Source organism: Stomoxys calcitrans, chromosome 5 (assembly GCF_963082655.1).
Source record: "Stomoxys calcitrans chromosome 5, idStoCalc2.1, whole genome shotgun sequence".
NCBI classification, from domain to species: domain Eukaryota; kingdom Metazoa; phylum Arthropoda; class Insecta; order Diptera; family Muscidae; genus Stomoxys; species Stomoxys calcitrans.
Genome location: NC_081556.1, coordinates 49203866 through 49780581, shown reverse-complemented (window position 1 = coordinate 49780581; position 576716 = coordinate 49203866). Strand labels below are relative to the sequence as shown.

Sequence of the window (576716 nt, the reverse complement as noted above, 5' to 3'; positions counted from 1 at the left end):
TATAGCTGCCATATAAACCGATCTTCGGTTTTGACTTCTTGAGCATCTAGAGGGCGCAATTCTTATCGGATTTTCCGGGCCATTACGAATTAAGGGGAAATAAAAGGGCAGAAGATTTGGCGATGAAGGCCAGAGGCCTTTCGGGTCGACGCAGTCCGAGTTAAGGGAATGGGCGACGAATGCGCATGCAACATTGTGGAACAGCGAAACGGTCAGTAAGACGGGGAAATCCTAACCAGATCGTGAGAAGACGAGGCTATTGCTGAAAGGAAGTAAGAGGGAGGTCAGTATAGCTATTGGTACAATAACGGGACACATAGGACTACGAGCTCACTTATGTAAAATGGGTGCGGCAAGTGATAGCATGTGTAGGGCATGCGGGGAAGATGATGAGAGGTTGGAGCATTACCTTTGTCATTGCCCGGCTTACGCGTCTAACAGATACCGGCACTTAGGCGGAGACACAATACCAGACATGAACCAACTTAGGGGAGTGATATTGAAAACAATTAAGGATTTTGTAAGTAGCATGGAATTCCTAACATAAATTTTTTTCTTTTTGAGGTTATTTTATAGTTTTTGGAGCGCACAACAAGCCGATTACTGGTTTAGGTGTATGTCCATAGTGGCATGGGGCGGATTTATATCTGCACCCTCTTTTCAACCAAAACTAAACTAACCAGTGAGAATCTTTAATAGGTTTTCACAGAAGACATTAGCCGAGCTCAATTTATAGAATCTAAATATAATTCCGTTTTGAAGAAAGTAAATTTCTTTTTCGCGATTTTATGTATCTTTTTGTGCACAGGCCAAATTATGCTGCGGCTCTAATCTCTAAAAGCCCAACTAACATCTGCTGCCTTATTTTTCTTAAATTTCGGGTTATTGCTATTCACACCTCATTCTGAACGGGGGTTTTAAGCTCTCTACTACTGCCAGAAATTGATGTTAAGGAAACTTCTTTGCCAATGCAATCTGGATCTCCATACCTTTGTGTAGGGCAATATAAAGTCATTATTTCCCTTTTGCCTTATTCTAAGTCTAATAGCGTGTTTTAAAATTAATCCAACTAAAAACACATTTGTTACACGTTTCAAACACATAACACACTTGTTGCATGTTCAAGTCTTTGGAGCAACGACAGTCTGCATACAGCACCTCAACTGTTGTAACGAAAACACGCCACAACGCGTCTTTCTACATCAATACCTAAACATAATCGGGTATTATCCATGACAAAATGGATGGGGGTACATACTAGACTACTAACCTGTACAACTCCCTTCACCCCTTGGCGAAACTAACTTTTCAACTAAACTTCCCATCTTTTACCGCCTATTATGGTCATCGCCACCCCACAACAGTCCAGTGTTTATATTTGGCCAATTTCCAACACTTCCACATTTTGCTAAACATGTTTTCAGGCATTTTGTCTTGAATGAATTCTTCTGCCATTGGCATCATCTGCCTGCAGCCTTTCGCCATTTTCATTGCTTTTATGGATTGCTGTTTTACACTGTGTCCAGTTAATGTTAACCGTTATGACGACATCTTTTCATCGCCTTCATCTTAGACTCCAAGAGCTAACAAGTTTTTTCTTTGCCGTCTTCATTGAAAGACGAATTGGCCGGTGATTTGCTAAATTTCAAAATTTTAATAGCATTTAAACATAATTGGATTTTTATTCGTCTTTGAATAAGGTAACATTCGCAGCCTTAAACAAGACTGCAGGAGTTGTATCTTACGGATTCAAGAAGTTGAGACGGAAGGTGAATAGAAGCGGTGGGATTGGGTTATCAGGAGAAGTCTAGGCAGCTGTGGCTGAACACTTGTCCGAGGGACTACTATCTAGCTCATCTCTGAAGTCTGCCGGTTTACAGGAGACTCAAAAATTCCCCTGTCACGATGGCGTCAAAAGGCGTCGAAACGGAACCCGAATAGCCCGTGTGGGTGTGTCATCCAGTTGGATTTGGCTCAAGGTGTGCATCAGCGGGAAGGACGGAACTCAGTAAAAGTAATTCGACAGCAGCAGCTAGTGAAGCATGGGAAAGAGTGGTTCCACTGCTGCGAAAGGAAGCAGATCATGACAAGATCGTACAAATCCTGTGAGGATGAACTACTGGCGGACTGACTATGGTGCGGTGTCTGCAATTAAATCTTCTCCTTTATAAGGCCGCATGGGCGGCACTAAAGTCACTTCTGATGGCAGGAGGATTTGAAGTTGTGCTTATTCAGTAACCATGGGGAGGAACGGTTCGTGGACTAAGAAGTACTGGATTTAAACTACTCAAGGGGAATAAGAGGCACGGTCTTCATTCTTGCAAAGAGTAGTCGAAATGTTTTTCTTCTTCCTTTGCTAAGCACTGAAGATTCAGAAGTAGCCAGCCTTAAAATAAATAAGTCCGGTTTCCCTGTATATGGCACACTATTTAGTGATGCCGCCTTCAAAACCTTAGTAGATGGAAAAAAGAGCCTCAATGTGGGAAGTTATGCTAGTGCACATCATGAGATACAGGGAAGTTCGGATATCAACGAGAGGGTAAGCTGGGGACACTGCGGAGGATATAAACATAATGGTCAAGCGGATCATGAAAGCCCTGGATGACTCGCTTGAGTCAGCAAGTCCTAGACCCAGAACAAATCCTGAGTGGAATTCTGCAGCTTAGTGGAGGATACAGGTGGAGGCCACCGTAGCACCGTAGCGTAGGTTAGCATGACCGCCTATGACGCTGAACGCCTGGGTTCGAATACTAGCGAGAACAACAGACGTAGGTCATGGAAGAAGCCGTTGTACAAAATTTCAGCCAAATTGGCTCACCTAGAGTCTCAAGAAATCAAGATTCAACATCGGTTTATATGGCAGCTATATCAGGTTATGGACCGATTTGAACCACACTTAGCACAGATATTGGAAGTCATAACGAAACACGTCATGCCGAATTTCCGCCAAATCGGATTGGAACTGCGACCTCAAGAGGCTCAAGAAGTCAAGACCCCAGATCGGTTTATATGACAGCTGTTTCAAGTTATGAACCGATTTAGACCATTCATCGTTGGAAGTCATAACGAAACATGTCATGTCAAATTTCAGCCAAATCGGATAATAATTGCGCTCTCTAATGTCTCAAGAAGTCGAGATCCAAGATCGCGTTATATGGCAGCTGTATCAAAACATAGACCCATATGGTCCATTTAAAATCCCAACCGACCTACACTAATAAGAAGTATTTGTGCAAAATTTCAAGCGGAGAGCTTTACTCCTTCGAAAGTTAACGTGCTTTCGACGGACAGACATGGCTAGAACGACTTAAAATGTCATGACGATCAAAAATGTCATGACTTTATTGGAGGATTTAAAAAAAAATGACGAAAAATGACGAAAATGACGAACCTATTACCCCCATCCTATCAAGGTCAACGTAGCTCAGAGATTATCACGTCCGCCTATAACGCTGAACGCCTGGGTTCAAATCCTGGCGAGACCTTCTGAAATAATTTTCAACGGTGGTGAGTATAAAAATGGTAGGGCAGCCATGTAAAAACTTCTCCTCAAAAATGTATCGCACTGCGGCACACCGTTCGGACTCGTCTATAAAAAGGAGGCCACTTATCATTGAACTTAAACTTGAATCGGTCAGCACTCATTGATATGTGAGAAGTTTGTCTCTGTTTCTGAAAAGAATGTTCATGGGCAAATTTACATGTGAGGCCTCTAAGCTAACGAAGATCCTATTACCTATTACGGTAGAGTACATTAAGAAGTCAGAGAACCACCGGCAACGTGGCACCTTAAGAGCTTATCACTGGCATGCATTTCCCAGACGTTGTTGGGGAAATTGTGTCTGAGTGGAAAATCCTTTGGATGATAAAAAATTTTGGAAAAAAAATAGGAAAGTTTTTCAAAAAAAACCACCCAAACCAAGAATGGCCAAAATCGGTTCATTACTTGGTTTAACTCTAATAGCATTGCAATTCTGTTCCATTATCCTTTGTGTGCCTATAAAGACATATCGGGATAAGAATTTTTCAAATGAGATCTATGGTGGAGGGTATATAAAATGCGGCACGGCCAAACATAGTTTTTTCTTGCTCATTATTCAAGGCATACTTTCCTCTTTATTATAAAAAATCAAAAAAAAAGCGTTAAGTTCGGCCGGGCCAAACTTTGGGTACCCACCACCTCTGGTACATATGTAAAATATATTTCGTCTAATCCGGTGAAAATTCATAATTTATGTCCCCATAGCAGCTTTATGGAAATATGGTCCGATTTGGACCAAACTCGACACGGATATTGAGTGATCTAATAAGTACAAGTCATTGTTCAATTTTGCAGAACAAATTATTGGTCTGTTTGGTAGGCATATCCAAATATAGACCGGTCTAAACCATATACGACACAGATGTCGAAAAACCTAACATGAGTCACTGTGTCAAATTTGAGCGAAATCGGATTATAAATGCGCCTTTTATGGGCCCAAACCCTTAAATCGAGAGATCGGTCTATATGGCAGCAATATTCAAATCTGGACCGATCTGAGCCATATTGCAAAAATATGTCGAGGGGACTAACTTATCTCACTGTTCCAAATTTCGAAGACATCGGACAATAAATGCGCCTTTTATGGGCCCAAGACCTGAAATCGAGAGATCGGTCTATATGACAGCTATGTCTAAATCTGCACCGATCTCAGCCAAATAAAAGGAGGATGTCGAAGGGCCTAACACAACTTACTGTCCGAAATTTCTGCAAAATTGGACAATAAATACGACTTTTATGGGCCCAAGACCTTAAATCGAGAGATCGATCTATATGGCAGCTATATCCAAATATGAACCGATCTGGACAAAATTGAAGACGGATGTCGATGGGCCTAACTTATCTCACTGTCCCAAAATTTCAGCAAAATCGGACAATAAATGCACTTTCTATGTCCCAAATCCTTAAATCGAGAGATCGGTCTTTATGACAGCTATATCCAAATTTGGACCGATCTGTGCCATATTGCAGAAGTATATCGGGGGACTTAACTTAACTCGCTGCCCCAAATTTCGGCGACATCGTGAAAAAAAAAGAATCACGTCAATATTTCTATTTTGAAGGAATGTAGCGTGATTTCAACAGACAGACGGACAGATATGGCTAGATCGTATTAGATTTTTATGCTGATCAAGAATATGTATACTTTAAAGGATCGGAAGCGGATATATCATTGTGTTGCAAACGGAATGACAAAATGAATATACCCCTATCTTTCGGTGGTGAGCATAAAAAGAAACAAGTAATAGCGGACGGGTCGAATCTTATATACCCTCCACCATGGATCGCATTTGTCGAGTTCTTTTCCCGGCATCTCTTCTTAGTCAAAAAAGGATATAACAAAAGATTTGCTCTGCTATTAGAGCGATATCAAGATATGATCCGGTTCGGACCACAATTACATTCTATGTTGGAGACCGTGTAAAATTTCAGCCAATTCGGATAAGAAGTGCGCCAATTGGGGGCTCAAGAAGTAAAATAGAGAGAACAATTTATATGGGAGCTGTATAGGGCTATAGACCGATTTGGACCATAATAAACACGTTTGTTGATGGTCATGAGAGGATCCGTCGTACAAAATTTCAGGCATATTGGATAATAATTGCTACCGCTAGAGGCTCAAGAAGTCAAGATATCGGTTTTTATGGCAGCTGTAGCAGGTTATGAACCGATTTCAACCTTATTTGACATAGTTGTTCAAAGTAAGAATTAAATACGCCATGCAAAATTTCAGCAAAATCGGATAGGAATTGGGCCCTCTAGAATCTCAAGAAGTCAAATCCCCAGATCTGTTTATATGACAGCTATATCAGGTTATGAACCAATTTGAACCATACTTGGCACAGTTGTTGGATATCATAACGAAATACTTCGTTCAAAAATTACTTCAAATCGAATAAGAATTGTGCCCTCTTGAGGCTCAAGAAGTCAAGACCCAAGATCGGTTTATATGCCAGCTATATCAGGTTATAGACCGATTTGAACCATACTTGGCACAGTTGTTGGATATCATAACAAAACACGTCGTGCAAACTTTCTTTCCAATCGGATAAGAATCGCGCCCTCTAGAGGCTAAAGAAGTCAAGACCCAAGGCAGCTATATCAGGTTATGGACCGATTTGAACCATACTTGGCACAGTTGTTGGATATCACAACAAAAGACGTCGTGCAAAATTTTATTTCAATCGGATAAGAATTGCGCACTCTAGAGGCTCAAGAAGTCAAGACCCAAGATCGGTTTATATGGCAGCTATATCAAAACATGGACCGATATAGCCCATTCACAATACCAACCGACCTACACTAATAAGAAGTATTTGTGCAAAATTTCAAACGGCTAGCTTTACTCCTTCGGAAGTTAGCATGCTTTCGACAGACAGACGGACGGACGGACAGAAGGACGGACATGGCTAGATCGACATAAAATGTTGCGACGATCACGAATATATATACTTTATGGGGTCTCAGACGAATATTCCGAGTAGTTACAAACAGAATGACGAAATCAATATACCCCCCATCCTATGGTGGAGGGTATAAAAACAGATCATTTATCTCAAAAAATTGCATTTTCTTTGAATACCCAAATAACACCTCATATTAGAAAACCCTTTGTATGCAGGTGATTCTGACTTTTTGGATCAACATGTGATGACTTTATGCGAGTATAAAATCGCATAGAAAATTTATGTAATAAAAGTACACATAGCATTTTTTCTAAAAATTCCCATAATTTATAACTTGTGAATTGTTTGTGTTTAAAAGAAATCGTTAATAAAAAAAATCCGATCATCAAAAACTATTTTTAACATTCGGTTTTGTTTTTTTCAAATTAATTGCTCATAAACCTCCAAATATTTAGAAAGAAAGAAAGTTCCTTTAGAAAGCTTATTTGAATGACACCAACAAAAATATAAAACAAGAAATGCCATGAAGAAGACACTCACACGCTCATAAAAAATTCACCACTGATCTATTTAAAATAAATTTAATAGACATTTTAAAGCGAAAGGCAAAGTTTGTGATTTCTTTTAATTAATAATTAAAATCGGTATTTTATGCGTTTGCTTTAAGATTTCTAAAGATTCCGTACAGTTTGTGGCTCCAACATCCATTAGTACTTTCAAATCGTTTGACTCTCTGTCTATTTATTATTTAGGGTTTGCTTTTGCTCTACCCCAAGTCGTAAATATCAATTTCAAAAAAATCTATTTCCATAAAAATTCACCTGTTTTCACAAGGTAAAAAATAAATGAAACTTTTATAAGGGGGGAAGGATTCCCAAGGGAAATATATCAAATAAATATTGTGGATGCCAATACGACTGGATCTAGTGAAATTCTTTTACGAACTAACCCATTTAAATGATCCATCAAAGTGGAATTCCATACGTAGCATAGTCCGCTCTAAACAAAAATTTCGATCTTATTTGAAATTTGTTTCTAAATTTACATAAAGTTCCTATGGACGTAGATATCTTGCTTCGTAAATAATCCAAATGAATATTCCACGACTTACTTACTACAGCGTAATCGGGCGAAAGTGCAGGATGCTGGAAGGGATAGAACTGACATTCCAAGCACTTCTACGGAAGCTGGGAAAAGAATCAGATCTCCCGAAGAGCATAACACTGCTAAAATTCTGAAGAAGAACAAGTAAAAGCGTGCTAAGTTTGGCCGGGCTGAATCTTATATACCCTCCACCATGGATCGCATTTGTCGAGCTCTCTTCCCGACATCTCTTCTTAGGCAAAAAAAAAGATAGGATCCGGTTTGGACCACAATTAAATTTTATATTGGAGACCTGTGTAAAATGTCAGCCAATTCGAATAAGAATTGCGCCCTTTGGGGGCTCAAGACGTAAAATAGAGAGATCGATTTATATGGGAGCCGTATCGGGCTATAGACCGATTCAGACCATAATAAACACGTATGTTGATGGTCATGAGAGGATCCGTCGTACAAAATTTCAGGCATATCGGATAATAATTGCGACTTCTAGAGCCTCAAGAAGTCAAGTCCCCAGATATGTTTATATGACAGCTATATCAGGTTATGAACCTATTTGAACCATACTTGGCACAGTTGTTGAAAGTAAAAATGAAATACGTCATGCAAAATTTCAGCCATATCGGATAAGAATTGTGCCCTCTAGAAGCTCAAGAAGTCATGTCCCCAGATCTGTTTATATGACAGCTATATCAGGTTATGAACCGATTTGAACCATACTTGGCACAGTTGTTGGATATCATAACAAAATACTTCGTGCAAAATTTCATTCCAATCGGATAAGAATTGCACACTCTAGAGGCTCAAGAAGTCAAGACCCAAGATCGGTTTATGTGGTAGCTATATCAAAACATGGACCGATATGGTCCATTTACAATACAAACGGACCTACACTAATGGGAAGTATTTGCGCAAAATTTCAAGCGGCTAGCTTTACTCCTTCGGAGTTTAGCGTGCTTTCGACAGACAGACGGACGGACATGGCTAGATCAACATAAAATGTCGCGACGATCAAGAATATATATACTTTATAGGGTCTAAGACAAATATTTAGAGTAGTTACAAACAGAATGACGAAATTAGTATACCCCCATCCTATGGTGGAGGGTATAAAAAGAGCTCCCCGCTTTCATGTACTCTGGGAAAACCAAGCCACACAATGGAGACTCCAGACAATGTCCTGCGGAGGTAGACAAAGTTGTAACAGGAACGAAGGAAGCGCGAAAGCCCCCTGAGTTTTCATGGAGGACTGTGACTTCCAAAAGGAGGCCACAGCCACCACGGAAGGGGAAGATGGTCGCTGAGAACGGTAAGGAGGCGCCCTTTTACGCCAGAGTGGCAAAGAAGCACAACAGAGATGAGCTGACTTATTGAGTCATCAATATCGGCAGTGCATCCGGTAGGATTCCACCAGATCATCGGTCCCAAGTGGAGGATCTGGTTTACGATCGGAATTTTTAACTTGTGGGGAACACTGTAGAAGGTCCACCCATACAAATGATGAGCTGCGAGTTGAGAGGGGACATCTTTACGCTGAGTTTTGCGTCGGCGAAATGTATTGATACCGCTAAACAGCTCGTCAGAGGTATTCACGCTTCCTGGGAGGACGCAAAGCTCGACCTGGTGAGAAAGATGGATATCCCCCAACTCACGAAGGCTACGGTGTTCATCAAGGGATGGGGCAATAAATTTGCGACGGAACGCATGTTGGGATTCTTGGGCAAGCAAAACGAAGGTTTGGTCGCAGAGAAGTGGGAGGTCTTCCAAAGGGGGGAGAAGGAAGAAGGAACTCTCCAAGACTTAAGGCATGGCGCACTACGGGAGCAAAGCTGTCTTTTTTAAAATTGGGAAAACTAGGATAGGCAGGAATTTTCATTCTGCGACACCAGGCCGTGCAGTGGCAGGTGACTCAACACCGCCCAACAAACAGGGTGCCGACAACGAGGCAATCACGGCATCTCTCAATATTTGAAAGACTGGGAAAAGCAAAGATCCTAATACTAAAATATCAAGCAGTGCAGTGGTGAGAGATTCAACACAGCCCAACAAACAGGGAGCCGATGATGATACCATCACCTGCTGCCAAGAAGCCCATTTACTTAGGATTTGGAAGGCTATGATAGCCAAAGATCCTAGTATTGGAACATCAGGCAGAACTGGGAATGGAAACCCAATACAGCTTAACGTACAGGGATCCCGACAATGGAACCATTACCGACTTTATAAAAAGTCGCAAGACTACCGACTTAAAGATTCGGAATACTGGGATAGGTAAAGATCCTAATATTGAAACGCTAGGCAGCGCAGCAACAAGAAACTCAATGCAACCCAACAAACAGGCCTGCTCTTAAGAAGCCCATTTACTTAGGATTTGGAAGGCTATGATAGGCAAAGATCCTAGTATTGGAACATCAGGCAAAACTGGGAATGGAAACCCAATACAGCTTAACGAACAGGGACCCCAACGACGGAACCATTACCGACTTTATAAAAAACTGGAAGACTAGACTAGGCAATGAACCTAAAACGATGACATCATGCAGTGCAGTGACAGGAAAGTCAATGCAGTCTAAGGAACAGGGAGCAGACGATGAGATCATCACCTACTCCCATGATGCCCATTTACTGGACGACCAATGATTGAGGTAATCCAGATAAACCTCCACCGGAGCGAGACTGCACCACACGCTCTGATGGAGAAAATCAGCAAGGGCAAGATTCATATTGCCTTAATTCAGGAGCCATGGACGACCCGGAACAAAGTCTCTGAACTAAACCATATCAACTACCAATTATTCTATGCTAACACTGGTACTCGGTCGAGGACCTGCGTTATTTGTCATACAAATTTGAATTATATATTTTCCACAGAGTTGTCAATGTCGGATGCAACAGTGGTGAGACAGGGAGACGGTGGAGCATACCTGGCATCACTTTATCTGCCTTTCGACTCTCCGACACCGCCACCCACATCGGAGCTGCAACGGCTGGTGAGGCAAGCAAAACAGACAGGAAATGAAGTACTAATAGGGTGCGATGCCACATTTCGTGAGGAGGTACCAACACTAATAAGCGTGGCCCAGCCCTGACAGAGTTCTTAAATACTAACGACCTTAATATTGGTAATACCGCTACGTAGTTAATAGGATTAGAGAGGAGGTATTAGATGTGACAATATGTTCGAAAAATCTAATCGATGAGGTTCAGGATTGGAGGGTCTCCACGGAACACTCTTTCTCTGACCATCGCTACATTTGGTTTAGAATAGCACGGCTAGCGCCGAATCTGATAAGCTTCCGGAATAAGTTGAAATCCAACTGGACAAAATTCGGAAGGCTACTCAGAGGAAGACTTGGGCAAGATAATTTAGATTGTCCAAGCATAGAAGACATTGACGAAAATGTCAACAGGATTACGATTGCTTTGGTGGGGTCCTTCGAAGATAGTTCTACTCTTCGGAAAAGGAAATCAGCCCAAGAAAAACCCATGAAGGCCGTGCTCTGACCTTTTTAACAGAGCACGTCGTAAAAAAGCGGAAGTTTATTGGGATGTGTATTACACACGGCTCAAGGAATACAATAAGACTGCCTGAGCGGCAAAACGTGCATCCTGGAAGCTTTTCTGCGAACAGGTCGATAGCGTTAATGACGCCGCCAAGATTAAAAAGTTTCTCTCAAAAACCCATGTCCAAACTGAAACTTTAGTAGACGACATGTGAGTGAGAGCAGAGCCAGCGGAGGACATGTTGCGGCTTTTGATGAAACCCCAATTTCCACAGGAAACGACTGGACTCCCTGAGACACCGAAATCTTGGAATAATGACGTTGATCAAAGGTTTATAATTACGGAATTTATGGTGAAGAAATCCTTGAGGAACTTGAAACCATTTAAGTTAGCCCGACCTGATGGAATGTTTCCAGCGTTACTATAGAAAGAGGCAGACTATCTGGCGCTTCATCTGGCCAATACTTTCACAGCGTGCCTAGGACTTGTATATACTCCGAAAGCCTGGCAGGAGGCAAGGGTGGTGTTTATACCCAAGCCCGGCAAGGCAAGTTATGCGACACCAAAAGCCTACAAACCCATAAGCCATACGTCCTTTCTACTGAAAACCATGAAACGTATTGTGGACACCATGGTAAAGAGTAGAACATCCAGCGAACTGCTCAAATATAAATAGCATGCCTATATCAAGGGAAGGTCGGTGGAGACTGCCCTGCACGAGTTTGGGCATAAAATAAAAAAATCCTTCGATTCCAAAACTTACACCTTAGCGGCAAGCATTGACATCGAGGGGGCTTTAAAAAAATGCGAAGCGACACAATAATCCTATCCTTAGACCAGTACCGGGTGGACCCGGTCCTTAGAGACTGGATAAACCATATGCTAAGAAACAGGTGGATAAATTGTGTGTCCCATGGCATAAATATAAGGGAGAAAGTGGCACAGGGCACGCCACTGGGGGCATTTTATCGCCACTCCTATGGGTGACCACAATAAATGACACATTACGGATGACTGGGCTAGACCCAGAGGTCTCAAAGTTAACCCAGAGAAGAGGTTAATTATAGTTAGAGGTTACTTTATAGTTTTTAAGGCGCACAACAACCCGAGTACTGGCTTAGGTGTATGTCCGTTAGGCGGATTAATATCTGCACCCTCTTTTCAACCTAACCTAACCTTACCCATATAAATGAGCCATTAAAGTGGAATTCCATATGAATTACAGTCCTATATAAATTAACAGTTTCGATCTTATATGAAACTTGTTTCTAAATTAACTAATTAAACTGAAATATTTATTTAAATTTTCTGAAAGAACAACGGATCTTATATTTTCCTATCTTTCGAATAGAAGCCAATCGGTGTGTGTTGATAGCCGGTGTTCTAGTTATCTTCCAGTCTTAAGAGGTGTTCCACAGGGGTCTGTATTGGGCCCACTCCTTTTTCCTTATGTAGCAATGACCTTCCTGGACAGTTGTGGTATTCATATGTATGCCGACGACCTACAGCTGTATATGAGCTCTTCGCCGGAGAGGCTTATCGGTGGCGTACTTCGTCTTAATAGTGACTTGGATAGGATAAACACATGGGCAAACGCCAACAGACTACTTTTAAATCTAACAAAGTCAAAGTGCCTTGTGATTGATAGGAATCGGGTAAGAATGCCGCCCAATATTGATTTGGCATTTGCTGGAGCCCCAATTGAGATTGTTTTATCTGCAAGAAACCTTGGGTTGGAGTTTGATGATAGACTTTCATGGAAGAATCATGTCAGTACGACAGTGGGCAGGACTTACGGCGTTTCACGAAACTTATATATGAGTCAACAGTATACCCCTTTGTCAATAAGAATGCTTTTGGCTAGGACATTTATTCTGCCGAACTATTATACTCTTGCGAGATTTTTTACGGTTGCAACTCATAGGAATAAATTTCACGTGGCCTTTAACGATGTCGTTAGATACATTTTTGGTTTGCGTAGAAGAGACAGAATATCTGACTTTGCCAGACAAGTATATGGTGTCTCATTTAACTCGTTCCTTAAGATACGCTCGTTGCAAATGATCCACAAGATTATTTATACCAATGAACCGTCATATCTGGCTTCTGTATTGCGTTTTGCCAACTCTACAGGAGTAATACAAATACGTCATCAATATCGTGTATCTGAACAACAGTTCCTTGTTAATGCTCTACGTCTCTGGAATAATCTTCCCAATAGTATTCAAATTATAAGTAATGAACGAAAGTTCAAATCTTTCTATCATTTTAATGAATTATTTGTTTTGTTTTTTATAACTATTTATTAATTTATTTTATCAGTAACTTTGATTAAATTGTTAAATTTTCTTTAAAGTTTCTTTTTCTCCTTTTTTTAACTTTTTATACCCACCACCGAAGGATGTGGAATATTCATTTTGTCATTCCGTTTGCAACATATCGAAATATCCATTTCCGACCCCATAAAGTATATATATTCTTGATCAGCGTAAAAATCTAAAACGATCTAGACAGTGAGTTGTGTTAGGCCCCTCGAGATCTTTCTGCAATATGGCACAGATCGGTCCAGATTTGGATATAGCTGCCATATATTTCGGTGTAACTGCTGTAGGACATATGGTATGTAATTTTCACCGGATTTTGATGGAAGGTGGTTTACATATATGCCCGAGGTGGTGGGTATCCAAAGTTCGGCCCGGCCGAACTTAACGCCTTTTTACATGTTTTACTTAAATTTTGTATCAGTAACTTTGCTTAAATTGCTTAATATTTTTTACCAATTATTCTTTTGTTTAAATGAAAACTTGTTGAACTTATTGTATTTATCAATTTACCAACCCATGCTTTTTATAAGACATTGTCTTTTGTATGGTTTTTATCTTTATAAAATACAGATATAAAGTTCCTATGGACGTAGATATCTTCCTTCGTAAATAATTCCAATGGATATTCCAAGACTTACTACTTAAATTCCCATGAACATTCGATTAAGGAACAGGCATACATCTCTCATAACAATGAGTGCAGCCCGATAAACGTTGAAGCTCTATGAGAAGGTGCCTCAATTTTATGCCGAGATCGAACGGCGTGCCGCATAGTGATACGATTTGGTAGAGAAATTAGTAATTGGATAAATTAGTAATTGGATAATCGCCGCTGAAAATTTTTCAGTCGTTCGCACCGGGATTTGAATCCAGGCATTCATAGGTGGACGTGCTACTGTAAAAATGCATTCCCAGATACTTTATAGACTGGATTCAGTCACACCTATAGCATAGACAGAAGCAGAGAAAACAGAAAATTTTAAATACGAGTGCATCTCAAACAAATATTGACCTTCTGTTTCGTGGTACGAAAGCGCTTGCTAGTACATATTCACATATCCAGTGATAACCTCTTCTGGTGACACTTTGTCCATCGGCAAGCTTCCTTAAATCATAAATTATTTGATATTTCCCATATAATTTCTGATTTTATACACTCCACCTAGTACTCTCTGTTTAAAAAAAAAAAAACTCCCTACCAGAATAAGCCACATACATATCTGACCTTTCGCTATCATTCCCTTCCCACTTGCCACAAGCATTGAATTTTTTTCGGGGGATTTTGATTTGATCTTTGTTATAAGTTTTTCTGTTCATAGATTATGTTAATGTCGATTATTTACGATCGCCCCCTTTATTATGAAAAGACAGACAACGGGCAGCTAGCTCTAGCATCGATTACACACAGACACCATGTTTGAAGGAAAAAGGGCTTAAAACTCTGTCATCTATTCTTTGTGTAATATTTGGCCCCATTGTCGTCGTCTTCGTCATCATAAGCATCATCATGGACAGCGACAGCATCAGCCACTTCCATTATCTTGGTCATCGATGCCGCCGCCTTAGTACGGGATTTTCTCTTAAAAAAAAGACAATAAAACGAAAAGCGACACGACACTCCATTCAAACGTAACGAAGCCACCTTATTTTACATTTTTAATGAACTTGAATGATATTTCCAGTTATTTATTACTAATATAAATAAAAGTTTTAATTATTGATTTGATTTGTTTATAGCCAAAGACCCAGCGACAAACAACAAATCGTCAAAGAGAAACTAATCGCAGTTTTTCTATAAATACTATCTGTATTGTGGCTAATGTTATCAATGCAATATTTTGGGGAACCACTGGCAAAAGTTTGGGTTTTTATACCCTCCACCATAGGATGGGGTTATACTAATTTCGTCGTTCTGTTTGTAACTACTCGAAATATTCATCTGAGACCCCATAAAGTATATATATTCTTGATTGTCGTGACATTTTATGCCCATCTAGCCATGTCCGTCCGTCCGTCTGTCTGTCGAAAGCACGCTAACTTCCAAAGGAGTAAAGCTAGCCGCTCGAAATTTTGCACAAATACTTCTTATTAGTGTAGGGATTGTAAATGGCGCAATTCTCGTCCCATTTGGCTGAAATTTCGCATGAGGTGTTCTGTTATGACTTCCAATAACTGTGCTTAGTATGGCGCAAATCGGTACATAAACTGATATAGCTGCCATATCAACCGATCTGGGATCTTGACTTCTTCAGTCTCTAGAGGGAGCAATTCCCATCCGATTTGGCAGAAATTTTGTACAACGGCTTCTCTTATGACCTTCAATACACGTGTCTAGTATGGTCTGAATCGATCAATAGCTTGGTACAGCTCCCATATAATCCTATCTCCCGATTTTGCTTCTTGAGCCCCTACGAAGCGCAATTCTTATCCGAATGAACTGAAATATTACACAATGAATTCTATAATGTTCAGCATATATTTATGGTCCGAATCGGACTATAACTTGATAAAGCTCCAATAGCATATCAGTTTTTATTCAATATTATTTGTTTGCCTAAAAGGAGATACTGCACATGGAAATCGACAAATGCGAGCCATGGTGGAGGGTATATAAGATTCGGCGAATATGTATACCAGCCTGTTCCCTTAGTATTACTAAATGTTATTGTTTTTACTCGCACTATATATCATTGAATTCAATCATTTAAAATAGAAGCAATAGCATTAAGGTATAAACTACCATGGTTAGGTTAGGTAAGAGTGGCAGTCCTTCACGGACTCACTTAGACAATTTTAAGTCCATTGTAATACCACAGTAGCGACAGACCAAGGATTCTGGCGGGAATCGAACCCACGACCCCTGCACTGGTTATACAAGCACGCTACCAACTCTGCTACCGGGCGCTCATACCATACCATATACAATAATCTCGTCATTTAATATTGATCTATGACCCTATAGAACATATGTTGTTATTAGCCGTTCTAACTAAGATCGAGTTTTAGATAGAGGTTCCGTACCAACCAATCTCCATAAATGTTCTTTTGAGCACCTTACTTTACTTAAATTGGCTTTGACAGAACATTTGTCCCATTAGCCGAACTTAGGATAGCTTTCCAAGCACCTAGATCTTCTACGCTCCTTCTCTAATCTCGACACCAAGTTTCGCGATGTTTCCCACCACTTGATCTTTCCATCAGAATTTTTTTAATCCCGGTTTGCGTGTACCATAGTGCTCGTTTACCTATGCTAACGTCTTCATACAGCTCATACAGCTCGTGGTTCAACGACGCCAATGCTGGTCCATACATTTTACATAACACCCCATAAAGTATATATATTCTTGATCGTCTCGACGTTTCGATTCGAAATAGCCAAGTCCGTCTGTATGTCTGTCGAAATCACGATAGTGGTCGAACGCGTAGAGCTAGCCGCTTGAAATTTTGCACAGATATACTAAATATTGATGTAGATAGTTGGGGAATGCAAATGGGCCATATCGGTTCAGATTTAGATATAGCTCCCATATAATCCGATCTCCCGATTTGACTTCATAAGCCCCTTTTCCGATTTGGCTGAAATTTTGCATGTAGTGTTCTGTTGCAACTTTCAAAAACTGTGCCAAGTACGCTCCAAATCGGTTTATAACCTGATATAGCTCCCATTTAAAGCGATCTCCCGATTTGACCTCTTGAGACCCTGAAAGCCACAACTTTTGTCCGATTTGGCTGAAATTTTGCGCAAAAGGTTATGTTATGATTTCCAACAACTGTGCCAATCACGGTCCAAATCGGTCTATAACCTAATATAGCTCCCATATAAACCGATCTCCCGATTTGACTTCTAGAGCCGCTGGAAGCCACAATTTTTATTCGATTTGGAAATTTTCCATGCGGTGTTCTATTACAATTTTCATCAACTGTGCCAAATACTGTCCAAATCAGTCTATAAGCTGATTTATCTGCCATATAAACCGATATCCCGATTTGACATCTTTAGCCCCTGAAAGCCACAATTTTCGTTCGATTTCGTTAAAATGTTGCGGCCCAAAAACAAACAAAAAATTATGCCTTTTAACTAAATTTATTTTGTATAAAATTTTAGCAAAATCCATGGTAGTGGCATCCAAGGTGGTATCGAACGGAGAGTCTCAGTGAAAGACTGGACGGCACCTGCTCTTGCATAAACACTGTGTGCCTATGGTGCTCGATACGAAAAGGCGAGTTTTTGGCGCCTTTAAATAACCAATGGCGACTCTGTTTCCTCGGCGATCGATCCTTTGGACCGGAAAGAGCTTACTCACCTACAGGAGCTTGACGAGGATCGCCCCCTTCGCATGCAAATGGGGCTACAACAACAAAGCCAACAGTTAGGTATTTTATTCTTTGGCAATATTTCTTGAGGGAGGCTTCTGGTACCCAAGTACGATTTTCTCATGGCATTTTTCTTGAAGTGGACAAAGGTTCGCCACTACGTCGTTATTTCATTGTCCATCAATGTCCATCTTCCGTCCAGTGTTAGATCGCTCTTTTCTCGCCTCGCTCAAACGGCTACAAACCTTTGTTGCAACAAGGTAATGATCCGAATCTATGTTCGCTCTTTGGATCAATAGTACATCTAGCACGTGGATGAATGCCTTCCATCTATTATAATGTGATCAATTTGGTTCCTTACATCTTGATCTGGAGACAACCTTGTGGCTTTGAGAATTTTTGTATGTTGAAATCTGAAGCTGCTTACTACTTTGCTGCTGCAACAACATAATTTCCGTCAATAAAAACACAAAAAACCAGGAGCCTCAGGACGACAACGAAATCTTATCATTTTTGCTTTCAATGGAATCAGTATTAAACCGTTCAAACTTCTGAATTCAAATAATACTAGGGTTGCCTTTTATATTTCGGAATTGGACAATCCTTGTGTTGCAATCTGCCAACTGACAACTCAATCCAAAAGCTTGCCATTTTTGAGGTTGTACGTACTCAGAATGTTTTGACACAGGAGCGCTATTTGTGTTGTTTACAGTAGCTTAAAATATCCATCTCGCCCAAAAAATGGAAATAAATCGTAAACATTTTCGTGCGATTATTTTTTACAACTTTCGACGTGGATTAACTCAACAGCAGTGCAACGATGAACTTAATTCAATTTTTGGCGATGAGGCTCCATCAAGGACCAGTGTTTTCGATGGTATGGTGAATTCAACCAAGGTCGTAGTTCACTCCAAGATGAATTTCGTGAAAGTCGTCCAAAATCAGCTGTTGTTCCAAAACCCATTTATGCTGTGCGCCTACTGATATTGCAAGATGGTCCTATGGTGAGATTGAGACAACATTAGGCATTAGTGGGACCAGCATACATTCAATATTGCATGAACACTTGACCATCAAAAAAAATTTGTTCGCGTTGGATCCCACACAATTTGTCAATCGCTTAAAAAATGCTCCTGTCGATTCGTCGAAAGAAATGCTTCAAAAATACGAAACAACTGCATTTTTGAGCACTCAAAATATCGATAAGATGAGTCATCCGTTAAAAATTAAAATGACAGGTCAAAGTTTTTCGATACCTGAAGAAGCGGTTGATGCGTTCAGAATGCATGTTTTGGAGATACCTCAATCAGAGTAGCAAATGGGCTTCGACAATTGGTTAAAAAATTGCAAAAAATAATAGATCTTAATGGGGAATATTAAAGCGATTTTCAATGATTAATATTTGTTTTTGTGTTCTCTAATCCCGAAATATAAAAAGCAACCCTTGTAATGAAGCGTCTCTTTCTATTTGGGTTTCTTACACTAGGTCATGCTCATACGGATAGAGAAGACTGATGTCATTGACTGTTAATTTATGTAAATTAATACCAGTAAGGAAAGGCAAAAAGCGGGCGGTGCCGACTTTATAATACCCTACACCTACCCTATAAGTACAGAAGGGTTATTAAACAACCGGTATATATATATACTTCCTGCCAAATTTCAAGAGAACAAATACGAACTGTGATCGGATTTTCACCAGCAAGACATCCGAAAATAAAACTCAGTCTCTGAGTCCTCAACGAAGATGTCAAGACGTGTTGCTTTGGTTCATCCATGTAACACGAGCCATCAATTAGCAATACCAGAGTTCCATGAATCCAGTATAGTATCGTCTATGGATCCTACAAGAAGCCTCTTCACCCATCCACCCAGTTTATCCATCGTCTTCTCGATAAGGCGCGATGGCGTGACCTGTTCCTATCTTCTATGTATATACTCTCCCATGACCTTAAGTCTCACAGCCACATTGGATGCTTCATACATTATCTCTATGTCTACGCCAAATTATGCTTCGGTAGAGCTAGTGGTCAATTTTCAGAGTGAGGTCCCATTTCCAGCCAACTGCTGGTCTACATAGTACCCGACATCTAATTATAAGCCTTCTCAGTAAGCTCTTGAATGTAACACTTTCAGTTGAGATTCCTATCCAAGTTCATTCCCAAATATATCACCTAGTCGGATATCGAAAATTTTCCAGCCATCTCTAAGGTCTTTTCAACCTACCGGCATAGGAAAAGAATATCTTAATAATAGCTCAACTACCGTATTCACTATAATTGGCTGCCTGCGACAGTTATCTTGAAAGACTGAAGAGACAATAGAGTGTATAAGTTTTGCAACGGTTAACGGTTAACTTTAATTCTAATTGGCTATAACAGAACATTGGTTCCACTAGCCGACCGTAGAATAGCGTTCCAAGCGCCCCGATCTTCTGCCCTCATCTTATAATCTCTGACACCAAGTTTCGAGGTGTCTCCCTCCACTTGATCTTTCCATCGGTCTTTTGGTCTTCCCGGCTTGCGTTTCATCCATTCTGACAACATGACCTAGCCAAAGCAACCGTTGTATGTTTATACGTGTAACTATGCTAACGTGGTTCGTACGACGCCTATATTCTCCATTAACGCAAACCGGTCCATATATTTTACGAAGAATTGTTCACTCAAACACTCCAACACTGCCTCATCTGGTTTTACAAGTACCCATGCCTCAGAACCATATAACAATACGGGTAGTATCAGCGTCTTGTATAGTGTAATCTTCGTCTATCTAGAGGTTGCCTTGTTTCTCAACTGCTTACTTAAACCAAAGTAACATCTGTTTGCCAGTATTATTCTTCGCTTTATTTCAAAACTGGTGTCATTCGATTCGGTTACGGCTGTGCCGAGGTAGATAAAGTTGCTGACTATCTCAAAGTTGTGGTTCCGAACTTTCTCCATTTTCTTTATCTGATCGGTTGTACAAGGTGTTTTGGGTGTTGAAACCATCCACTTCGTCTTATCTCCATTTACTGCCTGACCCATTTTCACTGACTCTCTTTAGATTCTTTTAAAGGCAGCAATTACTACTTCCGGTGACCAACCTATGATATCGATGTCGTCAGCATAGGTGAGTAGCATGTGTTCTCTTGTGAGTAATGTGTCATATCTTATCACATCTGCATCTTGTATAATCTTTTCCAGCACGATCTCAAAGAGATCACACGATAGGATGTCTCCTAGTCTGAACTTCGTTTGGTATTAAATGGTTCTGAGAGATTCTTTCCTATTCTTACTGAGGAACGTGTATCAGCAAGTGTCATCCTGCAGGGTCTTATTAATTTTGCAGGGATACCAAACTCAGACATAGCTTGAAATACCTTTAAACATATAGGGGTATCGAACGCTGTTTTGTTGTCAACAAAGAGATAGTAGATGTTGATTTGTCCTTCTCGGATTTGGCGCAGTGTGAATTTCTGGTCTAGGGTGGATTTGCCAGGTCTAAAGCCGCATTGATAGCGCCCAATTATCTCATTCAATTTAGGATTAAATCTTTCACACAGTACGCTCGAAAGTATCTTGTATGCGATGGGGAGGAAACATATTCCTCTGTAGTTGGCACATTACGTCTTGTCTCCTTTCTTGTGTACGGGACATAGTATGCGTTCTTCTAGCCAGATTGCGCAGACAAGCTGTTGCATACGCCTTGTCAGCGTGTCGACTCCGGTCTTAAATAGTTAAACGGTTAACCCTTCGGCTCCTGCTGCCTTGTTGTTCCTATGTCGCGTCACTGCTACTTGGATCTCATTCTGACTAAAAGGTAAACATTCTATACTATCATCAGGGATCGGTTCTGCCGTACCCTCTTCGCCGCTTTCGTCGGACACTAGCAGTTGGGTAAAGGATATAGAAAAACTAAATCATTGCGATGGACATACCAAGATGTGCATAGAAAAACTGTTTCGAAGATTGAACAATTAAAAAAATTCCTAAGAATTTTGTGAAGTTCTTTATACATTTTCTCTTTATAGGTAGAAACTAAACAAGTAAAAGCGTGCTATCTTATATACTCTCCACCATAGATCGTATTTGTCTAGTTCTTTTCCCGAAACAAAAACAATGGATAGAGGAAAAGAATAGCTTTAACATTGGAGCTATATTAAGTTATGGTCCTATTCGGACCATAATTGAATTAAATGTTGGACAACATAGTAGAAGTCATTGTGTAAAATTTCACCCAATTCGAGTAAGAATTTCGCCCTTTAGGGGCTCAAGAAGTAAAATAGAGAAATCGATATGGGAGCTGTATCAGGTTATAGACTGATTCGGACCATATTTGACACGTATATTGAAGGTCATGGGTGAAGCCGTTATACAAAATTTCAGCCAAATCGGATTACAATTACGCCCTCTGGAGGCTCATGAAGTCAAGATTCCAGATCAGTTATGAATCGATATCAGGTTATGAATCGATTTGGCACAGCAATGAAAAGTCATAACAAAACGCCTTATGCAAAATTTCAGCCAAATCGGATAGGAATTACGCCTTCTAGACGCTCAAGAAGTCAAGCCGACAGATAGGTTTATATAATAGCTATGGGTTGCCCAAAAAGTAATTGCGGATTTTTTAAAAGAAAGTAAATGCATTTTTAACTAAAAGTAACAGCTGATAACTGACAGAAGAAAGAATGCAATTACAGAGTCACAAGCTGTGAAAAAAATTGTCAACGCCGACTATATCAGGTTATAAACTGATATAAACCACACTCAGCACAGTTGCTGGAAGTCATAATAAAACACATCATGCTAAATTTCAGCCTCATCGGATATGAATTGCGCCCTCTAATGGCTCAAGAAGTCAAGATTCAAGATCGGTTTATATGGCAGCTGTATCAGGTTATGGACCGATTTCAACCATACTTAGCACAGTTATTGGAAGTCATAATAAAACACCTCGTGCAAAATTTGAGCCAAATCGGATAAGAATTGTGCCCTCTATTGAGTCAAGAAGTCAAGATCCAAGATCGGTTTATATGGCAGCTATATCAAAACATGGACCGATATAACCCATTTACAATCCCCACCGACCTACACTAATCAGAAGAATTTGTGCAAAATTGCAAGCAGCTAATTATACTCCTTCGAAAGTTAGCGTGCTTTCGACAGACAGACGGACGTACATGGCTAGATCGACTTAAAATGTCATGACGATCAGGAAGATTATGGGGTCTTACACGAAAATATCGAAGAGTTACAAACAGAACTCCCCCATCCTATGGTGGAGGGTATAAAAAGGAGGGAAGGATGTGAGGTCAATCAATAAATGGAAAAGAATTGCTTCCTATAGCCGCTTAAGAAGAAATTGGTTTGGGTTTGGCGGGGATTTCATCCAAATCTGAACCGATATGGCCAATTTGAAATTTCTACATCGACCTACACACAGAAAGAAGTGTTTGTGAAAATTCATCTCCATAAGCTTCATTCAATCGACGGATAACGTGATTTTGACAGACGGACGGACATGACCCAGAATTAGAGCTGGCCAACAGAATATCGATAATCGCAACATTCGATATTTCAAATAATTAATATTGATAGAATTGATAGTTAATTTCCCATTACCTATATTTCAAACGAAAATGAGAAGTAAAAATCGGAAGATCGATTCATATAGAAGGAATGCACAGACCGAATAAAATCAAATTTAATTGTTTGTTGAAAGTCATGAGATTTATGATTGTTCATAATTTTAACCCAATCGGATGAAAATTTAAAATTGCGCCCTCTATAGACGCTATGTATCTTAAGGATACATTTAGTGCTGGATCGCTTATTTTTGTTAAATTTTGCAAAAAATTTTATTTTCCATGGTATTGATAGGAAAATTATCAATCCATGTTCAGACAAAAAATAAAATGTCGATAGTGCCATCTATATTTTGCCAGCTCTACTCAGAATGTCAATATGATTTTTATAGGATTTGCGACCTATAAATATTATAGGGCCACAGATCAATATTTCACTTTATAAAAGGTAGGGAGGTGTTTAAAGGAGAGGGTATACTTTGAAGGGAGCCAAAAAGTTATTTATCAAAAAATTTTACTTTTTGAGAAAACTTTGACTTAATCTTTTTAACCGAATATACCACGTTCATCACTTTTCTGAAAAATTCATACATAAATCTATAATTTTTTTTCTACCCATCTTTAGTGAAGATAATTTAATTAAACCAATTAAAAATTAACTTTAAACTAAAATTAAAGTTAATTCAACTTAGTGCCCTAAGCCCCCCCATTGAGTATCGATCTTTATTAGCAAAGCACCTGCGCCAGTCACTTGATTACCAGAAAACGTGATTTATGTACTGAGACCAACTAATGAACTCTACTCCGCATATCGGTTAAATATTTTTAAATATTTATAAATGTAATTAAGAAAATCTTCTTTAGATGTTTTTGTTGTGTTTAATGTTGATTGCTTCTACAGCGATTACACACAGCATGACAGCATGTGAGGATGCCGCCGAAAACAACGGCGATGACATCCTCTGCTTTGTTACAAAAGCGTAATAAATTCGAACTACCCATCCAGTTTTTGTTTCGAATATTCATAGCTACCTACTTATAAATCCATTAAACAGGTGGTGGGCTATGGTATGCAACCAAGAGATACCAAGAGAGCGAAAGACACGCATCTTAAATTATGGATAGAAAAAACCAAAGGCCACAACGACGAAAAATTTTCTCAGGCTTAAATTTTAACCCACTTCACTACTGAACCCAAAACAGAAATGTAATCCAAGATTACCGTAAATGATTGCATCGAAATGGAGACGACTCTTGAATATTTCCAGAGATTAGAAAAAACGAAATTTCAATTATGTTACACATAAGAATTGACTACATATTGATATTGGCTATGGGAGAAGAACACTACAATATAAACAGCTTGAGGACAATAATCAATATGTTGTCGCTACATACGTATGTATGTGTGCACGAGGAACATAGATTTACATAAAATAGCAATTAAAGAAACAAAAGAAAATACCCCAAAAACACAATCACACAAGGAAATACCCAAAAACGCTATAAACAAACCCTAGACTTTTCCCATTCACAGAAGGAGCCATAAATTTTAATTATTGTATGAACAAATTTAAAACTCCAAAACAAATTTAAATAGAAAAAGAATTCGAAACCATAGCACAATGAGATGTGTGTGGCAGGTTGCACTGAATGCCTAATAAAATCCCTCCACCATTTTTTGTCTGTCTTTCTTTCGATATACTCCTGAATCTAAAACACTTTTTAATTTTATCAATTCCCTCCCACGGTAGCATTCCTGGGCTACTTAAGAACGTGTCCCTAATCCCAAAATGCAAACTTGTTTATCTGCTTCTTTCTGTTTAGCGGAGGGACTACATCTACCGTAGGGTGGGTCAATTTATATGGGCCAAAACATACTTAATTCACTGTGGTGCACAACAAACAAGTAACAAGTAAAAGCGTGCTAAGTTCGGCTGGGCCGAATCTTGGGAACCCACCACCATAGATTCTGAAATTTATACAAAATGAATTAAGTTGAAGGGGATAATTTTATTCTACATATCAAACTTCTTTTAAACCAGCAAAAAAAGCTTCTAGGAACTGAACAAGGATGATCGAGAAAACGGTTTACATGGTTATAGACTGATTGGCCGTACTAGGCATAGTTGATGGAAGTCATAACAAAACTCTACATGCAAAATTTGAGCCAAATCGGACAAAAATTGCGGCTTGTAAGCACTAAAGGAGGCCATTAGGAAAAATTTTGTCTGAGCCGAAAATCCTTTGGGTGAAAAGAAGTTTCGACTCCTTTAAGTCGCCAGGCTCTGATGATGTATCACCGGTTGAATTACAAGCTGTGTCTGATAGACTGGTTCCCTGGCTTAGGGGGATATACTCTGCTTGTATCACAATGTCATATATACATGTGGGATGAAGGGACACGAAGGTCATTTTCATTCCGAAAGCAGGAAAACCCTACCACACGAAGGCCAAAGATGTTCGTCCTATTAGTATATCATCCTTTTGCTGAATACTCTTGAGAGGTTGATAGAAACATATCTTAGGGCAAAGATCCCTGAAGATGGCCTAGGGTGGCAGCACCATGCATGTAGTAAAGGCAAATCCACTGAAACAGCCCTTCACGACCTAGTCGGCTACATAAAGGGTTCTCTCGCTCTCAAGGAATACACAATGGTAGCATATCTTCACATTGAAGGTACTTTCAATAATGTACAACCGACTTCTATCATGAACGAGTTGGAGTTTCTAGGCATCAAATCTACCGTAAGAAAGTTTATTAATAACTTACTTACTAAAAGATGCATTACGGTGGGCTTGGGATCTGTGGATCTAAAAATATGGGACAGCAGAGGAACTCCTCAAGGAGGTGTACTGTCTCCTCTACTTTGGAATAAAGCCATTAAGAATATATTATTGTATCTGGAAGAAAAAGGCGTAAAAGTGGTCCCGTTTACTGATGACGTGGCAATTGCGGTTAGGGGAAGTTACCCAGCTCTTCGAGAGATATACTTCAGGAAGCTCCACGTGCAACAGCAAAGTGGGCTACCGAAAGTGGTCTGGGTATAAATCCGTGCAAGACAGAAGTAGTTCTTTTCCGCAGGAAATACAAGTTGCCTACAATGGAACCTGTCTCCTTGGGTAGAGAGAATGTTTCATTTACAGAAAGCCCAAAATACCTGGGTGTTTTGCTGGACAGGAATTTGAACTTCAAATTCAACATTTTGGAAAGGGCAAGAAAGGCCACTCTTGCACTATACACCTGCAAGAGAACCATTGGCAAAAGTTGGGAATTTAGACCGCGTGTCATGCATTGGGTGTATACTGCAGTTGTCAGACCTATAATGCTATATGGTGATGTGGCCTGCAAAGGATGGCTTGTTTGTGCATCGCAGCCGCACTGAGGACGACATCATCTGATGCACTCAATTTAATGCTACATCTTATGCCTCTGGACATTGTGGCTACCCAAATTGCAACTACCACTAACGTGAGGTTAATACAATACCCAATGTTCCAGGCAGTGTGGATTACACCCTACTTGAGCCGCTTTTTGATAAAAAATGCTGTCCACTATTCCTGATAAAACCGATTGGAACTACGATATCCCTGGTAACAGAAGTGCGATAGACTTCTATACGGATGGTTCCAAACTAAACGACCAGGTGGGCTTTGATGTGTACTCTAAAGATCTAGAACTGGTCATATGGAAGAGGTTTCCCGACCACTGTAGTGTGTATCAAGCAGAGATTATTGCAATTAAGGATGTGGTGGAATGGCTAAGATGTAATGTCATTACGACGACTGGCATAAATATCTTCCCAAACAGCCAGGCAGCCATTTAATCCCTGGAGAACGTATTTCTGAACACAAAAACCGCCCTCGACTGTAGCAGATCTCTCAACGAGATGGGTGAGCAGTTCAAAATTCACCTGTATTGGATCTCAGTCATTGTGTCCGTCATGACAGGTCACTATCTAATCGGAAAACATGCTGACAGACTGAAGGTTGCCAGCAACGACTTTTACAGAAGATTTAGGGGATCGAGGAAGAAGGACTATAGAACACCTTCTGTGTGTGTGTCCCGCACTAGCAGTTAGAAGGAGTTCCACTTTAGGTTCTCATTTCTTTGAAAACCTGTCTAATTTAGCGGATGTGAACATTCGCAAGTTATTGCGTTGAAGATCGGTTTATATGGCTGCTATATCAGGTTATAGTCCGATTTGAACTGCACTTGGCACAGTTATTGGAAGTCAAATCAGAATATTGCATGCAAAATTTCAGCTAAGTCGGACAAAAATTGTGGAGCTTAAGAAGTCAAATCTGGAGATCGGTTTATATGGAAGCTATATCTAAATCTGAACCGATATGACCCATTTGCAATCCCCAACGACTTACATCAATACTAAGTATCAGTGCAAAATTTCCAGCGGCTAGCTCCACTCGTTTGACCGCTATCGTGATTTCGACAGACGGACGGACGGACATGGCTAGATCGAATAAGTATGTCGAAACGATCAAGATGGGGTCTTAAATAAATATTTCGAGGTGTTACAAACGGAATGACTAGATTAGTATACCCCCATCCTATGGTGGTGGGTATAAAAATCGTGTTTACTAACAAAAATGGAAAAACAACAATGATATGCCCATTCTAATTATGATAAACCAGAAAGGAAAGAAAAAAGTCGGGCGGTGCCGACTATATAATACCCTACACTAACCCTATAAGTTCCAATTGGAACTTAACCAATTTTGATGAACATTTGCGGAGGTTTTCGATGCGATATAGTATCCATATCAAATTTCGAGCAAGTATGTAATAAATACGTAGTTGGTATAGCTTCGGCTCTATAAGTGCAAATATGGCGATGTATATTGAAGATAAAAATCAATCAGAACTGATTTTTATAAAATTTAACAACAATGTCATCAGTTATGAGAGAATTACAAGTATATATGATAATCTCGTAACAATCGGATGACGAGAGACAACGTTATTTCAAATTACTCAAAATCGGACGAACATTTATAAATCTAGAGCTAAGCCGATGTCGACCAAACTTCTTAGATATTGTGGTAGTCATCTAGAAAGTTGTTGTGCAAAATAGGAAGATCAGTCAATAAATGCGCTTGCAGTAGCGCTATATATATATATATATATATATTTATATATATATATATATATATATATATATATATATATATATATATGTATATATATATATATATATATATATATATATATATATTTATATATATATATATATATATATATAATATTATATATATATATATATATATATATATATATATATATATATATATATATATATATATATACATATATTGAAATCGTATGTAAAATTTTAAGGCCCAAGGTTACCCGGGCACCTTTTAGCAATCCCCTGAAGTTGGTCACCTTGATGTTTCGAAAAATTACTCGGGCTGCCAAATCTTCATTTATGGTCTAAATTTCAAAATTTTGTTCTTATTCAGATTATAGTCCGATTTTGAGAATGCTTACTAAGAATGGAAGTCATAAAAGAGCATACAAAATTCTAACCAAATCGGTTAAAAATTGCGGCTTCTAGAGGCCCAAGAAGTCAGGTGGTGGGTAAAACAATTACAATTTAGCAAATCGAGAACATCAAAGATCAAAATTTCTGCGGGAGCCGGACATTAGATTCCAACCAGATGCTGTGATCAATCGCCACTTTAATATCACAATTTCAGACTGCCACCATAACTTAACCTAACTTATTCTTTTCCGCCCACTAAGTCATAGATTTAATGGAAATCCTTTCCATTCTCCGTTGGGTAAAAAAAAGAAATACCCAAAATTGGTGCGTTTTCTATATAAAGGGTGATTTTTTAGCCGTTATCTTTTTGGCAACACTGGTTTAAACAGCTCATGTTTTGTATCACTTTCAAACATCTTCAGTTTGGTCTATAATTTAACCATGAATCATCTTACAAACCAACAACTCTGGCAAATAATTGAATTGTATTATCAAAATGCGTGCTATGTTACGAAAGTTCATCGCCCGCTTTTTCTTTAATTTTATGACGAAGCTCGTTTCTGGCTCAATGGATATGTAAATCAGCAGAATCTTCGGTTTTGGAGTGAAGATCAGCCAGAAGCATTGCACGAGCTACCAATGCATCTAGAAAAGTCACAGTTTGGTGCGGTTTATGGGCTGGTGGCATCATTGGACCGTACTTCTTTAAAGATGATGCGAATTGTAACGTAACTGTGAATGGCTACCATTAGATGATATACAACTTTTTTTGCTCAAAATGCAAGAGCTTGACTTGGTTTCAACAAGACGGTGCCACATGCCACACACCACTCGTAGCAATGGCTTTATTGAGAGGCGAGTTCTGTGTAGGAGGCCACCGTAGCACAGAGGTTAACATGTCCACCTAAACGCTGAACGCCTGAGTTCGAATCCTGGCGAGACCATCAGAAAAAAATTTCGGCGGTGGTTTTCCCCTCCTAATGCTGGCAACATTTGTGAGGTACTATGCAATGTAAAACTCTCCAAACAGGTGTCGCACTGCGGCACGCCGTTCGGAATCGGCTATAAAATTGAGGCCCCTTATCATTGAGCTTAAATTTACAAACCAACAACTCTGGCAAATAATTGAATGGTATTATCAAAATGCGTGCTATGTTACGAAAGTTCATCGCCCGCTTCTTCTTTAATTTTATGACGAAACTCATTTCTGGCTCAATGGATATGTAAATCAGCAGAATCTTCGGTTTTGGAGTGAAGATCAGCCAGAAGCATTGCACGAGCTACCAATGCATCTAGAAAAGTCACAGTTTGGTGCGGTTTATGGGCTGGTGGCATCATTGGACCGTACTTCTTTAAAGATGATGCGAATTGTAACGTAACTGTGAATGGTGAGCGCTACCGTTTTTTTTTTTTTTTTGCTCACAATGCAAGAGCTTGACTTGGTTTCAACAAGACGGTGCCACATGCCACACAGCACTCGTAGCAATGGCCTTATTGAGAGGCGAGTTCGGTGTAGGAGGCCACCGTAGCGCAGAGGTTAACATGTCCGCATATGACGCTGAACGCCTGGGTTCAAATCCTGGCGAGACCATTAGAAGAAAATTTCAGCCGTGGTTTTCCCCTCCTAATGCTGGCAACATTTGTGAGGTACAATGCCATATAAAACTCTCTCCAAAGAAGTGTCGCACTGCGGCACGCCGTTCGGACTCGGCTATAAAATTGAGGCCCCTTATCATTCAGCTTAAACTTGAATCGGACTGCACTCATTGATAACATTCCTTAGTGGAATGTTCATAGGCAAAATTTGCAATTTGAGTTCGGTGAACATATTATTTCACGTTCGGAACCGATCAATTTGCCGCCTAGATCGTTCGATATAACGCTTTAAGACTATTTTTTGTGGGTCTATGTTAAAGCTCATGTCTATACAGAAAAACCCGCTATACAGACAAATTCGCTTCAACTGAAGATAACATTGCAGCATTTATTCGTGAGATACCGGCCGTAATGTTGGAAAGAATTTGCCAAAATTGCACTAAGCGGATTGGCCATTTGAGGCGCAGTCACGGCCAACATTTGCATGAAATAATCTTCAAACATTAAATTATATGAACCGTACTATCGATTCAAATAAAGATTTCATGTATTTTTCTAAATATTATGTTTTTTCTTTCCTATAGCTCTAAAAATCACCTTTTATAATCTTAGTCTAGTTGTCGTTTGTACATCCCAACCCTCTCTCTCTCTCTCAATCAAAACTCACTCCATTATGATTCTTAAATAAAATGGACACCTTTAACGAATCTCCACTGCTATGAGGTTCAATCAACAGATACGGCAACCGACAACTATTGCCTGACAACATTAATTACCACTCGCTCAGTTAATTAGCATGCATTTATTCTACTCAAATCACATAATCTAGAACTTAATAGAAATAAAACGGACACCACCAGGAAAGTCAAAGCTTATTCAATGTGGATGGCCATCATTGTCGCTGTCGTCGTCGACTTTGGGGTTGTTGTCGTTGTTGGGTGACACAAATCGTACCAGGTCATCATCGATTGCACACAAGTCCATAAAGTAGTCCACGTATTCTGATGATTTGTTGTCCATACATAAAGTTAGTCCAAGAAACAACGACAACGAAAAAAAAGCGCTGTTTCCTTTTTGCATTTATTAAGCCCTGTCTGCTAAGCTACGAAAATGTACTCCTAATGTTATCACCAAGGGTTATAAATATTAAAATATTTAAACTATTGACCCATTAAAAGCAAAATGCAAAAGACGGGAAAAATAGACTACAATGGAAAAAAAATAAGAAAACAGCACCACAGCTCAGACCACAGATCGGCCCATCCAGCTACACGCAGACGTTTCAAAATGAATACGACATTTATTTGAATAAGAACAAAAAGCAACTAAGAAACTTCTTCAAACGAGTGCATTTTCTCTAAGAAAAAAAAAGAAAATCAACAACGAAGCAATATCATCAACACAAAAATGTGAGGAAAAAAGTGTGATAATGCTTATTCATTATGCCCATGAAGGAGGAGAAGATTATTTAGCACATGTCGTTAAAGATTTAGTTCATACCAGAAGACGCGACAGACAATAAACTGATATGCCACATACCCAGTGAGCCAGAATGTATGATTCCTGTGGATGAAATGCAATATGTTGGAAGTAGCAAAATAATAAAAATGATAGACATAGGCGACATCCTCTACCACATCATAGGGTGGTGTAAAATACGTATCCTTCCTGTAAAATATTGGCGGTCTTTATTTACCCATCAAGCGGACTTTCTCGCTTAGTTTGAATGGTGAAAAATGCTACCCCCGTCTAGCTATACGGCTAGCCTTACCTCCTTTTATTTAAACATATATTGTCGTCATTCAATTTGAATGACAGAACTAAAAGAGGAAGAACGCAACATATTTATTCAATGATTAAACATTTTGGAATGGCAAATTGCTTAGGATTTTATTATACCCTTCACCATAAGATGAGGGTATACTAATTCGTCATTCTGTTTGTAACACCTCGAAATATGCGTCTGAGGCCCCACAAAGTATATTTATTCTTGATCGTAATGTCATTTTAAGTCGACGTCAGTCCGTCCGTCTGTCTGTCGAAAGCACGCTAACTTTAGAAGGAGTAAAGCTAGCAGCTTGAAATTTTGCACAAATATTTCTTATAAGTGTAGGTCGGTTGGGATTGTAAATGGGCCAAATCGGTCCATGTCATATAAACCGATCTTGGGTCTAGACTTCTTGAGCCTCTAGAGGGCGCAATTGTCGTTCGATTGGACTGAAATTTTGTAAATGGTGTTTTGGTGTTACTTCCAACAACTGCGCTAAGTATGATTTAAATCGGGCCATGTTTTGATATAGCTGCCATATGAACCGTGATGGGGCCTGACTTCTTGAGCCTCTAGAGGGCGCAATTCTCGTCTCATTTGACTGAAATTTTGCACGTAGTGTTTTGGAATCACTTCCAACAACTGTGCTAAGTATGATTGAAATCGGTTCATAATCTGGTATAGCTGTCATATAAACCGATCTTTGATCTTGACTTCCTGAGCCAATAGAGCACGCAATTCTCATCCGATTTGGCTGAAATTTCGCATGAGGTGTTTTTTTATGACTTCCAATAACTACGCTAAGTATGGCGCATATCGATACATAACCTGATATAGCTGCCATATAAACCGATCTGGGATCTTGACATCTTGAGCCTCTAGAGGGCACAATTTTCATCCGATTTGTCAGAAATTTTGTACAACGGCTTCTCTCATTACCTTCAACATACGTGTCTAATATGGTCTGAATCGATCAATAGCTTGATACAGCTCCCATATAAACCGATCTCCCGATTTTGCTTCTTGAATGAACTGTAATATTACACAATGACTTCTGCAATGTTCAGCGTTCATTTATTGTCCGAATCGGACTATAACTTGATAAAGCTCCAATAGCATAATAGTTCTTATTCAATATTCTTTTGTTTGCCTAAAAAGAGATACCGCGCATAAAACTCGACAAATGCGATCCATGGTAGAAGGCATATAAGATTCGAACCGGCTGCAAATGGGCAATATCGGTTCAGATTTAAATATAGCTGCCATATAAACCGATCTACAGATTTGAATTCTTAAGCCCCTGGAAGCCGCATTTTTATCCGATTTGGGTGAAATTTTTCATGTAATGATCTGTTATCACTTTCAACAACCAATTGCGGTCAAGAACCTGATGTAGCTCCCATGTAAACCAATCCCCCGATTTGATTTCTTGAGCCCCTACAAGCCGCAATTTTTGTCCGATTTGGGTGAAATTTTGCATATGGTTTTCTGTTATGACTTCTAAAAAATGTGCTAAATACGCTACAAATCGGTCTTTAACCTGATCTCCGGATCATCCTTATTCGGTTCCTAGAAGCTTTAATTTTTGCTAGTTTGACAGAAGTTTGGTATGTAGAATAAAAAAAATGCCCTTCAACTAGATTTAAATTTTTATCAGAATCCGTGTGGTGTGTTTCCAAGATTTGGCCCGGCCGAACTTAGCACATTTTACTTGTTTTCTTTTGAAATTTGGTCTTTGTATTTACGAAGGCATTTGTCTTTCGATTTTTATTTCGATGTTTGTTTTGGATTGGTGTCAAGATATGAAATTACTTTGTCCACATCCAATAATTCAGTTAAAAGTTATACAGTTTGGAAGTCACAAAATTGTATTCCTTTCTTAAGTTAAGGCAAGTATTTCATTAGTGTTTATAGAAAACACTTTCTTAAATACCTTCATCTTTTTATACCCTCCATAGGAATATGCGTCTAACACCCCATAAAGTATATATATTCCAGATCGTCATGACATTTTAAGTCGATCCGTTCGTCTGTCTGTCCGTCCGTTTGTCGAAAGCACGCATGTATTCGAAGGAGTACAGCTAGGCGCTTGAAATTTTGCACATTTTCTTATTGGAGTAGGTCGGTTGGGATTGTAAATGGGCCATATCGGTTTATGTTTTGATATAGCTGCCATATAAACCGATCTGGGATCTTGACTTCTTGAGCCACTAGAGAAAGCCATTCTTATCCGATTTGCCTGAAATTTTGCATGAAGTGTTTTGTTATGATTTTAACAACTGAGCCAATTACGGTTTAAATCGGTCCATAACCTGATATAGCTCTCATATAAGCCGATCTGGGGTCATTAGAATGGGTCCGGCGAGTATGGTTCAAATCGGCCAACATAGGTGTCAAATATGGTCTGAAGCGCGCTATAGCCTGATACAGCTCCTATATAAACCTATCTCCCTAGGTTACTTTTTGAGCCCCTAAAAGGCTAACATTTTACACAATGACTTCTAATATGGTCTTCAACATTCAATTCAATTAAGGTCCGAAAACAGATACCGGGAAAAGAACTAGACAAATGCGATCCATGGTGGAGGCTATATAAGATTCGGCACGTCCAAAACGTCATGGTTGTTGTTGCTCTAATGGCCAGTTAACTGTCCGTTAAGATGTTCACATTTGATGTTCCCGCGTTAACACCATACCACCTCACGCATTCCATGATCGCCCGAATCTCCGCCTGAGATACCTCTTTATTAATACAAACTCCAATTGTTCTAAGACAGTTCTATCTTTGGATATTTTTCTACCTGTTCGATGTTAATGGGTGAACGCGAGCATTAATCTGTTGAAATTCATATTTAGTTTTTTTCCGACTTTTGCTTCTTTTTATACCTTACACCACTACTGTGGTACAGGGTAATATAACTTAGTGAATTAGTTTGTAACACCCAATAGGAAGAGAGATAGATCAATTGATAAGTATACCGATCGACTCAGAATTACTTTCTGATTCGATTTAGCTATGTCCGTCTGTCTGTCTGTCCGTCCGTCTGTCTGTCCATGTTAATTTGTGTACTACTAACTACAGGTCGCAATTTCATCCGATCGTCTTCAAATTTGGTATGGACATGTTTTTCGAACTAGAGACGAAGCCTATTAAAATTGGAAAAAATCAGCTCACATTTGGATATAGCTTCCATATATATGTTCGTTCGATTTGCAGTAATAATGCAATAAAATAGTCATTTGTTAACCGAATCTGTCGAAATTTGGCAAGAGGGATTTTCTTATGACTCTCGATATTACTGGTGAGTTTCAGATATATTGGTTCAGATTTGGATATAGCTCCCATATGTATTTTCGTCCGATTTGAAGTAATACATTAATAAAATGGTCATTTGTTGACCGATTCTCTTGAAATTTTGTAAGAAGGATTTTCTTATGACCCTTAATTTTACTGGTGAATTTAATAGAAATCGGTTTAGATTTGGATATAGCTATGTTCGTCCGATTTGCAGTAATACAGTAATAAAATGGTCATTAGTTAACCGATTCTTTCGAAATTTTGCAGGAAGGATTTTCCTATGACTCTCGATATTACTGGTAAATTTCATAGAAATCTGTTCAGAATTAAGTATAGCTCTTATAAATATATATCGCCCGATTTTCACTCCTAGACCCACTGAAAGCGCATTTATTGACCAATCTTCCCAAAATTTTGTACAACGCTTTCCTCGACGAATTCCCAAATATCCATAAAGTTTGATCGAAATCGGTTCGGATTTAGATATAACTCCCATCTCCCGTCATTTGTCAACCGTAGTTATTACGTTTTGAACATATTTGCTTTGCTCGAAATTTGATACAGTAATTTTAATAACCTATCAGAATACATCCGCCGAGGTCCATCAAAATTGGTTCAGAATTAGATGTAGTCCGACTTTTGTATTTAAATGGTAGGTATAGGTTTCTCCTTACTGGTTTCGTTAATGAAATGGCCTATTAATTTGCTTCTGAAAACAAAAATGGTTAGTATAATTGATTGGATTTGACATAAGTTTCTATAACAAAATTCTAATAATCAGCATGATCTTAATCCTATAGCCTTTCATCAACGCCAATCTCCATGTCTGTCAATATCTGTCAATCTGTCCATTGATGTAACAAATATTGTGAACTTTAAAAAATGTTTGAATAGATTTTGCAATGTCTTATCGCTGCAATGGAAAGAAACCAGGCTCGTGGCTGAGAATTACAGGCATAAATTGGAGTGCATACAAATGAGAACATAAGTCAAATGCAACCATTTTTACTATTCAGTAAATGTTGTGAGCTGGTTGTTTTTTGTCTTTTGACTATTAATTTAATGGGGTTGCGATCTTTGTTCGCAATAATGCAAAATATTAGAAGAAACATTTTATTTTATGTTTTCAGTGCCACATTATTACTATTTAGTTGTTAGAGTGTTTTTTTGTTTGAAAAGTTCTGATTATATTAATTGAAACTAAGCCGTAGTAGTTTAATTTTCGTTCAATACAAAACAAGTAAAAAGTCGTTAAGTTCTGCCGGGCCGAACTTTGGATACCCACTACCTCGGGAATATACGTAAACCACTTTCATCAAAATCCGGTGAAAATTGTATACTATTTGTCCCATAGCAGTTATATCAAAACATGTTCCGATTTGGACCAAATACTTATAAGTACAAGTCATTCTTCAATTGTGTATAACAAAATATTGGTCTTTTAAGTAGCTTTATCAAAAAATAAACCAATCTGAGCTACATACGACACGGATTTCGATAGGCCTAATTTAAGTCACTGTGTCAAATTTCAGTGAAATCGGATTATAAATGCGCCTTTTATGGGGCCAAAACTTTAAATTGAGATATCTGTCTATATGGCAGCTATATCCAAATCTGAAACGATTTGGGCCAAGCTTCAGAAAAATGTCGAAGGGCCTAACTCAACTCACTGTCCCAAATTTCGGCGAAATCGGACAATAAATGCGCATTTTATGGCCCCAAAACCTTATATCGAGAGATCGGTCTATGTGGCAGCTATATTCCAATCTGGACTGATCTGAGCCATATTGCAGAAGGAAGTCGAAGGGTTTAATCTAACTCACTGTCCTGAATTTCGGCGACATCGGACAATAAATGCACCTTATATGGGCCCAAAAACTTAAATAGCGATATCAGTCTATATGCCACCTATATCCAAATCTTAACCCTTAACTCTGTGCCATATTGCAGAATTTGGTCGAGGGGCTTAACTTAACTCACTGTCCCAAATTTCGGCGAAATCGGACAATAAATGCACCTTTTATGGGCACAAAACCTGAAATCGAGAGATCGGTCTATATGGCAGCTATATCCAAAACTGGACCGATCTGCACCAAATTGATGAGGGATATCAAAGGGCCTAACGCAATTCACTGTCTCAAATTACAGCAAAATCGGAAAATAAATGTGGCTTTTATTGGCCTAAGACACTAAATCGTAGGATCGGTATATATGGCAGCTATATCCAAATCTGGACCGATCAAGGCCAAATTGACGAAAGATGTCGAAGGGCCTAACACAACTCACTGTCCCGAATTTCAGCAAAATCGGATAATAAATGTGGCTTTTATGGGCCTAATACCCTAAATCGGAGGATCGGTCTATATGGCAGCTATATCCAAATTTAGACCGATCTGAGCCAAATTGACGAAATATGTCGAAGGGCCTAACACTACTCACTGTCCCGAATTTCAGCAAAATCGGATAATAAATGTGGCTTTTACGGGCCTAAGACCCTAAATCGGAGGATCGGTCTATATGGCAGCTATATGAAGATATAGTCCGATATTGCCCATCTTCGAACTTAACCTGCTTATGGGCAAAAAAAAAGAATCTGTACAAAATTTTAACTCAATGTCTCTGTTTTTGAAGACTGTAGCGTGATTTCAACAGACAGACGGACGGACATGTCTAGATCGTCTTAGATTTTTACGCTGATCAAGAATATATATACTTTATAAGGTCGGAAATGGATATTTCGATGTGTTGCAAACGGAATGACAAAATGAATATACCCCCATCCTTCGGTGGTGGGTATAAAAACATTTACAATTATATATAAGACTAGCTGGACAGGGCCCGCTTCGCTTCGCCTTCTTTCACTCTCTTATTTTATCTGATCCCTATACGGTCACTTCAGGGAATATGTCCTGTTTGGGGGTGCTGGTACGGCCTTTCAGATATTTCGCGCCAATGTGTATATTATATTGGTGCTCTTCTCCCAAATACCTTTCATTGGAGCCTTATATTGCTATGGTCGGTAAATATGTCCGGTATGGGGGTGTTTTTGAGGGTGAGGCGGATCCCCGTTTATCAAATTCGTGCTCTAGTCTCAAATATCTTTAATTTGAGCCCCATATTATCATTATTGGGTTATATTACATTTGGCTGTTGGCTTTGGAGGTGGGGCGTACCCCAAGATATCCCACCCTAAATAAGGATAACAAGTAAAAGCGTGTTCGGCCGGGCCGAATCTTATATACCCTCTACCATGGATCGCATTTGTCGAGTTCTTTTCCCGGCATCTCTTCTTAGGCAAAAAACATATAAATTAATTGTTCGGACCACAATTAAATTATATGTTGGAGACCTGTGTAAAATTTCAGCCAATTCGTATAAGAATTGCGCCCATTGGGGCTCACGAACTAAAATAGAGAGAACGATTTATATGGGATCTGTATCGGGCTATAGACCGATTCAGACCATAATAAACACGTTTGTTGATGGTCATGAGAGGATCCGTCGTACAAAATTTCAGGCATTTCGGATAATAATTGCGACCTCTAGGGGTCAAGAAGTCAAGATCCCAGATCGGTTTATATGGCAGCTATATCAGGTTATGAACCGATTTGAACCTTATTTGACACAGTTGTTGAGTGTAAAAATAAAATACGTCATGCAAAATTTCAGTCAAATCGGATAGGAATTGCGCCCTCTAAAAGCTCAAGAAGTCAAATCCCCAGATCTGTTTATATGACAGCTATATCAGGTTATGGACCGATTTCAACCATACTTGGCACAGTTGTTGGATATCATAACGAAATACTTCGTGCAAAAATTCATTCAAATCGGATAAGAATTGTGCCCTCTAGAGGCTCAAGAAGTCAAGACCCAAGATCGGTATATATGGCAGCTATATCAGGTTATGGACCGATTTAAACCATACTTGGCACAGTTGTTGGGTATCATAACAAAACACGTCGTGCGAAATTCCATTCCATTCGGATAAGAATTGCGCCCTCTAGAGGCTCAAGAAGTCAAGACCCCAGATCGGTTTATATGGCAGCTATATCAGGTTATGGGCCGATTTCAACCATACTTGGCACAGTTGTTGGATATAATAACAAAAGACGTCGTGCAAAATTTCATTTCAATCGGATAAGAATTGCGCACTCTAGAGGCTCAAGAAGTCAAGACCCAAGATCGGTTTATATGGCAGCTATATCAGGTTATGGACCGATTTGAACCATACTTGGCACAGTTGTTGGATATCATAACGAAATACGTCATGCAAAATTTCATTCTGATCGGATAAGAATTGCGCACGCTAGAGGCTCAAGAAGTCAAGACCCAAGATCGGTTTATATGACAGCTATATCAGGTTATGAACCGATTTCAACCATACTTAGCACAGTTGTTGGATATCATAACAAAACACGTCGTGCAAAATTTCATTCCAATCGGATAAGAATTGCGCACTCTATAGGCTCAAGAAGTCAAGACCCTAGATCGGTTTATATGGCAGCTATATCAGGTTATGGACCGATATGGCCCATTTACAATACCCTCCCCCATCTTATGGTGGAGGGTATAAAAATTTCTTTTAATTAGTTATTATAAACAAACAAAATTTCGCTTTAACATCCCCACCCATCTCCGAGATCTGGCGTTTTTGAAAATACGGTATGGGAAGGGTCCGCCCATTAAAGTTTAGATGTAAGATCTACATCATTCTCTATGATTTGGTGGTGTATTGGAGTAGCCTAACTATTTGCCCCGAAAGTGGATATCAGATTCATACTCAACTCTCAAAAACCGCATTGGAGTGCATATTGCTATAGTCGGTATATATGTGTGGTTTAGGGGAAGTATATGAGGTGAGGCGTCCCTGAAACACTTGGCCTTAAAGCAGATGCAGATTTGAGCCCCTTTTTGCCATAGTCTACAAATATGTCCAGTTTGAGGGGCGGCTACCCACGTACTTAGCCCTAAAAAATATCAGCATTGTGCTCTACTCTCAAATTTCTTTAATTTGAGCCCCAATTACCATTGGTTAAGGGGGAGTTTATGGGGTGACACGATCCGCAAACATTTGGACTCAAAATTGGATATCAAATTTTTTTTCCAGTATCAAATACCTATTATTTATCGCCGTAGTAGGCAGCTCCATTCATGACCGATTTGAAGGGAGTTTAAAGGCCGACCCGATAATGTCAAGCATTTTGAAGGAAGCTATCCAAATATTCAGGGCTATGGGTCTCGTTCAGATTCACACTAATTATTTTTGTTTGTATTAGTTATCTTCATTTAAAATCATACTTCAAAGCGACCACTTGGGATACCACATTCTTAAAGATCGGCATGTCCTCCTGTGCCCATCCCAATATAAGGGTTAAAAGTGTACTCTACTACCAAAGACCTTTTATTTCTGTCCTTCTCTATCCTGATCGGTCTTCATATATTATTTCATAAATTTCATATATTATATTTAATTCTTTTTTTTTTGCTAGGATAGGGGAGGGGGATTTCCCCTTAGACACGTCCTTTCATTTGGGTACAATATATTCTCGGTCATCCTAAGACCGTAAGACGTGACCCAGATACTTGAATCGTTATACAAACATTAGATTCAAAATTTATTGTCATAGACTTTTCTTTTAATTGAAATTAATTAACCCGATCGAACTACACTTCCTATTGAAGGGTATTTAGAGGGGCCGATCCCAGACTCTGTCCTAATTGTGTACACCAAATTCGTAGTCAACTCCCAAAGACCTTTCATTCGATACCCATTTTGTGACGTTGGGGAGGCCCCGTAGACACTTTGGACCACATTCTTATATCAGATGTGCACTTAACTTTCGTTTGATAACCATATTGTCCCAATTTCGGGGGATTGGGGAGGCGCCTCCGACACCAAGGAATACATATCCATATTGTCCCAATCGGTAAATTAGTCCTGCTGGGGGGTTATGGGAGGAGGGCCCTCAGACACCAAAAAATAAATTTTTGTGTCAGATTTGTATTCTACTTTTAAATACCTTTCATTTGATACCCATATTGCCCAAAGCGGTGAAAGTGTCCTGTGGGGTGGTGTTTTTGGGTTAATATATATGGGAGCTATATCAGATTAAAGCTTGATTTGGACAATGCTTACCCCTGGATGTTGGTTGGAAGTCATAACAACACACTATGTGCAACTATCGCGGCTTCTATGTGATAGAGAACTCAAATCGGGTCATCTTCTTGGGAGCTATATCAGGTTAAACACCGATTTAAACAATATTTGGCACAATCGTTGCAAGTCGTAACAGAGCATCACATACAAAATTTCAGCCCAATCGTATTAAAATGGAAGCTTCTAATCGGAAGATTAGATTATATAGGAGCACTGATTCAGATCTTACTTGTCACAATTGTTGTAAATCATAACAGAACCGAACCTGCAAAATTTCAGCCCAATCGGATCCCAATTGCGGTAACTATAGGCTCAAGGTGCTAAATCGGGAGACCGGTTTAAATGGGGGCTAAGTCAGGTTATGGAGACGCCCGAGAAACACATGAATCCGCTGTAAAAAAAGGGAGTTGGAAGCAACCCATATATAGTGAAGTCAAGCCACGGCTTTGGCCAACAATAGAGCTTGATGGAGAAAGCTTGTTGATGTCCTATATTTACACTGAACATTTTACTATTGTTCATATCGAAGGACCAACATGTATTGGAGCTATATATAAATCTGAATTGATACGTCTCATTTGCAATCCACATCAATAGAAATCATGTGTGCAACATTTCAAGCGGATACCTTTATTCGTTCGACCGCTATCGTGACTTCCGCAGACGTATGGACGGACGGACAGTCATGGATAGATTGATTTGAATGTCAAGACGATCAAGAGTATATAAACCTTAAGGGGTCTCAGATCAATATTTCCAAATTTCTGCCAGGCCACCGTAGCGCAGAGGTAAGCGTGTCCGCCTATGACGATGAACGCCTGGGCTCGAATCCTGGCGAAACCATCAGAAAAATTTTCAGCGGTGGTTTTCCCGTCTTAATGCTGGCAACATTTGTGAGGTACTATGCCATGTAAAACTTTTCTCCAAAAGGTGTCGCACTGCCCCCTTCTAATGCTGGCAACATTTGTGAGGTACTATGCAATGTAAAACTTTTCTCCAAAAGGTGTCGCACTGCGGCACGCCGTTCGGACTCGACTATAAAAAGGAGGCCCCTTATCATTGAGCTTTAAACTTGAATCGGACTGCACTCATTGATATGTGAGAAGTTTGACTCAAATTCCTTAGTGAAATGTTCATGGACAAAATTTGCAATTTGACTAGATAAGTATGCTCCCATCCTATGGTGGGTACATATTTCACTTCATTCCTTTCTATGAATGGCCATTGATGTGAGGTGCCAAATACTGTTAAAAGGGGTCTAACTTCTTCAAATTCAGGAAATACAGCATAAGCTTTGTTATTAACTGTAACTGCCCTACAGGAAATGTATAGTCAATTTCCCCAAATATACCGGTCCGAGTTACCTGTCACTAGACATATCCTGCAGGGAATGAAAAGTTTCAATAGTCATAACTTGTGATTTTTAATTATTTTTAAAAAGTCTCTTAATTACTTTTAGAAATTGCTTATACGTTAAATATATTTGCTAACTAATGTTATCTCCCTTAAAAATACATGCAAAGAATATTCATCCTTTTCGAACTGTCCCAGGACCTATCCTACGGTGTTAGAATGGTGGCAATTCGTCACCTCGAGCGACAAACCCTAATAAAAGTGATAAGTTTTTTCCATGTTAGGGGACGAGAACTGGGACCGTTCCCTATCACCGGAGGACCTATCCCGTGACAGGTTTGGGACCTGTCCCATTTCCCATAGGTTGGTAATTTTAAGGATCGCTTCCATATTTCGTAAGAAATGTGGCTTTTGTCCGTTCAATGTCTTCAATCGAAAAACAGGGTTATATGGCAGTTGCGTACAAATATGGTCAGATTTGATCCATAACCAGATGGTGAGGGGTCCATGCAACTCACTGTAATGCCGAAAATGGATAGTAAAGGACTTAAACCGTTAAATCAGCAGATCGCTTTATTCAAACTTGACACTGTTGTCTATTGAAATCAGGGCAAACATGTGGCTTCTATGAACTGAAGATTTATTATCGGGACATCGGTATAAAAGCTGCTAAATCAAGATGTAGACCATCTTTCAACTTTAGGCTTTGGAGTAAGGACGGACATTTCTAGATATATAATGACGATCTATGTACACTTTGTAGGTTTGAAAATGTATAGTTTGATGTGTTGCAAGTGGTATGGCAAAATGGCCAACTCATCGCTGGTGGTTATAAAAACAAATACCGCATTTTTGGCGTGTACAACATTTGGTGGGGTTTGATTGGGTTTGGTAGGATTTTTCTTTAATTTTGGTATGAAATAATTTTATTGAGTGGCAACACTGCTTAGAATTACTTTCTGAATCGCCATCACAAGTTATATCTGTCTGTCTGTCTATGTATTCTTGTAATCTAGCTGCAGGTCGCATTTATTCAATAAACCATAAAAAAACAACACTTTGTGTTTAAACTTCCAAATTGTCACTTTTGTATTAAATCTAAAATTGTTCTACTTTTCATAATATTCGCTCTTGTTTTGACACCATTTGTATTTACCTAAATGTGTCGTGTCTATGGAGAATGAGAAAATAAAACGCTACTTGTACAAACATTCAGAAAAAAATATGATCCACAGCTGCTGCACCAAAGAGCTCTGGGTGTGGTAGTGCTCCCAAAACATGAAGCAACAATGCTTTATTTTCTTTAATTTAGTATAACGATGCGATAATAAATTTTAACAAAAAGTTTCAAAATATTAAAAATTTTTTTTGTTAGCATTGCAGATATTTAAGAAATTGATGGAATATTTCTTTTCACTATAACAAATCAGAGCACACTACATTCAGCAGAGTCGAATGTCATATACCCTCCACCATGAATCGCATTTATCAAGTTCGTTGCACGACTACATTCATCTCGTAAAACACCGTCTCCATGGAAGTTGGGAGCCATAACAATATTAAGAGGTATTTTTTATGAGTTAAGTTTTTTGTGTTAAGGTGCCCAAACGTCATCTATGAAAGTGAAAAGTGTTCAGTATACTCTGCCATTTCGTCATGGAGAACTTACAAACAAGCAATGACTGCAAATTGGCGAAGTTTATTATCAAAATTCCTGATCTGTGACAACAGCTCTATGGAAATCCACTGTTTTACTCAACTATTTCTTGGCAAATGAATACGTCAACAAAGAACCCTGTCGCATCTGGGGTGAAGGACAACCGAATTACGTACAAATGTATGGACTTGTGGCATCATCGGTCCAATTTTCTTCCAAAACAGCCAAAGAAGAAATGTTTCTTTAACGACCTTTTCTGAAATCACATTTTTCATCGCAGAGTTTCCTGGGAAATGTGTGCCCTGGATTAGGTTAGGTTGAAAAGAGGGTGCATATATCAATCCGCCATGTCACTATGGACATGCACCTAAGCCAGTAATTTGCTCTAAATACATAAAAGTAACCTCGAAAAAGAAAATCTAAGTTAGGGAGACACCTCAAAACTTGGTGTCAGAGATTTTAGAATGAGCGCGGAAGATCGAGGCGCCTGGAACGTTCAATTAAAGTAATGTAAGTAGGTTAGAAATTCCGTGCTACTTACAAAATCCTTTATTGTTTTCCATGCCACACCCTTAAAATGGTTCATGTCTGGTATAGTGTCCCCATCTAAGTGACTGTATCTGTTAGACGCGAAAGGGCCACAGTGACAAAGGAAATGCTCCAACGTCTCATCATCTTCTCCGCATGCCCTACACATGCTATCACTTGCCGCACCGATTTTACATAAGTGAGCTCGTTGTCCTACGTGTCCCTTTATGACACCAATAGCTATACTGACCTCCTTTTTACTACCTTTCAGTAATAGCCTCGTCTTCTCACGATCTGGATCCCTCCATAGGATTTTCGCCGTCCTACCGATCGTTTCACTGTTTCACAATGTTGCATGCGCATTTGTCGCCCACTCCCTTAACTCGGACTGCGTCGACCCGAATGGGTTCATGTTAACCAAGTTTATTGACGGCAGTCCTCTGGCCTTCACCGTCAAATCACTTGCCCTTTCATTTCCTCTTACTCCGTTATGGCCCGGCACCCAAACGATGCAGATTTTTCCATCCTCAGAGAAGGCGTAAATCTCCTTCTTACACTGCAAGACTGTTCGTGACCTTACCGTCCTGGTTGTTATTGCCCTTATTGCAATTTTACTGTCCGAAAAGCTGTTCACACTCGACGTCCTCGCGTTAGCACCACACCACTTCCGTGATCGCCCGGATTTCCGCCTGCAGGACCGTATTATCGTCAGGCAGTCTAAAACAGATCTCAGTCTCTGGGTTCTCAATGTAAACCCCCATGCCCACTCTGTCCTCTAGCTTTGATCCATCCGTGTAACATGATCTTTCAGATGGCAATACTAGGGTTCCGTCAATCCAAGAGTGTGCCCTTGGCAGCAGTGCATTTTCTCTGAACCTGTTGTCCTTATGTTGCACTTTATCTCCATAGCAGTGCACCAAACTAATGAGGCGTTAGTAAGTATTGGTCTAATCACACTCCTGTAGAGCCAGTGGACTATCCTCGGATTCAGGCCCCATTTTGAGCCTATGACTCGTCTACATAGTGCCCAACTTCTGTAAGCCTTCTCATTACGCTCCTGAATGTGACACTTTCAATTCAGTTTACTGCCAAAGATCACACCTAAGTATTTGACCTAGTCAGATATCTAAATCGTGTTATTGAGGATTAAGAACCAACCCAAGGAAAACGTAACTGGTGTTCTTCACTCGGAGATACAACTAACTAGAGTTTAGGTTCTCTTCCTTGGACAGAATCACCCTGCAGTTGTCAAAGGAATTGAAGTGCCTTGGCATAGTCCACGATTCGAACCGTAAGGCACTGTGCGCTTTTTACTCATGTAGGAGAATTTTCAGTAGGAAGTCGAGGGTCACCCACAAGATGATTAATTTGATGTATACGGATATTGTGATACCAGTACTGACGTATGGGACACTGGTATGGTGAATGGCCGTGAATAAGAAGACTCGTACGAGGAAGTCAGAGAAGTCCCAGGGACTGACCTGCGTCACGAGGGCACTGAGATCCACAAGTCAAGTCTGGAAGCGATGCAGAAAATGCAGCTCATTGAGGCCTATATTCTGAACTGCACCACCTAGGCCGCGCTTAAGGTGAGGAAGCTCGAAATGCTATAGAAGGGCTGGTGTGTAAAAGTTCCATTCTGAATGCCATAGATGCGGAGAGTAGACTGAGGTCAACCTCAGACTATCTAGCACCGATATCAATTACGAATAGGACATTCGAAATTCGCTTTCCGAAGAGTGATGAGTGGAGGGCGAACGCTGTGTTTGAGGTCGATGTTAAATCGATCTTCACTGATGGCTCTGAGATGGAGTCAGGGATGGGATTGGAGGTCTACTCCGACGTTATGTCTCTCAGGCTGCCAGACGCCATTACGGTAGCCGCAAGAGAAATTCTGGGAGGATATATACCGCCCTCAAAACTCATGATTTATGTGGATAGTTTTGCCGGCGGACAAGGCCCCGGGTTCGAGGATGGTGAGGTCGAAGTGTGTGACAGTTTATTTGGAGTCCCTGGATAGGCTCTGGGTTCATGATAGGACGCTGATATGGGTTCCAGTAAATGAGGGGAAAGATGAATGCACCATGAGAATTGTGCCGGTCGAACCAGCCGCTGTATTGCTTACATGCCATTAGTCGAGCTACTGAACATAGATGAAATTACCAGAGCGTGGTCGGTGGCGAGATGGGACTCCGTGTATGGATGTCGGACCACTATCATCATGCTATCAACCGGAGGAGGACAAGGGAGATACTAACGTTCGATAAGAGGTTCATTATTCTTTGCAGAGTATGGTTCAAATCGGTCCATAACCTCATATAGCTGCCATATAAACCGATCTTGGGTCTTGACTTCTTGAGCTTTTAGAAGGCGCAATTCTCATCCGATTTGGCACAAATTTTGTTCAACGGCTTCTCCCATGTCCTTCAACAAACGTGTGCAATATGGTATGAATCGATCTATAGCTTGACAAAGCTCCCATATAAACCGATCTCCCGATTTTGCTTCTTGAACCCCGAATCGGACTATAACTTGATATAGCTCCTCCTTCTCCGTCCATATTCATTATTCTTTGTTTGAATAAAAACAGAGTATGGTTCAAATCGGTCCATAACCTCATATAGCTGCCATATAAACCGATCTTGGGTCTTGACTTCTTGAGCTTTTAGAAGGCGCAATTCTCATCCGATTTGGCACAAATTTTGTTCAACGGCTTCTCCCATGTCCTTCAACAAACGTGTGCAATATGGTATGAATCGATCTATAGCTTGACAAAGCTCCCATATAAACCGATCTCCCGATTTTGCTTCTTGAACCCCGAATCGGACTATAACTTGATATAGCTCCTCCTTCTCCGTCCATATTCATTATTCTTTGTTTGAATAAAAAGAGATACTGCGCAAAGAACTCGACAGATGCGATCCATGGTGGAGGGTATATAAGATTCGGCCCGGCCAAACTTAGTACGCTCTTACTTGATTTTTCTCTTTAGAGAATCACAATGGGCCAAGCTGGACTCCGAGTGAACTCACCTATTGTGGTCACCCATTAAATCTGACCTAAACACCTTCCGATGAGGCGTTACAATGCTTGAGATGTGTCTGCCGGAACCGGACCATAGACAGGATACAGATTTTCAACCACTGTTGCGATAGACTTTTAAGTCCATACACAATTCGTTCGATCTTGACGTGACTAGCTTCTTTGAGCATCCAGGGGCAGTTGAGAAAGCCGTCGAACTACTCTTTTTCAGAGCACTGGACTTTTGCAGCGTGGACGATTCCTCCTTTGATGCTTCACCAGTTTGTGATGTCAAAGTACCTTTTGACTTCCATCCATCCCCGATGGCGCACACCTTAAGCCCATTCCAACCGGATGACCCACCCAAACAGGACTTTTCGGGTCCCGTCTCAACGCCTTTCCCTCTTCTTTTGATCGTAGCGGGGGATTTTTAGTCGCTTGCAATCCGCCTGACTTCAGAAATGTGGTTGATGATATCTCAGGTAAGTATGCAGCAACAACTGCTGAGTCGTCTCCGGAGTCCCTAACCCCACCGCTTCAGCTTTATCTTATTGAATCCGTAGGATACAACTTCTTCAGACTTATTGAGGAATACGAGATATACTTCGATTTGAATCCTACTTATCCAATCTGCAATACGTCCAGTCAGTAGTTGAAACATAGTGTTACTACTTAGGGTTGCGGAAAGCAATCTGCCAACATATAATGTTTTGATTTTTTTAAAGTTCCCTTCAGTCAGTTTTCCGTTTGTTTACACAAATTTTTTGTTTACATTTTCTTTTATATGTTTACTCAGAGAAATTTGTCAGTGGAAACAGCAAAAATTTTTGCTGAAACGACAAAAAGTCTGCTTACAATGGGACAACAAAAATTTTTTGCAAAAAAAGCAAACATAATCTGCTGTTTTCAGGTGGTACAAATGTTACTGTAGCCTTAAAACGCCACAAATTCTTTAAAAACTTAGCATCTCACTTTCTTAGCGCCATGACGGTGGTCCCCAAACAATTGTGTCCCAAATTAAAAATGATAAAAGGCCCCAAAATGTCGAGTGCTTTTTCATTATGAAAAATGAACCCTAAAAAAAAACCCCAAGGTATGGAAATGCATCAATCGGTATATCGACAATGGCGAATGTTCTTCTTGAGGTGTTCTAAAGGATTTCCACTCCAATAACGCATGTTTTGCTTATTGGCTCAGCCGGAAATGTGAAGGTGAGCCTCGTCTCTGGAAAAAACTACCGCGTCTCCAGGCAGGTTATCAATCAGCATTTCACATGAAGTCTGACTGCAGCGAGACACCTCCACACCTAATATGGCCGATGAGTTATTCTAACCAAATGAAGAAACGCGTCCCATAGTGGTTGGTGTATGTTGTGATCTCTGGCTTTCACTTTTCGAAGTCTCGAAAGTGAAACAAACGAAAAATTGTGAAATTAAATGATCTTCGCACTAACAGGCCAAAAAACTTCAAAATAAAAATTCAGCAGAGCCCGGCCGGGATTCGAAGCCCAAGGAGTAGCAGCGAGAGCCGTTGTCTAGCGCTCGTAGCCATTTATGCAACTTCCAAAAGATGCACACAAAAATGACATGTGCATACCAAGAAAGCTAAGTAGTCGTATAGAGAAAAAGTCTATCACTACAAAGCAAATACATGCGGTGGAAAAGAACAGTTACAATAGTATTAAAGGTGTCAGACTTGTGTTAGTGTCGTGCTTACATCGTAGACATGTTTTCGCGGTATATTCCACATAAGTACGACCTACCAATGTATGTCCCTTGAAGCCTCCACACCTATGGCCGAGGAGTTATTCTAACCAAATGATGAAAAGCGTCCCATAGTGGTTGGTGTGTGTTGTGATCTCTGGCTTTCCTTTCCCATTGCAAAAATCTTCGATCATTGAGCCCATCTCGAAAGAGAAACAAATTAAAAAAAGCATTTTGTTAATTCTTGCCTAACAGCCAATTTAGAGGAACGCCCCAAGGAGGGGTGTTCTCACCGATAATGTGGAACCTCGTGATTAATGAAATCCTGACGGATCTCGGTGGGGACGGCAGGAGGATTATAGCTTATGCGAACGACGTCGTGCTGCTGGTCCGAGGCATGTTTCTGTCAACCGATCAACGAGATCGTGGAAGGGTCACTGAGGAGGTTGTCGCGATGGGCTACCAGAAATGGGTTGAGGACCAACCCAGACAACACCGAGCTGGTGCTCTTTACGCGTAGATATACGATACCGGACTTTCAGACTCCCGTCCCTGGACGGGGTCACCCTGCGGCTGTCGAAGGATGCGAAGTACCCAGGCATAAGAAGCCGTAAGGCACTGTGCGCTTTTTACTCCTGCAGGAGGATGTTCGGTGGGAAGTGCAAGGTGACTCCCAAGAGGAGTTACTAGATGTATACGGCCATCGTGAGACCAGTACTGGCCTATGGAGCACTGGTATGGTGGGACGCCGTAGGAAAAAGGACGCGTGCGAAGGAGTTCGAGGAGGTCCAGAGACTGGCCTGCGTCGGGATCACATGGGCGCTAAGATCCGCACTGCAGGCAGGCCTGGAGGCGATGCTAGATATGCATCCCAATGGGGCCTATATTTCAAATTGCGCCGCCAGGGTCGCGCTTAGACTGAGAGAGCTAAGCTTGCTGAAGGAGGATGGTTGAGGCCACATTTCGATTCTGGGTGTTATACGGAGATACGGAGGGTAGACTGAAGAGGATCTCCGACTACCTGGCACCAGTGCTGACTGGAGTAAGGGCATTTGCGATTCGTTTTCCTGAGAGGAACGAATGAAGGGCGAATGGTGTACTTGAGCAAGATGCGACCTCGATCTACACAGTTGGCTCCAACATGGAGTCAGGGACTGGATTGGGGGCCTACTCTGATGCACTCAATATCAGTACGTCTCTGAGACTGTGGGCCGAGTGTACGGTCTTTCAGGCAGAAGTCTGTGCCATTGCAGTAGCCGCAAGAGAAATTCTGGCAAGGGGCCTACCGCCCTCGAAACTCAGAATTTATGTGGACAGTATGGCGGCGCTCCTATGGGGAGATCCAGATCGTGAGAAGACGAAGCTATAACTGAGAGGAAGCAAGAAGGAGGTCAGTATAGCTATTGGTATCATGTGTACGGCATGCGGGGAAGATGATGAGATGTTGGAGCATTTCCTTTGAAGGATATTGTAAGTAGCACGGAATTCCTAAGATAAAATTTTCTTTTTAGAGGTTATTTCATAGTTCTTAGAGCTCACAACAAGCCGATTACTGGCTTAGGTGTATGTCTTTTCAAGCTAACCTAACCTAATCTATGGCGGCGCTCAAGGCCTTTTGGTAGAGGATGGTGAGGTCGAGATGCGTGGCGGACTGTGTGGAATCCCTGGATATGCTCCGGGCCCACGATGTGACGCTAAATGGGTTCCTGGGCATGAGGGGATTCCAGGAAATGATAGGGCGGATGAGTGCGCCAGGAGGGCTTTGTCTGTGCCGGGCGGACAAGTCATCGGTCTGGCCTACGTGCCATTTGTCGAGCTGCTGAACACAGTAGAGGGGAAGGCCAGGGCAGCGTTGGTGGCGAGGTGGGACATGGTAGATGGTTGCCGGACTGCGATGGCGCTATGGCCGGTCATCGACCGGAGGAGGACGAGAGAATTGCTGGCGTTCGATAAGAGGTCGATGAGTACTTTAGCAGGGGTCATAACCGGGCACAGTGCCATAGGCCTCATGGGGATACCTCACAATGGCTTCCGTAGGAGTTGCCTCGATGAGGATGAGGAGGAGAGACGTAGGCTCTCCTTTCTGGGAAGCCGTTTCTTCTGTAATCTAGGTGAACTTGCGAACGTACCTCTGGTATCTCTTCTGAGGTTCGAAGAGGGAACAGGTTGGTTCCGAAGGGTGGTGACACAGGCTCCGCCGTAGGTAGGTTCGTGCTTGCGTAGCGAAGGGCGGTTCTTCACCTCCCGCTCGGGTTTCTCCACTCCTCCTGTCTTTTTCTTTTTATTCGTGTATAACCTCCAGTACGAGGTCTCACAAATCCTTTTTCTTCCCTTTCTCTCTCTGGGGTACCACAATGGGCCAAACTGGCCTGCGAGTGGGCGACCCATTCAACCTAACCCAACATACCGCACCATGTACAATCAACAGCGCAGAGTACAGTTAGCAGCAAAAGTTTGGTTATATTTGCTTCTGGGCAAACCCAAAGGATAAAAATAATTTCTTCCTGAGCGAACATTCTGTTGTTTGGCTTCCAGCATATTAATTGAAGGTAATAATTTATAAAACAGATACATTTTCTTATTTTTCATTATAAATTTCCAAAATAATAAAAGAAAAAAAGTCGTTTCAAAAATATCGCTACTATATGAATAGCCATTGTTATCATTGATGAATGTACGTGGCCACCGACACTTGTTGGTATCGAACAAAAGTGAGAGCAATTGTGTGTTCCAAAAATTTTCTCTGAAATCTATTCTAATTGTTGTGTGGAATTATGCTCCTTAATGGAGGATAACCAGTTGACAGTTTGCACTTTGTCACGATGATGATGACAATTGTCAGTCATTCTACCATATGACAAATGGCATTGACAGCTGCATTTTTTGTGTGCGATCTCTACAATGAGTGTCAATGTGTGTCGGTGTGTGTGTGTGAGTGAACGACTAAATATGAAATAGGAGAAATAAAATACGGTGCATTTTGTGTTCCTACCATTCATTCATCTGGGATGACAGACGGTGACAATTTAAATATTGATTAAACAAGTATTTCTCTCGCTCTTGTGAGTATTAGGTGGTGTGGTTTCGTTTTTTTTTTTTTTCAAATAAACGTGTGTATTTTTTGGTGATTGACACAAGTGTTACAATTGGAACATTTTCTATACAATATAAAAATTCTTTTATTTTCCCATTCAAAGCGAAAAAGCAAAATGTATCAAGCTAATATACAATATGTATGTTTTATGAACAGCAAAAAGCGACCCTGAAAATTAACAACCTCATGTGGAGGAGACTTTGTTGGAAATTTGAGAACAAGTGATCAGCGTTCAAATGGATCGTTTGAAAAATCATTGTCGCGAATGAAGAAACACCACTGCTTCAAGTTGTTAACATCATCATTGATTGTGTGTGCTATTTAAAGAAGCATAAAAGAGGGTTAAGGTTATTTAATAGCCCAAAACAAATGCTATTAAACATATGAATCAATAGAACGATATACAGAGAAGATGAGAGCGAGGGAGGCTGAAGATTAAGAAATGATGAAAACCATGAATACTCAACACGTTGATTGTGGCCAGTTCAGCAGGTATCTTATACAAATACACATATGGCGACTTTATGTAGCAATAGTGGCAAGAAGTATATGCAATTTTTGCGTTGGCCAATCGATAACGCCGAGTCCCTCTGACCCGGGTGAAACTCAGGGTTTTGTCAATAGATGAACTTCCCGTTCAAAAAGTGGCAGCGGCATGGATCCCGACTGAAGGAATCGAGTCTGGTCTGATGAGGCTGCTGACGAAGCAGAACGTTAGGATCCTTAACGAAAGGATTCTGAAGGCTTCGATCGAAGAGGACTCGGAACGCTATCTGATGAGTAGAGAGCCATGTCCGATTCCCGAAATCAAAACCAGTAAGGAACGGCAAAAGTCGGGCGGTGCCGACTTTATAATACCCTACACCTACCCTATAGGTAGAAAGTGGAAGCAATATTCAATTCTGAGCATATATATGGGAGCTACATCTATATCTGAACCGATTTCTAGCAAACATCGTAGATATTGGGGAAGACGTCGAGGAGAGCGTTGTACATTTGGCAAGATTGATCAATAAATGCGTTTGCAGTGGCTCTAGAAGTGAGATCGGCCGATATACATATATGGCAGCTATATTTAAATCTGAACCGATTTTTATGAAATTCACCGGTAATATTAGGAGTCATAAGGAAATCCTTTCTGCCAATTTTCAAGAGATTCGGTTAACAAATGAGCAATTTATTGCCATATTTCTCAAAATTGGACGAACATATACATGGGAGCTATATCTAAATCTGAACCGCTTTCTTACAATCTTCTCAGGTATTGTGAATGTCGTCGAAGAAAGCATTGTACAAAATTTTAGGAAGATTGGTCAATAAGTGTGCTTGCTGTGCTTCTAGCAGTGAAAATCGGGCTATATACATATATGGAAGCTATATCTAAATTTGAACCGATTTCTATGAAGTTCAGCAGTAATATAAAAGTCATAGGGAGATCCTTCCTGCTAAGTCTCAAGATAATCGGGTAACAATTAAGCACTTGATTGCAAAATTTCTCAAAATCGGACGAACATATATATGGGAGCTATATCTTAATCTGAACCGATTTCGACCAAACTTATTGGATGTTGTGAAAGTCGTTGAGGAAAGGGATGTACAAAATTTTGCGACGATTGGTCAATAAATGCGCTTGCAGTGACTCTAGCAGTGAATATCGGGCGATATATATATATATATGATGAGAGCTATATCTAAATCTGAACCGATGTCAAGTCAAGAAAAAGTTCTTCCTACCAAATTTCAAGCGAATTGGTTAACAAATGACCACTTTATTGTGCTATTACTGCAAATCGGACGAACATCTATATGGGAGCTATATCCAAACCTTACTCCGTAATGGGTGCCGGGCCACAACGGACTAAGGGGAAATGAAAGGGCAGACGATTTGGCGGTGAAGGCCAGAGGACTGCCGGCAATAAACTTGGTTAACCCGAAGCCTTTCGGGTCGACGCAGTCCGAGTTAAGGCAGTGGCGACGAATGCGAATGCAACATTGTGGAACAGAGAAACGGTCGGTAGGACGGCGAAAATCCTATGGGGGAATCTAGGTCGTGAGAAGACGAGGCTGTTACTGAATAGAAGCAAGAAGGAGATCAGTATAGCTATTGGTATCATAACGAGACCCAACGGGGAAGATGATAAGACGTTGGAGCATTTCCTTTGTCATTGCCCGGCTTTCGCGTCTAACAGATACCGGTACTTAGGTGGAGACACAATACCAGACATAAACCAACTTAGGGGAGTGGTATTGAAAACAATTAAGGCTTTTGTAAGCAGAACGGAATTCCTAACTTAAGATTTTCTTTTTAGATGTTATAGTTTTTAGAGCGCACAACAACCTAACCCTATTTCAACCTAACCCTAACCTATGTCCAAATCCGATTAGGCTGAATTTTAGTAGATGCAAATTTAAAATTTTGCCCATGAACATTCCACTAAGGAATAGGGGCAAACTTCTCACATATCAATGAGTGCAGTCCGATTCAAGTTAAATCTCAATGATAAGGGGCCTCCCCTTTATAGCCGAGTCCGAACGGCGTGCCGCAGTGCGACATCTCTTTGGAGAGAAGTTTTACATGGCATGGTACCTCACAAATGCATTGGGAGGGGAAAACCCCCGCTGAAAAATTTTTTCTGATGGTCTCGCCAGGATTCGAACCCAGGCGGACATGCTAACCTCTGCGCTACGGCGGTACAGTTATTTTTATCAAAAAGCGGCTCAGGTAGGGTGTAATTCACAATGTCTGGAACTTCGGATATTGTATCAAGAATAACACTGTGTCCATAGCCGCCGCATGACCAATGAGAAAGCTACCTTTACCTCACGGCAGTGATCGCTGCAATTTGGGTAGCCACAATGTCCAAGGGCCTAAGATGTAGCATTAAATTCAGTGCATAAGATGGTGTCGTCCTCAGTGCGGCTGTGATGCACAAACAAGCCATCCTTTGGATCCGATTAAGTATTGAGCAGTAGGTGGACCTTTGAGGCGCCGTCCACCAGACCACAACACCATATAGCATTATAGGTTTGACAAATGCAGTATATACCCAAAGCATACCACGCGGTCTTAACCCAAAACTTTTGCCAATGGCTTTCTTGCAGGTGTATCTTTTCAAAATGTTTGATTTGAAGTTCAATTTCCTGTGTAGCAAAACACCCAGGTATTTTGCGTTTTCTGTAAATGGAACATTCCCTCCACCCAAGAAGACAGGTCCTACTCTAGCCAACTTGCATCTCCTGCTGAAAAGAACTACTTCTGTCTTGCACGGATTTATACTTAGACCACTCTCGGTAGCTTACTTTGCTGTTGCACGTAGAGCTTTCTGAAGTATATCTCTTAGAGTGCTGGGAAACTTTCCCCTAACCTCCGCTGACCCATTTTTTTAGATTCACAGATCCAAAGCCTGCCGTAATGCATCTTTTAGTAAGTAAGTTATTAATAAACTTTCTTACGGTAGAGTTGATGCCTAGAAACTCCAACTCCTTCATGATTGACGTCGGTTTTATATTATTGAAATCACCTTCAAAAAATGCTACCATTGTATATTCCTTGACAGCGAGAGAATCCTCTATGTAGCCGACTTGGTCGTGAAGGGCTGTTTCAATGGATTTGCTGCTGCCGCGACAGGTGATCTCCAGGGATATGTTTCTCTCAACCTCTCAAGAGTCTTCAGCATAAAGGATGACAGACTAATAGGACGAAAATCTTTCGCCTTGGCGTGGTAGAGTTTTCCTGTTTCCAGAATGAAAATGACCTTCGTGTCCCTCCATCCCACAGGTATGTATGACATTCTGATACAAGTAGAGTATATGTCCCTAAGCCAGGGAACTAGTCTATCAGACACAGCTTGTAATTCAACCGGTATTACATCATCAGGGCCTAGCGCCTTAAAGGAGTCCAAACTTCTTATAGCCCGAAGGATTTTCGGCTCAGCCACAATTTGCCAAATAGCCTTCTACCAGTGACAACCTCTTCTGGCGTCACGTTGTCCATTGTTATTTCCTCACTAGACATTGTCCATACATTCTCTGACTTCTGGATATACCCCACCGTAATAGGTCTTGAGGACAGAATCTCCTTAGCCCAGAGGCCTCAGATGTACCCAGATATAAGCATGGAGAAGTATGGCACACTCAGCTTGTTCCTAACGGGCAAATCGAGAATCCTCTCCAGTGCCTTAATAAAAAGGAAGAAAGACTTACCGGCTTGAAATCCTTGGCCGCACTTTATTGCAGCCTCCCCGCCTTGGGTATGAAGACCACCTTGACCCTCCTCCAAGACTGGGGCAAATAGGATACCCTTATGCCCGAAACAAACAGACATACCAATCTGATAAAAATTCAAAAGCATCCTGCAACATCTTAGGGCAAGTGCAATAATTAAAATTGACTACAAAAATGGTGAATAATTTGCAGTCACAATTCGCATCGAAATCTACAAATCATCTTATTGGTGATGCCTATTTCCACCTCGGTGGCTACGTCAACAAGCAAAAATGTTGCAATTGGGGCTCGGACAACCAAAATTTATTGTTTTGAAGCCTCTCCATCCTCAATTTCTAACTATTTGGAGCGGTTTATGGTCCGGCAGGGGTCATTGGGGCTTATTTTGTCTAAAATGGGGTTGATTACAGTTGCCGGTCGGCCCTACGTGCACAAGCAATGAAACCATAGTTATTTGATACTTTTTCAAGAAAAATCATTTGTCAATATTAAAGCAGTTCCGGTTTTCGAAAAATAAAAACGAAAGATTTTCTTAGCCTTATATCTTGCAAACCTTGTCTTATCTACATTAACATAAGCAATACCTATCGGTATTAGAAACAAGTAAAAAGGAATTAAGTTCGGCCAGGCCGAACTTTGGATAAACACCACCTCGCATATAAATATTAACCAAATTGCAAATTGCTAATTTTGGCAATGAACATTCCACTATATGCCGGCTACATCGAAAAGTGGATCCATGGGGACGCAGTTTGGAAGATATATAGAAGAGACCAATGCATCGTATTATTTCTAGTTTAAAAGCAATGTAATGTAAAATACGCTCTATGTGCCTTCAAGAGGTAAAATGAGAAGATCGGTCTATATGGGAACTCTTTTCTTTGCCACAGCATTAACTAAAGTCAAACAACAACACACAACAAAGACAACAGCATTGAAGCAGATTTACAAATAATTGAAGCGAAATTTATCTTGACGCAGCAACTTGTTGCTACTATTTCGCTCAAAGAACTCAGTACGGAATGTGTTCGCATTTTGTTCGTTACCATTTTTATACCCTACACCACTACTGTGGCACAGGGTATTATAACTTAGTGCATTTGTTTGTACCACCCAGAAAAAAGAAAGATAGACCCATTGATAAGTATACCGATCGACTCAGAATAACTTTCCAATTCGATTTAGCTTGTCAGTCTGCCCCTCTGTCTGTCTGTCCATGTAAATTTTTATAAAAACTACAGGCCGCAGTTTTCATCGTCTTCAAATTAAGTACAGGTATGTTTTTCGACCTAGAGACAAAGCCCATTGAAATTGGAAAAAAATTGATTCAGATTTGGATATGGCTCCCATACATATATTCGTCCGATTTGCAGTAATAATTCAATAAAATGGTCTCTCGAAATTCGGCAGGAAGGATTTTCTTATGACTCTCAACATTATTGGTGAATTTCATAGAAATCGGTTCAAATTTAGATAGTCTTAGTCTTAATATATATATATATATATATATATATCGCCCGATTTTCACTTCTAGAGCCGCTGCAAGCGCATTGACGAATCTTACTAAAATTTCGTACAACGCTTTCCTTGACGACTTCCTCAATGTCTGTAAATTTTGCTCGAAATCGGTTCAGAATTAGATATAGCTCCAATTGGGCAATTTTCAATAATGTTGTCATTTGCCAACCGTAGTTATTACAGTTTGAACATATTTCCTCGAAATTTCATACGGATTGCTAAATAACCCATCTGAAAACATCCGCCGAAATCCATAAAAATTGGTTCAGAATTGGATATAGCTCCCACATTGCACTTATAGGGTAGATGTAGCGTATTGTACCACTGCCCGACTTTTGCCCTTCCTTACTGGTTTATAATGCGTTTTGACAGTTCTTTGGGTGAAAAGTTGAAGTCCGTAGTAGGCTTAATGCACACTCAAAAAAAGTGTTTCCTTGATTGAAGGACTGCGAAAAAAAAGAAGTGAATCTTCAAAAATTAGTTCGAATATGTGACTGAAATCTTCTAAATACTTTAAGTCTTAATAGGAGCTATACAAACCAGGACCGAAGTCTCAAGAAGGCCAACCTCTCGATCGATCTGTATGTTCCTTGTGGAGGGTGGGATGATGGGTATTTGCTTTCGAAAATTTGCAATTTATCAATCTATACAGGAAGTTGTAAACAAATTATAATTCTTTCCTTTTCCCTCTCTTGCTCACACAAACTCTCATTAATTCTCTCCTATCTATTGAGTAAAATCCATGTGGTCTCGTGTTGAAAATCAAATTAGTTTGACAGGAATTTCGCTTTTGCACACAAAACTTTCAAATAATCTCAGAAAAAAAACCAAAAATATCAACAATGACAACAGGATTCATTTGAATGAAATATGCTTTAAATTCAGCAAAAAATAAATGCCAACGCAATATTTCTCAAGAATTAAATGGCTCATACTATTGTCTAGTCGGCGTTTTTTGTTGTTGTTGTTTTTTTTTGTATTTGAGAAATATGGAGGAAAATCTACCGCAACAACAGAAAACAAACAAATTAAATTTGTCATTTCTAATTTTTAAATGAATAGCGAAGGCAAACCCTCACCTAAACATACATTTGCTAATATGCACACATACATTTATACGTATAAACGCAACAATGTGTAGGTATGTATATATTTATATATATACAATTTTAGAACACTTTTCCTTTCTAATAAAATATTCAAAATTTTTAAGACAAAAGTTAAGAACGCTGTTTGCTGTTTCGCATTGTTGCTCATAAAAAAAAACATAAAACAGCACCAGCAACAACAACAACAACAAGAAAAAGGACAACAATATTTAACACTTTATACAACATTAAAACCCACACACCGCGAACAACTTTTCCATTTTCTTTCGCTTGTTTTATTTTATTTCATTTGGTTTTTTTTTAATTTTTTTTTTTGCTTTTTGGAGGAAGACATGATGGAAGACTAGAAAAACGGAAAACAGTTTTAAAATTCTAAATAAATTTAGAAACAATGCCATACGGTTTTATTGACGAAGACAACGCACAGTGGCCGAAATAGCACAAATTAAATAAAACATAAAAAATGTTTTTGTGTTTTTTTGTATGTTTGTGTGTTCCTTATAGACTCAGAAACGGCTGAACCGATTTTCTTGAAATTTTCACAGATGGTGCACAATGACCCTGTGGTGAAAATAGGGTACTACATTTCTTGATATCTGAAGGGCGGGCGGACCCTCCCCCTTACCCTAATTTTAAAGAACGCCAGATCTCGGAGATGGGTGGTGCGATTTAAGCGAAATTTTGTGTGCTCTCATATAGTACCCCAAAAATAAAAATTTGGTATCCAAATTTCGGGTGGGGTACCAAGGGGGGCCGCCCCACCCTAAAACCTACCAAACATATATTTAGACCAATCACAACAATATGGAACTGAAATGAAAGGTATTTAGGATAAGAAAACGTATCTGATACCCAATTGTCGGACCAAGTGCTAGGGGGACCACCCCAAGCCCCAAAACACCCCTAAATCAGACATATTTACCGACCATGGCAATATGGGACTCAAATTAAAGGTATTTGCAAGTAGAATACTAAATTGATATTCAAATGTGGGTCTACGTTTCTGGGGGTCCACCCTTTTCCCAAAACACCCCTCAAACTGGACTTATTTACTGACCATGGGAATATCGGGCATAAATAAACGGTATTTGAATGTAGAATACGAATCTGATATCCAAATATGGGACCAATTGTTTGGTGGGGCCGTCTCTCACCAAAAACATTCCCTAAAGAGAACAAATTTACGACCTTAGCAATATGGGGCTCAAATGAAAGGTCTTTGTAAAGTAAAGTATAGTAAAGCACGAATTTGATATCAATATTCGGAAAAAGTGTCTATGGGGCCACCCCACCCTTACAACACCACCCAAATAGTATGTATTTTCTGACTATTACAATATGAGGCTCATATAAGAGGGTTTTAAAGCGAAACACGAATCCGATATATATTTTCAAGGCCAACTCACTGAGTGGCCGCCCGTCCCACAAAACACCCCCCAAGCCGGTCATATTTGCCGACTATGGAAATATGGGGCTCAAATTAAAGGTATGTGGGAGTAGACCACGTATCCAATATCAACTGTCTAGCGGACGTCCACCATAGAAACCCCAAATACGACGTATTTGCTCACCAAGACAATTTGGGTCTTAAAGAGAGTGGAATTAAATATTCATAGTTTTTAGGGCCAATACCCCAACCCGGACATATTTGCTGACCTTTGCAATAAGGAGTTTAAATGAGATTAGAAAACGAATTTGATATCCAATTTTGAGGGCAATGGCAACATGGGCTTCAAATAAATGATATATAGATATATGAGAATAGAGCACGTTGCTGATATATTCTCAGGGCTTAGTGTTTGGGAGACCACCCCAATCCCCAAAATCGGTCATATTTAATATTTACCGACCATGTCAATGTGGAGCTTAAATGAAAGGAATTGGGGGGTAGAGCAAGAATTGATACCCATTTTTGGGACCAATTTTCTGGGGGTCTACCCCTTTCCCAAAATACCCCACAATCAGCAATTTTTTACTGACCATCGCAATATGGAGCTGAAATAAAAGTATTTGGGAGTAGAATACGAATTTGATATCCAAATGTAGGACCATGTATTAAGTGCATCACCCCTTTCCCAAAACACCCCCAAAGGTAAACAAATTTTCGACCATTCCAATATGTGACTCAAATGAAAGGTATTTGAGATTAGAAAACGAATTTGATAACCTATTTTGGGGCCATGTGTTTGGGGGACGCCTCATCCTGTAAACTCCTCTTTAGCCAATGGCAATATGGGGTTTAAATAAATGGTATTTGAGAGAAGAGCACGATGCTGATATTTTTTCAGGGCCAAGTATCTGGGGGACCACCTCTCCCCCGAACCACCACTAAATCAGACATCATGAGAATATCAGGCTGAAATGAAATATTTTGAGAATGGAGTACACCTTACATCCAAACTTAAATTCGTAGACCAATAAAGATAATGTGGGATTCAGATAAAGGCGCTAATATTGTTAAACTGTTAGTCAAGTTTGCATGGTATTTCACTAAAAGATCTTTAATTGTCGAAAATATTTAAATATTCCAAGGAAAATTTTGTTCCATATAAAGTAAAAGAAGGCGCAGCGGAGCGGGCCCGGGTCAGCTAGTTTAATATATTTTTTAAATTTTTCCTTTACATAGCGATAACCCTTGTAGGAATATTTTACGAAACTTACTGCCAGAACAGCAAACATTTTGTAAATCAAATCGTTCGCAAAGTCATGTAAATCACCTGATTTTCGATCAATTGGAAACGAATCGAGTGACATAATATGTGTGTAAGCGTACTCAAAAATTTGTGCAAGTTTGCACAAATTGTTACTGGAAGTCGTTCGGGTACTTTATTTGCCAGCAGGAGAGAGCGATAGAGTGCATGAAAGCGAGCACAATTTTGAGTGTTTGATAATTGAGAGCTTGTAAATTTCTACTGGAGGTTTATTTCCCAGTAGAAAGTTGCAGCATCGAACAGCTGTTTTATGAAATTCAGCTGTTTAATTCAAATAAATAGCAAAAGAGAGTGAAGGGTGTTCTTACTCTCCTGCAAATTTTTACTGGAAAAGAACGCAAAGAGACCTAATATTTGTGTTCAAAAAGTTGCGCATATTTGCTCAAATTGTTACTGGAAGTCAATTGCGAACTTTGGGAAATCCAGCAGAGGAGAGAGGGAGAGTGCGTGAAAGCAATCGAAATGCTGACAGTTTGGTAATTGAAAGCTTACAAATTTTTCTAGGGGTTTTTTCAGCAAAAATTTGCAGCATTGAACAGCTGTTGAATTCAAATAAATAGCCAAAGAGACTAAAGACTGTTTTTACTTTCCCGCATAATTTTTCCTGGCAATTTTTCACTGGAAAAGTACGCGAACAAGCGATTCTAGCAGTTAAATGTTCACATACATCGCTTTGATATTCTCTTGATGATTCTAACCCAGTTGTTAGGCGCGAAATCTCAAATGATAACCGCCTCAAAAATTTCGGCCAAATCATTTCTATTTTATTATACTCTCCACTATAGGATGGGGATATACAAATTTCGTCATTCTGTTTGTAACACCTCGAAATATGCATCTAAGACCCCATTGAGTGTATTTATTCTTGTTAGTCATGACATTTTAAGTCGACCAAGCCATGTCCGTCTATCTGCCCGCCCGTCCTTCCGTCAATCGAAAGCACGCTAACTGGCGAATGAAAGCTAGGCGCTTGAAATTCAGTCAGTCAAATCAGTTGGGATTGTAAATGGGCTAAATCGGTCAATGTTATGATATAGCTGCTATATAAACCGATCTTGCATCTTGACTCCTTGAGCCTCTAGAAGGCGCAATTCTTATTCGATTTGGCTGAAATTTTGCACGTTATGTTTTGGTATTATTTCAACAACTGTGTTAAGTACGGTTTCAATCGGTTCATAACCTGATATAGCCGCCATATAAACCAATCTCCCGATTAGACTTTTTGAGTTTCTAGAGGGCACAATTCTTATCCACTTTGGTTGAAATTTTGCATAGGTCGGTTTGGTATGATTTCTAACAACCGTTTCAAGCATGGTATAAATCGGTTAATAACCTTATATAGCTGCCATATAAACCGATCTCCCAATTTGACTTTCTGAACCTCTAGAGGGCGCAATTATTACTCGATTTGCATGAAATTTTGGAGGTGGTATTTTTCTATGACTTCTAACAGCCATAAGAAGTACGGTCCATATCGGTCAATAACTTCATGTTGCTGATAAATATATTCAAAAAGTCATTCAAAGAACGTGACAAATGCCATCTGTAGTAGAGGGTATAAAAGATTCGGCCCGGCCGAACTTAGGACGGTTTTACTTGTTTTTATTTTATGATAGCTATGGGGGAATATTAGTGGAGCTATTATAGATATTTGGCCGATTCTAACACAACGGTTGGACTGGATGTTGGAACCAATGATAAAAATAAACATGAAAAATTCCAGCCAAAACGGATATGAACTGATCTCTTCAGGTGGATGGAACTCAGAACTTGCAGTTGAAAAATTTTAACTAACTCGGGTAACTATTTGTAAATAGTTACCCGAGTTGGTAAAATTTTGTACGTTTTAGTACCTAAATGTACGAATTTCAAAATGGCAGTCTGCCATATGACTCACTTAGACATTTTCGTCCATTGTGATACCACAGAAACAGGAGAAGGAAGATGCCTTCTAGTTCCTACCGTTGAACCATCCAAATCACTTTAAAAAGTTCGATTTCTTGCCCATCAAAACACCCATGTGTTTTGCGCTTTCAATAAATGGAACATTCTCTCCTCCCAGGGAGACAGGTGCCTTTGCGGGAAACTTGTAGCTCCTGCTGATTTACCACTAGACCACTTTCGTTAGCCAACTTCGCTGTCGCACTTGGAGATTCCTGAAGTGTAACTGTAAGAGTGCTGGAAAACATTCCCCTAACAGCAATTTTATTTTTTTAACGTAGCCAACACGCAGGGGATGTCCCCAGTGCATTACGTTGGCAATTAGAAAAGATAAGGGTTGGAGGGTTCGTCTTCAATTTCTGAACGCCAATGTCGGTGGGAAAAACATTAGCCGGAAGTCGAATCCACATACGAATAGATCGGGCAAAAAAATAATTTTCTCGGTAATGCATGGTTCGGTCGACTAGCCAATCAATTACAAACGGGTGTGAGTTCCTGGTAATTCTTGTATTCCTAGTGAACATCCTAACGTCAGGTATAAGAATGCGAATATACCTGGAACACGCGCCACGAAAATAACAATAGATCAATACAACGCTACCCACATTCCGACAATGTTCAAGACAAGCAATAGATTGAACGCTCTACTGTCCCCAATCAACACCATCGCTCTCCGTTGAACCCGATCAAGTAGCTCCTAGGATGAATTTGGAGCTCCTGCCCATATATGAGAGTTATATTCCATCCTCGGCCTGATGTAGGTAGTATAGATATTGAGAAGATCAGAAGAAGTGAAATACTTCCTGCACCACTTAAGAAAGCCCAAACACTTGAATGCTTCTTTCGACACTTCGAATACGTGTTTTGACCATCGGATAATGCCCAGAACATCAAGAGCATTTTACTGCTCAATATCTATACCGTCGATAGATATCGACGATTGTAGTGGGTCAACGAATCGCTTGCGAAACAAGAAACAGCCTGCGTCTTCTGTGCGTTAAAGTCTACTCTGTTCATTCTAACCCACTCGGAAATGGCCAACAAATCCTGGGAGTGCGTCTTATCCATAATGCATCTCCTGTCCACAATTTCTTGAGGACTGGGTCTATGGTCGAATGAATATGAATGACACAGACTACTGTCATCGGCAAATGAGTAGACTGAATTCGAAGCCTGACACAATAGATCGTCAATGAAAATAAGAAAAAGGAAAGGGGGAAAGGACAGAGCCTTGTGTGTGGTTAATGTATACTCATCGGATGAGAACCGATCTACAACAACTCGTATAGTACGATCTCAGAGAGAGATTGATATAAATCGAACGATGTTATGACCGACTCCAAAAGCGACAAGCTTTGATATAAGTGCACCGCGCCAGACCCTATCAGATGCCTTGGAGATATCCTGAGCCACGACCTTACTCTCATCAAACAGGTGGATAGAGCGACTCCAACGTTCCGACAAAAATGTCATTAGGTCTCCAAAAATTACCATATTCGTACTATTTTAGAACCTTTACGTACGAATTTCGCCAAACACCGTCTTATCCAGTGCCTTTCAACCAAGACCAACCAATTTCATAATTCTAACTTGGAAGGTTTGAGCTGGGCCTTTATCTGTCTGTCAATCAATCGTCTCCTTGACATATTTAGAGGTTTACTGGCGCGAAAAGCGAAGTTTCATGAAAATACAATGCAAATTTGCCCATGAACTTTCCATCAAGGAGCAGGGGCCTCCTTTTTCTTACCGAGTACGAACGGCGTACCGCAGAGCTACACCTCTTTGGGGAGAAGTTTTTATATGGCAAAGTACCTCACAAATGACGCCAACATAAGGAAGGGATAACTACCGCTGAAAAGTTTTTTCAGATTTTCTCACCAAGATTCAAACCCAGGCGTTCAGCATCATAGCCAAACAGGCTTGCCTCTGCTCTACGGTGGACTCCTCGAAAATGACATCCCCCCATTGCGCATACACTGTTTAACTGTGAAACTGCTCCGACTCAAATTTGGAGAGCGTACCGGCCATCGGAGATCGCCTCTGAGAGAAATGAGGTGGTTGGGGAAATGTCGCAACAAATTCATTGAACTGGTCACTGGACCAGAACATGAAGGCAACTAACTGAAGAGAGAAACAAACTTGGGGATTTCCCTCTCCAGATGGGCCCTCTCTCGAGCCCCTCCCGTCCTGCTCACCGCTTTGAATTTTTTCAAATAAGTAAGTTTCTCTGGCGCACCCTGTATATACAATTTGGTTTTCAAAATCACATTTTTACATACCATTTACTATGTCAATCACTGTGCAACGGCGACAATGGCGTTAACGGCGTCGAACAACGCATACATACATATCTATATACATGCATGTAGGAAGTGAGAAGGAAGTGTGCTGTGGAAGGTGCTGTGTGTTTGGTCACAGCTATGAAAAAACGCGACAATCGCGCGTCACATCGATGCGTGTATCTTACCCGTACGACAAGAAAAATAAAATCTAAAATCTCTTCATCAACACCTCCGCAGACAAAAAACGACTTACTCTCCGCAACATTTAGCACAGAGCCAAATAAAAGTTGGGGAACCATTAAACACTGCCGTTTCACTGAGTGACGGACAGTGTTGACTCTATTTATGGCCAGCGACGCATAGTGGGATAGAATCGAAAAAACTAGTAAAAAATCTGCCATTTGAGAACGGAAAGAGATAACTCTTTGAAATTCAGCCAAATCGGATAAGAATTGAGCTCTCTAGAGGCTCAAGAAATCAATATCCGAGATCGGTTTATATGGCAGCTATAGCAAAACATGGACCGATATGACCCATTCAAATGCTAAAGTGTGATCTAAGAGTTTTTTGTACTTATTTTCACTGCCAGAAAAGTCGACTTTTCGGCTTTATTCGATTATGAAAAATTTGACTTGTCGACTTCATTCGATTATAGAAAAGTCGACTTTTTTACTTTTTTTCGACCTTGTCCAACTATTTTTGATTTAAAAATCATTTTTTTTTCAAAAATTCCATCAAGAAACCGGCTTATATAGCTAGGAAATCCAATTTATTTCGATGTGCATTATCTTCGGCAAAGATTTCAAGGGTTCTTATGCAAATCATTGTTGATACATTTGTGTGCAAAGTCCATTCCTGTACCAGATTACCGAAATGAGGGTATCGTTTTTTGTCACCATGTGTTTACTACCGAAAATTTTGCTTGAGCTGCGTACCGGGCTTAACTTATTTAACTTCACAGTCGATTTTTGACTTTTTATACCCTCCACCATAGGATGGTGAAGGATGTTTGTAATACATCGAACTATTGGTCTAAGACCCCACAAAATATATATATTCTTGATCGCCATGATATTTTAAGTCGATCTAGCCATGTTGACAAATTGCAGCTACCACTGCCGTGAGGTTAAGGGAGCATTCTCATTGGTCAGGTGGCGGCTACGGACACTGTGTTATCCGTGATACAATATCCGATGATCCAGGCAGTGTGGATTACACCCTACCTGAGCCGCATTTTGATAAAAAGTACTATACCACTATTCCTGATAGAACCGATTGGAACTACAATATCCCTGGTAACAGAAGTTATATTGACTTCTATACGGATGGTTCCAAACTAAACGACCAGGTGGGCTTTGGTATGTACTCTAAAGATATAGTACTAGTCATATCAAAAAGGTTACCCGACTACTGCAGTGTGTATCAAGCAGAGATCCTTGCAATTAAGGAAGTGGTGGAATGGCCAAGATATAATGTCACTACGACGATTGACATAAATTTCTTCTCAGACAGCCAGGCAGCCATTAAATCCCTGGAGAACGTATTTCTGAACACAAAAAACTCCCTCGACTGTCGCAGATCTCTCAATGAAATGGCTGAACAGATTAAAATTCACCTGTCCTGGGTGACGGGCCACAGAGATATTCCAGGGAATTGTAAAGCGGACGAACTTGCGGGCCTAGGAACTACCTTACACACTCCAGGGATACTGGAATCTGTGGGTATGCCTCTAGCGACATGTAAGCTAAGTTTTCAGGACCAGGCCTGAAGGACAACGAATGATAGATGACCACAAAGAGGGGGCTGTGAGGATTCCAAAACTATGTGGCCTAACTTAGACTTGAAGAGGTCTACCGCTTTGCTGTCATTGGCTAGAACAGACGTCTCAGTCATTGTGTCCGTCATAACAGGTCAATGTCTAATCGGAAAACATGATGACATAGACTGAAGGTTGCCAGAAACGACTATTGCAGAAGCTGTGAAGACATCGAAGAAGAAGAGACTATAGATCACCCTCTGTGTGTGTGTCCCGCACTAGCAGTTAGAAGGAGTTCCGCTTTAGGTTCTCATTTCTTTGAGAACCTGTCTGATTTAGCGGATGTGAACATTCGCACGTTATTGGGCTTTTTAAAGCGATCTGGTTGGTTCAACGGTAGGAACTAGGAGGCATCTTGCTGTGGTATCACAATGGGTGAAAACGTCTAAGTTAGTCTGAAGGCTGCCACTTAAACCTAACCTAGCCATGTCCTTTCGTCTGTCTATGGAAAGCACGCTAATTTTCGAAGGAGCATTGAAGGCGCTTGAAATTTTGCACACACACTTCCTATCGGTGTAGGTTATTTCGGATTGTAAATGGGTCTGTGTTTTGATATAGTTGCCATATAAACCGATCTTGGATCATGACTTCCACTTGACGGCGCAATTCTATTATCCAATTTGGCTGAAATTTTGTATGATAAGTTTTGCTATGACTTCTAACTACTATTCCAAGTATGGTCCAAATCGGATCCAATAGCTCCTATAAAAATGATTTCCCGTTTATACTTAATTATCTGAAGCCCTATTGTCTTTTGGTCGTCCCGGTTTGTCAGCACTGCCGTGTTTGCCTTCAAAGACTTCTTTGCTGGAGTTTATTCATCCATTCCGGCAACATGACCAAGCCAACGCAGCCGTTGTATTTTGACGCGTGTAACTATGCTATCGTCGTCATACAGCTCTAGGTTCATACGTCGCCTATATTCTCCATTAACGCAAACTGGTCCATATATTTTACGAAGAATCTTTCTCTCAAATACTCCAAGCACCCATGCTTCAGAACCATATAACAGCACGGGTAGTATCGGTGTCTTGTATAGTGTAATCTTCGTCCGTCGAGTGGTGGCCTTGTTTCCGAACTGCTTACTTAGTCTAAAGTAGCATCTGTTTGCCAGTATTATTCTTCGCTTTATCTCAAAACTGGTGTGATTCGTTTTGGTTACGGCAGTGCCGAGGTAGATAAAATTACTGACTATCTCATAGTTGTGGTTCCCAACTTTCTCGATTTCTTTATCTAACCGGTTAGACAAGGTGTTTTGGGAGTTGACACCATCCATTGCGTCTTATTTCCTTTTACTGCTAGACCCATTTTAACAGGCTCTCTTTCGATTCTTTCAAAGTCAGCAGTTACTACTTCAGGTGACCGACCTATGAAGTCGATGTCGTCGGCATATGCGAGTAGCATGTGTTCTCTTGTGATTAGTGTGCCATATCTATTCACATCTACATCTCGTATAATCTTCTCCAGCAGGATATTAAGTGATCAGGCTGTAATAGGCTGTCTCCTTGTCTGAAACCTCGTTTGGTATTGGATGGTTCGGAGAGATTCTTTCCTATTTTTACCGAGGAACACGTAGCAGCAAGTGTCATCCCTCAAAGTCTTATTAATTTTGCAGGGATACCAAACTTAGAACGTTGAACATAAATGAGTATCGAAAGCGGCTTTGTAGTCAACAAAGAGATGGTCGGTGTTGATTTGTCCTTCTCGGGTTTTTTCCAGGATTTGGCGCAGTGTGAATATCTGGTCCAGGGTGGATTTACCAGGTCTAAAGCCGCATTGATAGGGCCCAATTGTCTCATTGACTTTAGGTTTTTACCTTTCACACAATACGCTCGAGAGTGTCTTGTATGCGATGAGGAGGAGACTTATTCCTCTGTAGTTGGCACATTCCGTCTTGTCTCCTTTCTTGTGTACGGGACATAGTATGCTGAGTTTCCAATCATAGGGTATGTGTTCTTCTAGCCAGATTACGCAGATAAGCTGATGCATACGCCTTATCAGCGTGTCGCCTCCGGTTTTAAATAGTTCAACGGGTAACCCGTCGGCTCCTGTTGCCTTGTTGTTCTTCAGTCGGGTATAGTCTTCATTGATCCTTTTTTTAATCAAATTTTTGACTTATTTTTTGTCTTTGCAAACCACCCACAACTTTACCTTGAGTCACTGTAGTTCATCCAAATATATATGTTATAGTTTATATGTTTTTTAGCACTCCTAACAAACAAAATATCTTCTAGACAAGATTAGACAATTAAGTTTGATGATGGTGTTGCTGATGCTGATGCTGATGCCAGTGATGACGATGATTATGATGATGAAGATGTTGTTGGCGTTTTCCTTACACAATAATAATTTTTTGAAGCACAACCAAATTCAAACCAAATGACATGGTTACAAAAGTGTTCCGCGTTACGTTTGAGTACGGCCGGCTTATTGGATGGATGCTTAGTTGTCTTACAGGAAATTAATTTTAATACTTTACTTCATTCAGTTGCTTCCACTTAAAAACATCAGACGGTAAATGAGAAAATTGTGACTGAGTTGGTGGCTGCCTTTGGTCCATTTTGGTATTTTGTTGCCTCAAATGTTGTTTCTGTTTTCATTGCTGTAATCCATGGTATCATCTGCAGGAATTTTAAGTTTTCATAGCCAAATAACTAGGTGGGTGGAATACAGCATGGATATATTTTTCTATTTTTTTTTTTTTTTTTGGAAATCTTATGTTTTGTCTATGCGATCAAATCTATGTATGTGTGTTTGCCTTTCATTCGTAATGTTTGACATTTAGTCCACCCTATTTATTGTCAACGTGGCGTATCCATTTCATTTCGTTGTAATACGTGGGCGTAATGGAAGATCAACAATGCCGTAGAAATGTTTAATTCAACAGAATGTCTTTCCAATGTGCTGGATACTGATCACACTTTATACCCTCCACCATAGGATGGGGGTATACTAATATCGCCATTTCGTTTGTAACACCTTGAAATATTGATCTGAGACCCAACAAAGTGTATATACTCTTGACCGTCTTGACATTCTAAGTCCATATAGCCATGTCCGTCCGTCTGTCAAACGCACGCCAACTTTCGAATACTTCCCATTAGTACACCCATAGAAACCAAAAAAACCAAGCGCGGCGTTGACAAAGTTATATCATTCTTCCATAAAAGTGAATCCACACGAAGATGTTATTAGATCAACCACAAATGTTTTTAAACCAACAACAGTTATGTTGAACAAAACGTCCACAGTCGTTCACACTATGACATCCTCTGGTACACAATTTTTTAAAAGATTGCAATAAGTTTTTGTGTGGCGCTGAGTATGGAACCCGTGTTCCATCAATCCCATTGTGTGTTGCAATGGATCTTACATGAATTGTTTTGTTTTGACTTCGAACAACTATGCCAAGTATAGTCATTACCCGTTTCTAACTTGATATAGCTCCCATATAAACCGATTCCCCAATTATACTTTTTGAGTCTCTTGAGTGGGCGTAATTTTTATCCGATTTGGCTGAAATTTTGCACAATAACTTCTAATGTGGTCTTTAACATCCAAATCATGCATGATCCGAATCGGTTCATAACCTGATGTAACTGCAATAGCATAGCAATTCTTATCCATTGTCCATTGTTGCCTATAAATAAATACAGGCCAAATAACTTAACAAATGCGATCCATGGTGGAGGGTATATAAGATTCGGCCCGACCGTTATTAATGTTTTCATTTTACTCATTACCGGATACCAATGCCCGGATACTTGGGTATACACAGCGTAGTTTTTGTTCATGTACACAAGAATGTACAATGTGTGTATTTGCCCACCACTGCAATATAGTAACAGGTACATAGAGTGTGCGGAGGATATGGACAGAACATTTTTCAAAACTGTCGGTACCCGATGAAGATACTTTCGAACCAATTCCTAACTACGGGTACATCACCCCCCTAGAATGTGGTCAAATCCATCTAAACAACGATAAGGTAGCAGGAGCCGATGGTTTGCCAGTTGAGTTATTCAAGGCCAACATAGTGCATAAACTCCGCTCTATCGTAATATAATCAATCTGGTTACACATTTTTTTACCTAAGGTGATCAATAAACCGGATTTGTCATAAAACCGGTTTTCGTACTATTCAGTTTTGTACTATTGAAAAGTTAACTTTTTTAAAAGGTTATGTTTTTGTAAATACAAACCTTTCAAAATTCTTTAAATAAGCCTTCCATGAAGTTAACGGTCGAACAGCATACCAAATTTACAAACCGATTGGTGTATTGAGCTCAAAAAACCGATAACCTGTTTATCATCGAACTGAACTGGTCACCCTAGTTTTACATTATTGCACATTTTTTACGAATTGAGAGAATTTGGAAGTACGATGTTTAAGACTGTGATTTATTGGGTTGCCCAAAAAGTAATTGCGGATTTTTCATATAGTCGGCGTTGATAAATTTTTTTGCAGCTTGTGACTCTGTAATTGCATTCTTTCTTCTGTCAGTTATCAGCTGTTACTTTTAGCTAGCTTTAGAAAAAAAGTGTAAAAAAGTATATTTGATTAAAGTTCATTCTAAGTTTTATTAAAAATGCTTTCTTTTAAAAAATCCGCAATTACTTTTTGGGCAACCTACATCAGTTCTGGTTTTCAGTAAATTTCAGTAAGTTTACATTTGTCAAATTTTCCGAACATTTTCTAAGGATTTTGTCTTGTTTTTGCAATTTGTAAATCAGTTTGAATGGCAGCTTACTAGATTTTGAACCGATTAAGACCATATTTGGTCTAGAAGTTATAATGGAAAGCAACTTTCAAAATTCGAGCCAAATCGAAAAGAAATTTGCTTCTTCCAGATGCTCCAGAATTCAAATTAAGAGATCGGTATGACAGCCATATCCCTTATAGACCTATTAGGACTATACTTTACTTGAGGGTTGTTTAATTAAGGAACCCAAACTTCCAAATTTCATTGAAATAGGAAGAGAGTTGTGCCTTACAGGTGTTGAAGAAATCAAATCTCAATATCGGTTTATATGGGAGCTTTGAAAGGCTATATGAAATAAATTATCAGTAATATTTAAAGTTAATAAGTTCAAAAGCTTGCACTCGACAGACCACTGACGGACAAGGCTAAATCAACTTAGAATGTCACAGGGAGCAAAAATATATATTTAATACGCCCTTGCGGATTGACGAGAACAGCTCAAGACTTGCATTTTCAAGAAATACAATGGAGAGGGTAAAGCGCAATAGTAGCTACGAAATGTGATATATTCTGTTATAGATGCCACGGATTTTTCAATCAATGGTCGTAAAATCATGGTTTGTTGGACGACTGATCGTTTGTCTACAGATTTCTTCCAGTGTACGAAATGCTAACCACAATTTCAATCAAATTCAATTTTTTTTACATCAATATCATATATACATCATGTATCATATATACAGTGATCGGCTTATTTTCGAGAAAAAATTTGACTTACATTTTTTCTCGAAAATAAAAATTCCGTGCTTCTAACAAAATAATTATTTGTTCTGCATTTCACACCCCTAATATAGTTCAAGTCTGGTATTGTGTCCCTACATAAGTGTCAGTGTCTGTTCGCCGCGAAAGGCAGGCATTGGTATAGGAAATGGCCCAATATCTCATCTTCTTCTCCACATGTCCTACTTCTATTCTGCGTAAGTGTGCTCGTAATCCTATGAGTCCCGTTATGATACCAAAAGCTATACTGATCTTCTTCTTACCTGCTTTCATTAATAGCTTCGTCTTCTAAAGATCCGAATATCCAAATAGGGTTGCTCTACCGACCCTTTCACCGTTCCAAAGGAATACGTGTTCATCGCCCACGCCCATAACTCGGATTGCGTCGCCCTGAAAAGCGGCTGATCTCCGCCCTTCATGGCCAAATCGTCTACACTTTTGTTCCCCCTTACTCCACTATGGCCGGGCACCCATATAATGAGGATTGTGCCATCTTCAGAGAAGTCTCCTTCTTACACTTCAAAACTGTTCGTGACCTAATCGTCCTGTTGGTTATAGCCCCGATGGCCAATTTGCTGTCCCTAAAAATATTCACACTCGACGTCCTCTCGCGTTAACACTATACAGGAAAGTATTGTATTATGATCAAACAGTCTGATTTATCCACCTGTTCCTTAGTATATAGTATATTCTGTCTCGCCCTGTCTCTGCTCACATTGTCAAAAGCTCCTTCGACGTCAATTCATACCGCCAACAAGTACGTCTTGGCATAGAAAGACTGTTTTATCTTAAGCACACCCTAATATTAGGGAGTTTTTGCCAATCTTCCCTTGACATAGGCATGCTGCTTGTATCTGAAAAATTCACGGGATGTACTACTACTTATCATGGTATCCACAATAAGTTCTTTGGTTTTGCTGTCGCATAACTTACCTTGCCGGGTTTGGGTATAAATACCACCCTTGCCTCCTGCCAGGCTGTCGCAATATGTATATATATATATATATATATATATGTCATTCTTATGCACGCTGCGAATATAGTGACACCGGAAATATTCTTAAGGTCCGGGTGACTTAAAAAGTTGGAAGCTCCTCAAGGCTTCCCTTACCATAAAGTCTGTAATGATAAGACTTCGATCAATCTCAATTTTCCAAGATTCTGGTGACTTTGCCCGTCCCTTCGTATACTGTGAAAAATTCCTTTTCATCAATAGTGTCAACATCCTGTCCTTCGTTGTCTCTGCTCTTACCCCCAGTAATTACAGTAATAGGAACTATTTAGGCAAAATTTCAAGCGCCTAGCTTTACACCTTTGAAAGTTAGTGTGCTTTCGCCATACAAACGGTCTTACAGACGAACGGACATGGTTAGATCGAGTTGGTATGTCATAACGATCAAGAATATGTATATTTTATGGGGTCTTAGACCAATATTTCGATGTGTTACAAACGGAATGATGAAGTAAGTATATCCCCATCCTGTGATGAAGGATATAAAAAGGGACTTCTTCTGTTTCAAAATAGATGATACTTATCAAAAAGGATATTGAATCCAGGATCCAATAAAATATATATATTCTTGACCATCTTCTGATTTGGCGGAAATTTCGCACGTCATGTTTAGTAACGATTTTCAATAATCGTGCTTAGTTCGATCCGAATCTGTCTATATCGTGATATAGGTTAGGTTAGGTTTAAGTGTCACTCTGCCATCAGACTCATTTAGATATTTTCGTCCGTTATGATACCATAGGAACAGGAGAAGGAAGAAGCCTTCTATTTCAAACCGTAGAACAACCCATACCGCGTTAAAAAACCCAACAACTTACGAATGTTCACATGAGCCAAATCAGACAAGTTCTCAAGGAAGTGAAAACCTAAAAAAGAAGGGGTTCCTTCTGACTGCCAGTGCGAGACACACACACAGCAGAAGTTCTATAGTCTCTTCTTCTTCGCATCTTACCCATTCCACTACGTCCTTAATTGCTAGGACCTCCGCTTGATACACACTGCAGTGGTCAGGTAACCTTTTCGATATGACCAGTTCTAGATCTTTAGAGTACACGCCGAAGCCCACCTGGTCGTCTGCTTTGGAACCTTCCGTATAGAAATCAAAGTAACTTCTTTTACTAGGGATATCGTAGTTCCAATCGGTTCTATCAGGAATAGTGGGACAGTACTTTTAATCAAAAAGCGGCTCAGACATTGTATAATCCACACAGTCTGGAACATCGGGCATTGAATGAAGGATAACACAGTGTCCGTAGGCGACGCATGACCAAAGGGAAAGCTCCCTTAGCCCCACAGCATTGGTTGCAGCAAATTGGCTGTGATTCACAAACAAGCCATACTTTGGACACCGCTAAGTATTGAACAATAGTTGGACTTTTGAAAACCTGTCCACCAGACCACAACACCATATAGCCCGGCACGGAATAGCGGTAAGTACCATACAGGCCGGAACATTGAGGTCCTTTCTGTGTGGTGTTCATTGCTCCATTGGAGTAGCTGCAACGGCAATGGCGGACAATCAACAGGAGGCAGTACATCTCCTTGAGGTGTTCCTCTGCTGACCCATATTTTTAGATCTAGAGATCCAAAGCCTGCAATAACGCATCTTGTAGTTAGTAGGTTAGGTTGAAAAGAGGGTGCAGATAATAAACCGCCCGTGCCACTATGGACATGCACCTAAGCCAGTAATCGGTTTGTTGTGCGCTCTAAATACTAAAAAGTAACCTCGAAAAAGCAGTCAGGAATTTCGTGCTGCTTGCAAAATCCCTAATTGTTTTCAATACCACGCCCCTTAATACCCATGTGTTCTTACAATCCGAATCTCCCCATAGGCGTTCGTAGCACATGGTCTTTACTCGGACTGCGTCGACCCGAAAGCCTTCAGGTTAACCAAGTTTGTTGACGGCAGTCCTCTGGCCTTCACTGCCAATTCGTCTGCTTCTTCACTCCCCCTACTCCGCTATGACCCGGCACGATGCGGATCGTGCCATTCACACCTCGCGCATTCCGTTATCGCCCGGATCTCCGTCTGCAGGACCGTATTATGGTCAGGCAGTCTAAAACAGATCTCAGTCCCTGGGTTCTCAATGTAGACCCCCAAGCCCACTCTGTTCTTTAGTCCAAGACTGTGCCGCTGCCAGCAGTGCCTCGCGGTCGACTTCAAGTGTCGTCTCAGGTATCCAGTCGGTAACCTCTTCTATCCTTTTCAGGTTTCCTATAGTCTCCTCGACTATACCGCGATGGTATGACCTGCTCTTGCCATTGCGTTAGTAGTAAGTTATAAACTTTCTTACGGTAATGCTGATGCCTAGAAACTCCAGCTCCTTCATGATAAACGTCTGTTTAACATTTTTGAAAGAACCTTCAATGTCAAAAAATGCTACCATTTATATTCCTTCACAGCGCAGGCGACTAGGTCGTGAAGGGCTGTTTCGGTGTACTTGCCCTTACTATGTGCATGCTGTTGATGAGATAGACGATCCCCAGGGATCTTTGTCCTAAGATATTTTCTTATCAACCTATCTTGAGCTTAAAGGATAACAGACTAATAGGAAGAGAATCCTTCGTCATCGTGTGGTAAGATTTTCCTGCTTCTGGAATGAAAATTACCTTTGTGTCCCTCCATCCCACTGGTATATTCGATACAAGCAGAGTATATCTCCCTAAACCAAGGAGCCAATCTGTCGGACACAGCTTGTAATTCAACCGGTGCAGTCGAAACTTTCTATGGCCCAAAGTATTTTTGACTCAAACTCAATTTCCCAAATAACCTCCGTTGGAGAGCTTCCCGGAAAATGTGTATCAACAAGTAGTTCTAGTGTTTCCTCACTAGACATTATCCATTCTGTGACTTCTGAATATATCCCGCCTTAATAGCTCTCGAGGAAAGGAACTCCCTTATCCTAGCTTTCTCAGATCGGCCTAGTATTTTCTTAGGCGTCAAAATCGTGCGATGCCCTTGTGGTTTTTGCTCTGTTTGAAGAGTTTACTGCAGCCCTTCCTTAGACCTACCAGTTCTGGCGTCCACCATGACGGTGGCTGTTTTCCCCTTGGCTTGGCACTAGGACATTATGACACAACCGAGTCATTCAGGACATTCGTGATCGGTCCAGAGCCCTGGAAGCGACAATTTTTGTCCGATTTTGCTGAAATTTTGCACAGATTGTTATACCCTCCACCATACGCTGGGGGGTGTACTAATTTCGTTATTCCGTTTGTAACACCTCGAAATATGCGTCTAAGACCTCCTAAAGTATATATATTCTTGATCGTCATGACATTTTAAGTCGATGTAGCCATGTCCGTCCGTCCGTCGAAAACACGCTAACTTTCAAAGGAGTAAAGCTAGCCGCTCGAAATTTTGCACAAATACTTCCAATTGGTGTAGGTCAGTCGGGATTGTAAATGGGCTAAATCGGTCCTTGTTTTGATATAACTGCCATATAAACCGATCTTGGGTCTTGGCTTCTTGAGCATCTAGAGGGTGCAATTCTCATCCGATTTGGCTGAAATTTTGCATGAGTGTTTTGGTATCACTTTCAACAACTGCGCTAAGTTTGGTTCAAATCAGTTCATAACCTGATATAGCTGCCATATAAACCAATCTTGGGTCTTGATTTTTTGAGCCACTAGAGTGTGCAATTCTCGTCCGATTTGGCTGAAATTTTGCGCGCAGTGTTTTGCTATGACTGTGCTAAGTATGGTTTAAATCGGTCCATGTTTTGATATAGCTGCCATATATACCAATCTTGGATCTTAACTACTTGAGCCAATAGGAAGCTCAACTCTCATCCGATTTGGCTGAAATGTTGCATGAAATTGTTTGTTATGACTTCAAACAATAGTTTAAGGCTTGGTTCAAATCGGTCCATAACTTGATATGGCTGTTATATATAAACCGATCCTGGATCATGACTTCTTAATCCACTAGAGGGCGCAATTCTTATCCGATTTGGCTGAAATTTTGCATGAAGTATTCTGTTTTGACTTCCAACAACTGCGCTAAATATGGCTCAGTTCAGTACATAACCTGATAAAGCTGCCATATAAACAATTCTGGGATCTTGATTTCTTAAGCCCCCGATTGTGTTGAAATTTTGTACAATGGCTTCTCCCACGACCTTCAACATAAGTGTCCAATATGGTCCTAATCAATCTTTAGCTTGATGCAGCTCCCATATAAACCGATCTCCCGATTATGCTTCTTTAATCCCTACAAGGCGCAATTCTTATCCGAATGGACTGAAATATTACCCCAAGACTTCTACTATGGTCTTCAACATTCAATTCACTTATGGTCCGAATAGGACTATAACTTGATATATCTCTAATAGCATAACAACTTTTATTCATTATTCTTTGTTTGCCTAAAAAGAGATACCGGGCAAAGAACTCGACAAATGCGATCCATGGTGGAGGGTATATAAGATTCGGCCCGGCCGAACTTAGCACGCGGTTACTTGTTTTGTCACTACTTAAACAAACTGAGCCAAGTACGGTTCAAATCGGTTTATAACCTGATGTATTGGTTGCCCAAAAAGTAATTGCGGATTTTTCATATAGTCGGCGTTGACAAATTTTTTCACAGCTTGTGACTCTGTAATTGCATTCTTTCTTCTGTCAGTTATCAGCTGTTACTTTTAGCTTGCTTTAGAAAAAAAGTGTAAAAAAAGTATATTTGATTAAAGTTCATTCTAAGTTTTATTGAAAATGCATTTACTTTTTTTTAAAAAAATCCGCAATTACTTGGGCAACCCAATACATAGGTCCCATAGAAACCGATCTCCTGATTTGACATTTTAGAAGTCGCAATTTTAGTCCGATTTGGCTGAAACTTCGCACGGAAATCGCTCCTTTGACTTTCAATAACTTAGTCTTCTACGAACTTTAGTAAATGCAAATTGAACAGGGGCAAACTTCTCACATATCTATGAGTGCAGTCCGATTCAAGTTTAAGCTCAGAGATAAGGGGCCTCCTTTTTATAGCCGAGTCCGAACGGCGTGCCGCAGAGCGACACCTCCTTGGAGAGAAGTTTTACATGGCACACAGTACCTCACAAATGTTGCCAGCATTAGGAGGGGAAAACCACCGCTGAAAATTTTTTCTGATGGTTTTGCCAGGATTCGAACCCATGCGTTCAGCGTCATAGGCGGACATCCTAACCTCTGCGCTACGCTGGCCTCTGAATTTTAGTACATAAACTAATCGTACGCCCTTCAACTAAGTTAATTTGTGTAAATTGTAGGCAAAATCCATGGTGATGGGTTCCCGAGATGCGGTACGCCGTTCGGACTCAGCTCCTTTTACTTGTTTAATGTAAAACCCTTTTCTCAAAATTCTCTAGATTTCTCACTGTGCATTGGAAGGGCATAGAACGAGTACATTTTTAAACAAAATTCTAATGTCCGCATGCCTGTCGCCATCGGATTTTGTTGTTCTCACTGTTTAAAAAACAAAAGAAATGTAGACATTCTTTTTTAAACACAAGAAAAAAATGAAGCGTAAAGCTTCGCCGCCAAATGAGATGGCCGAGACATGGATGGATAGATGGGGGACGATGAATGTTGTAGAGGTAGGTAGATAGGAACGCTCGTTCATACTTTATCGTGAGCATTTTGCTGCTGGATTTAGCAATAGCAATGAATTTTGTTAATTTATGGCATATTAGTGACATTTTTTAAAATATATTATTTAGCCCATTGTTGTTATTAACATACTTGCATAAAGTATATACTTAAACTAATGATGATCTCTCGGAAATCTTGGCAACAATTGCTCCAACCAAAACGAAACGACACGAACCGAAAGACGCCATCGAAATGAAATGGATGTCTTGGATGTCTTGTCTCGTTGTCTTTCTTTGTTGGTCGATTGCGTAAAATCAAAAGAAAAAACATCACCTTGGATTTTTGGTGATTTTTTTTTATAGTGAACTTTTTTTTCTTTTCTTCTCGTTTTATTTTTTTTTTATGTTGAAAATTCCTTAAGATCACTTAAAACATTATATATGGTAGCCCAAACTGATGTGTGCAAGCATTTAAATATTTGAAAATTTGTTTGAATTGCTTTTGCCAGAGATCACACACCGCAGCAACACTTTTTTTTGTGGGCCAGAGAGGCAAAGTGGTACAGACTATTGAATTCCATAAAGGTTATCGTCAACGAAAATGTATGATGTCTAGGTCTTTGCTGCCATCAAACATTACTTTAATACTCATACATTTTTTGTTTCTATTTTTTAATTAGTTTCCTTTTAAAATTTATGTACAGACAAAAAGAATTGTCTTCATTTATCGCATATTTAGGATATTAGAAATGTGATTTTTTAGCAAATCTTAAAAATGAGAACATGTTATTAAGATTCGCCGCTTTGTAAGTTATAAGAATGTGGAACTTGAACCAAGAATCTAGAATAACGAAAGTTATAACGCGTAACGCTGAAACTCGCCTTAAACAATAGATAGGCTAGGTTACCATTAAATTCACTAAAGTGCCATGGGTCTTCCTCTAGCTTCTAGCGATGAACCAGCCAAATCGTTTTAAAAGCATAACAATTGAGAGCGTGCTAAGTTCGGCCGGACCGAATCGTATATACCCTCCACCATGGATCGCATTTTCGAGTTCTTTGCGCGCTATCCCTTTTTAGACAAACAAAGAATAATGAATAAGAACTGTTATGCTATTGGAACTCTATCAATTAACAGTCCGATTCGGACCATAAATGAATTGAATGCTGAACATTGTAGAAGTCATTGTGTAATATTACAGTCCAGTCGAATAAGATTTGCGCCTTGTAGAGGCTCAAGAAGCAAAATCGGGAGATCGGTTTATATGGGAACTGTATTAAGCTGTAGATCGATTCAAACCATATTGCACACGCATGTTGAAGGTCATGGGAGAAGCCGTTTTACAAAATCGGAAGAGAATTGCGCCCTCTAGAGGCTCAAGAAGTCAAGATCCCAGATCGGTTTATATGGCAGCTATATCAGTTTATGCACCGATTTGAGCCATACTTAGTACAGTTATTGGAAGTGATACACCACGTGCTAAATTTCAGTCAAATCGGCCATACTTAGCACAGTTGTTTGAAGTCAAAACAAAACACTTCATGCAAAATTTCAGTTAAATCGAATGAGATTTGCGCCCTCTAGCGGCTCAAGAAGTCTAGATCCAAGATCGGTTTATATGGCAGCTATACCAAGTTATGAACCAATTTCAGTCAAATCGGATAAGAATTGCGCCCTGTAAAAGCTGAAGAAGTCAAGACCCAAGGTCGCTTTATATGGCAGCTATATCATGTTATGAACCGATTTGAACCATACTTAGCACAGTTATCGGAAGTGATACCAGAACATCACGTGCAAAATTACAACCTAATCGGATAAGAATTGCGCCTTCTAAAAGCTGAAGAAGTCAATAACCAAGATCGGCTTATATGGCGGCTATATTGGGTTATGCACCGATTTGAGCACAGTTGTTGGAAGTGATACCAAAACACCATGTGCAAAATTACAACCAAATCTGATAAGAATTGCGCCTTCTAAAAGCTGAAAAAGTCAAGACCCAAGGTCGGTTTATATGGCAGCTATATCAGGGTATGAACCGATTTGAACCATACTTAGCACAGTTATTGGAAGTCATAACAAAAAACCACGTGCAAAATTACAGCCAAACTGGATGAGAATTGCGCCCTCTAGAGTCTCAAGAAGTCAAGAACCAAGATCAGTTTATATGGAAGCTATATCAAAACATGAACCAAATTGTCCCATTTGCAATCCCAACCGACCTACACTAATAAAAAGTATTTGTGCAAAATTTCAAGCGGCCAGCTTAACTTATTCAACAGACAGACGGACGGAAGGACATGGCTAGATCGACTTACAATGTCAAGACGATCAAGAATATATACACTTTATGGGGTCTTAGACGCTCGTCCTTGTCTTCCGTCGGGGCATGGAACAATAAGGCTGACGTTGAAGAGTTTGGCTTTTATGAGGATTGTGGCTAGCCTCTCATCCATCGGAGTAAAGCTGGAGATAAGGTGTTTCAGTCTCCGACTAACCAAAAATCCACAGCCAAATTCATGCCTCGTGTTATGACAGCTATAGTATAGTTCGTCACCGTTTGGTGTTGTAGTGACGCCATTCCCAGTCCATCGCACTTCCTGTAAGGTGGTAACATCTGTCTTGTACTTCTCTAATACATCTGCCATTGCGTATACTGCACCTTCTCTATAGAGAGTGCGTGGGTCGTCCACGTTAGGGGGTCCGTTTCTGTACCCACCACCGAAGGATGGGAGTATATTCATTTTGTCATTCCGTTTGCAACACATCGAAGTACCCATTTCCGACCCTATAAAGTATATATATTCTTAATCAGCGTGAAAATCTAAGATGATTTAGCCATGTCCGTCCGTCTGCCTGTTGAAATCACGCTACAGTCTTTAAAAACAGAGATATTAAGCTCAAACTTTGCCCAGACTCTTTTTGTTTGTCCATAAGCAGGCTATGTTTGAAGATGGGCTATATCGGACTATATCTTTATATAGCCCCCATATAGACCGATCCGCCGATTTAGGTCTTAGGTCTATACAAGCCATATTTATTATCCGATTTTGCTGAAATTTAGGACAGTGATTTGTAATAAGCCACTCGACATCCTTCTTTAATTCGGCCCAGATCGATCCAGAGTCCGATTTTGCCAAAATTTGAGACGGTGAGTAGTGTTAGGCCCTTCGACATTCTTCAGTTCGGATTTTGATATATTGAGTTGCCCAAAAAGTAATTGCGGATTTTTCATATCGGCGTTGACAAATTTTTTCACAGCTTGTGACTTTGTAATTGCATTCTTTCTTCTGTCAGTTATCAGTTGTTACTTTTAGCTTGCTTAAGAAAAAAAGTATATTTGATTAAAGTTCATTCTAAGTCTTATTAAAAATGCATTTATTTTCTTTTAAAAAATCCGCAATTACTTTTTGGGCAACCCAATATCTGTCAATATATAGATCGATCTCTCTATTAAAGGTTTGGGGCCCATAAAAGGTGCATTTATTGTCCGATGTCGCCGAAATTTGGGACAGTGAGTTAAGCCCTATGACATTCTTCTTCAATTTGGCTCAGATCGGTCCAGATTTGAAGATAGCTACCATATAGACCGATCTCTCTATTTAAGGTTTTGGGCCAAAAAAGGCGCATGGGTTTTGCGGGATCGCGCATGTATCCCTTTTTCTTATAAGCCGCTTGCTCGCTTCCAGCCTCCCCTAACCTGGGAACAGACTCTGTTGTTGGCCATTGGTTATTTGAAGGCGCCAATACCTCACCTTGTCATCTCGAGTATCATCGGCACTCAATATTTAAGTAAGAGCCAGTGCCAGCTGACCCCTCACTGAGACGGTCGCATTTGCAGCTACTCCTCAACCTGTAGATAACGATGGACACCACACAAGTCGGAGCTCAAAGTTCCATCCCATGTGGTGCTCATAGTTATCCCGTGTATTAAGTATTATTCCTTATTTTGTATTTCAATTCCGCAAAGGACCTAAAACATAAATCAACTGATTAAAATGGGTAGTTCAAAACTCGTTGCCCCTAGGTGTAAAAATGTACTTCCTCTTCGTTCTCGCTCTCTCCAGATATTCCGCTCTAGATCTGGCATTACATTTACATGGTACATATCAAACACATTAACTTCAACAAGTAAAAGCGTGCTAAATTCGGCCGGGCCAAATCTTATATACCCTCCACCATGGATCGCATTTGTCGAGCTCTTGCCACGGTATTTATTTTTAGGCAAACAAAGGATATAAGAAAAGAATTGCTATCTTATTGGAACAATATCTAGTTATGGTTAATTTCGCACCATAATTGAATATTGGAAACCATAGAAGAAGTCATTGTCTAAAATTTCAGCCAAATCTAGTAAGAATTGCGCACTTTAGGGGCTGAAAAGGTAAAATAAGGAGATCGGTTTATAGGGAATCTATATTATGGTATAAACCGATTCATGCCATATTTGACGCGTATGTTAGAGGTCATAATAATAATTGCGAAATCGGATAATAATTGCGTCCTCTAGAGGCTCAAAAAGTCAAGACCCCAGATCGGTTTATATGGTAGCTATATCAGGTTATGGACCGATTTGATCTTTTCTTAACACAGTTGTTGAAAGTCATAACAAAACACGTTGTGCAAAATTTCAGCCAAATCGGATAGGAATTGCGCTCTCTCCAGACGCTCAAGAAGTCAAGACCCCAGAAAGGTTTATATGACAGCTATATCATGTTATGGAACGATTTGAACCATACTCAGCACAGTTGTTGGAAGTCCTAATAAAACACTTCATCCAAAATTTCAGCCAAATCGAATAAGAATTGTGGCCTCTAGCGGCTCAAGAAGTCAAGATCCCAGATCGGTTTATATGGCAGCTATATCAAAACGTGGACCTAATAAGAAGTATTTGTACATTAATAAGAAGTATTTGTGCAAAATTTCAAGCGACTAGCTTTACTCCTTCGAAACTTAGCGTTCTTTCGACAGACAGACGGACGGACATGACTAGTTCGACTTAAAATATCATGACGATCAAGAATATATATACTTTATTGGGTCTTAGACGAATATTTCGAGGAGTTACAAACAGAATGACGAAATTAGTATACCCCTATCCCATGGTGGAGGGTATAAAAATTGCAGAAGCATTTTTAAGGGTGTGCTTCTTGCTGACTATGTTATCAGTATTTAAAATTATAAGGAATACTCATCGGGTTTTCCTATTGCTGAGCATGTATATCCGCATTTATGAAACATCACATTAATAGTTATATATACATGCATACATAAATATAATACATATATTATAATTATATTTTTAAATATATTAATTAATACATATAGTCTTATCATCATATTCTTATTAAAAAAAATCACATGAACAAATTTTATTAACAAAATCTTTTAAGTTGGAATCAATTGATTTTAAAGGTCTGATTTGTTGCTATGAGAGTAGACATTAACATTTTCTAATCTACCAGATAAGCTCTGCATTTTGTCCGATTGATATTTGCTACAAATATAATAATTAACTTAATTATGCAAATTTTGCATAATTTTTAGAGCGCGTGTTTCTCATTGCTTTACTCGCTTCAGCTTCTCTTTATTTAACTGAGCCATTTGCAAGTCAAATTAAAAATATATAGTATACGGTTTTATTGCTTGATATGATACTGGGAGGTGATCAGAGGTTTTAATTCAAATTTTTGGGTACATTTCGTTAAGCTTTTAATCCATGTCCACCTGTTTATCTGGCGGACTATGTTAGAGCATTTGCCTCACTGTTTCTCCAAATCGAAAATCAATTTATTGAAATTTAACCCTAGAAAAATTATTTCGAACTAAACCCATTTTGACAACCAAACAATACAAGCATAGGTAAAAAGGTTAGCAGATCAGACCCAGAGATGAGATAGAGAGATGAACAAATATAAGAAGTAAGTAGGAATCTGGCACTTATCCGGCACGCACACGTGTATGTTCCTCCCCAGAGCATCGGTCCACGCTCACCTGAGTGTCTACTGGGGTATGCCAACCAGTGATCTTGTGAGTACACTCACACATGACCGCGTGTATAGGATGTCATCGCGTCCTACCTTGTCCACGCATATTAGTTCACCCAAATCGGAGAAAAAGCGCCTCCCCAAGATGAAGAGCCTGTGGTCCGATGACCCGGACATAAACAATGCAAGTGCCCAATAACATTCTTCACATTCCTGCCAAGACAGTGTCTGCAATAATCATTATGGGGTATACCTTTGTACGCGGCTCAGTGTCGATTTATCAAAAGCCAGCTGTTCCTTCGTCATGCTTCGGCAGAAGGTAGACCAGAGTGTTCGGTATCTAGGCACAAACTTCCACCTTGCCTCCTATTCCGCACTTGGTATCTTTAGCATACCCAACCCACTTCCTTGGGGTGGGGGCCAAAATCTGTTTAAGAGGTCCTAAGACGACCACGCCCCAGAGGTCTTTCTACGCTGACCCTCTACTATATTCAATACTTCGTAGTATCATTTGGAAATGGCACGTATGCAAGACCGACGAGCGGCTCGTTGACGTATTAGTGTTATTTTCAATTTTTATTTCTCAGATTAGCATCGTGTCCGAAATGCAGTTAGCGCTATGTTATGAGCTCGTAGTTAGGTTAGAGCGTCAATATTATAGCCGACTCGATCACCGCCTTGGTAGTCCGAGCATGCTACCAACTCGGCTACCGGGGAACTCAAGAGCTACGAGTTACTGTACTCGAATCCAAGGCCTTTAGCGGCGTCATACTGCCAACATAAATCTTTAGTTTCAATTAAGTTATATACCTTCCCAGGATTTTATATGCAGCACATGCCTCTGTCTAAAATACCTTACAATCGTTTGGCCATTTCACCGACATACCCATACCGAGTGTCTCGGAGTTGACACCTAAACCCGTTCCTGCTGTAATCTTGGAGCCATCTGTGAAAACCGAGATCTCATTCACCTCAAACACAGCATCAGTCTCCCAATCTTCTCTTTGGGGAAATCGGGTCCTTAACCTGAAACCCCAGTCTACCCGCAGCATATATATTATCTAGAATAGAACAGTGGCCGTACCCATTCTTCTTCAACAAGCTGAGTCCCCCCTCCTGTGCTGCCAATATTCCGATATAGATCTCAACAGGTTGCATATCCAGCATCACTTCAAAAACTGCCTGCAGTATGGACCTTTATGCTCCTGTGATTCCGATTCAGGCCAGCCCTTGCACTTTGTGAAATCGAGTTCTGGTACGAGTTCTCTTTTCCACAGCCTTCTATCATACCAATGCCGCACAAGTCAGCACTGGTCGTGTACATCAACATTAGAGTTATGAATTTTTTACAACCTGATATTCCTGTATCATATTTTGATGATTTTTTATTTAAGATAAAACAAATTTTTACATTGAAGGTGATTCGGTAAAAAAAAAACACCTTACGCACAAAATGATTTTAAAATTTTTATTTCTGCACTTTTGGCAATTTTTTGAAATTCTATAATCCAACATAAGCTTTAGAGCCACATATTGTAACACTAGCATCCCGGTGGTCCGCTTCGCTACCCCCATTTTGTATACCCCCTTTTTAGTGTAGCACTTCCAAAAACCTAGGTAGTCACTCAGTTTATAAGATTATGAAGTTTTGTAATAATTGCGTATAAATTTCAGAAATCTGTCCCTTTCTTAAAGGAAGTACCATGAATAACAATACAACGGAAAAATCATTAAGTCGCCCAATATACATTGTCAAGGTATAAATGAATCCCAACGCGCTTTAGCTCAATTCGTAAACAAAGTACCATTGCTTATGTTTTAGAACCTAAATGTGAGATTTTGAAAAGAAATCTTCTGGTCGACCAAAATTTATAGTCAAGGTGTAGCTGTATCCCAATTTTCAGAGCTAAAAATCACCCTGTAAAAAAAGTATATTTTGTATGTTTTAGTACCTAAATGTACGAATCAAAAACGATTCTTCTAGCCGATATTTATTGTCAGATGTACCCGTATCCTAATTTTCTGTGCTTTAGCTCAATTCGTAAAGAATGTACCAATTTATAGGTTTTATTGCCTAATTGTACGATTTTGAAAAAATCTTCTGGTGGCCCAATATATACTGTAAATGTGTACCATTGTACCAATTTTGCAAGCTTTAGCTCACTCCATTAAAAAAGTTCCATTTTGTACTTTTGAGTACCTAAATATACGAATAAAAAATATCTTTTAGTTACCCCAAGACGGATTTAATAAGATGGTCTCACGCGAACAGCCGGCCAGGTTTGGCGGCATTAAGATGACAGATTTTTGTTTGCATTCTCTTTGTTGTTATATTCTTTCTCGCATATTCTCTGCTCATGGACGCACACGTATACATACACACAAATTTCTTTGGATGTGTTGGCAAAACGTTGATCAGATTGATGGCAAGATGGCGGATTGCACCATATGATTTGTGGTTCTTTTACAAATGAGACCACCTTTAATAGTTTCGCCATGTAGTTACCCAATATATTCTTCAAGTTACCAATTACACCACAATTAGTACGTTTTCTTCCACATGTCGTGTTTTTGTCAAGATTGCGATAATGTTTGTCAAATTGCTTAATTTTAGCAGTCCCCGATTGCTGTAGGCGAAGATAAGTTATTTCGTACTTTTTAACCCTACACCACCACTGTGGTACATGGTATTATAAGTTTGTGCAACGCTTAGAAGGAGAAGAGCTAGACCCATTGATAAGTACACCGATCGACTCAGAATCACTTTCTGGTTCGATTTAGCCACGTCCGTCTGTGAGTCCATGTATTCTTGTAATCAAAGTGCAGGTCGTATTTGTTGTCCAATTATCACAAAATTTTGCACATATCACTTCTGTGGTCCAAGGACGAACGCTGTTGATTTTGATATAGCTTCCATATATATGTATCGCCTGATTTTCACTTAAATGGTCGTAGTAAATACAATTTTCAACCGATCCGCACAAAATTTGGCACGGACTGTTTTGTTACTGATTTTAACATATGTGCAAAATTTTTTTTCAAGTTTTTTGCCTGTTAGGGCGAGGTAATTAAATTTTACAATTTTTGATTGTTTCTCTTTCGAGACGAGCTAAATGATCGGAGATGCAAATGGAAAAGGAAAGCCAAAACACACCAATCACTATGGGACGCGTTTCGTCTTTGGTTAGAAGACTTTTCAACCATATTAGGTGTGATGGCTTCATGGACCGCGCGTTGGTATGTTGTATTTGAATCGTATTAATTGCGAGAAAACAAATTTTGCAGAATTTCATCAAAATCGGTTCAGATTTAGATATAGCTCCCATATATATGTATCGCCCGATTTGTACTTAAATGACGGTAGTAACTACAACTTTCCATCGATCTGCACACGGATTCATCTTAGTATATCTGCAAAATTCATCAAAATCGGTTCAAATGTGTATCGCCCTATTTACACTTATAAGGCTCTAATAACCACAATTTGTAACCGATCTGCACAAAATTTGCACTTATATGGCAGTAATAACAACAATTTTCAAACGATCTGTTTAAAAGTCGGTTCAGATTTAGATATAGCTCTCATATACATATATATTCATATATTGCCCGATTTTATGATTGTAGAGTAGGTTTAGGGTATTATATAGTCGACTCCGCCCGACTTTTGCCTTTCCTTATTGGTTTGCACTGTTTTTGGTGCCAAAATGTACGAATTTTGAATGGATTATATAGTCACCCATCATATATTTCTTAGTTGTAACTACATGCAAAATTTCACACCTCTAGCTCCATCTGAACAGAATGTACCAAATGGTACCAAAACATACGATTTTTTAATAGAATATTTAGTAACCCATCATATACTACCTAGTTTTACCTATATGCCAAATTTCCGACCTCTAGCTCCATCTATAAAGAAAGTACCAAATGGTACCAATTTTGGTGCCAAAGTAATCAATTGTGAAAAAATCATTTAGTCGCCCATCGTATATTTCTAAGTTTACCTTACATGCCAAATATCAGACCTCTAACTCAATCTGCACAGAAAGTACCAAAGGGTACCAAAATGTACGAATTGTAAAAAGATCATAGTCATTAACATAATTCTAGCTTTTCCGTTCGCGCTGGGCAAATATGTAACATTTCCTTGTTGCGTCAGGAGTTTTATAAGTCTTACATAACTTTGATCGCACGCTCACAGCACTGGTTGTTCCGGACAATGTTGATTGGAGATTTATCTTGTTACCAGTGGCTCTCCAAGCATTTGAGAGATTCTGGGTAGTCATTCAGAACTACAGATAGTTTTTCAAAATCTTTAGTGCGGAACAACTGACTACTCAACCAAGAATCAGCCCATGAGTAAGAAATTAAATAACAGATCTTAGGAAGAGCTAAAATGGCAAGACAGTTCCAACGTGTATTGCAGATATTCGGGATCTGCTTTAACTTTACAAATACGATCTCACTCCTCTCAGTGAAGTCGTCTCTCGATAGTTTTAATAATAAATATCGATAGTATCGATGTTAATTTCCCACCTATATTTCAAGCGAAAATGAGAACTTAAAATTAGGAGATCGATTTATATAGAAGCAATATCAATACACAGACCAAATAAAATCAAGATTAATAAAGTCGGTTGGAAGTCATGAGAGAAATCATTGTACAAAATGTCAAACTAATCTAATATAAAACTTGATACATTTTATCGTTTTAGATTTGTATGATTTAGAAAAAATTTTAATTAAAAAAATATATAATTTCGAAGTGGTTTGTGCCAGGTCTTTTTTATATTTAAATGGAATAAACGTTATTTTAGCCATAAATAGGCTAAAGTTCATTCATTCGTGCAAAAGGAAATAATTTTTGAGAAAAACAATCAAATTGTCATCATCCCAATTAACATCCTTCTGCAGATGTATTTCGAACTGAAAACTAGGCCAACATCCTTCGACAACTGCACAATAGTCCCGTTCGAAGACTAGAGTCCTAAATCCAGTAGTGTCGTGAAGAGCAACAGCTTCACCTTTCTTGGGTTAGACCTCAATCCATTTTCTGTAACCTATAGCAATAGTCTCCTTCTTAGAGACCTTTGGAATCTCAAGATGATCCAGAATAATTATTCTTTATGGAGTTTCCGATCGAAATTTCAAAATTTTACGAAACCAATATAGAGATAACTATGTATAACACTCATCATTTGGTTGAGGGTATAATGAATTTGATATACTTCGATACGTTTTGAAGCACTGTGGCTTCATACCGTTTTGTCTATCAACCCCAACACCAAAAAACGGGTATTCAAAATATTTATGCATATTAACCAGTGATTAGTTGGTCAAATTAAATCTGTATCGAATTGATTAAAAATTTATATCAAATAATAATATGCAAAAATTCTGAATTATAATTACCATTTAATTCGTTTGAAGATTTTCCGCAACACTTGTTTTATTTCTCTAAAAGCAACATACCACAATGATGACTTTAAATTTATGTACACATTGCAGAGTCCCAAAATAGTATCCCATAGTTATAATAAAGATGAAAGCAAGTTATGCTGAGAGTTCAATCGAAGAATTATGTATGTAGCTAACATAGATAAAAAGCAATTAAAAGCGTGCTAAGTTCGGCCGGGCCGAAACTTATATACCCTCCACCATGGATTGCATATCTCAAGTTCTTTGAATTACTTTTTCAAATAGAAAATCACCAGTCATAGAAAAACACCACCTCCGAAATTTCAGGCAAATCGAGTAATAATTGCGCCCTCCAGAGGCTCAAAAAGACAAACTGGGAGATAGGTTTATATGTCAGTTATATCAGGTTATAAACCGACTTCGACCATACTTGTAATAGTTGTTGGAAGTCATACCAAAACGAAATATACAAAATTTCAACCATATTGGATAAAAATTGAGCTCTCAAGAAGTCTAATCAGAAGATCGGTTTATATGGTGGTTATATCAGGCTATGGACTGATTTAGACCACACTTGACACAGTTGTTGGAAGTCAAAATAAAACACCTTATGCTAAATTTCGGCCAAATCTGATAAGAATTGCGCCCTCTAAAAGCTCAAAAAACAAGACCCAAGATCGGTTTCTATGACAGCTATAATAGGCTATGAACCGATTTAGACAATACTTAGCATAGTTGTTGGAAGTCATAACAAAACACGGCATGCAAAGTTTCAGCCGGATTGGAATCGGATTGGAGTTGCGCCTTCTAAAGGCTCAAGAAGTCTAATCGGGAGATCCGTTTCTATGACGGCTATATCAGGTTATGGACAGATTTAGACCATGCTTGACACAGTTATTGAAAGTCAAAATAAAACACTACATCCTAAATTTTGGCCAAATCGGATAAGAATCGCGCCCTCTAGAAGCTCCAGAAGTCAAGACCCAAGATCGGTTTATATAAAAGCTATATCAGGTTATTAACCGTTTTAGACCATACTTGACACAGTTATTGGAAGTGATACCAAAACGCTACGTGCAAAATTTCAGCCGAATCGGATGAGAATTGCGCCCTCTAGAAGCTCAAGAAGTCAAGATCCAAGATCGGTTTATATGGCAGCTATATCAAAACATGGACCGATTTGGCCCATTTACAACGCCCCAACCGACCTACACATATAGGAGGTATTTGTGTAAAATTTCAAGCGCCTAGCTTAACTCCTTCGAAAGTTACCATACTTTCGCCAGACGGACGGATCAACTTAAAATATCATGACGATCAAGAATATATATACAATACTTTGGGGGGTCTTTGACGCATATTTCGTGGTGTTACAAACAAAATGACGAAATTAGTATACCCCCATCCTACTGTGGAGGGTATAAAAACAATTTCGACGAATTGTATGATTTCCCAAAATTTTACTTGCATATTGCACATGCGTACACGAAATCTTCTCATTCAATCCAGGCGGGAACACACCAGGAGGGGTTTCAATGAAAAGTTTTTATATTCCAAAGACTTACATTCTCATATTGGTTCTTCAAATACGACATAAATTTCGAGATATATAGCAGCCTCAAGTGACTTCTACTTTTAAGACTTTTGCAAAACCGGTTTAGTTTCCAGATAATAAAATTAAAAATCACTTTGTATTTTATTGCGTTTTATTTGTTATGTCATTTTAAGCGAAAGAAAGAAATGCACTCAGAGAAATTTGTTAGTAAAAACAGCAAAAAATTTTGCGGTAACAGAAACAGCAAACATTTTCTGCCGTTTTGAAATGGTAAAAAGATAAAAAAACTCGAAAATGTTTTCCAATTTTCCGAAAAAACATATATGTATGTATGGCAGTGGCACCGTCTTGTTGAAACCACATGTCGTTTTGGGCAAAAAAGTTAGATATCATCTCATAGTAGCGTTACGATTCGCATCAGCTTTGAAGAAGTACGGTCCAATGATGCCACCAGCCCATAAACCGCATTAAACTGTGACTTTTTCGGGATGCATTGTTAGCTCTTGCAATACTTCCGGCTGATCTTCAACCCAAAGTTGACAATTCTGCTTATTTACGTACCCATTGAGTCAAAAATGAGCACGCATTTTGATAATAAAATTCAATAATTTGCAAGACTTGTTCGTTTTTAAAACGATTCATAGTTAAATTATTTACCAAGATATTTGACAGTGACACAAAACACGAAACGTGCGTGAGCTGTTTAAGCCAGTGTTACCAAAAAGATTATAGCTAAAAAACGACCCTTTACAATTTCCTAATTTTTGAACAAATTTAAGGAAACAACGGACAAAATAATTACAACTATTAAATATATGTTTTTAGACACAAAATAAGCACCTAAAATTGCCATTTTTTTGTTTATATAAAGCAAATGCCTTAATTGTTGTTTAGAAAATCAAAAAATTTTTGTGAATTCATTCAAAAGTTTAAAATTTCTAATTTAATATTTGCTGATACCAGCAGACTACTTTATCTGAGTGTAGTAGCTTCATTCAGATTTTTATTTTATTATTCTTAATTTATTTACTGGCATGACACATCAAAATAACTAGCAAAATTGTGTCTAATTTTGAAATTGGCTGAAATGAACTCCGTTTTATTATGTTACACAGAAAACAAGCAAAAACGTGTTAAGTTTGGCCGGGCCGAACTTTCGATACCCACCACCTCGGGTATATATGTAAACCACCTTTCGTCAAAATCCGGTGAAAATTAATACCTTATGCCCCACAGCAACTATATCGAAATATGTTCCGATTTGGACTAAATACTAATAAGTATAAATCACTGCTCAATTGTGTATAACAAAATATTGGTCTTTTTAGTAGCTATGTATATCTAAAAAAAAACCGATCTGAACCAAAAACGACGCAGATGTCGAATAGACTAACATAAGTCACTGTATCAAATTTCAGTGAAATCGGATTATAAATGCGCCTTTTATGGGACCAAGACTTTAAATCGAGATATCGATCTATATGGCAGCTATATGCAAATCTTGATCGATCTAGACCAAATTGCAGATGTGGAGGGGCTTTACTTAACTCTCTGTCCCAAATTGCGGCGACATCGGACAATAAATGCGCTTTTTATGGCCCCAAAACCTAAAACCGAGAAATCGGAAAGAAATCTGGACCGATCTGTGCCAAATTGAAGAAGGATGTCAAGGGGCTTATCTTAACTCACTGTCCCAAATTTCGGCGACATCGGACAATAAATGCGCCTTTTATGAGCCCAAAACCTTAATTCGAGAGATCGGTCTATATGGCAGCTATATCCTAATCTGGACCGATCTGAGCCAAATTGAAGAAAGATGTCGAGTGGCCTAACACAACTCACTGTCCCAAATTTCACCAAAATCGGATAATAGATGTGGCTTTTATGGGCCTCAGACCCTAAATTGGAGGATCGGTCTATATGGCAGCTATATCCAAATCTGAACGAATCTAGGTCAAATTCACGAAGGATGTCGAAGGGCCTAACAGAACTCAGTGTCACAAATTTCAGCAAAATCGTATAATAGATGTGGCTTTTATGGGCCTCAGACCCTAAATCCGAGAATCGGTCTACATAGCAGCTATATCCAAATCTGAACGAATCTAGGCCAAAGTCACGAAGGATATTGAAGGGCCTAACACAACTCACTGTCCCAAATTTCAGCGAAATCGGATAATAAATGTGGCTTTTATGGCCCTAAGACCCTAAGTCGGAAGATCGGTCTATATGGCAGCTATATCCAAATCTGAACGAATCTAGGCCAAATTCACGAAGGATGTCAAAGGGCCTAACACAACTCACTGTCCCAAATTTCAGCGAAATCGAATAATGAATGTGGAGGATAATAAATCGGAGGATCGGTCTATATGGCAGCTATATCCAAATCAGGACCGATCTGGGCCAAATTGACGAAGGATGTCGAAGGGCCTAACACAACTCTCTGTCGTAAATTTCAGCAAAATCGGATAATAAATGTGGCTTTTATTGGCCTAAGACCCTAAATCGGCGGATCCGTCTATATGGGGGCTATATCAAGATATAGTCTGATATAGCCCATCTTCGAACTTAACCTGCTTATGGACAAAAAAAGAATTTGTGCATTTTTAAAGACTGTAGCGTGATTTCAACAGACAGACGGACCGACATATCTAGATCGTCTTAGGTTTTTACGCTGATCAAGAATATACATACTTTAAAGGGTCCGAGATGGATATTTCGGTGTGTTGCAAACGCAATGACAAAATTAATATACCCCCATCCTTCGGTGGTGGGTATAAAAATGTCCGCATTGACCCTAGAAAATGCTCAATTTTAACTTTTTCCCGATCATGAAAAAAATCCCCTGTTGGTACATGTACTACCAAAGTGAGGTACATACTACTCTACCTAAAATACAAACAACTACTGTTAAGAAATTGATTGATTGATTGGTTCTCATTTCTTTGAGAACTTATCTGATTTACCAAATGTGAACATACGCAAGTTGTTAGGGTTTTTAAATCAATCTGGGTGGTTGAACGGTAAGAACTAGAAGACATCTTCCTTCTCTCGTTCCCGTGGTACTACAATAGACGTAATGAGAGTCAGATCACAGACGTTTATGAGATTCAGATCACAGACTGCCAATTTAATCTAACATAACCTACAGGGTGGCTGATGAAAGCCGCTACCAAAAAAAAATGTAATAACTTTTTTTCTATTTAATAATAATAATTTAATGATTAATTTAATTAATTAATTAATTAATTTAATTAATAATAATTTAATAATTAATTTAATAATTTAATTTAACATGAATAAAAGAAAAATGTATTCCATACACCGAAAAAAAAATGTAGCAATATTCATCATTGTAGCAATATTCATCAGCCACCCTGTATATCAAAAAAAGCTAAAAAATCATGTTTGGTTTTGTTATTCTTTTTCAATATTTTGTAAATGTCACCCATGCGCTTTGAATTTCATTAACTCCGATTTTCTGGAAACAAAACAATTGAGGCCGATATGATTTAATTACAATCCTCTTACGATGTTAAATGTATAATAATTGTGCCAAAGATCTGGGTATATAATCAATTTATTCCAGTTACCTTTCTTTGTCCTAAAACACCGCAAGCGAATTCCATAATAAATCAAACAATTTGTCTTCAACTTGGCGTATAAGCGTTGCGTACCTTTTTTTCAATGTTGGAGACAAAAAACAGCAGCAGAGATTGAAAAAAAAACTAAAATCGAATAATATGTGCCAAAAACCTGTTGGAAGATGTGCACTGCACAACCCTCAGCGCACTTTAGATTCTGGATCGCAACACACTTGTATGGCACTAGCACTCTGCCAAGCATATCTGATCCCAAAAACCTTTTTTCAATCTGCTTCACAATCAGAAACGGCAAATAAGAAGTTCATAACTTTTGAATGCTATTCAAAGAAATGTTAAGAAAACACATACACAACAAACAAGGGACTTGGCTCCGTCCATCGCTGATCACAATCATTTGCCAATTTGTGTTATTTTCCAGATTTAATACATAAAATGCATATTTAAAGGATCTCCTCTCTTTTGATATGTCTTCATGCGATGTGGGGATGCCGGGATTTGGTGCGCGTTTGCATTAAAAGTTGTCAGGTCATGGATTACCTTAAAGAAGAAAAAACAAGTAAGAGCGTGTTAAGTTCGGCCGGGCCGAATCTTATATACCCTCCACCATGGATCGCATCTGTCGGGTTCAATGCGTTGCAAACAAAGAATATTGAATAAGAATTGTTATGCTATTGGAGCTATATCAATTTATAGTCCGATTCGGACCATAAATGGATGCTGAACATTGTAGAATTCATTGTGCAATATTTCAGTTCATGCGGATAAGAATTGTGTCTTGTAGGGGCTCAAGAAGCTAAATCGGGAGATAGGTTTATATGGGAGCTGTATCAAGCTATTGATCGATTCAGACCATATTAGACATATTATGTTGAAGGTCATGAGAGAAGCCGTTGTACAAAATTTCAGCCAAATCGGATGAGAATTGCGCCCTCTAGAGGCTCAAGAAGTCAAGATCCCAGATCGGTTTATATGGCAGCTATATCAGGTTCTACGCCGATTTACGCCATACTAAGCACAGTTAGTGGAGGTCATAACAAAACATCTCATGCAAAATTTCAGCCAACTCGGATGAGAATTGCGCGCTCTATTGGCTCAAGAAGTCAAGATCCAAGATCGGTTTATATGACAGCTAATCCAGATTATGAACCGATTTGAATCATACTTAGCACAGTTGTTGAAAATGACTCAAAAATATCACGTGCAAAATTTCAGTTAAATCGGACGATAATTGCGCCCTCTAGAGGCTCAAGAAGTCAAGACCCAAGATCGGTTTATATGGCAGCTATATCAAACCATAGACCGATTTAAACCATACGTAGCGCAGATGTTTTTGGAAGTGCTACCAAAACACTACGTGCAAAATTTCAATAAAATCGGACGAGAATTGCGCCCTCTAGAGGCTCAAGAAATCAAGATCACAGATCGATTTATATGGCAGCTATATCAGGTTATAACCCGATTTAAACCATAATAAGCGCACTTGTTGGAAGTGATGCCAAAATACCACGTGCAAAATGCGCCCTCTAGAGGCTCAAGAAGTCAAGACCCAAGATCGGTTTATATGGCAGCTATATCAAAACATGGACCTATTTGGCCCATTTACAATCCCAACCGATCTATACTAATAAGAAGTATTTACTCCTTCGAAAGATAGAAAGTTAGCGTGCTTTCGACAGACAGACGGACGGACAAACGGACGGACATGGTTAGATCTACTTAAAATGTCATGAAGATCAAGAATATATATACTTTATGGGATCTCAGACGAATATTTCGAGTATTTACAAACAGAATGACGAAATTAGTATACCCCCATCCTATGGTGGAGGGTTTAAAAAGGCATTAAGTTAGGCCGGGCTGAACTTTGGATATCCACCACCTCGGGTATATATGTAAACCCCCTTTCGTCACAATTAACTTATGCATCCAAATTCGGCACGGAAATTGAATAGTCTAATGAATATAAGTCACTCTTGAATTTTCTATTGCAAATTTCAACAAAGTCGGGTAATAAATAAAGCTTTTATGAGCTTCAGACGCATTATCGGCAGATCGGTCTATATGACAGCTATATCTAAATACAGTCCGATCTTTACCATACTTGGTCCGATAAACTATTACTGTTTCGAATTTCAGCGAAATCGGATGAAAAATAAAGCTTTTATGGGCTTCATACTCTTAATCAGGAGATCGGTCTGTATGGCAGCTATATCTTAATATAGTCCGATCCGAACCATATTTCGGACGGATGACGGGAGACCTAAAACTACCCACTGTTCAAATTCAGCAAAATCGAAAAAAATAAAGCTTTTATGGGCTTCAGACCCTTTATGGGCAGACCGGTTTATATGGCAGATATATCTAAATATAGTCCGATCTGAACCATAATTAGGGCAGATGTCGGGAGGCTTAAATTAACCCACTGTTTCAAATTTCAACGAAATCGAGTAATAAATAAAGCTTTAATGGGCTTTAGACCCTTAATCGGCAGATCGGTCAATATGGCAGCTATATCTAAATATAGTCCGATCTGAACCATATTTGTATCCTATGTTGGGAGGCTTAAAACTACTCACCGTTTAAAATTTCAGCGAAATCGGTTAAAAATTATATTTTTTTAGCCTTCAGACCATATATTTGGAGATCGGTCTATATGGCAGCTATATCTAAATACAGTCCAATTTAATCCATACATAAACCAACTTTGGGGAGTGGTATGGAAAATAATTAAGGATTTTGTAATTAGCACGGAATTCCTTAAAATTTTCTTTTTAGAGGTTATTTTATAGTTTTAAGAGCGCAAAACAAGCCGATTACTGGCTTAGGTGTATGTCCACTGTGGCATGGGCGGATTAATATCTGCACCCTCTTTTCAACCTAACCTAACCTAATCCCTATTTAGGTCAGATGTCGGGAAGCCTAAAACCACTCACCGTTTCAAATTTCAGCGAAATTGGTTAAAAAATAACCGATCTCCCTTTATCGGGAGATCGGTCTATATAGCAGCTATATCCAAATATGGTCCGATTTGGCCCGTTCAAGAACTTAACCAGCGTGCATCAAAAAGACGTATCTGTGCCAAATTTCAGCTCAATATCTCAATTTTTGAAGGCTACAGTTACAACAGACGGACGGACATACACACGGACATCGTTAAATCGTCTTAAAATTTTACGACGATCCGAAATACATATACTTTGTAGGGTCGGAAATTGATATTTCGATGTATTGCAAACGGAATGACTAAATGAATATACCCGCTATGTTGGTGGGTATAAAAACAGTAAGTACGGCCGGACTGAATCTTAGGTACCCATAGTCATGGATTCTAACAAAATTTAAACAAAAAGCTTTGTTCATATGTGTATTATTTTGAAAAAGTCACTACGGTAGGCGCCGTTGCACGGTATGTGGTGAGAGCCTATGGGGAGATAAACGTACTTTACTTACCGAATCTAACCAAAAATTAAACTTGTAGAGGCTCAAGTGGTCAATCTATCCAGGCTTTATTTGATGTGGAGATTAAAGCTCATAAATGAATTTCACTTATCAAATCGGTAAAAAATTAAGGTTTCTAGGTTCTCAAGAAGTCTATAAGAGAATCGGTTTATGTCCAAAGATGAACCAATGTGGCCTATTTGCATTCTAAAACGTACACCGAAAGTAAAATTTATACCATATGGTATCAATGGTATTAATAGCAAAGCAACAGCAAAACAATACCATATGGTATTTATAATGCTTTACATCATCCATACCATACAGTATTATCTTGGTATTACTTTACTATCAATACAGTTGATATCAAATTTTCGTTCGGTGTATAAGAATATATAAACCAAATTTTAAGCGGACATTTTTATTCGTGCGAAGGCTATCAACTTTGAATGTCAAGATCAAGTATATACGACTTTATACAGTCGCAGATAGATATTTCGAAATATTACAAATGAAATAACGTATTTGATACACCTCCCAAACTATAGTGGTGCTTATAAAGCTAAGAACGAAATCATTTTGGAATTAAAAACTTCCAAGTGGAAAATATTCGTTCACTGCCAATAAAACACATTTTATATTACGGATTGGTTCATGTAATATATAAGAAGAAAATTTTCTGCGAATAATCTAAACATTGTCAAGCTTCTCAACCTTGTAAGAGCTTAAAAAGTTGTGTTGTTAGTAGAGCTGGAAAAATATCGATGCAACACCGATAATTTATTTTTTGTCTAAATATCGATTGATATTTTTCCTATCGATACCATCGGCAAAGTTATTTTTTTGTTTTTCAAAATTAAACAAAAGTAAGAGATTTGACACTGAATCTATCCTTTAAGATAAATTGCACCTATACAGAGCGCCATTTTCATCCGATTGGGCTTAAATTTTTTCTCTGACTTTATTCCAACTGTATTTACTAAATTTGATTTTGTTCGGTCTGTGCATCGAAAATATCGAATATTGCGATTATCGCTTGTTTGCCTGGTCTCTCTATACAGTGCAAGTCAGATGTTCTGCATAGAATTTCAGCGCAAAGTTGTAGTTTATAGTTATCGATAAGATGAGATAACAGATAATAATTACCGATTAATCGTGATTTCCACTATATAATCAGTGTTTTGTGCAGTATAATATTTTATTATCAAGAAGCGACATTACTTTTATTACATAGCTACTATAAGCCAATATTGATTTTTTGCTTTCCAACTCATTGATAACGTTGGTAAACAGCAACGGCATGATCCACTAGCCGAACGTAGAATAGATTTCCAAGCACCTCGATCTTCACTTTATCTTTCCATCGGAGTTTTGGTCTTCCCCTTTAGCATATTCCATTATGCGCGGCTTGTAAAAACCTCTTAGCTAAAGCTTCTTTGTTCATTCTGACAACTCGACCTAGCCAACGCAACCATTGTATTTTGATGCGTTTAACTATGTTAACGTCGCACAATATGATAGAATCGAAAAAAAGTAACAAGTAAAAAGGCGTTAAGATCGGCCGGGCCGAACTTTGGATACCCACCACCACGGGTATATATGTAAACCACCTTTCGTCAAAATCCGGTGAAAATACATACCTTATGCCGCATACCCGCTATATCGAAATATATTCTGATTTGGATCAAGTAATAATAAGTACAAGTCATTGTTGCAAAATTGCCACATTTAAAAATTAACCGATCTAAACCATATACAACACGGATGTCGAAAAGCCTAACATAAGACACTATGTCAAATTTCAGTAAAATCGGATTATAAATGCGCCTTTTATTGGGCCAAGACTCTAAATCGAAATATCGGTCTATATGGCAGCTACATCCAAATCTGGACCGATTTGGGTCAAGCTTCAGAAATATTTCGAAGAGCCTAACACAACTCACTGTCCCAAATTTCGGCGACATCGGACAATAAATGCGCCTTTTATGGGCCCATAACCTTAAATTAAGCGATCGGTCTATATGGCAGCTATATCCAAATCTAGACCGATCTGGGCTAAATTGAAGAAGGATGTCGACGGGCCTAACGGAACTCATTGTCCCAAATTTCGGCACAATCGGATCCACTGCGGATTGGTCTATATGGGGGCTATATCAAGATATAGTCCGATATAGCCCATCTTCGAACTTAACCTGCTTATGGACAAAGAAAGAATCTGTGCAAAGTTTCAACGCAATATCTCTAGACTAGCGACGTCGTAAAATGGAAGAATTGCGCGATGAACTTTTTTAACATAGCACGCATTTTGAAAATATAATTAAATAATTTCCAAGCGTAGTTAAGACGATTCATGGTTAAATTATAGACCAAACTGAAGATTTTTGACAGTGAAACAAAACACAAATCGTGCATGAGCTGTTTAAACCAGTGTTGCCAAAAAGATAATAGCTAAACAATCACCCTTTGTTACCCCAATTCGCTGCAACTTTGCACAATCAGTGTTGGGCCCTTCGATATCTCTGCTCAATATATACAAGATCGGTCTATATTTGAATATACAATAGTTGCCATATTTACCAACCCCCGATTTAAGGTCTTGGGCTCATGCCTTTGAATATATTAGATTTTGGAATGTTTGTTATCGGACCACAAACTCCAGTTTCTATGTTTTTTAAGAAACAAGTATGAAATTTCAGCAATTAAGCCACTTGTTCGCCATCGTCGATAAGAAAGCTTGAAAACGAAACTCAAATACTTCAGTGTTGCAGTTTGAATTGCTCAAACAGCCGAAATAAAATAAAATCCAAAGTTTAATGTTATTTTTATTCAATGAATTAGCATCCGCCTCAGTGTCAACATCGCTGTTGATGATGATCTGGCAGTAGGAAGTTATAGCCATGAGACAGATACTTTTTTAGCGGTGAAGTAAATCACGAGTCGCTTTGGTCTTCGATAAGTTTTCGCTCATTCGATTTTTGGTGGCGTTGCTGGCTAGCAGTTAGCGCTGTTTAACCAAAAAAAAACCGGTAACAGAACCAAGCAAAACGAACAAAAAAAACTAAAATATGTAGTTTTTTTATTGCTAATCATAAAATTTGAATATTAAATGATAACTTTTTGGAAATTTGGTAACAAGTGCATAAAACGAACATACACACACACACACACACACACAAATGACCAGAATGAAGTTTTTATACCACATTTGCAGATGATAAAGAAGATGTGGAAGCAGACAGAGAAAGAGAGAGAGAGAGAGAGAAAACTATAAAAAAATATTTGAAAAATTTTAATTCTATACAAATTATGCTAATTTATACGGGTATTTGTTCCAAATAGCTTTATTTCCTAATTTGTTTAATTCGCCTCTGAGACTTCGACGAATTTCTTGATTATGAAAAAAGTGGAAACAACAGTAATAGCGTTTTAGCCAAACTGGTCTCTCATGGACCGTGTGGTGTCTCTAATGAATAAAACCTAGAGAATTGCCAAAAGAAACTGGAAAAAAGCACACACATTTACATACGTATATGCGTTTATTTCAAGTCAGGTGCTCTTAATGAAATCCCCAAAAATGTGTCGTAAACTTTTTGATTATGATAGAACAAATTAAAGATGAAAGAAATGTAAACTGTTATACAAATAAATACCTACTCAAATTAAAATTTAACCTTCGTTTTCGGTGTGCGTGTATGTCTGTGTGTGTGTGAGTCAAATATTATTCAAAACCCAGCAAACCAAATGTCGGATGTCCGTCACGTCTGAACAATTTCGGAACAATCTTCGTACCAATTTCTGTCCGACTTGTCTGAGGGATGTTTTCACCCATTTCTCTACATTAAAAGAGATATTTATACCCTACACCACTACTGTGGTATAGCGTATTATAACTTAGTGAATTAGTTTGTAACACCCAAAAGGAAGAGATATAGACCCATTGATAAGTATAGCGATCGACTCAGAATCACTTTCTGATTCGATTTAGCTATGTCCGTCTCTCTGTCTGTCCGTCCGTCTCTCTGTCCGCCTGTCCGTGTTAATTTGTGTATAAAATACAGGTCGTAGTTTTCATCCGATCGTCTTCAAATTTGGTACAGGCATGTTTTTCGGCCTCGAGACGAAGCCTATTGAAATTGGAAAAAATCGGTTCGGATCTGGATATAGCTCTCATATATATGTTCGTCCGATTTTTAGTAATCTTATATATAAAAATCAATTTGTGTTTGTTTGTAGATTTGTTTGTTTGTGTGTTCCTTATAGACTCCGAAATGGCTGAACCGATTTTCATGAAATTTTCACAGATGGTGCAAAATGACCCCGTGGGGGGCTGCCCCATCCTAAAACCTACCAAATATATATTTAGAGCAATCACGACAATATGGGACTCAAATGAAAGGTATTTAAGATAAAAAACGTATCTGATATCCAATTGTCGGACCAAGTGCTAGGGGGACCACCCCAAGCCCCAAAACACCCCTAAATCGGACATATTTACCGACCATGGCAATATGGGATACAAATGAAAGCTATTTGCGAGTAGAATACGAATCAGATATCCAAATGTTAGGGGATGTTTCCCAAAACACCCCCTAAACAGGACTTATTTACTGACCATGGGAATATGGGGCTTAAAAAAAGTATTTGGATGTAGAATACGAATCTGATATCCAAATATGGGACGAAGTGTTTGGGGGCCGCCTCTCACCAAAAACATCCCCCAAAGGGGACATTAGCAATATGGTGCTCAAATGAAAGGCCTTTGGGAGTAAAGCACGACTTTGATATCAATATTCGGGAAAAGTGTCTATGGGGCCATCCCACCCCCACAACACCAACCAAATAGTAAGTACTTTCCGACTATTGCAGTATGAGGCTCAAATAAGAGGGTTTTTAAAGTGACACACGAATCCGATATATATTTTCAAGGCCAACTCACTGAGTGGCCACCCACTCCCCGAAACACCCCCCAACCCGGTCATGTTTGCCGACTATGGAAATATGGGGCTCAAATTAAAGGTATGTGCTAGTAGACCACGTATCTGATATCAACATTAGGGACCAACTGTCTAGCGAACGTCCCACCAATATAACAACCCCCAAATAGGACATATTTGCTCAAGACAATTTGGTCTTAAAGAGAGTAGAACTAAATATTCATAGTTTTTAGGGCCAATACCCTAAACACGACATATTTGCTGACTTTTGCAATAAGGAGTTTAAATGACATTAGAAAACGAATTTTATATCCAATTTTGAGGGCAATGGCAATATGGTGTTCACATAAATGATATATATGAGAATTGAGCATGTTTCTGATATATTTTCCGGGCTTAATGTTTGGGGGGCCACCCCAATCCCCAAAACACCCCTAAATCGGGCATATTTACCGACCGTGCCAATGTGGAGCTTAAATGAAAGGTATTGGGGGTAGAGCAAGAATTGGTACCCACTTTCGGGACCAAATTTCTGGGGGTCTACTCCTTTCACCCCTTTCCCAAAACACCCCCAAAGGGAAAAAAATTTTTGGACCATGCCAATATGTGGCTCAAATGAAAGGTATTTGAGATTAGAAAACGAATTTGATAACCTATTTTGGGGCCATTTGTTTGGGGGACGCCTCATCCTGTAAACTCCTCTTAAGCCAATGGTAATATGGGGTTTAAATAAATGGTATTTGAGGGAAGAGCACGATGCTGATATTTTTTCAGTGCTATGTATCTGGGGGACCACCTCTCACCCGAAAACACCTCTGAATCAGATATCATGCGAATATCGGGCTGAAATGAAGTATTTTAAGAATGGAGTACACCTTACATCCAAACTTAAATTCGTAGACCAATAACGATCATATGGGATTCAAATAAAGGCATATGTATTGTTAAACTGTTAGTCAAGTTAGCATGTTATTTCACTAAAAGATCTTTAATTGCCGAAAATAAATATTCCAAGTAAACTTTTGTTCCATATAAAGTAAAAGAAGGCGCAGCGGAGCGGGCCAATCTGGCCAAAATATTGCACAACGCTTTCCTCGATGACTATCACAATATACATAGAGTTTGGTCAAAATCGGTTCAGTTTCAGATATAGCTCCCATATATATGTTCGTCCGATTTCCAGTAATATTGCATTAAAATTGTCTTTTGTTAACCGATTTTCTCGAAATTCGGCAGGAGGGATTTTCTCTTGACTCTCAATATTTCATGGAATTCGGTTCATATATATATATCGCCCGATTTTAACTTCTAGATTCACAGCAAGTGCATTTATTGATCCATCGTGCCAAAATTTTGCAAAACGCTTTCCTCGATGACTGCCACAGTATTTGAGGAGTTTGCTTGAAATCGGTTCAGATTCAGTTATAGCTCTCATATATATATTCGTCTGATTTTGAGAAATATTGCAAAAAAGTGATCATTTATTATCCGATTCTGTCAAAATGTTGCAGGAAGGATTTTCTTATGACTCTCAATATTACTGGTGAATTTCATAGAAATCGGCCCAGATTTAGATATAGCTGTCATATATGTATATCGTCCGATTTTCACTTTAAGAGCCACTGCAAGCGCATTTATTGACCAATCTTGCCAAAATTTTGCACAACGCTTTCCTTGATGATTACCACATTATCTGAGAAGTTTGCTCGGAATCGGTTCAGAATTAGATATAGCTCCCATATATACGTTCGTCAGATTTTGGGTAATTTGCCATAATGTTGTCATTTGTAAACATATTTGCTCGCCGAGGTCCATCAAAATTGGTTCAGAATTGGATATAGGTTCACATTGTACTTATAGGGTAGGTGTAGGGTATTATACAGTCGATACCGCCCGACTTATGCCCTTCCTTACTGGTTTTGTTATGATTTTAATTCGTTATGAATTTAATTCGAATTCGTTCCGAAATCTTGTCTACCATGTATTCTTGTATTCAAGGTACAGGTCGCATTTGTTGTCCGATTTTGCATAAGTCTCTTTTTTGGTCTAAGGATGAACGCTATTGATTTTGAAAAAAATCGGTCCAGATTTAGAGATAGCCCCCACATATATCTTTCATCCGATGTGCTCTTTAAAGCAGTAGGAACCACAATTTTGGTCCGATCGTTACCAAATTTAGGATGAGATGTTTCGTGTGACATCTTAATACGTGTGCATCTGTTTTTATCTAAATCGGCTCAGATTTAGATACAGCTCCCATACTTTCATCCGATTTGACCTATTAAGGCTGTAGAAGGCACATTTTTCTTCCGATGTTCACCAAATTTGGCACAAAGTGCTTTTCGTGACGTCCCAATATATGTGCTAAATTTCATCAGAATCGGATCAGATTTATATATAGCTCCCATATATATCTTTCATCCGATATGGTCTTTTAAGAATGTAGAAGGCACAATTTTGGTCCAATCTTTACTAAATTTGGCACGAAGTGCTTTTTTGGACGTCCTAGTATGTGTGCAAAATTACATCCGAATCGGATCAGATTTACATATAGCTCCCATATATATCTTTCATCCGGTATGGTCTTTGAAGGCTGTAGAAGGCACAAGTTCAAGCTCAATGATAAGGGGCCTCCTTTTTATAGCCGAGTCCGAACGGCGTGCCGCAGTGCGACACCTCTTTGGAGAGAAGTTTTACATGGCATAGTATTTACCTCACAAATGTTGCGAGCATTAGGAGGGGAAAACCACCGCTGAAAATTTTTTCTGATGGTCTCAGGCACATGCTAACCTCTGCGCTACGATGGCCTCCAATATATATATATATATATATCTATATATATATGTATATATATATATATATATATATATATATATATATATATATATATATATATATATATATATATATAAATATATATAAAGTGGCCTCAGATTTATATATAGCACCCATACATATCCTTTATGCGTTTTGACTTTTAAGGCTGTAGAAACCACAATTTTCGTACCATCGTAAGAAAATCTTACAATCTTCGATATTTCAATAGGTATGCAAAATTAAAATCTGACTAGATTTGGATATAAGTGCTATATATTAAAAGTATTACGTAGACTCGGTGGTGTATGGTACTACATAGTCGGCCCCGCCCGACTTTTGCCTTTCCTTACTGGTTTTACATGGCATTATTTTCTACAAAAGATTTCCACTTATTTCTTTTGCGAGCTATTGGTCTTAATTCGTTAATCGATTTGCCGGTTTCACTAAAAACAGTTCGGCGCCATTTCACTTGTGGTCTTCCACTTCGTCGTTCCCCTTGTAGGTTCCAGGCCCGTGCAATATGGGAGAGATCGTCGTAGTGCTTACAAAGGGTGTGTTCGATCCAGCCATATTTCCTCATCTATATCTTGGTGTTAATATTCGGTTGTTGGGTACTTCTCCATAGTTCCTCATTAGATAGGGTTCTAGGCCACCATATTTGGAGAATACTTCGAAGGCGACAAAGCTTTGTAGTTTGTGATTCATCTCTGCTGTAACTAGCCGTGTTTCGGAACCCTAAAGAAGCAATGACTTCATGGATGCATTAAAAATTCGGCATTTTGTTGTAATGCTTATGTTGTTCGCACGCCATATATATCTCTGCTTCATTTGTGGAAAGAACGCTTCCCAGATATTTGAAGCTTCGACGTTTGCTATATTTTGCCCATTAATGATGAAAGCCGTGTCATTTGTTGATTTAATACGCAGCGATTCCGTTTTCTTGATGTTGATTTTGAGACCAATTTTTTGAGACTGGTTGTTTAAGTCATTTAGCTTCATTTAGCGCATATGCTGATAGGTGTGCGAGAGTAGGACAATATCGTCGGCTTATTCAAGATCCTCCAGACAATCCTTAAGGCGCCAGGGAATTCCTCGTTTGCTTCTAGGGCTGTAAAAAATTTCTACCACGCGGTCCAATACATTGATGAATAGAAGCGGCGATACCGGAGATAAAATTGAATATTTCACTGAGGTGCCCGTTGTGCAGAACTCGGCATTTGGTGTCGTCGCAGCTATTGACAATATATTCATAATTTTCTGTGGTATTACCATATTGTCCAAAACACATTCTCTTTTTATTGAGTCAAATGCCTTTTCGTAGTCTGTGAAAACTACAAGGTCCTGTTGTACTCGATGCTTTGTTCCACAATAATTCTCATTGTATTAATGTTATCGATACAGATTGATTTGCTCTAAACCCCGCCAGTTATTTCCTTAAAGTTGATTGAGGGGACCGACAACGCGATTTAGGATGATTTTATTGAAGACCTTGCTTACAGCAGATAGGAGAGCTATTCGCCGCCAGTTGTTGCAGTGTGAGAGGTCTCCCTTCCTAGGAATTTTGACTATAATTAATTCTTTCCATTCTGAGGGAATCGTCTCTGTATTCCATTTATCCGAAAACAAGGAGTATAGGATTGTTTCCGGATATGGAAATGTCATCCACGCATAAGACTTCGCAGTTTTTCATAGATTTTATAGATTATATTTTTTGGTTCCTGCTGGCTACTTCAGGGTTCAGTTCTTATATGTCGTAGAGGCATTCTTCGTCGTAATAGAGGGAGTGGTACATCGTCACTGTTTGATAGAATATTAAGAGTTATGTCAACATGTCGTCGCCAAACGTTCAACTGTTCCTGTTCCATTGATATTAAGTTGCCATGTTACATGGCATAGTCTGGCTTAGTCCATAGTAGCATAGGGCGGATTGATATCTGCACCCTCTTTTCAACCTAACCTACATGACATAGTACCTCACAAATGTCGCCAGCATTAGGAGAGGATAACCACCCCTGAATTTCTTTATGATGTTCTCGCCAGGATTCGAACCCAGGCATTCAGCGTCATAGGAGAACATGCTAACCATTGGGCTCCCTCCTTTTCAAGGCCTTCACAGTGTAAATTTTGTCTGGCGAGAGATGGCTTTATGCCTCAACTGTTTCCTTAATCCAACGTAGCATCTATTAGCCACTATTATACTTCGTTTTATGGCATTTATATCTGTGATGAGACAAAATTGCAGACTTTCTTAAAGTTATAACTCCTAACTTTCGATGGTTTACCGGGATCACAGTGCGTTCCAAGCATTGATTTCATCAACTTTGTTTCATCTCCATTTACAGTCAGACTAACTTTTAATGACTCTTTCGCAATATCTCTATCTTCTCCAGCATGATATTAAAGAGATCTCCTGCTAAACTGTTTTCCTGTCAAAAACCCTCGTTTGTTTTTGAACAGCCCTGTGAGGTTATATCCTGTTTTAACTGGGGGGCGATGTGTCAGCTATCATCATCTTGCACTAGGACTGTCGTAATCGGCGGAAAATAGTAAGTGTGAATTTGTCTCTCCTGGGTCTCTTTTAGAATTTCATGCAGTTTGAATATCTGTTAATTGTGATTTCAACAATTGTAAGGCTGCATTGATAAGGTCCGAAAATCTCGTTGACTTTACTTCAGATTTATACATTGAATTGGGAATAATGCACATATTGACTTTGGTCCAGATCCTTGGAGACTATTTCACATACTCATTATAATAAGGGATGTGATGGTGCCTCTTCTATGACCACCTTTAATAGACTGGCAAAGATTGAGGAGGATGGGCCACATAACTCTGATACTCAGGCGATGTTAAAATACTTCTAAGCGGCAATTAGGTACAGAAACGGAAGAAGCTGCACTAGAAGTGTCACATTCAGTAACATACAGAACAAGTAAGATCGCATTTATCGAGTTCTTTGCGCGTTATCTCTTTTTAGACAAACAAAGATTAATGAATAAGAACTGTTATGCTATTGGAGCTATATCAAGTTGTAGTCCGATTCGGTCCATAAATGAATTGAATGCTAAACATTGTAGAACTCATTGTGTAATATTTCAGGTAATTCGGATAAGAATTGCACCTTTTAGGGGCTCAAGAAGCAAAATCAGAAGATCGGTTTATACGGGAGCTGCATTAAGCTATAGATCGATTCAGACCATGTTTCACATGTATATTGGGAGAAGCCGTTGTACAAAACTTAAACCAAATTGGATAATAACTGCGCCCTCTAGAGGCCCAAGAAGTCAAGATCCCAGATCGGTTTTTATGGCAGCTATAACAGGTTATGTACGGATTTGCGCCAAACTAAGCACAGTTGTTGGAAGTCAACATACATAAATTACAGCCAAATCGGATGAGAATTGTGCCCTCTAGAAGTCAAGATCCAAGATCGGTTTATATGGCAGCTATACCAGGTTATTAACCGATTTTAGCCGTACTTAGCACAGTGGTTGGAAGTGACACCAAAACACTACTTGCAAAATTACAACCAAATCGGATAAGAATTACGCCCTTTAAAAGCTGAAGAAGTCCAGACCCAAGATTGGTTTATATGGCAGCTATATCAGGTTATGAACCGATTTAAACCATACTTAGCAAAACTGTTGGAAGTGATACTAAACCACCGCGTGCAAAATTTCAGAATCGGACGAGAATTGCGCCCTCTACAGCCTCAAGAAGTCAAGACCCAAGATTATATAGCAGCTATATCAAAACATGGACCGATTTGGTCCATTTACAATCCCAACCGACCTACACTTATAGGAAGTATTTGTGCAAAATCCCAAGTGCCTAGCTTTACTCTTTCGAATGTTAGCGTGCTTTCGATAGACAGACAGACAAACGGACAGACGGACGGATACGGCTAAAACGACTCAGAATGTCAAAACTATCAATAATGTACTATATACACACAACCGATTTCCTGTTTTTACTTCTTGAACCCCTAAAGGGCGCCATTCTTATACGATTTGACTAATATTTTGTACATTGACTTCTGCTATGATCCAAATCAAGTATAAACGGTTCATAACCTGGTATAGCTCCAATAACAGTAATTTTTATAGCCACCACCATTGGATGAGGGTATACCAATCTCCGTTCTCCATTTCGTTTGTAACACCTCGAAATATTGGTCTAAGACCCCATATTTGGCTAAGATCGCTTGATCGTCTCGACGTTCTGATCCGATTTAGCCATGTCCCTCTATCCGTCAGGTTATGTTTTCATTCGTTGCTGTCTTAACATCAACTAAAGCCAAGAGAATAAGAATACGTGTGAATTGAGCATCAACGCTAGATTCCCATCTGAATCCAAATCTGAACATAAAATTTAGCAGCTCTGATACTGATAATTGTATCGGGCGAATTATATGTAGTGGAACCGAATTTTTAGATAATTCATATGTTTCATTTATAATAAACTAGTAGAAACGGGCCTGCTACGCTGTGCCTTCTTTTACTTTATATGGAACAAAAGTTTCCTTGGAATATTTATTTTCGACAATTAAAGATCTTTGAGTGAAATACCATGCTACGAAAATAGTATATCGCTTGACAAACAGTTTAACAATATATTGGGTTGCCCAAAAAGTAATTGTCGGTAATATAGTAGTAATATAGTCGGCGTTGACAAATTTTTTCAACGGCTTGTGACTCTGTAATTGCATTCTTTCTTCTGTCAGTTGTCAGCTGTTACTTTTAGCTTGCTTTAGAAAAAAAGTGCGCGAAATTTTTGTTTACATTTGTTTGTTTGGCGTCAATTTTAATATGGGTACCACATCTATTGAAAGAAATTCATTTAACAAACCGAATCAACGCTTGTGATATGCACCTTAAACGCAATGAATTCGATCCGTTTTTAAAACGAATCATAACTGGAGATGAAAAATGGATTGTTTACAACAACGTTAGTTGTTAGAAAACGATCATGGTCCAAGCATGGTGAACCAGCTCAAACCACTTCAAAGGCTGATATCCACCAAAAGAAGATTATGCTGTCTGTTTGGTGGGATTGGAAGGGTGTGGTATATTTTGAGCTGCTTCCAAGGAACCAAACGATTAATTCGGACGTTTACTGTCAACAATTGGACAAATTGAATACAGCCATCAAGGAGAAGCGACCAGAATTGGTTAATCGTAAAGGTGTCATATTCCACCAGGACAACGCTAGACCACACACATCTTTGGTCACTCGCCAAAAACTGAGTGAGCTTGGCTGGGAACTTTTGATGCATCCACCATATAGCCCTGACCTTGCACCATCAGACTACCATTTATTTCGATCTTTGCAGAACTACTTAAATGGTAAAACTTTCGGCAATGATGAGGCTATAAAATCGCACTTGGTTCAGTTTTTTGCAGATAAAGGCCAGAAGTTCTATGAGCGTGGAATACTAAATTTGTCAGGAAGATGGCAAAAGGTTATCGAACAAAATGGCAATTATATATTTGATTAAAGTTCATTCTAAGTTTTATAAAAAATGCATTTACTTTCTTTTAAAAAATCCGCAATTACTTTTTAGGCAACCCAATAAGTGCCTTTATCTGAATCCCATATGATCTTTATTGGTGTACGAATTTAAGTTTGGATGTAAGGTGTACTCCATTCTTAAACTGCTTCATTTCAGCCCGATATTCTCATGATGTCTGATTTCGTGGTGTTTTCGGGGTGTTGGCCCTGAAAAAATATCAGCATCGTGCTCTTCTTCCAAATACCATTCATTTAAACCCCATATTGCCATTGGCTTAAGAGAAGTTTACAGGATGAGGCGTCCCCCAAACACATGGCCCCAAAATAGGTTATCCAATTCGTTTTCTAATCCCATTTAAACTCCTTATTGCAAAGGTCAGCAAATATGTCCGGGTTGGGGTATTGGCCCTAAAAAATAAGAATATTTAATTTGGGTGTTTTGGGGGATGGGCGGCCACTCAGTGAGTTGGCCTTGAAAATATATATCGGATTCGTGTTCTACTCTAAAAACCCTCTTATTTGAGCCTCATATGCAATAATCAGAAAATACTTACTATTTGGATGGTGTTGTGGGGGTGGGGTGGCCCCGTAGACACTTTTCCCGAATATTGATAGCAAATTCGTGCTTTACTCCCAAAGACATTTCATTTGAGCCACATATTGCTATGGTCGTAAATTTGTGCCCTTTGTGGGATGTTTTTGGTGAGAGGCGGCCCCCCAAACACTTGGTCCCATATTTTGATATCAGATTCGTATTCTACATTCAAATTCCTTTTATTAAAGCCCCATATTCCAATGGTCAGTAAATAAGTCCTGTTTGGGGGGTGTTTTGGGAAAGGGGTGGACCCCCAGAAACGTGGTCTCACATTTGAATACCAGATTCGTATTCTACTCGCAAATACCTTTCGTTTGAGTCCCATGTTGCCATGGTCGGTAAATATGTCCGATTTAGGGGTGTTTTGGGGCTTGGGGTGGTCCCCCTAGCACTTGGTCCGACTATTGGATATCAGATACGTTTTCTTATCCTAAATACCTTTCATTTGAGTTCCATATTGTCCTGATTGTTCTAAATACATGTTTGGTGGGTTTTAGGGTGGGGCTGCCCCCCTAGGTACCCCATCCGAAATTTGAATACCAAATTTTTATTTTTAGGGTACTATATGAGAGCACACAAAATTTCGCTTAAATCGCACCACCCATCTCCGAGATCTGGCGTTTCTGAAAATTGGGGTAAGGAGGAGGTTCCGCCCCCTTCAGATATCAAAAAATGTAGTACCCTATTTTCACCACGGGGTCATTATGCACCATCTGTGATAATTTCAAGAAAATCGGTTCAGCCGTTTCTGAGTCTATAAGGAACACACAAACATACAAACAAACCTGCAATCAAACACAAATTGATTTTTATATATAAGACTAGTAGAACCGGACCCACTCCGCTGCGCCTTCTTTAACTCTCCAATATCTTTTTAGGGTGGGGACAATTCGCCCTGAATGTGGATATCGAATTGGTGCCACTGTGGCCTATGTTCCTGGCGAGAACATATTATAAAATTTAAAGCGGTGGTTAACCCCTCTTAATGCTGGCGACATTTGCCATGTATGGTCATGTATGAAATACTCCCCAAAGAGGTGCCGCACGCCATTTGGACTCGGCTATTAAAAAAGTCCCTTATCATTAAGTATAAACTTGAATTGGAAAGCATTCACTGATGTGTGAGAAAATTGCCCCTTCTCGGTTCCTGGATAAATTTTTACTCCACTATCAAATACCTTTTTTTTGAGTCCTATATTATCGTACTAGTGAATATTTCCGTTTTAGGAGGTATTTTGGTGGTGGGGTGGCCACCCAGACACTTGGCCCTTAAAGTAGATATACGCCTTGTGCTCTGCATTCAAATACATTTTATATTAGCCCCATAACGGCATGATCGGTAAATAAGTTCATTTTGAGAGTGGGGTGGACCCCAGGGTTTTTGTCCCGAAAATTACTATCAATTTCCCGAAAATCAATCAAATTAAACATCAAATAGGGAGGTTTTTTGGGGTGGGGCAGTTCTCCAAACACATGTCTCTTCAATTGGATATCAAATTCGTTTTTTTCACTCAAGCACCTTTCGTTTGAGCTATATTTTCGTGGTTGGCCTATATACCCATTTAGCGGGCTTTGGACGGGCACCCGACCCCAACAATAGAAACCATGTTTTGTTTTGACTGTAAGAGTGCAAAACAAAAATTCGAACGAATCGCATTGATAATTTCCGATATCTGATGTTTTTGAAAAGTGCTTTTTAGAGGAGGGACTTTAGGGTAGGGTACTTTAGACATTCTGAATCAAATTTGCATATTCAAATTCGTGTTCCACAAATACCGTTGACTTGAGCTCCATATTGCCATAATCAGAAATGAAATTCAGTTTAGGGTGTGCTTTAAGGCGTACCCCAAAACACTTAGCTCCAAAATTGGATATCAAATTCGTTTTCTACTCTCAAATACCTTTTATTTGAGTCCCATATTGTCAGAATGGGTCAAATAACTCATTTGATGTATCTTTAGGAGGAAAAGCGCCACCTAGACTTGAAATTAAATTTTAATGCCATAATCGTAATCTACTCTCGTACGATTTGACTGAAATTTTGAACGAAGTGTTTTGGTATCACTTCCAACAACTGTCTTAAGTATGATTTAAATCGATTCATAATCTGGTATAGCTGTCATATAAACCGATCCTGGATCTTGACTTCTTCAGCCTCTAGAGGGCGCAATTCTTATCCGATTTGGCTGAAATTTTGCATGAGGTGTTTTGTTATGGCTTCCAATAACTGTGCTAAGTATGGCGGAAATCGGTACATAACCTGATATAGCTGCCATATAAAACGATCTGGGTTCTTGACTTCTTGAGCCTCTAGGGCCTCTAGAGGGCGCAATTCTCATCCGATTTGACAGAAATTTGGTACAACGGCTTCTCCCATGACCTTCAACATACGTGTTAAATATGGTCTGAATCCATCTATAGCCTGATAAAGCTCCCATATAGAACGATCTCCCTATTTTATTTCTTGAGCCCCTAAAGGGGCGCAATTCTAATTCGAATTGTCTAAACTGAAAATTTAGTAGACGACATGGGAGTGAGAGCAGAGATAACGGAGGACATGTTGAGGCTTTTGATGAAAACCTATTTTTCATAGGAAACGACGGGACGAAAGGCCTACAGACCTATAAACCTTTCGTCCTTTCTACTCAAAATCATAGAACGTATTGTGGACACCATGAAAAATAGTTGGACATCCAGCGAAATGCTCAAATACAAACAGCATGCCTATGTCAAAGGAAGGTTGGTGGAGACTGTATGAAGAATAGTATGCACTGATATCGAGTGGGCTTTTAACAATGTGCGGACCGACACTTAGACCAGTACCAGGTGGATCCGGTCCTTAGAGACTGGATAAACCATATGCTAAGTAAGAGATGGACAAATTGTGTGTCCCATGGCATGAATATAAGGGAGAATGTGGTACAAGGCACGCCACAGGGAAGCATTTTATCGCGACTCCTATGGGTGACCACCATAAATGACCTATTACGGATGCTGACTGAGGAGGGATTAAAGCCCGTCTGCTATGCAGACGATCTTATAATACTTCTAAGGGATAAGGATCCGAACCAGGTATGTAGAAGGGCCGAAATGGTCTTGTATATGACTGGGCTAGACCTAGAGGACTCAATGTTAACCCAGAGAAGACTGAAATATGCCTGTTCACGAGGAAGACGAAGGTGGGCCAATTTAACGCACCACGTTTCCTCTATAAGACGATTTCGATATCTGAAAAGGTCGAATACTTAGGTGTGATCTTGGGCAGGAAACTAAATTGGAAGTGTCACATCACAGATGTTGGGCACTATGTAGACGGGCCGTAGGCTCAAAATGGGGCCTGAATCCGAGGATATTCCACTGGCTCTACAGGATCGTGAATAGACCAATACTTACTTACGCCTCAGTAGTTTTGGTGGACTGCTATGGAGAAACGAGGCCACCGTAGCGCAGAGGTTAGCATGTCCGCCTATGACGCTGAACGCCTGGGTTCGAATCTTGGCGAGACCATCAGAAAAAAATTTCAGCGGTGGTTTTCCCCTCCTAATGCTGGCAACATTTGTGAGGTACTATGCCATATAAAACTTTTCTCCAAAGAGGTGTCGCACTGCGGCACGCCGTTCGGACTCGGCTATAAAGGGGAGGCCCCGTATCATTGATCTTTAACTTGAATCGGACTGCACTCATTGATATGCGTGAAGTTTGCCCCTATTCCTTAGTGGAATGTTCATGGACAAACTTTTGTAATTTTTGATATGGAGAAAAGTGCAACATAAGGACCATACAACAGGTTCAGAGAACATGTTGTCTTGGCATAGACGTTGGGATGAGGACCACGCTCACTAGGGCTCTGGAGACTATTCTAAGTATCCGACCCATTGACATACAGATTAAGTGTGAGGCAGCCACTGCGGCTATGAGATTTAAGGCGATGGGAGAATGGTTTGAAAATGGGAGCAGCTCATACCATCGCGGTATAATCGAAGCGACGATAGGAAACCTGGAAGGAAAGGAAGAGGTTTTCAATGGGATACCTGAGATGAACCTTGAAATCGAGTGCGAGGCACTGCTGCCAGTGTTAGATTGACTGGACCCTAGTATTGCCATCTGGAAGATCATGTTACACGGATGGATCAAAGATAGGGGACAGATTGGGCCTGGGGGTTTACATTGAGAACCAAGGAAATGAGATCTGTTTTAGACTGCCTGACCATAATACGGTACTGCAGGTGGAGATCCGGGCGATCACGGAATGCTTTAGGTGGTGTGGTGCGAGTGTGAACATTTTTACGGACAGTTAAATTGCCATAAGCGCAATAACAACCAGGACGGTAAGGTCACGAACAGTCTTGCAGCGTAAGAAGGAGATTAACGCCTTCTCTGAGAATGGCAAAATCCGCATCGTTTGAGTGCCGGACCATAACGGAGTAAGAGGGAATGAAAGGGCAGACGATTTAGCGGTGATGGCCAGAGGACTGCCGTGAATAAACTTGGTTAACCTGATGCCTTTCGGGTCGACGCAGTTCGAGTTACGAGCGTGGGCGACGAATTCGCATACAACCCTGTGGAACAGCGAAACGGTCAGTAGAACTGCGAAAATCCTATGGGGGATCCAGACCGTGAGAAGACGAGGCTATTACTGAAAGGAAGTAAGATCATAATTCAAATAGGATAGGTTAGGTTGAAAAGAGGGTGCGGATATTAATCAGCCCCATGCCACCATGTACCACTATGTACACCTTAACTCGGACTGCGTTGACCCGAAAGGCTTCGGGTTAACCAAGTTTATTGATGGCTTTAATGGTCCTTAAATCGGCAGATCGGTCTATATGGCGGCTATATCAAGATATGGTCCGATGTAGCCCATCTTCAAACTTTACCTGCCTATGGACAAACAAAGAAACTGTGCAAAGTTTCAGCTCAGTATCTCTATTTTTAAAGACTGTAGCGTTATTTCAACAGACAGACAGACCGACGTACGGACGGACATGGCTGATCGTCTAGATTTTTACGACGGTCAATATCGGAAGTGGAAATTTCGAATTGTTGCAAACGGAATGGCAAAATAAATTTACCCCCATCCTTTGATGGTGGCTATAAAAAGGAGCCAATTTTAAAATATTCCTCTAGAAGTGAATATCTGGATGATATGAAAAACAGGTAAAAGCGTGCTAAGTTCGACCGGGCCGAATCTTGGGAACCCAAAAAGATGCGTGCTAAAAATGTATACAAACTAAATTTAGTTGAAGGGCATAATTTTATTCTGAATAACAAACTTCTGTCAACCAGCAAAAATTAAAGCTTCTAAGAACCGAACAAGGATAATAGAGAGACTGGTTTGTATGAGAGCTATAGATCAGGTTATAGACTGATTTGGACCGTACTTGGCAGTTGTACTTGGCACAGTTTTTGGCAGTCCGCATAGAAAATTTCATCCAAATCGGACAAAAATTACGGCTTGTAGGGCCTCAAGAAGTTAAATCGGGAGATCTGTTTATGGGAGCTATATCAGATTATATCCCGATTTGGACCCGTACTTGTCGCAGTTGTTAAAAATCATAAATCTGACAAAAATTGCGGCTTCCAGGGGCTGAAGAATTCATATCGTGAGATCGGTTTATATGGGAGCTATTTCAGGTAATAGACCGATTTGAGCAGGAATTCATATCGTGTGCTCGGTTTATATGGGAGCTATTTCAGGTTATAGACCGATTTGAACTGTACTTGACACAGCTGTATGAAGTCATAACAGACCACCGCACGCAAAATTTCAGATAAATCGGACAAAAATTGGGGCTTCCAGGGGCTCAAGAAGTCAAATCGGAAGATCGGTTTATATGGGAGCTATATCAGATATCAGGTAATAGACTGATTAGAACCATACTAGACACAGCTGTTGGAGGCCGTAACAGAACGCCGCCTGCAAAATTTCAGCCAAATCTTGAAAAAATTGTGGCTTCCAGGGGCTCACTGGCACAGTTGTTGGAAGTTATAACAGAACACTATGTGCAAAATTTCAGCCAAATCGGACAAAAATTGCGGCTTGTAAGGGTTCAAGTCAAATCAGGAGATTGGTTTACATGGGAGCTATATCTAAATCTGAAGCGATATGGCCCATTTTCAATCCCCACCGACCTACATCAATATTAAGTATCTGTGCAAAATTTCAAGCGGCTAGCTTTACGCGTTCGACCGCTATCGTGATGTCGACCGACGGACGGACATGGCTAAATCGACTCAAAACGTCGTGACGATCACAAATATATATAATTTATGGGATCTTAGAGAAATATTCCGAGGTGTTACAAACGGAATGACTAGATTAGTACACCCCCATCCTATGGTTATGGGTATAAAAAAAATTTTAATATTTCTTTTTTATCCGTTGGAGGATTTTTCGATTTGAAAATATGTTGGCGCATAAAACCGACACCTAGCATTGCAATCTCATACTACCCTAAGTTCTTTTGAATCGGTTTGTGCCTGTACTATGTCTTTTACACACACACACACATAACTTTCTCTAAGGTGGGTGTCTTTGATAAAGATTATTGTGCTACTTTGAGAAGCACTTTGAACAAATTTATTCAATCCGGTCATCTCTTTTTAAATGGTAGACAATTTGTTTTAAATATGCTGCAATTTTAGACTGGAACACTTTGACATAAATATACAAGCCAGTTCATTAGGGTGGATTTATTTTTAATAAACAAAACGGGTAACAAATTCAAAATCTACGAAGAATTCTAAGAAAATTTGCCCAAGATTTTTAACGACAAACTCCGTCCATCGTCCATGTCTTTATATGGGAGCTATATCCAAATCTGAACCAATTTTTGGCAGAGATGGATAATAGCACATTCCAACCAAATCTCATGCAAATCGGATGACAAATTGATCAATACGTCCTAACATGTGTAAATAAGGCGGTATGTGTATATGGGAGCTATATTTAAATCTGAACCGATTTTTACCAAAATTCATAGCGTTTTCTTTTAGGCTTAAAAAGTGATATGTGATTTCGAAGGAGATCAACGGACATAGCCAAGGACCCTTCAGCCGTTTCGTATGGGCGCAGAAGATAAATTCTTTATGGACGGACTATATCGTTAAAAATCGCTAGCTCGACTTTGATGGTTTCTAGGTGTAGGTTGATTACTTATAAATTTCTCTGGGCAGAAAAATTATTTTTGTGCTGCCCAGCCGGCTTTTAACGTTACAAGTTGTAAACAATCCACCAGGGTTGCACAAAATATGTTGTTGTTGGGCAAATGACCCCATCTTCTAAGTTCTTGTACCATGGTACCACTCATGATATATTCCATGCATGGTAAAATTAAGAGGTAATGTCATTAGCACAACAATAAAATTCTAGCCCCAACGAAACTACCTTGATTGGCAAATGCCGTACATGCAAACGTCATAATGATCTTCGAAATAAACGTTGTTTTACAATTTATCCTCAAATGGGTTTTATATTTGTGTTTTCATTATTATAACACAGTTTCATTGCTAATGTGCGGAATATCGGATCAAATAAAATATCGTTTGAGGATTTTAGAAAAAGCATTAACAAGCATTTGACATTTAGATGTACTGCCAAATCAAAACAAATATAAAAAATTTTACTCAGCTGTTTGCATGACTTCATATTATAAGTGCATCCTGGATTTATTCTTTTCAGTAGCATTTGCCCAACAACGAAATATCGGTCATAATCAGTTATTTGTACAACTCTGATTTTGTGTTTACCGCCAATTCTCGCCATTTATCCTTGTTTGTGTGTATTTTGGTTTTTAGCTTAATGCACACACACAACTACAACTCGATGACAGATAGTGCACTTTGCGAGAAAAAATTTTACTCAGCTGTTGACCGTACACTACCTGAGTACCACTTCTACGGAATGTGTGAGCATTTTCTTCGTCATCACTCATGGCTGAATTATTTAAAGGTTGTCTCATATGTCCAACAACATTAAAAAAATATGGTAAAATCGCCATCTTGTCATCAAGCTTATCGACCTTTTGCCAACACACTCAAAGAAATTTGTTTGCGTATGTGTGCCGAAAATGTGCGTATATGAGCGGAAAAGGAAATCCCTCGAAGAATTCACCAATTGGTATAAACAATAAATTTTCAATAAAATTTTCACAAATGTTCAATACATTTTTCACATGTTACTTTTTTGAGTAAAGGATGAACAAGATTGATATTTAAAGCCCGTTTACACTGCTCATTAAATTCGGATTTAAAGAGCAGTGTAAACGAGGTTTTAGTTCAGCTCCCATCAAATTTCATCGAAATATGTTAAGATTTTCTTATTTCTTCAGCCCACGAAAGACAAAATGCAAGTGAGCGTATTTAACACTGTGTATGTGGAATATTCGATCAAATAGAACACGACTTTAAGATTTTTGACCTTGCCTTAAAAGTGCATCCTGGATTTTCTGTTTATTATGGTTCCCTATTAAGATGAGAATTCTGTTCAGTTTTTCGAGAAGAATGCTGTCAAACTTCATATAAAAAAACGCCATGGCGTGAGGTCATGCGAACTGCTGAGTAAATTTTTTTTATTTTTGTTTTGATTTTGCAGTAAACATAAATGTCAAAGGCTTCATAACACAGCTGTAATTTTTTCTAAAACCTTAAAACATGTTCTATTTGACCCGATATTCCACACATAAGCAACAAAACAGAGTTATAATGATGAAAATACACATAAAAAACACATTTCAATGAGATAAGTTGTAAAACCAAGTTTATTTCTAAAACCACTTTGATATTTCAATTTTTGTTGTTGTGCTAATGACGCTACCTCTTAATTGTACCATGCCCTTAGCCCGCTCAAGTTTGACGGTATTAAGATGACAGATTTTTGTTTGCATCCTCTTTCTTGTTATCTTCTTTCTAGTATATTCTCTGCTCACATACGCACACGTATATACACACGCACACAAATTTCTTTGGTTGTGTTGGAAAAAGGTCGATCAGCTTGATGACAAGATGGCGGATTGCACCATATGATTTGTGGTTGTTGTGCAAATGAGACCACCTTTCGCCATGGCCCTTAGGCATGGAACAATTAATAGGTAGAATTATTAGCACAACAACAAAAGACTACCCCCAACGAAACTACCTTGATTGGCAAATGCCATAACTTCAAGTGTCAAAATTAACTATCACTCCCGTGTCGGGCATTATAGTACTTTGTAATTATCTACCTTGTCGTCACACTTGTATTGACAGAATCAAATAAATACGCGCTCAATTAAGTCAGTGCTGTAAGGCAGCCCTCACAAAATAAACAAAATCATCAGGAACTCGGACTCACTGAACTGTAGAGATGGATGATCCTCTTAAACCAAAGCCCATTCCCCTGGCGGCAGAGACTGTGTTATGGTTCGAATTTTTATTAGATCCAGAACTGATAACAAAACATCTGAGAAAATCCAATCCCGGTAAGTATTATGAAGGTTTGTTCCATACTCTTCGTCTAGTAATAATTTACAATTCCCAGATCCTACCGCTTTGGAATTACTTACTCAATTCATTTCTATGACCCCGGACAATGTGGTCGTTCAGCAATTCGATTTAACTAGTGCGGAACCCACCGCCATACCCGGTGGACCTGCTGGTGTTGTAGGTACTGCGCCCAGCAATGACTGCTTGCGTCTGACACGCAAACAAATCGCTTTAAAGGTGCTGGCCTTAAAAGTGGCCACTTGGCTTAAATGGAACCTGGATGTTTTCGAGAAAAACCTCTCTATACCCAAACAATTATTTTTGCTGCGAGATTTATGCACAATAAGTTTTGGAAAGTGCGTAGGAATACCACTGACGAATGAGTTCCAGCCTACAATAAGTAAGAATTTATTAAGCGGTTAAGAGTTTTTTATTCAACTTTTCTTACTTTAGCGCCAGATGGCAATGAAAAAGCTGCAAAATTTGCTCTGACATTTTACCATCGTTGGGTTTTGCGTTTACAGATTCTAAAGGATATCGCTGTAAAGGCTGCCAGACCCACAGGTATGGGAAATATGTAAGTATCTATAGTCGGCAAGGTGCTGTTGCTGCTTTTCTTAAAATTCGATTATTTTGTCACCATACTGCCATGAACTTAGGTTTGTGCCCATGGAGCCAATGCATCAATTCTTTGCTCCCGACATCTTGCCACAGCCGAGTATTGATTACCTTCAGGATCTTTGCAAATCTACCGAGCCATTTCATGTTTTTGCCTACGAGACGTTTAAACCTCCTCACCCAAATGAAGATCAAAGCGTTCCACAGCAATTTGAATCCCTGTTTCAAATATCACCAGCCGAACTGAGAACCCAAATCTATTATGATTTGGTCAATTTCTATCTTTATACCAAGCAATACCCTTTGGCACGCGAAGCGGTTAGTGAGTGCCGCCGCTATTTAGATTTAACCAAAGCTGAATATGAAATGATAGGCAAAACATCATCACAATTTGTATTTTGTCATGTAAATGAAGATGAGCTGGAAGGTTATCTGCTGGCCTGTGGCTTAAGCGCCCAATCGCAGACATTAACAGAACGTTTTAATATGGCTCAACTGATCCAGTACAAGGTACCAGAAGTGATGTTGTACTTACCCTAGTAATCAGATATTATCACTAATTTGCAATTGAAATTAACAGGATATTCTCGAAATTCTTAAACTGGACAATCGAGCACGAGAAATTCCTTTGGTAAATAGGCGCATAGTAGAGCTGGACATAGAAGGATCCATTTCACAGGGAATTCTCAAGGAAAGCCGACAGTTGGAAATGCAAGTTGCTGCTTTGAATGTCATACGCAGCATATTCGAAGAGGGAAACATTTTTGCCAGCGTCGAATATTTTGAAAAATACAGTCAAATGGGTTGTTTCACTGCTTTAGCTGATGTAAGTCGGCTTAACATAGGAAGGTCGAAACTTCATTGGATTTCATTGATTTGGTTTTTATTTTCAGGGCATTATGGATATTTTACCTCATGCCACACTAAGTGAACGCAATCTATTGAGCCAATTTGTTGTCAATATCATCATAAAACATCAAAATAAACAATGGCTACAAGAGGCCCAACAATTGAATTTGTTTTCGTCGACCGAAATCAAAGATTTGGAGCAACAAATCCAAGAAGAAGAATTGCCACAGCCGGCATTGGCTTTGTTACATGAATGGAAATTTACTTCGAAAATGCCCCGCATCGAGATCGGTTCCCTGGAGAGGCAATTAATTTCATGCACAAATGCCAATACGGTACTTTATGAAGTTGAATAGTCAATAAGTTGGTGTTTTATCTCTATGGACATATTTTCTATAGGTGCGAAAACTTTTGGTTAAATTGGCGGCCACCAATCCTACAAAGCCATTGTGGACAGTAAATCCAAGCTGGGAAATAGCTACACCAATTAAGTCATTATTAATGTCCATGCAAAGGGGGTTCCTGCAAGATTTTGCCTATGTTTTACTGGGGAAGTCGCGTGAATTGACCGCCAAAGGAGTAGTGTTAAATGTTCATAACTTTTAAACAAATAATAGAACTATGGTTTGTTTCAGGACTTTATAGGAGCAGTCTCAATGCTAAGTGTGTTAAAATCAGAAACACAAAGACCAGAACTTTCAAACTCTTCTATCATATCCAAGTTAGGAAAATTGGTCAGCTGGGAAATTTTGTTGATACAAATCACTCAAAGCTTAGACGAATGGAATCACAAAACCTTGGATTTACAATCGCTGGGGAATCGTTGTAAACAATGTCTTACTTCATTGCAGACCAATGACAACATTATACCACGCATAGAAGTAGCATACCATACATACAAATTCCAACAACTATTTTTTAATTCTATTAATTTGTCTATACTATGCAGATCATTGAAAGTTGTGCCACTATGTTATTAAATCTTAGCGACTGGAATGCTGTAATAATGCTGGACAAAAGACTGCCTCAGCTGGAGTTGGTAATAGCTTTTGCCGCAACTTTTGTGGACATGGAAAAGATGAAAGGTTCAAAGAAAATATGCCGAGACGCCTGGGATTTGGTTTTATCAATGTTTTTGAATACCTCAAAGAGGGGTGGTAGCGCCGGAGCTGGTTCCGGTTCGGGAGGAGGTAGTTCACGTAATTCTCCCTGTCTGGCTGTATCGACAGGACTTTATCCATTTTTGAAGCGTATAAGACACCAGATGCTCTTTAATTTGGCCATTTCAATGCTGGGTAAAATCCATAATATACTTAAAGACGATGTCAATCATGATTTGAATGGAGAATACATGCAACTATGGCCCACTAGCATAAGCAAGTATGCATATTATTTTAAAACTAAGCGATAAATATTCAGAGATGGTTTTTATTATAAATGTTTGCTTCGAAATTTAGTCCCATTGGATATAACATAAGATCCGTTTGTGAGACACTTCACTGGTTGTTAACAGAAGCATTAAAATATTATCCTCAGACCATTCCATGGCTTAAAATGAAAGGTGATCTTGAATTAGGTAAGTGCACTATTTTAAGGAGTTATGATCTATACAACTAACTCTCCATATTTTTTCTAGCAATTGGTAATAATGAAGCAGCAATGCGTTGCTATATTAATGCCTTAATCACTGGCACCGATTATTGCAATGTACCTCTGCCACGAAATATAGCAGATGATTATATCATACGCAAAATGATAAGATGCTCTTCAAATCTGGGCTGTCACATGCAGGCAACGGTTTTATGTCAGGTCAGTTCACTCATTTTATTTCATTCTTTCAAAAAAAAAATCAAAGAAATTTCCAAAAAAATCTCTAGTTTTTGGAAGAAATCGATTACGGCATCGTTTTCAAAAATCTTACTGAGAAGTCTGCAAATTTTACCGATGCTATGGATGCGTACTATAATTGTATATGGGACACCACACTTTTGGAGTTTATAATAAATCTACATGCCAAGAAGGGGGAACACAGCCGCAAATTAGAGGCGGTAAGTGGTATTGATTTATGGTCACAACCTCTTAAATTACCTTAAATTAATTTCAGATCTCGGTAATGGGCACTTTGGAATTGAATGCCAATAACAATGAGGAAATAAAACGTGAGGCCGCTTCCATTAGGAAATCTCGATTTATTCGGGCTTTGGCAAAACAGTATTTACTATAGAACACACTTTTTAAGAATGTATAGATAAGCATTATACAAGAAGTAGATATATATTATTTTTACAAAATTATTTTTACGATTTTTAGCATATTTTGGATGATCAATGTATCGACTTTTTTTAATTTTTTCTTATTTTTTTTACAAAAAATCAGTTACAAAAATCCATTTGGAAATGTGCTTAGAAGTAGCCTTCTTTTTTATACACAAACCGTAAAAGGAAAAAAAATAATCAAGTAGAAGTCTAAATGCTCCAAATATGGAGCAAATACAAATACAAAGGAGTTAAGGGGTCGATTATGGATAGCAACCCAACTTCAGTTGCCAACTGGTAAATTTGTAATAAAAATTTCCATTTCCTCTTTGAATTGCACACTTTTTTACAATTTATTTAGTAGCTGAATGTTCAAAACACTGATATTGACTGCACTTAACAAAAATTTCCAACGTTATACTTATTTTTATATCAAGGTTTTATCTCCTGGCAACTAACTGCAGTTAAGATTCAATCCATATCATTAATCCCATGGCAGCCGGTTTTATGTACTGGATTGATCCAATGGAGTCCTTCATCGGCTAGGGGTGCCACCTTAGTGTACAGATCACCGCTACAACAGCAACAACAACAATTAATGTATCCTGATTGCGAATCTGCAACTGGGATTATCGAATTCGAGAGATTAAATGCTTAATGTATGAAATAAATATTTTACTAAGGTTCTGGTATCCGACATTGACGGCGACAAGGATGCCACAAAACTAAATCCTGAAGACAGTATAAAATATATACCGCAAAGTCTGATTGAAGCCTACGTAGCCGTAACTGGCAGCAATGCGGCTGAAGAACGACCAGGCTTCGTGTTAGCAGTTGTCACCAAGATTATAGGTTCAACATCAAGAGCCTGCTGTCTAGCCTGGTACTAGGGGACTTTAATGCGCGCGATGCTAAAAGGCATTTTCCATAAAGTAACGACGAGAGGCACATGTCTTTGGCAGAACAGATTGAGTTATTCACGTTTTGTCAGGTGAATAAGCCTCCACCAGAGTTAAAGGTAATTGGAGCAGCTCGCCATATATCTCTATTGCATCGCCTGTTCTAGTAAATGACGTCTCCTGGCCAATCCCATGGCAGCCGGTTGTACGTATGGAATGCTTCATCGGCAAGGGCTGCCATGCCAATTCCATGGTAGCGGAATTTCACCGGATAAATCCGGTACATGATTTATCCGGGGGAACACAGCCGCAAATTAGAGGCGGTAAGTGGTATTGATTTATGGTCACAAATCACTGTTAAATCACTTTCGAACGTCTGCAACAGTGCCACAATCACTTTTTGCCCCGCAACAGCGACTGATCCCCAGGGTTGCGCCGGGTTATTAAACCGCCAATTTTTTAGCATCCAGAAAGTGGCAAGGCAAGGAGGGATGTTCGTCATATTCGTTGTCTCCAAGCCTATGACCAACCATTCGAAGCACCAAGGCGCTTGATCCAGATGGACTTCCGTTCTTCAAAAATCTCTACACTGATGCTGCAGAACTTATATGAAACGGGAGTCGAGCACATGATATATGTCTCTGATCCCGTTGCTGAAGCCTGAAAAGGACTCGAATAATGAAGAGTTATATCTCCTTTTTCTCACCAGTAGTCTAGACGCTTTCGTTTCTTCTCTCGAGGCAAGTTGAAAAATGTACATTTGCTAAGCACCAGCACGGATTCCGTAGAATACATGACAAGACGACACACAAATGAACCGTATTGTAAATCACGCCACACCATGCGATAGGACGGTCCTCGTGGCTTGGGACCTTTCGAAAGTCTACGATACGGTTAATCATGCCACTCTTTTTCAGGACATCGCTAACATGTCCCTCCTGCCAGGTCTGAAACGTTGGACTATGTACTGCCTGTGTGGTCGCCAGTCGTTTGTGGAATTTTAAAATAAGAAGTTAAAGCCTTGCAAAGTAAAACAGGGAGTTTCACAAAGCAGGGTGTTTAACCTCTAACTCTCCTCTATTCCACACCCTCCAGACGGCATTAGCATCATGCGGTCATGGTTTGATGCTTCGTTAGAAATTTTAAGTCATAAGCCACCAAATCTTCAGCCTCACTGCTCACTCCATCGTCAGCGGAGAGCAATATGTGTTGAAAGCCATAGGCGAAAAATTCCGACCACCAAATATCCCAAAATACTTGATCTCACATTTGACAACCTTTATAAATCTTCCGTGCATGGCATTGAAATTTATGACGAGGTCAAGAGTAGAAACAAGGTTCTCAAGCAACCGGTTGTAAGCACCGGATTGACCCGATGGAATCCTTCATCGGCAAGGGCTGCCACCTCAGCGTACGTGTTCGTCCTTTTCTAGTCATGGGAGAGACACATCCCGGAGTGTCTTCTCCGCAAGCTTCTGGTTAATGCCGGGATTGAAAAGAACCCAGGAACCTGGTCTATTCGGTTTGCCCGAACCGCCTTCATCATCGGTTAGTGTCGGTGAGGTATAACCGATGCATGGAGTGGGTATAGAAGTACTGCGACGGCCTGTTGTTGTTGTTACGTACTGCGACGGCCTATAGGTACAACCTCATGCTGGCTAAACTGTTTCTACTGGGCTGATATCGCAGAGACCATACCAATCACAATATTGTGGACAGGTTAGCCTCCCTCTGCAAATCAGAGTAATGCAAGTTTGCCCCTGAACAGGTGCAAACTTCTCACATATCAATGAGTGCTGTCCGATGCAAGGCTCATTGATAAGAGGCTTCTTTTTTATAGCCAAGTCCGAACGGCCGCAGTGGGACACCTCTTTGGGGAGAAGTTTATACATGGCATACTACCTCACAAATGTCGCCAGCATTAGCAGGGTATAACCACGTTCAAAATTTTTTTCTAATGTTCTCGCCAGTATTCGAACCCAGGCGCTTAGCGTCATTGGCAGACTTGCTAAACTCTGCGATATAGTGGCCTCCGGTAAAACCGAGTAGTTCTGACTTAATTGCGTTCCGGCAGATGCAGTCGCCTTAGCTCCTGCAGAGCTAAGACTTATGGCAGAGTGTTGGATGCATGTCCCAATTGTAATCTACTCGAGTTATTTTTAGTTTTGAGCAGCAAAAATCTAGCTTTGCCTTTTTCAAGAAGCAATAACCAATTAAAATTAAAACGATTTTTTTTTTATTTTATCCAACAAAACGAAATGTAATACACAATTTTTTTATTTTGTAGAATCATCATTTCATACCTATCGTGGACGTCTTCCCCGATTAGAGCCACCACCAGCTGCACCTTTTGCCTTCTTTTGGCTGGCATTCTTTTTATCATCGACAGCCTTTCGTTTTGGTGTTGTGTTTGTAGAAGGCAACACTTTAAAGAAACTATCCAAGCGTCCCTGAGTTTGTGATTGCTTTGATTTTAAAATCTTTTTTGCTCCCGATCTAACGCGGTCCTCATTAAATTGACGATCGCCACATAGGAATTTAACCAAACCATCTTCATCTGGTTCGGACCATTTAAGCTACAAGGGAATATGGATTAAAGGAAGACAAATAAAATTTAGCTTCTTCGTTAACCAATTCAGGTAACTTACGTCCACATTTTCAGGGTCCTCTACTTCAGGATTGACAAATAATTCTCTAGCTATTTGGTAGTTCCAATCATCTGGTACTGTATACTTTTGACGATCAATATTTTCCAAAATTGTCTCAATGTCTCGATAGCTATCGATAAGTTCCATTGCTCTCTTTGGCCCAACACCTTTGATGCCTTCACAGTAATCACATCCAAGTAGGATACATAGGTCAATAAACTCTTTGCTGGTCAGACCAATGCCTTCCAAAATCTTACTATGATGAAACTCTTTCACAGGCATCTTTCGAGCTTCACTGAAAGTTAAATGCCGTAACAGAACTGAAGATCCAAACGTCAGGGCATCCATATCTTCAGTCGCAGTGGCATATACTTTGCCCGCTTTTACCAATGCTGCGCATTGTGCCTCGGCTTCGCATGGAGCATCGACATATGGAACGCCCATTAGTTTTAGCAGTTCTTTTGCTTCCTTCGCATGTTCTTTTGTTACTCTCACCAAGCGTCTATTGAATTTGTCCATGTCCGCTTCATTGCCCGCTTCAGTAGCTGCCTGTAGCGCTTTTTGTGCTTCCTCGCGACGCTCCGCACGTTTTGCTAACTCCCCGGACTTTAGGTCCGGGGGTTTACCATCAAAAACATAAACCGGCTTTATTCCATTCTCTAATAGACGAATTGTGCGGTAAAACATTCCCATCAAATGGGATGTCGTTTCGCCATCAACTGATGTAAGTTGAGCTCCTTCCGCTCTCACAGCTATTAGAAATTGGTACAAACACATGGAAGCATCGATAGCTACTTTCCGGCCGAAATAATTTTTGATGTCACTCTCCTTTATGGCTTGGGGACACACGTCCGCTATTAACTTCGAAAGACCAAGAATTCCCATATTACTCGTTTAAGTGAATTTTAGTAATAGGTGGGTTGTGAGAAAACAAATAAGCCGGACCAAAATTTTTGAAAGCTGGAGTTGGAAGAAAGGCGCGACATCGACTGATGGAATGGCTTGATTTTTGGCACACCAAATACCAACTGAGTTCACCTAATTTAAAAGCGTTATTATTTGCAAGCACTATTTAACCAGGGTGCACTCAACAGGTAGAGTCGCTTGTCCAACAACAAAAGCCTAGACAAATTTGCGTGTAAATTTATATTGGGTTGCCCAAAAAGTAATTGCGGATTTTTTAAAAGAAAGTAAATACATTTTTAATAAAACTTAGAATGAACTTTGATCAAATATACTTTTTTTACACTTTTTTTCTAAAGCAAGCTAAAAGTAACAGCTGATAACTGACAGAAGAAAGAGTGCAATTACAGAGCCACAAGCTGTGAAAAAATTTGTCAACGCCGACTATATGAAAAATTCGCAATTACTTTTTGGGCAACCCAATATAAATTGCAAGTCGTATTTCAAGGCGGATTAAAAAGGTGGTCTCACGCGAACAGCTGTTAACAGCCTGCCACATTTGACGGTATTAAGATGTCAGATTTTTGTGTGCGTTCTCTTTGTTGTCATCTTTCTCGCATATACTCTGCTCATGTATGCACACGTAATGTGTATACGTGTGCGTATATGAGCAGAGAATATGCGAGAAAGAATATAACAACAAGCAGAATGCAAACAAAAATCTGACCTTCATACAGTCAAACCTGGCGGACTGGTAACAGCTGTTCGTGTGAGACCACCCTGGCATAAAAAAACACTATATTAAACGCAGTACTTACACCCAGAGAAAAGTTAATACCAAACGTGCTCATTTCAGTACCATGCGGTTTTGATAGTAAAGCAACACCGTACGGTACAAAAAATACCGGATGGTATGGATGAAACATAACCATCCAGCAGTACTTGACATTGAGGATGGCAACTTCTCTTTCTTTACATTAATTCTTTGTATAACTTTTCTCCTATATGATGACAATCGGCAGATTTGACATCCTTAATGATGTTCATGGGGTCTATCCCCTTTATGTCTTCGCAAGTGACCTAACCTTCTATTAGATAAGAATCCTGCTGTGAATCCTTTTTTATAGGAAGTTCCACTGTTAAAACTGTACTTCATCCCATCTTTAGCGATAAATCACATGGTGTGAAAATTCTATAAACTGCGAACGCCTTTTTTAAATCAGAACCATCAAAACATGCCGCATTGTCGGCGTTATTTAAATAAACTCGGCTTCGTTCTCTGCTCGGACGTGGTTTTTTCTGTTAGCAATAATGTCGGACGGCGAAAAAGACAAATCCGTAGAAAATATGGTATGTAATTGGGAAAAAAGTGCATAAAAAGTAAATATAAATCTTAGCCAATCGGAAGCATTAGAAATATTGTAAAATTTAGCAATATAATTATGCAAAACTATGCATACAAAATTCGAGCGCGTCATATTAGCAAGGAATCTTCTGCCATTCAATTTACACAACGTCCACAGTCGTCTTCATCTTTGCTGCTTTCTTTTTCATCTCTTTCTTTTGTATATAAACATGGCGTCGGGTCCATTTTTTACTTTGTGTGTTTTGGTCTTCTTTCCTTTTTCCTATTCTCGTCATAACTATGAATGCAGGAGGCATTCATCGGGTTTTTGGACATGGTGTGTGTATATATGTTTGTGCAGCGCAGCGCGGCATTAGGCGAGTTGATTAAATGGAAAATAAAAAAGTGCGCCGTTAAAGTTAGTTCGCGAATAATTGAAATTTGGAGAATTGCATGCGTGTCAGTGTTGCCAAATGGATTTGTACAGTTGCGAGTTGGAATCTTGTGTTGTGGGGCTGTTGATTCTTATAGGATAAATAAAAAAAACAAACCTATAATTTTTGGGGGGTGGGGCTGGCGCATTATGCCAATGATAATATTGTTACGAGTATAAATTTTTGGCTGTACATAGTTTGTTAAAGGTGAAGTAAAAAAATTGATATTTTTATTTTAGGAAAAAGAAAATAAAAGCGAGGAATCAAAAGCAACAGTGGATGCTGCCGATGACAAATCAATCGAAAAAGATAAAAAGGCAACTGCTGAGGAAAGCGACAAATCCTCCACTGAAAAAGCGGCAGCGGCAAGTGACGAAAAAATCAAAAATGACACCGGTGCACAAAATAGTGATGATTGTGAAAAGAAAGATGTAGAAGGTAAGATTTACAAAAAATTTATTGTAAAAGCAAAACAAAAAAAAAACAACGTTCTGATCATATCTAAAAATGTCTGTTCAATTTACAAATACTTTTCTTTTATTAATGTTAGATAAAATATATACTTTATATATTAAGAAATTAAGAAAAATTAATACATTCTTGACATAGTTAAACACTTATACTTCATATAAAAATATAACTACGAATGAATTTCAGTTTAAGTGGAAAATCGCAAAATAAATAATTTCTTGCATACCACCCCCCGAAATGACACCGGCAACATGAACATATTTCGGGCTCGGGCCAGGGGGCCCCAAAGGGGCCTTCCCTTAATAAAGCGAAATGACGCCGAATATAGGCAATATGGTACTCAAATTAAAGGAAATTTTTTGCAGAACACGAATAGGAGGCTTTTTTGAAAATCGGCCATAGGCGAAAAATTTCTCCAAAAAAATTTTTATAATTAAAAAAAAAAAATCAAACAACGGATCCCAGGATAGGCCGTGTACAACTCAAATCTCAGCTTGAGAATGTCCCAACATGTCATTCGTTCTCAAATACATAAATATATGTGTTGGAGAGTGAAATTCACGGGTAAAGAAAAATTAATTTGTTTTTTTTACATTCGTATAGGCGGCCGGTAGCCAAGTTGTTGGCGTTCTCTGATTGCCAGTGCGGAGGTCGTGGGTTCGATTCTGATTAGAGTCCTTGTTCTGTCGTTACTGTGGCAGCACAATGGGCTAAAATTGTCTTAGTGAGTCTGTAAAGGACTGCCACTCTTGCCTAAACCTAAACATAGGTATAGAAGCGTTTTTACTTAATAACCTTATAGCAAAAAGTATTTGATAACCTACTGCCAATACTACCTAACTTACACTCAATTAGTTTAGAACACAGGCACAAATAAGCAAAAAAAGTCAAATTCGGCCGTTCTGTTTTAAGGGGGGTAACAATATTTCGCGCCTAAAATGTTCACTAAGGATATTTTTCTGTATCAAAAGAAAAAATAATTGGACTTAATAGAAGTTAACATAAAAATTTGTTTAAACCTAACTAAACGTCATAAACTCTCATTCCATGCCACTACGAGTACTGCCCTAGGCCAGTAATTATTAACCCCTAATCGTTATCTATTCAAAGTCTCAAGTCGGTTCTAGTCTTGTAGCGTATGACCACCTCATGATAAACCTTAACCATACTCTAGTTACCTAACTCGCATTACAAAATTATAACTTAATCCCATGGCATCCGGTTGTACGTACCAGGATTGACCCGATCGATTCCTTCATCGACAAGTGCTGCCGCTTCAGTGTGCAACACACTGCTACATGCAGGGGCATTGATACTTCTAGGCCACTTTATATAAAGTTACGGACAATGTGAGAACATAGAAGGTATACAGTAGACTCTCGGCAATTTGAATTTTCGCAAATTAGAAAAGGACATTTCAATACAAGAAGCTTTCTGAAATTAGAACTTTGGTTCCTATTTCAGGATAGTTTTTTTGTAAGATTTTTTAATACACTAATTTTTATTTAAAATAAATAGTTTAAAAGGCACATTCTTGCGATCTACAGCTCTAAGATTCGAACATTGGGCTCTAATGCAAGTTTTTTTAGTTTGAACAGCAAATTCGTATTTTTAACTAGTTCTGTTTTGGCAAATCATTTTTTTTTTTTGTGCTTGTTTGCAACTCTATCGTTTGAACAAAAATTTGATACTCTTACAAATTTGGGTCTTTTTATTATCGTTCCAAAGTTCCAAAAATCCACCCTTAAAAATCCATTAATTTCAAGATTCAACATTTTTGTTGAAAAAGTTAAAATGTCTTGGTCCAAATTTTTAAATGAAGACTCAATTAAAACGAAGTTCATGGAATTAACCAAAACCTATTGAATCAAATTAACGAAAACAATCTAGTGAGCATAGATGAAATCGAAAAGTTGAATTTGTTGACATATCTGATAGTGATGAGGCGATAGTAGAATAGGAGGAGGAGGATAGTAATGAGGTAACGCAAAGTGTTCTTGATGTATAAACATAAGAAGGCGCAAATATCTATATCTATCTTAGATAGCAACAATATGTCCAACCTATTGAATTTTTGTAATCATATCGTTACGTGCAGTATGAATCAAGCAAAGAAATAAAAAACAAAAAAACGTTGCACAAATGTAAACAAAATAAAAATTTTTTGTTTTGTGTTGTTAAATTGAAAAAAATTAATTTGCTTTTGAGTTAAGCAATTACTAATGTAATTTGGTTCATTATTTTCTGCAGAAAAAAATGTTCCAGAAATTACAATAGTCCGAGGTACGGAGATTTTCGAATTTCCGAGAGTCTGCCGCATTGTGATCCATTACTGAATGAAGATGCAAAAAAGGCCAAATTAATAAGAATTTCTACCTCCATTACGATAAGGTATAGGACCCAGGGTTACCGTTGGGAATTCGGAATGGGTCGCACAAAAAATCAATTTTTTTTTACGAAAAAAGAATCGCACGGTATTTATATTAATTTAATAAAGAAACAACTAAGATTACACTAAAGGCCGGCAAGGCTTATGTTGTGAAGTGATATGTTCACATGGTTTCAATATTAGCCCAAATTAGGCGAAGAACATATAAAATGCCTATTCCAAATTACAAGATAATTTAGTGAAAACTAGCAAGATTGCAGTATGAAATTAATCATCACTCGATCATCGGTTTTAATAGGGAAGAACTTTTCAGAACCTCTCGCGTGATGCTTTTAATATCGCTCTCGAAAAGCGCATATGCGAAAAGTAACGGGACACTATTTAAAAAACAACAGCAAAAAAAGCATACAATAAACTATCTGTTTTTTACATAAATAACATAAAAAACTTATTTAAATTGGTCCAAAATTAGGCACAATATTTTTCATAAAAAACAAAAATAAAACGTGTATAACAAAAACAAACAATCCAGTATAACAAAAAACAAACAATTCTCAGATTTTCGGTCGAGACTCCAAATTCAAATTTGAACGGACGAAAGGACGTTGCAAAATCGATCTACGATATACAGAACATGTACTTGTAGATTTTAGAATAAATATTTTGACGAGTTGCGGTGGTGGTTATTTAAATACTTAAGTGATATATTTCACAAACATAATCCTTTTTCTCTTTTGTCCAGTTCAGCTCAAAAATTAAAAATTTTTCAAAAAATTTTACATTTATATGCGATTTTTGGACGACAAACAATAGATAATCGCTAGATAGTTGTATTTTTAAACAAACAATCGCACAAATAGATGGAAAAGCGGCGCAAAAATGTGAAAAGTATGGCATTTAGTACCAAAATAAATAAGTTAGCCACAAGTGGCATTGTCAAAAAAAAGTTTCTAATTTAATACTAAAGTGGCACAACGGTAACGCTGCTCATGGGCTATGCGCAAAAAACCCCAATGAAATAAGTCTCAACTTCAAAAATTAAAAAGTGAAATACCTACCTCCCTCCAAAAGCAAAAATTAAATATATTCTAAGATTTGAGATTTATTTTTTTTAATTTCAAAAATGAGTGCAAAATCTTGAACTTATTTCCAAATATTTTAGACTTATTTCAAAGCGCAATAAGTGTTTTTGTTTTTTTTTTTTTTTTTGGGGCTTATTTCACTTTTTCATGAAGTTTGCTTCGTATAACCGAATCAGGTGCTAGCTTTTAGAAATCATTAAAACTCACAAAAGCCCAATAAATTTTTTAAATATTAATATCCTTGCTTAAATAAATGTCTGGACCTAATTATTCGCCTTATCCCATAATTAAGGCCTATTGATAAGTTTACTTCGAATGGCTGCTTGGCGTAACACTTGGGCCGCATAAAATAGGCCAACGGAAGAGTCGAATAGATCAAGATGCAAAATGCTGCATGTAAATGTAATCCCTTTGCATTATATTTTTCTATATTCTTAGATCTCTATCAACATTTTTGCTAGCAAACACATGGTGACAAAAAAACGATACATTCGTTTGACAGTCTCCCAATTTTTTTTTTTGCTGATAAAATACCTATTTGTCATATTTGGCCTAATCCAAAATATTCAAATGTTCAAAAATAGATATTTTGTATTATGCTTTTGCCCTTTTGTTGCCTTTGGTACATGAATTGCCTTGATTTCTGTTTTGTTTGTTTTTTTTTTGTACTCGTGGTTTGGTTTAAAATTTATAACTATGCCAAATGAAACGAATCACGAAAATATTTAAAATATATGACGTTGGCAACCCCGTCTACAAATTATTTGTGACACAGTGAGAGGGACTGAGAGAAAGAGAGAGAGAAAGAGATACATAAATGTATAACAAACTACGATCGTTGCCGGCTGCCGGCTATAGCGCTGTTGGCCGAACCGGCTAAACGCTGCTGCATTTGAAGTTTAGTTCATATTTCTCTATGATCAATGGTTCGAATCTCAGTGCAGCTCTTTGAGTTTTTCTTTAGAGTAGGTAAATATTGTATGTCACCTTGGTTATTTGTTCATGCTTAACCTTTGATATGTTCGGTTAAGTTCAGTAAGATCCAAGGCATATAAAAATAAAAATTCATTATTTCATAGTTTATCTCGTGCCCATAATATGGTACTGTTAAACTTCCCAAGGGTGAAGACAATCAATCAGTAATAGCTTTTTAAGAACTTTTTATTTTAAAATGTAATAATATTTTCAAATCTTTTTAGAAAAAACTGACGGTGCAGCCGAATCGAAGAAGAAGGCAGCAAATGAAAAAGAAGGTTCCCCAACTGCTGGCGATGAAAAAAAATCAAATGATATTAAAAAAGATAAAGATAGCGATGCTGACAAGAACGGCAATGCGGAAAAAAAGGTATCAGTGGATAAGGAGGAAAAGGATGAGAAGGATGAGAAGGACGAGAAGGATGACGAAGTTGAAGAAGCAGCTGAGGATGATGAAAACGTTGTCGCACTAGCTGAAATCGATAAAATTAATGAGAATATTAACAAAACCAGAGTAGATGGTCTCCAGAATCTCCATGCGGTAATTTTTTTTTTTAGTCTTATTGGTTTTTTATAACGATTTTTTCAATTACAGATTTGTTTTGGTTCCCAAGGAAAAAATAATGTGGTAAAGAAAAATTTGCGCTCATTTGCCGGGTTTGAATTCGAAAAAGATTCTGCCGAATATAAAAAGAAATTCGATTCGATTAAAAAACTAGAAATGAAAGCCTTAAAAAGTATTTGTGAAATCTTATCACTGGAACGCAAAGGTTTGTTCTCATAACATCCGAGTTGCCAACAAAACATATTTCAATTTGTTTATTGTCTCTCAAATGTTTTTAGGAGCAAGAGATGAAATTGCAAACCGCGTTTTAAAATTTCTCATGGAGCCTGATGAATCTTTATGTGTAGAAGCACCCGCTGAGGAAGAGGAAATTGAAGAGGATGACGATGGAATGGAAGAAGATGAACCCGAACCAAGTGAAGATGAAAAACGCAAAAGCAAATCAGGTGGAAGGTCTGGTGGTGGTAGTGCACGTTCTACATCCGGACGTCCACGTAGGGCCACTGTAGGTAAAAGTAAGTAAACCACTGCAATAATTTCCAAACGGAGTGTAACATTTTAAAACCTTTTAAAGAAACATCTGCATATGTGGACTTCTCTAGTTCAGAGGAAGAAACTGCTCGTAAAGTAATACCTACCAAACGTAGACGAAACGACGATTCTGAATCTGGTTCCGATGTGAGTATTTTATTCCAATTATATACCTTCAGATAAACAAATGACCAGTCTTTTAATTCGTCTACAGTACAACCCTTCTGGAAATTCTGATTCTGATGCTGGCAAACGTAAATCTGTTGGAGCTCCAAGAGGAGCAGGAAGAGGAAGACCTGCTCGCAAAGCTCGTCGAAAAAATTCAGATTCGGAAGAAGAATCAGAGGTTTCAGACGCCGAAAGCGATGTAAGTATTTGGGCGACAATATATTATAAAACTTATATAAAAATTGTTTTTTTTTCTACAAGGTTCCCAAGCGCAAGCGGGCATCAACTGGGTCCGGAAAACGTGGTCGTCCATCTGCAGCAGGTCGAGGACGAGGTCGTGCTAGCGGTGCTAATAAGTCCAAGCCAAAGCGCAAGGATTCGGAAAGCGAAGAGGAGGAAGTGTCTGAAGATGAGGAAGAAGAAGAAATGTCTGAATTGGGTAGTGATCAAAGTGTGGTAAGTTTTGGAAGATTAGAAAAGTCTAATAAAATAATACTAATAAAAAATCCTTGACTGTTTCAGGAAGAGGATAAATCGAAAAAGAACAAAAAACCTGTAACACCTGCGAAAAGTCCAAAAGCCAATAACAAGACTCCTCCAAAATGTAAGAATAATTTTAAAATATATTAAAATGCCCATATAAAACGGTGTTGTACCTTATTATAAATTTCAGCGGCAGTTCGTCCTAAAAAGGCTAAGAAAGCGGTATCGGAAGATGACAAAGATGATAGCGATGAGGATGAACCGCTAAATAAAAAGGGCAAAGCTTCATTCCCCACGGTAATTAAAGAAAAGTTATTTAACAATAGAGCATTAGGGCCATTAGTGCATGTCCACCTATGACGCTGGATGTCAGGGTTCGATTCCTGGCGATACCAATGCGGTCGGACTCGACTATAAAAAGGAGGCCCCTTATCATTGAGCTTAAACTTGAATCGGACTGCTACTCTTTGATACGTGAGAAATTTGGCCTTTGTTCCTTAGTGGAATGTTCATGATACTTTTATGCTTTAACTGAAATCTTTAAAATAATTATTGTATGGAATATATAAAAATACGTTTATTTTATTTTGCTCTACAGGATGAACAAATTCGTGCTTACGTTAAAGAAATTCTAGATAAGGCCAATCTCGAAGAGATAACCATGAAAACTGTATGTAAGCAAGTCTATGCAAAATATCCAGATTTTGATCTTACCGATAAAAAGGACTTTATAAAAGCTACAGTCAAAGCGGTAAAAGCAATATACGAAATATATTCCATTGGCTCCTTTTTCTAATTATTTCTTTTTCTATCATTTTAGCTAATCGCTGCTTAAGACTTACTGTAACAATACAGACGTGCATCCTTTGTTTTTTTAGTTTTTATCCTAAACCTATAACTTTATGTATACATGCGGTTAAATGAAAGATGGCTTTTTCGGAGATAGATCTACAGAAAGTCCCTCTCTTTAAACACACACACACACACTTAGGTTAGTTAAACCTTAAGTATAGTATGATGATGGTGAGACCCAAAAACAAACTCTTATGATTTTCTTTTAACATTTTTAATTGAGTCTAAACCCTTTAAGTTCTACACTATGTTTTACATTTATGAAAATGTATATTTAAAGCAAAAAATTTACAAAAACAATATTCGATAACAAGAAAAATATACAGAATAATGTAAACTGAAGTTTGTTTTCTTCAAACTTTGGTTTTGTTTTATTTTATTAAACAGCGTCAGTACAAAAATCAAAAAAGAAAAATCCTTATGAATTCGAAGTAAATTAAAGATGGAGCTTAACGTTTATCAGAAATAAACATGAATTAAGACGCACTAAACAAACCCTTCAATTTTCATGTTCAGACTTTGTTTGCTCTACTTTTGTAACAATTTTTTTTAATATGTATTTGTTTTCATCATATATATATAAAAAAAACGTCAATGTTTTTTTTTTAATTGATTATAAAACTAAGTGCATGATAGAGTAACCGGTTTCTTGTTTAAAGAAATTACAAACAAATCATCCTTAATAGATTAAACGAAAGAATTTCCAAAATAAATATCTTAAAACCATTAAATTTTGAAATGAAATACAAGTAAATGGGACTAACCAGCAAATTAGCAATAAACATAAGTAAATAGTTTCCTTTCGTTGTCTCAACCATTAACTTTTTCACAACTCCTTAAACAAGCATCCACCAATACAAATAATAATCAATCAATAATTAACATTTTGTGAATGTAATGTCGAGAACAGTATAATTAAACACAGAAACACACACACACACACATAAAAATAAAACTGACGAACACAATAGAATATTCTCATTGTAAATTATGTTTTATTCGATGTTCTTTAAATACACTGTAAAAATATTACTTGTTGCATTTTATTATGTTTATGGCTGGAAGGGAGACTTTCATACAGTTTCCAAAACAGCTCTCTGGAAAAAGGTCTATATATATCCGCACAGGAAATCGTTGGAAGGCTAAAAACGGAAATAAAATCCTCAAAGCCTGGCAGGTAGCATTTCAGATATCAACTATAAAATTGGCCGACCAGTACTTAATAAAGCACCGCCAATGTGGCCCACAGGTGTGACCAAAACGCAGTGGGAAAACCTGCAGATCTGTCAAAAGGCAGCCTGAAGGATCATCACCGGCTGCCTGCAGATGAAAAGCATCAACTAACTATACCATAGATGGGAAACACGTCTTCGCCTTATGGATATGTATCCATCGCCCTTAAGATCGATCTATATGATCTAGAGCGTGAGGTCCAGTGCTAGAAAAGAGAACTTCTAGATCAAGGTGAATATGGTCCTGGGAGAACGAACGCCTCCCATTGAACCTGAAGAAATTGACATCCGCGAGAAACCAGAGTTGTTCGGGCTCAATTACGGCAGATGCAGCCGCCTCAATTTCTACAGAGCAAGGATTGATGCCAACGTGCAGGATGTATGTCCCGATTGTGACCAGGAACACACGTCACCCTATTTAACTGCCCAGCCAGACCCAGATCCCTCTGGACGCACCCCATCTTAGTCGTAGGTTTCCTGGATCTGAATACTCAACAGAATCAAGCAGACGAAAGATAGAACACAGCACTCTGCTACACCAACAACAACAACACCACCATAGATGAGCAGCATACACTTCCGCCAATAAATTCCTATGTTGTTGTTATTGTAGCCATCTCCTGTGTGAGCAAGCCCGTTCCGGTCCAAAGGACCGATGGCCGTCCGAAACAGGTGGCCATTGTTTATTTAAAGGCACCAATAACTCTCCTTCCTATGTTGTTGTTGTTGTAGCAGTGTGTTGTACACTGAGGCGGCAGCCATTGCCGTTGAAGGACTTCATCGGGTTAATCCGGTACGTACAACCGTACAGTGACCACAGACAGTATATACAATTTCGTGCGGCTGACTCTATTTCAAAGCTAATTCATTTAGTTGATGTTTGATGGTACTCATACAGTTTGGTATTTTCAACAGTGTTAGTGACTGGCACACTAAATCTACAAACACTAATCTACGAACAGTTATTTTCAAATTTCGTGAGTTAGGTATGTTCGATTTTCGCAATTTTATACCCTCCACCATAGGATGGGGGGTATACTAATTTCGTCATTCTGTTTGTAACTCCTCGAAATATTCGTCTAAGACTCCGTCCGTCTGTCTGTCGAAAGCACGCTAACTTTCGAAGGAGTAAAGATAGCCGCTTGAAATTTTGCACGAATACTTCTTATTAGTGTAGGTCGGTTGGGATTGTAAATGGGCTACATCGGTCCACGTTTTGATATAGCTGCCATATAAACCGATCTGGGATCTTGACTTCTTCAGCCGCTAGAGGGCACCATTCTTATACGATTTGGCTGACATTTTGCATGAGCTGTTTTATTATGACTTCCAATAACGGTGGTGAGTATGGTTGAAATCGGTCCATAACCTGATATTGCTGTTATATAAACCTATCTTGACTTCCTGAGCGTCTAGAGTGCGCAATTCCTATCCGATTTGGCTAAAAATTTTGCACGACGTGCTTTGTATTGACTTCCAGCAACTGTGTTAAGAATAGTTCAAATCGGTCCATAACCTGATATTGCTGCCATAAAAAGCGATCTGGGGTCTTGACTTCTTGAGCCACTAGAGGGCGCAATTATTATCCGATTTGGCTGAAATTTTGCAAGAGGTGTTTTGTTATGACATTCAACAACTGTGCTAAGAAAAGTTCAAATCGGTTCATAACTTGATATAGCTACCATAAAAAGCGATCTGGGGGTCTTGACTTCTCGAGCCACTAGAGGGCGCAATTATTATCCGATTTAGAGGGTGAAATTATTATCCGATTTAGCTGAAATTTTGCATGAGGTGTTTCGTTATGACATTCAACAACTGTGCTAAGAATAGTTCAAATCGACCCATAACCTGATATAGCTGCCATATAAACCGATATGGGATCCTGACTTCTTGAGCCTCTAAAAAGCGCAAGAATTATCCGATTTGGCTGAAATTTTGTACAACGGCTTCTCCCATGACCTTTAACATACGTTTCGTATATGGTATGAATCGGTTTATAGCCTAATACAGCTCCCCTATAAATCGATCTCCCTTTTTTACTTCTTCAGCCCCTTAATTGCGCAATTCTTACTAGTTTTGGCTGAAATTTTACACAATGACTTCTACTATGGTCTCCAATATTCAATATTCTTTTATCCTTTGTTTGCCTAAAAAGAGGTACCGTGGAAAGAGCTCGACAAATGCGATCCATGGTGGAGGGTATATAAGATTCGGCCCGGCCGAACTTAGCACGCTTTTACTTGTTTCTGTTATGTTGGTACAAATGTCGGTTATATATGTTGGTAATATCAACCCTTTTGGATTGTCAGTTTTTGATAGATAGAAAGGTTAATCTTGTTTTGGTGATTGACTCTTTGAATTTTTTACTATTCGAAAAAATGGATCAAAGAAACTTAAGTTTTGTGTCACCAAAAAGCGGACCATCACCGGCTGTCTACAGATTATGCCGACGTCCAAGATGTCCCGATGGTGACCATGGAACACACGATACACGTCACCTGTTTAGCTGCCCTGCCAGACTCAGACCCAGATTCTTATGGACGACCCCATATTAGTCGCAGAGTTCGTGGATCTTGACACTCATGAGAATCAAGCAGACGAAAGATAGAACACAACAAAGTGCTACAACAAGAACAAGGAAACAAGATGGTTATTAATGCGTTCCTCGCCGATCCATGTTCACTTTCTCCCGGCACGGGATAGCTGTGAGCACACGTCACCTGTTTAACTGCCCAGCCAGACTCAGACCCAGATCCCTATGGACGCACCCCATATTAGTAGCAGAGTTCGTGGATCTTGACACTCATGGGAATCAAGCAGACGAAAGATAGAACAGAACAAAGTACTACAACAAGAACAAGGAAACAAGATGGTTATTAATGAGTACCTCGCCGATCCATGTTCCCTTTCTCCCGGCACGGGATAGCTGTGAGCACCACACAAGCTGGAACATTGAGGTCCGATAAGTGAGGTGTTTGTTGCCATCAGGAGAAGCTCAGCTGCGAGCTACCGGGCGCGTCCAGAGGTTGCGGATAGTGGAATGCTCCATCTGGAGTAGATGTAACTGCAGTCGCGGACAATCATTGGTATCGAACGGAGAGTCGGGTGGCACCGGCTCTTGCACAAATACTGAGTGCCTACAATGCTCGATATGACAAGGCGAGGTATTGGCGCCTTTAAATAACCAATGGCCACCATGTTCCCGCGACGATCGGTCCTTGGTCCGGAATGAACTTGCTCACCTACAGGAGCTTGACGAGGATCGCCACCTCCACATGGAAATGTGGTTACAACAACAACGTTTCCTTTCTCTATATAAAAAATGGGCTTGCAAGATAATCCTACCAGCCGATTATAGTACTTGGTGGACGCCCTTGCTTAGAAAAACCAGAGCTACTCTGACTCACTAACTGATGTATCTGCTCTGCATGCAACACAGGGCTCCATGACATCAATCTCCTATTTACATGCCCGGACAAAGATGTGAAGACTATGCAGATGCAAATTTGCCCATGAAAATTCCATAAAGAGGCTAGTGCAAACTTCTCACATATCATTGAGTGCTGACCGATACAAGTTAAAGCTCAGTGATAAGGGCCTCCTTTTTATAGCCGAGTTCGAACGGCGTGCCGCAGTTCGCCACCCCTTTGTGTAGTTTTTACATGGCATAGTACCTCACAAATGTCACCAGCATTAGGAGAGGATAACCACCGCTGACATTTTTGTTTCTGATGTTCTCGACAGGATTCGAACTCAAGCATTATAGGCGGACATTTTAACCTCTGGGCTACGGCGGAGACTACTTTAGCACTCATTGATATGTGAGAAGTTTGACCCTGTTCCTCAATGGACTGGACAAATTTGTTTGTATTTTGTATTGCCACATTTTTATGCAATTTCAATGCAATATGAAAATCTCGTTCACATAAGTAGACATTTCGACATAGCGATCGATACTTTGGACCGGAACGAGCTTGCTCACCTACAGGAGCTTGACGTGGATCGCCACCTCTACATGAAAATGTGGTTACAACACGCACAGTATAGCGATGGGCATGTTCCTGCCATCTGTCTGTTAAAAAAAAATGTCAATTTCCGAACAAATGTATCTAAACGCTAGAATTTTTGCATAAATACGCTTAATAATGTCGATTTGACTATTTAGTATGGCGATTTCTATTTTGGATTCTAACTATCATGGCTAGAATTATTCGAATCTACGCTTACCTGATCAAGCTCCCATATAAACCGATTCCCTAATTGACTTCTTGTGCCCTTATAAGTTGGAAATCTATCCGTTATAACTGAAATTTTGCACTATGATGAATATTATGGGAGACAACCGTAGCGAAGAGGTAAGCATGTCCGCCTATGACACCTGCACTCATGGGTTCGAACCCTAGTGGTTTTGTCTTTCTTATGCTGGCGAGATTTGTAAGGTACTATGCAAATTGCAAATTTTGCCCTTGAATATTCCACTAAGGATACTTCTCACATATCAATGAGTGCAGTCCGATTCAAGTTTTTAAGCTCTAGGATAGGGGGCCTCCTTTTTATAGCCGAGTCCGAACGGCGTGCAGCAGTGCGACACCTCTTTTGAGAGAAGTTTTACATGGCATAGTACCTCACAAATGATGCCAGCACTAGGGGAGGAAAGCCACCGCTGAAATTTTTTTCTGATGGTTTCGCCAGTATTCGAACCCAGGCGTTCAGCGTCATAGGCGGACATGCTAACCTCTGCGCTACGGTGGCCTCCAAGACACTATGTCATGCATAAAGCCGTGTAAAAACTTCTCCCCTAAGAGGAGTCGCACTGCGACGCGCCGTTCGGAAAGGAGGCCCTTTATCATTGAGCTTAAAACTTGAATCGGACTTCATTCATTGATTTGCCACTGTTCCCCAATGGAATGTTCATGGGCAAATTTGCATTTGCATTATAATTTTTCAGTTTTCATGTCGACAATTGTCCTTATCCAAATTTTTAAGCCCCTACAAGAAAATCTTGTACGATTTTGTTGAAAATTTCTTCCAGTGACTTCTATTATGAAGACATTGCATCTGTATATACTGGATATAGCTCTCATATAATCGCAAAACTTTTTTGGCAAAGTCGATCCACGGTAAGGATTAGATACGGTTCGGCAAAGCCAAAGTTATTGCTCAACCAAGGCCGAGAAAGGCACCTGGGGGTGGGCTAAGCATTAAAAAACAAATGTGTACCCTTTCGAAATTTTAAAATTACTTTGTTTGCGACAAAATTGCCAAATTTAATACTTTTCTAGGGGTTTAAGCCCCCCATCCCCAGAAAAATTGACTGCTTGTTATCAGTACAAACCTGTGTCCAACAAATTGTATTTATTAAACACTCATCGCATTGAGCTATATACAAACGAATTTATGTAGGATATTATTGACCAGCCCCTATGACTTTTTTACTATGTTGATATTGGTCAGCGTTTAAACATTTTTAGTTGTGATATTTGATAATAACACCCAATACATACTTCTTATCTGATATTCACTAATCATGAAACATCATAATGTCGTCATTTAACCAAAGTACATTTTATATTTTTTTCTATATTGGCTGATTAACAAACAGGTTTGAAATAGAACAAAAAAATATTGTTTTTAGAATACTCCAAAATAGGTAGAAATTTTACTAACTTCCTCATTCCATTTGCAACTATTCGAAATAATATCCTGAGACACTAGGTTAGGTTAAAGTGGCAGTCCTTTACAGACTCACTTAGACAATTTTATGTCCATTATGATACCACAGTGGCGAAAGACCAAGGCCTCTAGTGGAATCGAACCCACGACCCCCGCACTGGCAATACAAGTAGGCTAGCAACTCGGATACCGGGGCATCCATACTGAGACACTTACAAATATATAATTTATCTATTTATTCATTAAAGTCTTTATTTTCTTGATCATCTTGATATTCTAAGCCAACTTGACCATGTCCGTCCGTAGCCTGTCTATCATAGGCACCCTCAATACACAGAAAAATATTTTTTTTTAATTAAAAATTGAATTGGACATAAAAACGTTTTCAGTTAAAAAATTAATTGAATCATCATCTTTATAAATCAGTTTTTTTTTCAATTACGATAGTGATTGCAATTTATACAATTAATTGATTCAATCATTTTTTTAATTAAATCTACACTTTTTTCAATTACTAAAATTTGAATATAACATTTGCATATTTTCCAATGTTTAAGATAAATTTTTAATTGATCCAATTAAAAGTGAATTGGAAATTTTAATCCTTTTTTTAATTTGATCAATTAAAAAATTGTAAATTTTTCAACCACCTTTTTTAAAAAATTGAGTGATTGATTTTATGACTTTTGTGATTGAAGCAGTTTCAATTAAAAAATTAATTGGATCAATTAATTTCGTGATTGAAACCGATTTTTTTCTGTGTATCAATTAGGTGCTTGAAACTTTGTACAAATATTTCTTATAATTGTAGATTAATTGCGATTGTAAATGATCTAAATCGGTCAAAGTTTTGATATAATTGTTAAATGAACCGTTCTTCTAGTTACATTTTATAAGCATCTGGAGGCGGCAATCTGATGTAGCTGTCATATAAACTGATCACCCGATTTAAGATCATATGCTTTTCCAGTGCGCAATTTTTAACCAATTTGGCTAAAATTTGGTCCATCTCCCATTATGGACACATACCTACAGAAAAAATTCTATTCTAGCTTTTAAAAGATTTAACGTATGCATAACAAAAATCGATTAACTGATTGTACGCGATTACAGTTTCTGTTACTCTGTATACGGAGTATTCCACTATCTGCAATCTGTGGACGGTAGCTCTCAGTTGAATTTCTTTTGATGACACCACACAAGATTTCCTACCCGAATGCTCATAGCCATCTCGTGCCGGATAATAACTCTTCGTCAGCTTTCCGGTATACCTATCTTAGACTCATAGGAAATAAAACTATTCAAAATCACAGGTTTTGCGCGCAATTCCATGGTAGCCGGTTGACCCGATGGAGTCCTTCCAAAGAGGATTGAAATTACAGGGAGATTTTGTGCTTTCAAAAATTTACATTAAAGGATATAATGCATATTTAGAAAATGCAAATGAGACAATGGCATGCAGTCCATTGAGAGCAGAATTCTGCTTATGGCATGTTCTTAGATTATCAATATTCACAAGCGCCAACAACCTGTCTATTTGTGAAGTTCAAATTCTTTAGTTATGTATAATTTATGTATGGATATGCCAAGCCCAGTCTAGACCCTCGACATCTGTCTATTTTAATGATAAACATGAACTATTGAAGTAATTTTCAAAATTAAAAATAGTACCATATATTTCAACCAACATTTCTCTGCATATTGTTAAAGTCGTTTATAAATATTTTTGAATGGAACAAAAAATCATTTAAATTCTTTACACTATGTGAACATAAATCTCAAAATAGCGCCTATTTATATTAAAATAAAAATCAGTTTATTCCGTAATTGTATGAGTTTATATTAAAAAAAAAATGAAAAGAAAAACAAAACATCGAGATATTCTTCTAACAATCTAAAAAGTTTGCAGCCATCAAAAGTTCCAAAGCAATTTCTGGGGCAATGGGGAATTCTGGAATCTCTGTAGAGCTATTTGTGTAACGTACTTTGTAGGTAAAGTAAATGCATACTTTTTGCAAAATGTGTGAGCTGGAATTGACAAGGGAAAGAAAGCGATTAGAGATGAATAAATTAGGGTATAAATCAGTGGAATGAATCATAATTAATTTCAAGATATTAAAAAATCCAATAAACAGTAGAAGTAATGCTATGAAGTCCATATATAAGTACGATCCTCCTCTTACTATATGTAGAAATGATTGGTCGTATAATCATAGAACCAACCATATCAATTAGTTATGGCCTCTAGTTATACGAGAGACACCAAACTATACTAAGTGTATTAGTAGACATACCCACTCATACATATATGTATGTGCGGGCATATATGCAAAAATATAGTATAATTGTATGGTCATTGTTTTGGAATATTTGCACTTATATATGTAGACGGTGTATTACACTGTCACTTACGGTATTTCACGGAAATGCACTTCATTAGCTTCATTTTCAGCAAACTGGCCAGGTCCAGAGAGCATAGCCTTGATGGTGCCAGAGGTTAAAGCGTGTTCCCTTTTCACAATGAATTCATGCCCATCTGAAGAGATTAGTTTTACATACATGGCATCTGGACCCTCACATCCTCCATAGATTTTGTCACTGCGTGGTTCCTCCATAATTATTTAATTATTTAATAATTTATTTTTTTTTATATCGATGTCGATGCTTGCTTCTTCACCTTTGTCAAACAGTACTGCCAATGCAGAACAAAGTAAAACTTTAGCGGGATTTGTGATCCCACAAAAGCGCAAAAAATTTTAGAAAGTTTAAAAACGACTATGTTACTGCTACACAAAATACCGGCCAAAGGTATTTAATATTCCCATACTAGTTAAGATTCTCATTACTTTGTTAGTAACCTAAACAGAAAAACATTGTCTTGAGTACCATAGAAAATGCGGGATTTTTTGTTTATTGCCAAGTCTTAAGAATTGGCAACATGCAACGATATTAACAAGGCTACACAAAGCAAATAATTTTTGGCAATTTTGTAGACACCCTGTAGTTTCCCCGGCTCGAATAAATTTGTTGCAAATATTCAATTCCTGCTAGTTATAAAAAAACACTATATTAACAAGGCCTCACAAAACGAATAATTTTGGCAATTTTCTAAGACACCCTGTTGTTTCCCCGCCTCGAATAAATTTGCTGCAAATATTCCATTGCTGCTCGAGACTAGTTGTTTACAATTATGGCCGACCAAAGAACCTTAATAATTGACAACGGTGAAGAGTTTTCTGCACAAAGCCTCCAAACAATTGTAGTAAATATAATATAAAATATTTATTTGCAGGATCCTACAAGTGTCGTGTTGGTTTTTGTAATTCCGATGGCCCCTTGTTTGAATTTCGCAATTTAATAGCCAAGCCGCGGAAGGACAAGAAAAAGGAATGCCTAACAATTGCGGAAAATGCTTTTCAAATTGGCGATGAAATTGATGTGGACGCAATGCGCCTTCTTCTGAAAACCCAGTTTGAGAGAAATGTTGTAACCCATCCCGTATATCAAGAACATATATTTGATTACATCTTGGGTAGATTAGCACCAGAAGGAGACTGGCAACCACAACCTGTTTTGATAACTGAGCCGTTGGCAAATCCCAATTATTGTAGGCAAAGTAAATATAAATTCGATTGGAAGTGTTTCAAAGTTTGAAATGATAGTCTTCTTTTTACAGATATGAATGAATTACTCTTTGAATGCTATGGAGTACCTTCTGTTTGCTATGGTATCGATTCTGTTCTTAGTTGGCAACATAATAGACAAACGAATGAGGAAAATGGGCTTATAGTAAATTTTGGTTATCACACAACACACGTAGTTCCTATTTTAAAAGGCCAATTAAAACGTGATAAAGTGCGCCGCTTAAACTTGGGCGGATTTCAAATGATATCTTACTTGTATCGTCTATTGCAAATGAAATACCCTGCCCATTTAAATGCTATCTCGTGGACACGCATGGAGGATATATTTCATAATCACAGTTTCGTTGCTCTCGATTACTTGGCTGAATTGAGGAAATGGGATAATTTGGACTATTATAATAACAATGTGAAGAAAATTCAACTGCCCTATACACCACCGGCGGCACCTAATCCAATGGCGGCTGAAGAAAAATTGAAAAAGCGGAAAGAAATGGCAAGACGGTTAGTTGAAGCCAATCAAAAACGACTAAGGGAAAAGAAAGGCGAAGAGGTATGTGACAACACTTTACCAAAAAGAAAATACATATATTTAAACTGAACTTAAATCGAGCAGTGTAAATTAGTTTTAGAGAAATATTGCTTACGAAAGATGCTAAGAAAGTGTCAAAACCAATATCTTATGCTGAGAACCATCTATGTTTTAAATCGTTAGTAGTTTCTAGGGACGAAAAATGAAGGGAATCCAAGAACATGAATATTAGATTTACCTTTTTGTAGAATCGTTGGCAATTTATTCATATTGTTGTACAACATTTTACATCAATCCCGATGCACCGGATTGTCCCGATGGAGTTCTTTATCAGCAAGGGCTGCCGACTCAATGTACAACACACTGCTACAACAACAATTTTAATTCGTATCAACTCATATTTTATAACATTTTTCCTTTTTAAGATAATGACCGAAGCCACTACCGTAGCACCTTCAGCTAGCACAAGTTCAAGTCGAACTTCAAAATATCAACCACCAACAGATATTCCTTTGGAGACATGGCTTAATGACATTAAGAAGAAACATACAGATATTGTGGAAAAGAAAGCGAATCGCAGCAAGCGCAGACAAGAAATGGTCAAAAGACATACCTTGGCATCTCAGGAACGAATGCGCATAATCTCCCTATTGGCATCTCACGATAAGGGATCGGATGAATTTGGCAAAGATGACAAAGATTGGGATGTATATAAAAAAATAAGCCATGAGAATGAAAGTGATAGTGACGCCGAAAATGAAAAATTAATGGAGTACGAGGGAATAATGAAATATCACCAAGCTTCTATGGAAAAGGACAATGACTCCATTGAAAACACAGCGGAGTTATATCAGGTATGCAAATTTATTCTACTTAAGTAGATCCATATGCATATATATATAGGAGAAACAATTTTACTATACAATTTGAGTATATAACATCAGATTTTAAAATCCTTCCTTAAATTTACGTATACTGGTGCCCAAAATATCATTTTCGTTATAAGAAATGTGTAGTGGTGGTATTAAAGCCGTTGCCACCATACGATTTTCGGCATTTAAAAAGTTAAATGTAGCACAAGCCTGCAAAAAAGTTAGAAATGTTATGAATTGCCGTCAACTGTTAAGTTCCATTTTATACCAACCTGTTCTGTTCTCAAGACTTCTACATTAATTTTATACTTTCTCATAAAGCTTAAAATTTCTTTAGAGATATTTGGTGAAGGCGTCTGGTCTCCTATTCCTAATATTAAAACGTCCAGTTTTGGTTCCAAAGCTGTGAACAAGGATAAACTTTCTTCATTTATATCTTCTACAGAGTTTACATTCCACGACAGTAGGGACCTAATATTAAATTTGTTTATTAATTTTTGAGTATGTTTCATGATTGAAAAAACAGTATATATACCTTGGGAATACCGCCACGGGTCCTATAACAACCATATCATTATTCATTCGAAATCCGAACTGACTGTATCCAGTGATCATGATTCCTAACTCTTGTTGGGTATTGAATATATCAATTTTAGTTTTGCCATCGTAGTCATAGGCTTTACTACTTAACCTAGACGATGTTTGGCTCAAGTTCCTCCTTAATATTCCAGCTGTGTATGCTGCTGTTCTCCTTATTGCGGTTAAATTCATTACCAAAAATTTATTCGACTCACTAAGGAAGATGTAATCATAATAATAAGATTTGGTAGGGTTGTTGATCGGCCGAGAACGTTTCTGGTGAAGTTTGTGCACAGGGTAGCACGCAGATTCGTATTGCAGCGGACAAACAAACGGTGATAGAAAACGGCACATACATATTGTTTTAATAATAAGGTGTGCACTAAGTTCTATCCAAGATATATTCATTTACAGGTCAATAAAATATTTAGTGCATTTTCTGTCAAAATCAGTGATTAGTGCAAATCTGATTTTGTGTATGTTTGTGTGTGTCATAACTATATTACGCACACACACACAACCAAAACTCGTTGACAGATGGTGCACTTCGCGAGAAAAAATTGTTTCGACAGTTTACGGTACACTACCTGGTAATTATGTCATGGTTCTATCTTTCTCTTTTAAGAAAGGTATCCTGTTCAGCTTTTCACGTGGAATGCTGTCCATAAAAAAACCCCAAAACGTTGGAGATAAAGTAGTACACTAGTGAGGAAAATGACAAAAAAAAGTGGCAAGTCTTGAAACAATTGTCGGAATATATTTTGTTTGTTTTATCGGTTTTCATTTCATTTCATTTCATTTATTAACCAAATATGTAATATAAAGCCAATAAGGCCCATAAAATAATTACATACAAACATTTCAGTAACCTGAGTATAACAGATAATTAAATTCATTTCTTAATCGTTTATAGAAACGAAATTTTCGCCACAGTTTCATACTGCCCTTTGCAATAAATTTGACCATCTATTAGAGTGAAGTACGCACGTCAAACAAACATTTCGGTTGCAGCTAAGACGTTTATCACATCGATTTATAATTTTGCCTGGTTTTTAAAAGTGTTTGGCTGATAAAGTACACGTGTTGAAATTAAACGTTTTTGTTTTCGAATAACTTTATTTCATGCTGCATGGAGCTATCAAATCATTCGTAATTTCAAGAAAACATTCTGCAACGCCTTTTATGTAACCCTGATACGTAAAGAAAATTGATCTGCGTACCTGCAAGCGAAAATTTCTGTAACGGTATCGGTAACAAGAATTTCGCTTAGGATATATCAATGCATTTCCTATGGCAAACGAAATTTTCGCTAGAAATGCATACTGCCTTTAAGCAGAGTATTCTGTTCAGCATTTCGAGCAGAAAGCCATCACATATATATTTTATGTCACCCTGTTACGCAAAGAAATTTGAGCTACGTACCTGCAAGCCAAGGCGGATTTAAGAAGGTGGTCTCACGCGAACAGCTGTTAACAGCTAGCCAAGTTTAAAGGTATTAAAATGTCAGATTTTTGTTTTAATTCTCTTTGTTACCATCTTCTTTCGCGCACATTCTCTGCTCACATACGCACACGTATACACACACGCACACAAATTTCTTTGTGTGTGTCGATCAGCTTGATGACAAGATGGTGGATTGTTCCATATGATTTGTGGTTTTTGTACAAATGAGACCACCTTTAATTGTTTCGCCATGTTTATCTAACAACAGTTAATATTTTTCCATTATACTGACGTATATTGCAATTTTCTTGGAAGACAATATAATGAGCTGTTTATTTTCCTTTGTTTTGCAATGAATTCGCAATTATATCAACCGCGGTGAAATTGGAGCATTGTTAAATAAATCAAAATTCTATGTAAAAAATCATGAAAATTGACTAAAAGGATGTGATTTAATTTTGTAAATATGCGGCAATGCATTGTATGTAACAATTTATAACGAAATCAGTCCATTTATTTTTAATTCGCAGAGACAAGCCTTGCCGATTTGAAACCGAAACATTTTTGCGATTTCCGATTACTGAAACAAAGTTGAATTCGCAAAATTCTTTCGATTACGAAAGCGGCCTGATGGTAAACAAATTTTTGATGCGTAAAAAGTGACAAGATCGAGAGGGCAGATCTTTAGTAGATGTTATCATTGTGTGAATCTGAATCATTATCGTACTTTCTTTCAAATATGTATTCCAAAAATTGTCTGTTCAGATCACATTATCTTCCATCCGACATAATTAAGCACAATTAAATATCATTAGCTAAAATTTTATCTCAAATTTATACTCAATTTTTAACAATTCATTCGAAAGCGGGATAATTTACACACGGATTTATTTATTTATACATATAATTAAAAAAAAAAGATCTAAAGCAATACACATTACACATTTATGGATTTATTTACAAAACTTTATGAGGCCTTAAAATGAGTTTTATTTGACAGTTCTAAAAAGGAAATATGTCAAATAAACCTATTTCAAATCTACATAAAGTACGTTTACATTAGCCACTAAATCTGGATTTATGGCCTTTTCGAGATTTAAATGCTAAATCCAGTTTTTTTTTTGCAGGTTTAACCAATTTTGCAGGATTTACTTTTAAAGCCCAAATAAAACCTATTTTATGGCTGTATAATCGATAAAAGCAACTATTTTCAAGAATTGTGTATGGATGTGTATGATATGCACTTTCATGTATATACATGTACGCTTTTGTGTGTCCTTAAATCCCCAAAAACGCAGTCTTAAGGAACTGGATTTGTTTCTGTATTTAGTTAAATCGAGATCATACAAATTTCAATGTAAACATGCTATAAAGTTTTGTGAATAAGTCCGTTAAGTTCTATTTATGAAAGTTATTGTTAATTTAATATTGTACCTTTTTATACAAGCTTCATGTAGGTGTTGAATCATTAAGAGCTCCAGAACTGTTATTTCAACCTAGTATGATTGGAATGTGCGAGACTGGACTATCAGATCTCTTAAAGTTCGTGTTTGATTCTATGCCATCAGAAGACCAACAAACGTTGGCCGACAATGTTTTTATTACTGGAGGCTGTTCTCAATTACCAGGTAAGGAATATTTTTTTTAAAAAAATGTTCAAAAAATAACAAAAAAATAAATGTAGGTCTTAGAGATCGTTTGCTTAAAGAGTTGCAAGAAATGCGGCCTTTTCAATCCACGTTTTCAGTACGACAGGGCAAAAATGCTACCTTAGACGCATGGTGGGGAGGAAAGGATTTAGTCAACTCTCCTTGTATTGGGTCTTGTATAACAACAAAAGACGATTACTTGGAGAATGGAACGGAATATTTTAAAGATTATCCCACAAGCAATAAATATTTTCCCACCCCAAGAGTTACATCTAATATATAAATATTAAATACTATTAGACATCGAAATCATTTTGTTACATTTTCTTTGGAATTGTTTTGTTCGTTTTTCTCAGTCACAATGACTGACATCATAACAGGTAAGAAGAAAACATGTTGGCAGACTAAAGGTTGGCAACTCAAGGTTGTAACAACTTTTGCTGAAGCTGTGAGGACGTCGAGGGAGAAGAGAACATCTGTTGCGTGTGTGTCCGCACTGGCAGTCAGATGGAGTTCCATTTTAGGATGTCATTGCTTTTGAGAACTGTCCGATTTAACGCATGTGACCATTCGCAAGCTTTTTGAAGAAATCTGTATGGTTCAACGGAAATGGACAGTCACTGTGTGGACGAAATTTAATGCGGACCATGATATTTAGCCATTCTTGGCTTACACGTCCTTTATGAGAAGATCCCAAGTCTTGTTTGTATGTCCATGGTCGAAAGCTGGAGTTACATATATGTTACTCCAGCATCGCGTGCTATACCACGCGAAGCACTTATACGTGCTTAAACAATCATTCTTTTGGTTGAGTTACATACCATGCGTTTTTTGCAGCGCACGAGTTTCAAAAATCAGCTTATTTATGTCATTTCCAAAGTCAATGGAAACTGGCAATGATGTGGTTTAATATGATTTTAATAAAATAATTTCTCTAATATACGGACTGCAAAACAATTTTGAACAGTAAGTATATTCAAATCATTTCTTTTACACTCTGCTAGTGTCTCTATATCAATACCCGAACTTTACCATTGCGTTATTTTTTTTCTAACTCTTTTTCATTGGGTTTACCTTCTCGTCATCTAACTTATTATTCCTCGCTCTATGAGGAATAATAAGACTAGTTCATCGCATATTATTACAGTCCACACAGCATCGACTGAGGGAATTCCGCCATTGACGGCACCGCCTCTCTTTTCTCAAAGCAACAGCCGCTCTAACCCCACTTCATGTTTAACTGGAAGACCCCCACTCCTGTTCATTTCTTTTTCCGTTCAAAGTTGAGAGTTGGTTTATTTATTCTGTCAGGTGCGCGCGTTCATTTGTTGTGTAACTCACATAATACAAACCAACCTGTTTTAATTTTTTCCGACATGTATGCATAAGCACGCATAAGTGCTGCTCGAGGTATGTAACTCCACCTTTACATACCACGCGAGCACTCATGCGTACTTTATCTAATGCGCCCACATGCGTTGTTTTGTTTGAGTTACATACCACGCGCCTTTTGCTGCGTCGGAATTTCTAAAAATCAGTTTTTTTATGTCAATTCCAATGTTAATTTCAATTCAATAATTCAATAATTTGCGGACTTAAAAAAAATTTTTCAACAGTAAACATATTCAATATGTTTTTAGCCCTGAAACGAGTGAAAAGTTGAGTGTTGGTGAACTAAAGGCCAAAACAGATTGAGTGTATTAATCTTTGTTTTTAAGCGCCGCGTTGAAAAATGCAACTCTACAAACAAATTCCAGAAAGCAACGCTCAAAATAAAAACACTTCTTCATGCGTGGCAATACAAAATGACGCTCGATTTCAGTCGTCAAAGTTAAAAATTCTTAAACTTTTGCGTCTTGCTTTTGTGGGATTTGTTTGTAGAGTTGCATTTTTCAACGCAACGCCCAAAAACAAAGCTCAACGCGATCATTCGGTTATGGATTTTTTTCCATCAGACGCGTGCGTGCATTTGTTCTGTAACTCACACAATACAAACCAACCTATTGTAATTTTTCTGACATGCTCGCATAAGTACTGTGCGAGGTATGTAACTCCACCTTAAAGCACAATATGTAACTCTAGCGAAATTTTCGTTACCATAACAAATGCATTGACATATCCTAAACGAAATTTTCGTTACCGGTACCGACAATTTTGCTTGCGAACGACTGTTAACAGCCGGCCAGGTTTGACGGTATTAAGACGGTATTCTTTCTCGCATGTTCTATGCTCATTTACGCACAAGTATACACACACACATACAAATTTCTTTGTGTATGTTGGCAAACGTACGTTGTATGGTGCAACATGGCGGATTGCACCATATGATTTGTGTTTGTTGTACAAATGAGACCAACTTTAACTGTTTCGCCATGACAGTTATGGTTCAAATGAAATTTTCTTTGCGCAAAGCCGAGTATTATTTTAGGCTTTTTAGGCGAAATGCTGTCAAACTCCAAAAACGTCGGCGAAACGCTGGAGGAAAATAGGCGAAAAGTAGTACTCTGTTTTAGTGAGGAAAATGGCAAAAAAAAAAAAATTAGTGGCAACGCTTGACATTGTCGGCATCATTTTTGTTTTATTGGGTTCGATGGTTCGTTTTAATTTCTTGTTATTTTATTTGCTTGCAGGATTCACTGAATAAGGTTAAGCCAAGCGATCAGCCGATATACTTTTTTTTTAATATTTGGCAGTACTTGGCATTGAGGATGTCAACTTGTTCTCTTTTTACATTCATTCTTTGTTTACGTTTTCTCCTATTTGATGACATTTTCAATCGTCAGATTTGACATCCTTAATGATGTTTATGGGGCCTATCCACTTTGTGTTTTGCATGTGACCTAACCTTCTATTAGTGAATCCTGATTTGCTTGCGAAAAAAAATAAATAAAACCATAAATGCAGATAAAAAACGACTTTTGGTATGAAAATAAAAACAACACATAACTGTCAAATTCCGCTCGCGGAACAATTAAAGATTTCCGTGACTATTCCGAAAGCAGAATAGAAATCCAACACTAACAGGGTGACAATATAGGCATTTGTGAATTTTTTCTTGCAACTACGAAAGGAAATGTGTGTTTTAATATTTAGCTTCATGCAACATGAAATTAAGTTATTTTCGAATATAAAGGATTAATTACAGCACATATTTATTTTATTAGCGAAAAATTATCAAAATTCGGCCAAAATTATAAATCGATGTTTGTCGCCATCTTGCATTTTCGATATTTCTAATCACAAATTTATAATATATTTGAAATGAAAATGAGAAATAAAAATCAATTGACGGATTTTTTATAGAAGCTACATCAATGCATAGACCGAATAAAACCCAATTTAATATAGTCAATTAGAAGTCATGAGAGAAATCATTGTACAAAGCTTTAGACCGATCTGATGAAAATTGCGCCCTCTATAGGCGAAGTGCATCCCATCTAAGGGACACATTTAGTGTCGTATCGCTTATTTTTGTTAAAGTTTGCAGAAAATACTTTCTGTTTTTTAGTTGACGTGTTTAATTTATTATGGCTGGTACTATGCTTGTTTTTCACTGGTGAAAACACATTTTTTTCATGGTTACTTTTGTGAAACACTTAAAAGATCTCAATGATAACATAATACTTTTGTGAAAAGTTTTTCATTCAAGTGATGAGGGAATGTCCTATTGAATGAGATCAGCTGGTTTTTCTGCTTCAAAATCTATTATCTAAAAAAAAGTAATCATGAAAAAATTTTGCTAAAAGAGAACATAATACCATTCATTACTCGATTTTTGTTCGGTTTTAGGTCCTTATGTTAGTTAATATCAATTGATATTCACATAATAAATAAGATATCGATAGAGCCATCGATATTTTGCCAGCTCTACACGGGTACACTTACGATGGATATAAAATTACTGGCCGTTTGTAGGCTCAAGTTCTCGTATGTGCGCTCTGCTGAGTAAACACGATATTTTTTGGAGTTTTAGATAACAATATGTTCGGAAATTCTCCACATTCGTTGCTCTTTCCAGTCTAGCCCTTTTTTGCTCTGGTGTAAAATCGTGTACCCTTTGCCTTTACCTTGAGCTCGAGTTTCACTATATTTTGGAACCTTTCATCTGATGTTTTCAGACCGTTTATCATTTGATTGCCACTACGGCGAAGATTTCCTTGAATTCGAAGCTTCGCTCGCCGAACTATTGCAGGTGTTGTTGCAATTTTTTTACCACCGCCATGGCGTTGGACAACCCTTCTAGTATCATTCTAATGATTGATTGTGCGATACCCAAACATTTTGTTCACTTTGAGATGATTGACTTCACCACCAACAACCGGTTGTGATTTTTCAGACAAATACAACGCAATCACGTTATTGGGCTTCAACCCCATAACAAATAAATTTCTTTTTAAGTAAACTCAGAAGCAAATACTTTTGGTGTTTTGCATACAATGCAATAAGCTGTCATTAAAACAAATATGTAACTGAACATTTCATGTCAGCTACCCTGTACTTTCATTATCGGAAAGTAAAAAATATGTGTCACCCTTTTGTAAAGTGCCTAATATTTTTTTTGTTGTGTACAAAACGCCATGTAGCATCATATGTTTTCTCATTGGCACATTATGTCAGAGTAGTTGGTACTTCGGCGACAAAGTTTTAAGGACGTTTACTGGGAAAGATGTTTGGTGTCCAAAGATTGCGGGCGTTGCCCGTATGTAGAGTATCAAAAAGGCTCCTTTCCAATGAAATCAAAGAGGTGCTCAGCACACGACTGCCCCCTCCAGCCGGCATTAATGGCAACCAACTTCAATTGGCTGTGATCAGTAAAAACCTTAACGCACTTAACCTAGATTTGTTCGTAAACAACTTAAATCCAAACGAGGATAGAAGTTCTAATATTTTAGACTTATTAACTCACATACGATCGAGTCGTTTGGCAAATACCTGTTTGGAATCAACCAATTTCGGAGTAGTGAGCCACTTGTTAGATAACCTGAGCCTGCAGGAGTTGGTGCCCATTCTGGTCGATCGCCCCAAATATGGGATATTTTTGGATAATTTCACGGGCTTTGCTGTAACCGAAAGCCTGCACAACGAAAAGGAATATGAATTGGCTTTGCCACTAGTATTGAAGTTGGTGTCATTGGATGAATTGGATAGCGCATTTATTCAAGGTTTTTGTGTTAAATCGTCAATAGTGGCACTTAAGAAAATGCTTACAAAAGAAGCAGAACCTGCTGAGGAAGTAAAAGCACCAGCTGGTAAAAAACAAGAGGTCAGAACTTACTATCAACCTTAAAAACAAAAATTGAAAACAAGTTTTTTTTTCATACAATTAGCAAAAAATTCGAGTTCACTTCATACGTAACCCTTTGGAACATGACATCAAAATGGACATTGGGAAATCTTTGTTGAAAATATCAACCATTGCTGGAGAAATGAAGGATAATACGCAACTTTTGGCTCATGTACTTACTAAGCGATACGAAAATATGGACAAATTGCTGTCCTCGTTCCCATCAAGTATTACTTCGGATGTTTTGGAGATTTGTAAAGAGTTACTTACACGAGCTAACCAAACAGAGATCTGCAATAAACTGGAGGCAATCGCTGCTGAAAAGAAATCCAGTAAATCATTGGAAGAACTATTGGATGTTTTTTTGAGTGAAAAAATTGCTATAGAGGCAAAACAATTGGCAGAAAAGCAAAAGCAACTTTTTCCGACATGGCAAAAGTTAAGGGAGGAAAAGAAGGAAATGATTGAAAAGGAAATTTCCGTGATGGAAAGAAAGGAGACAGTTGAAAAAATTAAAAATGAAATTGAAAACAAGAAGCAGCTGTTGTGGTTCTTCGAGGAAGAAGACAAGCTGGATTTGGAGATTTACAAGAAGCGAGTTTTCTATCCCAAACGCTGGTTTGGCAAAAAGAAGAAGCCACGTGTTTTGGACGAACACTACGTTCCACCACAAATAAGAAAGATAAATTGATTACAATAAAGTAACTTGTATTTAATTCGTTAAGTTTCAAATAAAAAAATACAGTAAAATGAAGATATGTTCGAAAATTTAATGATATTGCAATGAAAAGGCGATTTTTGAGTAACAATTATCTTTAAACAAATACGTACGTGTACAATAGCTCAATTGAAATTACCTATGGTCTTAATATTAACTAAAAAAATAGTACATTTAAACTTAGTTCGCAGTTGCTCCAGGATATCTTTCAATTAGCATGGCGACGCCTTGGCCGCCAGCGGCACATGCAGCAACCACACCCAATTTACCATCTTCTCGAACCAAACGGTTAGCAGTATGCATACACAATCGCACGCCTGTCGCGGCAAATGGATGACCGATAGACAAGGAACCACCCCAATTATTGAATTTGCTCATATCTGGAGCTCCATATTTTTCGTTTAAGCCCAAATAGGTTTTACACCACCAATCGGACTCCAGAGCTTTAATATTGGCAATAATTTGGCCGGCAAAAGCTTCGTGCACTTCCCAAGTATCAATGTCCTTGAGTGTCAGGCCGGCTTTTTTCAACAATTTGGGTATACCGTAAGCTGGTCCCAAAAGGAGCTGATCAACTGGGTCCTGTGAAACGTATGTGAATTCCCGCAAATAAGCTTTAGGTTTGAGGCCCAATTGCTTGGCCTTTTCTTCAGTCATGACGAGGCAAGCAGAGGCACCATCGGTCTAAAAAGAGCAATATTTTTTTTTAATCTTAAGCTCAGAATTGGCGGTCGAAAACTTACGAGAAATGAGGCGTTAGCGGCTGTAATGGAACCATGAGGTTTGACAAAGGCGGGTTTAAGTTTAGCTAGTTTATCTCTGGAGGACACACGAATTCCATTGTCTTTGGAAATCAAACCATCAACCCCAGACACTATAACGGCAGTTGAAATTAATGTAAAAATGTTTTCTGGCAAAAACAAAAAGTTACCTTTGAAAGGCACCAAATCGGTGAAGTATCCCTTTTCCTCGGCCTCCTTGGCTAATGTGTGTGATCTAAGAGCATAATCATCTTGTTCTTTGCGGGATACATTAAAAGCAGCAGCCAAGCGATCGGCTGAATGTCCCATAGTTTCGCCGGAAGAAAATTCAGCAACAGCTGGTAGTTCCGGGGCTAAAAAACTTGGTCTAAATGTGGACAAAAGCGACAGACGTTGTCCCATAGTTTTGGCTTTGCTGGCTCTCATCATAAGTGAACGCATCTTGCGAGAGAATCTAATTGGGACATCGGACATGAATTCTACACCACCAGCAACAATAGTATCATATGTCCCAGTGGCAATTAGGCCCATGCCGGTTGTGATAGCCTGTAAAATGTAAACAGTGAAAAATATTCGGTAAAAAAATTTGTAAAATGGTTTTGACATAGCTTACAGCATTCGAACTAATACAAGCCATGGTAACTGTATGAGCTGGTGTTTTATCGCTAAATCCGGCCGCTAATGCTGCTTCGCGAGCTATATTGGATGTTTTCACTTCCTGAATAACCGAGCCATATGTAATGTAGTCTACAAGTTCTTTTTCCACTTTGGTCTTGCGTAAGAGGCTCCTGAAAAAAAAAATGTTATATGCATATCAACTTTGTGTTGTCTTGTGATGTAGTAAGTAAAACTTACAAAAGTGCATGCCGAGCCAATTCATGCGGCATCAATTTCGAATAGCTGGTTCCCGATAACAAGAAAGGACTGCGAACACCATCGACAAGAACAATATTTTTCCGACTTCCAGTGTTTGTTGTAGGAGTTGACATTGTGCGTAAAGCACCTAAAATGGCAAAACAGAAAATACCATGATCAGATTCACGCACACAAACAATAATTTCATCACAATTATGGTTATAACACAGTCCAAAGGATTTTTATTGCTTGCGGGAGATAAAATTATTGTTATTTTAGTAAAATGATTAGGTTTTCGTGAATATCAACAACAAAATTGACATACATACATTATCAATATGTGGCAGGGGTAACTTTTCTACTTTGACTAGACAGATATTGGACTTTGGACCATTGCTGTGTTATCAAACATTTTACAGTTAAGTATGTACATATGTATGCACGACTTGGGGCTATTTGCACAATGTATGTTCCATCGAAATAGCAATTTATTGCATTTTTCCATTTTTCAATAGCAATCCATGTTTTAAAACCATTATTGATTGCCCCATCTATTTTAAGTTTTCATTTCACATGCTAATTGGTGATTTTCTTAATTAATTCTTACTCACCAATTGCCCATATTTTTTTGGCTGCATTTTGGGCAGCAATTGATTTTAAATTTACCAACATGTTTGCACAAAGAGAGACTTGTTGCTTATGACTAGCAATAAAAGGCCGATTATTTAAGCGAATAAGCCGAAGAAAATTATATTATCAAAATAAAAATGTATTCGAAAGTACAAAGATCGGTGCACTATGAATTCTTCGGCTTAACAAGATGAAAAATAAAATGAAAATGAGATAAAACGTTTGAGAGTAATTAGTGCAACGTATGCGAATCAGCTGATTTGTAAGAGAAGCAACAGTTGCCTTACGCGGTGTTTACACGGTACAGAAGTAAGAGGAAATTAACAAATTTTCTACTTTGACGCAGGATTCACTAATAGAAGGTTAGGTCACATGCAAAACACAAAGTGGATAGGCCCCATAAACATCATTAAGGATGTCAAATCTGACGATTGAAAATGTCATCATATAGGAGAAAACGTAAACAAAGAATGAATGTAAAAAGAGAACAAGTTGACATCCTCAATGCCAAGTACTGCCAAATATTAAAAAAAAAGTATATCGGCTGATCGCTTGGCTTAACCTTATTCAGTGAATCCTGACTTTGACGCTTGAAAAAGCGTAATTATGTTATGTCACACGTAAGTTGTGTATTTAGGTTAGGTTAGCTTGAAAAGATAGTGTGGATATTAATCCGCCCATGCCATTAAGGAATTACATCTAAACCAGTAATCGGCTTGTTGTGCGCTCTAAAGGCTGGTACTAAAGGGTGATTTTTTTGAGGTTAGGATTTTCATGCATTAGTATTTGACAGATCACGTGGGATTTCAGACATGGTGTCAAAGAGAAAGATGCTCAGTATGCTTTGACATTTCATCATGAATAGACTTACTAACGAGCAACGCTTGCAAATCATTGAATTTTATTACCAAAATCAGTGTTCGGTTCGAAATGTTTTCATTCACCGTAACGTTGCGTCCAACAGCATCTTTGAAAAAATACGGTCCAATGATTCCACCAGCGTACAAACCACACCAAACAGTGCATTTTTCGGGATGCATGGGCGGGCAGTTCTTGAACGGCTTCTGGTTGCTCTTGACTCCAAATGCGGCAATTTTGCTTATTTACGTAGCCATTCAACCAGAAATGAGCCTCATCGCTGAACGGTGAATGAACACATTTCGAACCGAACACTGATTTTGGTAATAAAATTCAATGATTTGCAAGCGTTGCTCGTTAGTAAGTCTATTCATGATGAAATGTCAAAGCATACTGAGCATCTTTCTCTTTGACACCATGTCTGAAATCCCACGTGATCTGTCAAATACTAATGCATGAAAATCCTAACCTCAAAAAAATCACCCTTTATATTCTTTTTCCACAGAAACACACACATTTTTCACGATTACTTTTTTAAAACACTACATAAATCTCAATGAAAACATAATACTTTTATTAAGATATTTTCATAAGTAATGAGGGAACTGAATGAAATCAGCAAGTTTTTTTCCTTCAAAATCTATTATTTAAAAATTGTAATCACGAAAAAATGTCGCGAAAAATGAAGATAGTACCAGCCATTACACGCCAAGACTGTTCGTTATTGCCCTGATAGGGCAAAGCAATTAAAGATGGTCTCATTTGTACAACAACCACAAATCATGTTATCATCAAGCTGATCGACGTTTTGCCAACACACACAAGCAGAGAATATGCGAGAAAGAAGATAACAACAAAGAGAATGCAAACAATAATCTGTCATCTTAATATCGTCAAACCTGGCCGGCTGTTAGCAGCTGTTCGCGTGAGACCACCTTTTTAAATTCGCCTTGAATTAAGAGGTAGCGTCATTACACAACAACAAAAATATACCCCCAACGAAACTACCTTGATTGGCAAATGCCGTAAATTGAAATGTCAAAGACGTGCGTGAAGTTAGCGACGTCGCTAACTTTTGATAACCCAAAAATTTCTAAAATCACAGGGTAACACAAAGTAATAAAAAAATTTTAAGTTTGGAAATTATCAACTATTTTTAGCTTCGGTCGCCAGAAAAATTGAGTTAACTACTTCCAGAACTGTTTTTTGTTGAATAAATCTTCCAGATTTTTGTTTTGAAACTGGAGGGCAGGACACTAAATCCAGTCTGGAAGCCATAAATGAACTTCGATAGCACCGTTTATTTGGTGTACCACACATACCCCAGAACTGTTTTCCGTCTGGAAGCCATAAACGGACTTCGTTCAAAAAAGCGCGTATACCAAAATAAAGGGGCGATCAGCACCTTTAATTTGTTTCGAAACTGGAGGGCAGGACACAAAATTCAGTATGTACAGAAAAATAAAGTTGTTGATCTCCCTTTTTTGTGTCCCCACTTTTTTCATCGAAGTCAATTTATGTTTTCCCGACTGGATTTAATGTCCTGCCCTCCAGTTTCTAAGCAGAAATCTGGAAGGACTGTTCTATGAAAAACAGTTCTGGAATATGTGTTGTGTACCAAGTTAAAGGTGTTGATATTCCCTTTAATTTTGTTTACTCACTTTTTTGTACGAAGTCCGTTCCTGGCCTCCAGGATGGATTTAGTGTCATGTCCTCCAGTTTCTAAGCTGAAATCTGGAAGGATTGGTCTACGAAAAACAGTTCTGGGGTATGTGTGGTATATCAAATTAAAAGCTCTCCTTTAATTTCGTATTCCAGAACAGCACTTTTTTGAATGAAGTCCATTTATGGCATCCATACTCGATTTAGTGTCCCGCCCTTCAGTTTCTAAGCAGTAATCTGGAAAGATTGTTCTGCAAAAAACAGTTCTGATGTGTTAAACCAAATTAAAGGTGCAGATCTCCCTTTTTTGCAAAATAATTTTTTAGTAGTAAACATATTCAAACCTGGGAGAGATTCAAATTTGAGAGTTGGTTAATTTATTCCGTCAGATGCGTGTGTGCATTTGTTATGTAACTCACACAAAACAAACTAACCTATCATGGCGAAACAATTAAAGGTGTTCTCATTTGTACAACAACCACAAATCATATGGAGCAATCCGCCCTCTTGTCATCAAGCTGATCGACGTTTTGCCAACAAAAAAAAAGAAAAGAAAATTGAGTGCGTGTGTGTATACATGAGCAGAGAAAATGCGAGAAAGAAGATACAAAAAAGAGAATGCAAACAAAAATTTGTCATCTTAATACCGTCAAACCTGGCAGGCTGTAAACAGCTGTTCACGTGAGACCCTTTTTAATCCGCCTTGGGTTTGGAACAGTGAATAGGTGACGGAGCGAAATAGTTGTAGCAGCGAGGAGTAACGCTGAGCTTCTCATGATAGCGATGAGCACCACACAAATCGGAACTCAGAGTTGCAGCCTGTGTAGTACTCATAGTTATCCGTACCGGAAACTTTCTTAACGTGATAATAAGCCGTTCATTTTGGGGGAAAAGTGAAACCCAGAACACACATGATTCATGTGTTTATATGTTTTAAACTGAGTTGGCAGCGCTTGCGATGAAGTACTCTATGGGGTCAATTCGGTACGTACAACCCTCTGCCATGGCATGATAGAGATACCGTCGGGTCCAGTGCTTTGGGCGACTTGGTGCCATTTGTTCTACAAGGAATGTATACGCTTACTGTATATAAACTAATTAGTTGAACAAACATTTGAAATTTATATTGAAAAAGCTGTAGCGGTCAATACATTTAAGCAATTTTTTGTAATCTCAAAAAAATTTATGACAGCTTGGAAACAAGAATAAAGATAAAATAAATACGAAATAAAATTACCCAATTTTAAAAAGTTACTATGCACGATAAAATAACAAAGACATATGTTAGACGAGTTTATGAAAGTTGTATACAATGAAACATTATAAACGCTAGAGTTAAAAGGATAATATGAACAAAACAATTCTGATCTCAATGGCAGTTAAGTCGATTAGTTAGAGCGTTTAGGTATAACTATCTCGCAGGAGGGGCGTAAACGAACTCTACGATTTCTAAGTGTATAAGCACGTTGTTGTTGGTCGTCTGTTTCTCCATCCTCTCTACTGCATTCCTTATCGTGATCTGTAAAGGCAATTAAGAAAGAACAATAAAATTATCCAATTTTTACACTGCCTAAATTTTAGACATCACCTTGACTACTCTTCGCTAGGTCTTCCTCGTTCGATTGATTGCAGTCTTCGGTGGTGCCATCACCATCATCGAAGTTGAGGAAATTAAACTTTTTCACTCGTAACTTTTCGTTGAATACTACATTTTTCAATTTTGTTCTTCCCGTACCGGGTGTTTTCAATATCGATTTACGTGTCTCGCAATTGTTTTGCACTTTCGGTGATTCCATACAAGTCTTTGCATTCAATGAATTTCTCTTCGCCCCGCAAAAGGTCTGCTCGCCGAATGTGGCATCCACAACTTCGCGAAATTGAAGAACTGTTTTTAAAAGGCTCGGCGAATCTTGAGAATTTTTCCGCCCTAACATGGATGCTCTACGGTTCGGAGTATCCTGCGAGTTTTTTCGCAACCCTAATGACATCCTACGATTCGGGGAGTCGATCTTTTGTTGCGGAGAACCGACAGCGTTCTGCCGTAATAATGTTGACAATCTTCGATTTGAACTGGGTATAGCCACAACTGTTGCAGCTGGCGAGAAATATTTCCGATCTCTCACCTTTGAGGGAGTTAAAATAACATCGTCCGTATTTACAAGCTGGTTCTGTGCCTTCTTTAGAAGCATATCTGCTCTTCTTTTACGCAGCATTTCCTGCAAATTAGAATTGGATTTGGCTTTTGCGATCGATGCCACCTTTTTCACTTTTGTAAGATTTTTAGGTTTTGCCTTTGGCTTAATTTCATCTGGATCCCGCCATTCATTAGCTTTCCAACGATTCAAATTTTCAAAGCGTTTTTCAAGGTTATCAACTTGCAATCCTAACATAGTCCAGAAACCTTCCAAATCTCCAGCAGAAACATCTTTAGTTTTTTCACTGCCATCGTTTGGCATATCACCAATGCCTGTAGCCCGGGCTTCGCATCTGTCTATCAGACCTTTGAACTGCATAAATTTTTTGCTGGTAAGCAGTCGAGTTTGGCCTACCGTCACATCAATCATGTCATCACAGTTTGCAGACTGTAAGCTTTCAATGTTCGCCGTCTTATATTCTTCCCAAACATCACATAGTTGGTGAAGTCGATCTATTTCTTCTTGCAATTGTTTGCGGAAGTACCGTACGGCCTCTAAAGTTCTGCGCACTTCCGGAGAATACTGAGGCGATTTCTGCTCTGTCGAGATGGGTGAATGATGAGGACTAACTGTCAAAGTCTCCTCTTCGGCGGGATTAGCCAAGTAGATGCTGTTGCGCTTTTCCTTTTCCTTTTTTAAACTGACCTTACCACGACTAACACTTACATATGGACTCAAATAGTTGACAGGTTTTTCTTCGCCAGAAATTAATTGCTTAGTTGGTGTCTTCATTTCCTCTACAGGCTGGATGCACACTTCGGAGGCATTTTTATTACTTGTGGTTGTTACTTCTTCCTCAGTTCTTACGGCTTCAATCAATGTGCGATTACTACTTTCACAGACCGTCGATTTATTTCTGGTATTTTTAGATTTTACCTCTACTATTTGTTTATCATTTTCTTCATTGAAACTAGTGTTTACTTCTGAGTATCTTATAAAGTTGAATTTAGTGGCAATAGGTTTTTCGGTTTCTAGGTTTTTATGATTTTCAGATTCGATGGCCAAATTTTGAGTTGCACTTTGTAAAAGATTTCTTTTTGCTGATGAGTTATTTGCTGATCTTTTCGACAACATCTCTATGGGACTTACGCCTTGAACTTCTTCTAGCGTTTGTGAGGTGTTCTTCACTTTCGTAGAAGTGATAAAATCATCGAAATGGTTGGAGTTCGAAAAGTCTTTTGGCGTTTGTACAATCATATCAGCCACTAAGCCATTCGTTTGTGTCACCATTAGTGTCATTAATTTGGTTGAGGCACCAGAAGGCGGTTTAAGAGGTTTCTTAGCTTTCATAGTTTGCGTTAAGCGGGCATTCTTTTGCGGCTGTGTGGGGGATTTTGTTTTCAAACGTATTTTTGACGTTGCTTCTACTGGACGACGGACAGCAGTTACAACTTTGGCTTTGCTCACTTTGTTTGTGGGCACATCGGTTTTTTTGGCAGCTGCCACTACGTTCCTTTTAATATGCCCTTGAGAGGGTGCTGGCATTTTAAATGTTCGCGTCTGTGTTGTCTTTGCGGAAGCCTGCATTACATTGATATTATTGTGTAAATTTTTGACTAAATTAATTGGAGGTTTTGCAGCAGGTTTTGAGGCAGAATTAGCATTGGCCACATTTTTTGTTTTAACTCCACTAGTCGGCAAACTTTTGTTTACTACCTTGGTCTTCAATAGTTTAGGGGTGGTTCCACTACGCAAACGTATATTGTTTGACAAATCAGAACGAGCGGGTGTTTTTTGATCATTATTTAGATTTGCATTTAGTCGAGGCATAGCTTTCCTGGCCATGTTTGTCTTTTTCGAAACATTGTCTTCTTTTGATTTCTTCGGAGGAGTTGGGACAAGTGTATATATTGATTGTCGACTTTTGGCTTTCTCTTTGGCTTTTTCCTATAAATTTTAGAAAAGAATTATGTAAATTAAAAACTAATAAAAAAATAAATACCCGAATATCTACCAACACCCTGGATTACAAAAAAAAAGTTATATATGCAAATGTTAGCAACTAGAGTTCGCTTAAAACTTCCTTTGCAAATACCAATAATTGGTAACATCGATTTTCCGATTCACTGTAGGGGCCTTCAAGCCCCATGTGTGGCTAGTCGAAATTAATTCATTTCAAAAACCATTGCACAACGCCAAGTTGAAAATTTTCCCAATGAAATAGATACATACTTATATTAACATCAGAGAAACGAAGTATTTGTTTTTCAAATTAATTAAAAAATGACCTCCCTTAAAAGAGGAGCATTCATATGTATACCTTTACGGTCAATAAATGATTTATGTACACATAACTTGGCCGAGGGTAAATTTATTCTTTAGGGTGTTTCTTGGTATGTATAAAAGTGCAAATACAGAAATGCATTTGCCGCTCTGCCATACACGAGTTCCGGCATTTTCTTTGTATCACATTTAGGAAAGAATTTAAGGGGTTGCACTACCTAATTAGTAATATTTTAAACTATACATACCGACTCGCCTGGATCCTTCAATCCCGGAGGAGGTTGGAAGCCTTGATGATGGCCTTTCGGAACGAAGCTGGCTTGAATGTTTGTCGCTGCAGTTGTTGTTGTAGGAGCCAATGGCCCTACGCTACCCCCAAATCCCATATCTTTACTAATAACAGAAACGAATGGCTTCTTTTTATTGGCTTCATTTTTTTTCTTCTCCTGCAATGCCTTCTTTTTGTCTTTCCAATCTAAGAAGCGTAGAATAAAGGCTTCTTGCTTTTTAATCTTTTCAGGATCTCTGGCGGTTAGAATCACTTTTGCACTACGAGAGCTTGATGCATCATTCTTTTCATTTCCTTGAACATTTTCTTTTTCCTCTTGTGTCCTCTGTTGAGGTGTTGGGCTTACAGATATTTGCCTGGAAAGTTGATATTGATCCATTCTATGTTTATTGCGATTAGCTTCTTGTAATTTTCGGTTTTTTCTATTGTGCTGTTGGGGCGTAAGCACTTCCTTGCGCTCCATGTATAAACTTTTACGGTATTCACTCATTTTTCCAGTTAATAGTCAGTCAAATAATATTTTCCTTTTTATAAACAATAAAATAAAGCTTTGAAGTTGGATTTAAGATGGCTGGTCGAACATAAACGGCGCTTCTATTTTTTTGACAATTTCAAACTGAAATTTCCCTTAATTGCAAGTGAAGGAATTTTTGCTTTGCGATGTTGCCACCTTACAGATTGTTGATGCTGTCATGGTTTATATGTAGCGACGTATGGCGAATGGTGTTCTCTTTTGTACAACAATCACAAATCATATGGTGCCATCCGCCATCTTGCCATCAAGCCGGTCGACGTGTGGGCGTGTGTGTATACATGTGCGTACATGAGCAGAGAAAATGCGAGAAAGAAGATAACAAAAAACCAAAAATCTGTCATCTTAATACCTTCAAACCCTTTGCCTTGGTAGCGACGCAAGAATCAAAGGATAACTGCCATATTGATTGTCGACTGCTTTTACAATTTAAATATGATTCGTGCCAGAAGTAATCCTAGATTTTTAAAAAAGTAATTGAAACAATTTTCAATTAAAAAATTGCATATCAATTAATAAAAGGTACAAGTGGTACTGAGTTTTATGAGCACAATGTAGCGACATGTCGCTGCATCAGGATAAATTTTGCACAATTTTAATTGCACATGCAATTGAATGCTCACGAAATGGGCCGAATTAACTCTGCTTCCATACTGTTGTCTTTATTGTAAGTTGTTGTTTGACTTTTGTTTGTGTTCTGACAAAGAAAAGACTCCGTCGCATTTCGCAATTATTTAATAGGCATTTTCGCTGTGAATGAAGTCAGTACTAGGGTTTTTGAGCAAAATAGTAGCGACATGTCGCTGCGTCAATATAAATTTCGCTTCAGTTAATTGCCAATGTAATTAAATGCTCACGAAATGGACACCAATCCAAAGAGGGTGAGAAATAGAAGAGAGGTTTTCTGCTTAGACTTCGCAATACCGCAAAAAACAAGCGTTCTGCTCTCAGAATAGTAGCGGAAATCTTTAATTGTTTCGCGAGCGGAATTTAACAGGAATCAAATGTTTTTATTTCCATACCAAGATTTTCCATTAATTTCCATTTAATTCAATAATTTTTTGCAATTAAATAAAGATAACGAACCATTGAAATCAATAAAACATACAAAAATGACGCCAGAAATAGTTTAAAGAGTTGCCACTTTGCTCTTTTGTTGTCATTTTCTCACGATAAGCAGAGTACTACTTTTCCGCCTGTTTTTAGCCAACGTTTCGCCGAGGTTTTTTTTTATATGGAGTTTGACACAATTTCGCTTGAAAAGCTGAACAGAATACTCAGCTTTAAAGACACAACATGTTCCAAGTATTCCAATTGGATTCGCATTAGGTTAGGTTGAAAAGAGGGTGTGGATTTTAATCCGCCCCATGCGTGTATGGACGTACACCATAGCCAGTAATGGGCTTGTTGTGCGCTCTAAATACTAAAAAAAAGTAACCTCGAAAAAGAAAATCTAAGCTAGGAATTCCGAGCTACTTACAAAATTTTTAATTGTTTTCCATGTCACGCCTCTAAGTTGGTTCATGTCTAGTATTGTGCCTCCACCTAAGTGCCGGTATTTGTTAGACGCCGAAAGCCGGGCAGTGACAAAGGAAATGCTTCAACGTCTCATCATCTTTCACTTACATTAAGGGTTGCAACATTTTCGGGGGTTTCGGTTTTGATTTGGGCATTTGTTCGAACATTTTCCGTATTTTACTTTGATTCTATGGAACAGAAAGTTGGAATTAAAGAAAAAACGAAATATTGTGCCCAATTTAAACATGCTGGGTCTTTAGCTTTTGTCACTGGACATCCCGTATTTCGCGCTTCTTTCTCACCGCACTTCTTTCTCACCAACTCTTCTTCTTTCTCACCGTTTTGATTATCGTGGAAAAAAGGTCCAAATTAATAATTTGTTATTAGATAAAACCAAAAAAGGATCTTACCTTTTTTGGTTTAATCTAAAAACTGTCATGATGAAATTTTTGAAACTTTATTAACGCGATAAAAAGTTCATTTTAGGGGAAAAGTGAAACTCAACACACATGAATGAAAACTCGTTGAAAGATAGTGCATTTCGCGAGAAAAAATTTTAGTACGCTGTTTGCGCCAAAGAGGATAAAAGAGGAAGAGTTGGCATTAGAGCCGAATTCTGGATAACTAGTGACAAAAGAAAAAGACAACATTTTTGAATTGCTAACGTTATTTCGTTTTTCCTTTTATTCCAACTGTCGGTTGCAACCCTCAATGTGAATCCAATTGGAATGCATCGAACATGTTGTGGTTTTATCGCTATTTTTTTCGCGGTATGGGGAAGACTAAGTACCCACTTTTCTTCTTTTACCCTCTTTGGTTTGCGCTACTTTTTCGTTATGTCTTGGTTGTTCGAGTGAAAAGTCGAAGTCTGTACTAAGTTTTAGAAGGGGATAACCGCCGCTGAAAATTTGTTCTGACGTTCTTGCCAGGCATTCAACATCGTAGGTGAACATGCCTTCCTCTGCGCTACGGTGGCCTCGAAGTGAAAGGCAATATCACAAAATGTAAAAAATATAGGCAATACAGGGAAAATAATATGTTCTGCTTATTTCCTGATTTGGATGCCCTATTTGGGAATTTCTTGTTAACATTGCCATATTTTCCTTTCACAAATAAAAGTTACAATACAAATACAATATAAAATATACATTTTTAATCATAAAAACAATTTTATTTTGTACATAATAACTAGATGAATAACTCTGCACCAGGCACGAACTTAATAGCCTTTATGTCCTCTAAAACGCATTCGATTGTCGAGCTAAAATAAAATGGCATTGTCAAATTTGTTTGCTAATTTACCTGGTACAAAAGCTAAGAACTTACCAAAGATCTCTTGCATTCGAAAAATGTATTTCGCAGTACTTGACATTCTTCAGGAACCAGATTAGTTTGCAGGCATTCACGTGGTGTTCGTTTATCCTGAAGGAATATTAAAAATGAATGGGTTTTATATCATGCAAAACAATGCTCGGCTTCGGTTTTTGGTGCCTAGCCTCTGTACCTTTTTGCAACAATCGCTTTCCAAAAGACACATTTTCAAGTCTGCTCTTACACCTGCACAAGCCGACGTGTCTGCCAATTTCTCATTTTCCTCATATCGCATCATTTTTGTAGCGAATTTATTTAAAAATTTACAAAAAAAAGGAAATCAGCCACTAATAAAAATCCCGACAATTACAAAATATCAGCTGCTTAACCAGCGTTGCCACAGAACGTAACACAAATCCTATTGTCAAAAAATTTCCCTTTGTTGTTTCCACATCTGTGTTTGTAGTCAAAGACGCTAAAGCTGCCGCAATTGTATGTTTACGGAACAGTTAAGCAAACCAAATTTGTTTAAATCGAAAATATAGCCAATAACAGAGCGAAATGCTTAAATTCAGGTGAGTTCTTCTATTTTTGTATAAATGTTGCTTATATTTATGGTGGCCAATATGCTTTATATGTGGATTTTAGCAAAGCGCTGTCCCTCGCTCCTCTGGCATTTAACCCTTCGCGGGCTATGTGTACCCAACATCACTGGTTTAAACCGGCCGGTGTTGACACTGGTATACGCGTCTACAACTGCCCTGCAAGGCGCCAAGTTCCTTTAATCTTGCCTCATGAAAACTACATTACATGGTATACCTGTGGACCCACGGTGTACGATTCCTGCCACTTAGGTCATGCCAGTTGTTATGTTAAGTTGGATATTATACAGCGCATTTTGAGAAACCTTTTTAATTTCAACATAGTTACTGCCATGAATATAACGGATATTGATGATAAAATTATACGACAAAGTCAAGAAAGCGGAAGAAATTGGAAGGATATATCAAGGCAGTATGAGTTAGAATTTTGGTCAGATTTAAGAAAATTGAATGTGATTGAACCTAATATAAAAGTACGTGTTACGGAACATATACCCAGAATTGTTGCCTATATTGAAGATATCATAAAGAAGAAATGTGCATATGTGGCCAATGATTCTTCCGTTTACTTCAATGTTAAGCAATTTCCGATATATGGAAAATTGCAAAATTTGAATTTAAGCGAACCAGAAAATGCACCCGTTGGGCAGGCAGAACATCATCAAAAATTAGCCGCCTTAGATTTTGCTTTGTGGAAAGCTCGCAAAAGCGAGGCAGAACCTGCTTGGTCTTCGCCATGGGGCTGGGGTCGACCTGGGTGGCATATTGAGTGCAGTACGCTGGCCAATATGATTTTTGGCAAAAGTGTAGATTTCCATGCCGGAGGAATGGATTTAAAATTTCCCCATCATGAAAATGAGGAGGCGCAAAGTTGTGTTTTCCATAATACCAGGCAGTGGGTTAACTATTGGATGCATACTGGTCATTTGAATATTAAGGGTCAACAAGAAAAAATGTCAAAATCTTTGAAAAATACCATTTCAATTAGCGAAATGTTGCAGGACTACACATCGGACGAATTTCGAATGGCATGCGTTCTCTCAAACTATAGAAATGGCATGGAATACAGTGATGAAATGATGGAAACTGCGCGAAACACACTAAAGAAATTTTATAGTTTCAAGTCGGACTGCTCTGCTTATTTAACAGGCAAAAAGCTTGGCTCAAATATGGTGTCCTCCTCGATTCTTCAGAATCTAAACTATTGCAAATCTAACATAGATTCCTGCATAAGAGACGACTTTGACACTGCTCGCTGCATTGGTGTTTTATTAGATCAAATATCCAGTATTAGCAGATGTATCAATGCCAATCCTAGTGTTTCAGATGATAACTCATTAATCAACGCCACATGTTTGGATGCCGTAGCAGCCGTTAGCAACTATATAGACAATGTACTGCAGTCTTTTGGATTTATCGAGGCATCTGGCAATCAGGTAATCAATGCACAAGATAATTTGGATATCAATGGCTTATTGGAAGATATATTGAATACACGCAAACTAATTCGTGAACGAGCTGTGAGTGACAAAAATAAGGTTTTATTCCAAGTATGCGATGAATTAAGAAATTGTTTGCGTCAAAATGGCATTGATATTAAAGATCATGCACAAGGCAGCTCATGGAATCTGATTAGAAATAGGAATTAATAATTAAGTTTGAAGAATTCACTATTTTGTATCGTTATATTTTAATATCGAGCATAAAATGCCATATATTACTTATTTTAACTATGGGTTTTGATTTTTTTATACAAAGCAAAGCTTACAATATCAAGGGATCGGCGGTTATCTAATTGGTAGAGTGCTAGGATTAACAGTATGTGGGTCATGCCTGGTCGCTACTATGGTATCACAATGGACTAAATTAATCTAAGTGAGTCGGTTTAGAAAATAGACTGTCACTCCAATTAACCTAACTCTCCTGGGGGGTGTTTAGCCCACCCTCAGAGGCTTTTCTACGCCTATGACACGGCCTCACTTTGTTGGCATTGATGGCGTACAAAGCAGTTGTCATGTTAAGCAAATAACATCATCCGTGTTAATGAGATCAATGCAAATTCTCTTTAGAGGCTCGGAATGGGTAGTGCCTTAATTGTCTAGGCTACTAGTGGCAAAAGGGAAATTGGTCTGCACGATTCTCGCTTGCTCAACCCTTTACAGGCTTCCGTAGCGAGTTCACTTTGGACATTTTTCAAACACCAGCGGCTATGAGAGTTCAGATACTGGTTAATAACCTTGTCAGGCATTCCACTCCTGATACATCCTGCTTCTTTAGGATCAACGTATAGATATTGTTGTTGTTGTAGCAGCAACATATCGGCTCCAAAGGACTGAGGTAGCAATCCTTGTTAAGCTGCTATAGTTGAGCAAGTTCCTTCCGGTCTATGTGATCGATCGCCGTGGAAACGTGATGACAGTTGGTTATTTAAATGCACCTATAACCCACACCTCACGGGTTGGAGCTTAAAACAGCAAACCAGTGGTGCTGATAGTGATCCCGTGCCGAGCCTAGCGCCTGGGACGACTAGACGCTGCGTATGACATATGTAACTTCGCAAACCGGCGCCTAAGTTACAGTTCTGCAGGTGCTCCAGCCTTTCGGTTGTGTTTTGGGATTCGCTTTCACTTTTCCCATAAAAACTGATGTCAATTATTTACTTTACTTTAATTGGCTATGATAGAACGTTTGTCTCATTAACCGAACTCAGAATAGCCTTCCAAGCGCCTCGATCTTCTGCGCTCCTTCTATAATCTATGACATCGAGGTGTCTCCCACCACTTGATCTTTCCATCGGGCTTTTGGTCTTCCCGGTTAGCGTGTACCACTGTGTTTGCCTTCAAAATACTTCTTTGATGGAGCTTCTTCATCCATTCTGACAACATGACCTAGCCAAAGCTGTCGTTGTATTTTGAAACGTGCAACTTTGCTATCGCCGTCATACAGCTCGTGGTTCTTTCTCTCAAACACTGCCTCATCTGTTTTCACAAGTACCCATGCCTCAGAACCATATAACAACATGGGTAGTATCAGTGTCATGTATAGTGTAAGTTTGGTCTGTCGAGAGCTGGCCTTGTTTCTAAACTGCCTACTTAATCCAAAGAAGCATCTATTTGCCAGTATTATTCTTCGCTTTATTTCAAAACTGGTGTCATTCTTTTCGGCGGTGCCGAGGTAGATAAAGGCGCTAACTATTTCAAAGTTGTGGTTCTAAACTTTCTCCACTTTATTTATCTGATCGGTTGTACATCGCGCGTTTTGGGAGTTGATATCATCCATTTCGTTTTATCTCCATTTACTGTCAGAGCCATTTTCACTGATTCTTTCAAAGGCTGCAGTTACTACTTCCGGTGACCGACCTTTGATGTCGATGTCGTCGGCATAGTCGAGTAGCATGTGTTCTCTTGAGATTAGTGGTACATCTTGTATGCGCGACTTATTCCCCTGAAGTTGGCACTTTCCGTCTTGTCTCCTTTCTTGTGTACGAAACATAGTATGTTGAGGTTCCAATCATCGGGTATGCGTTCTTCTAGCCAGATCGCGCAGACAAGCTGATGCATACGTCTTATCACCGTGTCGCCCCCGGTCTAAAATAGTTGAGCAGGCAACCCGCGTCTCCTGCTGCCTTGTTGTTCTTCAGACTAAGAGGTAAACATTCTATACCATCATCAGGGATTGGTTCTGCGGTATCCTCTTCGCCGCCATCGTAGGACACAAGCAGCTTGTTAAAATATTCTTCCCAAATCCTCCACACAAAATCTGTATCAGTTACCAGATTTCCTTCTTTGTTTCTGCAGGAGGATGTGTCTATGCTGAAGTCTTCGGTTTGATTATTTGGTAGAATTCCGAACTTCATTCTGACTCCATCTACACTTCGCTCAAACTTACTTACATCTCAATTCGCTCAAACTTACGTCTTTCCATTTCCTTTTTTGGGGAATAGGCGTAACTTCTCTCTCCTTTTCTCCGATACCTTTTCTTCAGCGTTGCTACTAATTGTAGGGTTGCTCTGTATGCCGCATTCTTGGCTTCAGTAGCATCTCGACACTTTGGTCGTACCATGGGTTTCTTGGGGGAGGCTTCCGGTGTCCAAGTACGGATTTCGCGGCATTTTTCATGGAGTGGGTAATGGTTTGCCACTGCGTCGTTATATTATAGGGATATGGAGTGCTTTCATCAAGAAGATGGGTCAGTCGGGTGAAGTATGCCGTTGCCATCAGTTTTGTTTGCAGCTTCCGTGCAATGTCAGATCGTATTTTTCTCGCAATGCTCAGAACCTTTGCTGCAACAAGGTAATAATCCGAGTCGATGTTTGCTCATCGGACCGATCGTTCGTTTAACACGCTGGATAAATGGCGTATAAATCCTTCGATGTTTAAATCTGTTGCTGCTAACTACCATGTTCTTTGTCGCGGCAAAATCTATTAGGCTCAATCCATTATGGGAAGTTTCTTCGTATAGGCAAAAATTTCCAATTGATATTTCCGAAATATCCGAAAGATATTTTCCTTCCTTCCCTGCAATTATCACGTAAACAAACAGCCAAAGTTAATTGCTTAGGGTGAAAAACTTCTTTCGTTTCCTCATTCACAGTGCAAAACGTGGAACCAAATCTGCTCTGCCACAGCCATGTTTTTATGGTCGTTAACTAGTTGGGAATGCTCTAACTTGTGATGCACGTTAAGATATTCTAGTATCATGCGATTATAGCCTGACTTCGGGTGACTGATACCATCCTTATAACGTTGCGCTCAACTACCTACGATCCTTACGCATCACAAGGTTACCGTAACAACTTGCAATCCCATGGCAGCCGGTTGTATATACCGGATTGACCCGAGGAATCCCTCATCGCAAGGGCTGCCGCCTCAGTGTACCACACACTGCTACTACAACAACAACAACCGTAACAACTTTGCAAGCTGTAGTTGTCACTCAGCTTTGTTTCCTGGATCGGTGCCAGCATTACGTTCTTTTGACTTATGGTACAATCCCCTGTCTCATTGTCAATGCCTCGGAGACCACTGCAAAAAGAAGCATTCCTCGGCACTGGCAAGACAATGTTGTTATTGTTGTTGTAGCAGTGTGTCGTACACTGAGGCGGCAGCCCTTGCCCATGAATGACTTTATCGGGTGAATCCGGTACGTAACCGACTTCCATGGGATTGCAATATTTGGGGTGAGTTACTACTCCTACACATATTGTCGCGAGGAAGCAGAAAATTATAAGGGGCATTCCATTGGTTAAAACAAATTACAAGAAACGTAAGCATCTAAAATGTTCTCATTGCAACAAATTGGCCCATATAAAGAAAGATTGCTACAAATAAAAATAGGAAAAGCAAGAAGGACATATGGTGTTTGTTCATGTTTTTTTAAATGAGAGTGATAGTACCACTGATTGATTCAGGAGCGTCAATCCATATGACAAGCAATTTTGGATTTTTTTTTTTTGACAAAATTGAAAAAAGCGCGAGTCGTGTTTGTATAGTAGATAGTAAGACTTTGAATGCCGAAGGTGTTGGAGATGGTATAACCCAAGGCAATCATTATAAAATTGTTCTCCAAAACGTGCTATATGTGCCGAATCTCAACGGGAGAAAAGAAACTTACCCGGTATCAAGAAGTTAACCAATTTAGTAGATGGAATCTTTCTATATGACTGTCAAGATAAGTAATTTTGTGATACATGTGCTAAATCGAAAATAACAAGCAATCCTTTTCCAAAAGAAAGAAAGAATAAGTCCTCCGAGAACCTTGATTTGGTACACTCTGACGTCTGCGGTCCTATTCAAGTAAGTTCTCAATCTGGGAAGAGGTATTTTCTTACTTTTATAGATGATTTCACTCGATATACGCGGTATAATCGAGGCGACGGTAGGAAACCTGGAAGGAAGGAAGAGAGACGACACTTGAGGTCGAGTGCGAGGCACTGCCGCCAGCAACACAGTCTTGGAAAGAGTGGGCCTGGGGTCAACATTGAGAACCCAGGGACAGAGATCTGTTTTAGACTGACTGACCATAATACGGTCCTGCAGGCAGACGCGTGGACGTCGAGTATGAACATAAGGGCAATAAAAACCAGGACGGTAAGGTCACAAACAGTCTTGAAGTGTGAGAAGGAGATTAACGCCTTCTCTGAGAATGACACAATCCCCATCGTTTGGGTGCCGGGCCATAACGGAGTAAGGGGGAATGAAAGGGCAGATGATTTGGCAGTGAAGGCCTGAGAACTGCCGCCGATAAACTTGGTTAATCCGAATCTTTTCGGGTCGACGCAGTTCGTCGTGGGCGACAAACGCGCATGTAACTCTGTGGAACAGCGAAACAGTCAGTAGGACGGCGAAAATCCAATGGGGTGATCCGCATCGTGAGAGGACGAGGCAATTACTAAAAGGAAGTAAGATGATGAGACGTTGGAGCATTTTCTATGTCATTGCCCGGCTTGCGCGGCAAACAGACACTGATACTCAGGTGGGGACACGATACAGACACAAAGGAGAAGCGGAACGTTGAAATGGTAAGAGCTATGAGGGATGAATCGAAGCTTTTGGCTGGGAATTTTATACAAAGTAGGTTGCCATCGAAAAGTGTTGATAAATTAAGTAATATTAAAGTACACCGATCAAGAAAGTTTGGCAAGTACCGAAATGTAAACCAAAGGAGCTGGATAATGTCGGAATCAAGGGGATTTTTGTTACGTATTGCGAAAATATCAAAGGATACAGAATTTTGGAAACCGGAATTAATACCAATAGAGATTCCAAGAATGGATCAAAATACTAATATGGCCGAGGACTTGAATTTCGTATCAACTGAAGAGGAAAGTGAAAAGTGTGAAAAGTCGAAGTCAGTACTAGGTTTAAATCAGAAATTAATAATGAAATCCGAATTGGATCTTAATTTGAAATGTTACAATGGCGCATACTGGGCTGGCGATTATGAAGACCGTAAATCAACCAGTGGTTTTTTTTATTGCTATTGAGTTTGAATGCAATTTCCTGGTCTTTAAAGAAGCAGTCTACAATTGCTTTATCTTCTACTGAGGCATAATTCATCGCAGCTTCATATGCAGCTCAGAAGCTATAATGGATGAAACAACTGATATGATAATCCTCATTTCATCTCCAATCCCGATGTACAAAGATAATCAAAGCTGTATTAAAATTATTCAATGCTCAAAGCTTGATATCAAGCCTTTGACATTTAGATTTAGTGCAAAATCGAAACAAAAATAAAAAAAAATTGTACTCAGCTCTTCACAACACCTCACCTTATAAGTGCATCTGCAAGGTATCTTTAAGTGAATCCAAGATTGTTGCACGATAAATCTTTTTGTTCGTCGTATATAATAACGGTCTGGCTACACCTTCGGTTGATTTCAATCAGCTGACTCGGTTTGTTTACGTTTTCATTGTGAGTAAAATGAAGGAGTACAAATTGTTTTAAATGATGCGGGATAATAGCTCCAAAGAAGAAGATGAGCATGCTGGCCAACAGCACATCAATTCCAACAGCCACATTACGCCAATGCCCAAACACATACCATTCCCGGACCCAGCTTCGTCTTCGGAATTACTGAATGAACTTATTATGTTCTTGTTTTCTAGCTGTGTCGCAGCAATGCAGTTCATTAATATATACCGCACAAATTGGTGGTTACCACAAGTCCAGATAACTAATACAGTTGTAAGTGTTTTTTAAGGGCATACAATCAGTATCCGTAAGTTTACCTTCCCTACTTGGTTATTTTCAGAATCTTCATCATGTGAATCCACACCTGATTCTGTTGATTATTGTGATGAATGTGAGACGGCTACTCTATTGTCTGAGCCTCAAAGGCTTATATTTTTTTCTACCTACCCAATGTCAGCGTATGAGCAAAGTTTTCAAATGCGTTTTGGAGGTGTTAATCTTGACTCTTCCTGTGACCTGTATAATCATGATGTATACCAATAGAAATTACTTGTCTATATTTCTTTTGGTTTACCCGTAAGTAGTACACAAATTTCAATTTGGTCTATTTCTTGAGTAGAAACTTTTATTTTCCAGTTTCATTGTTTACTTTTTGGCGTTTGGTTTGGCTTTGGAGCCATTTTTACGATTTAATTATGAAATAAAGGGTGGTGCCTATTTCAATGGATTTCCTCTGCATTGCTGCTCGGCAAATCCAAATGGCATTCGCTTTGAAATTGATGTTTTACGCAACGATTTCAATTGTCGTTTCAAACAAGTCATCTTTACGTCGCTTTTTAATACCTATTACTCGGCTTTCCTCCCCTGTTATTTTGCCAATGCCGTACACTATAATGTTTTGTGGGCTGCCCAACATATTGTATTAGTTTTTCTCAGCGTTTTCCAATGTTGTACAGTGTTTAGTTTTCCCTCCAAATATAGTGATATATTACATCGGGCAGCACTTCATTTGGGCTATTGGCTTAAGATGGAAGTGCGTTCAGGCGCCGATAGTAATACTATCGCCTCAAACTGGATTAAAACCACATTATGGGCTCCCAGCAGTACGGTAAAATTTACTGGAGATTTGTATCGAAGTGTAGGTCCAGTAACCGTCGCCATACCTGGAAATATAACTCATGAACGATTTTATGTAAGTTAAAATACCACTAACTATTTAAAATCATCTTTAAATGTGCTTTTTTTTTGTATATTTCAGAAACTTTTCCATAATCCTTCAGTTATATATGGTAGTTTGACGGCTATTCAGGCCTGTATTGTTCTATCGGGAATATCATTGCTCTACTATGCAATAGAGTGGCATTTTATTTTATCCTTAAGTTTTATAACATTGACTAACCAATTTACATTTTTTAAATTGATGCGTGACTATCTGATTACTAAACGGGTTTATTTGGCAGAGACATCGGTTAGCGATAGTAAATTAACGGATAATTAACGACTTTTTGTAGTGCATATTATATAAGAAGTGTAAAAACAACATATTTCCAAAATCAATAAATAAGACTGTTTATATAGAGCTATGAAAGCTTGTATGTGTTCCAGCATTGTTTGGCGAGTGTAAATATTTTAAGAGCGCATCATTGGAGAAGGTAGCAATCTATTACAGAAGATAAATTCTTATATGTATTGAAGAGAAAATATTATTGATTCAAAAGAATTAATTTTAAACAGTGAGACTTCTGACCGTCGACGGTCATGCCGAGTTGGTTAAGAATGGAACATATTTTAGTTTAGCTGCCATCATCGATGGAACATTATGGGCTTATTAAAGCCCTCATATTTTTTAACCTAAGCTGCCATCATCGATGGAACATTATGGGCTTATTAAAGCCCTCATATTTTTTAACCTAACTTAACCTAACTTATAGAATGCGGCGATTTCTTTTCAATTATCATTATATCTCCAAAATTTAAGATGAAGAGGGGCAGGATGATGATGAGTATAAGTCATGACATCGTAGTTATAAAGGGAGCCCACATTAAATATACTCCTGAGGGCATTAATTGTTATTGACACATCCACGAGTAACGCCAATCCCTGGGTAGCGCCAACACCAAAATGTTAATGCCATTTGAAGACACAATTTAAAAAAAAAAAATAAACAAAATTTCAAGGACATTTTGAAAGGCAGTGTTTTAAAAAATGTTATTAAAGACAACATTTTATTGATATTTTTCCAAAAATTTTCTAAAAAAAAACTTTCCTTAAATTATTTTTTAAGACAAAATTCGATGACAATTTCCTTAAGGGCAACATTTCTGAAAATTGAGTTCGCCTTCAAAATATATATCGGATTCGTGTTCTACTCTAAAAACTCCTCTTATTTGAGCCTCATATTGCAATAGTCAGAAAATACTTACTATTTGGGTGGTGTTGTGGGGGTGGGGTGGTCCCATAGACACTTTTCCCGAATATTGATATCAAATTCGTGCTTTACTCCCAAAGACTTTTTATTTGAGCCCAATATTGCTATGGTCGTAAATTTGTCCCTTTTGGGGGATTTTTTTTGGGAAGTGGCGGCCCCCCAAACACTTGGTCCCATAATTGGTTATCAGATTTGTATTCTGCATTCAAATACCTTTCATTTAAGCCCCATATTCCAATGGTCAGTAAATAAGTCCTGTTGGGGGGAGTTTTGGGAAAGGGGTGAACCCCCAAAAACGTGGTCCCACATTTGGATATCAGATTCGTATTCTACTCGCAAATACCTTTCATTTGAGTCCCATATTGCCATGGTCGGTAAATATGTCCGATTTAGGGGTGTTTTGGGGCTTGGGGTGGTCCCCCTAGCACTTGGTCCGACAATTGGATATCAGATACGTTTTCTTATCCTAAATACCTTTCATTTGAATCCCATATTGTCGTGATTGGTCTAAATATATGCTTGGTAGGTTTTAGGGTGGGACAGCCCCCTTAGGTATCCCATCCGAAATTTGGATACCAAATTTTTATTTTTAGGGTACTATATGAGAGCACACAAAATTTCGTTAAAATCGCACCACCCATCTCCGAGATCTGGCGTTTCTGAAAATTAGGGTAAGGGGGAGGGTCCGCATTCCCTTCAGATGTTAAAAAAATGTAGTACCCTATTTTCACCACGGGGTCATTATGCACTATCTGTGAAAATGAAAATCGGTTCAGCCGTTTCTGAGTCTATAAGGAACACACAAACATACAAACAAACAAACAAACAAGCAAACCTACAAACAAACACAAATTGATTTTTATATATAAGATAAAATTTACAAGTTTCAAATATTTATTACATTATTTTTATTTTATTTCTTATCTCTTGTTCTATTAAAGTTTTTTCTATCGAATAAATTAATGAAATAAATTGTCATACAATTTTTGTAATAAGTTCCTGTTAGCATTTGCACTTTGCAAATTTTTTCGATAGTTCTCATATTCCTGTTTAAGGTTTAAATCCAGAGGACCCCATTCAGGAGATGGTCTAAATATGCCCAGCAATTTCTAAAGCAAACACAAAAAATCATTAGAATTGCATATGCATTTGTTAACTAAACTATGGCAATACAAACCTCCTTGAATGTGAGAGACTCATTTTGATTCCACAATTCGTATAGAGCCCATCCGGGCAATTGTATAAGGCCTAAGGCGGCCAAACACCAACCGAAAACTGTTATAAAATATAACAAAAAAAAAATATTCTTCAATATTAAAAAATTTGCACTTTTGCTTACGATGAGCTATTGCTGGATAGTCAACATTTTTATATGTCAAAGGTTCCATTGCCAATAAAGAGTAGATGAGCACGGCAAGCATTAGGCCTGGAGTTATAAGGCCCCAACATAGACGCCAATATATGCCTGTCTTAAGGCCCACCATAAATTTTAAATCCTCACAAAATCTTTTGACACCTGTTGAAAAATGTTGGTATAATTTAAATAAATTTCCTTTAACGTCTTGTCTTCAAACTTACCATATACCCATCCCACTGCCAAAAGCTCTCCAATGGCCAATATGAGAGCAGTAAACGAAACTCCATAGAAATCCACCAAATTCAAAATGAATTGCCCTCCTGGGCACATATACATAATGCTAACGCAAAAACCCAATAGGGATAAAAGCAAAGCTAACACCCAATTGGGAGTTTGAAGAAAGCAATCACGTATTACCCGTATTATGCAGGAGCCCATACCCACCGTACTGCCAATGCCTAAGACAAATAACATCAAAAAGAAAAGGACCGCGAATGCCTTTTAGGTAGTTTTGTTTTAAGGCACTACAAAGGCCCAAAGCCCTGATAGCTTACCTGTGGTAATAATTCGAATTTCGCTATGGCATCCGGGTAGGATATGAATGCTAAGCCGGCTCCGCCTTTGACCACATTAGCTATATCTGTGTTGCCAGTTTGAAAGGCCAAATTACCTAAAATGCCAAAGGTAATACAACCCGCAATAATCGAGGAACATGAATCCATGGTGGTTATAATAACAATATCACTGGAAGTAGTAAAGACAATAAATGGGCCATTGATTTATTAGCTAAATATTCACAATTAAAACTCACTTGTAAACATTTCTTGAGAAATTATTGTAGGATGCATAAGTTATTAGGGTTCCAAAGCATATGGCCAAGCTAAAAAATACCTGGGTGACTGCGGCATACCAGACCTAAAAATTCCATAAGAAATTAATGGGCGCATTCAAAACACTTAATGGAGTCTTAAAATAGTTACATTTACAGTTCTACAATTGCTGTGTTTTATTTTAATCCTATCTAGTGCAGATTAGATGTTCTGGATAGAATATCAGTGCAAAGTTGCACTGGTAAGCTATCGATAGCATGCAATAACAGACATTAAGAACCGATTAATCGTCATTTACACTCAATGATCGGCATGTTTTCATATCCTCAATGTTCCTGGGGCCTTTCCACTTGTTGTTTTCGTTAAGTGGCTTGAACTTCTATTATTCAACCATGAGCATTTATATTACATTTTTTATTAATTTATAAAATTTTTTTTATACCCTCCACCATATACTAATTTCGCCATTATGTTTGTAAGACCTAGAAAAATATCGTCATGACATTCTAAGTCGATCTAGCCATGTTCGTCCGTCCGTCCGTCTGTTCGTCCGTCTGTCCGTCCGTCCGTCTGTTCGTCCGTCTGTTCGTCCGTCTGTCCGTCCGTCCGCCTGTCCGTCCGCCTGTCCGTCCGTCCATCCGTCCGTCTGTCCGTCCGTCTGTCTGTCTGTCCGTCCGTCTGTCAGTCCGTCCGTCTGTCTGTCCGTCCGTCTGTCTGTCCGCCCGTACGTCTGTCCATCCGTCCGTCTGCCCTTCCGTCCGTCTGTCCTTCCGTCCGTCTGTCCTTCCGTCCGTCTGTCCTTCCGTCCGTCTGTCTGTCCGTTCGGCCGTCCTTCCGTCCGTCCGTCTGTCCGTCCGTCTGTCCGTCCGTCTGTCCATCCGTCTGTCCATCCGTCTGTCCATCCGTCCGTCCGCCTGTCCGTCCGTGCGTCCGTTCGTCCGTCCGTCTGTCCGTCTGTCCGTCCGTCTGTCCGTCCGTCTGTCCGTCCGTCTGTCCGTCCGTCTGTCCGTCCGTCTGTCCGTCCATCTGTCTGTCTGTCCGTCCGTCTGTCCGTCCGTCTGTCCGTCCGTCTGTCCGTCCGTCTGTCCGTCCGTCTGTACGTCCGTCTGTCCGTCCGTCTGTCCGTCCGTCTGTCCGTCCGTCCGTCTATCCGTCCGTCCGTCCGTCCATCCGTCCGTCCATCCGTCCGTCCATGCGTCCGTCCATACGTCCGTCCATACGTCCGTCCATACGTCCGTCCATACGTCCGTCCATCCGTCCGTCCATCCGTCCGTCCATACGTCCGTCCATCCGTCCGTCCATCCGTCCGTCCATCCGTCCGTCCATCCGTCCGTCCATCCGTCCGTCCATACGTCCGTCTGTCGAAAGCACGCTAACTTTCGAAGTAATAAAGCTAGCCGCTTGAAATTTTGCACAAATACTTCTTAATAGTGTAGGTCGGTTGGGATTGTACATGGGACAAATCAGTTCATATTTTGATATAGGTGCCATATAAACCGATCTGGGGTCTTGACTTCTTGAGCATCTAGAGGGCGCAATTCTTATCCGATTTGGCTGAGATTTTGCACGTGGTGTTTTGGTATTACTTCTAACAACTGTGCTATGTCTGGTTCAAATTGGTTCATAACCTGATATAGCTGCCATATAAACCGATCTTGGGTCTTGACTTCTTGAGCCAATAGAGGGGGCAATTCTCATCCGATTTGGCTTTTTGCATGAATTTTGAATGAAGTTGTTTTTTATGATAACCGGAAGTAGTAACTGGAGCCTTTGAAAGAATCGAAAGAGAGTCAGTGAAAATGGGTCTGGCAGTAAATGGAGATAAGACGAAATGGATGGTTTCAACTCCCAAAAAGCCTTTCACAACCGATTAGATAAAAAAAATGGAGAAAGTTGGGAACCACAACTTTGAGATAGTCAGTAATTTTATCTACCTCGGCACTGCCGTAACCGAAACGAATCACACCTGTTTTGAGATAAAGCGAAGAATAATACTAGCAAACAGATGCTACTTTGGACTAAGTAAGCAGTTTAGAAACAAGACCACCTCTCAACAGGCGAAGATTACACTATACAAGACACTCATACTACTCGTGCTGTTATATGGTTCTGAAGCATGGGTACTTGTGAAAGCAGATGTGGCAGTATGCTCGGAGTATTTGAGAGATTCGTCGTAAAATATATGGACCAGTTTGCGTTAATGGAGAATATAGGCGACGTATAAACCACGAGCTGTATGACAATGATAGCATAGTTACACGCATAAAAATACAACGGCTGCGTTGGCTAGGTCATGTTGTCAGAATGGATGAGGAAGCTCCTTTGCTCTTTTGAAGGCAAACACGGTGGTACACGCAAATCGGGAAGACCAAAAGCCCGATGAAAAGATCACGTTGTGGGAGATACCTCGGAGAGATTTTAGTATGAGCGCAGAAGATCGAGGCGCTTGGAACGCTATTCTTCGTTCGGTTAGTGGAACAAATATTCTGTCATAGCAAATTAAAGTAAGTAAGTGTTTTTTATGACTTTCAACAAGTGTGCCAAATATGGATCAAATTGGTTTTCAACCTGATATAGCTGTCATATAAACCGATCTTGGATCTTGATTTCTTGAACCACTAGAGGGCGCAATTCTTATCCAATTTGGCTGAAATTTTGTACAACGGCTCCTCCCATGACTTTCAATATACGTGTCCAATATGGCCTTAATCGATCTATAGCCTGATATAGCTTAAAATTTGGCATGAAGTATTTTGTCATGATTTCTAACAACTGCCATAAATATGGTTCAAATCGGTCTATAGCCTGATACAGCTGCCATAAAAACCGATCTGGGATCTTGATTTCTAAAACCTCTAGAGGGCGCAATTCTTATCCAATTTTGCTGAAATTTTGTACAACGGCTCCTCCCATGACCTTCAACATACGTGTCTAATATGGTCTTAATCGATCTATAGCCCGATACAGCTCACATATAAACCAATCTCCCGAATATGCTTCTTGAGCCCCTACAAGGTGCAATTTTTATCCGAATGGACTGAAATCTTACCCAATGACTTCTACTATGGTATTCGACATTTAATTTGCTTATGGTCCGAATAGGACTATTACTTGATATATCTCCAATAGCATAACAATTCTTTTCCATTATTCTTTGTTTGCCTTAAAAGAGATACTGCGCAAAGAACTCGACAAATGCGATCCATGGTGGAGGGTATATAAGATTCGGCCGGGCCGAACTTAGCATGCTCTTTCTTGTTTTAAATTTATAACATTTATTTTTTAAATTTAAATTGCGCATACCTTTAGCCAAATGAAGTAGATCTATCGCCGTAAATTTATTATAACCAACACCACCACTGTGATGCAGACTACTATAACTTAGTGTATTTGTTTGTAACACCTAGAAGGAACAGAGATTTATCCATTGATAAGATACGGATCGACTAAATTTAACTAAGTCCGTCTGTCTTAGTTTGTGTACAGGTCGTAATTAATCGCCCTTATTCCCGTTGTCGAAGGCGAAAATCAACAGCAGTCGTAGTCGAATTCGACGGTCTAGTTCGACTAAGGTTAGGTTAGGTTGAGAAGAGGGTGTAGATATTAATCTGCCCCACACCACTATAGACATACACCTAAGCCAGTAATCGGCTTGTTGTGCGCACTAAATACTAATAAAAAGTAACCTCGTAAAAGAAAATCTAAGTTAGGAATTCCGTTCTACTTACAAAATCCTTAATTGTTTTCCATGCCACACCCCTAAGTTGGTTCATGTCTGGTATTGTGTCCCCACCTAAGTGCCGGTATCTGTTGGATGCGAAAGCCGGGCAATGACAAAGGAAATGCTCCAACGTCTCGTCATCTTCCCCGCATGCCCTACACATGCTATCACTTGCCGCCCCGATTTTACATAAGTGAGCTCGTAGTGCTATATGTCCCGTAAGCTATACTGACCTCCTTCTTACTTCCTTTTAGTAATAGCCTCGTCTTCTCACGGTCTGGATCCCCCATAGGATTTTCGTTGTCCTACCGACCGTTTCGCTGTTCCACAGTGTTGCGTACGTATTCATCGCCCACTCCCTTAACTCGGACTGCGTCGACCCGAAAGGCTTCGGGTTATCCAAGTTTATTGACGGCAGTCCTCTGGCCTTCACCGCCAAATCGTCTGCCCTTTCATTTCCCCTTACTCCGTTATGGCCCGGCACCTAATGAGGATTTTGACATCCTCAGATAAGCCGTAATCTCCTTCTTACACTGCAAGGCTGTTCGTGACCTGTCCTGGTTGTTATTGCCCTTACGGCCAGTTTACTGTCCGTAAAGATGTTCACATTCGATGTCCGCGTTAGCACCACGCCACTTCACGCATTCCGTGGTTACCCGGATCTCCGCTTGTAGGACCGTATTATGGTCAGGCAGTCTGAAACAGATCTCAGTCCCTGGGTTCTCAATGTAGACCCCCAGGCCCACGCTGTCCTCTAGCTTTGATCCATCCGTGTAACATGATCTTCCAGATGGCAATACTAGGGTTCCGTCAATGCAAGAGTATGCCGCTGGCAACAGTACCTTGCACTCGACTTCAAGGTTCGTGTCAGGTATGCGATCGGAAACCTCTTCCCTTCCTTCCGGCTTTCCTATCGTCGCCTCCATTATACCGCGATGGTATGAGCTGCTCCCATCCTCAATCCATTCGTCCATCGCCTTAAGTCTCATAGCCGCAGTGGCTGCCTCACACTTAATCTGTATGTCAATTGGTCGGATATCTAAAATAGTCTACAGTGCCATAGTGGGCGTGGTCCTCATCGCTCCGCCTATGCCAAGACAACATGTTCTCTGAACCTGTTGGATGGTCCTTATGTTGCACTTTTTCTCCATAGCAGTCCACCAAACTACTGAGGCGTAAGTAAGTATTGGTCTTATCACGCTCATGTCGAGCCGGTGGACTATCCTCGGATTCAGGGCCCATTTCGAGCCTACGACATCTGTAAGCCCAACATCTGTAAGCCTTCTCAGTACGCTCCTGAATATGACACTTCCGATTCAGTTTCCTGTTTAAAATCACACCTAAGTATTTGACCTTGCAGATACCGAAATCGAAATATTATTGAGGAAACGTGATACCAAAAATGTCAACGAATTTTGGCTTCGACAACCACAATACCGGTCTTTGCCGCTATTTTATATAGCATTGTTGTTTTTGTTAAACTTGGTTGATTGGTCGGGATTTAACAGTGTTAGTGTACCCATCACTGCCATAAAGTCTGTAGCGCCCATGATTTGTCTAGTTGATTTGCAAATAATTGTTTGCCAAGTATTTTTGTATGAAAAATTAGTGACCCAGGTGGCGTATAATGTATGCCATACTTATCGAAAAGTAATCATACACACCCATATTCAATAGACTTATAAGGACATATTTTAACTGGTTGACGTTGTGACAGAGGTTTTTGCTTAATCAGGAATTTTATGGCGCCTTTTTTTTTTTTTTTTAAACCCATGCCCTGTCCTGATAACGTAAGGTTCTGCTAACTTTGCTTTATTGACAAAGTCCGATGTAGTTTTTTTCATACCCACCACCATAGGATAGGGGGTATATTAATTTAGTCATTCCCTACAAAGTATATATATTCTTGAACTTTCATAAATTCTAAGTCGATCTAATTATCCGTGTGTCTGTCCATCCGTCTGTTTTAGTCACGTTACAGCTTACAAAAATTGAGATATTGAGCTGAAATTATGCCTAGATCTGTATTTATTTAATACACAGGTTAAGTTCTTGACCGGCCCTAATAGAACCATTTGGATATAGCTGTCATATATACCAATCTTCTGATTTAGGGTCTTAAGCCCATAAAAGGCTCATTTATTCTTCGATTTCGCTGAAATTTGGAACAGTGAGTTGTTTTAAGCTACCCGTCATCCTCCCGTACAGATCGGACCATATTGAGATATAGCTGCCATATACACCGATGTGCCGATTTTGGGTCTTAAGCCTATAAAAGCCGCATATATAAATCGATTTCGCTGAAATTTGCAACAGTGAAGTGTATTAAACTTCGCTGCGTTGCATACGCATTAATCGCTCACTCCCTTAACTCGGACTGCGTCGACCCGAAAGGCTTCGGGCTAACTGGTAGTCCTCTCGCCTTCACCGCCAAATCGTCTGCCCTTTCATTTCCCCTTACTCCGTTATGGCCCGGCACACAAACGATGCGAACGGCCATGTTTTGATATGGCTGTCATACAAGTCGATTCTCCGATTAAAGGTCTTGGGCCTATAAAAGTCTTATGTCATACCCGATTTCGCTGAAATTTTGAAATGTGTGTTGGATTAGGCCTCCCGTTGTTTGAGCATGAAATGGCCCAGATCGGACTATATTAGATATAGCTGCCCTATAGACCGATCCGTTGATTTAGGCACTTAAGCCCATAAAAGCAGCATTTCTTATCCGATTACGCTGATATTTGCAACAGTGAGTTGTATAAGACTTCGGTTATTCGACCCGAATATGGTCTCTATGGGACTATATTTAGATATAGCTATCATATACACCGATCCGCCAGTTTAGGTTCTAAAAAAACTTATTTATTACCCGATTTCGCAGAAAATCTCAACAGTGTGTTGTTTTAAACCTTGCATCAACCTGGCATAAATATCTGCTGAGACAGTCAGGAAGCCATTAAATTCCTCGAGAACGTATTTGTGAACACAAAAACCGCCCTTGACTGTCGCAGACCTCTTAGCTAGATGGCTGAACAGTTCAAAATTCACCTGTTCTGGGTGCCGGGCCAGAGAGATATCGCAGGGAATTCTAAAGCAGATAGGAGAGCTTGCGAAACTAGGAACTACCTTACACATTGTAGGGATACTGAAATATGTGGGTATGCTTCGAGCGACATGTAAGCTAAGTTTTCCGGACCAGACCTGAAGGACAATGAATGATAGATGGTCACAAAGAGGGGGCTGTGAGCATTCCAAAACTATGTGGCCTAATCTAGACTTGAGAAGGTCTACCGCTTTGCTGTCATTGACTAGAACAGACGTCTCAGTCATTGTTTCCTTCATGCCAGTTCACTGTCTAATTGGAAAACATGCTGACAGACTGAAGGTAGCCAGCAACGACTTTCGCAGAAACTGTGAGGACATCGTAGAAGAGGACACTAAAGGGTGATTTTTTTGAGGTTAGGATTTTCATGCATTAGTATTTGACAGATCACGTGGGATTTCAGACATGGTGTCAAAGAGAAAGATGCTCAGTATGCTTTGACATTTCATCATGAATAGACTTACTAACGAGCAACGCTTGCAAATCATTGAATTTTATTACCAAAATCAGTGTTCGGTTCGAAATGTGTTCATTCACCGTAACGTTGCGTCCAACAGCATCTTTGAAAAAATACGGTCCAATGATTCCACCAGCGTACAAACCACACCAAACAGTGCATTTTTCGGGATGCATGGGCAGTTCTTGAACGGCTTCTGGTTGCTCTTCACTCCAAATGCGGCAATTTTGCTTATTTACGTAGCCATTCAACCAGAAATGAGCCTCATCGCTGAACAAAATTTGTCAAAATTTGAACACATTTCGAACCGAACACTGATTTTGGTAATAAAATTCAATGATTTGCAAGCGTTGCTCGTTAGTATTCATGATATTCATGATGAAATGTCAAAGCATACTGAGCATCTTTCTCTTTGACACCATGTCTGAAATCCCACGTGATCTGTCAAATACTAATGCATGAAAATCCTAACCTCAAAAAAATCACCCTTTATAAAACACCTTCTGTGTGTGTGTCCCGCACTAGCAGTTGGAAGGAGTTTCACTTTAGGGTCTCACTTCTCTGAGTCTGATTTAGCGGATGTGAACATTCGCAAGTTATTGGGCTTTTAAGTCGATCTTGATGGTAAAAAGGTAGGAACTAGAAGGCATCTTCCTTCTTCTGTTCCTGTAATATAACAATGGACGGAAACGTCTAACTGAGTCGGATGGCAGACTGCCAGTCAAACCTAACCTAATGTAACATAAAGCAAAAGGAGGTGTGCACAATATATTAGGTAGGCTACCATGATCGTTATTTTGGCCTGTCCAGGGGCCTAACCAGATTGTTATGCCATTAACAATGCTTCCACCTACTCACTAATTAGTGAGCAGTGCAATGGTAGAAGCATGACTTTCGAATGAAACGATGGATCTTATTGATCAACTTTGTCTTAAAGTGCAGTAAGAAAAAATTAAAATTCAACAGCCAACATCTCCTCAAAAAGACATTTAACATCAGCAACACACAGAAAGCCAAACCTTTCGTTAAGTTAGAGAATCGCTGAACTGATGTCCAATTTTGAGCCAATTGTCTGGGTGGACACCACACCCCCAAACCCTCTCCCAATCGGACATATTCACCGATTATGGCAAAACGGGGCTCAAGTGATAGGCATTTAAAAGTAGAAAATTAATCCCATATTCACTTTAGGGAGTTGGTGTCTGGGGGTCCGCTCCACCCCTAAAACGCCCCTCCAGGTTTATCTACCACCGCAATATGGGACTCAAATGTAACATAATTGGGACTGAAGCACCATCTGATATGCCCTTTGGTTGCAACATGTCTGCTTAATATTGTAAATCAAATACAGGACATACGAGTATTCATGAGCTACGGAAATATGGGGCTCCAATAAAAGATATTTGGGAGAAGAATACAAATTTGAAACCTAGTTTTGTAGCCAAGATACTAGGGCCGCCCCGCCTCTAAAACAGACATGCAGACAAAACATGAACATATGGGTTAATCAAGTGAGAGGGCCGATTTTCTCACATATCAATGAGTGCAGTCCGATTGAAGTTTAAGCTCAATCATAAGGGGCCTCCTTTTTATAGCCGAGTCCGAACGATGAATAGACTTACTAACGAGCAACGCTTGCAAATCATTGAATTTTATTACCAAAATCAGTGTTCGGTTCGAAATGTGTTCAAATTTTGACAAATTTTGTTCAGCGATGAGGCTCATTTCTGGTTGAATGGCTACGTAAATAAGCAAAATTGCCGCATTTGGAGTGAAGAGCAACCAGAAGCCGTTCAAGAACTGCCCATGCATCCCGAAAAATGCACTGTTTGGTGTGGTTTGTACGCTGGTGGAATCATTGGACCGTATTTTTTCAAAGATGCTGTTGGACGCAACGTTACGGTGAATGAACACATTTCGAACCGAACACTGATTTTGGTAATAAAATTCAATGATTTGCAAGCGTTGCTCGTTAGTAAGTCTATTCATGATGAAATGTCAAAGCATACTGAGCATCTTTCTCTTTGACACCATGTCTGAAATCCCACGTGATCTGTCAAATACTAATGCATGAAAATCCTAACCTCAAAAAAATCACACTTTAGAATAGGAAAACATCACCATTTGGGATATGTAGGAAAGGAGAACCAATTTCACATTCATCTAAAATGCACAAAAACCAAGGATGAATTCCAATCCAATGACCTGGCTTCCATTGCTTTGTTTCGTCTGGACGTAGAAGATATATTAGTTATAAACGGACTATGTCCCTAAATCCGGAAGTTCGATTTTGATTTAAGACCCATGGTTTCTTGGGCAAATTTTCTTACAATTTCTCGTAGATTTCGATTGTCGCTTTACTTGGAATATTATTGAAAAAAATTACAAAATTTCTATGGATTCTGAAAAATTTTAACTAAAGGTACAATCAGATTTGTCAAATATTTGACTTGGGTCAAATATTTGCTTAACCTGAACGTACCTTAATCTTATATATAAAAATCAATTTGTGTTTGTTGGTAGGTTTGTTTGTTTGTGTGTTCCTTATAGACTCAGAAACGGCTGAACCGATTTTCTTGAAATTTTCACAGATGGTGCATAATGACCCCGTGGTGAAAATAGCGTACTACATTTTTTGATATCTGATGGGGGCCGGACCCTCCCCCTTACCCTTATTTTCAGAAACGCCAGATTTCGCAGATGGGTGGTGCGTATAAGCGAAATTTTGTGTGCACTCTTATAGTACCCCAAAAAAAAAATTTCGTATCCAAACTTTGGATGGGGTTCCTAGGGGGGCTGCCCCACCATCATCACTGTCAATGTTCTAACCGACCTTTTATCGAACGCAATTAACTCCTTCGTCCTTCTCCGACCAATGACAGGCCAGAGCGCAATAGCAATGCGGCAACCACCCGCTGAGTCCCATATCGCCACCAACCCTGCTCGTGGCGCAATCGTCCGCCCCCTAATTACCTGAATCCTTTCATGTGCAGGCAATCCGCCACACATATCAAACCTACCGTCCTCGCATCCAAGGCCTTGAGCGCCGCCGTACTGTCCAAATAAATCCCGAGTTTTGAGATAAATCCCTTTTCTTGCGACTACTGTATTGGCACTATTGACGAGGCGCGGTCTGCCTGAAAGACCGCGCACCCGTCTGGTCGTCTCAGAGACAAACCAATATTGAGTGCGTCGAAGTAAACTCCCAATCCTGTCCTTGACTGCATCTTGGAGCCATCAGTGAAGGTCGAGGTCTCATCCCCCTCAAACATAGCATTCAGAATGGAACTGTAGTCGCACCTAACCTCCTTCAGCATGCCGAGCTTCTTCAACCTAAGCGCGACCTTGGCGGTGAAGATCCGAATATAGGCCTCAATGGGATGCATATTCAGCATCGCTTTTAAACCTTGCTGCGGTGCGGATCTCAGTGCTCTCTCCGACGCAAGCCAGTCTCTGGACCTTCGCGAACTCTCTCGTACAAGTGTTCTTATCTACGTTTCTCCTCAATACCAGTGCCACATAGATCTGTATTAGTCTCACAATGGCCGTATACATACAATAAATCATCTTGGGGGTTACCCCCTACTTTCTAACGAACATCCTCCTGCAGAAGTAAAAAGCACACAGTGCCTTACGGCTCCTTACCTACGTATCTCTCTTACTGGACAGCTTCGAAACAAGGACTATGCCAAGGTAATTCGCTTCATTCAACAGCTTCAGAGTGATCCCGTCCTAGGAATGGGGGCCTAAACTCCGGTATTTTGTAGACCAATCACGACAATATGGGACTCAAAAGAAAGGTATTTAGGATAAGAAAGCGTATCTGATACCCAATTGTCGGACCAAGTGCTAGGACCACCCCAAGCCCCAAAACACCCCTAAATCGGACATATTTACCGACCATGGCAATATGGGACTCAAATGAAAGGCATTTGTGTGTAGAATACGAATCTGATATCCAAATGTGGGACCAAATTTTTGGGGGTCCACCCCTTTCCCAAACACCCCCCAAACAGGACTTATTTACTGACCATGGGAAAATGGGGCTTAAATAAAAGGTATTTGAATGTAGAATACGAATCTGATATCCAAAAGTGGGACCAAGTGTTTGGGGGGCCGCCTCTCACCAAAAACATTCCCCAAAAGAGACAAATTTACGACCATAGCAATATGGGGCTCAAATGAAAGGTCTTTGGGAGTAAAGCACGAATTAGATATTAATATTCGGGAAAAGTGTCTATGGGGCCACCCCACCCCCACAACACCACCCAAATAGTAAGTATTTTCTGACTATTGCAATATGAGGCTCAAATAAGAGGGTTTTAAAATGGAACACAAATCCGATGTGTATTTTCAAGGCCGACTCACTGAGTGGCCGCCAATCCCCTAAAACTAAGAGCACGCTGCTGATATATTTTCAGGGCTTAGAATTTTCTGAGGGTCTACCGCTTTCCCAAAATGCCCCAAAAACAGCAATTTTTCAGTGATCATCGCAATATTGGGCTCAAATAAAGGTATTTGGGAGTAGAATACGAATTTGATATCCAAATGCAGGACCATGTATTTAGGCCATCACTCCTTTCCCAAAACACCCCCAAAGGGAAAAAATTTTTCGAAATAAATATTTTAAGGAAACTTTTGTCCCATATAAAGTAAAAGAAGGCGCAGCAAAGCGGGCCCGGGTCAGCTAGTTTTCTAATAAAAATAATTTTTTAATTGCATTTAAATCCCAAGTTTTGTTAAATTTCCTAAAATCCAGAACATGTTTGAAATTTGCAATGAAAATTAATATTTGAATAATAATAATTTTTAGCTTACCAGAGGATTCAATAACTCCTTCCACTGAGGCTTAAAGAAATATATAATACCTTGTAAAGCGCCAGGCAATGTCAAGGCCCTGATGAGCAGAATAATCAGTACCACATATGGAAAAACACCCAAAAAATAGGCAGCTTTGCCAGAACTTTTAACACCTTTTAATACGAATAAATTACTAAGCGAAATTAATTAAAGCAGGCAGTAGCAAGGGAATATACCTCTAATTAGCACTCCACCAATAATTATCCAAGAAACAGCCAGACAACCGACCAATTCCCAATTCGGTAAGCCAATACCATCTTTGATGTTCTCATACTCATGCAAAATTTCTTTCCTAGTGAGAAGGCAAATATAAGAAAAGGCACGCCTTACTGGAGAACATTAGAAACTTACTCAAAATATAATTCGGCTGGTGACATTTTTCTTGCAACAAATTCGTCCTGAGTTGTATTGCCTCCTGATGCCAACTCATATTCCAAGCATTCGTTACCCCATTCAGGTTTACACTTGCTCCAGGGTAGAACTTTTGAAAATGAAGCTATCAAAAATCTTAATGTTAAGGCCATTATGCTGGAGTAATAGGTGATGGAAGCAGTTGTAGCTAAAACCTGACCGGCAGCCACACCTGTGAAAAAGTAAGGAAACATATATGTTGATTGTAAACAAGTATGTTTATTTTTTTTTTTTGTATTTCAAAAAACAAAATGTGCTCAGAAAATTTTTTGGAAAAAATTTAAAAAATTCTTGCCTTGAAAAAAATACCTGGAAGGCTTATAAGTAGCATGTCAACTGAACAAAGGTCAAAGTAGGAATTTTCTTGAATTACTTGTTCACCTTACTGTTAGCAGGTAAATTACAATTGTGGTCTTGCCCCAGTTTACCAGATTGAGATATTCAGATTAAGATAACAGATTTTCATGGTGATTAAGATATAAGATTTGTATAAAATTGCAAACTTCTGTTAAGAAACAGGGGGCAAACTTCTTTCATATCAATGAGTGCTGTCCGATTCAAGTTTTATATTCAACTAGCTGATCCGGGCCCGCTCCGCTGCGCCTTATTTTACTTTATATAGAACAAAAGTTTCCTTGGACTATTTGTTTTCAACAATTAAAGCTCTTTTAGTGAAATACCATGCTAACTTGACTAACAGTTTAACAATATAAGTACCTTTATCTGAATCCTATATGATCTTTATTGGTCTACGAATTTAAGTTTGGTATCGAAAGTGGGTATCAATTCTTGCTCTATCGCCCAATACCTTTCATTTAAGCTCCACATTGACATGGTCGGTAAATATGCCCGATTTAGGGGTGTTTTGGGGATTGGGGTGGTCCCCCAAACACTAAGCCCGGAAAATATATCAGCAACGTGCTTTATTCTCATATATTTATACATCATTTATTTGAACCCCATATTGCCATTGCCCTCAAAATTGGATATCAAATTCGTTTTCTAATCTCATTTAAACTCCTTATTGCAAATGTCAGCAAATTTGTCTGGTTTGGGGTATTGGCCCTAAAAACTATGAATATTTAGTTCCCCTCTCTTTAAGACTCAAATTGTCTTGGTCAGTAAATAAGTCCTATGTGGGGGTTGTTATGGTGGTGGGACGTCCGCAAGACAGTTGGCCCCTAATGTTGATATCAGATACGTGGTCTTCTCCCATATACCTTTAATTTGAGCCCCACATTTCCATAGTCGGCAAACATGACCGGCTTGGGGGTATTTTGGGGGATGGGCGGCCACTCAGTGAGTTGGCCTTGAAAATATATATCGGATTTGTGTTCCATTTTAAAACCCTCTTATTTGAGCCTCATATTGCAATAGTCAGAAAATACTTACTATTTGGGTGGTGTTGTGGGGGTGGGGTGGCCCCATAGACACTTTTCCCGAATATTAATATCTAATTCGTGCTTTACTCCCAAAGACCTTTCATTTGAGCCCCATATTGCTATGGTCGTAAATTTGTCTCTTTTGGGGAATGTTTTTGGCGAGAGGCGGCCCCCCAAACACTTGGTCCCATATTTGGATATCAGATTCGTATTCTGCATTCAAATACCTTTTATTTAAGCCCCATATTCCCATGGTCAGTAAATAAGTCCTGTTGGGGGGTGTTTTGGGAAAGGGGTGGACCCCCCGAAACGTGGTCCCATATTTGGATATCAGATTCGTATTCTACACACAAATAACTTTCATTTGAGTCCCATATTGCCATGGTCGGTAAATATGTCCGATTTAGGGGTGTTTTGGGGCTTGGGGTGGTCCCCCTAACACTTGGTCCGACAATTGGATATCAGATACGTTTTCTTATCCTAAATACCTTTCATTTGAGTCCCATATTATCGTGATTGGTCTAAATATATGTTTGGTAGGTTTTAGGGTGGGGCAGCCCCCATAGGTACTCCATCCGAAATTTGGATACCAAATTTTTATTTTTGGGATACTATATGAGAGCACACAAAAATTCGCTTAAATCGAATCACCCATCTCCGAGATCTGGCGTTTCTGAAAATTAGGGGAGGGGGGAGGGTCCGCCCCCCCATCAGATATCAAAAAATGTAGTACCCTATTTTCACCACGGGGTCTTTGTGCACCATCTGTGAAAATTTCAAGGAAATCGGTTCAGCCTTTTCGGAGTCTATAAGGAACACACAAACATACAAACAAACAAACAAACAAACACAAATTGATTTTTATATATAAGATGATAAGGGACCTCGTTTTTAAAGACAAACGAATGGTATGTCGCAATTAGGAACCTCTTTAAGGAGAAGTTTTTATATATTAGGATGGGATAACCGCCGCTCAACTTTTTTTCCGGTGTTTTTACCAGGATTCGAACCCATGCATTCACCGTCATGGGTATACCAACTAATGCCAACCTTTGCACCAAAATTTGTATTTCTACCCTAAAAATAGTATAAATGTTTTTCTTCTTCCGTCGCTAAGCACTGAAGATTTAGTAGTAGCCTGCCTTGAATTAAACAAGCCTCATTACTGGCTGGTTTTCCTATATATGGCATACGATTCTGAGATGCCGCCCTCAGACCTTAAGTCGCTGGTTGAGGCCGCTTCTGTAGGGAAGAAGAGGAAGTAGGAAGTTATGCTAATGCGCATCACCAGCTATGGGAAAGTTCGGCTGTAAACGAAAGGGGTGAGCTTCTCATCGAATATATTATAAGTTGTAATCTGGCGATTTGTAATAAAGGGGATAAACCTAGATACTACCTTTGTATCGGAAAATATAAGTGGAAGAATATGCGACTGCGATGTGTTGGATGATAACAGCTTCCCTAGTCATCGTTACATTAGTTTCAGCCTTGGAGAAAATACTGCAGAAGTGGTCCCTCGGCTAAACAGAAGAAAAGCCGATTGGGCTCAATTTCGGCACCAATTCTGCACGTCTTTCTTTTCTAGACCAGAAAAGGAAGTGGAAACTGCGGAGGATATAGACATAGTGGTCAAGCGGATCACGAAGGCCCTGAATGACTCTCTTGTGTCAGCAGGTTCTAGTGCCAAGCCAAGGGGCAAACAGCGACCGCCATGGTGGACCCCAGAGCTGGTTGGTTTAAGGAAGGACTGCAGAGAACTCTTCAACAGAGCAAAAGCCACAAGAGCACCACACGATTGCGACATCTATAAGGCTGAGCTAAGAAAATATAAGGGTGATCTGAGAAAGGATCCGAACAAATCCTGGGTAGAATTCTGCAGCTCCGTGAAGGATACATCTGAGGCCTCTAGGCTAAGGAAGATTCTGTCCTCGATACCTATTACGGTGGGGTATATTCAGAAGGCAGAAAATGTATGAACAATATCTAGTGAGGAAACACTAGAACTACTCGTTGATGCACATTTCCCGGGAAATTTTTAAAAAAAATTTTTTTAATTCTCCAACGGATAATGTGGCGCCAAAAGAGGTTGTCACTGGTATGCATTCGTCGGAGGTAATAAGGCAAATTGTGTCTGAGCCGATAATCCGTTGGGCGATAAGAAGTTTCGACTCCTTTAAGTTTCGGGCTCTGATTATGTATCACCGGTTGAATTACAAGCTGTGTCTGATAGACTGGTTCCCTAGGTTAGGGAGATATACTCTGCTTGTATCAGAATGTCATATATACCTGTGGGATGGAGGGACTCGAAGGTCTGATGAAGTGGCAATTGCGATAAGGGGAAAGTTTCCCAGCACTCTAAGAGATATACTTCAGGAAGCTCTACGTGCAACAGCAAAGTGGGCTACCGAAAGTAGTCTGGGTATGAATCCGTGCAAGACAACAGTAGTTCTTTTCAGCAGGAGATACAAGTTGCCTACAGTGGAACCTGTCTCCTTGGGAGTAGAGTATGTTCCATTTACAGAAAGCGCAAAATACATGGGTGTTTTGCTGGATAGGAAATTGAACTTCAAATCCATCTTTTTGGAAATGGCAAGAAAGGCCACTCTTGCCCTTTACAGCTGCAAGAGAGCCATTGGCAAAAGTTAGGGATTTATAGCGCGGTATATACTGCAGTTGTCAGACCTATTATGCTATATGGTGTTGTGGTATGGTGGATGGCGCTTCAAAAATCCACCTACTGCTCAATACTTAACCGGATCCAAATGATGGCTTGTTTGTGCATCACAGCCGCAATGAGGACGACACCATCTGACGCACTGAATTTAATGCTACATCGTATGCCTCTGGACATTGTGGCTACCCAAATTGCAGCGACCACTGCCGTGAGGTTAAGGGAGCTTTCTCATTGGTCATGTGGCGGCTACGGACACTGTGTTATCCTTGATACAACATCCGATGTTCCAGGCAGTGTGGATTACACCCTACCTCAGCCGCTTTTTGATAAAAATTACTGTACCACTATTCCTGATAGAACCGATTGGAACTACGATATCCCTGGTAACAGAAGTTCCATGGATTTCTATACCGATGGTTCCAAACTAAACGACCAGGTGGGCTTTGGGGTGTACTTTAAAGATCTAGAACTGGTCATATCGAAAAATTTACCCGACCACTGCAGTGTGTATCATGCAGAGATCCTTGCAATTAAGGAAGTTCTGTAATGGCAAGATATAATGTCATTATACTACCCTACACATTCCAGGGATATGGAATCTGTGGGTATGCTTCGAGCGACATGTAAGCAAAGTTTTCAGGACCAGACCCGAAGAACAACGAATAGTAGATGGTCACAAAGATGGGGCTGTGAGCATACCAAAACTATGTGGCCTAATCTAGACTTGAAGAGGTCTACCGCTTTGCTGTCATTGGCTAGAACAGACGTCTCAGTCATTATGTCCGTCATGACAGGTCACTGTCTAATCGGAAAATATTGTGACAGACTGAAGGTTGCCAGCAACGATGCTGTGAAGACATCGAAGAAGAAGAGACTATAGAACACCTTCTTTGTGTGTGTTCCACTTTTGGTTGTCATTTCTTTAAGAACCTGTCTGATTTAGCGGATGTGAACATTCGCAAGTTATTGGACTTTTAAAGCGCTCTGGATGGTACAACGGTAGGAACTAGAAGGCATCTTCCTTCTTTTGTTCCTGTGGCATAACAGAAACAGACTGCCACTGAAACCTAACCTAATCTATGGTCGGCATCCGCCCACACAAGTGGCCCCAAAATTGGATATCTGATTTGTTTTTTACTGTCAAATATCTCTCATTTGAGTCCTATGTTGTCATGGTTGGTCTATATATGTCATATACGGGTTTTGGGGGTGTAGCGGTTCCCATACTATAAGAGCGCACAAAAAAAATCGCTTAATTCGCCACACCTTACTCCGGATTGGTCCACATATCAGCATGGGAGCCCCATAGATACTTAACTTCAAATTTGATTGTTGGATATCATTTTCTTAGTCTACGAAGGCCACCGTAGCGCAGGGGTTTGAATATCCGCCTAGTACGCTGAACGCCTGGGTTCGAATCCTGACGGTGGTTTTCCCCTCCTAATGCTGGCAACATTAGTGAGGTACTATGCCATGCAAAAACTTTTCTCCAAAGAAGTCGATACCACTGCGGCACGCCGTTCGGACTCGGCTATAAAAAGGAGGCCCCTTTCATTGAGCTTAAAACTTGAATCGGTTCCTTAGTGGAATGTTCATGGGCAAAATTTGCATTTTTGCATTTGCATTTTACTTTCAAACTACTTTCATTAGATTTCTTGTCGGTGTGCTAGGCGTTTTTCCAGTTACTTGACCCAAAATGATTTTCACTCAAAATATTGAATATAAGACGACCTTTCCAATGGACTCAATGAAACCTGAATTAATGGTCTAGGCCATACTCCGCCTTAAAAGAAGTTGTAATTACGAGAAAAAATTGATGCGTAATTTTAAATCCAACATTCTACAAAGGTTTATATGGGGCTGTGGTCTAGTGGACTCAGCTTGGTCTAAAGAATGCTTAGTCTATGCAAAAAAACCGCATTGACGGTTAAGTGCATACTATGAACTCAAATGAAAGGCTTTTAGGAACGGAATACATGCAGATGAAATTTTTCCCATGAACATTCCATTAAGGAACAGGGGCAAACTTCTCCATAGGAATGGATTACCAATAACATCCAAATTTATAAACAAGTCCTTGGGGGCAACCCCATGTTAGTATGTTTTAAAAGCTGAAATAATGATTTCTGTAACAGTTGTGATGATGTCGAGGAAGATGAAACTATTGGGTTGCCCAAAAAGTAATTGCGGATTTTTTAAAAGAAAGTAAATGCATTTTTAATAAAACTTATAATGAACTTTAATCAAATATACTTTTTTTTACAATTTTTTTCTAAAGCAGCTAAAAGTAACAGCTGATAACTGGCAGAAGAAAGAATGCAATTACAGAGTCACAAGTTGTGAAAAAATTTGTCAACGCCGACTATAGGAAAAATCCGCAATTACTTTTTGGGCAACCCAATATAAAACTTTAACGAGTGCTGCATTAGCAACCAGAAGGAGTTCCACTTGAGTTTCTCATTTCTTTTAATTGTCAATTAAATACTTTTCACCAGGAAGCGAAAGCTGGCTTTTTTCAGAGGATCTTCCTTTCATAGGATAGAACTGCCGCTCTCTCCGAAGCCAAATATCTGGGCATTATTCTTGAACTAAGACCAAACTAGAGAGGGAACGTCGAGGAAATGGTCAAGAGGGGGCTGAATGCGCTCTACTCCTGACGCAACTCGATAGCAAGGAATTTAAGGCTTATGCTGGGAACCGTGTAGATGTTCAGGCGGTGATACGACCTATTCTAGCCTGTGGATGTCTGGAATGATATCAGGCTTTCAGGACAATCAAGAAGGTATTGGGTACCGCTACAATGCTAGTCTCTGGAGCAAAGGGGAGTGCCCTTTTACTCGTTATGTCTTTGGTCTTTATGTCGCTGTGTGGCTAGGATGACCGTCCTTAGACTAAGGGTTTCTCGATCCCGGCGCTTTTCAAACTTTCGGCATCTTTCTGTTCTGTCGGGGAAGGGTGATGCTATATGCGGCGTGACGGGAGTCCTTCCTTATTGTTGGGTTTCCCTATAAAATATCACTGCGACCTTCTGGATATATGGATGGGACTAAATTGGATGGGGGAATCGGGGCAGGAGGCTTCTTATGAGTTCCTTGGAATAAGAGGCTTCTGGACGAGTGTAACGTGTTTCAGGCAGAGGTTTTCGCTTTTCTGAATGAAAACACTGTAGAGGTTTTCGGCTTTGGGCCATGTAAGGTCAAGCCTGGTTAAGGACGTTGTCTAGGAATTGCAAGCGCAAATCGTGCTACGGAATCTATGAAAACACCCCAGTGCGGGTTTCTTGTAAGGTAGACATTACTGAAAAAAAGATCACTCTAATGATGGCGAATAAAATGATTATCTGATGTGACTGCTGCCAAATAAAAGTTTAGTCAGATTAGGAGAAATTTTCCATTTCAATCACAGTATATCGTATGTTGGGTTAGGCCATCACGTATTTAAAACAAGTAAAAAGGCGTTAAGTTCGGCCGGGCCGAACTTTGGATACCCACCACTTCGGGTATATATGTAAACCACCATTCATCAAAATCCGGTGAAAATTGCATACCTTACGTCCCATAGCAGTTATATATGTTCCGATTTGCACCAAATACTAATAAGTACACGTCATTGTTCAATTGTGTATAACAAAATATTGGTCTCTTTAGTAGCTATATCTAAAAATAAACCGATCTGAACCATATAGAACATGGATGTCGAAAAGCCTAACATAAGTCATTGTGTCAAATTTCATTTAAATCGGATTATAAATGCGCCCTTTTTGTGGCAAATACTTTAAATCGAGATATCGGTCTATATGGCAGCTATATGCAAATCTTGTTCGATCTAGAACAAATTGCAGAAATATGTGGAGTGGCTTAACTTAACTCTCTGTTCCAAATTTCGGCAACATCGGACAATAAATGCGCCTTTTATGGGCCCAAAACATTTAATCGAGAGATCGGTCTATATGGCAGCTATATCCAAATCTGAACCGATCTGAGCCAAATTGAAGAAGGATCTTGAAGGCCCTAACACAACTCACTGTCCCAAATTGCGGCGACATCCGACAATAAATGTGCTTTTTATGGCCCCAAAACCTAAAACCGAGAGATCGGTCTATATGGCAGCTATATCCAAATCTGGACCGATCTGAGCCAAATTGACGGAAGATGTCGAAGGGCCTAACACAACTCACGGTCCCAAATTTCAGCAAAATCGGATAATAAATGTGGCTTTTATGGCCCTAATATTCAAAATCGGAGGATCGGTCTATATGGCAGCTATATCCAAATCTGAACCGATCTGAGCCAAATTGACGGAGGATGTCGAAGAGCCTATCACAACTCACTGTCCCAAATTTCAGCAAAATCAGATAATAAATGTGGCTTTTATGGCCCTAATACTCTAAATCGGAGGATAGGTCCATATGACAGCTATATCCAAATCTTGACCGATCTAAACCAAATTGACGGAGGATGTCGAAGGGCCTAACACAACCCAAATTTCAGCAAAATCGGATAATAAATGTAACTTTTATGGGCCTAAGACCCAAAATCGGCGGATCAGTCTATATGGGGGCTATATCAAAATGTAGTCCGATATAGCCTATCTTCGAACTTAACCCGCTTATGGACAAAAAAAGAATCTGTGCAAGTTTCAGCTCAATATCTCTATTTTTGAAGACTGTAGCGTGATTTCAACAGATAGACGGACAGACGGACGGACATGTCTAGATCGTCTTAGATTTTTACGCTGATCAAGAATATATATACTTTATAGGGTCGGAAATGGATATTTCGATGTGTTGCAAACGGAATGATAAAATGAATATACCCCCATCCTTCGGTGGTGGGTATAAAAACTTTGAATATATTTTTTTGTTTAAAATACCATCGAACAACAACATTTTTAAAGTTTTTATACTTATCTTTTTCTACTTAGAGGTAATTTGCTTACCTTTCAATACCGGTGCCATATTGAAAGCCTTGATGCAGCCTCTTCCTGAAAATTGTCCCACCAATATCTCCAGATAATAAACAGGTCGGCCAATAATCAATAGGACAATTAGATAAGGTATTACAAAAGTTCCGCCACCATTTTGAAAGGCAATATAGGGAAAACGCCAAATATTTCCCAAGCCCACCGATAGGGAAATGCATGAGAATAGAAACTCTATGTCATTACCCCAAGTTTCTTTGGGCTGTGTGGTTGTGGTGGTGCTGTTTGCTTTGGTAACATGTTCATGCACTCCTTGTCTGTGTTTCAAAAGTCCTGCTTCCACCAGGTCGGTCATAGTTGTTCCTTTTTAAATCGAAATAAATCTCCTGCAAACCGATTGCTGTGCGTATCCGCTTGTGTCTTCTTAGATGTGTCTGCTAAGCTTTTTGATTTAATACTGCCCCATAAGCGATGATGTCTTTATCACATCCGCAAGTGAAAACGATTTGTGAGAATTACTAAGCTTCTATTTAAGATTTGTTGCTTTTTTTCTTTTGAATCTCGAGCGGCGGGAAGGCAGTCCGCATGGTTTATTAAGAGGTGTAAAGATATTAAATTGTATATCATGATTAGATGTGCTACAATTTCGTTGTTGGCGCAGCTTTTTCTTGAGGTCTTGATATCATATTTAATTAAGGTTTAGTTTAATCAAGTTTTCCGTGTCGTTTTTTAAGCATTTTAAGACGTCACGTTATTTATGAATGGATATTTAAACTAGTAAAAGTTTATACCGTTTGAAATCAGTGAATAGCCTTAAAGCATTTTCACGTAAAATTTGTCGCCAAGTCAAAATGGTTAAGAAGAAGTTGCACAATAGGGTTATATAACCCACACATCACTACTGTGGTAGAGGGTATTATAACATAGTGCATTTATTTGTATCATCCAGAAGGAAGAGAGATAAAGCCATTGATAAGTGTATGGATTGATTCAAAATCTCTTTTTGATTCGATTTGGCTATGGCCATCTGTCCGTTTTTCTGTCTGTCTATATTACATTAATTTGTGCATAAAGCACAAATCGCAATTCATTGTATACTCAACTAGCTGACCAGGGCCCGCTCCGCTGCGCCTTCTTTTACTTCATATGGAACAAAAGTTTCTTGGAATATTTATTTTCGACAATTAAGGATCTTTTAGTGAAATACCATGCTACGAAAATAGTATATCGCTTGACTAACAGTGTAACAACATAAGTGCCTTTATCTGAATCCTATATGATCGTTATTAGTCTACGAATTTAAGTTTGGATGTAAGGTGTACTCCATTCTTAGAATACTTAATTTCGGCCCGATATTCTCATGATGTCTGATTTAGTGGTGTTTTAGGGGGCGAGGCGGTCCCCCAGGTGGCCCAGAAAAAATATCAGCATCGTGCTCTTCTCTCAAATACCATTTATTTAAACCCCATATTGCCATTGGCTTAGTATTCTACTCCCAAAAACCTTTATTTGAGCCCCATATTGCGATGGTCACTAAAAAATTGTTGTTTGTGTGGTATTTTGGGTATCAATTCTTGTGAAAATGGGTATCAATTCTTGATCTACTCCCCAATACCTATCATTTAGGCTCCACATTGACATGGTGGGTAAATATGCCCTTTTTAGGGGTGTTTTGGCGATTGGGGTGGTCCCCCAAACATTAAGCCCGGAAAATATATCAGCGACGTACTCTATTCTCATATATCTATATATCATTTATTTGAACCCCATATTGCCATTGCCCTCAAAATTGGATATCAAATTCGTTTTCTAATCTCATTTAAACTCCTTATTGCAAATGTCAGCAAATATGTCCGGTTTGGGGTATTGGCCCTAAAAACTATGAATATTTAGTTCCCCTCTCTTTAAGACCCAAATTGTCTTGGTCAGCAAATAAGTCCAAATTGGGGGTTGTTATGGTGGTGGGACGTCCGCTAGACAGTTAGCCCCTAATGTTGATATCAGATACGTTGTCTACTCCCACATATCTTTAATTTGAGCCCCATATTTCCATGGTTGGCAAACATGACCGGCTTGGGAGATGTGCGGCTACTCAGTGAGTTGGCCTTGAAAATATTGGGTTGCCCAAAAAGTAATTGCGGATTTTTTAAAAGAAAGTAAATGCATTTTTAATAAAACTTAGAATAAACTTTAATCAAATATACTTTTTTTACACTTTTTTTCTAAAGCAAGCTAAAAGTAACAGCTGATAACTGACAGAAGAAAGAATGCAATTACAGAGTCACAAGCTGTGAAAAAAATTGTCAACGCCGACTATATGAAAAATCCGCAATTACTTTTTGGGCAACCCAATATATATCGGATTCGTGTTCCACTTTAAAACCCCCTCTTATTTGAGCCTCATATTGTAATAGTCAGAAAATACTTACTATTTGGGTGGTGTTGTGGGGGTGGGGTGGCCCCATAGACACTTTTCCCGAATATTGATATCAAATTCGTGCTTTACTCCCAAAGACTTTTTATTTGAGCCCCATATTGCTATGGTCGTAAATTTGTCTCTTTTGGGGAATGTTTTTGGTGAGAGGCGGCCCCCCAAACACTTGGTCCCACTTTTGGATATCAGATTCGTATTCTACATTCAAATACCTTTCATTTAAGCCCCATATTCCCATGGTCAGTAAATAAGTCCTGTTGGGGGGTGTTTTGGGAAAGGGGTGGACCCCCAAAAACGTGGTCTCACATTTGGATATCAGATTCGTATTCTACTCGCAAATACCTTTCATTTAAGTCCCATATTGTCGTGATTGGTGTAAATATATGTTTGGTAGGTTTTAGGGTGGGGCGGTTCTCCTAGGTACCCCATCCGAAATTTGGATACCAAATTTTTATTTTTAGGATACTATATGAGAGCACACAAAATTTCGCTTAAATCGCACCACCAATCTCCGAGATCTGGCGTTTCTGAAAATTAGGGTAAGGGGGAGGGTCCGCCCCCCTTCAGATATCAAAAAATGTAGTACGCTATTTTCACCACGGGGTCATTATGCACCATCTGTGAAAATTTCAAGAAAATCGGTTCAGCCGTTTCTGAGTCTATAAGGAACACACAAACATAAAAACAAACAAACAAATCTACAAACAAACACAAATTGATTTTTAAATATAAGATAATGCTTGGATGTTTTCCCATCCGATGGAAGGATAGCTTCATCATACCACTTTATAAGAAGGAAAGTAAAGTCAATGTCGAAAACTATAGAGGAATAGCAAAGCTTAGTACAATTCCGAAACTTTCCGAGAAACTTTCTACTGATAGGGTCGCTCAAATGCTCTGTTCAGTTTTTTCTTCATCCCAACTTTGACTTAATAAGGGTAAGATCGTCTTCGACTAAACTCCTGTAATTTACCTCTCACATTTTCCAAACGTTTCCAAGCGGCAAGGCGTCAGGTCGATGTAATATATACGGATTTCAGTAAGACTTTTGATAAGATTAGCCATAGCCTTCTTATTTTTAAGCTTAATTAAATCGAGTTTCCACCCTGGATGGATATCGTCCTTCTTATCACTTAGAATGAAACGTGTCTTGTTTAGAGGCTGTTTGTCACGCTCAATTCATGTCTCCGGTGTCCCGCAGAGAAGTCACCTAGGTGCAATTCTATCATCGGGGCTTAACAGATCTGTATGAATGTTAAGCTTGTTTCCCTTGTTTTTTCGAATGCGGATTGCGCTATCCTTCAAGGGACTTAAATGAATTGGCTTAGTGGTGTGATGTGAAGTCTCTTAATCTCGATAAATGCAAGAAAATGACCTTTTGCCGAAGATTTGCCTTAACCACTTCGTATTTCATTAATGGACATCGAATGGATGAGATACCTCAATTTAAGAACTTAGGGGTTATGCTGGATAGTAAATTGAGGTTTGACGCTCATATTGATTCTTGTGTGGGTAGATCTATGTCTATGTCTATTCTAGGTTTTATCAGGAGATGGTAGAAGGAATTGCTTGTCTTAACATCTCTTTACAACACTTGTCAGGCCGACGCTCGAATATGCCTCCGTCGTGCGGTCTCCTAATAACCGATGCTTTATAAACATCATCAAGTTAGTTAAGAAAAAATCCTGATTTCTGCTTTAAGGGGACGGAAATTGAGTAATCCGTTGAATCTTTCCCCCTATACCGAACGTTTGAAGCTCATAGATTTGCCATTACTTTAACAAAGGCGTTTCATGCTAGGTGTCGTCTTCATGCAAAAGCTCATCAATGGGGAAATTAATGTCCCTTCACGGACAACAAGGAACTTCATTCCTCTAAATTTTTTTTAAAGGAATATTATCAACTAAATAATCCATTTAATAGGTTAGGTTAGGTTGAAAAGAGAGTTCGGATGTTAATCCGCCCTATGACACCATGGGCATACACCTAAGCCAGTAATCGGCTTGTTCTGCTTTCTAAATACTAACAAGTAAAAGCGTGCAAAGTTCGGCCGGGCCGAATCTTATATACCCTCCACCATGGAGCGTAGGCAAAAAATGATATAAGAAAAGATTTGCTCTGTTATTAGAGCGATATCAACATATGATCCGGTTTAGACCACAATTAAATTATTTGTAGAAGACCTGTGTAAAATGTCAGCCAATTCGAATAAGAATTGCGTCCTTTGGGGGCTCAAGAAGTAAAATAGATAGATTGATTTATATGGGAGCTGTAGCGGGCTATAGACCGATTCAGACCATAATAAACACGTATGTTGATGGTCATGAGAGGATCCGTCGTACAAAATTTCAAGCAAATCGGATAATAATTGCGACCTCTAGAGGCTCAAGAAGTCAAGATCCCAGATCGGTTTATATGGCAGCTATATTAGGTTATGAACCGATTAGAATCATACCTGGCACAGTTGTTGGATATCATAACAAAACACGCCGTGCAAAATTTCATTCCAATCGGATAAGAATTGCGTTCTCTAGAGGCTCAAGAAGTCAAGACCCAAGATCGGTTTATATGGCAGCTATACCAGGTTATGGGCCGATTTGAACCATACTTGGCACAGGCGTTGGATATCATAATAAAAAACGTGGTGCAAAATTCCATTCTAATCGGATAAGAATTGCGCGCTCTAGAGGCTCATGAAGTCAAGACCCAAGATCGGTTTATATGAAAGCTATACCAGGTTATGGACCGATTTGAACTATGCTTAGCACAGCAGTTAGAAGTGATACTAAAACATTATGTGCAAAATTTCAGTCAAATCGGATGAGCCTCTATAGGCTCAAGAAGTCAAGACCCAAGATCGGTTTATATGGCCGCTATATCAAACCATGTACCGATATGGCCCATTTACAATACCAACCGACCTACACTAAAAAGAAGTATTAGAGCAAAATTTCAAGCGGCTAGCTTTACTCCTTCGGAAGTTAGCGTGCTTTCGACAGACAGACGGACGGACGGACGGACAGACGGACGGAGTCTGTTGAAGATATTACAATTGTTGGAGATATTACCCGCACTTTAATTATAAGAATTTTATATTCTTGTTGTGCGGGTGTAAATAAATAAATTACAAAATTACAAAGGACATGGCTAGATCGACATAAAATGTCGCGACGATCAAGAATATAAATACTTTATGGGGTCTCAGACGAATATTTCGAGTAGTTGCAAACAGAATGACGAAATTAGTATATTCCCCATCCTATGGTGGAGGGTATAAAAAAAAGTAACCTCGAAAAAGAAAATCCAAGTTAGCAATTCCGTTCTACTTACAAAATCCTTATTTGTTTTCCATGCCACGCCCCTAAGTTGGTTCATGTCTGGTATTGTGTCCCCACCTAAGTGCCGGTATCTGTTAGACACGATATTCACCACATTCCATATTTTCGATATTTCTAATAATAAATATCGATAGTATCGTTTATTCGCTATCTCTTATGTTTAAAACGAAAATGAGAAGTAAAAATCAGGAGGTCAGTATATATATAGAAGCGATTTCAATGCATTTAGATCAGGTAAATCCACCCTAGACCAGATATTTACACTGCGCCAAGTCCTGGAAAAAACTCCAGAAGGACAAATCAACAGCTACCATCTCTTTGTTGACTACAAAGCCACTTTCGATACCTCTTTACGTTCAAAGGTATTTCAAGCTGTCTGAGTTTGGTATCCCTGCACAATTAATAAGACTCAGCAGGATGACACTTGATGATACGCTTTCCTCTGTAAGAAATAGGGAAGAATCTGTCGGAATCATTTTCAGCCTATCGTGTGATCTCTTTAATATCCTGTTGGAGCAGACTATACGAGATGCAGATGTGAATAGATATGGCACACTAATCACAAGAGGACACATGCTACTCGCCTATGCCGACGACATCATTGGTCGGTCCCCGGAAGTAGTAGGTAGAGAGTCAGTGAAAATGGGTCTGGCCGTAAATGGAGATAAAACGAAATGGATGGTTTCAACCCCCAAATTGTACAACCAAGCAGATAAAGAAAATGGAGAGTGTTGGGAACCACAACTTTGAGAGAGTCAGTATGGTTGCTTGTGAAAGCAGATGAGGTAGTGCTTGGAGTATTTGAGAGAAAGATTCTTCGTAAAATATATGGACCCGTTTCCGTTAATGGAGAATATAGGCGTCGTATGAACCATGAGCTGTATGACGACGATAGTATAGTTACACGTATCACGGTTGCGTTGGCTAGGTCATGTTGTTAGAATGGATGAAGAAGCTCCAGCAAAGAAGTCTTTTGAAGGCAAACACGGTGGTACACGCAAACCAGGGCGACCAAAAATCCGATGGAAAGATCAAGTGGTGGGAGACATCTCGAAACTTGGCGTCAGAGATTATTAAATGAGCGTAGAAGATCGAGGCGCTTTTAACGCTATTCTACGTTCGGTTAGTGGAGCAAATGTTCTGTCATAGCCAATTAAAGTAAATTAATTTGAATGCATAGACCAATTTAAACCAAATTTAATAAAGTCAGTTGGAAATAATAAGAATCTTAAAAAGTAAAATTGGGAGATTTAATAAAGAAGCTATACCATGAACATTCCACTAAGGAACAGGGCCAAACTTCTCACATATCAATGAGTGCAGTGTGATTCAAGTTGAAGCTCATTGATAAGGGACCTCCTTTTTATAGCCGAGTTCAAACGGCATGCCGCAGTGGTATGACCTCTTTGGAGAAAATTTTTTGCATGGTATAGTACCTCACTAATGTTGCCAGCATTAGGAGGGGAAAAACACCGCCGAAATTTTTTCTGATGGTCTCACCAGGATTCGAATCCTGGACGTTCAGCATCATAGGCGGACATGATAACCTCTGCGCTACGGTGGCCTCCTGCTATGGACCGATTCAAAGGATAATTGAAATACATAACAAAAAGGACAATTGAAAAATTTATAATTGCGTTACATTCAGGATAGGATCGCTAATTATTTTTGTTCAATTTTGCACATAGTGGAATTTAGCCAATAGTATCGATTGGAAAAATATCAATCGATATTCAGCCAAAAACTAAAATATCGATAGCACCGATAGTGCCATCGATATTTTGCCAGCTCTACCTACATATGCTACCACTTGTCGCACCGATTTTACATAAGTGAGCTCGTAGTCCTATGTGTCTCGTTATGATGCCCGTAATAGCCTCGTCTTCTCATGATCTGGATCTTCCATAGAATTTTCGCCGTCCTATCAACCGTTTCGCTGTTCCACAGGGTTGCATGCGCTTTCGTCGCCCACGCCCTTAGCTTCGGGTTAACCAAGTTTTTTGACGGCAGTACTCTGGCCTTCACCGTCAAATCGTTTGCCCTTTCATTCCCCCTCACTCCTTTATGGCCCGGCACCCAAACGATGCGGATTGTGTCATTCTCAGAGAAGGCGTTAATCTCCTTCTTACACTGCAAGACGGTTCGTTATCTTACCGTGCTGGTTGTTATGCCCTTATGGCAATTTTATTGTCCGTAAAGATGTTCACAATCGACGTCCTCTCATTTGCACACCACCATCTCACGCCTGGATCTCCGCCTGCAGAATCGTTTTATGATCAGGCAGTCTAAAACAGATCTCAGTCCCTGGGTTCTCAATGTAGACCCCCAGGCTTGATCCATCCGTGTAACATGATCTTCCAGATGACAATACTAGGGTTCCGTCAATCTAAACGCGTGCCGTTACGGTTCGCCTTTTTGCAACAGACGGACAACTATTGCACCAACTAGCCTGAGTCGCTCTTAGGGGAGGTCCCATCCCGTTGTGCTTGCCAGGGCCGTACCAATAAAAAAAATGCATCATCTACCTTCAAAAACATTCAAGCATCATTGTCCACAATCTGATCTGTTGGGAAGCAGATGGTAACTTCCAGTTGCCCTCCCTACCATTGTCACTTGGTCTCCAAAATATTGTATAGTGACCCCACAAACCCGTCCACATAACATCACTTACCTCACGTTTGACTCGGAAACCTCTTTCCTTCCTTCCAGGTTTCCTATCGTTGCCTCGATCATACCGCGATGGTTTGAGCTGCTCTCATCCTCAATCCATTTAATAACCTTTGCAAAAAATTTAACGAATTAAGTCATCTATTCTTCGCATCGGAGTCCATTCATGTTATTAAACGTATTATTTTACAAAACTTTAAAATCGACCCCAACATAAGGATTGCCAACCAACACTTTGCCATTATCTTCAATATTTCTTTATCGCTACCTGCCGTTTCAATTTTTACTGAGTTGACGTGCTGCTGTATCTTCTTCTTTATATTGCCGAAAGCACCTAATCTCCGGAATTCCAATGAAAATGTGCAGCAGAGACGAATCCTATTGAAATTGAAAGAAATCCAAATTGGAGAAATGACCAGGTCGATAGCGTTAATGACGCCACCAATATGAAAAAGTTTCTCTCAAAAACCCATGTCTAAATTGAAACGTAGGTAGACGACATGGGAGTGAGAGCAGAGACAACGGAGGACATGTTGAGGTTTTTGGTAAAATGCATTTTCCACAGGATACGACGAGACTCACGGAGACACCGGAATGGTGGAATAATGATGATGATCGAAGGCTTATCATTTTAGTCAACCGGACATGATGGAATATTTCCGGCGTTACCACAGAGTACGCCCACTATCTGGCATCCACATGGCAATATTTTCACAGCTTGCCAAGAACTTTCATATACTTCGAAAGTCTGGCAGGAAGCAAGGGTGGTTATACCCAAGCGCAAGGCAAGTTATGCAACACCAAAGGCCGACAGGCCTATAAGCCTTTGGTCCTTTCCTCTCAAAACCATGGAACGTATAGTGGATACCATGATAAAGAGCAGGACATCCGGCGAAATGCTCAAATACAAAAAGCATGCCTATGTCAAGGGAAGGTCGATAAAGATTGTCCTGCGTACGAGAATCGTTTGTTGCAAAGACGTACACATTGGCGGTGTGAATTGACTTCGAGCGGGATTTTAACAATGTGTGAACCGACACACTGATCTAATCCTAAGACCTGTACCGGGTAGACATTAATAGGAGGAGAAAGTGGCAAAAAGCACGCAACAGTGGGGTATTTTATTATTCACTCCCATGGGTGACCACCATAAATATCCTATTACAGATGCTGTCTGAGGAAGGATTTGAAGCAAATGTTATAATACTTCTAAAAGGTAAGGATCTGAATCAGCTATGCAGAAGTGCCGAAAGGGAAATACAATACTACTGGTATATGCCAAAAGGTTTCAAAGTTACCCCAGAGATGACTTAAATCTGCTTGTTTACGAGTAAGACGAAGTTGCACCAATATAATACCACGTTTTCTCAATAGATCGATTCGATATATGACAAGGTCAAATACTAAGGAGTGATCTTGGACAGGAAACTGAATTGGAAGTTTTATATTCAGGAGCGTACCGAATAGGATCACGGATGTTGGACACTTTTCATACGAGCCGTTGGCTTGAAATGGGGCCACCGTGGCGCTTAGGTTAGCACGTCTAACACCTGGGTTCAAATCCCGGCGACAATATCAGAGAAATTTTCCGCGGTTGTAATCCCTATACTAATGCTGCCTACATTTTTGAGGTTTTCTGCCATGTTAAAACTTCTATACCATATGGTGTTGCTATGTGCAACGCCGTTTGGACTCGGCATAAGCTTAAACTTTAATCGGTCTGCACTCATTGATATGAGTGAAGTATCCCCTGTCCCTTAGTGGAATGTTAATGGGAAATTTAGTAGTTAGTAGATCTTAGGCAGAAAAATGAATTGGAAGTGTCGCACTCAGGAGCGTTTCGAGAAGGCTCATGTAGACGGGCTGTAGGTTCAAAAAGGGAGCTGAATCCGATGATAGTTCACTGGCTCTCCAGGAGCGTGATGAAGAATGGAGGCCACCGTAGCGCAGAGGTTAGCATGTCCGCCGTTGACGCTTAACGCCTAGGTTCGAATCCTGGCGAGACCATCAGAAAAAATTTTCAGCGGTGGTTTTCCCCTCCTAGTGCTGGCGACATTTGTGAGGTACTATGCCATGTAAAACTTCTCGCCAAAGAGGTGTCGCACTGCGGCTCGCCGTTCGGAATCGGCTATAAACAAGAGGTCCCTTATCATTGAGCTTAAACTTGAATCGGACTGCTCTCATTGATATGTGAGATATGTCGACGAAGTCCGAGTTACGGGCGTGATCGACTAGGACTGAATGGAAGTAAGACGGAGATCAGTATAGCTTTCGCTATCATAACGGGACACATAGGACTACGAGCTCACTTACAGTTAAGGATTTTGTAACAAACACCGAATTCCTACCTGATATTTTCTTTTTCGAAGTTATTTTTTTAGCATTTAGAGCGCACAACAAGCCGATTACTAGCTTAGGTATGTCCATAGTGGCATGGGGCGGATGAATATCCGCACCCTCCTTTCAACTTAACCTTGCCTAGTTGTTTTGCGATATATATTCTCAAAGTAGATGGTAAATGCTTGATCCAAATTGTTTTTGCTATATATTTGGTAAATGTCAAAAATGCAAAATTATCAGCACTTTAAAATAGAATAACGTTATCAGGACAAGGCATAGGTTTTTCATAATGTATGTCAGAAGTGCGTGATATTTCTACGGTTACGGTTTAATTGAAAAAGAGGCGCCATAAAGTTCCTGATTAGCGAAAAACTCAGACAGGGCACCAAGCAGTTAAAACATCTCCTTATGAGTATAATGGACATGGGTGTGTATGATTACTTTTCGATAAGTATGACATACATCATACGCCACCTTGGTCGCCCATAAAATACTTGGCAACGAATTGTTTCCAAATCAACTCGCCATATCCTAGGTGCTACAGACTTAATGGCATCTCTGTCTTCACAGAAACATAACTGTTGACACACCATGCATTTCAGACATATAATGTGAGGAACCCATGACTTGTCCTAAGGACGTAAATCTATTTTAAAGTGCAACTAATACGTAATTTTGACAAAGTCTGATATATATTTTTTATATGTCAAATATATATTCATCAAACATATAGCAAAACCAATTTGGATCAAGCACATAAAATCTACTTTGTGATCCCATATAAAAAGACAACTATAAAATAATTTTAAATGTCCATACAACCAATGCCTCTTGCGGGTGCAATTCTTATGCGATTTGGCTAAAATTTTGCATAATTTCCTCTACGACCTCTAACATTTTTGGAAAGTATGGTCTAAACTAGTATATAACGTGATAAAACCGGATCTAGCGAGCTTTCGACAGACGTACAGCCGGACAGACGTACGGACGGACGGACATGGCTAAATCGTCTAAGAATGTCAAGACCCACATTTTTCCAAAATCAAAAATTGCCAAAATTCTTCTGTTACTGTAAAATTGGTAAAGATACCTCAAAATTGTTTTTTATGAAAATTGTGGTCGCTATTGCGTGCAAGAACTGACACATCGGCGGTGACATTGGTCATAAAGTCAGCGGTGAATTTTGCACAGATTACCAACACACTATTTATAGGCCGGTCCTAATCTTTCAAAGCCTTCAAAGTGTGGTTGTTTTAGTGAATATCTTTTGGAAGTTGTATTAATGGCTTCGGACGCTAGACAACGGCAACGGCTCTTGCTGCTGCTCCGTGTGTACAGGTTCGAATTCCAGCCATTCGAATCTTCGATCATTGAGCTCGTCGAAAGAGAATCAACCCTCCCTCTTAGCCTAAAAGTACTACCCAAAAATAAAAGTGAACCGATCGGGACAATATGGGATTCAAATAAAAGGTATTCAAGAGTAGAGTACGACTTTCAAAATAAAAGTTGGGTCCAAGTACCTGGGGGGCTGCCCCGGCCCCAAAACCCCTTAAAATAGTTTTATTTGATGATCATGACAATATGGGACTCAAATGAAAGGTATTCGGGAGTAGATTACGAATATGGTCAGGAAGTAGGAATAGCCTTTATAATTTATTGATAACGGAAGGTGGTGGAGGGTCCACCGTTACCCCAAAAACACCACCCAAAATCAAAAGTGGACCGATAAGGACAATATGGGTATCAAATGCAAAGTATGCGGGAGTAGATAACGAATCTGGCATACAAATTCATGTCGAGGTATATAGACTGAAAAACGGCAGAACCGATTTTCTCGAAATATTCGCATATTGTGTAGGATGGATGGTCTGTAAGGAAACATAGGCTATATAATTTTTTCGGTATCGGAAGGGGGACGGACCCGCCCCCTTATCCCAAAAACACAACCCAAAATCAAAAGTGGATCGATCGAGACAATATAGGTATAAAATGATAGGTATTGGAGAGTAGAATTCGAATATGGTATTAAAATTTGAGTCAAGTACCCATCGGGACACCCGAACCCTAAAACTTCCCCAAACAGACATATTGGACGATCATTTCAATGTGGGGCTCAAATGAAAGGTATTCGGGAGTAGATTTCGAATCTGGCATGCAAAATCAGATCGAAGTATAGGGGGTCACACCACCCCTCAAAAACGCCATTATGACTATATGATACTTGGCTGAGCTCATTTACTTAAAATTCTCATAGATTGTGTACGTTTGTCTGGAGGGATACATAGGCTATATAAATTTTAGATATCGGGTGGAGGCGGACCCTTCCCCTTACCCCAAAAACGCCACCCATATCCGAAAGTGATCCGATGGGAATAATAAGGGTATCAAATGAAAGGTATTGGAGACCAGAAAACGAATATGGTATTAAAACTCCTCAAAACTCCTCTAAACAGATATATTCAAAGTTCATGTCAATATGGGACTCAAATGAAAAGTATTAGTAGGCAGTAGATTAAAAATATGGCATAAAAAATTAGATCCAAGTAATGGGAGGTTGCCCACCGCCAAATACCCCCAAATGGGCATATTAACCAACCATGGCTATATGGGACTCAAATGAAAGGTATTAGAGATTAGATTACGAATATGACATTAAAATTTGCGCTCATGTCTAGGTGGCCCTTTTTCTCCTAAATATACGTCAAATGTGTGATTTGACCCATTATGACAATATGGGACTCAAATGAAAGGTATTTGAGAGTAGAAAACGAATTTGATATTCAATTTTGGAGCCAAGTATTTGGGTTAAAGCACCCCCTAAACCGAACCTCATTTCCGTTGGGAATAAAGAACGAATTTGATATCTAATTTCAGTGCAAAATGCCGGTGGCCTTCTCAACCCTAGAACACCGTCCAAATGGTTCATATTTAGCGGCCATTGCAATATAGGGCTCTAATTAAAGGGATTTGGAAGGGCAGCACGAATTTGATATCCATATTTGAGTCGAAATGTCTGAGGTGCCATCCCTCCCCTAATGAGAACATTACCCTAAGGAAGAACATAACCATCAGGAACCGAGAAGGGGCAAATTCTCACACATCAATGAGTGCTTTTCGATTCAAGTTTTTTATAACCGAGTCCGAACAGTGTCCTCTTTGGGGAAAATTTTTTAAATGACCATGCATGGCATTGTACCTCGCAAATGTCGCCAACATTAAGAGAGGGGATAAACAGCGCTTCGTACGATGTTCTCGCCAGGATTTGAACGCTTTCAGCGTCATAGGCTACAATGGCACGAATTCGATATCCGCATTCAGGGCGAGAGATATTAGAGAGTTGAAGAAAGCGCAGCGGAGTGAGCCCGGTTCGGCTAGTCTTATATATAAAAATCAATTTGTGTTTATTTGTAGGTTTGATTGTTTGTTTGTTTGTATGTTTGTGTGTTCCTTATAGACTCAGAAACGGCTGAACCGATTTTCTTGAAATTTTCACAGATGGTGCATAATGGTGAAAAAGTACCCGTGGTGAAAATAGGGTACTAAATTTTTTGATATCTGAAGGGGAGGCGGACCCTTCCCCTTACCCTAATTTTCAGAAACGCCAGATCTCGGAGATGGGTGGTGCGATTTAAGCGAAATTTTGTGTGCTCTGATATAGTACCTTAAAAATAAAAATTTGGTATCCAAATTTCGGATGGGGGACATAGGGGGGCTGCCCCACCCTAAAACCTACCAAACATATATTTAGACCAATCACGACAATATGGGACTCAAATGAAAGGTATTTGGGTAAGAAAACGTATCTGGTATCCAATTATCGGATTGAGTGTTAGGGGGACCACCCCAAGCCCCAAAACACCCCTAAATCGGACATATTTACCGACCATGGCAATATGGGACTCAAATGAAAGGTATTTGCGAGTAGAATACGAATCTGATATCCAAATGTGAGACCACGTTTATGGGGGTCCACCTCTTTCCCAAAACACCCCCCAAACAGGACTTATTTACTGACCATGGGAATATGGGGCTTAAATAAAAGGTATTTGAATGTAGAATACGAATCTGATATCCAAATATGGGACCAAGTGTTTGGGGGCCGCCTCTCACCAAAAACATCCCCCTAATGGGACAAATTTACGACCATAGCAATATGGGGCTCAAATGAAAGGTCTTTGGGAGTAAAGCACGAATTTGATATCAATATTCGTGAAAAGTGTCTATGGGGCCACCCCACCCCCACAACACCACCCAAATAGTAAGTATTTGCTGACTATTGCAATATGAGGTTCAAATAAGAGGGTTTTTAAAGTGGAACCCGAATCCGATATATATTTTCAAGGCCAACTCACTGAGTGGCCGCCCATCCCCCAAAACACTCCCTAAGCCGGTCATGTTTGCCGACTATGGAAATATGGGGCTCAAATTAAAGGTATGTGGGAGTAGACCACGTATCTGATATCAACATTAGGGACTAACTGTCTAGGGGACGTCCCACCACCATTACAACCCTCAAATAGGACGTATTTGCTCACCAAGACAATTTGACTCTTAAAGAGAGTGGAACTAAATATTTATAGTTTATAGGGTCAATACCCCAAACCGGACATATTTGATGACTTTTGCAATAAGAAGTTTAAATGAGATTAGAAAACGAATTTGATATCCAATTTTGAGGGCAATGGCAATATGGGGTTCAAATAAATGATATATAGATATATGAGAATAGAGTACGTTGCCCATATATTTTCCGGGCTTAGTGTTTGGTGGACCACTCCAATCCCCAAAACACCCCTAAAAAGGGCATATTTACCCACCATGTCAATGTGGAGCTTAAATGAAAGGTATTGGGGGTAGAGCAAGAATTGATACCCATTTTCGCAAGAATTGATACTCATTTTCGCAAGAATTGATATCCAAAATACCCCACAAACAGAAATTTTTTAGTGACCATCGCAATATGGGGCTCAAATAAAGGTATTTGGGAGTAGAATACGAATTTGATATCCAAATGTAGGACCATGTATTTAGGGCATCACCCCTTTCCCAAAACACCCCCAAAGGAAAGAAAATTTTCAACCATGCCAATATATGGCTCAAATGAAAGGTATTTGAGATTAGAAAACTAATTTGATAACCTATTTTGGGGCTATGTGTTTGGGGGATGCCTCATACTGTAAGCTCCTCTTAAGCCAATGGCAATATGGGGTTTAAATAAATGGTATTTGAGAGAAAAGCACGATGCTGATATTTCTTCAGGGCCAAGTATCTGATGGACCCCCTCTCCCCCTAAAACACCACTAAATCAGACATCATGAGAATATCGGGCTGAAATAAAGTAGTTTAAGAATATAGTACACCTTACATCTAAACCTAATTTCGTAGACCAATAAAGATCATATGGGATTCAGATAAAGGCACTTATATTGTGAAACTGTTAGTCAAGCGATATACTATTTTCGTAGCATGGTATTTCACTAAAAGATCTTTAATTGTCGAAAATAAATATTCCAAGGAAACTTTTGTTCCATATAAAGTAAAAGAAGGCGCAGCGGAGCGGCCCGGGTCAGCTAGTATAGATATAAATACCAGTCATGTGAAAATTAGCAGAGCAATAAAATTGACCCTTCGAAATATATACCAATGACTACGACGTACATCGATCTGAAGATCCGGCAATCTCTTTTCAGTACTATTCCACAAATTATTGCCTTACGTCACATTTTTTTTGAAATTACATATTTTTTCCAAAATACTTACTTTCCTTAACTTGCAATTAATTAAAGAAATAGGTGGATTTTTTTTCGAATATGTTATTTGTTTTTTATTTATTTAACTCGCTTTTAATTTTCGTTTTCTTGATATGCGAAAAAATCATATTTGCACTAACATTATTAACTAATCAGGAAAACATTTAAAATCCATAACATACATATTTTTGTTTTTTTTTTTCTTTGTTTCGCATGAATTCCGGTAATTCCTGCTTGTAAACGTTGTTGATTGTTTTTACACGATTTATTTATTTGTTAAAAAATAACTTTTCTGTTGAGAAAAAAAAACATTATTTAGGTGTATGCGTGTGTAAGTTGTGGTTAATGAAGTATTAAACTTAAAGTCAATGAAGGAAAAATTTAAAATATACACAAAATTGTTGGTCTATATAATTAACACATTAATTAATTGAGGCACTTTTTGGCGTTTTATGGTTTTTTGTTGTTCTTCAACTATATGTTTATAAAAAAGTGTTAAATATATCAGCTTATATTTATGGTTATAATTAAACTAATTACAATGTGTGTGTGTGTATGTGTGAGTGTGTGGTGAATTGGCCATTACAAATGTATAAAGACAACCATACAGTTTATTCGCTTTATTTTGAGTCTTTAAATCATTACACTTAACGCATGCTGGAAAATAAAACATAAAAAAAACATTTAATGCCTTGTTTTCTCATCTAGATAAAAGATACTGAAAATGGCAGAATCTAAAAATCTTAGAGTGACCAACATATATACGAGAACTTTATTGCTTCAGCACTCGAGCCACTGTAAATCGCCGTTATAGGTAAATTGTGGTCTACTGTCAAATCATAATGGAAACAGGTAAAAAGGATGATGATGGGACTTCAGTCACCACGATAGCGACTGATCCGAAGAGATGCGCATCCGTTGTTTAACCGTCAGTTTATTTAGCATTCTAAAAGTGATAGGACGAGGAGAAGAGCCATTCGTTGCATCCATGGTCTCAGTATTTTGGATTAACCATCAGAATTTCTGTATGGGGTGAAGTATACTGGCCGTTTACAGTTTGAAGTGGAATTGCCGATCTCTTCGGAGACCAAATGAACTTCGATTAAAGGATCACATAATTATGGAATTACAGACGTCATGTGCATCCTCAAATCATCTTAGGTGCTGGACCCGACGGAATATGTAAACTGATATTAAAGATTTTGGTTCTATTGGGAGTCGTGCACCAGACTAAGGTACAGCTTTTCTCCTAGTGAAACGTAAGCTGGGCGTTTGCATGGGACTTGTTCTGTATGGGGTGAAATGTACTGGCCATTTACAGGGTGAAGTGGAATTGTTGATCTCTTTCGAGGCCAAATACCTGGGTGTGAATGTTGGCCAAAAACTGATCTTCGATGAAAGGATCACGGAGGAAGAAGTATATTTGTATCTTCTTCGGATGACGGAGTGTATCTTCATTTATGGCAGTGTTTTGAGTGGTTTTCACATATGAAAATCTTCTATGGTATAGGCTTTGAGCAGCTGTGCTTTCCGCAGGGCGATCGAGAATGGTGAAGCGGATGTGCTGATTTCTGGAGCTATCAGTTTTCTGAGAGAAGCGTTGAGTGCCTACATCGATCTTATATCGTTGGGGTTGGGCGGCGATAAATACAGCTCTTAGGCCTAGCATTCCAATGGTAATTTTTTACACAAGCGATGCGACTTTGCGAGCCTATTTTTGGCGCGACGCATTATGTTCCAGGGAAATCCTTCCTCGTTGACCGGCTGGAAAGTGTTTTCCCTAAAAGGTAACCCTGTGGATAACCCACCATTTCCATGACCTTCTTTATACGCGGATGGGTCTAAGTTGGATGGAGGCAACGGGGCGGGAATCTTCCTGGAGTTCTTTGGGATAAGGAAATCATATGGACTTTTAGAGGCCACCTTGGCACAGAGGTTAGCATGTCCGCCTGTAACGCCGATCGCCTGGGTTCAAATCCAGGTCTGAACATCAGCAAAATTTCCAGCGTTGGTTATCCCCTTACTAATGCTGGCTACATTTGTGAGGTATCCTAGGTTGTTAAAACTTCAATACCAAGTGGTGTCGCTATGCGGCACGAAGTTCGGACTCGGAATAAAAACGGAGGCCCCTTATCATTGAGCTTTAACTTTAATCGGACTGCACTCATTGATATGAGAGAAGTATCCTCTGTTCCTTAGTTGAATATTCATGGGAAATTTAGAAGTTTAGTGTGGAGTTTTTGGACTGAAAGCTCTGGAAACATTGCCGATAAGGATTTGGAGCATGTTGAAAGCTATCAGGCTCTGATGGTTCGCGGGTCATGGAAAAATGGCGGGGGTGTCCACAAGTTGCGGATCTCGGTATGGGATAACTATGAGCACCTCTCGGGCTGGATCTTTGAGCCCGATCTGTGTGGTGTTCATTCTTATTAAGGGAAGCTTAGCTGGGAGCTACCGGGCGCGTCTATAGGTTGTGAATAGTGGAACGCTGCATACGGAGTAACACTAATTGTTGTCGGAGACAATAAGCGGTATCGAAAGGAGAGTATCATTGATTGGCCGTTCGGCATCGGCTCTTGCTTAAATACTGAGTGCCTATGGTGCCTTTAAATAACCAATGGCTATTACGCTCCCGCAACGATCGGTCTTATGGACCTTAGCGAGCTTGCTCACTCATATAAGCTTGACGAGGATCGCCAACTTTATATACAAATGTGGCTACGATGACGACAAGTTGCGGATAGTGGAATGCTCCGTATATGAGGTGGCTCCAACTCCAGTCGTGGACAATCAGCGGTATCGAGTGGAGAGTGTCAGTGAGAGTAAATATTGAGATACTCGATTTGACAAGGCGAGTTGTTGGCACCTTTCAATAACCAATGGCTGGCGCCGCAGATTACGGGCTAGCCAAAGCCTTCGGTCGATTGTTTCGCGGGACAGGACTTCGCTTATCATGGGACACAAGAAGCATCACCCCAGACAGTTCTTAAATATCCTGACTGGTCATTGCAACGTCTGTTATCTGATGCTGCGCTGCAAAAAAAAAGGGAGGCGGACTTCTGTAAGGACTGTGACTAGGAGAAGTCGGAGACGTCATAGACATAGAGTGAACGATTCATTTTGGGCTACTGTAGAAACCTGGAGTGGTGGGCTGCACGAAGCTTTCACATATAATACCTCCTCTGGTCATCCTGTTTTCTTTCTTATTTATCTTTTGCATTGGTTCCATTCTTTTTTCGGTCTGTTGATGTGCACTGTACTATTTATCTTCTTCTTTCTTCTATTTGAACGATGTTCCATGACTTATTTTTTGGACATTAACTACTAAAAACTAAAAAAATCCACAGGTTGCAAACAGTGGAATGCTCCATACGAAGTAGCTGCAAATACAGTCGCGGACACTAAGCGGTATCGAGTGCAGAGTCTCAGTGAAAGAGGCCGGGTGGCATCGGCTCCTCCTTGAATACTGAGTGCCTATGATGCTCGATACGATAAGGCGAGATATTGGCGCCTTTTAATAATCAATGCCCACCTGGTTTCCGCGGCGATCGGTCGTATAGAACGCAACGAGCTTGCCCGTCTATGAAAGCTAGACGAAGATCGCCAGCTCCATATGCAAATGTGGCTACAACCACAACCATGGGGTTCCGGGTTACAGCTGAGTATGCACTACCTTGGTTAATATGGTTTGGTTGCAGCCAAGACATTTATGTAGCCACTGAAAAATAGTTGTGTTGAATACAAGATGGCGATAAACATCAATTTGTAATTTTGAACGAATTTTTACCATTTTGGCTAATAAAGTACATATGTGCAGTAATTGATCGTTTTTATATGGAAATAACTTTATTTCATGTTGCATGGGCCTGTTAAAATAATAAGACAAATAAAACTTCGGAGCTGCAAGAAAAAATTAACCAATGATGTCACCCTGTTTCGCAAAGAAAATTTCATTTGAGCTGCGTACCTGCAAGCGAACTTTTTGGTAACGGTACCGATGACGAAAATTTCGTTTAGGATATGTCAATGCATTTCTTATGGTAACGAAAAATTTCGCCAGAGGTGCATACTGCGCTAAACTAAGGACCTTAACCTATCTCTGAAAACCTTATAGTTCACGATGTTTGGAAATTGAGCAGCGAATCCAGTAACGATTTCCCTTCTCGCAGCAGCAGCTGAAGCACTAACACTGCCGATTGTTGTGGGAATATTTCCATGTGCTGTGGACTAACGTGGATTTTTTAAATAGCACTGCCGGCCATCACGGTCCATATTAGTGTCACATTTAACAGCCTTTACAGGCTCTCCACAATCAATTGCGATTGTTGATGAAAACAGAAGTAGAGACATGGTCTTCAAGTCATTTGCCGGTGGTACTTGACTACATATAGGACAATATGCCCTTCAGTAGCGATTTATGCAGCGGTTTAAGTTTGAGTTCTGCAAGAGTGTTGCTCTACGCACTGCAAAGGAAGCGTAAGCTACTGAGTGCAGGTATGCTGTCCATATCACCTGAAGAAGTAAACCTCCTCCGGCAAACCAGAGTAGTACATGCTCAGCTACTTTCAGGCAGATAGAACTATGCTATGATTGATACAAGCGTGCTATATTATTGTTGCGCTCACCTGCCTGACAAATTTATTTATTAGTAGGGCATGGACAACAATTAGGGATTTTGTAAGTAGCACGGAATTCCTAACATAAATTTTCTTATTCGAGATTACATTTTTATTGTTGCTGGATTCTCTTGAGTGTCAAGACCCAGGAACTCTGCGACTAAGATGGGTTGCGTCCCCAGTCTCCCGGAACGTAATTGAGCTAGAACTACTCTGGTTTGCCGGGGGAGGTCAATTTATTCAGGTGCAATAGGAGGCGGTCGCCCTTTACCACATCTGCTACCGTGTCTGCATGAATATTGCTAAGACCTGCTTGATATGCCGCTTGATCTAGAGGTTTTCTCTTGTAGCGCTGAACCTCACGCTCTAGATCATGTAGATCTACCTTAAGGCTTATGGGCGGTGGATATCTATTAACAAGATTATGATTTGGATGGTCTCTGCGATAACAGCCCAAAAGGTATTGCTTAGACAGCATGTAGTTATGTCTTCGCACTGGTAAGATCTTTGTCTCCTGATGGAGGTGGTCCACATGAGAGCTGAGGAGACAACCAGTCGCAGTTCTGAGGGCGGCATTCTGACTGATCCGAATATTATTCCAATGCGTGCACAAAATTGACGAGAACACACTGGCACTGCATAAGTTACCACAGACCGGCCAATTACTTTGTACGTGGTCAACAAGGTTTCTTTGTCTGCACCCCAAGTGCTGCCAGCAAGTGACTTGAGGACCTTGTTTCTACTTTTGACTTTATCGCAAATTGATGTGACATGTGGGGAGAATGTGTAAGCGCTGTTAAATGTGACGCCAAGTATTTTGGGACACTTGATGGTCGGAATCTTTTCTTCATCGACCATCACAGTCAGCTCAGTATTAGCCTCAAGGGTATTTGTAGTGAACAATGTGGCTGAAGATTTGGTGGCAGATATCTCCTGCAAGAAGCAGAGAAATGTGAGGCAAGTCCGTTGAGGTAGACGTTCAACCTATCGCAGATGTCAACAATGGGTGGGGGGCCTGATGCCATAATCATACAATCGTCCGCATATGTACGATATCCATGCCGTCTGGAGGGGGTGGAATGGAGGATAGGTAGAGATTAACCAGTGCCGGAGATATCACTCCACCTTGGAAAACTCCCTGTTTCACTCTACGGTGCTTCGACTTCTTATCCCTAAATTCCACAAATCACTGGCGACCACACAGATAATTTGCGACCCAGCGTTTCAGGCCTGGCTGGAGGGACGTGTTGGCGATGTCCTCAAATAATTTGGCATGGCTGACTGTGTCGAATGCCTTCGATAGGTCCAGTGCCACGAGGACCGTCCTATCACATGGCCATGGTCTGATTGAAGCCACGGCAAATGTGTGCGGTGATGGCGTGCAAAGCTGTTTTTATGCTATGCAGTCTTCGAAATCCTTGTTGATGCTCCACGAATGGAAATTCTCCTACGAGGCTCGGGAGGAGTAATGCCTCAAGCGTCTTTGCCACTGGTAAGATAAGGGAGATCGGTGTGTATGATTCCCCCAAACTCGGGTCTTTTCCAGGCTTCAGTAGCGGCTTTAGAGCGCACAACAAGCCGATGACTGGCTTAGGTGTATGTCCATTTTGGCATGGGACGCATTAATATCTGCACCCTTTCTTCAACCTAACCTTACTTTGAGTATTCAAAATCTAATATGTGGCCATATATGTTATTTTGAACAGTCCACGAAAAAAGGAGAATATAGGCCTCAAAAATTGCAATTCTTAAATTTTCCTACACTGATAGAAAAATGACGGTACTTAGTCAATACCGCCTGGTATTATTTTGTTCGCCTCATAGGGATAGATTTTTAATACCATTTGGTATCAATTCAATACCAGACAAAGAAGGCTATTAAGAATTGACGGTGTCACATTTGTATTCTTGTCATTGCGACAGAAGTGTTGTTGAGCTTTGTACTTAAAATATTCATATCATATCATGGCGTTACGTTAAGCAAATAAATAATGATAGTCTCTTGTGTGGAAAACGATGCTGTGTTGGGTATTCGCATAAAAACCACTTCTGGGAATCAATGGATATGGAATCAATTGCTGAGTACAACGAATTGAGGTTGGTCCTGGTGTAACATTACTTTTTGTAATTTATAACATAAATAATCTAAATAAAATTATTTTCAATGGTTTTTTGTTTTGGTTCATTGCGGGGTGGAATAATCAATAACGGTTTGGTACTAAGACCAATAACGGACTGGTGCTAAAACTAATAACAGATTGGTATTAAAACCAATATCATTTCGGTTATAAGGCTAATACCAAACGGTACTAGTCATTTTATGTTACATCCATACCATCCGGTATTGTTGCTTTACTATCAATACCGCATGGTATTGAAATGAGCACGTTTTGTATCAACTTTTTCTTGGTGTAGGATAGAGATAAACTGTAAATGTTGTCTGATTCATGACTTTATACTTTGGACACACACACACACACACACACAGTATTATTAAGGTTTTTTTTTGTATGTTTTTAAATTAAATAATTACAAAAAATGTATAAAACACAAAAAAATGACACGGAAGATATGCGTATGTAAAATAATACACGAACTTAGCAGTTAAATATTAAAGTAAAAATCAATCTTATAATTTTATATTTATGAAGAAATTTTATATACAATAAATGTTATGTAAATGGGGGCTTAGGGATTTCTCGAACAAAAGGATAATAGTTATTTTAAATTATAAGTGATTTGACGAAAAAAAAATGCTGGCAATTTGTTTTATTTCTAAAATCTAGTATTAAAATAATAAAAAATAATATACATTTGTAGTATGCAAGTATATAATATGTAATTGCATTTTATTTATTTGTGTTTAGAATATTTATTCCAGTATTTTTTTATGTTATTTAAATTTGGCACAATATTATTAAATTTGAACTTTTCAATTTATATATTTTTGATGAAAACAAAATGTATCATGTATCATGTTTTTATGACTATACATATAAACAGAAAAAAAGTTAAAAATAAGTTGCTGTTATTGAGCTTGCCTTCCACACTTTATAAACGTAAGAGCTTTTGCAAAGCTAGTTTTTTTCATAAAAATTGGACAAATTTGCGAACATAACAATATGGGCCTCAAATAAAATTTCTTTGGGAGTAAAACACGAATCTGATATAAATTTTCGGGAAAAAGTGTCTATGGGGCCATTCTACCCCCATAACACCACCCAAATAGGTCGTAGTAGCTGACCATTGCAATATGGGGCTCAAATACGAGGTATTTTAGAGTAGAACACGAATCTGACATATATTATCTGGGCTAAGTCACTGAGTGGGTAGTTTTTAGGGCCCATACACCAAACCGGACATATTTACTGACTTTTACAATAAGGGGTTGAAAAGGTATTCGAGGTTTGAAAACGAATTTGATATCCGATTTTGAGGCCAATGGCAATATGGGGTTAAAAAAAAATAATATTTGAGAGTAGAGCATGATGCTGATATATTCTCAGGGCTAGGTGTTGGGGGGACCACCCCACTCCCCAAAACACCCCCATATCGGACATATTTACCGACCATATCAATGTGGGGCTCAAATGAAAGGTATTGGGAAGCAGAGCACGAAATTGATACCCACTTTCGGCACCAATTTTCTGGGGGGTCTACCCCTTCCCCAAAACGACCCACAAAACAGCAATTATTTACTGACCATCGCAATAGGGGGTTCAAATAAAGGTCTTTGGGAATAGAATACGAATCTGATATCTAAATTGCCAAAACATCCCCCCAAAGAGTATATATTAACCCACCATGGCAATATGTGGCTCAAATGAAATTTTTTGAGATTAGAACACGAATTTGATAACCAATTTTGGGGACAAGTGTTTGGGGGACGCCTCATCCCATAAACTCCCCTTAAACCAAAGACAATATGGAATTCTTTACTTGGATTTTTTTTGTCGAGGTTTAGGTGTATGTCCATAGTGGCATGGGGCGGTTTAACAACCGCGCCCTCTTTTCAACCTAACCCCACTTTTCAACCTAACCCCACTTTTCAACCTAACCCCACTTTTCAACCTTACCCCACTTTTCAACCTAAAACGAAAAACCCCATATTTCTTATTCTTTTTCATATCTGTAATCTGTGAGTATCCACTTTTACTATAGAAACACTTACAGGATTGTAAACAGTGACAATTTAAGGAAAATCGTTTCAACCGCTTTTAAGTCTATACGGAACCGGCAAAAAACAAAGCCTGACACTATGACTCTTAAACAAAAGATTCTCAAAAATTTCATATCAGGTTAGGCTGAAAAAACTAATTTAAAATTAAAAAAACTCAATGGGCACTTTAAAACTTGAGTATACAAAAATAAAAAAAAAAAAAATTTGGAACCACTACAAATTTTAATGAAATTTCTCAAAAATTTCATATTTTATGTAATTTCTTTAAAAAAAAAAATTAAGGGGAATTAAGGTTTTGGTTTCCCAAAGCTTGTAATCCTTTTTTCAATAGACAAGGATTTCTTAAGGATATTTAAATGTTTGTTAAACAACAGTAGAGCTTGCTTTCAAATGGGATATGTCTTAAGGAGTCTCTTTTTTCATTGCATTTAGGGATGATTACACATACATTTCTTTAGAAGTTATTTACACTTAAGTAGTCTCTTAATACTTGTCATAATTAGTTTCTTAAATTTAAGTATATCCTTAAGAACTACGGATATGACGATGTGTATATGTGGGTAGTAATCTGGGATTGAAGAAATGTATTTACAAAAACGTAAAAAAATAAGGTTTACAAATGTTTTTGGAAGCATATGTGTATGTGTTTATTAATCATATCAATATTTGCAAGGTTTCCTTCACCTGTGTTTCCCCTCTCTCTTGATCACTTAAGAAAACAAATTAAAAAACTCTTAATCATAGCAAGAAAAACTTACATAAAAATTTCAAAATGTTACGTGAAACCGCGACTGGGCGATTGCACCGGTGATGGGGGTGGTGGCAGGGGTGAGAAATAGGTCGAGGACCTAGAGCTTGGCGAGGGTGGACACGAGGATTCAGGTAATATTCTCACATCGCTGTGATAGTGAGATCGTGGCGTGGGTGGCGGAGGATAGGGTTCACTATCGTAGCCATATTGACAAGAGTTGGCATTCGCCGACGAGGAGGAGAGCTTTGTATTGCCATTACTGTTATTGCTATTCGATTTGCTGGTATAATTTGAATCAGATTCATCACATATATCCGTTGAGCAAGGTGTGGGCGGGGGTGGTTGATTAATGATCTTGTAGTGACGATAGGGCCGGCGAGACCTAGTTGCCGGCGAGGGCGGAGGATTGATGGGGTAAGCCACCATGCTGGAGCCATTGGTGGTGGAACTGGAGGCACCAGTGATATGATTGCGATCGTAGGAGTTCATGCTGGTACGCGAGTTCAGAGTGGACATGCGCACCGCATCGGCCACAGAGGCTATTTTCGATACGCGTTGCGATTTACTCAGCGTGGAGGGTGACAAAGGATCCGAGGCCTGATCATCTTTGGGCTCATTGCGATTTTTACCAATGCGAGTGCGGCAAAACTGTAGCAGATAAACAATGGAAAATATGGTGATCATGGTGGCCACAATCAGTATCATAAACGCTTTTTTATCCGACGAGGGTGCCATGCGACGTGTATTGGCCTGCGAACAGATGTCGGCAGATTCATCAGCGCCATCGGCACAATGATCCCAGCCATCGCACAATAGAGCAGCAGATATGCATAGCTAAAAAAAAGACATAGTTTTAAAAAGTTTTTCCCTCTCTCTCTCCCTTTCTACTCTCTTCTTACCTTATTTACGGGACACTGAAATTCTCCAGGTCTTTTGCAGCAATCCGCCTCATCATGACCATTGGCACAATTTGTGGTACCATCACATACCAAAGCCTTGTCTATGCATTCACCGGACTGACAGCTAAATTGATCGGGGCGGCAAGAAGGACAGCCTACCTCATCGGATTTGTCGGGACAGTCATTTTGGCCATCACAACGCCATGATGCCGGTATGCAATCCTTGTTCATGTCCGTATTTGCTCCACTACCCCCCGCCACAGGGGCAGCACAGGTGAAGTGATCGGGCCCACATGCAGGCAAAGCTCCACAGTTTTGTTCATCTTCCAAAAGCATAAGATTTTTAGGACATGAGCATACCTCACGACTGCGACCTTCCGATGAGGCTATACAAATGTGAGAACATTTTGTGCGTGAGTGCAGGCATGTGTGATTGCGAAACAATTTGGATTCGGGGGTCCAGACGGCCACTATATCGGTAATTTGTGGCATGCGTTGCATTTCGGCTCGGCGACCATCGCCATTGATGGTTATTTTCTCGACACCGGTCTTGTCGTCCAACCAATATACGAAACCCTGGAGGGCAGCAATGGATATGACTTGCGATATGTGGGTGGAAACCAAAATTTTTCTAAAAACACAAAGAAAAACAGATCAGAAATCGCTCTGGCTTGATTTTTTAGTTTTTCTTTAATTTTAATTATGGTGGTGCTATTTCAACATCTTAAAGGGCCCTTAGCGTTTCTGATTCTTGGGATTTCACTAGACCATACGTCTACGGTGAAAATCGAGCCTCCAGATTTTGACTTGCAGTTTTTTCTCAGACTTTTGTCACGTTTTTTGGATATTTTGGCCTATAACAGCCAAACAATTTAGATTTTCGAACCAATACTAAGACAAAAATTGTGGCCAAGACAATAGTTAAGAACTCACTGGTACATCGCAAAAGCATTAAAACGCTCCTCAGGCAATTTTGGCCTTGTGGAAGTGAAAATTTTTCGTGGAAATATGGATAAATTACCATTTTGAGTAGTTCATAGACATTTTTGCTCAGTACTATCCCAAGAATCAGAAACGCGAAGGGCCCATCAAGACTTTTTCCCTTCCATACTAAACGCCCCACCCTAGTGAGTGTATATCCGATGCCTATTTTTATTGGAACTTACTTATTTTTGCCATTAATGTCCATAGAATCTATGCGTTTGCCATGGGCATAATAGATCATATCGGTCTGCTGGTCGACAGCTAGTGCCGTTACTCCCTCCAGTTTAAAGGCCAAAACTACACGTTCGGCTCCATCGACGCGAGCCCTTATAATGGCCTGTTGGGTGCCCACATCGGTCCAAAAGAGCAAACGTTTCATGGAGTGAACTGCAATGTTGCGCGGCTTTTCGGAATCTCCAGTGTCGATGACCCCAATGGCATCACCCGCAAAGCTAAAAGAAAGGCAAACATTTATCACACTGCCTCTCGAAAATAATTGAAACTCCATTTCGATCTTACCTTGTCACATTTATGCTATTCGAGTGCGAGCAGGTCCAAAATAGCAAGCGACCAATAACATCGATGGCAATATCGAATGGTTGTGAACCTGATCCTACCAAGACTGAGGCACGGGTTCCATTGACTAAGGCTCTCTTAATGCTATGACTGCGGCCTTCCACCTGAAATAATAACCGATTCCAAATATAAATCTTTTGCTTATCTTCCCCTACTACGTCACAACTACTTACCCAATAAACAAAATGGGTAATGGGATCATACTCCACAGCCCTTATATTCTTTCCCGTCACTGGCAGTGGCACATTGGGACAGTCTGTGGTATTCGGCATTAAACGTCCAAAACTGTTGCGCTGGCTGAATATGATATAGTTCTTGGGTGGTATGCATGACACATTATCCTTGGCCAAGGTGTAATGTGTGGGACAGGCACAAGTCATGCCTCGACGTCCGGGCAATGGTAAACACAAATGCGAACATCCGCCATTGTTATTTTTGCAGGGATTTGTGCCCGATTGCCGCTGCCCATAGAATACCACCAGGGAGCTTATGTAGGTCATGCCACTGTGAACCAAGCTTCGGTTTTGACCTGTGATCTTATGCACCCTCTCGATGTCGCCGGTGTTCCAATCACTCCAATAGACATAGTCTTGATACAGGGACACCGCGTAGGGTTCATCAATATCGGTGCTCACCAGCACTTGACGCTTTTTACCATCCCAGTCCGCAGATTCGATTTTGGTTGGCCTCGACTGTGTAGCCCAGTAAAGACGACGAGTTTCGGAGTCTAAAGTCAGACCTGTGGCATGGTTGGCACTCGATATAATGGTTTGCAATTCTGAGCCATCCATGGCTGCTCTTCGTATCGAATCTGAAGGTGATTCGGTCCAATACATGTAGCCTTTGCGGGGCTCCAATACTAAGGATCTTGGCTCCTCTACTCCCTTCCAAAGCAATACCCTTCTGCTACTGCCATCAAGACGGGCCACCTCAATACGCCTGGCCTCCGAATCGGTCCAGTAAATGTTGTGGGCCAACCAGTCCACCGCTATTCCTTCGGGCCTTATTATACCCGCATCAACAATCCTTTGGACATACGAGCCATTTAGAAAGGCGCGGTAAATGCATTTTGATTTCTGATCTGTCCAATAGATGCGCTTATCTGCCACATCCACATCCAAGGAGTGGGCATAGCGTACATCCTTAAATGGTATCTTCTCATCGTTGTGATTGCCTTCGTTATTCTCTATGGAGATACGACCAATATACTCCTGTTTGGAGAACAAAAGGTATGCCTCTGGAATGACACACGTTTTCTTATCATTGGCCAATTCGTATTCTATGGAACAGCGACAAACATAATCACTGGGTCTGTTGAGGCAGAGATGGGAGCATCCCCCATTGCGCACGGCACAGGCATTTGTGCCCTTAACCTCTCGCAAGCGGGTGACTTTGAGGCCCATCAGATCGGGATATTGGTCCACCACTACTATGCGATTATTTCCCGTTATCTTGTGGGCTCTGTCAATGGATCTACGTTGCCAATCGGTCCAATACAAGTAATCATCCAACAGGCTAAGGCCAAAGAGATGCTTCAGGTTGTCACTGATGACCACACGGCGATCCGATCCATCCATGTTGGCCACTTCTATTTTATCTGTCTTGCCATCACACCAGTAAATGGTTTTGGCTTCAATATCCAAGGCTATTCCATTAGGCCACATCAGATCTTCAGATACCAATACCACTCTTTCGGAGCCATCCAAAGAGGCCCTCTCCACTTTGGGTTTCTTTTCATTCCAATCGCTCCAAAACATCCATCCCAGGGTGGGGGCCAGAGCAATAGCCCTGGGCTCTTCCAAATGTTCGTAGATCAAGACCTTGCGAGCCGAGCCATCCAAACGACACACTTCAATGCGGTCGGTTACAGTGTCGGTCCAATAGAGATTTCTGGCCAACCAGTCAACAGCCAGGCCATCAGCGTGGCGTACTTCCGAGGTAACAAAATCCGAAATTCCAGTACCATCAGGATGGGCCCTCTTAATTGTAAAGGCCTCCACATCTGACCAATATATGTACTCATCCACCGGATCATAGTCAATGGCGATGGCATACTTCACCTTGCCCAAGGGCAAGGGGAATATTGTGAAATCAGGTGAGTCCAGAGATATTTTGGAGATCTGGCCCCGCTGGACAATGAAAAGCATTTCCTGGGATCCATTGGCACAAGTGTTATGGGAGACCAATTTCACCCCCGTGGGACAGGCACAACTGAAACCCTGAGCATTGGTGCTGAGCAAGCATAGATGACTGCAATTGCCGTTATTGTGAGCACAGGGATTGTCCTCGTACGGTTGTAAGGATGCATCCCAAGTCCTCACTGAGTTGGGTGCTTCGGGCGTATCGATCAACTCCTTCATTTCACGAGCCTTCAAATCGAAAACATTTAAAGAACCCTGCGACCAATCCGTCCAATAGAGACGACTATCGAAGTAAGTTAAGCTATAGGGATACTTAAGATTATTAACCACAGTCCGCCGGTTACTGCCGTCCAATTTCATGACATCGATGAACTTCAGATGACCATCGGCCCAGTAAATCAAATCACTTTTCAAATCCACAGTTAAGCCATTGGGCCAAAATATATTATCCTTGACCAAGGTCATTCTCGAGGTGGGATCTCCATCCATGCTGGCCCGCTCAATTTTTGGATATTCGCCCCAATCCGTCCATATCAGGAATCTTTTACCAGGTACTAGAGCAATAGCCCGAGGCTGATCCAAATCCGTCCAGAATAATACCTTCTGATATTTACCATTCAGTGTGGCCACTTCTATGCGATTTTTTTCACCATCGGTCCAATAGATTTTATCCGTGAACCAATCGATGGCCAGACCCTCGGGTTTATCCAAACCCGTTGATATCACAGTTTGCTTAGGCGCCTTCAATATGGGGCCCGTGGTATTTGTGTTAACACATTCAATTGTCTCGCGACCACAATCCGTCCAACAGACCAAATTTTTGGCATAGAAAAAATCTATGGCCATTGTTTCGGTGAGATCTTTGACCAGAACATCGACCTGTGGTCCACCGGTGGGTTTTGTAATGTTTGCCACTTGTATGTCATGGTATGTTGTGAAGAGTAGAGTGGCAGGTGTGTTAAAGAAGCTGGCTGACGAGGCAGATGGCGTAAGGCTGTTGTGTACTGAAATCAGATGAAAAAAAGAAAAGAAAAATAAATTAATGGCAATATTTATTAGCTTTTTTATATTAATTTTTTTATTTTTTAACTATTTCACCTACTATTTCCATGGTGCAATGTGTTTTTGGTTCTTACATTGCTCAGGAATTTTCTCTTGCAAAATAACTAATGAAAGACACTAATTGTTTCCCCTGCCTCTACCTTGAAGGGGTAAAATGTGCTCACGAGTACATATAAAAAAATACCTTAAGAATCATTTAGTGCTACCCCCAAATTTCTACAGTGTTCAACAAGACAAAGCATAACGTAATTATTCTCCTACACGTTGGCGACGGCCACTTACTAAAATATAATGTTATGCAAAACAGTACATGTTGAGTACCTAACGATATATACTTGTAAGTTAACAACCTACAAACCATATCACTTCGTGTGCAGCTACCATGCTTACTCTCGCTGTTGTTGACACACAAGTGGCATTGCATTGCAGTAAAAGTCAATGCAAGCATTGCATGCAGGGCAGCAATTATCCAGTAATGAAGGGTGGCAACATCGTGAACCCTCTTAACACAAGTGGGACGTTGGGGGGTACTAAGTCGTTGTTGTTGTTGTAGCTGCACTGATTACATGAAATGAAATGGATACGCACATAAAAAACAACAGCCAAGAACAACAAACACAACAACAACGACAACACAAACTAACTTACGCGTAAGCACGTCAACATCATCAAGTGGGGTAGGCTACCACCCTTATTGTATACCACACAGCAACAACAACAACCATCGTAGTAACAGCGTTAACATTTGTAACCTCTTTAGAATTTCTGTAGTTGAAGGGATTGTGGAAAATCCCCACCAATATGAATCTTGGAGGAAAACAAATACATACTTTTAATGCTGCCATCATGCCCCAGCAGGAGTTGATAGGATATGCCAGTCTGCATGAACCTCCAATTGAGTGGTTTTTCAATATTCAAGTATCCTGCCAAAGAAAATAATGCGTATAAAAATATTTGCATAAGAGACATTCATGCATGCATGGCCTCTTAGTTTTTGTTGCTATGCAAGTGTTGTTGTTTCATTACAATGCACCGTGAAGGGATACGCGAACCATGTAAAGAACACCCCATCTCAATATAATGGCAATGGGTACAAGAGCACAAATCCAGAATACAAAAGATCCTAGATTTTATTTTATACATTGCAATATTTTTCTAAAAATCGGGTCAGTGCGAATTGGAATATCGTATTTTTTTATACCCACCACCACAGGATGGGGGTATTTAAATCTATTCCTTTCGTTTGTAACACCTCGAAATTTTGATCTGCGACCCCATAAAGTATACATATTCTGGATCGTCTCGACATTCTGAATCCATCTAGCCATGTCCGTCCGTCCGTCCTGCTGTCGAAATCATGATAGCAGTTGAACGCGTAAAGCTAGCCGCTTGGAATTTTTTTGCAGATACTTCTTATTGATGTAGGTGGTTGGAGATTGCAGATTTGCATATAGCCCCAATATAAACTGATCCCCCGATTTAACTTCTTAAGCCCTTAAAAGCCTCAATTTTCTTCTGACTTGGCTGAAATTTGGAAGCAAAACTTGATTTATGACGTCCAACATCTATGCCACTTATGATCCGAAGCGGTTTACAAACAGATAGAGCCCCTATAAACCGACCCCCGGATTTGAGTTCTTGAGCCCTAAAAGCCTCAATTTTCATCCGAATTGGCTGAAATTTGGAAGCAAAACTTGATTTATGACGTCCAACATCTATGCCACTTATGATCCGAAGTGGTCTACAAACAGATAGAGCCCCTATAAACCGACCCCCGAATTTGAGTTCTTGAGCCCTTAGAAGACTCAATTTTCATCCGATTTCGCTGAAATTTGGAACAAAGACTTGACCATGCCAAGTATGATACGAATCGGTCAGATATAGCCTCCATAAACCGACCCCCGGATTTGAGTTCTTGAGCCCTTAGAAGCCTCAACTTTCACCTGATTTGGCTGAAATTTGTCCACAAAACCCTATATTTAGACTTACAAAATTAGTGACAAGTTTTATCTGAATCGATCAATATGGTAATATAGGCCCCCTAAGTACCGATTTCCTGAGATGAATTCATGACACCAAAATAATTCCAATACAATCGCAGTTAATAAGGCTACGTCTTTAGCTATATCCATGTGGAATCTGTGGGTATGCCTCTAGCGACATGTAAGCTAAGTTTTCAAGACCAGGTTCGAAGGACAACGAATAATAGATGGTCACAATGATGGGGCTGTGAGCATTCCAAAACTATGTGGCCTCATCTAGACTTGAAGAGGTCTACTGCTTTGCTGTCATTGGCCAGAACAGACGTCTCAGTCATTGTGTCCGTCATGACAGCTCACTGTCTAATGGGAAAACATGCCGACAGACTGACAGTTGCCAGCAACGACTATTGCAGAAGCTGTGAGGACATCGAAGAAGAAGAGACTATAGAACACCTTCTATGTGTGAGTCCCGCACTAGCAGTCAGGAGTTGATCAACTGGGGATGAATAATTTTAATAGACATTTTTGACAAAGATTGACAATGTCTTTCCTATTCCATAAGTTTTTAAGATTATTCTTGCAATATTTTCAGATCCATTTTCATTTAAAACAGCATCTTGTCCGAGAATTAGGTCCATCCTGGCTATAAGGACTTTGCAAATTAACCTTAAAACCTATACTCTTAAGAATATCTAAAGAATGAATTACAGCAACGACTATTGCAGAAGCTGTGAGGACATCGAAGAAGAAGAGACTATAGAACACCTTCTATGTGTGAGTCCCGCACTAGCAGTCAGAAGGAGTTGATCAACTGGGGATAAATAATTTTAATAGACATTTTTGACAAAGATTGACAATGTCTTTTCTATTTCGTAAATTTTTAATATTATTATTGCAATATTTTCAGATTCATTTTCATTTAAAACAGCATCTTGTCCGAGAATTAGGTCCATCCTGGCTATAAGGACTTTGCAAATTAACCTTAAAACCTAAACTCTTAAGAATATCTAAAGAATGAATTACATAAAAGTTCTTGTAAAAATGTTATATCTACTCTTTTTTTTACTATGCTCTGTGTTCTGCTCTAGTGCCAATCAGAGATGTAGGAAAGGAAGCAAACAAGTACCAACAAACTGAAGCAGGCCATGCCAAAAGTTATTATCATCATCCACAACGTCATCACTGTTACTACGTTATTTTGTGTAGGGAAACCGTTAAACGTGAGTGTTAAAGGAGAGTGGAGAAACATCTAACCTAACCTAGTTGAAGTCTGGAAATTCTACCAAAGAATTTTACATCGAACCCATGGCTTTGGTAGAGGCACATTCTCCCAGATAGAAATCTAATAACAGGTACAGATTGAGAGCTTTTGATATGGAAAGAACATTTTCCCATTTTGTATTTTGAGAAGTCAGATGAAGTCTAAAAATTCTACCAAAGAACTTTAACATCAAACCCATGGCTTTGATAGAGTATTTCGACACCTGACGAAGCGGTTGATGCGTTCAGAATGCATGTTTTGGAAATACCTCAATCAGAGTGGCAAAAGTGTTTCTACACTTTGTTCAAACGCATGTAAAAGCGTATAGATCTTAAGGGAGAATATTTCGAAAGACAATAAAGCGATTTTCGATGATTAATATTTCGTTTTGTGTTCTCTAAACACGAAAATAAAAGGCAACCCCCGTATATATGTATAGAGATATTGGAATTGAAAAAATTGGTTCAGAATTGGATATAGCTATTCGATTTGGCCAATCATATCGTTATTTGTGAACCGATTCTCACAAAATTTAACACAAGGTTGTCTTTTTTTCGAATTTAACTTCGAACCCATGGCTTTGGTAGAGACACATTCTCCCAGAAAGAAATCTAATAACAGGTACAGATTGTCTGCTTAGGATGGGGAAAGAATATTTTCCCAGTTGCTGGTATCAATCATCATCAACAAAAGTAATCCCTGATGTTCGTATAGAATATTTATCGCCTAGTCACAAAGAGGTCTATGTACCGGTAATCCGGCTTAAGAATAACAAGGCCGAAGGAGCCGATGGGTTGCCAACTGAACTTTGCATAACTGGAGGCGACAAACTGGAGAGGAATATGCATATGTTCGTTTGTGCGATCTGGCTAGAGGAACGCAAACTATGTCCCGCAATCACGAAAAAAGGCAAGGCAGTATGCGCCACCTATAGAAGAATAAGTCTCCCTCACATTCAATACAAGATGGTGTGCCAGTGCAAGAGATAAAAATCTGAAGTCAAAGAGGTAATTGGGGCACATCATAGTGGATTAAGACTTGTCAAATCCACCATAGACTACATATTTATACTGCACTGCAATCATGGAAAAGACCCAAGAGAAACAGATCCATATTTTTCGCCGCTTTCGACAATCCTATACGTTCAAAGGAATTTCAACCATGTATGGGATTGGTTGGAGGCCAAGATAGCGCAGAGGTTAGCATAACCGCCTAAGACGCTGAACACTTCAAGCCGGGTTCAAATCCTGGTGAGAACCTCAGAAAAAATTTTCAGTGCTGGTTATCCCCTCCTATTGCTGGCGACATTTGGAGGTACTGTACTGTACCATTTGGTATGGCAGGCATATAAAAACTTCTCCAGAAAGAGGTGTCGCACTGCGGCACGCTGTTCGGACTTGGCTTAAAAAGAAGGGTCCTTGTTTTTGCGTTTACACTTTAGTCACACAGCACTCATTGATACGTGAGAAGTTTGCCCTTGTTCCTTAATAGAATGTTCATGGGCAAATTTGCTTTCCATGAGTTTGTTATCCCAGTAAAACTGAAACGACTTTGCAGAATGACTCCCTCAGACGCATGTTTTACTGTTAGAATAGAATAGAAATTATCCAAAGCCGTGTGGATTTTGATAGGGAGATAGATTATCGCTCGATCTCTTTAATATCCTACTGGAGAAGATTATACGAGATCTAGATGTGTATTGAAATGGCACACCATTCACAAGGGAGCAAAACATCCTTAAACGCAACTGTTACGTTGACAAGGTCATTTTTGTGGAAAGTTGCTCTAGTTTGGCTGCTTTATTTTAGTTATTCCATTTTTCTCCTCGAAATTTCTACAAACCATGTCATCCCTAATCATCCTTCATCGTAGTAAATTAATGACGATGTTGCTGTCATTCCTTCCTAAGTTGCAGAATTCCTGATTATGGCTGTGTTGGTGTTGAAACAGAAATGATTACAACATTGACGGTGGCACCATCGTTATAAGCACTACCAACACAAGCAGCATAAATAATGAATACACTGATAAAATTACTTTGAGAAATGTTATGCCTTGTTAACGTAATCTTATATACAACAAGTAAGGGCTGGCTAAAGTCGGGCGAACCCAAAAAATTCACTTAATAGGGCGCACCCCGATTTTTTAATTTTTTGCACGGCCCCCTAATTTGGGCCCCAGGAACACGAATCTGAATACCGTTTTTAGGGTAAAGGCTCCCGGGCCCCCTGGGGTCCAAAAACCCCTCATTGGGGAAGTGGTCCAATCTAGGCAAAATGGGTATCAAATGAAAGGTAATGTCGTGTAGAATAGGAATATGCAAAAACATATTCAAGAATGTAACGCGGTAAGGGCCTACGGGGTCTTGAGAATTTTAAACCCTGTTAACATAGGCAATATGGGTATCAAATGAAAGGTATTAACGAGTAGATCACGAATTGTTGGCTCAAAAAAAGTGCAGCAGGTGAAAATATTTTTACAAAAATCTTTCCATTTTTTTTATTTTTTTTTTTTTGAAAATTTTGATTTTTTTTGTAAATATGGGAATTTGTTTTTGCAAATGAAGGAAAATCGCGCAATTATTTTTTTTGAAAATTTTAGATTTTTATTTATATATTGATTTTGGAAAAAATTAAAGAGAAGCGCCGAAGGTGAAAAATTGAGATTTTCTAAAAAAATTTTCCTTTTTTTTTCTTTAGAAATCTTTTAGAGCTAAATTAATTTTTTTTTATATTTATCTTAATCTACTCGTTAATACCTTTCATTTGATACCCATTTAGCCTATGTTAATAGCGTTCAAAATTCTCAAGACCCCGTAGGTCCTTCCCGGGTATAATTTTTGGAGATATTTTTGCATATTCGTAATATATTCGTTAATACCTTTCATTTGATATCCATATTGCTTAGGGTTAGCGAGGTTCAAAATTTTCAAGACCCCGTAGGTTCTTCCTGGGTCCAATTTTTGGACAAGTTTTTGCATATTCGTTTTGCATATTCGTATTATTCTTCGCTTTATCTCAAAACTGGTGTCATTCGTTTCGGTTACGACGGTGCGGAGCTAGATAAAGTTACTGACTATCTCAAAGTTGTGGTTCCCAACTTTCTTCATTTTCTTTATCTGCTTGCTTGTAGAATGCGTTTTAGGAGTTGAAACCATCCATTTTGTTTTATCTCCATTTACTGCCAGACCCATTTTCACAGACTCTCTTTCGATTCTTTCAAAGGCTGCAGTTACTACTTCCGGTGACCGACCTATGATATCGATGTCGTCGGCATAGGCGAGTAGCATGTGTTCTCTTGTGAGTAATAAATGTACTTTTATTGTCCCAAGAACTTAAATCTGGAGATGGGTATATATGGCAGCTATATCGAAACAAAGACCAATCTCAACCATACTCAGTACGAACACAACTCATTGCGCGTAATTTCAGCAAAATCGGTTAGTAAATTCACCTTTTATGGGCCTAAAACCTTAAATCGGGAGATCGCTATATATGGCAGCTATATCCAAATCTAGACCGATTTGGAAGGTATAGAACAGGCATGTCGAGGAGCCTAATACAAATCGCTATACCTAGTTTCTGCGAAATCGGACAATAAACACGCCCATATGGGCCCAAGACCTTAAATCGAGAGATCGGTCTGTATGTCAGCACTATCCAAATCTGGACCAAATTTAACGGGGATGTCGATGGACCTAACATAACTTATTGTCTTAAATTTCAGCGAAATCGGACAATAAATGCGCCTATTATGGGCCCAAGACCTTAAATCCAGAGATAGGTCTATATGACAGCTCTATCCAAATCTGGGTACTCAACAAGGATGTCGAGGGGCCTAACACAACTCACTGTCCCAAATTTCAGCGAAATCGGATCATAAATGTGGTTTTAATGGGCCTTAGACCTTTAATCGGCAGATCGGTCTAGATGGGGCCTATATCAAGATATAGTCCAATATAGGCCATCTTCGAACTTAACCTGGCTAAGGACAAAAAAAGAGAATCTGTGCAAAGTTTCAAATCAATATCTCTATTTGTAAAGATTGTAGCGAGATTTCAGCAGACAAGCGGACGGACATGGCTAGATTGTCTTAGATTTTTAGATTTGCAAACGGAATGACAAAATGAATATCCTTCGGTGGTGGGTATAAAAAACTTTTTTAGGAAGGCCAAATATTAAATAAAATTTTCTACGAAAATAAAATTATTAAATATTTTTTATGTTATATAAATTTTGAAGAAATTTTCTATGACAATTAAATTAAACCTAACTTTAGGGACATTTTTTGTGGCAAAAAATTTGTGAAGTAATTTCCACAACACTGCAACAAAATTTAATTTTTAAATCCTGTTTTATACGATAGTAAATTCAGCATCTAACATCAGCATAAAGAAAGCCAACGACAACAACTATTGCTCCCCGTAACAACAGTATCAACATTAACATCAGCATTAAACATAGAATGCCACATTGGGAGAAGGGTGGGATGGAAGTGGGAACGAGGGAAAATCAAAAATGGGAACGAACGAAGGAGGTGAGTTGCAGAGAAGAATGCTCGGAAGTAGAAGGTGGTTTAATGTAGACGCTGATAGTTGACTATTTAACAAATAACCAAAAAAAAAACAAAAAAAAAACGCAAGAAGCAGCATCAGCAACAATAACAATAATGGCAACAACAACAGCTTCAACTGTAGCAAGGACGAACTATGAGTGGTGAATGTTCTACGGCATAAAAACGGATTAAAATGCAACGCAGGAATATTTTTAATTATTAATGTATACACATGAACAAGTGAAAAAGCCATCATCGCCAACATCGTTGCAATCATCATCATCATCCTCTGCATCAGCATCAGCAACGACTACGACAACGGAAAAAACAATGGCGTGAGTACAATCTCCAGCCTTATTCGCATACCACCTACATTAGTTCTTAAAGTAGGGCTACACAAAAGGAAAAATGTTTTAACACCAGCGTTTTCAAATAAAATTTTGTATAAAAAAAGAAAAAATACTTTTTCTTTAAAAAGTCAAACATGCATCAATTATTTATTTTGGGTTTATTAATTAAAGTTGTCTCAACTGAGTAGTCATTCATTTATTATTAAATATTTATATTTAAGAAAAAAAAAAATAAAATAAAACTAAAATGTAGTCCATTAGTCAAAAAATATCTAATATTTGAGCAAATAAATAAAAAAAATTATAATAATAATTTTCGCAAAATTTTTTTTTTTACTCAATTTTGTCAAAATTTTATTTTTATACAAAATTTTGCCAAAATTTTATTTTTATACAAAATTTTGTCAAATTTTTTTTCATAGAAAATTTTGTCAAAATTTTATTTTTATAGAAAATTTTGTCAAAATTTTATTTTTATAAAAAATTTTGTCAAAATTTTATTTTTATAAAAAATTTTGTCAAAATTTTATTCTTATAGAAAATTTTGTCAAAATTTTATTTTTATAGTAAATTTTGTCAAAATTTTATTTTTATAGAAAATTTTGTCAACATTTTATTTTTATAGAAAATTTTGTCAACATTTTATTTTTATAGAAAATTTTGTCAAAGATTTATTTTTATAGAAAATTTTGTCAAAATTTTATTTTTATAGAAAATTTTGTCAAAATTTTATTTTTATAGAAAATTTTGTCAAAATTTTATTTTTATAGAAAATTTTGTCAAAATTTTATTTTTATAGAAAATTTTGTCAAAATTTATTTTTATAGAAAATTTTGTCAAAATTTTATTTTTATAGAAAATTTTGTCAAAATTTTATTTTTATAGAAAATTTTGTCAAAATTTATTTTTATAGAAAATTTTGTCAAAATTTTATTTTTATAGAAAATTTTGCCAAATTTTTTTTATAGAAAATGTCAAAATTTTATTTTTATAGAAAATGTTGTCAAAATTTTATTTTTATAGAAAATTTTGTTAAAATTTTATTTTTATAGAAAAAGTTGTCAAAATTTTAGTTTTAAAGAAAATTGTGTCAAAATTGTATTTTTATAGAAAATTTTGTCAAAATTTACTTTTTATAAAAAATTTTGTCAAAATTTTATTTTTATAAAAAATTTTGTCAAAATTTTATTTTTATAAAAAATTTTGTCAAAATTTTATTTTTATAGAAAATTTTGTTACATCGAATTTTCGTCTAAGACCCCATAAAGTATATCTATTATCTTGATCAGCATAAAATTCTAAGACGATCTAGCCATTTCCGTCCGCCAGTCTGCTGAAATTACGCTACATTCTTTACAAATAGCGATATTGACCATATCTTGATATAGCCCCCATATAGACCGATCCGCCGATATAGGGTCTTAGGCCCATAAAAGCCACATTTATTATCCGATTTTGCGGAAATTCGGGACAGTGAGTTATGTTAGGCCAGTCGACATCCTTCTCAATTTGGCCCAGATCGGTCGAGATTTGGATATAACTGACATATAGACCGATCTCTCGATTTAAGGTTTTGGGGCCATAAAAGGCGCATTTATTGTTCGATTTCGCCAAAATTTGGGACAGTGAGTTGTGTTAGGCCAGCCCACATCCTCCTTCAATTTGGCCCAGATCGGTCCAGATTTGGATATAGCTGCCATACGGACCGATCTCTCGATTTAAGGTTTTGGGCTCATAAAAAACACATTTATTGTCCGATTTCGCCGAAATTTGGGACAGTGAGTTGCGTTAGGTTCTTCGACAACTTTCTGCAATTTGGCCCAGATCGGTCCAGATTCGGATATAGCTGCCATATAGACCGATTTTTCGATTTAAGGTTTTGGGCCCATAAAAGGCACATTTATTGTCCGGTTTCGCCGAAATTTTGGACAGTGATTTATGTAAGGCTTTTCGACATCAGTGACATATGTGGTTCAGATCGGTCTATATTTGAATATGGCTACCAAAAAGACCAATATTTTGTTCAACAAAATTGAACAATGCCTTGTACTTAATAGACCACTCAATATCCGTGTCGAATTTGGTCCAAATCGGGGGCATAAATAATGCATTTTTCACCGGATTATGATGAAAGGTGGTTTACTTATATACCCAAGGTTGTGGGTATCCAAAGTTTGGCCCGGCCGAACTTAACTCCTTTTTACTTGTTACTTCTCATTTGCGTTTGAAATATAGGTGATGGAAAATTAACGATAGTATAGATATTATCGATATTTGTTATAAGAAATATCGAATGTTGCGATTATCGATAGTTTGCCAGCTCTAATTGGAGCATTCTCTCTGGTTACTAAACTTAAAATATTTCTAACATTTTTTGTTTTAAGCTAACTATAAGGGTGAAAGCCAAATTTAAGTCCATGCGCCGTCTTCGATATATGGTTACGGAGGAGTATCAGCCTCTTCTCAGATATCAACAACTGAAGTACGTTATCTTCAACGTACTGTACAAATTATAAAAAAAAAATCAGCTAAACTGTTTAAGAGCCTACACAGCACAAAGATTTTGTAGATATTTTGTTTGCCATTGTAAAGCTTGTCAAATTTTGCATGAGTGTGGCCAACATATTTTGTAACGATGTCATACAGTTTAAAACAAATACAACACCAGCACCATCGTCCTCATCAACAACAACAAAAACAACAACACCAACAACAATAGAGCAAGGATAATGAGAGCTTTAAAATAATGCAGAAGGTACATTGCAATGTAATACAATGTGGAATCAACATCCTGACAGGGTTCGCTGCGTTGGGGTTTGCTAAAGACAATAATGAAAGGGGAGGGTTAGGCGGTCGTGGGTGGTGTTGCAGCGTTATGGAGCTCAACAATTTAAAGGGGTTAGTGCTGGAAAACAACAGTAATAGAAATTAACAAGAAAACGGAAAACCCATTAAGTCAGGGGAGGCTGGTCGAATGACATGCCAGCAACCAAGGCTGGCCAGCCATTGAGAACCAATGGGGGGCATGATGATGTAGCTTCCAATATGCTGGCGTATGTCTTCCATTAAAAGCGTGAATACTAAGGAGATGTGCCCTGAATTGAAAATGACATGGGTCAGATGATAATCGAGACAACATATCACCTGCTAAGAATGAGAGACGCACAAGATAAGCTACATGCTGAACATAAATTTAATTTTGCCCAAGATTTTTAATTCCTTTAGTATTTTCTGCAAAAGCCCCCATGCGATTGAAAGACAAATAATTCTTCAAGCCCCTTTAGTTCAGTTCCTAATGTCTTGGCAACATTTATTGTGGCACTACGTTTGCAAGCCTTCTTATTCATCCTAAAGAACAATTAGTCCCAAGTTGTTCAGTCTTATGGTCTGACATTATTTAGCATGTCCATTGTTAGCCTTCAAGCCCACAGTATATACTCTACATATTTCTCATTTGCATGTTTGCTGTAACAGCTGATTAAGACAGCTGATCAGATATAGATTGAGTTCGATGAAAGTCTGCAATTAGATAATCGGATCTGTTCTTGGTTTCACTTTCCTTCAAAAACATTTTAGGATATACACACACCATAACAAATTCCTTGTGGTAAAATAGGTTTTTAATTTTTTAGAGTTCTAATGATGAAATGATTTAAAATCTTGAGACTTCATTGGCTTGATAATCAGAAGTTGTTTAAAGAGTTGAAAGAGAAAGTTAATCCAAGAAAACCCCGTACATTTAGTGTGAAAATGAAATGTTAGGTTAGGTTGAACATAGGGTGTGGATATTTAACCGCCCATGCCACTATGGACATTAGGCCGGGTCGATTTGTATACCCTCCACCATAAGATGCGGGTATACTTATTTCGTCATTCTGTTTGTAACACCTCGAAATATGCGTCTGAGACCCCATAAATTATATATATTCTTGATCGTCATGTCATTTTAAGTCGATCTAGCCATGTCCGTCCGTCCGTCCGTCAGTCCGTCCGTCAGTCCGTCCGTCTGTCTGTCTCTCGAAAGCACGCTAACTTTCGAAGGAGTAAATCTAGACGCTTGAAATTTTACACAAATACTTTTTGTTAGTGTAGGTCGGTTGGGATTGTAAATGGGCCAAATCGGTCCATGTTTTGATATAGCTGCCATATAAATCGATCCTGGATCTTGACTTCTGGAGCCTCTAGAGGGCGCAATTCCCGTCCGATTTGACAGAAATTTTGCACGTGGTGTTTTGGTATTACTTCCAACAACTGTGCTAAGTATGATTCAATTTTGTTCATAATCTTGTATAGCTGTCATATAAACCGATCTTGAATCGGTGCTAAGTATGATTCAATTTGGTTCATAATCTGGTATAGCTGTCATATAAATCGATCTTGGATCTTGACTTCTTGAGCCAATAGAGTGCGCAATTCTCATCCGATTTGGCTGACATTTTGCATGAGGTATTTTGGTATGACTTCCAATAACTGTGCTAAGTATGGCGTAAATCGGTATAGAATCTGATATAGCTGCCACATAAACCGATCATTGATCTTGACTTCTTGAGCCTCTAGAGGGCGCAATTCTTATACGATTTGACTGAAATTTTGTTCAACGGTTTCTCTCATGACCTTCAACATACGTGTCTAATATGATCTGATCGATCAATAGCTTGATACAGCTCCCATATAAACCTATCTCCCGATTTTGCTTCTTAAGCCCCTACAAGGCGCAATTCTTATCCGAATGAACTGATATTTTACACAATGACTTCTACAATGTTGAGCATTCATTTATAGTCTGAATAGGACTATAACTTGTTTTTTAATCGTATAGCAAAAATGTGAACTATATACAATTCACAGAAGTTTCTCGAAAGAAATCATGTATCTAGAATAAAATCTTAATCCGTGACTACCTGACCATAATACGGTCCTCCAGATGGAGATTCGGGCGATCACAGAATGCGTAAGGTGATGTGGTGTTAACGCGAGGACTTCGAGTGTGAACATCTTTACGGACAGTAAAATTCCCATAAGGGCAATAACAACCAGGCCGGTGAGGTCACGAACAGTCTTGCAGTGTAAGAAAGAGATTAATGCCTTCTTTGAGCATGGCAAAATCCGCATCGTTTGAGTGCCGGCCCATAACGGAGTAAGGGGGAATGAAAGGGCAGACGATTTGGTGGTGAAGGCCAGAGGACTGCCATTGATAAAGTTGGTTAACCCGAAGCCTTTCGGGTCGATACAGTCCGAGTTAAGAGCGTGGGCAATGAATGCGCATGCAACCCGGTGGAACAGCGAAACGGTCGGTAGGACGGCAAAAATCCTATGGGGGATCCAGATCGTGAGAAGACGAGGCTATTACTCAAAGGAAGTTAAAACGAGGTCAGTTATGCTATTGGAATCATAACGGGACACACAGGACTACGAGCTGACTTACGTAAAATTGGTGCGGCAAGTGGTGGCATGTGTAGGTCATGCGGGAAAGATGATGAGACGTTGGAGCATTTCCTTTGTCTTTACCCGGCTTTCGCGTCTAACAGATAACGGCACATAGGTGGGGACATAATACCAGACATGAGCCAACTTCGTGGCATGGCATGGAAAACAATAATTTTGCATAAAAAAAATCCTTCAAAGCCAAGACACACACATTGGTGGTATGCATTGACATCGAGGGGGCGTTTAACAAAGTGTGGACCGACACACTGATCCAAATCTTAGACCAGTACCGAGTGGATCGGGTCCTTAAAGACTGGACAAGCGATATGCTAAGGTGAGGGAACAGGTGGATATATGCGGGTCCCATGACATAAATATTAGGGAGAAGTTGGCACAGGACACGCCACATGGGGGCATTTTATCGCCACTCCTAATGGTGACCACCATTAATAACCTACTACGGCTGCAAACTGAGGAGAGATTTGACCCCGTCTAAGGGGTCTAGGGGTCTAAATGTTTACACAAAGAAGACGCACCATGCCGAATAGAAAGACTTCGATATCTGACAAGGTCAAATACTTAAGGGTGATCTTTGACAGGAAACTTAATTTGAAGTGTCACATTCAGGAGTGCACTGAGAAGGCTCACAGATGTAGGACACTTTGTAGACGGGCCATAGACTCGCAATGGGGCCTGAATCCCAGTATAGTTCACTGGCGTGATTAGACCAATTCCTACTTTGACTTTAGATCCCTAGTGGACTATCTTCTGATTCAGGCCCCATTTCGAGCCTTCGGTTTCAATTCTGTGTCCTATACAAGACAACTCCTAAGTATTTGAGGAATGAAGGTAAATTTTAAAATTTTCAAAATTTGTAAACTGAAATTAAATTTTCTTCAAATAACAAAAAGTTTTAGAAATAAATGTTTTAATTTTTTTTTACATTTAATATAAAAATTTAAATATTATTAAGACAAATATTCTAAAAATGTTTATGAAAAATTTTTTTGACAAACTTTCTATGACATCTTATGTCTAACAAAATTTTAATAAAGGAAAAAATAGAACTAAACTTAAAAATTTTTATACCCTACACCACTACTGTGGTACATGGTATTATAACTAAGTGAATTAATTTGTAACACCTAAAAGGATGAGAGATAGACCCATTGATAAGTATAGCGATCGACTCAGAACCACTTTCTGATTTGATTTAGCTATGTCCGTCTGTCTGTCCATGATAATTTGTGTACAAAGTACAGGTCGCAGTTTTCATCCGATCGTCTTAAAATTTGGTAAGGGCATGTTTTTCGGCCTAGAGACAAAGCCTATTGAAATTGGAAAAAATGGGTTCAGATCTGGATATAGCTTCCATATATATGTTCGTCTGATTTCCAGTAATATTGCAATGAAATGGTCTTTTGTTAACCGATTTTTTCGAAATTTGGCAGGAGGGATTTTCTCTTGACTTTCAATATTACTGGTGAATTTAATGGAAATCGGTTCAGATTTAGATATAGCTCTCATATATACAAATCGCCCGATTTTAACTTCTAGAGTCACAACAAGCGCTTTCCTAGACGACTGCCACAGTATCTGAGGAGTTTGCTCGAAATCGGTTCAGATTTAGGTATAGCTCCCACATATATGTTCGTCCGATTTTGAGAAATACTACAAAAAAGTGTTCATTTGCTAACTGATCCTGTCGAAATTTTGCAGGAAGGATTTTCTTATGACTCTCAATATAACTGGTGAATTTTATAGAAATTGGCCCAGATTTGGACATAGCTGTCATATATGTATATGACCAGATTTTCACACCAAGTGCCACTGCAAGCGCATTGTTTGATCAATCTTGCCAACATTTTGCACAACGCTTTCCTCGACGACTACTACATTATCTGAGAAGTTTTTCTCGAAATCGGTTCAGAAGTACATATAGCTCCCATATATATGTTCGTCAGATTTTGGGTAATTTGCCATAAAGTTGTCATTTGTCAATCGTAGTTCTTACAGTTTGAACATATTTGCTCGCCGAGATCCATCAAAATTGGTTCAGAATTGGATATAGGTCCACCTTGTATTTATAGGGTAGGTGTAGGGTATTGTACAGTCGGCTCCGCCCGCCTTTTGCCCTTCCTTACTGGTTTATTACTTTAAAAGACTCTGAGGATTAAGCATTTGTATTCGTTGCGTTGTTTCCATTTCATTGGTCTGAAAAGTTGTGTGAACCCCATTTTTTCTGTATTTTCCTGCTTGAAAATATTACTTAGGGGGCATGGTCGGTCATAAACGGAAAATTCTATGTATTTCTCCCCTGTTTACAATGCTGGTATAGTATGACGCACATCTGATTTGCTAGTTTCAGTTTAAAGGACATTATGCTCCATTGCGGATTTCCCTTTTCTATTGTTCAAATACCACTTAGTTTTTCGTTTTGTGTACTTACCACCCACACATATTAAAAGGACTAATTTTTATCGGAGGGGGAAAAATAAAATTCCTAGCACTACGACAAACCTGAAAATGCCAACCTCAACGGAAGGAGGCAACTCAAGTGAGCTGCGACTAAAGGGTGGCAAGGGTTATTACAAATTCAGAACGCAGAAACTGAGATGGCTAAAACAGTAAAGTCGGGGGTAGGGTAGATTGCAAGAGGAAGAGGAACTAAGCACAAAAACTAAAAGAAAAAAAAATGGCGAACCTCTACTGCATATTTGGCTGCCACGCCATAAACATAACACTGCAATGCCATAGAAAGTGCAGTACAAAATGGAAAATATCAACAACAACACTTAAAGGCTTAATGGGTGAAAATGGACTCGAGTTTTTCCTAGGCAAGTGGCTGGCTGTGCAAGAAAAATATCCATGCTTGTTGTGTTGCCTCCAACTACAACATACGCACATACATACATACGAGGTAAGCAAGAATTGCTGGCACAGGATGGTTGTCAGTTGTATTGCGTGTTAGTTGAACGATGTTGTAGAGTGAGTTAATATGCGATTCGTATCCTTCATCGCAACTTTAAATGAGCATACCATGGGCATGTTGATTTACTCAGAATTCTATCATAATACAAGAATTCTACGATAGGGTAAAGTTCTGTAAAGTTTCATGAAGAAGTTGGAAAAAAAAGAATTCCCCTAAACTTTAATATTGGACATGTAAAAAATTATTTAATGGAATTTAAGAAAAGGTGCACTATGAGATACGGCTGTGATGCATAAGCAAGTCATACTTTGGATCCGGTTTAGTATTGAGCAATAGGTGGACTTTTGAAGCGTCGTCCACCAGACCACAACACCATATAGCATTATAGGTCTGATAAATGCAGTATATACCGTGCGGTCTAAACTCCAACTTTTGTCAATGGCTCTCTTGGAGGTGTATAGGGCAAGTTGCCTTTCTCGCCCTTTCCAAAATGTTGGATTTGAAGTTCAATTTCCTGTCCAGCGAAACACCCAGTCATTTTGTGCGCTCTGTAAATGGAATATTTTTAGAACGCCTTAATATACGAATATAGGTAGGGTTTATTCCAGTGGGAAAAAAGCCTCCCCACAGAAAACAATGGTACGACCAGGAGTGCCGAAATGATACTGAAGCCAGGAATGCGGCGTACATTGCAAACATTCTGCAGTGGGTGTGAGCAAATCGAGATGTTCAGAAGTCAGACGAAGTTCGAAAAATCTACCAAAAATTAAACATCAAATCTATGACATATTCTCCTGTAGAGAACAAAAAGGAAATCTGGTAACAGAACAAATAGAGGCTTTTGATTAAAACGCATTTTCCACAGGATGCGCCGGGGCTCACGGAGAATTTTTGAATAATGAGGTTGATCGAAGGTTATCAAAGCAGAATTTATGGTAAAGGAAGCCTTGAGGAGTTACCAATCATTTAAGTCTCCAGGACCTGACGGAATATTTCAATATTCAGGTACTACAGACGGAGTTTGACCCTGTTCCTTAGTGGAATGTTCATGGGCAAATTTGCAAATTTTACTAAGGAGTGGTTGACTATTTGGCCACTATTTTCACAGCGTGTATAGGGCTTGCATATACTCCGTAAGCCTGGCAGGAGGCAAAGGTGCTATGTGTACCCAAGCCCGGCAATGCAAGTTATGCGACAAAGGCCGCTATAAGACTTAGGTCGTTTCTACTAAAAACCTTGGAAGGTATTACATGGTTAGGATCCCAATTAGCTATGCAGAAGAGCTGAAAGTTTCTGGGACATTTCATACGACTGGGCTATACCTAGGGGTCTCAATGTTAACCCTGTTCCGGGCGCCTCTTGGCAGGCTCCTAAAGTTTGGTTCCCAAATCTTCATTTTTGGTCAGATCTTCAAAATTATTTTTTGCTAAAGAAAAAAAAAACGAATAGAGATATCGTAGTAATTCTTTTTGAGTTTCACAGATAAAAGTGTCATTAAAAAATCAAAAATTAGTTGTGCCCGATTTTTTTTTTTATAAAAATCCCTAAAATACCCTTTTCGGGCAAATATGGTTTCAACATCTCACACGACATATTTTTTACTATTTTTTTCGAGCTCGTACTCCTGTGTGTCCCGTTATGATACCAATAGCTATACTGACTTCCTTTCAGTAATAGCCTCGTCTCTCACGATCTGGATCTACCCATAGGATTTTCGTTGTCCTACCGACCGTTTCGCTGTTCCACAGGGTTGCATGCGGATTCGTTGCCCACGCCCTTAACTCGAACTGCTTCGGGTTAATCAAGTTTATTGACGGCAGTCCTCTGGCCTTCACCGCCAAATCATGTGCCTTTTCATTTCCCCTTACTCCGTTATGGCCCGGCACTCAAACGATGCAAATTTTGCGTTAATCTCCTTCTTATACTGCAAGACTGTTCATGACCTAAGCGTCCTGATTGTTATTGCCTTATGACAATTTTACTATCCATAAAGATGTTCACACTCGACTTCTCGCATTAGCACCACACCACCTTACGCATTCCGTGATCTCATAGAGGTTATTTTGCGATTTCTTCGACATAAATACCAATGTACGACCTTTGAATCCCTTACACCTAAAGATTTCTGATGAGGACTCCCCTTCCTTACCAAAGGGTTGAAACGCGTCAAAACATGGTTGGTGTGGTATATTTTCTGTGGCTTTTTTCTATTGTATAAAATTTCTTATCCGATTTGGCTGAACTTTGGCCGACTTTTTGTATGACCTTTAACATACGTGTTACTATGGAATGAATTGGTCCATATCCTGATATAACCACAATAAAACAGATCTGCCGATTTGTTTTATTGGGCCACTGTAGGTCGGAATTCTTATCCGATTTGGATGACATTTTGCACAATGACTTCTACTTTGGTCTCCAACAGCCAAACCAACTATGACGCCAATCGGTTTATAACTGAAATAACATAACAATTCTTATCTATTAATCCATTATCCCTTGTATGTCTATAAAGAGATATCGGTCAAAGAACTTGACAAATGCGTTCCATGGTGGAGGGTATATAAGATTCGTCTCGGCTGAACTTTGTATACTTTTACTTGTTTTTTGTTATTAGCGACATACTTTCCTCTTTTTCATGAAAAAACATCCAATTATTTACTGAAAAAATCGAATTTTTCTTCGAATAATTAAAAATTAAGATAATTAAAAAAAGAAATATGGAAAAAGGGAGGACATAAACTAAGATGCCTGAAGTGTCAGCTATATGAAACTGATTGCAAAGTATGAAACAAAACTCGTGGTTAAGGAGATGGATGAAAGAACAATTTAATTGAAATGCAACTCTTTTGCCTAAGCATGACCAAAATGTAAATATGACCCCGTTCACATTTGAGGGCATAGACTTGCCCTCTGTAGTATTCAAAGCAGTCAGACCCGGTGGAATTCCAATCGAGGCTATGAAAATTTAGTCTAAAAACCTTTGAGGAATGTACGGGAGAAAATCTTGAACCTGGTTTATATAGCCAGAAGAAAACAAATCTTGAGGAATCGCAATGGATTTGCACTTACGACGAAACGGCATAGTTTATAATATCATCCTCTTCCAATTTAAACTAATCTAGAAGCAGTTAAGTTATGCCAGAACGTTGGCTTCACCGCACACTCAAAATATGCTAATAGTAAATATGGGTTGATTACATAACATACATTAGTTCATGATCTTTACCCACAATTGATTAAAAATTCGTAAAGGGTTATAAAATTAACTTTGTACAAATAAAACTTTCCATGAGTATAGATGAAATAGTTAAAAACTCAGGTGGTGTTAGTAATATTAGTTAAACTTATTTCTTTGGAATAAGCAAGCACTTTACCAAACGTGGGTAAAAGCAAATTATCGTCGATGATACCTCTTCTGAAACTTATTACTGAATAAACTACTCAAAAAAATGTTGGAGTTTTAGTTCAAAATATGTAAGTAAAATGTTCACAATAACATGCTCGGAAGTAAGAATAATTTAATAACTGTTAGTTAGTATTGAACTAAACTTGAATAATTTGAAATGAAACCTTGGTTTTGTGTTGTTAGAAAATATTTAAAGAGGAAAATAGTCGAAGACTCAACTATCAGTGATGTGGATGAATACGTAGAGCGTCTGCTTGTATACGGAAGGTTCTTGGTTCAACTCACAGCTTCAAGAAAAGGCAAAGTTTTATTTAATTTATAATTGCATTGTTCCATACTAAATGTATCTTCTTCAATACAGCTGAGAAATTGATAGCATGGGGGTGGAAGACAGGCGGAACTAAATGGCTTATCTAATTAAGATGTGTCCGCCAATCTCCAATCGAATGCTTCGAAAAGTTCGGAAATTATTTTCAATAATTTAACTTCTCAGTTTCAACGCTTGATAGTTCATAATTTACTTGTGGAAGTTTAAAGTGATCTAATACTCTGTAAAAACAATTTCGTAACTGTTATGAAATTATTGAACTCGTAGCGAGCATATAATTCTTAAGCGCCATAGAAAGTTTAATATATAAAAAATTACTTAATTTTAACTAGTGTTGGGGTTCAAAATTTTTGGAGCGCATGTTTATGTGATTCCGTGGACAAGTTCTTTATCACGGAGAAGAAAAATGCAAGTACTAGCGTCCAAGCTGCAACGCATGTTAAATGCAAGTTACCTATTCGTACCCAAGTATTTAAGCTATTTTGCACCTTGAGAAGGAGCAGAGCCTTAAGATCGTGGTTTTTACATCCATCTTCATCTCAATCTACAGCCAGTTTCAGTTGTAAGACTTTAGTTAAATTTGTAACTTCCAACTATTTTCATATCCACTGTAAAGCCAAATTTTCCTCCAGCGTTTTGAAGACTTATCCTCCTTCACATCTCCTTGACTAGTCCATCATAAGTGTGTACACTTGTAGTCGTTAAATTACAGGAAGTTTAAGCTACTTGTGTGCGTTTGGTTGGGGCAAAACACACATTGCATGCGTGTTGCTGGGAGGTTGTCGATAGCGTTGGCGTGCAAGAGTGAGTTTTATTACAGCACTCAACGAAGGACGAAATTCAAGCAAGTCGTACTTCAACAACGGATGCAAATTCTGCAATGACATACATTACAAACATCCTTGCACACAACATACATGAGGGTGATGGCTATGGTATGGTATGCGGGACCTGCATAATTCAACCATATCAAATGAAAACACCCGTCCCCCAGAGCTCAGGGTGTAAACCCTTCATGTGTGCATGTTATATTCGCCTTCAAACCTGGGTATGATTTTTGAGTTGGGTGGCAGCGTGGGTGGGCTGATGTCCTTTAAAGTGTTTGGGCGTATGTTTGCTTTGCAGTAGTTTACTTGGCTTCATAATGGTATATAATTAATTTTGTTGATGAATAAATTTTAATTTATCATAATAAGAGTAACAATCAGCCCCAACGACAACAACAGCCACCATTGAATAAGGCAAATTAACGCTTAAGCTGTGGAGTTGATGCAAAAAACAAAAAAAAAAAATTAATATAGAAAATATTGTCGCAATGAAGTGTGTACTCGTCGTTGACGTTATTCTCATGTTAGGCAAATTGATGTAAGTATTAACAAACATGCAGAGGGGTTGGCTCATGTAGGGGTTTCCTGGGCTACGAAGGGTCGAAATAGCTCATTTACATTGTCTACGCATTGATGCAGATGCTTGAAAACAACAATATTTAAAATTAAAAAAAAGAAAAATAAAAAAAATATGTTTTCTGAATAGGGTTTTCCTTATAGTTGCATAAGGGAGAAGGTTACTGAACTAAAAAGTAAATGAAACGGAACTTGCAGTAAAACAATTTTTCATAACGAAAATCTTAATCAGCCAGGCTGAATTAAGGATTTTCTAAAGAAAACCTTATTCAGCCAGGCTGAATTAGGGATTTTCTAAAGAAAACCCTATTCAGCCAGGCTGAATTAAGGATTTTCTAAAGAAAACCCTATTCAGCCAGGCTGAATTAAGGATTTTCTAAAGAAAACCCTATTCAGCCAGGCTGAAGTAAGGATTTTCTAAAGAAAACCCTATTCAGCCAGGCTGAAGTAAGGATTTTCTAAAGAAAACCCTATTCAGCCAGGCTGAATTAAGGATTTTCTAAAGAAAACCCTATTCAGCCAGGCTGAATTAAGGATTTTCTAAAGAAAACCTTATTCAGCCAGGCTGAATTAAGGATTTTCTAAAGAAAACCCTATTCAGCCAGGCTGAATTAAGGATTTTTTAAAGAAAACCCTATTCAGCCAAGCTGAATTAAGGATTTTCTAAAGAAAACCCTATTCAGCCAGGCTGAATTAAGGATTTTCTAAAGAAAACCCTATTCAGCCAGGCTGAATTAAGGATTTTCTAAAGAAAACCCTATTCAGCCAGGCTGAATTAAGGATTTTCTAAAGAAAACCCTATTCAGCCAGGCTGAATTAAGGATTTTCTAAAGAAAACCCTATTCAGCCAGGCTGAATTAAGGATTTTCTAAAGAAAACCCTATTCAGCCAGGCTGAATTAAGGATTTTCTAAAGAAAACCCTATTCAGCCAGGCTGAATTAAGGATTTTCTAAAGAAAACCCTATTCAGCCAGGCTGAATTAAGGATTTTCTAAAGAAAACTCTATTCAGCCAGTCTGAATTAAGGATTTTCTAAAGAAAACCCTATTCAGCCAGGCTGAATTAAGGATTTTCTAAAGTAAACCCTATTCAGCCAGGCTGAATTAAGGATTTTCTAAAGAAAACCATATTCAGCCAGGCTGAATTAAGGATTTTCTAAAGAAAACCCTATTCAGCCAGGCTGAATTAAGGATTTTCTAAAGAAAACCCTAATCAGCCAGGCTGAATTAGGGATTTTCTAAAGAAAACCTTATTCAGCAAGGCTGAATTAAGGATTTTCTAAAGAAAACCTTATTCAGCAAGGCTGAATTAAGGATTTTCTAAAGAAAACCTTATTCAGCCAGGCTGAATTAAGGATTTTCTAAAGAAAACCTTATTCAGCCAGGCTGAATTAAGGATTTTCTAAAGAAAACCTTATTCAGCCAGGCTGAATTAAGGATTTTCTAAAGAAAACCTTATTCAGCCAGGCTGAATTAAGGATTTTCTAAAGAAAACCTTATTCAGCCAGGCTGAATTAGGGATTTTCTAAAGAAAACCTTATTCAGCCAGGCTGAATTAAGGATTTTCTAAAGAAAACCTTATTCAGCCAGGCTGAATTAAGGTTTTTTCTATAGAAAACCTTATTCAGCCAGGCTAAATTAAGGATTTTCTAAAGAAAACCTTATTCAACCAGGCTGAATTAAGGATTTTCTAAAGAAAACCTTATTCAACCAGGCTGAATTAAGGATTTTCAAAAGAAAACCTTATTCAGCCAGGCTGAATTAAGGATTTTCTAAAGAAAACCTTATTCAGCCAGGCTGAATTAAGGATTTTCTAAAGAAAACCTTATTCAGCCAGGCTGAATTAAGGATTTTCTAAAGAAAACCTTATTCAGCCAGGCTGAATTAAGGATTTTCTAAAGAAAACCTTATTCAGCCAGGCTGAATTAAGGATTTTCTAAAGAAAACCTTATTCAGCCAGGCTGAATTAAGGATTTTCTAAAGAAAACCTTATTCAGCCAGGCTGAATTAAGGATTTTGTAAAGAAGCCCTTATTCAGCCGGACTGAAGTCAATATGAATAAATTGCGGTATTTGTTCCCCTTCCCCCTTTTTCAAATTTCCAGGACACCTCTGTTGTTGCTGACTGGTGGCAGGAAGAGAATTTTCATAAAAATTACAAAACTTTTTACACATTAAATTTCAATACTTTAATTTGGTTCGTTTTTAATTAAATTGGAAGGGGAGCAGAAATAAAAAAAGGACATACACACACACATACAGATATACCAACATTGCATGCCAGCACACACATACATTTAAATTTTTTCGCCCTCTTGAAATATTTTATACTTTTTGCAACTGCTGCTGTTGTTGATGGGGTGGAAGAATAGTTGGGGCAAAGTTAACCAGCAATGCTGGCATATAGTTGTTGGTGGAGGCTACCAGCTATAAGAATGGCTGCATGGGCGAGGGAGGCAAAACCAACAACGACCAACAACTTCAAGAATATTGTATATTCAAACCTACTTGCACCAATTACATTTCCATGCATTCCAACCAAGTTGGCATATTCACAGTGCCAGCCCAGCAGTCACCCGGGCCATGCAGCAGCTAGGCCAGTCATCGTCACTTGGGAGCTTTCTGCAAACAGCAGTCGGGGTATAACCATTATAAGGTACATGTGTACATGGCCTGCCACTTCAGGTGGTATATTGCAGTTGTACAACACAACACTGTTGACTTACCGAGAAATGATGCTGCATCATCATAGTCATTTGCATTGGCATTCCATCCATAGCCAGGCCAGGATCTGTCCAAACCACCCTCTAACTTATTCAGTGCATCATCATGGTGCTGCTGATGTTGATAATGATGGTTCAGATTGTTGAATGCTGATGATGCCACTTGACAAAATGAATGAATGCAACATTTTCTATACTCGCCTCTTGTCGATGAAAGAATGAAAAATAGGTAGGTAGGTAGGCTGGTTGAAGTAGAATCGTCGGTTGGTCGGTATGGTGGCCATAGTTGTTTCACCATGCTTGACTTGTTCTAAGGTCCGGAATAATATGGTGTGGGCATTCTATGCATCATCAACTTCATCATCATCATCATCCTCATATAGCGTTCGTTCTATGTTAGTTTTTCAATCTTATTGTGTAAACCTCCAACGCAAAAATAGGCAAAAACTCGCTGTATACACAACAAATCCAAATCTCTGAAGGTAATGGTGGCTAGAATGCATTACACTGTTGGGGTTTGGTTGTCATTTAGATTGTTGTTAGTAGTTTCTATTTGTATTGAATTGGCTATGACGCAGCATCATCATCATCAGCAGCAGCAGCGGCATCAGTGTTAAAAATGCAGCTTCATGAAAGGGAGGAGATTGGTGATATGATGCAATGCGAGGGAGCTGGAGGCCATGATACCACTTGACGGTTAGAGTCGGGTACATGGGGAACCGCTTGCATGGTTGGTGGCAATGTGGCGGTTGGTTCAGCGTTTTCCAAATACATACGGCCTGACTACCTACATAATTGCCAAGTTAGGCATGATTAATTAATGTAGTCTCCTTGAACAACAAAAACAACAACATCAAGAAGTAGAAGAAGAACAACAACAATAAGAAGAGTAGAAAACTTTTTTGGGGGCAAACTCCACTTGATAAAGTTAATGCTGTTGTTGTTGATGATGATGATGATGTTGGGAAAAAACTACAGCATTTTATCAGAAAAATTTCCTCTTCTCGACCATTATAAGGCACTGAAACTGCTCTTTTCTTCTTTTCAGTACCAACAGGCAGGAAGGCAGGCCTCCAATGAAAATGTATTCAACCATAAATTGACAAGTTGCATTTCATTAAATTGTTAAGTTTCTAGGGAGGTAGGTAATTTTTATACGAAAAAAAGGAAATAACACCACAAATTTAACAAGTACAATTTATTATTTTTTAGAGTTAGTTAAGTGAATGCACTTGTGGGAATTTTAAATTGAGAACAACGAAAATTACCATTAAAAAACTTAGCATCCACACCCCAGATGATTTAGATATATGGATCATAAATTTATATAACGGTAATTGCAAAAGTATCCCAAAGGATACATACCACTGCATAACAGCTTATCGCCGAAATTAGAAGCGAACTATCTTCCCTTATTAAAAGCGTGAGCACAACCAGCCCAGATATATGAATATGGGAAAATAAAATGCAAAACTCCCTGCTTTCAGCTGAGGTGATACACACGTTTTAATTAATTAAATGCAAAACAAACAAACATGAGTTCGAAAAAGTTATTGGGAATTGAAAAAAAAACTCTTAAATACTGGATAGATGACAAATTCAGTTTGGTATATCTGTCAAACTAGAAATGATAGCTACATGATATTTATTTTATTGACAGCTCATTATCTAGTTTACAAATTACAAAAAGCATTTGCTTTTGAGTTTATTTGAAAATAAAGTTTTTCTTGATGAAGGACAAACTTTTTAGTGTGATTGCGTTATATTTGGCTAGAAAATGCCAAACGCCTGTTGTTGGCGAACTCAAACACCTCAAAGTGAACACCATAAATCGTTATTATGATACTGGTAACGTTGCCAAACGATATGGTAGAGGTCCAAAAATTTGTTACACCCCTGAAATGGAGCGACAAGCGAAGGCTGAAAATCAACGCCGTACTGGATATCAAATGGATCTGAAAATATCCCGTCATATGATGCAAAAAATATTAAAACACAAGTAAAAGCGTGCTAAGTTTGGCCGGACCGAATCGCGGTATCTCTTTTTAGGCAAACAAAGAATAATGAATAAGAACTGTTGTGCTATCGGAGCTATATCAAGTTATAGTCCGATTCGGACCAAAAGTGAATTGTAGAAGTCATTGTGTAATATTTCAGTCCATTCAGATAAGAATTGCAAAATTGGGAGATCGGTTTATATGGGAGCTGCATCAAGCTATATATCGATTCAGACCATATTTCACAAGTATGTTAAAGGTCATGGGAGAAGTCGTTGTACAAAATTTCAGCCAAATTGGATAATAACTGCGCCCTCTAGAGGCTCAAGAAGTCAAGATCCCAGATTGGTTTATATGGCAGCTATATCAGGTTATGTACCGATTTGTGCCATACTAAACACAGTTGTTGAAAGTCATAAAAAAACGCCTCATGCAAAATTTCAGTCAAATCGGATGAGAATTGCGGCTCAAGAAGTCAAGATCCAAGATCTGTTTATATGGAAGCTATACCAGGTTATTCGCCGATTTAAACCATACTTACCACGGTGGTTGGAAGTGACACCAATACATCACGTGTAAAATAACAGGTAAATCGGATAAGAATTGTGCCCTCTAAAAGCTGAAGAAGTCAAGATAGGTTTATATGGCATCTAAATCAGGTTATGATCCGATTTGAACCATAATTATCACAGTTGTTGGATGTCATAGCGAAACACGTCGTGCAAAATTTCAGTCAAATTGGATAATAACTGCGCCCCCTAGAGGCTCAAGAAGTCAAGATCCAAGATCGGGTTGTATGGCAGCTATATCAGGTTATGATTCGATTTGAACCATAATTAGCACAGTTGTTGGATGTCATAGCGAAACGCGTCGTGCAAAATTTAAGCCAAATCGGATAGGACCCCATAAGGCGGAACCCCATAGGGCGGAAGATCCAAGGGGTCACCCAAATCGAAATCTTTTAAAGCGAAAATAGTGAATTATTTTTGAACGGATTTAAATCTATCCATAAAGCACCAATAACTACGAGCTCATGCGATGGACGATGGAACCCAGACCATCTTTTGATGAATCGATCTAAACAGATAAAATAATTTTTCAGAACAACAACTTTCGTTGAAAAAAAAACTACGGAAGTTGTTAATTTTCCTGCAACAATTTATTTTGAATCTCATCTACCCAAAATACAAAATCGATCACCAACCAGATCGCTTTTAAAAGCCCAACATCTTGCGAATGTTAACATCCGCTAAATCACACAAGTTCTCAAAGAAATGAGAACCTAAAGTCGAACTCCTTCTAGCGGCCAGTGCGGGACACACACATAACAGATGTGCTACAGTCTCTTCTTCCTCGACGCCCTCACAGCTGCAAAAGTCGTTACCTGTCATGAAGGACAAAATGACTGAGACGTCTGTTCCAGCCAGTGACAGCCGAGCGGTAGAACTCTTCAAGTCTAGATTAGGCCACATCATTTTTAAGTGCACACAACCATCTGTCATTCGTTGCCCTTCGGGCTTGGTCCTGAAAATTTAGCTTACATGTCGCTAGAGGAATACCAACAGATTTTATTTCCCTGGAATGTGTAAGGTAGTTGCTAGTCTCGCAAGCTCGTCCGTTTTACAATTCCTTGTGTTATCTTTGTGACCCGGCATCCAGAACAGTCGAAGATAGTTTTTGGATTCACAAATACGTTCTTGAGGAATATAATGGCGGTCTGAGAGGATATTTATACCAATCGTCGTTCAGACATTATACCTTAGCCATTCCATAACCTCTTAAACTGCAATGATCTCCGCTTGATACACACTGCAGTGGTCGGGTAATTTTCTCTATACGACTAGTACAAGTTCTTCAGAGTACACCCAAAAACCCACCCTTGGTTATCTAGTTTGGAAACACCCGAATAGAAGTCTACGTAACTTTTATTACCAGAGATGTCGTAGTTGCAATCGATGCCATCAGGAATAGTGGTACAGTACATTTATCAAACAGCAATATGTAATCCACACTGCCTGAATTGTATCAAGGATAACAAAGTGTCCGTAGCCGCCACATGACCAATGAGAAAGCTCCCTTAACCTCACGGCAGTGATCGCTGCAATTTGTCTAGCCACAATGTCCAGAGGCATAAGATGTCCTCACTGCGGCCGTGATGCACAAACAAGTCTTCCTTTGGATTCGGTTATGTATTGAACAGTAGGTGGACTTTTGAAGCGCCAACCATCAGACCACAACACCATATAGCATTATAGGTCTGACAACTGCAGTATATACTCCATGCATGACACGCGGTTTAAACCCACATCTTTTGTCAATGGCTCTCTTGTGTGTATAGGGCGAGATTTGCCTTTCTTGCCCTTTCCAAAATATTGGATTTTAAATTCTATTTCCTGTTCATCAAAACACCCAGGTATTTTGCGCTTTCAGCGAGTGGAACATTCAACAAAAAGGATGACAGACTAAAAGGATGAACATCTTTCACATTCGTGGGCTAATGTTTTCCTGTTTTAGGAATCAAACAGGTGTGTATGACATGCTGATAGATGCAGAGTATAAGCCAAGGAAGCAGTCTATCGCACATAGCTTGTAATTCAAACGGTCATACACCATCAGGGTCTGGCGACTTAAAGGAGTCGAAACTTTTACTCAGACAAAATTTTCCCAATGTTCGCAACCACCGACGAATGCATATTACTAACTCTCCTCTCCTCTTCTGGCGTTGGAACTGTGTAGCAAAAGTAGTTCTAGTGTTTCCTCACTAGACATTGTCCATACATCCTCTGCTTTATGAATATATAGATCTCGAGGAGACCACCGTAGAGCAGAGGTTAGTATGTCCGTGTATGACGCTGAACGCCAAGGTTCGAATATTTAAAAAAATTTTCGGCGGCTGTTAACTCTGTAAAAACTTTTCCCCAAAGAGTTGCCGCACTGTGAAACGCCGCTCGGTCTCGGCTACAAAAAGTTGGCCCCTTATCATTAAGCTAAGACATGGATCGGACAGCACTCATTGATATGTGGAAAGTTTGCCCCTGTTCAATAAACGAAAGTTCATTGACAAATATGCAACTTGCAATAGGTCTCGACGGTAAGATCTTTCTTAGCCTATATGGTTCAGAAGTATTCTCCACGTAGCTGCAGAACTCCAACTAGGATTTTTTTGAATCTGTGAGATTTGTCTGAATCAGCATTGTGGCACGCCGCTAGGTCTCAGCTATAAAGAGGAGGCCCTCTATAATTGAGCTTCAATTTGAATCGGACAGCACTCATTGATATGTGGGAAGTTTTCCCCTGTTCTATAATCAAATGTTCATGGGCAAATATGCAATTTGCAATAGGTCTCGAGGATAGAATCTTTCTTAGCCTAGAATCCTCAAAAGTATCCTCCACGGAGCGGCAGAACTCCAAATAGGATTTGTCTGAATCTTTCTCAACTCGCCATTGTATTTTCTTAGTTCAGTCTATACGTCTATAAATTCCAGTCGTGTGATGCCCTTGTGGCTTTCGCCCTCTGTTTAAGAGTTTTCTACAGCCCTTCCATAGACCGCACCAGTTCTGGGCTTCACCATGGCGGTCCAAGCGTCTAATGCAATTGTAACTTCTCTTCTGCTACGTCTCAGAAATATTGAAATTACGTTTCTGGAGATAGCCTTGAATTGTTAGGGAAATACAGGCATTTTAAGTTATCTGGTGACAGTTATACAGCACAAAACTGAACATGGATATTTGATTGTAATTTTTAAATCAACTTCTTAGAGGTGATACAAACATTTTAAGTTTCGTTAAAACAATGGTTTAAACAAGTCCAACACTTGTCATATGAAAAAATGCATTATTGAGCATTATTTTTTTATATTTCAAGAGCTACTAAGAAGCAGCCTTCATTAAATTTTCATATAAAGTAGAGTAGAAGTGAACAAGTTAAGTATCTCGTGTACAGGTGTATGTAGTAATCAATATCGCTCATATCCCCCCTTTGCACAAGCAGAACGTCATACATAAGCACCTCGAAGACATACGCATTAGTGTTCAACCCTTTGCCTGTCATAACATGTAGATAGGTAGGCTGATCTGTTACTAACAAGGGTCTCCAACGACGATGACGACGACGTGCTTGACTGCCTTTAGACATATTTCGGTCAGTGTTGGTTTTTTTTGGTTTGTTGTTTTGCTCGTTTGAGTGAACTTCTTCGATTTTGTTCAGACAGAGAGACAGACAGCAATTGCTCCTGTTATAAAAAAGGGATATCCTTATAAGTTCAGCCGTACATACACACACACACAAACATATACATCCAGTATTACAGTCTGTCTGTCTCTCTGTCTGCATGTTTATCTTTCCTTATTTGCTTTCGAATTGTATTTGTATTTGTTCGCATGTGGTTGCTGTTGTTTTTTTGTTTACCTTCTTCGTGTTCTCATCATCATCATCTTCTTCTTCTTCTGCCTTATACTGAGCACATACCCTTCCTTTTACATATTTTATTTAAATTACCATCACGAATCTTAACGAAGCAAGATGTACACAAAATGTATCCACTTAACTTCAACTTAACACATATGCTCTGTTGCTTTTTGTCTTCCTCTTGTTATCTTGTCCGTCTGCGTACACATCCTCGTTATAAGCCTCCTACCTTTCGAGCTCCTTGTTGTCTCCACGCTTGTCTGATTCCCCACAGTTTGTTGTTGTTGATTTTTTCCAATGTTGATGCGACGACGACGATGATACTGTTGATACTGTGGCTGGTGTTTGGTTGCCTGATTTTGTAGCAACATTAAGTTGATGACAAGAAAACGACACACAAAAATACAGTGAGATGCGAAGGTGGTGAAGGAACTCAAATTGGTAATAGTTATTTTTTTTAAATTAAACTTATTTCGATAAAATATTCTATGAGAGACAAATACTGACAAAATTTTTTAAAAAAACTTAAATTGGACGCAGTTTTTATTGAAATATCGATTTTTTTAAATAAGCTTCAAGGTAACTCAAAAAACAAATACGTTTTTTTTACAAAAAATGGAACTACCTTTTTTGAACTGCTTGTATGAGAATGTCACATACCTGTGGGATGAAGGGACACAAAGGTCATTTTCATTTCGAAAGCAGGAAAACCCTACCACAAGAAGGCGAAAGATTTTCGTCCCATTAATATGTCATCCTTTATGCTGAAGACTCTTGAGAGGTTGATAGAAACATATCTTAGAGCAAAGATCCCTGGAGATCGCCTGTCGCAGCAGCAGTATGCATGGAGTTGGAGATTCTAGGCATCAACTCTCCTGTAAGAAAGTTTGTTAACAACTTACTTACTAAAAGATGCATTACGGCAGGCTTGGGATCTGTGGATCTTAAAAGATGGGTCAGTAGAGGAACAGCTCAAAGAGGTGTACTGTCTACGTTGGAATTTAGCCATTAACTATATTTTATTGTCACTGGAAGAATGAGACGTAAAAGTGGTCGCGTGTGCTGATGACGTGGCAATTGCAGTTAGGGAAAGTTTCCCAGCACTATACTTCAGGAAGCTCGACGTGCAACAGCAAAGTGGGCTACAGAAAGTGGTCTGGGTATAAATCCGTGCAAGACAGAAGTTGTTCTTTTCAGCAGGAGATACAAGTTGCCTACAGTGGAACCTGTGTCCTTGGGTGGAGAGAATGTTCCATTTACAGAAAGCGCAAAATATCTGGGTGTTTTGCTGGACAGGAAATTGAACTTCAAATTCAACATTGTGGTAAGGGCAAGAAAGGCCACTCCTGTCCTATACACCTGCAAGAGAGCTATTGGCAAAAGTTGGGGATTTAGACCGCGTGTCATGCATTGGATATATACTGCAGTTGTCAGACCTATTATGCTATATGGTGTTGTGGTCTGGTGGACGGTGCTTCAAAAGTCCACCTACTGCTCAATACTTAACCGGATCCAAAGGATGGCTAGTTTGTGCATCACAGCAGCACTGAGGACGACACCATCTGATGCACTGAATTTTACGCTACATCTTATGCCTCTGGACATTGTGGCTACCCAAATTGCAGCGCACACTGCCCTGAGGTTAAGGGAGCTTTCTCATTGGTCATGTGGCGGCCACGGACACTGTGTTATACTTGATACAATATCCCATGTTCCAGGCAGTGTGGATTACACCCTACCTGAGCTCCTTTTTGATAAAAATTACTGTACCACTATTTCTGATAGAAACGATTGGAACTACAATATCCCTATTAACAGAAGTTACATAGACTTCTATACGGATGGTTCCCAACTAAACGACCAGGTAGGCTTTGGGGTGTACTCTAAAGATCTAAAACTGGTCATATCGAAGAGATTACCCGAACACTGCAGTGTGTATCAAGCGGAGATCCTTTCAATTAAGGAAGTGTTGGAATGGCTAAGATATAATGTCAATGCGACGATTGACATAAATATCTTCTCAAACAGCCAGGCAGCCATTAAATCCCTGGAGAACGTATTTGTGAACACAAAAACCGTCCTCGATTGCCGCAGATCTCTCAACGCGATGGCTGAACAGTTGAAAATTCGCCTGTTTTGGGTGCCGGGCCACAGAGATATCCCAGGGAATTCTAAAGCAGACGAGCTTGTGAGATAAGGAACTACCTAACACACTCCAGGGACACTGGAATCTGTGGGTATGCCTCTAGCGATATGTAAGCAAAGTTTTCAGGATCAGGCCCGAAGGGCAACGAATGATAGATGGTCACAAAGATGGGGCTGTGAGCATTCCAAAACTTTGTAGCTTTATCTAGACTTGAAGAGGTCTACTGCTTTGCTCTCATTGGATAGAACAGACGTCTCAATCATTGTGTCCGTCATGATAGGCCACTGTCTAATCGGAAAATATGTTGACAGACTGAAGGTTGCCATATAGAATACCTTCTGTGTGTGTGTCTCGCACTAGCAGATGGAAGGAGTTCCACTTTAGAGTCTCATTTCTTTGAGAACCTGTCTGATTTAGCGCATGTGACCATTCGCAAGTTACGTTTAAAGCGATCTGGTTTTAAAGCGATCTGGATGGTTCAACGATAGGAACTAGAAGGCATCTTTCTTCTTCCGTTCCTACGGTATCACAATGGACGAAAACTTCTAAGTGAGTCTGATGGCAGACTGCCACTTAAACCTAATCTAACCGTGTTGAACTATGAAACTCGTAGATAAAATAGCTATTGCGTAAGCGAAGAATCTACCCAGAACGGCAGAACCCTTTTGGTTCAACATTGGCCAGAAAAGGACAAATGAACCTTTTGCCTTCGGAAAGAGGTCGCCAAGTATTCTAACAGGATTTATAAGTGGATAAGATCGGGGCGGTAAGCGAGTTGGTAGCGTACTCGGATTACCAGAACGGGGATCGTGGGTTCGATTCCCACTAGCGATATGGCAACACGATGTATTAAAACAGTCCTCTGACTGTTTTGTTAGAGAAGAAAAACTTCTCCCCAAAGAGATGTGCGACACGCCTTTCGAACTTGGTTATAAAAAGGAGACCCCTTATTATTGAGCTTAAATTTTAATCGGACAGCACTCATTAGTATGTGAGAAGTTTAACCCTGTTCCCTAATGGGATGTTCATGGGCAAATTTGCATTTGCAAGTGAATCTATTTAAAGACTGACACGCATACCAAGCCTAATGCGTCTGCACCCTATGGCAGCACTAATGAAAATCCTGCTTGATTAGCATACCAAAGCGCCTGGAGAAATCTATTTCGTTCAGTCTTGGAATCATTGATTCTGTTATGATCACCTAAGCAAGAAAGTAAATTTTCATTAAAGATCTCGGACAAATACAACATTTCATTACTCTCCGACTCCCGTCCTTGGACGGAGTCACCCTGCGGCTGTCGAAGGAGGCGAAGTACCTAGGCATAGTCCTCGATTCGAAACTGTCCTGGAAGAAGAACACCGAGGAAAGAAGCCGTAAGGCACTGCGAGCTTTGTACTTCTGCAGGAGGATGCTCGGTAGGATGTGGGGGGTGACTCCCATGATGGTTTATTGGATGTGTATGGCCATTGTGAGACCAATACTGTCCTATGGAGCACTGGTATGGTGGGACGCCGTAGGGAAGAGGACGCGTGCGAAGAAGCTCGAGAAGGTCCAGAGACAAGCCTGCGTCGGAACCATAGGGCGCTGATATCCGCACCGCAGGCAGGCCTGGAGACGATGCTGGATATGCAGCCCATTGGGGCCTATAAAGGCCTACACAGGCCTACACAGGTTCCGGCGCAGGTAGGTCCGTGCTTGCGTAGGGAAGGGCCTCACGTCCCGCTCTGTCTTTTTCTCCACTCCTCCTGTCTTTTTCTTTTTATTTGTGTATAACCTCAAGTACGAGGTCTCGCATTTTCCTTTTTATCCCCTTTCTCTCTCTAGGGTACCACAATGGGCCAACTGGCCTCCGAGAGAACTCACCTTTGGTGGGCGACCCATTCAACCTAACATAACCTACGCTCTCTTGTACTGGACTATACTTTGTGTAGGGTAGTACTAGAAAGGTAGACCCAAGTTAATGCTATTGTCGTCTTCATATTCGTACTTAACTTCGAGCTTGTGTATCTTTAAGTTTCACGATGATGTTTCACTTTTTTCAATTCAATCTTCTTGCGGATTTCGAAGTCAAAGTCATCATTTTCTTCGTGTGTTTTGGATTTCCTTGCTCCTTGTTTCCTGCTTGCACAGGACAAACCACTTACATTGGAATCCATTGTAAATCTATGCCGTCATATTGTATGGAGAATGTGGGCTACGATGTTTCTTCGTTGTTATTCATGGAGATGATGTTCTTAAAACATACATTGTATTACTTTACACACACCCACACACACGCCGATACACAGAAGTCTTGTTGAGATTTTTACCAATTTTTCATGCTGTATGGAGGATGCCTGGCTTCTAGTGTTCCCGTTGTTCTAGTGTTTCTGTTGATGCCTTAATGCTTAAGCTTTTCTTGCTAACATTGTCTGGAAGAGCCACAACATCACCATCACCATCATCATCGTCGTCGTCGTCAACGCTGCCACCACTTAGTATCCATAGGACACAACCCAGCATCCATTCAACATCATCCAAGCAACCAGCCAGCCAGACAGACAGTCAAGACCCATACAGGCAACCAAATCATTTGGAGCCAACCAACAAGAGCCACCAGAAAGTCGACCAAGCATCCAGCCACATGCAGTTTTATCTTGCCACGAATAATTTCCTTCTCCCTGCAACCAGGCATGATTGTTCTATGGCACTCTGACAGCACTGTGGTATATTTTCGCCAGTGTTGCCATTGCAAAAATTAAAATAATAAATTAATAATGAGAAAAAAGCGTAGATGACTTCTCATCTTTCTCATAAAGAAAAAGTGATAGTCTTCAAAAAGTGATAGTCTTTCTCATAAAGAAAAAGTGACTATTACCCTCTTCATAGATAATGCCGCAAAATCCGTACAAAATACCGAATTGCTGCTAAATTCAAGAAAGAGGCTTTAGAGCTACTCTGTAATCAATAGCAATACGCCAAGCGAACGAGAGGTATTGGCAGAAAAACAAGGAGTAGAAACGTCGCAGAAAGAAGAGAGTACCAAAAGACGTTAGTTACAGCGTAACGATATGGTCAGGCTGACTCCTGAAGAAGCCCGGAAGTTCTACCAAAGAATTAACCATCACACCAATAACAGATCGGCCTGCGAAGAAGCCCGGAAATTCTACCAAAGAATTAACCATCACACCAATAACAGATCGGCCTGCGAAGAAGGACCTAATATTTCCAGATAATGTGCTTAGAATATGGAAAAACCATTTTTCCTAGCTGCTGTTGTCCCTAAGCAGAGGCGAAAAGGATACCACAGAACCTATCTCTGATGTAATATAGTATCGGCTGAAGAACAACAAGGCTGTAGGAGCCGATAAGTTGCTAGCTGAACATTTAAAGACCGCAAGCGACACACTGATGAGGCGTATGATCTGGTTAGAAGAACGCACACCCGATGATGCCACAAGAAAGGACGCAAGACAGTATGTGTCAACCATAACGTGAACTCAAACATTTCCCGTATGCAGGATCCTATCGCTCCCCTGTCAAAACTATCTCGTCTTGCCTACGTATCTAAGGAGGCCTTTTTAAGACACGCCTGCAAGATTACCCAGATTGAGAGATTGAGAAAAATCGCCTTAAAAGATGGAAAGCTTGTATCCTACTCTTTAAGCTCAGAAAAACAGCTTCTGGAGTAATCATTTTGGAGCTTTTATAGCTTCTTACCTCGCCACCGACTCCGTACTGGCTATCTCATCTAAAGGGTGATTTTTTCGAGGTTAGGATTTTCATGCATTAGTATTTGACAGATCACGTGGGATTTCAGACATGGTGTCAAAGAGAAAGATGCTCAGTATGCTTTGACATTTCATCATGAATAGACTTACTAACGAGCAACGCTTGCAAATCATTGAATTTTATTACCAAAATCAGTGTTCGGTTCGAAATGTGTTTCGCGCTTTACGTCCGATTTATGGTCTACATAATCGACCAAGTGAGCAAACAATTAATGCGATTGTGACCAAGTTTCGCACTCAGTTTACTTTATTGGACATTAAACCAACCACACGAATGCGTACAGTGCGTACAGAAGAGAATATTGCGTCTGTTTCTGAGAGTGTTGCTGAAGACCGTGAAATGTCGATTCATCGCCGTTCGCAGCAATTGGGTTTGTGTTATTCGACCACATGGAAGATTTTACGCAAAGATCTTGGTGTAAAACCGTATAAAATACAGCTCGTGCAAGAACTGAAGCCGAACGATCTGCCACAACGTCGAATTTTCAGTGAATGGGCCCTAGAAAAGTTGGCAGAAAATCCGCTTTTTTATCGACAAATTTTGTTCAGCGACGAGGCTCATTTCTGGTTGAATGGCTACGTAAATAAGCAAAATTGCCGCATTTGGAGTGAAGAGCAACCAGAAGCCGTTCAAGAACTGCCCATGCATCCCGAAAAATGCACTGTTTGGTGTGGTTTGTACGCTGGTGGAATCATTGGACCGTATTTTTTCAAAGATGCTGTTGGACGCAACGTTACGGTGAATGGCGATCGCTATCGTTCGATGCTAACAAACTTTTTGTTGCCAAAAATGGAATAACTGAACTTGGTTGACATGTGGTTTCAACAAGATGGCGCTACATGCCACACAGCTCGCGATTCTATGGCCATTTTGAGGGAAAACTTCGGAGAACAATTCATCTCAAGAAATGGACCGGTAAGTTGGCCACCAAGATCATGCGATTTGACGCCTTTAGACTATTTTTTGTGGGTCAAAACGTCAAGTCTAAAGGCTACGTCAAGTCTAAAATCTACAGAAATAAGCCAGCAACTATTCCAGCTTTGGAAGACAACATTTCCGAAGAAATTCGGGCTATTCCGGCCGAAATGCTCGAAAAAGTTGCCCAAAATTGGACTTTCCGAATGGACCACCTAAGACGCAGCCGCGGTCAACATTTAAATGAAATTATCTTCAAAAAGTAAATGTCATGGACCAATCTAACGTTTCAAATAAAGAACCGATGCACAGTGGGCCAAATGGCAAAAAAATTGGAAATAAGTCTACAACTTTTTATCTGTTGATTTTAGCCATACAAAATGTTCTAGACATTTGTAGAGGAGGACATAGGCTTTCAGAAAAGTGCTGTTGTTGGTCCATATCTTTAATACAGGGTGAGCTACAGGGTGTCAAAGTTGACCACTTTTGACTTCTCCAAGCTTCTGGGGGCCATAACTTTTGATCTACTCAACCGATTTACATGATTTAGGACTCTAGAGAAAGAGCTTGACAAGATCTAAAAAACTTATGCATAAAGTACCATGCCATCGTGTACTGTTAAGGAGTTATGAATTGTTTAATTTTAAAATATGAAAATTTGGCCTTGGTTTTTTTCAGTGTTTTTTAAATAACTCCGTCAATTTTAAAGCTATAAACTTCATACTTCACACAAATTATGCCAGCATATGTGTGCATAAAATACAAAAGGAATCACGTGAATATCTTTGGCGGTTTAAAAATGGCATCGTTTTCAATATGAAAAATATTTTTTTTGTCAAAAAATTGCAAAATTTTTCAAAAAAGATACTCCCATTTCCTTTAAGTTTTCGCAAACTTTGGCCGTCAAAGCATTATCATTTCTTTCCATTTTCACAAAGTCGAGGTATTAAGAAAAGTTTTAAGTGCTAATTTGGCTAATTTCGATATCAAACAACACCGTTATCTTAAGACCAAAATGGCCAATTTTTTTACTAAACTTCAAAAGTTTCTCACTGGAAAAAAAGTTCCACGGGGATTTTTTCGCTTTTTTTGAACTTAAATGAAAGCTTAAAATGTTCCCAACATTTTAAGGTATGTCTCGCCATATCCTAGCCATAAATGAGATCGTAGCGATCAAAATACTGAAAAAAGTCAATTTTCAAGTAGTGCTATATTCATTGCTAAAAAACAAGTATTACGTCACATTTTATTGCAAAGATGTTAAATAAACTTTTATTTGGTAACACTTCTTCTACAAAACACAAAAAGAATCATGGAAATATCTCTATTCTATTCCATTTTATGGAACCGGCAATAAAAAAGTCAATTTTTCAAAAAAGTCGAATTTCCCAAATTTTGTTTTTGTTGTCCTAATTGCACATGACACACTATAGCCATATTTACGCAACATACCTTATCGTAAAGGAAATTTTCATACCTTTCCAACAATGTATAAAACATTTCTCAACTCGGATTCTATCTACTCTAAAATTCATTTACACTTCATTAAACTCTATATAAAAATGTCTATTTGTGAAATGGAACCTTATATGGGGCCTACACTAAAACATTGATAGATTTGCCCAGGGTTTACAATACAAATGTGTTAGAATAAAAAAAGGTCTCCTGCCAAAGTTTAAAAAAATTGGAATAAAAATATGTGTTTTAGAGCGAAAACACTTCGCATCGGCGTGCGTTTGTATAGTACCTACATCTATTTTTAATGTAAGCTGATGATTTTTGAATAAAAAGTAACCTAGAAATATACCTGCATATATATATATATTTGTGTTAAGATTTGATGCAGACAAATGTTACCTGTTTCGCTATGTCGAATTCCCAGGAAATCCACCGTATCAATGAATGTGAAAAAACCTACCCATAAAAAATTCATTGTCATTTTTTTTAACCAAATTCGAGTCCAGGTAAATAATTATAGAAGAGTAAGTAAAAAGAGGCACTTTGGACCCCTTTTTACGATTGCGTCTGATACCTGAAATGGGTCATTAATTGTGAATATATTGCATAAATATTTGAACAAAATCCAAATTTTCTTCATTATATTTTGTAGAGGCGTAAAGGACATTTATAAGTTATGGAAGTCATACTGAAGTATTCCACTCTTTCGAAAATTGTATGGGACATCAAAAATGATTCCAAATCATACACGGAGTCATTTAAGGAACTTGTTTACACTTTGGACCACATATATGGAATAAGGCTAAATAAAGACGCTTTAGACAAACTTGAAAAATTCTACAAATCATTTGAGAGAAGGTTGCCAGAATGTTCATTCGCAAAAATCAAGTTTTTCAAAATGTATGAGAAGTGGCTGAAATCGGATCTACTTATTGAAATTAAACCGCTGATTCCCGGCCGGCCTAGCAAAGCATACGACGAAGTTACGGAGAAAACCAAAAAGAAAAAACAAGAGGAACTATTGGCGGCACATCCGCCAAATTTAATAAAAGATACGTTCAAAACAGCATTGTTAAAAACACAACCAAAAAATGTTGGACGAATTGTCGATGTTTTACCATTAGCATCTCCGAAAAGGGTAAAGAGAATGGTAGAAAGTATTCCAACTCCAAAATCGACTACAGAATTCACGGAGGAAGATGCACTGGCCCTGATTTTGAACCTAGGCCTCTCAAGAAACAAATACTCAACAATGAGGAAGGCTCTTCGTGAAAAAGGATGGGGTTGTTTACCCTCAAAACATAAATTGTACAACACCAGGACGAAAATGGTGCCATCAAATATATACGTGGACGAATTAAAAGCAAGAGTGAAACTTGCTGATCTTGTTGAAAATACAGCTGTTAGAATTATTTCTAATTTTACTGAAGAACAGTTGAACACATGTAATAATTCCGAAGTGGTTTTGATCAGCAAATGGGGTTGTGATGGATCATCTGGATTTTCCGAATATAAGCAACAAACAGAAATAGATACCAACTTCGCATCAATTTTCATGGCATCATTAGTACCATTGAGAATGAGATTGTACAAGGACCAATCTTCATCATCGAAAGAAAATGCATTTCAAGATATATGGATAAATAGAACACCTGGGTCAAAATATTTATGTCGCCCAATTCGGTTTGAGTATACAAAGGAAGACCGGAACACAACACGATCTTTGGTGAACGAAATAAAGGAAGAAATTGCTGCATTACCCATGATTGTTATAAACCAATTGGGAAGAAATATAAAAGTTTCGTTTCAACTACAACTCACTATGATCGATGGAAAGGTGGCAAACGCATTAACTGGCGTTATGTCCAATTGGAGATGCAATATTTGTGGCAAGAAGAATGGGCAATTCGAGGACAAGTCTGATGAAAATTTAGTAAACGAAAATGCGCTCAATTTCGGTATTTCGCCCCTGCACTGTAGAATTCGATTCATGGAGTATTGTTTGCATTTATCGTATGACCTTAAATATCGGACTAGCCCTGGAAACCGCGATGTCTCTGCTAGAAACAACCAAGATCTTCACAAAATGAGGCAGGAAGAGAAGAATCGAATCCAGTTGGAGTTTAAACAAAAGGGACTTATAATAGATAAACCTCTTTACGGATACGGAAGCACAAATGATGGCAACTCGGCAAGGCGGTTTTTTGAGGACCCCGTATCGACATCTAAAATAACCGGTCTTGATGAACACTTGCTAAGACGATTCAAAGTGATTTTGGCTGTAATCAATAGCAAAAAGATGATAAATTCAACCAAATTTGAAGCTTATAGTAATGACACAAAAAACATTTTATCTGATTTATATTCGTGGAAAGCTTTAACACCGACAGTACATAAAGTCTTACATCATGGCAAGGAAATTGTGGAATACAACATACTTCCGTTAGGAGAACTTACAGAAGAAGCTCAGGAATCCCGTAATAGAGATGTTAAACAGTTCCGGCTTTTCAATACCCGAAAGAGCACCAAATTTAACCAAAATTATGATTTACTTCAATATTTATTGTTATCGTCTGATCCGGTACTATACAGCATCAGAACTAAATGGCTACCAAAAATATGTGACGATATAGATAAGGACGATCCCGATGCCATTCAAATTAAAGAGCTTTTAAATTTTGATACCTTAGATTATTTGGTAGAGAATAAAATCAAATAATACAAAACTAAAATGCTTTTTTATTTTGGGAGTAGCTAATATACATATAAACGCACGCCGATGCGAAGTGTTTTCGCTCTAAAACACATATTTTTATTCCAATTTTTTTAAACTTTGGCAGGAGACCTTTTTTTATTCTAACACATTTGTATTGTAAACCCTGGGCAAATCTATCAATGTTTTAGTGTAGGCCCCATATAAGGTTCCATTTCACAAATAGACATTTTTATATTGAGTTTAATGAAGTGTAAATGAATTTTAGAGTAGATAGAATCCGAGTTGAGAAATGTTTTATACATTGTTGGAAAGGTATGAAAATTTCCTTTACGATAAGGTATGTTGCGTAAATATGGCTATAGTGTGTCATGTGCAATTAGGACAACAAAAACAAAATTTGGGAAATTCGACTTTTTTGAAAAATTGACTTTTTTATTGCCGGTTCCATAAAATGGAATAGAATAGAGATATTTCCATGATTCTTTTTGTGTTTTGTAGAAGAAGTGTTACCAAATAAAAGTTTATTTAACATCTTTGCAATAAAATGTGACGTAATACTTGTTTTTTAGCAATGAATATAGCACTACTTGAAAATTGACTTTTTTCAGTATTTTGATCGCTACGATCTCATTTATGGCTAGGATATGGCGAGACATACCTTAAAATGTTGGGAACATTTTAAGCTTTCATTTAAGTTCAAAAAAAGCGAAAAAATCCCCGTGGAACTTTTTTTCCAGTGAGAAACTTTTGAAGTTTAGTAAAAAAATTGGCCATTTTGGTCTTAAGATAACGGTGTTGTTTGATATCGAAATTAGCCAAATTAGCACTTAAAACTTTTCTTAATACCTCGACTTTGTGAAAATGGAAAGAAATGATAATGCTTTGACGGCCAAAGTTTGCGAAAACTTAAAGGAAATGGGAGTATCTTTTTTGAAAAATTTTGCAATTTTTTGACAAAAAAAATATTTTTCATATTGAAAACGATGCCATTTTTAAACCGCCAAAGATATTCACGTGATTCCTTTTGTATTTTATGCACACATATGCTGGCATAATTTGTGTGAAGTATGAAGTTTATAGCTTTAAAATTGACGGAGTTATTTAAAAAACACTGAAAAAAACCAAGGCCAAATTTTCATATTTTAAAATTAAACAATTCATAACTCCTTAACAGTACACGATGGCATGGTACTTTATGCATAAGTTTTTTAGATCTTGTCAAGCTCTTTCTCTAGAGTCCTAAATCATGTAAATCGGTTGAGTAGATCAAAAGTTATGGCCCCCAGAAGCTTGGAGAAGTCAAAAGTGGTCAACTTTGACACCCTGTAGCTCACCCTGTATTAAAGATATGGACCAACAACAGCACTTTTCTGAAAGCCTATGTCCTCCTCTACAAATGTCTAGAACATTTTGTATGGCTAAAATCAACAGATAAAAAGTTGTAGACTTATTTCCAATTTTTTTGCCATTTGGCCCACTGTGCGATGAGATTTTGCAAATTTTATGCGTTTTTTTTAAAAAAAAAGTTATCAAGCTCTTAACAAATCACTCTTTACTATATTTAGTAGATCGTGAAATAATACGTGTGGGGAAATGGTCAGCCCGTCGTGGCCCTTCAGCCCTTTTCATTTCCTGTAATACCATTTTGTTCGGGGACACATGTCGGCGCAATGTAATGTATTCCGAGTTCATTTAGGGATTTTAAATATTCCGCCCGCTCATCTCGGTTTTACTGTGCTCGAGTCCAAGCCCTTGAGGGCTTTTTATACAAGATTTTGTGAAATTTTCTTTTCATTTATGTACATGGGTACAGCTACCTAGGCTTAGTAACTGAATTTGTATTTGAATTATTTTTGGTCTCAAGAAGTCATATGGGGTTATCGGTACTTTGGGGATCTAGATCACTATATTGATCGATTAAACATGGCACTGATATTGTTAGTCATAAGATAGGCGTTTGTTTAAGATTTCAGTCAAATCGGATGAAAATTTAGGCTTCTAAGGGCTCCTCAAGTCAAATCGGGGGTTCAGTTTATATTTGGGGCTATATTTGTTTATAGACCGATTTAGATCATACTTGGCATGAGTGTTTTTTCAAACTTTAGCCAAATCAAATGAAAATTAAGTCTTTTAGGTGCGCAAGAAGTCAAATCGGGGGATCGATTTATATGGGTGCTATATCCAAATCTGAACCGATATGACCCATTTGCAGTCCCCAACAACCTACATCAATAAGAAGTATCTTTGCAAAATTTTAAGCGGATATCCAAATCGGATGACAATTGAGACAATTGTTCATATGGGGGCAATATCCGTTTATAGACCGATTCAAATCATACTTGGCATGGATGTTGAAAGTCATAACACAAGTCTTTGTTCCAAATTTCAGCAAAATCGAATAAAAATTAAGGCTTCTAGGTGCTCGAGAAGTCAAATTGGGGGATCGGTTTATATGGGTGCTATATCCAAATCTGAACCTATATGGTCTTTTTTCAATCCCCAACGACCTACATCAATAAGAAGTATCTGTACAAAATTTCAAGCGGATAGCTTTACGCGTTCGACCGCTATAGTGATTTCGACAGACGAACCGACGGACATGGCACGTTAGACTCAGAATGTTGAGACGATCCAGAATATATATACTTTATGGGGTCGCAGATCATTATTTCGAGGCGCTAAAAACGGAATAACTAAATTAGTATACCCCTATCCTATGGTTGTAGAAATTGTTGTTGCCTCCAGCCTTCTAATGCGAGGGTTTTTTGCATGTGGTGTTATACATACGAGGATTTTTTTCTACTTAAAGAAACATTTGAAGAACTAAACTTTTTGAGTTTATACTGCACAAGATCGCAATCCTTCTAATACTGACTGCCAGCTGACTGAGCATTACTCAATGAGAAACCACAAAAATGGTTATTTTTGAGTTACTATCTCTGCCAGATGGAATAGACACAAGATATAAACAAACCGATTGAATCATCTTTTCGTATAAAAAATCATACCAATCTGTCAAAAAAAAACTTTGCTTAAAAGAATTTTGGAATTTTCGGGTAAAGGAACCATTCTTCACCACAGAAGAAGTTTGTAATATTTGTTTTGCTCTTCTTAATTTTTGTCACAAAATTGTTTCATATTGTTGTTGGATTCACCCAGCTACGACCAATGAACTTTATTGTTATGCTTCTATTTTAAATTAAACAGCAAAACAACAAAAATCCTTCAAAGAGTTTCAGCTATGTGGTGTGTTCAATTTATTGGGGGCGGGCTGCAATGATCGCTATTTCGCCCTTTTCCAGAGAAGGCTCATCAGATTGCTATGCCACCAAAAGATTACATGCTTCCACCCACTCCCTTGTGTGTGTTTAATGTATTGGAGGCGAGCTGCAGAAGGCTCATCAGATTGCTATGCTAATTAGTGAGCAATGCAATGGTAGAAGCATGCCCTTCGAATCAAACGTTGGGTTTTATAAGTCAATACTTTCTTATGCGCTAAAAAACAAACAGCCAACATTCTTCAAAAGGCTACATCAACAATACACACAAGTGAGTAGGTAGAATCAGGTAATCTTTTGGTGGCATAGTAATCTGATGAGCCCTCTGGCAAAGGGCGAAATAGTGATCATTGCAGCCCGCCCCAAATACATGTAACACACCATATAGCTGAAACTCTTTGAAGGGTGTTTGTTATTTTGTTTTTCTATTTAAAATAGAAGCTAAAAATAATGGACATTGGTATAAGCTGGATGAATCCAACAACAAAGTTGGTAACAGTTTTACCTAACCGAAGTGATATTTACATCAAAACAAAATGAGGAAAATTTAGAACTAACGTTCAACAGTGGAGTGAAATGTTACTATAAAAATACTTATTCGCCAATAAAAAGGCTTTGTTTGTCGCAAAGGTATTCCAAATGTTTTATCAAAATTCGATTTGCATATTTTGCCAATTTTTATTTCAATTGCTGGCAACAAAATATATGCCACCAGCTAATGGCCTATGTAGCCAATATATATAAGCTTAATAAATAAAATACATGTATGCCAATGATTGGCCACCGTAGCGCAGAGGTTAGCATGACGCCTATGACGCTGAATGTCTGGGTTCGAATCCTGCCGAGACCATCAGAAAAAAATTTCAGCGGTGGTTTTCCTCTCCTAATGCTGGCAACATTTGTGGGTAAAACTTCTCTCAAAAGAGAAGTCGCACTGCGGCACGCCGTTCGGACTCGGCTATAAACAGGAGGCCCCTTATCATTAAGCTTAAACTTGAATCGGACTGCACTCATTGATATATGAGAAGTTTGCCCTGTTCCTTAGTGGAATGTTCATGGACAAAATTTGCATTTGTATTTGCCAATGATTGGCAACACTGTTTAAAGCTCATGTCCTTAGTTGTGTTTTATTTTTTTGGGGTTTCCTGACTTTCATTTGCAGCACAATGTATGAGAATGTGGTGGCCTGGTCTCCATATGATGATGAAGATAGGGGAGCACCAGCGGGCAGCATAAAGGGAAGCGCAATGGTTAGGACTTTTGTTTTTGCCCCATTTCTCTTCTCCACCATGATGTTGTTGTTGTCGGTCGAGGAAATACATCATGAATTTTTTAAATTGTAAATCTGTTCAGTTCGTCGTATTCGTAGTCTGCAGCGTCATCGTATTTGAATTGTAAATTAGTTGTGTCGTTAGTTAGTAAAAGGTTACAGGACCTCAACTCGAAACGACACCATCATCATCATCATCATCATTGTCATCGCCATCATCAGGGCTGCACAATTTTTGGTACACAAAAATTCATGGGTATTTAGTGTTGCTGTCGTGGTCCATGTAATCATGCTTGAGCCCACGCGAGCCACCAGCCAAGGATGGCGATAATGATGATGATGATGATGGGAAGTGCCAGAAAGTCAGGGAATTACGAGCATAATCCGCAATTACGTTGGCTGGATGTGAATACAAATGATATCGGAAATGAACCCGAAACATTTGACAGGAAGAGGGAGAAAGAGACAGAGAGAGAGAGATGGAGATGGAGTAGTGTGTCAGGGGCTTTACAAGTACTTTCATATGGAATATGATTAAAAATTAAGTAATCTTTGAACAAGACTTACAAGATTATTACGAAAAATACATCAATATGCTTAAGGAAGCATACAAATTTTCCTAATGGAAATTAATTATTTCCATAAGGAAAAGCTTAAGTTCAAGGTATTCTGTGAATATCTAAATTTGATAACATTTTCTATAAAAATTAAAATCCCCACATATTTTTGTAGAATATTTGAAAAATTCTCTTCAGGCATTGTGCAGCTACTTGACCCAAGGGGACTGGTAATGAACTACCAGCTCAGAGCGTTTCGAGCGCTGGCATTGTTTTAGCTCCAAACTGCCAGAAGCATTTTATCCTAATCTTTATGGATCTATTCAGAGCCTGCAGTTCCTGTTTTTGATGACTGACCAGCAACTGAATGAGTTCTTTTGTGAGTATAATGATAATCTGATACTTTTGTCAATGGCTCTCTTGCAGGTGTATAGGGCAAGATTTGCCTTTTCTGTTCTTTCCAAAATATTTTATTTTATGTTTAATCCCCTGGCCAGCAAAACACCCAAGTATTTTGTTCTTTCAGTTAATGGAACATTCTCTCCTCCCAAGGAGACAGATGTCACTGTAGGTGCTGAAAAGAACTACTTCTGTCTTGCACGGATTTACGCCTAGTCCACTCTAGGTAGCCCACTTTGCTTTGGCGCGTAGAGCTTCGTGAAGTATATCTCTAAGAGTGCAGGGAAACTTCCCCTTAACCTCAATAGCAACGTCATCAGCATACGTGACCACTTTTACACCTTCTTCTTCACAGTCACAGTTTAGTGCGGTTTATGGGCTGGTGGCAGCATTGGACCGTACTTCTTCAAAGATGATGCGAATCGTGACGTACCTGTGAGTGGTGGGCGCTATAGTGAAATGATATCCACTTTTTTTGCCCAATATGCAAGAGCTTGCATTGCATGTGCTTTCAATAAGATGATGCCACATTACACACAGCACGCGTAACAATGGACTTATTGTGGGGCGAGTTCGGTGGGCATTTTATTTCACATTCAAAACCGGTCAATTTGCCGCCTAGATCGTGCGATTTAGCGCCTTTAGACTATTTTTTTGCGGGGCTTTGTGAAAGCTCAAGTCTATACAGACAAGCCTGCTTCAATTAAAGCAATGGAAGACAACATTGAATCATTTATTCGTGAGATACTGGCCGAAATGTTGGAAAGAGTATGCAAAAATTGGACTAAGCGTATGGACCATTTGAGTCACGGTCAACATTTGCATGAAATAATCTTCAAACAGTAAATAATATGAACCATACTATCGATTCAAATAAAGATTTCATGAATTTTTCAAAATTTAATGTGTGTTGTTTTTTTTTAAACTTTCCTATAGCTCTTAAAAAATCACCATTTATATACCTTGATAGCGAGAGTACCCTCTAAATAGGCGACTAGGTCGTGAGGGGCTGCTTCAGTGGACTTGCTCTTACTATATGCACAATGTTGCCGAGATAGGCGATCTCTAGGGATCTTTGCCGTAATATATGTTTCTATCCAACTCTCTAGAGTTTTCAGCATAAAGGATGACAGACAAATAGGACGAAAATCTGTGGGCTTCATATGGTAAGGTTTTCCTGCTTTTGGAATGAAAAACATCCTCCATCGAAACTTTCAATAGCCCAAAGGATTTCGACTCAGACACAATCTCCCCAATAAACTCCTACGAATGCATATCAGTAACAACCTCCTCCAGCACTACGTTGGCCTTTGGAGAGTTTTGCGGGAAATGTGTATTAACGAGTAGTTCTAGTTTTTCCTCACTACACATTCTCCACACATTCTCTGACTTTTTATTTTTTTTATCACACCATAATAGGTTTCGAGGATAGGATCATCTTTGGCCTAGAGGCCTGAGCCTTTCTCAGCTCGCCCTTGTATGTTCTTAGCTGAGCCTTATAGATGTCTCAATAGTGTAGTGTCCTTGTGGCTTTTGCTCTGGAAACTCTTCAATTTCCTGCTCCCTTGATATACCCATCTAGCCATGTCCGTCGGTCTGTCGAAATCTAGCTAGTCGCTTGAAATTTTTGCACAGATTCTTCTTATTGATGTGGGTCAAAATCAGCCATATCGGTTCTGATTTGGATATAGCTCTCATATAAACCGATCTCCCAATTTGACTTCTTGAACCCTTAGAAGCCTCAACTTTCATTAGATAACATCCATGCGAAGTAAAATCCGAATCGGTCTATAAACAGATATAGCCCCATATAAACCGATCCCCGGATTTGACTACTTCAGCCCATAGAAACCTGATTTTTTGGAATTAAAATTTGGTTCATAGACTTGAGTTATGACTTCCAACATCCATGACGAGTGTGATCTGGATCGGTCTATAAGATATAGCCCCCATATAAACCGATCCCCGAATTTGACTACTTCAGCCCTTAGAAGCCTGATTTTGGTACATAGACTTGAGTTATGACTTACAACATTTATGCCGAGTGTGATCTGGATCGGTCTATAAATAGATATAGCTCCCATATAAACCGATCCCCCCGGATTTGAATTCTTGAGTCCCAAGAAGCCTTAATTTTCTTCCGATTTAGCTGAAATTTGGAACAAAGGCTTGAGTTATAACTTCTAACATCCATGCCAAGTTGATCCGAAAAGGTGTTTAAACAGATATAGCTCCCATATAAACCGATCCCCGGATTCGACTACTTCAGCTCTTGGAAACCGAAATTTTCAACTAATTTGGCACAAAAACCGGATGATCGAGGGTTAACCATGTGGCGTCACGATGTTGAAATCTGATGTTGCTATCTGCTGCTGCAAAGTTTATTACTCCAACTGTCAGACCAAAGATATTCCCCTTTTCTAACTTGGCATTAGAGACTCAGAACACCTACTTGAAATGTCTTTTCCGCAACACATCTCCAGTATATAAGACATGCCGATGGAAGCAGAGCAAATCTCGTTAAGCCAGCGACCCTTAAGGGTTTGATATACCCAACAACTTGTTCTCATTTGTAAAAAAAAAAACTATCATTGCAACAGCAGGAGCATCATCTTGAAACGACGGACTTCTTAGTGGTCCCTCAACTGCAAACAACATTCATTATAACTTTTGGGCCATCATCAGCAAAGTAAGGCCAGAAGGCCATCCAGAAAATGTTGTGCTAACAACATGTGTACGAACATGGCCCATTGTGGGCTTTTGGCGAAAATTACTTATTCTTTGGGGTCAATTTTCGAATGGCCAAGAGATTCCCTCACCCTCCTCTTGGTGAAAAAAATGTAATGAATGATTGTTATGTGGTATATGCAATCGTCCCACCACTTAAGTTCAATTTGCTAGCGGTTATCTTTGTTGGCCGCTCATCCTGCGCGGCTTAGGCTTTTCAGCCTGCCTGACGAACTGAATGATGATAATGGCAGCGTTGAATGCTTGCTTGTTGGCTTTGTGGTCATTGCACGTTATGGCTCTTCACAGTCGTCCCATCATTGTTGAAATTGTGTTTAAAGGTATTAAGGCGGTTCTTGCATGTCATCGCCTGATTGACGAAACGATGAATAAGTCGTTTTCGAAACATGCAACATTATCAACATCCTATAACCACACACAACTTTACATTTTCTTTTGTAGCCAGAGGCATAGCTTTGGAAGGCCCTCAAGATACAGGTACTTCATTTCAGTTTCTTTTGTCGTTGGAAAATTGTTCAAAAACTTATTTTGCTGGGAAAATTCTTTGGAATTTAGCTGAACTAGCTGAACCGGGCCCGCAACAGTGAGCCTTCATTCACTGTCCAACATCTTTTTTGGACCGTACTTGGCGCAGTTGTTGAAAGTCGTAACAGAACACTATATGCAAAATTTCAGCCAAATCGGATAAAAATCGTGGCTTGTAAGGGCTCAAGAAGTTAAATCGGGAGATCGGTTTATATGGGAGCTTTATCAGGTTCTTGACTGATTCGGACCGTACTTAGCACAGTTTGTGAAAGTCGTAACAGAACACCGCATTGAAATTTTCAGCCAAATCGGAAAAAATTGCGGCTGGTAAGGGCTCAAGAAGTCATATCGGGAGATCGGTTTATATGGGAGCTATATCAGGTTACAGACCGATTTGGACCGTACTTAACACAGTTGTTGGAAGTCATAACAGAACTCTAGTTCAAAATTTCAGCCAAATCGGACAAAAATTGTGGTTTCCATGGGCTCAAGAAGTCAAATCGGGAGATCGGTTTATATGGGAGCTATATCAGGTTACAGACCGATTTGGACCGTACTAAGCACAGTTTGTGAAAGTCGTAACAGAACACCGCATTGAAATTTTCAGCCAAATCGGAAAAAAATTGCGGCTGGTAAGGGCTCAAGAAGTCATATCGGGATATCGGTTTACATGGGAGCTATATAAGGTTACGGATCGAATTGAACCATATTTGGCACAGTTTCTAGAAGTCAGAACAAAACACGTCATACGAAATTTCAGCCAAATCGGATAGGAATTGCGCCCTCTAGTGGCTCAAGAAGTCAAGATTCAAGATCGGTTTTTATGGCAGCTATATCAAGTTATGAACCGATTTAAACCACACTTAGCACATTTGTTGGAAGTCATAACAAAATACGTCGCGCAAAATTTTAGCCAAATCGGATAGGAATTGCGCCCTCTACACGCTCAAGAAGTCAAGACCCCAGATAGGTTTATATGACAGCTATATCAGGTTATGGACCGATTTCAACCATGATCAACACAGTTGTTGAAAGTCAAGATCCCAGATTAGTTTATATGGAGCTATATAAGGTTATTGGTCGAATTAAACCATATTCGGCACAGTTGTTAGAAGTCGTAAGAAAACTCGTCACGCTAAATTTCAGCCAAATCGGATAGGAATTGCGCCCTCTAGTGGCTCTAGAAGTCAAGATTCAAGTGCAAATTTTGCCCATGAACATTCCACTAAGGAACACGGGCAAACTTCTCACATATCAATGAGTGCAGTCCGATTCAAGTTTAAGCTCAATGATAACGGGCCTCCTTTTTAAAGCCGAGTCCGAACGGCGTGCCGCAGTGCGACAACTCTTTGGAGAGAAGTTTTACAGGGCATAGTACCTCACAAATGTTGCCAGCATTAGGAGAGGGAAAACCACCGCTGAAAATTTTTTCTAATGGTCTCGCCAGGATTCGAAACCAGGCATTCAGCGTCATAGGTGGACATGCTAACCTCTGCGCTACGGCGGCCTCCAAAATTCAAGATGGGTTTATATTACAGCTATATCAGGTTATGGACCTGCGCTACGGTGGCCTCCAAGATTCAAGATCGTTTTATATGGCAGCTATATCAGGTTATAGACCGATTCCAACCATACCTAGCACAGTTTTTGGTAGTAATAGCGAAACACGTCGTGCAAAATTACAGCCAAATCGGATAGGAATTGCGCCCTCTAGATGCTCAAGAAATCAAGACCCGAGATAGGTTTATATGACAGGTATATCGGGTTATGGATCGATTTCAACCATGCTCAACACAGTTGTTGAAAGTCATAATAAAACTCCTTATGCAAAATTTCAGCCAAATTGGATAAGAATTGTGCCCTCAAGTGGATCAAAAAGTCAAGATCCGAGATCGGTTCCCAACCGCTCTACACTAATGAGAAGTATTTGTGCAAAATTTCAAGCGGCTAGCTTTACTCCTTCGAAAGGTAGCGTACTTTCAACAGACAGACGGACGGACGGACAGACGGAGGGACAGACAGACGGAGGGACGGACAGACAGACAGATGGACGGACAGACAGACGGATGGACGGGCGGACAGACAGACAGACAGACGGACAGACGGAGGGACAGACAGACGGACGGACGGACAGACAGACAGATGGACGGACGGACATGGCTAGATCGACTTTAAATTTCATGACGATCAAGAATATATGAGGTCTTAGACGAATATTTCATCTAAGACCCCATATACTCTTAGACGAATATTTCGAGGAGTTACAAATAGAATGAGAAAACTAGTATACCCCCATCCTATGGTCGAGTTATAAAAATTTATAAAATTTTTTCCACCTGCTGGGTTTGTTAAAAGTTAACTTTGTATGAAATTCTGGTAAAAAAAGTCCATCCGTTCAAAACTTCTATCTGTACGCCACTGTTTGGTGCAACTGAAGAACAATGGACACAAAAAAACTGATAATAATAACATATTGCTGATCAGCTCGTCACTATGCTTTCCTGTGCAGGCGGGGCGAGTAGATTGAGAACAGGAGTAGAGGATGTATGAGCATGTGGCCATAAAGTCAATCTCACAGGTCTCAACCCCCTGCCCACTCAAGGAAGAGAGCAAGCAATAAAGGTTTTTGTGTTGTACGACTGAAATTTTCGACAAGTACTATAATTATCATAAACTGAATATAATTGTTGCAGTTTTCAAGTTATCGTCTGTGGCATGTTTGCAATCCCAATAGAGGGGCAAATTTTATACAAGAGTCTAAAGGAAAAAACAGCGAATATAGCTGCGAAGTAAAGTGTGGTGAAAATGCAGAAATGTATGAATGTGAGAAGGAGAATCATTACATATTCCCGAAAATTTGTTGTTGTGATTCTCATATAATCGCCTATGCTGAGCAGTAGGTATAAGTCAATGTATGTTTGAGGTATCATTGAACCCAAGTTGTGATTTCATATTCCTACTCTTTTCTCAAATACCTTCCATATTGTAACGATCATTCGTTCGTTGGGGTTTTGATGAGGATGAGCGATTTGAATGCGATAAGGAAATTTAGTTTAGCAGATGTTTCACCCAAAATTTGGTCACTCACTGAATAAATATTCCTAATCCACTAACGAACACCGTTCGTTGGATTCTCATATTGTTTCGAACAGTTTATGTCTACATGTTGGAGTGGCCAACAGGTCCTTGACCCTAAATATCAGGCGGGGTTCTTATTCGAATTAAAAAATGTTGACCAATGCGATCTAAGGTGGAGAGTACATTATAAGTATCGGCCCTGTCGAACTTAACGAGCTATTGCATGTTCTTTCTCCAAGAACAACAACTTTGCCTTAAAGCTCTGATTTATTAAACAGGTGAATGAACGCAATTTTTCTTCTTCCTGCTTTACGAGTTTTCTACTTCTATCCTCAGCTCAACAATTTTTTTTCTCAGTGTACTTGCCACAAGTATTTGTGTGGTTAATTTAAATGCGTATAAAGTAATTACCCTCGCCGAGTTATCTTATCTTTCGCCAGCAATCAGGATAGCAATGAAGATGCATAGCCAAATAGCCAGATAGGATGGCTAGCTGATCGAATGGATTTACATTATAATTCAGGCAGAAAGTTACGATGATGATTAAATAGACACCTTGATGGTTTCGTCGACTTGGCACTTTGGTCCAAGGCATAAACCAGACCACAAACCCAACAACTGTGTTGGCTTAGGGTTCATTTTCAGATTGGCTTCGCGAGCGCATAGAATGAAGCTCCTGCTGTTTGGTAGTTTGGCTCTTTTGGCTTTTGTCTCATTGACTTAATGCTTATTGGCTTGATGGAGGAGGTGAATCAGGAGTGGAAAGAGGGCAATATTTGCATTAAAGTTGGCTTGTTAGAGCAAACACCTTCTTCGCAGCCTCAATTACCTTGCCTATCTGCTATGGCACTTAACCATGAATTTGCGTATCACCCACCCCTCCTCAAGCATCAACATCAGCAATAGCATTTGCATCTGCATCGACTGTATTGGCTGGACACAAGAAGCGACAGACCATCCAATTGCTACTCTTGCAAGTTGGACTTCTTGTCTTGTCTTGTGTTGATGGTATCCTGTTTGTGTTGCTTCTCTTTTTCTTGTTGATGTTATTGGTGTCTTGTTGGCCCCTCTTTGGCTGATGCTAATGATGGTGGCCAAAAATATACAAACACTACTCTCAGACGCAGACGTTAATGCCTCCATGCTGGTGTATGTACAACTATCTTAAGGTTCAAGATGACGACAACAAAAGGGAAAGAAGATTTGCACTCAAGTTATTCCGGCTAACGAAGCCAGCGAACAATCAAGCAACCAGTTCCATCATCAACTTAAAAGCTTAGTGGGTCCCTGGGTAGACATAGTGAATGCCTCTTACCCCTCTTTGCTGTCTTTCCAACTCAACTACATCGTGCCAGCATGTCCTACCTAGCATTGAGGCATGTTTATGCTAACTGCTACTTTAATGTTTATGTTCAATGTTTTGTAGGATTCCCTTGTCTCCCGTGATGATGTGGATGATGACGACTGACCATTATAATGATGAGCAGTGAGGAGTGGGATGCTTTGGTTGCATGGCTGATGTTGGTGCGTCTTTTGGCTCTTTTGTACACAGATTTCCTGTTGATATCAAGTTGATGATGGTGACGTTTATAACAAGGATGTTTTTGTGATTTTTAACATGTTTATGGTGGATAATAGTCAGTGTCTGCTATGCTATGTCTGACCATATTCGCTGGCTGCCGGAGACTTACGGCTTGGAATGGTATGGATAAATGTCTTTATGACTGGGCCATTTGGTTTTGAGATCTCTGAGAACTAAACAAGCTCGTTAGGGCCATATCATTAAAATGTTTCATTTTTTTTTTTTTTGGGGTCGTCTTCTTTTTTTAGGAGAGGTGAGTGAAGACTTTGGCTAGGAATAGGTGAATTAGAAAAAATGGTCTAATTGTATCTTGGAAAGAAGGATGCAGTATTTGTACGAAAAAAACACTCTCATAACCAAAAAAAAAAAATATAAGTTGGCTATCTAAAATTTTTTGCACCCTTCGACTCCAAACTTGTATTTATGATAGAATGTTGTAATTTAGCCATTCCAATGATAAGATTATCTGGCTTTTCTTGGGTTACTCAAGATTGGTTTTCGCTAGCTATCTACTACATAGCTGGCTCCATCCCAGGACTTTTGATTGGAAAGCTAATGCGTGGTTGTGTTACTATGACAGTTGGTCTACCATCTTAAAATTTCACTTTAGGTCACTTTTGGCGGTTGAAGTTCATTTGATTTGTTTTTATACCCTCCCCTACTCGAAATATTCGTCTGAGACCCCATAAAGTATATATATTCTTGATCGTCGCGATATTTTATGCCGATCTAGCCCTGCCCGTCCGTCTGTCCGTCCGTCCGTCGGTCCGTCTGTCTGTCGAAAGCACTCTAACTTCCGAAGGAGTAAAGCTAGCCGCTTGAAATTTTGCACAAATACTTTTTATTAGTGTAGGTCGGTTGGTATTGTAAATGGGCCATATCGTGAGCTTCTAGAGTGCGCAATTCTTATCCGATTGGGATGAAATTTTGCACGACGTGTTTTGTTATGATATCCAACAACTGTGCCAAGTATGGAGCAAATCGGTTTATAACCTGATATAGCTGCCATATAAACCGATCTTGGGTCTTGACTTCTTGAGCCTCTAGAGTGCGCAATTCTTATCCGATTGGAATGAAATTTTGCACGACGTGTTTTGTTATGATATCCAACATGTGCCAAGTATGGTTCAAATCGGTTTATAACCTGATATAGCTGCCATACAAACCGATCTGGGTTCTTGACTTCTTGAGCCTCTAGAGGTCGCAATTATTATCCGATTTGGCTGAAATTTTGTACGACGGATCCTCTCATGACCATCAACATACGCGTTTATTATGATCCGAATCAGTCCATACTCCGATACAGCTCCCATATAAATCGATCTCTCTATTTTAATTCTTATTCGAATTGGCTGACATTTTACCCAGGTCTCCAACATATAATATAATTGTGGTCCAAACCGGACCATATCTTGATATCGCTCTAATAGCAGAGTAAATCTTTTCTTTTATCCTTTTTTTGCCTAAGAAGAGATGCCGGGAAAGGAACTCGACAAATGCGATCCATGGTGGAGGGTAAATAAGATTCGGCCCGGCCGAACTTAGCACGCTTTTACTTGTTAGGTCTCCCAAGTCATTTTTGGTTTAAACGAAAAACATTTTTGTCAAAGTTTTGAGACAAAGGTAACGAACTAAATTTTGTAATTTTTTAGGAAAGCTTCACTCAATTAAATTTGTCATTCAAAATAACAAACATGTTGCTAAAACTGCAGTTTTTGTCTGCTGAAAATGGGCAAGCAGAGATTGCTGCTGTTTCAGCAAACATAGGGCTGCTGTATAAGTAAACATTTCGGTCAGCTAAACCGGCAAACAAAATCTGCTGTTTTAAGTATAAAAAAATATGCTGACAAAATTGTTCATCCTATTTGTATGTTCGCCTGTTATTTGTTTTAATTACTTTAGACATTTTTTTTTTTTAGAAATTTTCTTGGAAGAGATGATTTCAATTTGTGGAATATTAAGTAAAGAAAGTACCTGATCCATCCATTAATATACATCCTATACATCCATTAGTATACATCCTATGCTCCTATCCTCAATCCATTCTCCCATGGCCTTAAGTCTCATAGCCGCAGTGGTTGGCTCACATTTAATCTGTATGCCTATGGATCGGATATCTAGAGTAGTCTCCATTGCCCTAGGCCCACGCCCCATCGCTCCGCCAATGCCAAACAACATGTTCTCTGAACTTGTTTTTTTATTCCTACATTGCACTTTTTCTCCATCGCATCCACCAAACTACTGAGGCGTAAATAAGTATCGGTCTTATCACGCTCCCGTAGAACCAGTGGACTCTCCTCGGATTCAGGCCTCATTTGGAGCCTACGGCCCCGTCTACATAGTGGCCAACATCTGTGAACTTTCTTGGATCTGAATATGAAACTTCCAATTCAGTTTCCTATCCAAGATCACTCCTTAGTATTTGACCTTATCAGATATCGAAACCGTTCTATTGAGGAAACGCGGTGTGTTAAATTGGTCCACTTTTGTCTTTCAAGTGAATAAGCAGATTTCGGTCTTTTCTTGTTTAACATTGAGACCCCTAGGTCTAGCCCAGTCGAATACCATCTGCAGGACTCTTTCGGCCCTTCTGCATAGCTGGCTCGGATCCTTACCCCTTAGAAATATTATAACCTGGCCCGCGTAACAGACGGGTTAAAATTCCTCCTCAGTCAACATCCGTAATCGGTTATTTAAAGTACTGGTCACCCATAGGAGTGGTGATAAAATGCTCCCCTGTACCGTGTCCAGTGCCACTTTCGCCCTTATATTAATGTTATGGGATCCACAATTTATCCACCTGTTCCCTAGAATAGGGTTAACCAGTCTCTAAGTACCTGGTCCACCCTGCACCACGGTTGAGTCTTCTGAGTCCGCCAGGAGTTAATTATCATGAGATTCGTACGATCTTCTCATGTTGAGTTTATTTACACATCCAGCGGCAGTGGAACCACTCTTCCTAAAAACACTGGACACTTGCTGTCTGGACGATTGCTGCTCATGCTATTTGGACAATTCCTGCACGATTCCTAGCTGCTGCTATCGAGGTACCTTTCGAGTTCCGTCTTTCCCCGTTGACACATACCTTGATCCCAATTCCACCTGATGACCAGCCCAAGCAGGGTTTTTCGGATTTCGTTTCGATGACTCCCCCTCCTATTTTCATTATAGAAGTGGGATTCTCGGTATCCTGCAATCTACTAGATTTTAGAGATGTGGTCGATAGTTCCTCAGACAAGTGTCTAACAACAACTGCTAAGTCTTCTCCTAATTCCTCAACCCCACCGCTTTTATACACCTTTAGTTTCAACTTGTTGAATCCGTTGGATACCACTCCCTCGGACTTGTTGAAATCTGCGTGACAGCTGGAGTTTAGTATGAATGCTGCATGTCTCCGGTTGCCATCAGCCTCAACCAATCTACCAGTCGGTGGTTGAAAGATTAGGATTACAGTCCCTTAGTCTTCTAAGTATGCACTCAGGATCTAAGGGAATCCTTGGTATTCAAGCGTGTGTCATAGGTCCAAAAGCAATATCCTCTTTTATACTCCTTCAGTTTCAACTTGTTGAATCCGTAGGATACCGCTCTTTCAGACTTGTTGAAGTTTGCGAGACAGCTGGAGTTTAGTATGAATACTGCTTGTCTCCGGTTGCCATCAGCCTCAACCAATCTACCGATCTTCCAGTCGGTGGTTGAAAGACTAGATTTCAGTTAGCCTCCTAAGTATGGACTCAAGATCTAAGGGAATCCTTGGTATTCAAGCGTGTGTCATAGGAATATCTTCTTTCTTGACCAAAACTGTTGCTGCGCCTGGCCGGATTTTGCCAATCTTTTTTTGGGCGCAACGATATATTTCGATTGACCGTTGATTTCCGTAAGCAATTAGTATGTATAGGACTCAATACAAACTTGCATTGTCGCAAACTGGGGGGAGGCCCAGGCATATTCGCAAGGACATCGGAGTATACAGATGACAGTCCAGATGACATCACCAAGCTGCCATTCAAAAAATCTGAAAGCGATGCGCCTTTTCCAACCACTTAAATAACATTTTGGCTTGCCAGAGAAGGCCGATGGCCTAGGCAAATTACAGTCATGCGAAAATAAAAAAGGTTCGGTCTTGTCCTTAAGACTTGAAACATGGGTCTTGGTCAAAAGCCCCTGCTGACCTGTCTTCTATTCGCTTCAAAATTTTGGAATTTTCCAACCACTCACTTATTGGCCGGTAATGGCCTTTACATTTTTGATTAGTCCTTCTTTCCTGCCATCACCAAAGGCATTGTGTTTAACGACAAAATTTAGTTATCGAAACTCTATATGATCACCATCATGCGTCATTTGATCGAAACTGAAAAACTATCCCAGTCCCAGTTATGTAACTAATGCAGCAAAAATATTTTGCATGAGCCGTGGTCTCAGCACCACTTATCCCCTACCATCAGCAAACAGAAAAACGCAATTTGTTGAAGCACAAAAAAAAAAACAAAACTAACACATTTGCCAACGCCACAATTATTTTTATCCGGTGGCTAAGGTCCAGAATTTTGCGGATCTCATGCATGATATGCTGTGGATGTAGTTGTTGTTGTCCACATCATGGCGTTGTCCTTGTTGCTTGTGTGGAGGGATTTTAATTTTGGTAGAGCCCCGTTAAGGAAATGGCATGAGGGCATCATAATCCACAAATTTTCAACTCCACACCAACCTCACACCACAGCTCTGCTCACATCCTTTTGACCATATTATTGTGCATGTTGTTGTGGTTCGTTCGTTGTTGTTGTTGTATTGCATTGTGTTTTTGGTTTTATGGTAACAGTAACCAGCTGTTACTGTTTTGCTGGTGTCAGTGTCAGAAACAGTGTTGGCCGCTCCATAGGTTTGCAGATTGCATGCCTGTCATCCGCTGTTATGTTGCCAACAAGTTGATTATGGTGTCGTCGCCGGAGTTATTATTTTAGCCTACATCAGCATCACCACCACTAGCTTTAGGTTCAGTTCAGCATTGCAGACTAGCCAGAGGCATACATATCAAGGATTCACAAGAATAAGGCCTTAGGTAAGCCGTTGGAAATGTCGTACAAAATAATTAAAAATCATTTATATTCGAAACCATTTTATCCATTTCATTAGAAAACCGCCGTTATAAAACCATTAGGAATCCAGTAAAAAATTAGGAATCCAGTAAAAAATCAAAGCGCATTGTTGTGTATTTTGGCATTCTAAAACAAGTAAAAGCGTGTTAAGTTCGGCCGGGCGGAATCTTATATACCCTCCATCATGGATCGAGTTTTTCAAGTTCTTAGGCCGGTATCTCTAAATAGGCAAACAGAGGATAATGGATAAGCATTGCTATGATATTGAAGCTATGTCAGTTCATGAACCAATTCGGGCCATCCTTGGTTTGGATGTTGGAAGCCGTAGTAGATGCCATTGTGCAAAATTTCAACTAAATCGGGTCAGAAATGCGCTCTATAGGTCAAAGTAAAGTCGGAGATCGGTTTATATGGGATATTCAGACCATCTTTGGCAGGTATGTTGAAGGTTATAGAAAAAGTCACTGCAAAATTTCAGTCAAATCGGATAAGAGCTAGGCACTATAGAGGCTCAGGAAGTGCAGTCAGATGATCGGTTTACATGGGAGCTATTTCAGGTTATCGACCAATTCAGACCATGTTTGGCACGTATATTAGAGGTCATACAAAAAGTCATTGTGTAAAATTTCAAGCAAAAAATCTTGCCTTTAAGAAAAAGACAAATTTTTATTTCTAAGATATTTAAAAAAGCATTATTGTTTTCATACAAATAGAATTACTTCTATCACTTCTTATTTTGTAAGGGGAATAGGTAATTCTTGGAAAATCTTAGAACGGTAACCAAGATTTTTTAATGAACATTCGTATATGTACTCTAATTCAAGACCTTCTTTCAAGTTTTATTTTTTTTTGGGCAAGGGGGCCTGCCATTCCCCCTTCAAGATGAGACATAATTTCCGTCCCTGGTTATGGTATGTTACACACAGCCTTATTTTTAATATTTTTTCTCTTTTATTTTGGTGTTTATATGTTGGTAGTCTTTTATCACATGTCATGTCCGAATTTTACTTTGACACTACACTTAAGGCTAATTTGTGTACATTATTTATGATTATGTTATCCTTTCTCAACCTTTTATTTCTTGACATGCAAATAAAAAAAGAAACAAAGTAAAACGACATGTTTGATTTAAATTGGATTGAAATGGAGAGAGTTATAGTAAATTTTAAATAACAAGTAAAAAGGCGTTAAGTTCGGCCGGGCCGAACTTTGGATACCCACCACCTCGGGTAAATATGTGAATAACCTTTCGTCAAAATCCGGTGGAAAATGCATACCTAGCATAGCAGCTATATAGACATATCACCGATTTAGACCAAATGCTTATAAGTACAAGTCATCAACCTGGTTCGATCTGAGCCAAATTGAAGACAAACATCGAAGGGCCCAACACAACTCACTGTCCCAAATTTCGGCGACATCGGACAATAAATGCGCTTTCTATGGGCCCAAAACGTTAAATCGAGAGATCGGTCTATATGGCAGCTATATCCAAATCTGAACCGATCAGGGCCAAATTGAAGAGAGATGTCGAAGGGCCTAAGGCAACTCACTGACCCAAATTTCAGCAAAATCGGATAATAAATGCGGCTTTAATGGGCCTAAGACCCTAAATCTGAGGATCGGTCTATATGGCAGCTATATCCAAATCTGAACCGATCTGGGCCAAATTGACGGAGGATGTCGAAGGGCCCAACGTAACTCACTGTCCCAAATTTCAGCAAAATCGGATAATAAATGTGGCTTTTATGGGCCTAAGACCCTAAATCGGAGGATCGGTCTATATGGCAGCTATATCCAAATTTGGACCGATCTAGGCCAAATTGACGAAGGATGTCGAAGGGCCTAACATGACTCACTGTCCCAAATCGGATAGTAAATGTGGCTATTATGGGCCTAAGACCCTAAATCGGCGGATCGGTCTATATGGCAACTATATCCAAATTTGAACCGATCTGGGCCAAATTGACGAAGAATGTCGAAGGGTCTAACACAACTCACTGTCCCAAATTTCAGCAAAATCGGATAATAAATGTGGCTTTTATGGGCCTAGGACCCTAAATCGGAGGATCGGTCTATATGGCAGCTATATCCAAATTTGGACCGATCTGGTCCAAATTGACAAAGGATGTCGAAGGGTCTAACACAACTCACTGTCCCAAATTTCAGCAAAATCGGATAATAAATGTGGCTTTTATGGGCCTAGGACCCTAAATCGGAGGATCGGTCTATATGGGGGCTATATCAAGATATAGTCCCATATAGCCCATCTTCGAATTTAACCTGCTTATAGACAAAAAAAGAGTCTGTGCAAAATTTCGGCTCAATATCTCTATTTTTAAAGACTGTAGCGTGATTTCAACAGACGGACGGACATGTCTAGATCGTCTTAGATTTTTACGCTGATCAAGAATATATATACTTTATAGGGTGAGAAATGGATATTTCGATGTGTTGCAAACGGAATGACAAAATGAATATACCCCCATCCTTCGGTGGTGGTTATAAAAATAAGTAGGCTAGGTTAGGTTAGATTGAAAAAAGGCTACAGATATAAATCCGCTCATGCCACTATGGACATACACCTAAGCCAGTAATCGGGTTGTTGTGCGCTCTAAAAACCATAAAGTAACCTCTAAAAAGAAAATTTTAAGTAAGGGATTCCGTGCTACTTACAAAATCCTTAATTGTTTTCAATACCACTCTCCTAAGTTGGTACATGTCTGGTATTGTGTCTCCACCTAAGTGCCGGTATCTGTTAGACGCGAGAGCAGGGCAATGACAAAGGAAATGCGCCAACGTCTCATCATCATCCCCGCGTGCCCAACACATGCTATCACTTGCCGCACCGATTTTACATAAATGAGCTCGTAGTCCTATGTGTCCCGTTATGACCTCCTTTATACTTCCTTTCAGTAATAGCCCCGTCTTCTCACGATCTGGATCCCCCGATAGGATTTTCGCCGTCCTACCCACCGTTTCGCTGTTCCACAATGTTGTATTCGCATTCGTCACCCACTCCCTTATCTCGGACTGCGTCGACCCGAAAGGCTTCGGGCCAACCAAATTTATTGACGGCAGTCCTCTTGCTTTACCGCCAAATCGTCTGCTCTCTCATCTCGCCTTACTTCATTATGGCCCGGCACCCAAACGATGCGGATTTTGCCATGCTCAGAGAAGGCGTTAATCTCCTTCATACACTGCAAGACTGTTCGTGACCTTACCGTCCTGGTTGTTATTGCCCTTATGGCAATTTTATGGTCCGTAAAGATGTTCACACTCGATGTTCTCGCGTTAGCACAACACCACCTCACGCATTCCGTGATCGCCCGGATCTCCGCCTGCTGGACCGTATTATGGTCAGGCAGTCTACAATAGATCTCAGTCCCTGGGTTCTCAATGGAGACTCCCAGGCCAACTCTGTCCTCTAGCTTTGATCCATCCGTGTAACATGATCTTCCATGTTCTCTGAACCTGTTGTATGGTCCATATGTTGCACTTTTTCTCCACAGCAGTCCACAAATCTACTGAGACGTAAGAAAGTATTGGTCTAATCACGCTCCTTTAGAGCCAGTGGACTATTCTCGGATTCAGGCCCCATTTCGAGCCAACGGCCCATCTACATAGTGGCCAACATCTGTGAGCCTTCTTAGTATGCTCCTGAATGTGACACTTCCAATTCAGTTTCCTGTCCAAGATCAAACCTAAGTATTTGACCTTGTCAGATATCGAAATCGTCTTATTGAGGACACGTGGTGCTTTAAATTGGCCCACCTTCGTCTTCCTCATGAACGGGCATATTTCAGTCTTCTCTGCGTTAACATTGAGATCTCTGAGTCTAGCCCAGTCATATGCCATATGCAAAATCTATCGGCCCCTTCTGCATAGCTCGTTCGGATCCTTGCCCCTTTAAAATCCCTCCTCAGTCAGCATCCGCAATAGGCCATTTATGGTGGTCACCCATAGGAGTGGGGATAAAATGCCCCCAATGGCGGATCTTGTGCCACATGGGACACACAATTTATCCACCTGTTCCTTAGTTATCCAATCTCTAAGGACCAGGGTCCACCCGGTACTGGAAAGACTGTTCTAAGGATTGGATCAGTGCGTCGGTCCGCACATTGTTAAAAGCCCCCTCGACGTCAATGCATACCGCCAGGGAGTATGTTTTGGCATCGAAATATTCTTCTATTTTATGCACAACCTCGTGCAGGGCAGTCTCCACCGACCTTCCCTTAACATACGCATGCTATTTGTATTTGAGCAGTTCGCTGGATGTCATACTCTTTATCATGGTGTCCACAATACATTCCATGGTTTTGAGTAGAAAGGACGTAAGGCTTATGGGTCTGTAGGCATTTGGTGTCGCATAACTTGCCTTGCCGGGCTTGGGTATAAACACCACCCTTGTATGCTGCCAGGCTTTCGGAGTATAAGCAAGTCCAAGGCACGCTGTGAAAATTTTGGCCAGATGAGGCGCCAGATAGTCAGACTCTTTCTGTAGTAATGCCGGAAATAATCCATCAAGATTCTGGTGTCTCCGTGACTCCCGTCGTATCCTGTGGAAATTGGGTTTTCATCAAAAGCCTCAACATGTTCTCCGTTGTCTTTGCTCTCACTCCCATGTCGTCTACTAAAGTTTCAGTTTGGACATGGGTTTTTGAGAGAAACTTTTTTATCTTGGTGGCGTCATTAACGCTATCGACCAGTTCGTCCGTGGGAACGGACGGGGGACTCCACAGTTAGTCCAGCGCATTCTTCTGGGTTATTTGTCTCTTCTTCATTCGTTGGTCTGATCGCTGGTTGTACGATTGAAGCATTACTCCTAGCTACATTTGTAGGACGGGCGGACAACATGCTGCGGTCTAATGCCATCACCGCAGCTGTTGGGTATTTGGTGTCCATTCTGAGCCTACTCATGGCTTTTAGGTCTGCCACTCCACTGGAAACAGACCCAGATCATTTACCGTCGTGGCTTGAAAAGCTTTTTGCGTAGTAGTAGAGAAATGAAAACACGTCCGCTTCACTCAACGGAGCATCAAGAATATATATAATATATAGAGTCGGATATGGTCATTTCGACGTCCTTAGGTAGTGGGTAGAAAAATCGATATAGCTTTTTTATTACCTCCACCATAGCACAAAATGTTTGCTGTTTTAGTATGAAATTACTGCTGTTCCACATTTAGCAGATTTTCTGGTGTTTTTACTAACAAACTCTGGTGTGGGTGTTGGATGGCATAAAAAACATATCAATTTCCAATAAAATCGGATAAAAATTAAGGTTACGAGAGGCTTATGTAGTTAAATCGATGGACCATTTTTTAGGGGACCTATTGTACATATATGCAAATCTGAACCGATTTGACCCATTTTAGGCGCGAGAGGCTCATGTAAAGGGTGATTTTTTTGAGGTTAGGATTTTCATGCATTAGTATTTGACAGATCACGTGGGATTTCAGACATGGTGTCAAAGAGAAAGATGCTCAGTATGCTTTGACATTTCATCATGAATAGACTTACTAACGAGCAACGCTTGCAAATCATTGAATTTTATTACCAAAATCAGTGTTCGGTTCGAAATGTGTTCATTCACCGTAACGTTGCGTCCAACAGCATCTTTGAAAAAATACGGTCCAATGATTCCACCAGCGTACAAACCACACCAAACAGTGCATTTTTCGGGATGCATGGGCAGTTCTTGAACGGCTTCTGGTTGCTCTTCACTCCAAATGCGGCAATTTTGCTTATTTACGTAGCCATTCAACCAGAAATGAGCCTCATCGCTGAACGGTGAATGAACACATTTCGAACCGAACACTGATTTTGGTAATAAAATTCAATGATTTGCAAGCGTTGCTCGTTAGTAAGTCTATTCATGATGAAATGTCAAAGCATACTGAGCATCTTTCTCTTTGACACCATGACTGAAATCCCACGTGATCTGTCAAATACTAATGCATGAAAATCCTAACCTCAAAAAAATCACCCTTTAGTTATATCGAAGGACCATTTTTAGGGGACCTATATATATGCAAATCTGAACCGATTTGACCCATTTTAGGCGCATAGCTTTATTCCTTCAAACTCTAAAGTGATTTCGAAAGACGGACATGGCTAGATCGACTTACAATGTTCCAACTATCGAATCGAATAATGAGGTTTTTATAACCACCATCTCCTAAGGTGATGGGTTTAAAAACCTTTCGTTGGCATCACTGCTTAACGGTATCTTTTTTCAAAGAGACATATCAATTTGTAATCTAATTGAGAACATCCATAAAATTGCCATCCCTCAAACTTCCTACAACTGTGTACGGCCAAGACAATATAGTTGTCAACCTTCGCAAGGGGGATGGAAAACTTTTTGCCTAAGTCTATCCCTCATGGGATTTAATCAAATTACCATTGATAGATGTTTTGTGCGTAGTTTAACACATGTTTTGCACCCCAACTCCACTAGCTACTGAATTTTAAAAATTTTCCCTGCATTTGTGTCGTCTATTTGTCAACATTATGTCGAGGATGTCATCCAAATATTTGCCAAGGCCTTTTTAACCCCTTTTAGCATCTCGTTTTGTTTTAATTTGGTTTGATATCATAATCCTCATGTTTAACAACTGATTGAGCTGTAATTGGGGGTTGGTTGGTTGATTGTCAGCAAATACTTGTTGGGAAGTCTAGTCTTCTGTATATTTTAACAACAAAATGTGACAAATGTCTACGTTACGAAAAGCATTATGGTGTAGGTAGGTAAAGGACAAATTGCAAAAATTTCATAAAAAATAAAATAAAACCTATTCAAAAAAATTGTTTAAATTTAGACTATTGATAGGAGGATTAATTTTAGGTAATTCGAGAAGGTCGGAAGATTGGTCACCAACGGAATCACTGTATCTCTTAAGTTTCCAGGAGGACAGTAGTTAGTCCAACCTAATTCTACTAAATGTATATGATTATCGCACAGTGGGATGGAATCGCAAAAGAAAAACTAGTAGGGACTCTGCCATTTGAGAACGGATACAAATATCTCTTTGAAATTTTAAATGGTTAAAGCTGAGGTGTTGACGAGATCATGCAACATTTGAAGGTGGTATGGGCACCTCTTGGCAGGACCCTAAGGTTGGTCACCTCATCATTTCGAAAACTTGTTGGGGCTGATAAATTTTCATTTCAAAACTTCTTTTTTTGCTGAATAGTGGTCAGAAATCCGTACAGATTGCTTGAGGTCTACAATACCTATTTTGGTCTAGGGAATTTTCGACGATTTTTTTCGAATTTTAGCCAATATAGGCTTTGTAATTTGCAATTTGCGAGGCCATTTGTATTTCGGTTTTCATTTTGATGCATGATTTGGTTTGGTGAAAATTTTCAAGGATTTTGCCGCTAAGAGTGTTAAAATCGATTATCCAGTTACAAGTTATGCAGTTTGGAATTACAAAAATGTAAAACAAATGGATTTTTTGGAGCTTTTGTCATTTGTCATTGTCTTTTTTGACAAAAGTTGTTTAAATACCTTAATTTTTTCTTTTTGTTATGCAAAGAGGACAAGTTGTAAACGTGGTCTAAGCAAACTAGGGAATTTTTTAACAAAAAAAAAATAGAAATTTGTTTCAAGTTCTTAAAATGCAAGGTCCAAACACCCATTTGCAATGAGGGATGGTTTTGTCATTTTGCCATTCCATTTGTAACACATCGAAATATTCATTTCCGAGCGTTTGTCTATATTCTTGGTCCTCGTAAAAATCTAATATGAATTATCTATGTCCGTCCGTCCGTCTGTCTGTTGAAATCACGCTACAGCCTTTAACAAGTAAAAAGGTATTAAATTCAGCCTGGCCAAACTTGAGTACTCACTACCTCGGGTATATATGATAAACACCTTTTGTCATAATCCGATAAAAAAAGGCAATATTTATGCACCTATAGCAGCTACATCCAAATATCCGATTTGGACCAAATTCGGCACGGACATTGAGTGGTCTAATAAATAAAAGCCACTCCAAATATAGACCGATCTGAAGCATATAGGACGCGGATGTCTAAAAGCCTAACATGTGTCACTGTGTCAAATTTCAGCTAAATCGGATAATAAATGCGCTTTTTATTGACCGAATACCTTAAATAGAGAGATATGGCAGCTATATCCAAATCTGGACCGATCTGGTCTATATTCAAGAGGGATATCGAAGGGCTTAACACAACTCACTGTTCTAAGTTTCAGCGAAATTGGACTAAAACTGCACTTTTTATGGGCCCAAGGTCTTACATCGAGAGATCGGACTATATAGCAGTTATATCCAAATCTGGACCGATCTGCGCCAAATTAAAAAAAGATGTCGTAGGGCCTGACACAACTCACTGCCCCAAATTCCAGCGAAATCGGACAATAAATGCGCCTTTTATTGGCCCAAGATCTTAAATCGAGAGATTGGTCTATAAGACAGCTATATCCAAATCTGGACCAAGCCCTCTTACATCGAAAGATCAGACTACATAGCAGCTATATCCAAATCAAAACCGATCTGCGCCAAATTAAAAAAATATGTCGTAGGGCCTAACACAACTCACTGTCCTAAATTTCTGCGAAATCGGACAATAAATTCGTCTTTCATTGGCCCAAGACCTAAAATTTAGAGATAGGTCTATATGACAGCCATATGCAAATCTGGACCGATCTAGGCTAAAATATAGAAAGATGTCGGGTGGTCTAACACAATTCACTGTCTCAAATTTAAGCAAAATCGGTTAATAAATGTGGCTTTTATGCGGCTAAGACATTAAATCGGCAGATCGGTCTATATGGGAGCTATATCAAGATACAGTCCAATATGGCCGATCTTCGAAATTAACCTGTCTATGGACAAACGAGGAATCTGTGCAAAGTTTAGCTCAATATCTCTATTTTTAAATACTGTTGATTTCAACAGACAGACAGATGATTTCAACAGACATACAGACGGACGGACATGAATAGATGGACTTAGATTTTTACGACGATCAAGAATATACATATATACTTTATTGGGTCGGAAATGGATATTTCGATGTGTAGCAAACGGAATGACAAAATCAATGTACCACCATCGTTCGGTGGTGGGTATAAAAACGAAGATAATGAGCTGAAACTTTGCACAGATCCTTTTTTTGTCTATAGGCTGGGTAAGTTCGAAGATGGGCTATATCGGACTATATCTTGATATAGCCCCTATATAGACCGATTTCCAGATTTAGGGTCTCTGTCCTAAATTTCAGGGTCACTGTCCCAAATTTCAGGGTCACTGTCCCAAATTTCAGGGTCACTGTCCAAAATTTCAGCGAAATCGGACAATAAATGCGACTTTCATTGGCCCAAGACCTAGATAGGTCTATATGTCAGCTATTTCCAAATCTGGATATACCCATCTTCGAACTTAACCTGCCTATGGACAAACAAGGAATCTGTGCAAAGTTAAGCTCAATATCTCTATTTTTAAATACAGACAGACGGACGGACGGACATGAATAGATGGACTTAGATTTTTACGACGATCAAGAATATACATATATATTTTATTGGGTCGGAAATGGATATTTCGATGTGTTGCAAACGGAATGACAAAATCAATGTACCACCATCGTTCGGTGGTGGGTATAAACAAGTAAAAGCGTGCTAAGTTCGGCCGGGCCGAATCTTATATACCCTCCACCATGGATCGCATTTGTCGACTTCTTTTCCCGGCATCTCTTCTTAGGCAAAAAAGGATATAAGAAAAGAGTTGCTCTGCTATTAAAACGATATCAAGATATGGTCCGGTTCGGACCACAATTAAATTATATGTTGGAGACCTGTGTAAAATGTCAGCCAATTCGTATAAGAATTGCGCCCATTGGGGCTCACGATGTAAAATAGAGAGAAAGATTTATATGGGATCTGTATCGGGCTATAGACCGATTCAGACCATAATAAACACATTTGTTGATGGACACGAGAGGATCCATCGTACAAAATTTCAGGCATATCGGATAATAATTGCGACCTCTAGGGGTCAAGAAGTCAAGATCCCAGATCGGTTTATATGGCAGCTATATCAGGTTATGAACCGATTTGAACCTTATTTGACACAGTTGTTGAAAGTAAAAATAAAATACGTCATGTAAAATTTCAGCCAAATCGGATAGGAATTGCGCCCTCTAGAAGCTCAAGAAGTCAAATCCCCAGATCTGTTTATATGACAGCTATATCAGGTTATGGACCGATTTCAACCATACTTGGCACAGTTGTTGGATATCATAACGAAATACTTCGTGCAAAAATTCATTCAAATCGGATAAGAATTGTGCCCTCTAGAGGCTCAAGAAGTCAAGACCCAAGATCGGTTTATATGGCAGCTATATCAGGTTGTGAACCGATTTCAACCATACTTGGCACAGTTGTTGGGTATTATAACAAAACACGTCGTGCGAAATTCCATTCCAATCGGATAAGAATTGCGCACTCTAGAGGCTCAAGAAGTCAAGACCCAAGATCGGTTTATATGGCAGCTATATCAAAACATGGACCGATATGGCCCATTTACAATACCAACCGACCTACACTAATAAGAAGTATTTGCGCAAAATTTCAAGCGGCTAGCTTTACTCCTTCGGAAGTTAGCGTGCTTTCGACAGACAGACGGACGGACGGACGGACGGACGGACGGACGGACGGACGGACAGACGGACGGACATGGCTAGATCGACATAAAATGTCACGACGATCAAGAATATATATACTTTATGGGGTCTCAGACGAATATTTCGAGTAGTTACAAACAGAATGACGAAATTAGTATACCCCCCATCTTATGGTGGAGGGTATAAAACGAAGAAAATGACCAGAAACTTTGCACAGATCCTTTTTTTGTCTATAGGCTGGGTAAGTTCGAAGGTGGACTATATCGGACCATATCTTGATATAGCCCCTATATAAACCGATTTCCCGATTTAGTGTCCTAGGCTTATAAAAACCGAATTTATAACCCGATTTGGCTGAAATTTGTCATAATGATGTATTAAGATCTTCGACATCCGTGCTGAATATGGTCAAAGTCGGCCTTTATCTTACAGACCACATATAGGCCGATCTCCCGATTTAAGGTACTAGGCCGATAAGAACCACACTTATTACCCGATTTCGCATAAATTTGGCACAATGATTTGTGTCGAGATCTCCCATATCCGTGCCGAATATGGTCCAAATCGGTGTATATGTTAATATAGCTCCCATATAGACTGATCACCCGATCTAGGGTCTTAGGCTCATTAAAGCTGCAATTATTACCCGATTTTGGCTTAAAATTTAACACAGTGAACAGTGTTCAGCCCTACGATGTGTCGGCCGAGTACGGTTAAGATCTGACAATTTTTGGATGTAGTCCCCGTATAGACGATCTCCATCCGTGTAACATAATCTTCCAGAACGCAATACTAGGCATCCGTCAGTTCAAGACTGTGCCGCTGACAGCAGTGCTTCGCACTCGAACTCAAGTGTCGTCTCCGGTATCCGATCGGAAACCTCGGAAACCCTTTCTTCCGGGTTTCCTCTCATCGCCTCGATTATACCGCGATGGTATATCACGCTTGTGATATGCACCTTAAACGCAATGTATTCGATCCGTTTTTAAAACGAGTCATAACTGGAGATGAAAAATGGATTGTTTACAACAACGTTAGTCGAAAACGATCACGGTCCAAGCATGGTGAACCAGCTCAAACCACCTCAAAGGCTGATATCCACCAAAAGAAGGTTATGCTGTCTGTTTGGTGGGATTGGACGTATATTTTGAGCTGCTTCCAAGGAACCAAACGATTAATTCGGATGTTTACTGTCAACAATTGGACAAATTGAATACAGCCATCAAGCAGAAGCGACCAGAATTGGTCAATCGTAAAGGTGTCATATTCCACCAGGACAACGCTAGACCGCACACATCTTTGGTCACTCGCCAAAAACTGAGTGAGCTTGGCTGGGAACTTTTGATGCATCCACCATATAGCCCTGACCTTGCACCATCAGACTACCATTTATTTCGATTTTTGCAGAACTCCTTAAATGGTAAAACTTTCGGCAATGATGAGGCTATAAAATCGCACTTGGTTCAGTTTTTTGCAGATAAAGGCCAGAAGTTCTATGAGCGTGGAATACTAAATTTGCCAGGAAGATGACAAGAGGTTATCGAACAAAATGGCAATAATATATTTGATTAAAGTTCATTCTAAGTTTTATTAAAAATGCATTTACTTTCTTTTAAAAAATCCGCAATTACTTTTTGGGCAACCCAATATAATCGCATGTTTATAAAGTTGTTGAAGTTTTTGATAGAAACGAAGTGGAGTTTTCGTTAAAGTGGAGTGTTTCAAAGAATAATACATTGAAGAAAGCTTTTTTTAATTTCTTCCTTTTCTTCTTAATTTTTTTTTTTTTTTTTTTTAATTTTACTTACAGTTTAACAGCTATTAGGCTTTTTGGCAAAACTCACCTGAAAAAAAGAGAAACATTTATTTAGTCTTTTTATTTTGCTTGAAGAATTTAAAAATATGTTGTCAATTAAGATGTTTTTCAAATAACTCAAAACTTGCCCTCATAATATTTTGCAACAGCAGAGCTCTGTTTTTTCCATATTTTAATTAATTTTAACTAGAGATGAAAAAAAAAAAAATTAAGAAAATATTGCAGATTGCTCCATCACAAGATTTGATGAAGCAAACAATCATTTCTTGTTGACACGGAGGCGAGCAGGCAAACACCCTGCTGGACATATGCAACGCATAAATTAACACAAAAAAAAAAACAACCATTAAAGTTGTTCATAAACAAAACAACTGCAACATCCTAAAGCGCAGGCACTGACAACGACTTGCAGCATCGTTGTGGCGTTGAAAAATGGCCAGAGGCTTCTTTTTGCAGTAGACGCCGTCGTTAGTTACTGCAAAAGAGCTCTACACCAAACACCTCCTGCATATGGCTAGGAGGAGGCCTATTGAGACCCACACGAACGGAAGGTATAAAGTCCACACCATAACAAAACCAACGTCCAACGTTGTCTCTCTACCCAGTATAGAGGAGTGGAGTGGAGTGGACTGCAACCGTACTGGCTTCAAACTGGTTCATCACCATTTATTTAAAGAGCTCTAAAAGTCTTTTGACATTCACTTGGGGTCCGTTCCACCAAACCATGCAGCTCTGTATAATTGATGAATAATTTAAATGTTCCCTTGTTTGCAATTTTGTTGTCGTTTTTGTCGTTGTTATTGTTGTTGCTATTTCGCAGATTTTCACCCCAAAAACACTTTTCTCAAAGCTTTGTTGTGCTTGTGACACATTGCAGCATTGAGAGGAAATTATGAGGAAATGAAAAAAGTTGGAAGCTCCAGCAAAGGAAATTCTTTTTACGCGAAGTTGGAGAGGGTTAGTTTTTTTTTATAACGGTTAACATAGTAAAGGGTGTCAAAGCAAAAAAAAAAAAAATATTAAAACTGCATCTGCAAATTAAAAAAAAAAAACGGATGTAAGTGAGCAGGACAAAGGCATAAGACAATCCCAAAAAAATCAATAAGGAAACTAAGGGAAGAGCTTTGTGAAATTTTATTCTCATAGAAAATGGTTTTGCAATTTTAATGTGTGGGAAAATTTGATTTTAATTGAAAATTTCACAAAATTATATTTTCATAGAAAATTTACGAAAAACTCGACTTACATAGAAAATTTTATAAAAATTACTTTTTCTATAACTGTTTTTATGCAAACCTAAAATTTTTAAAATTTACAAAATTATCCAAAATTTCCATGGAATTTGTCTGTGACTTTTGTTTGAGTTAAGAAAATAAAAGATTTTGCCCACAAATTTTACCACAAACATCGTATTATGTAACTGCGGTGGGATCTCTCTCATTGCTCTTATTATTGAATTAAGATTTTGCTTAATGATAAGCGTTTTCGAATGATAGACGATTCTCTTCATAGCCATTTCGGAATGGCATGGCGCTGAGCGATACCAATTTGTAAAAAAATGTTTTGCATAGCTGAAGTCTTCAGCAGCACTTGGTGCTGAAATAGGTATCCGATTCGTGCTCTATTATCAAATACGTTTTATTTGGGCCCCACATTGCTGTGGCCAATAAATAAGTCTAGTTTGGAGTTTTTTTTTTTTGGGTGTAAAGCGAACTTCTAGAAACTAACCATAGGTCCGTGTATCACCTGGACAGGACCCTTCAGCTAAAAGAGTGTACGTTGGGGTCTTTTCTGGACCTTGAGGGGTCTTTAATAAACTAAGTTCAACCGACACAGCTAATTTTTGGATGCTCTTTCTGTGATTCTAGACGTCGCTCTAGGGGTACGTAATTTTGGGCTACTGGTCACGAAAAATGAGTTTGCCTTGTTATCGTGTAGGAAAAAAGTGTATGAGATTAGATTATCTAGACCGCAAGTCATTGCAGCTATCGAAAACGGCCAAATTCTTTGGGGTGATTTTGGATAAACGTACTAAGGTGAACTGGTAAGTGAATAGGGAATATAGTGTAAGAGTAAGAAATTGACCTTGGGACAAGACAACAATGCACCGTAGTAAAAGCCGCAAAACTTTTTTATAAGGTTAAGATGCTAACTTAAAAAAATTTTTTCAATAAATAATAATTGGACGAATCTATGAAGTTAGATAAGAATCAATCAGCGATTAAAATTTAAAACGGATGGTAATGTCCGTTTAAAAATAGGAAATTAAATTTTAAAATTGCACTTTAATTTTAGGGTTTTAGTTCTTTGGCTCGTTTGCACTGCTAAAATTCTACGATTTTGGAAACAATTTTTTTCATTTCTAAAGTTTTTTTTTTTTGCCTTTTAGGGCGAAGATCACTAAATTTTACAATTTTTGTTTGTTTCTCTTTCGAGGCGAGCTCTCAATGATCGAAGATGCAAATGGAAAAGGAAAGCCAAAAATAGCAACACACACCAACTACTATGGTACGCGCTTCGTCCTTGGTTAGAAGACTTTTCAACCATATTAGGTCTGATGGCTTCAAGGCTCGTGCGTTGGTATGTTGCATTTTAATCGTATTAATAGCGAAAACGCATCTATGATACAATTACCACACTAACCACGCTCGACAACCCTGTCTACTAGCTGTACTTTTTCCCAATGCATGTATTTTTGTATAATGACAGACATTCTTTCTGTGGTAAATTACACTTCTTTAGTACTACACATGATTTTGTGTATCTGTTGGAAGTTGTATTGATGGCTACGAACGCAAGACTAACAGCGAGAGCCGTTGCTCCAAAATCTTAAATTATGGACCAATTTTTTTTTCAGTGTAGACGTATTGATTTTCATTATTAAACTAATGTTTTAGGAAATGTCGTCCAAATATAACTTTGAATTTGATGGCGAGTATTACAAATTTTTGTAGCAATTTTATTTCTAAATATATTTCGTATTTTATATTTTCATAAGAATATTTAATAATTTTTTTTTTATAGAAAATTCCATTAAAATTTATTGCTCATAGAAAAAGGGCGTTTCCAACTCCCTTCATTATTGAATGATTTTGTTTTCTTTGAGCAAAAACAAAAAAAAAAAAACAAAATTCTCTGAATTGTAAAAAAAACTAAAATAAAAAATTCTATACATTCCTCAGCAGTAAACGCAAATGTTTCAGGAATCGAACCATAACATTTCTCACCCCCTGGCTCAATGTACTTGCGTTGTGCTGTGGCCTAACGAAAAGCGGATAACATTTAAATCATTCAACTGTAAATTTTAAATTTGGTGGAAATCATTCGTGAATAAAAATGATGATGTTGCTGATGGTGGAGATGATGATGATGGTAACTCCAAAAAAAAAAAAAAAAACACGAGCAGGAAAGGAAAATAATTCCAAAAAATAAAACACGCACCAAACACAAACACGTACTAGCTTCACCATTTAGTTATCCAGTCATAGCTTCATGCATCACCACAGGAACTGACACAGCTAGACAACCAGCTGGGAAGTCAGCCAGGCAGCAAACCATGCCCCAACATCCTACTTTCCTTGATGTAATGCATACTCCGAATATTCTTCCCTTCCCTGGCATTCGTTCACATCTACCATAGGGGAAAAAAAACTACGACAAGCAACCATTCTGCTTGAAAAAAATGAAAAACTGCAAAAATTCTTGTAATCGTTATTGTCGAAACGAAAATTGCAAAGAAAAAAAAAAATAAACTTCCAACACCAGCATAAAGCGTAGAGGGAACCAATATGAACAATATTCAGTAACAGTTACACAAAGAGACCAATAACAAAAAAATAAAATGAAAAACTAACAACACCTCCTACTCGTTTCCCTGCGAAAACGCTACTTTTTCCCAGTGTTAGTCTTGGCTTTCGTTTGAGGGCCTTCAAAGCCAAGTCAAACACAGTGGAAAGCAAAAGTGAGAGTAACTTTCAACTAAATTTTATCTATAGCGATTTTTTTTTAAATTTTTGCAGATAGTGTAGTCTTATGGCGAAAGAGGCCGGCTTTGATTTTTTCCCTTAACCCAAATGACAAAAGATGTCATGAGAAATTTTAGAGCCCCAAACGTATATAAAGACCGAAATTTGGATTTAAAATAGTAGGTAGTTTGAAGTATAGTACAAATTGAACATCCAAATTTGTAATCAGATTTCTAGAGGCAGTCCTTTCCCTCAAACGGACATAACGATCGATCTTACCGCTTCAGTTAGTTTTCTTTAAAAATCGTATTTCGGTATGATAGTCTAGCAAAATAAAGATTTCACAAATTTTTGTTTGTTTCTCTTTCGAGACGAGCTGGATGATCGGAGATGCAAATGGAAAAGCAAAGCCAAAGATAGCAACACACACCAACCACTATGGGACGCGTATCGTCTTTGGTTAGAAGACTTTTCAATCATATTAGGTGTGATGGCTTCAAGGGCTGTGCGTTGGTATGTTGTATTTGAATCGTATTAATAGCGAAAACGCATCTATGATACAATTACCACATTAACCACGCTCGACAACCCTGTCTATTAGCTATACTTTTTCCCAATGCATGTATTTTTGTATAATGACAGACATTTTATCTGTATCAAATTACACTTCTTCCGTAATACACATGATTTTGTTCATTTGTTGGAATTTTCAAAAATTTTAAATCCTTGGAAATAAAATTTTGAGTCAAATTTCCTTAAAATAAAATTCGACAAAATGTTTCAAAATTAGTTACACCCTTTTCTGTACTGAATCTCCTAGCCAATTACTCTTCCTTTTGACCGGCTTCGTTTTGTCCAGGTCCGGATGGATGCCCACATAAAAACTTTCGTGTCCTTCCTACGAAGAATTGACGGTTCCAAGTTATTTGTCGGCAAATTTCTGACACTTTGGTGCAGGCACATCCTCCTGCAGAGACAAAGAAGGGAATCTGGTAACTAACACAGATAACATGCTGGGGATATGGAAGGAACATTTTGTCCGACGTTGGCGGCGAAGAGTATACCGCAGAACCAATCCCTGATGATGGTATAGAATGTTTACCTCCTAGTCAGAATGAGGTCCAAGTAGCAGTGACCCGACTAAAGAACAACAAGGCAGCAAGAGCTGACGGGTTACCCGATGAACTATTTAAGACCGGAGGCGACACGCTGATAAGGCGTATGCATCAGCTGATCTGCGCAATCTGGCTACAAGAATGCATACCCGATGATTGGAACCTCAGCATACTATGTCCCGTACATAAGAAAGGAGACGAGACGGAATGTGCCAACTACAGAGGAATTGCATACAAAATACTCTCGAGCGTACTGTGTGAAAGATTAAAACCTAAAGTCAATGAGATAATTGGGCCCTATCAATGCGGCTTTAGAACTGGTAAATCCACCCTAGACCAGATATTCACACTGCGCAAAATCCTGGAAAAGACTCAAGAAGGACAAATCAACACTTGCCATCCCTTTGTTGACTACAAAGCCGTCTTTCATACTTCTTTATGTTCGAAGGTATTTCAAGCCATGTCTGAGTTTGGTGTCCCTGCAAAATTAATAAGACTCTGCAGGATGACACTTGCTGATACGCGTTCCTCAGTAAGAGTAGGAAAGAATCTCTCCGAATCATTTAATACCAAACGAGGTTTCAGTCAAGGAGACAGCCTATCGTGTGATCTCTTTAATATCCTGCTGGAGAAGATTATACGGGATGCAGATGTCAATAGATATGGCACACTATTCACAAGAGAACACATGCTACTCGCCTATGCCGACGAAATCGATATCATAGGTTGCTCACCGGAAGTAGTAACTGCAGCCTTAGAAAGAATCGAAAGAGAATCAGTGAAAATGCGTCTGGCAGTAAATGGAGATAAGACGAAATGAATGGTTTCAACTCCCAAAAAGCCATGCACAGCCGAGCAGATAAAGAAAATGGAGAAAGTTGGGAACCACACCTTTGAGACAGTCAGTAACTTTATCCACCGCGGCACCGCCGTAACCGAAACGAATGACACCAGTTTTGAGATTAAGCGAAGACTTATACTGGCAAACAGATGCTACTTTGGACTAAGTAGGCAGTTTAGAAACAAGGCCACCCCTCGACAGACAAAGATTACACTATACAAGACACTGATACTACCCGTGCTGTTATATGGTTCTGAAGCATGGGTACTTGTGAAAGCAGATGAGGCAGTGCTTGGAGTATTTGAGAGAAAGATTCTTCGTAAAATATATGAACCAGTTTGCGTTAATGGAGAATATAGGCGATGTATTAACCACGAGCTGTATGACGACGATAGCATAGTTGCACGCATCAAAATACAACGGCTGCGTTGGCTAGCTCATGTTGTCAGAATGGATGATGAAGCTCCAGCAAAGAAGTCTTTTGAAGGCTTTTGACACGCAAACCGGGAAGACCAAAAGCCCGATGGAAAGATCAAGTTGTGGGAGACATCTCGAAACTTGATGTCAGAGACTTTAGAATGAGCGCAGAAGATCGAAGCGCTTGGAACGTTATTCTACGTTCGGCTAGTGGAACAAATATTCTGTCATAGCCAACTAAAGAAAGAAAGAAAGAAATTTCTGACCAAGTTTTCAGCTCCTTCATTTTCCCCTACCCCATTGCTGCATGGCTCCTAAATAATGCGATTGGTACATTCAAAGCGTATGAGTTAATCACCTTCCATAGATAGTCCATGGGTTCAAGAGAGTTTGAAGACGGCGATGGAGAAAAAGTGCAACATAGGGACATTACTACAGGTACAGAAAACATGTTGTGTTGACAAAGGCGGACCAAGCGTACCAGGACACTAGAGACTATTCTAGATACCAGAAATAACATATATTAGGTATGAAATAGCCACTGCGGCTATGAGACTTAAAGCGTTGGCAGAGTGAATAGAAAATAGGAGGAGCAGCTCATACCATCGCGGTATAATCAAGGAGACGAAAAGAAACTATGATGAGGTTTCGCATCGGATAGCTAAGACGACTCATGAGGTCGAGTGGAAGGCACTTCTGCCAACGGCATGGTCGTGGATTGACGGAAATCTGATATTGTCCTTTGATAGATCGTGCCACAAGGGTAGATTAAAGCTAAAGAACAGAGTGGGTCTGGGTTTCGGATCAAGGAAGGCGTAAGGAGTTATGGTGTTATCGCGAGGACATCGTGCGTGAACATATTTACACGAACAGTAAAATGGCCATAAGGACTGTAATAACCTGCACAGTAAGGTCACCGACAGTTTAAGAGTGTAACAAGGAGATTAACTCTTCTCCATGGATGGTACGATCCGCATTTTTTTGGATGCCGGGCCTTAGCAGAGTAAGTAACCTTGGCGAATGGCAAGCCCTTTAGAACAACGCAGTACAAATTAGAGCGTAGGCGACGAACGACGCATGTATCACTGGGGAACAATGAAAAAAGTTCGGTAGGAGGAGGAAAGGAAATAGGAAAGGAGGTATTATTACGGATTATAACTGCGTGTGTATGGTCTGTGGGGAAGACTATGAGGCGTTTGAACTTGTGGTGTATTCGAGAGTTCTCTCGTGAGAGTGAGAGACTGAAATCATGCTCATGGCACTTATCACGACTCAGGAGAAACTGAGGACCAACGAGAAAAATCAAGAGACACTCACGGTACACTAACGACTCACGAGATACTCATGACTAACGGTTAAAAAAAACGAAGCACAAAATTTTTTACGTAAGTATCAAATTTAAAATACCATTTGATTTCAGATGCATGGAAAAAATTATTTTATTCATGGAAAAATATATTTTTAAACCGAACTTAGCCTGGTGAGTGTCTGGTGATTGTCTCGTAAGTCGTGCGTGAGTGAAATTTTTGTCATGTGAGCATGCCTGAACGTGAGTCGACATAAAATAGTAGTGCACGAGAATGCGTGAATACATTTTTTTGCGAGCGTGCGTGACCCTGGTTGAGAAATCATTCACGCTCACATCTCAAGATGGAACAGACTCAGCGATTGGTTGCGGATACGATACCTGAATTGTAGCATTTTAGCGACACGGAAAGGAATACTATTATGGATTTTGTGAGCGCACAAGAAACCGATTGTTGGCCTGGGTGTATAACCATATTGGCATGGGGGAGATTAGAATCCGCTCCCTAATTTCAATCTTTTTATACCCTCCACCATAGGATGGGGGTATTCTAATTTCACCATTCTGTTTGTAACTCCTCGAAATATTCCACTTAGACCCCATAAAGTCGATCTAGCCATGTACGTCCGCCTATCCGACCGTCCCTCCATCTGTCTGTCGAAAGCACGCTAACTTTCGAAGGAGTAAAGCTAGTCCGCCTGTTCGTCCGTCTGTCTGTCGGAAGCACGTTAACTTTCGAAGTAGTAAAGTCACCCGTTTGAAATTTTGCACAAATACTTTTTATTAGTGTAGGTCGGTTGGGACTGTAAATGGGCCAAATCGGTCCACGTTTCTTATCCGATTTCGCTGAAATTTTGTATGTGGTGTTTTGATATGATATCCAACAACTGTGATAAGTGTGGTTCAAATCGATCTATAACCTGATATAGCTGTCATATAAACCGATCAGGGGTCCTGACTCCTTCAGCCTCTAGAAGGCGCAGTTCTTATCCGATTTGGCTGAAATTTTGCACGAAATGTTTTGTTATAAGTTCCAATATCTGTGCTAAGTATGGTTAAAATTGGTCCATAACCAGATATAGCTGCCATATTAACCGATCTCGGGTCTAGACTTCTTGAGCCACTAGAGAGCACAATTCTTATCCGATTTGGCTGAAATTTTGCATGAGGTATTTTATTATGACTTCCAACATTTCCACTGAGCAGTGCATAACCTGATATAGCTATAGCCATATAAACCAATCTCGGGTATTGATATCTTGCGCCACTAGAGAGGGCAATTCTTATCCGATTTGGCTGAAATATTGCAAGAAGTGTTTTGTTATGACTTCCAAGAACTTGGTCCTTAATCTGAGATAGCTATCATATAAACCGATCTGGGATCTTGACTTCTTGAGCCACTAGAGGGCGCAATTCTTATCCGATTTGGCTGAAATTTTGTACAACGACTTCTCTCATGACCTTCAACATACTTGTCAATTACGGTCTGTATCAGCCTATAGCATGATACAGCTCCCATATAATCCGATCTCCCTATTTTACTTCTTGATTGCGCAATTTTTATTCGAATTGGCTGAAATTTTACACAACAACTTCTACTCTGGTCTCTAACATTCAGTTCAATTATGGTCCGAATCCGACAACAACTTGATAATATAGCTTTAATATCACAGCAATTTTTTCCTTTTATCATATGTTTGCTTAAAAAGAGAAACCGGGAAAAGAACTCGACAAATGCGATTCATGGTGGAGGATATATAAGATTCGGCCCGGCCGAACTTAGCACGCCTTTACTTGTTCAACCTAAACTAGTCAGCATTTTGTAATCCAGAACGGGCTTTGATTTTACTGCCTGTTATTGCCCCAATATCCATTCTACTATCCGTGAGAAAGTTCACAATGGCTGGTTTCATGTAAGACGGCTAAAGGCCATAGAAGAGCTCGGTCTCTGCATCTATACCCAGAGATATATGTTTGCTGATATCAGCAAAAATTGTCTGCTGATTTTAAATTAAAATTTTTTAACTTTTGAAGAAAACTATTTAAAATGTTGTACAAATATAAATATTTAGTAATTTTATGAGTAAATTGTTTGTACCGGATCACAAATATGATTTTAGTAGATATTTTGTTTGCGGATGAAATCTAGCACACAGTAACAAAGCTGTCCGTTGGAACTTTTGTGCAGATCGGTTGGAAATTGTAGCTACTCCGGGCATTCAAGAGAAAATCGGGCGATGCATATAAATGGGAGCTATATCTAAATTGGAACCGATTTTTACCAAAATCAAATCCTTGAGCCAAAAAAGTGATATGTGCAAAATTTCGTGATGATTGGTCAACAAATACGACCTGCTTTTTGATTACAAGAAAACGTGGACTCACAGACGGACGGACATGGCTAAATCGAATCAGAAAGTGATTCTGAGTCGATCGGTATATTTATCAATGGGTCTAGCTCTTCTATTTCTTAGCGTTGCAAATAAATGCAAAAACTTATAATACCCTGTACCACAGTGGTGGTGTAAGGTATAATTTTGATTGGAACCTAAGCATTATCATCCTTATAGAATATTTAACCCACAAACCTTTTCTCTTCGGACGATTTGCTACATTATTAACGGTTGCTAATGCGGACTTAATCGGGTGTAATGTATTGAGAGAGACCCAAACCTTGGTCTCTCAATTTTATTCTACACTCTCTATGCGACTGCTTGAGGGCTTCGAGTGTGTCTGCTGCTCGCTGCTCTCTGCTCTTACCAATACGAAGTATAATCTTTTAGCATTATATGTTTATATATGGTAAGTGCTTTAGAAAACTAAATTGTATGTATGAAGACTTAAAAAGTACAACAACGACGAGTGCTATACTAATAACAAAAGCAACAATAACAGTAAGAGCGCAACAATACACCCACATCCACACACCAATTGCAATAAGAACAACAACAGCAACACAAAGGCAAGACCTTAAGTCAATACGAGTTAAAGACTTAAAAGTAAAGTTCTCAGTCAGTTGATGTTGTCTTTGTGATTTTTTTTATTTGCAGCTGCAAAATGTTCCTTCATGGATGGAATGGCTGTTACTGGCGTTTTGTTTGGTGTGTGTTTTTTTTTTCTTTTTGTAGTCATGTTACTGGCTTATATAGAATATACGTAGCTGTCGGTAGGTAGTCCATGTCTGAGTGGTTGAAGGCGGCAGGCAATTGCACAGCTCGCTACACAAAGAAGAAAGTTATTGGCAACATTTAAGTATGGTCACGAAACCTGGCATTCTCGTTAAATTTAAAAAGGCAGGCGGAACCTGTAAGTCTCTAGGCGAAATGCAGAGGCAGGGAGAGAGAGAGAGAGGGAGAGCGGCCACTTTTTGTGGTGGGTGGAAATGCATGAAGCTGCCATGATTGGCAAACGAGCCAGCAAAAGGAGAAGGTAATTCAAGAAATGATAGGTTAAGCAAAATTTTCTATTTTAAAGCCGAAACCAAGTAAAGAGCGGTGGCAGTGGATGAGAGGGGAACCAGAAATTGTGGTTTGGTTATTAAATTTTTGCCAGAATGTGCTGAAGGCCTTAGAACCATTAGAGAGGAATAGAATAAAAAAAAATCAAGAAATGTTATATATTTTAGATTCTAACGAGAGAAAAGAAATCTCAAGAGGCAAGGAATTTTCTTTTATGTTAAGATAAAATATTTAAATTGTCTTAGAATAGGCAAAAGGAAAACTGACAAGTAAATTTGAAATCTAGTGTTCAAATAAGAAATCATAGAAAAATTTAAATTAGCTCCCTTTTTTTTCCTTGCAGGATATTGCACCCAGTACTAGCGAATTTCGAAGGATCGATTTGCGTATCGCTAAAGGAAAAAAACAGTTCCCCTGAAATGCATAAGGAAATTTCTGCTTACAACTCCGTAAATCTCTTGGTCTTCGTGGCTTGGCAGTCCATACATTTGTAGTTTGAACTATTCAGCTACAGTTGAACCTCAATTATCCGGTTCGCTCTGGACCAAGGTTAGCACGGAAACTTGAAAACACGGTTAATAGAGGATTTTTTTTAAACTTTCTCAATTTAGGTATTTTTATGTATATAACTGGGCTACATATGGCTCTGAAATTTCTGGACTACTATTGTTTTCAAAAATTCCAATAGAACACTTTATGCCTTTATTGCTAGAGCTAACGCAGAGTTTCAGGGTCCTTTGTCTGATTCTTCGAAATTCCCGATTGCTCGTGTTCTTTGTTTTTGTTAGCCGTGTGTATTATGGCATCAGATTCAATAGCACTGGATGTGACATCATCATCGCACTCTCTCTCTAATATGAGAGGTCATTAATTGAACATCCAGACGTTATTACATTGTTTCAGCAACATAATTCGCCTTTTCGTTATCTTGGGACAGCAGGTTGTTCTAAACTTAACGTTTACGTTACGTTTGCGTTACGTTTACGTTACCTTGTCGCAAGATATGCCAGCTATCCACAAAGCTGTCTTGATGTTCAGAGACTTTATGAAATTTTGTCTGTTTTTTTTTCATCCAAATTTTTTGAAGCTTCGGATTGCTCTTTGATCCTAAGGCTGAATTAAGCATGTGGAATCCGGTGGAAGAAATATTACTGCAACTTTTTCAGATATCAGAACATTAACATCTGTTTGTGCTCTCATCTAGAAGCAAAATCTTCTGGCTTATTCCAAATCATACATAGATTCACTTCTAGAGGCATATTTTAAAATTATTTTCTTATTTCTTCTTAAATCGCTTAAAGATTGTATGCCTAGATCATAATTTTCCGATGATGTGTATTTACTGTGATCAGCGTTACCGTTGAAATATTTCAAAAAGGGGCACAAAAAGTGGCATTCGTTGAAAAAAGTAGCATAATTTTTTTAAAAAGGTGGCACAAAAATTAGCACCTGCTATATAAGCGTAAAATTCGGTTAAGCCGATTCGTATATGCCCTCCACTATGTACTCCAAGTTCTCTGGGCGATTTTTCTCAATTTAGAGATCATGCCATGCTTAGTACATCATATAAACAATTGCAGCCAAATTAAATAAGGATTTGGTCTCCAGCAGCTCTAGACTTAAAGCGCCCTCTAGCGGCTCAAGAAGTCAAGATCCCAAATCGGTTTATGTGGCATCCATATCAGGTTATGGACCATATATTGCACAGTTATTGGATGTCATAACAAAACACGTCAGGCTAAATTTCAGCCAAATCGCATACGCGCCCTCTAGTGCCTCAAGAAGTCAAGATCCCAGATCGGTTTATATAGCAGCCATATCAAAACATGAACCGATATAGGCATTTTACAATCCCAACCGATCCACATTTATAAGAAGTATATGTGCAAAATTTTAAGCGGCTTGCTTTACTCCTTCGAGTGTTAGCGTGCTGTCGACAGACTGACGGACATGCTTAGATCGACTTAAAAAGGTCATGACGATTAAGAATATGTATACTTTATGGGGTCGTCTTGGACGAATTTTTCGAGGACTTACAAGGACTGATGCTATGGTGGAGGGTATAAAAAGTGATGCAGATTCGGAAAATAGCTTTTAGCAGACGGACGGACCATTTCTAAATGGATTTCTTTTTTCAACCATACTCGACAAGAATGTGAATTGCAAATTTGCATCAAGGTACGTAGAGCAAACTTTTTAAATTTCAATGATTGCAAAATCTCAAGCGGTCCTACTCGAGATATTGACCGATGAACTGAAGACGTTAAGCATACTCAGAACGATCGACGTAGTATACACACGATCACTATTTCGATTAGCTACATCATGCTGAATGATACAGTGAGAATGACCCCAAGGTAGGTAGGTATGAATAGTTGCAGTAATTTTCCTATAAACTTTCATGATTAAACCCAATAAATGGGAACCCTCAATTTCTGGTTTGCTCTGATTGCTGCTTCGCGACACGGCTTCGTAAAAGTCTTCTCTTTGAAGAGGTGTCACCAGCAATGGTGAGGGGAGTACAACAGCTGGATAAACTTCAGATGCTCACGTCAAGATTTTAACTATGTACCACGGTTATTAAAGTGAAAACAAACAATAAAGAATGATTTTTGAAAAGTGGCACAGAGTAGTGGGAAAGTTGTCCAAAAATTCAAAAAGTATGGTATTAGGTAGCACAATCAAAAAGTCCAGTCCATTTTTCATTCAAAAATGCCTTTTTGAGAGATTTAATGGCAGACTGACTACTTGAGAAAAAGATTTATGCTTAAAATCCTTTAAACATTCCATGTAACCACTTTTGAATTGCCGGATCTATGCTTCATAAACAAACCAGTGATCTGGGTTTTGATCACATGATTATCTAGTTTCAGAGCTTATACGAGATCTGCGATTGCGAAACTGCTAAAAGATAATTAAATGGCTATTGGAGCGATAACTACCAGGCCGGTAAAGTCAAAGACCGTTTAGGATTAAAAAAGTACGGTTGAGGCTTTTCCTATATATGGCATTTGGTTGCCGGGCCATAGTGAGATAAGGGAAATTAAAAGCGAGTACAACCTGGCATTAAAGAAAAGAGGTTTGTCGACTATAAACCAGAAAAACGGGAAATATAGGCGAGGAAAGCTCATTTGACACGCTAGATCCATGTGTCCCGTTATGATACCAATACCTATACTGAGCTCCTTCTTACTTCCTTTGAGTAATAGCCCCGTGATCTCACAATCGGGATCCCCATAGGATTTTGCCGTTCTACCGACCGTTTCGCATTTCCAAAGGGTAACGCTTACGCCCTTAACTCGGACTGCGTCGACCCGAAAGGCTAAACGTTAATCAAGTTTATTGACGGCAGTTCTCTGGCCTTCACTGCCAAATCGTCAGTCCTTTCATTTCCCCGTACTCCGTTATGGCCCGGCACCCAAACGATGCGGATCGTGCCATCCTCACAGAAGGCGATAATATCCTTACTGCATTCCAAGACTGTTCGTGACCTTACCGTCTTGGTTGTTATTGCCCTTAAGGCCGGTTTACTTACTCGACGTCCTCGCGTTAACACCACACAACCTCACGCATTCCGTGATAGCAGGGATCTTCACCTGCAGGGCCGTATTATGATCAGGCAGTCTAAAACAGATTTTAGTCCCTGGGTTTTCAACGTAGGCTTCCAGGCCCACTCTGCCTCAATGTTGATCCGGAGGAGACATAGTACCTGCCTGAACACATTTCGAACCGAACACTGATTTTGGTAATAAAATTCAATGATTTGCAAGCGTTGCTCGTTAGTAAGTCTATTCATGATGAAATGTCAAAGCATACTGAGCATCTTTCTCTTTGACACCATGTCTGAAATCCCACGTGATCTGTCAAATACTAATGCATGAAAATCCTAACCTCAAAAAAATCACCCTTTATTACTAGTGGGCCCTAGTTTCGGGGGCATCATTTGATCCTACGAAGCAGGTATTATGTTCATTAAAAAGTAAAGAAGTTTTTTTTTCTTTATAAAAGTGTTCTTGGCCTTGGCTCAGGCTTTAGTCACCAGAGATCAGAAAGTAAAAAAAAAATTATTTTTGCGATTTTCCTCAAAAACGAAGTCAATATGGTGTGCAGCAATGACAGCAATTCGAACTATGGTATGTATACATAATTTTTGCTTTACTGGACATCTCAGTACTCATACGCTATGTGGTTCCTGAAATGGTTAATAAAACTCATCCGCCACAAAGGCAATGCATACAAATCTTAAAAACAAATGAAGTAACAATTACTTTTCACTTGATTTTAGAACATCAAGAGTGGTCTTACTCTATGTCCCCAAATTTAAATAAACCTTGGCATAGCTGCAAAGTTTTCTTGGGCTTGGCTCAGGCTTTAGTCACCAGAGATTATAAAGTAAAATAAACGAAGTCAATATGCTGTGCAAAATGACAGCAATTCGAACTGTGGTATGTATACGTAATATTTGCTTTATTGGAAATCTTAGCACTCATACACTATGTGGTACCCGCAAAAGTTAATAAAACTCATACGCCACAAAGGCCGGGCATAAAAATCTTTAAAACAAACGAAGTAACAATTACTGTTCGCTTCATTTTAGGACATTTAAGACCACTCTAACTTCCTTTTATCTCAAATTTAAATAAACCTTGGCATAGCCGCAAAGAAGCTTTAATCAAAGTATGCAAAGAACAACTTATTTTATTTTATACCCAAAGTTAATATAATAATTGAAGTGTTGATTTTGACTACAAAAAGAAACTTTTGGATGAACACAAAGACTTTAACATAGGTTTGTGTTACTCAAAAACATGCTCGTTTTAGATTGGCCCTTCTGTGGTCTAGTGTTCATGCCATGCATTTTTTACTTCGTTTGCAAAGGGGGAGAGCTTTGGATATTTTTTTTTTATTTTTGTAATATAATAAAACTTTTTCCTTTTGCTAGTGCAAAAAAAAGGACTTAACGTACGTTGTTCAACCCTTTTAATTAAACTTTCTTTGGCGTGTGTTTTAACGTTGTTGCTACACCCTTGCAAAACTAATAACAGCAATTTTGTGTAGCTCGTTTCGTTCACTTGGATTGCTGGTAGAATTCTTAATATTTCACACTCTTTTTTTTTCCTATATTTTTCATTCAAATATAATTGCCCAATGCAACGTGGAGTCGATCTTGGGGTCTAGCAAACAAAATATTAAAAACTTATGTTGTGTTGCTCGCTCGTGTCCAATTTATTCTGTGTGTGTGTGTGTTTGGGTGTTCCGGCATATTTTGCTATTAAATTTCTAAATATGTTTTGTGCCACCATGCAAAAATGCCAAACAAAAAAAATGAGCAGGAAAAAGTTTTTCCTTCGTTTTTTTTCTGTATGCACTTTGAGCGGCCATGATGCTGCCAATGATGGTTTTGGTGTTGGGGGAAATGCTGATACTGGTGTTGAAATGCTGTCTTCATTTCCATGCCATTTGTTGGGGAGCCATGCCCGTTTTTTCGCTTACTTTTTGCACTTTTCCCTGTTTAATTTTTTTTTTCAGCATTCTGGGGTTGTGTTTCACTTTTAGAATATTTTATGAGGCTGAATGACAGCATGCTTAGCCAAGGATGGGAATTTTTTCTGAGTATACATTCCAACACTGGGTTGGCTTGGCTTTGATGACTTTGACCGTCAACGAAGGTGGGGGGGGTGGAAGTTTATTTAAGAATAATACTTGCGTTGAAAGAAATTACATAGATATTTAAATTTCTATGAAAATTGATTTTTTTTTTTAATATACAATAATTGGTTTTTCTCACGAAAAAAAAGTAAACTAGATCGGTTGATATGGCAGCTATATCAGGTTATATACCGATTTGCGCAGTACACAGTTATTGGAAGTCATAAGAAATCTCCTCATGCAAAATTTCAGTCAAATCGGACGAGAATTGCTCCCTCTAAAGGCTCAAGAAGTCAAGACCCAAGATCGGTTTATATGGCAGCTATATCAAAACATAGACAGATTTGAACAATACTTAACGCAGTTGTTGGAAGTGATACTAAAACACTACGTGCTAAATTTCAGTCAAATCGGAGGATAATAGCGCCCTCTAGAGGCTCAAGAAGTCAAGACCCAAGATCGGTTTATATGGCAGCTATATCAAGTTATGAACCGATTGAAACCAGCTATATCAGGTTATGGGCCGATTAAAACCATACTTGGCACAGGTGTTGAATATCATAACAAAACACGTCGTGCAAAATTTTATTCCAATAGGATAAGAATTGCGCCCTCTAGAGGCTCAAGAAGTCAAGACCCAAGATCGGTTTATATGGCAGCTATATCAGGTTATGGACCGATTTAAACCATACTTGGCACAGATGTTGAATATTATAACAAAACATGTCGTGCAAAATTTCATTCCTAAAGCATAAGAATTGCGCCCTCTAGAGGCTCAAGAAGTCAAGACCCAAGATCGGTTTATATGGCAGCTATATCAGGTTATGGACCGATTTAAACCATACTTGGCACAGATGTTGAATATTATAACAAAACATGTCGTGCAAAATTTCATTCCTAAAGCATAAGAATTGCGCCCTCTAGAGGCTCAAGAAGTCAAGACCCAAAATCGGTTTATATGGCAGCTATATCCGGTTATGGACCGATTTAAACCATACTTGGCACAGATGTTGAATATCATAACAAAATACGTCGTGCAAAATTTCATTCCTATAGCATAAGAATTGCGCCCTCTAGAGGCTGAAGAAGTCAAGACCTAAGATCGGTTTATATGGCAGCTATATCCGGTTATGGACCGATTTAAACCATACTCGGCACAGAAGTTGAATATCATTACAAAACACGTCGTGCAAAATTTCATTCCTATAGCATAAGAATTGCGCCCTCTAGAGGCTCAAGAAGTCAAGACCCAAGATCGGTTTATATGGCAGCTATATCAAAACATGGACCGATTTGGCCCATTTACAATCCCAACCGGCCTACACATATAACAAGTATTTGTGCAAAATTTCAAGCGGCTAGCTTTACTACTTCGAAAGTTAGCATGCTTTCGACAGACAGACGGACGGACGGACATGGCTAGATCGAAATAAAATGTCATGACGATCAAGAAAATATATACTTTATAGGGTCTCAGACTAATATTTCGAGTAGTTACAAACAGAATGACGAAATTAGTATACCCCCATCCTATGGTGGAGGGTATAAAAATCATCGATAAACACAGGTTTCGTAAATACTATGCGTATGATTTATATTAACTTACAGATAACATTTAAATTACTTATACGCAATAAGGTCTGACCTTTCAAAAACACTCATACGCCATTATGTACAAAGAGAAGATTTTCTAATAACATCAAGTAGTGCGAAATCTTAAAGAATCATAGGCTTTTCAATTTTGAAGCTTAATGTAGGATTAACTTGCGGTAGAGGATTAAGTGACAAGACGATTTGTGACAACACACCTAAAGCTTACTTCCCACATAAGATGTGGGAGAAGTCCCACAAAAGTCGTATAATTGAAAACGTTTCGAGCCTTTTCCGAATAAATCGATCATTGCGTATTCATGGGAGCTATGTGGGAGACATTGTGAACCATTTCTACAAGATCGGTTGATAAATGCCCTTGCAAAAGCAGTAGAAGTGAAATTCAGATGAAACGTACGGGATATACATCTAAGTCTGAATCGATATAAAACCCACCAGTACTTTTAAAAGAGTCATAAGAGAATTCTTCGTGCCCAATTTCGTGAGAATCGGTTGAGAAATGGCCACATTAAAACAATTTCCCTAAAATCAGACGAACATATATGGGAGCTATATCTAAATCTGAATCTTCCGATTTTAAAAAGGTTCGTCTCTAGGCTAAAAACAAAGTCAGTGTCAAATTTAGAGAAGATTGCATGAAAATTACGATCGGTATATTGTGGAAGCCGCCCTTTCGCAGAGGTTAGCACATTCATCTATGACGCAGAACGCCTGGGTTAGAATACTGGCAAGAACATCCGAAAAATTTTCAGCGGTGGTTATCCCCTCCTAATTCTGGCAATATTTGTGTGGTACTTATACTAAATTTCCCATAATTATTCCATTAAGGAACTGGGGATACTTTTCCCATATCAATAAGTGCAGTCCGATTACAGATTAAAGCTTAACGATAAGGGGCCTCTTTTTTATGCCCAATCCGAGTGGTGTGCCGCATAGAGACACCACATGGTAGAGAAGTTTTGACATGGCAGGATACCTCACAAATGTAGCCAGCATTAGTAAGGGGATAACCACCGCTGAAATTTTTTTTTTTTTTGAAGTTGACGTCGGGATTTGAAACCAGGATTTCGGCATCATTGGCAGACATGCAATGTAATGTAAAAACTGTCGCGCCGCGGCACCCCTCACAGTGGGATAGAATGAAAAAAAAACTAGAAAAAATATGCTATTTGAGAACCATTGGAGCTGAGGTGTCATTGAGGTCATGTGACCAGACTTTCGACATCATAGGCGGACATGCTATGTCATGTCAAAACTTCTCCCCAAAATGGTGTCGCGTCGCGGGACCCCTGACAGTGGGATAGAATGAAAAAAAAAAAACTAAAAAAATATGCCATTTGAGAACCATTGGAGCTGAGGTGTCATTGAGGTCATATGCAAAATGTCAAGGCTCTAGGTGGTCCGGTCGCCTTTTGGTAGGCCGCTCACCTCGGCATTTCGAAAAAATGTTCGGGCTGCCAAATCTTCATTTGCGGTCCGAATTCCAAAATTCTTTTTTTTTTTTTTTGCTGGATAGTGCTTAAAAACTCCTACAAAAATTTGCCTTGAGGAGATACTTGACTTTTAATTTTTATTTTTTGAAATTTTGGCCAAGGTTAGCTTCATAGTTTGCAATTTACGAAGACAGTTGTGGTTCGATTTTCTATTTGATGCATAATTTGGATTGGTGAAAAAATGTACAATGACATTGTTGCAGAGGTCTCCCCGGTAGCCGAGTAAGTAGCGTGCTTGGATTACCAGTGCAGGGGTCGTGGGCTCGATTCCCGCCAGAAGCCTTGGTCTGTCGCTATTGTGGTATCACAATGACCGTAAAATTGTCTAAGAGAGTCTGGAAAGGACTGCCACTCTTACCTTAACAAACCTTACCTTGTTGCAATACGCTCCAGCATCCGATAATTTTGTTAAAAATAGCTTGGAAAAAAAAATTATTTTGTAGCCGTTGAGTGGGGTGGACAAAAATATGTATATCCGTATCTCGGAATAGGTACTAACTATTACGAAAACAATTTTAAAGCCTTTTGGAGTAGACTAGAAATGGACTCCAAAGACTCAACATTTGCGGTGGTGGCGTCAGACCGTAGCGTGTTGTCCTCCCCCCCTAAAGGTGTGGGTGCCTTGGCACCTGTAGTCGAGAGTAATGCTTCAAGCGCACAACTAGTCGTCAGACTAATTAATGAGGAAGAGACGGATAAACCAGGGGGATGGACAGTTCGTCCCCAGCCTTTAAGTAAAGGTGGAGTTTCTGACTCGGATTCAGATAGCGACTGTGTCAATGAAACAATCAACGCAGCCGCATCGAGCGATGAGGGCATCGGGATGATGGCAGAAGTGAGCGATGGCCGGGAAAGCGATCCAGGGCACGATGAAGGAGACAGAGAAGTATGTACCGGCAGCGTAATCGGGCGAAAGTGCAGGATGCTGGAAGGAATGGAACTGACATTCCAGGCACTTCTACGGAAGCTGGAAAAAGAATCAGATCTCCCGAAGAGCATAACACTGCTGAAATAATAAAGAATAAAAAGAGCTCCCCGGGAAAACCAAGCCAGCCATGCCGCAATGGAGACTCCAGACACTGTCCTGCCGAGGTAGACAAAGTCGAAACAGGAACGAAGGTAGTGCGCATGGCCCCTGAGTCTTCATGAAGGACTGTGACTTCCCAATAGGAGGCCACAGCCATCACGGAATGGGAAGATGGCCGCTGATAATGGTAAGGAGCCGCCCTCTTACGGCAGAGTGGCAAGGAAGCACAACAGAGATGAGCTGACTTAAGCAGTCATCAATATTGGCTGTGCATCCGGTAGAATACCACCTGATCATCGGTCCCAAGTGGAGGATCTGTTTAAGGAGCGGATTTTCGAACATGTGCAGAACTTTGTAGAGGGTCCACCCATACAAATGCTGAGCTGCGAGTATAGAGGGAAGATCTTGACGCTGCCTTTTGCTTCGGTGGAATGTATTGATACCGTCAAATAGCTCGTCAGAGGTATTCACGCGCCCTGAGAGGGCGCAAAGCTCGACCTGATGAGAAGGAGAGGTCTTCATCAAGGGATGGGGCAGTAAATTTGCGATGGAACGCTTGTTGGTTTTCTTGGGCAAGCAAAGGCAAGGTGGTCTTCCACAGAGAGAAGAAAGAGGAAGGAACTCTCTTCGTGTACCTTCTAAGACTAAAGGCATAGCGCACTACGGGAGCCAAGCTGTTTTTTTTTTCAAGATTGGGAAGACTAGGATAGGCGGAAATTTTCTTTTTGCGACATCAGGCCATGCAGTGGCAGGTGACTCAATAACGCCCAACAAACAGGGGCCCAACAATGAGACAATTATGGCATCTCTCTATATTGGAAAGACTAGGAGAAGCAAAGATCCTTATACTAAAATATCAGGCAGTGCAGTGGCGAGAGACCCAACACAGCCTAACAAACAGGAACCCGACGACGGAGCCATCACCGACTTAAAGATTCTGAATACTGGCATAGGTAAAGATCCTAATATTGAAACATGAGGCAGCGCAACGACAAGAGTCTCAATGCAACCCAACGAATAGGGAGCCGATGATGGTACCATCACCTACTCCCAAGAAGCCAACTTACTTAATATTTGGAAGGCTAAGATAGGCAAAGATTCTAGTATTGAAACATCAGAACCTAGTATTGAGGGTGCATATATTAATCCGCCCCATGCCACTATGGACATACACCTAAGCCAGTAATCGGCTTGTTGTGCGCTCTAAAAACTATTACTTTATAGTTCCTCTAAAAAGAAAATTTTATGTTAGGAATTTCGTGCTACTTACAAAATCCATAAATGTTTTCAATACCACTCCCCTAAGTTGGTTCATGTCTGGTATTTAGTCTCCAGCCAAGTACCGGTATCTGTTACACGCGAATACCGGGCAATGGCATAGGAAATGCTACAACGTCTCCTCGACTTCCCTCATGCCCCACGCTGCTATCGTAGTTCTTTGTATAATGATGGTAAAAGCCGAACTGACCTCCTTTCTACTACTCCTTAGTAGTTGCCTCGTCTTCTCATAGTCCGGATCTGCTCATTTCTGTCAGAGACGCTCCATCCCCTAGCTTTGGTCCATCAGTGAAGCATGAACCACGAAATTTTTGAAAATATGTTTGATTTAAAACCAAATGGGGATTTTATTAATAAAATCTCGGATCTCTTAATAAAATCTCGGATCTGCGGATCTCGACGTTAATAAATCTCCGGGCCCGGACGGTATATCAACACTTGTCCTTTGTAAGTGTTCTTCGACGCTTGCTTGTCCACTACGCAACCTTTTCAATCTTGCTTACCGCGCGGGTGTTTTCCCAGCGCTCTGGAAGGTTGCGAACGTTCAGCCCATCCCCAAGAAAGGTGAGGCGAACAACCCTGCGAATTACCGGCCAATTGCGATATGCTCCGCGCTCTCCAAGGTTATGGAGAGTATGGTTAACCATCATCTTGCCAGATACATAGAGCCCAATGGCCTTCTTAGCGGCAGACAGTATGGGTTCCGCAAAAATCGCTCTACAGGAGATGTAATGACATTTTTGTCGGAACGATGGAGTCGCTCTATCCACCAGTTTGGTGAGAGTAAGGTCGTGGCTCTGGATATCTCCAAGGCATTTGATAGGGTCTGGCTTGTCGCTTTTGGTGTCGGTAATAACTTCGTTCGATTTATATTGAGCTTTCTCAGAGATCGCGCTATACGAGTGGTTGTAGATGGGTTCTCATCAGATGAGTATACATTGACCGCAGGTGTGCCACAAGACTCTGTCCTTTCCCTTTCCCCTTCCCTTTTTCTTATTTTCTTTGACGATCTATTGGGTCAGACTTTGAATCCAGTCTACTCATTTGCCCATGACAGTAGTCTGTGTCATTCATATTCATTCGACCATAGGCCCAGTCCTCATGAAATTGTGGACAGGAGGCGCATTATGAATGAGACGCTCTCCCAGGATTTGTTGCCCATTTCCCAGAGGGGTAGAATGAACAGAGTAGACTTTAACGCACAAAAGACGCAGTGCTGTTTCTTGTCTCACAAGCAATTCACTGACCCATTTCAATCGTCGATATCTATCGACGGTATAGATATTGAACAGTCAGATGCTCTTGATATTCTGGGCATGAAGATACAATGTGATGTCCGTTGGTCAAAACACGTATTCAAGTGTTTGGGCTTTCTTCACCTGTTCTGATCTTCTCAATATCTATACTACCTACATTAGGCCGAGGATGGAATATAACTCCCATATATGGGCAGGAGCTCCAAAATCATCCTTGCAGCTACTTGACCGGGTTCAACGGAGAGCGATGGTGTTGATTGGGGACAGTAGAGCAGCCAACTCTATTGCTTCCCTTGAACATCGTCGGAATGTGGGTAGAGTTGTATTGCTCTATCGTTATATTCATGGTGTTTGTTCCAGGGAAATTCGTCTTCTTATCCCTGACGTTAGGATTTTCGCGAGAAATACAAGACTTGCCAGGAACTCACACCCGTTTGTAATCGATTGGCCAGTCGACCGGACCATGCATTACCGAGAAAATTCAATTTTCGCCCGAATCATTCGTATGAGGAATCGACTTCTAGATAATGTCTTTCCCACCGACTTTGACGTTCAGAAATTTAAGACTAATATCAGCTAACAAAGCGGAGGCCACCGTAGCGCAGAGGTTAGCATGTCCGCCTATGACGTTGAACGACTAGGTTCAAATCCTGGCGAGACCATATAGAGGAAATCCCCTGCGTGTTGGTTACGTGAAAAAAACCATTGGTTTGGTAGTTACCTCTGTGGTAAATGCCAGCCAAAAATAACTGATCTTGAACACATAGACTACAAACAGAACTATGAGAAAAATAAGATCAACGAAAAACAAAAAAAAAAATAAAGATAATTTTTTTTTATTTGTATAAATAGAAAATGGTTATCAAATTTGTTTTCCATAAAAAATTTCATTATTTGACAAAGTGAAAATTTGAGCTTGAAAAAATTTTATAAAGCTAAAAATATGCAAATTTCTTTTCCAGTACGGATTTCTTTCTGTACCACAACTTTCGATGCAATGCCCTTAAAATTCATAACCACCAAAAACAGAATGAATATAAAAAAAGATTTACAAACAACGAGTTGACCTCCAATTCTTAATTAGCAGAACATAGATTTGATGACAACCACAAAAAAGTATGCCCTCCTTCCCCATTTTGGGGGGCGGGGGGAGGAGAAAGACACAAAACGCAAGAAAGAAAAAAAATGTGCCATATATGGAGACAAGCATTGGTTACGCTGCGCTGGAGTGAAGTGGCGATGATGCTGTATTTGCCAACCTTTCAATTGGATGTGCTCAAAACAGCAGCCACCAACCAACCAGCCAGCCAGCCAGCCAGCGATCCATTCCAATTAAGCCAAACCAGAAAAAACCAACAACAACAACCTACATACAAACACAAAAAAAAAATAAAACACAAGAGAAATAAAACACGACAAAAAACATACAATTTTTTAAATTTAAATTAAATTACTTTATTTATATTTGTGCAGTACTCTGAGCGAGTATATGTTTGCCTGGTTGTTTGTGCGTTGTGTTTGCTGTTGTTACTGTTGCCTTTCAGTTGCGTTTCAATTTAATGCTCCGTCTACCCGAGCCCAGATAGAGACATATGTGGATAATTTAGAGAACCCAAAGGCCGCAATAGTAGAAGGGCCTCAGGCAAAGCAAAAACTATATGCGGTGACATAGAGTACAAAGTATGGCGAGAGAAGTCTTAAAGCTGCCTGGCGAAGATTGGTTCAGATAAAGTGTTCTCCAGGCATAGGTGGACAACACATAGGAGTCAATTTAAGTTATCCAACCCATTGATATAGAGATTAAGAATGGAGTACCCAGTGCGGCTATGAGACTAAAAGCCATGAGAGGGTAGTTTGGCCATAAAGGAAGCTCATGCCATCGCGGGAGTATATATTGTTGGGTTGCCCAAAAAGTAATTGCGGATTTTTCATATACTCGGCGTTGACAAATTTTTTCACTGCTTCTGACTCTGTAATTGCATTCTTTCTTCTGTCAGTTATCCGCTGTGACTTTTAGCTTGCTTTAGAAAAAAAGTGGAAAAAAGTATATTTGATTAAAGTTCATTCTAAGTTTCATTAAAAATGCATTTACTTTCTTTTAAAAAATCCGCAATTACTTTTTGGGCAACCAATAGGAACCAAAGGAAGAAGTTTTCGGCTGCCCGACCTTAACACGGTTCTCCAGAATAAGGGATTATATAACGCAGTGCTATTTGTTATCCCACAAACGATTCACTGACACTTTACAAACGTCAATATCTATCGACTGTGTAGATATCAAGCAGTCAGGGGCTCTTGATCTTCTGGGCATGAAGATTCAATGTGATGTCCGTTGGTCAAAACATGTATTCGAAATGTCGAAAGAAGCTTTCAAGTGCTTGGGCTTTCTTAAGCGGTGTAAGAAATATTTCACTACCGCTGATCTTCTTAATATCTACACTACGTACATCAGGCCGAAGATGGAATTGAACTCGCATATATGGGCCGGAGCTGGCCGGAGTTATGCGACACCAAAGGCCTGCAGACCCAAAGCCTTACGTTCTTTCTACTCAAAACCATGGAACGTATTGTGGACACCACGATAAAGAGTATGACATCCAATGAACTGCTCAAATACAAACAGCATGCCTATGTCAAGGGAAGGTCGGGGGAGACTGCCTTGCACGAGGTTGTGCTTAAAATAGAAGAATCGTTCGATGCCAAAATGTACACTCAGGGGGTATGCATTGACATCGAAGGGGCTTTTAACAATGTGCGGACCGACACACTGATCCCATCCTTAGACCAGTACCGGGTGGACCCGGTCCTTAGAGACTGGATAAACCATATGCTAAGGAACAGGTGGATAAATTGTGTGTCCCATGCTGATCGGACCATGCACTACAGAGAGAATTATTTTTTTGCAAGGGCGGTTCGTACGCAGAATCGACTTCCGGCGGATGTTTACTTACGACATCCAGAAATTCAAAGCAAGTGTCTATAAACACTACTCCCTTTTTCTCCCCTCCTATCCTTAACTATCTTCTCCAACGCAATGCATTGCATATATAGTGGACATAACCTGCTTGTTGGTTTTTTTTTTTTTTTTTTTTTAATGCAGTTTTATTACGACTGAGTTTGCACTCATCTAGTAATTTAATGTTAACAATACATATTCAATACTAGAATAGTTAACCTAGTATATAACATTTTAATGAGAAGTAGTTCAATAACTATACTCTAATTGTGTACAATCAAGGGAGTTTATGTGGCTAAATCTAAGGGTAAAGTTCTTTGAAGTCGCCTTGTGCTGGAATAGTTGCTGACAATATTGTTCAAGTCACTGTTTATATGACTTTGTAGCTTGAGGACATGTTTTTGTGCGTTGATATGAATTTCTTCAGCGATGGTTTTTACTCCCAAGTCCCGATGCAGGTCATTGTTGCGTATGAACCAAGGGGCGTTTACCATAGTACGTAGTATTTTATTTTGGGTCTTCTGTATAATATCCACCTCCTTCTTTGCAGCACAGCCCCACAGCTGTATGCCGTAACACCATATAGGTTTAATTGTTTGATTGTAAATCAGCAGTTTATTTTTAAGTGATATTCTACTATCCACTAATATCCAGTATACTTGACTGAATTTCATCTTGTTGGTTGATTGAAAAAAAAAACAAGTAAAAGCGTGCTAAGTTCGGCCGGGCCGAATCTTATATACCCTCCACCATGGATCGCATTTGTCGAGTTCTTTTTCCGGCATCTCTTCTTAGGCAAAAAAGGATATAAGAAAAGAGTTGCTCTGCTATTAAAACGATATCAAGATATGTTCAGGTTCGGACCACAATTAAATTATATGTTGGAGACCTGTGTAAAATTTCAGCCAATTCGTATAAGAATTGCGCCCATTGGGGCTCACGAAGTAAAATAGAGAGAACGATCTGTATCGGGCTATAGACCGATTCAGACCATAATAAACACGTTTGTTGATGGTCATGAGAGGATCCATCGTACAAAATTTCAGGCATATCGGATAATAATTGCGACCTCTAGGGGTCAAGAAGTCAAGATTCCAGATCGGTTTATATGGCAGCTATATCAGGTTATGAACCGATTTGAACCTTATTTGACATAGTTGTTGAAAGTAAAAATAAAATACGTCATGCAAAATTTCAGCCAAATCGGATAGGAATTGCGCCCTAGAAGCTCAAGAAGTCAAATCCCCAGATCTGTTTTTATGACAGCTCTATCAGGTTATGGACCGATTTCAACCATACTTGGCACAGTTGTTGGATATCATAACGAAATACTTGGTGCCAAAAATTGATTCCAATCGGATTAGAATTGCGCACTCTAGAGGCTCAAGAAGTCAAGACCCAAGATCGGTTTATATGGCAGCTATATCAGGTTATAGACCGATTTAAACCATACTTGGCACAGTTGTTGGGTATCATAACAAAACACGTCGTGCGAAATTCCATTCCAATCGGATAAGAATTGCGCCCTCTAGAGGCTCAAGAAGTCAAGACCCAAGATCGGTTTATATGACAGCTATATCAGGTTATGATCCGATTTGAACCATACTTGGCACAGTTGTTGGATATAATAACAAAACACGTCGTGCAAAATTTCATTTCAATCGGATAAGAATTGCGCACTCTACAGGCTCAAGAAGTCAAGACCCAAGATCGGTTTATATGGCAGCTATATCAGGTTATGGACCGATTTGAACCATACTTGGCACAGTTGTTGGATATCATAACAAAACACGTCGTGCGAAATTCCATTTCAATCGGATAAGAATTGCGCCCTCTAGAGGCTCAAGAAGTCAAGACCCAAGATCGGTTTATATGGCAGCTATATCAGGTTATGAACCGATTTGAACCATACTTGGCACACTTGTTGGATATCATAAAAAAACACGTCGTGGTAAATTCATCCCAATCGGATAAGAATTGCGCACTCTAGAGGCTCAAGAAGTCAAGACCCAAGATCGGTTTATATGGCAGCTATATCAAAACATGGACCGATATGGCCCATTTACAATACCAACCGACCTACACTAATAAGAAGTATTTGTGCAAAATTTCAAGCGGCTAGCTTTACTCCTTCGGAAGTTAGCGTGCTTTCGACAGACAGACGGACGGACGGACGGACGGACGGACGGACGGACGGACGGACAGACGGACGGACATGGCTAGATCGACATAAAATGTCGCGACGATCAAGAATATATATACTTTATGGGGTCTCAGATGAATATTTCGAGTAGTTACAAACAGAATGACGAAATTAGTATACCCCCCATCTTATGGTGGAGGGTATAAAAATGAGAGATGAGATGGAGTTTTTCGAATTTGCTTTTCATTACATAGAGCTTAGAATAACTCAGCGACCACCTTCCCCTTCCGTGATGGCTGTGCCCTCCTTTTAGAAGTCACAGTCCTCCATGAAGACTCAGGGGCCGTGCGCGCTTCCTTCGTTTCTGTTCCAACTTTGTCTACCTTCGCAGGACATTGTCTGGAGTCTCCATTGTGGGATGGCTGGCTTGGTTTTCCCAGACTACTTGAAAGCGCGGAGATCTTTTTCTTCTTCAGTATTTGTTTCTTCTTCAGCAGTGTTATGCCCTTCAGGAGATTAGATTCTTTTTCCAGCTTCTGTGGAAGTGCTTGGAATGTCAGTTCCATCCCTGCCAGCATCCTGCATTTTCGCCCGATTACGTTGCCGGTACATGCTCCTTCGTCGTGCACCGGATCGCTTTCTCGGTCTGCTTGTGAGCTTAGCAAAGCTATCGCTCACTTCTGCTGTCATCCTGATGCCCTCATCTCTCGATTCGGCTGCGATGACTGTTGCATTGACACAGTCGCTGTCTAAATCCGAGCCAGAAACACTACCTTTACTTAAAGTCTGGGGACGAACTGTACATCGTTCTGGTTTATACGTCTCTTCCTCATTAATTAGTTTGACGACTAGTTGTGCGCTTGAAGCATTACTCTCGACTACAGGAGCCAAGGCACCCACACCTATAGGAGGGGAGGACAACACGCTACGGTCTGACGCCACCACCGCAGAAGTTGGGTTTTTGGACTCCATTTTTAGCCTACTCCAAAAGGCTTCAAAATGTTTTTCGTAATAGGTAGGCTCTCTTTTCTATTAAAACGGACTGAGACTTCAGCATTCCTATACAGCTTCCTAATTAGTATCGCGATTTTTCCAGGGATGCTCTTATTCAACAGCGTGCTCCACATTGAACTTTGAGAAACTGTGTCAAAAGCAAGCTCGAAATCGATGAATAAAAGGTATAGGTGTGTATTACGTTCTACAGACTTTTCAATGATTATGCGCAGGAAGTTAAGTGTGGTCGGATGAAAACCTGCCTGTTCTTTCCTCCAAAATCCTGCCAAGTGTAGGCGAAATACGCAAGTAGACTTGCCATCACTTTATTTTTTGCGTTAAGCAATATAATCCCCCTCCAGTTCTCACCATGATCCCCTTTTGATCAGAACGGCCTCAATTTCTTCGCAAGTGGTTGCGGCCGTAAATATATCCCTGCGTGGGTTTCGGCACACAGGGGAGCTTGCATCCTCGGTTGCTGGTCTTTAGGAGCTATAGAAACCGTGCCATCGCTCTAATTGCTGTTTGGGTGTTGTTAAATCCGATCCGATTTCATCTTTTATTATTGCCATTGGCCTTATATAAAGGGTGATTTTTTTGAGGTTAGGATTTTCATGCATTAGTATTTGACAGATCACGTGGGATTTCAGACATGGTGTCAAAGAGAAAGATGCTCAGTATGCTTTGACATTTCATCGTGAATAGACTTACTAACGAGCAACGCTTGCAAATCATTGAATTTTATTACCAAAATCAGTGTACGGTTCGAAATGTGTTCATTCACCGTAACGTTGCGTCCAACAGCATCTTTGAAAAAATACGGTCCAATGATTCCACCAGCGTACAAACCACACCAAACAGTGCATTTTTCGGGATGCATGGGCAGTTCTTGAACGGCTTCTGGTTGCTCTTCACTCCAAATGCGGCAATTTTGCTTATTTACGTAGCCATTCAACCAGAAATGAGCCTCATCGCTGAACGGTGAATGAACACATTTCGAACCGAACACTGATTTTGGTAATAAAATTCAATGATTTGCAAGCGTTGCTCGTTAGTAAGTCTATTCACGATGAAATGTCAAAGCATACTGAGCATCTTTCTCTTTGACACCATGTCTGAAATCCCACGTGATCTGTCAAATACTAATGCATGAAAATCCTAACCTCAAAAAAATCACCCTTTAGTTGCCGCTCATTTTTTTACTGACTCGTAGACACCACGCATGTTTCCAATATTAGCTGCTTATGGGGTCTTAGACGAATATTTCGAGGTATTACAAATGGAAGGATGAAATTAGTATACCTCCATACTATGGTGGAAGATATAAAAAACGGTCCTGGATCTGAAAACCTATTCTGTCAGTGATCATAAAAATTATTCTTTAAAAAAAAGTTTGATAAATGCTTCAATTGTATGTTTTTTAGCCCTTCGAATATGTCCTTAGAGATCCAAGTTTTGAGTTTCTGGAAACCTTGCCTCTTTAAAGTAATAGAAAAAGGCCCCAATCTTCTCCATGTGTAAAGGGCCCATGTTGTTACCTTCTTTGGGGTCACCCATTTAAATAAGTGAAGCCTGTGGGTAAATATATACATTTATATGGCTATATTTGTGTGTGTGTCAGTATATACACTCGTGCGTGTGTGTGTGTGTTATTTAGATCTGATTGAACGTGTGCAAAAGTATGTGTATTCAATTTAGGTCTCATTGATTATATGGTAACAGGCATTGATTATATTTGTCCTAAATGTTGTTCGGTGACGATGACAACATTGCTTTGCAGATAGTGATGCTGGTGCTGGATGTTGATGTTGATGCTGCTGATAATGATGTTGACGATGACGATGATGGCTGTATTGATGCTGATTGCCTTACTCAGGAGACAGACATACCCCACTAGGGAATGAGGAGATCCTCACAATAACAACAACTACAACAACAATAACAAGGAACACATGTCGTTTGCCAATTTTAGTATTGCAACAAAAGCATCATCCGAGAGTAAGTACCCAAACATACAACACACTTGGTATTGATTCAATTTAAATCAATGCAAACAACAACCAAGTGCAGGCAAGCTAGCAAGCAGCAGCGATAACATAGAGAACGGGCAAACAGCAGCAGCAGCAACATTCGATAAACAGCCTAAAAACAAGCAAATTGAATAATATTTACCCTAAAAGAAACGTAACGAGTATGACAAGGGTGTTAAAGGGTTTGCAATACTTAATTTTTGCGAGTGATGACATGGATGTAAAGAAATAGAGTACTATAAGTGGTATGTGAAATGTTGAAAGAGATAATTCTCCTAATTGGCGCCCGATCATAAATGTTTTCAACTCAAATTCAATAAAAAATTTAGATTAACTGGGAAACGACAAACCTGCAAACGTGTTTGCTTTGAAATAGCTGTCATTATTCCAGTAGTAATCTAGTTTATACTGTACAACCTCAACTTTTTAGTAACAAGTCTCGATATATTTTCTTCCTCAGTTGTTCAAGCAGGCAGATATATATTTTGTAACATAGATTTCAGCATGCTCAAATTGTCATTATATGATTTCAATTTGGAGCCGCTCACTGGGTTTTAGAATCTATTTTATGACCTTCCATTTGCAGGTATCTTGCCGTAGGTCTTCCCAATGTCAACAAAGTAGAGCATAGTTCATTACTAATCCTACGACTGCTAAACCTTTCACCCACACTAGTTCAAATTTGAAGAAGAATTTCTTTCTCTCTGATCATAAAAACCGTTACTTGTTTCTTATTAGACTTTTTAGAGCATTTTGGCAGGGACTATATTTTCTAATGTAAATATTGGCGCCCGAGCAGAAATTCTATGTCCTTTATGATAACATGCCCGTACTATATTTTTCCTTGCAGCTATTGGCGCCCGAGCAGAAACTATATACCTTATACACCAGCCATCGTTTGTAGTGCAGATATTGACTTCTAATTCGCATTCGTATGCCCTCCATCTACTATATAATTTGAAAAACCCTTAAACCCATTAAATTGGTAATGAATTATGGGATCAATTTAACAAGAAACAACAATTATGTAATTAATTGTATAAATTAATTATGAAATTTTATCATGCACTTTCTGGAACTCCCTGCAATGACAAATACATGCCAATACTGCAGAAATCTACAATAAATTGAGTATGCCATACACTTTTGCTACTGCAGTAAGTTTGCAACAAAGTTAAGTATTTACCAAAATGTACAATGTGTGTATGGTCGTACATGCATACATATATGGTCAATACACACTGCATCCTAAGAAGGTAATCAATAACCACATAAACATATGAACATATATGGCGGAATATATTAAATACCATATACGAGGATGAATCAAAATCAAGGGACAATTTGGGTTAGGTTAAAGTGGCAGTCTGCCATCAAACTCACTTCGATGTTTTCGTCCATTGTGATGTCACAGGATCAGGAGAAAGAAGACGTATTTTAGTTCCCACCATTGAACCAATCCTAGTTGGAATTCTGCAGCTCCGTGGAGGATATCTCTGAGGCCTCCAGGATAAGGAAGATCCTATCCTCGAAACCTGTTATGGTTGGAATACTAGAACTATTCGTTAATATCCATTTCCCGCGAAACTCTTCAACGGACCACGTGGCGCCAGAAATGATTGTTACTGGTATGCATTCGTCGGAAGTTATTGGGGAAACTGTGCCTGAGTCGAACCCGGCTGACACGGGCTGAAACTTTGAACTCCGACTTGTGTGGTGTCCATCGTTACGACGTGAAGCTTAGATTAAAGCTACCGGGCGCTTCTTGTATAAACATTCTCTACCATCATCATTGATTGGTTCTGCGGTATCCTCTTCGCCTTCTAGTCAGAATGAGGTCCAAGTAGCAGTGACCCGACTAAAGAATAACAAAGCAGCAGGAGCCGACGGGTTATCCTCTGAACTATTCAAGACCGGAGGCGACACGCTGATAAGGCGTATGCATCAGCTTATCTGCGCAATCTGGCTAGAAGAACGCATACCCGATGATTGAAACCTTAGCATACTATGTCCCGTACACGAGAAAAGAGACAAGACGGAATGTGCCAACTACGAATGAATAAGTTTCCTCCCCATCGCATACAAGATACTCTCGAGCGTACTGTGTGAAAGATTAAGACCTAAAACCAATGAGATAATTGGGCCCTATCAATGCGGCTTTAGACTTGGTAAATCCCCCATAGACCAGATATTCACACTGCGCCAAATCGTGGAAAAGACCCGAGAAGAACAAATCAACTCCTACCATCTCTTATTTGACTACAAAGCCGCCTTCGATAACCCCATACATTCAAAGGTATGTCAAGCCATGTCTGAGTTTGGTATCCCTGCAAAATTAATAAGACTCTGCAGGATGACACTTGCTGATACGTGTTCTTCAGTAAGAATAGGAAAGAATTTCTCCGAACTATTCAATACCAAACGAGGTTTAAGACAAGGAGACAGCTATTTGATCTATTTAATGGCATGTTGGAGAAAATCATACGAGATGCAGATGGGAATAGATATGGCATACTAATCACAAGTGAACACATGCTACTCGCCTATAACGACGACATCGACATCATAGATCGGTCACCGGAAGAAGTAACTGCAGTATTTGAAAGAATGGAAGGGGAATCAGTGAATATGAGTCTGGCAGTAAATGAAAATAAGACGAAATGGATGGTTTCAACTCCCAAAACGCCTTGTACTACCAAGTAGATAAAGAAAATGGAAAAAGTCGGGAACCACAACTTTGAGATAGTCAGTAACTTTATCTACCTCGGCACCGCCGTAACCGAAACGAATGATATCAGTTTTGAGATTAATCGAAGAATAATACTGGCAAACAGATGCTATTTGGGACTAATTAAGCAGTTTAGAAACAAGACCCCCTCTAGACAGACGAAAATTACATTATACAACTGATACTATCCGTGTTGTTATATGGTTCTGAAGCATGGGTACTTGTGAAAGTAGACGAGGCAGTGCTTGAAGTATTTGAGAGAAAGATTCTTCGTAAAACATATGGACCAGTTTGCGTCAATGAAGAATATAGGCGACGTTTGAACCACGAGCTGTATGACAATGGTAGCCTAGTTACAGGTGTTAAAATACAATGGATGCGTTGGCTAGGTCATGTTGCCAGAATGGATGAAGAAGCTCCAGCAAAGAAGTCTTTTGAAGGCAAACATGGTAAAACACGCAAACCGGGACGACCATGGAAATATCAAGTGGTGGGAGGCAACTCGAAACTTGGTGTCAGAGATTAAAGAAAGAGCGTAGAAGATAGAGGTGCTTGGAAGGCTATTCAAAGTTCGGCTAATGGGACAAACGTTCTGTCATAGCCAATTAAATAAAATAAACAAGTAAAAGCGTGCTAAGTTCGGCCGTGCCGAATCTTATATACCCTCCACCATGGATCGCATTTGTCGAGTTCTTGCCACGGTATCTCTTTTTAGGCAAACAACGGATAAAAGAAAAGAATTGCTATGTTATTGGAACAATATCAAGTAATGGTTCATTTCGGACCATAATTGAACTGAATATTGGAGACCATAGCAGAAGTCATTGTGTAAAATTTCAGCTAAATCTAGAAAGAATTGCGCACTTTAGAGGCCGAAGAAGTAAAATAGGGAGATCGGTTTACTGTACTAGGCTATAAACAGATTCATGGCATATTTCGACACATATGTTAAAAGTCATGAGAGAAGCCGTTGTACAAAATTTTGGCCAAATCGGGTAATATTTGCGCCCTTTAGAGGCTCAAGAAGTCAAGATCCCATATTGGTTTATGTGGCAGCTACATCAGGTTATGGACCGATTTGAACAATTCTTAGCACAGTTGTTAAAAGTCATAACAAAACATCTCATGCAAAATTTCAGCTAAATCGGATAACAATTTCTCCCTGTAGAGGCTCAAGAAGTCAAGACCCCCGATCGGTTTATATGGTAGCTATATCAGGTTATAGACCGATTTGAGCTAATCTTAACACAGTTGTTGGAAGTCATAACAAAACACGTCGTGCAAAATTTCAGCCAAATCGAATAGGAATTGCGCAGTCTAGATGCTCAAGAAGTCAAGACCCCAGATTGCTTTATGTGACAGCTATATCAGGTTATGGACCGATTTCAACCATACTCAGCACAGTTGTTGGAAGTCATAATACAACACCTCATGCAAAATTTCAGCCCAATCGGATAAGAATTATGCCCTCTAGCGGCTCAAGAAATCAAACGCACAGATAGGTTTATATGACAGCTATAACAGGTTATGGACAGATTTCCCTCTAGCGGCTAAAGAAGTCAAGATCGCAGATCGGTTTACATGGCATATATATCAAAACGTGGACCCATATAGCCCATTTAAAATCCCAACCGACCTACACTCATAAGAAGTTTTAGTGCGAAATATCAAGCGGCTAGCTTTACTTCTTCGAAAGTTAGCGTGATTTCGACAGACAGACGGACGGACATGGCAAGTTCGATATATACATACTTTATGGGGTCTTAGACGAATATTTCGAGGAGTTACAAACATAATGACGAAATTAGTATACCCCCATCCTATGGTGGAGGGTATAAAAACATCGCAAAGAATTTACGAGTCGAATGTCTGAGGCTTGAGCCAGGTCTCAGTAAAGGCAAGATTTTTTTATAGTTAAAGTAAAGCCATCGACATAAACACTTTTGAACTTTGAGTTAAGCCCACAAACATTTCGATACAGAATAGGCTTAAAGCCAATGAGTTTTTTTTAGGGATGGATTCATTGAGACTCTTGCGATTTCATGTGCACCATGACGTCTAGGTCTTTCCCGTGGCGGTCAAAGTCATCCACAAGAATTACATCAAATAATCCATAAGGAACGGAAATTTGGTAGAATGCCATATCTCCAGGCTTATTAATGTTATACTTGAGGAAGATACAAACATTTTAAGTTAACCTAATCGATTTTCGAATGAGCTTTTGAGTCCATATGTAAAAGGTTTTCAAATAACCCTGGGAATTTTTGGAGACAAAGTCCAAGCAATTTGATCGGAAATTCAATATTGAAAAAATATTCTTTTCTGCATAATAACATATTTTCGAGGAACTATTATACCCACCACCGAAGTATATATATAGGGGGTATATTCATTTTGTCATTCCGTTTGCAACACATCGAAATATCCATTTCCGACCCTATAAAGTAGATATATTCTTGATCAGCGTAAAAATCTAAGACGATCTAACCATGTCCGTCCGTCTGTCTGTTTAACTCACGCTACAGGCTTCAAATATAGAGATATTGAGCTGAAACTTTGCACAGATTCTTTTTTTGTCCATAAGCAGTTCGAAGATGGGCTATATCGGACTACATCTTGATATAGGCCCCATATAGACCGATCTGCCGATTTAGGGTCTTAGGCCCATAAAAGCCACATTTATTATCCGATTTTGTTAAAATTTGGGACAGTGAGTTGTGTTAGGCCCTTCGACATCCTTCGTAAATTTGGCTCAGATCGGTCCAGATTTGGATATAGCTGCCAAATAGACCGATCCTCCGATTTAGGGTCTTAGGTCCATAAAAGCCACATTTATTATTCGATTTTGCTGAAATTTGGGACAGTGAGTAGTGTTAGGCCCTTTTATAACTTTATTCAATTTGGCTCAGATCGGTCTATATTTGGATATAGCTGCCATATAGACCGATCGGCCGATTTACGGTCTTAGGCCCATAAAAGCCACATTTATTATCCGATTTTGCTGAAATTTGGGACAGTAAGTTATGGTAGGCCCTTCGGCCCTTTCGTAAATTTGGCTCAGATCGGTCCAGATTTGGGTATAGCCGCCATATAGACCGATCCTCCGATTTGGGGTCATAGGCCCATAAAAGGCGCATTTATGGTCCGATGTCGCCGAAATTTGGGACAGTGAGTTAAGTTAAGTCCCTTGACATACTTCTGCATTACGCCATATAGACCGATCTCTCGGCTTTAGGATTTGGGGCCATAAAAAGCGCATTTATTGTTCGATTTCGCCGAAATTTGGGACTGTGAGCTGTGTTAGGCCCTTCGATATTCTTCTTCAATTTTACTCAAAACAGTAATGATTTGGATATAGCTGCCATATAGACCGATCTCTCGATTTAATGTTTCGGGCTCATAAAAGGTCCGATGTTGCCGAAATTTGGGACAGAGAGTTAAGTTAAGCCCCTCCACATATTTGTGCAATTTGTTCTAGATCGATCATGATTTGCATATAGCTGCCATATAGACCGATATCTCGATTTACAGTCTTGGCCCCAAAAAAGGCGCATTTATAATCCGATTTAACTGAATTTTGACACATTGACTTATGTTAGTCATTTCGACATCCATGTTGTATATGGTTCAGATCGGTTTTTTTCATATAGCTACTAAAAAGACCAATATTTTGTTATGCACAATTAAACAATGACTTGCACTTATTAGTATTTGGTCCAAATCGGATAATATTTCGATACAACTGCTATGGGATATAAGGTATACAATTTTCACCGGATTTTGATGAAAGGTGATTTACATATATACCCGAGGTGGTGGGTATCCAACGCCTTTTTAATTGTTTTTAATATATAACGGAAACATTATTGCTCCAAAATCGCAACTCTTCCCAATTATGTTTTTTTCTATATCCGACTTTTCCAGATGTGCCTCATATATTCACAATCTCAACATACTCTATGTACTGACTTGGGTATTTAATGGGATTTTTTGTTATTTCATCTTGATGGCTAGCTCGTTGGCTGGTTATTGCTGATGACGATGTTCTTTTTTTTGTCCTCTTCTTTATAGGTTTTGTATACATTTAATACCAATTAAATAAACGAATGGACATAATTTTGTTGTTGATTCCATTGGCAAATATTTGGTCATCATGGACGTGTAGTGGTCCAGTTTGAAGCTATTATGGGTGGCAGTGATGGAGTTTCTTCTCTTCCCTTTTAAGTCAACTGCGACAAGTTTGTTGTTCCTTGCACTTGTGTCGCATTGGCCAGGCCCATAAATTATGTATGCTGGGAGGCTCATATTTAAACACATGTCTCCATGTCTTTATAGTATGATGTTGTTTTTAGTGTTCAGTTCGTCAGAAATGTGATTTTTTTCTTTATTGTGGCTTGTTCTGCTAGTGATGACCATACTTTGATGTAGATATTGAGCAAAATAACAACAACAACAATAGAGTCCTTCTTATACTTTTAGTACCCGGTAGCAAGCGTACAACAAGTTGGGCTTAATCAACTGATTTGTTATTCGTGTCACACAATTCGCATAGTAGTAGCAGTAGTAGTAGTAGTAGCAGCAGTAGTAGTTGTACACAGCACTCAGAGAGTACTTTTTGTTGAACTAAGGGTAGGTAGAGTCCATCCATATCGGCCGATATGAAGGTTAGAGGAGTCTCGTTCGTTTTCAGCATTTATTTGAAAATGAATTTATTTATTTGTTGATATTTTCCCCTCCAGCGGTCAATAAATTAAAAGCTTGTTTTCTTGTGCTCCGCAACTTTCTGCATAAAATATCAAAAGCAAGTTTGTTTTTTTTCTAATTATTTTTTCGCTTTTTTGATTTAATTTAAGAGGAAAAGTAATTTATTTGCTTTCGTAGTCAACATTGTTGCTTGCTGCTCGCCCAGATGATGATTTATGACCGGCTATTATTTCTGCATGGCTTGTAATGAAGATTCATACTTTTATGCGAAAAATATTTGTATGTACGAATAGCGAACAAAAAAAAAACTAAAACTTTAGGTAAGATTTCGTCTCGAAGGTCAATTTTTCATTGGTGGTTTTGAAGCAAACCAATTTGGTGCCGAAATAGGAGCTTTTAAGGGTGTTTTTGAAAGCGTGCTAAGTTCGGCCGGGCAAAACTTTTATATACCCTCCACCATGGATCGCATTTGTCGAGTTCCTTTCCCGGTATCTCTTCTTAGGCAAACAAAAGGATAAAAGAAAAGATAAGCTCTGCTATTACAGCGATATCAAGATATGGTCCGGTTTGGACCACAATTAAATTATATATTGGAGACCTGTGTAAAATGTCAGCCAATTCGAATAAGAATTGCGCCCTTTGGGGGCTCAAGAAGTGAAATATAGAGATCGATATGGGAGCTGTATGAGGCTATAGACCGATTCAGACCATAATGAACACGCATGTTGATGGTCATGAGAGGATCCGTCGTACAAAATTTCAGGCAAATCGGATAATAATTGCGACCTCCAGAGGCTCAAGAAGTCAATATCCTAGATCGGTTTATATGGCAGCTATATCAGGTTATGAACCAATTTGAATCTTATTTGACACAGTTGTTGAATGTCAACATAAAATACGTTATGCAAAATTTCAGCCAAATCGGAGAGGAATTGAGCCCTCTAGAAGCTCAAGGAGTCAAGATCCCAGATCGGTTTATATGGCAGCTATATCAGGTTATAAACCGATTTGAACCATACTTAGCACTTTACTTTACTTTAATTGGCTATGACAGAATATTTCTTCCACTAGCCGAACGTAGAATAGCGTTCCAAGCGCCTCGATCTTCTGCGCTCATTCTAAAATCACTAACACCAAGTTTCGAGGTGTCTCCCACAACTTGATCTTTCCATTGGGCTTTTGGTCTTCCCGGTTTGCGTGTACCACCATACTAAGCACAGTTGTTGAATATCATAACAAATCACGTCGTACAAAATTTCATTCCAATCCGATGAGAATTGCGCCCTCTAGAGGCTCAAGAAGTCAAGACCCCAGATCGGTTTATATGGCAGCTATATCGGGTTATTAACCGATTTGAACCTATCTTAGCACAGTTATTGGAAGTCATAACAAAATACTTCGTGCAAAATTTCATTCAAACCGGATAAGAATTGAGCCCTCTAGAAGCTCAAGAAATCAAGTCCCAAGATCGGTTTATATGACACCTATATCAGGTTATGGACCGATTTGAACCACACTTGACACCGTTGTTGGATATCATAACAAAACACGTCGTGCAAAATTTCATTCCAATCGGATAAGAATTGGGCCCTCTAGAGGCTCAAGAAGTCAAGACCCAAGATTGGTTTATATGACAGCTATATCAATACATGGACCGATATGGCCCATTTACAATCCCAACCGACCTACACTAATTAGAAGTAATTGTGCAAAATTTCAAGCGGCTAACTTTACTCCTTCGAAAGTTAGCCTTTTTTCGATAGCCACACGGACAGACGGACGCACATGGCTAGATCGACATAAAATGTCACGACGATCAAGAATATATATACTGTCTCAGACGAATATTTCGAGTAGTTACAAACAGAATGACGAAATTAGTATACCCCCAACCTATGGTGGAGGGTATAAAAAGTTAATGCTAACGAAACTTCAGTTGTATTGACCTCCACTAAGCTAAATAATAGACACATTTTGATTTGGTTTCATAAACATTTGCTTTACAGCAAAATTTATATACAGGTTAGCTGAAACAAAGCGTTACCAAGTTCACATTGGTATATCTGTCCACCCAGAAATGACAGCTATATGATATTTGTTTTATTAACAGCTCATTACCAAGCCACCAAAAGCATTTGCTTTTGAGTTTATTTAAAAATCAAGTAATTCGTGATGAAGTTCAAGCACAATAGTGTGATTGCTTTATATTTGTTTGGAAAATCACACCCGGCTATTGTTGGCGAACTTAAATACCTCAAAGTGAACAAAATGTTTGTGTGTCACACCATAAATCGTTACAATGATGTTTTAATTTCTCTTTCTAGAAGGAGTTCCTCTTTAGGTTCTCATTTCTATGAGAACCTGTCTATGAACATTCGCAAGTTGGTGGGCTGTTTGAAGCTGCCTGGATGGTTTAACGGTAGGAACTAGAAGGCATCTTCCTTCTACTGTTCCAGATGTACTACAACGGACGAAAACGTCTAAGTGAGACTGATGGCAGACTGTCACTTAAACCTAATCTAACCTTCTTCTTCGAGATGATCTTAATGATCAACCATGTTTTGACGCGTTTAAACCTCTTGGTAAAATCTTTAGGTGTGGTGGCTTCAGAGGTCATGCATTGGTTGGTTGTATTTATTTCAAAGAAATTGCGAAAGAATCTCTATGAAATCCATGTAACACTAACCAAGTTCGACACTTTGTGTCGTTTCCAATGCCTGTGTTTGTTGTAGCGATGGATTTCTTATCCACACATCTACAATTGCTTCCAAGGTACACATATAGTTTTGTACATCGTTTGGAAGTTGTGTTGATGGCTTTGAACGCTAAGACGATGGCAACTGTCCATTGCTCACCGAACGTCCTGGGTTCAAATCATGGTCTGGCTCAGCCGCATTTCAACACTGGTTGCGTGACCAAATGCCACCAATGCCGCTACATGTGGGGATCCAAAATAAAAAGCCAAAACACCTGAAATGATTCGGCAAGTGAAGTTTCGAATTCAATGCTATTTTTCTATCAACTTCTCAAGAGTCTTCAGCATAAAGGATGACAGACTAATATGACGAAAATATTTCGCCTTCGTGTGGTAAGGTTTTTGTTTTCAGAATGACATTCGTGTCCTCCCATCCCACAGATATATATGACATTCTGATACACGCAGAGTATATCTCACTTAACCAAGGGACCCGTCTATCAGACACAGCTTGTAATTTAAGATGTGATACATCATCAGGGCCTGGCCCAAAGGATTTTCGGTCCAGACACAATTTTCCTAATTACCTCCAACGAATGCATTCCAGTGAAAACCTCTTCTGGAGCCACGTCGTCTGTTGGAGAAATTACCGGGAAATGTGCATCAACGAGTAGTTCTAGTGTTTCCTCCCTAGACTTCTGAAAATACCCCACCGTAAAAGGTCTCGTGAACACAATCTTCCTCAGCCTAGAGGCCTCAGGTGTATCCTCCACAGAGCTTCAGAATGTCATGTCAAGGCATACGGGGTTAAGAAGTAACAGCTAGATTGGTCTAATAAGTGTATCTGCTTTGTAATGCAACTAATTTCGCCCCTCTTCCTTGTTATCTAAGAAGGAGATTCAAGCATTTTAAGTTCAATTACAAGATTTTGTTTAACTTTTTGTCCAAATTCTGAAAGGCCTCCAATTTTCAAGCCTTTGCAAGTAACATTTATTGATTTTTTTTTTTCGCCATATGATGCTGCATACTTACAAGTTGTTGTAATTATTGTTGTTGTTAAACAAAATGTTTGTTTTTCCCACCGTGGGCTAAATATTTCCTCACATTACAATGCGCTCATTTGGTTTTTCGTACTTTTTCCGTAGGCCTCGCTGCCAGGCAGTAGAAAAGGCAAACTGGCTGTCTGGCCGATGGGAAAAATACGCCGCCTGCCATAATTTTTGCAGTTTGTTTACAAATTTAAACATTTTAACGAAGCAAATTGAAATGCATTTTTTAACTTCACAATGGGTAGTAATGTAATTTACACCAAGGGGTGATATTTCTTGGCATTTTTTGAAATTTCTATGAGATCTATGACTTGGACCGATAATATGACTTTGGAACCTAAATGCGTTGGAGTATCCTTTGTTTTTGTTTATTTTTCTCGTTGGCGTTTTTTGAATCAAACGCCAACATATGTCCAAATTGTTGCTGGACCACATTTCAACCATAATATTTTCCCTTGCCATATGGTTGGGCTTTTCTTCACAGTTTTCTTACATCAATATTTACATCTTAAATCAAAGCAATCTGAAAATAACACGCTTGCCCAATGTTTTGTAAAACGTCACAAAGAAATTCCAAAGGGTGGTGATTTCCGTTGACATATCAAGTTAAATTTATGGAGTATCTATAAACAGATGAAGTAGGCGGAAATGAAAAACGAAATATATCTTTTTTTTTAGTAAAAGAAACTAGACAATTCATTCAAACCAGATTTTGTTATGATTATTGCGGAAAATGCCATTAAAGTTTAATTTTTAAGAATGATATCAAAATGTTGTAATTTTTAATTTTTTTTTATGGAAAATTGTGTCAAATATTATTTTTTTGCTTTTTTCGCTTTTTTAGCTTGGTCACAAAAATTATTTAATTTTGTTATTGGATTAGCCAGCTTAGACCAATGTTTTTTTTCTTACTTCTATTTCAAAATAAAACAACAAAAACACTTTAAAAAAATTCGGCAATTAAGGTGTGTTAAATGTATCAGGGGCGGGCTGCAATGACCGCGATTTCGGCCTTTGCTAGAGGGCTCATCAGATTGCGATGTTTGTCGGTTTGTTAGTTTGTACTAGACTCAAACCGACCGAACCGATTGTCTTTAAAGTTTCACAGATTGTGTAGACTGGTCTGGAAGAAAACATAGAATATATAATTTTTTGATATCGGAAGGGGGCGGGCCCTTCCCCTTACCCCAAAAGTACTGACCAAAAATAAAAGTTTACCGATCGCGACAATATAAGACTCAAATGAAAGCTATTCAAGAGTAGAGAACGAATTTCATATAAAAAGATTTGGTCCAAGTAACTGGAGGCCATCATTTCCGACTATGTCAATATAGGGCTCAAATCAAAGGTATTTGGGAGGAAAGAACAAATTTAATATCTATTTTCAGGGCAAAGTGCAGGTTGGCGTCCCATCCCCAAAACACCCTCCAAGCGGTTCACGTTTACGGACCATGGCAATATGAGACTCAAATTAAAGGGTGTGAAGCACAAATTTAATATCGATATTTGAGTTGAAATTCTAAGGTGCCATCCCTCCCCTAAGAAGCACTTCTCATTGCCTTAATTTTCAAAACAAAAAAAGCAGATTTCGGAGATTTATAATGCGATTCGTTCGAAATTTGTATACCCTCCACCATAGGATGGGGTATACAAATTTCGTCATTCTGTTTGTGACTCCTCGAAATGTTCATCTAAGACCCCATAAAGTATATATATTCTCGATCGTCATGTCATTTTAAGTAGATCTAACCATGTCCGTCCGTCTGTCTGTCGAAAGCACGCTAACTTTCGAAGGAGTAAAGCTAGACGCGAATTTTGCACAAATACTTTTCATTAGTGTAGTTCGGTTGGGATTGTAAATGAGCTATATCGGTCCATGTTTTTTGATATAGCTGCCATATAAACCGATCATGGATCTTGACTTCTTGAGCCACTAGAGGGCTCAATTCTTATCCGATTTGGCTGAAATTTTGCATGAGGTGTTTTATTATGACTTCCAACAACTGCGCGGAGTATGGTCTAAATCGGTCCATAACCAAATATAGCTGTCATATAAACCTATCTGGGGTCTTGACTTCTTGAGCCTCCAGAGAGCGTAATTATTATCCGATTTGGCTGAAATTTTGTACAACGGCTTCTCCCATAACCTTCAACATACTTGGCAAATATGATCCGAATCAATCTATAGCCTGATACAGCTCCCATATAAACCGATCTCTCTATTTTATTTCTTGACCCCCTAAAGGGCGCAAATCTTACTCGAATTGGCTGAAATTTTACACAATGAGTTCTACTATGGTCTCCAACATTCAATTCAATTATGGTCCGAATCGGACCATAACTTAATATAGCTTAATATAGGGGATAACTAACGTTTTAAATTTTGTGTGGTGTTCTCATCAGGATTCTAACGCAGGCGTTCAGCTTCATGGGCAGACTTGGGCTCAGTGGTACGAATGCGATATCGATATTCAGAGTCAAATGTACCCATCCTAAAAAGATATAAAAGAGCTATAGAAGGCGCCACAGAGCGCATTTTGAAAATTTGATATAGACCATTTGGCACTAAAATATTTATGTGTATTTTTAGCACTACAAAAATTTTTTATAGAGGATACAAGGATATAACAAAAAAAAATAATAACATACAGACAAGTCTTCCAAGCTGACATATACGAGTAAATTGATTTATAAATTTTTGTTGAATTGCGGAATTACAATTTTAATGCCAGATTACGAATCTTGAAGCAAAAAAGAAGTGTACCCCAAGAAGTGCTACAACTTTTTACAAAACAAAAACCAAAATAAACAGAAAAGACAACACCTTGACGGCTTGCAAATGTAGCATTAAGGCCAGACAGACAGTCAAACAGACTTATGGCTAAGGAAGTTTGTCTGTCTGTTTGTCTGCGTGGCCAACAGAGAGTCCAGGCCAGAATACATATCGTGTTGGCATTACTTCTTAATGCATACAGACAGACAGACAGACACCAGGCAAGTTGTTCAATACCAATTTGTTTAACGTTTTATAAACAGCTTTAGCCATATTTTATACCTCAATTATTTTACAGCCATGGATGGCATGGCATTGTGTGGCACCGACAGACTACCAACTGCAGACTGGGGCAGTTTTCATATCATATGGGTATGGTTGTTTAACATTAAGCCTTGTTAATGTTTTGTGATGCCAATGTTTTAGGACACAAAACTCTATCAATAAAATTTCAATCTCTTTTGCCGTATGCCAGCCAGCCAGCCGGCCATCCAGTCAGAGCCAAGGCGATCGATGACTTCCTTTTGGTTGTTAATCTTAATGTTCAAAACATTTGCGAATGCTTCAAGAGCAAAAAAAAAAGATACATTAAAAGATGAGGTGACCAGATAGAAGAACTTCTTCGAAATTTTTAATAGAATTAAATTTTATAAGTTAAGTTTGCCAATGATTTTCTTTAGAATATTTAGTTTTTTATTTCTTATTGTTCTCTATGTGCGTTCAAGATCACAGGAATAACTATCAGACCAATGTTTAGTTGAGAGATCGGATTATATGGGAGCTATATCAGGTTATAGACCGAATTGGACCGTACTAGGTAGAGTTGTTCGAAGTCATAACAGAACACAACATGCAAAATGTCAGCCAAATCGGACCAAAATTGCGGCTTGTAAGGGCTCAAGAAGTAAAATCGGGAGATCGGTTTATATGGGAGCTATATCAGGTTATACACCGATTTGGCACAGTTGTTGGAAGTCATAACAGAACACTACATGCAAAATTTCAGCCAAATGGGGAAAAAATTGCGGCTTCCAGGGGCCCAATAAATCAAATCGGGAGATCAGTTTATATGGGAGCTATATCTAAATTAGTACTGATATGGCCCATTTGCAATCCTCAACGATCTACATCAACTGATTATCTGATTTGGCTCAAATTTTGCAAAGCGTGTTTCATTATGACATTATGACCAACAACTTTGTTAAGTAAGATTCAAATCGGTCCATAACTTGATATAGCCACCATCTGATATCCCAGATAGGATCTTGACTTCTTGAGCCTCTAGAGGGCGCAATTCATATCCAATTTGGTTGAAATTTTGCATACGGTGTTTCTTTATGATTTCCAACAACTGTTCTAAGTATGGTTCAAATCGGTCTATAACCTGATATAGCAGCCATAAAAACCGATCTTGAATCTTGACTTCTTGAGCCTCTAGAGGGCGCAATTCTTATCCGATATGGCTGAAATTTTGTAGAAGGTGCTTCTTTAGGATTTTCAACAACCGCCCTAAGTATGGTCAAAATCGGTCCATAACCTGATATAGCTGCTATAAAAACTGATCTAGGGTCTTGTCTTATTGAGTCTCTAGAGGGGGCAGTTCTTATCCGATTTGGCTGAAATTTTGCATGACGTGTTTCTTTATGATTTCCAACAATTGCCCTTAGTGTGGTTCAAATCGGTCTATAACCTGATATAGCTGTCATATAAACCGATCTAGAGTCTTGACTTCTTGAGCCTCTGGAGGGCGCAATACTTATCTGATTTGGCTTAAATTTTGCAAAGCGTGTTTCGTTATGACTTCCAACAACTCTGCTAAGTATGGTTCAAATCGGTTAATTACCTGATAAAGCTGCCATATAAACCGATCTTGAATCTTGACTTCTTGAGCCTCTAGAGGGCTCAATTTCTAACCGATTTGGCTAAAATATTATACAACGGCTTTTCCCATTACCTTCAACATACGTGTCAAATATGGTCTGAATCAGTGTATAGACTGATACAGCTCCCATATAAACCGATCTCCCTATTTTACTTCTTGAGCCCCTAAAGGGCGCAATTCTTTTCGTATTGGCTGAAATTTAATACAATGACTTTTACTATGGTCGCCAATTGGCTGAAATTTTACACAATGGCTGTCCGTATTGTAATGTCCGTATTGGACTATTCAATAGTCCAATACGGACCATAACTTGATATAGCTCTAATACCATAGAAATTATTTTCTTTTATTCTTTGTTTGCCCAAAAAGAGATACCGGGAAAAGAACTCGACAAATACGATCCATGGTGGAGGGTATATAAGATTCGATCCGGCCGAACTTAGCACGCTTTTACTTGTTGTTTTTATTTCAAATAGAAAAACAACAAAAACCCTTAAAAAAAACTGGCAAATGTGGTGGGCAAAATATATTGGGTAGGCTACAATAACCGCGATTTCGGCCTTATCATGAGGCCTCATCAGATTGTAATATGTGGTTCAGTGTTTTCCGGACATGTCATTATTACAAACAAATAAGAGGATAACTAACTTCTCACAATATATATTGAGTGTTGCCCGATTCAAATTTAAGCTCAATGATAAGAGGACTTCCCGTTTTTATGCCGAATCCGAAAGGCGTTTGACTGAACAGTGACACCTCTTTGTTGAGACACCTCTTTGAGAATTTGAGAATTTGTATATGGCAGAAAAACTCACAAATGTTGCCAGCATTTGGTGAGCGATGTGGTAATCGCCGGCAGGATTTGAACGCGGGAGTTTAAGAACGATAGGCGGGCATGCTAACATATGCACCAAGGTGGCCCCCATTGCACCATGGTGCCACAAACTGTTATATACCTGCAGAAAAATTTGTGGAAAAAAATCTAAAATATTTTTAGAAAATTTTGTTAAAGATATTTTTTTATTTCATTAGAAAGTATTCTCAAAAAAATTTATAAAAAATTTCGTCTAGATTTTATTTCTATAGAAAATTTTGTCAGAATTTTATTTCTATAGAAAATTATGTAAAAATTTCAAATTTTCTGTAAAAAATATTCAACCTGTTTCTTGAATTATGGGTATTCTTATACCCACTACCATAGGATAGGGGTACACTAACCCGATTTGATACTGGATTCTCAAAAAATTTTATAAAAAATTTTGTCTAGATTTTATATCTATAGAAAATTTTGTTAGAATTTTATTTCTATAGAAAAGTATGTAAAACCTTGAATTTCGGGAATTCTTATACCCACTACCATAGGATAGCGATATACTTAGAACGCCCGATTTGATCCTGGAAGTCGCAATGGTTTTCCGATTTGACTGTACAGTTCAAATCGGTCTATAACTTGATATGGCTTCCATATAAACCCATTTCCCCATAAGTTATATACGGCCCCTAAGAGTTCCAATTTCTGTCTGATTCCGCAGAAATTTGGTATGTAAACTACACATAAGTTCTTCAACCAAGTTCATTTGTGGCATTTTGAGCGGAATACATGGTGATGGATTACCAAGATTCTGCCCGGTCGAACTTTGCGCGTTTTTAGTTGTTTACTATCATTTAGAACATAATGATGGAAGCAAATTTTCAAAAAAAAAAAATACGACAGTATTAAGTTTTATTTTTATTCAGTTGTTTCTTGGCATGGCCACCTCTTGCTAATAGTCATTCTCTCTGTTGCCAGTTGTTTATGGCTTAAATTGTTCAACAAAAAAAAAATCCTTCGCTAAATCAAGCGGCGCATGCGAATGACGTTGGTGGTGGCACTACAACGATAGGGTCGACTGTCTGTGCCAGCCACAAATGATGTATGACGCTCTGGGATCATGCCACTATTATGATCCTCACATAACAACATCACACTCACTTCATTATCGCTGTCTCAAAAAGAGCTGAGGATGATCGATAAATCTCTGGCTTTTTCTCATTCAATTGCCACGGTTAATCAATGCACAATTTGCCATCTCAAATGTTAAATTTGTGTTTGTTATCTTTTTTTTAATCATTTTACAAATTGATGTATGAGTTGATTTCTGCGATCTACTGATTTGATTATTGTCAGAAAAAAAATTAAACGAAGCTTAGCTTCAGAAGGAAATTAATGATACCTTAGAAAGTCTTTTGTTTTGAAGAAACAAAAACTCGTTAGTTAAATGAATGGAAAAAAGAAGAAATTTTAATGAGAATGTGATTAAATGATGCTGTGAATTGGAAAAACACTAAAAATAGAATTGAAAAAAAAAAAAAACAAGTAAAAGCGTGCTAAGTTGGGCCGAACCGAATCTTATATACCCTCCACCATGAATCGCATTTGCCAAGTTTTTTCAGTGACTTTTTTAAATAGTAAACCAGTAAGCAAAGGAAAAGTCGGGCGGAACCGACTATATTATACCCTATACCTACCCTACAATTATAATTTCGGGCAATATATAATTATGTATGTATATGAGAGCTATATGTATATCTGAACCGACTTTCGTTTGAAAATTGTTGTTACTACGGCCATACGAGTGCAAATCCGTCGATAAATATATATGGGTGCTACATCCAAATTTGAACCGATTTTAATGAGATCTTGCAGATAAATTAAGGTAAGTAACAAAACAATCCGTGCTAAAATCGTGCCAAATCGTGCGATACACATACATGGGAGCTATATCCAAATCTGAACCCATTTTGATGAAATCTTGCAAGTATCTTAAGATCAGTAACAAAACAATCTGTGCCAAATTTTGTGCAGATCGGTTACAAATTGTGTTTATTACTGCCATATAAGTGTATATCGGGCGATACATATACATGGGAGCTATATCCAAATATGAACCGATTTTGATAAAATCTTGCAAGTATGTTAAGATCAATAACAAAACAATTTGTGCCAAATTTTGTGCAGATCAGTTGAAAATTGTAGCTACTACAGCCATTTAAGTGCAAATCGGCCGATACATATATATGGGAGCTATATATAAATCTGAACCAATTTTTACCAAAATCAATAGCGTTCGTCCATGGACCAAAAAGAGATATGTCCAAAATTTCGTGACGATTGGACAACAAATACGACCTGCACTTTGATTACAAGAATACATGGACTCACAGACGGACATGGCTAAATTGAATCAGAAAGTGATTCTGAGTCGATCGGTATACTTATCAATGGGTCTAGCTCTTGTCCTTCTTAGCGTTGCAAACAAATGCACAAACTTATAATACCCTGTACCACAGTGGTGGTGTAGGGTATAAACACCAGTCATAGAAAAGCACCACCTCCAAAATTTTAGGCAAATCGAGTAACAATTGCGCCCTCCAGAGGCTCAAAAAGTCAGACTGGAAAATAGGTTTATATGGGAGCTATTGGGTTGCCCAAAAAGTAGTTGGGGATTTTTGAAAAGAAAGTAAATGCATTTTTAATGAAACTTAGAATGAACTTTAATCGAATATACTTTTTTTACACTTTTTTTCTAAAGCAAGCTAAAAGTAACAGCTGATAACTGACAGATGAAAGAATGCAATTACAGAGTCACAAGCTGTGAAAAAATTTGTCAACGCCGACTATATGAAAAATCCGCAATTACTTTTTGGGCAACCCAATATATCAGGTTATATACCGATTTAGACCATACTTGGAACAGTTGTTGGAAGCCATACCAAAACGACATATGCAAAATTTCAACCATATTGGATAAGAATTGCGCCCTCTAGAGCTTCAAGAATTCAAAACCCAAGATCGGTTTACATGACAGTTGTATCAGGTTATGGACTGATTTAGACTACACTTGACACAGTTATTGAAAGTCAAAATAAAACACTTCATGCAAAATTTCGGCCAAATCGGATAAAAAATGGCGCCCTCTAGGGGCTCAAGAAGTCAAGACCCATGATCGGTTTATCAGGTTATGCACAGATTTGAACAATACTTAGCACAGTTGTTAAAAGTCACAACGAAACACGTCATGCAAAATATCAGCCAAATCGAATAGGAATCGCGCCCTCTAGAGGCTCAAGAAGTCTAATCGGGAGTTCGGTTTATATGGCGGCTATATCAGGACTGATTTGGACTGATATAGACTGATTTAAACTATATTTGACACAATTGTTGCGAGTCATACCAGAACACTTCCTACTTGAGCCAAATCGGATAAGAACTCTAGAAGCTCTAGCAGTCAAGACACAATGTCGGTTTATATGGGAGCTTGCTTATCAGCCGATTTAGACCATACTTGGCACAGTTGTTGAAAGTGATACCACGTGGAAAATTTCAGCCATATCCATAAGGATATGGACTGATTTAGACCATATTTAGACCATAATACAAAATTTCGACCAAATCAGATCAGAATTGCGCCCTCCAGAGGCTCAAGAAGTCAAGACCCAAGATAGGTTTATATGGCAGCTATATTAGGTTATGGACCGATTTGAACAATACTTAGCACAGTTTTTTGAAGTCATAACGAAACACGTCATGCAGCCAAATTGGATAAGAATTGCGCCCTTTAGAAGGTTTAGAAGTCAAGACCCAACGTCGGTTTAAATGGGAACTATGTCAGGGTATCAACCGATTTAGACCATATTTGGCACAGTTGAAAGTGATACCAAAACACCACGTGCAAAATTTCAACCAAATCGGATAAGAATTACACCCTCTAAAATCTCGATAAGTCGAGACCCAAGATCGGTTTATATGGCAGCTATATCAAAGCATGGACCGATTTGGCACATTTACAATGCCAATCGACCTACACCCTTTAAAGAGTCTCAGCAATTGTGGCGTGCTAAATGTATCAGCAGCGGGCTGCCATGATCGCAATTTCGCACTTTGCCAGAGGGCCCATCAGAAAAAAACTATGTATATCTAATTAAAAAAAAAGAAAAGTAAAAATGAAATAAATGAGATATAAGCAAAGTAATAATAAAAAAAAATTTAAAAAAAATTAACAAAAAAATTAACAAAAAATATATAAAAAAAATATATAGAATATAAAAAAAATTATAAAAAAAATATAAAAAAAAAATTGAAAAGGCATACGAAAAAATCATGATCATATCCCCATTGCTTAGCCTTCAAGTATTCCATTTAAATCTTTTTCAATTAAAATTTCAACGCTCTGCAAGCAGAAATTCTAGTTTTCAAATATGTTTCTCCACACCACGGTGCTTTCATCCAATCACAGCCAAAGATAATGTCATTTAATCCCAACAAAAATCTACAACAAATACAACTTGGCTAAACCATAAATAGAAATTATTGTTCTTGGTAAAATATCGACAACCAGCCGAGCATCATCAATAATGGCAATAGTAACAGCCCCAACAAAAGAGAGAAAAAAAAGAAACAACATTCAAATATCTTTGTGTGGTAAGCCTTTCTGCTATCAAAGACATAAATTTACGCATAGTTATGAAATGTAGATGAGAAAAGCAAGTGTGTGTGTGTGTGTCTGTGTGTTATCTTCAAGAGAAAACAAGAGGGTCTAAGTGGGAGGGAACAAAAGAAGAAACAAACGATTAAAATATAAAGAACTTCACACCCAACACTCACCTCAAATTATCAACAACAAAAGGGTATAAAAAAAGCCACAACAACAGCATCTCAAAAGCCGTGGAGCAGCGACAGTTGAAATGAGGAGAGAAAAAATGAGGATTTAATACAAATGACGTTTAAATAGCTTAGCTTTAAAACAGAGTTGCCATAGTTAGCGGTAGGAAACTTTAGTTCTGAGGAAAATTTAAGGTAGAAATATTGCTTAAAAAAAATTATAAAGTTTTAAAAGAATAAATTTTGAAACTTAATTATATAATTATGGGGATTGGTCCGGAAGGAGCAGATTGTAGGGGATGGTCCGCAAGAAGCAATAGGCTATATAATTATTAGATATCGCAAGGGGCCGGACCCTCCCCCGGACCCTACCCCAAAAGTACCACCCATAAATAAAAGTGGATCGACCGGGCAATATGGGGCTTAAATGAGAGGTATGCAAGAGTAGAGTATGAATTTCACATTAAAAATTGGGTCCAAGTGATTAGGAGACCCGCCCAACCCCAAAACCCCCAAAATAGGTTTATTGGACGATAATGACAATATGGGACTCGAATGAAAGGTATTCGGGAGTAGATTAGGAATATGGTCAGGAAGGAGGCATAGGCTATACAATTTTTTGGTATTGGAAGGGGGCGGACCCTCCCCCTTTACCCCAAAACGCCACCCAAAATCAAAAGTTGACCAATCGGAACAGTATGGGTATTAAATGAAAAGTATTGGAGATTAGAATACGAATATGGTATAAAAACTTGGGTTCAAATAAAAAACTTGGGGGTTCAAGGGGTCGCCCAACCCCAAAAACTGCTCCAAACAGACATATTGGACGTACATATCAATATAGGACTCAAATGAAAGGTATTCGGAAGTAGACTAGACGATTGATGGTCGTCCTATCCCCAAAAAGCCCCCCAAATGGGAATATTACTTGAATATAGCTATATATGACACTCAAATGAATGGTATCTAGGAGGCGATTACGAATATGACATTAGACTTTGTGTCCAAGAATCAAGGTGGTTATTTACCTTCTAAAATCGCCACCAGTAGGTAATTTGACCCACTAAAACAATGGGGGATCAAGTAATAGATATTTTTATATATAACGTTAAGGTTGCAACCATTTTTAGCTCATCGATAGACAGGACCAAACGACGTGCTGCTGGGCAACACTTTTTTGTTCACAGGTTTAACATGGTTTAATAGTAAGAACTATGGCCACCGTTCTAAAATAAATAAACTGGCAAATTAGTTCTTTACCACAGAAAATCGTTCAATATTGCAATTTGATTTGACTTAAAAAAATACTAAATGATGACTATTTAATAGGTAGTCATATAGTCATTTATAGACAACCACCACATTATGATTCACTCCAAGCGAGAAAGACTTACATTTAAATAAGCGCTATCTACAGGCTATTTTTAATTGGATTTAGTTGATCCAGCCAGCCAGCAAATAGGTGTGGGGGGGGGGGATTTTTCTCCCCCTTACCCTATTTTTCAAAAACGCCAGATCTCGTAGATGGTTAGGGCGATTTAAGCGAAATTTTGTTTGCACACTTACAATAACTTAAAAACAAAAATTAGGTATCAAAATTTGGGGTGGGTGCCTCGGAGGGCTCCCCATCCCCGAAAACCCGCCAAACGGATTTATAGACCAATCACTACATTATGGGAATCAAATTAAAGGTATTTGAGAGTTGAAAACTTATCTGATATCCTATTTGTGACGAAGTGTTTCGTGGGTCACCCCCACTCCCCCAGAAGTGCCCTCAAATCGGATATATTTACCGACCATGGCAATATGGATGATAAATAAAAGGTCTTTGGGAGTAGACCACGAAATTGACTTTAACATTTGGGACCAAGTCTCTGGGGGTCTTCCACACCCCAAGAAGGACTTTTATGGACCATCTGGGATTTAAATAAGAGGTATTTGAGATTATTATTCGATCCGAAGATCTAATAACTTTAGCGCAAAACGTGTGAATGTTTTTTTTTAATAGTGAGTTAACTTGATTTGCAGGTGCTACATTTTTATTTACAAAAATCGATTCATCAAATGTTTCTCAAACAAATTTTTGGCAAACGCAATGTTGGCAACACTGTTTTCAACAGAAAAACAGCCTAAAATATCATTAGGCCGAACAAATTTTTGGCAAACGCAATGTTGGCAACACTGTTTTCAACAGAAAAACAGCCTAAAATATCATTAGGCCGAACATCATTAGGGTGAAGCGCACAACTTCATAATCATGTTAAGACCCCAAAAGAATAAAACCAAAGTCAACGTTGGAAAAGAGTAACAACACCAAGGCCTGCCTAGGCTGGCGGTTAAGACGCAGTTAGAAGAACAAATCCAACAAGACTGGCTGCCAGCAGTCGCCCCACCAAAACCATAAAGGAACATATACAGACAGCCAGACAGACAATCGGGCGGGCAGGCAGGCCAGGCCGGGCCGGGCCAACAGCCAGCCGGTCGACCAGACATGGTATAATAACATGGACTTGTGGAGTTGGAAAATAAAAACGACCTTATCGTTGGTAACGACTTTAAGCCCGGCAGGCATTCATACCCTACCCCCCGAAACAGCATCAACAACATTTATCCATTTTCTACCTTTAAACCATGTATGTTCCATTGAAGAAAAAAAATCCTCAACATAAAAATCATTATGAGTTGGCTGCTGCTGCTGCTGCCGCTACTGCCCAGACAGGCGGCCAACTAGCCAGACAATCAGCCAGTTAGCCAGCCATCGGTTAGTATTTTGTTATAACGTTTACACGACTCAATGCTAACGTTGGAATTGGAATTGAACAAACCCAGAGGAGGTCGCTAAGGCCGGTGAGCGTACCAACAGCTGTACGGACGGACGGACGGACAGACAGACAAACGACAGCCTGTCCGCCCGCCTGTTAATACTCTGCGAATGATATGTACTTAACATCCAACAACAAAACAGGCCAAACAACAACGAGGCTTAAATCATGCCAACTTAGTTAAGCTTGTTGCACGTTTTGCTTTTTTGTTATGTTTTGTTTTTATGTCTGCCTTTCCTTCTTTTATTTCTCTTTTCTTGGACTGGCGATTTTGGCTGTTTTTTGGTTATGAGGTTCTTTTAATAAGGATGGGTTGTTAATTATTAAACGGCTACGTGACTACAATTTACAACAAGACAAAAAGTTTTTAAAGAATATGAAAATATATCCCACAATTAGAGTACACAAATCTAGACTAAAAAACAATTATGAAGCATAATTAAATGGCACATAAAAAATAGAAATATGTAAAGAAATCACAACGAAACAAGTTAAAAGGCGTTAAGTTCGGCCGGGCCGAACTTTGGATACCCACCACCTCGGGTATATATGTAAAACACCTTTCGTCAAAATTCGGTGAAAAATTCATATCTTATGCCCCATAGCAGCTATTTCGATATATGTTCCGAGTTGAACCAAATACTAGGAAGTACAAATCATTGTTCAATAAACCGGTCTGAACCATATACGACACGGATGTCAAAAGGCCTAACATAAGTCACAGTGTCAAATTTCAGTGAAATCGGATTATAAATGCGCCTTTTATGTGGCCAAGACTATATGGCAGCTAAATCCAAATCTGCACCGCTTTGGGCCAAGTTGCAGAAAAAACTCGAAGAGCCTAACAAAGCGGATTATAAATGCGCTTTTTTTGGCCCCCAAAACCTTAAATCGAGATATCGGTCTATATGACAGCTATATCCAAATCTGGACCGATCAAAGGCAAATTGAAAAAGAACGTCGAAGGGCCCAACACAATGCGCCTTTAATTGAACCAAAACCTTAAATTTAGAGATCGGTCTATATGGCAGCTATATTCAAATCTGGACCAATCTGAGCCTAATTGAAGAAGAATGTCGAAGGTCCTAACACTACTCACTGTCCCAAATTTCGGAGACATCGTATAATAAATGCGCCTTTTATGGCCCCAAAATTTAAAATCGAGAGATCGGTCTATATGGCAGCTATATTCAAATCTGGACCAATCTGGGCCAAATTGAAGAAGGATGTCGAAGGTCCTAACACTACTCACTGTCCCAAATTTCGGAGACATCAGATAATAAATGCGCTTTTTATGGCCCCAAAACCAAAAACCGAGAGATCGGTCTATATGGCATCTATATCCAAATCTGGATCAATCTGAGCCATATTGCAGAAGTATGTCAAGGGCCTAACACAACTCACTGTCCCAAATTTCAGCAAAATCGGATAATAAATGTGGCTTTTATGGGTCTCAGACCCTAAATCGGAGGATCGGTCTATATGGCAGCTATATCCAAATCTGAACCGATCTGGGCCGTATTAACGAAGGATGACGAAGGGCCTAACACAACTCACTGTCCCAAATTTTCTGCAAAATCGGATAATAAATGTGGCTTTTATGGGCCTAAGACCATAAATCGGCCGATCGGTCTATATGGGGGCTATATCAAGATATGGTCCGATATAGCCCATCATCGAACTTAACCTGCTTATAGACCAAAAAAGAATCTGTGCAAAGTTTCAGCTCAATGTCTCTATTTTTAAAGACTGTAGCGTGATTTTAACAGACAGACGGACGGACGGACATGTCTAGATCGTCTTAGATTTTTACGCTGATCAAGAATATAAGGGGTGATTTTTTTGAGGTTAGGATTTTCATGCATTAGTATTTGACAGATCACGTGGGATTTCAGACATGGTGTCAAAGAGAAAGATGCTCAGTATGCTTTGACATTTCATCATGAATAGACTTACTAACGAGCAACGCTTGCAAATCATTGAATTTTATTACCAAAATCAGTGTTCGGTTCGAAATGTGTTCATTCACCGTTCAGCGATGAGGCTCATTTCTGGTTGAATGGCTACGTAAATAAGCAAAATTGCCGCATTTGGAGTGAAGAGCAACCAGAAGCCGTTCAAGAACTGCCCATGCATCCCGAAAAATGCACTGTTTGGTGTGGTTTGTACGCTGGTGGAATCATTGGACCGTATTTTTTCAAAGATGCTGTTGGACGCAACGTTACGGTGAATGAACACATTTCGAACCGAACACTGATTTTGGTAATAAAATTCAATGATTTGCAAACGTTGCTCGTTAGTAAGTCTATTCATGATGAAATGTCAAAGCATACTGAGCATCTTTCTCTTTGACACCATGTCTGAAATCCCACGTGATCTGTCAAATACTAATGCATGAAAATCCTAACCTCAAAAAAATCACCCTTTATATACCTTATAGGGTCGGAAATGGATATTCGATGTGTGGCAAACGGAATATATAAATTACCTGGCTATGATTGCCTTTTCTGAAAATTTGAATGTGTTAGCTTTCGGAAAGCTAAAACAGGTGACGTAGTCGGTGAAAAGACAAGGCCAATTTAACACAAGGTTATCCGGCACGGTATAACTATGAGCGCCACACAGGCTGGAACATCGAAGTCCATTTTGTGTGGTGTTGATAGATATCACAAGAAGCTTAGCTGTGAACTACCAGGCGGGTCCACAGATTGCGGATAGTGGAATCCTCCGATCGATACCGAAGACAATCAGCGGTATCGAGCGAAGAGTCTCAGTGAGAGGCCGGGCGGCACCGGCTCATCCATAAATACTGAGTGCCTATAATGCCCGATATGACAAGGCGAGTTATTGACACCTTTAGATAACCAATGGTCGGCATGTTCCCGCGGCGATTGGTCCTCGGGACCGGAACGATTTTGCTCACCAATAACAGCTAGACGAAGATCGCCACCTCAACCCATATACATGTGGCTACAACAACAACACAATTCTAGTGGCATCAATTGGGAAACAATGTGTTTACAGTTTTATATGAATCCTCACCGAAAAATCTAAATTTTATAAAACCATGCCTAAATACCCTTCACCATGCATTCTATGATGTTTAATATCATCATCAATATATGGCATTATGAATGCAATACAAATTTTTTCTGTTTCTATAACACTTACGATGGTGGAAATCAATAAAACTCAAGTTATACATTATAATGGCAGACAAGTGACACAAATTTGAATAACAAAAGACAACTCACAAATATTTGTAAAAGAAAATTTTATAACATCTCCATTTTGGCAGAAAACAAAGGCTTTCGAACAAAATAAACTCATATCTAAAATAGCCGTAGAGTATTTTAATGGCAGCGACAACAAACAATGGCACATCAATAATGACAACTCCTAAGATTTTACATGACAATAAAAATTCAACCATGTCCATGTTACATTTATACGCCATCTAAAACAAAAAAATGCCCAAAATCCCCTCATTTCTTCAAGCAGATAATACTACGACGAGTTGGCGCGATCAACAGCCATTTTTTCGCTGGCGGTTTAGATCAAAGAGTCAGCCATAGAAGGCTTTGACGCTATAGTTTGCCCGTCGGCATGCGAGTGAAATATATAAACATTTTGAAACTATGCAAATTTTTTGGTATGGTGCCTTTTTTATGAGATACGGTTGTTTCTGTTTTTTTTTTTTTTTTTTTTTTTGTTGTTTCCAAAGTCCGTGGGCCACCAATCTTTGGGATTTTATAACTGAAGTTAATTTATTCAAATTTTATCGCCCGTATGTCTTTTTTCTCTATTTCAGCTTCGCTCTTCTAATTTTCCATAATAATTTAACACTTGTTAAATAGGAAAAGATTAATTTGAGCGAAATATCGCATATGGTGAATATATTAAGAGGCAAAACCAAAGGGGAGAGATAAAACAAACTATCGATAGTACGGTCATTTGCATAATTTGTTAACAATTAAATTAACCCGTTAAACCAAACAACATATAAATAAAGAATTTTTATCGATGGCAATTAAATGCACAGAGAAAAAAGGCGGTGAGATTGTTAGAAAAATCAAGATAATTGTTTTAAATTTTTTTATGGCAAATTTTCGGTAATTTTTGCATAAATTTTAATAAACCTTGGCATTTGAAGGAAATAGCATTGTGGTGGAAAACCCTAAATCATGGGTTTTAACAAATAAATTGTTTAAAGCGAGTAATCAAAAAACGAAAACAACTTTGCACACAGAAAAAAAATTATGGTTGTAGGTTAGGTTTAAGAGGCAGTCTGTCTTCAGACTCACTTTGACGTTTTTGTCCATTGTAACAGCAACAGCAGACGAAAGATGCCTTCTAGTTCCTACCGTTGAGCCATCCAGATCCCTTTAAAAAGCTTTGCAATATGTGAATGTTCACATCAGCTTAATCAAGCTCTTAAAGAAATGAGAATAAGTGAAACCCCTTCTGACTGTCAGTGCAGAAGAAGGATAAGAAAGAAAAAGAAAAGTTGGCATTAGAGCAGAATTCGGGATGATAAGTGACAAAGTTTAAAGAAACAACTTGTTTGAATTGCTTACGATATTTCGTTTTTCCTTTTATTCCAACTTTCGGTTGCAAAAAAAAAAAAAAAAAAAAAAAAAAAAAAAAAAAAAAAAAATACGATCTGATGGCATTGATCCTAGATTTGTAAGACTCTTGCACCCCCTTATTATTCCTCATGTAACCTATGTTTTCAATGGATTTTCACCCCGAGTTACTTTCCATTAGCATGGAAACATGCCAAAATCATCCCACTACCTAAAAATTCCAAGCAATATATAGACCAATTGCGATTCTTTGTTACTTGTCAAAGGTCTTTGAGAAATTGTTGTATTTGCAAATGTCGTCTCTTGTCAACGAGAACTCTTTGTTATATGTGAGACAGTCCGGGTTTCGACCTAACCACAGCTGTGTAACTGCCTTGGCAGAGGGCACTGAGAGGATCAGGGTCAATTTGGAGAATGACAAGATAAATTTTCTTGTTCTTCTTGACCATTCTAAGGCATTTGACACTGTGGATGATTCCTTGTTATGTGATAAGATGAGACATTTTTACAATTTTTCTTCTACGTCCGTTCGTCTTACCTGTCACACCGCACTCAGTCCGTCAGTTGTAAGTCTTCTGTATCGTCACCTTTTGCTTGTTTTAAAAGGTGTTCCTCAGGGATCAATTCTGGATCCTCTTCCCTGTACAGTAACGACTTGGCGAGTCAATTGTCTTATTGTGACGTACATATGTACGCTGACGATGTACAAATATACATCGGCAGTCCGAGGGATGAGATTGCTGAAAACATACGTCTGCTTAATCATGATCTGTCAAGAGTCAGCACGTGGGCGAAAGCCAATGGCCTGAGTCTCAACCCTGTAAAGTCCAAGAGTGTGGTTATTAGAAACAGGCTGTCTCGTTGTTCATTTGATGTCGGTATATTCATTAACGACTCTAGATTGGAAATCGTTCCTCACGCAAAGAACTTGGGCGTGGTTATTAACAGCACTCAGACTTGGAGTAATCATATCGACTCTTAGGTGGGTCAGGGATATTCAAAATTGCGTGCTCTCTGAGCAACTCAGTCGGTTACTCCGCTGCGGGTTAGGTCTCTCTTGGCAAAGACTTATCTTGTTCCTGGCATTCTCTACGGCTGTGAGTTGTTTGCCAATTGCGACTCGGTAAGTAGACGTAAGCTAAACACCTTTTTTAATAGCGTTACTCGTTATGTATTTGGCTTGAGACGGCGCGATTCCATCTCTGAATACTCTTTATCCCTGTATGGCGTCTCCTTACAGCACTTGTTGTACCTGAGATCGCTTACTTTCCTGCATAAACTGATCTACACGCAGGTACCACAATATATTTATGGATTTAATGATTTCGCCAGATCTATTAGAGATAAAAAAAATCATTCCCAAAATGTATCGGAGGCTTGTTTCTGAATGGCATAAGTTCATATTCGCTGTATGTCTCTGGAACTCACTTCCTAATAATCTGCAATTACTCAGTAACTCGGCAACATTTAAAACCAGACTTTGGAAACACTTTACTGCATTAAGTTGATGAATGTTAAGACTCATATATATATTTATTTTTAATCCTTTATGCTTATCTTAATTTCTTTTTTTTTCGGATCAACTAAGTCTATTAATTCCTCTTTAATTTATAAATTCATTTTTGTGTTTTTCTGTAAAATTCAACTCTACAAAGTCACAAATGTTAGTTTTTTTTCCGTTAGTAAGTTATTCATTAAAAATCTGTGATGTATTGTATAGTTCTTAGTTTTAAATGTTTACTATGTACAATTGTTGGAGATATTGCCCGCACTTTAATTATAAGAATTTTATATTTTTGTTGTGCGGGTGTAAATAAATAAATTACAAATTTAAAAAAAAATGTTTGAACGAATGCCCGTATTAAAACAGAAAAACCCGAAAATGTTGCAACTCTCAATGTGAATCCAATTGGAATACATCGAACAGGTTGTGTCTTTAACGCGAGTTATTTAACGGTATGGAGAAGACAAAGCAGAAACCCACTCTTCTCCTTTTTTACTCTCATTGACGCACACTGCAGATGTTCCCTAGTTTTCTGTTTCTCGATATTCTTGCAGCTTCTGCAGAAATCCTTACTTACTACCTTTAGTCTACCAGTATGATAGTGACCTGTCATTACTTACGCAATGATTGAAGGTTCTGTTCTAGGCAACGACAACCCTGCAAACATTCTTCATAATTTGGGAAGTGTTCGTCTCCACGATGAATAAAACAATATTCTGGAAGATTTTTACGCAAGTGTTCTTCCGTATTAGTTGCGATACACTTTTCTACGATATCAGTGGACAGTCCATTGAGAGTGCAGAAGTTTAAGCCACTATTCTATTACAACTCATTGCGTTTTAATCGTCAGTATGACACGTGAAATACTCTTCTAGGTTATCATTAGACAATCCATTGCGTGTGTGGAAGTTTTAGCAACTCTTCGTAACGATTCTCTTACCCTGGCACGGGATAGCTGTGAGCACCACACAGGCTGAAACATTGAATTCCGATCTGTGTGGTGTTCATTGCTGTCACGAAAAGCTTAGCTGCGAGCCACCGGGCGCCTCCACAGGTTGCGTATAGTGGAATGCTCCATACAGAGTAGCTGCAACGGCAGTCGCGGATAATCAGCGGTATCGAGCGGAGAGTTTCAGTGAGAGGTCCGGCGGCACCGACTCTTGCACAAATACTGAGTGCCTATGATGCTCGATATTACAAGGCGAGTTGATGGCATCTTTAAATAACCAATGGCTACAATGACCTGTTCGTGTGCGGCGATGGGTCCTTTGGATCGAAAGGAGCTTGCTCACATACAGGAGCTTGACGAGGATCGCAACCTTAACATATAGACATGTAGCGACAACAACAACAACGATTCTCTTACAACATATTGCGTTAAAATCTTCTGTATGACTCGTGAAATACTCTTCTGGGTTATAATTTGGCAATCTATTGCATGTGCGGAAGTTTTAGCAACAGCTCTTGACGATTTTCTTTTGCAGACATTGCGTTATGCTCGTCCAGAACATTTGTTTATTAATCACCTTTTAGAGCTATATTTAATAAATATTCCAAAACACTTATTTGTTACTTGTCCAAGCGAGAAATGCATAACTCTTTAAGAAGAATATTTTACTAATGATCCAAAACACTCATTTGTTACTCGCCCACACGATTCTAAGATCTTCCAAGACATATGAAAGATTCACGGAACACACTTCCAGAAGATTCGTCTTATGACACAACTTCTCACGACGGGGGAATCGTCTACGACTCTTCGACGAGCTTCTCCGCGATTGTAACATTCTCCTAGAAGATTCGCGGAACATTGTTTAGCGATCAAAAATGTTTACGGGGAACAAAGCCTTAGACCTCTTCAAGTTTATATTGGGCTATATTGTTGTTGAAGTTGCTTGGTACTGTTGAATATTCAGATCCAGTAATTATGAAATCACCTTTTAGAGCATTATTTAATAAATATTCCAAAACACTCATTTGTTACTCGTCCAAGCGAGAAATGCGTAACTCTTTTAGAAGACTACGCTATTAATCTTCTAAAACGCTTATTTGTTACTCGCCCACATGATTCTGGCGCGATTCGATGATCTTCCAAGACTCTTTTGACATGCTCTTTAGCAACACATATGAAAGATTCACGGAACACTCTTCCAGAAGATTTGTCTTATGACACAACTTCTCACGACGGGGGAATCGTCTACGACTCTTCGACGAGCTCATCCGCGATGGTAACATTCTCCTAGAAAATTCGCGGAACATTGTTTAGCGATCAAAAATGTTTGCAGGGAAAAAAGTTTTAAATCTTTTCAAGTTTATTTGGGCTATATTGTTGTTGATGTTGCTTGGTACTGTTGAATATTCAGATCCAGTAATTATGAAATCACCTTTTAGAGCAATATTTAATAAATATTCCAAAACACTCAATTATTACTCGTCCAAGCGAGAAATGCGTAACTCTTTTAGAAGACTATTTTATTAATCTTCTAAAATATCATTTGTTACTCGCCCACACGATTCTGGCGCGATTCTATGATCCTCCAAGACTCTTTTGACATACTCTTTACCAACACATATGGAAGATTCACGGAACACTCTTCCAGAAGATTTGTCTTACGACACAACTTCTCACGACGGGGGAATCGTCTACGACTCTTCGACGAGCTCGTCCGCGATCGTAACATTTTCCTAGAAGATTCGCGGAACATTGTTTAGCGATCAAAAATGTTTGCAGGGAAAAAAGTTGTAGATCTCTTCAAGTTTATTTGGGCTATATTGTTGATGTTGCTTGGTACTGTTCAATATTCAGATCCAGTAACTTTGAAACTAAGGTGGAGTGTGTCCAGAAGGATTTGGATCTGAGTGAAATGGGTCTGGCTGGACAGTTAAAGAGGTGACGTGTGTAGTGTGGTCCCAGGTCACAATCATCACACACATACTGTACTATGGCATCAATTCTTAGCTACTCTGGTTTGCTGGAGGAGGTTAATACCCTCAGGTGCGATGGGTGTATCTATCTCGAAAGTTAAATTTGTTGCAACATTAAACAAAATAGGCAAACCGACACTGAATGCACCCTTAAAGATACATTGCGCCTATAGAGGGCGCAATTTTCATCCGATTACGTTAACATTTTGTACCATTATTTTTCTCATGACTTCCAACTGACTTTATTAGTCTTGGATTTATTTGGTCTGTGCATTGATATTGCTTCTGTATAAATCGATCTCCAGATTTTATTTCTCATTTGCGTTTGAAATAAAGGTGTTGGGAAATTAGCGATAGTATCGATATTTATTATTACAACTAAATCGAAAATATCGAATGTTGCAAATATCGATAGTTTGTCAGCTCTAGATGGGCGGCGATCGTTCCTTAGAGATTATATGAAGCTTGACTGAACTCTCAACTGGAATGCTTTTCGGAGAATATTCGACGGGACCCACGCTAAACATTTGGCAGTTATGATGGAATGATGACAGGTGAGACAGATTGACCTTAAAGCTCATACATAAACACTTAACTTAAATAAAATTGCAAATTTGCCCATGAATATTCCATTAAGTAACAGGGGAGGTCGTCGTAGCGCAGAGGTGTTAGCATGTCCGCCTGGCAAAAACATCAGAAAATTAAGAACTTTTCCATGTAGAAACTTCTCCTCAAAGAGGTGTTGCACTGCGGCACGCCGTTCGGACTCCGCTATAAAAGGAGGTCACTTATTATTGTTCATAAACTTAAATCGGACAGCACTCATTGATATGCGACTTTTATGGACGCGATATTTTTGCAAGCACTTTCACTTGATGGAAAAATGCAGCTCACCATTATGCATCTGCTAGCGCAAAAGCTGCACACGATTAGAGATGGGAGAAATAAGAGAGGAAAACACCCCAAATGTAACCCAAAAGCACAAATCTAATATTAAAATTAAGGGGTTAAGTTTCCGGGGGGAACGCCCGATCCCAAACGGGCATATAAGCCAATTGGTACAAAGAGGGATGAGAGAATAAAAGGAACTTAGGAGTAGAATACAAATTTTATATAAAAATTAGGACTACATTCACCGGGTAGCTATTCACCACATCTGATACCGTGGCTGCATGAATGTTGTCCAGACCCGTTTGATATTCATCACAGAAATTATTGCTAACACAGCATGTAGTTATGTCTCCTAATGGAGATGGTCCACGAAAGAATTGAGGACTTGCTGCAGTCAAGTACCTAAACTCACCATGTTACTACTTCTAACCTTATCGCAAACTGCAGTGGCATATGAGGAGAATTTGTAAGAGCTGTCAAATTCGATGCCAAGTATTTTGGGACACTTGATGGTCGGAATCGTTGCTCTATCGACTATCACATTCAACTCCTTACCAACCTCATGCTGCATGTAGTGAACAATGTGGGTGATGATTTGTTGGCAGATAACTTCAGATCTCTTGCAACGATATAAGCGACAAGTACGTTGAGGTAGATGTTTAACCTATTGCAGATGTTATCAATGGATGGGGGCCTGATGCCATGTTTGTACAATCGTCCGCATATAATCCGATCTACATGCCGCCTGGAGTGTTGGGAAAGGAGGGATCTCCTCGTGCGATTCTCGTCGTCTTTCTGATTGCATTACTTTGCACCACTCTATTTCCTTGAGGGCAATCCTCAGCCAAGTCTTCTGCCATTATTCCACCTCATTACGGTATGGAAAAGAACCCAAATGCTGCGGATTTTACTGCCAGCAATCAGAGTAGACGTAAATCTCTTTCTATTCCCACGATGCTCTTACAACCCTACAGCTGAGGAACATTCATTTCTATGTAGCACGCCGTTCAAATTAGGCATTAAATGTTAAAATCGCTTATTACTAAGCTAAACTTGCAACAAACAACAGTTGTTGAATAGTCCATAACATGTGTGGGAATTCTTTTTTTTTATACCCACCATAGGATGGTGGGTATAATTATCTGGTCACTCCGTTGCTAACATCTCGAAATATAGATTTGCGACCCCATAAAGTGCATATATTTCTGATGGCCTTCACAAACTTAGTCAATCTAAGTCATTTGTGTCCGTCTGGGAAAATCACGATAGCGGTCGAATGAACAAAGATATCCGTTAAAAATGTTTAATATTCATGTAGCTCGATTCATATTTGGAGACAGCTCTCAAGTAAAATGGTCCTTCGGTTTGACTTCTTGAGCGCCTAGAAGCCGCAATTGTGACCCGATTTTGCTAAAAATTTCTACGAAGTGTTTTGTTATGACTTCTGACTCCGTGGTGAGTAGATACAAATCGCTGTATAAGCTAGTATATCTCCCATATAAACCTAGTTTACGATTTGAAATCATAACTGATCTCACGATTAGTCTTCTGCGGCCTCTACGTAGAACTTCAATTATTGTCTTATTTTGGCAGAAATTCCGTATGTACAGTAAACATATGCCCTTTAACTAAGTTCATTTGTGTAAATTATTTGCAAGAGAACTAAGCACATTTTTACTCGTTTTTTTATTTTTTTTTTTAGTTTTTTAAGCACCAAATGCATACTCTTGGGTCACCAATTCCTTCAGTAAGAAATTCTAACAATTGTGGCAACTTTAAATTGCTGTATAAAAAGTGACACACAATCGGAAACGGAAACCGAGCAACGGATATATTTTTTCGCCATCCTCGGGTTTTCATTCTCGTTTTTGCCTATCTGTCACTTGTCCTTTTATGGTATTTTTGCCCTTTGAAAAGCCATTCATTCATTCATTCATGCACATAACTCTGATGTAGCAAAAAAGAATTTCAACTATTCTATGTTAGCCAGAAAGAAGCCTTGGCAACATAATGACATTTTTTTCCCAGGCCATGATGGCGCATCGACATTCAATGCAGGCCGAAGTAATCATTTGTCAGAATTACACATCATCATCGTTATAGTCATCAATAGAAAGGTATTCACGTACAGGGTTGCCATTGTGGTTTTATTTTGATAAGATGGAGTTTAAAAATTACCTCCTTTTCTAAAGAAGAATACATACCACTGAGCGACACCTATTTGTAGAGAAGTCTCACATGGCTGAATAACTTGCAACGCTGAGAAGGTATGAAAGGCGTTTATTCGAGCAGGATCAGGGCCTTTGCTTTATCAACCGAATGACACCAGAGAATACATTTACATCTTTTGAGCAAACATTTATCGAAAAGAGAAGACAGCCAGGATTCGAACCCGAATGTTCAGCGTCTGAGAATGAGAACATCAGAAAACAAATTTTTAGAGGTGGTTTTTGAAGGTACTATGCCATGCATTGAAGCCATGTAAAAACTTCTCTGCAAAGAGGTGTTGCACAGCGGAGGCCCCTTATCAACGAATCGAGCAGCATTCATTAATATGTGAGAAGTTTGTCACTGTTCCTTAAGGGAATTGTCATGGCCAAATTTGCAATTTGCATGAGGATGCCTACAAGGACTAAGTATATTATCGTATCATTCTCAACCAACCTACAAACACTTAAAGATGAAGCTTAGAGCATCTTTTGTTGGATTTGGCTCATCTTGAAATACCCATATAGTCGACTGCTGTTTACTTTCGGAGCATTTCTTTCGACCAATCGACACGAGCTGTTTTTTAAGCGATTGACAAATTTTGTGGGATCTAACGCGAACAATTTTTTTTTACGGTCAAATGATTATGCAATAATGGATGTATGCTAGTCCCACTAATGCCTAAGGTTGTCTCAATCTCACAATAGGTCACGTGACGATCTTGCAATATCAGTTGGCGCACAGCATCAATGGTTTTTGGAACAACAACTGATTTTGGACGACCTTCACGAACATCGTCTTGGAGTGAACTACGACCTCGGTTGAATACCGAGCCTTCGATAAACCCTGGTTCTTGATGGAACTTCAGCGCCAAAAATTTAATTAAGATCATCAATGCACTGTTGTTGCGTTAATCCATGTCGAAATTTATAAAAAATAATCGCAAGAAAATGTTCACGATCTAATTCCGTATTTTGGACGAGTTTAATCTTTTAAGTTACTGTAAACAACACAAATAGTGCTCGTATGTCAATACGATCTGAGTACGTATCATCTCAAAAATGTCAAACTTTAAGATAGAGCTGTCAGTTGGCAGATTACAACACAAGGGTTGTCCAATCCCCAAATACAAAAAGGTAACCCTCGTATATTACAATTTTGGACAATTTGGACAACTATATCTAATTGACTACTAAAGGCAGTGTTCCCATCATTGAGCTTAAACTTGGTATAAGATACAGTTCTTCTGAGTGTTTTGCTGGACAGAAAATGTTCCATCAAATCAAACATTTTGGAAAGGACACGAAAGGAAATTCTTATCCTCTACACCTGCAAGAAAGCAGTTGGCACAAGTTGGGGGGGTTTAAACCGCGTATCATGCACTGACTGTATACTGCAGTTATCGGACCTATAATACTATATGGTGTTGTGGTATGACGGACGGCCCTTCAAAAGTCCACCTACAGTTCAATACACAGCCGGATCGAGAGGAGGACTTGTTTGTGCATCACAGCCGTGCTGCGGACGACACCATCACCACCATGAATTTAATGCTACACCTAATGCCTCTGGACATTGAGGCTAGACAAATTGCTGTGCCCACTGATGTGAGGCAAAGTGAGCTTAATCTTTGGTGATGCAGCAGCTACGAACAGTGTGATATCCTTGATATAACCGGCAATGTGGATTACACATTGCCTGAATCGTTTTTGATAAAAAAATGTATTGTTAAACTATTCCTGATAAAACCGATTGAAACTGCGATATCCCTGGTAATAAAAGTTACATAGATTTCTATACGGATAGTTCCAAACTAGACGTTAAGGTGGACTTTATGTGAAAGATTACCTCACCATTGTAGTATGTATGTAAAAATAGACCGAGAGATCGGTCTATATGACAGCTATATCCAAACTGGACCGATTTGGGCCAAGTTGCAGAAAAACTTCGAAGAGCCTAACACAACTCACTGTCCCAAATTTCGGCGAAATCCGACAATAAATGCGCCTTTTATGGCCCCAAAACCTTAAATCGAGAAATCGGTCTAATGGATGTCGAAGGGTCTAACACAACTCACTGTCCCAAATTTCAACAAAATCGGACAATAAATGCGCCTTTTATAGGCCCAAAGCCTTAAATCAGGAGATCGGTCTATATGGACCGATCTATATCTATATCCAAATCTGGACCGATCTGGGCCAAATTGAAGAAGAATATTGAAGGGCCTAACACAACTCACTGTCCCAAATTTCAGCAAAATCGGATCATAAATGTGGCTTTTATGGGCCTAAGACCCAAAATCGCCGGATCATTCTGTATGGCAGCTATATCCAATCTAGACCGATCTGGGCCAAATTGAAGTAGGAAAATTTCAGCAAAATCTGATAATAAATGTGGCTTTTATGGGCTTAAGACCCTAAATCGGCGGATTGGTCTGTATGACAGCTATATCCAAATCTAGACCGATCTGGGCCAAATCGATGAAGGATGTCGAAGGGCCTAACACAACTCACTGTCCAAAATTTCAGTAAAATCGGATAAAAAAAGTGGCTTTTAAGGGCCTAAGACCCTAAATCGGAGGATCGGTCTATATGGCAGCTATGTCCAAATCTAGACCGATCTGGGCCAAATTGAAGAAGAATGTTGAAGGATCTAACACAACTCACTGTCCAAAATTTCTGCAAAATCGGATAATAAATGTGGCTTTTAAGGGCCTAAGACCACTGTCCCTAATTTCAGCATAATTGGATAATAAATGTGGCTTTTATGGGCCTAAGACCCTAAATCGGCGGATCGGCCTATATGGGGGATATATCAAGATATAGTCCGATATAGCCCATCTTCGAACTTAACCTGCTTATGGACAAAAAAAAAAGAATCTGTGCAAAGTTGTAACTCAATATCTATATTTTTAAAGACTGTAGAGTGATTTCAACAGACAGACGGAAGAACATGGCTAGATCGTCTTAGATTTTTACGCTGATCAAAAATATATATACTTTATAGGGTCGGAAATAGATATTTCGATGTGTTGCAAACGGAATGACAAAATGAATGTACCCCCATCCTTCGGTGGTGGGTATAATAAGCAATCCAACACTGCATGTATCCTTTAAGATACATTGAGCCTATAGAGGGCGCAATTTTCATCCGATTAGACTAACGTTATGTACAATGATTTCTCTCATGAGTTCCAACTGACTTTTATTAACCTTGGTTTTATTTGGCCTGTGCATTGATATTGCTTCTATATAAATCGGTCTCCTGATTTTCTTTTGAAATATAGGTGATGAGAAATTAACGATAGTATCGATACTATCGATATTTATTATTAAAACTATTGAAAATATCAAATGTTTTTGTTTATCGATAGTTTGACAGCTCTATCAACATGTCAAATCGAGATCGGGTTATAGACCGATACGGACCATTCTTGACAGGAGTACTGGGAGTCAAAACCAACCATTGCGTGCCGAATTTCCGCCAAATCAGATAACAATTGCGGCTTCAAAGGGCTAACCAAGTCAAATCAAAAGATCGGTTTATATGGGAGCTATATACAAACCCCAACCGATATTTTTGCAATTCCCAACAACCTACATCAATAAAAAGTATCTGTAAAAATTTTCGTGCAGCTAGTTTTACGCCTTCGAACTCTATCATGATTTTCACGAACGGGCAGACGGACATGGCTGGATCGACTTAGCATGTGGTGGGTTGAAAAAACATCTAAGCTGCTGAAGAAAAAAATGTGGCAACACTGTCCATATTCAATCACACACATATAAAAGAGAGATTAGATAGTCTGTCTTGCCATACCAATAGCAGTATTTTGCAAGAAAAATAGAATACAAAGAAACAAATAAAATGTAACCTTAAGAAAAACATGGATGGAGGGGAATAAATTCATTGAACCCTAGCTGCTATGTACATATGTACGGTGCTATGACAAGCATGTCCAAAGAATGGGCATGAGACTAACATAAAAACAGCAGCCAAAATATGCATGTTGGCATTCCAATGAGAGCGAAAGAAAAAAGAACGAACAGCTTAGAATTGCAATTACACAATTTTACAAGAGAATGCAGGAATGAGAGAGTCTAAGAAAAGCAAAAAAAACAGAGAATTTATTAATTGGTACTCGTACAATAATGGCATCTTTACTGAGAAGTGTTGCAGAGTGACGTTAGTAGTGTACCATTGACAGAGTAGCCAAAACATTTTTGATTGCAATTATTGCCAACCGTATAATTAAATACAAGTGTGGGTGGAAATGCAATGAAAACACATCAGCAACCACAAAGCAATGAAAGGATGTGTAATTGAGTGTGTGAAATCATGTGGAAAATAATATACGACCATGATGATGTACTAGGTAGCTTGAAGTTCAGCCTTATCCATGACAAAGTATTGATTCATGATCAGAATGGTATAAGACCGTAGCAGTTTACTACGAGGATGTTTTGGAAACGGAAACGGGTAATGTATTGAGAGAGGCTATACAGGAACACCGAGAGGTAAAGCGTTGTACTATTGCTGCAACGGTATGGGACATGGTTAGCCAGGGACTAAGACACCTTGTAACGAGATTTATTACAGTGGGTGTGAGGGGCTAGCCACAAATGCAGTACAACGAACCCGACCCGCTACGCTGCGCCTTCTGTAACTCTCTAATGTCTTATTAGGGTTGGGACACTTCGCCCTGAATGTGGATATCGAATTCGTGCCACTGTAGCCCATGTTCGCTTATGACGTTGAGCGCCTACGTTCGAATCCTGGCCAGAACATTGAAAAAAAAAAATTAAATCGGTGGTTATCCCCTCTGAATGCGGGCGAAATTTCCGAGGTACCAAACCATGCATGGTCAAGTAAATTCTCCCTAATGTGATGTCGCACTGCGGCACGCCGTTCGGACTTGGCTATAGAAAAAGGTCCCTGAGTTTCAACTTGTACCGGAAAGCACGCATTCATGTATGTGAGAAGTTTGTCCCTGCTCAGACCAAGGGCAAAATTTTACTCACTCCCAAATGCCTTTCTTTTGTGTCTCACATTAACACTTTGGTAAATATATCGGGGGTGGCGTGGCCATCCAGCCACTTGGCCCTTAGAGTAAATATAAGCATTTTATATGAGTGGAGTGGACCCCAAGGTCTTTGTCCCAAAAATGAGTATCAATATCGTACTCTAACTGGCTCTTCAATACCCTCCACCATAGGATGGGGGTATACTATTTTCGTCATTCTGTTTGTAACTCCTCGAAATATTAGTCTAAGACCCCATAAAGTATATATATTCTTGATCATCATGAACTAACCATGTCCGCCCGTCTGTCCGTTCGTCCGTCTGTCTGTCGAAAGCACGCTAACTTTTGAAGGAGTAAAGCTAGCCGCTTAAAATTTTGCCCAAATACTTCTTACTAGTGTAGGTTGGTTGGGATTGTAAATGGGCTATATCGGTCCACGTTTTGATATAGCTGCCATATAAACCGATCTGGGATCTTGACTTCTTAAGCCGCTAGGGGGCACAATTCTTATCCTAGTTTGCTGAAATTTTGCATGAGGTGTTTTGTTATGACTTCCAACAACTGTGCTGAATATGGTTGAAATCGGTTCATAACCTGATATAGCTGTCATATAAAACGGTTTGGGGTTTTGACTTCTTGAGCGTCTAGAGTGCGCAATTCTTATCCGATTTGGCTGAAATTTTGCATGAGGTGCTTTACGACGACTTCCAACAACTTTATTAAGAATGCTTAAAATGGGTCCATAAACTGATATAGCTGCCATATAAACCGATCTGGGGTCTTGACTTCTTGAGCCGCTAGAGGGCACAATTTTTATCCGATTTGGCTGAAATTTTGCATGACGTGTTTTGTTATGACTTCCAACAACTGTGTTAAGAATAATTCAATTCGATCCATAACCAGATATAGCTGCCATATAAACCGATTTGGGTTTTTGACTTCTTGAGCCACTAGGGGACGCAATTATTATCCGAGTTGGCTGAAATTTTGCATGAGGTGTTTTGTTTTGACTTTCAACGACTGTGCTAAGAATAGTTCAAATCGATCCATAACCTGATATAGCTGTCATATAAACCGATCTGGGGTTTTGACTTCTTGAGCCACTAGAGGACGCAATAATTATCCGAGTTGGCTGAAATTTTGCATGAGGTGTTTTGGTATGACTTTCAACAACTGTATTAAGAATGGTTCAAATGGGTCCATAACCTGATATAGCTGCTATATAAACCGATCTGGGGTCTTGACTTTTTAAGCCACTAGAGGGCGCAATTATTATCCGATTTAGCTGAAAGTTTGTACAACGGCTTATGACCTTTAACATACGTGTCAAATATGGCATGAATCGGTTTACAGCCTAATACAGCTCCCATATAAACCGGTCTCCCGATTTTGCTTCTTAAGCCCCTACAATGCGCAATTCTTATCCGAATGGACTGAAATATTACACAATGACTTCTACAATGTTCAGCATTCAATTCATTTATGGTCCGAATCGGACTATAACTTGTTTTAAGTTAATATGCTAAGTTTTACAAAAGAATTTTTCAAAAAATATTAATAAATAATTCAGTGATCAAAATTTGAAACGGATGGTCAGGTCCGTTGGCAAAAAGGACATCAAATTTAAAGATAGCACATTCATTTTAAAGGTTACGTTCTTTGGTTCGTTTTCATAGCTAAAATCCTACGAATAAGGAAAAATCTTAAAATTTGGGACAACTTTTTTTCAGTGTAGTTGACGAGACTCTACTTGGCGTCTTTGAGAGAAAGATTCTTGGTAGCATGTATGGACCAATCTGTGCTAATAGAAAATATTAAAAAGCGAGCTAAATTGTGATCTCTAAAGGGGAAGACCAAAAAGGCGAAAAAGACATCTTGAAATTTGATGGCAAAAATTAGAGAAGAAGCCCAGCCTTAAGATCGAGGCTTTTGGAAATCTATAGCAGATCAAAGGGCCTGTGACAGCCAACTAATTGAGTAAGCTTGCATTGTCTTTTACTCGTTTGCATGACCAATGTTTAACTACATGAACCCCAACTATGTACCAACATTAAGTATAGCAAATAATGTGGAGAAGTTTACACAAACACAATATCATTATTAACGAAAGCATGTTCGAAAGCATATTGAAACATGACTATGTATCTGCATATGTTTGTGTGTTGGGTATGAATGCCCTCATGTAAACAAATTCGAATACCGGGTATAATGTTGAAAATAATGCAATTTAATATCCTTGGCAGGCAAAATATGTCATTATTAACATGCCAAGCAATCAACAAACCAGTCACTCATTCCAAATCCGACCATATGACTGAATGACTGACGATCCCCCCATCTATCCATCCATCCATCCAATTGTTCGTCTGTCTGTCCATCCATCATTCAAACTCAGGCCCTGGAAAACGCAATGTACAGCAGTACGTTAGTCAGGCAGTCGCCTGCAATTGGGAAGCAAACATGCATAAAGCAGGCATGGCTGTATAAGCGACGGACATGGTATGTAAAATCCCACGTCTCATAACTACTCGTCATAACTACAGACAGGGATGGAAGAAAGCTCCCTACAAAAGGGCCTTAAAAGAAGTCATTGTGTAAATTTTCAGTTAATTCGGATAATAATTGCGCCTTGTAGGGGCTCAAGAAGCAAAATCGGGAAATAGGTTTATATGGGAGCTGTATCAAGCTATTGATCGTTTCAGACCATATTAGACACGTATGTTGAAGGTCATGAGAGAAGCCGTTGAACAAAATTTCTTCCAAATCGGATGAGAATTGCGCCCTCTAGAGGTTCAAGAAGTCCAAATCCCAGATCGGTTTATATGGCAGCTATATCAGGTTATGTACCGATTTCCACCATAATTACGACAGTTATTGGAAGTCATAACAAAACACCTCATGCGAAATTTCAGCCAAATCGGATGAGAACTGCGCGTTCTATTGGCTCAAGAAGTCAAGATCCAAGATGGGTTTATATGACAGCTATACCAGATTATGAACCCCTCCCCCATCTGATGTGCTAGTGGCCGAGAGGAAATTCCGAGACATCATTAACGCAGCAGCCGCTCGCTTTATACCAGCTGGTCGAATACCTCAAGTGTGGCCAAATTTCCCTGCGCATGCAGTGGTACTCGCAGATGAGCGTGATGGGATTCGTTTCATAGACCCTGGTAAGTCCAGAATCAGCGTACTGAATCTGGAAATAAACTGGGTAGTCAACAAATATAAACGGAATTTGTGGCTGCAACACTTGGAGCAATGTAACTTAGCCACCGGTGGAGGCAAACTGTGGTCTACTTTTAAGTCACTTTCGAACCCCGGTAGACGGGTTACAGGACCTCAGTCACTTTTGGCGAAATAACTGTGACTGATCCGAAGAGGTTCGGTAGGTTGTTCAACCGTCAATTTATTGTGCATCCCGAAAGAGATGGGCCAAGGAGGTGAGCCATTCGCCGTATTCGATGAACAGCCACCACAATTTACCGTGGGCGAAGTTACGAATGTCATCCGTGGCGCCAAATCTTCTAAGGCGTTGCGCCCCGGCGGAATCTCTACATTGATGTCGAAGAATCTGGATTCACCTGGAGTTGAGTACCTTACCACTGTCCTCAACCTGTCTTTGAACACTCTTATAGTTCCCGATGTCTGGAAAATGGGCAGAGTGATCCCGCTACTGAAGCCTGGAAAAGACCCGAGTTTGGGGGAGTCGTACAGACCGATCTCCCTTCTCTCACCAGTGGCAAAGACGCTTGAGGCATTACTTCTCCCGAGCCTCGTAGGAGAATTTCCATTCGCAGAACATCAACATGGATTTCGGAGACTGCACAGCACAACAACAGCTTTGCATGCCATCACCACATTTGCCGTGGCTTCAATCAGCCCAGGCCATGTGATAGGACGGTCCTCGTGGCACTGGACCTATCGAAGGCATTCGACACGGTCAGCCATGCCAAATTATTTGAGGACATCGCCAACACGTCCCTCCAGCCAGGCCTGAAACGCTGGGTCGCGAATTATCTGTGTGGTCGCCAGTCATTTGTGGAATTTAGGGATAAAAAGTCGAAGCACCGCAGAGAGAAACAGGGAGTTCCCCAAGGTGGGGTGATATCTCCGGCACTGTTCAAACTCTACCTATCCTCCATTCCACCCCCTCCAGACGGCATAGAGATCGTTTCGCATGCGGACGATTGTACGATCATGGCATCAAGCCCCCACCCATGGTTGACATCTGCGATAGTTTGAATATCTACCTCAACGAACTTGCCTCATATTTCGCTTCAAGAAATCTGAAGATATCTGCCACCAAATCTGCAGGCACATTGTTCACCACAAATACGCGTGAGGTGAATACTGAGCTGACTGTGATGGTCGATGGAGAAATGATTCCGACCATCAAGTGTCCCCAAATACTTGGCGTCACATTTGACAACTCTTACACATTCTCCCCACATGCCACAGCAATCTCCGATAAAGTCAAAAGTAGAAACAAGGACCTCAAGTAGAAACAAGGTCCACAGCACCTGGGGTGCAGACAAATAAACTTTGTTGACCACTTACAAAGCAATTGGCCTGTCTGTGGTATGTTATGCAGCTCCAGTGTGGTCTCGTCAACTTTGTGACACGCAGTGGAATAATATTCAGATCTGTCAGAATACAGCCCTCCAAACTGCGACAGGCTGTCTCCTCAGTTCAGGAGACAAAGATTCTACCAGTGCAAATACATAACTACATGCAGTCTAAGCAATACCTTTTGGGCTGTTATCACAGAGACCATCGAAATCATCATCTTGTGGATAGATATCCACCGCCCAGAAGCCTTAAGGTAGATCTACATGATCTAGAGCGTGAGGTTCAGCGCTACAAGAGAGAACCTCTAGATCAAGCGACATATCAAGCAGGTCTTGGCAATATTCATGCAGACACGGTAGCAGATTTGATAAAGGGCGACAGCCTCCCATTGCACCTGAAGAAATCGACCTCCCCCGGCAAACCAAAGTAGTTCTGGCTCAATTACGTTCCGGCAGATGCAATCGCCCCAATTCCTACAGAGCTAGGATTGATGCCGACGTGCAAGATGTATTTCCCGATTGTAACCAGGCACCGCACGATACACGTCACCTGTTTGACTGCCCGGCCAGACTAAGACCCAGATCCCAGTGGACGCACCCCATCTTAGTCGCAGAGTTCCTGGGTCTTGACACTCAACAGAATCAAACAGACGAAAGAACACAATAAACTGCTACAACAAAACCAGCAACCAGATTATAAACCGATTTAAACCATACTTAGCGCAGTTATTGAAAGTGATACCAAAACACCACGTGCAAAATTTCAGTCCAATCGGATGAGAATTACGCCTTCTAGGGGCTCAAGAAGTCAAGACCCAAGATCGGTTTATATGGCAGCTATATCAAAACATGGACCGATTTGGCCCATTTACAATCCCAGCCGACCTACACCAATAAAAAGTCATTGTGCAAAATTTCAAGCGGCTAGCTTTACTCCTTCAAAAATTAGCGTGCTTTCGACAGACAGACAAACGGACGGACGGACGTACGGACATGATTAGTTCGACTTAAAATGTCATGACGATCTTAAGACCTTTATGGGGTCTCAGACGCATATTTCGAGGTGTTACAAACAGAATGACAAATTAGTATACCCCCATCCTATGATGGAGGGTATAACTAATCGACTTTTAAGGAACGGTATTTTTGAGGCAGTTGACTACACATTTCCCATAGGAATAACTAACTAGCGAATAAAATGAAATGAATAATGAAAATTTATAAAAATTAAATCTTTGGAAATTTTTCTACAAAGTTTTTTTTTGAAAATCCTTTCAAGCGACAGTTTCCTAAAAGGACAATAAACCGCAAAATTTTGAGATTTTTTTGTTTGGAATATGAAATTCCTTTGAAGCATCCAATGAAGATCCCATTCCAATCGTAAAACCAAAATTTTTTTAAAATGATTATTTTTATTAAAACTTATGCCTACATCACCTTGGCCCACATTATTTTGGGGCCCTCCTTGGTCAAGCCCTTAATCGCTCTCTTGGATTGCATTTTTTTTTAACTGTCATTTACAAATGAAGGCATGTGTAAATAAATACAAATCCAATGAATACCTGAAATGCTACTCAAAATCAGTCATTGGCTAAACTCTTAAAATGACGAGAAAACCAAGATGTTCAACTCAGTCAAGATGTTGCTGCTGGAAGACTGACTGGCAATGACGATAATCGAAACGTCAGACTGGAAAATCACAACCAAATGCAATCTTAGCTCCCTACATCTCAGCCACAGAAATTGCCTGTCTGTTTGGGGCTTGAACTGGACCCATAGCCCATTGCCCATAGAGTTGGCTATGTCTTGAACGACTCGATAAGAATTCATGCGAGACACCAACCACATACGATTGAGATGCATGCGACAGTGCCTCTTAACAGGTAGCACTGCGTGCTTGTTTCCAACGTTCCATCTCCTCGCTCGCAGTGGCCGCTAGCCGCTCGCAGGTTGGTGGTAGCCTGCCTGCATGGCTAATGTGCAAATTGTAACACATTCTTGTGGTAATTAAGATAAAGTGTAGCAAAATAAAAGCCGATAAGGAAACCGATTCCTTCACCAGCTAACCGCAACAATGGCAGTGGCGGCGAGACATGATCACCATCCAAGTCAAAACATGAAAAACACGATAATAATCATGTTGGACATGTTCATGGATAAGTGATTTCTCTTTTCTTTCTTTTTTGTTGGCAGAGGAGGGGAATTGTTTATCGATTCTGTTGGTTTTTGGTTTCAAAGGAATATTTTTGGCTTCTGGCATCAACCATTAGGTCAAAGGTTCAAAATTCATTTTTATGGTAAGCTAGCTGAACCTTCTTTCACTCTCTAATATCTATTCGTTGAGCCCAATATTGTTATGTTTCGGGGGGTGGGGTAAATCGAGAGAGATTTGGTTCCGAGGTAACACCTTCTTGCTCTTCCCCAAATAGTTTTCATTTGAGTCCCATAATGAAAAGGCAGTAAATATTGGGTTGCCCAAAAAGTAATTGCGGATTTTTCATATAGTCGGCGTTGACAAATTTTTCACAGCTTGTGACTCTGTAATTGCATTCTTTCTTCTGTCAGTTATCAGCTGTTACTTTTAGCTTGCTTTAGAAAAAAAGTGTAAAAAAAGGATATTTGATTAAAGTTCATTCTAAGTTTTATTAAAAATGCATTTACTTTCTTTTAAAAAATCCGCAATTACTTTTTGGGCAACCCAATATGTATGCCCGGTTTGTGGGTGTTTTGGAGGGTACGGTGGCCCCAAAACTCTTGTCTCTGAAATTGGATATCAGATTAGATTTCTTTCGATTTCTATCCATTTGGCGGATTTTAGTTTGGGCGGTTCCCCTAGGCAAATTCCAAATATTCTGTTTTAGGTTACTATTAGAGTTTTAACAAATTTTTGCATAAATCGCCCCACTCACCATTGAGGAGATTTGAGGTTTTTGCAAATTAGGCTAGGTCAGCCAACAAACTGACCAAACCGGGCCCGATCCGCTGCACCTTATTTAACTCTTATACCTTTGTGAACATTCCAAATTTAAGTGGCCCGATGTAGACTTGAAGAGGTCTACCGCTCTACTGTTGCTGGCTATAACAGACGTCTGATCGTAAACATGCTGACAGACTGACCTTTTATTTGACCCCCTATATTGCCGTAGTTGGCAATTATGACTTGTTTTTGGGGTGGGGACATTCCGCCCGCAAGGTGAATATCGAATTTGTGCTCTACATCCAGATATCGTTCTGCATCTTATTTTGCCATGGTGGGTGGTAACTATGGTTTGTGGGATATTTTGGGAATGGGGTGGAAACCCAGACACTTGGCTCTTAAAGTAAATACAAGGTTTGTGATTTAAGATATAATGTCGTAACGACAAACGGCATAAATATCATCTCAGACAGCAAGGCAGTCATTAAATCCCTGGAGAACGTATTTCTGAATTTAAAAACAACCCTCGACTCTCGCAGATCTCCCAACGAGATGGCTAAACAGTTCAAAATTCATCTGTTCTCTGTGCCAGGCCACAGATATATCCCAGGGAATTGTAGAGCAGACGAGCTTTCGAGACTACCTTACACATTCCCGGGGAACTGGAATCTGCGGGTATGCCTCTAGCGACATTTAAGCTATGTCTTCAGGATCAGGTCCGAATGGCAACGAATGATAGATGGTCACAAAGTGGGGGTTGTGAATACTCCAAAATTGTATGGCCCGATCTTGACTTAAAAAGGTTTATTGCTTTCCTGAACAGACGTCTCAGTGATTGTGTCAGACATATCGGCCACTGTTTGATCAGAAAACATGGTAACAGACTAAAGGTTGCAAGTAACCACTTCTGTTGAGGAAGCGCACGCTATAGAACATCTGCTGTGTGTGTTTCCCACACTGATAGTTAGAAGGAGTTCCACTTAAGGTTCTCAATACTTTGAGAACTTGTCCGATTTAGCGGATGTGAACATTTGCAAGTTGCTGGATTTTTTAAAGCGAGCTGGATGTTTCATCGTTAGGAACTAGAAGGCATCTTTCATCTAATGTTTCTTTGGTATTGCAATGGAAAACGTCTAAGTGACTTTGATGGCAGACTCCCATATAAACCTAACCTACCATGGTCGTCCTGTTTGGTGGTGTTTAGATGTGGGGTGGACCTCCAGTGACTTTTGTCCTGAAAGTGAGTATTAAATGGCTTTCATTTGAGCCCCATATTTCCATGCAAATGCAAATTTGCCCATAAACATTCCATAAACGAACAGGGGCAAACTTCTCACATATCAATGAGTGCTAGCCGAGTTCGAACGGCGTGTCGCAGTGGGGCACATCTTTGGGAAGAAGTTTTTACATGGCATAATACCTCAGAAATGTCGGCAGCATTAGGAGGGAATAACCACCGCTGAAGACATAAGCACCGTTCGAATCCTGGTCTCGTCAGGATTCGAACATAAAGGTTCAGCGTCATAGGCAGACATGTTATCGTCTACGCCACGGTGGCCTTCCATATTTCCTTGGTGGGTAAATATGTCCGTTTTTGGATGTGTTTTGGCGGTGAGGCGTACCCCCAAATACTTGGTGCTAAAATTGGATGTCCAATTCAGGCGTTCAGCGTCATAGGCGGACATGTTATTGTCTACGCTACGGTGGCCTTCCATATTTCCTTGGTAGGTAAATATGTTCGTTTTGGGATGTGTTTTGGCGGTGAGGCGTACCCCAAACACTTGGCGCTAAAATTTGATGGCAGATTCATTTCCTACTCTTAAATACCTTGCATTTGAGCACCATACTGTAGTGTTTGGCGTGTTTTTTATTTTTTTTTTTTTTTGTGGTGGGGCGATCCCCCTCGTTAGGCCTATCAAAATTTGGTTTTCAAATATTTTTTTTAGCTTCTCTTACAACAAATACAAATTTTGCCCATGAACATTCCACTAAGAAACAGGGGCAAACTTCTCACATCTCAATGAGAGCAGTCTGATTCAAGTTTTAAGCTCAATGACAAGGGGCCTCCTTTTTATAGCAAAGTACAGGCGGCGTGCTGCAGTGCGACACCTCTTGGGAGAGAAGTTTTACATGGCATAGTACCTCACAAATGTTGCCAGCATTAGGAAGGAAAAGCATCGCTGAAAATTTTTCTGATGGTCACGCCAGGATTCGAACCCAGGCGATCAGCGTCATAGGCGGACATGCTAAACTTTGCGCTGCGGTGGCCTTCTCTTACAGTGAGAACCAAATATCGCATGAATTGCCCCACCCATCTTCGAGATTTGTCGTTTTGGAAAAATATGGTAGGGGTAGACGGTCCAACCCCTTCCGATATGATACAAAGAAGTTCCATATTTTCACTACGGGACAATGCATCGTTTGTTTAAATTTCCAGAAAATCGGTTTAGCCGTTTTTGTGTCTAACTTAGCACGTTTTTATTTGTTTGTGTGTTTCAAACAAACAAGTAAACGCGTGCTAATTTCGGCCGTGCCGAATCTTATATACCCCCCTTCATGAATAGCATTTTTTCTTTACTCGATATAGAAAAGTACTTCTGTGCTATTGGAGCTATTGGATATCAGATTATGGACCGATTCGGGCCATTCTTGGTGTGGATGATGGAGACCATCACTGTGCAAATTTCAGCCAATTCGGATAAGAATTGCGCCCCCTAGAGGCTTAAGAAGTGAAATCGGGTTATCGGTTTATATGAGAGCTCATAGGAGAAGTCATTGGGCAAAATTTCAGCCGAGACTGAGAAAGATTGCGCCCTTTAGAGGCTCTCGAAGAAGAAAATCTAACAAAAATCCTTACTTTCGAAGGCGGTATATCCCTTCCAAAGATTTCACTTACGGCTCAGATTTCACTTACGGCTCAGATTTCACTTACGACTCAGTATAAGCGACATATGGATAACGAAAGACTTGAAGTAGACCTCCGATTCCGTTCTTAACTCCATGCTGAAGTCATAAGTGAAGAACGAGGTCTCATCCTAATTCCACCGTAACACCACTATAGTTTTTTCCTATGATCTACATCAAGGCGTTCAGCGCCAAAGGCAGAAATTCTATGCTGTGTTGTTTTCTTTTTCAAATGGAAGCATTACACAAATAGTCTTAAGATGCACCATATCCTCTTGAACTCACAAAATGATTGCAAGATGATATAAAAACAAGGTTATCTGGTCCGAGTTTTGTTCCAAAATATTGAGTAATAAATTTCTTATTTAATTTCAATCAATTACTTACATAAAATCCCTCTTTATGAGTAAAGTACATTCTATTGACTCACCTGCAAATAGAAAAAGAATAAGAACAGTTAACTAAAAATATAAAAATGAAGTAAAATAGGCTTGAAATTTACTAATCCATAAACCTAAAAGTATGCTTTAATTGAGTAAAAATAGCAAATTTTGCCCATAAACATTCCACTAAGAAACAGGGGCAAACTCTAATTGTGCTTTACTTGAGCACATGGCAGAATATTAACTACGACTATTTGAATACAAAATGCAAATTTTGTCAATGAACATTCAGGGGGAACAGGGGCAAACTTCTCACATATCAATGAGTGCAGTACGATTCAAGTTTTTAAGCTCAAAGATAAGGGGCCTTCTTTTCATAGCCGAGTCTGAAGAGAAGTTTTACATGGCACAGTATCTCACAAATGTTGCCAGCATTAGGAGGGGAAAACTACCTCTGAAAATTTTTTCTGATGGTCTCGCCAGGATTTGAGCCCAAGCGTTCAGCGTCATAGGCGGACATGCTAACCTCTGCGCTACAGTGCCCTCCTCTATTTGAATACAAACAATAAAAAACGTGTCAAGATCGGCCAGGCCGAGCCTTGGTTACCAACCACGAGGAATTCTTTTAAAAGCTTTCAAACTATGACTCGCTTTCCATGTCACCTTATGCTCAAATAGAGGATCCAAAAAGAAAAAAAAATTTAATATGAAATTTTCATTTATGTCTTTACATACATTTTCCTAAAAATATACTTTAAATTAAATTTTAAATAACGCCTGAAGGTAGGCTTTAATAAAAATTTAAAATTAAATAAGCCTTAAAAACGGTGCTGCATGTATACCCCCTTAGGATTTACCAGTGGAAAATCCTTTTACAAAAAAAAAATACATATAACGAATTATTCCAGAAATAAAAACAAATTTCCTTACTTCTATTAGCAAACGAAAATACATTTCAAAGAAAATGGCTTTGCTTTGACGGCTAAGCCTTACTCATACCCAGTTTTTCCAATTAATCCTTAGCATTTCCTCCACCTCAAATGGTCTTTAAATGAGATCTAATGTAGCAAAACTAAAAAAAAACCACACTCACTAATCTTTTGAAAGAATTCTCAGGGTTTTTAATTTGAATCCTTTGCTTTACAAGCCAAAGGGAACTTTTTTTTATATAAAAAAACAGCACCAATTGAAATGCATTCATCATCAATGGGAAATTACAATAAAATGTTACAACTACAAAGGAAGGTTGGGGGGACCCATTAACCAGCCCCAGGCCCCGGTATTTCTCCACTTATAATTGATGGCTGTTTGGTCATTGCATTCGTTACTAACTGTGGTCATGTACTGTTACAAAAAAAAAAAGAGGCAACGCCAGCATCTCAAAGTCCTTTTTCCCACATAAAGCCCAAGTATAGATGGCTTTTGTGTGTGATGCCACAAAAGCCAAAGTCCATCTATTAAATATTTTTGTATTTTCCACATCCACTTCCATGTCTTCTTTTTATGTTATTTCCACCATTGAACAGCACAGTAAAGACAGACGGACATAGACGTATCCAATTCAACGACCATTACCAATATTTTTCAAGTGCTTTTCTATTTGTGACCAGGGGCAGATAGCAGATACACAGCTCCTCCACTTGTAAGGGCAGCAGCTTTGCCTTTAAAGAGGATTTTCATGATACAATAAAAAAAAACCAGCAACAACAACGAAGACAAACAACAAGGGTTGCCTGCCCTGGCTGGCGCTTCTCCATACATATCACATAGGCGATATGTGTGTCGAGATGAAAAATGTTTCAATTGCATATAAAAACAAGCATCAATGAACGAACCAACGAACATTCTTCAAGAATCATTGAAATGTGAACTGGTAATCATGTATTTTGCGGTTAGTTTCAAATCGATGTTATAGAGATGTAAAAGAATTAAAACTTTTCAAAATGAAAACCAAATCCAAACAAGGTCTATATTATAAAATGTTATAAAAAAATCATTTAAAATAAAATGTTCTGAAATTTTGAAGTCAGAGAAAATGGGGTTTTCATAAAAATATGATTTTCTTAGAAAAATTGAGTTACATCGAAAATTTACTCTTTTGTAATGAGCTGGTGCCAAAGGCTTGAGTAATTAAGCTTGTGCATTAAGCTTGTACAATCAAGTTGGTGCAAATAAGTGTGAACATATTATTTAAATGGTACAAATAAGTTTGAACCGTAACGCACAGATTAGAATGTCCGCCAATGACGCTGGATGCCTGGGTTCAAATCCTATGCGAGAACATCAGAAAACAAGTTATCTACCGATACGGACCATAATTGAACTAAGTGTTAGAGACCATATTAGAAGTCGTTGTGTAAAACTTCAGCCGGTCTATAGCCTGTCTATAGACTGTATCAGGCTATAGACCGATTCAGACCATAGTTGACACGTATGTTGAAGTTCATGAGACAAGTCGTTGTACAAAATTTCACCCAAATCGGATAATAATTGCGACCTCTGGACGGTCAAGATCCCAGATCGGTTTATATGGCAGCCATATCTGGTTATGAACCAATATAAACCATATTTGGCACAGTTGTCGGATAAGAATTGCGCTTTCTAGTGACTCTAGAAGTCAATATTCAAGATTGGTTTATATGGTTAAGGTTATGGAGCGATTTGACCCGTACTTAGCATAGTTGTTGGAAGTCATACCAAAACACCTCATGCAACATTTCAGCCAAATCGAATTGGAATAGCGCCCTATAGAGGCTGAAGAAGTCAAGATCACAGATCGGTTTATATGACAGCTATACAAGGTTATGGACCGATTTGAACAATACCATGTAAAATTTTAGCCAAATCGGATGAGAATTGCGCCCTCTAGTGGCTCAAGAAGTCAAGATCCAAGATCGGTTTATAGGGCAGCTACATCAAAATATGAACCGATATGGCCCATTTACAATCCCAAACGACCTACACAAATAAGAAGTATTCGTGCAAAATTTCAGCTTTACTCATTCGAAAGTTAGCTAGCTTTACTTCTTCGAAAGTTAGCGTGCTCTCGATAGTCAGACGGATGGACTGACGGACAGACGACGGACAAGGCTAGATCGACTTGAAATGACATGACGAAGAATTTATATACTTTATGAGGTCTCGGAGGAATATTTCGAGGAGTTACAAACAGAATGATGAAATTAGTATACCCCCATCCTATGGTAGAGGGTAGTTATCCCTTCCTAATTCTGGCGACATCCGTAGGAGGCCACCGTAGCTCAGAGGTTAGCTTGTCCGCCTATGACGCTGAACGCCTGGGTTCGAATCCTGACGAGACCATCACAAAAAATTTTTTCATTTATGATTTTCCCCTCCTAATGCTGGCAATATTTGTGAGGTACTATGCCATGTAAAACTTCTCTCCAAAAAAGTGTCGCACTGCGGCACGCCTTTCGGACTCGGCTATAAAAAGGAGGCCCCTATCATTGAGCTTAAATTTGAATCGGACTGCACTCATTGATATGTGAGAAGTTTGCCCCTGTTCCTTAGTGGAATGTTCATGGGCAAAATTTGCATTTGCAATGCTGGCGACATATGTGAGGTACTTTGCCATGTAAAATGCGGCACGCCGTTCGGACTCGGCTATAAAAGGGAGGCCCTCCATCATAGAGCCTAAACCTGAATCGGACACCACTAATTGATATGTGAGAAATTCGTCCCTGGAGCATAAAATCTGTTAAGAAATATTAATGATAACGAAATATGAACGATTGCTTGCTAAAAGATTGATTAATTTCAATTTCCAAATAATTTTAACAATGTTTGATTTCATTCCTTTAGATGTCTGCTTAGACAGATACCAGTGGCACTCAAATAGGAATGAACCACTCATATATGAATAAATTGAATGAATGAATACATTTTTGCCCACCATAATGAGCAAATAAATAATAAAGGGCACTATTTTTTCACCACAGATATCGGTGATACAAAACAAAAACGTGGTTATCAAGGGTACAAGGGGACTGAATACAAGGCATTGAGAAAAAAAATAGTATCGTATAGTGCAAAAAAAATATCTAACAAGTAAAAAGGCGTTAAATATGTAAACCACCTTTTGTCAAAATCCGGTGAAAAGTTCATACCTTATGCCCCATATCAGCTATATCGAAATATGTTCCGATGTGGACAAAATACTAAAAAATAAACCGATCTGAACCATAAACCACACAGATGTCGAAAAGCCTCGCCGAACCTTGGGACAATGAGTTAAGTTAAGCTCCTCGACATTCTTTTGTAATATGGCACAGATCGATACAGATTTGTATATAGCTGCCATATAGACCGATCTCTCGATTCAAGGTTTTGAGCCCATAAAAGGCGCATTTATTGTCCGATGTCGCAGATATTTTGGACAGTGAGTTGTGTTACGCCCTTCGACATTCTTCTTCAATTTGGCTCAGATCGGTCCAGATTTGGATATAGCTGCCATATAGACCGATCCGCTGATTTAAGGTTTTGGGGCCATGAAGGTCGCATTTATGGTCCGATGTTGCCGAAATTCGGGACAGTGAGTTGTGTTAGGCTCTTCGACATTTTTCTGCAATTTGGCTCAGATCGGTCAAGATTTGGATATAGCTGCCATATAGACCGATCCGCCGATTTAAGGTTTCGGGGCCATAAAAGTCGCATTTATGGTCCCATTTCGCCGAAATTTGCGACAGTGAGTTTTGTTATGCTCTTCGACATTTTTCTGCAACTTGGCCCAAATCGGTCCGGATTTGGATATAGCTGCCATATAGACCGATCTCTCGATTTAAGGTTTTGTGCCCATAAAAAGCGCATATATTGTCCGATGTCGCCAAAATTTGGTACAGTGATTTGTGTTAAGCTCCTTGACATTCTTCTGTACAGACATTCTTCGATACAGATTTGGATATAGCTGGCATATAGACCGATCTCTCGATTCAAGGTTTTGGGCCCATAAAAGGCGCATTTATTGTCCGATGTCGCAGAAATTTTGGACAGTGAGTTGTGTTACGCCCTTCGATATTCTTCTTCAATTTGGCTCAGATCGGTCCAGATTTGGATATAGCTGCCATATAGACCGATCCGCCGATTTAAGGTTTTGAGGCCATAAAAGTCACATTTATGGTCCCATTTCGCCGAAATTTGGGACAGTAAGTTGTGTTGGGCTCTTCGACATTTTTCTGCAACTTGGCCAAAATCGGTCCAGATTTGGATATAGCTGCCAAATAGACCGATATCTCGATTTAAGGTTTTGGGCTCATAAAAGGCGCATTTATTGCCCGATGTCGCCGAAATTTAGGATAGTGAGTTGTGTTAAGCCCTTCGACATTCTTCTTCAATTTGGCTCAGATCGGTCAAAATTTGGATATAGCTGCCATATAGACCGATCCGCCGATTTAGGGTCTGAGGCGCATAAAAAGCGCATTTATTGTCCGATGTCGCCGAAATTTGGGACAGTGATTTATGTTAAGCTCTTCGACATTCTTCTTCAATTTGGCTCAGATCGGTCAAGATTTGGATATAGCTGCCATATAGACCTATCTCTCGATTTAAGGTTTCGGGCCCATAAAAGGTGCATTTATGGTCCGATGTCGACGAAATTCAGGACAGTGAGTTAAGTTGAGCCCTTCGACATACATATGCAATTTGGACTAGATCGATCAAAATTTGCATATAGCTGCCATATAGATAGATCTCTCGATTTAAGGTTTTGTGCTCATAAAAAGCGCATTTATTGTCCGATGTCGCCGAAATTTGGGACAGTGATTTGTGTTAAGCTCTTCGACATTCTTCTTCAATTTGGCTCAGATCGGACAAGATTTGGATATAGCTGCCATATAGACCGATGTCTCGATTTAAAATGTTGTGCCCATAAAAGGTGCATTTATTGTCCGATTTCACTGAAATTTGACACAGTGACTTATGTTAGGCTTTTCGACATCCATGTCGTATATGGTTCAGAATATTTCGATATAGCTGCTATGGGGCAGCTATATCGCTATATATCACCTCCGGTGAAAATGCATACCCGAGGTGGTGCGTATCCAAAGTTCGGCCCGGCCGAACTTAACGCCTTTTTACTTGCTTTAGGATAGTACATTTTGAAAATGGAAACGAAAATCAATTGATTTGTACCAGTATGAGTATCAATAACTGTGATGATTATTATAAAGTATATATGAATGAGGTATGTTTTATGTCTGTTGTGAACATAGCTATTATCATTCATTTTATCCGACCGTTCTCACCCCGCACTCACTAGTTTATTTGCATTTAGTCAATCCCTTTGTGTTACTAGCAAAGAAAAAAATTAATTGCAAACGTAATTCATAATAAGAAAGGAAGCTTTTTTCTTGTATTAGCGCTTGTACTTAAAACAAAGTACTTCAAGTAACATTTGAAATGAAATGTTGAATTAGCGAAAAATATTTGTGGTTAAATACCCTCGAGTTTAACAGTTAAAAACTTACAAAATTGCACACAAAGGTTAAAAGCAAAAGGTTTATTTGGTCTCAGAGAACTACATTGAAAAGGGATGGTCATTAAAGATTTACATTGGGTTGAATGAGTTGTTATCAAAAGTAAATTAAATTTTATTTACAAAGAGAAAAAATTTTACTACGGATATGATGAGCAGTTAATAGCAGGAAAAGTTTGGAGATGAGTCTTTGAAGAAGAAAAAAAAAATAGATAGCAATTTAATCCATTCCGTTTGGTGTAGTTCCAAAAGTTAAACTTCAAAAGTATGGAAGTTTCAATGCTTTAAGTAAAATTTTTATTTGTATGGAGTAAAGATTAGACTAGAAAAGAGTAAAAATTATTTTATTTCCATGACAACATTCACCTCCAAGGGTTGTCGCCTCAACGTTATGTGTTTGTTCTTCGTTTGAGGTTGTTGACTTACCATTCTCTGTACTATATTCATAAAACCTCTGTGCGCGCCGCTTGTAACCTATACTTAAAATGTTTGGGTAGCAGATCAAGTGCAATAAGGCTGCTATATAAGTTTCTGACCTTGGCAACACCAAGCGTTGCCAGACGTCATCTGCCATTTCCATTGGAAAGTTTGACATTTTCTAAACTAACCGCACTCAGAACGGACCATCATTTGTAATTTGACAAAAAATAAATGGAGCTAACTCGTAAACTTCACAACTTTCGACTTGAATTAACGCAGCATTGATGCATTGATGAGCTGAAATCTTTGACGGTCCTATATCACTGTGAAAAACTGTTTTAATGAATTCAGTCGTGGCCAACGCTCGCATTACCATTCGAAAATTTTACATTTTCTAGCCTAACCGGTTTGAGTGCATGATAAACTATATGCAGGGGGATACTTTGAAAATCAATAAAACCATTTTTGATTACAAAAGTTTTTATTTTCATTGTTTATCTAGCAGCCTCGTATTTTATGTTATTCCTGTCTCACTCTCTCTCTATCTCTCTCTCTCCCTCTTATTCATCCATTCTCTCTCTCCAACTCTCACTCTCCTTTTCTCTCTCTCACTTTCTCTTTCACGCTCCCTCTCGCACACTTTTTTATCTTTCTCTCTCTCTCTGCCACTCTCCCATTCTCTGTCTCTCACTCTTCTATTCCTTTCCTCTCACTTTCCCACTCCCTTTCTCTCTCACTCTTCCATTCTCTCTCTCAAACTTTCCTACTCTCTTTCACATTTTTCTTATTTTCCCTTCCTCTCTCTCTCTCTCTCTCTCCCTTTCTCTCTCATTATTCCTCCATCAGGGATGGAAAGACAGTACTTAAGTATTTTTTTTCAATACTTTTTCCACCCGAAGAGTACCGTAGTACCCCCATGCGACCGATTTAGTGCCTTTTAATGCACTAAGAAGATTTTTTACATATTCGGATGTTTTCGAGCTGTTATTTTTTTTTTTACTGACAAGTAGTTCTCAATTTAGGGAACGCATCGCGCTAAAATAGGGCTATTTGCTTGTTGGTTGATCGAATCATCCCAGGTCATTTGGGATTTTAATGGGGCCTTATACATCCTTATATGACTTATTGAGGCTTTGGGAGAGGGGAGGGCCCCTGACACTTGATTCCCAATTTCTATATGTAATTCGCGTTCTGCTCCTGAATTCCTTTCATTTAGGTCCCATATTGTACCTATTGGGCTACATGTGATCTTGTAGGGCTTGGGTTGGGGCGTTCCCCCTAGGTAATGCAAATTCGCCCATGAGCATTCCAGGGGTAAACTTCTCACATATCAATGAGTGCTGGCTGATTCAAGTTAAGCTCAATCATAAGTGACCTCCTTTTTATAGTCCTAAGAGCGTGCCGTAGTGCGACACCACTTTGGGGAGAAGTATTAACATAGCATAGCACCTCACAAATGTCGCCATCATTTAGAGGGAATAATCACCACTGATGTTCTCGCCAGGATTCAACGCAGGCATTCAGTGTCCTTCGGTTAGGGTTATATATAAGGGGCTGGTGTACACTGTAATCAGTAATAGGTAAGGTACTATTTTTTGCACTCAAATATTTTTGAAATTTTTATTCAAAACAAAAAGTACTTTTTTAGCAGCTATATCCAATTATAGATCGATCTGAACCATATAGGGCCCGGATGCCGACAATGCCAATTCAATTCACTTCGTCAAATTTCAGCAAAATTTGATAATAAATGCGTATTTTATGGGGTCAAGACGTTAAATCGAGAGATCGGTCTATATTGTACCTATATCCAAATCTGGACCGCTCTGGGCCAAAATGAAAAAAACAGTCGAAGGGCCTAACACAACTCACTATCCCAAATTTCAGCGAAATCGAACAACAAATGCGCCATTTATGGGCCCAAGAACTTAAATCGGCCATATCCAAATCTCGATCTCAAATTGAAAAAAGGTGTCGAAGGGTCTAACACAATTCACTTTCCCAAATTTCAGCGAAATCGAACACCACCTTAAATCGAGAGATCGGCCTATAATGTAGCTATATCCAAATCTTGACCGATCTGGGCCAAACTAAAGAAGGTTGTCGAGTGGCCTAACACAACTCACTGTTTCAAAATTCAGCAAATCGGATAATAAATGTGGCTTTTAAGGGCCTAATACCTTAAATCGGCGGATCGGTCTATACGGGGGCTATATCAAGATATAGTCCGATGGGCTATCTTCGAACTTAACCTGCCTATGGACAAAAAAAATCTGTGCGAAGTTTCAACTCAATATCTGTACTTCTAAAGACTCGTGATTTCAACAGACAGGCAGACGGACGGGCATGGCAAGATCGGCTTAGATTTTTACGACGATCAAGAATATATATACCTTATAGGATCGGAAATGGATATATCGATGGATTGCAAATAGAATGACAAAATGAATATGCCCCCATCCTTTGGTGGTGGGTATAAAAATTAAAGTGTTGCGATTTCTTTGTTTGTTCCGAATAGACTGAAAACTGCTGAACGGCTGATGGTAGAGTTAAGCCCCCGGTGAAAATAGGGTACTTCATTTTGTGATATCCATGAGAGGGGACGGCCTCTCCCCCCAACCACAATATTCAAAAACGCCAGATCTCGGAGATGGCTGCATCCATCTAATGGTTACCCAAAAACACAAGATTGGTATACAATTTCGGGGTCAAATAACCGCCCTACCAACCAAACGGACATGTTTACCAATTGGGAAAATATGGGTACCAAATAAAAGGTATTTTTGAGTAGAGTAGGAACTTGATATACAATAACAATTCGATCTCAAGGATTAGGGAGACGCCCCAACCCCAAAAATCGACCAAAAAATATATTTACCGATTGGAGCAATATGGATATCAAATGAAAGGAACTTGAGAGTAGCTTACAAAGTTTAAATAAAATCTTGAGATCTGTTACCATGCGGGTCGCTCCAACCAAAAATTATGCACCAAATGGGCATGTACATCGAATGTGGCCAATATGGGACTCCAACGAAAAGCATTTGAGAGTAGAATAAGAAAAATACATTAAAATATCAGTCAATTCCCGAGGAGTCTCCCCACTCCAAAATTATTTCCAAACGGACACGTATACCAAACGGGACAATATGGGATACCCTTCCCCTTCCCTAATTTACAGAAACGCCAGATCTCGGAGATGGATGGTGCGATTTAAGCGAAATTTTGTGTAGTAGTAACCTAAAAACAAAAATTTGGTATCCAAATTTAGGATGGGGTACCTAGGGGGGACGCCCCATCCCCAAAACCTACCCCAAAAACCACGACAATATGGGACTCAAATGAAAGGTATTTAAGACTAGAAAACATATCTGATATCCAATTTTCGGACCAAGTATTTGGGGGACCACCTCAACCTCTAAAACACCCCGAAATCGGACATATTTACCAACCATGGCAATATGGGACTCAAATGAAAGGTATTTGAGAGTAGAACACGAATCTGACATCCAAATGTGGGACCGAGATTCTGTGTTGCACCCCTTCCCCAAAACACCCCCCAAACAGAACTTATTCACTGATCATGGCAATATGGGACTCAAATAAAAAGTTTTTTGAGTTTAGAATACGAGTGCGATATCCAAATGTGGGACCAAGTGTTTGGAGGGCCGCCCGTCTCCAAAAACACCCCCCAAAGAGGACAATTATACGACCATAACAATATGGGGCTCAAATGAAACGTCTTTGGGACGAATTTGATATCATTATTCGGGAAAAGTGTCTATGGCGCCACTCTACCCTTATATCACCACCCAAAAAGGGCGTATTTGCTGACCACTGCAATATGGGAGAAAGATGTTTTTAGAATGGAACACGAAACTAATATATATTTTCAGGGCCAAGTCACTGAGTGGTCGCCCCACGTCCCAAAACACCCCTCAAACCGGACATGTTTGCAGACTATGGGAATATGTGGCTCAAATTAAAGGTATTTGGGAGTAGAATACTATCTGTTAACTGATATCTAAATGTGGCATCATGTATTTGGGGCACCACTTCTTCCCCAAAACACCCCTCAAAGAGTACAAATTTATCGACCCTGGCAATATGTGGCTCAAATGAAAGGTATTTGAGATTAGAAAAAGAATTTGATAACCAATTTTTGAGCCAAGTGTTTGGGGGACATCCCATCCCATAAACTTCCCTTAAACCAATGGCAATATGGGGTTTTTTATAAATGGTATTTGATAGTAGAGCACGATGCTTATTTTTTTCAGGGCTAAGTGTCTGGAGGACAACCTCACCCCCGAAAACACCCATAAATCGGACATATATATTGTTGTTGTTGTAGCAGTTTATTGTGTTCTATCTTTCGTCTGCTTGATTCTGTTGAGTGTCAAGATTCAGGAACTCTACGACTAAGATGGGGTGCGTCCACAGTGATCTGGGTCTGAGTCGAGTGGGTCTGGCCGGGCAGTTAAAGAGGTGACGTGTATCGTGAGTTCCCTGGTTACAATCGGGATATACATCTTGCACGTCGGCATCAATTCTAGCTCTGTGGGAATTGAGGCGGCTGCATCTGCCGGACATACATATTTACCAATCATGGCAATATAGGACTCAAATGATAGGTATTTGGGAATAGAGCACGAAATTCATACCCACTTTCCGGAGTCCACACTGGGGGTCTACACCACCACCACCCAGGGGGCCTTCCCACTTCCAAAATTCCCCATGGGAATATCGGGCTCAAATAAAGTCTTTTAAGAGTGGAGAACATCTAACATTTGCAAAGGATAGTTTTGTTCCATATAAAATAAAAGAAGGCACAGCGGAGTGGGCCCGGATCAACTAGTTGTCTATAATATCTACAGTTTATTATATTTATTGTTTAAAATTTACCAATATTAAATATTTATTTTAATTTAGTATTTTATTATTGAAAATTGTAAAACCCATATCTTTAAAATACCCCAATAAATCTCCCCTTTTTTTAGCTAATGTCTCAACATTCAATATACATAAATGAAACATGAGGGGCCCCAATATCTTCAGTTTTTTTTCTCCTTTCATTTAAGCATTACAGATGCCCAGCTGTGCTGGGGTCTAAATAGAATCTCGTTATTTAAAAATTTATGTTTCCACACACATATAAAGCAAAACCAACAATACCAAAAGGTTTAAGACTAAAAAAAAAACTTAATTTCGAAAAAAAGAACAAAATATAAAAACCAACAAATCTTTCACAAATCGGCCAACAAGCTTAAAAAAAACCAAAATGGAAAAGAAAATAAACGAAAACATGACACCTTTGTTTCTCTCTCTCTCACACTGCTATACTGTTTGGGTGAAGAAAAAAAAAACATTTTTACTAAATGAAAAGGTAAATTTCGTATTTGGCCGTAGGTACACAGTCTCTGCTGCCTCTCTGTCACAACCAACAAGTAGAGGAGCTTACAGTCGACTCAAAAAAAAAAAAATAAAACATTTTCAATCCCAAGATTCTCAATATAACACACAATGGGGTTTCCTAACAAAACCGTTGTACACAAAAACAAAAACCAAGCAGAGCAAACCAAGACCACTGAAAACCGAACCACCCCCACCTCGCCCTCTCTAACTAACAGCAAGAACAACATTCAACACCAAATAACAATAAACCAATAAATGCAGCAACACATAAACTAAAGACCTTAACAACAATTCGTAGCACAGAAATAAAACCTTTATTCCCTCTAACAAATCTGAATTCGTAGCTGAAGCATTGCAGCCAAAGCAGCTGTGGGTTTACCCGTAGTAGTCATACAAAAGCTCCAACTACTCCATCATCATCATCAACAACAACATTACCATCGTCGTCAGCAACTACAAAGGCACACAGGAACACCAACATGGCCGAGAAAAAACAAATGGGAAGCCTTTTAAAAGATAAGAACTGACTCCTATTATCCGTAGAGCGCTTAACAATGACAGTACGAACCACAACAACAACAATACCAACACCAACAAAAACAAAAGTCTATTAAAATTGAAATCTAAAACCGAAAAATGCCTTTGGCATTGAAAGTTTAGTTTAAACGAGAGCGTGTAAAGAACCCCCTTTTAACGAAAATAATTGCACGAGAGTTGAAATCTTCGTGAATAACGTGAGATTGGTATACCCATGCAGAGTGGGGTAATGGCAACCCCCCAAACAAAAAGACTTACGACCTTAATCACAAATCTTAATCTTAAAACTGTCGACCTTAATCTTAGAACTGTCAAATAAACCTCTTCCACCTATTCCGGTTAATACCACAAAGAGATTGGCGAGGTTAAATATTAAGATCGGAAAATATTTTCACTAAGAAATATTGAATAACTAGCTGACCGGGCCCGCTCCGCTGCGCCTTCTTTTACTTTATATGGAACAAAATTTTCCTTTGAAAATTCACTGACCCGGTTGATAAGGCTAACCGGATAGCAATAACCACTCCCCTCAATCGAAAATGTATGTGGCATCATGCACCAAATATTTGTTCGAACTCGTGGAGTTAAAAGGGTTCTTGAAAATCTAGACATAAATAAATCCCCGGGCCCGGATGGCATATCAACATTTGTCTTACGCAAGTGTTCTTCGACGCACGCTCGTCCATTACGCAACCTTTTCAATCTTGCCTACCGTGCGGGAGTCTTTCCGGCGCGTTGGAAGGTTGCGAACGTTCAGCCAATACCGAAGAAGGGTGAGGCAAGCAACCCTGCGAATTATTGGCCAATTGCGATATGCTCCGCTCTCTCCAAGGTCATGGAGAGCATGGTTAATCACCATCTTGTTAGGTATTTAGAGTCTAATGGCCTTCTTAGCGACCAACAGTGTGGGTTCCGCAGAATTTTTCCCTGCCGGATGGCAATCAACCACTCCCCTCAATCGAAAATGTATGTGGCATCATGCACCAAATATTTTTTCGAACTCGTGGAGTTAAAAGTGTTCTTGAAAATCTAGACGTAAATAAATCCCCGGGCCCGGATGGCATATCAACACTTGTCTTACGCAAGTGTTCTTCGACGCTCGCTCGTCCATTGAGCAACCTTTTCAATCTTGCCTACCGTGCGGGAGTCTTCCCGGCGCTTTGGAAGGTTGCGAACGTTCAGCCAATACCCAAGAAGGGTGAGGCAAGCAACCCTTCGAATTATCGGCCAATTGCGATATGCTCCGCTCTCTCCAAGGTCATGGAAAGCATGGTTAATCACCATCTCTTGTGAGGTATTTAGAGTCTAATGGCCTTCTTAACGACCAACAGCATGGGTTCCGCAGAAATCGCTCTACGGTTGACCTCATGGCACTTCTGTGGGAACGTTGGAGTCGCTCAACCCACCAGTTTGGTGAGAGTAAGGTTGTGGCTCTGGATATCTCCAAGGCATTTGATAGGGTCTGGCACGATGCACTACTGTCAAAGCTTGTCGCATTTGGTGTCGGTAATGGCTTCGGCCTCACATGTATGGGCTGGAACTTTAAAATCATCCCTGGAGCTACTGGACCGTGTACAGAGGAGAGCGATGGCGTTGATAGGGGACAGTGGGGTATCCAACTCTATTGCCTCCCTTCATCAACGTCGCAATGTGGGTTGTTTGGCGCTATTCTATCGGTACTTTCATGGTGTGTGTTCGTCTAATATTCGTCTTCTTATTCCCGATGTAAGGATGTATGTCAGGGATACTAGACATTCCAGGAACTCACACCCGTTTGTAATTGATTGGCCAGCAGACCGCACAAGGCATTATAGAGAGAATTCTTATTTCGCCCGAGCCGTTCATATGTGGAATCGACTTCCGGCTAATGTTTTTCCCACCCACTTTGACATCCAAAGAATTAAGACAAATTTCAATAAGCACTATATCCTTGAATTAGCGGAGGTAAACATTCGCAGGTTGTGGATCTTTGTAAAGTGTTTTGTTTGATTCAATGGCAAGAATTAAAAAGCATGTTTCTTCTCCTGTTCCCGTGGTATCATAATAAACTAAAATGTCTAAGTGAGTCTCAATGCAGACAGCCAATACTTAAACCTTACCTAACCTGTTCTAACCAATAACCAATTTTTCTTATTATAAGTTTAAGAATTAGAAAATAAATATCACAAAAAACATACATAATGTGATTTTTTTTTTCTTACACCATCCACACCTCAATCTGCCTCCCATTGGTGTATTTAATACAACAAAATAAACCACAACAAAACCAACTGGGCTAAGAGAAAACTACGAAAACGAACTTCATGCTGAGACCTAACGAGCATACAACACCAACAACAATATAGAACAACAAACAATATAATTTGGCCCATAACACAACGACAACGGCAACAACAACAACAGAAATGTACAGTAAATATTCCTTTTGTGTTGTTTTGTTCTTCAGGTCTTTGTTGTTTTTGTTGTGTTGTTCATCTCGGTCATGAAACTTGAGTGTTTGCTTGCTGGCATACTAGGCAAACACACACACACACACACAATCGAGCATACATATATGCATACAAGCACCAACTTTTTTCTCTTCACCACACAATGGGGCCCGGTCTTTTGTTGAATGACTGCGAGAGTTCTGGTTAGACAGTCTTTTATATTTGAGTGTGTGTGTGTGACTTTATGTTTTTCGGCGTTAAACATACCTTAAGGCAAGTGAACACGAGCCATGAAGAAAGAAATTTAGAAGAAGCAGCATCCACAACAATTGCGGCAAAGATGAGTAGTGTTGCCAGAGTATTGCACCAGTTACGTCAGTGAAAGGAATTTCCAAAAGTTGAAATTAAGGCAGCCAGACTTAAGACAAGACCCCAACACTGTAATGCCAACATGCAACAACACAACCAACTGTATGCATGCCAACCCTTATCTGTAACGTTATAGTTCCTCAAAATAAGCATGCAAAGTATTACACAGCAGAGGAAAAGCTGTACAAAGACAAGGGATTGTATGATGTATCATGGTCTTGTTAGCTTAGAAGGTCACACAGACAGACAATATCTTTTCAATTTGTCGCACTGCCAGGGACAACAGAAAACAACCAACCAAAGTTAGAACTAATGGCCAAATTGCTAAGTGTTTCAAAATGCTACTAAATGGCATAACAATAAACAGAACTGCATAGAAAAACTTTAAATATCCATAAACTTTGCTAAGCTTAACAATTATAACAGAAAATAACTCAGGCGGTTAAAAATTAGAGAGACAAGGAACGAGTGTGCATGAGGCTACAACTACAGAGCTAACGGAAAGCCATTTGTTTCACCATTTACTTTTATTTTGGCTTGCTAGTTGCCAGATGCAATGTCTACCTCAGTTTTCTCACAAATCTTCATGTTTAAATATCCAGAAAGTGCAAATTTATCAGGAATTTACCGGGAAAATACCCAATCTGTGGGTAGTAGCAGTAGTAGTATTCTTTATTTCATTCATTTAATACTTTACCGTAGCGCAGAGGTTAGCATGTCCGCCTATGACGCTGAACGCCTGGGTTCGAATCCTGGCGAGACCATCAGAAAAAAAAATTTCAACGGTGGTTTTCCCCTCGTAATGCTGGCACATTTGTGAGGCCCCTTATCTTTGGGCTTAAAACTTGAATCGGACTGCACTCATTGATAAGTGAGAAGTTTGCCCCAGTTCCTTAGTGGAGTGTTCATGGTCAAAATTTGCATAATAATTTATAAATAACATCAATAGACTTATTTATTGGGTAGATGCCCATCTCTGCTCATTAGTCCTTATATGAACTAAAAAAAATAAATCGGGTAAAAGGTTATAGAGAAGCTTCATTAGACAATGAACCTTTTTGGATTTTGCGTGCATAAGTATTTGAGTTCTTACACAATTTCATCGCGTCTTCTAAATGCTTCAGAAATATTTAAGCCATTTAGACCAGATTTAGTTAGACTTACACTTGCTTCATATGTACCTATTTTTTAAAATTTTATGTTTTAAACAATAATAGGTATGTATTCATTTTCAAAATTAAATTGCTTTCATACAAAGGCGCAAGTTTAATTCTTGATTTCTCTGAAAACAAAAAAAAAAACAACAGAAAACATTTATCGCACTTGGTAAAACACTACCTTTATTCATCATAGGTAATTCTTAAAAGTATTGAAATTGTTAATCCCTCTTTTAAATAGAGAATGTACACACGCACACACACAGACTCAACAAAGCACTGTAACATCAAACCAAACAAAACAAAACCTTTTGTGAACTTTAAAAAAAGTATCAAATTTCAAATATAATTTGAATTCCAGTTACCTGGAAAGTTTGTTTTTGTCTTTCGTCCGCCCTACCAGCCTGCCTGCCTGCCTTCATTCTCTTGGCCCCTTAAACCAGAAAACTTTAACATATTGAAGCATAGCACACAAACACACTTGAATATACACATGTGCGTGATGTATACACCTTGCAAGTTTTAAATGACATCGCTACAAACTCAAACATAGAACACATCAACAGTAACACACACACACACGCACATACGTGTGGCTTACTATGTTCATCGTCATCGTATCCTCCGATTTACGCACAAAGTCAAGTTTCAAAATACAAACACCCACATCGACATCACATGAAGTGTCACATGCAGATATTTAGCCTCAAGAGAGAGGCAACGAGAAAGAGAACATTTTGTGGGTGCGACATGGGAAAAAGAGTTGAAAAGAGCAGGCCTTTGTAAAAATCGAATTGACAAAGGGCTTCATTGGAAACAGAATATTTTAGAAATATTTAAATGAAATTTAAATTCACAAAAACAATTTATCAATAGTATGTGCGTGCGCGTGTGTGGGTGGATATGATAGACATTATTCGGTGAAATGTGTTTGATTGGGTATTATTTTTCCGTAAAAAATGTGAGTGACATTAGGTTATAATGGCAGTCGGCAATCAGACTCGCTGTGATCTCACATGAACAGGAGAAGGAAGATTACTTCTATAAATTGCGATTTTTCATATTCACCATTTCAGACATACCTTCAGAGAAGAAAAAGTAGGACTTCTAGCCAGTGCGCCACTAAACAGGTGTTCCATAGTCCCCTCTTCCTCAACATTCTCACAGCTTCTGCAGAATACAATACTAGCCAACTGTAGTCTACCAATATGTTTTCCATGAACTGTCATGACAGACACAATGGCTGAGACTTCTGTGCTATCCAAGGACAGCAAAGCGTGCATAACCCATACTTTTTGACCACCTGCCACCTGTAATTCGATGCGATTTGGGTCTCATTCTAAAGAACAAGCTTACATGTCAGTAGAGGCATAACCACTAACTCCGGTTCTCCTGGAATGTGTAAGGTATATGCTAGTATTACAATTATTGCTCTACAATCGGATATTGTCCGGCTGCAGTCCGTAGCGTTTTCTGTTTCTATTATAAATAGAAAAACAAAAAACCCCTATTTTAAAGTTAGGCAGAAATGGTGTCTGCTTTGTAATAGCATTTGACTGATTTGCTATATCGCGATTTCGTTTGGCACCACACCAAGCTCATCAGTAGGATCTGTCAAAAAGGTAGGTTTGCAATACTGAAAGTTGACCAAATGTATTTTGATGTAATAGCTGGATGTTTTCATTTGGCAGAAATATATGAAGTGAAGTTTTTTTATTTCTTGCTACGCTATAGGCGAAAATACTCTTAAGAGCATAGATTCAGCCTAAAAGACATACCTTTTTGACAGATCCTACTGATGAGTTTGGTTCGCAAGGTTCCATGAAAATGATTGGAGAACGGCCATCGACGGTTACAGCTTCAGTGATGCCCGAACAATCCACCCTTTGGATCCAGTGCAGTATTTAACAGTAGATGGAGTTCTAGAGTGTCATTCACCACATAACACCATATAACTCTATATGGCTGGGCTCTTGCTGGTGTGAGTATAGAACAAGAAACGCCTATTTCGACATTTTTATAAAATTGGATCTGAAGTTCATTTTCGTATTCAGCAAAACACCCAGGTATTTTGTGTTCTCAGTAAATGTACCATTCTGCTCATCCAAGGAGTACGGTGCCACCCTGGGTACTTTTGTAGCTTCCGAATGTGAGAGTTAGGTTAGGTTAGGTTTAAGTGGCAGTCTGCCATCAGACCCACTTAGACGTTTTCGTCCATTGTAATACCACTGGAACAGAAAAAGGAAGATGCATTCCAGTTCCTAACGTTGAACCATCCAGATCGCTTTAAAAAGCCCAATAACTTGCGAATGTTCACATCCGCTAAATCAGACAGGTTCTCAAAGAAATGAGAACCTAAAGTGGAACTACTTCTAACTACTAGTGCGGGACACACATACAGAAGATGTTCTATAGTCTCTTCTTCCTCGATGTCCCCACAGCTTCTGCAAAAGTCGTTGCAGGCAACCTTCAGTCCGCCAGCATGTTTTCCGATTAGACAGACAATGACTGAGACGTCCGTTCTAGCCAATGACAGCAAAGCGGAAGACCTCCTTAAATCTAGATGAGGCCACATATTGGGTTGCCCAAAAAGTAATTGCGGATTTTTCATATAGTCGGCGTTGACAAATTTTTTCACAGCTTGTGACTCTGTAATTGCATTTTTTCTTCTGTCAGTTATCAGCTGTTACTTTTAGCTTGCTTTAGAAAAAAAAGTATAAAAAAAGTATATTTGATTAAAGTTCATTCTAAGTTTTAATAAAAATGCATTTACTTTCTTTTAAAAAATCCGCATTTACTTTTTGGGCAACCCAAAGGTAACTACCAAACCTATGATTGTCCAAATTATTTATGAGTTGACAACTGTGGTTGTTTTTATTTAATAAAAAAATCGCCATATGGTTCTAAATCAAAAAAATGTTTTCAAAAAATTTTGTCTTTTTAATTATTTAATTTTTTTATATTTTATTAATTTTCTTTAATAAAAATGAGCTTTTTTTTTTAATTAATTTTAGTTTAATTTCAAAACTGTGTTTTTTTTATTTTTTTTTTTGTTCATTTTCAATGTTTAAATTTCATATTGCTTTTCTTGCTGTTTTTATGGCAAATCAATATAGACAAATTTCTAAAGAATGAATATTAAAAATTTCAGAGATTCAAAAATCAGGTGAACCACTTGAAAGAAAACTTAAAAAGAAAACTATGTTCAAAAAAAAACTGCAGGAGATTGTTAGCTTCCTTTTAAGATATGCCATATGCTAACTTCAAAATAATTCCCAATCCGTTGAAAACATCCAAGTAATGTTTGTCTTTGGCCAAGTAATGTTGTCAGAAAAAATAAAGGCAACCTTTAATTATGGCAATTGCTATATAATTGAATGTGAACACCCCAATAACAAGTATCCCTCATTATCCTTTCTCTTTTCTTCACACACATGCATGCACACACACACACACACACATGCACTCACACTTGACATAATAACAAGGCTTCGTGCAGGGCTTTAATTTCACCCCAAAGAATTGCTGCTGCTTCCTCAGCTTGAAGGCTTAAATTTCAATTATAAATTGTAGCACTTGAGTAGCTGATACTGCTCTTCCTGTAGTTGTTGCATTCAATTCATTGCGAAATAAATATCATCATCATCATCGCTTCATTCATTTTGCTGTTAAGAACAATCCTATTACTGGCCATAAAAATAAAGAAACGCTTCCATGTTTTCCCATATGCTCTAGCGCAGTGGCATGTTGCAGCTACAAGATGCAAGATATGGGATAACAACAAGTCCCATTGCACTACAATCGCAATGTGTTCACAGCCTGCCAGGCAGCCACTCACTCAGTTGCCACTTAAATAGCCAACAAGCCAGTCAGTCGTCCATTCAACCAGTTGGTCATACAAGCTGGGGGAAATGAGTGTGGCCTCTCTCCCTTGCGTGCTCTCTCTCTCTCTTTCAGTCTACGCTCTTCGTCTGTCTCTTCTTAATGTAATCATTAAACATTCCACACGCCATTTATTGCTATAACTACATTGTTAATCGTGCAACGAATGCTTTGTTATGCTGCTGATATCTCGTTAATTACACTTTTACTTGTAATACCCACCATTCAATGCGCATCCACCAGAGCAATCGGCCATAAGCCACCAGCCCAAACATGCATCCATTTTTCCACACACACACACCAACACAGGCATGCTTTTATGCCTTCGTTTTGGACCAAGGCACATAGCCATACTGGTTTGATGATGGTCAGGATGAAGAAGAAGGGGTTGCATTTCTACCCAAGGAAGCAATGAATACCAACCAACCATCCGGCTGTAGTTATGTTCTGTTGTATTGTGTCATCGCTTTCAAGAGACTTACGAGGCACAATCGATGTGCTTGAATGATTATTTTTAAAGCTTAATTTAATTTGTCTGTTATTGGCTCATATTCTCATTGCCTCCTTTTTTGTGTGCCGCACAGATCGCGTAAACGAGCTGACGCATTCGCCTCACCAACATGTCGTTCTCGGTCTTAAAAAGTTCAGCCGGCAACCCATCGGCTCCTGCTGCCTTGTTTTTAGAATTAGAATACGTGTAACTTGCCATCAACGCTACCGAAAAGGGCTGGGCATCGCTGCTATAAAACTCATTACACTGTCTAACCAGATTTCTTTCTTTTAATCTCTGCAGTAGGATGTGCCTGCATCGATTTGATCTTTAATACTTGGCAGAAATTTCGGACTTCATTCTGCCTCCTGAACATCTCGATTCGCTCACACTCTCTTCTTCCCATTTCTCTCTACTTTCTGTGGAATAGATGTGTTTTGTGGATCACATTACATCAGCGAAATAGAAAATGTTGAAATTTTTATAGATTGTGTAGGTTGGTCTGGAAGTAAACATAGGCTATATAATTTTTTGATAAAAATACTACCCAAAAATAAAAGTGAATCGATCGGGACAATATGGTATTTAAATGAGAGGTATTCAAGAGTAAAGTACGACTTTCATAATAAAAGTTGGATTCAAGTACCGGGTGGGGGCTGCCCAAGCCCCAAAACCCCTCAAAATAGGTCTTTTTTGACCATCATGACAATATGTGACTCAAATGAAAGGTATTCGGCAGTAGATTACGAATATGGTCAGGAAGTAGGAGTAGGCTTTATAATTTATGGATAACGGATGGGGGCGGGCCCTCCATTGTTACCCCAAAAACACCACCCAAAATCAAAAGTGGACCGATAAGGACAATATGGGTATCAAATGAAAAGTATACGGGAGTAGATAACGAATCCAAGTACCCAGCGGGTCGCCCTCCCCCTCCTCCAACCCCAAAACTCCTCTATATGAAATGTAAAGTATGCGGGAGTAGATAACGAATCCAAGTATCCAGCGGGTCGCCCTCCTCCTCCTCCAACCCCAAAACTCCTCTATATGAAATGTAAAGTATTTGGCATATTACAAATATGGCATAAAACATTAGGTCCAAGTAATGGGAGGTCGCCCACCCCCAAATACCCCCAAATGGGCATATTAGCCGACCAATAGCTATATGGGACTCAAATGGAAGATATTAGGGATTAGATTTCGAATATGACATTAAAATTTGCGCTTTTCCTCCTAAAGATAGTCAAATGGGTTATTTGACCTATTATGACAAAATGGGACTCAAATGAGAGGTATTTGAGAGTGGAAAACAAAATTGATATCCAGTTTTGGAGCCAAGTGTGTTGGGGTACGCCCTAAAGTACCCCTAAACTGAACTTCATTTCCTTTGGGAATAAAGAACGAATCTGATATCTATTTTCAGTGCAAAGTGCCGGTGGTCGCCCCAGCCCCAAAACATTTTCCAAACGGTTCATATTCACCGGGCATGGCAATATGGGGCTCAAATTAAACGAATTTGGAAGTGCAGCACGATTTTGATATTCATATTTAAGTCGAAATTTCGGAGATGTCACCCCTCTCCCAATGAGAACATTACCCTAAGGAAGAACATTACCACCAGGAACCGAGAAGGGGCAAATTCTCACACATCAATGAGTGCTTTCCGATTCAAGTTTAAACTCAATGATAAGGGAGTCCGAACGGCATATCGCAGTACGGCACCTCTTTGGGGAACATTTTTTAAATGACCATGCATGGCAATGTAACTCGGAAATATCGCCAACATTAAAAGGGGATAAACACCGCTTTGTCCGATGTTCTCGCTGGGATTCGAACGCGTTCAGCGTCATAGGCTACAATGGCTCAATTCGATGTCCGCATTCAGGGCGATGTGCCCCCACCCTAAAAAGATATTAAAGAGTTAAAGAAGGCGCAGCGGAGCGGGATCAAGCGGGGCGATTCAACTTAATGATAAGGGACCTATTTTTATAGCCGAGTCCGAACGGCTTATCAGAGTGCGGCACCTCTTTGGGGAAAATTTTTTAAATGACCATGCATGGCATTGTAACTCGCAAATGTCGCCAACATTAAGAGGGGATAAATACCGCTTCTCGCCGAGATTCGAAAGCGTTCAGCGTCATAGGCTACAATGGCACGAATTCGATATCCGCATTCAGGGCGATGTGTCCCCACTCTAAAAAGATATAAAAGAGTTAAAGAAGGAACAGCGGAGCGAGATGTTAGAGAGTTAAAGAAGGTGCAGCGGAGCGGGCCCGGTTCGGCTAGTTTATTATAAAATAAGATATCTTGAATACTTTTTTGTACCTTCCAAGAGTTTTATCAATAAAAAAGATTGTTTTTAAAAGAAAAAGAGAAAAACGATTCATTCGTTGCTGTCTCAACAACGACTGATACAAAAAGCGCAAGAATACATGTGACTTGCCATCAACGCTACCGTAAAGGGCTGGGCATCACTGTTTTACATTCATTCCAAAAACCATCTTCTTATTCCTTTCACCTTAAGCCTCGTATAGCCATGTTATTGATTCTCAGTATGGCTTCTAGTTGCTTACTCCTCATTGATTGTTTCCGTATGGCCAACATTAACATTTGTGATACACGCGTAATTACAAGATTACGTTAAGTGATAAGGGCCATGGAAAGACTAACTCGTCGAGTAAGAGAATTTAGCGGAAAATAAAATACCAAAATAATGCAAAATAGAAAAAAAACAATCCCATACATGGTTCTCGTGCTCTTTTTGGGATTTTTTTTTACGTTGATTATTTTAGATCGTGTATTTCCCTTCCCTCTGCTGCCCCACGGTACTCGCCAATCGTGGATGTTGTTTGCTGCCTCACATTGTTCTGCAATATGACAGTCGATGGAGATACATTGTCGTGGGGGAAATCAGCAAATAGCTCGGTGCTGCTATGCTGCACAAAGTGGGTAGTGTGGCCAAATCGCGCCAGTGAATTTGTTCGGTCGCATGAATGATAGTTTGCATGCATGATGGCATGGTAGCTGCTCCAAGACCAGGCTGGTACTATGTATGCCTGGTTATCTTCTGTCTATAGTTTTGGGATTGAGGTTTCACATGAAATTTAAGAATTCTGCCAAGTATTTGGAGTATTTGGTTTTGAATTGCGAGATAAACTCTTTGGGACTGTTGATAACAATTTTGCATACAACTAGGGAATTGTGTATATGTGGCCAAGCTTGAAGGAGATGCAATTATATTGAGATAAAGTTTTCATGTATAAATACTCATATTTACATAGGCAGATGGAATATGAAAAGTTCGGTAACTGTAACAGTTTCAATGTGGAAACCCCATCCTAGGAGGATCAATCAAATAAAGAAAACTTTTGAAAAAAGCCAACTAATAATAATGAATATGATTGGATTTTAAAAGTCCCTCTAGTAACAAGTTTTGAGAAAAATATGAAATTAATCGAAAATAAAGATGTTTGATTTTTTATAACATCCTTCATAGCATGGGGGTATACCAAGTTAGGTTAGGTTGAAACGAGGGTGCGGATATTAATCCGCCCATGCCACTATGGACATACACCTAAGCCAGTAATCGACTTGTTGTGCGCTCTAAAAACTAGAAAGTAACGTTGAAAAAGAAAATTGTATGTCAGGAATTCCGTGCTACTTACAAAATCCTTAATTGGTTTTCATACCACTTCCTTAAGTCAGAAGAATGTATTGTAGCCGCGAAAGCTGGGCAATCACATAGGAAATGTTCCAACGTCTCATCATCTTTCCCACATGCCCTACACATGCTGTCACTTGCCGCACCGATTATGCATAAGTGAGCTCGGAATTCAATGTATTCCGTTATCATACCAAAAGCTATGCTGACCTCCTTCTTACTTCCTCTCACGATCCGGATCAACCCATGGGATTTTCGCCGCGTTCGTCGGCCTCGCCCTTAATTAGGACTGCGTCGACCCGAAAGGCTTCGGGTTTACCAAGTTGGGGGGTATACTAACTTCGCCATTCCCTTTTGTACCACATCGAAATATTGGTCTAAAACCCCATAAAGTATATATATTCTTGATCGCCATTACAGTTTTTGGTCAATATAGCCATGGCCGTACGTCTATGGAATGTAGGCTAACTTTTGAAGGAGTAAAGCTAGGCGCTTGAAATTTCGCACACATACTTCCTATCAGCGTAGGTCGGTTGGGATTATAAATGGACCATATCGGTCCATGTTTTGGTATAGCTGCCATATAAACCGTTCCCGAATCTTGACTTCTTGAGCCTCTAGACGGCGTAAATCTTATCCGATTGTATAAGGTGTTTTGTTATGACTTCCAACAACAGTGCCAAGTATGGTCCAAAGCGGTTCATAACTTGACATACCTGCCATAAAACCGATCTCCGATCTTGACTTCTTGAACCTCGCAATTCTTATCCGATGTGTTTGAAAATTTTGAGGAAATGTTTTGTTTTGATTTCAATAATTACACCAAGTATGGTTCAAATCGGTCCATAAACCGATATAGCTCCCATATAAAATGATCTCCCGATTATACTTCTTGAGCCTATAGAGGGCACAATTCTTATCCGATTTGTCCGATTTGGGTGAAATTTTGTGCAGCGACTTCTCCTATGAACTTCAACGTGCAAAATATGATCAGAATCGTTCTATAATCTGATATAGCTCCCATATAAACAGATCTCCCGATATAACTTTTTGAGTTCCTATCCGATTTGGTTAAAATTTTGCACAATGACTTTTACTATGGTCTTCAACGTCCAAACTAAGTATGATCCAAATCGTTCCATAACCTGATATGGCTCCAATAGCATGACAATTTTTATCATTTATCCTTTGTTTGCCTATAAAGAGATACTGGCCAAAGAACTTGGCAAAAGCGATCCATGGCACGCTTTTACTTGTTGTAGCCATATACATAGGTGGATTTCTAGATAGAGGGATTTTGGTAATGACATCGAGCCAAAAAAGCATTATCTCTCAATTTAAGACGCTATATATCAGCGGGCAAAATCTTTCCCTTCGAAATCCGCTCCTTGACTGAATATCTCTGTACCTCAAAAATTACTTCCAATGTTTTCTTTTTTGAAAAATCCTGTATTTGAACTTTGGTAAGGTTAGCTGGAGAAGAGGGTGGGGATTAAAGCCCGCCCATACCACTTTTAGCCAATAATCGGCTTGTTCTGCAATCTAAGTGATTTGAAATCGATTTCAATAACTACAGTCGAACTTCTATATAACGTACCAGTTGAGGACCGACGAAATGTCCCTGTGAAGTGTGGTTCAGATCCGACTATATTTGGATATAGCTGCCCTTATACCAACCGCCCGGTCTCCCTATATATGGTATTGAGGCCATAAAAGATCCATTTATTACCCGAGTTCGGCGATAATTGGCACAGTGTGTTCCGGTAGACCTCTTTCCTGTCAAATGTGGTCCAGATCGGACCATATTTGGATATAGCCGATCTCCCGATATAGTGTAATGAGCCTATAAAAGAAGCATTTTTCATCCGATTTCAATAAAATTTGGTACATCGAGTTCTACTACCCCTCTTAATATCATCTAGATCGGATCGTATTTGGATATAGCTGCCATATAAACCGATCTCCTGATATGGAGTATTAAGCTCATAAAAGGAGCATTTTACATTCGATTTTGATGAAATTTGAAACAGTGCGTTTTGGTACCCTTCTTAACCTTGTAGTTGAATATCAAAACTCAATGTTTTAAATTCCATCAAAATCGGATGAAAAATGTTACTTTTATGAGATCAATACTCCATATCGGGAGATCGGTCTATATAGCAGCAATATCTAAATATAGTCCGATCTGGACGATATTCAACACAACGGTTTAGAGGGGTACCAGAACTCGCTGTGCCAAATTTCATTGAAATCGAATGAAAAATTACTCTTTTATTAGCTCCATACTCTATATCGGGAGATCGGTCTATATGGCAGCTAAACCCAAATATGGTCTGATCTTGACTATATTCCATACAAATTTTTTTCCAGCATATTTTGTTACTTGAAATAGCAGTAAGAAATGTTTACCAATACAGCAGCCCTATGTTTGCTGAAACAGCAGTAATGTCTGCTCTCCTATTTTCAGCTGACAAAAACTGCTGTTTTAGCAAACATTTTTGCTGTCTTGAATACCGAATTTGGTTGAGTGTAGGCGGACATGCTAACCTCTGCGCTACGGTGACCTCCTACTTTACCTTACCTTACCTTACTCCCATGTCGTTAACGTTGGGGCATGGATTTTGAGACTTTTTTCAATTGAGCGGCATCATAAACGCTACCAACCCGTTTGCAGTAAAGTTTCCAGATGCTGCTTTTTTGTGTGGTTATCTTTTTTATATTCCTCGAGTTGTGTGAAATACAGTCCCAGTAAACTACCACTCCTTAACGGCGTGCCCTGTTATAAAGTTTGCCTACATTCTTCTCTTCCCAGTCATCTAGGATTTTTTTGGGCTAATATCAAGATACAATGTAGTTCTTTTCACAAAGTCTGTTTCCTTATCTACATCGATATTTTTACCACCATTAAAACGTTTTGAGCTTTAACAATAAGACGCGTATACTACCATTTAAGCTAAAAACCTTTAAACCAAGTAAAAAACCATTCATCGAAGGAAATTTTTCTCTAAAAAATTAAGCATATTTAAATTTAGTTCTTTATCCTAGACTCCAATCTTCGGATCAAATTTTTTGTGAATTTGAGTTTTTCCTTTTTAGTTTTTGTTCTTCTTTTTCGGCTCTAATTCAGTTCAAATTTGAAAAATCCATTATAAGCCACTATTAAATTTTGTTCACTTTAAGCATAGATTCACAAAAACTGCAGAGAGAGAGGAAGAAGAAAGACGAAAGAGAAAATGGTGAAAAAAGCACAGCGTAGCGAAGTAGAAGGAGGTGGTAGAATGTAAAGCAGCATTGTGTTTACTCAAGTGTTACCGTGAAAATTGCAGATGAAAAGTGATGTTGATGATGTTTGCGTAACACACACAATTTCCTTTGATGTCCTCTTTTTGTTTTTTTTTTTTTTGTAGTTCAAGTAAGGCGTAAGGAAGCGTAAGGCAGTATGGGATGCGTGTGTGTGACAACTATCGTTTTCCTTTGCTTGCCACGTTCATTTGAGTATGAGTTTGTGTGTATGTGTGTCGAGTACTCTTTCTATGATTATTACTTTTATTACAAATCTACACCAGCAAATCTACAAGAGAAAGGTTGGGGAGAAACAGAGAGAGAGATAGAGAGAGTGAGGGGTGAAGTAGCTAGCTTTGTACTTGATGAGTAAGTTGTTGCTGGCGCTATTCACTTCTCGTAAGGGCAACGCACGTACGCACATGCAACTGGAATATCCATTGAGTACAAACAAAAAAGGACCAACTTAAAAATTCTTCAGCAACTCCAAAAAACGAGAGAAGGAACGAACAACTTTCAATGCTCTACAAGGACAACTATTTTAAAAACATGAACCATATAGTAGACCAACAAAAGCAATACAAGAAGCAAGGTTTTATAGAAAAAAATATTACGTGAATGTAAACCAGTAAGGAAACTATGTTATACCCTACACCACCGAAAATTGTGGCTTCTACTTCCTCATAAGGTCATATCGAATGAAAATTGTATATGGGAGCTAAATCTGATCCAATTTTTTGACTTGTGCAAAATTTCATGACAATCAGACAATAAATGCGACCTATACCTTGATCACAACAATACATGGACAGACAGACGGACGGACATAGCTAAATCGAATCAGGAAGTGATTCTAAGCCGATACGTATACTTATCACTGGGTCTAGCTCTTCTCCTTCTTAGCGTTGCAAACAAATGCACAAGGTTCGAATACTCTGTATCAGGACAGTCAGATTACAAACGATATTGGTGTGTAAGTATGAAGTTAACGCCTTCTCTAAGTATTGCATTATCCCAGTACGATTATCTTTGTCTATCAACGGTGTAGATGTTGAGCAATCAGAAGCTCTTGATGTTCTGGGCATGAAAATACCAAAGTGATATCCGTTGGGCTAAACATGTATTTGAAGTTTCGAAAGAAGCATTCAAGTGTTTAGGTTTCCTAAAAACGTTTAAGAATTACTTCACTCCGTTTGATCTTCTTAACATCTATACCACTTTCATAAGGCCGAAAATGGAGTACAACTCACATGTATGGGTTGGAGCTTGAAAAATCATCCCTGGAGCTACTGGACCGTGTACAGAGGAGAGCGATGGCGTTTATTGGGAATAGTGGGGTATCCAACTCTATTTACTCCCTTCATCATCGTCGCAATGTGGGTTGCTCGGCGCTGTTCTATCGGTACTTTCATGGTGTGTGTTCCTCTGATATTCGTCTTCTTATTCCTGATGTAAGGATGTATGTCAGGAATACTAGACATTCCAGGAACTCACACCCGTTTGTAATTGATTGATTGTTGGAAGTCATAACAAACAGCTACTTGCAAAATTTCAGCCAAATCGGAGAATTGCGCCCTTTAGAGGCTCAAAAAGTTAAATAGGGAGATCAGTTTATATGGCAGCTATATCAAAACATGGACCCATTTGGCCTTTTTACAATCCCAACCGACCTAGCTTTCCACCTTCCAAATTAGAGTGCTTTCGACAGACAGACAGACTAATGGATATGGCTAAATTGACTTAGAATATCAAGACGATCAAGAATATATAAACTTTGTTGAGTCTCAGAACAATATTTCGATGAGCTACAAACGGAATGATGAAATTAGTATACCCTCATCCTATTGTGGAGGGCCTAAAAACGTGGTGCATAGTTTAGTATTTCTCCCTTTGCTGTGGAAAACTTGGGATTAAATCCTAGGGGGAAAACATAAACAAAATTTGGCAGTGGTAGTGCAATCCTTGATGGATGGTATCTTAGATAATGCGATTTTATTTGTTTATATGGTATTTATTAACTTTTTGCATTTCAAGTTAAAATTTGGTTTCATTGAAATTTTAAGTAAATTCGCAATAAGCATTTTTGTAAAACTTATTGCTAGTGCTACGCAAAATGGGTTGAAAACCTGACACTACTATCCTGGCCCTCAAAGTGTTAAATTTATATGCCAGCACATTACAACTATTCGTACTTGTACCAGCAACATTTAAGCAAGATGAGTATGTTGTAACTGCCAATGCCATGAACATTGCTCACTTTGCTGCTGTCAAGTTAGTCCTCCTCTAACAAGACTAACACCACTACTGCTGCTGTTGATGATGATGATACTGCCAATGTACTCTGAACTGGCAGCAAATACACACACACACACAACCAAACAAAGGCATCTAAAGAACGAACGACATACTTGCTTTGAACTCTGCTCCATTTTTTTGTGCATTTGCAGCTACCGAAAAAGGGAATAATGGAATAGTTGTGCTGATATAAAAGCGACGTATGTGAATCCTAGTGCACGTACGCTTACATTTACTCTAGTATACATTAAGAAAAATTCACGAAAAAACCAAAAACAAGTTTAAATATATCTGAAAATTTTTTGGTTAGACTTGAGCAAGGGGAAATATTTACATTGCTACTATGCCATGTATGTTAAACATGATAAAGTATCTGACAAATGTCGCCAGTATTAGATGAGGGTTCGAATCCCCGCAAGGATTCGAACCCAGGCGTTCGGCGACATAGGCGGACATGCTAACCTTAGAGCCATGGTGGCCTCAAAACTTCCTACCTGCAAAATTACCTTACAAATGTCGACAGCTTTAGAGGAAATAACCACTGCTGCAAATTTCCCTTATCTCGACAGGATTCGAACCCAGGTGTTCTGCGACAAAGGCGGGGAAGCTTTTCTCTCCGCCTCGGCGGCTTCCACACTTTCTCTCCTGGGTCTCACCTGAGTTTAAACTTTAATTGGACAGCTCTCATTATGTGCAATAACTTGGAGTTTTAGGAGTTATACAGCCAAGGGTTGACGAGAATTCATTCAAGGCAAGATACCAGGACGATTTATTTTTGGCGTTCGTTCTAGAGACCCTCGAGAACCGGGGTCTGGGTTAGGGTTAGGTAAGGTGGATGGGCAGGAGGATCCCATAGCTTAGAGTTTAGCATGTCCGCCTATGACGCTGAACTCCTGAGTTCGAATCCTGGCGAGAACATCATAAAAATTTTCAGCGGTGGTTATCCCCCCTTCAGCTGGCGACATTTTGGGAGGTACCTTATCATTGAGCTTAAAAAAACTTAAATCGACCAACACTCATTGATATATGAGAAGTTTGCTCCTGTTCCTTAACGGAATGTTTATGGGCAAATTTGCATTGCATTTGCAAGGTGGATGGGCAAGCGCATGTGGATTTAGCGATCCTTGTCAAGCTCATGCTCATAGGTGTGCATGATCGTACCGGTCTATAGGACCGATCGTCGCGGGAACGTTATGGCCATTGGTTGTTTAAAGGCGTCAATAACTCTTCTTGTCATATCGAGCATCACAGGCACTCAGTATTTAAGCAAGAGCCGGTGCCTCCCGGCCGCTCATTGAGATTCTTCGATATCATTGATTGTCCGCGACTGCAATTGCAGCTACACTGTATGCGAAGCATACCATCATCCGCAACTTGTGGACACGTCCGGTAACACTCAACTGAGCTTCTCGTGATGAATATGAACACCACACATATCGGAGTTCAGAGTTCCAACCCCTTGTGGTGCTCATAGCCATCCCGTGCTAGAAACCGACTAGGAATCGCAGCTGTATGTTTAGCCCAGACGAGAAGGTTAGGTTAAAAAGAGGGTGCGGATATAAATCCGCCCCATGACACTAAGGACATACACCTAAACTATTGGGTTGCCCAAAAAGTAATTGCGGTTTTTTTAAAAGAAAGTAAATGCATTTTTAATAAAAATTAGAATGAACTTTAATCAAATATACTTTTATTACACTTTTTTTCTAAAGCAAGCTAAAAGTAACAGCTGATAACTGACAGAAGAAAGAATACAATTACAGAGTCACAAGCTGTGAAAAAATTTGTCAAAAAATCGCAATTACTTTTTGGGCAACCCAATAGTAATCGATTTGTTGTGCCGATTACCCCAGACAAGTAAAAAAGGAAGACTCAGAATACTGATCCACGAGGCAGTAGAACAAAGGAATAAGAAAAGGAGACGCTAACGCACAAAACAAACACGAAGCGAAGAAAGCGGACTGGAACGGAGCTCTCAAAGGCGAGAGCATCCTTTAGTTGTGTCCTTTAGTTCTGCCACTTTAGGTTTCTACAGTAGTTCTGAATGACAATGGGATTAAGTGCCTTTAGGGAATTCTGGCAAAAACAGAGATGTTCACCCATAACCCTCTGTTTTTTCCTCGCAATAGCGGGGTAGTAACACACTGCAGTAAGTCACAGCCCAACGTCAACGATCTGACATTGCAATAAACAATCAGGACTGTTATCGACAGCCCTAGGTAATACTTCCAAAGACCCAAGATAAGTGAAATCATGTTGCGCGAAACGCTAGGCCTTGGCGACCGATCAACACACGATACCCAATAGCAATCCAATACTAGCAAGCCTCATTTCTAGTCACCCCTTGATAGTGCTAGGCCACAGGGCCTTGGCCATAGGGCCTTGGCCATAGGGCCTTGGCCATAGGGCCTTGGCCATAGGGCCTTGTCCGTAGGACCTTGTCCATAGGGCCTTGGCCACCGTCTTGAATGTTGCTACACCTCTGCAGAAGCGTATTTGATATCCTAATTCCAAGGAATGTAGACAATGTTGGCCCGGTTCCCCCATCCAATTTAGACCCATGTCTACATATAAAGATCGTTCTGTCCAGGTACAATGTTCCAGTGCCTTAAGAAACACGAAGACCTGGAAGTTGCTACGGTCATCCTGGAAGTTGCTACGGTGAGCTGAGCATAACACCGCAACAATTGCGGTGGCGCTAGATACTAACACCGCACAAAAATAGCACGGCTTATAGTTCTCTGATTTACCCCCTTCCCCGTATACGGAAGGTCCTAGAAAAGGTGGGATACACCTATCCTAATCTGTCTGCGCCACATATAACATGCCGCCAAGTCGCATTGCCAGCCACCAGAAGAACAGAGAGATAAAAGGTTTCTGTATTCCTCAGTCGATCTTCGTTGCCGCAAACACAACATGAAGCTGCAATACCATAAGCATTCAGTGGGCATGGTAGACATCCATGCCCTTTTAATCATTCTACTGCGGCACAGCTGTCCAGAGCCTAACGCAGCCGTCATATCGGGATGATAAATACCTGGACGTTTGTTCTTCAACAAAATGTGGACTGCTAAAATTTGAAGTTTGAAGGAACGCCGAGGAGACAACCAAAATTGTATTGATATGCTCTACTCCTTTCAGAACTCGATAGGCAATATACGGAATATTAAAAGATGTGAATGTGTCACACCTAAGGTGTTTGGGCTCGAACAGGACTCCGCAGAGAGGGAGTCATCGCAAAATGGTCCAGAAGACGCTACAAGATATGATAAAAAGGGGTTTTTGCATACTTAGTCCGCAGCTTCGAAGAGTGCCATCAGATTGAAGGATTCAAGAACTTGGCACTCCTCGAAGAAGGGACCATCGTTGATTCTACTTGACTCTACAAGCTCGCCGCTGCTACTGCACGAGGGACTACGTTACAGAAAGTCATTTTCGGACTTCTTTTTCCATAGGGATACGTTTCGTCTGCATTGAGTTTTTAGGAATTAAAGAGTCATAGAGGCTCATTGACAGACATAGTGTATTTCTGGCGGAAGTCTTTGTCATTTGGGGGAACTGGATAAGATTTCAAGGCACGAGCAGCTGCCCAGTCATACAGCCACGATCTATATGGACAGTCAGACAGGCACTGAAAACTCTGGCTTCGCGTCAGATGAGAGAGTAATAGTAAAGGCTTTCTTTCCATAACTATGCGAGAAAGGAAGGGAGTGAGTTAAAGCTACGGGTTGCTAAAAGGCCAAGGAGCTGGGGACCTAAGGCTTGATTTCTTTAGAAGGAGAACATAATTATCCTGTTGCTGAGTTATTATGATCTCAGGCTCCATCTCAACGCTCGATGGCTGACATCGCCTTGGATGCAAGTAGACTTAAATTTCGTGGGGTTTGTTGGAACAAGGAGGAGTTGGAGAATGCCGAGCATGTATTTTACCAATGCCCGCCTTGGCGGGGAAGAGGAACTGGGTTAAGAATCGTAACACTTTTTCATTTGGGTTTTCTTATTCCTCCCTGAAAAAGCTACTCCGAGTTAGATTACGTTTCGGTGCCATTCGTCCATCAGATTCATTTAGACGTTTGCGTGATACCACAGAAACAGCAGAAGGAAATGACTTAGTTCCTACCGTTGAACCATCTAAATCGCTTAAAAAGCCCAACAACTTGCGAATGTTCACATCCTCTAAATCAGACAAGTTCTCAAAGAAATGGGAACCTAAAGTGGAACTCCTTCTGACTGTCAGTGCGGGACACAAACACAGCAAATGTTCTATAGTATCTTCTTCCTCGACGTCCTCACAGCTTCTGCAGAAGTCGTTACTTGCAACCTTCAGACTGCAGCATATTTTTCGATCAGATAGTGACCTATCGTGACGGGCACTATGATTGAGGCATTTGTTCCAGCTAGCGACAGTAGTGCGGTAGACCTTGGACTTCTAGACCACCCTTTGATACAATCTGATTTTTTTCCAGTGTACATAGACTGAGTGTTGATAATGTGTGTTTTCATATTATACCATACTTACATACATATGTATGTGATGGATGTAAATCAGATGACATACCGCTTAAATGTATAGTCCTTACACAGATATTTGTGTAGCCCATCTCTCTGTCAACAGGATAGTTAGTTTAATGGCAAAGGATAGGAGGGTGTTTCAAAAAAAAGGGACTTTCGGTCGATGAACATGCTGCTGATGATGATGTTGTTGCTCCTGTCATTCTCGATAAAATGAAGGTTTAAACAAAAAAACTAGAAGTTTTTTTTTTTAACTTTTGAAACTGGGAGAAAAAAGTGAAACTTTAAATGGAAATAAACGGAGTTGACATAACGTAGAAAAGGTCTTGTCATTGCAGTGAAAACCCTTTGAACCATTTTGAGAAATTTTAAACTGAGAAAATAAAAGTCCATTAAAAAATATTTTGGCAATAATAACAAACTGTAAACATGTTATGCAAATTTTTATGAAAATCTTATTAAATTTGTGCAAATTTCCAAATAATTAAATACTTAATTCACTTAGATGGCCAAGGCTGCTTGTCTATGACTTCAAGGCCGAACGCAGACGATTTCTACACCTATTTTGGGCTTGTGCGCTTCTACCCCAATTTCAAGTTACAACATGTCTTACTTCACTTGATCTTGTCATTGAAGATTCTGTCTTCCCCGTCGGCTTGAAATATCCTTCTCACAACAACAAGGCCTATCGAACTTAGGCATTGTATTTTAATACATTTAACTGGATAGCAGAGGTCCCCAGTTGCTAGGTTTGTAGCGAGCTCGAATCACCAGTACAGTACTGAGGTTTGTGGGTTCGACTCCCGCTCTTGTGGTATCACAATGGACAAAATTTGTCTAAGATATCCTGATTTCACTCTAACTTAACCTAAGTTACTGGGGGAACTCGCTCTGTGCGCTCAGTTCGCCTCAGTGTACAACACACTGCTACTACAACAAAAACAACAACCAGTACACAGGTCGTGGTTTCGATTCCCGCTCTTGGGGTATCACAATGGTCAACATTTGTCTAACATATCGTGATTTCACTATAAGTTAACCTAAGTTAAGTTATAGGGGGACTCCCCATCCAAAGGCACTACCCAGTGGACATGTCGACCAACCGGCACAATAGAGATCTTAAATGAAAGCTATTCGTGTTTTGACTATAAAGCTTACTTCTAAACTTGGTTTCAAACACCTGGGGCCGTCTCACACCAAAAAATCCCTATGTGTAGCTTGATCGGAGATGGTAAATCGCGCCCGGCAGCTAAACTGATAGGGAGCTTGGTTTACCAGTACGGGGCAGGGATAGAAAAGTCAGTACTTTAGTACTTTTTCCACCCAAGCAGTACCGTAGTACCCCCACTATAAGTTAACCTAAGTTAAGTTGCTGGGGGAACTCCCCATTCAAAGGCCCTACCCAGCGGACATGTCGGCCAACCGGCACAATAGAGGTCTAAAATGAAAGCTATTCGTGTGTTGACTATGAAGCTTACATCTAAATTAGTCTCACCTCCAAAAATCTCAATGTGTATCTTGATCGAAGATAATAAGTCACGCCCGGCAGCTAAACTGGTAGCGAGCTTGGTTTACCAGTGCGTGACAGGGATGGAAAAGTAAGTACTTTTGTCAGCACTTTTTCCACCCGAGGAGTACCGTAGTACCCCCACGACGCATTTAGTACCATTTTAAGCACAAGAATATTTCAAACAATTCGGATGTTTTCGAACCTCTTTGTCTAAAGAGAGAAGTATTTCTCACTTAACGAAATTTGACACGATAAATTAGGAATATTCAATTTCATCAAGTTCATCCGACTTGATTCAGTTCATATTAATGCCTCATGCACAAGTCACCTTATTGAGACTCTAGAAAGCTTTGGGAGAGACACGGACCCCTAATACTTGGCCTCGGAATTATATATGAGATTCGTGCTCGACTCCCAGGTATCTTTCATTCAAATCCCACATTGTACCGATCGGTCTATATGTCCGTTTGGGGGGGGTTCCCCTAGTAACTTGACTAGAAATTTGAAATCTGATTTGTGTTTTTGGGTAACTATAATCGTGAAATATCAAATTTGTCCAACCATGTCCGATATATGTATATCTCGGTTATATCGCTAACCTTCATCTTCGGCTTCCGTTAAGGTACAATGGATAGTTCTCCCTTATTACAGAGTGCAGTCCCATAAATGTTTAAGCTTAACAATGTACAGAGTTCGAATGGCGAGTCGCATAGCGACACCACTTCGTAAAGATACTTAGCTAGGTACCTTACAATTATGCTAACCTCTGCGCAACGGTGGCCGCCTTCGTTTTCGGTTAGGGTTATATATAAATTACACTAAAAAAGTTTAGTCTAAGAACCAAAACCCGTTTGGGATTTTCTTTACTTAAATTTCCATCACACATTGTGTAATCAGTAATCGGTAGGGCACATGTTTTCCAGAGATATATTTTGTATACCTGCACTCCAATACTCTTGAAACCTTTATGCAAAGCTTAAAATACTCTCTCGGCCCAAAAAGTACATTTTTAGTACCATTTTGTATTTTTCATCCCTGATATGGGGTCGTCTGTCCGTTAATCGCCGATACAGTAGCATCGCAAAGGACAAAAATTGTGTTTGATATAGGACAACCAACCACTAAAGTCTATTCTAATTTACCGGGGTAAGTGTCCCAACTGAAAAACCTACTCAGGCGGGCATTTGGACCTATCGGCAAACAACAGGTCCCAAATGAAAGGTATTTTTGTATAGAGTATACATCAATTATTCAAATTTGGAGTTAACTTCTACCCCCTAAAAACCGAAACCTTTTATGGCGACGCACAGTAGTACAAACGGAGAAAGACTTAAAAAAAGGCCACAACTATTTATCTGTTGATTTATATACCAAATGTTTAAGATAAATAAGGCGGACTGCAAGTTAAACGGTGACGACAACAAAAAGTTAGTAAAACTTGATTTATTGGGAAATGGACTTTTTTGTTGCAGGTTGCATAAAATCAGATTTTCATGGTTCTTTCTGGGTTTTGTAGAGAAAGTGATACAGAATAAAAGTGTCGTACACATGTGTGCAATAAAATGGGAACATAATAACCTGTGCATCTTTTTTAGACCTTGTCAAGCTCTCTCTTCAGAATCATGAATCGTGCAAATCGTTTAGTAGATCAAAAGTTATGGAGTTTAGAATAGTCGAAATTGGTCCACTTAAAATCCTGTATCTCACCCTGTATTATAGACATGATGATACATTGGAATATGCCGTTTCTCAATGAAAGGCTTTCAGCACTTGGGTGCGGATACGATACCAGCCTTAAACCAGCTTGGCAGCATAGAATGGAAAACGATTCAGGAATTTGTGAGCAGCTCGGAATTCCTGAGGGAATTCTATGGGGATACTTCTCGGATTTAGAATGCCTATTACTGGCTTAGGTGTATGTCCATAGTGGCATGGGGCGGAGTAGAATTCGCACCTTCTTTTCGCCCTAACATTGCCCAATGAAGAGTAGATCATAGAATTGTAGGACTTCGACTTGACTAATTTCCGCTAGACCACAGGCGACTGGTATGTGGAGGCTTCTGACGAAGATACTTGGTTCTGGCCTCAAAGACAAGACCGATCCCATTTCAACTCCGGCTTTTGCCTGGGTTATCGGCCTTTTCTGGTAGGTTAGGTTTAAGTAAGCGGTCAGACAGTGACCTGTCATGACGGGTTACCCATAAATTCCAGTTCCCCTGAAAAGTGTAAGGTAGTTCCTAGTCTCACAAGCTCGTATGTTTCACAATTCCCAGGTGATTTCTAGAAATCAGAAATACGTTCTCCGATTTATTGGCTGTCTGAGAAGATATTAATATCAATCAAGAAGAAGATATTTATATCATCAAATCCTAGCCATTCCATCACACTTACAAAGATCTCCGCTTGATCCACACTACAGTGGTCGGGAAACCTTCTCGATATAACCAGCCCTAGTTCTTCAGTGTACATCCCAAAACCATCTCGTCGTCTAGTTTGGAACTCAATGTAACTTCAATTTCCAAGAATATTTTAGTTCCACTCAGTTCACACTGCTTGGAGCATCGGGTATTGTATCAATGTAACACAGAGTCCGCAACCGCCGCACTACCAAAGATAAAGCATCAGATTGTGTGGTGCTGTGCTGAACGGTAGGTGGACTTTTAAAGCGCCGTCCACCAGACCACAACACCATATAGCATTCAAGGTCTAAAAACTGCAATAAACTCCAAAACATTCCCGGGCATGACAACCGGTTTTAACCCTCAACTTTTCCCAATGGCTCTCTTGAAGGTGTATAGGACTTCTTCTTTCAAAACACTCAACATTGCGACATAAGGGGCACTGTAGGAACTGGTAAGAACTACTGCTGTTTAGATGGATTTACACCCAGACCATATTCGTAGAGTAAAGGAGATACAATAGTTCATCTCCTTTAGGTGTTCCTCTGCTGACCCATCTTTTTAGATCTACAGATCCCAATGTATCTTTTTTTGGTGCCTAGAAACTCGCTGGTAAAATAAATAGTCCCCTGGAAGAGGTGGAAAAATGAAAAGCACCTTGCTCTCAAGGTGATTAAATACCTTGGTTTGACAGATCTTAAACCTCTTACTATTAAAATGAGTGAGAAGCGAAGTCTTGCCCAAAAAAAATATTTCTACAAAAATATAATTTTGAGAAAATATTCTAAAGAATCAATAAAAATTTTTCAACAAGAAACAAAAAAGTTCTTCTGAAGTTCCATATATTTTTTATCCACAGCCTGTCCTCCTACAACAAAATTGATCGAAACTAAAACTTTGAGTGTATATACTCGTACAAAGGATGCGTTGCAGAAGAAGATGATGATGATGATGATGGAGGTGCTTTTGGTTGTAGTTACATCCTAGTAGTCAAAGAACTTTGGCAAACACCCTGTATTTATTTTGCCTTTTAACCGTCTTTATCATGCGCTCACCCCTATCTTTCAGTTTTTCAGAGTTTTTTTTTTGTTTTTTTTTTTACATTCAGTTCTTTCATTATTGCACTTTCTCAATGCCTTTGAGATTTTTTTCGGGATATGCCATGAAAAAAGCAAAAAAAAAAAAAAAAAGAGCACAAAAAACGACATCAGGAAAATACGTTCTGGAAAATTGGTGCAATGTCAATGACAAAGAAAAATATAATAGTCTTCCTCCTCGTCGTCGTCGTTGTCGTCGTCATTGTCGATGGATGAGGGGTAAGGGCAACAAGATGGATGAGCTCGCTTATATTCATTCATTTGGTTGGTTTTTCTTTCTGTCGTAAGAATTTCCGTTAGGTTGCTCATCACAATGCATTTTTTTTCGATGCTCAAGCTGCTCAGTGTTCAATTTGTATATATCTTCTTCGATGGCTGCGAATGGGGGTGGGGGGATCTTTCTTTTCCAGCTTTGAGCCAAGTAATATAAAACATACCGAAAATGTTTTCTTCTTCCTACTTTTCTCTGTGCTGGCAAATGGCTGGGAATATGGTTTGGGTGGGCGGCAGCCAAGAAGGACCCAAATAAGTGGAAGATTTATTGATGCTTGCGCATATAGCAAAGAACAGTGTATATTGAATTTTAAATGCTCTTATTGAAGAGCATATTAAATTGTAGTGCAGGCAGTCTTTCTTCTTGCCAATATTTGTAAGTATATATGCTTCGTGACCACAATATTTCCTTATAGCCTTGGTGACTTAAGATGTGTTTACTTTTCTCATCATTGTTTCCTTTGATGTTGGCCAAAAGGGTGGAACAGTGGATAATGAGTGCAGTCATGGGTCTTCTGAAACTTATTATTCTTTATAGTTTCCATGGATTTTATCTAATACGAAATGTCCAATCTTCAAGAATGACCTAGGATAGGTTAGGTTTAAATGGCAGTCTGTCATCAGACTCACTTAGACGCTTGCGTGATGCCACAGTAACAGGAAAAGGAAAATGTCCTTTAGTTCCTACCCTTGAACCATCCGAATCGCTTTAGAAAGTCCAACATCTTGCTAATGTTCACATCCGCTAAATCAGCTATCAGACTGTCATGACGTACACAAGGATGGATTCAGCGATAGCAAAGCGGTAGACCTCTTCAAGTCTACATTAGTCCACATAACTTTGGAGTGTTCACAACAAGCCCTTTGTGACCATCTGTCATTCGCCTCCTTTCAGATCTGATCCTAAAGACCTGGAGGCATACCCACAGCTTCCAGTTCCCCTGGAATGTGTAAAATATTTCCTAGTCTCGCACTCTCGTCTGCTTTACAATTCCCTGGGATATTTCTGTGGCCCGACACCTAGAACTGGTTAATTTTGACCTGTTCAGGGATCTGCGACTGTCGAGGAGCGGAAGTGGTTTCATTTGGCTCTCCAAAGAAAAAAAATCCGTATCTCGGAATATGTATTACCTATTATGCAAATTTTAAAGCTCCCCCGGCTACGGAGGTGGCATCGGACTGTAGTATGTTGTCCGCCTCTCCTATAGGTGTGGTCGCCTTGGCGAAAGTAATGCTTCAAACGCCCAACCACTCGTCAAACTAACACATGAAGAAGAAATAGATAAACCAGAGGGATGCGAAGTTCGTCCCCAGCCTTTAAGTAAAGGTGGTGTTTCCGTTCCAAATTCAGACAGCGACAGTGTCAATGATACAATCATCGAATCGAGAGATAAGGACAGCGAGATGACCGAAGTAGTGAGCGAAAGCTTTGCTAAGCTTACAAGAAGACCGAAAAAGCAAACCGGGGCACGACGAAGGAGAATGAGGAATATGCATCGGCAACGCAATCGGCCGGAAGTGCTGGAAGGGATAAAACTGACATTCCAGGCACTTCTACGGAAGCCGATTTCCTAAAGAGCATTACACTGCTGAAACGCTGAAAAAGAGCTACCCACTTTTAACTACTCTGGGAAGACTAAACCAGCCTTCCTACACTCTAGACAGTGTTCTATGAAGGAAGCAAAGTCGGAACAGAAACGAAGGAAGCGCGAACGGCCCCTGAGTCTTCATGGACTTGTAACTTCCAAAAGGAGGTCACACACATCACGGAAGAGAAAATGGTTGCTGAAAGGCAAGGACACACAAAGGAAATGAACTGACGAATGCAATCATCGATATCAGCAGTGCTTTCGGTAGAATTCTACCAGATTATCGGTCCCAAGGGGAGGATCGAACGGATTTTCGAACATGTGTTCAACTCTGAAAAGGGCCCACCCATACAAATTATGAGCTGCGGTTATAGAGGGGACATCTTGACGCTGCGCTTTGCGTCAGCAGAGTGTATCGACACCGTCAAAAAGCTCGTTGGATGTATCCACACCCCCTAGGGCGCAAAACTCGACCCGGTGAGAAAGATGGACATCCACCAGCTCACAAAGGTGACGGTATTTATCAAGGGATGGGACAGCAAATTCGCGGCGAAACGCATGATGGAGCACTTAAACAAGCAAAACCAAGGCTTGTTCACAGAGAAATGGGAGGTCTTCCAGAAAGAGGAGAAGGAACACTCCTTATGGTGGGCATTGATCAAGTTTCCGTGACAAATTTGGCTAAGACTAACGCATGGCGTACTACGGGCCCAAGGCTGTCTTTTTCAAGATTGAGAAGACTAGGATAGGCAAAGATCCTCATATAGAGACAGTGGCAGTAGACTCAACGCAGCCTAACGAACTGCGACCAAACCATGGAACAATCACCGACCCTCTCAAGATTCGGAAGACTAGCATAGACCAAGATCCTAATATTGAAACATCAGGCAGTGCAGTGATGGGAAACTCATTGCAGTTTAAAGAACAGTGAGAAGACGATGGGACCATCACCCACTACTAAGATGACCATTTACTGCAGGACCTATGATTGAGGTCACCCAGATAAGTCTCCACCGGAGGTAAGATTCATATTGCAGGAGACATGGACGACCCGGAATTAAGTTTCTGAACTGAACCATTTCTAGGTTTTTGATGTGCCAATATGTCCCGAAAATCTAATCAATGAGATTCAGGATTGGAGCGTCGCCATGGAGCACTCCTTCTCGGACCATCGCTCCGCAAAAGCTTTCGTAGTAAGTTGAAAACCAACTGGACAAAATTCGGAAGACTACTCAAAAGAAGAATTGGGCTAGATTATTCAGATTGTCCAAGCATAGAAGACATTGACGACAATGGCAACAAGCTTACGACTGCAATAGTGGGGTCTTTCGAACACAGCCCAATCCGCCCAAGAAAAACCATGGATGAACGGGGAGATTCGCAACATTGGGAAAGAGGTTCGCAGACTTTATAACAGAGTACGTCCTAAAATAGCGAAAGTTTATTGAAATGTGTATTACATACAGCTCAAGGAATGCAATAGGATTACCAGAGCGACAAAACCAACCTCCTGGAAGCTTTTCTGCGAACAGGTCGATAGCGTTAATGACGCCGCCATGATTGAAAATTGTTTCCCAAAAACCCACGTCTAAACGGAAACGTTTATAGACGACATGGAAGTGAGAGCAGAGATAACCGAGTACATGTTGAGGCTTTTTTATGAAAACGCGTTATACACAGGGTACGAGGTTGATAAAAAAAACTTATCATTGCGGAATTTGTGGTATAGGAAACCTTGAGTGGGTTCCAACCATTTAAGTCACACGGACTTGATAGAACATTTACTTTTCGGTTAGACAGAAGGAGGTCGACTATCTGGCGCCCCATCTGCCTACTTCGATGTCATACGAAGAGATTCTTGAAGTATAACTCCAAGAGTGCTGGGAAACTTTCCCCGAACTACAAAAGCCAAGTCATCAGCATACGCGACCACTTTAACACCTTTTTCTTAAAGAGAGAATAACACATTATTAATGGCTATATTCCAAAGTAAAGGAGACAGTACACCTCCTTGAGCTATTCCTCTCCTGATCCATCTTTTAAGATCTACAGATACCAAGCCTACCGTAATGCATTTTTTAGTATGTCATTGATAAACTTTCTTACGGTAGTGTTGATGCCCAGAAATTCCAGCTCCTTCATGATTGACGACGGTGGTTTTACGTTACTAAAAGCACCTTCAATGTCTAGAAATGTTACCATTGTAAATTCCTATCTCAGGGACCATCCCAACCCAAACAGGACATATTAACCTTACTTTACTTACTTTAATTGGCTATGACAGAGCATTTGTTCCATTAGCCGAAAGTAGAATAGCGTTCCAAGCGTCTCGATCTTCTGCGCTCATTCTAAAATCTCTGACACCAAGTTCCGAGGTGTCTCCCACCACTTGATCTTTCCACTGGTCTTTTGGTCTTCCCGATTTGCCTTCAAAAGACTTCTTTGCTGGAGCTTCTTCATCCATTTTGGCAACATGACCTAACCAACGCAGCCGTTGTATTTTGATATGTGTAACTATGCTATCGTCGTCATACAGTTCGTGGTTCATACGACGCCTATATTCTCCATTAACACAAACTGGTCCATATATTTTACGAAGCATCTTTCTCTCAAACACTCCAAGCACTGCTTCATTTGTTTTCACAAGTACTCATGCCTAAGAACCATATAACAACACGGGTAGTAGCAGTGACTTGTATAGCGTAATCTTCGTCTGTCGAGAGGTGGCCTTGTTTCTAAACTGCTTACTTAGTCCAAAGTAGCATCTGTTTGCCAGTATTATTCTTCGCTTTATCTCAAAACTGGTGTCATTCGTTTCGGTTACGGCGGTGCCGAGGTAGATAAAGTTGTTGACTATCTCAACGTTGTGGTTCACAACTTTCTGCATTTTCTTTATCTGCTCGGTTGTACAATGCGTTTTGGGAGTTGAAACCATTCATTTCTTCCTATCTCCATTTATAGCTAGACTCATTTTCACTGACTCTCCTTCGATTCTTTCTAAGGCTGCAGTTACTATTTACGGTGAGCAACCTATAATGTCGATGTCGTCGGAATAGGCGAGTAGCATGTGTTCGCTTGTGATTAGTGTGCCATATCTTTTCACATCTGCATCTCGTATAATTTTCTCCAGCAGGATATCACATGATAGGCTGTCACCTTGTCTGAAACCTCGTTTGGTATTGAATGGTTCGGAGAGATCCTTTCCTATTCTTACTGAGGAACGCGTATCAGCAAGTGTCACCCTGCAGAGTCTTATTAATTTTGAAGGGATACCAAACTCAGACATGGCTTGAAATACCTTTGAACGTAAAGGAGTATCGAAGGCGGCTTTGTAGTCAACAAAGAGATGGTGGGTGTTGATTTGTCCTTCTCGGGTCTTTTCCAGGATTTGGCGCAGTGTGAATATATGGTCCAGAGTGGATTTACCAGATCTAAAGCCGCATTGATAGGGCCCAATTATCTCATTGACTTTAGGTTTTAATCTTTCACACAGTACGCTCTAGAGTATCTTGTATGCAATGGGGGGGAGACTTATTCCTCTGTCTCCTTTCTTGTGAACGGGACATAGTATGCGTAGTTTCCAATCATGCGGTATGAGTTCTTCTAGCCAGATTGTGCAGATAAGTTGATGCATACGCCTTATCGGCGTGTCGCCTCCGGTATTAAATAGTTTAGCGGGTAACCCGTCGGCTCCTGCTGCCTAGTTGTTCTTTAGTCGGGTCACTGCTACTTAACCCTCATTCTGACTAGGAGGTAAATATTCTATACCATCATCATTGATTGGTTCTGGGGTATCCTCTTCACCGGCAACGCCGGACACTTGCAGTTGGGTAAAATGTTCTTTCCATATCCTCAGCATGTTGTCTGTGTCAGTTACCAGATTTCCTTCTTTGTCTCTGCAGAAGGATGTGCCTGCACCAAAGCCATCGGTTTGATTGTTAATTCATATGTAGAATTTCCGGATTTCATTCTTACTTCTGTACATCTCAATTCGCTTACCCTCACGTCTTTTCATTTCCTTTTTCTTTCAGCGAAATAGACGTTTCTCCACTCTCCTTTGCTCCCGGTACCTTATTTACCGACCAATATAAGGGAATGAAAGAAGGCGCAGTGAAGAGGGCCCGGTGGAGTTAGATTTGTAGGAAAATCAAATTTTAAATTTCGATATTTTTTTGGGCCCACTGTAATTGAGTGTACTTTTGGTATTGAACGGGGAGTAGTCCTGCTCTTGTTTTCCTTTTTGTCAACAATACGGCTTTTTTATGCAACAATCCTTGGCACCACACAAAGAGGTTGGTCGGTTGAATGAGTTGTTTTTTTTTTTTATTTTTGTTTTGGTTTGTCTCCTTTAGGGTTCTTTTATTACATTAAATATCCTTTTACTTCAGCATCGTCTTCTCCTTGGCCAGTGAATGAAAAAGAGTGGGAGAATAGGGCTATAACCAAAGTCCTTGTTCGTAGCCTCTTAATGCAATTTTTTTGTTATTTGCCATATATTTAGTTAGTCACAGTACTTATCTTTTAGATAAATGTTGTTAATATGGTCCTTGCATACAGTTCAGTTGAATTTTTCAGTCATCTTGTGGGGAATTTTTTTGCTGTCTCGATGTTACAAAAGTATTACCCTACTTGCTGACGACGTCCCTACAGTGTCTCCTGGCTTTACTTTGATATACATACTCGTAGAGTCCTTCTTTTCCCATGGTAAAGCAGTGAAGTTTATCGTTCGTTTATCTTTTTGTACTGGCTTTCAGTGTTTTAATAGAGTTTTCCCATTGAGTTTTTTCTATCTCTCTCTCCCTCTCTGCCCCTCTCTAGTTGTCAACATGGCATAGCTCTTCCTTAGCTTTGTGTGCATTTATTTTCTATAAATTATGCAGAAAATAAGTTGACTTTACTTAACTTGACCATTGCATTGATATTATGTTGATTTTCTTTTTAATTAATTTCAAATAATGGCGGTTTTTCTCTTTCATCCCAACGAGATGACAAACAAAGCAGTCCCAGTCACACAGGGAGAGATAGAGACGGACAAAGAATCTCTTAGAGGCAAAACTAAGTGGGTTTAAGCAACTTGGTGGACGAATAAATACCCTTAAAGATACACTTTTTGAAATACAGACTAAGGAGAGGCCTATAAGGATATTCTATAGGGAAATTATGTAGAAGGCGCTTCTTTATGTATATAAAGTCATAAAGAAAGTACATGCTAACTCCAAATCTAGTCGTAGAGACACTGATGTCACAGAACACAGTGTACGTCCAAATGAAGCCATAACAAAACGAAACAAATCTTCATAAAATCGATGGATCAACCAATCACCAATGGCGTGAGAAATGGAGTGAATGTGTAGCTCTTGGTAAAGTCGATATTGATGATCAAGGACTGTTATGAAGACATTAACATATGTGCACATCCTTTATGTAATAAGTAAAAGCGTGCTAAGTTCGACCGGACCGAATCTTATATACCCTCCACCATGGATCGAATTGGTCGAGTTCTTCTCCCGCTATCTCTTCTTAGGCTAAAAGGATATAATAAAAGATTCGCTCTGCTATTAGAGTGATATCAGGATATGGTTCGGTTTGGACCACAGGTAAATTATATGTTGGAGACCTGTGTAAAATGTCAGCCAATTCGAATAAGAATTGCACCCTTTGGGGGCTCAAGCAGTAAAATAGGGAAATCGACTTATATGGGAGCTGTATCAGGTTATAGACCGATTCAGACCATAACAAACACGTATGCTGATGGTCATGAGAGGATCCGTCATACAAAATTTCAAGCACATCGGGTAATAATTGCGACCTCTACAGGCTCAAGAAGTCAAGATCCCTGATCGGTTTATATGGCAGCTATATCAGGTTATCAACCGATTTTAACCTTATTTGACACAGTTGTTGAAAGTAAGAATAAAATAGGTCATGCGAAATTTCAGCCAAATCGGATAGGAATTGCGCCCTCTAGAAGCTCAAGAAGTCAAGACGCAAGCTCGGTTTATATGGCAGCTATATCAGGTTATGAACCGATTTAAACCATACTTAGCACAGTTGTTGGATAACAAAACAAAATACTTCGTGCAAAAATTCATTCAAATTGGATAAGAATTGCGCCCTCTAGAGACTCAAGAAGTCAAGACCCAAGATCGGTTTATATGGCAGCTATATCAAAACATAGACCGATATGGCCCATTTACAATCCCAACCGACCTACACTAATAAAAAGTATTTGTGCAAAATTTCAAATGGCTAGCATTACTCCTTCGAAAGTAAGCGTGCTTTCGACAGACAGACGGACGGACATGGCAAGAACGACATAAAATATCACGACGATCAAGAATATATATACTCTATGGGGTCTCAGACGAATATTTCGGGTAGTTACATACAGAATGACGAAATTAGTACACCCCCATTCGATGGTGGAGGATATAAAAATCAATTTGTATTTGTTTGTTGGTTTGTTTGTTTATCAGTTCCGTATAGACTCAAAAACGGTTGAACCGATTTTCTTGACATTTTCACAGATGGTGAAAATTTGATTTTTTGATATCTGAAGGGTGGCGGACCCTCCCCCTTACCCTTATTTTCAGAAACTCCATACTGTTGAGATGGGTTGTGCGATTTAAGCAAAATTTTGTGTGCTCTCTTATAGTAACCTAAAAACAAAAATTTGGTATCCAAATTTCGGATGGGGTACCTAGGGGGGACGCCCCACCCCAAAACCTACCAAATATATATATAGACCCATCACGTCAATATGGGACTCAAATGAAAGGTATTTAAGAGTAAAAATTAAAAATGCTGAAATGATTGAGAAGATAATTCTAAATGGAAAGAGGACATTTATTCCAGTTAAGACTAAAACGGCTAAATCAGGCGATAAAAGTTGCTTTAACCAGACTTGCAGAGATGCTGTCAGATCGGAAGAGGTGGCATTCCGGAACTGTCGCTTGGATAAAAATGCCAATACTGAACTGCTGCGCAAGCAGGCAAGATCTTCGTATGCCAATGTGCTTAGGCGCGAAAAATTTCTTTACGAACAGCGCCTGCGTACTAAGGTTCTTGCTTCTACACGACCAAGTAAGACCTTTTGGTCGTTCGTGAAAAGGGTAAACGGTAGTTCTTCATCTATTCCAACTCTTGTTAAGGATGATCAAACGTTCACTGACCCGATTGATAATGCCTACCCGTTGGCAGATATATTTGCAGGGAACTCTTCCCGGCGCGTTGGAAGGTTGGGAACTTTTAGCCAATATCCTAGAAGGGTGGGGAAACAACCTTGCGAATTATCGGTCAATTGCGATATGGATAGCATGGTTAATCACTATCTTATGAGGTATTGAGAGTCTAATGGCCTTCTTAGCGACCAACGGTATGGGTTCCGCAGAAATAGCTCTACGGGCGACCTCATTGCTCTTCTGTCAGAACGTTGAGGTCGCTCAATCCACCAGTTTAGTGAAAGTTAGATTGTGGCTCTGGATATCTGCAAGGCATTTGATAGGGTCTGGCGCGGTGCACTACTATCAAAGAATGTCGCATTTAGCGTCGGTAATGGATTTGTTCGATTTATTTCGAGCTTTCTCAGAGACCGCACTATTCGAGTCTTTATAGATGGGTTCTCATTCAATGAGAATCTTTCTCTTTCTCTTTTCCCTATTTTTAAGAGTAGAAAACGAATCTGATACCCAAATGTTGTGGGGACCACCCCAACCCCCAAAACACCCCTAAATCTGACATATTCACCAATCATGGTAATATGGGACTCAACTGAAAGGTATTTACGAGTAGAATACGAATCTGATATCAAAATGTGCGACCAAGTTTGGGGGGGGGACGCTCCTCTCTAAAAACACCCCCAAACAGAACTTATTTACTGACCATCGCAATATGGGGCTCAAATAGATGGTATTTGAGCGAAAAAAAATACCCTTCTGATATCAAGAGTTGGGGGGCCGCCCCTCCCCAAAAACACCTCCCAAAGAGCACAAATTTACGAGCATAGCAATATGGGGGTCAAATGAAAGGTCATTGGAAATACCGCACGAATCTGACATCAATATTCGGTAAAAAGTTTCTATGGGGCCAGTATTTGCTGACTATTGCATCTATGGGACTCAAATAAGAGGTACTTTAGAGTAGAATGCGAAGCTGATATATATTTTCAGAGAAAGTCACAAACCGGCTATATAAAGGGTGATTTTTTTGAGGTTAGGATTTTCATGCATTAGTATTTGACAGATCACGTGGGATTTCAGACATGGTGTCAAAGAGAAAGATGCTCAGTATGCTTTGACATTTCATCATGAATAGACTTACTAACGAGCAACGCTTGCAAATCATTGAATTTTATTACCAAAATCAGTGTTCGGTTCGAAATGTGTTCAAATTTTGACAAATTTTGTTCAGCGATGAGGCTCATTTCTGGTTGAATGGCTACGTAAATAAGCAAAATTGCCGCATTTGGAGTGAAGAGCAACCAGAAGCCGTTCAAGAACTGCCCATGCATCCCGAAAAACGCACTGTTTGGTGTGGTTTGTACGCTGGTGGAATCATTGGACCGTATTTTTTCAAAGATGCTGTTGGACGCAACGTTACGGTGAATGAACACATTTCGAACCGAACACTGATTTTGGTAATAAAATTCAATGATTTGCAAGCGTTGCTCGTTAGTAAGTCTATTCATGATGAAATGTCAAAGCATACTGAGCATCTTTCTCTTTGACACCATGTCTGAAATCCCACGTGATCTGTCAAATACTAATGCATGAAAATCCTAACCTCAAAAAAATCACCCTTTAAATATGGGGCGCAAATGAAAGGAGTTTTGGAGTAGACCACGAATCTTATATCAACATTCGGAACCAATTATCTAGGGGACGTCCCACCCCTAAAACAACCTCCAAATAGGACATATTTGCTCACCATGGCAATTTGGGTCTTAAAGAGAGTGGAGCTCTCCACAAAGCGGGCATATTTGCTGACTTTAGCAATAAGGGGTATAAATGAAAGCTATTTGAGATTAGAAAACGAATATTTGAGAGTATTTGAGAGAAGAGCACGATGCGGATATTTTTTTCAGGGCCAAGTATCTGGGGATCAACTCACCCTGAAAACACCCATAAATCGGAAATACATATTTACGGGTCAAGGCAATATGGGACTCAAATAAAAGGTATTTGGAAGTAGATCACGAAATTCATACCCACTTTCGAGACCACGTTTCTGGGGGTCCACATCACCGCCAAAAAACACAAACCGCCACCCTGGAAGCCTTCTTACACCCAAAATCCCCAATAAAATATCGGGCTCAAATGATTTTGCTCCATATAAAGTAAACGAAGGCACAGCGGAGCGGGTCCGGTTCAGCTAGTTATTTATAAGCCTAAAGGTTTATGCTTTCGTGTACGTACACAGTTATGTGCAATAGGGTTAATAGGCTAAATCTTTTTTTGTGCATTCTTCCAGTCTATTATTCGAATTAATATCTAATGAGCAATGAAATATACACCTGTTAGCCTTTTCTGTCTCCATGGTTAGTTGGATATTTAGTTTTTCTCCTCTCATCGTCTCCTATGGGCAATTATCAACAATTATAACTTTAATTACCCTAATGAGAGTGTATGCATTCGGTTATAATTTTCCAGTTAATCTCTATACCAATTAATTATGCCTATAAATGCATAATTATCCAACATCTTTTGAATATTTATTGAAGAACCTTATCAAAGGATTCAAAGAATTGCTTGCTCATTAATGCTAAATGCAAATAAAATGTTGACAAGAGTTCACATAAGCAATGAACCATATCTGTGTAATGACCCCACCCACCTCTTCTACCCCACCCCTAAGCAGGCTTTTGGATACGCCCAGAAAATAGATTAATTATGGCCATTTTTGGTCATGCATAGCCGAAAAAAAGCTCACACAAACACACACACAGGAAAGTTTATACGAGGGCGGTTGCCAAGTAAAGTCTATTCAAAAGTTTTTGTCCTTTAATTTAAAGTTTAATTAAATGATAATCATTCGAGCATAATTATATGGCAACACATTACATTACATTACAGGAGGCCAGCCAGCCAACAACAACAAAAACCCCTCTCACGTTGATGATGATGAAGGCAACAAAAACAGCAACAACAACATCTTCAACAATATCAACAAAAAGGCTTTCAACTTCCTTTTGTTAAAATGTCAAAGTAAATTTTATGGAAAATTGCCGAAAAACTTGACAATAGACGAACGACAAAAGTCACACACACGCTTACAACAGGGGAGAGCATAAAAAAGAGGGTTGTAAACACCATCCATACAAACATAGAGGCCATGAAACAACAGTGTTGCCAATGAACAAATTTATGTTTGAAATTTTAATTGAAAATAAGGACCCATCTGCTTACCTCAATTCTCAAAAAATGTCCGAACTGGGTCATATTGTATTTGAACTGATTTAAGCGAAACTTTCTTTGCAAACTTTTGGAAATCCAAAAGTATATCTTTGTAACGCCCGGGGGAAAACCCAACGTACATGCTTACTGATTGGCACAATATGGGTATCAAAGGAAAGGTATTTTGGGAGTAGAGTACGAATCTGATATAAAGAGTTGGCCGTATGTGCCTGGGCATCGACCACCCCACAAAAAACCACAAAGTTAAAATGGAAAATTGAGACCCACTTAATTGGAAGGTATATCGCAGTAGAGCACGATTCTGAAATTAATATAATGCTGGCATCATTTGTGAGGTACTTGATATGTAAAAACTTCTCCCCAAAGAGGTATCCCCACTCAGATTATATCTACTCTAAATTCCAGATGGAATTTCACTAAATTCCATATAAAAATCTCTATTTGTGAAATGTAGCCTTATTTGGGAGCCCGATGGCAAAATACTATATGATATGCTACATGATTTTTTTTTTAAATCTCGCCAAGCCCTTTTTTCAGAAGCAGAAGATCGAAAGTTACGGCCCCCAGAAGGTTGGAAAAATCAAAAGTGGTCAACTGTGACACACTGTATCTCACCCTGTATTAAAGATATAGACCAACAACGCTATTTTCCTGAAAGTCTATATCCTCCTCTAAAAATATTTTCAACATTTATTACAGCTCAGATCAGCAGATAAAAAGTTGTGGACTTATTTCCAAGTTGTCGAGTTGTGTGGCCCACTGTGCGACAATAGGAAACCTGGATGGATTCGAAGTGCTTTCAGATCGGATACCTGAGACGACACTTCTGGTCGAATGCGAGACTCTGCTGGTAGCGGCTCATCCTTGGATTGAAAGATGGATGGATCAAAGCTTGAGGACAGAGTGGGTCTGATAGCTACGGACGGTAAGATGGCTATTAAGGCTTTAACAACTATTGTAGTACGATGAGGTCACGGACGTACTTGGAATGGAAAAATGAGATTTACGCCTTCCGATGGTGACACGATCCCCATCTTTTGGATGCCGGACCATAGCGGAGTAAGGAGGTATTAAAGGAAATACGATTTGGCCGTAAAAGTCAGAGTACTTCCATCAACTCCGAGTTAAAGGTGTAGGTGACGAATACGCGATACCACGCGAAAATCCTGTGAGGAGATTCGGATTGTGAGAAGACGTGGTTAATACTGAAAGGAAGTAAATAAGAGATGGGTATAGCTTCCGACATCATTGCGTGACACATAGGAAGATGATGAGACGTTGCACAGTGTGATTTAATCGAAAAAAAACTAGCAAAAATCCACCGTTCGAGAACGAGTAGAGATAACTATTTGAAATTTTTAATGGTTAGAGTAATACAGCTCTAACCGAAATTTTTTCTTTAATGTAAACCCACATTGCAGCATGGCCGGCTATACACATACAATGTTTTAAGAGACATTTAAACTTAAGGTTGGTATACATACACATTTCGTAGGGATGATGTTCACAAAATCATCCACGTTTGTCGACAATATTACCAACAACGCTCGTGTATGATAATGACAACTTTTGTGCATGATTTTGCAACACATTTTTCCTATCAATAAAGTGTAATTTAATTGCAGAACAAATAACCTGCATTGGATCGAAAAAATATTTTATTATGATTTGAAATTTTCTTAAATTTTTTCCTTTTAAAACTTTTGTTTAAAAAAATTGACAACCTTTTTACTACCACCAAAAAAAAGACAGCTCAACAAAACCCAACTCGACAAATTTGTATCCCATTTTCACAATCGTTGGTAAGTAAATACCGAAAAAAAGAAAGCAAAACAAGCAGCATACTACTGACAGCGAGCTAAACAGAAATCAGCAACATTGTCATCCCTGTGCGTTTGGACCATCCAACATCAAGGACTTCAATGACAATGCCGCTACCAACTTTGCCACTACCACCATTACCACTGCAATGGTATTTATAACCCAAAAACAAAATACATTTGCAAACAATTGAAAATTCAATGCATTAAAAGATGCCAAAGGCTACATTTGTCATGCGTTGCCATTTGCAGAATTAAGCCCAGAGTATGAGAGGGGCGAGATTGTAATGATGATACTTTAACTCTAACCACTATTAGTCCAACGCTGAAGTACTATTTTGTATTATATTACTCGCATTATGTATAATATTATTTTGTATTATTATACCCTCCACCATAGGATGGGGGGTATACTAATTTCGTCATTATGTTTGTAACCACTCGAAATATTCGTCTGAGACCCCATAAAGTGTATAAATTCTTGATCGTCGTGACATTTTATGTCGATCTAGTCATGTCCGTCCGTCCGTCTGTCTATCGAAAGCACGCTAACTTCCGAAGGAGTAAAGCTAGCCGCTTGAAATTTTGCACAAATACTTCTTATTAGTGTAGGTCGGTTGATATTGTAAATGGGCCATATCGGTCCATGTTTTGATATAGCTGCCATATAAACCGATCTTGGGTCTTGACTTCTTGAGCCTCTAGAGTGCGCAATTCTTATCCGATTGGAATGCAATTTTGCTCGACGTGTTTTGTTATGATATCCAACAACTGTGCCAAGTAGGGTTCAAATCGGTTCATAACCTGATATAGCTGCCATATAAACCGATCTTGGGTCTTGACTTCTTGAGCCTCTAGAGGGCGCAATTTTTATCCGATTGGAATGAAATTTTGCGCGACGTGTTTAGCTATGACTTCCAACAACTGTGCTAAATTAGGTTCAAATCGGTTCATAACCTGATATAGCTATCATATAAACCAATCTGGGATATTGACTTCTTGAGCCTGTAGAGGTCGCAATTATTATCCGATTTGCCTGAAATTCTGTACGACGGATTCCCTCATGACCATCAACATACGTGATTATTATGGTCTGAATCGGCCAATAGCCCGATACAGCTCCCATATAAATCGATCTCTCTATTTTATTTCTTGAGCCCCCAAAGGGCGCAATTCTTATTCGAATTAGCTGACATTTTACACAGGTCTCCAACATATAATTTAATTGTGGTCCAAACCAGACCATATCTTGATATCGCTCTAATAGCAGAGCAAATCTTTTCTTGTATCCTTTTTTTTGCCTAAGAAGAGAAGCCGGGAAAAGAAGTCGACAAATACGACCCATGGTGGAGGGTATATAAGATTCGGTCCGGCCGAACTTAGCACGCTTTTACTTGTTTTTTTTTTCATATATAAATCCGTACTATTATCTTTTTATCACTGATCAACAGTCGGTGAAGCTCATCCTATATCTATTGGGCTGTGTTCTCTCTCACTTTCAAAAGTGCAATCCAGCAATCTATCGGCACCTTCTGCTTTGTTTGTTTGCCACAAACTCTCCTTCCCAACATCACAATGATCAATGAGACTTTGTTGCCCTTGAAATTACGACAAATATATTTGGCATTCCCTTTGATGAAAGGCGCATCTTCATACCACACTCCCATCACAAATTGGTCACGAAGTTGTTAAAATGGAAATGTTTGTTAAATTTAAATGGAATTGTGAACATAGTGAAACAAAATTATATGCTCACATGTTGTTGCCAGTCAGAGAGACGTCTTTTGAAGCCTGTGAAGAAAATTGGAACTCCCTTTATTTTTTTTTTTTTTTTGGGGGGGGAGGATAAATTTTGGGTTATTCTTCTTAAAGTTGCACGGGTGGAAGGTTTTGTATGTTTCTTTTTTCTGTTAAAAACCCACTGCATGTTAATGAACCTCATGATGGTGGATGTTTTTCTAGGGATGATGGAAAGAAGGGAGTATGCTCAAGATTTTGCAGGTTGGTGACACTGATGAGTTTCGTCACAATGCTGATGGTGATGGTAGAGCTGCTGCTGATGAGCAGAGGTGTGGGTCGACAAAGGCCTTCGTTGTTGTTGTGTGGCGTTGTTAACATGAAAAAAAAACTCCTCGAAGCATCATTCTGCAGATATGATCAAAGGAATTTCCGCTACTTTCGCATTGGCGTTATTTGGAGAAAATTTCACTCAGCCAACTAACGAATCAAATGTCTCGTCATTTATTTTGGCACGCAAACCAAATTTTTCTCCTGTTTTTTTTTGGTTTTCTTTTTTGTGTTTACTCCCTCCTTCTAATTGAGCCAAATTTGTTCAACATTTTGAAATTATGCCAAGACATGCCAAGGCAACGACATCTTTGTAAACGAAAAAAAGATGCAGGGAAAGAAAAAAAGTGGCAAAACAGTAATTGATTGACACATAATTATGATATGTGTGCACATCTAGACGACGACATACTTAAGGCAAATTACCCAAAAGGATTTTTTGCCTCTTGTCCTTGTGCCCAAGTAAATATTTGAAATTTCCAAACGTAGGAAGAAGCTTTGAAAGGCAACAAAAGAAAACCTACTTTGTGTAAAAGATGAAATTGATGAAACTTGTTTTAGGAAAATTAAATTTTGAAAAAGAAAAGTTAAAAAAAATTAAGTAAAAAAGTTCATAAAATTCAAAAATTTTAAAATTTTTAAAACAAATCAAAAATTTTTATTAGTTTTGTCCACCAGGCGGTTAATGATATACGTCTATTTCCAGTGGAGCGGCAGATCTAGAGCTCGGGAGTGGACTTAGAATGAACTCCAAAGTCCCAACTACTGCGGTGGTAGTAACTAGCCGTAGCATGTCGTCTGCTACTGAGGCCTCAACCGGTGTAGAAGCTGCGCCAGGCTCCACTAGCCGACAAAGGACTGATCAACAGGGGCTTTTGACAAAGACACCCGGTTCAAGGTCCAACGTATTTTATATTCGCATGCCCATAATTTGTCTAGGCCATCCTCCTTCTCCGGTTAACCAATATGCTCTTTAAGAGGTTGGAACTATAAAAGGCGCATCGCTCTCAGGTTTATTGAAAGGCTTAGTGCGTATGATTCTAAAACCTTAGTTGGACTTGGAAATTCACTGCACAGGCTACACGTTTCGATTCGGGAACGGTCCAGCAGTCAGTTAAAAGGCCGCGGCCAATTGGAGAGTATTCTATCCCTAAAAGAACTAAGGAAAATAATAGTAATATGGGTCCAAGAACCTTTGCTAATATCGCTAAGGACAGCTTGGTGATGGTAGTTGTCGAAAAGGGAAAAGAACAGGGCTGAATACCTAGTAACAATTCCCGCGAAACGGGATGTGACAAGCCCTGTGTGGGTGGGTTATCCGGTTGGATTGGGCTCAAGGTGGACGCCAGCGGGGAAAGACACAACACAAAAGATACTTCAACAGCAACAGCTAGTTAACCATCTAAGCCTCCTTATCTAGCTTCAAATGTCCAGTGACCTGAGGAAGAGTGGTTCCAGATTAAATAACTAGTTATGCAAGGCTGATACATGCAAATGCAAATTTGCCCATGAACATTCCATTAAGGAACTGGGGCAAACTTCTCACAAATGACTGCTGTCCGATTCAATTTTAAGCTCAATGATAAGGGACCTCCTTTTTATAACCAAGCCCGAACGGCGTGCCGTAGAGCGACACTTGTTTGAGGAGAAGTTTTTACATGACAAAGAACCTTACAAATGTCTCCAGCATTAGGAAGGGATGAAAATTTTCTGATGTTCCTGTCAGGATTCGAACCCAAGCGTTCAGCGTCATAGGTGGGGACATGCTAACCTCTGCGCTACGGTGGCCTTTAGGGCTGATACATATTATATATTATTTTTGTACGTTCAAATGCTGTATGATTTGAGACGCTTGAAAAAAAATTATTATTCGATTCATGGAAAAATATTTGTTTTACCTTGACTCGTGAGTTTTTCGTTAGTCGTGACTTTACGTGAGTCGTAAGTGCCTCGTGAGTATTTTGTGAGTCGTGAGTATCTCGGGAGTCGTGATTTTCTCGTGAGTCTTGAGTGCGCGATTCGCGATTTTTTCGTGAGTCGCGATTTTCTCGCGAGTGCCTCGTCTTGATTGTCTTGTGAGTCGTGTGTGTTTCGTGAGTAGTGATTGTCTAATAAGTCTTGCGTGAGTAAAATTGTTGCCTCCTCTTGCAACTTTGTAAACGAGATTGGAAGCACCCGCTTACAGTACTGCATCCAAGTTTATGCTAATAGAGTAGTAAGAAAACATATTCCCAGCGGTAATTTTTTTTTTTAATTATTACCAATTTTTTTTCCAAAATTTAATGAATTCATCGTTTAAAGGATAAGCGCTTCATAGTAGTGCTTACGGTATGAAAACAAGAAATGCACTGCTTCCAATTTTGAGAAAATTTCCGCTGGGCATTTTCTCGTGAGTTGTGATTGTATCATAAGTCGTGGGTGAGTAAAATTTTTTTCTCGTGAGCGTGATATTTCGTGATTTTCGACACTCACGCGCACATCTCTAATTCGTTGTCCTTCGTGCCTGATCCTGAAGACTTAGCTCACATGTCGCTAGAGGCATACCCACAGGATTCAGTTTCCGTGGAATGTGTTAGGTAGTTCCTACTCTCGTAAACTCGTCCGCTCTCTCTCTCTGTTTCATTACTGTCTAGCAACGTACTGGCGTCGGACTCTATCTGCATTCTTCCTTCTTCTCTCCTAGGGCGAACAAAACGCACCTAAAGTCTACGGCGGGTGACTCGAATTATGAAATCAATTTTCCGCGATGCCTGTTCCAGCTTCCGAAAACGCAAAACGGAAGATTTTCTTCCTTTACATCTTGCAAAACTTGACATCTCAATGTTTAAATCCAAATTTTAATCAATTTTGTATATAGTAAGAGGAACCTCTTTCTCAGAATTTTCACAGATTATATAGAATGGTACTGTGATGAAAATAGGCTTCTTTATTTCGGGAGAGAGGGAGGGGCCTCATACTATTTTTCAAAAACGCAAAACCAAGAGATGGGTGATTAAAGCGAATTTTTGTTTGAATTCTTGAAGTAAACCAAAAACAAAAACATATGCAAACTTGGGGTGAGGTATTTGGGGGGACCTCCCCACCTAAATGGGTACGTAGATCGATCAGCGCAATATGGTATTGAAATGAAAGATATTTGGCAGTAGAATATGAACCTTATATCCACTTTTGGTATTTGGGCTCTGGGGGGCAAACCCCACCCCAAAAATACCCCTAATTCATACATAAAGAGTGATTTGTTAAGAGCTTGATAACTTTTTTTTTTAAAAAAAAAAAAGCATAAAATTTGCAAAATCTCATCGGTTCTTTATTTGAAACGTTAGATTGGTCCATGACATTTACTTTTTGAAGATAATTTCATTTAAATGTTAACCGCAGCTGGGTCTTAGGTGGTCCATTCGGAAAGTCCAATTTTGGGCAACTTTTTCGAGCATTTCGGCCGGAATAGCCGGAATTTCTTCGGAAATGTTGTCTTCCAAAGCTGGAATAGTTGCTGGCTTATTTCTGTAGACTTTAGACTTGACGTAGCCCCACAAAAAATAGTCTAAAGGCGTCAAATCGCATGATCTTGGTGGCCAACTTACCGGTCCATTTCTTGAGATGAATTGTTCTCCGAAGTTTTCCCTCAAAATGGCCATAGAATCGCGAGCTGTGTGGCATGTAGCGCCATCTTGTTGAAACCACATGTCAACCAAGTTCAGTTCTTCCATTTTTGGCAACAAAAAGTTTGTTAGCATCGAACGATAGCGATCGCCATTCACCGTAACGTTGCGTCCAACAGCATCTTTGAAAAAATACGGTCCAATGATTCCACCAGCGTACAAACCACACAAAACAGTGCATTTTTCGGGATGCATGGGCAGTTCTTGAACGGCTTCTGGTTGCTCTTCACTCCAAATGCGGCAATTTTGCTTATTTACGTAGCCATTCAACCAGAAATGAGCCTCATCGCTGAACAAAATTTGTCGATAAAAAAGCGGATTTTCTGCCAACTTTTCTAGGGCCCATTCACTGAAAATTCGACGTTGTGGCAGATCGTTCGGCTTCAGTTCTTGCACGAGCTGTATTTTATACGGTTTTACACCAAGATCTTTGCGTAAAATCTTCCATGTGGTCGAATAACACAAACCCAATTGCTGCGAACGGCGACGAATCGACATTTCACGGTCTTCAGCAACACTCTCAGAAACAGACGCAATATTCTCTTCTGTACGCACTGTACGCATTCGTGTGGTTGGTTTAATGTCCAATAAAGTAAACTGAGTGCGAAACTTGGTCACAATCGCATTAATTGTTTGCTCACTTGGTCGATTATGTAGACCATAAATCGGACGTAAAGCGCGAAACACATTTCGAACCGAACACTGATTTTGGTAATAAAATTCAATGATTTGCAAGCGTTGCTCGTTAGTAAGTCTATTCATGATGAAATGTCAAAGCATACTGAGCATCTTTCTCTTTGACACCATGTCTGAAATCCCACGTGATCTGTCAAATACTAATGCATGAAAATCCTAACCTCAAAAAAATCACCCTTTATTTGCTGACCACATCAATATTGAACTCAAATGAATGGTATTTGGGAGTAGGATACAAATCTTATATTCACTTTTGGAACCAAGAGCCCGGAATGCTGTGTCTCAACCAAAAAACCCCCAAAATCAGACATATTTATCCATCATAATAATATGGAGCCAAAATTAAATTTATTTGGGAGAAGAGCACGAATCCGATAGACGCTTCTGAAATAAAGGCAATTTGGGACACCTTTTCTTCCTTTTACTGAAAAAGAAGACGAAGCGAAGCGAGCGCGGTTCGGCTAGCTTTCTATAGAAATGAATTCGAATTTGACACTCTTTTAATATAAAGTGGTCTAAAATTAAAACTCTAAAAGAACTAAAGATATAAGTGATCGTAAATTTTTCCATTATATTAAAAAAACCTAATAACTTGAATTTCTAATAAACTTTGATAGGCATCAACAACGCTTTTTTGTAATTTGCTTACCTTTTCACATTCATGACTTAATCATTTTTTCAATCTTTCAAACAAAGTGATTTCAATCACGTATGGTAGGCGATTATATTGCCATGGCTCGTTCCCTACCCACCTACTAATAACAGCATACTACAACGAAATTACAAAATGTTGTGCGTTTAATTCCAATGAATTTTCCTAAACGAAAATTGTTCAATTATTAAAGCAATTTTCGCTAACAAAATTGTCTTCGACCTGTCTATCTTGAATTGGTTGCTGTTGTTGTCGCCGTCGTCATCGTAATCGTCACCGTCATTTTGGTGTCAAACGTGGAGACTTGTGAAAAGTGAAATGCATGACAACGAGCACCCCACCGACGACAATAATTTACCTAAAAGCCAGCAACAGATTGCTGTATACAATGGCTAAGAAAATATATCCATAGACGGGTGACTTTGTATGGTTGGCGACAGGGCGACAGCAACCAACAAAAATTATTAAAACTACACAATAAGAAATTAATTAAAAATTAAAAAACAATAAAATTTTAATTTTCGCAGAAAGTTTCAAAGGAGTTAAGATAGAGTCCCTTAGTTTTATGGCCTTATTCACAAAACTTAATGAAGCTTAAAAATGGGTTTATTTGACAGTTCTATAAAGGAAAAATGTCAAAAAACTATTTCAAATCTACCTTAAGTTTTGTGAATAAGGCCGTTAGTCTTTTTAGTAGGTTCAACAACCCATATACAAAGTGTTATACTGTTATACGGCAATATTGTTGTATGTTTTCTAGCTAAAAAATATATGAATAAAGAAAAAAAAAGAGACGCTTAGTTATATTCATTTTAGCACGTTCTACGACCATATGTAAAGTGTTATACTGTTATACGATAACATAGTTTTATTTTTTCTGGCTGAAATATGTAAAAATAAAATACAAAAAAGTGCATTTAGGATCATAAAGACACAACGCAATTGATTTTAATGCAAATTAGTTCTATATATCGTAAAGTGATAATGACACTAAAGAAAGTCCGACCCCTGTTAGTATAGCTTGCAGAAAAATATTGAGGACTTTTACAAATGTAAAAAAGGAAACTTTCATAAACTCGGCAGTGTTTGCTACAGTTTCTGAGGAAGATATCCCTAAATAATAAAAGGGCATGTATAACAGAATGTCGTTATGCAATATTGCATGGATAGTAGATACATTTTCTGGACGTTTCCGAGAGTCTATGAACACTTTTAAGAAAGCTTAGTGAATGAAGAAGCAGAGAAAATTATAAACTTAACAAAGTTAAATAAAATTTTAGAGAAAAACGGCACTCAATATAAAAGAGCATGTATAACGCATTACCATAGTGAAATATGGCATCGCTTTAAGAAACATACTTAGGATTATTCCAGGAGAGCTTTGCTGTGGTTAAAATTTTCTCTATTTCTGCAGTTACTAAGCTTTCTACAAAGCGGTCTTAGACTGTTCACAACTCTTCTGAAAGTGATACAATTTGTGTCTGACTAACGAAATCACGCTCCAGTGTTGAAAATTGGGGAAATTGATCTGAAACTTTGAATAGTTTTTTTTTAAGTTCGAAAATGGGATATATCGACCTATATCTTGATATAGCCCCCATATAGAACGATCTGCCAATTTAAGGTCATAGACCCATTAACGCCAACATTTGCACAGTTTTTTTTTTGTTCATAGGCAGGTTAAGTTCGAAAATGGGATATATCGAACTAAATCTTGATAAAGCCCCCATATAGAATGATCTGCCAATTTAAGGTCTTAGACCCATTGACGCCACATTTATTATGATATTTCGCTGAAATTTGGGACAGCGAGTTGTGCTAGGCCCTTGACTTTCGTGCTCAATATGGCCCAGATCGGTCCAAATTTGGATACCGATTCCCCGATTTAAGGTTTTAGGCCCATTAAAGGTGAATTTATTTACCGATTTCACTGAAATTTAGAACAATGAGTTGTGTTAGGCCCCTCGAAATTCGTACCGAGTATGGTTAAAATCTGTGTCTTTGTCACTCGATTGTTGTTGTTGTAGCCAAATGTCTATATGTGGAGGTGGCGATCTACCTTTGGCTCATATAAGTGAGAAAGCTCATGCCGGTCCAAAGGACCGATCGCTGCGGGAACATGATGGCCATTGGTTATTTAAAGGCGCAAATAACTCGCCTTGTCATATCGAGCACCATATCCACACAGTATTTATGCATGAGCGGGAGCCGCTTGGCCTCTCACTGAGACTCTCCGTTCGATACTGTTGATTGTTCACGACTGTAATTGCAGCTACTCTGTATAGAATATTCCACTATCCGCAACCTGCACACGCGCCCGCTAGCACGCAGCTAAGTTTCTCGTGATAGCAATGAACACCACGCTGAAATTTGGCACATTGAGCTGTGTTAGGCTCTTCGTGTTCAATATGGGTCAGATCGGTCCATATTTGGATACAGCTGCCTTATAGACCAATTTCTCGATTTAAGGTCTTGGACTCATAAAAAGCGCATTCATTTTCCGATTACGTTAAAATTTGGCTCAGTGAGATATATAAGGCTTTTTGACATCCGTGCCCTTTATGTTTCAGATCGGTCCATATTTGGATATAGCTGTCACGTACATACATCGTTCTCCCGATTTAAGTTCTTGGGCCTATAAAAGTTGAATTTTTAACCGATTTTGCTGACTTGACTTGCACAATGACTTGTATTAGACCTTTATATATCCTTCCCGAAAATGGTAGAAGTTGGGGTATATTTAGATAGAGATGACATATAGACCAATGTTCTGTTTTACAGCCTTGAAATGAGTTGAATTAGACCCATCGACATCCGTGCTGAGTTTGTTCCAAATGAAAGTCAATTTCGGTGTATTTGCTATTTGTTCATGTCCATCCGATAGCGGTCGAACGAATAAAGAGACTTTTTATTGATATAGGTTGTTGTTGTTGTAGTAGCAGTGTGTGGTACACTGAGGCGGCAGCCCTTGCCGATGAAGGAAGTCATCGGGTCAATCCGGTACATACAACCGGCTGCCATGGGATTGCTTGATATGGGTCATTGGGGATTGCAAATGGGCCATGTCGGTTTAGATTAAAATTTTGTGCAGAGTGTTTTGTTATGACTTCCAACAACTGAACAAAGTACGGTCCAAACGGGTAAATAATCTGATATATCACCCATATCCCGATATGACATTTTGAACCCCTGACTTCCAACAACTGTGCCACCTACCGTTCTAGTCTGTCAATAACCTGATATAGCCCCCATATAAAGCGGTCTCCCGATCTGACATCTTGAGGCCCTGGAAGATTGCAAATGACCATATCGGTTCAGATTTGGCAGATAGCTCCCATATAAACCAATCTCCTGCCCCTGTAAGCCGAAATTGTTATCCGATTTGACCAAAATGTTGTGTGGAGTGTTTTATTATGACTTCCAACAACTGAACAAAGTACGGCTCTAATCGGTAAATAATCTGATATATCTCCCATATGAACCTATATCCCGATATGATATCTTGAACAACTGTGCCACCTACCGTTCTAATACGCAAAAAACCTGATATAGCCCCCATAAAAACCGATTTCCCGGTCTGCCATTTTGAGCCCCTGGAAGACGCAATTTTTATCAGATTTAGATGGAACTTTGTACGGTGTGTTTTGTTATGGGTTCCAACAACTATTCCAAGTACGGTCTAAATATGTCTATAAACTGATATAGCTTCCAAATAAACCAATCTCCCAATTAGTCTTCTACGACTCCTAGAAACTTCAATTTGTGCCTGATTTACAGAAACTTGGTACATAAAATACCCATATGTGTTTAACTGAGTCCAAAACTCGGCCCGGCCAAACTTTTTCCATTCGTTTTTACTTGTTCTATTTAAACTTTACTCATTTTAACATTTTTGAGTCAAAAAACAGTAAGCCATATTCCAGTATAACACTTTCCATAAACAAGGTTGTTGTACGTGCTTAATTGAATATAACTGATTTGCCCCATCGCCACTTCACAATTTTGGACCTAATATCACATTACAATCAGTGAACAAACTGTAAAGAGTTTACTTCTCTCTTTGAGTGTGAGAGCGGGGAATTAAATATGTGTTTGCTTTGGTTTTTGTCAGTTGTAGGAGCATTTAAAATATCTCGGTATGTATGTATATGCGAGTGTGTGCTTAAAAACTTACCATTTTTTGATTGCAAACTAACGCCAACACAGCTCGTTAACACCAAATACAAGACGAAGATAATGAAACGTGTCGATGTGCACTTGAAGGTGTTGCTGCCACAGCAGCTGTTGCCAGTTGTGGAACGCTTGCAGCCACAATGCCTATTGGGGCAGCAAAAGGTGCGGGCACTGTTGATAAAACGATAGCCAAAGGTATCGATGTTATAGATGTTGGTGTTTTTGTTGTCAAAGTCTTTATCGTTGTCGGTGTCCTCAATTGTTGGGGATTTCTGGCAGCTACTGCGAGGTTTGCAGGCATTAGACAAAGCAGCACAACATGTACAACTTGAATTTGTTCTAGCTATAGAGGAAGACAAGGATGATGCTGGAGGGGCCAAGGATAACAATAGAGTTCTCCTCGATATCCTCGAAGCCGTTGTTGTTGTTGTTGTTGCTGCTGTCACTGTTGTTTGAGCGGATATTGCAGAGCATGTTGACAATGCTGCTGGTGGAATCGTTGGTGGTATTTCTTTTTTATTGTTAGTTATTATTGTTGTTGTTGGCACTCTTGTTTGGCTTTGTGGCTCCTCCTGTTTGCTGTTATTAATTATTGGTGTTGCTGCTGTTGTTGTACTTTGACTTTCTAAACTTAATTCATTTGTTGATTTTGCCACATTTTGGGATTTTATTACAATTGTTGCTGCTGCTGCTGCTTCTCTTTTATTAAAACTTCTCTTGGCATGCAAAGACAGAGTTTTGTTCATACTTTGAAAGTTTTTGCTTGTCTGACTGTTTATGGGACATTTGAATAGTCGCTGTGAGTGTCTATTATCATCACAAATTGCTGCTTTATCCTCCTCATCGCCTCCTTGGTCCCCCCTTCTGACATCAGCATTGTTTCCCTTATATTGGCAAAGTCTTAACTCCAAATGTTTGCCAGTGCATGCAAAGGATGTTGACGACGACGATGATGTTGGTGATGATGATGATGATGACGACAAAAATGATGAGGATGACATTGACTTATAATGGTCGTAAGCCATTTTCTTACAAATTTTGAAGGAGCATTTAACGCCAATTTTCCGCTTTGTTTTCTGGTATTTAATGGCTGTCAAAGTTGTTGTGGTTTTTGTTTTTATTTATTCTATTTTCCAGTTTTCTCCATTTGCTGTTGTTGTGTACGAGGGCGAGAGAGAGAGAGAGAGAGGAAGTTCGACCTTATTGTTGATGTCGGTATTTTTGAGATAAAACTTTTTCTTTGTTTGATTATGTTTTTGTTGTTGTTGTGGTAGTCTTTTTGTTATCGTTTTATTTGAATTAATTGCTTGCAGTCGTTTAAATGACTGTGAATTACAATTTTATGCACATCCATAATTCCTGCAAATAAAAGAAAATTTTTTTAACAAAAACATACGAAAAACTAATTACAGAAATTAAAGCTAGAACAAATAAAAACGCATAAAGCTCAGCAGGGCCGAATCTTATATACTCTTCACCATGGGTCACATTTGACATGTTCTATGAAAGACTTTTTCAAACAAGGAGATCCGTTTATATAGGATCCACATAAGTACTTGCCAAGGCAAGAATGCGTAACAAAATACTATGTGCAAAATTTCAGCCAAATCAGGCAGTAATTGCTCCCTGCAGAGGCTTCAAGGAGTCAAATCGGGCGATCGGTTTACATGTGTTAGTATTTGGCCTATTTACAATTCCAATCTACCTATGCTAACAAGAAGTATTTTATGCAAAATTTCAAGCGATTTGGACGGACAGACGAATGGACTGGCAGACAGACGGACGGCCGGTCACATAAACGAACGGACAGACAGACAGACGGAGTGATAGTCAGACAGACGGACGGACAGTCTGACTGACAGACGGACAATCTGACAGACAGTCGGACCGATAATTAGACAGACGGACAGACTAACGGACAGACTGACTGACTGACGGACAGTCTGACTGACTGACGAACAGACAGACGGACCATACTCTGACAGAGTATGGACGGACAGACATTGTTAGATCGGCTTCGAATATCAAGAATTTATATTCTTTGTAGAGTCTCAAATCAATGGAGTTACAAAGGGAATTACGAAGTTAGTATACCCTTATCGTTTGGTAGAGAATAGAAAACAATGTGCTAGCCTAGCAGGTCAAAATATTGCAGAAATGTTCGCCATAAAATTTCACTATAGGTCAATGAATAAACAAAAACCCAAAAATTTCATTAAACTCTAGAAAACGGTTGAAGCAAAAGAAAACACTGGGGTGAAATAAAAGAAGTTAAAAAGTGAAAGAGAGCGATTTATATGGGAGCTGTATCAGGCTATAGACCGATTCAGACCATAATAAACACGTATGTTGATGGTCATGACAGGATCCGTCGTACAAAATGTCAGGCAAATCAGATAATAATTGCGACCTCTAGAGGCAGCAATATCAGGTTATGAACCGATTTGAACCTTATTTGACACAGTTGTTGAAAGTCATAATAAAATCGGATAGGCATTGCGCCCTCTAGAAGCTCAAGAAGTCAAGTCCCCAGATCGGTTTATATGACAGCAATATCAGGTTATGGACCGATTTGAACCATACTTGGCACAGTTGTTGGATATCATAACAAAATACTTCGTGGAAAATTTCATTAAATCGGATAAGAATTGCGTCCTCTAGTGGCTCAAGAAGTCAAGATTCAGGATCGGGTTTTATGCCAGCTATATAGCGTGCTTTCGACAAACAGACGGACATGGCTGGATCGACATAAAATGTCATGACGATCAAGAAATGTCAGACGAATATTTCGAATAGTTACAAACAGAATGACGAAATTCGTATACCCACATCCTATGGTGGAGGGTATAAAAAGGCATTAAGTTCGGCCGGGCCAAACTTTTGATACCCACCATCTCGGGTATGTATCTAAACCGCCTTTCATCGCAATCCGGTAAATAATTGGATAACTTATGCACCCATATCCGGCACTGACATTGAGTGGTCTAATAAATAGAAGTCACTGCTGAATTTTGAATTTGAAATTTCAACAAAATCGGGTCATAAATAAAGCTTTTATGAGCTTCAGACCCTTAATCGGCATATTGGTCTATATGACAGCTATATCTAAATACAGTCCTATTTTTACCATATTTGGGTCGGATGGCGGGTGGCCTAAAACTACTCACTGTCTCAAATTTCAGTGAAATTGGATAAAAAGTAATGCTTTTATGGGCTTCAGACCCTTTATCGGAAGATCGGTCTATAGGGCAGCTATATCTGAATATAGTCCGATCTGGTCCATATTTGGGGGCTGATGTCGGGAGGCATAAAACTACTCACTGTTTTAAATTTCAGCAAAATCGGATGAAAAATTAAGTTTTTATGGGCATTAGACCCTTTATCGAAAAGTCGGTCTATATAGCAGCTATATCCAAATATGGTCCGATTTGGCCCGTTCAAGAAATTAACCAGCGTGCATCGAAAAGACGTATCTGTGCCAAACAGATGGACGGACAGACACACGGACATCGTTAAATCGTCTTAGAATTTTACGACGATCCGAAATATATATACTTTGTAGGATCGGAAATTGATATTTCGATGTGTTGCAAACAGAATGACTAAATGAATGTACTCCCTATTCTACGGTGGTGGGTATAAAAAGTAATCTAGAAAATATCTAGGTTAGTTTAGGTTGGATAAGGATCATACCAGCCAGTAGATGGCTTAGTATCCACCGAATTCAAAAGTGACCCATTGTGATTCCTCAATAGCGTTTCTATCGTCGTCTAGAGTAAATTAACTGACGACGACACTTATTGCTGCACAATTAATCAATGTACCCTTTCGTACCAACCCTTCTATCTGGGTAGATAATCACTAATTGCTACACTATTCAATACTGTATCCACTCGTATCACTTTGATGAAAACACAAAAGATTTAAATCTTCCTGGATTCATACCTCTTAACTCTTCAAATGCCTGAAAGGAAAAAGAACCCAGTATCTTATTCCTAATATGACTTAAGGCCGGACATTGGCAGAGAAATGAAACTATATTCCGCAGCGTGGGATATCATCATTTCTAATACCAATGCGAGATGTGTTTGTGCTAAGCTTATTGTGTCCTGTTAGAATTCCTGACAGTTTCTAGATGTATCCGTCAATTCGATAATAGTGCTTTTATGTTACGGCTCGAGCGTTCGTCCCGTAGTTGTTTCGTATGCTCAAAACCTGCTTTTGCGCTCCATCTGTTAAACCACGTTTCCTTATAATGCAGCCACAGCCCGTAATAAATATGTGAGAGAGGTGGTCTCTTATCGAGACCTTGTGACGTTTTGTCACATCCTTGTGACCAGGGTCATAACAAACGGTCACCCTGCGTTGCCTGTGCAATTGCTTCAGTTATGTTCTCACCCATAAGAGCCTTAAGTGCCCCTAATTATTGCTAAACATGCAAATATCTGAGCGGTCGAGGTTTCTTGACAGCACCGCAGCCCTGGCAATCGCAAAGACCTCAACCTGGAAGATACCGCAAACGTCCCTCATTCGAATAGAGACATCCAACCGTAGTTTCGTGGATTCCAAAAACCGGTTCCACTATCCATTTGAAAACAGTGCGTAGTTTGAAATTTGAAACAGTGCGTAGTTTTACGCCTCCTAGCATAGTACCCAAATATGGTTCAGATCGGCCTATATTTTGATATAGCTGCCATATAGACCGATCTGCTGATAAAGGGTCTGAAGCCCATAAAAGCTTTATTTTTTATCCGTTTTTGCTGAAATTTAAAACAATGAGTAGTTTTAGGCCTACCAACATCTGACCAACATATTTTTCAGATCGCACTATATTTAGATATACCTGCCATATAGACCGATCTCCCGATAAAGGTCTGAAGCCCATAAAAGCCCTATTTATTATCCGATTTCGCTGAAATTTTAAACAGTGGGTAGTTTTAGGTCTTCCGACATCCACCCCAAATATGGTTTCGATCGGACTGTATTTAGATATAGCCGCCATATAAACCGATCTCCCGATAAAGGGTCGAAGCCCATAAAAACATTATTTTTTATCCAACTTCACTGAAATTTGAAACAGTGGGTAGTTTTAGGCCACCCGCTATCCGACCCAAATATGGTAAAATTATCCGAACCAAATATGGTAAAAATAGGACTGTATTTTGATATAGCTGTCATATAGACCGATATGCCGGTTAAGGGTCTGAAGCTCATAAAAGCTTTATTTATTAACCGATTTTGTTGAAATTTGAAATACAAAATTCAACAGTGACTTATATTTATAAGACCACTCAATGTCCGTGCCGAATTTGGGTGCATAAGTTATCCAATTTTCATCGGATTGTGACGTAAGGGGGTTTACATATATACCCGAGGTGGTGGGTATCCAAAGTTCGGCCCGGCCGAACTCAATGCCAGCAAGCCGATTACTGACTTATTTAATGCATGTTAATGGTTGCATGAGGCGGATTAATATCCGCCCCATCTTTTCAATCTAATCTAACCTTAATCATGGGGCCAAATTTCATACCATCGCACAATCGCCCAAAATACTTCAATTTAGAAGAATGATGTTAACGACAATAATATTCTTTATCATATTTTACTTTAAGCCCCTCAACAATACAAACATTCTTCAATTTAGAAGAATGATGTTAACGACAATAATATTCTTTATCATATTTTACTTTAAGCCCCTCAACAATACAAACGTGTAAGCTATGTCATGCAAATATCGGTTTCAAGTTTTGCAAACAACATGAATTTTTTTTTGTACTTTTTCGACTTAATAGATGCGAATAATATAAAACTTAATTTTAGACGAAAGGTGCCAAAGCAAGAAATAGTCTTTATCAAATTTCACAATTAGTCTCAATGTTGACTGTATATGTAGGTGTAATACATTTAAAACAACGAAAAGCGTACTTAATTCGGTCGGGCCGAATCTTATATACACTCCACCATGGGTCGCAATTGTCAAGTTTTTTGAATGGCTTTTTCAAATTTATACGAGCTATACCAAGTTATTGACCGATATTGACCGTACTTGTCATAACTGTTAGAAGTCATAGACACCTCCACATTCAAAATGTCAGGCTAATCGAATAGTAATTTCGCCCTCTAGATGCTCAGAAAGTCTAATCGGTATATATGGCAGCTATATCAGGTTATCAACCGATTCAGACAATATTTGGCACAATTGTTGGAAGCCATACCAAACCACCACACCACACCAAACCGATATGTGTTTCAGCCAATCGTATAGAAAGTGTCCTCTACAAACTCAAGAAGTCAAGACCCAAGATCGGTTTATATGACAGTTATATCAAAACATGGACCGATTTGGCCTATTTACAATCCCAACCAACTTACACTAATATAAGAAATATTTGTCCAAAATTTTAAGCGCCTAGCTTTACTCCTTCGAAAGTTTGCGTGCTTTCGACAGACAGGCAAACGGACGGACATGTCTAGATCGACTTAAAATGTCATGAAGATCAAGAATATATAAACCTTATAGGGTCTTAGACGCATATTTTGAGGTGTTACAAACGGAATGACGAAATTTGTATACCCTCATCCTATGGTGGAGGGTATAAAAATCTTATATATAAAAATCAATTTGTGTTTGTTTGTATGTTTGTTTGTTTGTGTGTTCCTTATAGACTCCGAAACGGATGAACCGATTTTCTTGAAATTTTCACAGATGTGAAAATAGGGTTCTACATTTTTTGAGGGGGGCGGACCCTCCCCCTTACCCTAATTTTCAGAAACGCCAGATCTCGGAGATGGATGGTGCAATTTAAGCGAAATTTTGTGTGCCCTCATATAGTACCCTTAAAATAAAAATTTCGTATCCAAATTTCGGATGAGGTACCTAGGGGGGCCGCCCCACTCTTAAACCTACCAAACATATGTTAAGACCAATCACGACAATATGGGACTCAAATGAAAGGTATTTAGGATAAGAAAATGTATCTGATGTCCAATTGTCGGACCAATTGCTAGGGGGACCACCCCAACCCCCCAAAACACCACTAAATCGGACATATTTACCGACCATGGCAATATGGGACTTAAATGAAAGGTATTGACGAGTAGAATACGAATATGATATCCAAATGTGGGACCACGTTTCTGGGGATCCACCCCTTCCCCAAACAGGACTTAATTACTGACCATGGGAATATGGGTCTTAAAAGTGGCCTCCCATCCTCCAAAACACCCCCCAAGCCGGCCATGTTTGCCGACTATGGAAATATGGGGCACAAATTAAAGGTATTTGCGAGTAGACCACGTATCTGATATCAACATTAGGAACCAACAGTCCAGGGGACGTACCACCACCATAACAACCTCCAAATAGGACGTATTTGCTCACCAAGGCAATTTGGGTCTTAAAGAGAGTGAAACTAAATATTTATAGTTTTTAGGGTCAATACCCCAAACCGGACATATTTGATGACTTTTGCAATAAGGAGTTTAAATGAGATTAGAAAACGAATTTGATATCCAATTTTGAGGGCAATGGCAATATGGGGTTCATATAAATAATATTGTGTGTGTGTGTGTGTCCCGCACAAGCAGACAGAAGGAGTTCCACTTTAGGTTCTTATTTCTTTGAGAACCTGTCTAATTTAGCAGATGTGAACATTTGCAAGTTATTGGGTTTTTTAAAGCGATCTGGATTGTTGAACGGTAGGAACTAGAAGACAGCTTCCTTCTTCTGTTCATGTGGTATCACATGGACGAAAACGTCTTCGTGAGTCTAATGGCACTTAAACCTTACCTAACCTAATTTTTCTCATCAGGATTCAAACGCAATGTAAATTAATTAAAATAAAGTGTACTTATTTCTTTAATTTAAAAAAAAATCTGCAACGCGTTTGAGTTAGTTTGTAACATGGCCTTTTTCGAATTGCAACCCATATTTTCTATACCAAAGTTCAGTTGCTCATACCATGGTCTCTATCAATTATTAAATATGCTTATCACATTTTTACACATCCAAAATACTACAAAAATACGTACATACAATAGAACAAGTACACAATAAATATTAACTGTATCTATCTGTATACCCGCAAACCATATAGGCGAGGGTGAAGGTATTTACTTGGCTCTTTGAAGTGAAGCCGACATAATTGGAATTGTTCTTGTATTAGGTTTTTTGCGCAAGAATTCAGATTGCTACCACTTAGAACTACCACCACCCGCCACGGTAAACAAGTTGAGCCGCAATAGCTTTAAATGAACAGCAGATACTGAACTCGAAATGATGGGCAGACCACTTCGGTAGACAGTTTGTCGAGCACACAGTGAAAGATAAAAGTAGTAGCCTAGGGATGGCAATTTAGAGCCAGAGAAAGAAAGTCAAAGCACTAAGAGCTTGTCTCAGGGTGAATATCGATTTGGATACTCCAGCATCGAGTTGCTGACAGAAACTCTCTCTCTCTCTCTCTCTCTCTCACTTTGTCCATTTACCCGAGAAGAAAATGGGTCACAATTCTTGACTTCCCAAATGTTTTCGCATTAACGAACAGTGGCAAGCCGACTGGCTTAGGTGTATATGGATAGTGACGTGGAGTGGATTAATATACGCACCCTCTTTTCAACCTAACCTTCGCACAATGCCACCTGGAGAAGAGAATGTTCCATTTACTGACAGCGCAAAATACCAGGATATATTGGGTTGCCCAAGAAGTAATTGCGAATTTTTCATATAGTCGGCGTTGACAAAGTTTTTTACAGCTTGTGTAATTGCATTCTTTCTTCTTTCAGTTATCAGCTGTTTATTTTAGCTTACTTTAGAAAAAAAGTGTAAAAAAAGTGTAAAAAAAAGTATATTTGTGTAATTGCATTCTTTCTTCTTTCAGTTATCAGCTGTTTATTTTAGCTTACTTTAGAAAAAAAGTGTAAAAAAAGTGTAAAAAAAGTATATTTGATTAAAGTTCATTCTAAGTTTTATTAAAAATGCATTTATTTTCTTTTAAAAAATCCGCAATTACTTTTTGGGCAACCCAATAGTTACGTCCATTCCAAACGATCGAAAACATTCACGCCTACTCTCCTAAGATCTGTTTTCTATTAATTTGATCATAAAACGAATTATATTCCCAGGCACTTAGGTGGGGATGTTAGAGTTAAATTTATACTGAACACAATTTGTACTTTGTCTAAATATTTTTATATTCACATGTATGCATTGAATTATTATTGGTAGACATTTGTACAATACAGAAATAATTTTTTCAGTTGTCTAATAATAAAAGCTTCGTTGAAGATTGTTTTGTAAATTGCTCTAACGCGTACTCTAATAGGTTATTGGGCCACCATGGATTTAGTTAAGACGTCGTTTACGAAGCTTAACGCGGATAATTATCATCTTTGGAAGTATAAGATGGAATTGATTTTACGAAGGGAAGGAGCTTGGAAGTGTGTTGTGGAATCTGCTCCAGACGTACCAGATGAGTCATGGATGAAAAATAATGAAAATGCTTTGATTTTGATTGGATTATCTGTGGAGGACAATCAGCTCTTACTTATCAGGAAAGCTAAATCTGCAAAAGAATCTTGGAATATCCTGAAGGCACATCATGAAAAGAACACTCTTGGAAGTAGTGTACAAATAATGCGTAAGATATGTGGAATGAAATTTAGTATGGAGAATACCATGGCTGATCACATCGCGAATATGAAAATTCTCTTTGAAAAGCTGGAAGCGGTTGGCGAGACATTTTCTGAACGATGGGTAATTGCTATGTTACTAAGCAGTTTACCACCTTCATATGACACGTTGGTGACGGCATTGGAAGCTCGAAAAATAGAAGAGTTAACGGTACACGTTGTCGAAAACAATTTGCTGGAAGAATATCAACGTCAATCAAAGAACGTCGAACCAAATTCCGTGATGAAAACATTCAAAATTCCTCAAGTCAAGTCAAGTCAGGATGATGCTAATGGAAAGCGGTGTCACTTTTGCAAAATAAAGGGTCATCTCAAGAAGAACTGTTGGAAATTCAAAAAGGAAAGAAACATCAATGAATCCAAACAGCAAGCTAATAACGTTGAGAATAAAGAAAATTATATTTTTTCTTCTGCTGGTGACAAATCGCATTGGATTGTAGATTCTGGGGCTACTTGCCACATTAGCACAAGACGGGAGGATTTTATCACGTTTGATGGCAGTGTATGTGAATCTGTTTCAGTTGCCAATGGGACTGCCGTAGTGGCTAGTGGTAAAGGATCTTGTAAATTGGTAATGTATAATTTTAAAAATGTCAAGTCAGAAGTTACCACGGAAGATGTTTTGTACATACCGTCATTTCACGGGAATTTGATATCTATCTCAAGAATTATGAGAAACGGTTTTAAGGTTGAATTTCAAAATAAGCAGTGTAAAATTAAATCTGCAAATGGCAAAGAAATTGGTGTCGCAGATATGCATAATGGATTGTTTTGTCTCAGACAAAGGACTAACCAGGCAATGTTAGCCAAATGTAGTTCTCGAAACTGCATACATTATTGGCATAAGGTTTTCGGACATAGAAGCGTCAATGCTGTAAAGGAGATGCAAACAAATAAAGCAATGAGTGATTTTAAAATTGTTGATTGTGGTATAACGCAAACGTGCGAGGTATGTGTCTGTTGTAAGATGACGAAAACGCCATTTCACAAAGTTTCAGAAACACAATCGAACGCAGTTATGGATTTAGTTCACTCGGATGTTTGCGGGCCTATGCAAACTGAAACTCCTGGAAAAAAGAAGTACTTTGTCACGTTTATTGACGATTTTAGTCGTTATACAATAGTTTATCTTTTAAATAACAAAGCTGAGGTTTACGAGAAGATTCAAAACTATATGGAAATGGTGAAAAATAAATTCGGCAAATACCCTAATATCCTCAGATCAGATAATGGAGGGGAGTATGTATCGAAACACGTCCAAAGTTATCTGGAATCAAAAGGTGTTCAATACCAATATACTGTTCCTTACTCACCCCAGCAAAATGGAGTATCAGAACGTAAAAACCGAAGTTTGGTCGAAATGGGAAGATGTTTGCTAAAGGAAGCAAGTATTGGAAATAAATATTGGGGAGAAGCAATTATGACCGCGAATTATTTGCAAAATCGGTTGGTAAGCAAGACAATTGTATCAACACCATTTGAACTATGGGAAAAGAAAAAGCCATCTATTGAACATTTGCGCATATTTGGGTCGAAAGCTCATGTTCTTACTCCTGAGGTAAAACGGAAAAAGTGGGATAGTAAGACCAAGATATTGACTTTCGTTGGATATGATGAGCATTCAAAGGGTTACAGATTGGCTGATCTTAGAACAAATAAGGTCGTAATTAGCAGAGATGTTAAATTCATAGATGTTGATTTACATGAAACCGGAAAAGAATCTAAAGAGACCGATCACAGTGAAATATCTATTGAAAAAATTAATAATCAACGTACTTCAAATGACTTCATTCAAGTTATATCAGATCAAATTTCATCTGATGGGGAATCTTTTTATAGCCTGGAAGAACATAATGCAGTTGATTCTGAAGAATTAGTTACATCTACAATGAACACGATGATCTCAAGCGATAACTCAGTTCCATGCGAAGTTTTTGAAAGAGATAAAAATTCACTTAGATGTTCAAACCGCATTACTAAGGGAAAACCACCAGAGAGGTTGACGTATATAAGCTCTAATGTTTCGAGCATTGCTGAACCAAAGACGTATAAGGAAGCGATTTCATCGGTACATCGCAACGAATGGATTCAAGCTATGAATGAGGAGATGTCATCTTTAAAGGCAAATAAGACTTGGGATATTGTTGACAAACCTGACAATGCAAATATTGTGGGATGCAAATGGACTTTCAAAATTAAACGAGATGTTACTGGAAAAATACAACGTTTCAAAGCCCGCCTAGTAGCTCAAGGTTTTAGTCAAAAATTTGGTTTTGATTATGACGAAGTATTTGCTCCTGTTGTTCGACAAGCTACGCTTCGAACATTATTGTCTGTCGCTGGTGTAAATGGTATGTCAGTTGTTCATTTTGATGTAAAGTCAGCTTTTCTCAACGGTGAGCTTGAAGAAGTTATATATATGAAACAGCCACCAGGGTTTGAGGAAGGGAATAATAATTTTGTCTGTAAACTTCGAAAAAGTTTGTATGGATTGAAGCAAGCTGCGAATGTCTGGAATAAAACACTTCATGAGGTCCTAGTGTCTGGCGGCTTCAAGCAAAGTAATGCAGATCGATGTTTATACACAAAATACACCAACGAGGAAGGGTTAGTATATATATTAATCTACGTTGATGATATTTTGGTTGCAAGCAAAAAGCAAAACAACATCTGTGAAGTGGAGAAGTTACTGAAAGAAAAATTTGACATAACCAATCTTGGCAAAGTACATCATTATCTTGGTTTGGAAGTTACGCAGGATAAAGAATCTAATTACTGCGTTAGCCAAAAACTCTTTATTGAAAACTTATTGCAAGAATTTGGAATGCAGGATTCAAAAATTTCAAAATATCCACTTGATCCTGGGTATGGTAAAAGTTCATCCGAACTCTTACTAAATAACAATAAATATCAACAACTTATTGGCTCACTGCTGTACATCAGTGTAAATTCAAGACCTGATATAGCAGCAAGTGTTTCAATTTTGGCGCAAAAAGTCAGTTGTCCAACTCAAGAAGATTGGAATGAATTAAAGCGTGTATTAAAATACTTGAAAGGCACAGTTAATCACACCTTACACCTTAGTAATAAATGCGTTGCAAATAAAAATGTTCTTATTGGTTTTGCCGACGCAAATTGGGCCGAGGATAGAATCGACCGAAAATCTAATTCAAAATTAACGGTGGTTCAATTAACTGGTCATGTAGAAAGCAAACTTGTGTATCTCTCTCATCAACTGAGGCAGAGTTTGTATCTCTATCGGAAGCATGCAAAGAAGCAATTTGGCTACGATCACTTTTAAGCGATATGATGCTTAAACAATGTCAACCGACAACAATTTTTGAGGATAATCAAAGTGTTTTGCGTATGATAAAAGATGAGAAACTTAGCAATAGGACAAAGCACATTGATACCAAAATCTATTTTGTCAAGGACTATGTAAAGAAAAATCAAATCGTTTGTACGTATTGTCCAACAGAAACAATGATTGCTGATATGATGACCAAACCACTTTCAACTATCAAACTAACAAAATTCCGAGAGGAGGCTGGAGTTCAAATTGAGGAAGGGTGTTAGAGTTAAATTTATACTGAACACAATTTGTACTTTGTCTAAATATTTTTATATTCACATGTATGCATTGAATTATTATTGGTAGACATTTGTACAATACAGAAATAATTTTTTCAGTTGTCTAATAATAAAAGCTTCGTTGAAGATTGTTTTGTAAATTGCTCTAACGCGTACTCTAATAGGGGAAACAATACCAGACATGAACCAATTTAGGGGTGTGGCAAGGAAAACAATTAAGGATTTTGTAAGTAACACGGAATTTTTAACTTAGATTTTCTTTTTCGAGGTTACTTTTTAGTATTTAGAGCGCAAACATGGGCATGGTAGCATGGGTGGAATATCTGCACCCTCTATTCAACCTAACCTAGCTACCACATCTTTATAATAAAATTAAATATCAAAATACTTATGCCACCCAACATTTTGATACTTGGCCTAATTCCAAAATAAAGTTTGAATACTTGTAAGCTAAACTGTTTGGATATTAGTTTGTCAATATATTTATGCCGATGTCAATATGCTTATACCTAGAATTACGAGGAGGTGTAGCATCTCGCCAGACATTTCCATTGCATCCCCTGATGTGACGTATCCTGGCAAGCTGTCATCTCTTTGGGGTCAGACCACCTCCCCATAATTCTCACCATCGACCGATCACCCGACTTCATTACCTCTGAGCGGCGGACGTTAATCAATCAGAAGAAGGCCGATTGGGTCGGCTACAGAGAGTACACCAATCGCCGCTTCAGTGAACTGACACACCCCTCGAATGTGCTAGTTGCCGAGAGGAAATTCTGAGACATCAACAACGCAGCAGCCGCTCGCTTTATACCAGCTGATCGAATACCCCAAGTGCGGACCAATTTCCCGGCGCAGGCACTGGTACTCGTAGACAAGCATGATGGGATTCGTTGTACGGACCCCACTAACCTCAGAATCAGAGAGCTGAATCTGGAAATAAACAGGGTAGTCAACGAACATAAGCGGAATTTGTGGCTCGAGCACTTGGAGCAATGTGACTTATTAATCGCTTTAGGAAGGCTGTGATCATGTCTGTGAAGATAAAGTTAACTTTAACTAGTAGAGACTCAAACCAATTCAATTTTCAGCGTAGTGTTAACAGAGCAGCAAATATTTAATAATAAAAAAACGATTTTAGCTCCAAATTCCGCAAAAAAACAATAAAAACCCAAAAAATATCACAAACGCTTCGAATTTCCCAAAAAATATTAAAATTATATAAACCATTATCACATACATAAACCAACTTATCTCACGAGTGCTATTCTAGATAAAGATGAGCTCACTGTGACGGACTGAAAAATAGTGCGTAAATCACCGCTTGGGGATTTATTGGACCAAGGGCTTTCCAAAAATCTTTTAACCGACACCCTAAGTATTGAAAAAAAAGATAATGGCAATTTTCGATTGTATTGGCCATATCAGAGCAGTTTCACTTTAGAGAAAGATGGGCGCACTGTGACGGACTGAAAAATAGTGCGTCAATCACCGCTTGCGAATATATTACATGGATCAAGGGCTTTCCAAAAATGCGTTAACAGACACTCTAAGTATTGAAGGAAAAAAGATAACATTACGCTGAAAATTTAATTGGTTTGTGTCTGTACTAGTTAAAGTTAACTTTATCTTCACGGACATGCTGTGATCTACCGTTGAGTCACTGTCGAACCCCGATAAACGAGACAACAGCAATGTAACTTAGGAACCGTTTTGGGCAGGCTGTCATCTACTGTTAAGTCACTCTCAAACCCCGCTAAACGAGACGAAAGGACCTCAGTTTCTTTTGTCGAAGTAACCGTGATTGATCCGAAGAGATGCGCCAGGTTGTTCAACCGTCAATTTATTGTGCCTTTCCCGAGAGTTAGTGACAGGGCAAGGAGGAAAACCATTCGCCGTATCCTTGGTATCCGAGTCGATGGACAGCCATCACAATTTACCGTGGGCGAAGTTACAAATGTCATCCGTGGCGCCAAATCATTCGAGGCTTGAGCCCCGTAGGAATCTCTACACTGATGCTGAAGATTCTGGATTTACCTGGAGTTGCCTACCTTACTATTTCCCTCAACCTGTCTTTGAACTCTCTTATAGTTCCCGATGTCTGGAAAATGGGCAGAGTGGTCCCGATACTGAAGCCTGAAAAGGACCCGAGTTTGGGGGAGTCGTACAGACCAATCTCCCTTCTCTCATCAGTACTCCTCCCGAGCCTCGTAGGATAATTTCCATTCCCCGAGCATCAACATGGATTTCGAAGACTGCATAGCACAACAACTGATTTGCGTGCCATCAATGCATCCATTTGCAGTGGCAGCAATCATTGGAGCCCACCGCAGCGCAGAGGTTAACATGTCCGCCTATGACGCTGAACGCCTGGGTTCGAATCCTGGCGAGACCATCAGAAAAATGTTCACCGGTTGTTTTCCCCTCCCGATACTGGCAACATTTGTGAGGTACTATGCCATGTAAAACTTCTCTCCAAAGAGGTGTCGCACAGCGGCACGCCGTTCGGACTCTGCTATAAAAAGGAGGCACCTTATAATTGAGCTTAAACTTGAATCGGGCTGCACTCATTGATATGTGAGAAGTTTGCCCCTGTTCCTTAGTGGAATATTCATGGGCAAAATTTGCAATTTTGCAATCACCCCAGGCCATTTGATAGGACGGCCCTCGTGCCACTGGACCTATCAAAGGCATCCGACACGGCCAGCCATGCCAGACTATTTAAGGACTTCGCCAACACGTCCCTCCAGCCAGGCCCGAAACGCTGGGTCGCGAATTATCTGTGTGTTCGCCAGTCATTTGTGGAATTCAGGGATAAGAAGTCGAAGCACAATAGAGTGAAACAGGGAGTTCGCCAAAGCGGGGTGATATCTTCGGCACCGTTTAACCTCTACCTATCCTCTCTTCCACCCCCTCCATACGTCATAAAGATCGTATCATATGCGGACGTTTGTACGATTATGGCATCAGGCCCCCACCCATTGTTGAAATCTGCGATAGGTTGAACGTCTACCTCAACGAAATTGCCTCATATTTCGCTCCAAGAAATCTGAAGATTTCTGCCACATTGTTCACTACAAATACGAGTAAGGTGAATACTGAGCTGACTGTGATGGTCGATGGAGAAATGATTCCGACCATCAAATATCCCAAAATACTTGGTGTCACATTTGACAGTTCTTACAAGTTCTCCTCACATGCCACAGCAATCTGCAATAAAGTCAAAAGTAGAAACAAGGTCCTAAAGTCACTTGCTGGCAGCACTTGGGGTGCAGACAAAGACTAGTTCTGGCTCAATTACGTTTCGGCAGATGGAGCCGCGTCAACTCCTACAGAGCAAGGATTGATGCCGAAGTGCAAGATGTATGTCCCGATTGTAACCGGGGAACGCACGACACACGTTACCTGTTTAACTGCCCGGCCAGACACACTCGACTCAGACCCCGATCCCTGTGGACGCTTCCCATCTAAGTCGCTGAGTTCCTGGGTCTTGACACTCAACAGAATCAAGCAGGCGAAAGATGGAACACAATAAACTGCTACAACAACAACAAAGAAACCATGTTGACCACGTATAAAGCAATTGGCCGGTCCGGGGTAAGTTATGCAGCGTCAGTGTGATCATCTCTATGACACGCAGTGGAATAATATTCAGATCTGTCAGAATGCCGTCATCCGCACTGCGACGGGCTGCCTCCTCAGTTCTCATGTGGACCACCTCCATCAGGAGACAAAGATTCTACCAGTGTGAAGACATAACCACATGCTACCTAAGCAAAACCTTTTGAGCTGTTATTGCAGATACCATCCAAAGCACTATCTGGGGATAGAAATCAACCGCCCAGAAGTTTTAAGGTAGATCTACATGATATAGAGCGTGAGGTTCAGCGCTACAAGAGAGAACCTCTGGCTCATGCGGCATATCAAGCGGGTTTAGATAATATTCGGATGCGGTGAATAGCTACCGGGTGAATGTAGTCCTTGGAGAACGACCGCCTTTCATTGCACCAGAAGAAATTGACCTTCCCCCGGCAAACCAGAGTGGTTCTGGCTCAATTACAAGAACAAATTAGCAAGGATTGATGCCGACGCGCAAAATGAATGTCCCGATTGTGACCAGGTACCACACGACACACGTCACCTGTTTAACTGCCCAGCCAGACCCATTCGACTCAGGCCCAGATCCCTCTGGACGCACTCATCTTAGTGGCAGAGTTCCTGGATCTGGATCTTTCGCGTATATATTATTTTATGAAAAAATATCAGTGATTTCTACTCTAAATATTTCACAAATGGCATCTTGAGTTTTGAAGTGCGAAAGATGATTCTCTGTCGAACTTTCTCAGACCAAATACATAACGTACTGCGTTGTTGAAGGTAGTTTGAGGCTTCCTTTTGGCATCAGCATCACAATTTCGACACCGTAGAGCAGTGTGGGTAAAATGTAGCTCTTTTTTAGAAGTATTCCAATGTTAATGGAAGGAAATGCTTGCGTTGGCCAAAGATTCCAAATCATTGAGTATGCTTTGCCACAGGCGGCAGAGATTTGGTCCTACCAGTTCAAGCGTTCATTGATTATTATGCTCAGATTCTTGACCTTATTAACAATCTCGACAAATGAAGTTCTTAGTTCTAGGGTGATTTTGGAATTAACGGTGGCATTCCTATTTCGAATAATAATTGCCTTCGATTTGCTCGGATTTAATAAAAGAACGTTTGTTGTAGCTCGGTTATATAGCCTGGAAAGATCAGCGTTGAGATTATGTACATAAGCATCATAGCGATTGGAATTGGCTGATTAATACAGTTGTAATACATCATCGGCATACATACAGCGGTCAAAAAAAGTATTCATCATTCAATGTTTTTTTTTTAATAAGTCTACAAAAGACAATTGGAATAAAAACATATTAAACTAATGATGCAGTAGTGCTTGTGTGATATATATGTACACAATTTAATTGTTTTTAAAGAAAAAAATAGTATTTATTGGAACAAAAAGGGCCATTTTACAGCTGAACACAAAAAATTAAACAAAAAAAGTATTCATCATTGCAAAAAAACAAAAAAATAAATAACATAATTTAAAAAAATTAATACTTTGTTATTCGACCACCGCGTCTTATAACTTCTTTTAAACGGTTTGACATCGATTGGACTAATTTAGCGGTTATATTTTGGTCTATATTAGTCCATTCCTCCATTATCACCTGTTGCATTTGACTCTTGCTCGAAAAATTGCGCGTTCTCAATTTGCGTTCGAGATGTTCCCAAAGATGTTCAATTGGGTTCAAGTCGGGACTTTGAGGAGGAGTTTTAATGACTTTGGGGCAGTTATACAGCATCCACATCTTGGTATTTAAAGCAGAATGTTTGGGGTCATTATCTTGATAATATTGAAAGTTATTACCAAGCCCAAGTTTTACAGCACTATCTTTTAAATTCCTCTTTAAAATGTCAATGTAATACTTATGATCCATTACTCCATTAATAATTTCAAGATTTCCCGCTCCTGAAGCCGCCATACACCCCCAAACCATTAAACCACCTCCACCATGTTTTACAGTAGCAACTGTGTTTCGTTCTTCAAGCTCTGTATTTGGTTTTCTGTACACTATGACCTTTCCATCGCACCCAAAAAGATTAAACTTGCTCTCGTCTGCAAAAATGACTGTTTTCCAAAATAATTCGGGCTGTTTTACATACATTTTTGCGAAGTTTAGCCTTTTCACTCGGTTTATTTTATTTATAAAGGGCTTCTTACGTGCAGTTCTTCCTCTGTAACTATGCCTTTTGAGTGTATTTCGAATTGTTTGTGTAGTAACTTCCTTTCCTAAATATTCCATAGTGTTTTTACGAAGAATGGTCGCATTTGTCTTCGGAGTTTTCTGAACTTGCCGCACTAGCCAACGCACATCTCCAACTGAAAGTGCTTTTGGTCGACCAGATCTTGGTTTATTGTCAACAGTTTTCGTTTCTGTCCACTTTCTGATGATGGATTGTATAGTAGATCGTGGTCTATTTAATATTTCACTGATAGTTTTTTGAGTTAAACCATTCCTGTGGTGTTTTATTATCAAAACTTTTACCTCATCAGAAACCTCGTTTTGCTTACGACCCATTTTGACAAAAACTATATTTTCAATGAAATTAAATATTTGCTGTCAAGGGCAAAGCCTCCTTTACTAAATAAAACAGAAAAGGGGGATTCCCAAATAATATTTGAATTTGACTTTGATGATAGCACATCAATGATGAATACTTTTTTTGTTCTGTTTTTGGTGTTATTATATAAAATTGCATTTTTTGCGCTAATTAAATTTATTTTTTGAATTTATTTTAAAACATATTACGAAAAATAAACTATTGCATAAAACTGCATTATTTGTTTACTTTAAATTTTCTTCAATTACCCATAATAAGTGAATTTATTATCAATTTTGCTAATGATGAATACTTTTTTTGACCGCTGTATGTATCGAGTTTCATTGAACAAATCATCGAGTTTCATTGGACAAATCATTAGCATACATGGAATAGAGTAGTGGCCCAAGAATAGAGCCTTGTGGGTCACATCTTTTCAGTGGCAGTAAATCCGAGTTATTAGAACCGTTGTAAGTGTATTTCAATCTTTGCGATAAGTATAAGGACCGTAGCCTTGTGGCAGTGTTAGAAGAAATGTTAGAATTATTTATCAATTTCCCAGAAAGTATTGAATGGTTGACACAGACAAATGCCTTCGAGTGGTCAAGCAAAACAAGAACAGCAACCTCATTGTTATCGATACCTACTCGTAGAGTTTCAATCATATCAGTGAGTACAGTGAGACAGCTATGATTTGGCCTAAATCCGTATTGTCAAGTGGTCAGGAGGTCAGTCTCATTTAGATAACTCTGTAGTTGGTTATGAAGAAGTTTTCCAAAGACTTTAAGCAAATATGGTTAAATCGCTAATGGCCGGAACTCTCGATCGTTTTTCGGTATTGGAATGACTTTTGCGATTTTCCAAGCCGTGGAAACATACTCCTCATTATCAAATTATTGAATATGTGTGTTATAGATTTTAATATATAAGGAATGAGAAGTTTGAAAAATTTAGGATTGATGTCGTCATAACCGTAATAGTTTGAAGTTACTGCCATTATGCTGTAGTAGACTTTTGTTTGTGTGACCAATTGAAAAGCGAATTCAGACTCTCGCACGATATTAGGATATACAGGCTCGTCAGGCATTACATGGTCAATTGGAATGTTTATGAAGCCGGCGTTAAGCTTGTTGACGTCTTGATAATACATTTAGGTCAGTTTTTGCCAGAATTCGTATTGATGGGTACCTAAGGCCCGGCCGATACGGGATAATTATGAGCACCACACAGGCTGGAACTTTGAGCTCCGACTTGTGTGGTGTCCATCGTTACCACGAGAAGCTTAGCTGAAAGCTACCGGGCGCGTCCACAGATTGCGGATGGTGGAAAGCTCCGTTTTTATGCGGAGTAGCTGCAAATGCGGCCGCGGGCAGTCAGCGATTTTCGAGAGGAGAGTCTCAGTAAGGATTCAGTTGGCACTGGCTCTTAATTAAATACTGAGTGCCAATGATACTCAAGATGACAAGGTGAGTTATTGGCGCCTTCAAATAACCAATGGCCAACATCAGCGTCTGTTCACAGGTTAGGGGCGGCTGGCGGCGAGCGTCGGATCTTGGAGAAGGCGGCTCGCCACAACGAGGGATACATATGCAATCCCAGAAAACCCATGCGGTTGGGGCGCTGGGCCAGTAACCCGCCCCGGAAATCTGTGTATGAGAAAAAAAGGAATAGTAAAAACGGACCCCCCCCAACGTTGACGACCCACGCAAACGAATAAAGATCCATGATTTGCGGATCTGCAACTGGAATGTCCGCACTCTTTATAGAGAAGGTGCAGTATACGTGCTGGCGGATGTATTAGAGAAGTACAAGGCAGATATTACCGCCTTACAGGAAGTGCGATGGACTGGGTATAGCGTCACTACAACACCAAGCGGTAACGAACTAAACTATAGTTGCCGAATTTGGCTGTGGACTTGTGGTTAGTCGGAGACTGAAACACCTTGTCTCCAGCCTTACTCCGGTGGATGAGAGGCTAGCCACAATCCGCCTAAAAGCCAAATTCTTCAACATCAGTCTTATTTGTGCCCATGCCCCGACGGAAGACAAAGACGAGCAGACCAAGGATATTTTCTACGAGCGGCTAGAGAGAGAATATGACCGCTGCCCCACCCATGATTTTAAAATCTTTCTGGGAGATTTTAATGCAAAGATAGGGGAGGAAGACATTTTTGGTCCAACAGTCGGAAAGTTTAGCCTCTACGAGATAACGTCCAGTAGTGGTTTGAGGCTGATAGAGTTCGCCGAGGCAAGAAACATGGTAATTAGTAGCACCAGATTTCAACATAAAAATATCCACAAAGCCACATGGCTGTCACCCGATCAAAACACGAGAAACAAAATTGATCACGTTGTGATAGATGGAAGGCATTCATCCAGCGTATTAGATCTACGATCGATCCGTGGAGCGAATATAGATTCGGATCATTACCTAGTTGCAGCAAAGGTTCGCACCCGTTTGAACATGGCGAGGAAAGTACGATCTGACACTGCACGGAAGCTGGACATTGAAAAGCTGCAAACACAACAAATGGCAGCGGCATACTCTACTCGACTCACCCAACTGCTTGATGAAAGCGCTACTTGTTCCGATGATATAATGGCGCAGTGGCAAACTATTGCCCACTCCATGGAAAATCCGTACTTGGGTACCGGAAGCCTCCCCCAAGAAACCCATGATACGACCAAGAGTGTCGAGATCCTACTGAAACTAAGAATGCGGCATATAGAGCAACCATGCAAGTAGTAGCAACGCGCAGGTGAAGGAGAGGTATCGGGAGAAAAGGAGAGAGGAGAAAAGTCTATTCCGCATAAAGAAAAAGGAAATGGAAAGACGTGAGTGTGAGCGAATTGAGATGTACAGGAGTCAGAATGAAGTCCGGAAATTCTACCAAAGAATTAAACATCAAACCGATGGCTTTGGTGCAGGCACATCCTCCTGCAGAGACGAAGAAGGAAATCTGGTAACTGACACAGATAACATGCTGAGGATATGGAAAGAACATTTTACCCAATTGCTAGCGTCTGACGTTGGCGGCGCAGAGGATACCGCAGAACCAATCAATGATGTTGGTATAGAATGTTTACCTCCTAGTCAGAATGAGGTCCACGACTAAAGAACAACAAGGCAGCAGGAGCCGACGGGTTACCCGCTGAACTATTTAAGACTGGAGGCGAAACGCTGATAAGGCGTATGCATCAGCTTATCTGCGAAACCTGGCTAGAAGAACGCTTACCCGATGATTGGAACCTCAGCATACTATGTCCCGTACACAAGAAAGGAGACAAGACGGAATGTGCCAACTACAGATGGATAAGTCTCCTGCCCATCGCATACAAGATACTCTCGAGCGTACTGTGTGAAAGATTAGAATCTAAAATCCATGAGATAATTGGTCCCTATCAATGCGGCTTTAGACCTGGTAAATCCACCCTGGACCAGATATTCACACTTCGCCAAATCCTGGAAACGACCCGAGAAGAACAAATCAACACCCACCATCTCTTTGTTGACTACAAAGCCGCCTTCGATACTCCTTTACGTTCAAAGGTATTTCAAGCCATGTCACAGTTTGGTATCCCTGCAAAATTAATAAGACTCTGCAGGATGACACTTGCTGATACGCGTTCCTCAGTAAGAATAGGAAAGAATGTCTCCGAACCATTTAATACCAAACGAGGTTTCAGACAAGGAGACAGCCTATCGTGTGATCTCTTTAATATCCTGTTGGAGAAGATTATACGAGATGCAGATGTGAATAGATATGGCACACTAATCACAAGAGAACACATGCTACTCGCCTATGGCGACGACATCGATATCATAGGTCGGTCACCGGAAGTAGCCTTTGAAAGAATCGAAAGAGAGTCAGTGAAAATGAGTCTGGCAGTAAATGTAGATAAGACGATATGGATGGTTTCAACTCCCAAAAAGCCTTGCACAACCGAGCAGATAAAGAAAATGGAGAAAGTTGGGAACCACAACTTTGAGACAGTCAGTAACTTTATCTACCACGGCACCGCCGTAACCGAAACGAATGACACCAGTTTTGAGATTAAGCGAAGAATAATACTGGCAAACAGATGCTACTTTGGACTAAGTAAGCAGTTTAGAAACAAGGCCACCTCTCGACAAACAAAGATTACACTATACAAGAAACTGATACTACCTGTGCTGTTATATGGTTCTGAAGCATGGGTACTTGTGAAAGCAGGTGAGACAGTGCTTAAAATATTTGGGAGAAAGATTCTTCGTAAAATATATGGACCAGTTTGCGTTAACGGAAAATATAGGCGACGTATGAACCACGAGCTGTAAGACGACGATAGCATAGTTACACGCATCAAAATACAACGGCTGCGTTGGCTAGTTCATGTTGTCAGAATGGATAAGGAAGCTCCAGCAAAGAAGTCTTTTGAAGGCAATCACGGTGGTACACGCAAACCGGGAAGACCAAAAGCCCGATGGAAAGATCAAGTTGTGGGAGGCACCTCGAAACTTGTTGTCAGAGATTTTAGAATGAGCGCAGAAGATCGAGGCGCTTGCAACGCTATTCTAAGTTCGGCTAGCCCAACAAATATTCTGTCATAGCCAATTAAAGTAAGGGTACCTAAGGCTTGGCTTAAGCGGAATTACCCTACTTACTTGTTTAAAACGTTAAAATTTTGTAAAATTTCAACATAAAAAATTTCAATTTTATAAAAAGTTATCAAAAAACGTTTTTCTTCATATAACATGTCATCAAAATTTGATTTGATTGTTGTTTGTGCTCAATAAAACTAAAATAACACACGCCGAGTTCTCTTTTACCGTGAAAATTGTAATGAACTTTCATTGCCACATTTGCTACAAAAAAAAATGTCTGGCTTTTTGTGCCGCAAATCGTCACTCTCAGCAAATGTTTTGCCTGCAGAGTTCTTTTTGCGAAAGCCTTAATGAATTGTTGACCTTTCTCTTGAAGTACAGTAGTTGTGACGCTATACTGTCTGGACGCTTTTCATGTCGGGTTTCCCTCTTATTGTCCTCCGTCAAAGCGGAGGGAAAATCTAGACCTCATTTTAAGCACAGAGTGAGAACAAAAAAAGATAAACGTCTAGACGCTAGACTGGCTATGTGTTCCGCAAACGACACAGTTCTTTGAAGCCACTATAATAGTAACAACACTTCCTCTCTGCCTTTTGGTTTGTGTAACAAACCAGCTATCCAGCATGCAAGCATTTGGAGTAAGTGCGTCTGTCTGATGATAGTCATGGTGATGATGATGCCACTTGTGTCATAATAACATGACAAACATACACAACACAAAAAGAGCGTTACATTCATTCATTCCATTTGACCCAAATTCACTGTCTGGCTCGGTTATTAAAGCTTCCACACGTTCACATGCAGCAAGAGAAGGCTGCATTGCCACCCTCAAAGGAATCACCCAACAAAAGCAGCCCACAAACACAACTCACTACTTGCTATTATTACTGGGTTTGCTATAATTCAAATAAACCCCTCCCCCCACTCTCTAGGCGGACATACGCAGACGTCTACTTTGCAAAAATTCCACACCAAATCCTCTTTGGACCTCTTCCAAAGCACCACCAACAACTAGCGATGTAGGAAAAATCGATGCCAGAGGATGTGGCATAATGTAAAGCTAAATGGCTGCATGGTTTGCTGACAGGTTGCCGGTTTGTATAAAGACGCGGGAGTTGCATAAACATACAACATCAGACTTTATGGCATGTAGGACCCTGAAGACCAAGGACCAAGAAACAAATACCACAGCCAGTGTTGCCGTGGTTCAACAAAAATGTTCTGTAATCACAATTGGCAAAACTAGAGCTTGTATAAGTTTGTTCCGGATCTTTAAATTGTTGCAGCAAAGGTTCGCACACGGCTTAGTGTGGCAAGAAAAGTGGCATGGAAGCTGGACGTCGGAAAGCAGCAAACACAACAGGTGGCAACGGCATACTTTACTCGGATGACCCAATTGCTTGAAGAAAATTCCGCAATGGTAGACCATTACCTACTACATCCGTACTCCGGTACCAATAGTCTCCCCCAAGGACCCGTGGTACGACCAGGATCGCCAAAAACGTACTGAAGTCAAAAATGCGGCATCCAGAGCAACAATGCAGTGAATAGCAACGCGCCAGATGAAGGAGAGGTATCGTGAGAAAAAGGGAGAGGAAAAACGTTGTTGTTGTATCCACATTTTCATGTGGAGGTGGCGATCCTCGTCAAGCTCCTGTAGTTGAGCAAGCTCCTGTAGTGGAGCAAGCTCCCTACGGTCCAATGGACCGATCGCCAGAAACAGGTTGGCCATTGGTTATTTAAAGGCGCAAATAACCCGCTTTGTCATATCGAGCATCATAGGCACTGAGTATTTGTGCAAGTGCCGGTGCCGCCCGGCCACTCACGGAGACTCTCCGCTGATTGTCCGCGACTGCCGTGGCATGGAAAGATGTGAGTGTAAGCGAATCGAGATGTTCAGGAGCCAGAATGAAGTCCAACAATTCTGCCAAGGAATTAAACAACAAACCGATGGCTTTGGTACAGGCACATCCTTCTGCAGAGACAAAGAAGGAAATCTGGTAACTGATACGGATAGTGTGCTGAGGATATGAAAAGCACACTTTCCCAACTGCTAGAAGCCGACGCTGGCGGCCAAGAGTATACCGCAAAACTAATTCCTGATAATGGTATAAAATGTGTACCTCGTAGTCAAAGCAAGTTACACGCAGTTATCCAGCTGAAAAACGATAAGGCAGCAAGAGCCGATGGGTTGCCGGCTGAACTGTTTTAGACCGGAGGCGACACTCTGATAAGGCGTATGCATCAGCTCGTCTGCGGAATTTTACAAGAAGAATGCATACCCGATGATTGGAACCTCAGCATACTATGTCCGATACACAAGATAGTAAGTGCCAACTACAAAGGAATAAGTCTCCTTCCCATCGCATTCAAGATACTATCGAGCTTACTTTGTGGAAGATTAAAGTCTAAAGTCTACGAAATAACTGGGCCATATCACTGTGGCTTTAGATCTGGTAAATCCACCATAAACCAAATATGTACACGGCACCAAATCTTAGAAACGACCCGAGAAGGACAAATTAAGACCTACCATCTATTTGTTGACTACAAAGCCGCTTTCGAAAATCCTATACATGCAAAGGTATTCAAGCCATGTCTGAGTTTGCTATCCCTGCAAAATTAATAAGACTCTGCAATGTGACACTTGCTGAACACGTTCAATACCAAACGAGGTTTCAGACAAGGAGATAGCTTATCGTGTGATCTATTTAATGTCCTACTGGAGAAGATTATACGCGATGCAGATGTGAATAGATATGGCACTCTACTCACAAGAGAACGCATGCTACTCGCCTATGCCGACGAAATCGATATCGATATCGGTAACCGGAAGTAGTTACAGCAGCCCTTAAAAGAGAGTCTGGGAAAATGGTTCTGACAGTAAATGGAAATAGGACGAAATGTATGGTATCATCTCCAAAAACGACTTGTTCAACCAATCGGATAAAGAAAATGGGGAAAGTTGACATTATCTACCTCTCCACCACAGTAACTGAAACAAAGAACACAAGTTTTGAAATAACACGAAGGATGGACTGGGCAAGTAGATGAGGAGCAAAGCCACCTCTCGACAGGCAAGACATACAAGACACTGATACTACCTTTCTACCTCTGTTGTTATATGGCTTCGAAACATGGGTATTTGCGAAAGCAGATAAGGCACTTGAGGTACTTGGAGTGTTTGAGAGAAAAATCCTTCGTAAATTGTATGGACGAAATTGCGTTAGTGGAAAAAATAGGCGTCGTATGAACCAAGAGCTGTATGAATCCTATAGCATAGTTACACGTATAAAAATACAACGACTGCGTTGGCTAGGTCATATTGCCAGAATGGATGAAGAAGCTCCAGCACAGAAATCTTTTGAAGGCGACCTTAACAAATCCCAAAAGGGGAAGACCAAAACTCCGATGAAGTGACCCCGCGGATTGAAAGATCTCCATGCATCACTCCGTCTCTGACCATCGCTACATTAGGTTAAGAATAGCACGGCCATCGCCGACTCCGATAAGCTTCCGTAATAAGTTGAGAACCAATTGGACACAATTCGGAAGACTATTTAGAAGAAGACTTGGACAAGATAATTTAAAGTGTCCAAGCATATCATTGACGACACTGTCAACAGGATTACGACTGCACTAGTTGAGTCTTTCGAAGATAGTTATCCTCTTCGAGAAAAGAAATTAGCCCAAGAAAAACTTTGGATGACTGGCGAGATTCGCAACATTGTGAAAAAGGTCCGGAGACTTTATAAAGGAACACGTCGTAAAAAGGCGGGAGTATATTGTGATGTGTATTACACACGGCTGAAGTAATATAATAAGATTACCAGAGCGGCAAAACGTGCCTCGTGGAAGTTTTTCTGCGACCAGGTCGATAGCGTTAATGACGCCGCCGAGATGAAAAAGCTTCTCGCAGAACCCCATATCCAAACTGAAATGTTAGTAAACGACATGGGAATGAGAGCAGAGACAACGGAGGACATGTTGAGGCTTTTGATAAAAACGCTAAGGGACTCGCGGAGACAACGGAATCTAAGAATAATGATATTGCTCGAAGGCTTGTCATTACAGAATTTATGGTAAAGGGAGTCTTTAGAGCTTCAAACCATTTAAGTCAATCGGAACTGATGGAATATTTCCGGCGTTACTACAGAAGGAGGTTGACTATCCGGCACCCCATCTGGCCTGTATTTTCACAGCGTGCTTAGGACTTGCATATACTCCGAAAGCCTAGAAGGAGGCAAGGATGTTATTAATACCCAATCTTGGACAGGAAACTGAATTGGAAGTGTCGTATTCAGGAACAAATCAAGAAGGCTTATATATGTTGGGCACTGAATTCGAGGAGAGTCCACTGGCTCTACAGGAGCGTGATTAGACAAATATTTAGTTATGCCTCAGTAGTTTGGTGGACTGCGATGAAGAAAAAGTGCAATATAAGGACCTTACAACAGGTTCAGAAAACATATTTTCTTGAAATAAACGGAGCTATGAGGACCAAGCCCACTAGGGTACTGGAGACTATTCTAGATATCCGACCCATTGACATACAGATTAAGTGTGACGCAGCCACTGCGGCAATGAGACTTAAGGCGATGGGAGAATGGATAGAGGATAGGGGCTGGTCATACCATCGCGGTATAATCGAGGCGGCGATAAGAAACCTGGAAGGAATAGAAGAGTTTTTCGATCGGATACTTGAGAAGACACTTGAGGTCGAGTGCGAGGCACTGTTGCCGGCGGCATAGTCTTGGATTGACGAACTCTGTTTTTCCTATCTGCAAGTTCATACTACACGTATGGATCAAAGTTAGATGTCAGAGTGGACCTTAGGGTCTACATTGAGGACCCAGGAACTGAGATCTGATTCCGACTGCCTGACCATAAAACATTCCTGCAGGCGTAGATCTGGGCGAACACGGAATATGTGTTCACCTATTCCGAACAGTCTTAGAGCGTAAGAAGAGTATTAAAGCCTTCGCTGAAAATAGATCCGCATCGCTTGGGTGCCGAACCATAGCAGAATAAGGGGGAATGCAGAAGCAGACGATTTTGCCTTTAAGGCCAGAGACTGTCGTCAGTAAACTTGGTAATCCGCAAAGCGACGCTGTCCGAGATAACACTGTGAAACAGTGAAAGGTTCATGGAACGACGAAAATCCCACCCGGCATGGGATGGCAATGAGCACCAGGGGTTGGAATACTGAGCTCCGATTTTTGTGGTGTTCATCGCCATCACGGAGTAGCTGCAATTGCAGTTGCGGACAATCAGCAATTTCGTGGGGAGAATCTCATTCAGAGGCTGTTGCTTAAATACCGAGTACATCTGACATAACTCCCATGTAGAGATACTAGCCCAAGCCCATTTATTGGGCTGAAGTGACTGTTAGTTGAAAACTGTTATGGGAGCTATACCCAAAGCTGAACCAATTTTGATGAAATTAGAAAAGAGTTTTAGATGGGTAATAAAACTTTCCATTCCAGGATTTTTCGTATACGAACTAGCTGCAATTGCAGTCGTGGGCAATAAGCGATTTCGAGTGGAGAGTCTCAGTCAGAGATTGTTGCTTAAATATTAAGTGTTCTGATATAGCTTCCATATAAAGATACTAAACCAAGTCCATTTATTGGGCTGAAGTGACTTCCGATACTGAAGTTCGTGAAAATTTTTCTAACTACATATATATTAGTGAAAATCGTCCGAATTATAAATGTGAGCTTTATCTAAATTTGAACCCATTTTTACCAAAGTTCATAGCTCTCGTCTTTGGGTTAATAAAGTGATACGAGCAAAATTTGGCGAACATGTCTAAGAAGAGTCAGGAAGAATTCCGACGGGCTGTCTCCTCAGTTCTCACGGGGACAACCTCCATCAGGGTACAAAGACCCTACCAGTGCGAAGACATAACTACATGCTGTCTAAGCAATACCTTGAAGGCTGTTATCGCAGAGACCATCCAAATCATCATGCATTATTTATGCACCCATAGCAGCTATTTCCAAATATGGTCCGATTTTGACCAAATTCGGATCGGACACTGAATTGTCTAATAAATACAAATTACGGTTCAATTTTGGTTCAATATTGGATTTTTAGGCCGCTATATCCAAATAAAGACCGATCTAAATCATATAGGATGTCGAAAAGCCTAACATAAGTCACTGTGTCAAATTTCAGCGAAATCGAGCAAAAAATGCGCTTTTTATGCGGCCAAGACCATAAATCGAGAGATCGGCCTATAAGGCAGCTTTATCCAAATCTGGACCGAGCTGGGCCATCTTCAAGAAGGCTATCAAGAGGTCTAACACAACTCACTGTCGTAAAATGCAGCGAATCGGACAATAAATACGCCTTTTATGGGCCCAAAATCTTAAGTCGAGAGATCGGACAAAATATGAACCGATCGGGGCCAAATTAAAAAAAAATGGCAAGGGGCCTAACGCAACTCTCTGTACCAAATTTCAGCGAAATCGGACAAAAAATGCGTTTTTTATTGTCTCAAGATCTTAAATCGAAAGATTGGTCTATATGGCAGCTTTATCCAAACCTGGACCGATCTGGGCCATCTATCAAGGGGCTTAACACAACTCACTGTCCTAAATTGCAGCGTAATCGGGCAATAAATATGCATTTAATGGGCCCAAGAATTTACATCGAAAGATCGGTCTATATAGCAGCTATATCCAAATCGGGACCGATCTGGGACAAAGTGAAAAAAGATGGTAAAGGGCCTAACGTAAATCCCTGTCCCGAATTTCTGCGATATCCGACAATAAATGCGCCTTTAATGGGGCCAAGACATTAAATCGAGAGATCGGTCTATATGGCAGATGTTGAGTGGCCTAACACAACGCACTGCCTAAAATTTTAGCAAAATCGGATAACAAATGTTGCTTTTTATGCCTAAGACCTTAAATCGGCAGATCGGTCTATATGGCGGATATATAAAGATATAGTCTGATATAGCCCATCTTCAAACTTAATCTACCTATGGACAAAAAGAGGAATATGTGCAAAGTTTCAGCTCAATATCTCAATTTTTAAAGACTGGATGGACGGACATGGCTAGATCGTCTTAGATTAGGATCGGAAATGGATAAGTCGAAGTGTGGAAAAACGGAATGAAAAAATGTGTATAAGCCCATCCTTCAGTGGAGAGTATAAAAATGGAGGGTATGCGTTTCAAAACAAACATATTTTTTTTGGGACGCTTTAATATTCATAGTGGCAAGGTTGGTTAATATCTACTCCCTCTTTTGTTTCTCTCTTCTTAAAGTACAAAAACAATGAACCTAAGATCACCTAAGTAGATGAATAGGAACCCATATTGGTAATCTCGTCCCCTTCAACCTTACCCAACCTATGGGTGAAATTTTTTTCCCTCCCGGATTTCCTCAAAGAACTTAGACGTCTCACTATTCTTTATCTCAACACTGATAAAAACTATAAAAATCCTTACCGTCTATTAAATACCTATAAAGAAAATGACTGTTAAAAATGAGAGCAACAATCCTCAGAGATTCAGGCCCGCCATCTGCAAAAAAAAAAAACAACAAAATAAATCACCCAACAAACCACCCACCCTACGGTACAAAAAAATATTACACAATCCCTGCCTACCCCTGCCCACAACACCCAGCGCCACCTATTAAGGTTTGGGATACGGGCCAAGTAATAATAGAGGATTCCATTTAAATTCGTGATAATCTCTTAAGACCCAAGACCGCCTACAAAACAAAAACAAATGTAAAGAACAGACCATACGGAACATAGAATGGACGACTTGTCGATTCTGGGGATTCTGTCTCCATTTATGGGTTTTCCCAGAACCAAAGCCACAGAATAACAAAAACAAACTTACAAACTTTTGTGGGGCCCACACAACAAAGCATTGCATGAAAAAGGGAATGGCAAAGGTGGACAAGGTTTACGTTCCACACACAAGCAATGAAAGAAGGGAATACAACGAGTAGAAGCAATGGGTCACAAGGAAAAATGGAAGGCAACAAGAGCAATAAAAAGGGATGGAGCACAATAATAAAAACAAATGTCAAGATAAAAATAAACAAAAAGACAAATAATAATACAAGGAAAAGGTGTAAGGCAAAATATGAAAAACATAGCGAGACAAACGGCTGAACATTACACAAACACACACGAGACACTTTTGGGGCGACTACACTCACACCAACAAGTGTAATAAAAATAATAAAAGGAAGGGAAAGACCAGGAAATCTAAATAATGTTTAACATTTACCCAAAAGTTTACATAGCCCACTACACATGTTTAAGAAATTTTAACTTACTTTCCACAAAACTGGACGTTTTTCTTTTACAGATTTGTATGGCAAATCGCCTAAAATGTGATTGACTTTTGTCGATTTTGTTTTGTCCCGTCTTTCTTACTTGCTCTGCTGGTTGTTCGACAAAGTTATGGCAATACAAGAATCTGGCGGCGGCGGCATTTCTTGCCCATTCATCTGCGCCATCAATTACAAAATTATAAATCACTTTTTTACACAATATTTAGCACCACACTTTTCTGGGACAGTAAACTCCTTTAGAGATAAATTTCTTTTTTTATTTTATTAAACACTTTTGTTGTAATTTTTTTGGATTCTGGATTTTTGATTTTTTTCCAATGCTTTTATTAATCAATCCAATCGATTCCTTCACATTCTATTGATCATGGATGTAAGAAGACGATGATAAAGATCGCGTAAATAAACAAACAAGAACGTCAGAACGAACGTTTACTTCAAGGCATTTCTATGCACATTAATAAACATTTAACTATATTTATAAGCACAGGTATAAAACAGAATTATTTCGATTATTTTAAGCCTTGCCGATTTTAAGAATACCGTCGAACTATAAGAATATTGACATATTGACTTCACGGCGACGTTTTTTCTTACTAATGGTTCATTCTTAAATAAACGAAACGATGTTTATAAAGGAAATATTTCCTCAGGGTTTTAGCCCATGTAGGAAATGTTTTAAAAAATCATCAAAATTCTGCCTTTAGAGAAAAATTCATCAAACTTTTTACTTTTTTATGGAATTTTTAAATATTTCCTCTTTTATCGATTCATCGATTTTAAAAATTTTAAGAATTAAAAATTTATCGAGCACTTTAACACTGAACGTCAGAAATATAAATACAAAAGGAATAAATCCAATGGTCGGTCCATTCCTCCATTTCACCGATTTCTAGACTCCGCACAAATTGAATTTGTAGTGCAAAATACTTACAAGTTAATCTCTATTCCTCCATTCCACTTTCGTAGAGAACGGCCATTCCTCCATTCCACCCACATTCTAAACAAACAGGAAAAGAGAAAACAGTAGTAATATAGTATCTTCTGTCCCATTCTCCACTCCCTTTTATTCCGCACAAATTAAAATTGTAGTGCCAAAATACTAAGAAGTTAATGTCATTCCTCTTCTTTTCGTACAAGACGGTCGTCATCGCAAATTTCAAAAACCTAGAATTCTTACAGTTTTAAAATTTCTGCACTTTGCATTTAGAATTCGTCTGAAGTGGACGCTTCGGGATTCGGTGCATAGTCATCGTTATACTCAGTACAGTTATAACTGTACATTGTTTTTAATTCTGTAATTTTATTACACGTGTTTTTATATACAGTTGGTGGGGACACCAACTTCGGAAGTACAACCTGGCATATAGAGTCGTACTCTGCCATTTCGATTAAAGTCCAAAAAAAAAAAAAAAAAAATTTCTGTACAAACAAACATTATTAACTACAAAAGTTATTAATAAATAATAATTAATAAATTTAATAATTAATTAATTATCGAAAGAACATTCGAAAATTATAAAAAAACTCGTAATTTCGAAAAAAGAAAATTGTAAAAAATATATATATTAATTTGTTATCCATTCCATTATTCCGCACAAATTAAATTGTAGTGCAAAATACTAACAAATTAATCTCGATTCCATCATTATTCCGCTGCCAAAATATTCCGTATTCCGTTGCTAAAATATTCAGTTATAAATTCCGCACAAATTATATATTTTAGTGCAAAATACTAAAAAGTTAAATTCGAAAGTCGACAAATGAAATGGTTTTCAAATATCGAAATTCCGCATAAAAGAGTTCAGGATTCACTAATAAAAGGTTAGGTCACTTGCGAAAACGTAATGTGGATAGGTCCCATGAACACCAATAATGATATCAAATCTGCCAATTGAAAATTTGAAAAAGAAGAAGAGTAAGTCTCTGCCAAAGAGGGTAAAAAGGAAGAGTTGGCATTAGAGCTCAATTCGGGATGATAAGTGACAGTTTAAGACAACATGTTTGAACTGCTTGCGATATTTCGTTTTTCCTTTTATTCCAATTTTCGATTGAAAAGAAACAAATCGAAATTCCCCACAAATTATATGGAAGTGCAGGATTCACTTTTAGAAGTTCAGGATTCACTTGCGAAAACATAAAAAAAACACCATTAAGGATGCCGATTGACAATGTGAAAAAGAAGAAGAGTGGGTTTGTGCAAAAAGCTGAGAATTCTGTTCAGCTTTTCAGGTGGAATGCTGGCTGTCAAACTCCATGCAAAAAAACGTCGGCGAAATGCTGGAGGAAAATAGGCGAAAAAATAGTACTCTTTTTATAGTGAGCAAATTGGCAGAAAGAAAGTTTAGTGGCAACATCATTGTCGGCATCATTTTTGTTTTATTGGTTTCAATTGTTCGTTTTTTTTCTTTTTGTTATTTTATTTGTTTGCGAAAAAAATAAAACCATAAGCGCAAACAAAAAACGTTTTTTGGTATGAAAATAGCAACAAAACATTTTCGCGACTATTCCGAAAGCAGAAAAGAATACTAACCCAAAGATGGTAAAAAAGAGTTGGCATAGAGCCCAATTCGGGATGACGAGTGACAAAGTTTAAAGACACAACATGTTTGAATTGCTTACGATATTTCGTTTTTCCTTTTATTCCACTTTCGGTTGCAAGGAAACGAAGCAAAATACAAAAAAATGTTCGAACGAATAAGAAAAAAGAAGAGAGCATTTGACGTTCTAGTGGAATTTGGAAACAACTCTGGAGTTGGACAGTTCCATCAGCTGGGCAAAAAAATCAACCATCTTAATTTAACCATGAGTACTTTTCAGTTTTGCATCATGGCGGTTTTAACCAAAGAGCGTTAGAAAGAAGATTGGGTTTCTGTTTTGTCTTCCCCATACCGTAAAATAACTCGCCTTAAGAGACATGTTCCAAGTATTCCCATTAGGTTTACATTGTGGGTTGCAACCAAAGAGGGTAAGATAATCAAGAGAGAGTTTCTGCTTTGTCTTCCCCGTACCGTAAAATAACTCGCGTTAAAGACACAACATTTTTATTGTATTCCAATTGGATTCACATTGAGGGTTGCAACATTTTCGGGTTATTCTGTTTTGATTCGGGCATTCGTTCGAACATTTTTTCGTATTTTGCTTTGTTTCTTTGCAACCGAAAGTTGCAATAAAGGAAAAACGAAATATCGTGAGCAATTCAAATATGTTGTGTCTTAAAATTTTGTCACTCGTCATCACGTATTGCCCTCTAACGCCAGCTCTTATCTTTCTTACCCTCTTTGGTTGCAACATTCAAAGAGCGTAAGAAAGAAGAAGAGTTGGCATTAGAAGCACTTTTTAATCATAAATCTTTTGATCTTGTGGCTGCCAAAGAGGGTGAGATAATCAAGAGAGGGTTTCTGCTTTGTCTTCCCCGTACCATAAAATAACATGCGTTAAAGACACAACATTTTCAATGTATTCCAATTGGAATCACATTGAGGGTTGCAACATTTTCGGGTTATTCTGTTTTGATTCGGGCATTCGTTCGAACATTTTTCGTATTTTGCTTTGTTTCTTTGCAACCGAAAGTTGGAATAAAAGGAAAAACGAAATATCGTAAGCAACTCAATCATGTTGTGTCTTTAACTTTTGTCACTGGCCATGCCGTATCTCGCTCTAATGCCAACTCTTTTCCTTTCTCACCCTCTTTGGTGGCTGCTACACCAAAGAGCGTAAGAAAGATAAGAGCTGGCGTTAGAGGGCAATACGTGATGACGAGTGACAAAATTTTAAGACACAACATATTTGAATTGCTCACGATATTTCGTTTTTCCTTTATTGCAACTTTCGGTTGCAAAGAAACAAAGCAAAATACGAAAAAATGTTCGAACGAATGCTCGAATCAAAACAGAATAACCCGAAAATGTTGCAGCCCTCAATGTGAATCCACTTGGAATACAATAAAAATGTTGTGTCTTTAACGTGAGTTATTTTACGGTACGGGGAAGACAAAGCAGAAACTCTCTCTTGATTATCTTACGCTCTTTGTGCTACACATGATAATGTAAATAAAAACTAGAATGTCAATTAGGAAGTGTACAGAAATGTGACATCCCCACAGGGTTGTGTAGTTGATTTATTGAGTTGCCCAAAAAGTAATTGCGGATTTTTTAAAAGAAAGTAAATGAATTTTTAATAAAACTTAGAATTAACTTTAATCAAATATACTTTTTTTACACTTTTTTTCTAAAGCAAGCTAAAAGTAACAGCTGATAACTGACAGAAGAAAGAATGCAATGCGACTATATGAAAAATCCAATAGTTGTTGTTGGGCAAGTGAGCCAACCTTTTTAATTCAACTATGAACGTACTCTTGCGTGTTGCTTTTGCGGGATTTGTTTGCGGAGTTGCATTTTTAATGCGCGGGCATAGTATATAACTACACATTTAAAGTGGAATTACACAATTGCACCCTAAATGTAGAGTAACATACTTTAACTTAAGTTAAAAATTGTGTAACTTTTACGGATTGCTTTCGTGGTATTTGTTTGCAGAGTTGCACTTTATGTAGCTATACCTTAATACCTTGGTAAATTTAAAAGTCATTAGCCCAATAACAACAAAATCAAATATACATCCCTGTGGGAATGGTGGCGCAAATTCCCACTAGGCTATCAAATTTCTTGGCACTTCCTAATTGACATTCTAGTTTTTATTTGCATTATCATGTGTAGCAGCCTCAAGATCAAAAGATTTATGATTATAAACGTGTAAACTATAAACTCAAACGATACAAATTTGAAAATGTAAAAGACTTAAAATACAAACCAAGCATTTGATGTTCTAGTGGGATTTGTATACAACTCTGGAATTAGAAAATTTCATCAGCAGGGCTAATTACTTTACCTTGTATAAATTTGCCTAGTTTAATAGTTTTGAAATCTTTATGCAAAACTGAAAAGTACTATTGTGGTCCAAAAAGGTACATTTTTAGTAGCATTTCAAAGTTTGTAATTTCCATCCCATTTTTCATGCATTGGTGACCAAAATCACACACAAACACATATACGATAAGAAGAAGACGCTGGCTGCCGCCACCGAAAAGTTTTAAATTCCCATAGAAAGGAGTCATAGTCACAGAATTTTGAATCAAACGACGGGGAAAACGCAAAAATCATTTATGTCCTGTGGGAAGGCAAGCAGTATTAGAATTGTAGACATTCAAAAGGAAATCAGTCTATGAAACAAGCAGAATATCAGACATCGCCGGTCAAAAGAAAGTGTCCGAATTTAACTGCAGATCAGGCTGTTTGAGTGAATGCCGTTTTTGGTGGACAGTTTGTCACCTACCGAAGCAGAGTAATTTAACATTAAAGGACAAACCTAGCAGGAAGTTAAGGGCCTAAACTTTAGGCAGGCCTCACTATTTTGTTTGGTATTGACACCATAGTGTCAATCAGAGCACTCTGTACCGATCTAACTAAAACTTCTTAGATCGGAATTTTTTTTTATCAAGGAAATAATTTAAAATATTTAGTTTAATGGGTCCTAAACGCCGCCCTCGATCTAAGAAAGAAAGTACTATTGTTAAACGAAGGGGTAATTTGGGTGAGAGTAGCGGTACTGAAGACGACAGTGATGCCAATGAGACCGGGCCCCAGAAGGATATTACCGCTAGTTTTAGGGGTCTTCCAAAAGCCAGTGAAGCCTTCAATACCCCAGAACAAGATAGTAATGCTACCGACTACGGTCTGGAATTTACAACTAGCCGTATACAAAGTCAACAATCCCCGAGGCGTTGTTCAACTCTGAGAACTGGAAGTTCCCAGGAAGAGCAAACACCCAAGCGCACCACAACGCGACAATCGAAGCAAGAAGATTTAGCAAAGAAAGGTGATATAATCTGCTTCCTTGGCATTTTAGTGCTTAAATAATATAATCTTTGCATTTCTCATTTTTTGCTTAGATATCCCCGTGAGGAAAACTACTAGGCATACAGCCAGTCCATCAGTAAGCTTCGAACAGCAACAAGAATATGAACGTAATGACGCAACCGAAAGTGCGGAAGTGGAACAAGGTAAGCTTGGGCGGTGCATTTCTTTTTTTTTTTTTAGTTTATAGTTAATGAAAGAGTTTACCTTTCTCTTCGGCCATAAAATTTGTGTCCGAAGTGTTGAATAAAGTTTGAATATGATCTTATGAATACCTATATTATGAACTTATTAAATGATAAAATTTCTAATGGCTTTACAGGAGCCGCAACTAGTAAAAGATCAACTAGACAGTCTGAACAGTCCAAAGAAAAACCATCCGCTAACGAAAATGTCACGGTCGAACAGGGTAAGTATATAGGTTAAACATTCTAAGATCTATTAAAGGTAGTAGAAAGTACAAGGGAACGTAAAACCATTTTGCTACCTTATGGGTTTTTATAAGAAATTTTCTAATTTTTTCTCTTCCTTTGTAGCAAAATCCACGCTTACTTCCTCACCACAAAAATCAAAAAAACAGGCCCGACCCCAAACGAAACAAAATGCACAAAATACGGATTTGGATAACGAAACGCGACAAAGTAAGCCAAAACAGACACGTAAACAACAGAAACCCCAACAATTGAATGCTCGATTTTTGCGTGATGTCAAATATCTACAAAATAGGACGGAATTTTTAATACCACGTCTACCATTTTCTCGAGTGGTGCGTGAAATTCTCATGAGTATGTCCCAATCAGTCACTCATGTAACCCCCACGGCCTTAGAAGCATTACAGGCATCATCCGAAATGTATTTAACTCAAAGGTTGCAGGACGCCTATATGTTAACCTTGCATCGGGGTCGCGTAACGCTGGATGTTCGCGATATGCAATTAATAAATTTCTTAAAAATGTATTTATAAGATAAAAAAACGTAGAATTCTTAGTCAAAGTATGTTTAAGATTAAAAGCCAAAACCACATAATTGCGTGCCGCTCGAACCAACGACCTCTAATTATAAAACAATCATTTGTTGTACCATGTTTGTAAATTGGTGTTCATGTTTATTGTTATCAAAGTAATTGCAATCAAATATGTATAACTTAAACAACGTTAAAAAACAATTTGTTACATAAAATTACATAAAAAATTAATAGCTAATGTGTGTCATGTATCCAGATCTGAAAACTCTGCAATTATGGTAAGGTGTATTCAAAGTGGGTATAGAATTGAATTGACTTACAGTAAACGTCACCCATATCATTTGTGGTATGATCCCTGGTACATGCTGGGCATCGCAGACCAAAAGTAATAGAGAATGTTGCATCTATCAAATCGTAGTTGAATCAAAACTACTCTAGTTTGGTGTAACACTGTGTTGCATCTTTATTAGTTGTTGCTAAGCTATGTATTTGTTAAATATCCAAATCCAGAAATACTGCAACTAGTGTGAGATGTGTTGAGATTGATTTGGTTGTAAGTGGAATAGTCACCTGAGGATCTTATTCCTACATCTGACTGGCAAAATAAGCGCATGAAACGCAGCCTGATCTAGAGGTTTGCTCTTGTTGCGCTGAACCTTATGTTAATCCACTCTGATATATCTGGGCGGTGAATGCCTACCACAAGATGGTGATTGGGGTGGTCCTGCGATAGCAACCCAGTAGATACTGCTTGGATAGCATGTAGTTGAGCCTTCGCACGTGTAGGATCTTTGTCTCCTGATGGAGAAACACATAGGGCAACATTCTGACAGATCTGAATGTTATTCCACTGCGCGTCGCGTATGTAGTCAACAAGGCTTTTTTGTTAGCACCCTAAGTGCAGGCGGTAAACGAATTGAGAATCTTGTTTCTGCACCTGATCTTATAACAAATTGCACCGGCATGTGCAGAATATCTATAAAGGCTGTCAAGTTTGACACCAAGTATTTTGGAATAGTTGCTGTTCGCACTTCTTACCCCTTCGACTATCACATCCAACTCCAGATGATTTGGTGGCAGCTCGCTAGTAGTTCAACCTCACGCAGATATCACCGACGAGGGGTCCCGAATCCATGATTGTACAATCGTCCACATATGATACGATCCCGATGCCATCTGAAAGGTGGAGAATAGAGGAGAGGTCGAGGGGGATATCACCCCACCTTGGAAAAATCAGTTTCACTCTAAGGGGCTTCGAATTACTCATCCCTTAATTCCACATTCGACTTGCGACCGCACTATTTCCTATCCAACGTTTCAAGCCTGGTTAAATGGACGTGTTTGCGATGTGGCATCTCTGACCGACAAGTTCAAAGCCACAATGACCTTATGTCAGATTAGGTTTAAGTGGAATCAGACTCGCTTAGACGTTTTCGGCCATTATGATTCACAGGAACAGGAGAACGATGATGCCTTCTAGTACCTACCTTTGAGCCATCCAAATCACTTGAAAAGGCCCAACAAATTGCGAATGTTCACATTCACAGGTTCAGATAAGTTCTCAAAGAAATGAGAACCTAAAATGGAACTCCTGCCAGTCAATGTGGGCCACACACCCATAACATGTCTCCCCTTCCTCGACATCCTCACACCTTCTGCTGAAGTCATTACTTGCAACCTTTAGTCTGTCAGCATGTTTTCCAATAAGACACTGACCTGTCGGACACAATGACTGATACGTCTGTTCTAGCCCCTATTGGTCCCCATAATTTTGTAGTGTTTAGAACCAGCACTTTATGACCATCTGCCATTCGTTGTCCATCGGGCCTGATCCTTAGGGCTTGGCTTACATTTCGCTAGAGGCATATCCACAGATTCCAGTTCCACGAGAACCTTCCTATAGAGTACGGCTAATATGTGCAGTGATAACGTGCAAAGCAATCATCGTGCTATGCGATTTGAAATTCTCCAACAGGTGGAGTGTTTCCAGATATTGGAAACTAAGAAGAGTGCACAGACACACTGGGGATCTCGGCCAGGTAATTTACTCCCGCAACATCCAAATTGTACAGCATCCGACGGCGTCCAGTGACTTGGACGGCTTGTCAATACGGATGATATTTGTAATTTCGTCCAAATAATAGAAATTCTCCAACGAGGCTCGGGGGAAGTTTTGACTGTTTTCCAGACATCGGGTACTATGAAGAGTGAACAGAGACAGGTTGAGGATCTCGGCCAGGTACTTTACTCCCAGAACATCCAAATTGTATAGCATCCGACGGGGCAAGTGCCTTGGACTACTCCACGGTAACGCGGATGCCTCATTGGCTGTCCTCCTTCCCTGTCACTCTCGGTTTGGCAGTTGAGCAACCTAGAGTATCTCTTGAGATCAGCCATTGTTATGTCACCAAATATAACTGAGGTCTTGTCATTCCTTCGACAGAAAATAAACAGTGGACCACAGCTTGCTAATATCGGCTCAAGTTACAGGGCTGCTCTAGCCATAAATTTCGCTTATGTTTTGTTGACCTATTGATTTCCAGATACAGTTCCGTGATAATGGGTCTCCAAGTTCCTCTGCCGGCGCTGGGAATTTGGGCTGCACCTAAGGTATTCGACAGCCTGGTTTATAGCGATCGGCTACTGCATCATTTATATTTTTAAATTTTTTCTCCGCCACATGCACATATGAAGGCGGTAGTAGCTCACCGAAGCGTCGGTTGGAGAATTTTATGAAGCCATCCAAATGGGCTTAGCTTAAGTGGCAGCCTGCCATCAGACTCACTTAGACGTTTTCGTCCATTGTGATACCACATTCGTTCTATCGTTGAACCATCTAGATTGCTTTAAAAAGCCCAATAACTTGCGAACCTAAAGTGGAACTCCTTCTGACTGCTAGTGCGTGGTACACACACAGAAGGTGTTCTAGGGTATTTTCTTCTTCGATGTACTCACAGCTTCTGCAAAAGTCGTTGCTGCCAACCTTCAGTCCGTTAGCATGTTTTCCGATTAGACAGTGACCTGCCATGACGACGTCTCAGTCATTGAGACGTCTGCTCTAGCCAATGGCAGCAAAGCAGTAGACATCATCAAGTGTAGATTAGGCCACATAGTTTTGGAATGCTCACAGCCCCCTCTTTGTGACCATTTATCATTGGTTGTCCTTCGGGCCTGGTCCTGAAAACTCAGCTTACATGTCGCTAGAGGCATACCCATAAATTCCAGTGTCCCTGGAGTGTGTAAGGTAGGTCCTAGTCTCGCAAGCTCGTCTGCTTTAGAATTCGCTGGGATATCTCTGTGGCCCGGCACCCAGGACAGGTGAATTTTGTTCAGCCATCTCGTTGAGATATCTGCGACAGTCGAGGGCGGTTTTTGTGTTCAGAAATACGTTCTCCAGGGATTTAATGGCTGCCTGGCTGTCTAAGAAGATATTTATGCCCATCGTCGTAATGACATTATATCTTAGCCATTCCACCACTTCCTTGATTGCAAGGATCTCTGCCTAATACATACTGCAGCGGTCGGGTAACCTCTTCGATATGACCAGTTCTAGATCTTTAGAGTACACCCCAAAGCCCACCTGGTCGTCAATCGGTTCTATCAGGAATAGCAGTACAGTACTTTTTATCAAAAAACGGCTCAGGTAGGGTGTAATCCACACTGCCCGGAACATCGTATATTGATTGTACCAAGGATAACACAGTGTTCGTAGCCGCCACATGACCAATGAGAAAGCTCTTTTTCTAACCCCACGGCAGTGGCCGCTGCAATTTGGGTAGCCACAATGTTCAGAGGCATTAGATGTAGCATTAAATTCAGTGCATCAGATGGTGTCGTTCTCAGCGCGGCTGTGATGCACCAACAAGCCATCCTTTGGATCCGGTTAAGTGTTGAGCAGTCGATGGACTTTTGAAGCGCCGTCCACCATACCATATAGCATCAATCCCAAGGCAGCCGGTTGTACGTACCGGATTCACCCGATGAAGTCCTTCATCGGCAAGGGCTGCCGCCTCAGTGTACAACACACTGCTACAACAAAAACAACAACCATATAGCATTATAGGTCTGACAACTGCAGTATATACCCAATGCATGACACGCAGTCTAAACCCCCAACTTTTGCCAATGTCATTTTTGCAGGTGTATAGGGCAATAGTTGTCTTTCTTGCCCTTTCGAAAATGTTGGATATGAATTTAATTTTCCTGTCCAGCAAAACACCCAGGTATTTTGCGCTTTCTGTAAATAGAACATTCTCTCCACCCAAGGAGCTAGGTTCCACTGTAGGCAACTTGTATCTCCTGATGAAAAGAACTTCTTCTGTCTTGCACGGATTTATACCTAGACCACTTTCGGTTGCCCACTTTGCTGTTGCACCTAGAGCTTCCTGAAGTATATCTCTTAGAGTGCTGGGAAACTATCCCCTAACCGCAATTGCCACGCCAGCATACGCGAACACTTTTACGCCTTTTTCTTCCAGAGGTAATAATAAATTGTTAATGGCTATATTCCAAAGTAGAGGAGACAGTACACCTCCTTCAACTGTTACTCCGCTGACCCATCTTTTTAATCCGCAGATCCCAAGCCTGCCTTAATGCATCTTTTATTAAGTAAGTTATTAGTAAACTTTCTTACGGTAGAGTTGATGCCTAGAAACTCCAACTCCTTCATGATTGATGTCGGCTTTACATTATTGAAAGCACCTTCAATGTCAAGAAATGCTACCATTGTAAATTCCTTGACAGCGAGAGAACCCTCTTTGTAGCCGACTAGGTCACGAAGGGCTGTTTCAGTGGATTTGCCTTTACTGTCTTTAGAGTCTTCAGCATAAAGGAGGACAGACTAATAGGACGAAAATCTTTCGCCTTTGTGTGGTAGGGTTTTCCTGCTTTAGGAATGAAAATGACCTTCGTGTCCCTCCATCTTACAGGTACATATGACATTCTGATACAAGCAGAGTATATCACCCTAAGCCGGGGAATCAGTCTAGCAGACACAGCTTGTAATTCAACCGGTGATACACATACATCATCAGGGCCTGACGACTTAAAGGAGTCGAAACTTCTTATCGCCCAAAGGATATTCGGCTCAGACACAATTTCCCTAGTAGCCTCCGACAAATGCATACCAGCGACAACCTCTTCTGACGCCACGTTGTCCGTTCTAGAATTTCCCGGGAAATATGTATCAACATGTAGTTCTAGTGTTTCGTCATCATCAGGGCCTGGCGACTTAAAGGAGTCGAAACTTCTTATCGCCCAAAGGATTTTCGGCTCAGACACAATTTCCGTAATAGTCTCCGACGAATGTTTACCAGCGACAACCTCTTCTGGCGCCACGTTGTCCATTGGAGAATTTCCCGGGAAATATGTATCAACAAGTAGTTCAAGTGTTTCCTCACTAGACATTGTTCATACATTCTCTGACTTCTGAATATACCCCACCGTAACAGATCTCGAGAACAGAATCTTCCTTAGCCTAGAGGCCTCAGATGTATCCTCCACGGAGCTGCAGAATTCTACCCAGGATTTGTTCTGAGTCTTTCGCAGCTCGCCAATATATTTTCTTAGCTCAGCCTTATGGATGTCCTAATCGTGTGATGCTCTTGTGGCTTTAGCTCTATTGAAGAGTTCTCTGCAGTCCTTCCTTAAACCAACCAGCTCTGGGGTCCACCATGGCGGTCGCTGTTTGCCCCTTGGTTTGGCGCTAGGGCACGCTGAAACAAGCAAGTCATTCAGGGCCTTCGTGATCCGCTTGACCATTATTTCTATATCCTACGTAGTTTCCGCTTCCTTTTCGGGTCTAGAATGGATAATGGTGTAGAATTTGTGCCGAAATTTATCCCAATACGCATTTTTTCTCTTTAACCGAGGGACCACTACTGCAGTATTTTCTCCAAGGCTGAAACTAATATAACGATGATCAGAGAAGCTGTGGTTATGCAACACTTCTCAGTCGCATATTCTTCCACTTATATCGTCAGATACAAAGGTAATACCTAGTACCTCCTGCCTGTTCCTGTTCAGACCGCTTCCCGTAATTCCACCCAATGACCTAGGTATACAGTTTGGGTTTATTTGACATTGTGATGTGATGATTGAAAACAAAACACTTTCATTCATAAATTGTACAGTAAATTTCTTTTTATTTTTCTTCTGTTTTTGGTTTTTTCTCTCTGGCTCTCTCCTGATTTTTGTTTGATTTTGTCTAAACTAAAAAAATAATTCCATTCCACATTTATGTTGTAATTGTTGTATCCTCTGTATTTCTGGTTTTTGTTTTTCTTTCCATCACTATTTTCCATCAAAATATATATTTTCTAAATTTGTTTTACTTATTTAATTTTTGTTCTCTCTTCTTGGAAACAAACATACACGCAGCACATTCACAATAGAAAACTCAAAAAAAAAAAAAATTCTAATAATAAATTCTATTAAAAAAGAAATAATAAAATAGAAATTAATTATAAAATATGAAACAATAATAAAAAGAAGGAACCATCTAACGTTAATAATAAATTTCAAAGTCCATCTAAGTCATCTTTGTTGTCCCACACATGATTGTTGCCGCTGTTGCCGCTGCTGTTGTTCGTAGATTTCTTTTTGTGTTTGACGGGCGGGTTGGTACCCTGATTGACAGTTTGTACATTTTTAGGTTTACTAGAGTTTGACGCTTGAGCTTTTACACCTTTGGGTGGATAGGGTATGGTGAAGAGTTGTATATTCAAATGAGCACAAATTTCCAAGCAGACCTGTTCAATGGAGAATACAAAATGTGCGCGCACACCAATAATACCAATAAATATTTATATTTTAAAATTTGAATGGGTGAAATTTACAAAATATCGAAATGCAGTCCCTTAAAATTCTATAGTAAAGTAAAACAAATAAGAGCGTACTAAGTTCGGCCGGGCCGAATCTTATATACCATCCACCATGGATCGCATTTGTCGAGTTCTTTGCACGGTATCTCTTTTTAGGCAAACAAAGAATAATGGATAAGAATGGTTATGCTTTTGGAGATATATCAAGTTATGGACCGATTCGGACCATAAATGAATTGAATGCTGAAGATTGTATAAGTCATTGTGTAATATTTAAGTCCATTTGGATAAGAATTGCGCCTTGTAGGGGCTCAAGAAGCAAAATCAGGAGATCGGTTTATTCGGGAGCTGTATCAAGCTGTAGATCGATTCAGGACATATTGGACACTTATGTTGAAGGTCATGGGAGAAGCCGTTGTACAACATTTCTGCTAAATTACGCCCTCTAGAGGCTCAAGAAGTCAAGATCCGAGATCGGTTTATATGGCAGCTATACCAAGTTATAAAGCGATTTGAACCATACTTAGCACAGTTGTTGGAAGTGATACCAATATACCACATGCAAAATTACAGCCAAATCGGGTAAGAATTGCGCCCTCTAAGAGCTAAAGAAGTCAAGACCCAAGATGGGTTTATATGATAGCTATATAAGGTTATGAACCGATTTGAACCATACTTAGCACAATAGTTGGAAGTGATACTAAAACATCACGTGCAAAATTTCAGTCAAATCGGACGAGAATTGCGCCTTCTACAGGCTCAAGAAGTCAAGACCCAAGATCGGTTTACATGGCAGCTATGTCAAAACTGGACCGATTTGGCCCATTCACAATCCCAACCTATCTACACTAATAAAAAGTAATTGTGCTAAATTTCAAGCGCCTAGCTTTACTCCTTCGAAAGTTGGCGTGCTTTCGAAAGATAGACGGCAGTCAGACATCGCTAGATCGACTTAAAATGTCATGACGATCAAGAATATATATACTTTATGAGTCTCAGACGCATATTTCGAAATGTTACAAACAATGATTTATGATTTAGTGTGATTTAGTGGTTCCCAAACATACCATTGCGGAACAAATTAGAGGGAAACTAACTGCCCGTTTTAAATTTAAGCTGAATGATAAGGGGACCTCCTGTTTTATGCCGAGTCCAAACGGCGTGTCACTGAAAAGTGACACTTCTTGGTTGAGAAGTTGTACATGGCTGAAATACTCGCAAATGTCGCCAGCATTTAAAGAGGGGATAACCACCGCTGAAAAATGTTTTAAGGTGTTCTCGCCGACAGGATTTGAACCCGGTCGTTTGGACACAATAGGCGAGCACGCAGACGAAATTAGTATACCCCCATCCTATGGTGGAGGGTACAAAAATTAAATTGGGATCCTAACTCTATGAGATTCCCTTAGATAAGTTCCACTTCTCTCCAGAGCGTGCTTGTATGCCGCTTCTCAGATTCGATGAGCACTTTACAATAGACGACCATCGTTAAGGTTTCCACGCAGACAGGAGCACCATTTCACCCCTATGCGCGACGAGAGCGAAGATTTGTAAAAAGCGGAACACGGTCGGTGTCTGTGAGGTTTAACCCGAGCATGGGTTGGGAGAATTTTCGAGCTTGGTCTGTCTTGACGACTATACTGACTACGTTGCTAGGTGATGCGCCATCGTAGTCAGCAGTGGGACACAATCTTCGTCTTCGTTGTTCTCGAGGTCGAACTATGTGAGCACTTCGGCTTATCCAATGCGACACTATAGGCAGCAGCAGCGCAGCTTTTTCTAAGCGGAGGTCTATGGAATAGCAAGGGCAGCCGAGATCGATTTGGCAATGGATACCAACCGAAGCAATATCTACATATTCAGTGACTGTCAGGCGGCACTAAAGGCTGTCGCTGGTACGGGTTCAATATTCAAGGTTTTGTTGAGATGTCAAGGTTTTGTTGAGATAGTCTACTGCGGCTACAAGGGAGCCATTACTTTCTGTGCTGGGTTCCAGAGTATACGGAAATAACAGGAAACGAGAAAGCAGATATGCTAGCGAGCCAAGGGGCGAATCTGCCAATGGTGTCAGCAACAGACGTGTATCCACATCTCTCGGGAATATTTTATATGTTTGAAGTGCGGTACAAGGAGTGATGGTTGAATCGCTGGTAGGCTGCCGCACCGATTTGCATATGTGAGCTTGTATTCCTATATATCCCGTTGTGACACCAAAAGCTATATTGACCTCCTTCTTACTTCCTTGTTTCGCTGTTCCACGTTTGTCGCATTCGGCCTTTAATCGGACTGCGTCGACCCGAAAGACTTCGGGTTAACCAAGTTTATCGACAGCAGTTCTCTGGCCTTCACTGCCAAATCGTCTGCCCTTTTATTCCCCTTTACTCCGTTATGGCCCGGTGCACAAAACGTTACGGATTGTGCTATCCTCAGAGAAGGCGTTAATCTCCTTCTTACCTTGCAAGACTGTTCGTGATCTTACCTCCCGGGTTGTTAATGCCTTTATGACCATTTTTCTGTCCGCAAAGATGTTCACACCCGTCCTCGCGTTAGTACCACACCACTTCACGCATTCCGTGATCGTCCGGATCTCCGCCTTCAGCCGTATTATGGCTAGTCTAAAACAGATCTCAGTTCCTGGGTTCTTAATGTAAACCCCCAGGCCCAATCTGTCCTCTAGTTTTGATCCATCCGTGTAACATGATCTTCCAGATGGCACTACTAGAGTTCCGTCAATCCAAGAATGTGCCGCTGGCAGCAGTGCCTCGCACTCGTCCTCAAGTGTCTTTTCAGGTATCCCATCGAAAACATCTTCCATTCCTTCCATGTTTCCTATCACCTGCCCATAAACATTCCACTAAGGAACAGGGGCAAACTTCTCACATATCAATGAGTGCAGTCCGATTCAAGTTTTTAAGCTCAATAATAAGGGGCCTTCTTTTATAGCCGAGTCCGAACGGCGTGCCGCCTTGCGACACCCCTTTGGAGAGAAGTTTTACATGGCATAGTACCTCACAAATGTTGCCAGCATTAGGAGGGGAAAATCACCGCTAAACATTTTTTTCTGATAGTCTCGCCAGGATTCGAACCCAGGCGTTCAGCGTCATAGGCGAAAATGCTAACCTCTGCGCTACGGTGGCCTCCACCGTGATGGTAACGAGCTGCTCCTATCCTCAATCCATTCTCCCATCCCGTTTAAGTCTCACAGGCGCAAAGGCTGCCTCGCACTTAATCTGTATGTCTATGGGTCGGATATCTAGAATAGTCTCCGGTGCCCAGTGGTCGTGGTCCTTATCGATCCGCCTATGTCAAGACAACATGTTTTCTGAACCTGTTGTATTATCCTTACGTTGCACTTTTTCTCGATCGCAGTCCATCAATCCCATGGCGGCCGGTTGTACGTAGCGGATTGACCCGATGAAGTCCTTCATCGGTAAGGGCTGCTGCCTCAGCGTACAACACACTGCTACGATCAAGCATATATATTATAAAACATGGATAGATCATGTCCGTCCGTCTGTCTGTTGAAATCACGATACAGTCTATAAAAAAAGAGATATTAAGCTGAAACTTTTCACAGATTCTTTTTTTGTCCATAAGCAGGTTAAGTTCGAAGATGGACTGTATCTTGATATAGCCCCCATATAGACCGATCCGCCTATTTAGGGTCTTAGGCCCATAAAAGCCACATTTATTATCCGATTTTGCTGAAATTTGGGACTGTAAGATGCATTCGACATTCTTTTTCAATTTGACCGAGATCGGTTCAGATTTGGATATAGCTGCCATATAGACCGATCCGCCGATTTAGGGTCTTAGGCCTATATTTATCCGATTTTGCTAAAATTTTGGACAGTGCGTTGTGTTAGGCCAGTCGACATCCTTCTATAATTTGGCCCAGATCGTTCCAGAGTTGGATATAGCTGCCATTTATTGTCCGATGTTGCCGAAATTTGGGACAATGAGTTAAGTTAAGACTCTCGACATATGTCTGCAATTTGGCCTAGGTCAATCAAGATTTGCATATATTTGGGACAGTGAGTTATGATGGGCCCTTCGATATTCTTCTTCAATTTGGATCAGAACGGTCCAGATTTGGATATAGCTGTCATATAGACCGAAATCTCGATTTAAAGTCTTGCCCTCATAAAAGGCGCATTTATAATCCGGTTTCACTGAAATTTGACACAGTGAATTATGTTGGGCTTTTCGACATCCGTATCGTGTATGGCACAGATCGGTTTATTTTTGGATATAGCTACTTAAAAGACCAATATTTTGTTATACACAATTGAACAATGGCTTGTACTTATTAGCATTTGGTACAAATCGGAACATATTTCGATGTAGCTGCTTTGGGGCATAAGGTATGCATTTTTCACCGGATTTTAACGTAAGGTAGTTTACATATATACCCGAGGTGGTGGGTATCCAAAGTTCGGCACGGCCGAACTTAACTCTTTTTTACTTGTTTCTTTCTACAACTAACACAATGAACCAGAGATCGCCAGGTGCGTTTGCTTTAACCTAACCCAAGTCACATAATCATCTTTGCTCTGAAGAACAAACCACACAGGTTGTAAAACCACACGATTTTGACATTGACATTGAATCCGCCTTAGTTAAATTGGCTGTTCAGGGACCTGTTTTTCTTATAGTATGCTGGTGTACGTACTTATCACCTTAATCCTCTCGATTTACTTTTCATATTGTTAAACTAAATTGCTGCTTAGCCAATGCATTTCGATATTCTGTGATATTTACCACCATTAGAAACGAAACTTACTTGTGAACAATATCTTACTAGATCTTGGGTGCCCCAAATTAATGAGAACCACAAGAGCCAGATTTCCGGTACTACACAATTAAAATATTGATTAAGGAACAACAACGCAGGTCCCAGCAGAGACCAGTCCAAATATTCCATTTCGGCTTTCGTCATATGGGCAATCTGGAAAGAGAAGAAATTAAAGTATTTTGTTTTTTTTTTTTTGGATTTACATGGCCTTGACCATTCATATGCAATGCATTTACTTACTACAAGTTTATTGGTCACTTTGGCGGCCACCATACCAAATGCCACTATGTACAGAGATGAATGCTCCGTAAAGATGTTTTCTGGCGATTTTTGAGCAATAATAAATGCGGGTAGCACCACCAAAGTCAATGGTATGCTTGGTGACAAAACGCTAGTTCCCTGTTGTGAGGAGTAGTAGTAGCAGTAATGGTTGTAGGATGTTGATGGCGAGGCAGAAGTTCAGTTAAAAGAGAAAAACATATTGAGATTAGTAAGGAATATGACAAGATCATGCTAAATATGCAGAATGAATGAAAATGAAAATTAAGGAGGTTTATTTTATACAAACATTAGGTTTGCCTTTTGCAACAAAAAAGAGAAAAAAATAATAATAATTTATTTCAACCTGGTGGTTAAGCGAAAGATCGAAGCGGAAGAACGAAACTCCGCTGTAAATTCGAAATGGAGAAAGTCATCTCGAAACTAGTTGCCAGAAAGGGCTTGGGAATCTATTTCGAATTCGGCTACTGGAGCAAACAGTCTGTGTTTTGAGCCAACTACTAAGTCAATAAGTGTTGGTATACCCACAGAGCATTTTCGAAATATACTTTAAAGGATTAAAATTGATTTCTATTCTTATAAATTGCTGTATCATAAAATAAAAAAAAATTCATTTTCATTCATTTGCAAAAGCGAAATGAATTGAAATATTTTAAAAAGTTTATACACATACACATAGTCCATAAAGTTTGCGTTCATGTGATAATTTCTTTTTTAATGATTAAAAAACAACATAAAAAAATAAATAAAGTTAAGTTTTGTTGTATATGTTGTTTCTTTATATTTCTTAAATTAGAAAACAAAAACAAAAATACAAGTTTGATTTTGCTTTTTTGTTCTAACGGTACTTTTGTCTCATAAGAAGAAATTATGACCAAAGAGCGTAAGAAAGAATAAGAGCTGGCGTTAGAGTGTAATACGGGATGACGAGTGACAACTTGCAAAGACACAACATTTCGTTTTTCCTTTATTCCAACTTTCGGTTGCAAAGAAACAAAGCAAAATACGAAAAAATGTTCGAACGAATGCCCGAATCAAAACAGAATAACCCGAAAATGTTGCAACCCTCAATGTGAATCCAATTGGAATACAATAAAAATGTTGTGTCTTTAACGCGAGTTATTTTACGGTATAGGGAAGACATAGCAGAAACCATCTCTTGATTAGATCTTATTCTCTTTGATCATGACAACCAAAAAGTCTGCGTTCACTTTGTTTACTTCGAAAGTACCGTTACTTTTTATGATGCTTGTTCTTATTTTTGATCAGTTCATTATCATAACAAGTGATAGTTACACGTGTTTTTTTTTTAATTAATAAATTTGGAAACATGGAAACTAAAGGAAAGGAAATATGCATATCTGAAAGAAAAATAATTATTAAATTGTGGAAAGAAGGGCGAAGCTTTAGAAATATTGGTGGACAAATTGGAAGAACGTATTCTTCTGTCCAGCGCGTAATTAATAATTACAAAGAAACTGGCATTATAACTTCAAAGCCTCGGCTTGGGCGTCCAAAGAAATTATCTGTTAGAGAAGAGCGCAAAGTGATTAATATGTCAAGCAACAACCCTCGTATAACTTCAACCAAAATTGTTGAAAATATTAAAATAATGTTTAAAAAAAGCATCTGTGCCGAAACTACCAGAATAATATTACATAGAGCTGGATTTCATGGAAGAGTTGCTCGAAGAAAGCCGTATATTTCAGTCATAAACAGACAAAAGCGGATTGCATTCGCTAATATGGGTTGCCCAAAAAGTAATTGCGGATTTTTCATATAGTCGGCGTTGACAAATTTTTTCACAGCTTGTGACTCTGTAATTGCATTCTTTCTTCTGCCAGTTATCAGCTGTTACTTTTAGCTTGCTTTAGAAAAAAAGTGTAAAAAAAGTATATTTGATTAAAGTTCATTCTAAGTTTTATTAAAAATGCATTTACTTTCTCTTAAAAAATCCGCAATTACTTTTTGGCCAACCCAATACTTTCATCAATAAGCCTCCTGAATTCTGGAAACAAATTATTTTCTCCGACGAGAGCAAATTCTGTATTTTTGGCATTAAAGGTCGGCAAATAGTGTGGCGCAAGTCCGGGACTGAGCTGGAAAAACAAAATTTAGTTGGAACGGTGAAGCACGGTGATGGTGGAGTTATGGTGTGGTGATGTATTGCTGTTAGTGGAGTGGGTCAATTAGAATTAATTGAGTCCAAAATGGATAAATGGGATTATCTCAATATTTTGAAAAAAAATTGGAAACCAAGTGCTGCTAAACTAGGGTTAGCAACGACATTTTGGTACCAACAGATAACGATCCAAAGCATACATCAGAGGTTGTTAGGCTTTGGCTTCTATATAACACTCCAAAGCAGCTTAAAACACCACCTCAATCACCAGATCTCAACCCCATTGAGCATCTTTGGGATCTATTGGAGAAAAAAATTCGTCAGCCCGTTATAACCAGCAAGGAGATGTTACGAAGTGTCATGCAGGCAGAATGGGCGAAAACAACATCTGAGGAAACAGAGAAGTTGGTAAACTCCATGCCAAATAGACTAAGTGCAGTCTTAAAACAACGTGGCTATCCTACCAAATATTAGGAATGTGTAAATATGTTTTTATTTTGTGTTTAAATAAATCTTTTGTTTATTTTTAATTACTGAACGCAGACTTTGTGGTGCTTATATTTAATTGTTATCATATTTATTGGGTTGCCCAAAAAGTAATTGCGGATTTTTTAAAAGAAAGTAAATGCATTTTTAATAAAACTTAGAATGAACTTTAATCAAATATACTTTTTTTACACTTTTTTTCTAAAGCAAGCTAAAAGTAACAGCTGATAACTGAAAGAAGAAAGAATGCAATTACAGAGTCACAAGCTGTGAAAAAATTTGTCAACGCCGACTATATGAAAAATCCGCAATTACTTTTTGGGCAACCCAATTAATCGAGTGAAAGTGCTTAACCAAACTTAGATTTTTGTTTTTTAATGTTAGGAATATGAAGAAAAAATATATGTGAAAGAGTTGATTTGACTATAATTTTATTTTGTGTTCTTTAATCAATCATAAAAGTTTGTCAGGTGAACGCAGACTTTATGGGCTATGTGTATGTATGTATTTTTTAATAAATATTTCAATTCTTTTATATAACAACAAATAATACATCTTTTTTGGCTTTAATTTTTTTTTTGCTTAATGAGTTAATTACAGATATTAAACAAAAAAAAAAAAAAAAAACAAATGAAACAAAGACTTTTTAAGGCAATTAAATGGATTCATGAATAAATGAACAGACACAAAAACACAGAGAGGAGGAAATTGTTTGATGTAGAAATTTGAGGAACTATGAGACGGAAGAAATTATACACAAATCATGTTAATGGAAGGATACACAGATTTTAGTAAGTTTTCGTTTCTATCAACAAATATTAGAGAGACCAAAAACCCCAGAGCTGGTGAGTGAGTAGGTAAGGACTTTGAAAGTCATTTCATAGGCTAGGTGGGTGGTGAGTTCAATATATGACACAATATTAATGACTAAAGGACATCTTATGATGCTGTTCTACCTTCTAAGAGAGTGGTGTGTGTATGTATCAACAGGACAATTATATGCTACACTGGTAGTTAGGACAATTTTTATATGTTTTAGTTTTTCTTTTCTATAGTAGACTTAAATGACAATTGAGTTTATACACAAAATTTAAGTTTGTCTTGTTTCCAATAACCTATTTAAAATGTACATATTCTGTATAGACAATCATGTAATAATATTAATAATAAATAATACGATAATTTAGGTTTACTAAATTTCAACAAATACTTTGAAGGTGTAATACACTAGGTGTGGTGCTTGCTTGTGTGCAGAAAGTTAGGTGTTTGGGGTGTGCGCTTTTTGTACGGGCATTTGTGGTAGGTAATTGTGAAAATAACGTGGGCGTAGTTTAAAGTTAAACAAAAGCGGGGTGTTAAATTTAAATTTTTGTAATTACACTATGCAACATGAAATTCGAAAAAGATCTCACAGCAGTAGTAATCAAACCAGTAAGGAAAGGCAAAAGTCGGGCGGAGCCCTTACCCTTCAATTATAAATCCGGGCAATATATAAATATATATGTATATGAGAGCTATAGCTATCCTGATGCCATGATCGTACAATCGTCCGCATATGATACGATCTCTATGCCGTCTGGAGGTGGTGGAATGGAGGATAGGTAGGGTTGAATAGTGCCGGAGATATCACCCCACCTTGGGGAACTCCCTGTTATAATTCGCGACCCAGCGTTTCAAGCCTGGCTGGAGGTATGTGTTGGTGATGTCCTCAAATAACTCGGAACGTGTCGAATGCCTAAATCCATGTTGATGCTCGGCGAATGGAAATTCTCCTATGAGACTCGGGAGGAGTATGCCTCAAGCGTCTTTGCCACTGGTGGGAGAAGGGAGATCGGTCTGTACGACTCCCCCAAACTCGGGTCTTTTCCAGGCTTCAGTAGCGGGATCACTCTGCCCATTTTCCAGACATAGGGAACTATAAGAGTGTTCAAAGGCAGGTTGAGGACAGTAGTAAGGTACTCAACTCCAGGTGAATCCAGATTCTTCAACATCAATGTAGAGATTCCGTCGGGGCCCAACGCCTTAGATGATTTGGCGCCACGGATGACATTCGTAACTTCGCCCATGGTAAATTGTGATGGCTGTTCATCGGCTCGGAACAGCGTATACGGCGCTCCTCCTTGCCCTGTCACTCTTAGGATGCACAATAAATTGACGGTTGAACAACCTGGCGCATCTCTTCGGATCAGTCACGGTTATTTCGTCAAAAGTGACTGTTGTCCTGTCATTCCGTCTACCGGGGTTCAAGAGTGACTTAACAATAGACCACAGTTTGCCTACACCGGTGCACAAGTTACATTGCTCCAAGTGTTGCAGTCACAAATTCCGCTTATGTTCGTTGACTACCCTGTTTATTTACAGATTCAGCTCGCTGATTCTGGGGTTAGTGGGATCCATAATAGGAAACCCATACGCTCGTCTGCGAGTACCACTGCTTGAGCCGCGAAATTGGGCCGCACTTGGGGTATTCGACCGGCTGGTATACAGCGAGCGGTTGCTGCGTTAATGATGTCTCGGAATTTTCTCTCGGTCACTAGCACATCCGAGGGGGGGGGGGGGGGGGGGGGGGGGGGTGGCAGTTAACTGGAGCGGTGATTGGTATACTCTTTGAAGCCAGTCCAATCGGCCTTCTTATGATTGATAAACGTCCGGCGCTCAGAGCTTATGAAGTCGGGTGGTCGGTCGATGGTGAGAATTATGGGGAGGTGGTCTGACCCCAAAGAGATGACGGTTTGCCAGGATGCGTCACTCAGGAGATCAGGGGATGCAATGAAGATGTCTGGCAAGCTGCTGCACCTCCTCGTAATCCTAGTGGGGGCATCCTCATTCACCGTGCAAAATGTGGAGCTTTCAATCTACTCTGCCAAAGCTATGTCACGCTGGTCGTTACCTAGGGGAGAATACCATGAAGTGTGATGCGCATTAAAGTCCCCTAGAACCAGACGATTATGGCCAGATAGTAACCCACTTATGTCGGGGTTGTAAGCTAGGCCATTAATCGGGACACAGCTACCAATCGGCGGCATGTACACGTTGTGTAGCTTTATCTCGGCAGTACCGGACCTGACTGCTATCCCCATGCACTCCATGCACCACCACTGTGGTACAGGGTATTATAGAGTTGTGCATTTGTTTGCAACGCTAAGAAGGAGAAGAGCAAGACCTATTGATAAGTATATCGATCAACTCAGAATCACTTTCTGATTCGATTTAGCCATGTCCGTCTGTGAGTCCATGTATTCTTGTAATCAAAGTGCAGGTAGTATTTGTTGTCCAATCATCACGAAATTTGCACATATCACTTTTTTGGCCCAAGGACGAACGCTACTGATTTTGATAAAAATCGGTTCAGATTTATATATAGCTCCCATATATATGTATCGGCCGATTTGCACTTAAAAGGCTGTAGTAGCTTCAATTTTTAACCGATCTGTACAAAATTTTGCATGGATTGTTTTGTTATTAATCTTAACATATCTGCGTAATTTCATCAAAATCGGTTCAGATTTAGATATAGCTCCCATATATATGTCTCGCCCGATTTGCACTTAAATGGCCGTAGTAGCTACAATTTTCAACCGATCTGCACAAATTTTGACACGGACTGGTTTTTTACTAATTTTAACATATCTGCAAATGGTCATCAAAATCGGTCCAGATTTAGATATAGCTTCCACACATGTATTGCCCGATTTGCACTTAAATTGCCGTAATTGCTAAAATTTTCAACCGATCTGCACAAAATTTGGCACGGATTGTTTTGTTACTGATCTTAACATATGTGCGAGATTTCATTAAATTCGGTTCATATTTGCATGTAGCACCCATACATATTTATCGCCGGATTTGCACTTATATGGCCGTAGTAACAACAATTTTCAAACGATCTGTTTAAAAGTCGGTTCAGAGTTAGATATAGCTCTCATATACCTATATATTTGTATATTGGCCAAATTTATAATTGTAGGGTAGGTGTAGGGTATTATATAGTCGGTATTATATAGTAGTACTAGTTCATCATAGCTGTAGACAATAACCGATTTTTCACATACTAAAACTAATATAAAATTGAATTTTCTTCAACTTGTTGCATAATGTTAGAATAGAGATAGCTAGTGTGTATCAATGGGTGTCAAGTTTAAATTTGACGGCCATGTAGAGTGTAATCGAATATTCTAAATAATCAAAATAAAAAAGTGTCAACAAAGAATTTTAAGAGGAAAATGAAAAAAATTGAATAAAAGCTTTTTTGTTATCCAAGAGGCTAGAATATTGAGTGGCTTTTAATGCAAAAAGAGTGTGTGTGGTGCTGGAGAATGATGATTCTATTCTGTTCCACTATAGACTTTTCCAAAAAAAAAAGAGGAAACGACAACACAAAAGCATACACACTAATAAGTAACTAAAATTTATGACTTAAGAGAAAAAAGGGAAAAAATAGCAAAAGTAATCAATCAATGAAAATTATATAGAAGTTTTTATATATGTATGTATATGTTTGTAATACGTAGTATGTATGTACTATTGAAATAAAATCATGTCTTACAGCCACTGAAGATCCATTTTTGCCACATCCTTCGGTCGTTATAACTTTAGTATAACGTAAAGCTAATAGCATATCAATGCCAAAGGCAAAATATAAGGGCAGTATGCGCAACTCACAGCCAATATATGACAGCTGCACAAAGAACGCACGAACGGATGGATCAAAAGTCCGTTTATTTTTTGTTATTCGATAGAAATTGAAGGGTAATAGTGGATAAAAGTATAATTAACAGAAATACAAAAAAATAAAATAAAAAAAAACAAGAGAAGTTATAATTAAATATAGTAGATAAGGATTTTCTAAAAAATAATTCTAAACATGTTGATAGATATACGCGGCAATTATAGTTGAAAAGAAAAGTAAAAATAGAACGAAATGGTGGGAACCATAAAAGGTTAAGAAAACAATTTCCAGAAGATGTAAATAAAAGTAATAAACTAGATTACACTAAATTAATTAAAAAAAATATATTGTTGTATAAAACTTAATTATACCTAAGAGTGAGCATAGATTAAATGACGTGAAAAAAAATTCAACCAGTATAGTATAACGTCGAATCTTGTATACCGTCCACCATTAATCATACTTCCAAGTTTAGACTATACATACTTGACAAAGAAGTTAGAAGCCAAAGCAAAATACAAATCATGAAAAGAAGTGCTTCCCGTAGAAGTCTTATAATATGTAGAAATGGGAGATGGGTAAATATTCAAAAGGTATTTAGCCGGTAAATTGGGTAAATACCCGGGTATTTATTATCCGATTTCGCTCAAATTGGACACAGTGAATTATTTTAGGCTTTTCGACATCCGTGCCTTATAAGGTTTAAGTCCGTTTATATTTAGGTATAGCTGCCATATATACCGATATCCCGATTTAAGGTCTTGGGCCCTTAAAAGTGCATTTAATATCAGATTACGCTGAAATTTGACATAGTGGTCTATGTAAGGCTTATCGGTGTGCGTGCCATATATGGTTTAGATCGTATTCTGTTTTACCAACTTGAACAGTGAATTGTATTTATTAGACCACTCAATGTCCGAGTCGAGTTTGGTCCAAATCGGAACATATTTCGATATTTCTCACCGAATTATGACGAAAGGTTGTTAACATATATAACCGAGATGGTAGGTATCCAAATTCCGAACTTAATGACTTTTTGCTTGTTGTTAATTTAATTGCCTTTTCAAAGCAAAGAAAATATTATATTTATATTCGTTGCAACGCAGCAATTTTTTGCACTGGCAAGTTATCGAAACCATTCGATAACAGATAATAAGAAGCGATTAATCTTTATTTGCACTATATAGTACTAAAATAAAATACACCAGATATTCTTCTTGTTAACGGTATTTGTTTTTCCGGATTATATGCTTATCCTTTCGATAAACCCTAACCGGCAGATGGTAATATCCAATGAGTGTTCGCAACATTGCAACATTTTCGGGTTATTCTGTTTTGATTCGGGCATTCGTTCGAACATTTTTTCATATTTTGCTTTGTTTCTTTGCAACCGAAAGTTGGAATAAAAGGAAAAGCGAAATATCGTAAGCAATTCAAACATGTTGCGTCGTCATCCCGAAGTGGGCTCTAATGCCAGCTCTTCTTCTTTTTTACGCTCTTTGATGCTGAAACCCTCTCTTCTTCTTTCTTACGCTCTTTGCACCACACAGGCTAAAACTTTGAACTCCGATCTGTGTGGTGTTAATTTTTATTACGAGAAGCTTAGCTGCGAGCTTCCGGGTTCGTCCACAGGTTGCGGTTAGTGGAATGCTCCATACGGAGTAGCTGCAATTGCAGTCGCGGACAATCAGCGGTATGAAGCGGAGAGTCTCAGTGGGCTCTTGCATAAATACTGAGTCCCTATGATGCTCGATATGACAAGGCGAGTTGTTGGCGCCTTTAAATAACCAATGGTCATAATGTTCCCACGGCGATCGGTCCTTTTGACAGGAACGAGCTTGCTCACCTATAGGAGCTATATGAGGATCGCCATCTCCACGTGTGGCTACCACAGCAACAACAGAGTGTTGGAGGCAGCTCTTGCCGACGAAAGACACCATCGGGTCAATCCGGTACGTACAACGAGCTGCCATCAAAGCGCGTAAAAAAGTAGAAGAGCTGACATTAGAGTCCACTTCGGGATGACGAGTGACAAAGTTTAAAGACACAACATGTTTGAATTGCTTATGATATTTCGCTTTTCCTTTTATTCCAACTTTCGGTTGCAAAGAAACAAAGCAAAATATGAAAAAATGTTCCAACGAATGCCCGAATCAAAACAGAAAAACACGAAAATGTTGCAACCAAAGAGCGTAAGAAAGAATAAGAGCTAGCGTTAGAGCGTAATACGGGATGACGAGTGACAAATTTTAAAGACACAATATGTTTGAATTGCTTACGAAATTTAGTTTTTCCTTTATTCCAACTTTCGGTTGCAAAGAACCAAAGCAAAATACGAAAAAATGTTCGAACGAATGCCCGAATCAAAACAGAATAACTTGAAAATGTTGCAATGTTGCGAACACTCATTGGATATTACCATCTGCCGGTTAGGGTTTATCGAAAGGATAAGCATATAAGCCGGAAAAACAAATACCGTTAACCGTGCAACCCTCAATGTGAATCCAATTGGATTACTTGGAACATGTTGTGTCTTTAACGCGAGTTATTTTACGGTATGGGGAAGATAAAGCGGAAACCCTCTCTTCTATTTCTCACCCTCTTTGGCTGCCATAGTATAGGGATCGACTTGTCTTGTATACAATAGAAATACAAAAATATAGCTGTGTCAAGTATGGTGCTACGTTATCTACCTCGGCACCTCTGTAATCGAAAGGAGAAAGATTCTTCCTAAAATTTATGGACAGTTTGCATTGATCGAGAACATCGGCGTCGAATGAACAATGAACTACATATATGCATGACGACGTTAGCATAATTAGTTGCGTTGCCTGGGTCATGTTGTCAGAACAAGTGAAGAAGGCGCTCGCTGTGGTACACGCAAAGCGTTGAAGATCGAGACGATTGGAACGCTTTCTTCCGCTAAAAAATTTCTGTCATTCCCAATTAAAGAAAGTATGGTGCTATTCGGTTCACTATTTGATATAGCCTCCATATATACCGATCCCCCAGATTGACTACTTGGGGGTGAAAAAGACATATTTCATTCCATTCCGCCAGGCGCCATACAAACAAATCCCACGATTATGCGTCAATATATACTTGAAATAACTCAGCGACTTGAAATGGAAGAGCATTAAGGAATATGTTAAGAACACAGACTTTCTGACAGGCATAAATTCCTTTACTCTGGTGTCAATACGTTATAATAAACTGTGTGGTATATTCGTGGTGGTGGGTATATAATGTTCGACCCGGCCGAACTTATTGAGTGTTGTTGCTTGTTTTCTTATACAATAACAAAAAAAAAACGATTTTCTTAATGAGAAACTAGCTAAATTATATGGCACTATAAAAGAAATTCAAACACAAAATCTAAATTGGTAGGAGGAAAACATAAAATTTTCCGCTACACTATAATAAATATATACGAACGACGTATTTTTTGGCATATATGTCTATGTCTATGTACTATGTGCACATAAACATAGGTTTGCCTTTAATTGTTACTTAAAAAATGAATGAGAACTTATGACCAGCAACCAACCATGATATTTAAAAAAAACGAAGAAATTATATTCCCTCAGCCCCCCGTATAACCAACCAAAACCACAAAGAAATTAAAAACTTTAAAATGAGGACTTTTGGTTTGAAAATGTTTTTTGGGAATATTAGAAACCTCTACTCGTGGTATTGTTTTTTGTTAAGCAGCAATGGCCTTACCCAATAGGTATTCAATGTATATTTTATTAGAAATAAGTAATGAGTGCTTAATATACAACTCCATTTGAAGTTCTTGAAGAAGGCAGAAAATTAGGTCAATGTATATTCAAAAACAAATAAGCAAATGGTGGGGGGTTATAGATCAGATCACAACGATGCCTTAGATTAGCTTAGAAAAGAAATGCTAGAGAAATTGGTCAATTAGAATAGGGTGTGTGTGGTTTATTATTAAAGGGTGATTGCTTTCGGTTAATACTAATGAACTGTTGTTGTGGTTGCCTTTAATTATTTTACATTTTATTTTTATTTAATATTAAAGCCATTAGGTGAACTAAATATTGGGATAAAATGGAATGCTTACAGCAACTGAAGAGCCATTCTTGCCACTGCCGCCATGTAGAAAAATTTTAGAAAAATTCGTAAAATTTATAAAATAACAAATGGTTATACCAATCAGTATTATATAATTTTGATTAAAGCCAACAATCGGTAGCTAAATAAGAGAGAGAGAGAAACAAAAAAAAAAACAGGGAAATGGGCATAGATAAAAATAAATATGATATGAAAAAAAAAAATAATTAAAAAATAAATATAAAAATAAATGATTTTTTGTTGAGAGGGAAATCTTGTAAATAAGGGTTGAGTGCTATGGTTTTATACTTCCCTAAGCATATATAAATCAATTTCTTATTATAATAGTTCCAGGGGTTTGCGTTATATAAATTTCTAATGTATGTTTATATCTTTACTTTACTTTACTATTAAACCATTACTAAATGTAAATGAGCGTTGTATAGGCATAATTTGGTATATAACTTGGGTGTATATAAAGGCATATATTATTCTAGGAAGTCTATTCTAAATTTAATACGCTTAATTTTACTAAGCCATTGTTTTTTTCGGTGAAAGCTTTGAACTTTGCATTTTCAAAAAAAAGCTATGTTAATTAGGTATTTTGGGGGTCTTGGTTTTTATTGTTAGTTGTTATATACTTTCTATACTTAATGTTAATATCACGTCTATAGCGCAATGGATTGTATGAAGTCAATGGATGAGTTGGAAATTATTCAGCAGTTAGAGAGTTTAAAACATGTTCCATTAGATTTAAAAACATTGCGTTATAGTTATAGCACGTTGTGTTATGGAGGTCACCGTAGAGGTTTATCTTGTCCGCCTATGACGCTGAACGCCTCTGTTCGAAAAAAAAAATCAGAAAACATTTTCAGCGGTGGTTTTCCCCTCGCAATGCTGGCAACATTTGTGAGGTACTATGTAAAACTTCTCTCCAAAGAGGTGTCGCACTGTGGCACGCCGTTCGGACTCGGCTATAAAAAGGAGGCCCCTATCATTGAGCTTAAACTTGAATCGGACTGCACTCATTGATATGTGAGAAGTTTGTCCCTGTTCCTAAGTGGAATGTTCATGGGCAAATATACATTTGCATTATCAATGAGCATAAAATTGAATCGGACTGCATTCATTGATATGTGAGAAGTTTGCCCCTGTTCCTAAGTGGAATGTTCATGGGCAAAATGTGCAATTTTTTTGTGTTATAGCACGTTTACATTGAAATTTTTATGATCTGGATTTACCTAAATCCAAAAAAAAAGATTCTATTCGTTTACACTGCGTTTTTGGGGATTTAAGTGACATACACAAGCGTACATGCGTATGCATGAATGTGCATATCACACACATGCATACACAATTATTGATACTCACAGACGAGCGTGAAGGGATTTGTTGTATGGACCCAACTAACGCCCGAATCAACGAGCTAAATCTGGAAATAAACAGGGTAGTCAACGAACATAAGCGGAATTTGTGGCTGCAACACTTGGAGCAATGTAACTTAGGCACCGGTTTAGGCAAGCTGAGGTTTACTGTTAAGTCAATCTCGAACCCCGGTAGATGGGATGACAGGACCTCAGTCACTTTTGGCGAAATAACCGTGACTGATCCGAAGAGATGCGCCAGGTTGTTCAACCGTCAATTTATTGTGCATCCCGAGAGTGATAGGGCAAGGAGGAGACCCAATCGCCGTATTCGTGGTCTCCGAGTCGATGAACATCCATCACAATTTACCGTGGGCAAAGTTACGAATGTCATCCGTGGCACCAAATCATCTAAGGCGTTGGGCCCCGACGGAATCTCTACATTGATGTTGAAGACCCTCCAGCTAGGCTTGAAAGGCTGGGTTGCGAATTATCTGTGTGGTCGCCAGTCATTTGTGGAATTTTGGGATAAGAAGTCGAAGCACCGTAGAGTGAAACAGGGAGTTCCCCAAGGTGGGGGATATCTCCGGCACCGTTTAACCTCTACCTATCCTCCATTCCACCCCCTCCAGACGGCATAGAGATCGTATCATATGCGGACGATTGTACGATCATGGCATCAAGCCCCCCACCCATTGTTGACATCTGCCATAGGTTGAACGTCTACCTCAACGAACTTGCCTCATATTTCGCTGCAAGAAATCTGCCACCAAATCTTCAGCCACATTGTTCATTACAAATACGCGTGAGGTGAATAATGAGCTGACTGTGATGGTCGATGGAGAAATGAATCCGACCATCAAGTGTCCCAAAATACACATTTGACACTCTTACACATTCTCCCCACAACAAGAAACCTTGTTGACCACGTACAAAACAATTGGCCGGTCTGTGGTAAGTTATGCAGCGCCAGTGTGGTCTCGTCAGCTTTGTGAAACGCAGTGGAATAATATTCAGATCTATCAGAATGCCGCCCTCCGAAGTGCGACGGTTCTCATGTGGACCACCTCCATCAGGAGACAAAGATCCTACCAGTGCGATGACATAACTACATGATGTCTAAGCAATACCTTTTGGGCTGTTATCGCAGAGACCATCCAAATCATCATCTTGTGGATAGATATCCAACGCCCAGAAGCCTTAAGGTAGATCTAGAGCGGGAGGTTCAGCGCTACAAGAGAGAACCTTTAGAACAAGCGGCATATCAAGCAGACAACATTCATGCAGACACGGCCAATGGCTACCGGGTGAATATAGTTCTTGGAGAACGACCGCCTCCCATTGCACCTGAAGAAATTGACCTCCCCCGGCAAACCAGGGTAGTTCTGGCTCAATAACGTTCCAGCAGATGCAGCCGCCTCAACTCCTACAGAGCAAAGATTGATGCCGACGTGCAAGATATATGTTCCGATTCTGACCAGGGACCACACGATACACGTCACCTGTTTAACTGCCCAGACAGACCCACTCGACTCAGACCCAGATTCCTGTGGCCGCACCCCATCTTAGTGGCAGAGTTCCTGGGTCTTGACGCTCAACATAATCAAGCAGAAGAAAGATAGAACATAACAAACTGCTACAGCAACAACAACAACAACGAGGACACCAAAGGCGATGGAATCTCAACAACTAAATGTTGTTTATATATACCCTAGGTGGTAAATATTCGATGTTCGGCCCGGCCGAACTTAATGCCTTTTTACTTGTTTTTCTTGGTAGAGCTGTAGCACCCTCCACCCCTTAATAGCCCAGAGCCCAGCACAATCTGACGCTGCCCCCAAACGTCCGAGACGCTTCTTGCATCTACTGACAAACCTCTACCTCAGGTGACCCACAGCCAGGGCCTCAGGTTGTTTGATGGAAAAATTCTGGGATATTTGTATACCTTTACAGAGATCATGTTGTCTTGGCATAGGCGGAGCGATGAGGACCATGCCCACTAGGGCACTTGAGACTATTCTAGATATCGGACCCATTGACATACAGATTAAGTGTGAGGCAGCCAATGCGGCTATGAGACTTAAGGCGATGGGGAATGGATTGAGGATGGGAGCAGCTCATACCATCGCGGTATAATCGAGGCGACGATGAAAGGAGGAAACCTGGAAGGAAGGGAATAGGTTTCCGATCGGATACCTGAGATGAACCTTGAAGTCGAGTGCGAGGCACTGCTGCCATCGGCACAGTCTTGGATTGACGGAACTGTTACACGAATGGATCAAAGCTAGAGGACAGAGTGGGCCTGGGGGTTTACATTGAGAACCCAGGGACTGAGATCTGTTTTAGATTGCCTTACCATAATATGGTCCTGCAGGCGGAGATCGGGGCGATCACGAAATGCGCGAAGTGGTGTGGTGCTAATGCGAGGACGTCGAATGTGAACATCTTTACCGACAGTAAAATTGCCATAAGGGCAATAACTACCAGGACGGTAAGGTCATGAACAGTCTTGCAGGGTAAGAAGGAGATTAACGCCTTCTCTGAGGATGGCAAAATCTGCATCGTTTGGGTGTCGAGCCATAATGGAGTAAGGGGGAAAGAAAGGGTAGACGATTTGGCGGTGAAGACCAGTGAACTGCTGTCGACAAACTTGTGTACCCCAAAGCCTTTCGGGTCGACACAGATTTAAGGGCGTGGGAGACAAACGTGGAACAGCGAAACAAGGAAGCAAGAAGTAGGTCAATATAGCTTTTGGCGTCATAACGGGACATATAGGAGTACAAGCTCTATCTCAGTACAGACTATCTCAACTTGGGTGCAGTACCTTAGATATTGAACCCGTACCAGCGACAACCTTTAGTGCCGCCTGACTGTCGCTGAATATACAGATATTGTTTCGGTCGGTATCCATTGCAAATCGATCACAGCTGCTCTTGCCCTTGCATAGACTTCCGCTTGGAGGTCTTGGGTGTAAGAAGGAGATTAACGCCTTCTCTGAGGATGGCAAAATCTGCATCGTTTGGGTGCCGAGCCATAACGGAGTGAGGGGGGAAGAAAGGGCAGACGATTTGGCGGAAGGCCAGAGGACTGCCCTCAGTAAACTTGGTTAACCCGAAGCTTTTCGGGTCGACGCAGTGGAAAAGCGAAACGGTCGGTAGGACAGCGAAATCCTATGGGGAGATTCAGATCTTGAAAAGACGAGGCTATTACTGAAATCAAGCAAGAAGGAGGTCAGTATAGCTATTGAGATCATAAGGGGACACAAGACTACGAGCTCACTGGTGTAAAATCGGTGCGGCAAGTGATATCATGTGTAGGCCATGCGGGGAAGATGATGAGACGTTGGAGCATTTCCTTTGTCATTGCCTGGCATTCGCGTCAAACAGATACTGGTAATTAGGTGGTGACACAATATCAGACATGAACCAACTTAGGGGAATGGTATTAAAAACAATTAAGGATTTTGTAAGTAGCACGGAATTCCTAACTTAAAATTTTCTTTTTAGATGTTACTTTCTAGTTTTTAGAGCGCACAACAAACCGATTACTGGCTTAGGTGGCATGGGGTGGATTAATATCTGCACCCTCTTTTCGACCTAACCTGTATACCTTTACAGAGGAATTATGTTATGTACTTTTCCAGTAAACATTTGTTTTGGTAACACAGTCATGCTTTTTTTTCTACTAATTTTTTAACATTTGAGTTAATAGAAAAATTTTATTTTTTCCATTTCCAATATTTAATCTCTCTTAGTGCTGTTTTTTTCCAAATAACAAATAATGTTAAGAGCCCTCTTTTTACACATAAAAAATTTACAAAAACCTTAATTTATTGTACTTATAAACTCTGAATTTAATTAGTAAGAATCTGATTATCTTTTGTTATGTTTAAAACAATTAACAGGGGGTTTATTCATTTCTATACTAAGGGTTCTTATTCTTCTCAAAGAAAAAATTTGAAAAAAAAAAAACATACAAATGGGCAATTAACCACTTTTATGTTAGGAGAAGTCAAATAAGGGGCATGGAAGTGGGAAAAGTTTTCTGTTAAGGGTTTTACGAATTTACAAAGAGATTTTATCAAAGCCAAACATATTTTAAGGATTGGGAGAGGGCGAAATGTTATAAGGAAGTTTTAAAGTAAGGCAGAGAGGTGGGTTAGAGCTACAATAGAGGAAAGGACCAAAGGATATGATGACGTATTTCAAAGTAAAAAAAAAAAAAAACAGGGGTAACAAACAAAACTTGGTTACAATTCTTAGCCAAAAGAGAGTACAAATTAAAAGATAGACCTTTAAAGTTTTTGTTTTTGGGTATGGTAGTTTATGTTTATTTTGGTTTTACTTTAAAGGTTTTATTAAAGGATTACAACTTACGGCAACTGTCGAGCCATTTTTGCCCACACCTCCAGCCAAAATAACAGAGAATATATATCGCAATGACCATAAACCACAAACTAATGTCATGAGGCATAAGGTGGACCATAATTCTAAATTACCGAATATCTAAGGAATATAATGGAGGGAGTTGTAGGAGCTTGTTTTTTTTTCTTCATAAAATACTCAAATAAATAAATATATAAATAAATGTGTGTTTTATATAAGTATATGTATATGGTTAATTGATAATAATAAAAGGCACTGTGATATTAGCTTGGACAGTGTGGTAGGGGAATATCTATCAACCACTGTCCATTAATTAGTTCTGCAGGGAATTTAATTTTCATAAAGCAACGTTAAAATTAAAAGGGAAAATAATTAAAGTAATTTTATTTTTTTTTTCCACAAAAAACACAATACATTTATCAATTGTAATAATCTCCTGGAAATATTATTTCATTAAAGTTGGAAATAAAATGTTGACAATTTTGAAACAGAAAATGTTTTGGAAATTCAAAAGAGAACAGAAAAAAACGCAATAGACACATAGCCATGGAAATGCCTTAGACTTACCTTGGTCATCCAGATTTCTGGCCCAAAGAAAAACGATATCATATGAATACCCATAATGGTGAATTGAGCTTCAGTCACATCGATTTTGCCAAATCTCAGGGTGCCCGACACGTAGGTTTGCCAATGGGCACAATAAAATAAACCTATGGCACAAAAACACTGCCAAACAGAAATTAAATAAAAATAAATAAAAAACAAATAAATTCCTCTAATTTTAACACTTGCTTAGTTAGATGTGTGACCCTGGGGCATACCTGAAAAAATAGCCAATTAGGATAGTGACCCAATTGACATGAGATACACGCTGATAACGCCACAAACACTGTCGATATCGAATCACAGCCATGATCAAATAGTTCTCCCAGTGGTGACGATGTATTTGTACGTCTCGCCTGCTTTCCATCGATTGAATCTAAACTTTGATAAATAAATAAACCAAGGGCGCATAATAAGCATGTCCATCGTGGCGGGGGAGCTGTGCCTTCTGGGGCATGTCTGAAAAGTGAAACAAAGCAAAATTATGATAATAGTGTGAAATTTAATATGTGAATATAAATATAAACAATTTTAATAATTTTAATATTTTTATGTGCACATTTATAAATACGAAAAAATATCAAAATCTTTTTTTTTTGAATATTTTGTATATTTTTATACCCTACAGCACTTTGGTAGTACAGGGCATTACTTAGTGCATTTGTTTGTAACACCCGAAAGGAAGAGAGATAGAGCCATTGATAAGTATACCGATCGACTCAGAATCACTTTCTGATTCGATTTAGCTATGTCCGTCTGTCTGTCTGTCCATGTTAATTTGTGTACAAACTACAGGTCGCAATTTCCATCCGATCGTCTTCAAATTTGGTACAGGCATGTTTTTCGGCCTAGAGCCGAGGCCTATTGAAACTGGAAAAAATCGGTTCAGATTTGATTATAGCTGCCAAATATATGTTCGCCCGGTTTCCAGTAATAATGCAATAAAATGGTCAATTGCTAACCGATTCTCTCGAAATTTGGCAGGAAGGATGTTCTTATAGCTTTCAACATTACCGGTGAATTTTTTAGAAATCGGTTTAGATTTAGATTTTCACTCCTAGAGCCATTGCAAGCACATTTATTGACAAATCTTCCCAAAACTTTGAACAACGCCTTCCTCAACGAATACCACAATATCTAGGAAGTTTGATCGAAATTGGTTCAGATTTAGATACAGCTCCCATATATATGTTCGTCCGATTTGCAGTAATAATGCAATAAAATGGTCACTTGTTAACCTATTTTCTGCCGAAATTTGGCAGGAAGGATTTTCTTATGACTCTAGACATTACTGGTGAATTTCATAGAAATCGTTTCAGATTTAGATATAAGAATATATATCGCCCGATTTTCGCTTCTAACTTTTCAAAACTTTGTGCAACGTCTTCCTCGAAGACTACCACTATATATCAAAAGTTTGTTCTAAATCGGTTCAGATTTAGATGTGCTTCCGAATTGCAGTAATAATGCAATAAAATGGTCATTTGTTAACCGAATCTCTCGAAATTTGGCAGTAAGGATTTTCTTATGACTTTCGACATTACCGGTAAATTTCATAGAAATCGGTTCAGATTAAGATATACCTGCCATATATATATATATATATCGCCCGATTTTTACTTCTATGGTCACTGCAAGCACATTTATTGACCAATCTTGCCAACATTTTGTACAGCGCTTTCCCCGATGACCACCACAATATTTAAGAATTTTGCTAGAAATCGGTTCAGATTTAAATGAAGCTTCCATATATTTGTTCGTCCGAAATTGAGAAATAAAGTGCTTAACCGATTCTCTCAAAATTTGACAAGAAGGATTTTCTTATGCCTTCTAATATTACTGGTGAATTTCACAGAAATCGGTTCAGAGTTATATATATATATATATATATATATATATATATAGATGCCATATATGTATTTCGCCCTATTTTAACTTCTAGGTTCACCGCAAGCGCATTATAGACCAATTTTGCCAAAATTGTGCACAACTCTTTCCTCGATGCCTACCACAATATCTTAAAAGTTAAGTCAAAATCGGTTCACATTTAGATGTAGCTCCCATATATATTTTCGTCAGTTTTTGGCTAATTTGCAATAATGTTGCCATTTGTCAATCGTATTTATTACAGTTTGACTATATTTGCTCGAAATTTGATACGGATTGTTTAATAACCTATCTAAAAACATCCGCCGAAGTCCATGAGAATTGGTTCAGAATTAGATATAGCTCCTACTTTGTACCTGTAGTAAAGGTGTAGGGTATTATAAAGTCGGCACCGCCCAACTTTTGCCTTTCCTTACTGGTTTTGTAATTGAAAAGTCGCAAAAGATGCAATTTTCTTCTAATATCATTGAGCTTTGGACGTAAAAAAAACACTGCGCTTTGTAAAGATCGGAACAAAATTGTTGCTTCTACAGCTTTAAATGGGCATACCGGATGAAAGATGTATATGGGAGCTATAACTAAATCTGGACCGATTTTTTTTCAAAATCAATAGCGCTCGTCCTTGGACCAAAAAAGATACTTATGCAAAATTTTGTGAAAATCGGACAACAAATGCGGACCTTGATTACAAGAATACATGGACAGACAAACAGACGGACAGACGGACATAGCTAAATCGAATCAGGAAGTGATTCTAAGCCGATCCGTGTATTTATCGATGGGTCTAGCTATTCTCCTTCCTGGCGTTGCAAACAAATGGACAAATCTATAATACCCTGTACCACGGTGGTGGTGTAGGTAGGTAGGGCGAAGACTTTAAATCGACAGATCGGTCTATATGGCAGCTATATCCAAATCTGGATCGATCTGAGCTAAATTGAAGAAGAATGCTGAAGGGCCTAACACAACTCACTGTCCCAAATTTTGGCAAAATCGGACAATACATTCTTCTTTTAATGGCCCAAGACCTTAACTCGATAGATCGGTCTATATGGCAGCTATATCCAAATCTATACCGATATTGAAGAAGAATGTCGAAGGGCCTAACACAACTCACTGTCCCAAATTTCGGCAAAATAGGACAATAAATGCGCCATATATGGGTCCAAGACCTTAAACCGAGAGATCGATGTATATGGCAGCTATATCCAAATCTGAACCGATCTGGGCCAAATTGAAGAAGGATGTCGACTGGCTTTACATAACTCTCTGTCCTAAATTTCAGCACAATCGGACTATAAATGTGACTTTTATGGGCCTAAGATCCCAAATTGGCTGAACGGTCTATATAGGGGCTATATCAAGATATAATTCGATATAGCCCATCTTCGAACTTAAGCTGCTTATGTACAAAAAAGGAATCTGTACAAAGTTTCAGCTCAATATCTCTATTTTTAAAGACTGTGGCGGGATTTCAACAGACAGACGGACGGACATGGCTCGATCGTCTTAGATTTTTACGCTGATCAAGAATATATATATACTTTATAGGGTCGGAATTGGATATTTCGATGTGTTGCAAACGGAATGACAAAATTATAATAGCCCCATCCTACGGTGGTGGGTTATACAAATCATATTTTAATCTAAGATATGATATGATTTATTAAATAAAAACCGGATTATAAATGTGGCCTGTAAAGTTTGGCACTTACAACTTTTTGGCGGTTAGGGAAGGAAATGCGACCTGTTCCCTAAGAACAAGAATACAGGCAGACAGGCGGAAAGACAACCATAGCTAAATCGAGTCAGAAAGTGATTCTAGGCCGTTCGGTACACTTATGACTGCACAAAGTAGTACTCTGTACCACAGTGGTGGTGTAGGGTATATTGGGTTGCCCAAAAAGTAATTGTCGGTAATATAGTAGTAATATAGTCGGCGTTGACAAATTTTTTCAACGGCTTGTGACTTTGTAATTGCATTCTTTCTTCTGTCAGTTATCAGCTGTTACGTTTAGCTTGCTTTAGAAAAAAAAGTGCGCGAAATTTTGTTTACATTTGTTTGTTTGGCGTCAATTTTAATATGGGTACCACATGTATTGCAAGGAATTCATTTAACAAACCGAATCAACGCTTGTGATATGCACCTTAAACGCAATGAATTCGATCCGTTTTTAAAACGAATCATAACAGGAGATGAAAAATGGATTGTTTACAACAACGTTAGTCGAAAACGATCATGGTCCAAGCATGGTGAACCAGCTCAAACCACTTCAAACGCTGATATCCACCAAAAGAAGGTTATGCTGTCTGTTTGGTGGGATTGGAAGGGTGTGGTATATTTTGAGCTGCTTCCAAGGAACCAAACTATTAATTCGGATGTTTACTGTCAACAATTGGACAAATTGAATACAGCCATCAAGGAGAAGCGACCAGAATTGGTCAATCGTAAAGGTGTCATATTCCACCAGGACAACGCTAGACCGCACACATCTTTGGTCACTCGCCAAAAACTGAGTGAGCTTGGCTGGGAATTTTTGATGCATCCACCATTTCGGCAATGATGAGGCTATAAAATCGCACTTGGTTCAGTTTTTTGCAGATAAAGGCCAGAAGTTCTATGAGCGTGGAATACTAAATTTGCCAGGAAGATGGCAAAAGATTATCGAACAAAATGGCAATTATATATTTGATTAAAGTTCATTCTAAGTTTTATTAAAAATGCATTTACTTTATTTTAAAAAATCCGCAATTACTTTTTAGGCAACCCAATAAATACTATGATGATGATAATGTGTATGAACTTTGACCATTATCTGACGATTTATTTTGCCTACGTTGACTCGATTTAAAGCCATGAATTTCATTATCACAACTATGTGAGATACTTTAAAATACAATAAAAACATACTAAGTGGCAAAATAAAAAAGCATGGCCCATTAGAAGACTAAAAATATTCTAAATAAACGACAATGTGAAGATACATTTTCAAGTTTTCGTTAGAAGAAATCAGTTAGTCTTATATTACATTGCAGTTGGTGGATGTGTGTGTGTCCGATTTTTACGGTTTATTTATTTTTTGAAAAATGAGTTATGAAAGCAGATTTCTTTTAGAGTTTTATATTTACCTACGCACTGGTTTGCCTCCACCACAACCCCTGATAAAGTCTTTCATCGGCAAGGGCTGCCGCCTCAGTGTACAACACACTGCTACAACAACAAAAACAATATTTGTCTATCATATTTCGTCATTGTGGCGCAAAATCGTTATCAACTCTCTGGGTACAACAAAGGCAATGGCATGGAACGAGTGTCTGATAAAGTTTTTTCTAGGATTTTTTTTATTAGGGTTTATTATAATAATAACCATAGATATGTATCTGATGAAGTGGGCCATGCAGGTCTTAAGATAAGAATAGCATTTGATTTTTCAGTAGATAAAAAATCAGACGTTTATTGTTTTGCCTTCTCCATGTCCAGATTTGTAAATGTTTTTCAAGTTAGATATTGTAAATATCTGCGAATCACAAAAACCAAAATTTTTATAGAAAATTTCTTCGACACATCATAGTAATGCATTTTATTTTTATATAGTAATGATTTTTGTAGAAACATTTGCCGGAATTTTAGGTATTGTAAAAGGAACAAAATTTCTATATCATGGCTGGCATTTGGAAGACATTTTAGTGGCTCTTCCTACGTTCGAAAAGAAAGCGTCGTCAAGTCTCAAGTACACAAAGTAAAAATAAAATTCAAATGAAATACATGTTCTTTGCAAATACTGAAAACAATAACAAAACGCCTTCATCAAATGATTCATTCAATTTGATTTTGAATCGGCGGAGAAGATTAGTAATTTTTCATGAGTTTTTTCAACGTTTGTTACAATTTTGTAGGCAATGGTGGTACTACATACATATTCACTTTTCGATTTACAGTGTATGAATTTCTATTGCCCATATAAGTCATTATGGCTATTTGACTGACTGAGTGTCGTGCAACAGATAGCGCTGCCCACTGACCCACTGCTCTCACGAGTGTGTGTGTGATTTTTTTTTGCTTGCCATTCATTCATAATTTATTAAATAAAGAAGGAAAGAACGAGTGTACATGTGGATAGTGTTTTTAGAATCCCATTGACTTTTAGTTGCCCTTTTGTAGAAAATTTGTTTTTTTTTTTGCATGGTATTCGCATTTGGTTTATTTTTACTATTCTCCCATCTCAGCAGTCTTTTTCCTATTAGAGTCAATTAAATTGAATTTAAAGATATCATAAATGATTTTCTCACAGAAAAAGGCGAGAGTTAACGGCAGAAACTTAAATCTACCTCCGCGTTTGCCAATTGCACCCTTGCAAATTCTTATCTGCCAAAAATATGCAAGATCTTTGGGCTTGGATAACTTATATATCCTGCAATATCTGTTTAAGATTGATTGATTGATTTGATTTTGCTTTAGGGCAAAGTGCATTTGGAGAATGTCTCCAAAAAGGCGGTATGAAATAAGGCCACAAGGAAATTAAGCGTCAAACAGAAAGGGAAATAAGGCCCCAAACTTTAATACATGAAACAAAATTGGGGTTTTATGTCGTTTTTATACCCTCCACCATAGGATGGGGGTATACTAATTTCGTCATTCTGTTTGTTCAAATATTCATCTGAGCCCCATAAAGTATAAATATTCTTGATCGTCGTGATATTTTATGTCGATCTAGCCATGTCCGTCCGTCCGTCTGTCGAAAGCACGCTAACTTTCGAAGGAGTAAAGCTAGCCGCTTGAAATTTTGCAGAAATATTTCTTATTAGTGTAGGTCGGTTGGGATTGTAAATGGGCCATATCGGTCCATGTTTTGATATAGCTGCCATATAAACCGATCTTGGGTCTTGACTTATTGAGCCTCTAGAGGGCGCAATTTTTATCCGATTGGAATGAAATTTTGCACAACGTATTTTTTTTTTTTGATATCCAATAACGCAAATCGGTCCATAACCTGATATAGCTGCCATATAAACCAATCTTGGGTCTTGACTTATTGAGCCTCTAGAGGGCGCAATTCTAATACGATTGGAATGAAATTTTACACAACGCGTGTTGTTATGGTATCCAACAACTGTGCCAAGTATGGTTCAAATCGGCCCATAACCTGATATATCTGCCATATTAACCGATCTTGGGTCTTGATTTCTTAAGCCTCTAGAGGGCGCAATTCTAGTCCGATTGGAATGAAATTTTGCACAACGTGTGTTGTTATGGTATCCAACAACTCTGCCAAGTATGGTTTAAATCGGACCATAACCTGATATATCTGCCATATAAACCGATCTTGGGTCTTGACTTCTTGAGACTCTTGAGTGCGCAATTCTAATCCGATTGGAATGAAATTCTACACAACGTGTTTTGTTATGATTTCCAACAACTGTGCCAAGTATGGTTTAAATCGGACCATAACCTGATATATCTGCCATATAAACCGATCTTGGGTCTTGACTTTTTGAGACTCTTGAGTGCGCAATTCTAATCCGATTGGAATAAAATTTTGCACAAAGTATTTTGTTATTATATCTACAAACTGTGCCAAATAAGGTCCAAATCGACTCATAACCGATCTGGGATCTTGACTTCTTGGACCTCTAGAGGTCGCAATTATTATCCGATTTGCCTGCAATTTTGTTCGACCGATCCTCTCATGACCATCAACATATGTGTTTGGTCTGAATCGGTCTATTGCCTGATACAGCTCCCATATAAATCGATCTCTCTACTTTACTTCTTGAACAGCTAAAGGTTGCAATTCTTATTCGAATTAGCTGACATTTTACACAGGTCTTCAACATATAATTTAATTGTGGTCCAAACCGGACCATATCTTGATATCGCTCTAATAGCAAAGCAAATGTTTTCTTTTATTCTTTTTTTGCCTAAGAAAAGATGCCGGGAAAAGAACTCGAAAAATGCGATCCATGGTGGAGGGTATATAAGTTCGGCCCGGCCGAACTTAGCACGCTTCTACTTGTTTTTTTTTTTGTGATTTATTCCATTTTAATAATTAGAGCTTTATGAAATGAAACAAAGTCCCAAACCTAATTTGTTTTTTTCATCTCATTGGGACCCTGTTCCTTAGTGGAATGATAAGGGGCAAAATTTGTATTTCGCATTTTTTGCGGCCTTATTTCATTTTTAGTTTTTGGGTCTTATTTCATTATGAAATAAAGCCCCATTTTTGGGTCTACATTTCATTTTTAGTTTGGGGCTTTATTGCATTGGGGCCTTATTTTATACCGGGATTACTGGGTGCTTAAATTTAAGGTAATAAATTACATCGTTAGCACATGCAACCCTTACAAGTCCGCTTTCTTTAATATATGAAACAAAAACAACGATAATTGGGAGTTTATGTCGTTTTTTTGGGATTTATTTCATTTTAAAAATTAGGGCTTAATTCCATATGAAATAAAACCCCAAATTTGGAAATGAAACAAAGCTCCAAACCAAATTTTCTTTTCAACTCATTGCGACCCGGGGCCGCTTCTTCCAGAGACAAATGAGAGAGCCTTTTATGTAGCCGAAAAATCTTTGCCTTGGGATATGTTTGTATCTATCTCTCCCGAGTTTTCAACATAAAGTATCTTTAATCTTAAAGTAGCAGTGACCCGACTGAAGAACAACAAGGCAGAAGGAGCCGACAGGTTACCCGCTGAACTATTTAAGACCACAGGCGATACGCTTATAAGGCTTATGCATCAGCTTATCCACGCAATCTTGCTGGAAGAACGCATACCCGATGATTGGAACCTTAGCATAATATGTCCCGTACACAAGAAAGGAGACAAGAGGGAATGTGCCAACTACAGAAAAATAAGTCTCTTCCCCATCGCATATAAGATACTCTCGAGCGTACTGTGTGAAAGATTAAAACCTAAAACCAATGAGATCATCAATTAGACCTGGAAAATCCACCCTGGACCAGATATTCACACTGCGCCAAATCTTGGAAAAGATCCGAAAAGGAAAAATCAACACCTACCATCTCTACCAAGCCGCTTTCAATCCCATGGGAACCGGTTGTACGTACCGGATTAGCCCGATGGAGTTCTTCATCGGCAAGGGCTGCCACCTCAGTGTATAACACACTACTAGAGCTAGGATTGATGCCGACGTGCAAGATGTATGTCCCGATTGTAACCCGGGACCGCACGATACACGTCACCTGTTTAACTGCCCGGCCAGACCCCCTCGACTCAGACCCAGATCCCTGTGGACGCACCCCATCTTAGTCGCAGTGTTCCTGGGTCTTGACACTCAACAAAATCAAGCAGACAAAAGATAGAACACAATAAACTGCAACAACAACAACAACAACACACTACTACAACAACAACAACAACCATTTCGAAAACCCTATACATTCAAAGGTATTTCAAGCCATGTCTGAGTTTGGTATCCCTGCAAAATTAATAAGGCTCTTCAGGATGACACTTGCTGATAGGAAATTTCTCTGAACCATTCAATACCAAACGAGGTTTCATACAAGGAGACATCCAATCGCGTGATCTCTTTAATATCCTGCTGGAGAAGATTATTGAATAGATATGACACACTAATCACAAGAGAATACGTGCTACTCGCCTATGACGACGACATCGACATCATAGGTCCGCCACCGGAAGTAGTAACTGCAGCCGAGATAGTCAGCAACTTTATCTACATTGGCACCGCCGTAACCTACACGAATGACACCAGTTTAAAGAGGAGAATAATACTGGGATACAGATGCTACTTTGGACTAAGTAAGCAGTTTAGAAACAAGGCCACCTCTCAACAGACGAAGATTACACTATACAAGACACTGATACTACCCGTGTTGCTATATGGTTCTGAGGCATGGGTTCTTGTTTGTGAAAGCAGATGAGGCAGTGCTTGGTGTATTTGAGAGAAAGATTCTTCGTAAAATATATGGGCCAGTTTGCGTTAATGGAGAATATAGTCATCGTATGAACCCCGAGCTATATAAGCTGTATGACGACGATAGCATAGTTACACGTATCAAAATACAACGGCTGCGTTGGCTAAGTCATGTTCTCAGAATGGATGAAGAAGCTCCAGCAAAGAAGTATTTTGAAGGTAAACACGGTGTACACACAAACTGGGAAGACAAAAGTCCGATGGAAAGATCAAGTGGTGGGAGACACCTCGAAACTTGGTGTCAGAGATTTAAGGATGTCTTCTACGTTCGGCTAGTGGAAAAATTTCCTTTCAGTATTAGCCTCGTCTTCTCAGGATCTGGATCGCCCCATAGGATTTTCGCTGTACCACAATGTTGCATGCGCATTCGTCGCCCTCTCCCTTAACTCGCACTGCGTCGACCCGAAAGGCTTCGGGTTAACCAAGTTTATTGACGGCATTCCTCTAGCCTTCACCGCCAAATCGTCTGCCCTTTCATTTCCATTTACTCCGTTAATTTGCAAACTGCACATTTTTTTGTGGCCCCAAAGATTGCCACAGCTCCACAACAGTTGGCAACAAACTAAACAAGCATTCATACAAAACCCACAGTCGAAATGGAATGTAGGCTAATGATAAATGAGAAATCAATATGAGACGCTCAAGCAGACCAATGCTTTGTTTTAATTATTTTTCTCCTAGTTTTAATTACAAGTACGGAAAATTGCCTTTAACAAAACTTCATTGGATTGTTGTTGTGGAGTTAGTCTTACTGGCATTGGTTTGGGAACTTTAACATGAGGTTATGAATAATTATGAATGTCTTACTTAAAAATAAGGGTGGCTAATTGGGTTAGGGTAGGGGTTTTGCCTTTGATATAAAATACATAAAACGACGATTATTTTAGATTGATAAATCTATTTTAAAATAGACTAGGATGTACTTGATTATATTGAGCACACTATGTGCGTGTGTTTTCCATATAAAACGATATGAATTTCCAAATATTTTTGTATACTACAAACATTGCTACATTATATGGATCGGGATCAAAGCAGCTATTTCCTACTTTTCCATTGGATATATATCGATATTCTTAAAATAGCAGTCATTAACTCGATACCTGCACTTTTAGTGATTATGTTAGCCCGGTCGCCCATTGTTTTCGTTATAGGATAGATACCAATGCGTGTGCGAAAAATGATAGGAGACAGGCGTAACAGCCCTCAGGATAATCAGAGGACTGAGCGTCTAAAGACTAAGGTCATGCTTTCTCACCTTGAGGAACAGGGTCACGGCCACCCTCGAATCCATAGCATTATGCAACGACGTTTTTGCATATCAACCCATTTCTGCCATGCCCTCAAGCGCCGAAGTAGCCAGGGAGCCCGGGGGCCGGGCCAGCCACCAAAATAATTTTTTCTAAGGCTGAATTTTAAAAATTGTTGTTTCCATTTGGAACCCCATTGAGGTGGGCCTTATCGTTTTGCATCACATCTTGTCCGGGACCTTGCAGAGCCTCACAGGCTTCCCAATGACTCAAAGATCCTTGCATATTCCAACCAGTCTTTAACTCACTTGTCCCGATGCCAGAGCCTTCAGTGGCGCTTTATATTGGATTGGATTATATTATGCGCCGTTTATGTCCTAAGCCCTTAATCGGCTGACCGATCTATATGACAGCTATATCGAAATATTGTCCGTTCTGGACCATATTTCTTTGGGATGTTTCAAATTTCAGCTAAATCGGACGAAATATGCGGCTATTAATGGCTTAAGACAATAAATCGTCAGATCGGCCAATTTGGCAGCTATATCCAAATATAGTCCGTTTTGGCTCATGCAAGAACTCAGCATGCGTATAGAAGAAATACAAGTCTGTGCAAAATGTCAACACAATATCTCAATTTTTAAAGACTGCAGCATGTTTACAACTTACAGACACACGGACATCGTTAAATTGTAAGACGGTCCGACATATATCTACTTTGTAGGGTCGAAATTTGATATTTCGATGTGTTGCAAACGGAATGACAAAATGAATATACCCTCTATCCTTAGGTGGTGGGTATAAAAAGGCATCCAAGCCGTCAAGAAGAAAGAGTATCTGTGGTGTCGCATAGAGCAAACCGCCACGCCACCTCGCCGTCTCTCAGCAGAAGAGCAGAGGCTCGATTCTTGACGTCCTCAGTCTAAGGGTGATGTTCGTTGCCTTCCACACAACACACAGAACAGCCCTAGGATCGAGCATGGCATTCAGCGCCCTTCTCGGGGTACTCACCCTTTTTTTAGATATCAACACCGCCGCGATACGCTCTACCTTCTCGATCACACGGGGAAGAGATCTGTTGTTCGGAGTCCGATGACTCACCAGCGACCACATTTTGTGTATCTCACCCAAACCACCGCCGTAAACAACCCGATCGAGTTCTACTTCGGTAAGGGCTGTCGCCTCAGTGTACAACACACTGCTACAACAACAACAACCAGTGCACCGTATCTGACCTTAGCCCCAACTTATTTCTATCGAGAATCGACAGGAGTAGAGCGCATTTGGTCGGATTATGACCATTTCCTCGACGTTTATTTGTAAGTAAGACTCTGGGGTTTACATTGAGAACCCATGCACTGAGACAGCTTCGACTACCTGACCATAATACGGTCTTGCAGGCGGAGATCCGAGCGATCGAAAACGGGCAGTAAATTGGCCATCACGGCAATAACAACTTTGAAGGTAAGGTCACGAACAGTCTTAGAGTGTTAGAAGGAGATTAACGCTTTCTCTGAGGATTACACGATCCGCATCGTTTGGGTATGAATTGATTTAATTTCGGCCATTGCGGAGACCTTTATTGACAATTGGAGTATATTAATTATATTACAATTGCGGAGTAAGGGGGAATAAAAGAGCAGACGATTTGGCTGTGAAGGACAGAGGACTGGCGCATTCCGAGTTAAAAGCGTGGGCGACGAACGCAACGGTCGGTAGGATAGCGAAAATCCAATGGGCGCACAACCTAACTTAACCTAGTCTCTGGGTAAAATTCACGCTCAGGTAATTCCGGAGAGAGCAGCAGCAGAGTAGCTCTACCGTCTCTGAGCTGGACCTCTAGCTCTAGGTTATATAGTCTCTCAGAATGATCCTAAAGGTTCCAGAATCTTAAGAAATACACGCGGAACCTGGAGGACCAATTCCCTTGCTTTATCGACTAGCAAAAACAGATTCATTAGGCCTTCTTGATGGCTTCACCTCGCCTTTGTACTTATTGTACGTAGATTGATTTTGTTTTGTAATCTTCGTTAACTATGGGTTTGTAATACCCTACACCACAACTGTGGAACAGGTAATCTCATGACAGCCGATTGTACGAACCGGGTTGACCCGATAGATTCCTTCATCGGCAAGGGCTGCACAACACACGGCTACAGCAACGACAGTAACAACAGGGTATTATGATTTTCTGTATGTTTTTTGCAACAATAAGAATGAGATGAGATAAGTATACCGATTGGCTAAGAATTACTTCCTGATTCCATTTTATTACGCCCGTCTGTTTGTCCATGCATTCTTGTAATTAATCTACAGGTCGCATTTGCTGTCCCAATGTCATCAAATTTTGTACATGAATTTTTTTTGGCTAAATACCAACGATATTCGTTTAAAAAAATCTGTCTAGATTTAGATATAGCTCCCATATGTTATGTGTCCTGTAGTAGCCGCAAATCTGGTCCGATTTTAGCAAAATTTTGTACGAGGTACAGTTTGCCCCTGTTCCTTAGTGGAATGTTCATGGGCGAAATGTGCAATGTACAGTGGTACAGTAATTTTTAGCAAAAAGCAGCTCAGGTAGGGTGTAATCCACACTGTCTGGAACATCGGATATTGTATCAAGGATAACACAGTGTCCGTAGCCGCCACATGACCAATGAGAAAGCCCCCTTAACCTCACGGCATTGTTCGCTGCAACAATGCCACAATGTCCAGAGACATAAGATGTAGCATAAAATTCAGTGCATCAGATGGTGTCGTCCTCAATGCGGCTGTGATGCACAAACAAGCTATCCTTTAGATCCGGTTAAGTATTGAGCAGTAGGTGGACTTTTGAAGGGCCGTCCACCAGACCACAATACCATATAGCATTATATTATCAAACCCATGGCAGCCTGTTGTACGTACCGGATTGACCCGATGGAGTTCTCCATCGGCAAGGGATGCCTCCTCAGTGTATAACACACTGCTACAACCATATAACATTATAGGTCTGACAACTGCAGTATATACCAAATGCATGACACGCGGTCTAAACCCCCAACTTTTGCCAATGGCTCTCTTGCAGGTGTATAGGGCAGAATTGCTTTTCTTGCTCTTTCCAAAATTTTGGATTTGAAGTTAAATTTCCTGTCCAGCAAAACACCCAGATATTTTGCGCTTTCTGTAAATGGAACATTCTCTCCTCCCAAGGAGACAAGTTCCACTGTAGGCGACTTGTATCTCCTGCTGAAAAGAACTACTTCTGTCTTGCACGGATTTATACCTAGACCACTTTCGGTAGCCCACTTTGCTATTGCACGTAGAGCTTCCTGAAGTATATCTCTTAGAGTGCTGGGAAACTTTCCCCTATCGGCAATTGCCACGTCATCAGTATATGTGACGACTTTTACGCCTTCTTCTTCCAGAGACAATAATAATATTGTTAATGGCTATATTCCGATGTAGAGGAGACTGTACACTGCCTTGAAGAGTTCCTCAGCTGACCCATCTTTTTAGATCCACAGATCCCAAGCCTGCCGTAATGCATCTTGTAGTTAGTTATTAATAAATATTCTTATGGTAGAGTTGATGCCTAAGAACTCCAGTTCCTTTATGATAGACGTCGGTTTTACATTATTGAAAGCACCTTCAATGTCAAGAAATGCTACCATAATATATTCTTTGACAGCGAGAGAACCCTCTATGTAGCCGACTAGGTCGTGCCGTACGTAGCCGTAGGTCGTGATCGTGAAGAGCTGTTTCAGTGGATTTGCCTTTACTCTATGCATGGTGCTGCTGCGACAGGCGATCTCAGGGATCTTTGCCCTAAGATATGTTTCTATCAACCTCTCAAGAGTCTTCAGCATAAAGGATGACATACTAATAGGACGAATCTGTCGCCTTCGTGTGGTAGGGATTTCCTGCTTTCGGAATGAAAATGAATTTCGTGTCCCTCCATCCCACAGGTATATATGACATGCTGATACAAACAGAGTATATCTTTCTAAGCCAGGGAACCAGTCTATCAGCCACAGCTTGTAATTCAACCGGTGATACATCATCAGGGCCTGGCGACTTAAAGGAGTCGAAACTTCTTATCACCCAAAGGATTTTCGGCTCAGACACAATTTCTCTAATGTCCCCAGTGACAACCTCTTCTGGTGCCACGTTGTCCGTTGGAGAATTTCCCAGGAAATGTGTATCAACGAGTAGTTCTAGTATTTCCTCACTAGACATTGTCCATTGTAGATTGAAGTTAATGTGAAAACTAGTTCCTAGTCTCGCAAGTTCATCTGCTCTACATAAGTTTTAAATAATGCAAATAATTTTAACGCTGCCTCATCGCTAATGCAGTATGTTAAACGCACTTCGATATGACTCAGCCATCAATACAAGGTACTTATCATATAAAACCAGACTTAATATTTTTTGGGAACTTTTATGATTTAGCGGATGTAATCATTCGCTAATTGTTGCGCTTTTTGAAGCGATCTGGATGGTTTAGCGATGGGAACTAGACGCATCTTTCTTCTCCTGTTTCTGTGGTATCTAATGGCAGACTGCCACTTAAACCTAACCTAATATTTTCCACATCAGAGCTATTTGTGATTAGCCCACTATACGACACGTGAATAATAAAAATAAATGGGTGCATGTGCGAGTTTAAGTTCCAAAACAATTTTCATAATGTTGTTGGCGTAAAACGTATGCATAAAAAAAGCAAAGTTATACCAAAAATTCAATTTTAGCATCGATGTTAAGCATTTACCGGTGGTTTCGCTGAAAAGTTAACTTCTAGTAGGTAACCATATAGAAAAAAACCTAATTTACCTTCTTCAGCCAAATAATTTCCGAGCACATGTACAGATATCTATACACATTCCTACAATCACTAAACGCATAATAAAAGTATAAAGACGAGTGGAGCAGCATGAAAAACAGCTGATTTAATATTGTCTAGCCAGTCGAGTCACGTCAGCAGGCAAAGAGCGTTTTACCACGAGAGAGATAGCGATAGCAAGCAACAATAACTGGGTCAACAACAACAAAATAAATAAAACAACAACAAACTATATATGAATCAAATTGGAGATACCGAAAGTGGTAATAGAATATCTAAAAATTATGGTTCGAACTCTAAAAACTCGTTAGCAAACTTACTAGCATATATCACGGCGTTTAAAGAGAACAACTACAACAACACATCATTCAAATTCTCCATAGAAATAATGAAAAAGCCGGTATGAGAACGTACTAAAATTAAATGTAAATCACATACAGAGATTACAGATTACATACATCCAAAAACCAAACAAATATAAATGATGACGTTTGCGTCCTTGACTAATGGCTAATGACTACTACCTACTACTAGAGCTAAAGCGCAGCAAAAAGGCATCAATTGCCGGCGCCGCCGCCGCCATAGCTGCAGCAACAAATACAACTGCTGCAAAAACAACCGCGCAAAAAAGGGGTGATAATTGGTGGGAGTGTAATGGGGGTTTTTTTTTTGGGGAGGAAGGCAGAGTCAAGTGTCAAAACACACAACCGTAGCCAAATAATAAAAACGAACATTTCAGGGTCATGAATTAGAACTAAAACACATTCTCGAATCAATCGGTACTATGGTAAAAGAAAAGATGTATGTATATGTATGTATTTATTTAAATTATTTCTTGTTTCATTTCCCCATTTGCTTTTCAAAGAAATTAATAAAAAAAAAACAAAAAATACTTACGCCACCAATATCAGTGTTGTTATGATATTGACAACTAATCCCACAATTGTAATCAGATTAGGAGCCAACCATAGGGGAGTTTTAGAGACCAGCCAATTCCACCATGGCTGAAGCCATGGATCCAATAAACTGGAGTTGGTGCAATTGTATTTATGTTCGGACAATTTCTTCAGTTGTTGTGGCGTTAATATGCGCTCTTTGTAGGCCATTTTTGGTTTGTTGCTGGTGCTATGCTGGTAGTAAGTAGTTGGGGTGTATGTAACAATTTAATGCAAAAAAACGAGAACAAAACGATTTTGCCAATCGGAGGGAGATTTATTTCACAACAAGGATCATTTAATTGAATTTTCACACAAGATTGCACTTCCGCGAAATATGGAAAAAAAAATGTGTGGAGTGAGTGTGGATGGATAATGTGTGGTTATTTTTCACACTTTCCACTAGTGCACAGCACACATATACATAAACTGTGGCACACTCAAATCAACTTTTATTTGGTAATGCTTTCTTTCTCTATTCAATGCACCGACCCGAAATTGTACACTTCTTTGTGAGTTTAAATAATAACTTTAATTTTGTAGTTTTACTGCCAGCTAGGGATCTAAAAGTCGACTTTCGACTAATCGGCCATTCGACTTTTTGTCTAAAAAAATCGAAGTCGACTTTTTCTGCATAAAAAAGTCGAGTAATCGACTTTGAAATCGAAAAGTCGAAAAAATCGAAAAAAATCTAATGGGGACTTTACATGAGACATCAAGATGCTTGGTCATTGTATAATAAGGCAATAGTGCTGGCACATCTTTTTTGCAAAAAAATCACCAAAATTGGGAAAAAATTGTCAAAATCGTTCAAAAATTTCGAAAAAATCGTCACAAAATATTCTAATTTAACTAAATTAATTAAATCAGTTAATGAATTTTTAATGAATGCAATGTATTCCAGTAGTTTTGCTATCATCTAATTCACAACGTATAAAAATATGGGAGACACCAAAAAAAAAAAATATTTTTGCTTTAGACTATTTGGGACTTTCATGGCCATGTTGCAAAATATGTATACGAGCCGCTCCAAATTCATTCGATTATCTTCCGTAGACACAAAGAAATTGTTTTTTTTTTCAATTTTGTTTAATAAAATTTGTGTTAATTAATAATGTAGCATAAAATATATGTATTTGTCTGCATATCGGTAGGAGATAAATTTTCAAAGTCTCGTAAAAATTCTCTTAGTTTTTTCACCAGAAATATTTTATTAGCTAATATTATTATTTTGGAGTGTATACAAAAAGTAAAATAAGTGAGGTTATTATTTGGCAAGGGGAATTTAAAAAGGTGTTCTCACACGAACAGCTGTTAACCAAAGAGGATAAAAAAGAAAAAGAGTTGACATTAGAGCCCAATTTGGGATGGCGAGTGACAAAATGTCTGTTGGCGAACTTTTCCAGTAAAATTTTGTCAGTAAAAATTAGCAGGAGAGTAAGAACCATTTTACTCTCTTTAAAAAATTTGCAAGCAAAAGTACGCGAATGACTTCTAGTTAAAATTTGCAGAAAAACAGCAGATTTTTGTTTTGGTTGTGTTTTATTTGCTTGCTTTTTACATTAAAAATGCTGGCGACACTTGTAAGGTATTTTCCTTAGATAAACGTCAATTTATTGACCCGAGAGTGAAAAGGCAAGAAGGGGAGTCATTCGTATATGCGTGCCGCTGGACAGCCATCACAAATTACCGTGCAATGCCATGGCAGCCGGTTGTACGCAAAGAGCGTAAGATAATCAAGAGAGAGTTTCTGCTTTGTCTTCCCCGTACCGTAAAATAACTCGCGTTAAAGACACAACATTTTTATTGCATTCCAATTGGATTCACATTGAGGGCTGCAACATTTTCGGGTTATTCTGTTTTGATTCGAGCATTCGTTCGAACATTTTTTCGTATTTTGCTTTGTTTCTTTGCAACCGAAAGTTGCAATAAAGGAAAAACGAAATATCGTGAGCAATTCAAATATGTTGTGTCTTAAAATTTTGTCACTCGTCATCACGTATTGCCCTCTAACGCCAGCTCTTATCTTTCTTACCCTCTTTGGTTGTACGTACCTCATTGGCCCGATGGAGTCGTTCATTGTACAACACACTGCTACAACAACAACCGTGCACGAAACTACGAAAGTCATCCGTGGCGTCAATTAGCGCAAAGCGCTAGTTGCTTTCTATTTGGTCATGTGGCGGCTACGGACAATTGGCAGACTAATTTGCACTAATTTTGTCTAATCCCACTGTGCGTCACTTGTTAAAATCAAAGAGCATTAGATCTAATACAATAGAAGGTTTCTGCTTTGTCTTCCCAGTACCGTAAAATAACTCGCGTTAAAGACACAACATTTTTATTGTATTCCAATTGGATTCACATTGAAGGTTGCAACATTTTCGGGTTATTCTGTTTTGATTCGGGCATTCGTTCGAACATTTTTTTGTATTTTGCTTTGTTTCTTTGCAACCGAAAGTTGGAATAAAGGAAAAACGAAATATCGTAAGCAATTCAAACATGTTGTGTCTTGAAAATTTGTCACTCGTCATCCCGTATTACGCTCTAACGCCAGCTCTTATTCTTTCTTACGCCCTTTGGTTTAAATGCCCAGCTGGACCCACTCAATCCCATGGAATGAAGATGATTCCATCAAAACACTTAAGAAACCGATAATTGCTCTTTTCTTGGTGTCTGGAAGAATACAATGTTTTAATTTTTCAAGATTTTCCAAATAATTTCGCAAATTTTGCACTTACCTTCTAAAACCCCGTTTACACTGCTCTTTAAATCCGAATTTAGTGGCTCGATCATCTGTTTTCCCCTTTACAAAATCAGCTGACAACAGCCTTAAATCCGGATTTAATGAGCAGTGTAAACGGGGTTTTATGTAGAACAACCGACTTGAGGTAAAATGACAACTTCATTTGTGGAGTTTTCTGTACCTGAACACTAGCTGCCAAAGATGGCTGCAATGTGAATCCAATTGGAATACATCGAACAGGTTGTGTCTTTAACGCCAAAGAGCGTAAGAAAGAGAAGTGCTGGCATTAGAGTCCAATTCAGGATGACGAGTGGCAAAGTTTAAAACACAACATGTTTGAATTGCTTACGATATTTTGTTTTTCCTTTTATTCCAACTTTCGGTTGCATAGAAACAAAGCAAAATACGAAAAAATGTTCGAAAATGTTGCAACCCTCAATGTGATTCCAATTGGAATACATAGAAAATGTTGTGTCTTTAACGCGAGTTAATTTACGATACGTGGAAGACAAAGCAGAAACCCTCTCTTCCATTTCCCACCCTCTTTGTTTAACGCAAGTTATTTAACGGTATGGGGAAGACAAAACAGAAACCCACTCTTCTTCTTTTTTTCTCCCCCGGCCGGCAAATTTTTTTTGAATGTGATGGCAAATTGTCGATTAGCGTGATGGCAAGATCTGCTCGTTAATCAGATTCTCCACTTGGGACCGATGATCTCGTACCGGATGGACTGCTGATATCGATAGCTGTACATGTCTGCTCGTCTCTGTTGTGATTTCTTGCCACTCTGGCGTAAAAGGGCGGCTACTTACCCTTTTAGCGACCAACTACCCCGTCCGTAATGCCTGTGGCCTCCTTTTGGAAGTCATAGACCTCCATGAAGAGTCAGGGGCTGTGCGCGCTTCCTCCGTTTCTGTTCCGACTTTGTCTTCCTTCGCTGTGTACTGTCTGAAATCTCCATTGAGGGAGCGATTCTCTTTCCAGCTTCCGTTGAAGTGCTTGGAATGTCAATTCTATCCCTACCGGCATCCTGCGTTTCTCGTGCATTCTCCTCAGTCTCCTTCGTCGTACCCCGGATTGTTTTCTCGGTCTTCTTGTGGGCTTAGTAAAGCCCTCGCTCACTACTGCCATTATCCCGCTGTCCTCCACTTTCGATTCCGCTGCGATGACTGTTTCTGTCTGAATCTAAATCGGAAACACCACCTTTTCCTAAAGTCTGGGACCGAACTGCGCATCCCTCTGGTTTATCCGTCTCTTCCTCATTCGTTTGTCTGACGACTGGTTGTGCGTTTAAAGCATTACTATCGACTACAGGTGCCAAGGCCTGCTGACCTATAGGATGGACGGACAACATGCTACGGCCTGATGTCACCGCAGGTGTTGGGTCTTTGGAGTCCATTTTGAGCCCACTCCTGAAAGGCTTTATGATGTTTGCGTAATAGGTAGTACCTTTTCCGAGATGCAGTTATTTTTCTTTGACGATCGAAATGAAAACATGTCGCTCTACTCAACGGTTACTTCTTTCATTTAATTTCATTGAATCGGTTCAAAATTAAGGCGTATGGCGACTTAAGAATTCAAATCCCTAGATCGGTATATATAGGAGCTATATCTAATTATGGACTTATCTCGGCGGGATTTGCTGTGGGCAAACGTACTTTACATGCCAAGCGGAAAAAATATATATAGAAGCCATGTTAAGAACTTTTCTCCAAAGAACGGTAGTAGTCCCCCTACGATTGAGCTTAAAACTTGAATTGGACAGCACTCATTGATATGTGACAAGTTTGCTCCTGTTCCTTAATGGGATGTTAATGGGCATTTGCATTTTTTCTTATCGGGTATAAACGTACTTCATACGAGGGTTACCTTTTATATTTCGGGATTGGACAACTCTTATGTTGCCAACTGACAGCTCTTTCGTAAAGCTTGACATTTTTGAGGTTATACGTACTCAGCACGTTTTGACACACGAGCGCTATTTGTGTTGTTTACAATAACTTAAAAGGTTAATCTCGCCCAAAAAATGGAATTAAATCGTGAACATTTTCATTATTCTTTACAACTTTTGACGTGGATTAGGTTAGGTTTAAGTGGCAGTCTGCCATCAGACTCACTTAGACGTTTTCGTCCATTGTGATACCACAGGAACAGAAGAAGAAAGTTGGCTTCTAGTTCCTACCGTTGAACCATCCAGATCGCTTTAAAAAGCCCAATAACTTGCGATTGTTCATATCCGCTAAATCAGACAGGTTCTAAAAGAAATGAGAACCTAGAGTGGAACTCCTTCTGACTGCTAGTGCGAGACACACACACAGAAGGTGTTCTATAGTCTCTTCTTCTTCGATGTCCCTACAGCTTCTGCAAAAGTCGTTGCTGGCAACCTCCAGACTGTCAGCATGTTTTCCGACTAGGCAGCCAATGAGAGCAAAGCAGTAGACTTCTTCAAGTCTAGATTAGGCCACATAGATTTTGAATGCTCACAGCCCCCTCTTTGTGACCATCTATTATTCGTTGTCCTTCGGGCCTGGTCCTGAAAACTTTGCTTACATGTCGCTAGAGGCATACCCACAGATTCCAGTATCCCTGGAATGTGTTGTGTAGTTCCTAGTCTCGCAAGCTCATCCGCTTTACAATTCCCTGGGATATCTCTGTGGCCCGGAACCCAGAACAGGTGAATTTTGACCTGTTCACCCTTCACGTTGAGAGATCTGCGACAGTCGAGGGCGGTTTTTGTGCTCAGAAATACGTTCTCCAGGGATTTAATGGCTGCCTGGCTGTTTAAGAAGATATTTATGGCAATCGTCGTAATGACATTATATCTTATCCATTCCACCACTTCTTAATTGCAAGGATCTCCGCTTGATACACACTGCAGTGGTCGGGTAACCTTTTCGATACGACCAGTTCTAGATCTTTAGATTACAACCGAAAGCCCACCTGGTCGTTTAGTTTGGAGCCATCCGTATAGAAGCCTATGTAACTTTTGTTACCAGGGATATCGTAGTTCCAATCGGTTCTATCAGGAATAGTGGTACAGTAATTTTTATCAAGTAGGGTGTAATCCACACTGCCTGGAACATCGGATATTGTATCAAGAATAACATATTGTTCGTAGCCGCCACATGACCAATGAGAAAACTCCCTTAACCTCACATCAGTGGTCGCTGCAATTCGTCTAGCCACAATGTCCAGAGCCTCAATCCAAAGATCCGGTTAAATATTGAGCAGTAGGTGGACTATTGAAGCACCGTCCACCAGAACACAACACCATATAGCATTAAAGGTCTGACCACTGCAGTATATACCCAAAGCATGAGAATGGCTCTCTTGCAGCTGTATAGGACAAGAGTTGACTTACTTGCCCTTTCCAAAATGTTGGATTTGAAGTTTAAATTTCCTGTCCAGCCAAATACCATGGTATTTTGCGCTTTCTGTAAATAGAACATTCTCTTCTTCCAAGGAGACAGTTTCCACTGTAGGCAACTTGTATCTCCTGCTGAACTTCTGTCTTGCACGGATTTGCTGATTCATTTACCAGTGCATTTCATATATGAAGATAAGATTCTTTTACCACCGACTATGCCCTATTCCCAGGATACTACCCCTTGCAAGTGGTAGTTTTGGTCCATCACCTAATTTAAGTGCGTTTTATTTAGCAAGCTGTTGAAATTTTGACTACTGAAAAGTCGGTTAGCTAGCTAGCAAAATTTTAAAAAACTTTTGTTTTTTTTTTTCATATCTTTTTAAGTATACTTTTATTTCGTACTTCTTCATCTCTTTGTCCGCTCTATCTCTTTTACGACTAAACACTTTTTTACTTCGAGATTATTAATATCTATATTTCCTTTATAAATTGTATAAGAATCGTTTCTGATTGGCTTATTAAAATAATTTATTTCATTATTTAGGTTTAAGTTTTTATCTTGTATATTAAATATTATTATGTATACCTAAATGGGTTTTAGTGTGTGTTGATCGTTACTAAAAAGTGCGTTAGTGAATTTAATTTATGCATGTATATATTTTAATTACTCTTTATTCTCTATTTCATGCAAATTTTTGAATGATGTATTGGATAAGTTTTCACATGTACATGTAAACAAAAATTTGTAAAAATTATTTTTATTTTTTTTTTAATTCTCAATATAAAAAAGGGGTTTAAAACTTTTTTTTTTAAATATCTATTAAAACGTTTATTTAATGGAAATTTATTAAAAATTTTTGTATAAATAAAACTCAAAACTCTATATGAAATGTATGGAAATTCTTGAATTTTCGTGATTATATTATTTTATTTTTACCCTTTATTTCAGTTTCATTCATAAAAATAATTAACAACCAACCCCATTAAGAAGAAGTCTCTCTCTCGCTTCGCAATATAGATCAGAACCCCCTGAATTTATAATGGGGAAAACAGCTGTTTGGATGAATCGTGCTACATTAGGGTGGTTTTATCTACAAAAAAAAATCGATGTCGAATTTTTTGTGGACACCCCTTAAAATTTTCGATTTTAAGATTCCCAAAAATTAAGCACGATTTGAAAATGTTAACACGTGTTGCTGGGGCCTCAAAGTTTTGAAAATCTTGAATTTTAGGTTATTTGGCTACTTTGGGGACTTCGGCGACCCATATCTCTGAACGACTATTTGCCCATGTCACTCTTTTTATTATTTTATGTTCAATAACGATGAACGTAAGTAGTACTGAATTCGAGTTAATGAAGCCAATGTCCTCAAAAACGTGCAAGGTAACCCTTGTGCTGAAAGTCAGTCTGTCGGCCTGAAGCCAATGTCCCCAAAAACGTGCAAGGTAACCCTTGTGCTGATAGTCAGTCTGTCGTTTTTTGCAATTAAGGTAGAGATCGCATTTATTATCTAATCATCACCAAAATTTGCATTTACCACTTTCTAAGCCCAAAGACAAAGACAAAATCGGGTTAGGTTTAGATATAGCTTCCATATATATAATTGTATTATCCATCTGAAACCCTCAGCCAATTTTTATCAAATATAGGATATAGTTCCCACTATAGTTTTCAACCTACTTCAACCTAATAATTGGTAGAGGCTTTCAGATGGGTAATACAACATTCAATAAATCATTACATATATGGTTGCTACACCTAAATCTGAACCAAAATTAATTAGGTTAGGTTAGGTTGAAAAAAACGTGCGGCTATTAATCCGCCCCATGCCACTATGGACATACACCTAAGTGAATAATCGGCTTGTTGTGCGCTCTAAAAACTATAAAGTAACTTGTCAAAATAAAATTTTAAGTTAGGAATTCCGTGCTAGTTACAAAATCTTTAATTTTTTTCAATACTACTCCCCTAAGTTGGTTCATGGGTGGTATTGTGTCCCCACCTAAGTGCTGGTAAATGTTAGCCGGGAAATCCAGTCAATGACAAAGGGAATGCTCCAACGTCTCATCATTTTCCCTGCATGTCCTATACATGCTATCACTTGCCGCACCGATTTTACATAAGTGAGCTCGTAGTCCTATGTGTCCCGTTATGATACCAAAGCTATACTGACTTCCTTCTTACTTCCTTTCGGTAATAGCCTCGTCTTCTCACGATCTGGATCCCCCCATAGGATTTTCGCCGTCCTACCGACCGTTTCGCTGTTCCACAATGTTGTATGCGCATGCGTGGCCCACTCCCTTAACTCATTCTGCGTCGACCCGAAAGGCTTCAGGTTAACCAAGTTTATTGACGGTAGTCCTCTGGCCTTCACGGCCAATTCGTCTGCCCTTTCATTTCCCCTTACTCCGTTATGGCCCGGCACCCAAACGATGTGGATTTTACCATCCTCAGAGAAGGCGTTAATCTCCTCATACACTGCAAGACTGTTCGAGACCTTACCGCCCTGGTTGTTATTGCCGGTAACGATGTTCACACTCGACGTCCTCGCGTTAGCACCAGACCACCTCACGCATTCCTTAATCGCTCGGATCTCCGCCTGCAGCACCGTATTATGGTCAGGCAGTCTAAAACAGATATCAGTCCCTGGGTGCTCAGTATAGACCCCCAGGCCCACTTTTTCCTCTAGCTTTGATCCATCCGTGTAACTTAATTTTCCAGATGGCAATACTAGGGTTCCGCCAATCCAAGACTGTGCCGATGGTAGCAGTGCCTTGCACTAGACTTCAAGGTTCATTTCAGGTATCCGATCGGAAACCTCTTCCCTTTCTTCCAGGTTTCGTATCGTCGCCTCGATTGTACCGCGATCGAATGAGCTGCTCCAATCCTCAATCCATTCTCCCATCGCCTTAAGTCTCATAGCCGCAGTGACTGCCTTACACTCAATCTGTATGTCAATGGGTCGGATATCAAGAATAGTCTCCAGTGCCCTAGTGTTCTCTAAACCTGTTGTATGGTCCTTATGTTGCACTTTTTCTCCATAGCAGTCCACCAAACTCCTGAGGCGTAAGTAAGTATTGATCTAATCACGCTCTTGTAGAGGCAGTAGACTATCCTCGGATTCAGACCCCATTTCGAGCCTACGGCTTGTCTACAAAATGCCCAACATCTGTGAGCTTTCTTTGAACGCTCCCAAATGTGACACTTGCAATTCAGTTTCCTGTCCAAGATCACACCTAAATATTTGACCTTGTTAGATATCGAAATCGTCTTATTGAGGAAACTTGGTGCGTTAAATTGGCCCACCTTCGTCTTCCTCGTGAACAGGCATATTTCAGTTTTCTCTGGGTTAACATTGAGACCTCTGGGTCTAGCCCGGTCATATGCCATATTCAAGACCCTTTCGGCCCTTCTGCATAGTTCGTTGGGATCCTTACTCCGTTATAACATCGTCTGCGTAGCAGACGGATTCAAATCCCTCCTCAGTAAGCATCCGTAATAGATCATTTATGGTGGTCACCCATAGAAGTGGCGATAAAATGCCCCCTGTGGCGTGCCTTGTGCCACTTTCTTCCTTATATTTATGCCATGGACACACAATTTATCCACCTGTTCCTTAGCATGTGGTTTATCCAGTTTCTAAGGACCGGGTCTACCCGGTACTGGTCTAAGGATTGGATCAGGGTGTTGGTCCGCATATTGTTATAAGCCCTCTCGATGTCAATGCATACCGTTGATTACGTTTGTTTAGAAACCGAACAAGGATAATCGTGAAACCGGTTTATTTGGGAGCTGTTGCTGGTTATGGACCGATTTGGACCGAACTTAACACAGTTGTTGGAAGTCAAAACAGATCACTACGTGAAAATTTCAGACAAAATCTGACAAAAATTGCGGCTTGTAAGGGCTGAAGAAGACAAATCGGGAGATAGGTTTATATGGGAGCTATATCAGGTCATAGACCGATTTGGACCGTACTTGGCATGGTTGTTGGAAGTCATAATAGAATACTACATGCAAAATTTCCGCTAGATCGGAAAATTGTGGCTTCCAGGGGCTCAAGAAGTCAAATCGGGAGATCGGTTAATATTGGAGCTATATCTAAACTTGAACCGATGTGGACCATTTGCAATCCCCTACGACCTACATCAATATTAGGTATCTGTGCAAAATTTCAAGAGGCTAGCTTTACGCTTTCGACCGCTATCGTGATTTCAATAGACGAACGGACTGAACGGAATCACTAGATTAGTATACCCCCATCATATGATGCTGGGTATAGAAAACGGCAGACTGACTTTCAGCACAAGGGTTATCTCGAATTCAGTACTACTTACGTTGATCGTTATTGAACATAAAATGTTAAGAAGAGAATGGTTTTTAATTGGATGTATGACAAATAGATTTAGCGGTTTCAGAGATATGGGTCGCCAAAGTCCCTAAAGTCGTCAAATAACCAACAAATTGAGATTTTCAAAACTTTGAGGACCCAGCACCTGTTAACATATTCCAATTGTGCTCAAATTTTGGGAATTTTAAAATTTAACAAAATGAAACATTTTAGGGAAGTACCGCCAAAAAAAATTTTAAAACCACCCTAGTGATACATTCCTGTTGAGTTTAGATTGTAGGATAAAATATTTGGCAGTAAATATTGGCTTAAGGAACCGGTATGATTTTTTATTACAAGTAGAGGGAAGACCACGAAGGAGGTTATTCAATAAACTTGTATACATACATCAATACCGGTTTTAAGAGGTATATAAAATCGGGGGAAATTTTTGGCACTCTATATTATCTTATATATAAAAATCAATTTGTGTTTTGTTGCTTGTTTGTTTTAACTTGAAATTTTAACGGATTGTGTAGGTTGGTCTGGAAGGAAACAAACAATTTGTTGATATCGGATGGGGGCGGACCCTCCCCCTTACCCCAAACGTACTACACAAAAATGCAAATGAACCCATCAGGACAATATGGAACTCAAATGAAAGATATTCGGGAGTAGGATACGAATTTCATATTCATAATTGGGTCCAAGTAACTAAGGGGCCGCCCCAACACTAAAACCCCCTAAAATAGGTTTATTGGACGAGCATGACAATATGGGACTCAAATGAAAGGTATTCGGGAGTTGATTATGAATATGGTGAGGAAGAAGGAATAGGCTTTATAATTTGTTGATATTGGAAGGGGGCGAACCTTCCCCCGTTACCCAAAAACACCACTCATAATCAAAAGTGAACCGATAAGGAAAATATGGATATCAAATGAATGGTATTGAAGAGTAGAATATGAATATGATATTAAAAATTTGGTCCAAGTACCCAGGAAGTCGCCCTTATGCCAAAACTTTTAAAAGCAAACAAATTTAACGTCCATATCAATATGGGGCTCAAATGAAAGGGTATTCGGTAGTACGTCAGGAATTTGCCATACAAAATCAGGTCTAAGTAAAGGGGGTCATTCCAAAGAATAGTATAAGGGAGTAGAACAGACCTTCAATGAAATGTCCCCATCCTAAAACTCTACCAAAACAGCACTTTTATTTCGACCATTGCAATATATGGGCCAAATAAAAGGTGTAAGAGCTTGGAGGCCACCGTAGCGCAGAGGCGAGACCATCAGAAAAAATTTTGTGTGTGTTGCTATCTTTGACTTTCCTTTTCCTTTTGCATCTCCGATCATTCAGCTCGTCTCGAAAGAAAAACAAACAAAAATTGTAAAATTTAATGATCTTGCCCTTACAGGCAAAAGATTTGAAAAATTAAAAATTCGGCAGAGCCCAGGCCAGGATTCGAACCTGGGACCACGGAGCAACGGCGAGAGCCATTGCCATTGTCTTAGTGTTCGAAGCCATCAATACAACTTCCAATAGATGAACAAAACCATGTGTAGTACGGAAGAAGTGTAATTTGACACAGATAGAATGTCTGTCATTACACAAAAATACATGCATTGGGAAGAGTACAGCTAATAAGCAGGGTTTTCGAGCTTGGTTAATGTGGTAATTGTATCATAGATGCGTTTTCGCTATTAATACAATTCAAATACAACACACTAACGCATGTTGTTTTAAAAAATTGTAAAATTTAATGATCTTGCCCTAATAGGCAAAAAACTTGAAAAATTAAAAAATTTTATCCCAAAATTTTCAATCAAAATTAAGTTTTTCTTCAAAATTTAAATTGATAGGCCATACTTTACGAAAATGTTGTTGTGCAAAAGTTTTACTATAGCATAATTTTCTCTCAAAATTCTACTTTAATAAAAATAGAACTTTGACTTTACTTTCATCCTTTATGTTTGAATTAGGTTAGGTTATATTGGCAGTAAAAAAATATGCCGGTTGAGATCGGTGAGAGATATCTCTTTGAAATGAAATTCTCGAGAAATCGAAACTACCTTCGCAAATTGCAAAATACGAAACCAATCTCGGCCAAAATTTCAACAATTACAAATTAAAACTTGTATATCCGTAAAACCAGTAGAGATATTGTATACCTTAAGCGAACTTTTTTGTTGCGATTTTTTAACACTATCCAGCAAAAATGATTTTAAAAATCGGCCCACAAATAAAGATTTGGCAGCCCATACAATTTTTCGAAATGCCGAGGTGACCAACTTTATGGGCCTGCCAAGAGGCGCCAAGACAATCTAGGGCCTTGAAATTTTGCACACCATATCGATTTCACTCTCAGCTCTAACCATTCCAAATTTCAAAGAGATATCTCGACCCGTTCCCACACGGCATATTTTTTACTACTTTTTCTTCGATTTGCTCAAACTATGCGCCATTGACCTGCTTTTGCAGGTAACAGACACCGGCACATAGGTGAGGTCACAATTCCAGACTTGAACCGACTTAGGGGCATGGAATAGAGAACGATTAGGAATTTTGGTAGTGGCACGGAATTCCTAACTTAGATTTCTTGGAGGTAGCTCTTAATATTTAGAGCGCACATCAAGCCGATCTCTAGATTAGGTGTATATCCGTAGCAGCATGGGACGGATTAATATCCGCTCCCTCTTTATAACCTAACCTAACCTTGTATGCAGAGGGAAGACAAGAACACAGATAGATAACCTCCAAAGTACTGTGCACACCTTACATTTACTTTACTTTAATTGACCATTAATGAAAATTTCAATATATATAGCTGCCATATAAACCGATATTCAGAATTGACTTCTTGAGCCTCTAGAAGGCGCAATTAACATCCGATCATCCGATTGCTCAATGTTTGCACGTAAAGTTTTGGTATGATCTCCAGCAGACGTGGGAAGTATGGTTCAAATAGGTCCACAACCTGATATTGCTTCCATATAAACCGATGTCCCAATTTTACTTCTTGAGCCTCTATAGGGCCCAATTGTTATCCGATTTGGCTGAAATTTTGCTCAATAACTTCCATTATGGTCCCAAACATCCAAAACAGGTATGGAACCAATCGGCCCATAACCTGATACAGCTTCATAGCGTGACAAATTTTATCCGTTATCCTTTGTTTGCCTATAAAGAGATACAGGGCATATAACTTGACAAATGCGATCGATGGTGAAGGGTATATAAGATAAGGGGGCATGCAAAAAATTTTATTTTTTTTTTTAATTTTATCCGTAAACTGCACTTTAGCCCGATTGGGGGTTTACAAATCTATTCATTCTGTTTGTAACACCACGAAATAGTGATCTTCGACCTAAAAAGGTATATATACATATATTCTTGATCGTATTGACATTCTAGACATTCTAGCCATGTCCGTCCGTCCATTTGTCGAAATCATGAAATTTTGCACCGATACATATTATTAATGTATGTCGTTGGGGATAGCAAAAGGACCTATCGGTTCAGAATTGGATATATGTAGTTCCCATATAAAGTGGTCGTTCGAATTGACTTATCTAAATCGGTCTATAACCAGATATTACTTTACATACATTAATTTGCCATTGCAGAAGATTTATTCCTCTCGTCGAACGTAGGATAAATGCCCAAGCGCTTCGATCTTCTTCGCTTCTTCTTTTTCTGATTTCTGACACCCAGTTTCGATATGTCGCTCTCCACTTGGTCACTCTATCTTAGTTTCTGGTCTTCCCATTTTGGGTTTTTGACAACATGACCTAGCTAACGCCAACGTTGTATTTTGATGCGTTTAACTATGATAACTTCGTCATACAGCTCATGGTTCATACGACGCCTATATTCTCCATTAACGCAAACTGGCCCATATATTTTACGAGGGATTTTTCTCTCAAACACTCCAAGTACTACCTCAAATGCTTTCGCAAGTACCCATGTTTCGGAGCCATATAACAGCACGGGCAGTATCGTGTAATTTTTAACTGTCATCTGCTTTCTCAGTCCAAAATAGAATCTGTGTACATCAGTAATATGAAACTAGTAAGAGCGCATTAAGTTCGGCCGGGCCGAATATTATATACCCCCGAAAATAGATCACATCGGATAGGTACTTTGAATGAATTTTTCAAATATATAAGAGCTCTATCAAGTTATGGACCGTACTTAACATGGCTGTTAGAAGTCGTAAAAAATTACATGGTCAAAATTTCAGCGAAACCGGATATTAATTGCTCCTTTTAGATGTTCAAGAAGTCAAATCGACCGATCGGTTTGTATGGAAACCATATCAGGACATATTTGAACCATACTTGGCACGTCTGCTGGGGATCATAGCAAAACTTTACGTATAAAATTTCAGCCAAATCGAATGGTAATTGCGCCTTCGAGAGTCTCAAGAAGTCAAGATCCGAGATCGGTTTATATGGCAGCCATATCAAATCATGGACCGATATGGCCCATTTACAATAACAATCGACCTACACAAATTGCAAGCGGCCAGATTAATTCCTTCCAAAGTTAGTGTGCTTCGACAGACGGACGGACACGGCTTAATGGGCTTAGAATGTCAAGACGGTCAAGAATATGAATATATTTTTGGGTTTCAGATCAATATTTAGGTGTGTTGCAAAGGGAATGACGAAATTATGACTATGGTGGGGGTAGAATAAGATGAGGAAAAGGGAAACAGAGCACAATACAAAAACGAAGGGTACCAGGAGGCGAAAGCTCCTTCTTCTAGTCACTACAGGTCCTGCAGAAGTTCGCCTTCCCCAGTGTCCATGCGACTTCAGAGATTTTACATTGCAATGGTCAGTCAGGATTTGCTTGATTCGCGAGGTTCCCATAGAAGGTTCCCATAGGAGGGGATAACCACCGCTGAACATTTTTTCTGATGTTCACGCCAGGATTCGAACCCAGCCGTCCAGCGTCATAGGCGGACATGCTAACCTCTGCGTTACGGTGGCCACCTAAAATGCCAATAGTTTCATAATTTCGGAAATTCTGTATTTTTGACCCCTCTCCCTTACCCTAATTTTCAGAAACGCCAGATCTCGGTGATGGGTGGTGCGATTTAAGTGAAATGTTGTGTGCTCTCTTAAAGTAACCTAAAAATAAAAATTTTGTATCCAAATTTCGGATGGGGTACCTAGTGGGGCAGACCCACCCCCACCCCCAAAACCTACCAAATATATATATAGACCAATCATGACAATATGGGACTCAAATGAAAGGTATTTAAGAGTAGAAAACGTATCTGCTATCCAATTGACTAAGTGTTTGGGGTACCACCCTAACCCCCAAAAACACCCCTAAATTTAATTTGTAATTTATTTATTTACACCCGCACAACAAGAATATAAAATTCTTATAATTAAAGTGCGGGTAATACCTCCAACAACAACAAATCTGACATATTTGTCGACCTTGGCAATATGGGACTCAAATGAGAGGTATTTGCGATTAGAAAACGAATTTGGTATCGAAATGTGGGACCAAGTTTCTGGGAGTGCACCCTTTCCGCAAAACACCCCCCAAACAGGACTTACGTACTGATCATGGCAATATGGGACTCAAATGAGAGGTATTAAGGTGTAGAATACGAATCTTCCAAAAAACAATCCCCAAAGAGGACAAATTTACAACAATAACAATATGGAGCTCAAATGAAAAGTCTTTGGCAGTAAAGACCGAATCTGATATAAATATTTGGGAAAAAGTGTGTATGAGGCCACCGCACCCCCATTACACCCCTCATATAGGACGTATTTGCTGACCATTTCAATATGGGGCTGTAATAAGAAGTATTTTAACAAGAATCTGATATATATTTTCAAGGCCAAGGCATTGAACGGCCGCCCCATCCCTCAAAACACACCCGAAACCGGTCATGTTTACCGACTATGGAAAAATGGGGCTCAAATGAAAGGTATTTGGGAGCGGGCGACGAATCTGATATCAACATTCAGGACCAACTGCCTAGGGGAAGTCACACCCACATAACAAAGCCCAAATACGACGTATTTGTTCACCATGACAATTTTGGGTCTAAAAGGGAGTGGATCTCGACATTGATAGTTTTTAGGGCCCATACCTTAAACCGGACATATTTGCTGACTTTTGCAATAAGGGGTTTAAATGAAAGGTATTTGAGATTAGAAAACGTATTTGATATACAATTTCGAGACCAATGGCAATATGTGGTTCAAATAAATGATATTTGATATTTGCTGATATATTTTCAGGGCTAAGTGTTAGGGGGACCACCCCACTCCCCAAAACACCCCTAAATCGGGCATATTTACCAACCAAGTCATTGTAGGGCTCAAATGAAAGATATTGGGAGTCTACCCCTTGCCTAAAACCAACCCACAAATAACAATTATTTACTGACCATCGCAATATGGGCCTCAAATAAAGGTATTTGGGAGTAGAATACGAATCTGATATCCAAATGTGGGACCATGTATTGGGGACACCGCCCCTTTCCCAAAACACCCCTCAAAGAGTACAAATTTTGGAGCCAAATGTTTGAGAATGCCTTATCCCATAAACTCCGCTTAATCCAATGGCAATATGGGGTTTAAATAAATGGTATTTGTGAGAAGAGCACGATGCTGGTCATGACAATATCGAGATCAAACAAAGACTTTTAATAATGGAGTATATCTAACACCCAAACGTTAATGACCCTAAACCCTCCGAGTGAATTCATAGACCAGTTAAGATCATATGGGATTCAGATGATTTTGCGATATACATTTATTATTTTCGCTCTTTAATTGTCGAAAATAAATATTCCAAGAAAAATTTTGTTCCATATAAAGTAAAAGAAGGCACAGCGGAGCGGGCCCGGGTCAGCTAATGTTATATAAAAGTAAATTTTTTTTTTTAAATTTTCCATAAAAATTAATTTTAAAATTTCCAAAAAAAATTGTTTTTTGCCATATTTTTAAGGCATGACATTTTTCACTAAATATTTTTTTATTACTTAATAAAATTTGAAAATTCTTGTGAAAAAACAAAAATTGGCAGTTATCAAAAAGAAATGGGGTTTTTTAGGAATTTTGCATTAGCCCCAGTGTGAGAAAAATTGCGCTTAATGCACCTAAAATTACGAAAAAAACCCTTTTAAATTTTATAATTTTTCCGTTTACGCTCTTGTGAAATGCGATTTGCTTAATTGATTGATTATTTGTGATACTTATAGTTACGGTTGTAGCTGTCTTCGGTTTCTATTTTCAGTTTAAACAATCCCTATATAAAGTTCCTTGTTTCTGTAGATATACTTTATTTTTATTTGTTTAACAAAAAAAAAAACAGAATAATTCAAAATGTAGGAAATAACATCAATATTAGCCAATTGAAGCCGAATATAAGCCATAAAGAGTTGAAAAAATTAATATAGTAATAAAAAAGGTAATAAAAACATTTTGTTTTTCAAATATTTTATTTTATTTATAATTTATTTTTTGTTTTTAAATATTTTTTAATATTATATCAAAGGCATGTAAACGTATGATTTCTAAGCAAGATTCAAATTTGTTTTCATTTTTACTTTTTTTGTTTTTTGTTTTGTTTTATAATTCAAAAATACTTTTATTAAATAGGACAAATTTTATGTATATATATTTGTTTTATCATTAAAGTAAAAAACAGAAGAGAGAATTTTCGATAATGATAATTTGGCGCTTTTTTTTCTTCTTCTTAGTATTACCCAATAGTTTTCAAAAACAAAAATGATTTTGGTGAATATTTTTGAAAACAAGTTTAGAAAAAGTATAACTTTTTAAGAAATTTTGAATATACACAAATTTTTTTTTTCTTAAAAACGTTAGATTTAATGTAGCGTTTCTTTTTTTTTAAATTATAATGCATATATAACACAAAACTAAAAAACACTTATGTATAAAAGAAAAATAAAAAATAGCAAACCTATAGAAATATGGCAAAAAAAAAAAACTAAATATATCTTAATTTATTTATAAGTATTTGATGGATGATTTAAGACGATGCAATCGTTTGGTTTAAATATATATTTTTTTCTTTCTTGGTATAGTGATGATAGTAGATATGAGAGTATGATTATTGCTGTTGCATATGCATTTTTCAAACCGGAGACTTGTTTATTCAGTTTTTGTATACATTCGTTAAAAAAAAAAATTCCTAATTTTTGGTGGTTAAACATTTTTTGAATATAAAAAATTTGGCCCTAACTTAAGTGTTAATATTTTATACTCTCCACCATAGGATGGGGGTATACTAATTTCGTTATTCTGTTTGTAACACCTCGAAATATGCGTCTAAGACCCCATAAAGTATTGGGTTGCCCAAAAAGTAATGGCGGATTTGTTAAAAGAAAGTAAATGCATTTTTAAAAAGCTTAGAATGACTTTAATCAAATATACTTTTTTACACTTTTTTCTAAAGCAAGCTAAAAGTAACAGCTGATAACTGACAGAGGAAAGAATGCAATTACAGAGTCACAAGCCGTTGAAAAAATTTGTCAACGCCGACTATATGAAAAATCCGCAATTACTTTTTGGGCAACCCAATATATATATTCTTGATCGTCGTGATATTTTAAGTCGAACTAGCCATGTCCGTCCGTCTGTCTGTCGAAAGCACGCTAACTTCCGAAGTAGTAGAGCTAGCCGCTTGAAATTTTGCACAAAGACTTCTTATTAGTGTAGGTCGGTTAGTATTGTAAATGGGCCATATCGGTCCATGTTTTGATATAGCTGCCATATAAATCGATCTTGGGCCTCTAGAGGGCGCAATTCTTACTCGATTTGACTGAAATTTTGCACGTAGTGTTTTTGTATTACTTGCGCTAAGTATTGTTCAAATCGGTCGATTTTTGATATAGCTGCCATATAAACCGATCTTGGGTCTTGACTTCTTGAGCCTCTAGAGGGCGCTATTCTTGTCCGATTTGACAAAAATTTTGCATAAGGAGTTTTGTTATGACTTCCAACAACTGTGTTAAGTACGGCGCAAATCGGTATATAACCTGATATAGCTGCCATATAATCCCATCTAGGATCTTGACTTCTTCAGCCTCTAGAGGATGCAATTCTCATCCGATTTGGAAGAAATTTTGTACAACTGCTTCTCTCATGACCTTCAACATACGTGTCTAATATGGTCTAAATCGATCAATAGCTTGATACAGTTCCCATATAAAGCGATCTCCCGATTTTGCTTTCTGAGCCCCAACAAGGCGCAATTCTTATTCAATATCCTTTATTTGCCTAAAAAGAGATACCGCGCATAGAATTCGAAAAATGCGATCCATGGTGGAGGGTAAATAAGATTCGGCCCGCCCGAACTTAGCACGCTCTTACTTGTCTTTCATTATAACCCACACCACTACTGTGGTACAGGGTATTATAACTTAGTGAATTTGTTTGTAACACCCAAAAGGAAGAGAGATAGACCCATTGATAAGTATGCCGATCGACTCAGAATCACTTTCTGTTTCGATTTAACAATGTCCGTCTGTCTGTCCGCCTGTCCATGTTAATCTGTGTACAAAGTACGGGTCGCAGTTTTCATCCGATCGTCTTCAAATTTGGTACTGGCATGTTTTTCGGCCTATTGGAAAAAATCGGTTCAAATCTGGATATAGCTCCCATATATATGTTCGTCCGATTTTCAGTAATAATGCAATAACATGGCAATTTGTTTACCGATTCTCTCGAAATTTGGCTGGAAGGATTTTTTAACTCGACTCTCGACATTACTGGTGAATTTCAAGGAAATCGGTACAGATTTAGATATCCTATATCCTAGAGCCACAGCAAGCACGTTTATTGACCAGTCTTGCAAAATATTGCACAAGGCTTTCCTCGACGACTACTACATTATCTGAGAAGTTTTTCTCGAAATCGGTTCAGATTTAGATATAGCTCCCATATATATGTTCGTCAGATTTAGGGTAATTTGCCATAATGTTGTCATTTGTCAACTGTAGTTTTTACAGTTGAAAATATTTGCTGGCCGAGGTCCATCAAAATTGGTTCAGAATTGGAAATAGGTCCCACATTGTACTTATAGGGTAGGTGTAGTTTATAATACAGTCGGCACCGCCCGACTTTTGTCCTTCCTTACTGGTTTTCTAGCACGAGTTTGTGCACAAAATTGTAGAATATTCCGATGACACAGAGAAGGCTTTTAACAATGTGAAGACCGACATCGTTATGCAATCCTTACACGAGTTCCGCGTGACCAGGATTTACCTGGAGTTGAGTAACTTACAACTGTCCTCAACCTGTCTTTGAACACTCTTATAGTTCCCGATGTCTGGAAAATGGACTGCAGAAGCCTGGAAAAGACCCGAGTTTGAGTGAATCGCATAGACCGCTCTCCCTTCTCTCACCAGTAGCAAAGACGCTTGAGGCATTAGCCCTCCCGAGCCTCGAAGGAGAATTTCCATTCGCCGAGCATCAACATGGATTTCGAAGACTGCATAGCACAACAACCACCAGGAGGCCACCGTAGCGCAGAGGTTAGCATTTCCGCCTATGACGCTGAACGCCTGGGTTCGAATCCTGGCGAGACCTTCAGAAAAATTTTCGGCGGTGGTTTTCCCCTCCTAATGCTGGCAACATTTGTGAGGTACTATGCCAGGTAAAACTTCTCTCCTAAGAGGTATCGCACTGCGGCATGTCGTTCGGACTATAAAAAGGAGGCCCCTTATCATTGAGCTTTAAATTCGAATTGAACTGCACTTATTGATATGTGAGAAGTTTGCCCCTGTTCCTTAGTGGAATGTTCATGGGCCATGTGATAGAATGGTTCTCGTGGCACTGGACCTATCGAAGGCATTCGACACGGTCAGCTATGCCGAACGGACATCGTCAACACGTCCCTCCAGCCAGGCCTGAAATGATGGGTCGCGAATTATCTGTGTGGTCGCCAGTCATTTGTGTAATTTAAGGATAGGAAGTCGAAGCACCGTAGAGTGAAACATGGAGTTCCCCAAGGCGGGGGGATATCTCCACCACTGTTTAACCTCTACCTATCCTCCATTCTACCCCCTCCAGACGGCATAGAGATTGTATTATATGCGGACAAATGTACGATCATGGCATCAGGCCGCCAACCATTGTTGACATCTGCGATAGGTTGAACGTCTACCTCAACGAACTTGCCTCATATTTCGCTGCAAGAAATCTGAAGACAAACAAATCTTCAGCCACATTGTTCACCACAAATACGCGTGAGGTGAATGCCGAGCTGACTGTGATGGTCGATGGAGAAATGATTCCGACCATCAAATGTCCCAAAATACTTGGTGTCACATTTGACAGTTCATACAAATTCTCCTTACATGCCACAGCAATTTGCGATAAAGTCAAAAATAGAAACAAGGTCCTTAAGTCACTTGCCGGCAGCACTTGGGGTGCAGACAAAGAAACTTTGTTGCCCACGTACAAAGCAACTGGCCGGTCTGTGGTAAGTTATGCAGCGCAAGTGTGATCTCGTCCGCTCTGTGAAACGCAGTGGAATAATATTTAGATGTCAGAATGCCGCCTTCCGAACTGCAACGGGCTGTCTTCTCAGTTCTCATGTGGACCACCTCCATCAGGGGACAAAGATCCTACCAGTGCGAAGACATAACTACATGCTGTCTAAGCAATACCTTTTGGGCTGTTATCGCAGAGTTCATCCAAATCACAATCTTGTCGATAGATATCTATCGCCCAGAAACTTTAAGGTAGATCTACATGATTAGAGCGTGAGGTTCAGCGCTACAAGAGTGAAAGGATCCAACTGAAAGATTTCCATATCCGACAAGATCAAATACTTGGGAGTTATCTTGGATAGAAAACTGAACAGGAAGTGTCATATCCATGTTGGGCATTATGTAGGCGGGCCGTAGGCTCCAGAAGGGGCTTGACTCCGAAGATTGTTCACTGGCTCTACAGAAGCTTCATTAGGCCAATACTAACTCTAGCACGGGAAAACTATGACCACCACACAGGTTAAACTTTCATCTGTGTGGTGTTAATCGTTATTATGAGAAGCTCAGACGAGGCGCGTCCATAGGCTGCGGATAGTGTTATACGTTGTAGCTGCAATCGCAGTCGCAAAAGCGATATCGAGTAGAGGGTCTAGATGAAAGGCCGTTCGGCATCGACTCTCAATGCTGAGTGCCAAAGGTACTCAATATGACAAGGTGATTTATTAGCGCCTTTAAATAACCAATAGCCATACGTTCTCGCAGCGAATGGTCCCATGGGCCAGAATGATCTTGGTCACCGAGGATCGTTACCTCCATATGCAAATGTGTGGCTTCAACAACAAATTAGGGGAAAGTGGGGAACCAGGCGGAAGAAACTCTCACCACTGAGGGTATGGTGCATAGAGTCAAACCAGGCTTTCAAAACACTCCAGAATGGCAAGAGGATAAAGGAGGGAATCCTGGCACGGAAACAGTTTTTCATCCAATATTCTATGTTTTCTCCTCGCAATTGCGGGGGAGTCTCCTTCTCGTCATCGCACAACTTGAACAAGATTGCCTCCCCCTCTTGTCCATCGCAATGTCAAGGGCCTGAATTTGCAATTACCATTAAGGGCTTATATCAGCGATATACTCGGCCACGGAGCCTTCGCCGCTCTTCAAGCAGGAGCAGCAGCCCACGTCTCATTCGCCTTGATATACAGGTCGATCGACAAATGATACCAATGGTGAGGTACCCAAAAATTTAGGGAGTAACACTAGACAACTGCCTCCCAATTTTTGCCCACGCTACACGATTTGTGAAAGAGCAAGGAAAAAGGACAGAGTCGTCAAAACTTTGGCCGGAAGCACTTGGCGAATGGACAAGGAAACCCTATTAACGACCCATAAGGCAACCAGGAGACCGGTGCCCAACTATGCCGCCGCGGTATGGACCGCGGGGGTGTGCGAACAACACGGGAAAAACTACAAACCTGTCAGAACGCGGCACTTAGGACCATCACAGGACGTCATTAAATGCCTAGCACAGATCGTCTACACGAGGAGATTAAGATCCTTAGGGTTAAGGACCATTGTGAACTTCTATATAAACAGTTTCTCCTAAGCTGCCATCGAGAGAACCACCCGAACTTACGACTCCGCGGGCTGGCCCTCCTTTCCAGAAACAAGAAAAAAAATATCTGGATTTTGAAAAACGAAGTCCGTCAACAGTTTCGCTCATACAAAGATGGTCTTCAGGATACCCACCAAGATGCAGTAACTAGTGCGACCTTTCAATACCGAACGACTATAGTCCTTGGTGGGCGCACATTACTGATGACGAGAAAGACCTGCCTAGCAGGACAAGATCTACTCTGGCCCAGCTGAGATCAGGATGGTGTAACATACTGAACTCGTATCGCTCAAGGTTAGACGATACTATAATAAATATATGCCCTGATTGCGGCACTACATCCCATGACACTAATCACTTCAATTCCATGGCACCCGGTTATACGTTCCGGACTGACCCGATGGAGTCTTTCATCGGCAAGGGCTGCCGCTTCGGTGTAGAACACACCGCTACAACAACAACACTAATTACTAATTCAAATGCCCAGCAAAAGGAACGAATCGAATCGAAATTGCAGAGGCACTGTGGACAGATCCAGCTGCCAGCAGCCAGATTTTTAGAGCTGGATCTAGGAACCGCTGCCGGATCAGGATGATCTCAGAAAGAAGAACGGACAAGGAAGACAAAAGAAGAATCAATATACTTGCAACGTGTAGCTACAAGGTTTGTTGTATAAATCAAGAAGCCCGCACTGGGGAAAACTCACTGATTCCGTTGCACGATCAGCGCTTAACAGCAGTCGATTCTTGGACTGTGGCTGACGCCTTGTTGCCCACATTTAACACGCAGGCCAATAGGAATTGAGGCGGCTGCATCCGCTGAGGCACAGTTGTGCCCGAATTAGTTTGGTCTGTCGGACCAGAACATTATGCTTAGTAGATACTGCTTCACTTGGAAAGGACTTTGTCTCTTGATGAAGGCGACGTACATAAAAAGATAAGGAGACAAGCTGCCTCAATTAGTAGGGGGCATTCTGATAGATCGGGATCTGATTCCACTGCGTGTCAATCAGCTGGCGATTCCACCACACTGACGGAGCATAGTTTACCACTGATCAGCCAATCTCTTTCTTAGTAAGCACACCAAGTGCCGCCAGCAATTGACATGAGACGAAACAAAGTCTTCTCTAACTTCGTTGTTGTTGGACACTGAGGCGGCAGCCCTTGCCGATGAAGGACTCCATCGGGTCAATCCGGTACGTACAACCGGCTGCCATCACAAATTACAGTGGCATGTGGTGAGGACATATTAAAGCTGTCAAATTTGAAACCGAGCATTTTGGGGTAGGTGGTGCTCGTTACGCCATCGCCTCTCAGACACAACTACCGACTTCCGCTGTCTATGTAGTGCATAATTTTGCTGGCTTCTTCTTAGGGGATGGAATAGAAGAATAGTGTCGAATTTATTACCCCACTTCCAGCTCCACTCCACAGGATTTTCACTTCTTATACCTTATTCCACGTTTGATTGCCGGTCTATCGCACAACTCTAGCTTATCCCAATTAAAAAAAAAACGCTACGTACCGAAGATGGGTGCACCGATTTAAGCGAAATTCATCACTTTTATGGCAACCCAAAAACACAAAACTGGTATAGAACTTTGGGTTCGAATAAGCTGGGGGAGCGCTATACACACTTACACGCCATAACAACGACAAAATTAACATGCATCACGATTATAGCAATATGTGTGTCAAATAAAAGGTATTTCATATTAGAGTTGGAATCCATTATAAAAACTTTGTCCCAAGGGTCTGGGGTCCGCCAACTCCAAGTGACAGTATGGGGAAAAAATTAAAGGTATTTCGAAGTAGTATGGTGGCCACCATAGGGCAGAAGTTAGCCGCCTATGACGCTGAACGCCCGGGTGTGAATCCTGACGAGAACATAAGAAAAAATTGTTTGTGGTTGTTGTTGTTGTAGAAGTGTGTTGTACACCGAGGTGACAGCCCTTGGCGATGAAGGATTCCATCGGGTCAATCCGGCTATCCGCTGGCGACATTTGTGGGGTACTATGCCATGGTAAAACTTCTCCCCCAAATAGGTGTCGCACTCCGTTACATCGTTCGAACTCGGCTATGAAAATTTGGAGCTTAACTTGAATTGGACAGCACTCATTGGTATGTGAGAAGTTTGCCCTGTTCCTTAGTGTAATGTTCATGGGCAAATTTGGTGGCTCGATTATGGATTTTAATCCAAATTCAATTGTATTTCCAAAGGAAAAATTTGTTGTAGGAATGTCCAGTTTTGTATTGAAGAAGCTGAACTGATACCAACCAACTTTATACTTACTTTTATCTCATTGTTTTATCTCCTAGTAACGGAACAGTAGTTGAGTTCTGATCCATAATCGATCCATTGATTACCTAAGGAATCCTTCCCCTTAATAAAAACTTACATGTAGGATGACCGGGACCGTGTGCTGCTCAAATGAAAGTTCTATGGAATTAGAGTGCGAATCTGATATTTAAATTTTGTAAAAATGTCTAGGAGCCGCCCTTCCAAAAAAAACCCAAACGGACATGAAAAGCCACAGGGATAAATGAAAAGTTTATGGGGGCCGCCCATAGGGTTGCTCAAACTTTAGGCATTATTCGGTTTTGCAGGAGGATGGAGACGAGGCGTGGCGGCATGCTATATGCGGCGTGATTGATTAGGATTAGTGAGAGGATAACCACTGAAATTTTTGCTGACGTTCTTGCCAGAAGAGATAACAAGTCATCTAAAAATACATCAAATTATTTGTGCAAAATTTCCAGCGGTCTTAGTCGTGTTCCGAGATATTGACGGACAAACTGACGCCAGAACAATCGACATAATCAGCCTGGGAGTTTATTCCCAGGGAGTTTTCAGAATTGGGCTTAATTAAATTCTCCCTCGAATAAAATTCTCCTATTCTGATCGAATGGGGAGAGGAAATTTTTGGAAATTTCGAATTTTCGAAAACAGCCGTTTTGCTTCAGCTGTTTTATTTTGGCTTAACATTAGACTATTATTTTTTGGAAAAAGAACATAAAATGGAAAAATAAGCAAAAAGAAGTTATAAAGGCAGGATTCACTGAATAAGGTTAAGCCAAGCGATCAGCCGATATACTTTTTTTTTAATATTTGGCAGTACTTGGCATTGAGGATGTCAACTTGTTCTCTTTTTACATTCATTCTTTGTTTACGTTTTCTCCTATATGATGACATTTTCAATCGTCAGATTTGACATCCTTAATGATGTTGTTTTTGCATGTGACCTAACCTTCTATTAGTGAATCCTGTTATAAAGGTTGATAAAAAAAGTTTACAAATATGTTTACTGTTGCTTTTGTAATGCCTGATTTAATTTTTGTATTTTAATAGTGTACAATTATGGCCTACAGCTTACCACCATATTTATGTGTTGTGATAACAACATTCGTCTTCATCCAACAATCGTTGGTTAAAATAGATGCTTCCAGAGTGGTCTGGTAGACAGATTAATTGTGGCGTGTTGTCCCTGGTTGCATGCGGGCCACACATCCTGCATGTTGGCGTTTTCCCTTGCCAAAAAGAGTTAAGGTGGCTGAATCGTATGAATGCTGTGGTGGTCTGCCTGATACGCCGTTTTATCTAAAGGCCCACTTTTATGGAACTAGAACTTGAAAATCTAATCGACATTTCCGGGCGGCAGCCGCTTTTCTTGGTGGTTGGGACGGTTGCTGAACATAGTGCTGCCGGAAAGCGACTTATGGATTTATTCTTACTCCTGTGGAGTAAATGCTGCCAAATGTGGCGCCTAGTATCTTTGAATAATTGCCCACTAACATTCCATTAAGGAACAGGCAGAAGACTTCTTGCAGATCATTGAGTGCAGCCCGATTCTACTTTAAGCTCAATGATAAGGAACCTCATTTAAGTATCCGACTCGGAACATGTCATGTATGGTGTTTACATGACATATTTAAACCGGGAGAA

The 576716-nt window shown here is 39.3% G+C and overlaps 16 protein-coding genes across 24 annotated transcripts; 7 read left to right on the top strand and 9 right to left on the bottom strand.

Moving 5' to 3' along the window:
* Positions 1–123702: 123702 nt before the first annotated feature.
* On the top strand, positions 123703–127974 carry LOC106087310 (integrator complex subunit 8). The gene is made up of 14 exons (XM_013252306.2): positions 123703–123914; positions 123974–124318; positions 124372–124495; positions 124578–125046; positions 125117–125362; positions 125430–125720; positions 125785–125964; positions 126021–126266; positions 126335–126765; positions 126843–126961; positions 127022–127194; positions 127263–127433; positions 127490–127627; positions 127665–127974. Exons 1-13 carry the CDS (start codon positions 123800–123802, stop codon positions 127607–127609), a joined length of 3030 nt encoding a protein of 1009 aa, XP_013107760.1. The 5' UTR covers positions 123703–123799; the 3' UTR covers positions 127610–127627; positions 127665–127974.
* A 2778-nt stretch (positions 127975–130752) lies between these two features.
* LOC106087297 (flap endonuclease 1) lies at positions 130753–132231 on the bottom strand. The gene is made up of 2 exons (XM_013252288.2): positions 131188–132231; positions 130753–131115 (listed from the first exon to the last, which is right to left on the bottom strand). Exons 1-2 carry the CDS (start codon positions 132070–132072, stop codon positions 130843–130845), a joined length of 1158 nt encoding a protein of 385 aa, XP_013107742.1. The 5' UTR covers positions 132073–132231; the 3' UTR covers positions 130753–130842.
* Positions 132232–133354: 1123 nt separating this feature from the next.
* LOC106087304 (protein DEK) lies at positions 133355–142417 on the top strand. Of its 3 annotated transcripts, none has more exons than XM_013252297.2 (12): positions 133355–133440; positions 134109–134307; positions 139011–139327; positions 139382–139556; positions 139630–139866; positions 139926–140029; positions 140097–140249; positions 140312–140506; positions 140573–140654; positions 140724–140830; positions 141132–141284; positions 141354–142417. In XM_013252297.2, the coding sequence occupies exons 1-12, from the start codon at positions 133402–133404 to the stop codon at positions 141366–141368; spliced, it is 1776 nt and encodes a 591-aa protein (XP_013107751.1). In that variant the 5' UTR covers positions 133355–133401; the 3' UTR covers positions 141369–142417. The 3 variants fall into 3 exon arrangements, with proteins under 3 accessions (XP_013107751.1, XP_013107753.1, XP_013107752.1); XM_013252299.2 differs by lacking the exon at positions 133355–133440 and adding an exon at positions 133874–133894; XM_013252298.2 differs by lacking the exon at positions 133355–133440 and adding an exon at positions 133958–134042.
* Positions 142418–150105: 7688 nt separating this feature from the next.
* On the bottom strand, positions 150106–151004 carry LOC106087309 (elongin-C). Its single transcript, XM_013252305.2, has 2 exons — positions 150703–151004; positions 150106–150318 (listed from the first exon to the last, which is right to left on the bottom strand). The coding sequence occupies exons 1-2, from the start codon at positions 150903–150905 to the stop codon at positions 150177–150179; spliced, it is 345 nt and encodes a 114-aa protein (XP_013107759.1). The 5' UTR covers positions 150906–151004; the 3' UTR covers positions 150106–150176.
* A 353-nt stretch (positions 151005–151357) lies between these two features.
* On the top strand, positions 151358–157315 carry LOC106087307 (actin-related protein 5). Its single transcript, XM_013252303.2, has 6 exons — positions 151358–151514; positions 151583–151906; positions 151967–152484; positions 152889–153317; positions 156805–156985; positions 157042–157315. The coding sequence occupies exons 1-6, from the start codon at positions 151481–151483 to the stop codon at positions 157287–157289; spliced, it is 1734 nt and encodes a 577-aa protein (XP_013107757.1). The 5' UTR covers positions 151358–151480; the 3' UTR covers positions 157290–157315.
* Positions 153309–154196, bottom strand: LOC106087308 (NADH dehydrogenase [ubiquinone] 1 alpha subcomplex assembly factor 3). The gene is made up of 3 exons (XM_013252304.2): positions 153871–154196; positions 153608–153806; positions 153309–153545 (listed from the first exon to the last, which is right to left on the bottom strand). Exons 1-3 carry the CDS (start codon positions 154104–154106, stop codon positions 153411–153413), a joined length of 570 nt encoding a protein of 189 aa, XP_013107758.1. The 5' UTR covers positions 154107–154196; the 3' UTR covers positions 153309–153410.
* Positions 157316–161588: 4273 nt separating the features above from the next.
* On the top strand, positions 161589–163044 carry LOC106087306 (uncharacterized). Its single transcript, XM_013252301.2, has 2 exons — positions 161589–162269; positions 162334–163044. Exons 1-2 carry the CDS (start codon positions 161673–161675, stop codon positions 162979–162981), a joined length of 1245 nt encoding a protein of 414 aa, XP_013107755.2. The 5' UTR covers positions 161589–161672; the 3' UTR covers positions 162982–163044.
* Positions 162982–165457, bottom strand: LOC106087305 (trifunctional enzyme subunit beta, mitochondrial). The gene is made up of 6 exons (XM_013252300.2): positions 165236–165457; positions 164625–164772; positions 164383–164557; positions 163940–164315; positions 163752–163882; positions 162982–163692 (listed from the first exon to the last, which is right to left on the bottom strand). Exons 1-6 carry the CDS (start codon positions 165294–165296, stop codon positions 163189–163191), a joined length of 1395 nt encoding a protein of 464 aa, XP_013107754.1. The 5' UTR covers positions 165297–165457; the 3' UTR covers positions 162982–163188.
* Positions 165458–169058: 3601 nt separating this feature from the next.
* Positions 169059–173079, bottom strand: LOC106087312 (guanylate kinase-associated protein mars). The gene is made up of 3 exons (XM_013252307.2): positions 172441–173079; positions 169363–171856; positions 169059–169293 (listed from the first exon to the last, which is right to left on the bottom strand). The coding sequence occupies exons 1-3, from the start codon at positions 172969–172971 to the stop codon at positions 169163–169165; spliced, it is 3156 nt and encodes a 1051-aa protein (XP_013107761.2). The 5' UTR covers positions 172972–173079; the 3' UTR covers positions 169059–169162.
* Positions 173080–175676: 2597 nt separating this feature from the next.
* LOC106088364 (cytochrome c oxidase assembly factor 5) lies at positions 175677–176226 on the bottom strand. Its single transcript, XM_013253844.2, has 3 exons — positions 176036–176226; positions 175858–175953; positions 175677–175792 (listed from the first exon to the last, which is right to left on the bottom strand). Exons 1-3 carry the CDS (start codon positions 176138–176140, stop codon positions 175751–175753), a joined length of 243 nt encoding a protein of 80 aa, XP_013109298.1. The 5' UTR covers positions 176141–176226; the 3' UTR covers positions 175677–175750.
* Positions 176227–176289: 63 nt separating this feature from the next.
* LOC106088363 (probable cysteine--tRNA ligase, mitochondrial) lies at positions 176290–178174 on the top strand. Its single transcript, XM_013253843.2, has 2 exons — positions 176290–176417; positions 176491–178174. Exons 1-2 carry the CDS (start codon positions 176404–176406, stop codon positions 178091–178093), a joined length of 1617 nt encoding a protein of 538 aa, XP_013109297.2. The 5' UTR covers positions 176290–176403; the 3' UTR covers positions 178094–178174.
* A 5663-nt stretch (positions 178175–183837) lies between these two features.
* LOC106088368 (transmembrane protein 39A) lies at positions 183838–185467 on the top strand. The gene is made up of 4 exons (XM_013253849.2): positions 183838–184133; positions 184201–184436; positions 184497–185052; positions 185119–185467. The coding sequence occupies exons 1-4, from the start codon at positions 183894–183896 to the stop codon at positions 185356–185358; spliced, it is 1272 nt and encodes a 423-aa protein (XP_013109303.1). The 5' UTR covers positions 183838–183893; the 3' UTR covers positions 185359–185467.
* Positions 185468–187180: 1713 nt separating this feature from the next.
* On the bottom strand, positions 187181–210512 carry LOC106088365 (sodium-dependent nutrient amino acid transporter 1). Its single transcript, XM_013253845.2, has 10 exons — positions 210023–210512; positions 200969–201200; positions 200794–200909; positions 200576–200730; positions 188458–188561; positions 188201–188390; positions 187868–188144; positions 187629–187805; positions 187467–187564; positions 187181–187398 (listed from the first exon to the last, which is right to left on the bottom strand). The coding sequence occupies exons 1-10, from the start codon at positions 210357–210359 to the stop codon at positions 187249–187251; spliced, it is 1836 nt and encodes a 611-aa protein (XP_013109299.2). The 5' UTR covers positions 210360–210512; the 3' UTR covers positions 187181–187248.
* A 16239-nt stretch (positions 210513–226751) lies between these two features.
* Positions 226752–496584, bottom strand: LOC106088369 (low-density lipoprotein receptor-related protein 6). Of its 2 annotated transcripts, none has more exons than XM_013253851.2 (8): positions 495867–496584; positions 463552–464909; positions 238713–241684; positions 238483–238643; positions 238146–238415; positions 236980–237610; positions 236088–236914; positions 226752–226825 (listed from the first exon to the last, which is right to left on the bottom strand). In XM_013253851.2, exons 2-7 carry the CDS (start codon positions 464573–464575, stop codon positions 236105–236107), a joined length of 5868 nt encoding a protein of 1955 aa, XP_013109305.2. In that variant the 5' UTR covers positions 464576–464909; positions 495867–496584; the 3' UTR covers positions 226752–226825; positions 236088–236104. The 2 variants fall into 2 exon arrangements, 1 of the variants encoding a protein (XP_013109305.2); XR_009398289.1 differs by lacking the exon at positions 226752–226825 and adding an exon at positions 233628–235202 and having other exon boundaries at positions 235239–236914.
* A 3781-nt stretch (positions 496585–500365) lies between these two features.
* On the top strand, positions 500366–502991 carry LOC106088366 (histone H3-like centromeric protein cid). Its single transcript, XM_059369391.1, has 5 exons — positions 500366–500432; positions 500941–501758; positions 501832–501942; positions 502119–502205; positions 502333–502991. The coding sequence occupies exons 2-5, from the start codon at positions 501407–501409 to the stop codon at positions 502758–502760; spliced, it is 978 nt and encodes a 325-aa protein (XP_059225374.1). The 5' UTR covers positions 500366–500432; positions 500941–501406; the 3' UTR covers positions 502761–502991.
* Positions 502992–508879: 5888 nt separating this feature from the next.
* On the bottom strand, positions 508880–549800 carry LOC106088370 (cholinephosphotransferase 1). Of its 6 annotated transcripts, XM_013253853.2 has the most exons (9): positions 549178–549800; positions 532577–532817; positions 532323–532481; positions 531747–531875; positions 526017–526148; positions 521810–521941; positions 514617–514775; positions 514365–514529; positions 508880–509509 (listed from the first exon to the last, which is right to left on the bottom strand). In XM_013253853.2, the coding sequence occupies exons 1-9, from the start codon at positions 549384–549386 to the stop codon at positions 509279–509281; spliced, it is 1557 nt and encodes a 518-aa protein (XP_013109307.2). In that variant the 5' UTR covers positions 549387–549800; the 3' UTR covers positions 508880–509278. The 6 variants fall into 6 exon arrangements, with proteins under 6 accessions (XP_013109307.2, XP_013109309.2, XP_013109308.2 ...); XM_013253855.2 differs by lacking the exon at positions 521810–521941; XM_013253854.2 differs by lacking the exon at positions 531747–531875.
* Positions 549801–576716: the final 26916 nt, after the last annotated feature.

Bases quoted from the DNA above. Each gene is read 5' to 3' on its own strand.
- LOC106088369 (XM_013253851.2), bottom strand. From the start codon at position 464,575: ATGGCTTACGACCATTATAAGTCAATGTCATCCTCATCATTTTTGTCG. The intron at 238,644-238,712 runs GTAAGTAGTTGT...TTATTATTTCAG, and splicing joins TTACCCATTTTGTTTATTGG to GTGGAAGGCCGCAGTCATAG. The intron at 236,915-236,979 runs GTAAGAAGAGAG...TCTTTTTTTTAG, and splicing joins TTCAGTGTCCCGTAAATAAG to CTATGCATATCTGCTGCTCT.
- LOC106088370 (XM_013253853.2), bottom strand. From the start codon at position 549,386: ATGGCCTACAAAGAGCGCATATTAACGCCACAACAACTGAAGAAATTG. The intron at 531,876-532,322 runs GTAAGTCTAAGG...TATATTCCTTAG, and splicing joins CAGAAATCTGGATGACCAAG to ATATTCGGTAATTTAGAATT. The intron at 514,530-514,616 runs GTAAGTAAATGC...TTCTCTTTCCAG, and splicing joins AAGTGACCAATAAACTTGTA to ATTGCCCATATGACGAAAGC.
- LOC106088364 (XM_013253844.2), bottom strand. From the start codon at position 176,140: ATGATGCGATATGAGGAAAATGAGAAATTGGCAGACACGTCGGCTTGT. The intron at 175,954-176,035 runs GTACAGAGGCTA...ATATTCCTTCAG, and splicing joins AAAGCGATTGTTGCAAAAAG to GATAAACGAACACCACGTGA. The intron at 175,793-175,857 runs GTAAGTTCTTAG...ATTTTATTTTAG, and splicing joins TCGAATGCAAGAGATCTTTG to CTCGACAATCGAATGCGTTT.
- LOC106087297 (XM_013252288.2), bottom strand. From the start codon at position 132,072: ATGGGAATTCTTGGTCTTTCGAAGTTAATAGCGGACGTGTGTCCCCAA. The intron at 131,116-131,187 runs GTAAGTTACCTG...ATTCCCTTGTAG, and splicing joins AGGACCCTGAAAATGTGGAC to CTTAAATGGTCCGAACCAGA.
- LOC106088365 (XM_013253845.2), bottom strand. From the start codon at position 210,359: ATGACCGACCTGGTGGAAGCAGGACTTTTGAAACACAGACAAGGAGTG. The intron at 201,201-210,022 runs GTAAGCAAATTA...ACTTTTTCACAG, and splicing joins TATGGCACCGGTATTGAAAG to GTGTGGCTGCCGGTCAGGTT. The intron at 187,399-187,466 runs GTTTGTATTGCC...TGTTTGCTTTAG, and splicing joins AGTCTCTCACATTCAAGGAG to AAATTGCTGGGCATATTTAG.
- LOC106087307 (XM_013252303.2), top strand. From the start codon at position 151,481: ATGGCCGACCAAAGAACCTTAATAATTGACAACG. The intron at 151,907-151,966 runs GTAAATATAAAT...TTCTTTTTACAG, and splicing joins TCCCAATTATTGTAGGCAAA to ATATGAATGAATTACTCTTT. The intron at 153,318-156,804 runs GTATGCAAATTT...TTTTTATACAAG, and splicing joins ACACAGCGGAGTTATATCAG to CTTCATGTAGGTGTTGAATC.
- LOC106087304 (XM_013252297.2), top strand. From the start codon at position 133,402: ATGTCGGACGGCGAAAAAGACAAATCCGTAGAAAATATG. The intron at 139,328-139,381 runs GTAATTTTTTTT...TTTCAATTACAG, and splicing joins GTCTCCAGAATCTCCATGCG to ATTTGTTTTGGTTCCCAAGG. The intron at 140,655-140,723 runs GTAAGAATAATT...TATAAATTTCAG, and splicing joins TAACAAGACTCCTCCAAAAT to CGGCAGTTCGTCCTAAAAAG.
- LOC106087308 (XM_013252304.2), bottom strand. From the start codon at position 154,106: ATGAATTTAACCGCAATAAGGAGAACAGCAGCATACACAGCTGGAATA. The intron at 153,807-153,870 runs GTATATATACTG...ATTTAATATTAG, and splicing joins CCCGTGGCGGTATTCCCAAG to GTCCCTACTGTCGTGGAATG. The intron at 153,546-153,607 runs GTTGGTATAAAA...ACTTTTTTGCAG, and splicing joins AAGTCTTGAGAACAGAACAG to GCTTGTGCTACATTTAACTT.
- LOC106087305 (XM_013252300.2), bottom strand. From the start codon at position 165,296: ATGTTGGTAAATTTAAAATCAATTGCTGCCCAAAATGCAGCCAAAAAA. The intron at 164,558-164,624 runs GTAAGTTTTACT...TTTTTTTTTCAG, and splicing joins TTGGCTCGGCATGCACTTTT to GAGCCTCTTACGCAAGACCA. The intron at 163,693-163,751 runs GTAAGTTTTCGA...TGCTCTTTTTAG, and splicing joins CCGCTAACGCCTCATTTCTC to ACCGATGGTGCCTCTGCTTG.
- LOC106088366 (XM_059369391.1), top strand. From the start codon at position 501,407: ATGGGTCCTAAACGCCGCCCTCGATCTAAGAAAGAAAGTACTATTGTT. The intron at 501,759-501,831 runs GTGATATAATCT...TTTTTTGCTTAG, and splicing joins AGAAGATTTAGCAAAGAAAG to ATATCCCCGTGAGGAAAACT. The intron at 502,206-502,332 runs GTAAGTATATAG...CTTCCTTTGTAG, and splicing joins AAATGTCACGGTCGAACAGG to CAAAATCCACGCTTACTTCC.
- LOC106087306 (XM_013252301.2), top strand. From the start codon at position 161,673: ATGTTTGGTGTCCAAAGATTGCGGGCGTTGCCCGTATGTAGAGTATCA. The intron at 162,270-162,333 runs GTCAGAACTTAC...TCATACAATTAG, and splicing joins CAGCTGGTAAAAAACAAGAG to CAAAAAATTCGAGTTCACTT.
- LOC106087309 (XM_013252305.2), bottom strand. From the start codon at position 150,905: ATGGAGGAACCACGCAGTGACAAAATCTATGGAGGATGTGAGGGTCCA. The intron at 150,319-150,702 runs GTAAGTGACAGT...TGTCAATTCCAG, and splicing joins GTGCATTTCCGTGAAATACC to CTCACACATTTTGCAAAAAG.
- LOC106088368 (XM_013253849.2), top strand. From the start codon at position 183,894: ATGATGCGGGATAATAGCTCCAAAGAAGAAGATGAGCATGCTGGCCAA. The intron at 184,134-184,200 runs GTAAGTGTTTTT...GGTTATTTTCAG, and splicing joins TCCAGATAACTAATACAGTT to AATCTTCATCATGTGAATCC. The intron at 185,053-185,118 runs GTAAGTTAAAAT...TGTATATTTCAG, and splicing joins TAACTCATGAACGATTTTAT to AAACTTTTCCATAATCCTTC.
- LOC106087310 (XM_013252306.2), top strand. From the start codon at position 123,800: ATGGATGATCCTCTTAAACCAAAGCCCATTCCCCTGGCGGCAGAGACT. The intron at 123,915-123,973 runs GTAAGTATTATG...TACAATTCCCAG, and splicing joins TCTGAGAAAATCCAATCCCG to ATCCTACCGCTTTGGAATTA. The intron at 127,434-127,489 runs GTAAGTGGTATT...AATTAATTTCAG, and splicing joins ACAGCCGCAAATTAGAGGCG to ATCTCGGTAATGGGCACTTT.
- LOC106087312 (XM_013252307.2), bottom strand. From the start codon at position 172,971: ATGAGTGAATACCGTAAAAGTTTATACATGGAGCGCAAGGAAGTGCTT. The intron at 171,857-172,440 runs GTATGTATAGTT...TAAAATTTATAG, and splicing joins TGAAGGATCCAGGCGAGTCG to GAAAAAGCCAAAGAGAAAGC. The intron at 169,294-169,362 runs GTGATGTCTAAA...TTGCCTTTACAG, and splicing joins CCTAGCGAAGAGTAGTCAAG to ATCACGATAAGGAATGCAGT.